This window comes from Eschrichtius robustus, chromosome 14 (assembly GCF_028021215.1).
Source record: "Eschrichtius robustus isolate mEscRob2 chromosome 14, mEscRob2.pri, whole genome shotgun sequence".
NCBI classification, from domain to species: domain Eukaryota; kingdom Metazoa; phylum Chordata; class Mammalia; order Artiodactyla; family Eschrichtiidae; genus Eschrichtius; species Eschrichtius robustus.
Window position 1 is genome coordinate 5,228,081 of NC_090837.1, and position 499,227 is coordinate 5,727,307.

The 499,227-nt window shown below is 47.1% G+C and overlaps 2 protein-coding genes, 1 non-coding gene and 1 pseudogene across 5 annotated transcripts; 1 reads left to right on the forward strand and 3 right to left on the reverse strand.

Annotated features, from left to right (window-relative positions):
• Window positions 1-23,457: 23,457 nt before the first annotated feature.
• LOC137776554 (transmembrane protein 132B) lies at window positions 23,458-379,580 on the reverse strand. Its single transcript, XM_068563133.1, has 9 exons — window positions 379,552-379,580; window positions 241,481-242,372; window positions 195,401-195,547; window positions 108,110-108,296; window positions 57,402-57,545; window positions 32,354-32,559; window positions 28,163-28,433; window positions 26,193-26,384; window positions 23,458-24,756 (listed from the first exon to the last, which is right to left on the reverse strand). Exons 1-9 carry the CDS (start codon window positions 379,574-379,576, stop codon window positions 23,608-23,610), a joined length of 3,213 nt encoding a protein of 1,070 aa, XP_068419234.1. The 5' UTR covers window positions 379,577-379,580; the 3' UTR covers window positions 23,458-23,607.
• LOC137776945 (nucleolar protein 56 pseudogene) lies at window positions 132,944-133,463 on the reverse strand (annotated as a pseudogene).
• Window positions 165,550-165,622, forward strand: TRNAG-GCC (transfer RNA glycine (anticodon GCC)). Its single transcript has one exon. It is a non-coding gene; the product is annotated as a tRNA-Gly (tRNA).
• A 42,090-nt stretch (window positions 379,581-421,670) lies between the features above and the next one.
• On the reverse strand, window positions 421,671-473,900 carry AACS (acetoacetyl-CoA synthetase). Of its 3 annotated transcripts, XM_068563539.1 has the most exons (18): window positions 473,620-473,900; window positions 469,017-469,120; window positions 466,983-467,103; window positions 465,903-466,016; window positions 461,271-461,368; window positions 452,969-453,083; window positions 452,717-452,798; window positions 448,905-449,052; window positions 444,180-444,260; window positions 440,006-440,130; window positions 435,396-435,460; window positions 435,138-435,260; window positions 433,158-433,271; window positions 432,356-432,481; window positions 427,737-427,806; window positions 427,107-427,165; window positions 426,084-426,286; window positions 421,671-423,565 (listed from the first exon to the last, which is right to left on the reverse strand). In XM_068563539.1, exons 1-18 carry the CDS (start codon window positions 473,750-473,752, stop codon window positions 423,428-423,430), a joined length of 2,019 nt encoding a protein of 672 aa, XP_068419640.1. In that variant the 5' UTR covers window positions 473,753-473,900; the 3' UTR covers window positions 421,671-423,427. The 3 variants fall into 3 exon arrangements, with proteins under 3 accessions (XP_068419640.1, XP_068419641.1, XP_068419642.1); XM_068563540.1 differs by lacking the exon at window positions 426,084-426,286; XM_068563541.1 differs by lacking the exons at window positions 426,084-426,286; window positions 435,138-435,260; window positions 435,396-435,460; window positions 440,006-440,130.
• Window positions 473,901-499,227: the final 25,327 nt, after the last annotated feature.

Consider the following 499,227-nt stretch of genomic DNA (forward strand, 5'->3'; position numbering starts at 1 on the left):
AGAATTAGACTTTAACCCTGAGCTAAGCGGAGTCGTTCTCAGCGGCTCCAACAACTTACCTGGCAGCAGAAGGACACCTGGTGTGGTGAAGGGTTCCTCCCCATTGGCCTCGAGGACACCAGGAGCTAAAGCTACAGGTGGCAAAGGAAATCTGATTTTCCCCCAAGCCCTAGGTAATTACAGGACGTCATCACAGCCTGATGAGTATTTACCCAGCAGAATGAAACAATGTGATGTTTCCTGATCCATCCAAAAGCTTAACTGTCATTTAAATAGGGCATGGTATTTAAAATATTAATTTCATTATCTTCCAGTGTCTTATCATTATACATCTAAAGCATCACACAGAATATATTTGCATGTGTAAAGAATCCATCATTATTGTTTCCCCATGGCAGAAATGGCTGTTGGCTTGACTTCTGAATCTGAGCATCGGGAAAGCAATGATATAATGTGTTTTTCTGCAACAAAGCTTGCTCAGTGTTGGAGAGATATACAACACAGGGGATGAAAGGATAGAAGGGCAGCCGGACAAGGTGGAAATGTCACATCCATCGCCTGTGATGCCTTCTTGACCTCTGTGTGGTTTGACGACTTCACCCTTTTTGCTGCCGAGTCAGCCACTAGAATAAAAGTCCCTTCAGAATTCCCCAGAGTTCAACACCAGTCACAGCCGGAGCCTTGGAGATGACCTGACTGCAAAATTCTCAGGCTGGAATTGCTCTTAGTTCTTTGAATCATTTTGATTGTGTACTTGTCTCACTAAACGTCTTTGTGCTCACATCCATAAGATAATAATTCTACAGCAGCTGTTAGTCCTGCTTTGCGATAGGATTCTAACCCTCAACCCCTTCTGTGTGTGGGGGGGGGGCATGCGATTAACCCCGTGAGCCCCGTGGGCTGGGAACAGACATGATGTGTTACAAGGGAAATTGGTTTTCGGCAGGCAAAAACACCACGGCTTATGTCGCCTGCCCCCTTCCAGAATGGTCCAAGCCCCCATGGCTACCAGACGGGGGCCCTTTGGTCAGTGTAGCTGCTGCTCTCCCCCTGGTGTAGCTCTGGTCATCTTTCTGGACCTTGGATGCATCAGGCGTGCATTAGGCTTGGGACCTTCGCAATTGCTGTTCCTCTTTCTGGGACCCTCCCCTCCCCCAGATATCCCATGGCTTACTCACTCGCTTCCTTTACTCCACGCTCAGATGTCAGCTTATCAGTGGGTCTTTGTTGATTATTTCTTTTTCAACTCCCATCTCCACCACCAGCCACTCGCTATGCCCTCCCCTGCTGTGCTGTTCTCCATAGATCTTTACCCCACCGAACCTACTCTATAATTACATTTATTTGTCTATTATCTGTCTCCTGCCTCAGAAGTATAAGTTCTGTTTACCATCACATCCCCAGTGTCTGGAACAATGGCTCTCAGAGAGTAGGTCTCAATAAATATTTGTTGGAAGAAAGAGAGAATGAATAAATGTTCACTCCACACATGGGCCAGCTGGTGGTCCCTTTCTCTACCCACACCTGTTTCTAGAGAGCTGAAATTCTACTTCCATGTTTTCAAGAGAAGCAAGGGAATTGGATGCCTTACAATGCAAAACCTGATTTTTCAAGTGTTAGTCATAAAATTCTAAAGTATACAAATAAGTGCTCCGCGGGCCAAATAAAGACCCCAGCATTTCCCCTCTTCCATGTCCCAGCTCAGAGCTCATCTCAGAAAAGTTCCCCCATAAACAGGATTGTCATGGCAATGACAACAAAGGGAACAGCTGGCAGGGTCTTGCCCTCCGTGCCTGGGTCCTGACCTGCAATTTTATAGCGGGATCATCTTCCGAGCTGGCTGCACTGCTGTATGGCCTTACATCAGAGGTTTCACCTCTGTGAACTTCCGTTTCCTCATCTCAAAATGGGCAGCTTACAACCAGTTTGCAGTCGGTTGTCAGGACTGCCCCCCATATTTGCAAGTTGCCTGTGTCTGACACAATGACTGGTAGAAGGCCATGTTTGAGAGATGACACTTCGTGCTACTGTTGCTTCTTGGTCCCATCCTAGCACGGTACGCACCTGCTGGTGGTGGGGAAATGGTCCGTTGGTAGGTGTTTTCTGTGCACAGATTTAGACCCCTACCGTTGGCATCTACCATTCAGACTAGAAAGAGAGCTGAGCCCGGATCTGGGGGAGCTGGTTTTCTTCTCTAGCCCACCCACTCACAAGTCTGGCTGACCTCCTTCCGTGTGCCAGGAGCTGCTCTACGCTCTAAGGGCACAACAGTGGCCAGAACAGGGACCCGCCCTCGTGAGGCTGAGACTCCAGAAGGGGGAGCAGTGGATTGGAGGGAATGGGAGACTATGATGACCGCTCTGGAGAAATACAGACCAGGAAAGGGAGACAGGGAGTGCAGGAATGCAAGGAATGATAGTGTGGTCAGGAGAGCAGGGACCTCCTGCAGGGGGGAGGGGGAGGGAGCCGGGGTTCCCTCCAGGGGGAGGGGGAGGGAGCCGGGGTTCCCTCCAGGGGGAAGGGGAGGGGGAGGGAGCCATACACTCACTTGCTCTGAAAGGTGCGGTGTGCGGTGCCGGGGGTAGAGTTTTGCAGGCAGAGGAAGAGACGTGCCAAGGCCCCGAGGCAGGAGACATCCTGGAGTTTGGGAATAAGTGGGGATGGAGGGCCAGGAGCAGAACTAGCGAGGGCAGCAAATGAGATCAGAGAGGGGAGGAGGCCAGAAGAGGGGTGTCCACACGGGTCTTGGTGAGGAAGTTGGCTTTTCCCCCGAGAGATGAGAGCTCTGGGGGTTTGGGGACAGAATGTCTGACTTCAATTTTCACAGACCCACTCCTACCCTTTAATGCTATGGTATTAAACGTAGCGCGAGGCCGTCAGAGTCCCTTTGTGACTCACTTTCTTTCGAGGCCGATCGTGCCCTATGCAGAATTAACATGCCTGCAAATTTCCCACAAACGGCCTCATGTTCTGGGGTAACGACTAAGTTTTCTATTTCAGAAACTACTGGGTGATTTATTCCTGACTTCTCCTTTTTCAGAGGAAAACAGACTTGTCGATTTGTTAAAGCTAAAGGGTTCTGGGGGTTTGGGGGTTTGTTTCTTCATTTACTGCTTCTAGTCTATTTGGTGTCCCATTGTACACAAGGACGAGCTACTGCCCGCACGTCGCTAGCTTGTCGGTGTGCCCTGCAATGTGACAAGGGACAAAGTCAGGGGAAGGGATGACGGGACATCCGGTTTTTATGGGAGAAACCGGGACACAAAAGCAGATGTGGTCTCACTCTACAAAACAGAGGTGGCGGTCTCCAAAGCAGCCTGTTGAAAAATTGCCAAAACGGGCCACTTTTTCTGGCCGGTATGACTTTGATTTTTGAGTTGTTTTGTTTTCATTTCTCCTTGGCCTTCAGCTGATGGAGCCGCCTGACAATTCAGCTCGAAGTGTCTCTCCTCCTCATCCTTTAAGAAGTTCGCTTTGCACAATCAAACCTCCATTCCAGAGTGTCGCGGTGAAATTGTAAGGTGAGACTCTTTGCAATATGTCACCTCCACTCTGATACACTTTGCGATATACGGGTTTTCCCCCAAACTGGGGGACCACACAGGGTGGAGAATAATGGGCTGCACAGAGTCTGGATGCCTGGGCTCAAATTCCAGATCTGTCACCTGCCTCTGCTGGTTTGTTTTAATGTCGAAGCCTCAGTTTCCTCAACTGCAAAACTCAGAGGTAAATAGGATCTCAGTTATCGGGGAGGATTAAATTAAGTCAGTGTATGGCAGCTTTTATCATTATTAACAGAAGTATCCTGAATGTTCTTCTTCCTTCAGATGTTCAGACAAGGCTTGAAAGATCCCCCGAGCGTGCAGCCGGATGAGACAGCTGGCGCGGTGTGTAACGTCAAAGGTCGTTGTGATGCCCTGACCTGGTCCCAGCGTTCCACCAAGGGACCAGCGTGGGTGTCACAGGTCGTCAGCACGTGCCCATTCAGGGTGTCACCCAGGATAGGGTGGCCTTAACTCAATCATTTAACAATTATATGTTGAGTGCAACCGTTGGCAAGACATAGTATATACACAGAAGGGAAATAATATGGATTAAGATGGATTAAGGGTCAACCATCTTGTCTCATCCCATTTAATTCTCAACCATAACCCTACAAGGGAGGGAGTCCTCTCTCCATAAACAGATGGAGAAACAGATCAGGGAGGGCAAGTCACATCCAACATTCTGCACCATCTGTGTGACCACGGCTGGATTCACGATCATGGTTTTCTGATCCCACAGTCCACGGTGCCTCAAAACCCACTCCCACCCCTGGCTTTCCCTCTTCTGAGTTTGGGAGATCCAGACCCAGGGCACTAGATTTGTCCTTCACCCTACTCGGTCCTTCCCCACTCCGTTCCCAGGAATAACCAACCTTGTGTCTCCATCCTCGCCCTCATTCATTGTCTCCAAAGCCACCACTTCCATGAAATCTCAACAACCTTCCTTCCTCTGATGCCCTGCAGGCAGAGCCAGCTGCGCAGGTGTGTGACCTGGGCAGGTGCGTGGGGCCCCAGGCTAAGAAGGGCCCCATGGTTGGTTTAATGCTCTGGTGTCACCATCTTAAAATTCTTAACAAGTTTATCGTTGAACTTGCGTTTATAAAGGAAGTCAGATTTATAAAGCTATGCGTGAGAGCAGAGGAGATACATGTAACGTGTGTGCCTGCTATTCCCTGCTGCCCCGTTCACGTATGGCAGCCGTGATACCGGCATGCTGGTGGATCCATCTTCAAATGACAAGCAGGGTCACTGACCGACCCTCTCCCTCACTTTCCTTTTGAACCTGAACTTGCTCTGAATGCAAAAAGAAGCAGCATTCTAAGAAACATGAATGACCAGAGAACCCTACCGTGGACTTTCCAACTCATGTTACTCTCCTACACTCAGCATCCACTGATCCTGAAAAGGATGACCTAGAAGAAAAGAAAAAAGAGAACAATCTAGAGTTCCTTTTCTTTCCATCTCTCCCTTATTCATCAGCAAGCTGAAGGGAGAGATTTTTCATAGAATGTGTGCATCTCAAGACGTGAAATAAAACAGTTGAGTCGGTTTTGTGCAACATTTCCACTGTCCTGGCAAGAACAAAATACATATGCATTTAAAATCTATAAAATGCATGTTAAATGCACTGATATTTGATGATTCTGCATACAAGTTAAATGCACTGATATTTACATCTAAAACTAGTCTTGCACAGTATAAAGATTAATGGCAAAATTTGTTCCCATAATTTAAAATTTTTATTTACCTAGAACAGCACTAAATAGCAAATAAGAAATACCATAAGTTGAGAGAGAAACCACAAGAAAAAGCTTAATATTTTATTACCTTGGTACTTTTATCCTTTTTTTTAAAATCCCGCCTGCAGATTACGTACGCAACCAGCCCAGCCCACAGGGCTGTGTGTTACGTCCTCAATTTACACTTCAATCGTGACCTCATTCTCAACAGTAAGGCTGGTACCTAATCAGTCTTTGTGACACCACCAGCAACCAACGTGAAATTAGGTCCACTAATAGATGCTCGTGTTTGTTTCTTGTTTTGACTTTAGAATGAGAAGGTGGGAGTGGGTGTTTTCACCAGTGGATTGAAAAATGGGGACATTAAGCAGGAAACTAATCACGCAGCTTCTGAAAATAACTGTAAGGCTGGTTTCCACTTCTTATTCACTTCTCCTCCATCACAAATAAATGTACTTTTAAAATCCTTTAAAGTGCCTCTTGGCTACACACAAAACATGCCATTCGTCCCTGTCAGCTGGAAATCTCTCCATTGCAAATAAGAGAAAACTGCACTCAAAATGGCTTAAAAAATGAAGACAACTTATCGATTCACATAAAGTTGCACGGTGCACCTCGGGGCAGCTCTATCCAGCAGTTCAACAGTATCTCCATGGCCCTGGTGTTTTTCTGTTTCTTGTGCTTCTTCTCCACACTGCCAGCTATATCCTAGTCACACCCACCTCACGGTCACAAAATGGCTGCCAGCAACTTCCAGGCACAGGAGCTTCCTCATTTGTATCTCTTTTTCCAATTAAATGTGTGTTTATGGGGACTGAGCTGGCAGAAAGTAATTCTAGATCAACTCGGGTCCTTATCTGCTAACAATGGAGAAAACTTATCTGAAAATGAGGTCAATGCAGAAGAAAACATACCTGAGAGATGAAGAAAGAGAATGGGTTGGGGGGGGGGTGGCTTCAGATTCTTAAGAATATTGATTGAGCAGCTGGATCAAGCTATGCCTGAAATCATATCCCTGACTTTACACTTACAAGGGCTAATAAATTCCTTGGTTTTTTGTTTTCTTTTTTGTTGTTGTTGATCTTTTTGTTTGTCTGTTTGGTTTTGGTTTTTGGTGTGTTTTTTTGCTTGTTTGATGGATTTCAGTTACTGTCGATCCTGACAAAGAATCCTGACAATAATAAAACTCGTCCATTCAAATATTCATTCACCAACTGTCCTCAAGCACTCTTCTGTATCAGGCCCTGGTCTCTGCTTTTTTTTTTTTTTATTATTATTGGGGTATAGTAGATTCTGTATCAGGAACTGGTCTCTGCTTTTTTTTTTTTTTTAATTTGGGTATAGTAGCTTCTGTATCAGGAACTAGTCTCTGCTTTTTGGAGCCTGCAATCCAGAGAAAGAGGATATACCCCAAGTGATCATCTGGAAGTGATTAATCCTATATTCGTGAGATCTGGACGTGTCATAGACAGCTTGGGCAGTAGCAATATCCCTCCTCCATGAGCCACCTGTCAGTTTCGATTTCTAGGAGCCTAGTTGGAGAGAGGGCTGCAAAATGCTTAGATAATATATAAGTACAGGTAAACCCCTTGCACTTAAACGTTAAATTCCCTGCCCCAATCCCAACATCTAATCAAAAAGGCAGGCATAAAATAATATGTCTATAAATTACTTTCATTAAAGATGATATTTTTTTCTACTGAATTTGGGCAGTAGAGAGAGGAAATAAATCTAGCAGTTTAGATACTCAGTTTTTCATCGCGTTCATTACTCCAGCTTCTGCGGAGTTCTGTATTCGAACAGCAGGGGCATAAGAACCTTTTGATAAAAGCTCTGATTTAAGCCACTCCAGATAATTCGTGTCTGCCATGAACTTTGTTTTTCTCTACATCCCTGTGCTTTCTCGTGGTGCTCAGGGCCACCAGCCAATTCTCTGAAATTTCTAATCTCTTAAATAAACGGACTTCGACAAAGAGACTGCTTCTTTCCTGATTCTACATCTTCTGAGGGGTGTGGCTGATTTTTTTTTTTTCATGCATTTTGGAAAGTTTCTTCTCTATCCCCAAGCGATTCAATCTCCTCATGTAATTTTCTGTAGAGTTTCATCACATGCTGTTGGTATAATTCAGGCTGCATTTTAATTTTCTACCGGAGTTTAAAATTTTCCCTTTCAGACAGCACTCTCTGACTACAGAGATCCTGGCTCCCGTTTGGAGAGTGTAATTGGATGCTGAGTGCTTTGTTTATTTGATTTCCTCCTGGTAGCTTGTATATTTCCTCACTTTCTCCTTGCACTAACTTAGCTGCATAAAGTGTGGTTTCTACTAAGCAGCTCTGATGCGATGAATCGTTTTCTGATTCCTTCTTTGTGTTCAAGTTGCCACTCATCGTGTACCTTGTTGGAAAGCAGGTGAATCCGCCATCCTTGAGCTGACGCTCACTCTGAGGATTCTCCACGCATAGCGTTGCTTGACTGTTGTTCTCTGTTCCGTCAGACCCCTCTCTCTTACTTTCCCTCCTTCTCCTTCCCGTGAAAGCTTAGACTTTCCTGAAGGTCAGTATTTTTCACCCAAATCATCCATTGGTGATATCGGAAGCTGTTGCCATTCATCCTAAAGGGTTTGACCACTTGAGATTTTTTTGCCTTCAATCACTTGAGATTGGAGATCATTTGTTTCTAGGGACCGTCATGAATTCTATGATATGTTTTAACTTGTGCAGAAAATCTTCAGGCTATCACTTTTTCCTTCCTTAAAATAATTTGTGTATTGACTACGAAAGCAGTCAGCAGTATTTACCACCATCTCCCAAAGGAAACCCCAACCAGGACCTGTCTCAGAACCTCAGACAACACCATAGACATCCTGCCCAGCTTTTCCAAGACGAGTTATGATCAACAGGCTGTGGCGGTCAGTGCTGAAGGGCCCTTTGGGGGCCAGTCCCCTGCTGGGCCACGACAGGCCACACGGAACCCATGGAATATTCCACTTGGACCCCAATCAAGAGCCTGGCCCAGGGACTTCCCGGATGTCCAGTGGGTAGGACTCCACGTGCCCCCGGTGCCGGGGGCCCGGGTTTGATCTCTGGTCGGAGAACTAGATCCCGCATGCATGTTGCAACTCAGAGTCCGCATGCTGCAACTAAGACCCGGGGCAGCCTAAATAAATAAATATTTTAAAAATATATTTTTTGGGCTTCCCTGGTGGTGCAGTGGTTGAGAATCTGCCTGCTAATGCAGGGGACACGGGTTCGAGCCCTTGGCTGGGAGGACCCCACATGCCGCGGAGCAGCTGGGCCTGTGTGACACAACTACTGAGCCTGCGCGTCTGGAGCCTGTGCTCCGCAACAAGAGAGGCCACGATAGTGAGAGGCCCGCGCACCGCGATGAAGAGTGGCCCCCGCTTGCCGCAACTAGAGAAAGCCCTCGTACAGAAACGAAGACCCAACATAGCAATCAGTCAATCAATCAATCAATAAAATCTTTAAAATATATATGTATATATTTTTTGAAGATATAGAATTTCTTAAAAAAAAAAAAAAAAAAAGCCTGGCCCAGGGAAGACCATTCATGAGGCTGAGAGGAGGCCAGAGGTGGCATAAAGAAGTGTGGTCCCACCTTTCTCTGCCAAGGCACACACATGATGAAAAAGGTGGAAATGAAAAAAGGATGCTTGAAGCCAGAGGTGACCAGCTGTGCAGGTCCCGCGGGAAACCAAGAGCACCCCAGTTAAGCCGGTCTCCCATGCTCTGCACCTGGGGCTCAGGGCGTCAATGTGGGTCCTTCCTTTCTTCATTTCAGGTCTTCCTCCTCCAACCCCGAAATCTGGTCCCGCCAACAATGGTCACAGAAATCTCCCTCTCCAAGTTTTCCTGCTTAATGTTCTTTTGGTTGTTTTTTTTGGGGGGGGGGGTGGGGAGGGCAAAAGGGAGCAATTGTGAGACTGGGGGAAATCTGGCCACAAGTAGGGACAGAAGCAAAAAGGGCCTCACCAGGGATATTTGGGGTTTGCTCGCTTGGTTTGTATTTTTTGGAAGATTTTTGTTTCATGACATTATTTTGAGTGTAATTTGCATACAGTTAAAGGGACAGGTCTTAAGTGTATATAGTCTGGTGAACTTTAAAAAGGCCTTTACCAACGTCAGCCAGTCCCTGATCGAGACAAAGAAGATTTCCATCACCCACGTTAACGCCCCTACTAGTCAACACACACCACAATAAAGGCAAACACTCCTCTGATTTCTACCCCCTTGGATTTTTTTTTTTTTTTTTTTGCCTATTCTTGAACTCATGGAAGTGGAATCATATAGTAAGTACTCTTATGTTTTGCTTCTTTCATTTCACTATGCCCATGAAGTTGCATAAATCGGAAGTGTGCTCCTATTTTAGTAACATCCCACTGTTTGAAAAAGACAATTGTTTATCCGTTCTCCTGTGGATGGCTGTTTGGGTTATTTCTGTGTTTGGTGTGTATTATGAATAAAACTGCTATGCACATGTCTTCGTGTAGAATCATGTTTTTATTGCTCTTGGATAAATACCAAAGAACGCTATTCTTAGCTAATATGTTAAGTATATGTTTAACTTAACCAGAAACTGGCAAGATGTTTCCCAAAGCAGTGATAGTATTTTACAGTCCTACTAACAATGTCGGAAAATTTTTCTTCCACACCTTTGCCAACGATGGGTGTTTCGTTCTTTTTAATATTAGCCATGATAGATGGTATGCACTCGTATCTCGTCATCACTGAAACTGACATTTCCCTGACGGCAAACGGTGGAAGGTACTCATTCTTGTACCCATCACAGATCTTCCTTTGGGAAATTTCTGTTCAAAACTTTGACCCATTTTCAACTGTGCTGTTTGTCTTTTTATGGAGCTGCAGGCATTCTTTGTATATTCTGAATACAAGTCTTCTGCACCAAGAACATTTTCACCCACTCTGTGGACTGCCTGTTTATTTTCGTAATGATGTCTTTTGAAAAACAGGTTTTTAGTTTTGATGAAGTCGATTTTATTGATGTTTTGCTTATGCTAAATGATCTTGTGACTTGATTAAGAAAGCTTTGCTGGCCCCAAAGTTGAAAGAAAAATATTCTCCTATGTTTTCTTTGAGAAGTTGTAAATTCTAGTTTTTATATTTAGGTCTATCACGGTGTATTAGGTGTACCAAGGTTAAGGTACATCTTAACCTTGAAAGCATTATTCTGAGTGAATGAAGCCAGTCACAAAACCCCCATGTTGCATGATTCCATTCCTATGAAATACCCAGAAAAGGCAGAACTATACACACAGAAAGTAGATTAGTGGTTCCCCAGGTTGTAGACTGGGAGACTTGGGGAGTAACCTGGTGGTGGGATAGGGTTTCTTTCAGGCACGATGAGCATAGTCTAAGATTGATTATGGTCAAGGTGTGAATATACTGAAAGCTACTGAACTGTACGCTTTAAATGAATGAATGGTGTGGTAGGTGAATTCTATTTCAATCCTGTTTTTATAAACAAACATCAAGGAACAAGTAAAAGCAGCTGGTTTCAGTTTTCTAATGCGAATGTCATCTTAGTGTTTGGCCTGATATGAGACAGATTCGTTCTTATAAAATGGATTTTTATAAAAAGCATTTACCTTCTTGATCGTGCTTAGCTTGAGCAGGACCCGAAGCTTCTCAGGCTAAGCAGTCACCAGCCATCCCTGACTCCTGGATGGGTCTTGTGGTTTGTCTTAGATCCCAAAGCTTGCCTGGTCCCAGATCTGCCTTTGAAGCACAGCAAGGAATGAACGGGATCAAAAGGGAAGCAGCTGTTCTGAAAGCACTCAACAGCCACCTGCCCAGCTGCCCTAGCCCCTCATCACACTGGTACATTTGTTTCCTGAAAACACTGGCAACATGAAAGCAATGTAGAATCTGCCTTAACAGGATTGCTAGAACGTTCTAAAACAGCATCCTTCAAAGTGTGCAGTGCAGTCCGTCAGGGTTTTAATCGGTTTTAGGCAAAAACAGGCAAATAACAAATAATAATTTATTAAAATGGAAAACAGAAAAAGAAAACTAAAGTGAGTAACTTACGGAAAAGGCAGGTTGAGGAATACTTGAAATATGTGAAACGTTTCTTTTTTTTTAAATTTTTTTTATTTTATTTTAATTAATTAATTTATTTATTTATTTATGGCTGCGTTGGGTCTTCGTTTCCGTGCGAGGGCTTTCTCTAGTTGCGGCGAGCGGGGGCCACTCTTCATCGCGGTGCGCGGGCCTCTCACTGTCGCGGCCTCCCTTGTTGCGGAGCACAGGCTCCAGACGCGCAGGCTCAGTAGTTGTGGCTCACGGGCCCAGTTGCTCCGCGGCATGTGGGATCCTCCCAGACCAGGGCTTGAACCCGTGTCCCCTGCATTGGCAGGCAGACTCTCAACCACTGCGCCACCAGGGAAGCCCGAAACGTTTCTTTATAGGCAGACTTCTCAAAGCCTTAAAAGTGGCCTGAAAATCTTCAGCGGGGAAGATTAAAAAGTGTTTCCCATGGCAGGATATGTTCTTGGAATGACTTGTGTGTGTGTGTGCGTGTGTGTTTACTTGTTTGTTTGTTTCCGTTTTTCCCACCCTCTAATCTGGACAACTTTCTTCATTGCAACACACTTGGAGAAATGCTACACTTAAGAGGTTACTACCTTACAACCCAAACACGTCTGGTCGATCTTATTTTACTTCAAATCTACCCTCTTAGTCCAACAATACTTTTTTTCATTTAGAAATTTCCAGAATTTGGGCAGCTTATGCCCGGGCTCCCCACCTTGAGATGTCTGTGAACACTTTGGAATAAGAAATATACTAGCACCCCAGACCCAAATCTAGAGCCCTGTGTGTGGCTGGTATGCCTTAGGTTTATTTTGAAACTACAATTCAGGTCACATCTCTTGCCTGCTGGGGGCCTCTGACCCCTCCCTGCGAGAATCATATTCCCAAACACAGGCTCCCCAGCCCGGCCAGGATCCCCTGCCCCTGAGGGTTCAAGCACATGGAACTGGCTGCCTTCGCATGTTCTCTTCCCTCCACCTGGAACAGTATTTCAACTTTACGTGCCCATAACGACACCACCCACAGTCACTACTGCCAGCACCCCCTCCTCCTGAAAGTGTTAGGGACCCGCAGACATGGAGTTTGATTGCCTTTTTGTCACATCCATGAACCTGGTAACAAAGTTAACATTTTTGACCCTTTACTGTCACATTAATCAAGTGAGTGGTTATTTTAGCTCTTTACTGGGCATTTCATATGAATGGAAATATTCCCCTTGACGTGGAAAACAATCTGGAGTTTTCTTGCTCTGTTCTATAATTTTATGTTAATGTCCTGTAAAGCATATTGGTGGTTTTAATACCTAGAATATTGAAGGCTAAGGTAACATACGTTTTTAAAGAGTATTTAATAATTTCCCAACTACAGGTTCATTATCACAAATAGATAAAATGAAAAGTGATAAAATGTACCTGAAATGGAAGAGGACCTTATGGCCTTTGTCCCCCATGTCCTCTTTCGTCCGTGGAAAAACTGTGGCCAAAGAATAAGTTGAATTAGATAAGTGAGAAAATGCGGAAACAAAGGAAAACAGTCAAAGGACACCAAATAATAACGGTTCAGTCACTAAGCAAAGTCAAGGCCCTTTAGTTCCTCCTCAAGGGCTATAGATCATATTCTGAGCCGTGTCCTGTGAGCTGTCTTATAGATGCTGAAACCCCTACCAGGTGGAGAAGTTAACTACACGATGACCAGACTGTAGCCATGACATAAGCTGCCACAATTCTGAGAACTGGCCTCAAGGAAATGGGAACAAACCGACCCTGGAACTGAAGACTCACTGTACTGAAAACCATCAAGACGACACCGGTCAGACGACCGCTGACCAATGTCAAGATGCCTGTCGGAGCTGCCTGTGCTGTTTCTGCACGGAGCCCCTTCCTTCCGTCTATAAAAGCTCTTGCCCACTCATTGTCGACCTTTGGACAGAAGCTCAACCCCACACACCGGTTGCCAGCCTCCAAAATAAAGCAAACTTTCCTTTCCAATAAACTTGCCTCTTTATTGGCTTTTGAGTGGCGAGAAGCCGGACCCCACATTCGGTTACCTACCCTCAGTTCCATAATTTACTAATAGGTCTCCTGTGGCTTGTGTCTTCTCTGAGCACACACCGCATCACCGGGAAGAGAAAATTCCAGATGGCTGGTCCCTGGAACCAGGGTTCTCTCGAGGGCTCAGGAGACACCCCAAATGTCCTTCCACCTAGAGGTTCTACTCCAAGGCATCTCGAACATTTATAATAAAACCACATGGAAATGTGACAGGTAATTCTTTGATAAAATGATTATTTTGCCTCTGAAAATATCTAGCTTTAAGCAACTCATTATTGTTTACAATGGGCTACAATTTCTTGGTGATCACTCTACGCCTTCAGAAATTCTCGGAACGTTATCTCACCCATGAGTTGTTTTCAGAAGTCACGAAAATGGTATGGGTTCTAAACTTCACAGCGAATGGAGATGGCGTAATATTATCTTGCAAGTCATTTGGGGTTCGGTAGTTCCCTCTTTGCATTTTAAAGGTTGGGTACAGGGTTGAGGACTGCCCCAGGGCTGGGACAGGTCTCCCGAGGTCAGACCTGGATTTCAGATCACTGAAGTTTGGACAGGAAGTTTGGAGCCTCCCTGAGAAGCAGACAAAGATTAGGACCAAAGACCTCATTAGTTGAAAGATCCTTCAGGCTTAGAGCAGCTACTTTCTCCTCAAATGAGCTTTAAAGGTAGCAGTTCCCGATTAAGCAGGAAGGAATCTCTCCCCAGGTAGATCTGACCCATGTGGGGTAACAATGATGAGCAATAATTATGCTCCATTCTCTGGTTCTCTGATCACCTTCCCAATGCACCCAAGTAAAGGACGTTATTCTTTCAATTGACAGGACACCATAAACTGTACAATCCAAATTACATTCTGATTTCTGCTGAAGGGGACAAAGCCCCTAGGTCCTAGATGGTCTTAAAATTTTGATAAATAAAGTAGAAAAAAAAAAAATACAAGCTCCCCCTGTGTTCTATGAAAAAAATAATACTATTAGGGAGTGTCAACTTCCATACCGTCTGTTGCTAATCTTGCCACTTAATATAAGAATATCTGCATATACAACATTCAAGTTCATGTGAACTATTTTTAGGTCAAGCATCATTTAAAAATTTAGGATGCAAAAAAAAAAACCCATTTTCAACAGCACTGAGGCATCGTGGAGCAAGCAGCAGTCTCCTCCGTGTGCGGTTCAGTCCAGTTCCCCCTGGAAACTCACCTGGAGTTTCTTCATGTCCGTCAATCTGGCTCCAGAGTGGCTTCAAATGTCTTGGATAGGCTGCCTCCTTGAGTTCTGCTTGACCTCATTGTTTAAACGAGAGTCAAGGCAAAGAACCTGTGTTTGGGGACTTCCCTGGTGGTCCAGTGGTTAAGACTCCCCGCTTCCACTGCAGGGGTCACGGGTTCGATCCCTGCTCTGGGAACTAAGATCCCGCCAGCCGCGCGGCCTGGCCAAAAAAAAAAAAAAAACAACCAAAAAACAAAGAACCTATGTTTGCAGCCCAGCCACGCTTTCTTCATAGTCACTGCCCTTTGCGTGAAGGGAAGGGAGTTTTGTAAACACCTCTTTGTTTCTGGAATAGTGCTGATTGCACGGCTGGTTGAGAAGCTGCCATCGGCCCCTGTAACTATTGCAGTGAACTTGGGAGCAGGGATGTTGGATCAAGGTTATCACAGTTGCCTGAGGCAGCTACCCTGCCTCTGTCCTGGGAGGGCACTTGCTTTCCTAAAGCTGAATTTTGACAGAGGATTCCTCAGCCATCCTTTAGTTCAGGGAACATAGCTGTTGGAGCCAATTATCTGTAGAGGGCATGAGTGTGGTGTGATGAGAGTCCTTTTCCTGGTTAAAATTGACAGGGTGGAGGAGACCCAATGTATTGAAATGTGTAAGTTGTCCCGGAGTTAAACGTAGCACATCCCAAGACAATGAATGTAAATTGGGATGTCTGATGCCTCACTTAGTTTTCCTGGGACTCCAATTTTATAAATAGAATTGACTTCCGCCTGGCTGGCAGGGATAAACCTGAATAAACCTTTTCTGCTCATTAAAATTTAACTTTGTAAGCCTTAAGGAAAAATGGACTTTTCTTGGCTTTCTCCAAGAACTGAGTTTGCCTGTCTGCACTACAGAAAGTCACCACTGTCCTCTTTCTGGAAGGAACCTTCTTAATGTAGGGAAAGTTAGTTCAACTGGCTGGTTAGCCAGAGTGCTTGCCCCAGGGCACAAGAGCAAGCCTCTTTCCTTTGGAATCTTGTTCTCACATTTAAATACACCATGCTTTTCTCAAATTCTCAAGGTCTCAGCCAATGACTGTCCTCAAAACCCTGAAGACAGCTGCCCCTACACTGAACCTAAAAACTTCTTAATATCTTCCTGTGAACAACTATTAGAGGATGAGATAATTTCCTGGAGCTTACCCATTGACTGTTTTACTATGACAAGGAATCATCCAACACATTTTATTTCTTCATTTTCAAAATGTTTGGAAGTGCCTTTACAGATAGGTTAAATATACTGTGGGACAGGTACAACGGATCAATCATACTGAAAGCCGTGGGTAGTATGAGATGGGTTCATTATACAACCAAAAAAGTATAGAGAAGCACAATGTTGTAACAGCATGCTCTGTTTATAATAGCTGGTGTTTACCAGGGAATAAGAATCCAACTCAGAAGAACGGAGATAGAAGATCACACTCTTTTTTTTTGTTTCAAACGCCAGACAGAATTTGTTCCCACTGTACTTGTGGCCTTGAAGCCACCCAAAAGTTCAGAACTGGCTGGGTGATGTGGGTTTGGTCACTCCCTGTGTTTTGCAGCCCAGATGGGATCCACCCGAGAAGAGTCTGGGGCTGGGAACTGATGGTTGAGGATACAGATTTAAATCGTCAGCAAACAGCATGCCCTTCAGACACGTGTTACAGATAAGCAGCATTGGAAAAATTGTTTGCCATGGGGAGACACATGTGACTCCCTGCAAGAGCACGGATCTGCTGTACAATATTCATTGTGTGCGAGGGAGTGGCAGAGCTACTTCTTTTTTCCTGGCTTTGATCAGTTGCTTATTATTTCATTCTCCACTCTCAGCCCCTGTCTTTCATAGTTTGGGCGTTTGCTTAAACCTGCAGTGATGTACCTAGAACATCAACTGTCATGGGGTTTGGGCAATGGGTTTGTTCTTGGAATCCACGTTGGGTTTTAAATTGATGCCCTTGCTACAAGTCCAGAAAAAGGCTCCCAGTGGAAGACAACTACAGAAAGAGGAAATCACTCGCTTGGTGGTCTGTGCCCAGAGGAAGTACTTGGGTCCCTCCGTCTGCCTGTCCTGGCATCTTTTGGCACATGAGGGGTGGTACTGAACAATTCATTGCTCCGGAGTAACTGATACGGTAGCAGATCTGATGCAAATTTTCAGATGCACCAAGTGGCATTACAACCAACCAGAATAGTCAATTAAAGCGTTGAAAACCTGGAAGGGTGTGCTTAACAATGCCCGGCATGTGACCCTTGTCAGCCTAAAATATTTATGGGAATAAAGCATGCCATGTGGGAATATACGTGGGTTAAATGGAGATCCTACAGTGATTACAACAGGGGGAAAAAGGCACACTGTCTAAGGAAGCATCTCTAAGTGAAAAAACTATATCAAAGGGGAAGAGTCTACACTGGCCTTTTGGGTTATTTCATTCAGTGACTCAGATTCCTATAAGAGGTAACAATAAAATAGCAGATTATCTCAGCTCCAACCTTATCATGGAAAAATAAAACGTTGTCCATGTTCTTTGGCCAATTGAAGTAAAGAAAGAAGTTTCAGGTCAGAAGTGATTTAAGCCATCTTAGAGAAGTAATGTTGTCCAGGGGGTGGAAAAGTCAACATCACATGGACCCTGAATCCCAAAGCAATATCCATCCCTCTGTTTGTAAAGCGCTTTATTCCAATGGGCAGCGTAGATGTATAAACTGACCTCAGTTGCTGCAGCACCTAAAGAAATTGCAGTCCTCAAGATAAAAGTAAAGGTTTCGTCAGAACAACTGACCAAGAGCCAAAGAAATTATAAAGGCGTCTCATGAAATGGGAAGATTGTCCAGTTTGTCAGTTGATGGCATGGTCGCTTTCTTCGACAGGTAACATAATTTCTCTATCAGACTTGAATTGTTACTTCCCACTTGGAAAGTGATCATGTCCTGCCTTCTTGACTCATAGAAAAGGCTACAAACACTGTAACCGGGGTAGAATGTTTCTGCACTTTTTTGTGTTTAAAAAAAAAAAAGTTTAAAGCAAACAACAAAAAACCTCCGTAAGTGATCTAAATTATATAAACCAATGAAGAACCTACCTCTGTAACTGATCTAAATTGTATAAAACCATAAAGAAACTAACAGGCATTAAGCATTTCAATATCAAAAAGTTTGCAATGCAGTGTTTGCATTTTGCGCACACAGGAGTCTAAATCTAAAGGGTTCACTTTTTTACAAGCCTCATTTCAAATTTTCTTTTTTCCCTCTCTTTCAGAAAGCAACTTTACTAAACTGCATACATGCACGCTGAGATCTGGGGAGAGGTTTTGGGGTCTGTGGCTCCATCCTCCTCCATTCCAGGAAGAAGAAGAAGAAGGGGCTGTTAGTGGGAAACAGTCACCCAAAGTGTGAGAAATCCTGCCGATGGGGGTATGTGTGGAAACTGGGAGAGCATTTGGGCTCATCTGAAGCCTCTCACTCTGCAGGTTTCATTTAACAAGGCCAATTCCTAGGTTGACACTCACTTCCTCATACGATGTCTGGAAGGCCCAGTGGAAGATCAGGCTCGGGGTGGGGCATTTATTATGACATGTCTCGTTACTGCCACAGAGACGTCCCTTTTCATCCTGATAACGAGGAGTGCCATTTGCCAAAATGCCAAAGATGATGCTGGCAGCGTCAGAAAGGGCATACAAGCCACAGAGAGCCATGGGGACTCAGCAATGCACCCGGCAACCTTTCAGCTGAGACATCATCAGCCTTCCAAGCAGGATCCCCGACTCTCTTTTGTTTCTCTTACGTGTCTAGAGCTCTACCTATGCTGGGCCCTCAGCACCGCAAGCCCCTGCCCCAAATACGGACACATGAGTGAGTCACAGATAAGTAGAGACCAAAAGGGAGAAGACGGCAGGGCTGATGGATTACAGGTCAGCACTGAGTCCAAGACAGTTTGACCCTGGGCAGGGACCTGAAAAACAGGAGTCCTCCTTCTGAAACATCAGGGAAGAAGTGTCCCCCAGTCTGCTAGGACAATGAAAAGTTTACCTTTTTCAAAGGTCAAAGTTATTTGCAACTTTCAAGAAACATTTTCTTTTGGTTTCCATTTATTGCTGCGTCAAAGGTATTAAAATCACTGGCTAAAAAGAAAAATATAGAAAGATAGTCAAATCATAGAGATGCTGCAAGTAAAAGAGAAAAATGTGGATAAAATAATGAAACCACTGGAGAATGTTTAAATGTTTATTTTCATGTTAAAAAGGATGAATTACCCTGTGGTTAGTATATACCTTTATGCTGGAAAATGATGTCACTTTATTTCTGAGATATTTCCAGGAAAAAAAAAAAAAAAGAAAAAGGAAAAAAATCCAGAAGTAAGGAAGAGTAAGATCAAAATGTCCTGGCAGATTCCATCAACGATCCCAACAGAAGTCACGCCCTCTAAAGGCTGCATCTTTAATTTAGTGCCTCTCACGATGTCAGGTTCTGATGTTTTCCCATAATCAATTTAGATATTTCTGAGCGGGATGTCTGTACATTTAAAAGCTATAGCTTTGCATGCTTTTATGTTAAAATGTATTTATTCCAACACACCTTTCAGTGTTTCAGTATATTGCCTATATTACATACAAAAATATCTGCTATCCATATTTTAGCATAACTCTTCCACCACCCATACTGTTCCTTTACACAACAGGTGACACGCAATACATTACACGTAATATAACTTCGAGGGAGGAGATGGTCGCTGGCTTTATAAACAGTCTATCGTGTCATTTACAGAGACTAGAACGGAGAATTGAGGCCATTTTTGAGTTGACAAGAGTAGAAAAACAATGGTGTCAATGGTGAAGGAAAGATTCAGGTGAAACCACCCTCTGTGGTCAGTGGAGTTGGAATGAATGATCTTCTCAGACACTTTACCGTGGTCCCAACATCTCAGCATTGGGAAGACGCCCTTCTAAAAGAGTGAGACAAGAATGCTGATCAACACACACAAGGGCAGACTTCTTAAAACTTAAAATTATCCAGGTACAAAATACTTCATCTACAGATGTAGCAAAGGGACAAAAATTAATCCATTTTTTTCCCGGCATTAATTTTTATAAATAAAAACTCTCTGCCTCCGGTTTAAGGATGATTATAGTCTGGGAGCTCAGCCTGACCAGTGTGCAAAAGAAGACAGCCAGGAAGTCAATTATTCCCTTTTGGTTCACACAGAGTATTCTGAGGTCTGCTAGCCAGTGTGTTCTTTGGGGGAAGTTTCCAGGGGAAACTTCCAATGTCTTTTCTTCTTTCTTTTCTCTCAAATGCAACACTGTAGGTTTAAACTCCAGGACTTTTGTGTGGCAGCCGCTCCTTGATAGCTGTACGCTGGCCTGGAAAGCAGCCCGTCTGGCCCCTGGAGACAGTGGTCTCACATCCTCCAAGGGTGTAGGTCACCTGGTCCTCATGGGGCATCTGAATTGCCCTGCGTGTGACTGACGGAGCTCGCGGCCTGGTGTCCCCTCTAGAGGCTGCTGGTGTCTGCCTCAAGGGGAGTCTGAACATCCCATTCTAACGGGAGAGGAAGGGACTCTATTGACATCGTTTCTTTCAGGTTACTGACAACTATCCTTTGGATATCTCAGCCGTGAGGACCTGGGAAATCCAGGCAAATGCATGGCCCCCAGCGAACCATATTTCAAGGCTTAGCAATTTACGTCATTCCCCCCATTTTATTTAATTAATTTATTTTATTTAATTTATTTTTTTGGCTGCATTGGGTCTTCATTGCTGCGCGTGGGCTTTCTCCAGTTTCTCCGGCGAAAGGGGGCTGCTCTGCGTTGCGGTGCGCGGGCTTCTCATTGCAGTGGCTTCTCTTGTTGCAGAGCACGGGCTCTAGGCGCGTGGGTTTCAGTAGTTGTGGCACGCGGGCTCAGTAGTTGTAGCTCGTGGGCTCTAGAATGCAGGCTCAGTAGTTGTGGCGCACGGGCTTAGTTGCTCTGCGGCATGTGGGATCTTCCTGGACCAGGGATCGAACCCCTGTCCCCTGCACTGGCAGGCGGATTCTTAACCGCTGTGCCACCAGGGAAGTCCCATGCCCCCCCATCTGAGCTGAAATATTTTGGAGGTATAGTTCCTATTCGTTTTAAATTGACTAGTTGGAAAACAAGCCGATATAACCCATAGTTTCTAGTCAGCAGGGAATATTTAGAGCAGAAAGAACTTCAGTGACATTCTGCTAAGCTGAATAGTGTCCACACCAAATCTGAGAACAACTGACAGTGTTGATTTCCACAAAAAAACTGAATTTCTGATTCTTCACTATTCACACACACACGTGGGTATAATTAATACGTATGTACGTGTGCATATGTGGGAGTGTGTGTGGTATGGTAAAAGGGACCTTTGCCCTGAAACCTTCCATTTGATTTTTATTTTGAACTGACTGAGTCTCAACAGAAACCAGCAAAGGTGGTTTATGCAGCCTGCATCACTCTGGGTGACGTTAGCTTACCCACGGGAGGCGTCTTCAGGACCACGGTCAGTTCCCGGCTCTGCAGAGCAACGCCTGGCTCTTCCTAATTCTCCCCAGTTTGCTTTCTGTGTCATGTCAAGCACTCGGACCACAGGAGATGGTCTAATTTGTATGCTCCTTAATAAGGCTCCCCGTGACAATAGTAACTTCCTTTGTCCCCTCCCGAATTATACCCACGGGAAGTCTCATTTTGCCAGTGTGAGGCAGCCTGCTGTGTGTGTGAGAGAGACTCACCTCCTGTATCAGTTGAGGGTCCTCAGTTTCAGAAATGACATCCCCACTACATCTGGAATGTCCAAGACCCAAAGGGAGAGAAGATGGAAAATATCTGACAGGAGGAGCAGGGCTCACGTGGACAGCTATATTTCAGCTGGTGCGGGAATCCCTCTCCAGCCCTGCACAGCTGGTTTTGAGCTACCTCCTTGCCAAGCCCTTTGAAAAGCAGAGGCAGCTTCCTGTGGCCACCAGAGGAGCTCTTCCTACAAGGTGTCAGCCATCTCTTTGCAAACTCCTTTGGAAGCTGATGCCTGGGTCTCCTGGCTTCATTCCCCAATCAAACTGGAAGATCTGGGGAACCTCACCAGCTTCAGCTCCTAACCCCCATTTTAAACACAAGAGCAACTGAAACACCAGCCTCTGAGGTCAGGCAGCGTATCACTGGTAACTTAGGTGCTGTGTACAAATGTATTGTAGTCCTGTGGGCAAGAGACACAAGGAGAATCCTGTGTCTGCCACGTCATGGTTGGAGAAGGCTGGTTGTCACACTCCCGTCCACGGAACCCTAGAAGAGAACCACGGAACCACAGCCTTTTGAAGAGCCCACTCAACAGCCATCAGGAGCCAAGAAACTGTTTCAACACCTCCTGCAGGTCCTTGACTGTTTGGGCCTTTAAAATTCTACCTCTCAGAGATGCAAATGGCTCAAGAAAGCTCAGAATGAGGCATACTCATCCAGTGTCTGTTTTTCCAGCTAGCACATCTTAATAGAATGTTGTCATAGTTTCCTAATCTGAAATTCTTGCTTTGCTTGAGACCAGGCATGCTGTTCTTTGAAAAACTCTGTTTATTTAAAAATTATGCAGGAATCATGATTTTTTTTTTCTCTCTTGCCACTTCGATTTCCCAATAGCTATGGTTTTTTATCACAATTGCTTCTCAAGCTTCTGGAAGAGTCATTTATTTTATGAATTTGGGGGGTAAACCCATTGCTGTTCTCCATTAATGGACACCCTGTATAGGTTTTATCTCTGCCAGAGTCATGACTGAGGATAGATATATGTTTTGGGGTTTTTGGTTTTTTGGGGTTTTTTTTGGTAGTGGGTGGAAATCATTGTATGGGTAGATTTCTACATATTGCTAAGTTGAAACATCATTTCATTTACTGTTTTTAAGAAGTTTTGTTCTGGGAAAAGAAAAGTTGAATCTGAAGATATTTCCTATGCAATTTCCTCTCTCTGCATATCATTTCTAGATCTTGATTTCAGTTTGGATAACAAATGGTGTTGACCACAAAGCATTAGTATAAATACAACTATTTTGAGGACTTTTTTTTGTCCTCAGAAATGCACCCCAGGAAAGAGGTCCTCATGACTCCCGCAAGCAGAAGATAAAAGTAAAGGTTCACTGTCCACAACTTTTCTCCGAAGTTTTTAAGCTTCATGTAGAAAACTGTAAAGAAGATGGCCCTCCCTTACAGTATATTAATATTTTAAGTAAAATCCCACGTCCCCGTCTGATACAAGAAAGTTCAACAACAAAAAGAAAGAAAGACGGCATGAGGCTAAGCTTCTTAGACATTGCCCCTAAGGGATGCAGTGAGGAAAACTGGAAAGACCCTGAAATCCTGCACAGAAATAACAGGACGTGGCACATCACAGGGACTAAAATTCATATGTAAATCAAACAGATTTCAGAGAATAGAATGAAATTGCTTGTCTTCATGTTTCAAAAAGAATTGCAGAGGTCAAAGGAACCAGGTGCAGGTGCAAAGATATATAAAAATAATGAGCAGTGCTCGTAACAAATATGGGCGGCTACATTCAGCATCTTTCACGTATGTCCAATCTCAGGTCAAGGGCAAGAAATGTCCACTGTGCTTTAAAAGGTCTAGGAGTAGAAAAATCAAACCCAAGTCTTTTCTAATTCCACACGGCCGTTTTGCCACGAGATGATTAACAATGTCTGTGGGGTCAGGTTTATTATAGTTGAACTGAGCTAGTATCAGGCAGCAGATAAAACCGTGGTCTTAGAATTTCTCCAGGACCTACATGTGGCCTATTTAGAGACATTGCCTAGCTTCGAACGCAGCTGCCTTTGCTCTCTCTGATGCCTGCTTCGAAAGGGATCCCGCCAGACCTCCACCAACGAAGCTTTGTTAACTCATCCCCTATTGCTGATCAGACGCACGGCTCCACCACTCAAAAAGCAGAAGGCATAAAGGTGAATACAAACATGAGAAAGGAGTTTACATCTGGTCCTGCAGCCTCTCCACGTAGTCTCTAAAGCCCTGGGACGCCCCCAGCCCCATATCTGGGCAGACCCACTGGATGCTGTCATCACTGTCAAACAGGATGGAGTTGGTGTACGGGCCGCCGTCCTCCGGGAGGATGGTGGTGTAGGACGTAAACTTGACCCTCTTCCTCTTGGGGCCGGACGAACCCAGAGGTTCGTTTTTCACGTCTTTCTCATAGACATAGTCAGAAGGTCTGAGCAGCTGACTAGGGAAAGTCTTCTGGGAACCGCCGTTCAGAAGGAAGTTCCTCTCCTCGGGCTGCAGCCCCCTGTCGATCATGGTCGTGCACTCCTCCGACGGGAGGGTCACGTCCACCGGGTTCTCCAAAAGCTCCACGTCGTTCCCCAGCCAGACCCAGTCGTGGGAATGGGGGATGTTGCCTTGCTCACTCACGGCGAATCTTTTGTGTCTGTATTTCCAAGCGAACGCCACACAGTTAATTAAGAAGACCAAGATGGCCAGGCAGAAGACGCAGAGCAGGGCGTACATGCCGATCTCCAAGTCGGTCAACCCCCTGGAGGTCACCGTAAGGTCACTAGGATTATGGGGTTCCGGTAACTTCCCATGAGTGGGGAAGCTTGTAAAGGCATCTGGACCACCACTCTTGAGCAACTTCTTATCCTTTCCTTCCATGGGAGACTGTGGGGTTGTGCTTTTGTTGGTACTTTCCTCGTGGCCGACAGAGGCGCCATGTTGGAACCACTCCTGCACTGCTCTCTCCTGGTTTCCTTCACGCTCTATGGTGTTGCTGAGGTGGTCTTTATATTCCCGATTTATGCCCTCAATGTCGTTGGTGCCCCCTTGGTGCTCATCAATATTTGGTTCAAATTTGACCTTGATGTTCCCTTTACCCACGGCAAGAATGCTCTTCCTCTTGGTCTTCTGACAGGGCTCACTGATCATCATTTCCAGTTTAATCAAGGGCCCTTGCCCTTCCCCCTCTGCAACTACAACCGGCCATTTGGACTGAAGGTTTGCCTGGACAGACACCACCATTTCATCCAATGATGAGACGGTAACTGAAAAATCCTTGGGATCGTAAATGTCTAAAGGTGTCACCGAACCGTCACTGAACAGAATCCAAGAACTGACTATTGCTTCCTAAGAAGAACGAAAGCAAAGCATTATGTTATCATCCGGTTCCTTCAAGCCTGCAAATGTAAACGTGATTTCCTATGTCATATTATTTAAACATACAATCTGAGAAAAATTAATTTCTATGTTTTATCATCGTGAATAGCTCTCGACAATGCCTGGAACCGGCATCAGCCCTAAGCTATAGCTATAGTTGATGTGAGAAACAAACAATATGCTTTAACAAGTGCATTAAAGTGTATATTAATTTATTGCATGCCAGACAACAGAATTTGACTTTGACCTTTCTAAAAACGTTTTGGAAGGTCAGGCAATTTATCTGAATCATATTCAGGCGCAACTACCCAGGCGCCTGCTCAAGAGAATATCACTTTGAACATTCTTTATTAGGAAGCCAATGCTGACGAAGCATGTTTTGCTGGAAGCACTTAAGGAAGGATGCATTACGAGACCAGCTGGCTTGAAAGGCACAGTGCCCTGGTATCTTTATCAATGACACGTCAAAGTTTAAAGATGGGGGAGAGTTTGAGAGTTGGCGATAATTGTCACCAGTGGTGATTGGGTGCCTATTAGCCATGCTTGTTCAAGCAGCTGAAATGGAATTTCCGAGTACAGCGAGTCCCCTACATACGAAACTTCAAGTTGCGCACTTTCAAAGATGCGAACGTGCGTTCGCATGTCCGATCACGTAAACTAGTTCACGTGTCCGGCGTACATTGTCACGTGCCTGCATCCTCTGCAGGTGGTTGTGCTTTTGTGTACTTTACTGTACAGGACTGTATAGAGTGCAGTAGTACTCTACCATCTCCCACCTCCTCACCCTCCTCCAGTCAGTAACTCTTCTTGCCTCTTCACTCGATGCCAGCCCCTGGATGCAGCTGTTGTACTCGTACTACTGTACTTTTCAAGGTCCTGTACTATAAGATTAAAAATGTCTTATTTTCTGTGTTTGTTTTTTATGTATTATTTGTGTGGCAAGTATTATAAGCCTATCATGGTACAGTACTATATGGCCGATTGTGTTAGCTGGGTACCTAGGCTAACTTTGTTGGGCTTACGAATGCACTCTCGGAATGGAACTCGTTCATATGTAGGGGACTTACTTACTGTATCGAAAGGCACCTGCTTTGGCAAAAGGGAAAACATGTGAGCCTTTGGTCACGGTCTAGCAGCGGACTGTGCCTAAAACAGATAAGGCTGCTGTAAAGCAAGTAGCATACGGGCATGTGGTTGGTGGATTAGAATCACATACAAGGAAAATAAATGTATCTAAGCCACTGAGTACTTTTCTCAGAGACAGGACAGACTGGATAAACAGGAAGAAGCTTCAAGAATCACCAGTCCCAGCTACAAGTGCTCTCTCTACGGATCTCCTTTGCAGGATGTGACAGAGAGAGAAGCTGTCTCAACTGGCCAGGGACGAAAGGATTCTGCAATCTTACTTGCTGTGGGGCTTGAAGAACATCCTGGGCAGCTGCTGTTGAAATGATGGCTCTTTTGTCCGACCTGTGAGGCTGCAGGGAAAGAGACAAGCCGGCCACCAACTGCACGCCCAGGTCCACGATGGTGACACGGTCATCCAGGACGGTCACCGTCTTCTCAGCCAGGATGGAGTCAGAGAGAGGCGACAGGACCTGCAGGGTCAGCGAGACACCTCAGTCTCTGCCCCTCACACCATTCAAAACTCCTTAACTGGTGTTTCCACCACCGTGTTCTCCCAGTTTTCCCGACATGGGTGCACGTATGGAAATTGTGTGTGTGAGTGTTATGCCCCTGTTCAATTACACTCTCCAAGTGAAGGAGTTTTACAAATATCATCTTGGTCCATTTTCTTTACTTTGATTCACATCATGATAACAGCACTGGATTTTCAAAAAAAAAAAAAAAAAAAAAAAAGCAGGATTTAATTTAGAGGCAATAACTAAAAATTGCCCACCTGGGTACCAAGCACCAAAGAGTAACATCTTTCCAGCAACTAATATTTAGGTGTGAAAATGGCAGAATTGTGGTAAAACTTTAAAGGATTGGTGCTCGGCCATCTCTCCCTGCTCCTATTCCATTCAGTGGGCAGTTAGACGTCCACTGCGGGCCATTAATCACCATCGCATGGGCTGCTGCGTCATCATTGGATAAACCAGGTAAGCAAAGTGGGAAAGAGAATCTTATTCTCCTTCTAAGAAACCACTCCTAATGCACCATCTAGCTTGCAAGCGGGGGTGACTAACAAATGGAGAGGAATATCTAGTGGGCAGAATTTCTAGACCTGTCCCGCCAAAGAGGTCCTGCTTAATCTCTCAAACCTGTGAATATGATGAGAAATCACCCTCCCGAATATGTTATAGGATATGGCACAGTTGGCCTTGGAAGAGAGAGATTAGGCTGGGTCAGCCGGGTGGGTCCCATGTAATCACACGAGCAAGGTGCTTTCCCTGGCTGGCGGAAGAAGGAAAAGTCAGAGAGATTCAAAGAGTGAGAATCTGGTGATGGAGAGGCCCCATGAGAAGGAATGCAGGTGAGCTCTAGGAGCAGAGAATGACCCCTGGCTGACAGTCCACAAGGACACAGAGTTCCCAACCCCCCACTACGAGGAACTGCATTCCGCCAGCAACCTGAGCTGGGGAGCAAACCCTTCTGCGAAGCCCACACGTAAGCCCAGCCTGGCCCACACCTTGACCACAGCCTTGTGGTACACCTGGCTTGGTACTCCAGGCTCACCTGGACTCCCAAGCTTCAGAACTCTGAGTTGATAAATTAGTGGTGCTTTAAGTTGGGAGACTGGCGGTGATTTGTGACATAGAAATAGAAGAGTAATAAAAATATAATGCTGAGTACAGCTTTGTCAAAAATTAACTTCGGCAAAACCTAAAATCTGACTTAATTAGCTCTGAGCAGTAACATTTTAATTTGGTATTAAAAAAATCTGCTGCCCTCTTTCTGCAGAATTATCCTGTCAACGTTGGCTAGAAAATAGTTTTACTATTACTATAATAAAATGCAGAGTGTTTTTTATTCATTTTAGTGCAATACGTTTTATTTTTTAATTTTTTGTCCACTGTTAAGGTAAGGCATAGCTAAATGTTTGATCCTCAAGTTTAGGAAAATAAAGCTAGCTTTCACAGGTTCTACCGTCTTCTATCAGTGATACATGAAAAGTAAACTATCATACTGGGGGAAAGATTACTTAGACTGTGTGTTTAAGTCAGCTTTGGTCAAAGAAATGAGATTTTTTTCTCAACTCTCTCTAAAACGCAAGATGTAATTTGAGTTTGGATTGTTAGAACTGCCGAACCCTCTGTTACTGCCCGTGATTCTCGGACACGTGCGCACACAGCCCCGCACGACAGCATCGACCTGGACCCTCATCAATACAGACCGGGGTTGTGGGAGGCGGCGAGGTGGGGGGTGCCTGTACCTGCACGGTGGTGATGCCCGGCTCCCGGCCCACCAGGGTCCTGCCATCCTGTAACTGAGCAATCCTCGGCTCTTCCACCTTCATGAAATCCATCACAAGGTCAGTGATGTCAAACTGCCAGTCGGGGCCCAGCATGTAGCTCAGCTGACCCGAGTCGCGTGACTCGGCCACGAACTGGGTGAGGACGCGCACGAGGGCGTGCTGGTACTGCAGCGAGCAACCCCTCCCCTTCTTCTCCTCGTCCTCCTCGTCTTCGCTGTCTCTGGTGGGCCTGGGACACACACACGGCAGAGCGAACGTCATCGTTGTGGAGAGCGGCCCCGCGCACCCCTTTGTCCTGATGCCCTGAGACTGCCCTGCTCGGCGCGAGCCGCATCTTCTTCCCGCCAGACCTGCTCACCATCAGGTCACCTGACGTCTGCTCCTGCGTTCATTCCCCGGACACTGTCCGGTGGTCACCGAGCGCCACGTGTACTGCCACGTGCTCGGAGCACGGAAGCCCAGCTCGGCCCCCGCCGCGCCCGCCCAGCACCAGGGGGGACCAGCCCCACACGGGCAGAGGCTGCATCTCTGTCCTGTGCTCTGGAAGTCTGCACCTTCATCACGATCCCCCGTGCGGGGATGAACTGGGGCTAGAGGAGCGAACGGGAGGTCTGGGGTCGGAGGAGCCGCGTGGAGCCTGCAGCCACCTCCCCTTACTGGCCTTGAGCCATCCGTCACCCCCACATGGGCACCTCACCTTGGGAGCGGAGATGAGAAGGACCCCCCCTTACCACCCTGCAGGTGTGCGTGAGGAGATGTCGGCCAGGTGTGACGACACCTGAGGTCGGCCCTCGTGAACCATCACCTGGGGACGGTGCCCACATCCAGCCCCTTGCCTGGATCAGGCCCTTCCACCTCTATAGAAGCGGCTTCCTCTGAGCTCCGGGCCCTGAAGGTGATCAGGGTAAAGCCTCCTACCTCCCATCCGCCCTGATCTGAGTGGCCGCACACCCGCAGAGCTGTTGAAACTACTGAACCATGTCTGGCACCTGCGTCCTGGCTTCTCCCCCATTCCTGCTGTCCCCCTACTTGCCTGCCCACACCCGCCCTGAGAAACCCTCTCTGGCTCGGCCATTCTAGAACCTTCTCCTCGAGATGCACCTGTCCCGTGTCCTTTACGAAAGGACCTGGTTTGATGGCGGCTGACTGGTCTGTGGCCCTCGGTGGGTGGGTCTTGGGTCAGGGGAGAGAGGGGCAGAGACTTATACGCGCGGGTGAGACCCCGCACGTGCCGGGTCCTGCCCTGCGTGCTCCTGTAAAGAGCTGACGTCAGTGGGCCACGTGCCACCTGCCAGCCACACACAAGTGACCCCCGTCATCTGCACAGGCCCCGAGGAACAGGGTGTTCTAGGAGCTGATCTCGCCGGGGAGGAAACGCAGGCACAGAGAGAAGGGGCCACTGAGTCACAGCCGCACAACCGGTCACCTCGAGACGGAGTCCAAGCCTGGCCGCTGTCCCTCTACTGGTGTCCTCTCCCTTTTTCTAAAAATTAAAAAAAAATTTTTTGGCTGCCCCGCACAGCTTGTGGGACCTCAGTTCCCCAACCAGGGACCGAACCCGGGCCCTCGGCAGTGAAAGCGCACAGCCCTAACCACGGGACCACCAGCGAAGTCCCTTTCTCTCCCTTTTTATAACGGACTTCATTTCTCTTCACAACAGCCCCGAAGCACGCTCCCGTTTCTACATGAAGAAACCAAGGCTCAGAGCAGTTAATATGAGGCCCAGAGAGCTCGTTATTAGCAGATTGGGACGAGCGCCGTGTCACTTCTGAAACCCGCTTTCTTAACGATATGTCACTCCACCTCCCTGAAAGGTTAACCCTCAAGGTTAGAAAAGTAAAACTAGCTTTCACAGGTTCTACCACCTTCTATTAGTGATGTATATAAAGTAAATTATCACACTGGGGGGAGATTGCTTAGACTGAGTTTAATTCAGACTTGACTGGTAAAAGAAATGAGATTATTTTTTTTTCTCAACACTCTCTAAAATGGGAAAATTAATTTGAGTTTAGATTATTAGATTATTAGTTACAGGAAAAAAATTTCACAATTTGGGTTTCCCAAAGTGAGGGGTAAGTATCCTTGCTGTTAAGTGGGATGATTTTAGGTGGCACTAAAAACACTGACTGACATACAGAAAGGTTATTTCCATTTTAGTTTTCAATCCTCCTGATTCTATCACAGGGAACGTCTCTGTTTGGTGCCAGGCGATCTTTAAGGGCTCTCTGATACCTAGTCTCTCCCAGCTCATAAAGACAAATTCAGACAAACAACTGTATCTACTGAGAATTTAATAACAATATTTTATTTTCTTTGCATTAATTTTTACTAGTTGGCTATTTTTGATAGTGATGTGGAGTTTCTCTTAAATAAATAGATAAAACTGAAAAAAGAATAGTAGTAAGTATATTCTAGGTGGTACTCAAAAGTTGCAGTCTCATAAAAGTGGTGAGTGAATAAATGAAGTTTTAGAAATACCATATTAATAAAACAATTGCATTCTGTTGTGTTAAAAAAAAAACTTTAAAATTCGAGGTCATTTCAAATTCATTGAAAGTTTAAAAAATCATACAGGGAGGTCCTGCACACTCTTTACCCAGCCCCCCAGATTTAACATCTTGCATACCTGTGGTACAATACCCAGGCCAGCAAATTGACATTGGTACCAACCACAGAGCTTATTCAGATTTTGACAGGTTAATGAATACCCATTTGTATGTGTGTATATGTAGTTCTATGTGATTTTTATCACATGCAGATTCATGTAACCATCACCATAACCGAGATACAGAACTGGTCCGTCACCACAGGGGTGTCCTGTGTACTGCCTTATACCTCTATACCATCTCTAACTCATGGCAACCACTAATCTGCTTTCTCTTTCCTATATCATCATAAATGGTACCACACTGCAGATAACCTTTTGAAGCACTGGTAAGGATGTAGAGGTGTAACTGGATGACTTAACACACTGCTGGTGGAAATGAAAAATGCAGCAGCCTCTCTGGAAAACAGTTTGGCAGTTTCCTTTAAAACTAGATATGCCCTTAACATACAACCCAACAATTCCCCTCTCGGGCATCTTCCCCAGAAAAATGAAAATCTACATTCAGACAAAAGCTTGTATGTCAAGCTTTTGTCATAGCATCTCTATCCAAAATAGCCCCACACTGGAGAAAACACGTGTCCTTCCGTGGATGCATGACTAAGCAAACTGTGATACTCCCTACCAGGGGATACACTCAGCAAAATAAATAAATGAATTATGGAAACATGCAACGACTGGGGTGGATCTCAAGGGAATTATGCTGAATAGAAATATGTCCATTCTTAAAGGTTTCATACTGTATGGTACCATTTATCAGCTAGAGAAAACTTTCTGCTTTCAAAGGGCTCAACTGATGGGTCAGGCCCACCTGGATAATCTCCATATTTTAAGATTAACGGATTTAGAATTTTAATTACATCTGTAAAATCCTTTCACAGCAGTCCCAGATTTGTGCTTGACTGAATAAGCAGGAGATGGGACTCTTGAAGGGATGTTATCTATCTTTAGAATTCTGTCTACTGCAGGATGCATCCTTTCACTGAATTCTTGGGATAACTCTATTCAGTAACTCTATTGTCATCTCCAATTTATAGATGAAGAAACAGGAAGAGAGCGGTTAAGTGACTTGCCCAAGGTCACACAGCTATACGTGAGAAAGCCAGGGTGAAACTCAGTGGCCTTATTCCAGAGCCCACAACTTAACCACTGTACTGTGCTCCATAGAGGACGGTCGACATTTACAAGCAGGAAACTGAGGTAAGGTAGGAAAGAAGAACAGGGAAGGAGGGAATAGAAAAAGAGCTATTCCCTTAAATGCCAGGCCTTGTGCTAGGTGCTTCTTATGTGTTGCATCGTTTTACTGAATCCTAGCAACTATTCTGCGAGGTAGAGATGATTATTATCCCTATTATGATCTCCTCCTGTCAAAGTAAGTACCCAAGTCAGATCCATCCGAACTCCAATCCCACTATTACCCACTGTGGATGCAGCTTCCCTAGGGCCTGGGTCCCTGAGGACGTTTGCCTCAGATCTGAGCCCCAGGAACCTCAGACCCACAGTCCTCAATGAACTTCATCCCCCCCACCCCCTTGGTTCCTCACCTTCGGTTGGAAGCCACTGGGATCCTCCACCCTTTGATCTGGCTCAGCTCCGTATCCGAGATCTCGACCTGCAGGGGGAGTCTGGGCGCCCAGACGGTGATCTCTAACTGGGAGGTGAAGTGCTGGTGGGTGAAGTTCACGATCGTGTCCACTTTGCTCTTCATCTCCTTCCCATTGGCAAAAATCGAATCGCAGCCGTTGGAGACCTTGGGGGAGGGGATAGAATCTCCAGATGCATCAGCAGGAAAAAGCACGTGCAAAACCTGACAATGAAAGTCCATGAGCTGCAGCAGCTCTGATTTATGAGACCCAAGACAGCCAGGAGAATGTGACTCGAACAAAAGGTAATTTGTAAGCACTGATTAGGGACAAACGCTGATAAACAGACCCCAGGAAAACCATTCTGTATTACGAACCACTGACAAGTAAAATCATAAACATAATTTAATGGAGTTCCATAACCTTTGTTGCCTTTTGTGTGTGTGTTTTTTCCCTTTACCTCACCTCCTTTATGTACTCAAACCACCGCTAATCAAACCCCACTTGCAACACATTTCACTCTTGCACCGTATCCGGAGATGCTTAAAAGGTATCTATATGTTACTAAAACAACACTTCGGTCGAGCCATAAAGGGGATTTTTTTTCCCTGAAAAACCAAGAGAGCTTTGCACTAGATTAAAATCCTTGCAGGAAAATACTCATGGAATGCACTAGAAATGTGGATATAATTATTTTTGCCCCATTACACTATAATTTTGCAGGATGGAGGCGAGGACGCGGCATTTTGTTACGGACTTCTGACTCAGAATGTGGAGGCACCCTTTAGCGTGCAGGCATTCGCGGGTTGGCTGTTAGACAACGTAAGCCCCCCTTTCACTTCACATCTTCTGGATAAGCAAGGAAAATGTTGATGGCTTTCTCTCCTGGACCATCAGGAGAATGAACGTCTTTTACGTATGTATCTGGGTGGGGAGGGGGAGGAGGGAGCAAAGGTCACGTTATGTGCAGAAGACACAAAACCAACACTCAGTTCAGCACAGAATCACAAAACTGCCAGGGGTCCACAATCTCATTTTACAGATGAAGAACCTGAGGCCAGCAATGCGACGTCACTGGCTGGAGGTCACACACTACTTTTAGGGGTACCGTGCGGTGCTGGGCCGCTGTCAGGGCTCCCCAGCTCACCTGGAATGCCACCAGGCAGCCTGTTTTGCAAGCCGCACATGAAGACTCACTTTTGACCTCCCCTTCCTCACCTGAATCGGTACCTGCAGCCCAGGCCTCCCTTCCAAGCCCCAGGTGCACACGTCCAACTGTCCCCTCCACGTGACCAGGTGAACGGCTCAGAGCAAGGCCAGCAGTGCCGAGGTCGAAAGTCAAAGAACAAACCTCTGTGTCGTTCGGGACAAATTATCATCACCTCTCTCCTCCCCCCAAAAAAGGGCGTGAATGTGAATTTGCTCCCACGAGAAGGAGAAGATGAGCCTGGTTCACTGTAGGGTGAAATCAAAGACCGAAGAGAAGATAACTGACGAGATGCTTAAAGCCCTTCCTGCATCAGCCTCGCAGACACAGGTCCCTGCCATTGCCGCCTCACAATGGCACCAACGTCTTTAGGAATCTTTAAGCGTAATTAACCAAGGCCACTAACGGGAAGATGGGCAGAAATCACAGTGACACTGACCTGATAACCCTGGGCCACAAAGCAAAGAGCCGCACTGCTGGAGGGAACCTGTGCGTCAGGCTGAGCTCATCTGGGGAGCCGCCTTCCCATCCTGTCAGAACTTAGCCCTCCACAGTCCCTTGCCCTCCAGGCTCTACTACTCTGAGCAGCAAATCTGCCCTCAGATGGCAGTGGAAAGTGGCAGCTAATGTGTTTCTCCCCCTGAAATTCCAGTGGGAGCTGAAAAAAGACAATTCAATCACTTCGAAGCTTAAAAGAATCTACTTCGCCCGTCCCCTCTCTTTGTCTGCTTTGCTTGTTAAAAGGGAGAAGAAAAACCATGAGACAAGCAAATCAGCTGTCTTTTAGGGCATGTTCGAGGGATGTCAATCTGCCTTATTGTGCCCAGGATTGTAAAGAGAGCAATCAGAACGAGAGTTTCTATTAGAGCAGAAAATGGAATGGAGCGCCATGTTATTTTAAGTGCCTGCAATGCTGACCCAATGCTGAGCCCGACCGCCCTTCCTCGAGTACTTAGAAAGGGGTGGAAGACCCATTCTAGAGAAACCCCTGCCTTCCCTCCAGAGCACTGCCCCAGGAGACATTCGATAAGGCACCTAGAGATCCCTGGATTCAGTGGCTACCTGCAGACCCAGCTCAAGAGAACAAGGTTCCTTACTGGCAAGAACTCTACAGCGGATGCAGTAGGGGGCTCTGCCCTCAGCTTCTCCCGGCTCAGGTGGGCATCACCTCTTGCTAGAACTTTCCCCATCCTACCTTCTACAGTACAGACCTCAACTGTCCTGAATTTTCAGGATTATTATGATCTATATGAGATGTATGCGTGTGTGCATGTGTGTATTTCCTCTAGAAGGAATGGTTTGGTATTTGCTAATTCAGTGTTTGCAGTGACTTTCTAAGACGTAACGACTGCAAATAATGAGACTCAACTGCAGTAGGTATCTCTTATTGGTACAGGACCTCACTGCCTGCAATACTCTTCCTCGCCTCTCAAAGCCTTAATCCCCACAGATAACTCTGCGGGGCGGGCATGATGATACTCATTTCACCTGGACTGAATCCAGTGTAGAGAAAGGGAACATCACTTCCCAGGGCTTTACCTGCGTGCGTAATGATGCCAGCCAGCCCCCCAGGACTGCTGACGCCTGGCCCGGTGCTCTTTCCCCTGCCTGTTCAGGCCAGTCCCCTCCAGAGACTTCCCACGGCACACGGGACAAAGTCCAAACTCCTGATCACAGCTCACAAGACCTAAGGACCCGGTACTACCTCCTTCTCCAGGCTCCCTTTGCACTTCCCTCCCCGCCCCCTGCACAGAATCCCCACCAGTCCCCCATGGGTCTTCTCTCCCTTGGCTCTCCTGAGCTTATCCCCATCCGAAGGCCTTACCACGACCGCCCCGTGACTGAGACCTGCTTGTCGTTCAGGTCTGAGGCAGATATAACTGGCTGTCTACGGGCCACTCAGTCACACACCAGCACCGCTGCCCCATCACATACACACGCGTACACCTTCCTCTTCTCTGCCCAGCCATGCTCCTTGCCAGTGACTGGCTTAGGGAAAGGCATGTGACACAGTTCTGGCCAAGGAGGCGTCAGGAGTCTGCTGGGGCTTCTGGGAAAGGCCTCCTGGCTCCGAGATGCCCAGAAAGTGGTCCCTCCTTCTCCCACTGGATGCTGCCATGTGGGAGGTGACAGCAGGGGCTACAGTGGTGATCTCAGAGCCTTGGAGGGCTGGCCAAGGACCAGGCTGACACGGCGAGCGTGGAAGGAGAGAAAGACGGAAGGAAGCACATCCTCAGGGACCACCTGGATGGACCACCGGACCAGCCCACCTGGAACCACCCGACTTTTCAACTTCTTATCGTGTGTTTTTCTTTCTGTTGTCGTCAAAGCCATTTTGGTCCATGGTATTTTGTTACTTGCCACCAGAAGTGGCATAAATTATGTAAGAACTCAGCTCAAACGTCACTCCTCAGAAGGGATCGTTTGAGTCATTTCTAATGTAAAGTTGCACGCCCCTCACCTGGTCACTCTACTACTCTCCTCTATCTAAGTTACTGTGTGTGCTACTATGTAAACTATATTTACACTATTTCTGTGTTACTGACAGCATATTATACTATTCATATTGTTTAAGTCATATGGCTTACACTATGTTAGTTACACTGGATTGCTCTATCTGTGTTCTATTTTATGATTTACTTTTCAATATTTATCACTCTCTGCATGCTCCTGGTTGTTTACTTGTTTCCTATCTCTGTTCTCCACCTGAAAGTGATCTGCTTGAGACCACGGACCTGTCTCCTCTTATCTCCTGTGTCTCCACTTCTAGCGCAGGGATGGCCCACATAAAGTGTTCAATACACAGGTGTTCAATGTGAATATGTCACTGGTTTCCTCTGGGTTCCATTCATTCTTGTGCCCCAGAAGTAGCCTGTGTCTGGGTTAGAAGTGGGAGAAGGTGCCTTAGGCAGTGTTATCATGTTCTTGGATATCATGAGAGGAGATAGACTGGTAGAAGAAACCTAGTCCAAATCCTAAGGAAGTCTGAGGTCAATGAGCTGAGAAATTTGGATTCCCCGTGGCGAATTCGGCCTTCTGGCTAGGAATTGAGTGAGAGACCTGACCTGTGTCATGTCACACGGTGAGGGCGTGTGTGCTTTTGGAAGAGACAGGTAGACACTGCGAGGTAAAGATTAGAGTGAGGTTCCCACCACTCATCCAAAAGAAACCTTCAGGGCTCTCTGAGCCCCCAGAGGAAGCTGGAACAGCAAATGCTGTGAATCCTAATATAAGAAGGGCCGAGGACAGGAAAGTGGAGATTGAAAATGACGGTTCGTGCCAGGTTCATCTGTGAGCATGTGCCAGATGGCTTGCCAATGTCATTTTAGGAAGGCTGCCTTCAGAGGTTCATTGTTTTGCTGTCAAATTACACTTTCACAGTTACAGTACTTTAGAGTCATAGAGGCCAACGGTGGTCTCCCGATGTAAATATGTTTCCTTTGGGGATCTTGTGAGACACAGCGTTCGCTTCATTTTCTATTTAGAAGAGAAGCAAGAATTGAGTCTGTGTATCAGTGCCCTCCCTCTGAGTCTGCCAGACGGCTGTGTCTGCACCGTAGCAGCTGCCCCTGCTGTACAAGGCTTCCCTCTTAACCCCTCCCCCGCCTTGAGAAATGTGTTAGAAAGAAAAAAGCTACATCATCACGGCAATGGAAGCAGTCTCTCTCCTTGGCAACTTGGTAAGAGCAGTTAAACAAGGGTAAATGGTGTTTGTTTAAGCTGAATAAAGTGAAGGGTGCCTTCTGCAATGTTCGTAATGAAAATAAAAATGAAACAATGTCTAGTTCAATAAATAGCAGTGCATACAAATTAAACACTATGAATCCTAGAATACATTTAAATAAAATTTAAGAAAAAGGAAAAATCATCATGATATAATATTTAGTGAAAAAATGATGGAGTTAAAATTATATGGACCCACTTATATAACTGAATCACTTGGCTGTACACCTGAAACTAACACAACATCGTAAATCAACTATACTTCAATAAAATTAAAATTTTTAAAAATTATATGGACGTGTTAATACTAATTTTATAAATATATGTTACGTGTGTTTGTGTATTCATGAAGAATAAAAAGATTTGAGTAATGGGGGGGAAAGCTATATAATCAAAGAGTATGCTTCTCACAAATTCACAATAAGTGCTGAATTACATATTAAGATAGGCAAAAAGAAACTGTGTAAAGAAAAAACACCTTTGGGGCTTCCCTGGTGGTGCAGTGGTTGAGAGTCTGCCTGTCAATGCAGGAGACACGGATTCGAGCCCTGGTCTGGGAAGATCCCACATGCCGCGGAGCAACTGGGCCCGTGAGCCACAACTACTGAGCCTGCGCGTCTGGAGCCTGTGCTCCGCAACAAGAGAGGCCGCGACAGTGAGAAGCCCGCGCACCGCGATGAAGAGTGGCCCGCGCTTGCCGCAACTAGAGAGAGCCCTCGCACAGAAACGAAGACCCAACACAGCCAAAAATAAATAAATAAATAAAAATAAAGGCATTCCTTTAAAAAGAAAATAAATAAAAAAAGAAAAAACACCTTTCAATTCAATTATCAAATCAAACATTTTGTATTTATTACCAAGTTTAGCAGGTACGTTGTGTCTGAGGAGCAGTGGATACTCAAAAAATATTTATTTTACCTTGAGCTTTTATATCCCCAAGAAGTACAAAGAACAAAAATAATAGCTATCATGTATTGAGTGCTTACTATGCATCATGCATTGTTTTTAAAACTTTACATAGAATGATAGCCATTAAATCCTCCAAAAGTCCCATTTGTTAAGTGTTTTGTCCCTATATCATAGATAGGGAAACTGAGGCCCAGGAGAGACAGCTTGCGCAGAGATCACAGCTGGTGAGGGGCAGAGCAGGGATTCGCACTCAGGTCCTCTGAATCGGGGGGCAGGGGGTCCTCAAACTGTGTGTTACCCCCTCCGTACAGCCCACAGAAGGAAGAACTGATGGGGAAAGGCAAGACCTAAATACACACGTTGGGATTTTTTTTAACGAAACTCACCAAGGTGTAATTTCTGTTCAATGCACCATATCCGTTTGGAGGGTACAAGTGGATGAGATTGACGGTGCATACGCTGTGAAACCACTGTCATGCTCGGACACAGAACACTCCCAGCCTCCCGAAACATCCCTTGTGCCCCTTTTCGGTCCGTTGCTCCCTCTGCCCCTGGCCCCAGGCCACCACTGATGTGTCAGTAAGCATGAGGTATCAATTAATTAGAGACCAGATTGAGAGTTAGTACTCAAATCCAGGGAGAAGGAGCTGGAAGCAGCAGCTCGGTGCCTCAGCCTGAGGTCCAGTAACCTGGGTCCTTGTCCAAACTCTTCCCCTCATCATACCTGAATAAGTCACTCCCTATCTCCAGGCTCAGATTCTGCATCTGCGAACCCGTGGGTACCCGAAGTTTCCAGCTTGGACTCCCTCCCATCCTATCACTGGAGGATGGAGAGAGCAAGCTTGGAGTCCCAGGGTATTTTGACATAGCTTTTCTCTGCCGCAGATCCCTCATCTGTAAAATAAGAATAAATCATTCATTCATTTAATAAATATTTATTTAATGTCAACTAAGACCCAGGAACTGTCCTAGGTGCTGGGGATAGAGTGATGAACAATACAGTCCTTGCCCTGATGGAACTGACTGCGGAATGGGGGAGACAGACAAACTCAACACACACCTAGATATAAATGTAATATCAGGTAACGAGATGGGCTTAAAAGGAAAATCAAGCAAGGTAAGAAAACAGTGATAACGGTTTTAGTTAGAATGGGCAGGGAAGGCCTCCCTGGAGAGATCACATTTGAGTAGAGACCTGAATGAAGTGAGGAAGTGAGTCATGAGCACATGCAGAAGGTCAGGAAGTGCAAAGGCCCTGAGACAGGTATGTCCTTGCCATATTCAAGGACCAAAAAGGAGGGCAAGGGAGCACAAAAGTAGCCAGGGGAGCTGGATTGTACTCCACTGTGTAAGTATAATGAGAAGCTGTGGGGTTTGGGAGCAAGGAAGTAGCATGATTGGACGATATAACAGGATACCTCTAGTAGGAATGGCAGAAGGGGAGCCCATGCAACAGAGACGTGAAAGAGGTTCCCATCAGGGTGGTGTGATGGAGGGAATGAGATGTGGTCAGGTTCAGGATGCCTTTGAAGGCAGCCCTGGCAGGAGCTGCTACTGGAGTAGCTGTTGGGTGTGAGAGAAGGAGAAGCCACAGATGACTGCTAGGTTTCTGGCCCGAGCAACCAGAAAAATGGCATTGCCATCCCTGTGATAAGGGAGGCCTGCAGGAAGGCAGATTTGGGGAAGAGAGAAAGAATCCGGAGTTCCATTTCAAAAATATTAAATGAGAAATGTTTATTAGACATCTGAATGAAGATGTTAGGTAAGAAGTTGGAAGCACAAGTACAGAGTCCATGGAGAAGGGCTCAAGCTGAAGAAATAAATTTGGATTATGCCAGCATATGCAGTATTTAAAGCCAGGAGATTGAATAATATCCCACATTTCAGCCTTGAGCCTGCTAACACTTAGAGGTCATGAATATAAGGACCTGACAATATGGGGCCAACTTGTTAAAAAGGAAAAGCCAGGGGGACTTCTGGTGATCCAGTGGTTAAGACTCCGTGCTTCCACTGCAGGGAGCTCGGGTTCGATCCCTGCTCGGGTTTGATCCCTGCTCGTGGAACTAAGATCCCACGTGCCGCGCGGCATGGCCAAAAAATTTTAAAAAACTAAAAAGAAAAAAAAAGGAAAGGCCATAGAGAGAATGGTATCTCAGAGGTAAGTGGTGAAGATTCTCCGAAGACAGGGTGGGATTGATATCAAACACTGAGAGGAAGTCGAGTCAGTTGTGGACTGAAAGCTAACCGTTGGAATTGGCCGTGAACCCTGGACACCTTGACAAAGGGACTTCAGCGGAGAAGAGGCAAACCTCTGATGGTGTGGGTTCATGACAGAATGGGAGGTGGGGGAGTGTGATACGGAAAGCTTTTGCAAGGACGTTTTCCAGAACGGGGAACAGAGAAATGAGACAAGGGATGATAATTCCTGCCCTAAGTATTAAATAAGATGAACCACAAAAATCACTTAACAGACAGCAAGTGTTTTCTGAGCGCTGATCTTCGGTCCAGCTCTTCCATGCTAAGTCGACAGAAGAGTTTCCAGCATGCATTGTACAACCCAACGGCCCTGTACTAATGCCAAACTCACCAAATATCCACTCTGAGTTCGGAGACTGAGGTGAGAGAAGAAATGAGTTGCCTGTCACCTGGAGCTTCAGGCAAAAAACAATCAAATAAAATCACCATTTCCTGAGTGATCACTAAATATAAGTCACTGATATAATACTGTCTTCCAACACCCCTGACCAAATACCTGTTGTGTAACAAGAAGATAAAGTACAGAAGAGAACAAGTCATGTCTAGAGAGATTTTTCAGTCTAGTTACAAAAACTGGAAGCAGGAAAAAATCAACATATACAGACATGCAAATTTATAGATTGCACACTGGCAGCAAAATAGAGGGAAGTCTTTCTCAGAAGTAAGAAGGAGACATCAAGGAACATTTTCAGGACCCAAAGGTGAAGATAAGTGAGGAATTCTCTTACATATGTATGACCTTTCTCTTCATCCCGATGGCAGGGGGACAGATGGGAAGGAGGAAGGGAGGAAGCAGGGGTACACCTTTAAAGACGAAACCTGACACATACAGCATTTTACAATTTATAAAACATCATCCCACTTGACAGTCTCTCTCTCTTTTTCTTTTTTGGCCGTACCACGTGGCTTGTGGGATCTTAGTTCCCTGACCAGGGACTGAACCCGGGCCCTCAGCAGTGAGAGCACAGAGTCCTAACCGCTGGACCACCAGGGAATTTCCCCCTCCACCTGACATTCTCGATTGCCTCATGTGGTAGATTTCAGTGCCATACCCAACACTGCACCCTCACCCTTTGCCTTGTGAATTTGTGGTTCCCCCCCACCAGAGGTAAAATATGCTTTATCTCAACAATGTTGGGTTTGGGCAAATGACTCTTTTTGCCCAGCAGAATTTTAACAAAAAATTCTCCATAAAATACTTAAAACACAGAACAGGGAACTCTGCTCAATATTAGGTAACAACTTAAATGGGAAAAGAATTTGAAAAAGAATAGATACATGTATATGCATAACTGAATCACTTTGCTGTACACCTGAACCTAACACAACATTGTTAATCAACTCTACTCCAATATGAAATAAAAAGTTAAAAAAAAAACAACAACACAGTTAAAGGATCGGGTTTGCCCTCTTGGTGTCTGCAACCTTGATGAGGTGAACCCCAGCTGACCTGAAGACCTGTGAGCAATAAAAAAAAGCTCGTGGTGGCATGTGACTAAGATACTGGGGCTGTTTGTTATGCAGGTGTAACTAACTGATACAGTCTATGACAATGTGTCTCAAATAGTGTTTGAAGCACAACCCACATTAGAAAATACATCTTACATTAGGACCAATACACAAAAAGTATACATAAAGGCAAAAGCCAAAGTTTCATGAAAAAATACTTAACCTCATTACATGCAAGTCACTCTGAACTTTCTATTCTGTTCCATCCCATTCCATTCTATTCCACTCCACTCCACTCTGTGCCATTCCATTCCAGTCCATTCTATTCCTTCACTTTTTACAAAATGCTGGTGAGATCCCATAAAAACTGGCCCTTAATTTGAAAAAATTCCTGCACTGGAGCATTGTGGGAAAGTTATCCTTTACCCATTTTACACATGAGGAGACTAACGCTCAGTTAGGTCACCCAGCCAGTAATGGAAGGCCAGTGTCCCAAGCGGTGTATTCTGACCCAACACTGTCCTTTTCTATTGGTCAAATAGCTGCTGCAGTAACCGCTGACCCCCTCTCTATATTCAGTTCATTCTTAGTTTTCACTTAAAGTATTCTTAAAATGAGGGGCCTGGCTTATCCTCTGCTTGATAAAAATCAGAGACAAAATCAAGTCAGCCAAGTTCCAGTTTCAGTTCAGAGAGGTAGATGGCTGAAAAGAGCACTTCTCTTGCCCTTACCAAACTGCAAATTAAAAGCTTTTCTTAAACCCATCAGAGAACTGCTGATGCAGGGCTACAAACTAACCTGGAATCTGGAGACAGACACATGCCCATAGGGAGGAAGAGAAATCGAGCATTTGCTTCCCCAGGGTGGACCCTGCTGGATGCCATATAAGCTAGGAAAAAAAAAGAATCCAAGGGAAAAACTGCACTGACTTGCTAAAGGCCCCGTAGGGGCTGGTGTGAGTGTGAAGCTTTAGAGCCTGTAAACAACGGAGCTTGTACCCCCCGGGCTTGCTCTACGAGTCCCATCGGGCCCTCAAGGGAAGAGCTAGCAGCAACCCCGGGACATCTGGCTCAGGAGGGGGACAGCAGCCACTGCGGAAACTCTACACAGTTCCATATCCTCTGTCTCCCCTATGGGGCAAAAGTCTCAGTCTTTAGGCAGAAGTATAATAAAAACTGCCACTTAGGGCACTAGGGGGATTCCGTTGTATCTAAAGTAACCAGTTTGAGTTAAATTTAAGCTGCTTTATTAAAAAGAGGCCTGCCTGACTCTAGCAAACAGCTATGTGCTCCTGGTGACTAAGTTCCCTCATTAAAGTTTATACAATAAGACTTGTACAATAAGAAGCTCTAGGACATAACAGCACTCCTGTCCCCAGTGGGTCCCCAGACTACGCTTTCGTTGGTCAGAGGCACCCCCCCCCAAGTCATAACTGTCTACCCCTTCCCTTCGATAAGTAAACATACCACCTCCATCATCTTTTTTTTCCCCTAGAACATTACTGAAGTGTGCTGAATAATACCGTGTGATTCTGAGCAGGTAATTTGACCTGAGTTTCTGCTCCTTCATCTGTAATGTCAATTGGCCTTCAGCTGGCACAAATATAGCATTTGCCTATAACATACCTCTTTCTTTTCTCAGTGTCCCATGCAAATGGCAGTTGGGTTCTAAAGTTAACTGAAGCAAAATTGCACCCAAGCAGTATTATACAAGAAAATCCCTATTTTCATTCACCAGGCACAGCATTTATGACTTTTTTTTAAAACAGTCAAGCTTTATTCTTTCTAACGTCAGTTTTATTTATTTATTTATTTATTTATTTATTTATATTTTTGGCTGTGTTGGGTCTTCGTTTCTGTGCGAGGGCTTTCTCCATTTGCGGCAAGCGGGGGCCACTCTTCATCGCGGTGCGCGGGCCTCTCACTATCGCGGCCTCTCTTGTTGCGGAGCACAGGCTCCAGACGCGCAGGCTCAGCAGTTGTGGCTCACGGGCCCAGTTGCTCCGCGGCATGTGGGATCTTCCCGGACCAGGGCTCGAACCCGTGTCCCCTGCATTGGCAGGCAGATTCTCAACCACTGCGCCACCAGGGAAGCCCGCATTTATGATTTTTAATACAAAGAATATGTAGCAACATGTATGCGTAAGATATATATATATATGTATATATATATAAAACATATATATATATATATATATATAAAACTATAGGTAGCATGCAATTGTACAGATGGGTGGTATATGCAAATTATTCAATTATTTCTCTCTGCTCAGAACACTCGAGCAATTTATAGTGTGTTGGCTCTCCCTGTGTGCTTTATCACCTACACCTTCTGTAAAAGTATCTTCCAGTTCTTCTAACATTTCATTAGTCAAGGGTTTCTTGGAGGCCTCAGTTCAGTCTTTAATGTCTTCCTGAAGGCAAGAGGTCATTGACACCATCACCACTCGCTTGCTTGGCCACTAGAAGAAGGCATCACACACCTCTGGAAGATGGGGAGACTCTTCCCGTTGTGCTCAAGTGCCCCCCACCACTTGTGCCAATATACACTGACGAATACTTTACCAGGCAGAGGAACAGAGATAACGAGATTAAAAGATGCACAGTTTCTACCCATATATGTGTATATGTATGCATGTAAATGTAAGGACACCACGTTATTTTGGGCCAAATGCATACAGTTGAATTCTCAAGAGTTAAACTATTCATATGATACAGCTCCAAGTCCTTTGGGTCCCTCGTACAATCATGGACACAAATCCAAACATTAGAACTGAAATCAAGTAGCAGTGATTGGGTCTACTGACAGTGGTGCATGTTGCTTACACAGTCTGTAGACTACCATAAAAAATGAAAATGCAAAGTCAAATAATTCTCGTGAAGATTTCTAGGAGATAAGTCCATGGATCTTGGCTCGAGGGACCTTCTATCCACCTCTGTACCTTCGTAGACTATGACTTAATATAGTAATGCTTACTTCTCTGCCCCTCCTAGATGATAAGGCAAGCCTTTAAGGACGAGCATGTTGCCTTATTTAATTTTCTGCAGCTCAGGCTCACGGCACAAGGCCTGGTACCTTGTAGACATATGGGAACTACGCAGAATCAATGAGAGAGGAAGTGCTCTGCTCAGGATAGTACAACCAGGAACGGGAAAGGTCTCGTGAGCCCCTCCCTCCTCACCCATCCATCATGCCCATCACCACACTGAAAGCTCCCACTCTAAGGGACTCCTTAATTCACTCTCAAGTTCTGGTCATGAGGCTTTGCTCTCAGCCTCCTTTATTCTCATCAATTCTTCATGCAGATCAGTCTCACTTCCCTAGTTGAACCATGGCTGGGATGTTATTTCTTCCTCTCTCCGAAGCAGTGTGCCCAGCACCCAGCCCGGAACTGACTGATCGTCCAGGCCTCCCAGCAAAGGCAGATCTCGGGGCCAGCGTGGGCAGAATGGAGACCCCTTCCCAGCTCATCCAAAACACATGCCTTCCTTAGAGAATCTTAAAGTCTTGGTGCTAAAAAGACCTCAGAGAATGCAACTCTTGTGCAGCCCAGGGAGGACAAGGATACATCTCAAAGGCACGGAGAGGTCACAGCGAGTCTGAGGTTAAAACTCAGTGATGATACACGCTGGGTTCCCGGCAGGGCTTTGAGGACACAAAGCAAACCCAAGTGTCTCTGCCCTCGAGGAGGTCTGAGTGCAAGAGACAGACTCCCGTGCAAAATACTGTCAAAAACAGTGACTGATAGAACAGGAAGGTCTTGTACGGTGTTTACAAGATGGTCGGGCCTCACTGGCCGCCTCCGGTCCCCAAACTTCAACTCACCTTCATCCGAGATGCTCAGGACAGCCCTCCACAACAGACCCGCGGACACCCGCTCCCACCCAACCTCATCTCCCGGCTCGCCAGCCCAGCATCACCAGTCAATTCCTGCATTCTGCCTGTTGGGTCACCTCCATGATAAATCCCCGTCCAAATCGCATTCAACAAGGTGTGGTTCTACCTTGACAGACAAGTGCTTCCGAAATCGTGCCCCTTATCAAAACCACGCCAGCAAATGAGGCCCAAGATTACGGTTTGTTGTAAAGTTTAGCATACGCTTATCTGGGAAATGTTTTCATTTTAGCTTTTTACCCCTCAACATTGGGAGATTTTCAAAGTACCACCAACGCTTGTGAGTTTAGGAAAAGATCCAAGCACTTCCTAGTCATCAAACGGTGGCCCAGGTGGGATTAAGAGCTGTTTATCTGGTGAGAGCCCAGCATATCGCGCCGCCCAGCCTCCTGCACCGGCTCTGACTGCAGACACTGAACCTGGCGGAGAGAAGCGCTGGGAACGAGGCTCCCATCGGCACAGGTGCTGGAGTCACAAGCTTAGGTGTTCGGGGGTTTGCGCCTCAATTAGTCACATTAAAAAAAGGCATTGTGGCAGGATAAGCATATTCTCAGGGGAACGAGGGATCTACAGGGTTTGTGTTTTCCAAACTTATCTTGTAAGTACTTCTGAAAATTTCCCTAAGAAAAGAAACTTTTCTATCAAAGAATGCTGTGAACTGAGACCTCAAGGTATAAAAGCCGGCAGCTGAGAGTTTTTTATCTCTGAGGCTCCAGGGGAAGGGAAAAAGAAAAATGCCAACGATGACCTCACTAATTTCTCCAAAATCAGAATGTAGAAAAGAGGGGGGTTGAAAGGCCCAAGCTAAGATCTGGCAGAGACGAGACTGGCTCAGCCCTGCCAAGAGAAGCCTGGGTGTCCAGAATCACACTCTCGGAGGTTTCCAGAGAGACCAGCAAATCATAGCCCAGCCAGGCTGAGCCAGTCACAGAGGAAGGGGTGGAGCCCAGCAATGCCTCAGCAGCACAGAAGTCCCTGGAATTCACCCCCTGGATCAACTTGGAGTCCTTGCCAGTGTGACATGGGCTAATTAAAATCCTGGATATAAAAATTCCAGTCTGAACAGCTTGAGAAGTAGCCCCCATGGTGAAATTACAGCTGTTCTTACACTAAGTGACTCTGCCTTGTGAAAACCTCTACCTATGTTAGCAATGAATTAAAATAATTGCATCTAATACATCGGTCTAATACATCTCACTTAATACAACTAACTTATCTAATATATTTGTAATAGATTTCAGTTTACCTGTATAATTCACCCAGATTTTTTTCAGCACAATTGGCCTGGGATGGTGGAGCTTCGGGGGATGGTGATGGGGGTTGACTCACCATCCCCGCCCAGGGAGGTGACATAAACGAGGAAGGTGGGTCTGCTGTGAAGGTCAGGGAACTTGGGGACGGTGACAGACTTGAGGGAGCAGCCCAAACCCTGCCCAAAGGGGACAGCGGCTACTACCTTGAGCCCACCGCTGCCACACGGGCTGTGTTCAGAGACCTTCGGACTTTGCGAGGGAAACGGGAATTCCAGAGCGCTGGTGCAATCTACTAATGTTTGAACGTTGGCATCTAAGTATACATACATTTTTAAAGTACTTTGCTCTGTCTGGGGGCGCGCGTCTTGGGGTCTGGATTTGCCTCAAGGCCTATCATTTTATGACCTTTGGCCTAAGGACATCCTGATCCGGATGATAGGACGCAGAGCAATGGCACAGAAGTGTTGTTTTGGTTTTTTTCTCCCTCCAATATATCAAACTTCGAGGTCCATATCACGGCCTCATCAGCATCACGTTCTTCAGTGCTTAATAAAACTTTTGCTAGTTCCCCACAGACTCTACCAGCAATAGGAAATAGGTTCGTCTCACTTGCCAATGCAAATCACTTCTGAGCTGCTGCTCAAGGGACCTCTGCTGGAGAAGGAATCCGGGCTGTCGAAGGAAGGAGTGCTGGGATTGAGTAGTGATGTCTGGATTGGCACATGCCAGGAAGTGGGGTCCTATCACAAGTTTTGTTTTTTCTATATTGTTTATATCCTATCTATGAAACCAAAATCCTTTGGCCCAATATCCTTGACCAAAGTCCCTTCTGTCCCAACCCAGGCCACGGTGCAAGCACTGGTATCAGAATTGGAAAATTCTTCAAGAGCCTCAGTATCAGTCTTTCACTCAAAGGGGCTGTCGAGAAAGGCACATGGCAATCCACCGTCCCCACGAGTGGGCTTCAGACACACAGACAGTCTCAGCATACGATCACCGACTGCTCTCCCTACAAACGCTGCTCATAGGAAAAGAAGTCAGAGTGTAACCCAAATATTTATTAAGTGTCAGACACAAAGGATGTCAGGAAGTCGTGGATAAATTCATCTCTCTGAAAGTATTCCCTGGGGAGTGACACGATTGAAACCCTTGATGACGGGAAACTGCTCTGTTGTCCAGAGCATTAAAAGATGACGATATTGGGCTTCCCTGGTGGTGCAGTGGTTGAGAGTCTGCCTGCCAATGCAGGGGACACGGGTTCGAGCCCTGGTCTGGGAGGATCCCACGTGCCGCGGAGCAACTGGGCCCGTGAGCCACAATTACTGAGCCTGCGCGTCTGGAGCCTGTGCTCCGCAACAAGAGAGGCCGCGACAGTGAGAGGCCCGCGCACCGCGATGAAGAGTGGCCCCCGCTCGCCGCAACTAGAGGAAGCCCTCGCACGGAAACGAAGACCCAACACAGCCAAAAATAAATAAATAAATAATTAATTAAAAAAAAAAAAAAGATGACGATATTAGGGCAATCGCCTCGGGCTGAGGCCTTTCATTTAAAAAAAGAGCCTGTAAAACTGAGCTTCAGAAGTGGTCAAAATGATCTGAAACATTTGGAGAGGGGCCCTTTAAGAAGGGTAAGCCAACGCTGCAGGGAGGACTAGGAGTCGAAAGCAGTGCTTTGAAATCTGAGACCGTCTCTTTGCATTTCAAGTTAAACCCTGAAATGTCTCCAGGCGATAATCCAAGAGCAGTTTAGAAGGAATACACTGAGTATATACATTGAATATAAATGATCATTGCCTGCTGGAAGCCCGTCCCTCTTGAAAATGAATTAGAAGAGATATGAGCCCGTTTGTTTAATAGGTGGCTATGTAACCCGGTCCATCCAGTACCAGAAAAATTTTATCCCATTGTTTTTGACTGAGACAGAATCTGTATTTCCACCCGCTGCTAAAGGCAGCATTACTTTCTCAAAGTCCATCTCAGCGTAGCGATATGTATCAATAAAGCATGAATGAACTGCTCATGCAAGACTCCTGCATAATCAGGGGAAAATGTGTGAGATTCTCCGAAGACTTCTCTCATCAATGCTCACTGAGTCTCTGCTACACGAGTGACTCTTGGCTGAAGAAGTCAGTTCTAGCTCTTTGTGGGATTTCTTCTTATGTTCACCAGTTCCTAACATCACTGAATGTCCCTCTAGACATTTGAAATGTTTCAGAGAAAAGAGGGTTACATTTTTATCTTTGGAAGGTAATCTTAATCTTAGGATGTGTATAAAATAAGTCAGTGTACGGATAATCCCAAAGTAGGGGGGAAAGAAGCCTGCCCCTGAAATAAGCACCCTAAGTTCACAGGGCTAAGTTCCCTGTGAAACTGGGGTGCTCTCTGTAAAGCAGGGGCCGAGAGCCAAGCTTCCTGGGGTCAAACCCCAGCCCTGGCACTTAGCAACTGGGTGACCTGTATTTTGGCAACAATAATTAAATGCCCTGTGCATCACTTTTCTTAGACAGTTAACTTCTAAAGTTTATTTAAACGGGGGGGGAGGGGCAATAGAGGGGTTGGGGAGTGTGAGGTACAAACTACTGAGTATAAGATAAGTTCAAGGCTGTATGTACAACATGGAGAATACAGCCAATATTTTGTGATAACTGTAAATGGAAAGTAACCTTTAAAAATTCTATAAATTTAAAAAAAATTTTTAAATAAATAAAGTGTATTGAGTGTTTAAAGTGTTTCTTTAGGAAACTCAATGAATTTGAATATGAAGCTGATACCTTCTGCCCACCATCAAAGGCTCACGGAAGGAGTTTAAATTGTGAACCAAGCCCCAAAACATCAAGGATAAACGTGCCAGGAGACAGAGGCACAGTGGCTGTAGTTGACCCTTCCTGATATTCGAAACACAGTCACAGACCTGATACTGAGTAGGACCCTGTGGGGCTCCTGGGCACAAAAGCCTTCCTGTGTCCCCCATTTCTTGATTACAGGAAATAGGCTTCATTCAGCCTCCATGACCTTCCCTGGGTTCCAACGGGCAGGTTCAGGCAGTTGTTAGTTAGGGAAGGGAGGGGATGCAGAGACAAGGGAGGAACAGTCAGGACACAATAGTGCAGCCTTGGGGCAGGGTCCTGGTTCCCCCTCAAGGGATACACAGAACAATATCTTTGAGCTCTTCTGCAGATACTGAAAGCCCCATCAGGTGGGAGAAGTTAACCGTCTGCTGCCCACAAGCACGTAGACACCAGACCAACAGGAACCAGAAGGTTGATGATGCCGACTCCCGATTACCTCCCCACCAACCAATCAGAAGAATGTCCACGAGCTGACCACGCCCTCTTTGAGCCATTGCTATAAAACTCCTCTCTGCCCCCCTCCAGGTCAGGATGCACAGTTCTGAGGGCATTAGCCCGCTATGGCCCCCTTTGCCTGGCAAAGCAATGAAGCTATTCTTTTCTGGTTCTCCCAACACTCTGTCTCCGAGATTTAATTCGGTGTCGGCCCAAGACCTCAGTTAACACCACCTCCCCCACGAGGCTCTGATAACTGAGGGCGCGAAGCCGGCGGCTGCAGATCTACACTGGCTAGTCCCAAGGTCTCCCCACATGATGCCCAAACAATTCCAGAATGTGAGTTCTTCATTAGAGATGCTAAAGACAGAAGGGAACAAAAGATCTCATTAATATTGAAATCTGAATGACACTGACAGGAACAAAAGGTTGGGGATGGAGCAATACGTATCCTCTCGCCAACAGGAAATATGTGACACATCTCGCATTAGAATGGAACAATGGAAGTCCAAATTACCAGCATCAAGAAAGACACAATTAGGCAATAACATCCAAACTGCCTGACAACTTATTCTTAGCTGCCTGGCTCCTGGTGATGGGTGAAGGGGAGGAAATTCATGCCGAGAGACAGAAGAACAGTGTTTTCTGTATGAATGTTTGCCAAGCCTTGCCAAAAGAGAAAGAAATGGGCTTAAACCACTTTTGGATTTTTCTCCATCTCCTTCTGATAGCATTAGGATCCGTCTGAGGGTTTTTCTGGAAGCCCGTTGGAGCCCACAGGAGACAAGGACCCTTTGGAGATAAGTCAGTGCAGAGAGACTGTTCTGAACCTATTTCATCAACACTGCGGGGATCCCCACAAGGTCCTCAATCCCACCCCCCAGGTGCCTGGGCCTCACCTTCCATTAGGTTTATCTCCTCCTACAGGGCAGGACACGTGGAAGGTGAGAACCACAGCCCCCGGGCAAAACGTGTCTGCACATCTCTTTCAACTGGATGACTTGCCAACAATCAAAACTCTTACATAAAATGTGGATTTTCAGAAACACCTGTCTTTAATTCTGTCTTTACAGGAGAGAGGAAATAGGAAGGGACTGTTTGTCCACTTTTCGGTACCATGAATTTGCACATGCAGTGGACTAATGCTTACTCACCACCCACTGAGCCCAGACACATAAACCTCTCCGGCCTCAGTTTCCTGGGCTGTAAAATGGGCGCAAGAGTGGTACCTACTCTGTGGAGGTGCTGGGCGGGTCGGAGGCTGCGATGTGTAAAGAACCAGTGGACCAGAGTCTGGCACGGGGTCACCGGGGGCTGTGGCTGTTCTCACTGCTCCCTCTCACAGACCCTTCGGGGCAGGAAGAGAAGTGAGACACGGACCTGCCCTCAAGGGGCAAACCTGCCACCTGTACAGGAGCACACGACATGCTGAGTCCCTAATACGTGCGTCTACACAGGGCACAGAATCACAGAGGTGAGGACCTCGGTGTCGGGGGCGGGATGCAGAACGGCAGGAAGGAGGCGGCTGCACAGGGCAGGGGCACCTGAGCCAGAGTCCAGAGGACAGCTGGGGCTTGTCCAGATGCAGGGAGCCGGGGAGGGATGCTGGGCCCAGGAAGTAGCACGGGCCCAGGAAAAAGATGTGAAAACCACACAGAAGAAGGCAGAAATCAGAGAAGGAGAGAAATCCAGTGCAGATGTGCCTCTGGATCCAACTTCACCTAGCTGCATGAGTCGATATATTTCCCCTTTCCGGGCTTAAGACAGTTGGATTTGCGTTTCTATCACTTGCAACCAAAACAAAAGAAAGCTCACCAATACAGGATTTCACCGCAGGCCTGCCAGATCCCACTAACCCCTACACCTGTCCAGTCGCCTCCACCTGAATCGTGATGTCTCTGGCTCAGTGACATCAGCTCTCAGATGCCTCTCTAAGGACCATGTTCAGGACACTCCCACCTTCCACCTCATCCTCTCTGTGAATCCAACCACTTAAGGAAAATCGGGTCACACAGCCTTTTGCAGGGGCTACGTGATGACCCAGGAAATGCAGCTGCTCTCTAGAAGCTTCCTGCATCCTCCAGCGGTGACATTGGGCTCTGTTTAGTGACCCCACACAAGCAGCAGAAACCTTTGTGGTTTTTTTCGACAGCACATCTGCTGCCTACCCTTGCCCTTCACAGATGAAGTTTGGAAATAAAGACCTTCCCTGGGGCAGAGAAGGCTTTAAAATGTTAATATCCTTTTAGGAGGCCTTTAGCATCTCATTATTTCAAGTCCGGCTGATACCAGAAGGCTGGAAACTTAATTATTGCAGCCAATAGTTGGAGGGTACCCTCTTCAAGATCAGCGTGAGTTTACATTGATTTCTCTCCAAGCGTGAATGAGTTCATCCCCTGCTGGTGACATATGCCGGGCTTCTGCGGTTCTGGAGACCGCAACTCACTGACCAACAATACAATTACCAACACATTAAAAACAGGAGGCCATCACTTGGTCAGCAAGATAGACACTCAAAGATTAAATCACAATTACAACATGGAAATTGCATTTTTCTTCCTCCCTCTGAAGACCTTGAAAGACACTTAGCAAAGAACCGCAAATGTGCTCTTGCTGGCAGCATAAAGACCCCCAAAGCTGTCTAGATCTTAATCCCCAAAACCTCTTAATATGTCACTTTACACGGTAGGTGGAACGGTGACCCCAGAATGATATATCCAAGCTCTAGCCCCTAGAAGCTGTGAATGTGACCTTATTTGGAAACAGGGTCTTTGCATATATAATTAACTTAAGGATAGTGAGATGAGATCATTGTGAATCAGAGTGGCCCCTAAATCCAATGACGAGCGCCCTTATAGGAGAATAAGGCCACACGGAGACAGAAGAGAAGGCCATGTTTAGACGGAGGCAGAGACGGGAGAGATGCGGCCACAAGCCGGGGACACCTGGGGCCCCCAGAAGCTGGAAGAGTCAGGGAAGGATCCTCCCCTAGAGCTTCTGGAGGGGAGAGAACAGATTTACGTTTTTTCAAGCCACTGAGTTTGTGGGAACTGATATGGCAGCTCTAGGAAACGAATACACGTGGCAAAGGGACTCTGCACATGTAATTGAGATAAGGATCTCGAGGTGAAGGGATTATCCTGGGATAGCCAGGTGGGCCTAATGTAATCACAAAGGTCCTTATTAGAGAGAGGCAGGAGGCTCAGAGCCAGAGAAACAGAGGTGATGATGGAACCAGAGGTCAGAGAGAGAGAGCTTTGAAGATGCTACGATGTTGACTTTTAAGATGGAGGAGGGGGCCACAGCCCAGAAAGGCAGGCAGCCTCTAGAAGCTGGAAAAGGCAAACAGATTCTCTGCTAGAGCCTCCAGAAGCAACGTAGCCCTGCCAACCAACCCATTTCAGGGTCCTGACCTCCAGTACCATCAGATAATAAATGTGCATTGTTTTAAGCTACTAAATTCACGTTCATTTGTTACAGCAGCAAGAGGAAACTGACACACATGCCTTCCAGGTCATGAGGATGGAAACAAAATTCTTTTGCAAATTCAGAAAACATCATTTATCAACTGACTCCCTGATGGGAAAGCCATAGGAATGATACTTTACTACTAGCTCATACAGGTGTTCCCCCATGGAGTCAGGATTTGAACTGACATCACCTGTTTGGAAGCTTACCCCCGCCCCCCAAACTCACTCCCTCTGCATTATTTTTCTTTATGTTGAGCTAGAGTGGTTCCCTTTTGACTTCCACTCTTGAAATCTAAAAAGCACAAATCTACCCCATATTCCAAAGGATGGCCCTTGAAAGACTTCAAAAGAGCTGTCATGTTTCCCTCTTCACCTGTCCCTGGGCCTTTTATTCTCATCACCAGGCTCAACACTCACACTTCCTTCAATCACTTCTCCTGTGATTTGATTTCAAGGGCCCTCAGCCCCTCAGACACTCTTTGACAGAATACGATCCAATTTAGAGCCTTCCTCTTATGCCTAGAAAGACACAGAATTCTCCATCAGAGGGACCAGTGACATCTATCATCTGTGACTTATAGAGACCAGGGGACAAGAAATAGCTTCCTTTCCCAGCAGCACGAGTGTGACGAGAAATCACAAATGTCCCTCCACCTCCATGAGGGAGGCAAGAGGGTGGGGTGGAGGCTGCGGTGATCTGGATGCACTGGCCTTACGCACAGGGGCGTCCTCTGGTCACTTCCGGGTTGAGGGTCACAGGAAGCAGTGTGGGCCCAGGGCTACTCGACCTTATGAATTTCAGAAGAGGCTGGAAATCCAGATTTCTATGTGATTTGCCAATTTTTACAGGATGGCAGCAAATTAAATACACACACACACTCCTCTGAACCAGATGCAGCCTGCAGTCTGCCCACCTGTGACCTCTGTTCTCGGGTCACGCACCTGTTAATGCCAACAAAAATCATATCAGCCTGTGGCAGCCGCTTCAGACAGGTGGTTCCACAGGGAATTAGAGCCATGATCTTGTAATAACTTTTAATGGAGTATAAGCTGTAAAAATATGGAATCACCTGTATGCTGTACACCTGAAACTAATACAATATTGTAAATCCACTATACTTCAATTAAAAAACACAGCTGGTTCATCAGATCTCACTGTGAACAAAACTGCCAAGGTTTCTCGCACACACACACATGCAATTAATATGCATCTTCTATGTATTTTTTTTTAACATAGAAGTAGTTGTCCACTTAAAATGCGACACAGATCGCTTCCAATCTTGCCAAGGTTCCAGCCCTTCAAAATCCTTTATGTCCTCAGATTTATTCCCCCAATGTCATACGGTCCCAAGGCAAAGAAGCCAATTTGTGTATCACTACAATTTACACCGTCCTGAATTGATACTTTGTCCCTTACCTAAGTCACAATCCCAACGTTCAGAATTTCCATCGCATGACGATCTTTGGTGAAACCTGCAAGGCTCTCCCTGGGGAATCACACAGCGTTTCCTGCACCGTGAGGAAGTGACCGGGTGACAAATCCACAGACCAAGGGGGTGTCTCCCTGGGGTGCTAATGAGCATCCACGTGTTTAGGCGCCCCTGGGTGATGCCCAGGCCAGCGGACCGCTCTGAGGACGACGCTGTACGTCTTAGCGTTGTGACAAAATTCACGACAAATATTGACACGAAGCCTGTGACAAATGCACCACAGCCATTTAGTGAATCCCCCTCGATTGACCCAGGCGCCGGGATTTGCAACAGAGCCTGGGCTCCCCTAGAAACGTCTTACAGCAGCTCTGCGCTTGGGGATCTGCACGCTCTCGTTTGCTAAGATCAGGCCACAGTTCGCTAGAAGAGAGCCCCATCTTCATGAGGCCACGAAAGCGACCGCTGAGCCAGAAACTACTGTCTTCCAAAGCAATTTCTCTCTCGGGCTCAGGGGAGGATATTTTTAGTATATTTCTGCGAAGGGGAGACAACCAAGTATACGGCAACGATGGGATCCGTGAACTTGGGCTTGCCTCTGTAGGGTAGAGCTCTCCAGGGCAGGAGAGCGGAGACCCCGCCCTGGGGGGCTTCACACCAGGCTCTCGGGAGGGAACAAGGCTGAGGGGTCTACAGAGCTGAGCCATCTGTTTGAGCCCAGGGTGGCATAATCACACAGATGCCACCTCCGTGTGCCATCACCAATGTCTCCCTCCTGGAATGACGGGGGATGGTAAATAACATGCATTTTCAAAGGCAACCAAGGGCAATGAATCAATATTTTTCATTCTGTGCAGATGAGTTTGTATGACTTGGCTCAGATCTTTCTCGACTCACAATATCGAAGGCTTTAGATTTGTTTAATCAAACCTGCCCCCACAGAGCCCGAGGCCTGCCAGGAGCCCCAGGGCAAGGCTGTGTGTACTCTGAAGCCGGTCCACCTTCTGTCTCGAGGGGAGAATTAGCATTCCACCCAGGAGGCAGGCGATGCCAAATTGGGGTTTCCTAAGGATTAATTTTTTTTTTAATTAGGCCTCACAGACACATCAATTCTTCCTTATCAAAACCATCTCTGGGTTAAGTCACAGCCTCCTGCAGGTCACTGTAAGAAGGAAGGAATCCCTCCCAGATCTTTTCCACCACAGGGAAAACCCTGCAGGATTTTCTGTCCACCACAAAGTTCTTCAGACGGGGACCAAGTTTCATTTCACCTCTGAACAGGAGCCAGCAGAACAGAAAGAAGGCAGAACTCAGCGGTACTGTGTTTTTCTAAAATGAATGAAGACATAGGAGCTGGGAGCTCTCTTAGCAGCTTAAAGAGAAAGGATCATTCTAAAGATGTAAGTCTTTCTCTCGGGGTCTCTGCTGCAAAAGGAAACTGCCAATCAGGGCGCCAAGAAAAAACGGGCAGAAACTCTAAATTCAGTGATTCAAACAGACCCCTGCAAAGACATGAAAAAAAATCATGGGCTGGTTCCTGGCTGAATATGGAGTCCTAAATCCAGCTAATTAGGATGGAGGACGCAGCAGAAATGTGCCATGGCCAGATTTCCCCCGACTGTGAGCTGTGTCCCACTGGTACCCAAGGGAAGTTAGGGGGCACATGGATGGACTTCTAAAAAAGTTAATAGTCATTTATTTTCATGTATACTAAGAAAAAATTAGTACATCAAGCTCATGGATTTTATTGTCTTCTAATGAGACATTTAAGATATTTAAGGTTGAAAAGTGAGGCATTTAAAGAAAATATAATGAGTAAATTATGTTATTTGGCACAGGAAGTTGGCAAAAATTGTGAAGATGGCAGGTAGATGGCTAAAATTCAGGAAACACTGTCCTATGAACAAAAGAAGGGGAAGAGAATTGTTTCTGCTCAAGATTAAGACCCGGGGAAGGAAGCAGCAGGGCGCGTGCAGCCTCCTCTGACCCCAGGCGGGTCCCTGCCATCACTCCCTCCCTCCTCGGCATCCTCATCCCGGTCAAGCCCTTCGGGGCCTGGGATGCTCAGAGCGGCCCCGGGACAGAAGGGGAGGGACAGGACCGAACGCCTGGGAATCTGGAGGTAAAGCCCGCGGTACCTTGACGACGTCTTCATCCGCAGACCTGCATTCCACAGCCTCCGACACGTCCACCACCGAACCATCCTCTTGAACGGCCACGACCTTGACGGGAACCGAAACCACCTTTCCGGTGAGAATGGCCGTGTTCAGAACCTCCGTGTCCTGCGCGGGAGAAAAGAGGGCGCGTGTCAGCCACAGGCACGCCCGTGAGCCCCGGGAGGGGTGACCAGCAGGCCACCTCCGACCTTAGTTGTTGTTCTACAATTTAAAAAACTGTCTGTGCCCTACAGACACCCCTCGCACACAGCGCAGGAGTTCTTTTCGATATTTGCCAAATCTTAGCTCGAGGTTCATTTGGTAAACGACGGCCTGTTTTCAGGGCTTATTCACATAGTGAACACAGCCTTCGTTTTGGTTGCAAATTAGGAAAGACAGCAGCAGCACACAGAAGAGAAGAGAACTAGCTGCAGGTTATAAGCCTCCGCACTCCTGAGCTGACCACCAGCGCCCTCTACCCCCAAACCTCCAAGCCCCCCCTCCCCGGGATTTCCCAGCCAAGCCTGGGAAATCACAATCCCTGGCCCACAATCCCTGCGCTAGGGATTGTGAAACTGATATCATGTTAATTTCTCTCCCCCTCTGACATCCTTCAAAGTTCTGTAGGTTTTATCGCAGCTGGAAGATAATCTTTTTTATTTCAATGTAATTCAGATGATTTCTCACCTAGATCAAAACTCTTTGAAAGCATCCTAGGGTTCTTAGAGATGAAGTCCAAACTCGCTGACGTGGAGGGACCTAACCCTCGCCCACCTCTCTAGCTCCTTCTTGCCCCCTTCCTGCTGCCCCTCATCACAGTCAAGCCTCAAACAGAGGTCTTTTCTGTTCTTCCAACAGTGAATCTCATTCATGCCTCCTGCTCTTTCATACGCAGAGCTCTCTACCGAAAACACGCCTCCCTGTTCCCTCCATCCTTCAGATCTCAGCGTAAATGTCCACTTCTTTGGAGAAACGGGGCTTTTCTGCCTGCCCCCAGTGTGTGTTAGCACTGCATTATTATTTCTCATAGCACCTAGTCTGTCCTGCATGGTAAGAACCATAAGTCGTCACTATATATTTATTTTGTGTTTATGTTTTAATCTCTGACTGCTCATGAGATTGTAAACTCCCCAAGGGTCAAAGCCATCATTGCTCTGACCTCCACTGCACCCAGAGAACCTGGGACAGTACCTGGCATGGCAGAAGCAGTGCAGAAGAGAGCATGCATGGGCTCTGGGACTGGACTGTGTTTGAAACTGGCTCAGCCTCTGATTCGGTGAGGATCGTGTGGATCTGCAGTTACAGAAAATCTGACTCAAGTGAAATAACCCAACACGGGTTTATACGCTTCACTCATAACCGGAATTCTGGAGCTATGTGTCTGCTGGCTCTGGTCCAGTGACTCAGTGAGGGGAGGGCTACTACTTCTCTGCAGCTCTCTTGGCCACTCCCTCAACATAGCAAGATGGCATCTATCACACCAGCCATCTCCATCCACTGTCTAAGCAGGGAGAAGGCTGAGGGGGGAGGGGTCACCTGCTGCACCAGCTCCTCTTCATCAGGAAGTCCAAAGCTTGTCACACGGCCAGCCCACCTGTAAAGGAGGCTGGGGAAGTGGGCTTTGATAGTGGAGCTGGTCGTGGAGGAGGGGTTTGTAAATGGCTTTTTATAATCCATTAACAGCATCTGCCACAAGATACTTCCCCATGTGCCAGGGTTCCCTGATCTGCAATACAGGGATAATAAAAGTACCTACTGTGTGGTGACCTTATGAGGATTTAATGGGTCAATCTATGTACCAGATTTAGAACAGAGGTGGCACATAACGAGCCACAAGAACTCAATAAATACAGAGATTACAGTGGATGCTGTACAAGATGTGCTTCACAAATGAATTAGAGAACCACTGAGTGGGTTCACAAAGGGACTGTGCTGGAGATGCTACTTCCACACTTGTCTGACGAGAAGAAGTCAACTAGAGAAGCTGGTGGACACTGGGCAACTCAGCTCAGCAGTGAGATTCACCAAACACTCAGCAACTGGCTCCACCAGAATGGACCAAACAGATCATCATTTCAAGCGTTCCTTTCACTCCCGGGAGCCCCTACTCTCAGCTCATGCACTAAGCGGGTCCCACATTCAATGTTCTAAATCAGCCCCTCATTCTCCACCCCAAATGTGAAAAAGGGTAAGAGATGTGGTCAAAGAAGAAGAAGGAAAAGGAGAAGGGGGGTGAGGAGGAGGAGGAGGAGGAGGAGGGTAGGAGGGGGAGGGGAGGAGAAGGGGGAGGGGGAAGGGGAGGAGGGGGAGGAGGAGAGGAGGAGGGGGAGGAGGGGGAGGGGGAGGGGAGGAGGGGGGAGGGGAGGAGGGGAAGGGGGAGGAGGAGGGGGAGAGTTCTGAGTACTTTACATGTAATTAATTGCTCATTGACTTTTCTCAACAACCCTCCTAAAGTAATTACTAGTATTGTTCCCAGTTTATAGATTGTTTTTCATTGATATTAAAGCTGTAAATAGTACCTACTTGTCAATAGGAAACATCAGCTTTGTAATGAATATTTGAAAACAATGCCAACCCAATCTAAGAGAGATGAAAAAATAAGTTGTTGGTTGTTGTTTTACATATTTCTTTTCCTCTAGATGGAATCTCAAGGAGATATGTCCAAAAGAGTATAAATATAGTCCATGTTCCTGAAGATCCCACTGTCACCAGGGAGATGAAATTTATGTACTTTTACATGTAAGCTGTACAGCGAAGACAGGAAGCAGGAAGCAGTGCAGAAGCTGAGATGAGAACCTTCCAGAGGTGGGATAATGGTGTGGAATAATCACAGTGTGCGTGAAGAACAGGGACAGAATCATGGTTCTAGAACAGACTGCTAAATTCAACTCATGATACAATTGGAAAAATCAGTATGGGTGCTTTCTGTGCGTAATACACAGGCATTAATTTTGCTTGATGCACATCCAGGGATACTGAACATCCACCCCTCCTTCCTTTTTTTGAAATGACATTTCATTTTTTCCTTTGGGTATCATCCCACTCTGCTATCAATGAATGTGGCTTGGATGGCACTGACCCAGGCCACCAAATCAGGCTTCACAAATGAGCAGATTAACCAAATTGAATTGTGGTCCATTAAGGTATTCCATCTCCATGTCCACAAAGACTGATTCAAGTGAAACCCAAACAAAAGAAATCAGACACAACGGTAGGAGAAAGACAGATTCCTGGGAAAGATTTCTGGGTTCCTGAACCCAGCTACACCTGTATCTGTTATCTTTGGAAATTTAGAGATGTAAAATAAACTGTTTTACTTAAACCACTTTTAATTAGGTTTATGTCACTTGAAACTGAAGGTCTTGACTAATGCACATGAGATTAGACGACATGCTGGGCTCTAGGGAAAGAGAAAAGACAAAAATAAACATCAGTCTCTACCCTGAAGAAGCTCACAGCCTTTAAAGTAGACACTGTAATCATTTTCCCAAACTGAGTTTCAAGGGAGGTGACTTTATTTTTCATAACAACAAATCGCAACCAATCGGAGCTTGTTGATTTTATTTCAAATACATTTGTGACCATGTTTCCTTCTTTAGCTTTTTCAGTGTGTGGCTGAGATTTTTGCAACAATGGTTTCCAGTGTCCACCAAGAGCTTCTCAAAAATCCCAAAGGCAGTTTCGACCTGCCTCTGGCACAATGAGAAAGCAATTTGTCATATTAAATATTACATTTAAATCATCCCCTGGTGCCAGAGACTGCTAAAAATTCACCATCTATCAAAATACAACTCTTTTATTCTGTTCCTGTTTGTGCCAGCTCTAGGTTTTATGTCTTGAAAGCATATTTATATTCCTTTATGAAGATGTTTCCATTAACGCTGCACATTAGTGTGACATTTGTGAAAATGGCAAAGTACGGACATCTGAAAATTCTCTTCTCTGTAAAAGCAATGAGAAAATTGGCCAAAAAAAAAAAAAAAAGTCAAAATCAACTTTTCAGAACTCTAGAAATAAAACAAAGGCTTGCGCAGCCAGGAGAGCGTTTATTCAAGAAAAATGGCTGAATCTTGGTAAAAACAGAGAATTTTGTGGCATTTTAACTTGATTCACTCCCATTCCCTACTCTCCAGCTCAGTAGTAGCTCTGAAAAATAACAGCTCACATTCACAGAAAAATACCACAATCTGACAGCCACAGAGAGCAGATCAGGGCTGGAGATCTTTCAAAACCTCATTCCCAAAGAATTGCCATTATTTGACTTGTCTGCTACTTCCCTGGAAGATCCCACTTGCAAAGCTGTCTGTATCTGACCTGACTCTGAACTCACCCAGTGTGAAAAGCTTTTTATGTAGAGGTTATTTGTTTAAAGCAATTACAGGCAATTAGTTAACTTCATAGCTAGCTGCCTGAGGCAGTGGATAACAGTTGTGACAAACAATAGACTAATCAAAAAGTTTAATAGGAAAAGATGAGGAATGGAATGTCCAGGGGGCTTTGAAAGGTTAATACATATTCTGGGGAATCTATAAGACCATGCCTATACTTAGGGCTGTGTGCATGCCCAGGACCCCTTCATACTCAAGGAAGACCTGAGAAAGCTCTAAGCTCTCACCTCTGGTTGACCTTGAAGTTCTATGGAAGCAGGAAGTGAAAGCTAAGTCAGAGCTGTCTAATGCCTGACTGAGGATTGAAAGCATGTCTGAACACACTCAAAGAGACCCTTGGTAGTTTGGGACGCATTGATTTCAGATGCCTAAGGAAATCTCTGTCCAATCACTGGCTGACCACCAAGCTAACCAAACAAAGAATCAGTGGCCATGTGCAACAAAGAACAGAGACTTTACAGAATTCGTTCACAAAAGTCACTAAACAAACAAACTAATACCACTGCTGCTACAGACAACAACAAAAACAAACCCAGGGAAGGGGAGATCATCTAATTTTCAGTTGCTACCTTATATTATTTAAAATGTCCACTTTTCAACAACAACAACAACAAAAAATTTAGGAGACAGGCAAGAAAACAAAAAAGCATGGTCCAGTCACAGGACAAAGACTATCCATGGAAAGTGTCCTTGAAGAAGCCCAGCTGTTGGATCTACTAGACAAAGATTTAAAATCAGCTATTTCAAATACATTCAAAGAACTAAAAAAAAAAAAAAAAAAATTCATGTCTAAAGAACTAAAGGAAACTATGAGAAAGATGTCTCCCCAAAGAGAGAATACCAGTAAAGGGCTATAAATTATGATTAATTATGATAAAAAGAACAAAATGGAAATTCTGGAGTTGAAAAGTACAGCAACTGAAATGTATCTTCTCCAATACGTATGGAAGGAAAGTAGAAAGGCATAAGAGGAGGAGATGTAGGAAATCCACAAACAAGTGAAAATGTTAAAGCCTCCTTTTAAACAACCAATTGTTCACAGAAGAAATCACAAAAGAAATTAGAAAAATGCTTTGAGGTGAGTGAAAGCAAAAACACAACATACCAAAACTTATGAGATGCAGACAAAGTCATACTTAGACAGAAATTTATAGCTGTAAATGCCTATATGATAAAAGAAGAAACATCTCAAATCAGTAACCTAGACTTCCACCTTCAGGGACCAGGAATAAAATAAAAAGAGCAAACTAAACCCAAACCAGCAGAAATAAGAAAGAGTAGAAATAAATAAAAGGAATAGAAAACAATATAATCAGTAAAAATAAAGCAAGAGTAAGTTATTTTGAAGGATTTAAAAATGGGCAAAGCTGTAGTTAGATTGATGAGAGAGAGAGAGACAGAATACAGACTTCCAAAATCAGGAATGAAAGAAGGGACCAAGTTTATGGAAAAAAAAATTATAGAGGCATACTAGAGCAATAGTCTGCTAAAAACGAGATGCAAAAGAACAAATCCCTAGCGAGACACAAACTACCAAAACTGACTCAAGGAGAAGTTCAAATTTTGATAGACCTATAACAAAGAGATTGAAGTAAAAATCAAAATATTTCCCACAAAGAAAAGTCCAGTACCACATGGCTTCACCAGTAAAGTCTAAAAAATGCTTAAAGAAAAATTGTCTCCAATTTTCAGAAATTCTTCCATGAATTAGAAGAGGAAATAGTCCCCAATTTAGTCAATAAGTTTTCGTCTTTTTCAGATATATGCCCAGGAGTGGGATTGCAACTCCAATTTGGAAAGACACATGCACACCAATGTTCATAGCAGCACTATTTAAAATAGCCAAGACATGGAAGCAACCTAAGTGTCCACTGACAGATGAATGGATAAAGAAGATGTGGTACATATCTACAATGGAATGTTACTCAGCCATAAAAAAGAATGAAATAATGCCATTTGCAGCAACATGGATGGACTAGAGATTATCATAATGAGTGAAGTAAGTCAGACAGAGAAAGATAAATATTATATGATATCACTTATATGTGGAATCTAAAAAATTAACACAAATGAATTTATTTACAAAACAGAAACAGATTCACAGACATAGAAAACAAACTTATGGTTCCCAAAGGGGAAAGGGGAGGGGAGGGATAAATTAGGAGCTTGGGATTAGCAGAAGCACACCACTATATATAAAATAGATAAATAAAAAGGATTTACTCTATAGCACAGGGAACTATATCCAATATCTCTTAATAACCTATAATGGAAAAGAATCCAAAAATATATATGTATAACTGAATCACTTTGCTGAACATCTGAAACTAACACAATATTGTAAATCATCTATACTTCAATAAAAAGAAAAAATTTCCTTTATCCATATACAAACATTGAAACAGAATTTTCATGTAAATCACAAAGAAAATTTAATGGACTTACAAAAACATCTAATGCTTTCTTAAATAAAGTTTCTCATCTCACTGTTTAAAAAAAGAAGAAGAAAACTTCACTGTTTTCAGCTATGAAAATCTAGGAGTAGCATGTAACTTTTTTTTTCAACATCTTTATTGGAGTATAATTGCTCTACAATGGTGCGTTAGCTTCTGCTGTATAACAAAGTGAATCAGCTATACATATACATAATAGCCCCATATCGCCTCCCTCTTGCGTCTCCCTCCCACCCTCCCTATCCCACCCCTCTAGGTGGTCACAAAGCACCGACCTGATCTCCCTGTGCTATGCAGCTGCTTCCCATCAGCCATCCATTCTACACTTGGTGGTGTATATATGTCCATGCCACTCTCTCACCTCGTCTCATCCCACCCCTCCCCCTCCCCATGTCCTCAAGTCCACTCTCCGTGTCTGTGTCTTTATTCCTGTCCTGCTGCTAGGTTCTTCAGAACCTTTTTTTTTTTTTAGATTCCATATATATGTGTTAGCATATGGTATTTGTTTTTCTTTCTAACTTACTTCACTCTGTATGACAGACTCTAGGTCTATCCACCTCACTACAAATAACTCAATTTCGTTTCTTTTTATGGCTGAGTAATATTCCATTGTATATATGTGCCACATCTTCTGTATCCATTCATCTGTTGATGGACACTTAGGTTGCTTCCACGTCCTGGCTATTGTAAATAGTGCTGCAGTGAACATTGTGGTACATGACTCTTTTTGAATTATGGTATTCTCAGGGTATATGCCCATAGTGGGATTGCTGGGTCGTATGGTAGCTCTATTTTTAGTTTTTTAAGGAACCTCCATACTGTTCTCCGTAGTAGCTGTATCAATTTACATTCCCACCAACAGTGCAAGAGGGTTCCCTTTTCTCCACACCCTCTCCAGCATTTATTGTTTGTAGACTTTTTGATGATGGCCATTCTGACCAGTGTGAGATGATATCTCATTGTAGTTTTGATTTGCATTTCTCTAATGATTAGTGATGTTGAGCATCCTTTCATGTGTTTGTTGGCAATCTGTATATTTTCTTTGGAGAAATGTCTGTTTAGGTCTTCTGCCCATTTTTGGATTGGGTCGTTTGTTTTATTGATATTGAGCTGCATGAGCTGCTTGTATATTTTGGAGATTAATCCTTTGTCAGTTGCTTAGTTTGCAAATATTGTCTCCCATTCTGCGGGTTGTCTTTTCATCTTGTTTATGGTTTCCTTTGCTATGCAAAAGCTTTGAAGTTTCATTACGTCCCATTTGTTTATTTTTATTTCCCTTTCTCTAGGAGGTGGGTCAAAAAGGATCTTGCTGTGATTTACGTCATAGAGTGTTCTGCCTATGTTTTCCACTAAGAGTTTTGTAGTGTCTGGCCTTACACTTAGGTCTTTAATCCATTCTGAGTTTATTTTTGTGTATGGTGTTAAGGAGTGTTCTAATTTCATTCTTTTACACGTAGCTGTCCAGTTTTCCCAGCACCACTTATTGAAGAGGCTGTCTTTTCTCCATTGTATATTCTTGCCTCCTTTATCAAAGATAAGTTGACCATATGTGTGTGGGTTTACCTCTGGGCTTTCTATCCTGTTCCATTGATCTATATTTCTGTTTTTGTGCCAGTATCATACTATCTTGATTACTGCAGCTTTGTAGTATAGTCGAAAGTCAGGAAACCTGATTCCTCCAGCTCTGTTTTTCCCTCTCAAGATTCCTTTTGCTATTCGGGGTCTTTTGTGTTTCCATACAAATTGTGAAATTTTTTGCTCTAGTTCTGTGAAAAATGCCATTGGTAGTTTGATAGGGATTGCAGTGAATCTGTAGATTGCTTTGGGTAGTATAGTCATTTTCACAATATTGATTCTTCCAATCCAAGAACATGGTATATCTCTCCATCTGTTTGTATTGTCTTTAATTTCTTTCATCAGTGTCTTATAGTTTTCTGCATACAGGTCTTTTGTCTGCTTAGGTAGGTTTATCCCTAGGTATTTTATTCTTTTTGTTGCAGTGATAAATGGGAGTGTTTCCTTAATTTCTCCTTAAGATTTTTTGTCGTTAGTGTATAGGAATGCAAGAGATTTCTGTGCATTAATTTTGTATCCTGCTACTTTACCAAATTCATTCATTAGCTCTAGTAGTTTTCTGGTAGCATCTTTGGGATTCTCTATGTATAGTATCATGTCATCTGCAAACAGAGACAGTTTTACTTCTTCTTTTTTGACTTGGATTCCTTTTATTTCTTTTTCTTCTCTGACTGCTGTGGCTAAAACTTCCAAAACTGTGTTGAATAATGGTAAGAGTGGGCAACTTTGTCTTGTTCCTGATCTTAGAGGAAATGGTTTCAGTTTTTCACCATTGAGAACGATGTTGGCTGTGGGTTTGTCATATATGGCCTTTATTATGTTGAGGTAAGTTCCCTCTAAGCCTACTTTCCAGAGGGTTTTTATCATAAATCGGTGTTGAATTTTGTCAAAAGCTTTTTCTGCATCTATTGAGTTGATCATATGGTTTTTCTCCTTCAGTTTGTTAATATGGTTTATCACATTGACTGATTTGCGTATATTGAAGAATCCTTGTATTCCTGGGATAAACCCCACTTGATCAGGGTGTATGATACTTTTAATGTGCTGTTAGATTCTGTTTGCTAGTGTTTTGTTGAGGATTTTTTCATCTATGTTCATCAGTGATAATGGCCTGTAGTTTTCTTTTTTTGTGACATCTTTGTCTGGTTTTGGTATCAGGGTGATGGTGGCCTCGTAGAATGAGTTTGGGAGTGTCCCTCCTTCTGCTATATTTTGGAAGAGTTTGAGAAGGATAGATGTTAGCTCTTCTCTAAATGTTTGATAGAATTCGCCTGTGAAGCCATCTGGTCCTGGGCTTTTGTTTGTTGGAAGATTTTTAATCACAATTTCAACTTCAGTGCTTGTGATTGGTCTGTTCATATTTTCTATTTCTTCCTGGTTCAGTCTTGGAAGGTTGTGCTTTTCTAAGAATTTGTCCATTTCTTCCAGGTTGTCCATAGTATTGGCATATAGTTGCTTGTAGTAATCTCTCATGATCCTTTGTCTTTCTGCAGTGTCAGTTGTTACTTCTCCTTTTTCATTTCTAAGTCTATTGATTTGAGTCTTCTCCCTTTTTTTCTTGATGAGTCTGGCTAATGGCTTATCAGTTTTGTTTATCTTCTCAAAGAACCAGCTTTTAGTTTTATTGATCTTTGCTATCGTTTTCTTCATTTCTTTTTCATTTATTTCTGATCTGATCTTTATGATTTCTTTCCTTCCGCTAACTTTGGGGGTTTTTTTGTTCTTCTTTCTCTAATTGCTTTAGGTGTAAGGTTAGGTTGTTTATTTGAGACGTTTCTTGTTTCTTGAGGTAGGATTGTATTGCTATAAACTTCCCTCTTAGAACTGCTTTTGCTGCTTCCCATAGGTTTTGGGTCATTGTGTTTTCATTGTCATTTGTTTCTAGGTATTTTTTGATTTCCCCTTTGATTTCTTCAGTGATATCTTGGTTATGTAGTAGTGTATTCTTTAGCCTCCATGTGTTTGTATTTTTTACAGTTTTTTTCCTGTAATTGATATCTAGTCTTACAGCGTTGTGGTTGGAAAAGATACTTGAAATGATTTCAATTTTCTTAAATTTACCAAGGAAGGCTTGATTTGTGACCCAAGATATGATCTATCCTGGAGAATGTTCCATGAGCACTTGAAAAGAAAGTGTATTCTGTTGTTTTTGGATGGAATGTCCTATAAATATCAATTAAGTCCATCTTGCTTAATGTGTCATTTAAAGCTTGTGTTTCCTTATTTATTTCCATTTTGGATGCTCTGTCTATTGGTGAAAGTGGGGTGTTAAAGTCCCCTACTATTATTGTGTTACTGTTGATTTCCCCTTTTATGGCTGTTAGCGTTTGCCTTATGTATTGAGGTGCTCCTATGTTGGGTGCATAAATATTTACAATTGTTATATCTTCTTCTTGGATTGATCTCTTGATCATTATGGAGTGTCCTTCTTTGTCTCTTGTAATAGTCTTTATTTTTAAGTCTATTTTGTCTGATATGAGAATTGCTACTCCAGCTTTCTTTTGATTTCCATTTGCATGAAATATCTTTTTCCATCCCCTCACTTTCAGTCTGTATGTGTCCCTAGGTCTGAAGTGGGTCTCTTGTAGACAGCATATATACGGGTCTTGTTTTTGTATCCATTCAGCCAGTCTATGTCTTTTGGTTGGAGCATTTAATCCATTTACATTTAAGGTAATTATCGATATGTATGTTCCTATTACCATTTTCTTAATTGCTTTGGGTTTGTTATTGTAGGTCTTTTCCTTCTCTTGCGTTTCCTGCCTAGAGAAGTTCCTTTAGCATTTGTTGTAAAGCTGGTTTGATGGTGCTGAATTCTCTTAGCTTTTGCTTGTCTATAAAGGTTTTAATTTCTCTGTCAAATCTGAATGAGATCCTTGCCGGGTAGAGTAATCTTGGTTGTAGGTTTTTCGCTTTCATCACTTTAAATATGTCATGCTACTCCCTTCTGGCTTGCAGAGTTTCTGCTGAAAGATCAGCTGTTAACCTTATGGGGATTCCCTTGTGTGTTATCTTTTGCTTTTCCCTTGCTGCTTTTAATATTTTTTCTTTGTATTTAATTTTTGAGAGTTTGATTAATATGTGTCTTGGCGTGTTTCTCCTTGGATTTATCCTGTATGGGACTCTCTGTGCTTCCTGGACTTGACTATTTCCTTTCCCATATTAGGGAATTTTTCAACTATAATCTCCTCAAATATTTTCTCAGTCCCTTTCTTTTTCTCTTCTTCTTCTGGGACCCCTATAAATCAAATGTTGGTGCATTTAATGTAGTCCCAGAGGTCTCTGAGACTGTCCTCAATTCTTTTCATTCTTTTTCCTTTATTCTGCTCTGCAGTAGTTATTTCCACTATTTTACCTTCCAGGTCACTTATCCATTCTTCTGCCTCAGTTATTCTGCTATTGATTCCTTCTAGAGAATTTTTTATTTCATTTATTTTGTTGTTCATCATTGTTTGTTTGCTCTTTAGTTCTTCTAGGTCATTGTTAAATGTTTCTTGTACTTTCTCCACTCCATTTCCAAGATTTTGGATCATCTTTACTATCATTACTCTGAATTCTTTTTCAGGTAGACTGCCTATTTCCTCTTCATTTGTTTGGTCTGGTGGTTTTTTACCTTGCTCCTTCATCTGTTGTGTATTTCTATGTCTTCTCATTTTGCTTTACTGTGTTTGGGGTCTCTTTTTCGCAGGCTGCAGGTTTGTAGTTCCCGTTGTTTTTGGTGTCTGCCCCCAGAGGGTAAGGTTGGTTCAGTGGGTTGTGTAGGCTTCCTGGTGGAGGGGACTGGTGCCTGTGTTCTGGTGGATGAGGCTGGATCTCGTCTTTCTGGTGGGCAGGACCACGTTCGGTGTTGTGTTTGGGGGTGTCTGTGAACTTAGTATGATTTTAGGCAGCCTCTCTGCTCATGCGTGGGTTTGTGTTCCTGCCTTGCTAGTTGTTTGGCATGGGGTGTCCAGCACTGGAGCTTGCTGGTCGTTGAGTGGAGCTGGGTCTTAGCGTTGAGATGGATATCTCTGGGAGATCTCTCGCCGATTGACATTACATGGGGCCGGGAGGTCTCTGGTGGACCAATGTCCTGAACTCGGCTCTCCCACCTCAGAGGCTCAGGCCTGACAGCTGGCTGGAGCACCAAGACCCTGGAGAAGATGGGCTATGAGTTGGGTGTCAGCCACTGCCCTGTTGTAGCTCTATCTCAGCTGTCTCCAAAGGTCACCCAGATCCATTGGGTTATGCCCATTCCTCAGACCTTGCACATGCCAATCTGGGATCTGTAGATGTCCTCCTGATACTGTTCATTGAAATATGTTGCATTCATGGTGGTGAGAGATATGCTAATCGTGTTGGTTCTCTTCAGTTCAGAGGCTGGGACAGTCTGAGCCTTCATGTGGCCAAGTCAGGAGCAGCTGGCCAGTGGTCCCAAAGTGATAACATGTCAGATTCCAAGAAGGCTTTCTGTAGCGCCTGAGCGGCCGTCCCAAGCAGCCGCTCCGCTCAGCTGCAGCACTCTGACCGGGGAACTCGGTGAGACCCTCAAACGAGGATTTCTGCCGGCCCCAGAGCCTGACGTGCCCACCCAGGCAAGGAGCCGAGGAGAGCATCTCCCGGCCCCGTCTCACCAGAGGCGCGGAAGCCCGGAAGCTGAGTGGCCAGCAGCGCGGGAGCTGAGCGGTGGGTCTGCGTGTAACTTTTCAGCATATTATTTTGACTATATACTCTCAGGCTAAAGATAAAAATAACTTTAAACACATTGAATTCTAGTTAGGTTTGTTTTCCACAGTAGTATGGGTTAGCAATTCCAAAACTACTTTAGTGTGTTCTAGGACGGAGCAAATAATATATGTTGGTTAATGAGAGCCGGGTTTCTCACTGCTAGAGAAGTGAGTTTAAAAATGGAAAGAAGAGTGCACTCTGCGGTCATGAGTTGGAATTAGAAACACCAGCATGAACTCCTGGGGGAAGGTGGGTGTAGGCGTATTTATATGTGTGTAAATGTAGGTGTGTGTGTGTATGTATGTGCTTTTCCTAGTTCCGTTCGCTGAGAGGGCTTAGATACAGACAATGGTGCCTTAGTAATCAGCACACCTAGACCCAGATTTTAGTTCTAAACACCATTCTCCAAGAAAGGAAACAGAGCTCCTTAGAGAAATGGCTGATTCTAGGGCCGAGGGCCAGAAAGTACAAGATAACGAGCCTAAAATATATTGTGGACCTAGAAGGTAACAAAGTGCTCGAACAGATGTCAAAAGGACCCAGGAGACAGCTTGAAGGAGCTCCCACTGGCCAACCTGGGACAATTTTACAACACTACAAATAACTGTAAGTGCTAATTATAATAATATAACATAAAATATATAATATATTATATGTAACACGCAATAAGCTTCTGAGTCCATACTGATATAAACAAACAAACAGAGGAGAAAGAAAACTTCATTCTTAGGGTAGAATTCCAACTAATAAATGTAAAAAAGAATGATGAAATTAGAATACCATCATCTGGCAACCACCATTTATTACTATAATTGTTTCAGGCAGGAATCATTATGGATGCTGCTAGTGATTAAAAGTATGATAAGACGGAGGGTATTTGTAGAGTGTCAGTGTACCTCTGTGCAAGAGACTTATTAATTTCAAAGAGAAAAGACAGTAACTTTATGGTACCGAAAGCTAGCATACATCACATTATCCACCTGATCAAAGATAAAGTCACTAGTAATGGGATAAAGAGGCATCATATGTCCTAAAAGAGGATATAACATTTTCTGAAGTGTTCTCCCTCACCCCCCACCCAACAAAAAAAAAGGGATCTGATAATGAAGAAACATCAGACAAACCTAAATTATGGGGCATTCTACAAAAGCGTTGGTCTGTACATTTCAAGTACATCCTAGCCTGAAATACAAAGACTGAGAAACTTCCAGATTAAAGAGGAATAAGAGACATCACAAAGGTGTGTGTGATCCTAGATCAGATCCTCAAGCAGGAAAAAATACTTTTCTTTGGCTTTAATGACTTTTGGTGGGACAATCGATGAAATGTGAACAAGGTCTGGGGATGACATAAATCTTAGTACCAATATTAATTTCCTGATTTTGATAATTTCACTCTACTTATGTAAGGGCTTGGGGGCAATTCACACTGAAGTATGTACAGATAAAGGATCATTATGTGTACAACTCTCAAACATTTCATAAAAACAGTAATAATGTGTGTTTGTGTAGAGAAAATGTTAACATTTGGGGAATCTCAGTGAAAGTATTTGGCAAATGCATTTATTCAGATTCATGGGAAATTTTTAAATAACATGAAGAACCAAAAGAACCTACAATAAAAGCAAATCAATGAATAAATGAACAAAGATAGAAGATATGGTAAGTCCCTACTGAACATAATTCATGACAATTAATCTCCTTAAACGCTTAGATAAGTGTCTGGTACCGTGCTAAGTGATTTACATGCATTACCTGTTAATAATGCATAATTATAATAAATACAGTATAATATGAATTAACATCTAATAACAAAAAAAGCAGTACAGAACGGTGCCTGGTACGTCGTAAGTACTTGATAAATATTAATTGGTTTTACTAATCTCATTTAATCCTCAAACATCCCTATTGAAGGATTACTATTTTCATTCTCATTTTACAAACGGGGGAACCAAAACTGAAAAGGATTCCTTAATTTGGCCAGAATCACTCTTCTGCTAAGCAACCCAGCGAGGATGTGAATCCAAGCCCGCTGCCCTGGCTGCCGTGCTAGCTCTCCTCCCAGCCCCTCACCTGTAAAATGGACCTAACAATCTACTTGGCCTCACTCAAAAGCTTTAAGGATATGATAGATTTGTAGAGGCTTTGATTTTAAAACCTATAAAAAGACGTTTTACAAATGTGAGGATTACATTTTAGTAGAGATGGCCAAGTAGTCCCAAAGCCCCAAGCCATGACCACATGTGGCTTCTGGTATGTTCCATTCCAGACTCTCCCCCAGCCTGTGAAGTTCTGGATCTGCAAGACAGATGTAAACTTCGCTCAGAGATAAGCAAGATGTTGGCTCCAACTGAAATAATGGTTCTCAGTCCCACTGTTTGTATTATGTAACTCTGAACTCAGCCCAGTTCTTTCCCTCTTGATAGTTATTTTTGGATTCTGATCATTTATTATACACAAAGCAGAAAGTGATTTCAAAACTCAGCTCTTTATGAATCCTTGAATAACATGAGGAAAGTTATCTCAAACAGGATGGCACCGTGAAAATACTATCCAGACGTCTTAGCTTTGAGGGAAGAGGCAGAAGTTATTTGGAAGGAGCTTCCATCCGGCATCACCAGTGCCCTGGGCAAGCTCATTACTGCCGGTGACCAAGAGCATGAGGGGGAAAGTGCTACTTAATGGACATTATTAGGGGTCACACACAGGAAAGATGGTTGTGCAACGGGCCTTAAAGTCAAATTTATCTCCAGGGCCGACACAACAGGCTATCAATGGGTGAGTCCCTACACCTCTCTGTAGGGAGGGAGGTTCTATAGGGAACGGAGACTGAGCCAATGAAAGCCACGAAGGGACTGAACTCCATGGGGACAGGGACCAGGTTCCTTTTCTTCCTGTGACCCCCGCACTGCCTGGGATGCAGTAAGATCTCAAACGTAGCTGAAGCCATCCAACTGTGATGTGAGAGTCAAAGACAGAGAACACACAGCTTTAGAACAGAGCAAAACAGAGAGAGGGGAAGACAAAGAAAACACACAAGTTTGAAAAAAGCCAGACAGTCAGACAGAGACAGAGTGAGACAGGGGCAGAGAGAAAAACAGAGCACAAGAAGCTGAGACACAGAGACAGTCAGAGAGGCAATGTGAAAGACAGAGAGGCAGAGGGACAGAACCCACAGAGATTAAATTCCACTCCCAGGCATTCCTGTGTCCTCTGCTTCCCCCAATTCAGGTGGGTCCAGTTTATCCACACCTCTCAGCTCCAACACTGAATAATAATTATATGTGTTTTCTCCAATTCATTCCTCTACTTAACTATTAGCACTTCCTTAATTACAACCGTAACCTGTAAATAGTGTTTTTTGTTGTCTGGGGAAGGCGGGGGCGGGGCACCTTCTCATCCAGCTTGAAGTAAATTAAAATTTAACACAACTTCCAGTTGCCAGAGACTCAGCAAGCAAGTGACATCGGTTCAATTAAAATCGAAACCAGATCTGATGGCACTAATGAGAGAAATTGTTCCCGAGGAAAAGCTTAGCTCTGTTGAAACCCAAGCCCACAATAATAACTTTATTTTAATATGGATAAGCCCTCCTGTACAGTGACTGTGAACGGGCTGGTGCTTTGGTGAGTGCAGTGACGGGTTAGACGCTTGGCTGGAGGCGTTGGGCTGATTCTCAATGCTTAAGTCAGACCCCATGTGTGGAAGGATGGAGAAGAGAGGGAGAGAGAGGGAGGGAGATGGGGAGGGAGAGAGAGAGATGGGGAGGGAGAGAGAGAGATGGGGAGGGAGATGGAGAGGGAGATGGAGAGGGAGAAGGGGAGGGAGAGAGAGAGATGGGGAGGGAGATGGGGAGGGAGAAGGGAAGGGGAGGGAGAGGAAGAGCTTCTGGTCCAAAAGAGAGAGAAAGAAACACTGAGAACTTAGGGCCCTACAGAGAGAGAAAGAGACAGAGAGCATGAAACAGACAGGGAGATAGAGAGAGAAAGATTGGGTGAGAGGACAGAGGGACACGGACAAATGGAGGAGAAAGGCAGAGAGAGCCAGCGAGTCAAGAAATGAAGGCAGGCCATGGTTGGCAGGAAGCAAGACAGGGACAGAGGCAACGGGAAAGAGAGAAAAAAAAGACCTGGAGCTTGTGAGTCACAGGGCTTTCTGCTACGAATGAACCAAAGTGGCTCAGTGCATGTGCTGAAGGACTCACCTGCCCCAGGCCAGCCCTCTCCACCTTTGCTCCCTGGGCCCGTTCAGCCGCAGCTGATTCCGCCCAGCCCCAGAACGGAGGATCATTGTGACATGCTGGGACAGTGGGCAAAATGCCCCTGAAATGGGGTGCACCCACCAGGGTTCTCAACACGGTCATGCCCACCACGTCTTCCCAGTAGAGCTCAACACAGCTAAAAACGCTTGTTCAGCTCAAGGCATTGTTGGGCATAAAAGTAATCGAAAAGCAACAAAAATTAGCAGGCTCTGTGGAATACTTACGATGTGTGGGCTCTATGTATGTAATAGGAAAGAACAAATCGGACTCCTATGGAATCTGTTTCTTTTACTTTAACCTTTGTATTCTATTGCTTCTGCTACAAGTTAAGAATGTTGCCTCTAGCCTAAAATACACAGGAGAGCCCATTCTCAAGGCTCTGACCTTTAAAGGTATAACACTTTCCCATTCATAGAGAGATAAAAAGTTGCAGAACAGAGAATAACATTTATCCCATTGGAGTTTTATAGATACGTTGTGACCTGACTTACTAGGACAGCTGCAAGAACAAAGGAGTCTGACACCAAGAAATTTGTAACAACTAACCACACCACCTGCTCTTTTAGTATAAAAGAAGCCTGAATTTTAACTCAGGTAAGATGGTTCTTTGGGACACTTGTCCACCATCTTCTCAGTCTGCTGGCTTTCCAGCAAGGTCTCTAGTCCCTGCCCCAACGATTCGTCTCTCTATTTATTGATTTGTCGTGTGTCAAGCAGTAGGGGCTTGGACCCGGTAACATGTATACCTCACAGAGTTCTGTTTGTTTAATTCTGAGAGTGAATCTATGAGGAGGAACTCTTATCATCCCCATTTTACAGATGAGAATGTGGAGGCACAAAAAAACACACCCGAATTTATATCACTATATACTTGATTAATATAGTAAATATCTCATTGTACTATTAGCCATTATATTACTAAAACCCAGAAAGTCTCACTCTAGAGTCTGTGCCCTTATCCACTGTGCTATTCTGCTTATTAAGAATAATATCAATATGATGGGACTCCCCTGGTGGCGCAGTGGTTAAGAATCTGCCTGCCAATGCAGGGGACACGGGTTCGAGCCCTGGTCTGGGAAGATCCCACATGCTGCAGAGCAACTAAGCCCATGTGCCAAAACTACTGAACCTGTGCTCTAGAACCCGCGAGCCACAACTATTGAGCCCGCGCGCCACAACTACTGAAGCCTGCGCACCTAGAACCCGTGCTCTGCAACAAGAGAAGCCACTGCAGTGAGAAGCCCGCGCACCGCAGTGAAGAGTAGCCCCCGCTCGCCCCAACTAGAGAAAGCCTGCGCACAGCAATGAAGACCCAATGCAGCCAAAAATAAATAAATAAAATAAATAAATAAATAAATAAATAAAATAAATTTATTTTATAAAAGAATAATATCAATATTAAAATCATAAAACACTCCATGCCAGTAGAATGCTAAGCACTTTGCATGTTCTAGCTCATTAATACTGAGAGGGAGGGTCTTTTTTGATTCCTCTCTCCCTTGCATTATTTCTACACATTATTTTGTTTTATAGGAATTACCATGATTTGGAAATTTTCTTCTCCTGTACTTGCTTTTGATCTACCTCACTCATCAAAGCTTAATTCCTGGGCTTCTGTTTCCACTCATGACCCAGAACTGCTCCATCTTCTATCACTAGAAAATCAGACAAAATACATGAAACAACTGTCTTCAGACACTAGAAAATGGGCAGAAATTTAAAACAAAAAAAACAAAAACGTAAGGTGAGTCCCTTGGTTATCATAAGAAGAGTAAATCGAAATAAAACTCCACAGTTTTGTTGAGCCAAGAAGACAGAGATTGGCGTTCAGGGAGGTTAAAACAACTAGAATTTGTGAGGCAGGTAATCGGAGAGAAGGGGGCTGCTGCAGAGAGAAAGAATCCCTAAGATCTGCAAAGGGGCCTTGGGGTCTCTGACTCACTACGTCGTTCCTCGGGATCCACAGGGGATTGGTACTCCCCAGGGTACCAAAATCTGCGGATGCTCAAGTCTCATATAAAATAGCAGAAAGTTTGCATATAAACATCTTCCCATATACATACATTAAGTCACCTCCAGATTATTTATAATACCCTAATACAATGGAAATGCTATGTAAATAGTTGACAATGTGCAGCCAGTTCAAGTTTTGCTTTCTGGAACTTTCCAGAATTTTTTTTCAAATATTTTCCATTCGAGGTTGGTTGAATCCAGGGATGTGGAACCTGCGAATATAGAGGGCTGATTGTACGCATCTGTGCATGCAGGGCCAAGGAGAAAATCTCAGAAAGCAGGAAGCTGAACAATTTCAGAACTTACACGGGGCTGAAAAGAGTCCACGTCCCCACCAGCCAGGCCGGAGAGTTTGCAATACAGGGGGCGCTGGATAGAATGCTCAGAAGGGTCATGCCGAAATAGTAGGGCTAAATTAGCCCAAGTAAAGGCTGCTCTAGACCTGCCCTAACAAAGCTTAAAGGCAGCCTCAGAAGGATCAAACCTATCTGCAAGGAACAACCGCATGCCAGAACGAAGTCAGCATCATTGAAAGGAATGTACCAAAACCCAGCACTCAGCAAGGTAAAAGTCACCATGTAGAGAAGGAAATCAAAAAGTAACCAGGAGGAAAATCAATCAATAGGAACAGACCCAGAAATTGTGGAGATGATGGAATTATGTATATGGGGTAGGGGGATTGTACAGACAGAAAATATTCAAGTTAAAAGACAATGGAATGGGGGCTTCCCTGGTGGCGCAGTGGTTGAGAATCTGCCTGCCAATGCAGGGGACACGGGTTCGAGCCCTGGTCTGGGAAGATCCCACATGCCGCGGAGCAACTAGGCCCGTGAGCCACAATTACTGAGCCTGCGTGTCTGGAGCCTGTGCTCCGCAACAAGAGAGGCCGCGATAGTGAGAGGCCCGTGCACCGCGATGAAGAGTGGCCCCCGCTTGCCGCAACTAGAGAAAGCCCTCGCACAGAAACGAAGACCCAACACAGCCATAAATATAAATAAATAAATAAATAAAGTACGTTTCTTAAAAAAAAAAAAAAAAAGACAATGGAATGACTTTTGAGTGCTTACCCGAGATAAATGAAAACTTATATCCCTACAGCAACATAGAAGCTTTATTCATATGAGCCAAAAGCTGGAAACAAGCCACATGTCCATTAACTGGGGAATGGATAAACAGATTAGGGCATAGCCATACGATGGAATAGTATTCAGCAATAAACTACTGATACATGCAAAAATGTGAATGAACTGCAAAACAATTATGCTAATGAAAGAAGCCAGAGTATATACTGTATGATTTTACTAACATGAAATTCCAAAAAAAAAGGCAAAATTATAGTGATAGAAGGTAGATCAGTGGTCAGCAAAGACATGCTGGAGAGAAGAATGGTTACAAAGAGACAAGGCGCTTTGGGGGCTGACGGAAATGGTCCACATCTTCGTTGTGATGGTGGTGATCTAGCTACTCATAAAACCCATCAAACTATAAAATGGGTAAATTTTACTGAACATACATTATGTCCCTCAGTAAGCATAACAAAAAACTAGATCTCATTTTCTGATTGTTCATTACTGCATCCCCAGTATCTTCCATTCAATAAACAGTTGTTAGAAGAAAAGGGAAGGAAGGAGAAAGGATTCAGGTGGGTCCATTTACCAATGGTCAGTCCACTACTGATCCTACTGTGTGAAGAAGCCGAAGTTCAAGGTCCAGTCACTTCCTTGCAGTGCAGCAGCTGGTAAGTGTCGCCTACTGTCCTTGGGTGGATAAAACTCATATACTCTCCTTAACTACCCACGGGTTGCCAACTTCCCCTTTTCCCACATTGCCCCCTTCTGCCCAGAGAGCTGGCGGTGTGGTGCAATGGTTCCAAGTTAGGCTGGGGAGCCTGACCCCCTGCTCCCCATCTGGCCTGCGTCCCTTGGGAAAGTCACTGAAACGCACTCTGACTCAATTTCCTCATCTGTAAGAGGTAGTCAATAACCCCCTATGCCTCAGAAAGCAGCCATGAGTGATAATTAAGGTAACGCATTTAAACACTTGGAACACTGCCTGGCCCATTGTAGGTGTTCAATGAAGGCTAGTTATTGGTTTTATTACTCCTACCTCATCTTTCTTTTTCATGGAAAAACTCCACTCATCTTTCAAGACCCTACTAAAGTGTTATCTCTATGCAAAGCCTTCCCAGATGACATTCCCACAGTCAAAATTAACTGTTTCCTCAAATATGTCCCCACAGCACCTTATAAATAAATGCCTCCTTTTCACACACGGTGTCATAGTTTGCACAGCCTGTCTCTTGGGTGTGCTTTAGTGTGTGCTTTGAACGCCCCGAGTCTGGCACTAGCCTGGAGTCATTAAAGATGTTTGAACAAACTTAACAAGTACCGATTTATTTGGTATTTACCAGAACTCACATAGACTATACAGGGTAGTAAGAAGTGCTGATGACATGGGGGATAAAGCAGGAAATCACCTCCTCAGAAAGACAAAACCCAAGTAGTTTTGTAGGCACTTTAATCCTATAAGTGGGTCTAGCATTCTCCTTTCAAGAATGAAAACCCACCTCAGAAGAGCTTATCTAACTAAGAAATCTTCATGAAGTCTGTCTGTAAAGAAGAAGCTTCGTGTCATCATAAGCAAACCTAACCAAAACAACCACACTTTTTTTGCTCAGAGCATTTTAGAATTTCTGTCTTAAGAAAGGCTGAAGGAAGGTAGCAAGACTCAGAACTCAATGAAAATTACGTCCTATTCTCTATTTTTTCCACATTGAACCTGACAAGAGGAAATGTGTGATGTCAGGATAAAAGCCATCCTTCCAATCTGTTTGATAAATTATTCACCATCTTTCCCTTAGTAAATGTAAGTATTAAGATTAATATATAAAGTAAGCAGTTTACTATATTATTATAATCCAAAGTCACTCTGCAGTGTTGCCCCAGCATTTGTGAAATCGTGTCCCAAGGATTCAAATTAATGGAACTGCTGGCTGCAAACCTATTTTTGTTTTCCCAGCTGTGTTACATCAAATCCAACTGCATCCTTTCTTTGCAGGAATCTTTAAGCAACATAGTTGGCTTGTATTCATTTTCTAGGGCTGCCGTAACAAATTACCACAAACCTGGTAACTTGAAATAGCAGAAATTTATTCTCTCACACATCTGGCAGTCAGAAGCCTGAAATCAAGGTACTGGCAGGGCCACACTCCCTCCAAGGGCTCTAGGGGAGGATCCTTCCTTACCTCTTCTAGCTTCTGGCAGCTCCAAGCATCCCTTGGCTTGTGGTAACATTACTCTGACCTTTGCCTCCGTCTTCACATGGCCATCCGCTCTGTGTTTCAACTCTGTATCTCTGTGTCTTAAGTCCCCTTCCCTTTTTTTTCCCCATAAGGACATCGGTTTCTGAATTTAGGGGCCAGGATGATCTTTTCTTGAGATGCTTGACTTAATTACATATGCAAAGACCCTACTTCCAAATAAGGTCATAATCACAGGTACCAGGGGGTAAGAACTTGGACATCGTTTTTTGGGAGATACCATTCAATCCACTACCTGGCTTGTTTTCCAGGACTGTATAAAGTACGGCACTAAGTGACCAGCCCTGACCTTTATGTTACTAGGAAAACAACGACAAAACTCTGGCCTTCACCTGTATTGAGAGAAAAGCTCGAACTTTCTCATTCTTCAACAAACAAACCCCTCTCTACTTTGGGAAAACTAGTGGAGTGGTTTTTTCTTCCATTTTCATAACAAATTCAAACTGCAAAACAAGCAATTGCCTATTGCCGGTACCCACTTACCTGTAAATAGGAATCACCATATTCAGTATACACACCCCGGAAGGTCAAAAAGTTTCATTTTTGCTTTCAAAGAATTGACCCAGAAAACAATGCTGGGCCATTTCTAAGAGACAGGAGTAGTGTTAACTTAGCTGTCGCCGGGAAGCCACTCTCTCCTCTCTGATGAGGTCAACGACACACACGTCTCTAAAACATGCCACTGGCTGGGCCACAAGGTCTAAGCACATGGAAGGTCTGAGATACTGTTTTATAGCACCCTGCTCAGGTCGCGCACAGGTAGGGGTTACCAAAGAGTGTGGATAATGGGCTGGATGGTGGCTTTACCCACCAGAAAAGAAAAATGAGCATATTTACGGCTACACGGGAGTGATTTCCTTCAGGTTTGCCACCCCAGGTAAATTCCTCTAAATTCCTTTTGAAAGACGGGCCCCAGACAAGCAGTTTTCAGTATTTGATTTGAGCTAATCCTATTACGAGACAAAGAAAAAAATCCATGCCTTTACTTGACACTTCAATTAAGGAGTTGTTTTTGATTTGGGGAAGGCAGGTGAAGCATGACTGAAGCAAAGAGACAGTTACTGAACCCAGTAATTTAGATCGTGTAACGTTCACTGAAGCCCAGAATTAATCTAACGTCTACATTGATATGTCATAATGGATTTTGGAAACTATTTTTGAAGGGCCATCAAAACCCCAAAGAGAGAGAGGACAGAGTGACACTATTTCCGCAAGCGGGACACTGGCCATGCCCAGACTCCTGTGGTCAGTTAAGCACTGGCCCCAAGTCGGCCCTGATTCTCTGCCATCCTGGGAACTTGACCCCTGACCCCTCTCAGCCCTTGTTGCTCCCACAGGGCTGATGCCACCACCTGTTCCAGAAATGCATTCTGGGACTCAGGACTACAGCCAATCAGCCTCTGGCATCCCTCTTGCCCCAGCGATTGATTCAAGGACTGGCACGTGACCCTGGCTGGTCCAATCAGATCAGGTTCCTGTAACTTGTAAACAGCAGCCTCCTGGCTGATCCAAAGGCTTTAGAGACTCGGCTCTAAACCTCACTTCGTGCCTCTGAGTTGGGGCTGACTTCCTCGTGCTGTGTTTAAGAAGCTGGCAGGGCTGGAATGCAAGTCCTTTTCAGTGGCTCCTTAAAAATGGAGACACCACATGCTCCTGACGCTTATCTGATTTGCAGGTAGACTCTGAAACAACGTAGTCAGTACTGGCCTAAATCCAGTTACTGCCTAATTAAGAGAGTGATCGTCGCTTAGGACGTCAGTCTCAATTAGAGACCAGACCAACACTCCCGTGTATAACAGAGCCCCAGGGTCACCACGGTGTGTGCTCAGTGAGCTCTAATCAATTTTTTCTCCTAATTACACGTGACACCTCCCTCCCCTGAAAGTAATTGTGACTTCACTTCCACAGCACCCATGCCATTCACACCACCTTTACATCAAGAGATTCACTTGAAGTCCAAGCGTTGGACTTCCCTGGTGGTGCAGTGGTTAAGAAGCTGCCTGCCAAGGCAGGAGACATGGGTTCGAGCCCTGGTCCAGGAAGACCCCACATGCCGGGGAGCAACTAAGCCCGTGCGCCACAACTACTGAGCCTGCGCTCTAGAGCCCGCGAGCCACAACTACTGAGCCCGTGCACCTGGAGCCCGTGCTCGGCAACAAAGAGAAGCCACCAAAATGAGAAGCACGTGCACCGCAACGAAGAGTAGCCCCCGCTCGCCGCAACTAGAGAAAGCCCGCTCGCAGCAACGCAGACCCAATGCAGCCAAAAATAAATAAATAAATTTATTTTTTTTAAAAAAAGAGAGAGAGAGATCCACAGCATCCCTGGGAGGTAATAAGCAGGGAAGATAGGACCATTCCCATCATACAGAGGAGGAAACTGAGGCTCCAAGAGGGCACCTGGCCTGCCCAAGGTCTCAGAGCTGGTTATGAGATCTTCTCAGAGCAGGAACCTATGCCGTCTATCTTCCAGGGAAATATTTCTACTGGGGCAGTTTTGTTATGACTTATTTTAGTAAGGGATTGAATATATCTGCAGTGTGGCAGTACACTGTAGATACATTCTACATATACAGTGTATGTGTATATACTGTAGTACAGGGAAGACTGTGGGGTCTTTCTTGACCTGGAATGCTGGACCTTCCCCTCCCTGAATGGACTTAGATAAATGACTTGTTTTCGCAAAGACCCAACTTACTGAATTTCTGCCTACTTGTTCTAGCAATTACTGAGGGAGAAGTATTTAAACGTCCAATTACAATTGTAGATTTATTTATTTATTTCTCCTCTCAGTTGTGGAAACTTTTGCTTTATGTATTTTGAAGCTTGGTTATTGAGTGCTTACAGCCTTTAAAATAAAGAGGATTCCAAGTGTAAAGACTGGACTCCATAACCTCAGCAGGATGATATAGAGGTTGCAGACAGGAATCTCAAATGCCTGTTTTCTTCAAGAGCTGCATGCATCCTTTTGTCATAGCGAAACAGACTATCACTCCTCCTTCCCCTGAGACTTTGGCCACGGAAGTGCTCAAAGGGGAAATTCCTAATTGTGACAGGAATGATTCCTCTGGCCCAAAAAGACCTAGGTGGATAAAAATTCAACTCAATGTGTTATAGCTCCACAATTATGTGGAATCTTCTCAAGCACCCCTTCTTTCTTCACAGATACTAAGTTAAATGCTTCAAAGGATGTGTTGACAAATGTTTGACAAGATCAAAACAATGGTTTTTTAAGGAACCAAGCCCAACTCCTTTTTCAAAGGAAAGAAACTTTCTGTAATGCTAAACCATTAACCCCATTTTGACATGTCAATGTCTGAATTTCCCAGTGAGAACTACAGAACGTTGAACCTGCTAGACACCTAAGAAATCAACTCCTCCACCCTCCGATCATGTTGCCAACATTGTCAAGAATGAAAATATACTGTGCTGGCAAAGAAGAGACACAGTGGACCCTTTCATATGCTGCTGATGGGAATATGAGCCTGGAAATATCATTTATAATGAATAATTCACAGTTCTTTGATCCAGCAATCCCAGTAATAAGGATCTGTATAAAATTTATTTGTTCCATTACTGTTTGCAGTGCAAAAAATGAAAGGAGGAGAGAAAGAAAGAAAGGAAGGAAGGAAGGAAGGAAGGAGGAGAGAGAGAGAGAGGGAAGGAGGGAGGGAGGGAGGAAGGAAGGAAGGAAGGAGGGAATGAAGGGGGAGGGAGGGAGGAAAAACAATCCCTTCTTTTGTGTAACAAAAGAAGATTGATTAAATAAATTATGCTCATCCTATGAAATTTTATGTGGCTATTTAGGAAGAAAACTGTTTCGGGTCTCCATGTATCAGCCTAGAGATATGTCATGATTTTACAAAGAAATGTGCATAGAATAATCCCATATTTCCCTGTGGGGCTGTATACTTAGATCAGGCAAATTGGAGGAAGTGATGATGGGAACCAGTACCTAGATTTGCCCAGGACAGCCCCGTAGGCAGTATTTGGGGGAAGAGAGTAGAGAAAGCCACCTATATTCCACGAGACATTTCCTTAGGGACCACAACCACTCCTGCGTCCAGCCACTGGTACCCAAGCAGCATTTCCCAAACTATAGTCCTTCATGCATGGTCCTCAAAATGTTTGCCATAATCATGGGCCATAATCAATATTTCTTTGAATCAATTCACATTTTATAGGATTTTACTTAGATACTTAAACATACATATTTGTAAAAGACTTTTTAAAAAATATTTATTTAGGCTGTGCCAGGTCTTAATTGCATCATGCAGGATCTTTTTTTCTTTTTCTTTTTTTTTTTTTTTAGTTGGGGCATGCGGACTCTTAGTTGTGGCATGCAAACTCTTAGCTGTGGCTTGCATGCGGGATCCAGTTCCCTGACCAGGGATCGAACCCGGGCCCACTGCATTGGGAGCGTGGAGACTTACCCACTGGACCACCAGGGAAGTCCCTAAAAGATGTTTTCTTTCTTTTTTTAAAAATTTATTTTATTGAAGTATAGTTGATTCACAATGTTGTATTAGTTTCTGGTATACGGCAAAGTGATTCAGTTATACACATACATATATTCTTTTTCATATTCTTTTGCATTATGGTTTACCACAGGATACTGAATAAAGTTCCCTGTGCTCTACAGTAGGACCTTGTTGTTTATCTATTCTATATATAATAGTTTGCATCTGCTAATCCCAAACTCCCAATCCATCCCTCCCTCACTTCCCTCCCCTCGGCAACCACAAGTCTGTTCTCTATGTCTGCGAGTCTGTTTCTGTCTCATAGATAAGTCCATTTGTGTCATATTTTAGATTCCACATATAAGTGGTCATATGGTACTTGTTAAAAGACATTTTCTGTAGCATACATGGAAAGGGTGGAAAGGGTCAGCATTACTTGCCACAAATAAAAAGAAACTTAAAACTAAATATTCAGAACTAGAATATAACATTCAAAACTTGTGAATCGCTATGTTGTACACCTGAAACATATAATATTGTGCATCCACTATATCTTAATAACAAAAAAAACCTAAATATACAGGCAGTCCCTGCTTTGCAAAGTTCTGCCATGCACAGATGTCAGTTACCACAGTTTAGTTAAATAACACAAATCTCCCCTACAACACACTTCAATTTTCAGTTACCAAGATCTACTCTATTCACTAAAATATCTAAAGTACAAACTTCGAGTAAATATATAAAGTACAAACTTCTAGCTAGTTCTTCTCATTTGCTAGCTCTTCAGCCCACAAATTACTATGTGAATAAAGAGATGGATGTCATTATGAGTGACCAATCACATCAGTTACTTCACAGTCTGCTGGTGGCTGATAACAGTGCATCTGTTATTCAGTTCACACCCAGACAGCAAAGTATGAAAGTGTGTTGTCTCCTTGTCTCTCAGTGATAAGACCACCTGCCAAACTGGATCTTCAAAAGGTGGGATAGGCCAACAGAGTTGAAGATGCGGCAAAGAAATGAAAAGCAATGATGCTGAAAGTAAACTTAAAATTAAATGTGGATGGAGTCACAGCAGAAAATAGCTGGCTGGTGGAGCAAATGTTGACACTATCAGAGTCCAGAGACTACAGCTATGGAGTTAGAGGAACTTAACAAAGGTGAACTCATCAACATAAATGAAAAAAAAAAGTGGTCGTAACAAAGACACCAAAGATGTCCCAGAGGAGATGACACCAGCCAACCAATCCCACATTAAAGAAATCCTCGGAAATCTGTCACAACGTTGAAAGTGCAAAGGATAAAATGTGAGAAGCTGATTCTAGATCTGAAGAGCGTGACAGTCTGCCAAACCACGGAAAAGATGCTCACTTCCTATCGTAAGTTAAACGACGAGTAGAAGATAAACACTGTTCAAAATGTTCTTGATAAGTTTTATACAAAGAAATAAAATACTTTCTCAATGTTGCTACTGTTTTAAATTACAATTTTTCCAAATCAATATTAGTTTTACTGGTTTTTTTCATTTCCCCATACATTTTATAATCAACAGTGAGAGAGGTTTTAATGTTCTGACAAAACGTTTTAAAGGTCACAAAACAAACACAATTTTCCCCATTGATTAGTAAGATTGCTTTGCATGCTGTTGGTCTGCAGGGTCATTGACGTGGTCTGACACCACCATGCAAAGCCAGGGCTACCTGTAATTAAAGCACTATTATTAAATGATATTTGGATGCTGTTACCTGTCCAAGGCTTTGGCAAAAGGCTCACTAGTTCGCTAGTAAAAATGAGTAAATGTTTACGAATTGTTAAAAACAGTAGAACCCAAGAGAGACTTCGTTCTTGACCTAATCAAAAGGTTGAAAGAGAATTAAAGGAAAGCATTCTCTCCCGACGTCGTTCGGTTTTACTTAACACGGTGTTCATGCACTGTGTAAACTCATCATACTTGCTCTGTAGTGTCTCCAGGAAACCCTAAGCCTTCACAGCTTTCTTCCTTCAGACCCCCTCCCCGACACTGTCCAACCTCACCTGCCACCATGGTCCTCATCAACCTTCAGGGCCTCCCCGGGGCCCTCAGCAAATCTGCTCACTCCCCACCCCCTGCTCTCATAGCACCCCAGACTTGCCCATTATAGCATCTCCCACAATTGTGATCACATAACCAAGCGTGTCCTTGGTTGTTTCACAGGTGACTTCCCAGTTAGAATGGAGGACTAGGTTTTTTGTTCCTTTCACTCTCCATTGCATCCCACTGGCCTCGCCCTGGGACTGGCATATAATAGGTGCTCATTTAATATTTGGGAAGTGTTGAATGAATGATGACTCTGGATCACTGCAGGAAATAATACGTTCCCTAAAAAAACTTCTATTCAGAAAAGCTATTGTTAGCTCATTGCAAATTAGAAAATGGTGCCTCTTCCATCCTGCAGAAAATTGCCATAATATACCAATTTTGTTAGAATGAGGCCCTTTATTGCCATCTGCTATACAACTGTCCTACTTAGTTCCCAACTCTACAATGTCTGGAGTGTGGCTGACATGGCCGTGGCCATGCCCATGAGCAGTGCACAACCTGGACAACCTTACTTGGCAGTCTTGAGCACGCTCAGGCTGGGAGGCCACTCGGCAGGAGCGGAGCTTGAATTCTCTTCTGCAGCCTGGATCACCGCGTGCTCCTCTCCTTACCTCTCACACAGGAGTGTGCCCATCACCCCCCAGGAAATATTCGGATATTTCCATCGACGGATACAGTTCAGACTCTAAAGCCACTGAAAGGGATTTCAAATAAGAGGAAATGAAATGAAGCAATGAAGCTACTGATCTAGAAGTTTATCTACATCCTGAGGTTAAACCATTGTCCAAGACACAGGTGCAGGGAACCTTATAGAGAAATAAAATAGTGACATTCTAAGAAAAGGGAGCTGAGAAAAGGGAAGGGGACCCATCTGGTGGGGCCTCTAAGGACACAAGGAAGGGCCTGGGAGAGTGATGAGGTGGGTTTTGGATGTGTGACTTTCGGTTTTCTTGCAATGGGATTACATCACACAAGGACTCTCAGGGGCCCAGTTACACTGTTCTGTCTGGACTAGACCTTGAAAACATGCTGACAACATGAAGTGGTTAAAAAAAAGGAGCCAGGCAAAGGGCAGGGCCACATTTACCCACATCAAGCCTCAGCCCAGAGGTCCCCTCTCTCCATCTCTGCTGAGAAAAAAAATCCAGTCCCCCCCACGCCAGGGAGACCAGTGAACCCCCAGAGTCCCAGGCACCTGCATTAACCCAGGCTGGAGTCTCCTCTTCATTTCCATTTCTGTGGGAAGTTTAAGCTATTCAACACTTTCACTGGGAGCTTAGAGCCCGTGTCAAATAGAGTGCCATGATCTAATAACATAATGATTATTTTTTCCTCATAGTCACCTGTGAAGAAAACTATACAGGTTATTTTATCAGATGCTGTTTTAAATGAGCTTGAGTATAAATAGATAACGCAAAGTGACAGGAGCTATTACTGAGAGGAATTCAGGAGAAAGTGAGAGGTTTTTTCTCCTTTGCATATAGGAGGCTCGGGCGAGACGCAGAAAAAGAAAATCATTTGTCCTCTTGTGGCAAGCAGGCCGAAGAAGCAGCGTTCCTATTCTCAGCCCAGGCTGCAAGGCACTGCATGCATTTCTGCTTGTTTTTTTTTTTTAATTTATTCTATTGAAGTATAGTTGATTTACAATCAATGTTGTGTTAATTTCTGCTGTACAGCAAAGTGATTCAGTTACACATACATACAGATTCTTTTTCATATTCTTTTCCATTCTGGTTTATCACAGGATATTGAATATAGTTCCCTGTGCTCTACAGTAGGACCTTGTTGTTTATCCATCCTGTATATAATAGTTTGCATCTGCTAATCCCAAACTCCCAATCCATCCCCCCAACGCCCCCTCCCCCTTGGCAACCACAAGTCTGTTCTCTATGTCTGTGAGTCTGTTTCTGCCTCATAGATAAGTTCATTTGTGTCATATTTTAGATTCCACATATAAGTGCTGTCATATGGTATTTGTCTTTCTCTGTCTGACTGACTTCACTTAGTATGATCATCTCTAGGTCCACCCATGTTACTGCATATGGCATCATTTCATTCTTTTTTATGGCTGAGTCTGCTTGTCTTCTTGTGTGTCCACAGTGGCCATGAAAAGAAGAGGCCCAGGCTGGTCCCAGGAGAAGGATGAGAGCCAGAGGCACCCCATGCGACCACTCCAGCTGAACTCCCCCCCACTGGCCCAGCTGCCTCAGCTGCCCAGCCACTGCATGAGTGACCCTAAATGACTGTGGCTTTAAGCTGAATCCTATGGAACTTTATCATGCAACGGTAGCAATCGGTCCAACTCTAAAACAAAAGAACCCGAAAGGGTAAAAAGTAAAATATGATCATCTCTTGTTAAAGACAAGACAGATGCACAGAAAAGAAACTGGAATTACACGTATCACAACGTGCCTCTAGGGAGTGGAAAAAAAAGATGATTTTTATTTTCTTCTTTACAAATGTCTCTGTTTCACAAATTCTCTTCGATGAGAAAAAAATATTTTGAAAAATGAAATTATTTGCCTGACTCGACTTCCTCGTCATGTGTATGAAAGAAACACAAAAGAGGTTTCATTCTGTGCTAGAAAAGCAGTGTAGTGGAAAGGAAATGGGGTCGGAGATCAAAAGCCCTGGGCTTGGTTTCTGCCCCAAACCAACCCCTCATCTTCCTACAAGATACTTCTTTGAGCCATAAAGCAGTAAAATGAAATCAAGGCATTTAACAGGATGGTTGTAAGGATTAAGTGTGAAAAATATACACAGAAAGGCCATTTAATGGTAAATCAAAGTACTCAGCCTCTAGGTGTGAGGCATAAGAATCCGCATTTTAAACTAGCTCTCCTACTGAGCTGAGTTGCAAGTGACTAGTTGATATAAATGTTATGTTTTATAGGCATTTGATTAAACATATATTACTTAAAAAAAAAAAAAAAAACTAGCTCCCCACATGATTCTGGAACTAAAGAGTAAGAATCTCCAGTCTAAATCATCAAGTGTTCAGAAAAGAAATGGTGTGATTACTTTTCAGTATCTGTAATACTCTAGTAAGCTTAAAGAAAATTATGCTTTCATTCACTGAAAAGGTAGCCTGAAAGGATCCTGGGGAAACCTATTTAAACATGATCAATCAAATCAGAATTGGTTATGGGAAATAACCACTAATGTCTCTTGATGTTAATACATAACCATATACGGTAATGTATCAGTTAAGAGTCCAGTCAGGAGACGGAAACCACACCAGTCATTTGATCAGGAAAAAATTAAGATGGGAATTTCCAACTAATGAAAGGTGGGTAACTACAAGAGAAGAAAAGAAGTCTAGAGAATCTAAGAATGGCAAATGTGAGCCCCAGTGAGCAGCTCTAGGGCCGGGGGAGAGTGCCCAAGAAAGGATAAAACATGAAGAGCATCTTCTCGCCAAGGCTGAGATTCAGACTCACTGCAGAGGGTGGGGCTGCAGCCCACTGCTGATGGAGAGTACGCTGGGTGCCATGGGCAAGCTGGTCCCCAGCAGGTGAGCACGAAGTCACCCACCTGTGGGCCAGTGAAACTCACTGGACAATGTGCACCACAGTGTCTTTGCATGCTGTTGGGAGCTGTGCCACCAGGGACGAAAACAAGACCATACTGAAGTCAGTTAGAAAACCCTGGCCCCTGCTACATCTTGCCCTGTCTCTCCAGCGGCCTCTGCTGGAAAGCTCCAATAGTGCATCAGCTGACAAAGGAACAAAATGTTTGCAGGGTCCAGCTCCAAGATCCCACAGCAGGAAGAGAAGGGCAGAGTAGGAGCTGACGGGCAATAAAATGACAACTGGCACAGTGCTTGTTAAATGTTCTTGAAGGTTCAGGAGCATTTGTACTCTGAATTTCCCTCCATATCCTAATACGATAATACAATACTCTTTACGGCGTTAACTTTCCCTGTTCTGGGTGTTCTAAATCTATGATCAGTGAAACATCAACCTATCTGAAAAGGTTTGCTAAATGGTTACAATAGTTCGTTTTAGCAGAATCCGAATTTTCAAGAAAGGAAACGAAAACAGAGATGTCAAGGAAAATAGCAAAAGAGGAATGAACTAAAAAACAAAATGTGTCTCCCAGGCCAGTGCTGAAGACCTTCCATCATATCTGTGATCTTTAGATCAAGAGAATAGAGTGACCAAGTGTTCCTGAGAGATTATAGAAGCTCTCTGCCATGTTCCCACCGAGCAGAGAGGGCTGAAATCCATCGCCGAGGAGGGCGTTGCTGACCTGTTTCCCACCTTCTTGCCTCAGTTGAGCAGGAACAAGCACAATTAGCTCCCACCTCGGATGCCTGCGCCATGAACAAGCACCCTCTCCAGGAACACCTTGACACACAGCAGGACCTGAAAGGCAGGCTGAGACCTCAAGAGTGTGGGTGCGTCCACAGAGCCGGGAAGGCAGACTTCCAGGGAATCAACAGCCTTCATTAATCTCAGAGATTAACCCGTAAACACCTGGCAGCTGTTGTGACACATTGCTTATTGTCACAAGAAGCACAACTTATCTCCATGACGATAAACAACACATCACAACAGCAGACAAAGTCTGCCTCATGCAGTGACACTTTCAAACGTAGCTGATATCCAGTCATCTATTCTTAGAAGCTAACCATTTCCTATTACGTAGAGGCAAATTTAAAGGGGATCTCTGGTAACAACAAATGTAGCTGATTATCAATACTTCATTCCTAATTCATAATGAAATCCAGAATCCTCAAATGGTTTTTTTGCAGGGCAAGAGAAGGAACCAGCTCGAAGGGTCCCCCATCAAAAAGCACACTTGCAATTCTGCTCCTTGATAATGTCTCAGTGTCCTTCCCAGTGTAAGCCCCGTCCCATCCTGCCTGGACCATTGCAGTAACTGTACGGCAGATCTTTAGAACTTATTCCTCTTGCACAACTGAAATTGTATACCTGTTAAATAGCAACATCCCTCCAGCATTTCCTCCTCCCTCTAGCCCCACTGTACTCTCTGTTTCTACAAGGTTGGATATTTTAGATTCCTCACTTAAGTGAGATCATACAGTATTTGTCCTGTGACTGGCTTATTTCACTTAGCATCATGTCCTCCTGGTTCATCCTTGTCATTGCATACGACAGGATTTCCTTCTTTTTTAAGGCTGTGTAATATTCCATTGGATGTCTCCACCACTTTATCCATTCATCTGTCGAGAGACCTTTAGACTGTTCCCAGTCTTGGCTATTGTGAATACTGCCGCAGTGGATATGGGAGTGCAGGCATCTGTTAGAGATCCTGCTTTGGTTTTTTGGTGTTTTTTTTTTTGCCTTGTTTGGAATTTTCCTCTCTGGGTTCTATCACGTGTACCTTATCCACTGATGTCAGGGTCCTTCCTTCGGATATAAAAATCATGACCCAGCTGGTTCAAACCCAATCGCACTGCATTTTGGAGATTAGGACTAGGGAGATGAGGGGAGTGAGCTTGTTCTCCGGTCTCCATCCTTCCTCTTTGCTCTCACACCCACCACCCACCGATCCACGTGGGAACCGGGTGCTGGAGAAGCTGATGTCAAGCCCGGTGACCTGTGGTGTCTGCAGGCACCGTGGCGTTTTATAAACGCGTGACTGTGTGCCTGTCCTCGGGAGGCTTAGGATCCCACAGACAAGAAGCCTGTGGAGCCGCCGGGCGGGGGGACCCGGCCACGTGCTGCGCCCCCTGCTGTTTCCCTGTCCCTTTCCCCTTTTCACCTGGGAGGTGCCGACTGATGGCCTCCTCCCTGGGGACGACGCCTCCTCATCACCAGCAGCTTCGCTTCGGCTCTGACGTGTGGCCCCCCCGAGCGGCAGCACATCACCTCCCCGAGCGGCAGCGCATCACAACCCCCCCCCCCCCCGAGGAGGACGTGGCAGGGTCAGCCCCGCCTCGAGGACCCGTGACCTCCCTCCTCGGGGGTCAGAGGAGCAGCAGGTCGGGGCCCGCCTGCCACGTGGGGACAGAGCAGGGCAGCTCGTCCTGCGCCGACGCCCCCAGCTCCCTGCGTGGGAGCCTGGCCTGGTGCAGCTGCCTCTCCGACGGGGACTCTGGGCGGCCCTGGGGACCACAGGGAGCTCGGAGGTGGACGCGCCTCCCGGGTGGAGCGCAGCCCTCCCGTCCGCCCGGTCCCTCCAGCAGGACGGCTCCGCCTGCTGATTTATTCCTCCCCTGCGAGCTGCCCTCCTGCAGAGAAGGCAGGACCTCGTCACCTTCACCGGCCGAGGGTGGGCGTCTCCCAGGGTCAACGGCGGTTCTGGGAAAATGGAAGAGGGAGCGGGTGCGCCCGAGGCCTACGGCGCCCCTTCCCTTGGTCCTTTCTCAGTGCCCTGCTCTTTTTCTCAGAAAAGAACCAGCAGCTTCTCCAGCTGACTCTAAATCAATAAAGGCACAATTACTCCAGCCAAGGATGTCAGTGTTTTAACTTGGTCTTTAATCGTGGGATAGAATATTTCATCCTTCTTGAAAGCAATTTCACACACACACACACTCACACACACACAATTCTGTTCCTGGGCGGAAAGTCCTTGTTGACATCACTGATGCCAAGAACTGTGTCCTTCACCCGTCCTGGTTCCCACCCCCGTGCCTGGCACACAGGCAGGTGTGTGAAGGAATGACCGACAACCTACCCCTTACATCGGAACCGCGCGCTACGGTTTCTAAAGAAGGTTGGGATTATGGTGGATGAACCACTGGACTAACCTCATTTATCCTCTAGATCACATTACAATGAGAATAAAGGAATTAAAATGTAATCCCCCGGGGCTTCCCTGGTGGCGCAGCGGTTGAGAATCCGCCTGCCAATGCAAGGGACACGGGTTCGAGCCCTGGTCTGGGAGGATCCCACATGCCGCGGAGCAACTGGGCCCGTGAGCCACAACGACTGAGCCTGCGCGTCTGGAGCCTGTGCTCTGCAACAAGAGAGGCCGCGATAGTGAGAGGCCCGCGCACCGCGATGAAGAGTGGCCCCCGCTTGCCGCAAATGGAGAAAGCCCTCGCACAGAAACGAAGACCCAACACAGCCAAAAATAAAAAAATAAAAAAAATGTAATCCCCCAACAACAACAAAAAAGGGCCATCGGCAGATAAAAGACACGCACCATCTCTGAGGATGGAAAGCAGCAGATGGCTGGGGGGTGACCGATGCAGCAGATGCAGCAAGACCGGCTTCCCATAGTCAGAGAGCTAACAGTGAAGGCATGTCGCAGCTAGGCTCCACGGAGGGTATCAGCGTTCCAGGCTTTAACAATGTAAAACTTGCAAAACCAATAAATATCCGGATGGGGCAAACGGCAAGAAATCTCAGCGGTGCCATTTCTTCTACTTTCAAATCAAGGAGTCGACCTCACCGGCTAAATTTGTGTCATGGAAGAAATAGAGATGGTGTGGTGATGGACGTGGAGGTGACAATAGCAGCTATAGTAACAGTAATAATAATAATAGTAATAATAATAATAGTTCCAAACCTTGGTTTGTTTTTTTCTACAACCTTTTCTTTCTTAAATTTACCAAGGTATTTTAAAAATGAAAATCTCTTCTTGTCAGCTAATTTTTCTTCTTTTGCTCATTTCTTTTATGAAATACGACAACTCTACTTTGGATTCTTTGTCCTCTTTGATCTATAAATAAAAAGGAATTTAACACCTTCACGAATAAAATACAGCTTTAGAGTAGGATTTCGTTGCTATAAGATACGGTGTCCAACCACCGTCTACCTATCCAGCCAGCCACTCCTCTCGCTGTGGCTTCATGGATGTAGACCGCCCGGAATGATGATTCTCCGATATAACTAATGTCATATGGGGGGTGTTGGGATTTGGGCTTTTTTATTATGTTTAACATTTTTATACTGAATATGTATTGTTTCAAATTAAAATGATAAAGCCTTTCGAGAAAAGCAGCCACTCGCAGGCTCCATCCAGCCGCAGGGCGGGCAGTGATGCCGGCGGAGAGGCAGCACCTGTCCAAGGGGCCGGGGGCCGCGGGCCAGGTGCGGGCCAGGTGCGTCTCAGGTGCTGTGCTGAGCGCTGGGTGGGGCTGCGGGAGGGGCCTTCATTTCTCACACTTGAGGCGACCGGGACTCCCAAGTGAGCACAGGGCTGGATGAAGCAGTCAGCTGACTGGGGAGAAGACTGGGCCGGGGGGGCGGGGGGCAGGTGTGTTCGGGAGCCTTCTGGGGGAGGGGAGCGCAGGCCCAGCGCGGCCACGAGCTGGTCGGTCTGTGAGCGCCATCTAGTGGGCACCCCGGGGACTGCCGCCTGTGGTCCCCTCTCCTCGGAAAAAGAGCTCCAGCCAATCAAAAACGCCATCTTGGCAGTTTGCAAAATTAAAGTTATTTAGAAAAAGATGTGCTGGACTCTGCGATAAGCTATGCAAAAAAAAAGAAAGCATTGAACTTTAACTTGCCGTTTCTCTCAGGCGAGGCCAATGTACAGCTGGTGTGCCCTGGGGGGAGGGGAGGGGCTTCGACAATTACTTACAAGCTGAATCTAGTCCCATGGGTCACGTGAGGTCAGTGACCATGCCACCCTGTTAGGAAATATTTTTAATTTCACCACTATTCTTAAATGTCTCCCATTTAAGCATGCTGGGTTACTAATAAAAAGAAGTTGATGACATCTATCGTATTCTTACTTTGTAACAAGAACTGCACATATAATGTTGCCTCATTTAATCCTCAAAGTAACCTGTTGAGGTTGTCCTAGTAGGAATTATATTACATACCCCTTTTGCAGATAGGATGACTGAGGCTCCAAAGGCCGGCTCAGACCACAAAGTTTAAGTAAATGGCAGGTTAGATCCGAGCTGCGGCAGCTTGACATCTCTTAAGCACACACGCCTCCACACTTCCCCAGCTGCGGAGAAGGGGTTGTCCCTTCACTGACCAGCACACAGGTGGGCAAAGTCCTCTGGTTTGCCAGGACTCTGGTTTGTCATTTCAAACAGGAACCTCATGAATGGACCTAGAGTCTGTCATACAGAGTGAAGTAAGTCAGAAAGAGAAAACAAATACCGTATGCTAACACATATATATGGAGTCTAAAAAAAAAAAAAAAAAAAAAAAGGTCATGAAGAACCTAGGGGCAGGACGGGAATAAAGATGCAGACCTACTAGAGAATGGACTTGAGGACATGGGGAGGGGGAAGGGTAAGCTGGGACAAAGTGAGAGAGTGGTATGGACATATATACACTACCAAATGTAGAATAGATAGCTAGTGGGAAGCAGCCGCATAGCACAGGGAGATCAGCTCGGTGCTTTGTGACCACCTAGAGGGATGGGATAGGTAGGGTGGGAGGGAGGGAGACGCAAGAGGGAAGAGATATGGGGATATATGTATATGTATAACTGATTCACTGTTATAAGGCAGAAACTAACACACCATTGTAAAGCATTATGCTCCAATAAGGATGTTAAAAACAAACAAACAAACAAAGAAGCAAACAAAACAGGAACCTGAGTCTCAGAGGAGGCCCCTGGAGGTCAGTACCCAGAAACGCTTGCATATGGGCAACTCCATCTTGTGACAAATAATCCAGTTCACCCGCCAACAGTAAAAGAGATTTTTTTTTCAAAAAGAAATTTATTTCTTCAGAATACAGCCTCCGTGTTAAACAGAAGCACAAACCCTTCACCTAACTGCTCTCAATTTTGTCATTCAGGGCTCATCACCCAACAAAACAGAACAATTCCTGAGCAGGAGTCTTTGCTGGATGTGCCGCCTGACGGAGGCTTTTGGTGAGATAGATAGGTCATAAATATTCATGGTATTGACAGAGCCTTGGAAATTTGTCATGTCACATTGCTGCAACAGAAACACCCAGACTTCCGTCACTTTGTTCCTTTAACTGACAGCCACCAGTTTCATTCCTAGGCTTGCTTCTTGGGTCTGTTTTTCCCGTTCATCTTCAGATATTATATGTCAGCAAAGGTTTACCAGAAAGACACGGGTCAATGGAACCAAACATCTTAATGGGTTTTTTCCTTCTCCTTTTCCACTTAGCTGACTCCAGTTCACTCTCCAAGGGCAATCCTTTTTATACTGTTATTTTTAAGTAAGTTAGGAAATGACAGAATAGCTACATCCAGCTATGGGGCCACCGCGGCGATAGGTTTACTGAATATGCTCATTGGCATCACGTGCCAGGATAACGCTCGGCTGTGGGGAGTTGACCTGTATCCCGCACTTTGACAGGTGCATATGGTGGCACTTACAAAGTGCGTGGCTTCAATGTCATCTGACCAAGATGGGTATTTCTGGTCATTTGTAAAGTACGTCCACTGGACGTACCTTCTCCTGGACAATCTAAAATTGCCCCTTTCAGCTGTGAACAGGTTGGATGAATCAGGTGAAACTCTGACTATATAGCCAAGGGAATGGCTGTTTGCAGACCACCTTGCTCTTTTTTATACATAAGAAAAGCCTCAAAGACAGAGCTGAGTCAGGTTTACTCTGGATTCCTACAGCGAGGTGTCGTATGCAATCTCCAACAAGTAATTATACCGACGCACTAGCTTTGGTGGAAGAAGAGGGACGCAGGTCACCTGGATGGACTTTTGAAGTCAGGGTTCCACAAACATACCTTTCAGAGGCATCGACATCTCTTTCTTGTCCTGGTAAATGGGAGTCGAATCAACACTACAGAATGTGAAGGCTTTGTAGCCGAGTTAATGACTAAAGACCTAATGGCCTTTTAGAGTCATTTTCCAGAACATCAAATCGCACTGAAGATGTTGAAGGTGTAGGACGGGGCTGCCCCAAATACCACCCAGATCTTAGTTGGCAAGTCGGTGGCCTATGTGTAGCCCCTCCCCGCTTCTTAGCCCCGTAGTAGGTTAAATAGTGTCCCCCCGCCCCCGCCAAATTCATGTCCACTGGAATCTCAGAATGTGACCTTATTTGGAAAAAGGGTCTGTGCAGATGTGATTAGTTAAGACGAGGTTATACCGGATGCTTAAATTCAAGGCCCAGTGTCCTGTTAAGGAGGGGACACGCAGAGACGCAGACACACACACAGCCCTGTGATGACAGGGGCCGAGATGGGAGTGATGTGGCCACAAGCTAAGGAATGCCGGGGGCTACCTGAAGCTGGAAGGCAAGGGAGAACCTAGAATCTTCAAGTCCTCTGAGGCAGCAGGGCCCTGCTGATACCTTGTTTTTAGAGCTCTGGCCTCCAGAACTATGAGAGAATCCGCTCCTGTTGTGTTAAGCCATGCAGTTGGGGGTAATCCTTCATGGCAGCCCCGGGAAACCAACAGACTATTCACTGATCACCAGTTTCACTCTTGCCTCTAACAGCCCCTACCTTCTGGCACATGATCTAGAACCCACTTTTCACCTCTAAACCAGGTGGAGCTTTACAAAATTCATGGTAGTAGAAAAAAAAAAAAAAAGAGAGAGGGAAAAAAAAAGAAAGAAATGGAAACCACCTAAATATTCACCAGTAGGGAAATAAACTATGGAATAGCCTCCCACAGACAACTAAAGAGCTGTTTTTTTAAAAATGAACGAGGCAGCTCTATTCACACGGGTATGAAAAAGCCTCCGAGACAGAGTGTTGGCTGTAAAGAATGTGATACACAGCACAATGCCCTTTGTTTTCCCACACAGCCACGTATAAAACAAAATCCTTTGTTGTCTGCAGCCACATATCTGTGTGTGAAGGTAGATACAAAGCCCTGGATGAAAAAAATAAAAGGATAAAACGGAGTTCATTTAGGGAAGGGGGTTGGAAATGCGGGTAGTCCGTGAACCCTTGAGACTTACTCGTAAGATTTTAGGAGGATGCATTCAAGCGCTATTTAGTTAGATTTTACTTTTAAGTTTTAAACAAAACAAAAGACAAAGGACAGGGAAAAACCCTATCCACAAGCCTTCAAAGCTTTCTGAATTATCGACTGAATTACTTAAGACCCCCTGGAGCTGTAAGAGACCCCAAGAGGCCCAGGAGATGCCTGCTGGACCTTGCCTGGGGCGAAACATCCCTCCTTAGAGCTGGCTCTGGGCTGGAAACTCCCAGGACAAAGTCTGCCCCCTCTGAATCCTGGGCCACAGGCAAAAAGCAAACGGGCAAAGAAGAAAACAGCCACAGAGGGAGGGAGAGAGACGCTCCGTGACATGAAGCAGGAGCTTCACGAGCTTTAAGCCCCTGATTGTTTTGTGCCATCAGGACTATCAACCCAAGAAAATACAGGGTGTACAGAACACTTGGAATTTCAATAAGGCAGGCGGAGTGAATTGCAGCCGCTGGACCAGCAGCCTGGACCCAGACAGCAAGGCAGCAGAGTGCCAACAAATCAAATCAAAATGGTTTCATGTGGCTCTGCCCTGGGCGGCGGGGATGGGGAAGGCGGAGGAGGAACCCCTCCCTCTTATGGGAGCAAGGATCAAAGAAAAAGAAAGGAAAACAGATCTTTCAGAGATATAGCTCCCCACCTACAAGCTAGAGTCAAAATGTTTATCAGCCTGGGCTCCCCGACACGGTCCCCCTCCGGCTCTGCAGGCTCCCACTGTGAAAACTTCTCTCTACACATCACACCTGTGTCTTGTCTAATCCAATGACCTCAAAATACCACGGTGCCAGAAGTCCCTTCTCTTCTCCACTCTGCGTGCTACTACCGTCCTGAGCTAATGGCCACCACTCCTATTTCTGACAACTAATTTAACGCCAGGCTCTATTCTGGGAAATTCCCACACGTGACTTCACCACAGCCCTGGGCCGTTTTCCCAATGGGGAAACTGAGCCACCACAGAACACGTAAGTCACTTGCCCAAGGTCACGCAGCTGCTAAGTGTCAGAGGCAGGATCTGAACACAGCTCCGGAGGCACTGCCTGATACAGAACCTGTGAATATGTGACCTTACACGACCGACCGAGGGGCTTTGCAGATGTGCTTCAGTTAAGGATCCTGAGCTGGAGAGAGTGTCCTGCATTATCCAGGCGGCCCAGTGTGATCACAAGGGTCCTTACAAGAGGGAGGCTGGAGGGTCAGAGTCAGAGAAGGAGACATGGTAACAGAAGCAGTGGTCAGAGTGGTGTGTGACGTGGGGTCATGAGCTCAGGAATGTGGGCGCCTCTCGAAGCTGGAAAGGGCAAGGAAAAGATTCTCTCCTAGAGCTTCCAAAATAATGCAGCTCTGCTGACACCTTGATTTTGTCCTCTAGACCCATCTCAGACTTCTGATGTCCAGAACTGTAAGATAGATCTGTGTTGTTTAAAGCCACTATGTTTGCGGTAATTTGTTACAGCAGCAAGAGGAGGCTAATACAGACACCAATAAATGGACACTGGAAAGCCCATGAAAGGTTATCTGTTACTACCAAGGCCTGCAAAAGCTGCCCCTGGCTTCCTCTCCAATCTCATCTCTTTCCCCTGCCCACCCCCGACCCTCGCCTTGCGGTCCACATTCCAACAGCCTGGCCTTCTTTGAGTTCCTCAAATAAACCAAGTTCAATTCTGCTTGAAGATGTACACTGTTCCCTCCGCCTGGAATGCTCTTCCTCCACAGCCTTCTAGAGCCGGCTCCTTCTCACCAGTTAGTTCTCAGCGCAAACGCCAGATCCTTAGACAGACAGCTTCTGATCTCTTAGCACTGCCCACCTCCATGCCAGTCTCTCTGTTCCGTGACCCAGCGTGAATTTCTCCACAGCATACATCACTGTCTGAAGTGATCAGATGCACTTGTTTCTTATATTCCATACTCTCCTCTCCTAGAATGTAAGCACCAGGAGGGCTGAGACTCTTGTGTGTCTGTTCATCATCATTCACTAGAACACAGAGTAGACACACGAATATTATTTGAAATAAAGAAGTATTTGTGCCCAGGCCTTGCTGTAAAGTTTCAGGCCAATACGGCTAAAAAGGAGTCTGATTATCTCTTGCTTTTTCCTTGCTTGCGTGCCCAGTTGCTTAGAAACTCACCAAGCAGGTTCATTTTTTGATTCCAACTTTTTGAAAGATAATGTGTTTTTTATCTGCATGAGAAGAGCTGGGCTTTTTAGTTTTAAGAACTGTAGTGGAATGGTGGGCTGTAACCCTAAACTCCAAGCCACCCACGGAAAAAATCTCTAAGCTCAAAGCTCGGTAATTGGACATAAAACTGCAGAGAATTGAAAGGGAATGAGGGACAGAGTGGGAGGGAGGGGGAGAAAAGAAAACTCGTGCTTTCATAAAGAAAAGAAGGGAAGGGAAGAGAAACAGGCACAAAGTTGGCATTTCCCAGCCATGGAGGGGGCAGCACAAAGACTATTTCTAAATTTTAGATTTTAAAGATGATGCAGAGAGCATCGTTATTGCCCTAGGTTGTGACACTCCTCTTTTTTGACTGCCCTTTTTAAGATGGGATTTTTGAAGGTGTTGACCATCTGTGCCGTCTGCTAAAATGGAAACATTAGACACAATGGTTTCCAAGGCCTGGTGATCAACTCAAAATTTCCATCAATTCCATTTTATCCCTTTCCATGCACCAAAAAGTAATGAATCCAGCACACAGTGTATGCTAAATAAGTGGTCGATTGTATAATGATTGACCGGATGGATGGATGGATGGATGGATGGATGGATGGATGGATGGATCAATCGATGGATCATTCAATGGATGGATCGATGGACCATCGGATGGATGGAAGGATGGATGGATGGATGGATGGGCAGATGAATGGACAGATGGGTGGATGAATGGACCAAGAGATGGATGGATGCATGCATGCATGCATGGATGGATGGATAGATGGATAGATGGATGGATGGGTGGATGGATGGATGGATGGATGGATAGATGGATGGATGGATGGATGCATGGATGGATGGGTGGGTGGATGACTACATCACCACTCTCTGTCCTTCTACAGACCCTCCTGCCTGGACTATTGCATCAGCCCCCACCCTGGCTTCCACACCTGGGGTCTCTCCCCAGTTCTATCATGATTTCCCCTAAAGCTGCATATTTACCTTCTTGAAGTAGAGGTTGGTTTGCTACCCAAGCGGTGTCCACAGCACCCCACACTACACAGGGTCACACGCTGTGGCAGCAAACTTCTAAATCATAATACTGGGGCTGAATCCCAAGATAGCAGTCCCTCCTCAGAGGACGCTGTGAGGTTGAGTGAGATGTTCAGTGGGCAGCAGCTGCCTTGACTACCTACCCACCATCATCTCTCCTCTCCATCCTGCACCACGGCTGTATCTGATTCATCAAATCGAGCTCTTTCTTTCCTCTAGGTGGAGAATCCACCACCCGTACTGAGATTGAACTTCTGTTTGACCTTCAGCAAAATCTGACACATATACTTACAAGTGGTCAGGCAGCACAATGGTAATGATGAAAATAACGATGGCTAAATATTATTGAGTGCTTACAATGTGCCAGGCCAACGTGCTTTTTTTTTTTTTTTTCACAATAGACACTTGAGTTTATTAAATAATGTGGGTTAAGCAAGGGTTGAGGAGTTCCATGGAATTGGGGGTGGAGTGAGTGGATCTCAAGGAGAGTTTGGGGTCCTCTCTCTCCCCTGGATTTTTGTCAGCTGTGTTCCTGCAGTACGTCTTTAATCCTCATAAAACTCTAAGAGGCAGGCAACCTCATTTTTACATTTTACAGATGACAAAGCTTGAGTTTCGGAGAGGTTAAGTGACTTGCCCAAGATGACAAAACTAGTAAACACTGGGGTCCAAATTTCCATCTAGGCAGGTTGACCCAAGAGCCTGTACCCTTGACCAAAATATTTCCTTGCCAACTACCTCAAAGGAGAAAACAATTGAAAATTTTGTCAGTATGGACACCTGCCCCCCCACCAGGTAAATCAATAGGATAACAAAACTGGCAAGGCAGAGAGGGTCATTAATTCTACGTAACAGTTGAATCTGCTCCAATCTATCTGGGACGCTTTCCCACTGCATACAAGGCTTTTATATTTGCCTTGATATTTTAAGCATGTTTGTTTTTGTTGTATCTCATTTGGTCCATCTGACACCCCAGTGCAATAGACAGGAGAAGTATTCTCACTTGGAAATTCACACACAGGATACTAAAGCAAAGGGATTTTAGGTGACTGCTCTGAGGCTACACAGAGAATAATAGGCCAGCTGGCTCCGCCGTCCGATCTCCTCCCAGGCCCCGAGGTTGGAGGAGGAAGATGTGGAGCTATTACAGGAGCCTACGCAGCCCCAGCCCGTGGTGGTCCACATCCTCCCTGGGGCAAGGCTGTGTGTGTAAACTAAGAGATTTGTGATCACCATGCCTGTGGCAGCTCTGCTGTGGGGTCCTCTGGAAATGCAGAGCAAAGTGCTTCCCTGGTGAAGGAGTGTGGTGTCCCCAGGAGCTGTCAGAGGTGCTGGGTGGCTGGGGATGACCCTGAGGTCCAGAGAGCTCCTCAGGGAATAGCCTGGGGTCGGGGTGTTGATGAAAGCTGGTCGTGGGAGGAGGGATGGAGAGCACGGTGCACAGACTGAGCAAGACCAAGACAGGGAGAGCTGGGATCCTGCCTAAGGCAAGTGGTAGGAAAATAACAGTCCCCCAAAGATGTCCACATCCTGATCCCCAGAACTCGTGAATGTGTTACTTTACACGGCAAATGGGAAAGTCAAAAATCTTGAGGTGAGCAGATGATCCTGAGTTATCCAGGTGGACCCAATGTATTCACAAGGGTTCTTATAAGGAAAAGAAGGCAGGAAGGTCAGAAAAGGAGATGTGATGAGGGAAGCAGAGGTCTGAGTGATACGGAGCCATGAGCCAAGGAATGCTGGCAGCCTCTAGAAGCTGGAGAAGCTTCTCCGTCAGAACCTCCGGAAGGAATACAGTCCTGCTGACACTTTGATTTTAGCCCCGTGAAACCCATTTCAGACTTGTGACCTCCAGACTCTTAAGATAATAAATTTGTGTTCCTTTAAAGCATTAAGTTTGTGGTGATTTGTTACAGCAGCAAAAGGAAACTAATACAGCAAATGAGGGCTATCCAGCTAGCGGGTTCAGGTTCTGATGGTAAATGTAACCATTTGCTCATTTGCTGAGCAGATACTGTGTATCAGGCACCATGGTTGGTGCTGAGAAAACATCTGGTGAGCAAAACAAACAGGGTCTCTCCCATCGAGGAGCTTGTGATCCAGTGGAGGAAGACAGAGAGTACTCTGGTCATCAATTCAGTGCCTCTTAGCTCCAGATTCACCCCTCATGACCTGCTCTGGGAAAATGGATCTGAGCCTTTAACAGTTGTCCTTTGCCAATGGGCAAGAGTTACGCTACGTCGGTAGGGGGCGCTGGAGAGACACTTCAGTAGGAACGTGTTTGCTTTCTGATTCTGGGGCACTCTTCCAGCACTGGTGCTTCCCCCCCAGCCCTGTATCCAGCTCCTGCAGCACCAGTGACCTGCAGCTTTCACCAGCATCCACTTTGAGTGCTTCTGATGAGACAGCTCCTTGTGGACAGCTGTCCCCAGACTTCCAGCAGTTTCCACTGGTATGCTACCTCAGCAGCTTCTCCTCATTCAGCGGGCTGTGAATGTACCCTCTCCAGCAAGGTCTGGATCTCGGAGGGTTGGGGGAAGGCCTCTGGCTCAGATGCCCTAACTCCACCCCAGGGCAGCGGAGACTCCTGACTGCCATTGCCATATTCTTCAGCGTTCTCTTCACTTCTCACCAAGCAATCTCTCATTATTCTAGTCCCTGTTATAATTAATGATCCTTTACATCGACCTCTCCCTGCGCAAATTCTTTCTCGTGACTGGAGCCAGACTGAGACAGGCAGTGAACGAATCATCACGTAAGTAAGCATGAATTATAGACGAAAGAGAGAACGAATTTAGCCGGAGTGGCCAGGAGAACCCTCTGTGCGAGTTGGCTTTGAAGGTGAAAGAGACAAGACATCAACCAAATGGAGCGTTCTGGGCCAAGCGTGAGCCATGAGAAGACCTGAGCAGGACCGAGGCTCAGCGTGGCCAGGTTCTGGATGCACAGGCTTCTGGGACACCTTGGGACCTCAGACTCACATCGTACAATAAAAGGGCATCGGCCGGAGCCCGTCTGCCCTCAGATCCATTCCCAAGCCTTCCCCTGATGGGTTCTGGCTCCCAGAGGCGCTGACCCCAAAGACGGTGTTCCTTAGGGGACCCCAGCCCTGGGCTCCAGGATCACCTCCTCCTGCCTCTCAGCCCAGGGGTGGGTGGATTCCCACTCCGGCTATGGTTCCTGAGTCTCCTGTGTTCTGTTCCTGGCTTATCATCTGTCCTACCTCCTGTGTACCTGAGTGCTTCCACTTAAAGTTTTTCTGTCCTACCTGCAAAAGTGGCTTCCACTCCTCAGTAGACTCTGATACAATAACAAGCCCAATTTCGTTTGAACATTCCATGGACGAGTAATCTAACACCCTTACATCACGCATAAGTTGTCCAGGGTTAGTTGCCACTGAGAAGAAGTAGAAGGAGGGGGAGTGGGAGAAGGGAACGGAGAAGAAGAGGGGGGGAAAGGAAGAATTACATAAAAGTTACTTACACCCTAAGAACAATAAGCAAAATTCTCCCCTGAAGCCACTCTGCGGCAGTTACGGGTTTGGAAAGCAGCTAAAACAACCGATTAAAGAGAAAAGATGAACTACCAACTCTGGATCCACCGCAAACTTTACTAAATAGCTCTGGTCCCTTGGAGTCATTTCAGAGCCACTCTTCACAGGGATGCAAGAGATGCGCTGCGATACATGACACCAGTCAACCATCCAACCCCGGCCCTTCCCAGCCAGTGGGAATTAAAGCCAAATGCAAGAGACCATCCCTAAGTACAGATCCGCCAGATGGGGAGACATGAACCGTCACAGACATGCAGTGAGCACAACAAACATACAACAGCCTCCCTGGAGGAGCCAGGGAGAAGCAAGCAGCTCAGACGGCCCCAGCGGGGGAGACGATGGGGGATGGCGGAGCGAGTGCCACAGAGAACAAACCAGCGCCGGCAATGCAGCCAAAATAAGCGCACCGCTCACATCCGCTGGACCCCTCCCAGGGCCGCGCCAGGCACCTGTCACTAAGAACAGGAACAGGACAGAAGATGAGCCCCACGGGGAAGTGCTGGCGGCCGAGGAAAGGTTGTCCGAGCCGACCTGTATCTTGGCCTGCTTTCCTGTTCTGCCAGGCTCTCCATCCTCGCCCAAGTTTCACCGCCTCCTCCTGCCCTAGGTTCTGTCCCATCCCACCATGTGCCCTGACCCAGTGAGGGGCACCCCACTCAGACCAGTGCCATGAGTTAGGTCTTCAGGCAGCATCAGGATGGAAGAGTTCACCTCCGGCCAAAGAGCGTTGCAGGGTCTCACCAAGCAAAGGTCTCACTGGGAAAGGCCACGCTAGGAGACAATATCCCCCGAAGCCCTATAACAACAGAATAACAGTCCCCATTCACCAGTATTCTCCTTAGGTTACTTTATTACAAGATGCTAAAATTAAAGTTCTGGCCAAGGATACACTTTCTGTCCCAAATGCTCACCTCTGCCATCACGGCATTAAAGCAAACCTAGACAATTCAGAACAAATGAACAGGCTGTGTTCTGATAAGACTTTTTCTACTAACGCAGGCGGCAAGCTGGATTGGTCGGTGGGCTGTACTGGGCTGACCGCAGGTCCATACCCCTTGCCCTGGGTCCAGCCTCCTGGCAGGTCAACATACATCCCTTCCTAGCTCCTCTCGGAACCGACACCTGCCCACGAGAGAAGGGCACGACGCTCATCCTTACAAGTAGCAGGAGGCTGCAGAAGCCCCAGGGAACTGACTGGTACTGATGAGGCATACAGCAAAATCCTAAGGACTTCGAGTAAAGAGATAACACAACCTCAGCCAGATCTTGGTCGATCTGGAGAATTGACAGAAAAGGTCCTGGGAGAGGGAACATAGGACTGTCTCACTCTGTCCTAAAATCCGCACCCGTCCACCTCTGCCCCTTCACGGGGCTCTTTCCCACCAAACTGTGGCCGCCCTCAAACCAAAACGCAGATCACTGCTGGTGTGGATCAGTTCCAACCGTCCAGCCTTCAAGGACTAGATGATCCCGGTAGCTCAGATTACAGCACGGGATTCAGTCATTCACTGGACAAATCGTAAGTGCCCCAGGCATTGTTCTAGGTGCTGGGGACACAGCTGTGGACAAAACTGACGGGAAGCCTACCGTCATGGATCTCTCCTTCTGGGGAGGAACACAGATGATGAATCCTGAACCTCAAACACTGATAATATCTATGAAGAAGATAGAAGAGGATGAAGATGTGGACCGAGAGGGATGGGCAAGGGGGATGGAGAGCCAGCTTGGCTCCCCTGGTCGGGGAAGGTGCCTCTTAACAGTCGAATCGAGAAGAGGGAGCCAGATATGGGGAGACGCAGGGAAAGGGAGTTTGGGGGCAAAGAGTCAAGAACACAAATACGGGAATTGCAGAATTCATTGTAGGATAGAGGGTTTTATTTGCAAGGATCTCACCCCTGGTATCCAACTTTGAGTATGGATGATAGAAGTACCCCCAGATTGTCCTAGAATCGCTAGGTGTGAACCCCCATGCTTTGGTCCCAGACAGGAAGGTCAAAGCAGCGCAGAATGTACTCGGATGTTTCCAGTGTGGGAAAGGGCATTAGCAATATTGCACTCCCGGGGTTTATTATCCCTGTGACCCATCGGCACCGTCCTTTAAGGCTCTGGAACCTTGTCCGTGACACTGTTTTCAGAGGTGGTCCCTGGGCCTGATTGTGAATAGAGCTTCGGCCAAGCTCAGAGGAGAGAGCTGGTCACCCCCAGGCCAGAAACAGAAACACATGTGGTTTTATGGTCTCTGGGACCCTATCCAGGTTCATCTGGTCAGTTCCCAATAAGGCTCTTTCGGTCCATCTGTCCATTTTAGAGTTTGCCAATCCCCAAGCTACATGGGAACTCTCAGGGCAATTGACCCGGGGCTGTTTACTCAGCATATAGAGAGGCTGTTCCCACCACACACTCCTGATGCATTTCAATGCAACTGTCTTCACTCAGGACAACACTCGGTCCTGAGATGCACACAGGTTGAGCCAATAAAAAACACGGGCTCCCCGGGACACAGTTCAGCAGTATCCACAAAGGAAAGCGGATTTACACAGCAGGCCCTAAATAGTTTCCAAGGAGGCGTTACAGAAAGCAAGTAAATAAAATATAACTTAAGTGTATTTCCCTTGCTCAAGCAACTTCAAGGTGCATAGAAAACAGCAGATTATAAAATGCTTATGTTTCTTTGAATATTAAAAGTACTCAGGGAATTCCCTGGCAGTCCAGTGGTTAGAATTCCGGGCTTTCACTGCCAGGGGCCAGGGTTTGATCCCTGGTCGGGGAACTAAGATCCCACATGCCACACCGCGAGGCAAAAAAAAAAAAAAAGTACTCGAAGAAAACATCTTTGTGACACTGATTCTGAAGCCCGACATCTCACCATTGCGAGCGGGACGATGCCCACAAAGGAGGTCTGGCTGACAAAGATCTCAGCGACAACCAGCTCCCTCGTGGCGTCCTCCACCGGGTACTCCACCTGCCAGGTGATCTGCTGGGCGCCGGCCAGGCCGCTGCTGTTGTCAATTCCAAAGTCCACTTGCAGGATCTCATAGAAGGAGCCATTTGTTCTGCAAAACAAACACACGGTAAAGCGCAGTTTAAAACCTGAGACTCAGCAGAATGTCAAGAACGCGATAAACTGCCACATTCCTCTTTGTCAACCCAAAGAAGGCCGGCCAAGTTCAACAGGTCACAGGCGGTGTCGATAGAGCCTGATTCACAGGCTGCCCGCAGACGGCCCACACCTCCGCGTGGACAGACCATCCGTCTTCAGGGCCCTGCCCTTCCCTGAATGAGCAGCTCAGAGAGCACTGCATCTCTGGGCACTGCCACAGCTCGGTCCTCCCCAACCCCACGCCTGCGGACGCCACGATCCAAGCACCACACACGGGACGTGGCCCTACACCTTCATCTAGGGCCACCGTTACTCCAATCGTGAGGCACAGCCTGGATTCTGGCTGCTTCTACTTCTACTCACCTGTGTGGCTGTGGACCCCGTGGTGCAAACTCTGAGCTTTAGAATTTGGGAAGAATACTGGTGACTACGTGGGCTTGTGAAAGCATCGTGAGACCAAGGATGGGAAAGGACCCCATAAGGTGCACAGTCCGTGACATCAACTCTGAGCTACATTAATAAGGAGCTGTGCTGGATTCTCCATGTCATCAGCCTGCAATGGGAGGGGATGCAATGTAAGAAAACCCCACCTGCCTTCATGCATGGAGTGACAACATTGAACACTGTACATTGTTTGGAGGAGGGGGAAGAAAGTGGACGGGGCACATATAAGTGAAAAGGGCAACTGTCATTCTCAGCATCTTTCTACACAGGGAGAGCCTCTCATCATGGACATGAACTTATAAATTATAGGCTGACTATTGCACTGACGGGAGAAGTTACTAAACAGAGAGTTGAAACAAAGAGCCATCCAGCATGGGATTTGTGAATGACTTCTGTTCCATAAGTCTTTGTCCGTCACCCTGAATCTAGCTGTATCTGGATCCAAGCAATATGACAGCAGAGTGAATGATTCACAGCTCCGAAAACCTGAGTCACCCCAACGAACCTGTTCCTTTACCAATAATGGGCCTGCCTGGACGAAAATGAGCTGGGAAGCCTCTTCCCTGCCTTTGGGGATCTAGGGCAAGATCTGCAGCCCAGACACCCAACTCACAACCTGTAGGGAAAGAGTTTTGAAAAAAAGCCTGTTGTGTGTTGCTTGCCCAACAGAATCTCCTACTGTGGACAGCTAGCTCCTCCAGCCCCCATCCACGAAGACTAAGAACAGGGTAGAAACCACAGTATTGACAGAGAGCTATAGTAAATTTGTTCTTTAAATCTTCTAGCTCCTTGTGAGAAAGACAAATATCATATAATATTGCTTATATTTGGAATTTTAAAAAATGGTACAAATGAACTCATTTACAAAACAGAAATAGAGTCACAGATGTAGAAAACAATCTTATGGTTACCAGGGGGCAATGGGGAAGAAGGATAAGTTGGGAGATTGGGATTGACATATACTCACTACTATGTATAAGATAGATAACTAATAAGGACCTACTGTATAGCACAGAGAACTCGACTCAATACTCTGTAATGACCTATATGGGAAAAGAATCTAAAAAAGAGTGGATATATGTATATGCATAACTGATTCACTTGGCTGTACAGCAGAAACTAACACAACATTGTAAATCAACTACACCCCAATACAAATTTTTTAAAAATAGCTATAGTGTTGGCAGAACTAAGTTACACTGACCTGCCTGATACGGAATTCTACCCCAAATAGAACTACATCAGAATTAGTCACGTCCAACGTTCTTTCCATTTCGCCAAGGTTTTAAGAAACTCTCTGACGTTGCTCTGTCCAATACAGTGGTTACTGGCCAGAAGTGGCTATTTAAATTGAAGCATAAGTTTATTAAAATTATGTAGCCAGGCTGTCCTGGCTGGCTGGTGTGGGTACCCGTGAGCTATGAATCACCAAGAATCTATTTGCACATGTTGTTCTGCACGGGGAAGGGAATGTGTGTTGAATAAGGGACCCGGCCTCATGAGAGGATGACGGTGGGCTCACATGGGAACAGGGGACCCCTATTTCCCGGGGCCCTGCCAGAGGGGTTTCAGGATCTTAGGAACTTGAGCACTCGTTTCTCGGCTTCGGTCACCCCCCTTTCCCAGCCACCACACCCCAGCCTAAAGTCACTTCTCTGATCACAGGGATTCTCCACTTATCCATTTGTTAAGTCTCCTCCTGTAAGAGATGCTCGGCCCTATCAGATCAGATCTTCAGTTTCTCTTTAGTCTGCACCGTGCTTGTAAGCAGATCTGAGGAACTGCTTCTAATGCCTCCTGGGTCTCAGCATTCAGTAAACTTCAGAAAAACTACCGCCGAGAAAGTGAATATCCAGCGCAAGAAGAAAAGGGGCATAACTCTCTCTGTTATCAGCAGTTTAATCCTGCTAAATCTGCACTCTGGTCTTGGGGTGCAGAAGTGGCCAGTCTTTGGGCAAAGGGGGCAGGGTCTGCGTGGGAAGGCTGGCCCCCCCTTAACTGTGGGTTCTTTTTCTCCTGTGGACCTGCTACAGGAATCTGCCCAAGACCAGCTACAAATGGAATAACAATCCAGTCAGAGTCACTTTTATGCACAAGTTTTTATTTTAAGTCATTTCCCTCAAACCAGAGGTAGGGGGTCTTTTACTTCTAGGCAGCTGGCATGCCCGCTAATAAGTCCATTTCTATGGAAATGGGTTTATAACTATTAACTTTACCTGTTCCTGATCTATTCTTGATAAGCCTTTCCATTTAGAAAGTGTTCCATGATTCTCTCAATTTAATAATTACCAGCTGCCTTTGGGGAATCAGGATCAGTGTTTCAGTCATGAGATAATCATCAGATATTTTTCTTTTCCCTGGGGTGGAGAAGCATATGTGTGTGTGTGTGTGTGTGTGTGTGTGTGTGTGTGTGTGTGTGTGTGTGTGTGTGTGTGTGTGTGTGTGTGTGTGTGTGTGTGTGTGTGTGTTGGAAGTGGTCAGGCAGGAACACTGCTTGGCCGTTTCTCCCCTCAAGCTAGAACACATAGCCTCCTCCCAGAAGGACTTGCTTCCCAGAAGCCCTGTTTCCCATGGAAACCTGTCCTGTAATAAAAGCTAAGCCCCCTCCATGCGACCGTGGGACAGCTTTCAAGTGCACAGTACGGCTGCAGCTCAGACACACCAGCAAGAAGGAGGCGGAGAAATGTGAGCAGGGGAGACGGATGGGCCCCAATCCAGCAGCTGGGCCCCAGGAAGCGCATCCTGCCATTTCTCAGCAGATCCCTCATGATGACAATGATTATTGTTTTGCGGAGGGAGGGTGGTGGGGAGGGAAGGCAATGGGGGGGAGAGAGCAGTAAAGAACGAGGGAGAGTTCAAAAGCTTGAACTGCTCTCCAGCAGGTTGTACCGTTTACCTAAACTATTTTTTCTCCCCACAAACTTCTAGATAATTCTGAGCTACCAGGCGGAGATGCTTTCCCCACATGAGTTTTTTTTCTAGAAATGGAGCAAGAGAGGCTGTCTCTGGTCTCAGGGATTCTGCTTATTTCTTATGAGCCTTTTTCTGGGCATTATTTTAAAAGATGACCAAAAAGCCAGGTAAATACTGAACGATGATTACACTGGGCAAACGCCCCAGCGGAAGCCTGCTGGTTACTCGCGGTAAACACAATGAGACTGAACTCCGACTTCCCCTCTTGACTGTTCATGCCACCAGGACAACCGTGTACCTGTATTGCTGCTGCTCTGGCTGTGGCAGCTGGCACGGTGCCTGGAAAAGTTCAGGAGTTCCATACGTATTTGTTTAAGTCTCTGAACACAGTCAACAGACCAAGTAGGACACAACTGTCAATTTGTGTGTAGGGGGGTGTCATATGCATTCTGGGAGACGAGAAGCTACCAGTCAGCTGGGTATTTTTTTTGTAATTTATTTATTTTATGTATTTATTTTTGGCTGCGTTGGGTCTTCGTTGCTGCGCGCAGGCTTTCTCTAGTTGCACTGAGCGGGGGCTACTCTTCGTTGTGGTGCACGGGCTTCTCATTGCGGTGGCTTCTCTTGTTGCGGAGCACGGGCTCTAGGCACGTGGGCTTCAGTAGTTGTGGCTCGCGGTCTCATAGAGCACAGGCTCAGTAGTTGTGGTGCACGGGCTTAGCTGCTCCGCGGCATGCGGGATCTTCCCGGACCAGGGCTCGAACCCATGTCCCCTGCATTGGCAGGAGGATTCCTAACCACTGCACCACCAGGGAAGTCCCATTCAGCTGGGTTTTGAGACCTATTCTCCTGCCTGCCTGGTACGTATATTTATATACTCTGCTTTGAGAAGATAGGTCTGTCTCTACTACTAGAATGTAATCTTTTTTTTTTTTTAAGACTTTATTTTTTTAGAGCAGTTTTAGGTTCACAGCAAAATTGAGGAGAAGGTACAAAGGTTTCGCACATACCCCCTTTCCCCCCATACACACAGAGTCTCCCCCATTATCAGCATCCCCCAACAGATGGTACATTTGTTACAATCAATGAATCTACATGGACACATCATATCACCCAGAGTGCACAGTTACATTACAGTTCGCTCTTGGTTTTGTATATTCTATAGGTTTGAACAAAGGTATAGTGACAAGTCTCCACCATTATGGTCTCATGCAGAGTATTTTCACTGCCCTAAACATCCTCTGTGCTCTATCTATTCGTCGCTCCGCTCCCCAACCCCTGGCTACCACTGATCTTTTCATTGTCTCCAGAGTTTTGCCTTTTCCAGAATGTCATAGAGTTGGAATCGTATAGATGTAGCCTCTTCAGATTGGCTTCTTTCACTGAATGATATGCATTTAAGGCCTCTCCCCGTCTTCTCATGGCTTGATAGCTCATTTCTTTTCAGCACTGAATAATATCCCACCGTCTGAATGGACCACAGTTTATTTATCCATTCACCTACTGAAGGACAGCTTAGCTGCTTCTAAGTTTTGACAATTATGAACAAAGCTGCTATAAGCATCCGTGTACGGGCTTTTGTGTAGACATAAGTTTTCAACTCCTTTGGGTAAATACCAAGGAGCACAATTGCTAAATCTTATGAACATAAGTTCTCAAAGGTCAAAACCTATCATAACACCATGGTCACTACAATCCCTGGCATATTCATTTGTTCAGTGACATTTATTAAGCAGTGAATATGTGTTAGCCATGGAGAATTCATTGGTAGACAAAATAGACGAGATTTCTCTCTTAATACTCAGGAAAATAAACAAACAAGGTAAGCCCAGGTCATGATAAATACTATCCTAAAAATAAAATAGAAGAATGAAATTTCTTTTTAAAAAGTTAAATAAGCTTTTTTCAATTAAAAAAATACAATTTTATATTTATACCACATGACCCAGCAATTCCACTCCTACGTCTATAGCCAAAAGAAACAAAAACACTAATTCAGAAAGACTTCCCTGGTGGCACAGTGGTTAAGAATCCGCCTGCCAATGCAGGGGACATGGGTTCGATCCCTGGTCCGGGAAGATCCCACATGCCACGGAGCAACTAAGCCTGTGGGCCACAACTACTGAGCCTGTGCTCTAGAGCCCGCGAGCCACAACTACTGAGCCTGGTTCTAGAGCCCGTGCTAGAAGGTCTAGAGGGTCTTTTTTTTTTTTTTTCTTAATTTTTTTTTTAATTGGGGTATGATTGCTTTACAATGTAGTGTTAGTTTCTGCTGGACAATGAAGTGAATCCGCTCTATGTACACCTATATCCCCTCCCTCTTGGGCCTCCCTCCCACCCCCGTCCCCATCCCACCCCTCTAGGTGGTCACAGAGCACCGAGCTCAGCTTCCTGTGCTTTATAGTATGTTCCCACTAGCTAGCTATTTTACGCACGGTAGTGTATATACGTCCATCCCAATCTCCCAGTTCGTCCCACCCTCTCTTTCCTCGCCGTGTCCACATGTCCGTTCTCTACGTCTACGTCTCTATTCCTGCCCTGCAAATAGGTTCATCTGTACCATTTTTCTAGATTCCACATATATGTGCTAATATATGATATTCGTTTTTCTCTTTCTGACGTACTTCACTCTGCATGACAGACTCTAGGTTCATCCACATCGGGCAGAGGGTCTTTAGTCCATCTCTCTGCCTGTCACGCAGCTCTTTTCGTCAGGACCTCGTGCCCAGCTCTCAGAACCTGGCATGAATAAATCATCTCCTTCTGCAGTTTCACAAGATCCAGGCGCTGCCTTCTCAGGTCTGCCTTGTCAAAAGGCGGCACTGCTCTCTCCGAGCTCGCTGTGGAAAGAATGTTTCACGTTGACGAATCAGGCTGTAGTCGGCAGGCAAAGGTCTAAAAACATTTAAAAGCCCCTAGTTTAGAGCAGGGACTTGTGGACTCAAAACCTTCTCTCCTCATTGGTTTAATTTCAAGACTTCTCATTCAATTGCTATCTAGAACCTTTAAAAAAATCCTAAGACTGTGTCAGATGGGAATAGTCCAAGAACAGGGGTTCGTTTATTGCATTTCTGGCGGACTAGGAAAGTTGAATAGAAAACACAGAGGTTACAATGCGGCACCTGTGCTGCACGTGGCTAGGGCCACAGTTAATAACCACCTCCACTACTGTGCTTTCACGAAATTTGACTTGGGTGCCAATGTTTTTAAATGCAGAATATTCACACCAAAAAAAATTTGGTATCTCTGGCTTCTTGGAAAAATTGGAAGAGCAGGCAACACTATCTACCCCACATTCCCACGTGGCAACCATCAGCTAGAACAGCAGGGTGCTGTTCACACAAAGTGGATCAAAGACCTAAGTGTCAGAGCTAAAATTATAAAAGTCTTAGGAAAAAACATAAGCAATAATCTCTGTGACTTTGGTTCAGGCGATGGTTTCTCAGATATAACACCAAAAGCACAAGCACACACACACAAAAAAAGAAGAAACAGAATTTAAAACTTTAATGCTTCAAATACTACCAATAAAATGGAAAGACACCCTATAGAATGGGAGAAAATATTTGCAAATCATATATCTGATTTAAAAAAAATCAGTATCCAGAATATATAAAGAACTTTTACAACTCAATAGCAAAAAAAAAAAATGGGGCAAAGCGTTTGAATAGACATTTCTCCAAAGAAAATATAAAAATGGCCAATAAGCACATGAAAAGATGCTCAACATCATTACCCATTAAGGAAAAGCAGATCAAAACCACAGTGAGATACCACGTTCAAACCATTAGGATGACTGTAGTCAAAAAGACAAAAATATGCGGGCAAGAATGTGAAGAAATTGTAACCCTCATGCACTGTTGGTAAAGATGTAAAATGGTACAGCTGATTTGGAAAACAGCTGTGCAGTTCCTCAAAAAACTAAACAGCATTACCACGTGAACCAGCAAGTTCACTCCTAGGTATTTACGCAAGAGAAATGAAAACATACGTCCACATAAAAAGTTGCGCACCGCTGTTGACTGTAGCATTATTTTTCTAAATTGAAGTATAATTGATTCACAATATTTTGCTAGTTTCAGGTGTATAGCAAAGCGATTCAGTTATATACTTTTTAGTTTTCACTATAAGTTATTACAAGATATTGAATATATTGTGGTTCCCTATGCTACACAGTAAATCATTGTTGCTTATCTGGAAAATAATCTGAAATACATATATGTGTGTGTGTGTGTGTGTGTGTATATGTCTGAATCACTTTGCAATACACCTGAAACTAACACAATATTGTAAATCGACTACACTTCAATTAAAGAAAAAAAAGAAAGCTACCATCATCAACTCTCCCTTGCTTGGCTTATTCTCATTTTGTTGAAATCTCAAATACATTTTTCTGTGGTAAATACTCCCAGAAACTCTCCACCTAACTCAAACCAGCTCATGATAAGTTGACCAACTCACTGCCCCACTTTCCAACCACAGAAAAAAAATGATATTAAATTCTTCTTCTTTTTTGCATTTTTAAATATTTCAAAGTACCTCACAGACTGGTGTGAGGTGTTGCTTACCAACATTTTCCCAGAGCTGAAAACAATCAATCTTGATAATGAGCAAACACCATGGGCGCCTCCACTCTCTCAGCTGCCGGATCCTGGACTATTTCTCACACTGTTTCTCCTCACTTCCAGCTGATTTGATTTTATCAGCATCACCATGGCAAGCCCAGAGACAGCGAAGACAATTGCCACAATTAATTTTCCCCCCTCTGCCTCTGTCTTTCTGACAACATTCTGAAAACCTTTGTAGGAAATGACGGACCAGAAATCACCTCCCACCGACTTCCTGAATACAGCTTCTCAGAATTGTCCTCTGTTTCTTCCTGCTACCAACCTTGAGCGATACTCTTGTTACGCACAAGGACTCATGGAATCCACTGCTGTTTGGTTGTTTGGTGTTTTTTTAAATTTTTATTTTATATTGGAGCATAGTGGATTAACAATGTTGTGTTAGTTTCAGGTGTATAGCAAAGTGATTCAGTTACACATATACATGTATCTATTCTTCTTCAAATTCTTTTCCCATTTAGGTTGTTACAGAATATTGAGCAGAGTTCCCTGTGCTATACAGTAGGTCCTTGTTGGTTATCTATTTTAAATACAGTAGTGTGTATGTGTCAATCCCAAACTCCCAATTTACCCCTCCCCTCCACCCTTCCCCTTTGGTAACCGTAAGTTTGTTTTCTAAGTCTGTGAGTCTATTTCTGTTTTGTCAGTAAGTTCATTTGCATCATTTTTTAGATTCCACATATAAGTGATATCATATGGTATTTGTCTTTCTCTGTCTGACTTACTTCAGTTAGTATGATCGTCTCTAGGTCCATCCATGTTGCTGCAAATGGCACAAAGTTATCCATTTTCTCATTGGTCCTCCAGAGATAGTCTGGGCACCTACGAGCCTGAACATGAGTGATTCTTTGCTTCGTTTTTACACAAACAGAGCACTTTGTACCCTCTGTTCTGCCTCTAGAACATTTGATCTCTGACCCAAAGGGAAAGGAGAGCTCTGGTCATTCTCTCCCTGACAATGAAGTGCTCTGGTCTGGAAGTGAGGACGGAACCAGTCACATGGCCCCATCTGACCAGGGGCCCCAGCAAGGACCATCCTCCTCCAAGTCCGATGGAGGTACCGATGGAGTCTCTGGGGTTCACCACCGGTCTGACTCCAGAGATCGTGCTGGAGGGAGAGTAAACATCACACTCACTCATTCATTCATGCCGGCACATTTATAGAAAGGACCGTGTCCCCAGCTCTGTCCTAGGCCCAGTGACATATACTAGCAGAGGCACACACAAGACTCTTAATTATCTTTCAAAGAGTCTGTTTCTCAGTGAAAGCCTTTCTCCTGTCGTGTTGCACAGGATTTCTCTGCACCTAGACTGGGAAGGGCCTCATTATATGAGGATTCGTCTGCTGCCTATGGGGCAGGTTGGCTCCTCCAAGGAGAACAGCTGCTAATGAGGCTGGGGTCCCCAGGTCGCACCCCGTGTGTGCTGGTTTAGCTGGGCTCCTCCAGGTGGCTGTGGAGGGCACCTACGGGTCCAGCATCCTGCAGGCTACCTTGATCACCAGGGGCCAACTGGCAGCTACAATCAGCGCCAATTTATTACCTGTCCTGGTGTTTTCCCTGCTGAGATACGGGAGAAACATCCTGCACAAAGGATTACACTGGGCTCCCCATGAAGGGGACTGAAACAATTAGATGACCGGGGGAATGTCCGTGGCCAACCCAGCAAAGATCAGGCCCAAGAGGAGCTGCCCGCAGAACTCTAGGTCAGAAGAAAGCTCACACTCACCTACAGCATCATTTAAAGACCACAGACATCTGTCAGTAAGTACTAGGAGGATTCACGGCCCTTAAGGGGTGGAGTCAGAAGGGGCAAGAATCCCGAGGTCTACAGACATAGAGAACAGACATGTGGTAGCCAAGGGGGAGGGGGTGGAGGAGGGATGGATTGGGAGTTTGGAATTAGCAGATGCAAACTATTATCCATAGGATGGATAAACAATAAGGTCCTACCGTATAGCACAGGGAACTATATTCAATATCCTGTGATAAAGCATAATGAATATAAAAAAAAGAATGTACATGGGCTTCCCTGGTGGCGCAGTGGTTGAGAATCCGCCTGCCAATGCAGGGGACACGGGTTCGAGCCCTGGTCTGGGAAGATCCCACATGCCGTGGAGGAACTAGGCCCGTGAGCCACAATTACTGAGCCTGCGCGTCTGGAGCCTGTGCTCCGCAACAAGAGAGGCCGCGATGGTGAGAGGCCCGCGCACCACGATGAAGAGTGGCCCCCGCTTGCCGCAAATGGAGAAAGCCCTCGCACAGAAACGAAGACCCAACACAGCCAAAAATAAATAAATAAATAAAATTTTTTAAAAAATGTACATATATACGTATAACTGAATCACTCTGCTGTACAGCAGAAATTAACACAACATTGTAAATCAACTCTACTTCAATAAAATAAATTTTAAAAAAAGAGAGAGAATCGTGAGGTTTAGGACTTGTCTCCCAAATTCCAGACTCTCATCCAACTGCCTATTCAGCAGCTCCACTTAGGGGTCCAAAAGGCATCTCAGACTTGGCACCGAACTTCTGCTCTTCCCCAAGGCCAAGACCACAGCCCCATCAAAGGCAAGGCCATCCATCCTTCCAGCTACTCAGGTCAAAACCTTGGTCAGCCTGAGCGCTTCCCCTTCCTTAATAGCCAGCATCTGTGCTGTCCAGAAAGCCAGTCACTTCCACCTGGGAAATATATTTTTTAAATACCTTCACTCTCTCCATATCTACTACACCTACACTGCTCCAAGCCATTATCCGTCTCTTGCCCGGTTACTGTAATCACCTCCTAAATGATCCCTCGCTTCCACCCTCACCCCCAGCCCTCCACTCTGTTCTCGCCACACAGCGGCCAGAGTACTCCTGTTAAATCCGAGGCAAATATTTTCACTGACCTGTTCAAAACCCTTAAGGAATTCTCATCTCATTCGCATAAAAGCCCATTTCCTTACAAGGATCTATAAGGCCCTCCACAACCCGGTCCCCCTGCCCCAACGCCTGTTATTTCCCTGAACATCTCTGCTACCACCGTCCCCTCGGTCACTCTGTCCGGTCCCTCACTGTTCCTCCAGCACCAGGAATGCGGCTGCCTTGAGGTCTTCCTGCTGCCTCTCCCTCTACCTGGAGCCCCTTCCCTACGACATCTGTACAGTTCAACCCTCACCTTCAGGGCAGGCCTGAAAAGCTACCTCCTAAGTGTTGTCTCCTTAGGTGACGCTGCTGAGAGACCCATCTCCTACACCAGCCAGCCCTCTCCCCCTCCCCTGCTTTTTCTCACTTAACGTCATTGAACATGCCCTTCAGTAAGTCCCCTACATACGGATGAGTTCTGTTCCGAGAGCGTGTTCGTTGAGCCCAACAAAGTTAGCCTAGGTACCCAACTAACACAATCGGCTATATAGTACTATACTGCAATAGGCTTATAATACTTTTCACACAAATAATACATAAAAAACAAACAAACACAAAAAATAAGGAAAACATTTTTAATCTTACAATATAGTACCTTGAAAAGCACAGCAGTACAGTACAACAGCTGGCATCCAGGGGCTGGCATCAAGTGAACAGGCAAGAAATAAAGATACTGTACTACTGTACTCTACACAGTCCTGTACAGTAAAGGACACAAAAGCACAGCCACTTGCAGAGGATGCATGCACGTGACCATGTACGCCAGACACGTGAACTAGCTTATGCGACTGGACATGCGAACGCACATTCGCATCTTTGAAAGTTCACAACTTGATGGTTCATATGTCGGGGAGTTCCTCTATTTATTTACTTGCTTTTGCTATGGGCTGTTTCTGTCTCCTAGGTTGTAAACTCAATGGGGGCAGGGATTTTTCTTCATGTTCCCTGCGATACTTCCAACGCCTTGAAAATACGCGGTCCATAGGAGGAACTCCGTAAGTACATCATGAATAAATGAATGAATGAGCTGTCAATCTCGGAGTGCACCCTTCAACCCCACACCTCTTTGGCTTCCTCAGAGCGTAACATGTGGATCCCTGAGTGTGAGGTCCCCCCAGTCCGTCCCTAGCTGGGTCCATCCATGCATCACTCATTCCCACTCTCTTCCAATGTACATATTCCTCTGTGGGCATCTTTATAACAGCATCGAGAAAGCCTGGATTTTCTGAGTCTCAGCTTCCCTGCCTGGGGCCTTCCATCAGTCTGTAAGTCACAAAATGGGAAATTCACACAGTGCTCTCCCTGTTGCCAGGTGTCTGCTTCTTTTGGTCCCTCCCTACAACCTTCAGGTAGCTGGGTATTTCTGCACTTTCTGCAGAGTCAACCGTGAGAGTATTAGCAGGATACCAACTCCTCAGCCATTACTGGACTTGGAATCACCGATGCTATTTTTTTTCATCGTGGTAAGAGCATTTAACATGAATCTACCTTCTTCACAAATTTTAAGTGTACGACACAGTATTGTTAACCATAGGCAGTGTTGTACTGCGGATCTCTAGAACTTATTCACCTTGCATCCGATGCTAATGTTTTGAAGGCAGGTACTGTTACAGAGGACTCACTGATAAGTAAGGATAATAAGGACCACTTTTCCAAGGAGTATCACATATAATCGTGATTACCAGTTTAATCTAAGAAGGTAAAATATCTACCTTTGGTTCTAGCATTCTCAAAGCACCTCCAAATCACCTGGAGTTATTTCAACATTACAAGAGCAAACAAAAAAATTAAAGACAAGCCAGACAGACAGACAGACACACGGGGGTGTTCAAAAACAAACCCAAACAGAATCTATAACCTCATTAACCTTGAAACTGAGTTAAGAGAATCTCACAAATAGACTGACATTCTGAATGCCGTTTGGGTCGAAAATCAGATTAGAATTCCTGTAACCTTCAATTTACCTGGCAGCCTTTCAATAAATGTCAACTGGGCAGAAATTCAGTGGAGGTGATTTGCAGGCCCCTGTAATTCCCACAGTGTGTAAGTCTCCCTAAGAGAGAAGCTCTCCTTCAGGGAACAGGAATTCTCCTGTCACCGATTAATTAAAACCCAATGATCCCACCACATCTCCTACTTGGCCCATTGTATTAATTACAATAGCCTCAAAAAATCTTTCTTATAGGCCAATTACTCTATAGAAATTGGGTCTCAAGTCAACCGCAATTAGAAAGGATTATGTGCATGTAACTTCTTCAACTTCCCCTTTGCTGATTATATCTATTCAAGCAATCCTGAAATTCTTTACATAGAATTGAGCCTATCCTGCCATATTTTTTTTTTTAAAGATTGATTGATTGATTGATTGATTGATTGCTATGTTGGGTCTTCGTTTCTGTGCGAGGGCTTTCTCTAGTTGCGGCGAGCGGGGGCCACTCCTCATCGCGGTGCGTGGGCCTCTCACTCTCCTGGCCTCTCTTGCTGCGGAGCACAGGCTCCAGACGCACAGGCTCAGTAGTTGTGGCTCACGGGCCCAGTCGCTCCACGGCACGTGGGATCCTCCCAGACCAGGGCTCGAACCCGTGTCCCCTGCATTGGCAGGCAGATTCTCAACCACTGCGCCACCAGGGAAGCCCTATCCTGCCATATTTTAAGAGACTAATTTGGTCCAGAGGAGCAAGTATGAGCCAGAATCATGCATGAAATAATAGGAAACGGTGGTTAAAAGTTAGATTTTTTGGTGTTGTTGTGCAAGGCTGTTCATATACCCCATTACAGGATGCAAAACTAGGATGTTCCAGGACAGGGAAAGAGCTCTGTGTAGAGGTTCCAGGGACGGAGGCATTGAGCCCGCGTAAGATTCCTGTACCAGCACCTTGAACTTGCCCAGTGTTCACCCTACATCAGTCTCATTTCCCACCTCTGTATGTTCTCAAGGAATGAAAATGATTCCGGATAATGATGAGATCCGAGGAAGTCAGCACCAGGTCAGACCCTCGGAGGGAGACGACCACTAATTGGCCTGAAACCACGGGATGGACGGTAACATCTGTGCCGGTGGCTGAGCCAGACTGCACTAATGAGCGGCTCTGTGGCCTCGCGATGGCCATTCGGCCAGACGACCTTTGGCATCCTGAGTACGTCCCCATGCACCCTCCACCACCGGGGGGGGGCGGGGGCGGGCAGGAGGGTGCTAGGAGAGAGACTGAGCACAGCCGGGTGAAAAGGGCAAGTCTGGGACTCAGGCCCGACATCCGAGCGAAGAGAAATTCCTACGTCGCCTCTGAACCTTCGAGGTCAGTGCCTGCCAAGCCAGTTTCCTTGAAAACTCTATTCAGTCTCAAGGCCACAGTTTGCTTCCTCTGATGCACAGTGGCTGGATTCACCCTCCTGGGAGATGGTAGGAGTGGGGGGACCACGCTTTCTGAGCACAGAACGAGACCGTGTTGCTGGAGGTTTGTGAGCCTCTAATGGGAACCAAACGTCTTAAGTTAGGACTGTCCCAGAACATCACGGTCAACGTGCCTAGGAAGACATAACAAGAAGCTGTAGTCTGTACCCAGTTTCTAATTCTGCCAGGGTTTCGCAAACTTACACTCTTCGCTGGGTCTCTTAAGTTCTGGGCTATAACTCGTTCATTCAAACGTTTGATAAAACGTGTTAGCATCTCGTGGGCGCCAAGCTCTGTTCTCCGCACTGGGGACCAGTCGTGAGGAAGGCAGGGGGGATTCCTGCTCTCCTGGAGTTTATATTCTGGTAGAAGGGGACTATTACAAAGCAAATATAAAATTAAATGAGGCCACTATTAAATAGTGACTCTGATAGTCATTAGTGACTTGCCCTAAATACTTGCGGTTTCCTATTTTCTGGCCCACGTGAGGTTGGATGGAGCCCGACCAACACATTGTGTGTCTCCCTTCTGGGCAAGTATTTCATCACCAGTACAAGCCTCTAGTTCAAGATGAGGTGCCCTTTGGGACGCCTTCGAGATTATGATGGTCAGAGTCGCCAGAGGCTCACAGCGTGACTGCAAAATAAACCTTGGTTGTTTTAAACCGCTGAGACTTGGGGGTGGTTTGTTATCACCGCATCAACGAGCCCATCCTGACTGGTGCAGAGATACACAGAGATGAAGATAAAACGGGGTAAAGTGATGGGGAGAGGGATCATTTGGATAGAGTTGTGAGAAGAGGCCCCTCTGAGAACAGATATTGAAGGGCTGAGATTTCACTGATGGAGGACACGGGTCAGTGTTCCAGACGGGGGAACAGCAGGGGCAAAGGCCCTGAGGTGGGAAGAAGTTTGCTGGAGGTTTGTGCAAGCACGCACGTCCTGCACACACGTGCACTCATGGGCACACGCGCACAATCGCCGGCACGAGCTCACGGAGGGAGCAGGAAGCAGAGGGTAAACACGTGGCTGCCTTGTGGCCCATCTGCAGATACTTCCACGGACCAGCCTTCAGCCCTGAGAACCAGTCGGCAGTCATGCAGGCCCTTTTCATAAAATCTCACACGTCCCACCAAGGGACAGGGCTTTCCAGAAACCAGTTGCCATTGTACACCCCACCCCTGGCTACAGAGACCTAACCCCGTCCAGTTCTCTATCAGCATAAAGTAAAAGAAAAGAAATTCCAAACAATGAGACAACCACAGACGTAAGGGATGCTACGATTCTGCAGTTGGGTTGACTTTCTCTCTGAGCCAAGGCATGAGCCCAGGTGTTTCATAACAGCACCCCGCCCGGCACCTGGCATGTACCAAGCACTGTGCCAGGGCCTTCCTCACTTAAATCTCACCATGGCCCTCTGAGAGAGGCTCTATCATTGCCAAGTTACCCATGATGGGGCAGTCTCAGAGATGTTGTGTGGCTTTCTTCCAGTGCCACAATTAGGAAATCATAGAAACAGCATCCAAACCAATAGCTGGCTCCAAGGTCATGACCAGAATATGCTTGCTAGGAAAAGAGCTGAGACCTAACCCATGCTACGGTCCACGACCTAAAGAAAGTCTGCACTAACAAACAGAGAGTGGTCTTTGCGAAGCACAGAAAGAAATGGGGTGGAGGAAATTAGGAAACTTGGTCTCTTTAGAGAGGAGATTCTGAGCTGGTAGAATTAAGCTCTCGGCCTATCAGGAGCACCTGCCTGAGAATGAAGGCAAAAGAGGAGGCCGATGCCGAAGAGGCGATGGAGGCGGGGAGCAAGGGAGAGAATTACATCTTAGGAGGTCCTAGAGGCAGCCAAGGAGCCAGATGCACGCCCTGGACTGTCCCAGGACTAGAGCCAAAGCATCGTCTCTGATATTTGGTTAGCTGATTCAAGCCCCTTCTGCTTGCAACTAAAAAAAACGGATATAAATATGATAGCATTCAAGTCTATCATGAGATGGAGATGCAGTATTTCACGATACACAAGTGGCATTATTTTACTTGCCTCATAATTTCGACTCTGGTGACTTTTCACTGGCATTCAGCCATATTTCAGCTGATGTACGGGGAGAGCCGAATAGAGCAATAAGTCAATATCAAGCGCTGGCAAACCTCCTTTCTTAAAGTCTAGTATTGCCTGCCACGGGCACCCTCATATTTCCAGAAAATGGACCCAAACGCCAGTATGAAACCTCCTTAAAATGCCTAAGTTACTAACACTTACAGTGACACATCTCCCGGGCCCATTCTATAAGCTCGTCTTGAAATCCAGGGAGATCATCTCCCAGTTTATTTTTTCTGTTTCCAAATCTAGAGCTAAGTGACTAGCATCCAACATAGTTCAACAAGTGAAGAACGCACAGAGTCGAAGATAATATAGTTTCAGGAGGACAAGGTGCTGTGTTGTTACAACTCAAATGGATCAAAATGAATTCAGCGTCTCTCGCAGCTTCTCAACCATCTTGCACTAAAGGGCATTGAAAAATGTTCAGGCTCGTCTCTCAAGCAACGGCAGTCAGATATTAAGTCTTTTTTTTTAAAGGACTCTGTATTAAAAGACCAAGACATATTCAAGAACCTGCCACCAAAGGAATGCTCGACATCCTTCCAGCCCCAATATTATTCAAAACGCAGTAACCCCAGCACACGTGGGATATGGCAGGGGATGGTCTATCCCATCTGCCCAGTGTCCTCTGCAGGAAGACATCAGCAAGCCCAGGCACACTGCTCACTGCTTACACGGTGAAGTCTCAGGGCTGTTGCCTGGTGCGCCTGTAGTGGTCCCAGCAGGAAGCAGGGTTCCACTCATATTGGTTTAATGGAATAGTATGGGATGAAGGGAATATTTGCAGAGGAACAAGCGGGGGTAAGAGAGATAACAAGGAAATGTTGAAAAAGCCAGAGGTGAGTGACAGCAAAAAGTTGTCACTGCCCCGAGTTTGAAGGGCTATGGGGGGAGTGGAGGAGAATAGCGTTGCTGGAGCCCCGTGAGAGCTGGTGGATGGGGGGCCATCTCGCAGGAGCTGTAGCCCTGGGGGGGGGACACATGCAGGAAGGACCTTTCTCTTCCTGCCCTCTGGTCTCCCACTGGCTGAGCCCGGCCAGAAGCCAGCGGCAAGGGAGCCCAGGTGACTCGATCTGTTGGCATGAACCCCCAAATCACACAGCAGAGAAGAGTGCAAGAGTGCTTGAGGGCCAAGAGAGAATATGTAGCGAGCCTGTCATGCGAGGTTGGCTCTCGTGGGACCCCTAGGACCCTCCAGATATGTGCCCCATGCCTGCTGAGGTGCCGGCTCTGCAGAGCGCCAGCCTGGCAAGGCTGAATACATCTCCAGCACTCCTGTGTCTGTTTCCAGTTAGGCTGGACCACCAGAGAGCTTCCGGGGGATTCTGGAGGGCAGAAGGGGGGCATATAGAAATATGGATCCATTGCAACTTTTACATATTGCAAACGTCCTCCCAGATGTCTTTTGTGCCTTAGCTTGAACTGACTGACGGACCTAAGACAAACTGCCTCGTGAAAAAATGCTTCAAGCAGTGTGGTCAGGGTCCTCGCAAAGCTGAGCCTGGGGAGGTGAGGACCTCACAGAGCTGCTGAGAGGATTAAAGGAGCCCATGTGTGGAGCATGTAGAAAACTGCTCTGCACGTAATTATTGTCATGATCGCAGATTTCCACCTGCAGAGACAGGACTTCTCCGCCCCGGATATGGGTCCCCCCTCCCTTTTACTCTCTCTCACTGTACTCTCATTCACAGCACACGCCGCCATCCGAAATTAGGTGTTTATGCACATTTATGGGTTCATTTTTTTCTCCCTCACTTGAATGTAAGCTTCAGAGGGCGGGAACTGTGTCCTTTTTATTCACATCATGTCCCCGGGACACCCACAGTGTCTGGCACCTCTCAGGAGCTAAATGAAATCTTCGCAGGACTGAGTGAAGGACAAAGGGGGTTCCTTCACGTGATTGCCAAGAAACAGGACCAGAGAAGCCTGTGTCCGCCTAAGGTGGTGCATTTTTCTCCGGATGCTGCCCGATCCATCCCTGCAGTGATTGGCTGGCTGAGAAGGGAAGCAGGGGCGCTGATGGTAGGATCACGTTAGCCCTTCTGTCACTCTCACAGCCTCCCCACTACCTCCAGGACCCCAAGGACCCCATGGCCTGCCCAGCGCATCACTCGTACAGCCAGACCTGCATCCACGAAGTCCTGGCCGCAGGTCCCCCTGAGGTCAAGAAACTGCAAAGGATGATGGGAGATGGACTTGGAAAGGCCATGGGGGATGTGGGGTGCATGGTACCCAGTAACGGGGAAGAGGCAAAGCCGCAGCCCGCATTCACACCTGCCCCGCCAGACGTGGGATACGTGCAATTAGCTGTGCAGACAGCATGAAGCAGTATTTGGAGGACACCGCAAGGAGCGGCAAAAAAGTCAACCAGCAGTCGCGTCAGGAGCAGACAAAGGCTGAGCTTCAGATTTGAACTGAACACAGAACAGCCTGCACAGATGGTCAGAGACCCCGTTTGCTCCCCAGTCCTGGGAGGCGAGAAGGGAGGGGTAGCAGGCTGCTCTCATAAACCCACGGAAACCCAGGTCCCCGTGACCCTGGGCCACTTCCTCTTAAAAGGGTTGTTGGGCCTCCTTGATGAAATGCTCCCCTTTTCCAGGAACCTTCCCGAAAATCCAATTTATTAACCTGATTTAATTGTCAATCTGACACCTGGCTTTGCAGACTCCTTTTTACCCCAACCCTGCTTCCCAGAGAAAGAGGTTGACTTTGCCATTCCTGCTCATTCACAGTGGTCTGTTTGAGACTCACAGACTTAGAAAACGAATTTATGATTACCAGGGGGGATGGGTGGGGGGGAGGGATAGTTAGGGAGTATGGGATTGACATGTACACACTGCTATATGTAAAATGGATAACCAACAAGGACCTATTGTATAGCACAGGGAACTCTGCTCAATATTATGTAACAACCTAAATGGGAAAATAATTTGAAAAAGAATAGATACATGTATATGTAAAAAAAAAAAAGTGGTCTGTTTAAAATATTGTGCTATGTCTTCCAAGGTGGCCTCAGGTAAGAGCAGAAGAGAAATCCTCAGTCTCTGATGCACTAAGACCGGCTGCATTTTCCGCCCAGGTCAGGCCCCGTGGTTGAGCCAAACAAGCAAAGGTCTATTGATCCACTGAGTCAGTGAGTCATAGGGACGATGGAGTAAGCTGAGTTGGGTCCACGTGGGTAGGGTCCACTCACAGCAGAATATCCCATTCTCCTGTGGGCTCACAGGTACACAGGCAGCCACACTGGAGAAGGTGAAAGGCCAGGTACAGGGCTCTCCACCCTTGAAGAGGTATCACCTGAGACCTGTGTACCCCAACGGCCCACAAGCAGCATCGCCTGAATGTTTAGTGGACATTATGACACTGGGGGGAAAACCAAGCTACCCTCATCGAGTTGTGACTTTGAGGGGAACTTGACTAATACAGCCCTTAGCAGTTCAGGGTTGGCGTTCACTCAGACAAGCCTACCTGGGTTCATGTCTACCTTGGAAGGGCTTGTATTCAGTTCTTTAGTGCCGCATAACAAATTATCCCCAAATTTAGCAGATTAGAACCATGAACATTTATTATTTCACAGTTCCTACGGATCAGGGTGAGTGAGCTAAGCTGATGAGTTCTTTTTTTTTTAACTTTTCATTTTATACTGGAGTACAATTGATGAACAATGTTGTGTTAGTTTCAGGTGTTCAGCAAAGTGATTCAGTTCTACATATACACGTATCTATTCTTTTTCAAATTCTTTTCCCATTTAGGTTGTTACATAACATCGAGCAGAGTTTCAGGGTCACCCATGAGATTGCAGTGAGGATGTCGGCTGGGGCTGCATCATCTAAAGGCTTGACGGGCTGAAGAAGCCATTTCCAAGATGGCGTCCTCACATGGCCATTGGCTGGGGACTTCCGTTCTTCACCACACGGACCTCTCCAAAGACCTGCCTGGGTGTCCTCATGACATGGTGGCTAGCTTTCCACAGGATGCAAGATCCAAGAGAGAACAAGGAGGAAGGCATAATGCCTTCTGTGACCTGGTTTCAGAAGTCACACACCATCACTCCCACCATCTCCTATTCTTTAGAAGTGAGTCACTAAGTCCTGCTCATGCTCAAGGGGAGGGGAATTAAGCTCCACCTCTTAAAGGAGGGAGTGTCATAAGAATGTATATACCTATTTTCAAACTATCACAGGCCTACCGAGCAAACATCAACAAGAGTTGAACTTGGAACTTGGAGGTTAGACAGACTTGGGTTTGAATCCCCCTTTTGGCATTTGCTTACCTTGGGTTTAACCCCATCACACCTCAGTCTCCTCATCTGTAAATGTGGATAATAATACCTACATTGCCTAGTTACTGTGAGAATTTACTTAGATAATATATGCAAAGTGTTCAACACAGTGCCTGGCTTCTAGCAAGAATTCAACTCATCATATTAATAGTTTAATTGCTATTTAGAGTAAAGGAGAACAATATATAGCAGCTTTTGCACATTAATCTCTGGTGTAACCCTCCCCCTTCAACATCACTAAAATATTATAAGTGGATATACATAGTTCAAAAATAGATAATTATTTGTTTAAATGTATAACTGCTAGGTTTTTTTTTGTAGATACAACTTTATTTATTTATTTTTAACATCTTTATTGGACTATAATTGCTTTACAATGGTGTGTTAGTTTCTGCTTTATAACAAAGTGAATCAGCCATACATACACATATATCCCCATATCTCCTCCCTCTTGCGTCTCCCTCCCACCCTCCCCATCCCACCCTTCCAGGTGGTCACAGAGCACCGAGCTGATCTCCCTGTGCTATGCGGTTGCTTCCCACTAGCTATCGATTTTACGTTTGGTAGTGCATATATGTCCATGCCACTCTCTCACTTCGTCCCAGCTTACCCTGCCCCCTCCCTGTGTCCTCGAGTCCGTTCTTTACATCTCCGTCTTTTAACATCTTTTAACATCTTCCTGTCCTGCCCCTAGGTTCTTCAGAACCATTTTTTCTTTTTAGATTCCATGCGGCATAGAGGGAACTTACCTCAACATAATAAAGGCCATATTTGACAAACCCACAGCCAACATCGTTCTCAATGGTGAAAAACTGAAACCATTTCCTCTAAGATGAGGAACAAGACAAGGGTGTCCACTCTAACTGCTAAGTTTTAAACAGTGTCCTACAAATAACAACATGATATAAGGTCACTGATGACTCCAAGACATACTGAGTTGCACTAGGACACAACCAATGTTCAAATTTCATAGAAGTTTTTAGGCAGATTCTGCCTTCAAAAGATGCCAGAACCAACTGAGGGTTCTACTTTTGTCCTCTTCCATCTAGGATCATTCCCATTGGCTGCCTCTTCTTTTAAGTGGACCTAAGTCAGAGAATTGTGACTGTGATATTAGAAGAGCATTGACCTGGGCATCAAAAAGCCTAGCTTCTAATATGATACTAATATTTCTACTGATAACACATACTTTTCCTCTATGCTAGCTGTGTGACCATGGACAAGTCTCTTAACCTCTCTTAGCCTCAATTTTCTCAACCATAAATGAAGGTACTGAATACCTGATTTCTCAAGTTCTCTCAAGTGCTAACCATCTACAACTTCTCTGAATTCATCTGTGGGTGATATCTGAGATTGGATAACAAGAAAGCTTTTGCAGACAAACCCAGAGATAATTAAAGGGATCGTTGCATATGCAAATGATGATTGCAAGTGCATCGCTTGAAGAAAAAAGTCTCTCAGGACCAACATCTGGCCCCCCAAAATGCTGATTGGTATACATATGCTTAAATGTGATAAAACCAATTTCTTCCATGCAGTCTTGTTCCTAATACTAAGATCTTCTTAGTAGACTAGAATATCATACACAGATAATGAGCGTGTTGTCCCCTTTCTTCTAATTGTATCAGTTAGGTTTCTCTGTGAAAGGAAGCATCCCAACTTAGTGGCTACAACAACAATCAACTATCCAGCAGCTGGCCACCAGTACAAGCGAGAAGTCCATGAAAAGAATTGCCCAGCTGAGCCCCACCAGCATTGCAGACTCACATAATTACACACTAAGTAAATGGTTGTTATCTTAGACAACTTCATTTTAGGGTGATTTGTTTTGCAGCAAAAACTGATACATAATCTTTATAATTTGTTTCTTTCCCATGTGTTATTGTCTTGGCTAGACAATCGGTACAATGTCAGCCATGATACTAACACACTTCCTCCTCTTTTGTCCTAACTTTGATTTCCTATTAAACATAATGTTTATTGTAGAGTTCTGAAAGATACTGTCTATCAAGTTAAGAAAGTTCCTTTCTATTTCTACTTTGCTAAGAGTTTTTGCATAAATTAAGAGCTAAAATAGGCACTGCTCTCATTCTGTAGGCACTGAGCAGCAACCCCTTCCAGGCACATGGAAAACTTCTTCCGAGCTGACCACTTTGGGAACATATTGAGCAGTTGATGATGGGAGAGACAAGACTGAGACAAAGAAAACATTTAAAGAATAAGACACAACAGCATACAGTCAAATGATGAATATGAAAGATATAAGGTCAAGTTCAACAGATGTCCAGAGGGGAACATGAGTGTGACTTTCAAAAAGGAAGGAAGGAAGGAAGGGAGAAAGAGAAGGAAGGAAGGAAGGAAGGGAGGGAGGAAGGGGAGAGAAAGAAAGGAAGGAAGAAAGAAAGGAAAGAAAAGAAAAGAGGGAAGGAAGAGAGGGAGGAAGGGAGGAAGGAAGAAAAGAAAAGAAAACAAGTTAATTCCATGAGAAGAAGACAACATAAGGGTGGAAAATGGCAAAATATACTTGACAAGTGCATCAAGGCTGTATCACACGTTCACCTCGCTGTTTTTTCTTCCTGGGCACATAGAAAGGCTACGCTTGCCAGCCTCCCTTGAAGCCCTGTCTCCGCCTACTGACCAATGAAATGTGGAGAGAGGTAACATAAGCCACTTCCAAACCTGGCCTTTGAAAACACCCAGTGAGATGTTCCAGGGTTTCCATGGAAACGTCTAAGGATGGCATGGCAACAAGCACAGTTTCCAGATGGCACAGCATAGGACAGAAGCAGTCCCTGACCACGGCTTGAACTTTGGATGTAGCTCAGAAACTCCATCCAGGCCTTGTTGGACTCTGTTATGCCACTGAGATACAGGGTTATTTGTTACAGCAGCTAACATCAATCATCTTGACGAATACAAAGAGTTATGATGGGTAGCGTTCAAAGAATCTAACAACTGGAATATCCCAGTGAATTCCTTAGAGACCAGTCACCCTATGCTAGACCCACTGGCCTGCAATTCTAGCCTTCAACTTCCATTTTCAAAGACAGCCTTCATTTCCGGAGCTAAGGAAGAAAGAACCTTATTGATTTTCCTGTGAAGAGGGAGATACCTGTTGTAATAAATCTACTTCCACCAAGGCTGTTGAGTAACGGGGTCCTGAAAGATATGCTAAATAGTATTTGAAAGGAAAAGTTAGAAAACAGACTGAGGCATTCTCTTCCCAAGCAGACTGGGGAGTTAGCAGCCTAGGTAATGGAATTCAGACCTCCTGTGGCTTCAACACAATCTCAAAACAACCACAACAATCCAGTAAGGAGAAACAGACAAGGCTACTCAGGGATGCACACTGTCTTTGGGAAATTTCATATTGTTCAATTCCCACTTCATCCCCTTAACTTTCTTTTTAAATTTACTTTTTATTTTATATTAGACTGTAGTTGATTTACAATGTTGTGTTAGTTTCAGGTGCACAGCAAAGTGATAAAGTTATACATATACATATATCCATTCTTTTTCAGATTCTTTTCCCATACAGGTTATTACAGAATATTGAGTAGAGTTGCCTGTGCTATACCGTAGGTCCTTGTTGCTTATCCATTTTATACATAGTAGTGTGTATATGTTAATCCCAAACGCCTAATTTATCCCTCCCCTCCACGTTTCCCCTTTGGTAACCATAAATTTGTTTTTGAAGTCTGTGAGTCTGTTTCCGTTTTGTAAATAAGTTCATTTGTATCATTTTTTTTTTTTTTTAAGATTCCACACATAAGGGATTTAGCTTGCGAAAACAAGGACTTAAAATAGTTGAATCAAAGGCAGTACCCTGCTACTTGTATTTTAAAACAATGCTGATGATCTTTCTTGTTTTGTTTTGCTTTGTTTTTACTTTTATTGGGCTACAGGGGACGGGTTGGGAAATATCTCTGCAAGTCATGCCCTACTAGGGAAATGTCCATTCTCATCTCCCTGGGAGAGCTTTCGGAGCTTGTTCTTTTTCTTGGAGCTGCTGCTTTTGCTGGGGTCCACTGCTGAGTGGCTCCTCCCTGGAAGAGAAGCTCCTCTTTTTCTTGGGGACCCTCTTGTTTCCTGACTCTTCAGGGTCGCTAACTGGTTCCTCTGTGGGGAAAGATTTCTTCCTCTTGGTGAGACTTCCACTGCCAGCTGCCTCTTGGAAAAAGATTTCTTTTTTGGGGGGCTTGGAGAAGGAGACGGATGGGTCTTCCGTTCCATTCTCCCGAGGAGCTTCCTGGGGATGTTGCTTTTGCTTCTTTTTGGGTCTTTCACCTGTCTCCTCACATTCTTCTGGGGTCTTACTGCTGTTTTCTGAGGATGCCAGGGCAATTGCAGCCAGCCTTTTCTTCTCCTTCTCCAAGCCTTTCTTCTCCTGTTTCTCCAGCTTCCTAGTAATCTCGGCAGCTGCTTCCTCTGCCTGAACCATTGACTCCTTCATGATGTCCAGATTCTTTCGTGGACAATCTCCGGTCTCGTAGAAGGACAGCCGCTCCTCAACTTGTTCTCGAAGCTTCTCCCCAAATACACTGGTAGGTCGGTACCTCAGAGAAGCAATCAGTTCGTGAGGCAATACTGCATTTGTTTGCCAGGTATCGGGAGATGCGGCCTTTGTTCTCGGCAGCTGCTCGGCCAATGAAGTTAGAGTGGAGAATGAGTCCATATTTTGGGGTGTCACCCCTTGTCTTCAGGGCTCTGGAAACTTGGTCTCTTTGCTGGGCCCGGGGAATGATGATCTTTCTTAAGCAACATTCCTTTCTTCCCTAAAAGCTACAATATAAAATGGCATTGTAGAGCAGGAAGTCTAAGTGGGGTGGCATACGGCATTCTTTACCTTCTGATCTTAGCACTTTCAAGTGAGCTATTGCATACTGTATCAATCCCCTTAACTTCAGCAGGGAGAATAACACAAGCAAGACGCATCAAAACTGACCCCACCCCAAAGGGAGATCATAATTAATTCCACTGAAGATATTAAGCCAGTCCAAAAAAAAAAACTGGGGACGGTCAACAATTGGGCACATTTGTCTCCTGACGCCAGGAAATAGAAATTTAGCAGTGGCCACACCCTCAGAGGGTTCTTACAGCACCTGAGAGCTTCGTATTTAGAAGACAATATTACTCCACAGCAAAATAAGGTTCTGGGGGTGCAGAAGTTCAAGAGTGATTGTCACAGCCCATCAGGCCTCTGGTATCAATTCTCAAGGCCTTCAGGCGTAATACATTGAGAACCCATGATCCTTCAGGCCCAGAATTTTTCACATCTGCACCAGACTGCTGTAAGTACATCCACCCTGTTCTAATAACACCTCAAAAATGTGTTTCTTGGTCAAACCATCCCAACTCACCCAAGGTCACACAGCCAGCACACAAGTAGGGTCAAGATTTTATCCCAAGCCGTCTAACATCACAGTTACGCCCTCTCATAATCAATACAGTGTAACACAATATAGTAACACACAATATCATGTGCTAATATTCTATCACTAATCATATAATACAGTGGAGTGATATACTTCAATAAAGCAAGGATCACACCTGACTTTATGTCCATGCCCTTTCCACTGAGGAATCATTCTAATTTTCTCTTCACCAGCTCTTTCTTGCTCAAATACAGATTTTTTTTTTAACTGGACAGGTCTCAGGGCTGAGACGAATACAGCATAAGCTAGCATAAGGAATGATATTCCTTCCAGGGGCAATTTTATGATTCCCTGTACCACCACTACTCTGCCCATAATTGTGCTAATACACACACACACACACACACACACACACACACACACACACACACACATTATATCCCCAGTCCCAGGTAATTCTGGTATTCTTGCCAATACTTAAACTGGACGACAAGTAGGTCCTTCAGTTGAAAGCTAGTAGAAAAAAAAAAAAGATGACAGCTAAGTCTGGACTGCAGTTGGTGCTCAGAATCGAAGATGGAGAGAAACAGTAGCTTAGAGTGGTTCCATTGGCAGCGAGTGGAATAAGTCAAGGAGCCATAAGGTAGCTGTGTGGGGGTCTTAACTTCCAGCCCAACTTGCCTAATCTCACCACGTTTAACATTAAAATTCAGATTCCAAACCTCTCCCAGAGGAAAGACCCAGAGCTCTTATTAATTCACTCAATGGATGGAACCACAGTACCTTCAATGCATTCTAAAATGGAAACTCAGGCACAGGTTTTGGTAAAAAGTATAGTAACACAATTCAATTCGATAAAGATTTATTGAGTACCCCTAAGTGCCAAGTATTGGGTATGGCATAACAGGTAAGAAGGGAGATCAGACCTTGTTCCAGCACTCACGAAGGTCACAGGGGAATGAGGAGACCTCGTCCCAGCTAAGTATGTTACAGTGTGCTGCTCTTTCTAAGCGTCGTAGTGATTGTGCAAGCAGCACAGAAACTGCAGCAATGAACACCACTGGCAAGCGATCACGGTAGCAAAACGGGAGTATCGGACAAGAAGACCCTTGTCAAGAGGGAAAAAGAGGCAAAAGGCAACTCATTTTGCAATGATCAAAAATATGGTCAGTTAAAAGAGAAGGCGATTTTATAGAACCTTAGTGAATCAGGGTGTTCAAGAGCTAACCAGACTCAGTTAAGTGAGAATTTTTAGAGCCTTTTTTCCCTTCTTTTACAAATAATTTCTGGGGACTATCTTCTGGTCTTAGTAAAAACAGCCCAGTGACCTTAACTGACACTCTCCTTTCTGACAAAGGACCCACACCCCCAAGTTTTCGGAGCCATTCTCCTGACTTTCAACAGTGAATCAGTTAGGGCTCTGGGGGTGTAAGCAACAGACACTGACTCTGAATAACTTAAGCAGAATTTGTCGAATTTGTTGGAGGACACCAGGTGGCTATAGCTCACTGGTTTAAAAGAAAAGCTTAAAAAAATAGGTCTCAGAAACAACGGAAACCAGGGCAGCTGGTAACAGCTCAGATAAAATGGATACGCTCATGCTGTCTTGTCCAACCTTGCGCCAACTTAGTCCAGACTCAACGTCCCAGGAGAGAGCATCTGATTGACTGACCAGGTGATGTCCCCATAGCATGGTCAGTGCACGTAGGGCACCTTAATTTGCAGCCCATCCACGATGCTCGTGATAAGAGAAAGGAAGACCCCAGAAGGAAGTCAAGACGTTGCATGAAAAGAAGCAGATATGGACGTGGCGTGGCCCAAACTTAACGGTGTTCTCGCCATGTAGTATGTGCACACAAAGGTAGAGAAGATTAGGTTACATAGAGGTTACCCAGCAAGAGGGGTAGGGTGTGAGAGGACACCTTTTGGGGGTGTCTGCAGAGCTCGTAGCCCATCCCTGAGTAAGACTCTTCAGAGGTTTGGACTCCAGCAGCTAAGTCTGTGTTAGGTGATCCTTTCTCCCCCACCAGCCTACATCTAGCCAAACTGACTGGACCAGAGCAATGTCTGACCTATGGAAAGCCAGTCCACGGGATAGCAAAGAGCCGATCAGATTTTCTTTTGATAAACTGAGTTTAAAGAATAAGATTGAGGGACTTCCCTGGCGGTCCAGTGGTTAGGACTGCACGCTTCCACAGCAGGGGGCGCGGGTTCAGTCCCTGGTTGGGGAACTAAGATCCCGCAAGCCACGCGGCACAGCCAAAATGAATGAATGAATGAATGAAAATAAAGAATAAGATTGAGAGATAAGACAATATTGAGGACAGAACCCTAAAGTGAGTCTCTTGGAATTCCTTCCTCTGAGGTCTTTAGAAATACCTTTGGCTTTGATATTCCTGTAGCTCAGGCATTTGGTGGACCTCCAAATTTCATGCACTAACCTAGCATCCTCCCAATAAACTACCTTGTTTTACTCACTCCTGGTTTTTCTATTCTTCCCAAAGCAATAGTCCCTGTCTAGTCCAAGATAAAAAATTTCACCCAGACCTCAGCTAATAAGACAGATACCAAAAGCCTTGATGTTTCTCTTTGCCAAAAAAGACCCCAACTCAACCAATTAACAGAACCAAAATGCTTTTATCTGCTCTTTAAATGGAAGCAAATTAAAAATCCAAAATGCCAAGTTAGGAATGTTTGAACTTTACCCCTCAGAACCTCAACAGTTGGTCAGTATTAACTACGGTTGGAAGAACAGAAGAGTCCCAATACCAAAAATATAATAATTTTGTCTCAGAGTGGGAAGAGAAAAAATTTAGATTCTTGGAAAAAAATAAAGGGATTTTCTTAAGAAAGAAAAATCGGGTGAAGGAAGAGTTAACTAACTTAGCTTAAAGACTCTTCAGAATTCTTTCTCATAAGGAAAGGGGTGGATTGAGCAAGAGAGAGGAAATCTGCACCATAAATCAGGATAACCGCATGACTTGGCTGTCTGAGTGGCTCAGTTTTTTCCCAATAATTTTTTTAAATTATGATAAAATCAGTTTTGAGTTTGAATCTTTTCATAATCCATTCGGACGCCTTTAAGTGAAAGTGAAATATACTGTACTCTTAAAAAAAGGAGATATATATCCAGGTTTGATTCAAAAGCCAGTGAGAAGTGCGCAGTTGATGAAAACATAAATTATCATTTGCGTGGAGCTGATGAGAGCCTGCTTCTAATAGGGCTGGCGTTAAATCAGGACTGCAGTAATGCTGTCCTGCACCTGATTACAAGTATCCAGACAGATTTTCCCAAAGTATACTCAGCAGTCCATACATAATAGCTTGCCATCCACTAACAACTACAGATTTGGGTGGAGAGGAAGATTCTGCTTTATGATGTTTTTTGCAAATCATTTCTCACCATTTGAGCCTGACCGATGCAAATGAGCCTCAGACTCTGTTCCAATCTCCCACGGAGTTGCATATCTGAGAGAAAGACCAGCTTTACACATGTCTACTTCCTGGAAGACCGGTCCCAGCTGGCATTCAAGCCCGAGAATTAAGGTAGATGTTATTATTATTGTTTTCAAAAGGCAATCCTGGAAACAGGTTGGCATTCTCTCAAAAAGTTAAACATAGAATTACCATATGAACTAGCAGTTCTTCTCCTAGGTATATTCTCCACTCCCCTAAAAAAAGCAAGCAGGGACTCCTGCAGATCCTAGCACACAGACGTTTATAGCAGCACTATACCCAATAGCCAAAAGCTGGAGACAGCCCAAATGTCCATCGACTGATGAATGGACAGACATATTGTGGTGTATCCACTCAACAGACTATTATTCAGCCACAAAAGGAATGACAGACCCATCCATGCTACACTGTGAATGAACCTCAAAAACACTCTGCTAAGAGAAAGAAGCCAGACACAGAAGGTCACGTGTTGTATAGTTCTGTTTATATGAAACATCCAGAAAAGGTAAATCCGCAGAGATGGAAAGCAGGTCGGTGATTCCTGAGGACAGGGGTGGAAAATTGGGAAGCAACTGCTTAAAACGTTCTGTAACTAGAGATGCTGGTGGCCCAGCCTTGCAAATGTGCCAAACGCCACTGAGTTGTTCACTTTAAAATGGTTCATTTTACATTACGTGAATTTCAACTCAGTGCAAGATGATAATTTGCCTTACCCCCGAAAGTCAAACCTTGCCATTTTTATAATATATAGGCTCATACTGCCAAACTCGCCTTCTTTAAACACCTTTTGAGCCCCCTACTCCCCAGACATTAACGCAAACACACCATGTTTTAATTACAAGGTGCAAAAGTAGGTGACAAAGTTACATATCCAATTAATGTCAACAGAAAAACCAGAGCTAAATTTCACAGCCACTTTTATACTCAAGATTGGTAACAGCAATCCTTATACAGAAAAAAACTTAATTGATGTCTCAAATGCTTCCTTAACGTTCTAGAAAGAGAAGACAAGATCATGTACTTCTCACCATCACAAAGAAAGGTATAGGGAGAATTCGCTTATTTCCTCTTAGTTCTACAGCTATTTAGAGGGACTATGCATCTTGACACATTTTGTTATATAAAACAATAAAATAAAATACCGTAATAACGATGGTGATAACAATGCCAATCATACTAACCTAAACTACAACTTCCACTGACTAATTGCGTGTGAACCAGGCACTGTGCTGGGTGGTCCCACACGCACCTCGTTTTTTCAAACCTTCCTCTAAACCTGTCATCCAGGTGAGGTGACATCTACCTGTCACACACCTGAGTCTTCTTAGGGATCAACTTCTCCCTCACTCTGTCCAGGTGGGGCTGACTCCACCCCCGGCTCCTTCCAGGTGCGGCCAGTCAGAACCCATTTCCGGGACTTGGCTTGGAGTTGTGAGAACAGACATCTTTCCCAGGGGGGTTGTCTGAGGCCAGGAGGTAAGCCTAGAATTGATGGAGGCCCCCTAGCACACCCAGGAGAGAACCCACCTCAGGGTGGCACCATCCCAGGATCCACGGTGCCCAGAGGCTGGCAGAGATTGTGTCCTGATGGCAGCAGTGGGTCCCCCCAGAGGCAGCTGTGCCTGAAGCCAGCCCTGCCCTGCACTCATCAGTTACGCCAGCCAATCATTTTCCTTTGTGCTGCTAAGCTGCGATCTCAGGGTTAACTAGAGCTGGCCGGGACAGGGAGGGTGCCTACCTCATCTCAGCAAAGCCGACCAAGACGGTCCTCCTCCTCTTAGCCTGGTCTAGGCGAGGATGAACACTTACAGAAATACGGGGAGGCAGGATGATAAAGCAGGGAAAACGACTCCCAGAGAAAGATGTCGACTCAAAAGATGTCCAGGCATCCAAACCATTTCCTTACTCTGACCCCTGAACAAATCAGCGACCGCAGATGGGGAGCTGGCCTCCCCAGATAGGACCCATGGTGTCTGGATTTGCTCCCACCCTCATTTCCAAAGTGACACGAACTCGGAACTTCTCTTTACAACCTCTTTTTGCTATTTCTTCCCCCCACCCCCAATCTTGAAGACCAGCCACTGAGGCATGGCTCCTAAAGAGACTGGGTTCAGTGGCTCAGGAGCAAAAAACATGAGGGATGTGAAGAGAGAAAGCATCTTGGACCCTGTGTTATTTCGATGCTCCAAGAGGCAGATGCTAAAATGGAGCTGGGAGTGAGGAAGTTGAGAGTGATACCCAGGAGAGAGAGAAGGAGGAGGGAGCAGGATGGGACAGGGAGAGGCTCGGACCGCAATGCAGATCTGAAAAAGGCTCGCCCAGCCCAGCGCGGAGCTCTGGAGCACAGATGCCTGGGAGACAAGTCCGGCCTTGGGCAGGGATGGCCGGAGCCCAGCCAGAATCCGTGTGGTCCACAGTCGCTGGCTGGGGGCTACCTGGGGAGAAAGTGGCCTCAGCTCAGCTCTGCAGCCCAGAGGGACCCTGAGGGTGGGTGGTAGCAGCTGGAGGCTGTCACACACTGTCCTCCTTGCAGCGAAGAGCAAGCCTTCCCTGAAGGGAGATGGAGAAGGTCCACCTCGCTGTCCTAGACCCACACGTGCAATCCCCAGTGCGGGAGCCCAGCTCTGCCCTGGTGACCCCGGCTATAACCAGCAAACGGGATTTTCAACCTGCACATACATGCCTTCTGAAAATGGTCACTGGAAAGCAAAACAAATCGTATTTTAATGTAGAGGAGTTACACAGCCTCCCTGCCTTGAATACGGCCTGTTCTTGGACATTTCCTAGAGCACATCTGTCTTCACAGCACACAAGAGAACCTTCTGAGGAATGTGGTTTGGAGGCTCAGGCTCTAGGGCGTGAGGAACGAAGCTTTCATCTTGGTTCCAGCGCACTGCACACACCTGTCTCATGGAAATACAAGAAAGACTGCTTTTATTTTATAGCTGAATACATGCCTCAACTAGCAGGCAGCTGTTTCAATAAGCAGTTGCATGTGAAGGGTTTCTCCTGCAATGCCGCAAATAAAACGCAGCAGCTCACCATTTCAAGGGTAAAAGACACGCCGCTGGAAGATGGGAAACCTGGGGTCCAGTGGAGACCACCCTGCCTCGCATCAAGCTGAAAAACTGCGCAGCCAAAGAAGCAGTCCACAGAGTGAAAAGGCAGCCTACGGAACGGGAGAAAATATGTGCAAAGCCGTATGTCCGATAAGCGGTTAATTTCCATAGTATATAAAAGATTCCCACAATTCAACAACGAGAAAAAGATAATAGCTTGATTTTTAAAATGGGCATAGGACTTGAATAGACATTTCTCCAAAGAAAGTATACAAATGACCAACAAGCATATGAAAAGATGCTCAACATCAATAATCATCAGGGAAAGGCAAATCAAAACCACAATGAGATACCACCTCACACCTGATAGGATTTTTTAAAAAAACACACTCAGGAAATCGCAAACGTTGGCAAGCATGTGGAGAAATGGGAACCCTCGTGCACTGTTGGTTCGATGTAAAATGGTGCAATTGCTATGGAAAACAGTATGGCGGTTCCTCAAAAAATTAGGAATAGAATTACCGTATCACCCAGCAATTCCACTTCTGGATATATTGCCAAAAGAACTGAAAACAGGATCTTGAAGAGATATTTGCACCTCTATGTTCACTGCAGCTTTATTCACAATAGCCAAGAGGCGGAAGCAACCCAGACGTCCACCACTGATGGATGGATGGATAAAGAAAATGAGGTACACACATACAGTGGAATATTATTCAGCCTTTAAAAAGAGGGAAATCCTGTCATATGCTACAACATGGATGAACCTTTAGGACATCACGCTAAGTGCAATAAGATAGTCACAAAAAAGACAACTACTGCATGATTCTACTTATATGGGTCTTTAAGTAGTCAAACTCTCAGAACTAAAAGTAGAATGGTGGTTGCCAGGGTCTGGGGGGACGGAAAAGGGAAAGTTGCTGTTCAATGGGCATAGATTTTTAGTTTCACAAGATGAAAAATTCTAGAAATCTGTTGCACAAATTACCTCTAGTTAACACTACTGTGCTGTAGACTTTAAAATGGCTAAGATGGTCAATTTTAGGGTACGAGTCTTTTTTTAGCCACACAAAAAAAAGAACTAAAGAAAATGTATTGGCTCCTACGACAGAATATTGCAATGTGGGCAGACTGGATCTTGGGCTCAAAAACATCATCAGGACAGAGTCTCTCTCCACTTCTTTGTGTTGACCCCAGGTTCAGGAGGTGGTGTCTGGGAGTCCAGACCCCCTCATCCTTCTGCTGGTAAGCTCCACGGAAAGAAAATCTTTTTCCAAACTGTTCACACAAAAGCCCATGGCTGAGTCTCATTGGCAAGACTTGGGTGACATACCCAAGCCTTAATCACAGTGTCTAGAGGGATGAAGTCATCGGAGTGTCCAAGCCCAGGACACGCGGTCACACCGGGAACAGGGAAGGGCGTGACCCTCACCCTGAACAACACGGACTGAGAGTGGGGAGGATGGTTCCCATGACACAGTAGGGGTGCACCTGCCAGACAAATGAAGACTAGATACTGGACAGGATAAAATCTGTCAAGATTCCCCCCAGCTGTGAATGTCCAACAGAGGACAAGCAGTGACATGATGGTAACTCCCTGGACAGACATTTGCAGCCCTGAAGGGGTGTTTATGAACACCATGGCAACACCGGAAGTTCTTCTGATAGAATGGTAAATGAAAAAGTAGAACATAAAAGTGCATCATTTTACTTTTTTTAATTTTTATTTTATGCTGGAGTATAGTTGATTTGCAATGTTGTGTTAGTTTCAGGTGTACAGCAAAGTGATTCAGTCATATATATATATATGCTTTTTCAAATTCTTTTCCCATTTAGGTTATTACAGAATATTGAGCAGAGTTCCCTGTGCCACACAGTAGGTCCTTGCTGATTATCTATTTTATATATAGTAGTGTGTATATGTGAATCCCAAACTCCTAAAAGAGTGCATCATTTTAGGTGAAAAGGCACGTGTGCACCGGTGTGGACTGCTAGAAATGGTCCAATAATATCTACAGTTTACCTACCGCGCCCCAGGTATTATGCAAGCTGTGTTCTAGACACTCTCTCATTCTAAGAACATGAAAAAGAAAGAAAATGATAGCGTTGTTTAGAAAGACTGGACTCTAGGTCTAGTTCTTCTGGGTTACTCACGTGTTTAGCGTCGTTGTACTGTTGTATAACCAAAGAGAAATCATTTAATGACTAAAAAAAAAAAAAAAAAGAACAAAACAACATCCGGGATGCACACTGCTCCCCAGTAAACATGGTAGAAACTTAAACCCCTAAGAGACGCGTAAATCTTCCCATGATGTTTATCATAGTTCTTAGTTTGCGTTTATTTGTTCATTGCATTAGCTATCCAATGAAAAAAGAGAAACTTTTAAAACAATATTGCTCCAGTTTGTCTGCAGTTATGTGATTTAAAATATCCCTGTTCTGTTGAGGTAGAAGCTGCAATCTTTGGTCAAGTTAGAAAAATTAACAAATCATTCCAAAAAATACAAAACTCCCCCCGCAAAAAAACACAACCAAACCCTAAGTTATTAGCTTTCTTGGTACATACATAGTAACTACAAAAAAATTTTCATTTAGAAAAGGTGTTAGAAACTAACTGCACCATGAACTAAATCTGTCCACTCATATACCCCACGAGCTCTTTCTCAGTCTGCCAGCCAAGATTCCCCAAATCACAACCCCTCACCTCGACCTCCTGGCCTTTCACACACCATATTCCCAGTACGCCAGATCGTCTGCAATTCCTTGAACATCCTTTAGGCTTTCCCACCTCCATGCTTTAGCCTATGCAGTTCCTTTGGTCGGAACTTCTTATCCGTACCAACACCACATGTCAAAATCATCCTTCCAAAAGGCACCAAATAAAACTCTTCCGGGCAAGGGACAGAAAACAGAGCTAAAATAGTCTAAGCCAAAACAAACAGATATTCACACCCACTAGGATGGCTTTCATCTGGAAAAAAAAAAAAAGAGAGAGAGAGAGAAAAAACAGAAAATAACAAGTGTTGGGGAGAAAGGGAAGAAACTGCAACTGTCACACATTGCTGCTGGGAAATGTAAAATGGTACAGCTGCACGGGAGCACAATTTGGCAGTTTCTCCAAAAGTTACCATAGAATTACCATAGGACCCAGCCATTCCACTCCCAGACACTGAGAGAAATGAAAATATATATCCACACAGCAGTGTTTTGACGGAGAGAGAGAAAGAGAGAGGATTGTTCTCTTCCCTGGCAGTAAAATAAAAGTCTTGGTCCTGGTTTCAGGCAGAGCTGGATTGTAATCCCATCCCCAGGTCATCACTATGGGCAGATACAGGGACAGCCTTGGAAACGTCTTCTTTGATCCACCAGGAAAGTTTGTCAGTCCCTCCTTAGACCATCCCTGTGCCCTTATTTTAGCATGTAAACTTCATTCGTTTACGTGTGCGTCTTCCATCAGACCCTAAAGGGCAGGCACATGTCTCCCACCCCTCACTATCCAGTGCCAGGTCCAGGCTAATGACTCATTGTCACAGAAATACACAAACAAGTGGGTCTTTGCTGGAAAACTGTCACAGGTCCCTGTGAAAGGTACAGCCTCTGCACACACCCAGGATGGAGATGGTCTGCAGCGCCAGGTGGTAGAGCCTCTGCTCTCAGAATTTCATAGTCCAGCACTTTCTTCCTTTCTCCCCAATTACAAAGAACCTCTTTTTCTACTTCTGGCCACTAGCCCGTGAGATACTCAGAACTCCACAACACTATAGGCTGGGTGCGGAGGCGGCTGCGCCATGTGAATCATGTAAGTTGCTCTGGAGAGCAGAGCAGTGACACTCCAAACAGGAAGGGATCTCACCCGTTGCCCTGGTGAGATCTACCCGTAAAAGACTGTATCCTGTTTTCCCTTCCCCACTAATGACACGACAAAGACCAGGGCGACTTCCGCTACACTGTGGGCTGCTCTCTCGCAGCACAGGTTTTCACACCATACGCCGCTGGGCACTCATCCCATTAAGCGGCTTCACCCTGGCTGCAGTGGGACCGTCTACTGACCTGGGTGGGACCGTGACGAGGAGTGGGAATGATGGGAGAGGAGCCAATATGTGGTCCAGCTCCTGTGGGAAAAGGTGAATTGAGGGGCTGATGATAAAATCTAAGAAGCCATGAAATGACATTGTGTTTCATACCCACTCTACACTGGGGGCTCCCAAAGTTATGTCTCCAGGCCAGACCTCTCCTCCGATCTCCAGACTGCCTACATGGATGTTGAACAGCCATCTCAAACTTGCTGTGGCCAACACCAGTCACGGGACGCCACCCTGTTCCCCGGCCGGCCCCTCCCAGCGCTTCTCCCCAGGTCCATAAATGGCAAGCCCATCTTCCAGTCACTCGGATGAAATTCTGCTGTTATCCTTGATTCTTGTCTCTCGTTCACACACCAGGGCTCCAAAATGTCAGCAAGTCCAATCAGTTCCACCGTCGGAATAAGCCCAGATTCTGAGGGCTCCTCACTCCCTGCTCTATAGCAGCCTAACCCAAGCCAGAGTCATCTCTCACCTGGACCATCACAACAGCTCCTTCGCTGGTCTCCCTGCTTCTGTCCCTCCCCCAGAAATGACTCCCCAGGGGCAGCCAAGATATCCTTTGAAAACATAAGCCACTCTTTCCCGTAACTTCCCACCTCACTCAGTACAATCCACAGTCCTCACCAAGGCCTACCAGACCCAAAAGACAAAGGCTCCAGCATCTCTCTGGCATGGCTTCCCCCCCTGTGCGGCAAAAAGAGGTTGGCCAATGCTCCAGTGGCATTGGCCAACTTCTTTTTGCCAAACACACCAAGCACACCACACCCCTGCCTCAGGGCCTCTCCAATCTCTCCTCCCTCTGCCTTAGATGCTCTTCCTAGACACCCATGTGCCTGGACCTCCCATTTCCTTCAGCGCCACCCTTTCATGGAGGTCTTCTCTGCCACTCTATCTAAAATAATCATCCACCCCCCTCACAACCAAGCATATCCCTCTTCTATTGCATTATACTGTCTTACGTCATCATAGCATCTACCCCTGCACAGTTTACATGTATGTATGTGTGTTCACTTAACTTGTGCGTATGTATGTTACTTCTCCATCAACAGAATAAGCCCATGAGAACAAGGACCTTTCCTATCTTATTCTCCACTCAGCTCCAAGAACAGAACCTGGCACCAAGTAGGTGCTCAGTAAAAAATTATTGAATGAACATCACACAGAAGAGAGAGACGCCCTAGGAGAGGACAAGACTTAGACCTAGGAGGAGTCCACGAAAGCTCACCTCCACTTAAATCACACCTGGAGATTCATGATGAGTTTTTGAAAGTTCCAATTTAACAACCAAAGAGTAAACTCAGAGAACTCACCATTATGAAAATGACCTCACACTTCAATGGGTTTTAAAGGGCTGGATCAATTGATAATGAAAAAAAGTCTCTAATGGGACATTAAATAAATTCTGGGTGTTTCTGGAATTCACTGAAGATGGAGGCTGGTGCCATGAACTCGTCACACCACGGTGACTTAACACTTAGTCCCAGGCCAAGTGCTATTCGTATGCTACCTTATCAAATTAACACTCACAACAGTCCTATGCGGAACATACTATCATTCCTGCCATTTTACAGATGAGATGGCCAAGATTCCGAGAACTAAAATTACTTTCCCCAGAGACTGCTGGGCCAAAGTCCTCCAAGCATTTACCTTTCATCATATATATGAAGCTTGAGAAGAAACAAAACACTCTCACAAACATCGGAGCAGCATTTGACCCACGCCCTGACCTTCATTCAACAAATAATTTCAAGAGCATCTATCACGCACCAGACCGTCTTCTAAGTGCTGAGGATATAACAGTATTAAAAGAGCCAATAAGGTCCCTACCCCTATGGAGCTGACATTCTAAAACTGAGAGAGACAAACGATAAATACGCAAAAGCAGAATTTCAAAATGCAGTTGCTAGAGAGGAATGAAAACAGGCTGATGTGATAAGACACTGGTGAAGAAGGACAACTTTGGGTTCATGGTCAGAGAAGGTCTGCCTCTGGAGGTGACATCTGAATGACCCCAAGGGGCTGGCGATGCAAAGATCTGAATACAGAGTCTAAATAGGATTGTATTATTGTTTTATTATATATTATTAAAGTTGATATCGTTACACCAAGTTTCAGACGGAAAAACTGAAGCACATTTTTAGGCACTCAAAATGAAGGAATGCATGTATGAATGAAGGAAGGAAAGAAGGAATACATGAAGACACTTGAGTTCTCCAAGGTCAGGAGACTAATAAGTGGAATCCAGCATGAGAGGGGCTAGCGCTGCCCGATATCTAGACACATTTCTATACGTGGATCCCCCAAGCAATTTTTAGAGACCAGACAAACACTAGCCTGAACAAACAAGTGAACTGAGGCAATATCGTGGCCTGATTGTGCCAACATGCTTTCATGGAACATGGGCCATCAGGAAGAAGGAACCCTCCTGTTGTCACTGAAGCCTGACATCAGGGCCAGAATTAGGGCATAAAATTTAAGAGGGCACCAAGAAAACTCAATAATCATGATAAATAACTGTTTGGAAGATGGGTTGACCATGGGTCCTGATTCGTGGGTTGACCAGATGCCCCTTCAGGAGGTTAGCTTAACCAGACGGACCATGGAGCAACTGGCCTGAGAAAATTACAATAATATGTGGAGGGTAGTGTTCACTGGAAATGGGGCTAAGAGCCAGAGTCTGTCCATCCAGGTGGGAACTCCCTGGGTCAATGGGTCCCAAGGTGGTGGGAAGCCAGGTCCAGGCCTGCCCAAAAGCATGTGAACCAGGCTCTAAGCCTATTCCCTCTTTAGCAGTGTATTGAGATGCATCGGACGTTGTCAGTGAGTAGTTCAATTCTAGATACCAGGTAGACACATAAAGGCATAACGCATTCACAGGAAGAATTAGTGCCTTGCCAGCTGAAGACACCAATTATTTAGTCGCTGCCTGGTTCTCCTAATCGACTTCATGAATTAGAATAATATCAACACTGGTTAGAAGTGCCAGCACTTTTCATCATTAGACCTTGCTGAAAATAATAGGTGAATTACAGTCTTAAATTGCATATTATTTTTCAGGCAATTTCTAATCACTGGGAGAGCGGTAAGAAACGTGAATACCTCGGAGATACTGCGGGTTTGGTTCCAGACCACAGTAAATTGAGTCACATGAATTTGTTGGTTTCCCAGTACATCTAAAAGTTATGTTTACACTACACTGTAGTGTATTAAGTGCGCAATAGCATTATGTCTAAAAAAAAATGTACATACCTCAATTTAAAAATACTTTACTGCAAAAAAAAAAAATGCTAATCATCAACTGAGCCTTCAGCAAGTCGTAATCTTTTTGCTGGTGGAAGGTCTCGCCTTGGTGTTGATGGCTGCTAAATGATCAGAGTGGTGGTTACTGAAGGCTGGAGTGGCCGTGTCAGTTTCTTAAAGTAAGACAACAGTGAAGTTTGCCGCACTGATTCACTCTTCCTTGCACTAATGATTTCTCTGTAGCATGCAGTGCTGTTTGATGGCATTTTACCCACAGAACTTCTTTCAGAATTGGAGTCAGTCCTCTCAAACTCTGCCACTGCTTTATCAACTAAGTTTATGTAATAGTCTAAATCCTCTGTTGTCATTTCAACAGTCCTCACAGCATCTTCATCAGGAGTAGATTTCCATCTCAAGAAAGTCCCTTCTTCACTCATCCACAGGAAGCAACTCCTCGTCTGTTAAAGTTTTATGATGAGATTGCAGTAATTCAGTCCCACCTTCATGCTCTACCTCTATTTCTAGGTCTCTTGCTATTTCCTGCGCTGCTACATCTGCAGTGACTTCCTCCACTGAAGTTTTGAACCCCTCCAAGTCATCCACGAGAGCTGGAGTCAACTTCTTCCAAACTCCTGTTGATATTTTGACCTCTTCCCATGAATCCCAAATGTTCTTAATGGCATCTAGAATGGCAAATCCTTCCCAGAAGGTTTTCAATTGACCTTGCCCAGAGCCATCAGAGGAATCACTATGTGTGGCAGATATAGCCTTACAAAATGTATTTCTTAATGAATAAGACTTGAAAGTTGAAATTACTCCTTGATCCGTGGGCTGCAGAACGGACGTTGCGTTAGCAGGCGTGAAAACACGCTAATCTCGTTGTACATCAGAGCTCTTGGGTGACCAGGTGCATTGTCACTGAGAAGTAGTATTTTGAAAGGAATCTTTTTTTCCTGAGCAGTAGTTCTCAACGGTGGGTTTTAAATAGTCAGTATATCACGTTGTAAGCAGATGAGCTGCCTTGTTGTTCCATCTGTAGAGCACAGGCAGAGTAGATGGAACATAATTCTTCAGGGCCCTAGGATTTCCAGGATGGGAAATGAGCGTTAGCTTTAACTTCAGGTCACTGGTTGCAATAGTCCCTAACGAGAGAGTCAGCCTGTCCTTTGAAGCTTTGAATCCAGGCATTGATTTCTCTTCTCCAGCTATGAAAGTCTTAGATGGCATCTTCTCCCAAGAGTAGGTTGTTTTGTCTACACTGTTGTTTAGTGTAGCCACCTTCATTAACTATCTCAGTGAGGTCTTCTGGAGGACCTGCTGCAGCTTCTACCTCAGCAATTGCTGCTTCCCCTTGGACTTTTATGTCATGTACACATGGTTTCGTCCTTTAAACCGCATGAACTAACCTCTGCTAGCTTCAAAATTTCCTCTGAAGCTTCCTCACCTCTCTCAACCTTCACTGAATTGAAGATGGGTAAGGTCTTGCTCTGGATTAGGCTTTAGCTTAGGGGAATGTTGTGGCTGGTTGGCCCTTCTGTTCAAACCACTATCACTTCTCCATATTAGCAATAAGGCTGTTTAGCGTTCTTCAGTGCATTCGCAGAAGTAGCATTTTTAATTTCCTTCCAGAACTTCTCCTTTGCATTCATAACTTGGCTAACTGTTTGGTGCAGAGGCCTAGTGTTCAGCCTGTCTCAGCTTTCGACCTGCCTTCCTCACTAAGCTTCATCATTTCCAGCTTTTGATTTAAAGTGAGAGACCTGAGACTCTTCCTTTCACTTGAACACTTAAGAGGCCATTGTAGGGCTATTAATTGGCCTGATTTCAGTATTGCTGTGTCTCAGGAAATAGAGAGGCCCGAGGAGAGGGAGAGAAATGAGGTAACGGCCAGTTGGTGGAGCAGTCAGAACACACACACCATTTATCAGCCAAGTTCGAGGTCTTACATGGGCACAGTTTGTGGCAGCCCAAAACAATGACAATCATAACATCGCTGGTCACTGATCACAGATCACCATAACATAATAATAACCAAACAGTCTGAAACGTCGCGAGAGTCACCAAAATGTGACACAGAGACACGAAGTGAGCAAATGCTGTTGGAAAAACGGCGCCACAGATTTGCTTGACGCAAGGTTGCCACAAACCTTCAATTCGTAAAAAACAGAAAACACAGTATATGCAAAGCGAAGCACAATAAAACGAGGTGTGCCTGTGGAGCATGAAACTGACAGAGATGATAGAGGGCAAGTCCCAGCCTGAATTTCACTTGGCGGAGGCAGAGAGTGAAGCAAGAGGCCAGGAGAGAAGGGAGGTTTAACACTTAATACATAGTAAGGTGCTTAGGACACCAGCTAAACCTCAGTAAGGACACAAAAATCAGACCCAGGACAGTAAGTAAACAGCGTTGACTCAAGCGAGCCTGAAAGAACTGTGGGACACAGCTGGAAATGCCTGGGGACTTCCCTGGTGGTCCAGTGGTTAGGACTCCGTGCTTCCACTGCAGGGGGCACGGGTTCAATCCCTGGTTGGGGAACTACGGTCCTTCATGCCGTGCAGCGTGGCCAAAAACAAAAAACAAAAAAGAAATGCCTGGCACATAATTCTCTGGATTTTAGAGCTGGATGACACTTCAAGGGCCCCGCCTGCAAGGCTGAGAATTTGCTCTTTCCTTTGCCTGAACGGCCTGCCCTCCAAATTTTGCAGATCTGGCTCCTTTGCTTTGTTCAGTTTTCCAACACCACCATTTCCCAATGTCCCCATTCTCAGAGAGGATTTCCCTGTGCCCCTCTCACAAGCAGCCTCCCCCCTCCATTCCCAACTGTCTCAATGACATTTTTACTTGTGTCATAGAATGATCTCATTTATTCACTTATGTGCTTACTGTCTGTCTTTCCCACTGGAATATAAACTCTCGGTGACTAGGAATCTTGTCTACTTCTCTCGCTATATTCCTAGTACTGTACCTACAACAGGGCCTGCCTCAGTAGCCACTCAGCTAATATGTGAATAGAAGAATGAACCACTTGTTTTACGTATTAGGAAACTGAGATTCACAAACATTAAAGAATTTGCCCAAGGCAAATTATTGCGTGGACCAAGGGACACCAGGCACCTTTGGTCTGCACGGTAATAGTTGTGTGCAAGTTACTCGGTTGCCCTGTGCAGCTACCCAGGGACAGGGCTGGGACTCAGACCCAGGACCCTTGATTGTCAGTGGGGTCAATCGTTAGGACCCCTGAAAAGAGCCCTGACACTTGGGATTCTCAATGCTGGGATTAAAACAAATACTGATGAGGTGGAGACACACGAAGATGGTTTATTTTTACACAGTCAAGTCTTGAAACCCAGGAAGAGATGAACATTCAGGCTTTCCCAAAACACAATGATTTCACCTCCAAAATACAGTTTGGAAACGTTCCTCTTTCATAAACAACACGGGCACATTAGAAAATCATTTCAAACCAAAGGGCACGGCCAAGTCTTGCCAATAAAAGCGAGCAAAGTCTCATTAATGACAGACAGTGACACAGAAAACACCACCATTCTTTTTCCCAGCAAAACTGCTATAATTAAGCCAGAGCGTTGTCTGTGTTATTTAGCAAAATAAATAATTACCCTATGCCCCTGAGGCTGATTGCTAAGCTCAGCCTTGGGCTAAGAGTCTCGCAGTCTGGTCTGGAAATCAGTTCCAGAACCCAGGCGCAGGGCAACTGCGTAACTTGCACACAGCAATCACCGTGCAGACCAAAGGTGCCCGGTGTCCCTCGGTCCACACTATGCAGCGATGGCTGGTGTCCGTTCAGACTGGCTTTTATTCTGCAGATCATGGGCACTTTCTGCCCATCCCCTGATCCCAAAGCTAAAGAGGGAGGGAACCCGGCCCCAAGCAGACACCTGACATTCTGGACTGAATCAGAGAACAGCCCACAGAGTCCAAAGGGCCACCTCTCACCTCACAGCTGCCCAGGGCCAACTGACGTCCTCTCCCAGCAGAGGTGACCTCTGGCAGAGAAGAAACTCACTGGCTTCACGTTAATATTTTTTCACCATTAGCATCGGGTCAACCTTTCAAATGGACAGATATTGAGTGACTTTCCTGGACCACACAGGAGAGGAAGAAATCGCCCTCCATTTACCATCCTTCTAATTCTTTCCCTCCCAGCAGAGAGAACCTCGAGGTGAGCTGCGGCTCCAGACCTTCCTTTCAAACCAGAGCGGGTTGAGGTCGCAAGGACCCTGCTGTAAAGTGACTGGATGTTTCGCTTGTTCATTTTCTTCAAGTGCACACTCATGGGTTTCCAAGGACAGTCAGTGCAGGCAATCACAATCGTAGACAGAGAAAATGCAAGAGAAATAAAATTGCTTTTATACATCAAAAATGTGAGAAGTCATCAGCACAAAGAGGGGGAAATCTGTATAAACAACTAACAGAGTGTTTATCTTAGAAAAGGGAGAAGAAATGTGATTCTGAAATGCACATCACACTCTGAGCCCAGCCCATCAACATCCAATCTATGGTGACGATATTTTATCACCAAGGATGTAGCGACTCAGACCACAGGGTGAGCTCCCACTCCAGTCTCCAGGGAGGGCCGGCTAACAGAGCACTATGAAAAGTGCACTTTAAAAATATCCTGCCACTAATGAAAACCCATTTGCTCACAAGTAAGATTTGAATTGAGTAGTCTGGGTCAGGAGAGGATTGGAAATGTTCTCAGTTGGAAGCTTTAGCTCAGAAGGAGACGTTCAATGCTTTTAGTGTACTTAATATTGGGGAGATCAATTCTGACCCTGCAAACTTTAAGTTGGAATCACTGGATCATGAGAATTTCCAGACTAAGGCTGAACGTTTCAACATCCTGGGGGCCAGTTAGCTCTCTAGTGGGAAACTTCATTCTCGGGGCCAAATGCCAGCCCTAAGCTTGGCTAGTCAGCTTTTATCAGGGGCTTGTGGGTGCTGGGCATGAGGCTTTGTGGATGGTTCAAAAAGAGCAAAAATACCAACATAACTATATAGACCCAAAGTTCACCGGCTGCTGATTAGGGATCAGCCAAGTTTACCTCCAGAGAAAGGACAGCCAAATTTCTAAGGTGGTAATCATCTTCAGGAAATTCAAAGAAGCTTTTTTTTTTATTAAGAAGTCTTTATAGAAATTTAACCCATGCTGCTAGAGATGTCAGTATCCGTTCTGGGTTTAATGAGCATGTGGAAACAACACCCATCCCCCCACCCGCCCACCACTTGCTTTCAAACCAGAGCGGGTTGAGATTGCAAGGACCCTGCTGTAAAGTGATAAACCTAAATTTACCGTTCAGGTCTCAGTTTGAGGTCCCCTCTTCAAAAAAGCCATCACTCCTCGACTCTACCAGACTTCCCTGTTTTACACTCTAAAGTTCCTAATATTTCTCCTTTAACAGCACTTCTCATAATGATACTTAATTATCTGGGTCATTCTTGAGAAGTCCAGCTTCACCGCCAGGCTCATCAGAAGCTGTCCCTTTCTTCCTGTTCAGCACAGAGAGACACAACCAAGCACATCACACAGCGAATAAAAACAAAAATATTTATGTATTCATTTATTTTAATAAAGAAATGGATTACTATCTACTTAGGGATAAAACTGGCTGAGAGTCCTGGTTTACAAATTCTAAATTTTCTAATTTTGTTGGAGATCCGAGTGTAGCAGGCGTATATGATTTTAGCCAACCTAGCATCTATTTCCTTTTTTTCTGATAACAGTAGAAAAACGCATGCCACACTTTTAGTCCTTGTGGCTCAGATGGCCCTAGGTTCATCTGAAATTCCAGGGGTTGTCATGGGACACAGCCCAGGCCAATCACTGTGCTCCATTTCGTTGGTCACAGTGATTGGTTCAGAGATGGACACATGACTCAGGTTGGGCCAGTGAAACACAAGTTGAGATTTCTGTTGGAACCACGGGGAAAGAGAAGTATCCATGGTGAAAAGATTGCACTACTGAGAGGGTGAAAGCCTAGAGCTGCTATGGGCCATCTTGTCACCCCAGTGGAAATTAACAAAACCTAGAGAAATCCGAAAGATGGAGAAACAGCTTCCTGCTGGTATTATTATAGCACCTAGATCCAGCTGTGCCTGATGTCAGAGGTCCCCCTTGGGTTTTCTTATTATATGAGCTAATTTGTTTCCTTTATGGATTAAGACATTAGGGTTGGGTCTCTGTTGCTTGAGGAGAGCCTCCCGTAAAATATCAGTGAAGCTAGGGACCCTGAGACCAGTGTATTTTCCATCAAACGGCCTCATGCACAGAATCGGGGCAAAACGAATTCAAAATCCAGTTGAAGAGGGTTCCTCAGAAGATGTTGGAACTGGGCTGGCCCTTGAAAGGCAGATGAGGTTCAGAAGGGCAGAAAGAAGAGGAGGACCCCTGCCGGAGACCCGAAGAATAGCACGGAGAAAAGGCTACTGCCATGTCCTGCCCAACACCTGCTGTATACAGGGGTGTGCTGCACCAGGACCTTGCTTCAGACATGGAAGATCTCCCTATCCATCACACCACGGATGTCTCTGTCACTAGGAAAAAAAGGACGAAGAAGAAGAAGAAGAAGAGCACAGAGGAAGGTAGTGGGATCAAAGCAAGAGGAAGGGGCAGAGGAGCAATTTTCCTGACTTGGTGAGACCAGTGGGGTAAAACAGGTGTCAGGCACGGTAGGCCCGGCAGAGCCTGAAAGGAATGCCCTACCTGGATGTAAGACTTAGGCTGAGTTTTGAGGTCCTGGAGAGAAACAAACATAAAAGTCAAAAGAACCTCCGGCAGACAACGGAAGAGGGCCACTTACAAAGTTTATAAACTGGTCTGAAGATGTGCTGCCCTTCATGGTGCTTTTAAAGTGTCATCATCTGGGGGACTCTCTGGCGGTCCAGTAGTTGGGACTCAGCACTTTCACTGCAGGGGGCCCAGGTTCGATCCCTGGTCGGGGAACTAAGATCCCGCAAGCTGCGTGACGTGGCCATAAAAAATAATAAAATTAAAATAAAATAAAATAGTGTCATCATTTGAAAACCGAGATGCTTCACATCAAATCCAGACGTGCATCTTCTTTTGAAACAGTCAACAGGAGATGCTCTACTTAAAGAAGTTTCGAGAACCTCCCAGCTTTGCTGCCTTGGGTGTAGTCAGCACCTCCCCCAGTGAACATGCTCAGCTAACTTTGATATTATTTCTCAATAAGATCACCTTCCTGATGGCCTTTATCATTCAAATGATTAAGGAAGCCCTTTGCAATAAATAGACTCATAACTCAGATGGTTCCACTGGGGAGAGACCCACCACGCCCCTTCCCTTTGCTTCATTAATGAAAAACACAGGAGATGTGGGAAAACAGAAGACAAAGATAACTTTCTGGGAGGAGCTGAATTTTAAAGAGCTTCTTCAAAACTTCCAAAATGAAAAGCAACATGGATGATGGTCTATCATCTTCAGAAAGAGTGGAATTAAAAGATGACAAAGAAGGGCTGAGATTAGGTTTCATGAATGTTTTCCAGCTCCTTGCCTATGAGGTCGGTAGCTAGTCCTCAAAAGGAGTGGTTTCCCTTCAAATCCAGTGTCAGTGACATGCACTGAAGTCTGGGGTCTCAGATGGACTCAGTTTTGTTTCATCCTTTGACTCTGGGCTATGGCTTGAGAACAGAGAAATGGCCCCCAACTCAAAAAGAGAGAAACGCTTAACGTGATACTCCCACGGTTCAAGAGGGAGATGGATTCAGCTGGAGTAGAGATGATGTGTTTGGTTCAATGAGAAAAACTAAGATGCGTTCTCAGTAGCTTTAGAAAGATGTGCCTTGGTCAGCAAGACCCTGGGACCAGCAGATGGGGTAACAGCGGAGTTGGAGGCTGCCGAGAACTGAGACTCCCACGACCTCCAAGGTGACCTGAGCCAAGGACACAGTTGGTGTTTCCCCAGATGCAGAAGAGGGTCCCTGCACTGGAGCTAAGAGGCAGTCTTCCCGGCAGCCTCAGTTTTAGCCCCCTCCCTGTGTTAATCTGCATGGTCCCACCGAAAGTAGTAACTAGCCCAAGCCTGAGGAGACCTAGCTGTCTCCACGTAGGCACAAGATTGATGGGTGTTCTGGAAGGGACTGTGCAATGGACAGATGCTGAGGTCCTGAGAAGATGCTGGCACCACACCCAGACTGCGCTGTAAGGCAACATACTTATGACATCAATCGCTGGTGCGACCTTTGAGTGTGCAGAAAGTGTAAACATTCATGACTCCATACCTGGCCTCGTCTGTACATTGGGGGTGCTAGGGCGCAGAAGGAAGATAAAAACAACCAGGTGAGCAATGATCCTCCCGCTGGGTGGCTCTGCGAACAGGACTCCACCCTCCTCTATTCTCGTTGGTCCTTCGATTCCCAGCGTCCACGTGGGTCGTCGCAACGATGCTACTCAGTGTGACAGCAAGTCAGGGCAGGACATGCTCCCATCGGGGTTCCCAGGCCAGCCGTCCTGAGAGGTGGGCACCCCAGACAGCTGACTCTTTGAACATACGTCTCACCTCCAGGGGCCACGCTCCTGGCACAGTCCATGCCCCGACTTCCACCCAGCTGCTCTGAACGTGACCGACCCCCAGCCCTGAAGAATCTCCGGGAATTATGTAGCTCACAGCTCCCCAGGCCCTGCAAGGTCCCGCCCAAACCAAGTGACCCTGGCTGGCTCCCTGGGGTCGCAGCCGCCTTTGTTTCCTTCCCTCGTGGATCACAGGTCTGTGCCACCAGTTTCATGTCTGAAAACAGTCGTCTCACGTCTTCTGGCCAGGTTTCAGCTGTTTGCAGAGGGAGGGCAAGTACAGCCAGTGACGCCACCGTGGCCACAGGCCGTGAGCAACCCTTGAAAATAAATACACGTGAACCAGAGCTTTCCTCCAGGCCCCATCCCACGGCCCACATTGTAACACCTCGGCCTCCTACTCCGCTCTGGTCTGCCACGTGGAATCTGTCCCGGCTCCTGCTGCTTCCGGCCAGACTCCTCCCTGGAATCTCTGCCCTCCTCCCTCCCACTCGCCAATCTCACTGACATGACATCACGGCAGGCCTCTGCCTCTCCTTCTTCCTGCCCCACCAGGCGCATCGTCCTGAGACACACCCGTCACACCACAGCTGTGCTGATCGCCACCCAAGCCCTGCTCACAGCGGCCTTGCTCTCCATCGGGAGGGCACTCAGGTCACCTCATCCCCACCTGCCGGTCTGGAGGCGGTTCCTGCTCTTGCCATTGCACGTGCCTGCCTGCGCGCACCCGAGGGCCTCTGAGCCAGGCTCACCTGGACGTGCGCACCCGAGGGCCCCTGAACCAGGTTCACCTGGATGTGCGCACCCGAGGGCCTCTGAAGCAGGTGTCCTGGACGCGCACACCCGAGGGCCCCTGACCCAGGCTCACCTGGACACGCGCACCCGAGGGCCCCTGAACCAGGCTCACCTGGACGTGCGCACCCGAGGGCCTCTGATCCAGGCTCACCTGGATGTACGCACCCGAGGGCCTCTGAAGCAGGCGCCCCGGACGCGCACACCCGAGGGCCTCTGAAGCAGGCGCCCCTGGACGCAAACCCCCGAGGGCCTCTGCCAGGCCTCTCCCTTTGCCCCAGGATGCTCTTCTTCCAGGCTTGCCCTACGAGAGCCCCTGGCAGCTCCACCATCACCTGTAAGATCCTCTCCCCGGTCAAACTGACTGTCCCCTCCTCTCTCTCACCCTCCCCCTGCGTACGTCACCAGCCTCCAGGACGCCTGGTGGGCTGTGTGCGCCTGCCTGATTTCTCAGGGTTGCAAACACTTGGAGAGTAGAACTGCCTGTTCCTGATGCCCTGACCCCTGCAAGGATCCCGCACACACTAAAATGCTCGCGTTCTGGCTGAACTGCATCAGGCCCCGGTGAACAGCAGAAGCAGGCTCTGGTTGATGCGGACATCAGGGAACCCCAGAAAGCAGGCCCCAATTCCAGCTCCGAGCACGGGGGCTGATTCACCTTCCACCCCACACGGGACCCAAAGCGGTAGAATTACATCAGCAAACCACGTTTGAAAGCAAATGTTCAAGCCAAGCAAAATCAGGAGGAAAAAGACAGTCCTGAAGGAGAGACGGATGAATCCCCGTGAAGAACATGACGAGAGGGTGGGAGCAAAGGACACAGTTCCTGGCAGCTCCCCCGTCTCTCAGCCTCTCGTCACTGTGTACACGCAGCTTTATCATCAAGCGAGAGAATAAAAAGTCCCCTCTGAGTCACAAAACATGCATGAACTTCAGAAGGGCAGGCTGTACAAGGGCACGTCCCAGCCCAAACCTGCCAGCCGGTGTAGGGGAGGGAGCGCCATGGGCCGAGGATGTGTCTCCGAGATGAGAAAAAGAGACGATCATAAAGGAAGTGGAGTAGGGCGCGCTTTGGAAAGAGGTTCTCCAGCCAATAGAGCAGAGATTTTTAAGTGGGAATTCGAAATTCTGTGGATTTTGCTACAGAAATTATAAACAAAATTCCAGAAGTTCAGGCTCAGGATTTGAGGGTCCACAGGAATTTCCGAAGCGACAGCCTCCGAGCACACAGAGATGAATAAGGCAGAGTTCTCTCCTTGGAGGAGCACAGAGAGATTGTATGGGTGAGACGCGAGAATAAACACAAGAGGATGCAGCGTGATGGATGGCGTGGCTGAAACAGACACGAGACCCAGGAGGGGCTCACAGGAGAGAGCCTTAGCAAGGTAGACTGGAAAACAAATAAAAGTCTTTACCTTGGGACTTCCCGCGTGGTCCAGTGGGCAAGACTCCACGCTCCCAATGCAGGGGACCCAGGTTCGATCCCTAGTCAGGGAACTAGATCCCGCACGCGTGCCGCAACTAAGATCCCCCGGCCTGCCACAAGGAAGATCCCCCGTGCGGCAACTAAGACCCGGTACAGCCTTAATAAATAAATACATATTTTTTTAATGTGCATGCAAGAACTTTTAAAAAAAAAAAATCTTTACCCCCATCATCCCCGCAGGCCTGTCAGGACCCCCGCTCTCGGATCCTTTTCACAAGGACACGTTTTTTGACTGTTCCCTGGGAACCGTTTTAGAAGCATCAGAACAGTTAGGAGCACACAGCTGGCGATCAATAAATGCAGATTTAACTGACATGGTCTGGGGATTCATCCTGACCATCTTCCCAGGAAAGCTGCCTCACTTTTATAAACCAGAAATTGACCCCATTTCACCTTCTATCAGTCTAGGTATGCAGAGGCCACAAACCACCCCAGAACTGAGAGTGGCTGAAAAAATTAGTTCATTGCTCATGTGACAGGTCTGGCAGGGACCGGTTGGGTGCCCTCCTCTGCAGATCAGCAAACTGAGGCCCACGGGCCAAATTCTGCCAGCCTCCGGCTTTCGTAAACTGAAGGGCTGTCAGAACATGGCGTACTCATTTGCTTACTGCTTTTCTGCACACTGTGCGAAGCGAAAAATATTTACTACCTGGCCCTTTACAGAAAAATTGTGTTGATCCCTGGCCTATTGCCTGTCATTTGACTCCAGGACCAATCCCTTGGGGAAGAGTTACGGAAAGTTCCGCAGCAGTAAATAAATGCTCCGGCATGAAAGTACATGTGAATTACACACGCCGCCACTCACGACTCATTGGCCAGAAATGGTCATGTGGCTCTACCCAACCACAGGGGCCGGAGGTGCAATCAAATTTCTGATGAACTACAGGAGTGACCACACACACCTTCAGATTCCTTTTTTTAAAATAAAGGATTCCGCAAACCCTTGAAAATGATCTATCCCAGGCAAAAACCACATATGGAAGCCATCTGGTCCGCTGGCCTTTTCAGAAAACTCAGAAAAAAAAGTCAAGAAAGAATAAGGACACCGTTTCAAAAAACACACACACACACCAACACACATATTCTTTCTTTGATTAGTATTTTTTTTCCCAGCTTCTCCCTTCTTTATTGCCAAAGATCAACAAATCTGCCTTTTGCATTTTAAGGATTTATAATAGCGTGGATTACTATTAGTAGTAACAGTAATAGCTAACATTATTCACTGAGACTATATAACGTGCCAGACCCTTTCACACGCACTCTCTCATTAAATTCTTACAACATCCTGTATAAAAAGTATTATCGTTACCTTAATTTTACTGATGTAAACATTGGAACTTAAGGAGATTGATTTGCTCAATGTCAGATAGCTATTATGTTTTGTTTCATTTTGCTTTGTTTATTAATTTTATCAGAGTATAGTTGCTTTACAATGCTGTGTAAGTTTCTGCTGTGCAGCAGAGTGAATCAGCTATACGTACACATATACCCCCTCTTTTTTAGATCTCCTTCCCATTAGGTCACCACAGAGCACTGAGTAGAGTTCCCTGTGCTATACAGTAGGTTCTCATTAGTTATCTATTTTATACATAGTAGTGTCTATATGTCAATCCCAATCTCCCAATTCATCCCACCCCCAGTATTTTTCTTTCTTATTCAAACCTCCTGGCACCCCCATATCCTTGCAAACTTCTCTCAAGCCCTTTCGGAGAGTCTTCTGTGCCTTCCTGAACTGGGCACAATTTCAAATCTGATTTACTTTAGTCGCTACGTGCAAGCTGTGATTCCCACAAATGTCCCAAAGTGACAGGCTTTATCCTTGTAAGCACTCTGTTCTTGCCTCTCAGCCAAGGCCTCCGTTCCCAAGACAGCGTTGACCACCAGTGTTTAGGGCTCTCAAGTTTCCTCTCTTCCCCTCCTTTTCTCTCTCCCAGCCGGGTCTTTATTCTCTCTCCCTCCAACCCTCCAATTTCCTTCTACCCCATTGTCCCCACTCCTGACATGTGCACTCGCCTCCACAGCGCTCCAGACTCTCCCCGACCCCGACCCCCCAATTAGGAATCAGTCCAGAATTCCCTTGAATCATCAATGGCTGTTTGTTGCAGTCTCTTCAACTCAAACTGCTTATTTCTTCTTTTAATACATAGAGCACCTTCTGTTCAAATTGCTGGAGGGCCTTGGATGGTGAGGTGTCTTTTCGGTTTTTAATGAGTCCAATTCAGCGTAGACTCATTTTAAGACCCACATTGAAAGTTCTCTTATTAGCTTCACAGAGGGGGGAAGAAAAGTATCAGCACATGGCATTTAAAATTTCACTTCTTAACCTAGAGATATTTCAGTTTCCATTGTGATTGAAAATAAGCATCAAAGAAGACGCCAGATCCACTTAACGAGAAAAACAGCAAAGGAAATAGGAAAGTATTCAAATGCAGAGTCAACAAACTGAGAAGTTTAACAAGATCACCCAGAATGGAATGGTTTCTGTCTCCTTACAACTATATTTATAAATGTTTTCCTAAGAGATAAATAAGCTGATTTCTGGATGACAGAAATGTTTTCTCTTTTATGCCTTACGCAAGATGTTTACCATGTCAGCTCTATCTTTGCAAATGCCTATATGAATGATCTTAAATTCATGAAGAGGCCAAGCTATCTGCTGGCACTTGGCTTCAAAGCAGAGGGAGTAGTCCCCCCATCACCTTCACATCCCGTGGGGCGCTGGGAATGACCAGGAACATCACACGCACACACACACACACACACACAAACACACACACACTTCTGTTTTATGCAGACATCTCCTTTTGCCATTTTTCTGAACAACTGCTGCCTTGAATAGGCTCACGGTGGAAAACTGAGCCAGGAGGAAGAGAGGCAGTGAATTCAACGCCAGGATCCTATTTGACACCTATTGTTTTATTTCAGAAGCCACATCAAAGTTAGACCGCAGTGCTTCTTAACTGTAAACTTGTCATCATAATAACTTTGCTGCCTGTTTCTGAAAATGCAAATTTGGCATTCTCAACAGGGCACAGTCAGCCTAGGTGGGTCCAAGCCAGAACCCAGAAATCTCTGTTCAAACAAGCCCTCCTTGAAAGCTCCATTCAGCTCTCCAGAGCCATGTGCAGAAGCCAAACAATAGTAAATTCAGCAAGGACAAGAGATGTCTTCTGTCAGGCCTGGCCCTGTTCCGAGGGTAGGGGATTAGGACAAGCTGCCCAAACAGTAATTAACAAGACAGGGACAACCCCAAAGGGCAGTGTGATTGGCCAAGGCAAGCGGGGTCTGCACATACCAGGCTGAGAATTCCTGCGTTGTCCGGGGTTTGGTGACGGTCACCTGCCTCCCACCAACTGGCAGAGTTTAAGAAGCTAATGTGCATTTGGAATCTCCAAGAGTAGAATATGAATAGAGAATACAGTATGAGGCATTTTCCAAACGTATTTTCCCAACGTATTCCAAATGTTTCATGGAAGGTCTCTAAGCAGACTAATCTACTGTATGTGACCTTTGGGAAATAGCTATGCTAGAGAAGGTTTTCAATGTTTGTTTTAGTTTTATTTTATTTTATCTTATTGCCCCTGGTTTTCAATGTATAATTTATTTTCAGGCCAGAGGTCTTACGCAACACTGATACAAGTCTTTTAAAAGAATCAGCTTCATCATGCTAGTATTATATTGCATATAGTATATATAACATCCATAAGATGTTACGGAAAAACCTGAATGAACTTTTTGGCCAACCCAACAAAAATAGGAGAGCTGGAAAAAGAATTTCGAGATTGCAGACTTAACACTCTCATTTTAAGGTAGAGGAGATTGAGGCCCCAAGAGAGAAAATATTGGTGGGTGGACAGACACACGGCAAGCCGGGTGGTGGTCAAGATTCCGGTCTGTTTTCCCCTGAAGCTCGACCCAGGGTTCTGTCATCATTTTATGCTATGGCTTCTTGTCATCTTTCTCTTGTCGTTAGAGAAAAAAAAAAAAACTAGAAAAGATGTGATGGGAAAAGCAACTCCTTTTGCAGCCTACAAAAAGGTCACCACATGCTCTCATTTAAAATTCATACCACGAAATCTGAAAGTGAAATGCAAGCAGCAAAAGCTCACAATATGTGAGTGAATAACAACAACAAAATTTAATACTGGATTGTATATCTATGCAAGTCACTGAGATGCAAAAAAATAAGCAGGATTATTAGGAAAATTATAGGAGACAAGCTTTAAGATTTTAGTGTAAGAGATAAAATGCCAAGTCATAGAACATAAGACTGGTAATTCGACTATCATAAAATTTTAAACATATGTAACAGAAGACTCCACAAAAAGTGAAGGGACAGGACGAAGTAAAGACAATATTGGATACATAAATAAAAAATTAATATCCAAAATACACAATGAGCACCTATAAATCAGTAAAGAAAAATCAACTCATAGCCAAGTGATATGAAAAGAGATTTCCCAGAAAAGGAAATGTAAATGGCCAATAAACATATGAAAAGATGTTCGACTTCCCCAACAGTCACTGAAATGAACATCAGAACAATAAGGAGATACTGTCACTCATCAAACTGACATTATTTAAAAGATTGTATAATACCAAGCACCAAGGAAACTGGAGGGAAATGAGAACTCTCAGACATTGCTGGGAGGGTATCCACTAGCACAGAGATTTTGGAAAACAAATGGCTGCTTCAAAATATTCAAAATGTGCAAACCCTCTGACTTAGCACTTCCATTTCCTGGAACTTTTTCTAGAAAAGTGCTTAACACATGTTCATAATGAGACATGTGCAAATACAATTAACCCACCATTATGGGAAACAGAGAAAATTTATAAAAAAACTAAACATCCACCAATGCAGGAATGGTTAAATAAGCCATGACATATCCCAATTACTGACTCTTGTAGCAGTTAAAAGAATCAAGCCAAAGATACACGTACCCCATATTCATTGCAGCATTATATCCACAGTAGCCAAGAAACGGAGGCAACCTAAGTGCCCATGGATGGACAAATGAATAAAGAAGATGTGGTTTATACATACAACGGAATATGATCCAGCCGTAAGAGGAGAAAATCCTGCCATTTGCAAGAACGTGGATGGACCTTGAGGGCACGAAGCTGAGTGAAATAAGTCAGACAGAGAAAGGCAAGTACTGTATGATCTCATATGTGGAATCTAAGAAACAAAAACAAGCTCATAGATGCAGAGAAAAGATTAGCAGTTGTCAGAGGTGGGGGAGTAGGGTGGGCAAAATGGATGAAGGGGATCAAAAGGTACAAACTTCCAGTTATAAAATGAATAAGTCATAGGCCTGTAATGTACAACACAGCGACTATCGTTAATAATACTGAGTTGCATATCTGAAAGTTGCTAAGAAAGCAGATCTTAAAAGTTCTCATCACAAGAAAAAAAATTTTGTAACTGTTGGTGATGGATGTTAACTAGATTATTATGGTAATCATTTTGCAATATATATAAATATCAAATCATTAGGTTATACACTTGAAATTAATATAATGTTATATGTCAATTATATCTTAATTTTTAAAACAGAATCATGCCGGAAGACCCTTGCTTTCAGTAATGGTTGCCTGGATAATCCCAACCAGCTCTCCTGCTGAGGACACAATAAAAGCTGCTCCACATATAAGGATGACTTAATGAAGGCATCAGAGAAACAAACGAAAAAGTGAAGAATTACTGCACCAGAATCCAGGAGACAGCGGAGGGCCAGGAATATGAGCCTAGGACTGGAGGTGCCATTCCCTCTGTGGGCATTTGTCAGTATCGGAGGAGACAGCTGAGGGGCTGAGAGCTTTTGACAGCCTCACAGGGCTGGGGCAAATACTGGAGTCCAGAGCCCACAAAGGGGCAGAGGCCTAGGGAATCTACCCATGAAACTGCAATCTCAAAGAAACCTATATTGAAATTCAAAAGACTTACACTAGCAGAACAATTTTGAAGCAGAGATGAAAGTTGAAGAGCTTACACTACCTAGTTTCAAAATAATCAAGATAATGTAGGCAAATAAACATAGAGCTACAAGGAACAAAATAGGGAGTCCAGAAATAAACTTGCAAATGTATAGAGTCAATTGATTTTCAACAAAAGTAGCAAGATACTTCCAATGGGGAAAGAATTTTTTTCAATAAATGTGCTAGAAAAAAATTGGCCAAAAAAAAAAAAAAAAAAGGTAGTAGAGAAAGGAGAAAGGTACAGATGCAGAGAAGAAGGAAGGAGAGCCAGAGGGAGGGACAAACAGAGGAAGAGAGAAAAAAAGGAAAAAGAAAAGAAGAGAACCTGGGCCTTTACCTCCTGCTATATACAAAAATAAACTCTGATGAATTACAGACCTAAAACTATAGAATTCCTACCAGGAAATATAGTACAAAATCCTTATGACTTCAGGGTAAAATTGATAGGACACAAAGACCACGAATCATAAAATTAAAAATTGGTAAATTTTGTTCTTCAAAAGGCATTGGTAAGGACTTCCCTGGTGGTCCAATGGCTAAGACTCCGTGCTGCCAATGCAGGGGACCCAGGTTCGATCCCTGGTCAGGGAACTAGATCTCACATGCCGCAACTAAGAGTTTGCACGCCACAACTAAAGATCCCGCATGCTGCACTGAAGATCCCGCATGCCACAACCAAGACCCGACGCAGCCAAATAAATAAGTAAATAAATAAATATTTTTTTAAAAAAGAAAGAAAATAAATGCTCTACAATGGATAGAAGACTTTAAAAAAAAAACAAAAGGCATTGGTAAGAAAATAAAAAGAGAAGCCACAGACCAGGAGAAAATTTTGCTGATTATATCTAATAAAACACTAGTATCCAGAATATAAAAACAGCTCCTACAACTTAATAATTAGAAAACAGTCAACCTGATTTTTTTTTAATGGACAAAGGATTTCAACAGACATTTCAACAAAGAAGATAGATGAATGCCAAATAAGCACAGGGAAAGGTGCTCAAAATATTTAGTTATTAGGGCAATGTAAATAAAATCACAATGAGATACCCTTATATACTCACTAGAATGGCTAAAATTAAAGACTGACAGTGTCAAAAGTTGACAAGGAGTAGGAGCAACTGAAACTCTCCTGCACTTCTGTTGGAAGTATAATATGACACAGTCACTCTGAAAAACAATTTGGCAGTTTCATATGAAATTAAACATACACCTTCCATATGATCCAATGATCCTGACTATGTAACCATGGGAATGGTGAACATTTTTCCACACAAAGATTTGTATACGAATGCTTATGGCAGCTCTATCCATAACAACGTGAAACTGGAAACAACCTAAATGTCCATGAATGGGCAAATAGATAACAGATTGTATCTATACAAGGGAGGGGAGAAGGAATGAAGTACTAATACACACAACATCATGGATACATCTCAAAAGATTATGCTGAGCAAAAGATGCCAAACACATCTTTCCATCTATATTAAACTGTAGAAAAGGCCAATCTAAGCTACAGAGATGGAAAGCAGGTCAGTGGTTGCCTGGGAACAGGAGTGGGGGAGGTTTACTGGAATAACACAGGGAAACCTTTCATTGTCATCGCAATATTATACATCTTGCTAGTGGTACTTATTAGTCGGGTGAATAAATTTGTCAAAACCCATCAAAATGTACATTTAAAGTGGGTGTGTTTTATTGTATCCGAATTGTACCTCAAGTATTTTTTAGTTTTTAAAAAGCAGCCACAGAAAAAAGAAAGATTGCCTTGAAAGTAAAAACAGACTGACAGTAACTTCCCAACAGAAACAATGTAAACGAGAAGACGGTATCATGATACATTCAAAGTGCTGACAGAAAATAACTGCCAACTTAGATTTCTACTACCAAGCAAATCATTCTTCCAGAACAAAAATGAAATGAAGGCATTTGCATTCCAACAAAAACAGATAACATTTGTCTATAGCAAACATTATTAAATAAAATACTAACAAAGGCAGAATAAAAGTTATCCCAAAGTGTTTCAACTGATTAGATCAGGCCCACCAGATTATCCAGGGTCATCTCCTTTACTTAAAGTCAACTGACGATGAACATCAAGCACATCTACAATATACTCACAGCAATACCTAGATTAGCGCTTGATTGAACAACCAGGGACTATAGTCTAGTCCCAAGTTAACACATAAAACTGACCGTCACAAGCATTAGCTAATACTTTCGGAGAAGCAGTTTTCCAAAGCATTGGATAATAAGCCTTTAAAATATCAATATCTAGTACCATCACTTCTGCAAATGTACCTAAGAAAATAAGCTAAAAGACAAAGCTTCAAGAATTATTTAGATCAGAAAACTATTTAGAAACGACCTAACTGGCCCCATTCAAGAAATTAAGCAAACTACGTAACATTCGTCTGAAGAAATAGTGCAGAGCTAGCGAAGGGTTTACAAAATATTTACAATTATATTTGTAAATGCCTGTGATGAAATATTAAGCCAAGAAAAGCAGGAGAGAAAACTGTTTATACAGACTGTAATAAATTCAGAGAATAAGAGCATTAAGTGGAACTAGAAAAATATGGTAACAGTGATTCTTTATGTTTCTGTTTTTCAATTTTCTAACAATGACCTTGCATTACTTTTCACATTTCATGGAGTGAAATAAAGAAGAATGTTCCATGCAAACTAAGGAAGCTTGTATAAAAGCGAGATGTCATTCCAGTAATTAGGAGTGTTTTGTCCTATTACAGACCCCAAGTCTTTTGTATGCAAATGAGGTCAATGAATGACCTAGTCTCATCTTTAAGAGAAAAAAGAGAAAAGACTGAAAGTGAAAAAATGACACTTCCCTCAACCCAGTAGAGACCCCAAATAGATAGGACATTTCCCAGCCATAGTTACCTTCGCAAGTTACTGTGAAGGTAACTTTAATAAATTACTGGAAAAAAAAATACACTTTCACCAGCCTTGCCCTTCCCAATTCAGCTCAATTTCACGGTGCACGACTGCCTTCTATTTTATTGTCACTAAGGCACCAGAGAAAACAAATAGAATAAAGACTACCATTGCTAGCAGACGTTTTGAAAAAACTGGCTTTTTTTCTTACAGTTCCGATGGGTTATTTAGTTTCAATGGCATCTGTTGACAATGCGAAATGTAACCCCCATAGCTATAAATCTGCTTCGGTTGTAAATGTTTCATTATAATGTTTCCATTTCAATTTAAGATAAATTTGCTTTCTATCTTAAGAAAACCGTTCCCAAGGAAACAGAGTGGGAAAATATCCACAGCAGTGATTGTTACCCAGCCCCCCAAAACTCTCCTAAAGCAGGAATCCAGTCAATCCTTCCCCCAGGGATCCCAGAACTGCCACTTAGGAGTCTTTAAGGGACCGACAGGTAATCACAGAGGAGACAAAATCAGTGTCCCCACCACGTCCTGAGGAAATCCTCGTGCTCCACTGAAGGTCACGGAGAAAGAGGTCATCCTACACTCTCTCCCTGCACCAAATAAAGCAAGTTTCCAGCCATGGACGCTCAAAAATGTTTCTCCCACAGACTTCAACATTACAGGCAGCCCTCCACCTACCAGTTGGACCTGGTGGATTTCTCTAGAACAACAAGGGACAATATCCACTGCAGGCTGGGTCTCCTGCTATGGATCGGGAAAAGGGAAACCAACAGAAGCCCATTCTCTCCCTTGGAGAAAAAAAAAAACAGAAGTGCCTTGGGCAGCATCACCCACAAATGCCGCTCAGAGACTCCTGGTTCTGACCGTAATTATAAGTTAAAAACGGAATGTACTACCCCCCGCCCCCATAAGGAGAAACTGGACAGCCACACCCATCCCGTGGGCTACTTCTCACAACTCAGAGGGACTGCTCAGTGTTTGAGAGTTGGCAATTGGAGAGCAGGGGCCAACTTTGACCCCCAGATCATCTTCGTTGGCCCACTCAGCATGTGTCAAAACTTAAGTTAGTGTCTAGAGATTTCATAGAAGGGTATGTATTTTTGTGTCCAAAACTTAACCCTACTTGCAGGATAGACTGTGATTTTATGCATGATGATCAAAGTTGGCACAGAGAAGAACCCCTGCCACGGTCTCGGCTTCCATGGGGTGGTGTTCCTTATTGAGCCTTTATTCCTTGCTCCTAACTAGAACTTCTTCTTTTATCTTTTTAAGGAGATCACTTATGGAGGGCTTACTCTGTTCTAGGCACCGTACTAAAAACTTCGGGGACTTCCTTGGTGGTCCAGTGGTAAAGAATCCACCTTACAATGCAGGGGATGCAGGTTCGATCCCTCATCGGGGAACTAAGATCCCACATGCTGCGGGGCAACTAAGCCCATGTGCCACAACTACTGAGCTCACGCGCCTCAACTAGAACCCGCGTGCCACAAACTACAGAGTCCACGCGCTCTGGAACCCACGTGCCACAACTAGAGAGTGAAAAACCCACACACCACAACTAGAGAGAAGCCCGTGCACTGCACGGAAGAGCCCGCACGCACGCTACAACGAATGGTCCCGCATGCCACAACTAAGACCCAATGCAGCCAAAAATAGATGAAATAAATAAATAAATAATAAATCTTAAAAAAAAAAAAAAAAAAGAAACTTCAGATAATTATCTCATTTAGTCCCCACAGCAAACCTCACAGTAAGTATTATTCTCTTCCTCATGTCACAGATGAGAAACTGAGGAACAGAGAGACTGAGTCATCTGTCTGAGGTCACACAGCTAGGAAATGACAGGGCCAAGATTTGAACCCAGATCTGACTCTAAAGACTATAATTTTCAATGACTAGAGTATTTACCTCCCAGTAGACGATTCGGGCAAATCCCAAAACCATCCCCAGTTTATAGGTAATATTCAAATTCCCAATCCTAGGAACACTGGCTGCCATGAAATTTAAAACAGCTATCTGCTACTTCTCGATTTCAGACATCACCAGCTCGATTTTCCCAGAGGCAGTAAAAGCACACGGACAACGGATGTCACAGCAATTTTCTCTCCCGAATACTTTCTAAATCTCCTGTCTTTTCTGCTCCTCGATAACCCATGGTCCAGGCCCCTGGCAAAGCTATTCCTTTATTTGCTGTTGCCTTTGAAACAGGTACAGGTGGAATCCAAATGGGCTTCTGGGGAGAAAAACAAAACGTACCTTGAGATTCTCCTTAAGGATACATTTGCTTTTGCCTAATTGTGTGTTTGGGGTCAATAAAATCAGTGTTAGAGGGAAAAAAATCTTCAAAAACACAGCACTTGGATTCAAGTCTTTATGGTGGATTTTTAAAAATTGAAGTATAGTAGACTATCATGTTAGTTTCAGGTGTACAGCAAAGTGATTCGGTTATATATACATATATATATTCTTCTTCAGATTCTTTTCCCTTATAGGTTTCTACAAAATATTGAGTAGAGTTCCCTGTGCTCTACAGTAGTAGGACCTTGTTGGTTATCTATTTTATACATAGTAGTGTGTACCTGCTAATCCCAGCCTCTTTAGGGTGGATTTCTACGGAGGGAAGAAACTGTTAAGAGAGCATTTACAGAGCCTGGGCTGTTCTTTTCTATTTTACTTTATTTAATCCCCAAAGTGAGCCTGCAAGGAAATTCCCACTTCATAGAAAAGGTTCAGAGAGTTTGTCATCTGACTCAAGTCACACAGCTGGCCACAGATGAAGGCACCACAATGGAACCCAGCTCTCTGCTCTCAAACCCCAGGCTACACCTGCCTCTAAAAAGCTCCCTTGTCCCTGGATCTGAGAGATTCTTTCCAGATCCCACTGCGGCTGCTTCTGTCACAGCCGGATGCGGGGTGGTGTGCGGGGGTCTCAACGCCGGAAGGGTCAGTAGACACCCTCAGAGGGTGAGACCCCTGCAGATACAACACACAAGTGTGGGTCTCGAAAGCAGCACTCAGCTTATTCACATTTAGAAAGAAACCCTGTTGAAATCTCGGCCTTTTTATCGGTTCATTACGTTTTTCATCATCCATCACTTCTGTGTATTTATCACAGTGGTACAAAGGTTTATTTCTAATGGGTGTCTTAAATTGTTTCTTTCAACCTGGAAATCTTTTGTTTTCACAGTAGCCATACAGGAATATTCTTTGGTACTTACTTACTTTAAAGCACATCACCTTCTATGTTTATCTTGACCCAGAGGCGGATATAATAATATTAATTCTGCGATATTTACAGGTCACGTCCTCTGTGCCAAACTCTGCTGTAAGCAGTTTAAAAAGATAAAATAGCTTAATCCCACAACAGCCCTACCAGTAGATACAAATATTTCCCTAAAGTTGAGGAAATGGAAGCACAGGAGTTCAAATAACTTGTTCAAGGTCACATAGCTAATAAGTGGCGATATCAAGAAATATTTCCTAAAGAGAAAGACAAATACCATGTGATATCACTTATACGTGGAATCTAAAATGCGACACAAATGAACCTATCTACAAAACAGAAACAGACCCACAGACATAGAGAACAGACTTGTGGTTGCCAAGGGGGAGAGGGGTGCTAGAGGGACGGACTGGGAGTTTGGGGTTAGCAGATGCAAACTAGCATATATAGAATGGATAAACAACAAGATCCTACCGTAGAGCACAGGGAACTAACTATATTCAATATCCTGTGATAAACCATCATGGAAAAGACTATGAAAGAAAAGAATGTCTGCATGTGTGTAACTGAGTCACTTTGCTGTACAGCCCAGATTGGCACGACATTGTAAAGCAACTCTACTTCAACCACAAAAAAAAAAAGAAATAATTCCTAAAAGAAAAAAAAACACCACTATGTGCTTAATGATAAATGCCAACTAACAGCCAACCCCCAGGGTGATATTGTGATTTATAATAAGAAAGATCTATTTGGTCTTTGTTCCTGTTCCTGGCACAGAGCTCCTAAAACCCCTGGAATTTCCTAGATGATGAGAGTAATAAAGGCATCTTTTGTTCCGTTAGTGAGGTGACTTTTGGAACTCACCTCAGGATGCGGCCGGTTGCCAGGGCAACCAACCGTGTGATTGGAGGGTTGGAACTTTCAGTCCCACCTCCCGACCTCCAGGGAGGGAAGAGAAGCTGGAGGTTGAATCGCTTGCGGTGCGCGGGCCTCTCACTATCGCGGCCTCTCTTGTTGCGGGGCACAGCCTCCAGACGCGCAGGCTCAGTAGTTGTGGCTCACGGGCCCAGTCGCTCCGCGGCATGTGGGATCTTCCCGGACCAGGGCTCGAACCCGCGTCCCCTGCATTGGCAGGCAGATTCTCAACCACTGCGCCACCAGGGAAGCCCTGGACAATGATTTTTAATCAATTATGCCTGTGTAGCGAAGCCTCCATAAAAACCCAAAAGGCTGGGGTTCAGAGAGCTTCCGGGTTGATGGACACGTGGAGATTCAGGAAGAACGGTGGCCTAGAGAAGGCACGGAATCTCCATGCCCTCTCTGCATTCCTTGCCCTGCGCACATCTCTTCCACCTGGCTGTTCCCGAGTTATATCCTTTTATAATCAACCAGTAATTTAGGAAGTAAAAAGTTCCTCTGAGCTCTGTGAGCTGCTCTAGCAAATTAATCAAGCCCAGGAGGGGGTCGTTGGAACCTTCGACGTAGAGCTGGTCACTCAGAAGCACAGGTGACAACCTGGACTTGCAGTTGGCATCTCAGTGGGGGAAGAGAGGGCAGTCTTGTGGGATCCGATGCTGACTCCAGGTAGACAGTCAGAATTGAGTGGAATTGTAGGACACCCAGCTGGTGTGGGAGCCCTGCTTGGTGTGATGGGGGGAACCACCCACCCCCATATACACACACACATTGGAACTGGGTTCAGGCTTTTTACCAGTTTTGGGAGGACAGTAGGGAGTGGAGAGGACTGCGGTAAATAAGAGAGCTCAGCCCCTTGTAAACTGAGTAGCCACAGGCAGCATCAGCAGTTGTGGTCATCCAACATCAGCCTGACGCCATGTTGCCGACCTTCCGCTTCTCCAGAGATGCCTGAAATGTGTATTTGCAGTCAAAGCTCCTGCGTTTTTAAATGTTGGCCCAAATTGAAGGGGAAAAAAAAAAAAACATTCAGCAGGTCACACAAAACGGGTTCAAAGTCTACCAATTTGCCACCTGGATATAGGAGATTCCAACTGACCCCACGCTAAGCACCAGTACTTCGTACGTCTACACAGTTCAGGAGACCCGGTGGGCTCCTGAAAACAAAGACCTTGCTTCACAACTGTTTAATCAAAGGGGAGATGCAAGGCGCCTTTTTTAACTGGAAAATAACAGTGCACCCTAATGAGTCACTCAGCGTCAAAGTGCATCGAACTCATCACCGCTGTTTTTGTTTTTTGAAAATGATTAAATATCCTTTTCTTTCCCTTTAGAGCAAGATCCAAGTGACAGCCGATCCATCAGCTTATCTGCTGATGTTTAACTACAGCATTTTGCATTCATTATTTTCTACTTAAATCATTCTTTGAAAAAGAGGAATAACTTCATCCTGCCTCTTGACAGCAGAGAAATTAAATGGCAAGACTTTAAGATGAGTGTTTCACCAACCAAACACCAACAGCAGATCCATAAAATTAAGCCAGAAGAACATCAACCCAAAATAAGGTAGACCCCGGGGACAAGCCTCTGAAAAACTCCTCTCATTTCCAAAAGTTAAGAAACTTCTAAACTCAAAGACAACTTGACAGTTGGTACAACCACTTTAGAGAGCTGTTTGGCCACATGTAGAAAGCTGAAGATATGTACACCCAAGGATGCTGCAATCCCATTGCTAGGACAGACCCTGGAGCTTGGGCCTCCCATTTTTTTACTCCAGTCCCCAGTAAGGAATAGATTTTGCATGGCCACTCAGAAAAATCACACATGAACAACGCTAAAGTTTCATGAAGTAATAGTTTTCTTTAGTAAATGCTATGGACTCTGATATTTTCTATTCTGTGCTAATCTATTCAATTTCCCTCTTTTTTTTTAACACTTGTCACTACTCATTAACAGTCACAACCCTCAGTTTAAAACCACTGTCCCAGAGGACCTGGTGCAAATATTTAAGACTGCACATACAAGAATGGGCACTGAAATCTAGAAAGGCAAAAATTTAACATAGGAAATGTTGCACTGAGAAGAGACAAGTTGCAGAATGATCCTGATAGCATGATGCCATTTACATAGTTTGAAAATATGACATAGACACAGTTCTATGGAACTGTACCTGTCTTTGTCCATGGGGACTGCTCTAACGAAATACCACCCACTGGGTAGTTTATAAACAACAGCAATTTATTTCTCCCAGTTCTGGAGGCTGGAAGTCTAAGATCAAGGTGCCAGCAGATTCAGTACCTGGTGAGGACCACTTCCTGACCCTTAGATGGCAACTTTTTGCAGTGTCCTCACATGGTGAAACGGGGGAGGGACCTCTCTGGGGTCTCTATTATAAGGGCACAAATCCCATCACGGGGGCTCCATCCTTATGACCTCTAAGCATCTCCCAAAGGTCTCACCTTCTAATACCATCACCTTGAAGGTTAGGATTCCAGCATATAAATTGGGGGTGTGGGGACACAAGCATTTGAACCCTAGCAGTATCTACGTAATAACATTATATAAACATTCATAACAGGGAGAAGCATGTAATTCAGGATAGGGGTTAACTCTAAGGAGGAAGGAAGCAGAATACAATAAGGATAGTTTGTTGTTCGTTTTGGGGTTTTGTTTGTTTGTTTCTTTTTTGTTTTGTTTTGTTTTGTTGGCTGCGCTGCACCTGCACGGCCTGCTGGATCTTAGTTCCCCGACCAGGGATCACTGGGCAGTGAAAGTGTGGAGTCCTAACCACGGGACCACCAGGGAATTCCCTTTGCTTTTGTTTTTTTAAGCTCTGCAGCAAATGTAGGAAAATATCAAAGTGTGACAAAGCTATGCAGCAGATAGATGGATATTTGTTACAGTAGTCTCTATATTTTTAAATAGGCTTGAGATTGTTTATTTATTTATTTTTGGCTGCGTTGGGTCGTCGTTGTTGCATGCGGGCTTTCTCTAGTTGCGGCAAGCAGGGGCTGCTCTTCATTGCGGTGCGCAGGCGTCTCATTGCGGTGGCTTCTCCTGTTGCGGAGCATGGGCTCTAGGCACACAGGCTTCAGTAGTTGTGGCACGAGGGCTCAGTAGTTGTGGCTCGTGGGCTTAGTTGCTCCCTGCCATGTGGGATCTTCCCGGACCAGGGCTTGAACCCATGTCCCCTGCACTGGCAGGCAGATTCTTAACCACTGCACCACCCGGGGAGTCCCTTGAAATCATTCTTAAAGAAAGAAGGGGCTTCCCTGGTGGCGCAGTGGTTGAGGGTCTGCCTGCCAATGCAGGGGACACGGGTTCGAGCCCTGGTCTGGGAGGATCCCGCGTGCCGCGGAGCAGCTGGGCCCGTGAGCCACAGTTGCTGAGCCTGCGCGTCTGGAGCCTGTGCTCCGCAACAAGAGAGGCCGCGATAGTGAGAGGCCCGCGTGCCGCGATGAAGAGTGGCCCCCGCTCGCCGCAACTGGAGAAAGCCCTCGCACAGAAACGAAGACCCAACACAGCCATAAATAAATAAAAATAAAATAAAAATTAAAAAAAAAAAAAGAAAGAAAGAAGAGTAAAGAAAAACAACTTGTCCACTTAGAGAGCAGACAGCAGTCAGCTTCCTTGCTGTTTGGACCTGCGTGTGCAATGTGGTGGATCATGGGTGTCAGGGTATCTGCTTGTTTCCAGTTTTGCTTTGCCTCTCAGTGGTGGGTGTTTTAGCTTTGCCTCCTTGCCTTTCAAGAGTCACACAAGATTCTGGGATTGAATCTGGAGCCGTTGCTAATTCTCATAAAGCCTTGCTAGGATCCTTCCTACTAGAATAACCACCCACATGGAATTGTAAGCTCTGAAATTATTAGCTTTGCATTCTTAAAAAATATGTTTAATTCTTGGAAAGTCTCACTATAGGGAGAAGAGCAGGAGCTGATTCTTACACAGGGGTTTAATCTGAAAGACCACATGGATGGTAAAAACTACATGTCAGAAATAGCCTCTGAATATCTCTTAAAGCGGCCTTAAAGCACATTATAGGTGTTGCTGAGAAAAGAACTTCTCTCTTTTTTGTTGTTGTTGTTTTGGTTTCAGTAAAATACACATAACCATTTTACAGCACACAATTCCGTGGCATTAAGTAGATTACAATGTTGTGCAAATATCACCACCATCTCGTCCTGGAAGTTTTTCATCACACTGCAAGCAAACTCCTTACCCATTAAGCAATCACTCCCCATACTCACTTCCCCCCAACTCCTGGCGATCTGCTTTCTGTCTCTGTGGGTTTGTCTATTCTGGACATTTCCTATAAATGGAATCATACAATATGTGACCTTTTGGATCTGACTTCTTTTGTTTAGCATCATGTTTTCAAGGTTCTTCTACATTGTAGCCTGTGTCAGTGTTTCATTTCCTTTTTATGGTTGAATAATAGTCTACTGTATAGATGGACCACATATTCTTTTTTTTTTTTTTTTTATTTTTATTGAAGTATAGTTGATTTACAATGTTGTGTTACTTTCTGCTGTACAGCACATTGAATCAGTTATACATACACATATATCCACTCTTTTTGAGACTCTTTTCCCATATAGGTGGACCACATTTTCTTAATTCATCCAGAGATGTGTTAGAAATCAGAACCCTTGTAAATTGCTGGTCGGAAAGTGGAGTGGAGCAGCTGCAGTTCCTCAGTCAGTTATACACAGAATTACCTTATGACCCAGCAATTCCTAGGCATCTACCCAAAATCATGAAAAACAGGTGTTCAAACAATACACGAGTGTTCACAGCAGCACTATTCACAATAAACAAAAGGTGGAAATGACCCAAATGTCCATCTTTTGTTTTCGGTAGCTGGCTTGTGTCAGGGTCACGTTACATGAAAATTTGAGATCTGCAAGCCCCAGGATGGCAGTCAGTGTGTGGAGATGCTCAGGGTATGAGAAACCGAGGGAAAGTGTATCCAGACCAAGGAAGGGCGGGCCACCCTCCTGTCTCATGCTCCCTCCAGGGCAGACTCTCCTGAGTAGATGGTGGGCAGGGCTATCTGCATTCAAGGTCTCATTTGGGTTTCCTTCCCTCATCGGTGCTTTCAGCCAAATATCTATAGGCTAAATGAGTATGTGGCATGAATCCCTGATCCCTGTGTCCACCAGAATTATCCACCCAAACACATCTGTGTTCTGCAGATGAGTTGTGCTTGAGGGTCAAAGGCCACCTGGAGCCCAGAGAGAACCCTCCCAGGTGGCAGAATGGACTTGCACCCCCTCCTGGGGAGATCACTCTGAGACTTGGAAAAGAAGATGGTCTGCCGCAATCCCACTACTGGGCATATACCCTGAGAAAGCTATAATTAAAAAAGAGTCACGTACCACAATGTTCATTGCAGCACTATTTACAATAGCCAGGACATGGAAGCAACCTAAGTGTCCATCAACAGATGAATGGATAAAGAAGATGTGGCACATATATACAATGGAATATTACTCAGCCATAAAAAGAAACGAAATTGAGTTATTTGCAAGTGAGGTGGATGGGCCTAGAGTCTGTCATACAGAGTGAAGTAAGTCAGAAAGAGAAAAACAAATACCGTATGCTAACACATATATATGGAATCTAAAAAAAATATGGTTCTGAGGAACCTAGGAGCAGGAAAGAAATAAAGACGCAGATGTAGAGAATGGACTTGAAGACACAAGGAAGCAGGAAGGCTAGGCTGGGACGAAGTGAGAGAGTAGCACTGACATATATACACTACCAAATGGAAAATAGATAGCTGGTGGGAAGCAGCTGCATCGCACGGGGAGATCAGCTCGGTGCTTTGTGACGACCTAGAGGGGTGGGATAGGGAGGGTTGGGAGGGAGATGCAAGAGGGAGGGGATATGGGGATATATGTATACATATAGCTGATTCACTTTGTTATACAGCAGAAACTAACACTTTGTAAAGCAATTATACTCCAATAAAGATGTTAAAAAAAAAAAAAAGATGGGCTGGAACCACTCCAGCCACTCAACTGTAAATAGTTCCGTTGTAGATCTACATTCCTGGGAGGGGGACAAAGGAAGAAGGGGGGAAGTGTACCCCTCTGCCAGGGCTGCCATAACAAAGTGGCTTAAGCCACATAAATGTATTTTCCCACAGTTCCGGAGGCTGGAAATCCAAAATCAAAGTGTTGGCAGGGTTGGTTCCTTCTGTGGGCTTCAAAGGAGAATCTGTTCCTTGTCTCTCCCCTGGCTTCTGAGAGTTTGCTGGCAATCTTTGGTGTTCCTTGGCTTGTAGAAGCATCACCCCGATCTCTGCTTTCACCTTCACATGGTGTTCTCCTGCCTATGTGTCTGTGTCCAAATTTCCCCCTTTTGTAAGGACACCAGTCATACTGGATTAGGACCACCCTGCTCCAGTATGACCTCATCTCCTTAGAACTTTTCTCCATCTTATAGTAAATACTTATTATTGTCTGTTTCCTCCCACTAGAATGTAAACTTCACAAGGGAGAGACATTGAGTGAATAAATGTTTCTGGGCAGTCCCGGACCCTGGTGCTGGCTGGCGTGTCCTTGTTGGGGACCAGGGTGGACATGTCTAAATCCTCTCCCTGGAGAAACTGGGAGACTGTCCCGGCCCCGGATGGGCAGGGCTGGGGGCTCCACTCCTTTCTGCACCCCAATCTTAGTGGCAACCAAACCCAACTCTCTCTTTCCTCTCTTGGAAATCAAATGCAAATATCTCCCCAGATAATCACAGAGATGTCACTCAAAAGAGCAAGAAAGCAGGGCCTCCCAACCAGGTGGCCTCAGGCAGGGGGTTTGCAATGCTACAGTGTCACTCTGGAAGGGACGACTTGAGCAGTCTCTGTCGGGAACCAGAGACAAGGGCCCCAGTCTGTCCGTCTGCTTGCAGCGATGGGGTGAGGGATGGCTCAGGTGCACTGAGGGGGTTTCCAGAACACTTAGTGAAGCAAGAATCCAAGGCTGGCTCAACCACCCCAGGCCCTCCTCTCATGCACTCTGAGTTTCATACTGAAAAAAAAAAAAAAGCAAAAAACCTTCAGCGTGACGGGGAGCTCTTGGCCCCCAGCCTCACTGTATCAGGCCAGTGTGTGAGCAGGGTGCAAACTACCTCAGGAATAAACAAGAAAGGGAACTTAGTGCAGGGCATTGGTTGCCCAGGTGACAGCAAATGTGAAAAGTAGGATGGGATGGTGAGAAAGCAGAGATCAGAAGAGCAAGAAGCCAGGACCACCTCCAGGCCAGAGGAGCAATGGGGGGAGGTGGGCGGACAGGAGCCCCAGGACCCCTGGATGGAGACTGACCACAGCCACCCCTCCGGCAGGAGCTGGGCTGTCAGGAGGGTGCAGTCACCGCCAGGGCCAGCAACAGAAGGGATGTCTCCACCCTGCCTCCTTTTCCTCCCATCCTCTGCTCTCCTGCAGTGGTGCCCCCAGGCCACACCCAGACGGAAGCCCGCTGACCCAGCATCCGGGCACCTAAGCCCCGGAGACACACATCACAGATTCCAATTTTGCGGGCTTGCAAATACACAAGGGCGTACACAGAACAGCATTGCCCAAAGTCATCCACACCCTGATCCCCAGAACCTGTGATGCCTTAGGTTGCCTGTCAGATGTAGACACAACCTTCAGTAGACACTGGCTCGAGCTCAGCTGGACGCTTCCCAGAGCTCCAACCCACCAATCAGGCACCACCTGCTCTTCCCTCGGCCTAGAAAGTCCTTCCCCAGGTCATCTCGTGGCTGGCTCTTCCTCACTCCCATTTCAGAGGCAATGGCGCTTCCCACACAGACCTTCTCTGCCCCTCCTACCTACTGCAGCCCCGTCCCCATGCCCGTCACCCTCCGTCACATGACTCTAGTTCTGCTCTGTGGACACGCGTTTCACTGTGTGCAATGGCTAAAGTGAAACTCTGGTGGATGATGTGATGCCCAAGTCTCCAGTGTACCCACCGACCATCAACACTGCAGCTGAGGTCCCTCTCTGTTAAGGGGTGGCAGAAGTCCAGGACGTGAGGCGTTCCTAAGTAGATCATCCTTCATTATTCATGCAGCCAGTCATTTCTTATTTAGCACCTACTATGTGCCAGGCATGGCGCTGGGCAACAGTGACTCTGTGTGGAAAGACACACAGATCCTTCAGTCCTGGAGCTCACAGACTAGGTGCAATTAGTGTGGGAAGTGAAAATGGAGCAGCAAGGAAAATCCCAAGTACGTTTTGCAGACAGTCTACCACACGGGAAGGGGACCATGACTCCCACCCTTAAATATGGGCTGCGTTGCGACTTCCTTTCCAAAGAGGACGGTGCGGACAGCAGGGGATGGCGTAGCTTCACAGTGGGGAAACCTAGCAAACACTGGCTGCCACCAGGTCACCAAGGTCAACATCAACAGTGACAAAATAGTGTTGGTCGTGGGTACTCTCGGTATGATGTGATGAAAATGACACTTCACCTCTGTGGTCTGCCTCCCAAAAAACGTATAACCCCAGTCTAATTAGGAGGGGGGAAAAAATCAGGCAAATTCCAGTGGGGGGACATCCACAAAATACCTGACCAACACTCCCCCCCAAACCCATCGAGGTCACCAAGAAGAAGGAATGTCTGAGAAACCGTCACAGCCTGAGGGGACATGATGACTAAATGTGATGTGGTGTGCTGGGTGGAATCCTGGGATAGAAAAAAGACGTTAGGTGAAAACTTTAAAAAATCTGAATTAAGTATGGAGTTTTGTTAATAATAATGTATCCATATTGGCTCATCAATTATACCAAACGCAATTTACTAATGCAAAGTGTTAATAATGGGGGAAAGTGGGTGTGGAGTGGTGGGGAACTTATATGGGAAATCTCAGCTCCATTTTTCTGTAAATTTAAAACTGATCTAAAAAATAAAGTCTAAAGTAAAAAAAAAAAAAAAAAAAACCAACAAAAAGAAAAAGAAAAAATAAAGTCTACTGATTAAAAAAGTGGATCTTCTGATGAGACGGAGGAACGTCTTTGGGGGTGGAAGGCTGCACATCCTTCCCGCAAACAGCATCAAGTGGCTTTAAATAGTCATGTCTGGATACAGGTGACAGAATACGGAGCCACGTTGCACCTGGACCCACGGAAAGCAACAGAGGACGCTGGCCATGGAGCTGGATGAAACCAAATCAAATGTCCTTTCAAAAAACATGGAGGTTTCTGCTCACACAGGACAAAAAAAGGTAACCAGGTGTACTACCTTTTCTGTAGGTTTACAGGAATGGATGCTTGGTTGAGGCAGGTTGCATTAAATGAATACTTTCCAATCACAGAGTATTTTCTCCAGGAAACCGTGAGGGAAGTGTAGGGGTGGAGGGCTCGGGGGAAGCGCTCAAAGGTTCGTTTGATTGCTTTCGTCGAAGACTTGCACCAGACCTGAGGAAGGTTTCCTAGTTCCAATGGTCAATTTGGTCAATGACATCTATAATGTCATCATAATAAATATGTCAAAATAAGTAAATAAATACATCACAATAATGACATGAAAATGATTTAATGGAGCGGCTGGGGTTTCTGACAAATACCAACCTAAAAGGTCAAACAAAGAGTCATTCCCAAGAGCATCAACTTTGCAGGTTACCCTCGATTAATTTCATCAACTGCCCATCAGAAATCTGTTGCAAAGGCTCCCATGGCAGATCACCATTTGGGCAGACCTTTGGAAAGAAAGCCTCCCGTCTCCTCTGGCTCAATTTCTGCCTTCATCAGGGAACTACAGAAGTTAAATCCCACAGCAGAAATAAAATCTGCACTCAGGAAGAAAGGGCATGTCTGAATCTCCATGATACTTGAGTGTCTGAGAGACACTCTGTTCTCTATTTCTGTTTCACAAAGGACCCATAATGCATGAAACTGACAAAGCAATGATTAAGGCTGAGCTTCCTATAGCCTCAAACAATGTTGCTTAAATTGGGGATTTGGGGAGGCCACCAAAATCCTGCCCAAGTGTCGACCTTTGGCAGAGTTTCTCTTCAGCACCACTCTCTTCTCTTTTTCCCTGGTGCTGGGGAAGGAGTCTTGGGCTTATCTGACATATGTTTGTTGAGTGCCTACTGTGTGCCAGGCACTGTTCTAGGATCTTGAAATCTGGGTTCAAATCCCAGATCCAGCAGTCCTAGCTATGGACCTAGCTGTGGACCCTTAATATCTGAGCCTCACTCTCCGCATCTGTAAGTGGGGTTATTTGTGCTACCTTCTTCACAGGTATATTTTGATGATTCACAGGGATAATATACAGCATAGAACCTGGCACAAAGTAGGTGCTAAATAAGCGTTGCACTTAATAGGATCTGCTTCCAATACCCCCTGAAAACTCCTCCCATGTTGGCACCTTTCGAGACTATTCAAAACGGCCCCATCCAGGTCTACTCTCCACAGATGCTCCACATTCTGAGACAATCCAACCACTATCAAACTTGTGCATTAAAGAACATTCTGGAAAACGAATACAAGCGTTAGTATTATTTAAAGAATGGCTTAATAGGGCACCTTCCCAGAATTGTTTAGGTTTAAACTTCCACTCATCCTTTAAGGACCAATTCAAATGTCACCTCCTCTGAGATGACTTTTCCTCCATTGCATCCTCTTCTTTGTTCTGCTGCACTTGGGCTCTTGTCCTAAAACTGTGCAGAGCGCCACCTACTGGCTGAGTTCGCTGTCCCAGCATCTGTCTCTTGCACCAGAGCTCTGAGCATCTTGGGTGACAGAGAGAACCCTGCTTCTAAAAAGAGCATAAAAAGTCAAGCCAATTGTTTAGACTTGCTGAGACAGGCAACCGGGAACCACTAGGTGGTGATGAAAGCGGTATTTTAAGATTAGTCTGGCAGCTGGTAGTAGAATGGATTAGTGGGGAGAGACCACAGTCAGAGGCCATGTGGTGGCCACAAGGAATTTCTAGGAATGAGCCTGCCAGGAATACAGTCCTCAGCCAGCAAGGCCCTCCTGGTCAGCAGGAGGACTCAGAGGCATAAAGTAAGACACATTTTTTCAGCAACCACACCCATACACCCAAATATAAAGGTTTCTGCTCCAAACTAGCCATACTGAGAATTAGGAAAACTTCTTCATCAAATAAACGTAGCCACTTTGAAACCTATGAACTTATTCCCTACATGGTATCGCTACTCAAAATGTATATTTGATTAAGAGAATGAAAAGACAAGCCACAGACTGGGAGAAGATACTCGCAAAGCGCATAACTGATAAAGGATGGGTATCTAAGATCTACAAAGACCTCTTAACACACAGCAATAAGAAATAACAACCCAATTTTTAAAATGGGCCAAAGATCTGATCAGACACCTCACCAAAAAAGAGATACAGATGGAAAATAAGCCTATGAAAACATGCTCCACATCTTATGTTCTTAGGGAGTTGCAAATTAAAACAACAGTGAGAAACTACTGCACACCTATTAGAGTAGCTAAAACCCAAGACACTAACAACAAAATATCTGTGAGGATACGGGGCAGAGACAGGAGCTCTTATTCTTTGCTGGTGGGAATGCAAAATGGTGTAGTCACTTTCAGCGATAGTTTGGCAGTTTCATACAAAACTAAACATAGTCTTACCATAAGATCCAGCAATCACGTTCCCCGGTGTTTACCTAAAGGAGATAAAAACTTAAGCCCACAAAAAATACACACACAGATGTTTATGGCAGCTTAATTCCCAACTGCCAAAACTTGGAGGCAATCAAGATGTCCTTTGGCAGGTGAATGGATAAATAAACGGTGGTTCATCCAGACAATGGAATATCATTCAGTGCTGAAAGGAAATGAGCTAGCAAGCCGTGAAAAGACGTGGAGGAACCTTAAATGCATGTTACTCAGTGAAAGAAGCCAATCTGAAAAGGCTACATTCTGTGATTCCAACTCTATGACATTCTGGAATACGCAAAACTATAAGGATAATAAAAAGATCAGGGGTTACCAGGGGTTTGGGGTGGAGGGAGGGAAGGATGATTAGGTGGAGCCCAGAGGATTTTTAGGGCAGTGAAACTATTTGGTATGATGCCGGCATGGTGGATACTTGTCATTATGCATCATTCAAACCCAGAGAATGTACAACAGAAAGAGTGATCCCTAATGTATACTGTGGACTTTAGTTAATAAGAATGCATCTTTATCATACTAAGTGAAGTAAGTCAGACAGAGAAAGACAAATGTCATATGATATCACTTCTATGTGGAGTCTAAAATATGACACAAATGAACTTATTGACAAAACAGAAGCAGACTCACAGACTTTGAAAACACACTTATGGTTCCCAAAGGGGAAAGGTGAGGGGGGGGAGGGATAAATTAGGAGTTTGGGATGAACATATACACACTACTATATATAAAATAGATAACCAACAAGGACCTACTGTATAGCACAGGGAATTCTACTCAATATTCTGTAATAACCTATATGAGAAAAGAATCTGAAAAAGAATGGATATCTGTGTATGCGTATCTGAATCACTTTGTTATACACCTGAAACTAACACAACATTGCAAATCAACTAGACTCCAATATAAAATAAAAGTTAAGTTTAAAAAAGAAAGAATGCATCTTTAATATTGGCTCATCAATTGTAACAAATGTGCCACACTAATAATGCCAGCTGTTAATCATGGGGAAACTGTATGTCGGGGAGTAATATGGGAATTTCCTGTAATTTCCACTCAATTCTTCTGTAAACCTGAAACTGCTCAAAAAAAATCTTAATATTTTTTAACTGTATATTTGGATACCCTTTGTATCAGTCAGGATAGACTATTCATGTTGTGGTAACAAGTGAATTCAAACCTCGATGGCTTAACAGGCACATGACAAGATGCTCAACATCTCTCGGTATCAGAGAAATGCAAATCAAAACCATAATGAGGTATCACCTCACCCTGTTCAGAACGTCTACCATCAAAAAGCCTGCAAATAATAAATGCTGGAGAGGGTGTGGAGAAGAGGGAACCCTCATGCACTGTTGGTGGGAATGTAAATTGGTGCAGCTACTATGGAAAACAGTATGGCGGTTCCTTAAAAAACTAAAAATAGAGCTACCATGTGATCCAGCAATCCTACTTCTGGGCTATCAGGAAAAGACAAAAACTCTATTTCAAGAAGATACACGCACCCAATGTTCACAGCAGCACTATTTACAATAGCCAGGACATGGAAAGTACCCACCAACAGACAACTGGTTTAAGAAGATGTGGTGTGCATATAAAAAATGGAATATTACTCAGCCATAAAAAAGAATGAAATATTGCCATTTACAGCAACATGGATAGACCTAGAGAATATTATACTTAGTGAAGTAAGTCAGATAGAGAAAGACAAATACTATATGATATCACTTATATGTAGAATCAAAAAATAATACACATTGAAAACGAGCAGGGCCCTGAGGGGCCCTCCCATGTACAAAGGCCCTTCCATGTGCCCTGTCTCTTGTTTATAGAAAAGCTGGCGTCTCCCAGGCCTCCCCTGAGTCACTAAAGAACAGACTCAGGCAGTTAACGATTAGGGCAATAGCATCACAGAATCTTTAGTTCCTCCCTGAAGGACTTAGATAACAGTGTCTGACGCACATTCCTGAGTTGTTCTGCAGATGCTAAAACAGCCACCAGAGGGAAAAAGCTAATGGCATGATAACCATGACACAAGCTGCTCCATCTAGAGCAGTACTGAATCCACGGCTTGCACGATTCCAGGAACTGGCCTCAAGAAAATGGGAACAAACCAGCGCTGGAGTTGAAGATTAAGTGTGCTTAAAACAATCAAGATGACGCTGACCAGACCACCAGACCACCAGCTTCAAGATGACTGCCAGAGCTGACGGTGCTGCTCTGCACGTGGCCCCCACCTGCGCACCCTGGAAGCTTTCCTTTAAAAGCTCTTGCATCCCCTGATCGGCGATGGGGAGATCGTTTGGGGGATGCTAGTCTGCCATCTTCCCGGGGTCACCAGCTTCCTGAATAAAGCATTTTTCTTTTTCCACCACCCCTTGCCTCTCAAACATGGAATTTTTGAGAGACAATGGGCAGCCGAACCTGAGTTCGGTTCCGGCTCAGGCTGGTAACGAAATGACTCTAGATACAAAACAGAAACAGACTCACAGACACAAAACAAACTCCTGGTTACCAAAGGGGAAAGGGGTGGGGGGATAAATTAGGAGTTTGGGATTAACAGATGCAAACTACTGTACATAAAATAGATAAGCAACAAGGATTTACCGTACAGCAGAGGGAATTATATTCAATATCTTGTAATAACCTATAAAGGAAAATAATCTGAATACACACACACACACACACACAAATCACTTTGCTGTACACCTGACACTAAAACAATCTTGTAATTCAACTATACTTCAACTAAAAAAAAACCCTCAATGGCTTAAGGTGACCAAGGTTTAATTCCCACTCATACTACCTGCCTCTGCCAGGCCAGCAGTGGGTACTGCTCTGGGCAGTCACAGGACAAAGACTCTCGCTTTAACCGAACTTGAGACTGGCTCCTCTGAGCCCTCCCTCCTCCTGACGGTGGCCGTGTCCTTGCCACACCTGCGTAGCCCAATTACAGCAAGAATCCTGCTAAGTCAGTTTAGAGACATCCCACCCCACCCCCGATGGCTGATCACCTCCACACCCAATCAGATTCCTCACGCCCACGCTTGCTGTCTGATCAGTCCGGCCTGCCCTCAGCAAGAATCTGGTTTGGTCAGTCTAGCAAGAATCCCCTTACCCTCACTGTCTCCTTTTGGCAATTTGCCATCTACCGACGCCACGCCCACTCTGTTCCTTGGCTGTAAACCTCCAGCTCTCTTTACTGTATTGGGAATGGAGCCCAATTCTACCCTGGGGTCTCTCTTCCCTCATTGCCATGGTTTCTGAATAAAATCTCTCTCCACCGCTTTAACCAGTGTCTGGCTCTGGTTCTCTCTGACACCACTCAGAGGCTGGGCTGATGGGTGGCCTTTTTTTTTTTTAATATTTATTTATGTATTTATTTGGCTATGCGGGGTCTTAGTTGCTGCATATGGGATCTTTTTTTAGTTGCAGCATGCGGGATCTAGTTCCCTGACCAGGGATCGAACCCAGGCCCCCTGCATTGGGAGCGCGGCGTCTTACCCACTGGACCAGCAGGGAAGTGCCTCATGGGTGGGTTTTGACAGAGGCTTTCACGCATCCTGCTCGCCCCTACACCATCCCTCCTCTGGGTGGGAGCCCTTGACTTGAAAGAAAATGATGATGGGATGGGACAACACAAAAGCCTACAACATCGCTAAAGTCAGAATACAAAAATAACAAAAGAAACAAAACAAAAAAACACTAAAGACAACAAGTGGGGAAAAACGTTTGCAGTCAAACACGACAAAAATTGTTAAACTTCACCAGAAATTATGTCAATGCAAGCAGACAGCCATATTTCAACTATCAAATTATCTTTTTAAGGCAATGCCCAAAGTTGGCAAAGGAACGGAGAACTGGGCACTCTTACACGGAGCTGGCAGTGTAAACTGGCAGGAAAATTTCACAAAAGCATCACAAACTTAAAACACAGTCATGTCTTTTGAACCTACCCATTCACTTGTAGCTTTCTCTCCCAAAGACTTATCTACAGGAATATGCAACAGACATTTTATGTTTAAAAAAAAAAAAAAAAAAAAAAGAACGCGTAAAAGGAGGAAAAAATAAAACATCATACAAATGGCCAGCAGCAATGTTTTAAAGAGGAAAAAACCGAAACATGGTAAATGAATAAAACACACCTCTGTAATATCAACAGAATACTATATACCACTGTTAAATATTACATTAAAAATTACAGGTTCATGGAAAGGCCCCATTAATTTGAAACTGTTAGAAAACAATGTTTATGTGTGCATATTTGTAGTTTCGGGGGGGAGGAATCCACCACTTTCCTCAGTTTTTCAAAAGGGTTGATAATTCTTTTTATGGTTAAATATCTAATGATATGAAAAGATGCTGCCATGTATTTATTCTACATTATTACAGAAAACGACAGCTTTCAAAGGTAAACAAATTCTAGTATTGACAAAAATCACGTATTTATGTACATTCATATACATGTGAACGATAAGCATGTGCAGATATACTCATCAAAATAGTAACAATGGCTGCCTATGGCTCATACATTGGTTCAGAGATGACTTTTATCTTCTCCATTTTACTCAGTTGTATTTTCTAAATTTTCCACAGCTAAACATCTATTACTTCTGAAGTAAGAAGCTTTCTACTACACTTAGGCTGAAACTAGCCAGCTGCATAAATGCACAAAGAGTTTCCCACTGGTTAGGAAAAGAGGAGAAATCTTTTTTAAATATTTCTTTCTTTCTTTTCTTCAGCTGGTCTGGTCCCTTTTGGGGGGAGGGGAGGACTCCTCTGTTTCCTATAGGTGAATTCTGTTGCCACTTTCTAGAGAGAATTACAAATGAGTCCAGGGCACAATGCATTTCTATACATCAAATTGTGGTTTTTGAACTGTTGTGATAGCTGGTACTCAGAGGTCTCCAGGCGTGCAGTGGCAAATGCTATTGTAAATCCAAGAATTCTGTGTTCAAGTCAATTATTTTCCAATCCTAAAATTGTTTAAAAAACAAAGTACCTTTATCTTCTTTATGGTGCTTAAACTCATTGACATTTCATTTATTCCTGTATCCCTGGCTACACATTAAAATCACTAGGGTTGTTTTTTTTTTTTAAATAACAATGCCTGTGACCCAATTAGGGGTTAAGGTCTAAGGAGTGTGTGGTTTTTAGAGACCCCCAGGCTATTCTGATACACATCCAGGATTGAGGTGCCTTGATTTATTCATTTGCCAAGTAGTCATTAAGTCCCCGTATTCGTTTCCTAGGGCTGCTTCAACAAATTACCAGAAATGTAATGGCCTAAAACAATAGAGATTTATTCTCTCACAGTTCTGGAAGCCAGGGCTCCAAAACCAAGGTGTCATCAGGGCCTCCAGGGGAGATCCATTCATTGCCTTGCCCAGCCTCTGGTGGCACCAGGCTTCCTTGGTTTGTGGCTGCATCCCTCCCATCTGAGCCTCCATCTTTACATGGCCTGCTCCTCTGTGTGTCTATCTTATACGGACACGTCGTTGGATTGAGGGCCTGCCCAGATAATCCAGAATGATCACCTCTTCTCAAGATTCTGAGTTACCTCTCTAAAGACCCTTTTTCCAAATAGGGTCACATTCACAAGTTCCAGGGATTCGGATGTGGACACATCCTTTGAGGGGCCACCCTTCAACTCACTACAGCGCCTATTTCCACATGCTAGATGGTCTGCTAGTGCTGTGCACGCTGCTTTTTACTGAGTTTTCAGTCCACTTGAGGCAAGAGAGCTGAAAGATGGGGTGTGGGGGGGAAGGAGGGTGCACAGCAGGGGCATCTCCTCGTGCCCCGTGAAGAGCCCAGGGTCGTGGACAAGAGCGCGGACCCGAAAGGCAGAGTGCTTTGGCTACTTACTGGCTCTGAGACCTGGGGAAATCACTGAAACTGTGCCTCAGTTTACACATCTGTTGAATGGGAATGATAATAGTTATCTGCCTCCTAGGGCTCTAAGATTTCTGACTCTTAAAAGTGTGTTTACGCACAAAGACTTACAATGGTGTCAGGCGCCGAATGATACGGTTTTTCAAGAAGTTTTTCAAATAAATAAGGAACACAATCCCACAAAACTGCCCTCAGAGACATACTATAACGTTCCACGTGTTCTATCTTTTACATCTCAATAAAACATTTTACAGAAGGAAAGTAACCACCCTGAACTGAGTCTGGTGGGAAAAATCTACTTATACTTCTTAGAAACAGAGGCAACTGTTACCATCACTGACCTGTCTTCCTCCTCCTCCTCCCCCTCCCTCTCCCCCTCCTTTTCTTCGTCTTCTCCTTCTCCTTCCCCTTCTCCTCCCCCTCCTCCTCCTCCTTCTCCTCCTCTTTCTCCTTCTTCTTCTCTAACTTGAATGAGACGCCTTAAGCACAATGAAAGATTTAGCCTGCTTCATGTTTCACGGATCCATAAAATGACACACGACATGGTGACTTTTCCTCTATTACCACTGTTTGTTCCTTAAGGTTCAACTGCTGAATTTCACAAAAAGCAATGAGTTAGTCAAGTTAGTTGAGAGGGTGATCCCTCCTTCTGCTCAACCCCTTATAATCACTTCTGGATTAGAGCAGGCAGAGAAAAACTCCTGAAACGTTGAATCCAGATGTTCAAACATGGTCACACTTCACAGTAAACATTTAACTTTGATGTCGATTTCACCTTCAACTGGGCTACAGTCATGTGGGGTGTGTCTATTTCTTTCAAGAACTTTTCACAGAAAAATCTCAAAAATGGATTAGCGAAAGTTTGTTTTTGCCATGCTTTTCATTCTATGCAACAAACGTAAATTTAGGGTTTGGCTTTTCTATCCTACGGAGCAGCACAGACTCCCGTTTCCATGGTGCACCCCGGAGCGTCTCTCTGCCTCTGTACCAACTTTCAGAAGAGAATGAGCTCTGCATTGTGGTTTCTGACCACACAGAGTGGCACCTGATTTTCTCTGAGGTTGGGGTCCCAACGGCCAGACAGAAATCACTGAAGAAACCACCTCGTCTCAACCTAGCTGGCTGCACGTGGTTTCCACACCAAGAGTCCACCATCCGGCTTTCATTTCTCTTGGTTTCGCTTTACCTGTTCTGAACACTTTCAAATTTGCTTATTTTTCTAATCCCTTCTCGCTTCGTTGGGCAATGCGACTCGTTATCTTGTGGTTTCCATCTTTTTTTTTTAAGATTTAATTTTATTTATGTTTGGCTGCGTAGGGTCTTCGTTGCTGCGTGCAGGCTTTCTCTCTAGTTGCAGCAAGCGGGGGCTACTCTTCTTTGCGGTGCACGGGCTTCTCATTGCGGTGGCTTCTCTTGCTGCGGAGCACAGGCTCAGTAGTTGTGGCACATGGTCTCAGTAGCTGTGGCACACGGGCTTAGTTGCTCCGTGGCATGTAGGATCTTCCCGGACCAGGGCTCGAACCCGTGTCCCCTGCATTGGCGGGTGGATTCTTAACCACTGCACCACCAGGGAAGTCCCTTGTGGTTTCCATCTTTATTACTCTCATTTCCTCACAATGAGTGTTCATTAAAATATTTTGAATTAAGACCTTTCTGCCTTCCTAACCGAGCCCATTGAGTCTTCCCATACTGACACATTTTTAATTCTTATCACAGAACTTCAGGCAGTTGGTACATTATATTCTATTAAAAACCCTATTCCGCCCAAGGTTGTCACAATTCAGAGATTACAGCTTTCGGCGGGATGTTCTGTTAGGGATATATTCATAGATTCACTTTGTTAGCCTGACAAACACGGTCCATGAGCTGGTATTTCACACCTCATTTGATCTCACAATTCAGCAACAGAAAAAAAAAGTATAAAAAGAAGCAATTATTTATTTAGATTATGGAAGCGATTTTAGAGGGATATTAGATGAGCATAAATTGTCATGCCAGCAACAATCCCTGCCCTTCTAACAGCCCAGGGAAGGGCAAAAACGGAAAGTGAAGCAAGAGAAGAAGAGGACGCTGCAATGTCTCATACTTATGTAACTCTGGTTATGTAACTACTTTTTTTCTCTTGTAACTTTTTAAATCTCTTCTAAAGAGAATGCAAAATTGATTCTCTCAGAACCGACAGTGATAACCACAGCCTGTGTCTTCCCTTCAATTTAAAACATCACCACTCCATCAGCCAGTATTTCAACCAAGTCAGTTTCCCACGTGCAGACCACGGAGACGGCCGTTAGAGACCCACACAGTGATTTCTGAGGGTGTAAGTCCGGGCATCCCACTGGGGCTCCTCCGGCCCAACAAGAGGGTCAGCAGGACTGCTGTAACTTCCTGGCCACCTCTTGTTTCTGCCCTCCCATTTCCCCCCAAGAATCCTCTCCCGTACTCTAAGCCCAAGTCATTCAGGTGGGTCCACCCATCCCCTACTTTTACAGCTGGCTACAGAGATTGGTTCGGAGTGAGTACAAGATCCATGTTACCCCAGGCGGATCCAGTGATGAGCAGCCCCAAGACTTGCGCTGGATGTGATGGGGCAGAACAGTGTTCTGACCAAGCCAGTAGGACTGATGCTGGGAAGCCCTGCTGGAGACGATACTAACCCAGAGGAAAGACAAAGAGACAGGCTGCTAAGAATGCTGCATCCAGACACCCCTGGCACCTGTCCCCCCTGAATTTCTCCACGTGCACGAGGAGTCGAGGAGCCCTTTCTGCTTGGGCTTCGTTCGTGTGGTACCTAAGGGCATCAGTCAGACAAAGTCCACCGGATAAACACCCCAGCAACCAAGAGGAAGTCTTCCAGTGGAGTCAAAACAGAGATCAAGGGGGCTTCCCTGGTGGCGCAGCGGTTGAGAATCTGCCTGCCAATGCAGGGGACACGGGTTCGAGCCCTGGTCTGGGAAGATCCCACATGCCGCGGAGCAGCTGGGCCCGTGAGCCGCAATTACTGAGCCTGCGCGTCTGGAGCCTGTGCTCCGCGACAAGAGAGGCCGCGGCAGTGAGAGGCCCGCGCACTGCGATGAAGAGTGGCCCCCGCTCGCCGCAACTAGAGAAAGCCCTCGCACAGAAACGAAGGCCCAACACAGCCATAAATAAAAAGTAAATAAATAAATAAACAGAGATCAAGGCACAACCCTGGACAGATCCCACCTTTAAGAAGCGTGGCAAATACTGCTAGCTGACCACCCTTCTCCCTGACATCAAAGACTATCTCTCAGTACAAAGCCTGAAAATAATACCAGATATTCAATTTTCCAGACTACCCTGCTTCTTGAGCAAAGGCATGGAACTACTGATGAGATCTTAGACTTCCAGGGAAAGTCTTCTTTCCAGCTGGAAAGGTCTTCTTTCCTGGCAAAAAGAGAAGCCCCCCTCCCTTCCAGTCATTGTATACAACTAGATAAGTTTGTGATGCCTGGAACTGCTGCAGCCATCTTGCAGCCATGAGGAAACAAGCTGGAGGATGACAGCCAGTGAATTGGGCATGATAGAGTAGAAAGACGGAATGCACCTGGGTGACACAATTGTGCTGCTGGATTAACCAACCACGGAACCACCCACCTCCAAACTTCTTGTCACATGAGATGACAAAATCCTATTGCTGCGGCCACTTTTAGGTGAGAATTCTAGTACTTGCAACTGAGCAAATATAAAAATCCTAGACTCTTTCCAGGTATCGACAGCTCAGGATAGGGGAGTGTTCAGACAGTAGATTCAGATTTCCAGGGAAACCATGGGTCACATGAGGCTGCAGAATAAAAGCTCTGTCAAGGGAGGTAAAGGACGATGACCAGGATGTTGAGTGGGAGTGAGAGGAACCCAGATCACCTGGTCAATATTCCTAATCAGAGGCTTTTGATCACTCAACCTGAGTCACTCTTTCCCTTTGAAAGAGCTCTTCAAAATCAGGCAGAACAGAGTTCTAGATGAGGTTGGCTGAGGTCGCCCAAGCAGAGACAGCCCTCAGCCTAGAAATCCATTAGAAAAGGCAAGCTCCACACAACCTCTCCATTTCTCATGCTCCCACCCACCCACCAGCTCCCTCATTCATTCACCCAGTGCCCCTTTGGTGCCCAACATCGTGGACCTCAAAGGGTTTTAAAACAAGAAAAGAGGGACTTCCCTAGTGATCCAGTGGTTAAGACTCCCGCCCTTCCATTGCAGAGGGCGCAGGTTCAATCCCTGGTCGGGGAACTAAGATCCTGCATGCTGCGCGGTGTGGCAAAAAAAGAAAAAAGAAAACGAGAAACGAAAGAAAAGAGAACAGGTTGTGACACTAGAAGATGATAAGTGAAAGATCTAAACAGGGCTCTATGGCAGCCTGAGGAGCGGGGGGTCTCATCCTGGCTGAAGTGGGAGCCACTGGTGGTTCTAAAGCCGGGGGAACTGCGTGGCCAGCACTGCTCAGTCAAAAGGGAAGAGACGAGAGGCCAAGAGACTGTAGAAAAGACTGTGGCAACAAGGGTGAGAGCTCGTTCTGCCTGTTGGGAGCCCAGATGCAAGATTATTAGCAACAACCTCCTTCTGCTTCCCAGGCAAGCTCAGCCCCATAAAACCCTGCACTGCTGCTCTCGGAGCTGGAGAAGACCTGCCAGCAGTGCCAAGTTCCCCAACCTCACATCCCGAGCCCATATGCCAATACCCGGGTGTGATAGCTGCAAAACGACGACCTTTAAGCACTGAGAGACAATTACTTGACAGCTAGAGGCACCCTCAGTTCACTCGTAAAAAAGTACATTTCCCCCTTGCCTCTTAAATCATTTCTATTTCCCCCATTTCATTCTTCAGCTCTTTACTGCCAACAATAACAGGAACAATAATAAGATTGTAAAATAACGGTTCTCAAACCCTGCACTGTGAGAAATAGGCGTTCAGGTAATTTTGGAGATCGTCAACCTCATTAGGTCACTGATGTATAAAGAACACAAAGGATAAAGCCCTCATCCTGCAGCACATCCGATAATACATTCAGAAGCTGTAGGACGGAGCTGAGCTGATGAACTCAAAGGAACACACCTCCCATTAAATGCAGAGGCACCTAGAAAAATGGTACAGGTGAACCGGTTTGCAGGGCAGAAAGAGAGACACAGAGGTAGAGAACAAACGTATGGACACCAAGGGGGGAACATGGGGGGGGGGGGGGCGGGTGGTGGTGGGATGAACTGGGAGATTGGGATTGACATGTATACACGAATATGTATACAATGGATAACTAATAAGAACCTGCTGTATAAAAAAATAAATAAAGTAAAAAATTTTTTAAAAAGGGCACAAGGGTTTCCCTCATGGCGCAGCGGTTGAGAATCTGCCTGCCAATGCAGGGGACACGGGTTCGAGCCCTGGTCTGGGAAGATCCCACATGCCGCGGAGCAGCTGGGCCCGTGAGCCACAACTGCTGAGCCTGCGCGTCTGGAGCCTGTGCTCCGCAACGAGAGAGGCCGCAATAATGAGAGGCCCGCGCACCGCGATGAAGAGTGGCCCCCGCACCGCGATGAAGAGTGGCCCCCGCTCGCCACAACTAGAGAAAGCCCTCGCACAGAAACGAAGACCCAACACAGCCATCAATAAATAAATAAATAAAATTTTTTTTAAAAAAAGGGCACAAAAAAATAAAAATGCAGAGGCACCACTTTATTTATACAGTCATTATTTTCCTATCAGCGTTTGCAACCATCCCCAACCCACCGCTGCCGAGGTACCTTGAGCATCTCGGCGCTTACCTGCTCTGTGTGTCCGGGTGATGGCCCACGCAGGTGAGGGTAGCTGCTGTCTGAACACTGTCATTGTCAATTTCTTCCTGGACTGCCCACTGGTCTTCGCTGCTGACTCTCACTGCGGTTATTTTCACACCTGCTGCTGCCTTAATTCTGTGGGGTAGAAAAAAAAAAAAAAAAAATATATATATATATATATATATATATATATATGACCATTTCAAAACAGGGAGCAAAAATAGGGAGCTAGAACAGATCTCCCCTTTCCTCTGGGACATGTAGGGAAGAGTGGCCATAATGCCTTTCCTTTGAAAACTAAGTGTCCTGTTATTTTTACAAGCGCCCCAAAGTAGGAGCCCCAGCGTTTTGCCACGTCTGTTAATTTTCTGTCTGATCGGTGGGTTGGGAACCAGATCGCTTTCTGTTTCAGGGGTCCTGTGGGCCGGAGACGAGACAGATGTGTCTGGTAGGTGTGGATGGAATCTGGGGCCCGGTTCTTCCTCTGGGGATGGGGAAGGGCTCCCATGAGGTGGGAGGGGTCTGAGAGGCTGCAGGGGCTATGCCAGCCCAGGGGATGGCACCATCCAGGGGACCAAGGGGGAGGCAGGCAGCACTGATCACACTGTGAAGAGGAAACAGTGGGGCCACGCGGTCCTCAGAGGAGCAAAAGAAATACAGCATTCAGGCAGGCTAAAGTGGCCAAGTACTGCCTGGTACGATGTTTGCAGAACTCAATTCCCCAAGGAAGAATCCAAGGCCCCAGCTGCTACATCCATTGAGCAAAGGCCAAAGAGAGTTCCCAGCCTGGACTGTCTGCCGTTTCTTCCCTGCTCCTAGAACGATCTTCATGTTGCTACTGACCAGAATACATCTCCTCTGTAACCACGGGGATTGCAAGGCAGCTTCCAAGTTCTCTGACAATGGCCTTGGGACTTGCCCAGATGCTGTGGACTTGTCTGGAGAACAGTCAGGAGCAAGACAGGGCCACGGAAAGCCAAGCTGCTTGCTGTGCCTTAACTAAATGTAAGTAATACGAAAAGGGTGTCATTGGACTTCCGGGTGCATGCACTAATGCTGCAGAGGGTCAGCACATGCTTGGCTGTGAAGGTACCTGAACCCCCTCTGCTTCCCAGAGGCCTGTGGACTAAGGAGAAATGCCCAGTGAGGCTCTGGGCATCCTTTTCCACAGAGAAGGCAAAAGGAATGCCACGATGCAAAAAAATGGTATGTGTGCAGGAGTTACAGGAGCATCAGCAAAGACAGATCCATCAAGACAGACATTCCACTGCCACCAAAAACTTAGAAGCAAAGATTCCCTCCAAGAGATTTATTAATCAAATCCACACATAACAGCAGGGTCTAAGATGCAATTAAAAACATATGAATGAAGGTGAAAGGATACAATGGGAGGATACATCCACAAATCATATCTCTGATAAGGGTCTAGTATCCAGCATATATAAAGAGCTCTTGCAACTCAACAACAAAAAAAGACAAATAACTCAATCTGAAAATAGATGTTTCTTCAAAGAAGATATACGTGGCCAACAAGAACATGAAAAGATGCTCAGCATCATTAGTCAACAGGGAAATGCAAATCAAAACCACGAGATACCACATCACACCCACGAGCATGGCTATCATCAAAAAAGGGAAAAATAATAAACGTTGACAAGGATGTGGAGAAACTGGAACCCCTGTACACTGCTGGTAGGAATGTAAAATGGTGCAGCCTCTGCGGAAAACAGCTTTGCAGATGCTCAGAAAGTTAAACATAGAATTACTATATGACTCAGTAATTCTACTCCAGCATATAGACCCAAACGAATTGAAAACAGATACTCAGGCAAACCCTTGTACATGCATCTCATGGCAGCACTGTTCACAACAGCCAAAAGGCAGAAACAACCCAAATGCCCACCACGTGATGAAAGGATAAACAAAATGTGATATATACGTATTGCGGAATACTATTCAGCCACAAAAAGGAATGAAGTGCTGATACATGTTACAATGTGGATGAACCTCAAAAACATCATTCCAAGTGAAAGAAGACAGACACAAAAGGTCATGTATTGTATGGTTCCATTTACATAAAATATCCAGAATAGGTAAATCCACAGAGATAGAAAGCAGATTGGTGGTTTCCAGGGGCTGCGAAGAGCAGAACAAGGAGTAGCTGCTTAGCTAACAGGTATGGGGGTTCCTTTTGGGGTCATAAAAATGTCTTGGAACTAAATGGAGGTGGTGTCTGCACAACACTGTGTACTAAACGCCAGTGAATTATTCACTTAGAAATGGTACATTTTATGTTATGTGAAATTCGCTTCAATTAAAAAAGAAAGAAAAGAAGAAAAAACAGGTGAATGGACCCTCCCAGGAGTGACTGAAACTTTAAAAAAGGATTTATCAAAGTCCAAAAAAGACCCAAAGACGGGAATCCCTAAAGTCAGAATTTCAAGCAGCAGGAGAGAATGTTCTGGACTCAAGGGTTGTCCTAAAGCCCCTGATTTTGCTGCCTACCATAAGGAAACCCGGGGTGGAATTAGGGGACTCAAATACTTGCATATCTAGTTAAATTTTTTAAAGTTTCTGCTTCCTGTATTCCCTTCCTATAGGACCTTACACAGATGCTAAGACATACACCTGCTCGCTCTTGCATTTGGCGTTCCTGACCCCCTCCAGAGATTCAGGCGCCATTCTTTGTCCCAACTGGATGGTTCTTCCTGTTAAATTCTGGTGACTACATATGCTAACTCCTCAAAGCTTTCTTTCTTGCCATCACAAAGTTCCGGGAAGTAATTTATGCAAGCCAGGAATAAAGGCGTCCCATTGTGCCCCTGTTTCCAGCCATTCCATCTTGCTGCCAAAGGGGCAACTGGAGAGAATGTTCCAGAATGCATGTCTCCATAAGCAGAGTCCTCCCACTGTCAAGAGCACCTCCTCATTTCTACCAGTACTTGCCACTTTAATGGCTTATCACATTCTTCCACATACACGGATCACAGAGCAATTTGACCAAGCATCCCCATGGTCAGGATGATTACTATTGTTCCCAATGTCCTGATGATCAAACTGTGACCCTCACACCCCCAGAGGGAGCGACCAGCTGGAGGTCACAGAGCTAGACAGTGACAGAGCCAGGATTAGAAACCAGATCCCCTGAGTCCAAAACCCGCTCCCCTCCCCTCCTACTCTGCCCCATGCAGAGAATTCGCTGCAGAGGATACAAAATTAATGCACAGAAATCTCTTGCATTCCTATACACTAATGATGAAAAATCTGAAAGTGAAATTAAGAAAACACTCCCATTTACCATTGCAACTAAAAGAATAAAATATCTAGGAATAAACCTACCTAAGGAGACAAAAGACTTGTATGCAAAAAATTATAAGACACTGATGAAAGAAATTAAAGATGGTACAAATAAATGGAGAGATATATCATGTTCTTGGATTGGAAAAATCAACATTGTGAAAATGACTATACTACCCAAAGCAATCCACAGATTCAATGCAATCCCTATCAAACTACCACTGGCATTTTTCACAAAACTAGAACAAAAAATTTTCACAATTTGTATGGAAACACAAAAGACCCTGAATAGCCAAAGCAATCTTGAGAAAGAAAAACGGAGCTGGAGGAATCAGGCTCCCTGACTTCAGACTATACTACAAAGCTACAGTAATCAAGACAGTATGGTACTGGCACAAAAACAGAAATATAGATCAATGGAACAGGATAGAAAGCCCAGAGATAAACCCACGCACATATGGTCATCTTATCTTTGATAAAGGAGGCAAGAATATACAGTGGGGAAAAGACAGCCTCTTCAATAAGTGGTGCTGGGAAAACTGGACAGCTACATGTAAAAGAATGAAATTAGAACACTCCCTAACACCATACACAAAAATAAACTCAAAATGGATTGAGACCTAAATGTAAGGCCAGACACTGTCAAACTCTTAGAGGAAAACATAGAACACTCTATGACATAAATCACAGCAAGATCCTTTTTGACCCACCTCCTAGAGAAATGGAAATAAAACCAAAAATAAACACATGGGACCTAATGAAACTTAAAAGCTTTTGCACAGCAAAGGAAACCATAAACAAGACGAAAAGACAACCCTCAGAAGGGAAGAAAATATTTGCAAATGAAGCAACTGACAAAGGATTAATCTCCAAAATTTACAAGCAGCTCATGCAGCTCAATATCAAAACAACGAACAACCCAAACCAAAACTGGGCAGAAGACCTAAATAGACATTTCTCCAAAGAAGATATACAGATGGCCAACAAACACATGAAAGAATGCTCAACATCATTAATCATTAGAGAAATGCAAATCAAAACTACAATGAGATATCATCTCACACCGGTCAGAATGGCCATCATCAAAAAATCTACAAACAATAAATGCTGGAGAGGGTGTGGAGAAAAGGGAACCCTCTTGCACTGTTGGTGGGAATGTAAATTGATACAGCCACTATGGAGAACAGTACGGAGGTTCCTTAAAAAACTAAAAATAGAACTACCATACGACCCAGCAATCCCACTACAGGGCATATACCCTGAGAAAACCATAATTCAAAAAGAGTCATGTACCACAATGTTCATTGCAGCTCTGTTTACAATAGCCAGAACATGGAAGCAGCAACCTAAGTGTCCATCGACAGATGAATGGATAAAGAAGATGTGGCACATATATACAATGGAATATGACTTAGCCATAAAAAGAAACGAAATTGAGTTATTTGTAGTGAGGTGGATGGACCTAGAGTCTGTCATACAGAGTGAAGTAAGTCAGAAAGAGAAAAACAAACACCGTATGCTAACACATATATATGGAATCTAAAAAACAAACAAAAATTGGTCATGAAGAACCTAGGGGCAAGACAGGAATAAAGACACAGACCTACTAGAGAATGGACTTGAGGATATGGGGAGGGGGAAGGGTAAGCTGTGACAAAGTGAGAGAGTGGCATGGACATATATACACTACCAAATGTAAAATGGATGGCTAGTGGGAAGCAGCCGCATAGCACAGGGAGATCATCTCGGTGCTTTGTGACCACCTAGAGGGGTGGGATAGGGAGGGTGGGAGGGAGACGTAAGAGGGAGGAGATATGGGGATATATGTATACATACAGCTGATTCACTTTGTTATACAGCAGAAACTAACACACCATTGTAAAGCAATTATACTCCAATAAAGATGTTAAAAATAAATAAATACATACAGACATACATACATACATACAGCAGTGTGTGCGTGTCAATCCCAAACTCCCTAACTATCTCTTCCCCAGAAGAAATACATTCTAATTATTTTTGCCTTTGGATGGTTCTGAAGCCCCAGGCATTCCTACCTGCCTAGGAGAGCTGGATGCTTCTAAGGATGAAGGTCAGGGAGGTGGTGGAGTTAGTGATGATGACAACGAACTAACTGTGAGAGTTTGGATGCCAATCACTGGACATCTGTGACTCAGTTTCCTCATCTTCAAAATGTGTGTAATAATAATATCTACCTGTAGTGTTGTTTGTATGAAGATTAAGTGAATCACTGTATATAAAGTGCTTAGAAGAACACCTGGGACAAAGAAACTGATCAGCGTTAGCTATTATGATTTTTCTCACCATGAACTACTGCATACTCTCCAGAGATCATACACTCAGGCATCAAGCCCCCTCCCTGTGAGATGTCCTTTGTAACTGCTCTAAGTCTCCACGCAGGACCCCAGCCACCTCCTCTCTGGATATGATTTCCCTGATCTTACTCCTTTTCCTTGGCAGGAAATTCCTCTCATATCCCAAGACGGAGCAAACCCTCCATTTGCCGTAGTAAATCCTTGTTGTTGTTTTTTTTTCCATAAAGGTTACTCTACACTTGAACCTTCGACACTTTGGGTTCAAAGGACACCAGTGTGCACCTGACAAAGTCTCAGAAATTTTCTGTGATTGTAGTTGACCAAACAAATAATCCAATTCTGGTTCATGTCTAGTCTCCTTCAATGTCCAGAAGTGGGACCAGCTTTAGAAGTGGCTCACCACAAAGGTTCAGATGATGTCCCCACTTCCCTAGGCACCTGACTCTGTTCAGGTCTCACATATGTGGGTTTTGTGCACCGACAGGCTCTCTTCTTGTGGTCACAGTGTGGCTGCAACAGCTCTGGATCTCACCTCCTCATCCACAAGGGAAAAGCAAGACTCTCTCTCCTAGAACAAACTCCTGGAGCCAGGTTTTCATTGGTTGAATTTGATTGAGTACTCAACCTTGGACCTATAACTGTGGCCTGGCGGGGGGGGGGGGGGGGGGGGGCGGTGAAAGGACAATGCTTATTGGTTTGCCCAGTCAGCGACTATCCTGCACTAAGAGTGAAATTAATCCCATCTGAACCACGTGGGAGGGGTTAGCAGGGAGTGGCTCCCAAAAGGAAATTCGAGTTACAGCAGAAGAAATGGATGGTAGGAATCAAAACCACAAGCCTGAAGCCAAATTACTGAGGTTCTGCCTCCCTCCTACATACAAGTTATAAAATTGTTCCAAAATCCCAGTTCTTGGTCCAAATCCTTCCCAATTTTAGATTCTATTTGTTGGAACAATCTAAGCCCAGAAAAATCCATGTCTTGAATATTCATTAAGTTTGTTTTAGAGAAATATTTTTAGGCTTGGTGATATTCTTAACTCTTGTTATTTAAAAACTACAATAATCTAAACCTTGTGACAACGATTAATGGTCTCAGCCCTGTAATGAGCTTGAGGGATTTGGGGGCTGATCAAGGGAAAGATATGACCACAAGGTGGCAGTAGCATGCAACAAGCTTTACCTAGGCAACAATTTGACAAGTTTGTGTGATGCGTGTAAGTCCCTCATAGCCTAAGACCTTCCAAATGACATGGCATGAGGGCACCTAGCCAGAAGGGGAGGAGGGCAGGGAACCCCAGGGAGAAGAGGATCAGAGAGGGCGCTTACATGTCGCTAAGCAGCACTGTGGGATGTCTCCAGATCAGACAGCTCCAAAGGGCAGCTGCAGCTCGAGGTCTTACAGCTACAAGGTCTATGGCTAACAGACATTGGGAACAGTTTTGCAGGGTATGCAGAGCAGGCTCTAAATGGCTAAAATAGGCGTATTTAGGGTATATTGAAAACAACAGATGCGTAAAAAATTGAGTTTGGCTCTTGAGCTAACAGGTCCCAGTCTGCTGTGAAGAAATAAACAACACAGGGGCCAACCTACAGGAACCATCTCTGGCTCATTTATATAACAACTACTTCCTGACATTCACAAAAAAAACTTACATTCATACTTTGATAGGGTCTTCATTATACAACTATTTGTTATCTGTATTCTTGAAGTTAAGGGATTACACAGAGGAGAATACATTGGCAGACTAAGAAACTATCAATACTTGTCGATGAACTGAGCCTTAAGGAAATCAGTCCCCACTGTCACTTGACCCTTGGTTGACAGTGACACCGACCGCAGCCCTGCTGCAGCATCTCTGCCTTTGGTAAGGGTGGGCTGTCAGGCTCTGCTGATTGTCAGCTACAAATACAACGCAAACGCAATGCACATCTATTGCAAAGTGAAACTGCTGAATCTTGTAGCATTGGAGGACTGACAAATGCCAGCAAGGCTACTGAGAAAGAGGACCCGGCAGAGATCCACCAACCACCCCTCAAGACATATCTACTGACAGTTCACAAGTGAAGAAGGGAAAATCAACAAGAAAAGATAAGTGCTTCCAAAGAGAGCAGTCTGCATAGCAAGGCAGAGTGAAGCTCTGGGGGAAACTGGGGAAGCCCTGAAATACTTCCGCTAAGTTGATCCTTTTTGTGACCCTGTTGGCAATGTCAAGTGTGAAATGAAAAATGCAATACTGTGCAGTTATATAAAATTGGAGGAAAGTAACAACAAAAAATTGTCAACGGGCAATGTATGCTTCGTTCCGAGCGGCACAGAAAGGGAGTTACTGAGCCTGAATTTTGTTTACTGTAAGATAAAACAAACTTGTTTGTTTATCTTTATTTCATTTCTCAAGGAAGAAGAAAAATCCCAATCGCGTCTCCTTTTTCTCAAGATTTTCTACGTGATTTTACGTTCCCATTTACAGTGGATTAATTTTTATTGGCCAAATGTTCTCAAATTAAAGAAAAGCTTCCCATAACTAACCTGTAGCTTTAAATGGCAATGGTCTAAAAAATGCATATTTTATGGTGTGTAATAGGCTAACATTCTGTATTGGCCAGGAGCTGGCTTCCTCGTGGTTCCTAAAACAGCACGTGTCTTCCTGTCTTTAAACCTTTGCTCTTGCTGTTCCCTCTGCCTGGAAAGGTCTCCCCTGACACCCACAGGACTCACTCCCTCATCTCCTTCAGGTTTGGGCAAATGTCATCTCTTTGAGCTTTTTCCAGACCACCCGATCGAAAAAAAAAGCCCTATTTAATACCCCCAAACTTTGCTTCCCTTGTTTATTCTCTGTATTCCCCCACTGGATGGAAACACCAGGAGAGGGGGGAGGGTTTTTTTGGTTTGTTTGGTTTTTTTAATGCGTTGTTTCCTGCATTATCCATGGTTCTGAGAGCCACGCCTGGGAAACTGGAGGTGCTTAATAAATGCTCGTAGAATGAAAGGTCTCCATCTAAGGTGTCATCTGTCTCTGGGTGCTCCATAAATATCAGACTGAGGACTGAAGATGTCCAGTAAGGGGCAAAAGCTACCAAGGTCACAGGAGGGAGGCATTGGAAGCCTATGGACCAGAGGTTCTCGGGCTTTTAAGCACATCAGAATCACCTAGTTACAGGTATCTGGATCCTCCAAAGATTGTGATCCAGTAAGTCTGGGGCGGAACCCAACTGTGCTATGTTTTTCAACAGGCTGCCATTGTGATGCAGGTGGCCCCCAGAACATTCTTTGGATAAGAGTGCTTGGGACACATTTCAGACAATCACATTCTGTCAAGGAGAATAATGCCAGGGAACATCTGGTGTTCGAATCACTTTCTGAGATAAGCCCAGCCCTGGGCGCTGGAGCACTTTCAGGATGTGTAAAGATACTTCTACTTTGCATTCCCCGGCAAACCACTTTCTCTGTGATAAATTAACCACAGAGAGAGATGCGCGCCTCTCCCACTAGGCACCTGGAGGCTGGCAGAGGCAGGCTCTGCTGAGAGCTCATTTCAGACCACGATTTAAACTTGGAAAGATTACAGGGCAGGGGAAAGAGTCAAGGCGAGGAGGCCACCATGCTCATGACCACAGAGCAGGTGGGGCTCCCTCTGGTCCAGGTGGCTGAACCTGGATGTTGAGGACAGATATTTTTGGTCTCAGTTCGAAAGAGAACAGGAGCCAGCTTGAAGGACAGACAGACCACCAGTGCTGGAAAATCACATCCAACAGAGCAGACTGTTGGAGGGCGTGGATTTCAGCCCCGAGAACAGGGACATGCAAAGTGGGACCTTTATGCAAGTGAGAACGTTCCCAAAGTAACACATGCTGATTCCCAGGGGGCTATCTCCCCTCTCTTGTCTGACTTTTTAATTTAATCTTTCACCCAAGAAAGTTAAAAATTAAGCAAACTATACGTATAGCTTTTGACAAATCAGAAATTTGACAAATCACTCCCTTCTTCACACTTCCTAAGGCATTAAGATAAGCACATCCAAAACCCTGCCTTGGCCCCAGACATCCAAAACCAGCAAAAAAAAAAAGACTGGATATAGCCTACAGCGTGTCTTGCTTAGCCACTTAATTGTTTCTGGTCCATACCGTGTGTGGCAGACAAACTCTGGGGTGGTCCACAATGACCCCCAACTCCGGGTGACCATACCTTTGTTGAATCCTTTCCCCTTGAGTGTGGGGAGGGCCTGTGACTTGCTTCTAGCTGGAATAGTACGATAAAAGAGATGAAATGTCATTCCATGGTTCCACTACATTTTATAAGACTCCACCTTGCAAGCAGACCAGCTCCAGGCAATCTCTCTCCCGGGTGTCTTTGAAGAAGTAAGCAGCCATGTTGGGACACCCATGTGGCAAGGAGCTTGGGCAGCCTCTTGCAGCTGAGGGCCAACAGCCAGTAAAAACCCAGGGCCCTCGGTCCTACAACAGCAAGGAAATATACTCTGCCACCAACACCAGTTCGTACGGAAGCCGATTCTTCCCCAGTCGAGACTCAGATGAGAATGCTGGCATTTAAAGGATTTAGGGGGATTTCCCTAGTGGTCCAGTGGTTAAGACTTTTGCCTTCCAATGCAGGGGGTGCAGGTTTGATCCCTGGTCGGGGAGCTAAGGTCCCACGTGCCTCGGGGCCATAAAACAGAAGCAATATTGTAACAAATTCAAGAAAGACTTTAAAAATGGTCCACATCAAAAAAATCTTTTAAAAAATCGGGGCTTCCCTGGTGGCGCAGTGGTTGAGAGTCTGCCTGCTAATGCAGGGGACGCGGGTTCGAGCCCTGGTCTGGGAGGATCCCACATGCCACGGAGCGGCTGGGCCCGTGAGCCACAACTGCTGAGCCTGCGCGTCTGGAGCCTGTGCCCCGCAACGGGAGGGGCCGCGATGGTGAAAGGCCCGCGCACCGCGATGAAGAGCGGTCCCCGCACCGCGATGAGGAGTGGCCCCCGCTTGCCGCAACTAGAGAAAGCCCTCGCACGAACCGAAGACCCAACACAGCCAAAAATAAATAAATAAATAAAGTAGCTATAAAATTTTAAAAAAAAAAAAAATTAATAAATAAAGGATTAGGGCCAGGATGCTAATTGCCCTGCTGTGAATGGAACAGTCCTGCCCCACTCCAGATGCCAATAGTGCCCCCACGAAGAAACACTGCAGACACCTGATTTTTCAGCCTCTGTAGAGATAATATCCCCACCACCACCTGCCCCCAACACAAATGCCTGGGATCACTTTCCCTGGCAAAGTGGACCCCAGGCTGAGCTGCAGACACTCCCTAACTGCTCTGCCCTTGTCCCCATGTGGAGCACATGCTTATTTTTCAGTGTCAGTGGACCGGAGGGGAAGCAGCCCCCCTACAAATTCAGGATGTGCTGTGTCACAGCCATGAAGCCAACATGTGCCACAATTTCAAGACCATTATGGCGGTACCATCAGGAATATAGTCTGGTCATCCACTTTACTTCTTTGCAAAGCCCCAAGTGTTGGCTCCCACCATGAAACCCAGTGCACCTTCAGATCACATTTAAATGTCTGACACAACAAAACACAGAAAGCTTTACCCTCTGATTCCCAACCACTGCCTCTGATCATCATGTCCCACAGAGTGAAGTCAAAGACAATGTGCGTCTCTCTGGTAGCAGAGCTGTTCAATACACACACACAAAACAGAGAAACACACACACACACACACACACACACACCCATGAGCGACCCACGCGGCAGGGGCAGGGAGGTTGATAATTTCTCAGGGCCCGATTAATGGCTTCTCACGATCCAATTAACAAGGTAATATTGTTTCATGGGAACCTAGGATTAGTAAATGTACAGCCATTAAGAACCAGAAATGCTTTTGAAATGCTTTTGGATTTTCGAAAGCAGATACAGTCAGCCTCAGGGCTTTGGAATTCAAATGTGACTGAGAAGTATGTGATTTAATTTAAGGTCTACACACTGCATATCTACCACATGTCAGGCATTAACCACCTACTATGTGCAGGAGAAATAGACAGCCCTACAAAACAGACAGACAGAATAGTGAAGTTAAGACCACATTTCTGACTTAAAACTTGGACTCTAAGAGAGAAAGAAAAAAGGACCCAAGAGAACACACCTGGACTCCTGCTGTGTGACCTTGGAAAAGTCATTTAGCCTCTTTGTGCCTCAGTTTCCTTATCTGTAAAATGGGACTATTAATAATAGTACTACTGCACAGTGTCATTGCAAGGATTAAATGGAGACGGTATACACAAAATGCTTAGAACGGAGCCTGGCATATAGCAACTATGCAGGGTTCACTATGCTGGTGGTGGTGACAGGAATGCCCACGTGGTGACCCCATCCCAGCTCTAAATGCTGACATTTCAAAGAACCATCCCTTGGTGTTAAAATGCTCCAGAGACAGACTGAGAGGTGCAGAAAAGCTGTCACGAGAGTTATCCAACAAGCTCCCAACCCTGGTCATCGGATCCACAGAAGACCAGGTGGACGAGTCTACCCAGCACCCATCCTCCTCTTCTGAGGCAGCTCCTACCTGGACTTCCCTTGGGAGCGACTTATGCTCAGTCCAGGTATGTCAGGCTAGGCTGACCCCACCCTGGCTTCAGGAGTTGGTATGTGTAGCCATTCAAAGCATTGTGTCCTCCTGGACAGTGGTTGGTTCAAGAAGGAAGCATGTGACCCAACCAAACCAATCAGCATATCCCATCCCCTGAATTGATCGGCCCAGAAACAGACACGTCACCCAGAATGTTTCAGGGAGAGGTGAGCCCAGCTCTCTTTTCACTAAGCAATAAGTGTTGCAAGAGCCCACCACCTGCCTGAGAATGAAACCAGCAAGGGGAAAGCAAAGGTAAGAGGTGGAAAGAGATGGCTTTCCGGTTACACTGTCTAAGCACCTGGATCCAGCCAGACTTGAGGTTGTCTTTCAGTTACATGAGCCAGTAAATTCCCTTCAAGCCACTTTGAGTTGGGTTTCTTCTATTTGCATTTGAAAGTGCACTGACAAAAACAGCCAGGTTCTGACATTTCTACCACTCAGAGTACCAAATAAAATCCTCCCAAAGTTCACAGACGATACACATATAAAGTTACCACCTGTGATACAAGGACAGGAGAACAGATGGTGAAAGGATGTTCAATATTTCCAAGTCCTTGTGAGCACAGAGAGCAAATATTAAATAAAGGGAATCTACAGAAACAATCAGAGATCCTCTCCCTTTGTGATATCCAACCTAAATATTAATAAACAAAGCTAAGGTATAAAAACTCAATTCATAACTCAAAAATAACCTGACCTTTTATGGAATTAAACTCATTTTCTGTCAAACCTATTTTTTTAAGAATGTTTAGTGATATAAATTTTCGAATGCCTAGTGAAGAATCGTTTCCTCATAGTAATTTAAAGCATTTTGTGAGCCACTATGAATTTTTTTCCTCTCCAACCTGGACACAAGCAAGGGATCACCCTGTTACATTGGATATTTCCTCTCCATGAAAACTTGTCAGTAATTTTCAGTAACTTGGTATTTACAGCTCCTGAGAAATAAATTCTCTCTCTCTCTTCCTGTCACTCACACACACACACGCACACAAATCCATTTTCCCAACTTCATCTGTCTTCTAGAGTATGATGATCCACAAAGTTATTTTTACAACACAGAACTTTCTAAGTCCCAAATGCATAGCTAAATAAACACTTGAAATCACCTCTTAGAAGTCTCAAAGGAAAATCAAACTCAACACATCCCAAACCGAACTCACGATCAACTCAGCCAAAATAAAAACAAAAACCACCTTAATTCTCTTGTCCTCTTTGAGAAAAGACCACTCTCTTCGTTCAGGATGCTATAACAAGATACCACAGACTGGGTGGCTTAAATGACTGAAATTTGTTTCTCGCAGTTCTGGAGTCTAGGAAGCCCAAGATCAAGGTGCTGGAGATTCAGTTCCTGAGAGCCCTCTCCCTGGTTTGCAGACAGCTGCCTTCCAGCTGTGTCCTCACGTGGCAGGGAGCAGAGGGGGGAAGAAAGCTCTCTCGTGTCTCTTCTTATAAGGGCACTAATCTCATCATGAGAGCCCCACCCTCATGAACTAAATGTCTCCCAAAGGTCCCATCGCCAAATACCGTCGCACTGGGGTTTGGGATTTTCACAGATCAGTGCAAGGTGGGGAGGCAGGGGGACACAGACATTCGGTCCATAGCAACCACCATTCAGTCCAGGGCAATCACCATCCACCAAATCGCTGAAACGAGAAACATGGGCGTCAACCTTGACAGCCTCCTTTCTGTAACTGCCTCCCATATCCAGTCCATCAGCAAGTCCCCTGCCATCGTCCTTGTGTGTGTCACTGCTGTAAGCACCCTGCAACCACTGCTACAAGCCACAGAGCAATCAGGGTGAGCTGCTCCAAATCCTGAGCCATCAAAATTCCAAGCTTAAAACTCTTCACTGGTTACCACCTTTGTTAGAAAAAGTCTGAAATCCCACAAGACCCTGCATGGTCTGGACCATGATTAAGAGATCACAAAATTGCCCAGCAGAGGCAGTGGCTAATAGCGTAGTGGCTGAAAGCACAGACTCTGGAACCAGACTGCCTGGATTCAAATCCTAGCTCTAGCATTTATCTACTCTGTGATCTACTCAACCCCTCTGAGCCCCAGTTTCCTCATCTGTAAAATGGAAGCACAGAAGCCATCTCATAGGTGTCATATGAGGATTGAATGTTAAGCACTTAGCAGGTGCAATTTTAATTCTCTCTTTAGGATCGTGGCTCTGTGATTTCCTACTGGTCCTTCTCAGTTCCTCGGAAGCCCCAGACTTTCCCTGCACCTGGCTATACTGGTTAGTCTCTGTTTCTCCTGCAGACCCTTTTTCTATCCTTCTCTTCTTGTCCAGTACCGCTAGAGGCTGACAGCTGTGCACAGAATCAATGGAGGCCCCTTGTCCTGCCTCTGGCTTCCAGTTGGGTTCAATCAATAGAAGGCACAGCAGGAGATTAGATGGTACGAGAAGAGAAGTTGGGGTATTGATACCCCTGGCTTCTCCCTGCTGGTGACGGTGGCTGAGATCCCCTCCCTGTGAGCACAGCTCCTGTGGTCCAGCCCTGACCTCCAATCTCCGCTCTCCCTGGGTTCCTGCAATTCCTCCCTAGCCTTGGGCCAGTTACCACCTTGACCCTGTCTCCACTTAGTCAAAGCCCCTCCATGAAATTCTCTTTGGGGTACCAGCTCTTTCCCACCTGAACCCTGAATGCTTTGGGCCTTTGCAAATACTCTTCCTTATGCCTGAAACTTTTCCCTCACACCACCCTCCACCTCCAACTATCCAGGTCATTCCTTTCCATCCTTCAATTCTTAATCAACACCTCCTCAGGGAAGCCTTCCCAGGTACACAGGACTGAGTTAGTTTTTTTCTTTTACGGCACCTCGATTTTCCCTTCCCAGCACTTATCACAGCTAATATTAAATAATTATCTGTGTAAGTTTCTATATACGTTATGGTGCCCGAGACTGGAAGACTCACACCAGCAGAGACCACATCGGGCTTGTTTGATCACATCCTCCACTTCCTACGCTGCTTTGCACACACGTGGTACTCAGTGCACACTTGTCGAGTTAATCAGTCACACAATGAAATGCAGTGGGTCCCCGTAACTGGACTGACCGGGCTTCATCCAACACAGGAGGAAACAGAGCAGTGATGTCCAGGCCAAGCCACTTTTGCTTCTCAACCTAAGGCAGATGCGCTCAGAAGAGGCCTACGCCCGCACCTCTCTGATGCTGAGATGGTTGCTAATTACGAAGGCTCTCTAGTCAAACTTGGTGTTGGAGCCTCGGTGGCAAATTCGGGCACAGAGGCAGGCTGAGCCTGGCAGGGAAGCCGGCGTGGATTCCGAGGCCCCGGGACGAAGTCTGACCCCGTCCTCGTGTGTGGCTTATAGTAGCCGCAGAAACAGTGCCTCACGTTCGGTTACCACCCAAACGCTTGCCAAGGACTTTCACACGTATTTTCTCATTTGTTCCTCGTGAAAACCTGTGAAACTGCCACAGAGAAATGATTCACACGCCCACAATCACACAAGTGGGCAGACACAGAACCGGGGCTGCATCCCTGTGGTCACGGGTCCCAGCTCACGGCTCCTCCCAGGAGGATGCCAGCCAGCCCCGCCCCCGAGGACTTTGCATCCTCCGGGCTGTTTATCAGGTGAAGTGCTCCAAACATCTTCCAGGGTCCCTTTTATCCAGATGGAAAATGCCTGAAAAAGCACTGCAACAGAGGAGTTAAGAGCACACCTCCAGACCCGGATGCCTTGGTTCAAAGCCAAGTTTTGCTACTTTCTATCTGTGTAAGTTAACACTAATTATTTTAACCTCTTTGGGCCTGTTTCCTGTCTATAAAATGGGGATAAAGTGCCCACTTGGATGGTAGCCTTCAGTATTAAATGCGTGAATGTATTTACACCCCACAGTACAATGCCTGACCTGGCATATGGCAAACAAGTGTGCATTCACCCCCTCTGTGCACCTTCTAACCATCATCAACCTAACCTGTCCTCATGGAATAACAGCTAGCCTTGGGGAAAGGTGGACATCTTATTCCACTTTGCTCCACCTCCCACCGGCCCGTGGATGGGGGGCAAGACATGTCATAGGTATGACCCTCGGTCCACAAACTCATTATTTTCTTTACTTCCTAAAATTCAAATTAATTTTCATTCTCAGCCCCATTTGGCCAAGCTGGTTTAAAAATAAAAACTGAAGGTAGTCTTGCCTGAGGTTTTGTCCTCCACTCCAGGGATGGAGGAGGGGTGGGATTCTGTGGATGGACAAAGATGGGAGGGGGCAGAGGCTATGGGAACTTCCGTTCTTCACCGACCGTCCCTGAGATGTCCGTCACGGCGGCTCCCGTGGCCCCTCAGGTCAGGGGTGGGAGTGGGCGTGGGGGAGCGTCTTTACTACTTCTCTGCCAGCCTTGGGGCTAGGAGGCTTCTAGAAGGCTACCCAGGTCCCAGCTCCTCTGACCCATGATTGTAAACTCAAGTGCCTCCAGGGACCAGGCAGGTATAAAGGTGAGTAACTGGACAGGTGGATACTACAATGAACAGGTAACTAACTCATATGTCCCAACCTAAGGGGATGCCCGTGAGAAACCTCTGCCTTCAACACGTCGAAGGAGCCCTCTGGTAACAAGCCCTTCCACCCACTTGGTTATGCCCCGTATGTAACTCCACTTCGTATCCACTGAAATGCAGCGGCTCTGCAGCCCCGAGGCTGCTCTCTGGGAGGTGTTCCCAGAGCAGTTTCTGCTCTCTCCACCCCAGGACAGTGTTCCTCCATTTACTCAGCCCAGGAGCACAATCTCCCAAGACCACGCTGACACAGAGTCAAGCACATACATACACACACATGCACAAACACACACACGATCCTTCAGTCAAATCCCTGTTTTAATGCTGCTGTGACCAAAAAATGAGCCATTAGTTCAGATCCTACAGATGCAAAAAAGCTGGGTGACACATCAGTTATCGACTGCGGTAAACTGTGGGAGCGTCAAAGACCAGGGAGACCAAGCTGCAGGCGACACTGCCTTGCTTGGCATCCTGCCAGGGACAATTCTGTCCTCTGCACACAGACCAGAGACCCATCTGTTCTTTGATGAATAACAACCAGAGAACCCCGCTAGGTACCTGTGTTCTAGGCTCCCGTACTTCTAGCTGTGTCTGTGAAATAAGCTCCAAAGTTACAGAGACTTGGAAAGTGAGAAGCAACCATACTTCTTAATCTTCCTTTCAAAAGTGAGACTTCCTATGCAATGGGTCATGAACGCACCATGAGGGGGAAAAAAGCAAGCACTGTAAAGAGACCAGATTTCTGTCTGGGATATTCAAAGCCATGGATAACGCAGCTCAGGGTGTTCAGAACTGTCTTAGGCACAGTCTCTCCTGTCCAGCTGTGTGTCATCTCTTCAGAAACAGCCTTCAGAGACAGATTATAAACATCACACATCCACGGTGTGGAGGAAAGGGAACCCTCCTTCACTGGTGGTGGGAATGTAAATTGATACAGCCACTACGGAGAACAGTATGGAGGTTCCTTTAAAAACTAAAAATAGAACTACCATATGACCCAGCAATCTCACCCCTGAGCACGCAGCCAGAGAAAACTATAATTCAAAAAGATACATGCACCCCAATGTTCATTGCAGCACTATTCACAATAGCCAAGACGGGGGGCAACCTAAGTGTCCATCAACAGAAGAATGGATAAAGATGATGTGGTACATATATTCAATGGAATATTACTCAGCCATAAAAAAAGAATGAAATAATGCCATTTGCAGCAACATGGATGGGCCTAGAGATGATCATACTAAGTGAAGTAAGTCAGACAAAGACAAATATCATAAGATATCAGTTATGTGTGGAATCTAAAAAAATGATACAAATGAACTTATTTACAAAACAGAAATAGACTCACAGACATAGAAAACAAGTTTATGGCTACCAAAAGGGAAAGAGGGGGAAGGATAAATTAGCAGTTTGGGATTAACAGCTACACACTACTATGTATAAAATAGATGAACAACAAGGACCTACTGTATAGCACAGGGAACTATATTCAGTATCTTGTAATAACCCATAATGGAAAGGAATCTGAAAAAGAATATATATATAATTGAATTGCTTTGCTGTATACCTGAAACTAACACAACATTATAAGTCAATTACACTTTAATTTTTTTAAAAATACACATCCAGAGGCATATGAGACAAGAAGCCCCAGGTCTTAGAGAGCTGGGGATTTATTTCAAACTTGGGTAACAGTTGCTGTGATACCAGCTAAATCATGACACTGCTTGTTGCGACACCAAAGCTGCATCTCCGAGGTGCCTTCATCTGGTGAACTGTTCTTACCTCTGCAGAAGCAAAAACTTAATCAGATAGGATTGGATCTGGGAAAACCCTCCCCCTTTCTATTCCTCCTAAAAGCCAAGATTATTCCCACCCCGGAGCCTGACACTGGCTGTGCCCTCTCAGCTCTCCCGGTGCTCCGTCATTACGCCCATCTCACTGGATTCAGCCTCTTCACTCATCGATGTACCCTGTCTTGTGTCCACAGGCGTTTTAAACAGCAACAAACAAGTCATTAAGTAGAGAACAAAAGGCAACAAACTGTTAAGAACAAACATGCAAAAGCAAGCAGAATCTACTAATTTGCTCTTCTGTGATGGGCATTTTTTTCATTAGCCAGCAATGCTACAAAATCACTTTATTTTTCTTTTTTACTGGGGTACAGTTGTTTTACAATGTTGTGTTAGTTTCTACTGTACAGCAAAGTGAAGTAGAGTTCCCTGTGCTATACAGCAGGTTCTCATTACTTATCTATTTTATAAATATTAGTGTATATATGTTAATCCCAATCTCCCAATTCATCCCACCCAACTTTTCCCCCCTTGGTGTCCCTGTGTTTGTTCTCTACATCTATGTCTCTGTTTCTGTCTTTCAAACCGGTTCATCTGTACCATTTTTCTAGATTCCACAAAGATGTGGATGGACCTAGAGACTGTCATACAAAATCACTTTTAATACACCGCTCCCCGATTCAGAAGACATCAAGAGTCCCAATGCTGACCCATGTCCAGACCATTCTTGGCCAGATATTCTCTCTCCTCACCAGCGAGCTGACCTCCCCTGCCTCCCACTGTGGGTCCATCTGGACTTGGCTCCATTCAAAACCAGCAAGTACTCCAGTTCTTGTTTGGCGCAGAAAATAGGACCACCATAAACACCAGAACACCAAGGGCCTCACCTATGAGGATATAAGCTCCACAAGATCAGAGAACTACATCCTTCCCCACTACAGAGTCAGCACAATAACAGTACCTGGCAAATGGAAAGCACTCAAATATTTGTTGAATTAATAAATGAATGAATCTCCCACAAGAGAAACAGTATATGACACTGATCTGCCTCCCATGGGTTAAATGAAAAACATACTATTAAGACCCTGGCATTCCTTGGAAACTTGTTCAAATAAATCCCTCGTATTTCTTTTAGTTGCCAAACCTACTCTAAAGTACAGGAAAGTCACAACAATAATGGTGTTTTCCCCTGGGAAACTGTAGCCTGAGAGTTACATCAGGTCTGTGTGGAACACAAATTTTATCGGCATCTGTTCTCATGTGACCTAGAACATTCTAGCTCCCTGTTACTAAAAAGGCTCCTTCTGGACAGAAAGTGCAAGGGCATCAACAAACACCAACAATAGGGTCCACCAGGCAGCCTCCAGCTGCCAAGCCCCTTGGCAGGATGGGAAACAAGGGGCTCAGGGGGGCTTCCCTCGACAGCCCAGAGATGGGAAGCAAAGAGCTAGGGGCCAGGGCCCCTCCACCCTTGGACATACAACTCTCAAGAGGCCACATACAGTTTTTTCATCCCATCAGATGTAGTCAAGGAAGGAACAGAGATAAAAACCAAGCTTTCATCTCGCCAAATTTTAAAATACTTGCAACTCATTCAATTTTTTAAATGCCTGAAATTAAATGTTTTTTTTTAAATTTTATTTTTAACTGTGTTTTCAGGACGTGGGACAAACACCTAAGGGCACATGAGAATATCTTAGGTGGCATGACAAGGACATAATATTAAATAATATTGAGTTGGAAAAAAGAGAGTTTCTAATTTTTATCAACCCTTTTGAATAAATCAGGTGGAAAGTTCCAGTTGAGTGTCTTAATGTCTTTAACCCCCTCTAACACTTGCAAATCTCCCTTTTAAACAGAGAAAACTAATGAGCCCCCAAATCAAGGCATTTTAGAGCCTGCCACCATCTTGCTTGAATGTTACAACACTGGCTTTTGTGCATAATTATTATTACAGTTGCCTTCTATTTACAGCAAATGATACTGGTTTTCCATTTATAGAAGAGATATAAAGTTCCTGTTATAGGTAAATTCAAGAAAAATATGAGCTGATTTAAAGAAAAATATTAATTGAACAGCAGTACTGGTGTTACGTACAGGCGGAAGAAATAGTGAAATCTCATGGGAAAAAGACAATGCCAACTGCCCAGTCTCTCTGGTCAGGATTCCCAAGGTAAATAGGTTTAGGTGATAAACTCATTCCTACCATAGCTACACATTTATTTTAATGTGCACTAGAAAAAAAAATAAAGCCAGAAAATCAAGAGATTAATCTTCTGCCTTAAGGGAGTAATATAAGATTTTATTTTGAGATAAATGTATTGCCTCCCAAAAAATGGCTATCAATTGAAATGAAAATAGTAAGGGAAAAAGAGTTTGGGGTGGTGGGAAAAACTGGAATTCTGGAATTCTGTAATTAGGGATGGGAAAACTGGAATTCTGGGAAACGCCAGTTCCAGGGATGACCTGGACCAGCTCTCACAGGCAGCCTCACACCCTGCAGCCAACCTGCAGCTGCACCCAGGGGTCTTCAAGCTGCAAATCAAAGAGGCAATTTTCTACCACAAGAAAGCCCTGTCTGGCTCAATTCAGCTGAGGGCAGAGGAATCTGAGAATCCCACTCCAGGTTAGGTTTGCTTAAGAGCTCAGAAGAAAGAAGGAAACCTATCTGGAGGAGGAATCGAGCTGCTGAGATGGAACTGAGTTTGTCTTCAGTTGTCAAAGCACTCCGCTGGGGAACACAACAGCACCCTGCCTTCACCTGTCTACATCTCCTCTGTCTCTGCCGCTGGTGAACAGCCAAGAATGGGAAGCCACAAACAGAAAGGATTTTCAAGCAAAGAGAAGGCAAAGAAAACAGATTTTTCAAGAGCAAAACACCCACAGCTTTCACAAATTTAGACTGAGCTAGAATAATCTGAAGAGTGGTTCAACCCTGAAACACATTTCAAGAGCAATGTTATCAAACTGGGCTTTAGTGGAATTTCTGGGCATCTGATTACAGCCATCAAACCACTTATCTTTCCTGGGCTTTTAAACATTTCAAGGGCCTCTGCACTTGGGGTACATCTCAGCTGTTCTAATGGTTTTATGATTAAGAAACTGAGGCTCAGAGAAGTGAAGTGACCTGAGTAAGGTCCTGAAAAGCCAGGCCTAGAACTCAGATGTCCAACTGCTAGGTGTCTTTTTTCTCCGCCATCCAATATCATGCTTCATTAAGAAGGCAGTAAGAATGCACTTCTTCATCCTCTTGCACCAAATGTCCTGTTAAGAATTATCATTCAATATCCTGGGACCATCTATTGGAATGAAAAAGATAAAACCAAGTGATCTCAACTAGAAAAATAAGAGATGGTAAACTGCACTGAGAAACTACATTTGCCTTTGAAGAAAAGGTGAACCATATCTTACTTTTGTCACTGTTTTAGGAATCTAAAGATATTGGGGGCACAATGGAAATTATTTATGTTTACTATAAAATCATGTGATAATAACCTAAAAAGTCAAACACTCAAGGAAGTCTATAAGTTACAGTTCTTTGCTTGCACACAATAGAAACCCCATCTGGCCAGCTCAGAAAGAGATTTATAAGCGAGAGTGCTGGGTCATATGGTAGTTCTATTTTTAGTTTTTTAAGGAACCTCCCACTACTGGGCATATACCCTGAGGAAACCATAATTCAAAAAGAGTCATGTACCACAATGTTCATTGCAGCTCTTTTTACAATAGCCAGGACATGGAAGCAACCTAAGTGTCCATCGACAGATGAATGGATAAAGAAGATGTGGCACCTATATACAATGGACTATTACTCAGCCATAAAAAGAAATGAAATTGAGTTATTTGTAGTGAGGTGGACGGACCTAGAGTCTGTCATACAGAGTGAAGTAAGTCAGAGAGAGAAAAACAAATACTGTATGCTAACACAAATATATGGAATCTGAAAAAAAAAAAAAAAAAAAAAAGGTTCTCAAGAACCCAGGGGCAGGACAGGAATAAAGACGCAGATGTAGAGAATGGACTTGAGGACACGGGGAGGGGGAAGGGTAAGCTGGGACGAAGTGAGAGAGTGGCATGGACATATATACACTACCAAATATAAAACAGATAGCTAGTGGGAAGCAGCCGCATAGCACAGGGAGATCAGCTCGGTGCTTTGTGTCCACCTAGAGGGGTGGGATAGGGAGGGTGGGAGGAAGACGCAAGAGGGAGGAGATATGGGGATATATGTATATGTATAACTGATTCACTTTGTTATAAAGCAGAAACTAACACACCATTGTAAAGCAATTATACTCCAATAAAGATGTTAAAAAAGAGAGAGAGAGACCAGGCATCTCACAGAATGAAGGGGAAGGATGGAAATCCAAATCCAGAAATGGGCCCAGATCCAGGGCAGGTAACTGGCAGGACTGCCACCAAGACCATCCGACCAGAATCACCAGACCCCACCCAAGCATCCACTTCGGCTGGCACCAAACCATCACGTGTATCTGTGATCTGTAGTAACTGCACTTCCCACAGACATCCAGAATTTCCCTCCAGAGCAGATGCATACCACTCGTAGACCAGCCAGTAGGAGGAACTGCAAATCTGCCCAACCCAGTCCCCGTATGAATTATGCATGTGAACACACACACATGCATACGCACACACACGTGCACGCACGTACATACACGTAAGCACACGCGGACAGAGCAGACACGTGTGAAGCCTCCCTCCACAACCCCGCCTCTCAGCCTGCCCGATTTCAGCACAGCCGTGGTGGACAGCTCCATGTGCCCATGCCTGTGGCTTTTCACCAAAGTGTTCTTGGCTTCTCTGATGTTTCCTCCCAGTTACTTCCCCAGGGCAATATCCAACCAACTGGGATGGACGCCAGCAGATAAACGCTCCGGCCACCCCATCTTGCAGCGAGACAATTCTGAGGTGCCTTCTGCACAGCTCCAAGGACGGATGAAGCCCCCAGGGACCCCCTCCGTGCAGCTTTATCAGCCTCTCCTCCTTCCCTGCCCCACTTTCCCCACCTCACACTTCTGGTTTCTGCCATCATCTCCCAGATGAGCCACCTGGGCCCCAATTCCTTGTCTTAGGATCTGCTGGGGACCTACACGTACATCTTACGCTCACTTGTGCACGGGGCAACGTTCTTCACAGAAGAAGGTTAGGGCCTTGGACTCCCCAGCAGGTTGGAAGTTGTGTGGAATATAAACCCCTAACGTCCCACCAGACCCGCTTATTAGTGCCCCGAGCTGGGACAGAGTTGAGGCAGACTTCAGTTTGGGACACAAACTACACTTGGCAGCGAGGCTGACACATAAACTCAGCACCTCCCTTTCTCTCCCCAGATCTCTTGAGGCAGGAAGAGTCTGGTCAGGAGACCAGGGGCAACTCTGAGCATTTCAAACAGAGGAGAACTTCCCTGGTGGCGCAGTGGCTGAGAATCCGCCTGCCAACGCAGGGGACGCGGGTTCAAGCCCTGGTCCGGGAAGATCCCACATGCCGCGGAGCAACTGAGCCCGTGAGCCAAAACTACTGAGCCTGTGCTCTACAGCCCGGGAGCCACAACTACTGAGCCCACGTGCCGCAACTACTGAAGCCCACGTGCCCTAGAGCCCGTGCTCCACAACAAGAGAAGCTCCCGCTCGCCACAACCAGAGAAAGCCCATGCGCAGCAACGAAGACCCGATGCAGCCAAAAATAAAATAAATAAATAAATTTATTTTAAACGTTAAAAAATAAAAAAATAATAAAACAGGAAATTTAGGTGGGAGGAAGAGTGGCCCAAGGTAGACTCAGACATCTGGACATGCCACATCACATCTGCAGGCCGGCGTGCTTATTCTGGGTGTAGTGCAATGCCATCAAAGCAGAAGGTGGGGATGACCTGATTGGTGTGTACTGAAGGCCACTCTGGTTGCTATGGGGAGAACGGATGCGTGGGGCAAGAGGGGAGACTGGGAGGCCAGTTAGGAGAGTATATTGCAATACTCTCCAGGTCAGAAGCCATGGTGGTTTGCACAGGGGCAGTGGAATTTGAGACGGAAAGAAGTGGACGATTTCAGACTATAGTGTGGAAACAGAACCAACGGGAGTGTATCTCCTTAGCCTGTACGATCAGGACCTTAGCTATAAATGGCTTTCTAGGTAACTGTTCTTTTTCAGAGCGCAGAGGTGGTTTGTTAATGTCACCCTTGCAATAAATAGGAGAATAAACATAAGTGAAACAAAGACATAAGTACATACATACATAAAAACAGAGGAAGTTTAATCCAGGGAAGGGGCGACTCCATTATGTGTATCTGAGAAGTTCAATCAAGGTTAGCACAAGTTTTATATGTGGAATCTAAAATATGACACAAATCAACCTATCTACGAAACAGAAACAAAATCAGGGACATAAGAGAACAGACTGGTGGTTGCCAAGGGGGAGGGGAGTGGGAGAGGGTAGGAGTGGGATTTTGGGATTAACAGATACAAAGTGGTATATACAGGATGAATAAACAAGGTCCTACCGTATAGCACAGGGAACTATATTCAGTATCCTGTGATGAACCATCGTGGAAAAGAACATGAAAAAGAAATGTCTGTATGTGTAGAACTGAGTCACTTTGTTGTACGGCAGTAATTAACACAACATTGTAATTCAACTATATTTCAATAAAAAATAAATTTAAAAGTAGATCAGAAAAAAAAAAATAGATCAGCACAAGTTTGGGATTGATAATATACACACTGCTATATACACACTACTATATATAAAATAGACAACTAATAAGGACCTACTGTATAGCACAGGGAACTCTACTCAATACTCTGTTATGGCCTAGATGGAAAAAAAATCTAAAAAAGAGTGGATATATGTATATGTACAACTGATCCCCTTCGCAGTACACCTGGAACTAACGCAGCATTGTAAATCAGCTATACTCCAATAAAAACTAAAAAATAAATAAATAAAATAGATAGCCAACAAGGACATGCTTGTAAAGCACAGGGAACTCTACTCAATACTCTGTAATAACCTAAATGGGAAAAGAATTTGAAAAAGATACATGTATATGTATAACTGAATCATTTTGCTGTACACCTGAAACTAACACGACACTGTAAATCAACTATACTCCAATATAAAATAAAAAGTTTTAAAAAAAAGACTAGCGCAGGAGGAAGCTGCTAGACCCCTAGTCTAGAAGGACAGAAGGAGGAAGTAATGGCCCCAGAGCCAGGGACCAGGGTCACCTGAAGAATGATAGAACCACAGCGGGTTCATCCATCAGAAGTGCAGCTGCTGCCATAGATACCGTAGACGCCCGGAGCAGAGAGCAAAGGGGTGGAATACACCAGGCGCTCCCTTCCCCTTGCCCTCCGGCCCTTGGCCAGTGCCTCCCACCGGCTGCAGCCAGCTGAAGGGAAACTGAGACCTGCAGGGCCAGGCAGAGCCTGTGATCCAGGCAGAGCAAAGAAAGCTCCAGAACTGGGTCTGAGGGCAAGAGCCAGGCACCACACTCCAATCACCGTGCTGGGGGTCAACCCACAGATCCCTCCGGTGCCCGGAAGGAGGGGCTGAGTTCCTTGCCCACTGTCGTGGGTGGAAGGGTGGCTCCCCAAAGACAGGTGCCCCCAGAACCTATGAGTGTGACCTTATTTGGAGAACATAATTTGGTGAGGATGTCAAGATGAGATCACTCTGGATAAGGTCGGGCCCTAAATCCAATGACACGCGTCCCTATAAGAGAAAAGAAGACACAGAGAGACCGGAGAAGGGAGGACCACATGAAGACACAGGCAGAGACGGGACCCGCGGAGCCATGAGCCAAGGAGCACCAAGCATCGCCAGCCACCACCAGAAGCCAGGAGAGGAAGTGATGTATCCGCAGTTAAATTGAAAAACCAATATCACTTTCCGTAAAGAGGAGAAACCCCTAAAATAAGTACAATAAAAACAATGTTACTGAATTCTAGCCAGCCACTGCTGCCTGCCAAAGGCTCCCAACCTGGGGTGTGGACTTGCATTGTTCAAAGAAAAACCAAAACCAACCAACAAGGAGATCGGCAAGTGGTTAGGGGATGCAAGGGACTTTGGAGCATCAAACAGAGACTATCTCCTTGACTGAACCAGGATAGAAAGAGGAGGCAAAAGGAATCAACTCTCACTGGATAACTCAGTGTTAACCTAAGCACCTATGTTTAGTACTTGAAAACCTACACTCATCTCGGGTGTAGCCTGAAATAACTTTCCCCCTGAACTCGTAGTTCCCAAAGTGTAAGGTACAGACTGATTTTATGTGGTATCTAAGATGAATTTAAAGGGAAAAGTCATTCCAGAACCTGGTAACTTTTGAAGTAAGTGAAACAACAAAATTAAGAACTCACGGGAACACAGAAAGTGATTGAATTTATGTGTGGGTCTCACCAAAGAGTCTAACCGCTTTCTCTGGACTCCAGCGTTACTATGGGAACATGAGGCAGTGGCCAAACTTTCTAACCAGGTGTGACAGAATGTGATGTACGCTCCTTAAAGGCAGCCACTGCCTGCTCACCAACCCCAGGATGCTAATTATGTAACGTAGCTGACATCCACATTCCTGAGTCCCAATTTAATTTCTTCATGTCAGTTGACCTTCTTTCAGGATAAAAGCAAAGAGGTGTTCCTCTCTTCCTTGACTAGCTATAATTAACTCCAAAAATACTTGTCCTCTAGCAATGAAGGACTGGCATTGGATTGAGATCAAATAATAAGGCAAGGCATGGGCACTCCTTCTCCCGTGGAAACTCACCCCCATCTCCTAGTCTTTGAGTGCCTGTTGCATATTTAAATGAGCTTGTCCACGGTGATCAGAGATTAGATTCAGAGTCTGAGACCAAGTTTCTTAGAGAAAGCGACAATGAGCTGGATTATTCATATGTGCATACACACACAGAGGTGGCTTTTTGTGTGTGTATCTTAGCTCAAATATTATAGTACGTTGTGTGCAATCCAGCTGCAGTCCAATTTCTGACACAATTTCCATAATAGCAAAATTTACGTACAGATGGCAAATAAATAAAACTTTTCTGCCGCTTGGTCTGCCGTTCTTACGGTCAGCAAATCCTATTAGGGACTTTATTAACCTGCTCCGTGATGGAAATGTTATATCTGATCTTATGGATTTCAGCTGTGCAATCCAGTCCTGCTACAAAATGAAATTTAAATCTCGACATACAACATGAAGCCACCAAAACTGAGGGGTTTTTTTTTTTCTTTCTGTAGGCAGCGTTGGAAACAGCCACTCTTTCTCATTTCTCTCTCGAGCCACAAATGGTCTCTTCTCGCTCTCCATTTTCTTGAACAGTACATAATTGCAATTAGCCAGCGACCCCTGAGGGAGACTAATTGACCAACACACATGATTGCCAAGCAAGAGTGAAGACCCCTAGACACACCAGAAAGAAAGAGAAGCATGGGGGAAGGGAGGGGGCTTCTGAAATGGAAGAGGCATTAAGAAAGCGTGGCTGAAACTCCCAAGAAGCCCCAAAGGAGGTCTCCTTCCACGCGTCTGCCTGTTTCACGTTGAACCCTGGCAGGAAACATCTAGGACTCAAGGGACTAATTTACTGGTTAAAACCAGCCACCTTCTACATCTACACAAGGAAAGAAACGTGTTTGTGAGTGAGCTAAGAGCTTCGCCTCTCTGCAAACTCTCACAAGAATTCTGTAGAATATTGGAGAATTTCCTGTGCCCCAGGAGAATTTAAGTGGAAACGTCATCTCCCACCTAAGAAGGATGAGGCTACAAGGAGAGGACTTTGGGGAGTAAAAAGGTCTTGGTAAGATCTTTCCTTTTGCCCTAACAATGCTCTTCACACCCAAAGTCCAGAGCAAGATCCTTGTGGACCAAATATCTGTCAAGCAGAGACCCCAATAAATCAATCCAACCCCGAAATAAAAATCTGTGCTCTCATAAGTCTGAAACTGATAATGAAGCAGAACGGAAAACAAAGGAGTCATGAAGGAGAGTTCAAGGATCAGGGAAGGTAAGAAACTTCTGAACCACCAGCTAATTCCATTAAAAGTTATTTGTTTTCCATTGTAGAGCACCGAACTCATTTTCTAGGGGTGCCATCATAAAGTACCACAGACTGGATGGCTTAAACGACAGAAATTTATTTTTTCACAGTTCTGGAGCCTGAAAGTCCAAGATCAAGATGCCATCTGGGTTGATTTATTCTGAGGTTTCTCATCTTGTCAGTGGCTTCCTTCTTGCCGGGTCCTCACATGGTTTTTCCTTTCTGCATTTTAACTCTCTCTCTCAATAGTCAGATTCTAAAGTATTGGGGGTGGGTTGTTAAGACTTCAACATATGGACTTGTCGGGGACACAGTTCGGTCCATAACAGGCGTCCACCCACGAGTTAACTGCTGTATCTGGGATGGCAAGGTGTGTCTGTTCCCCACTTACTGAGTCCCAGTGACAAGCCAGGGGCACGTCCCTGCCTGCATGAAGCCAGCATGCCAGTGTAGGAGAAACAGACAAGAAATAAGTGAACAAACATTGATAAGTAGCCTGATTTATTTCAGGCAGTGATGAGTGCCAGGAAGAAAAGAGGCTGGAAAAGAGAAGCATGGTTGGCATTGGTGACCATTTAGAAATGGTCCGGAAGGCTTATCTTAAAAAGGGATACTGTATTCAGGGAATTCCTGGGCGCTCCAGTGGTTAGGATTCCGTGCTTCCACTGCAGGGGGCCAGGGTTCAATCCCTGGTTGGGGAGCTAAGATCCCACAAGCCACGTGGCCAAAAAATAAAATACAAAATAGAAAGGGATATTCGAGGTGAGAAGTGAAAGGTGATGAGGGGCCAGCCTTGCTCACCATGGGGGAGTATCCCAGGCAGAACAAACAAACAAAATGCCCTGAGCTGGGAGTAGACGTGGCGGTTTCTGGGAACCGAGAGACGGTATAGGTAGTTGGAACGTAGTGAGAGATGAGGAAGGAGAGGAGGACCCGGTCTTGATCAACATTCGGTCTGTCCTCCTTATATTATTCCCTGCTTCCTGAGGTCACAATCACGATCACAGTAAATCTGCAACAGGAAAGGTGCCACTTTACTTTTCTCCTGCCATTTAACCCAATCAGAATTTCAAATACTGTGTATAAAGCATCCGCAGCGGTGGTCCTCACCGATGCAAAATGGGTATCTTTATTTTTACTCCTTCCCTCAGGAAAAATGTCTCTGAACATTGATCCTGACGTCCCAACCCCAAGGGCAGGCAGAAAGCGCCTTTGGCTAAAACCACCAGGGCACGAGTCCTGGGAAAGATTTTTGATTTCCCATTTAGAGGGAAACCGCCCATGGAGTCATGAGATAACAGGTGCAGCTGTGTTGTCATCAGTGAAGAAAAATCATTACTTGGGACCCTGGAGGTAAATGGCAAGTTTTCTTATTCTGGATTTCAAATTTAATTCGACTCAAGGGAGACTTCAGGAACTCTAACAGGCTGCCTGTTAGTCCTCGCCGGGGACACAGACTGACAGATCAGCAGTCCCCAGCTGCAGGAGCGAATAAGCAGACACTGACACAAATTCAGTTAATTGCGACGTGCTGGGATCAAGGCTAGATCAGAAGTGTGAATAAAATACTCCAAGAACATGGAGGCGTGCCTGGTGAATTTCTTGCAAAAAGTTTTGTGGATGTAGACCACCTAGATAGAAAGAAATGCAATTTAAAAATCTAACCTTAAAATTATGGATTATAGGGTTCACCGTTACATAATTCATTATCTTCCTCCTTCCTGGCTTTATGAAATTTATCTAAATGACAGTGAATGGTAGTCAATCTTACCATAAAGGAGGTAGAGACTGTATTTTCATTTTTAATGGAATCAACAGAGAGATGAATAGTACACTACACTTTTACTGGAAATCTAATGAAACTGGCACCAAGCAATACTCCACCAATCAGGATGAAAGGATCACAGAGTGTAGTTTGCATCTCTGATGAGTACTGCCCCTTGGCATTTCTCTACAATTATTTACTGCCCAAGTCATTGGCAGTTAACTACAAAACGGTGAAAGAGCGAAATGAACCAGCTTCACATTAACGAATCACGTGGATCAGATGTACTGTGCACACAATTACCTATTTTTTTAAATAAAATTCTTCACCACTCTAAAGTGAGTGGGCACCCAGTTGTGTCTTGGAACTCTACAAGGTACACAGAGGAGTTCTTTTTGGCCCTGGGAAATCAGCCCCACCAGGACTTTGAGCTTTGCTTCCGCATTTAAACACATACAGGCTCCCCTCAGCTTTAGGGAAAAGAATCCTCCTGATACCCCAGGTCCCCAGTTTACTCTCCGGCTTCTCCTCCTCTTCCCGGCTAAACGCTGGAAATGACGTTGAAAGACACCGTGCTCCCTGTATTCATCAGATCATGGGTGTCAGATACTGCTAACTGCTCACCCAATAGCCATCCTCCATTTCTTCCTCATCAGGAAAACCCTGATCTGGGGTGAGGAGACTGGCATTATGCCCAGTTAAACACCTACAATTCCCTACTCACCATGGATGGATTTGATCATGAGAACAGTTTGGCCATTGGGCATCAATCAAAAAATGCTGACTGGTGCTTCTGGAAGATCTCCCTAAAGCGAGGCAGGCTCAGGTGCACATGACTTTTTGCCCCTCTCCCTCCTGCCTTCTCCCTCCTGCCTTCCTTCTGCATGGAATGTAGACATGATGGCCACCACTGCAGTAGCCATCTTGTGACAATGAGGGAAAGGCCAAGGGAATCATACAATCCTTGATGCTCTGACATCCTTGATCCACCAGACTGATACTTATCTGTGGAAGTTCTTGCCTTTCCCTAAATCTATCCCTGTCTTGGTGAGGTCAGTGTTCTTTGGGATTTCTACTACATGTAGATGACCTTAATCTCTAACTAATATATCTTATCCCCAAACCCCTGCAATCTAGCTTTTATCCACAAGAGTCCATTAATCATCTTATTAAAGTCACCAGTGGCCTCCAGATGTAAAATGCAAAGGATAATTTTTATTTCCTTGCCTGATCTCTCAGCAGCATTCACCTCTATTGACTCTCCCGTGCGTTCTGTGTCTTCTCTCGGTGTGTGTTACATCACATTCTCCTGGTTTTTCTGCTCCTTCTCTGGATGCTCTTCTGAAGACTCTCCTCTTTTATTTATCAAACTATTAAATGTTGGTGTTCTTCAGGACTCAGTCACAAGCCCTCTTTTCTCCTCAGCATTTCTACTGAAAAAATCTCATCCTTTCCAAGGCTTCAATTATTATGATCAAACTACTATTATGATCAAGACACCTAAATTTTCATCTCCAGGAGAGACAACTATTTTGAGTTTCAGACCCATGTTTCTAACTACCCTTTCCACCTCTCCATCCAAACATCAAACTACAATATCTGAAAACAACATTTCACTTGATAAATTTAATAGCTAAATAAAGATGACAAAGAAAAGATTCAGTGAACTTGAAGACAGGTCAAGAGAAGTTATCCAATGTGTATAGAACAAGAATAAAGACAGAAAAATATTAATATAGCATCAGAGAACCATTAGATAATAGCAAATGATCTCAATGACAGCCTACAATTGACATGCAGAGGAGCGAGGAAATGAGACAGAAAAAAATATTTGAATAAATAATGGCTGAAAAGTTCTCAAAGTGGATGAAAGATATAAATACACAAATTCAAGTACACAACAAACCCAAGGCAAGACAGACATGAGAAGGCCATGCTTCTGCCCATCATAGCCAAACTGTTGAAAGGCATATAAAACAAACAAACAGCAAAAGGAAAACAACACACTCCCTACAGGGGAACAACTCCATGCGTGATTGTCTTCTCACTAGCAACTATGGAGGCCAAAAGAGAGTGAAACAACATTTTTAAAGTGCTGAAAGAAAAAAATAAATCTGCCAACCCAGAATTCTATAAATAGCAAAAATACTCTTTGAGAATGATGATGAGATAAACACATTTTCAGATAAAAGGAACTCGCTGCCAGAAGATTTGCACTACAAAAAACTTCCAACAGAAGTCCTACATATTGAAGAGAAATGGCAACAAATGAAGACAGACCCGCCAGCAGAAGGGAATGAAGGGCATCAGAAATGGCAAACAACTGGATAAATGCAAAAACCTATTTTGTTTTTTGCTTTTTCCTCAATTTTTTATACACACAAAACTATTTAAGGCAAAAATTATAATACTGTCTTCTGGGGGTTTTAACATATTTTATGTTATGGCATTATATAAAATAACTTTAGCTTTCAAGGACACGGGTGGTAAAATGGACCTACTATCTATCTACATTTTACTAGAAATGAAATGACACACGAACTCAAAGTAGACTGTGAAAAGTTGTATATATATTGCAAGCCCTGAAGCAACCATTAAAAATATAATGCAAGCGAATGCAGCCTATAGAAAAGTTAACCTAGAATTCTTAAAAATATTCAAATAATCCCCAGAAAGGCAGGAAAAGAACAGAGAAACAACAAACAGGAGGAGCAAATAGAAAACAAACAATAAAATGGTGACCCCCAAATCTAACCACATCAGTAATCACATTAAATATTAATGCAATAACCTCTCCAATTAAGAGACAGAGATCATCAAAATAGATAAAAATACAAGACACAATTATATGCTGTCTACAAGAGACACATTTTAAGTATAAAAACACAGATAAGTGAATTTGGTAAGGTTGCAGGATACAAGCTCAATACATAAAAGTCAATTGTATTTGTACATACCAGCAATAAAAATGTCAAAATGAAAATAAAATCAACAACTCCATTTATAATATCATTAAAAAATAAAATATTAAAGAATAAAGTTACCAAAGATGTGCAAGGGGCTTCCCTGGTGGCACAGTGGTTGAGAATCTGCCTGCTAATGCAGGGGACACGGCTTCGAGCCCGGGTCTGGGAGGATCCCACATGCCGCGGAGCAACTGGGCCCGTGAGCCACAACTACTGAGCCTGCGCGTCTGGAGCCTCTGCTCCGCAACAAGAGAGGCTGCGACAGTGAGAGGCCCGCGCACCGCGATGAAGAGTGGCCCGCGCTTGCCACAACTAGAGAAAGCCCTCGCACAGAAACGAAGACCCAACACAGCCAAAAATAAATAAATAAATAAATAAAAATTTTAAAAAAAAAAGATGTGCAAGACCTGTGCACTAAAAACTACAAACTATTTCTGAAGAAAATTAAAGATGGCAAATAAATGGGGAAATAGACCATATTCATGTATTGAAAGGTTCAATATTGTTAAGATGGCAATTCTCCATAAATCGATCTATAGATGCAATGCAATCCCAGTCAAAATCATATGAATACTGAATTCTAGCCTACGATGCACATACTGAACTATTTAGAGGGAAGTGAATAGATGTCTGCAATTTACTTTTCAATACAACAAACAATAAGATGGGTTAATGGATGGACAGAGGGATTGATTGATGGACCAATACGTGGTAAAGCAAAAACAGTAAAATAGTAATGGTAGAATCTAAGTGGTTGGCGTGTGGATTCTCACTATAAATTTCTTTCAACTTTGCCATCTGTCTGAAATTTTTTATAATAAAATATTAGTAAAATTATAATTATGGAATATTTCCAACACCTAAAAGAGTATGAAGAATAATAAAATGAACACATAAACACCCATATCTCCCACCAACCAGATTAACAAATAAAACATGCAGACATAGTTGAAATACCCGGTGTATCTTCAACCCACATCTCTTGATGCTAGTGTTTATGATGTTCATGCATATTTCATGCATGGACTACATATGAATGCGTTTATATACAACAAACAGAACTGCATTGCACGTTTTAAAACTGTATCCTGCTGTAGGTATGAGCTGGCAAATTGCTTCGTTTTTCCCCTTAGCCTTAGATTTTTGAGATTTGTCCAACAATTGTAGCATGCCTTCATTTCCATGTCTGTAGAGTATTTCTTTATATAAATATTTAACCGTTTATCCGTTCTCCTCTGATGGATATTTCAGCTAAATCATCTCAAGATGTGGTCTCTCTGAGTGTAGTGACGAGGGGCTCAGATTCCGAGAATGGAAAGACCTGGGTTCCAATCCTGGCTTCGTGTCCCTTGAGGAAGTCTCGTATCTTTCTGAGCTTCAGTTTCTTCATGTGACAAATGGGGGTGGTCTTCACTGAGGACCACCAAAAGGAAGTAAATAAGATGGATGGATGGAAAGCACTTAGCACAGTGTCTGCCTGACACACGCAAGTGCTCAATACCCTGAATCAGAAACATAAAGAATGGGACAGCCCCGGGGGGACAGCCAACCCCATTTGGCTCCGGCCCCATCAATACTACCAAGTACAAAAACTCCTAGCTGTCCTTCACAGGGTTAAATTTCTGAAGAGGAGACAGACCCTAACATGGCAACCAGACCCTCACTTTCAGCCAGGGAAGCACGTCAGGCAAACCTTCAAAGGTAGCTGAAGCGGTATCCAGAGATCTTCCTCCCTGACCACCTCCTTGGCTGACTCTCCACTGTGCCCAGCGGGGCCCCAGCAGGTCTCAGGAGGGGCTATTCACAGAAGTGTGTGGGCAGAGCAGAGAGGACTGACTAGGGATGGTGAAGCATCCCAGTGTGGGCAATACTGGGGACCCTTGTTCAGTTGAGACTGAATTTTTAACTTTATTTTACTTTAATGAATTGAAATTTAAACACTGATACTCAGTTGTTGGAAATTCTTTAAGTATGTTTGGAACAATGTGGATCCGTGGATCTACCATATTACCCCTAGTCTAAAGGGACGAGAGGAGGGAGTGATTACTAAATCCCAGAATTACCGGAGAGGAGCCGCCAGCAGTTGTCATGGCAAGAGATGAAGGGATGTAACCACACCGCAGCCTAGCAGAGGGCAAAGAGGGGGACTAGCTATGCTGTCCCCTCTCTCTCTGTTGCTGTCCAGACTCTTGCCCAGTGCCTGCCATTGGCCAAATGAAACCAGATGATGGAGACACGTGTATGCACACACACACACACACACACACACACTCTCTCTCTCTCTCTCTCTCACACACTCACATACACACAGAAGCAATTATCCGATGATGTCTGAGCTGCCAGACTGGTAATGTTGTGCCTGATACATCCCTGGATGTGATGGAGCCACACCCTGCGAGCATTTCAATCAGTGCCCCAGGAACAGGGCAACCCTGAGCAGGGAGAGGAAAGAAGCCTCTTGAGGCTGGGTGCCAAGGTCATGCACCAGCCACCTGCAGACTAGCAGCCCCACCACAGATACCTGGCACAGGAGAGCTGCGGCTGATACTGCTGGTTACTTGCTGCCCTCTCTATGCCCACAGGCAGGAGAAGGTTCTGGAAAGGAGAGGGCAGGCTAGGTTTCCCAGTCCATAAGACAGCCTTGAAGATAACCACTCCAACCTCCTAGCATGACTGCCAAGGTTAAAGCAACGAAACATCTAAGTGTGGCTTAACTAAATGTGCACCAAGGTTTTGGCCACCGCCCTAATCTAGGTACACTCCAGTTTTCCAGACTTACGACCTGAGATAAAGCTAACCACACAGGTCAAAATCTCCTTTTGTTTGTTTTTGTTTGGTTTGGTTTGTTCATTTATTTTTTGGTTTGTTTGTTTTTTTATATTCCACATATGAGTGAAAACACATAGATACAGAGAACAGAGTAGTGGTTACCAGAGGGGAAGAGGGCAGGGAGGGGGAAACGGGTAAAGGGGATCATCTACTGAGGGCTGGATGGAAACTCAGTTTTCGGTGGTGAGCAGGCTGTGGTGTACACAGGAGGAGAAACACAGTGTTGTACACCTGAAACTTACATAGTGTTATAAGCCAAGGTTACCTCAATAAAGAAATAAATTTTTAAAACTCCCAGGGACTTCCCTGGTGGCACAGTGGTTAAGAATCCGCCTGCCAATGCAGGGGACATGGGTTCAAGCCCTGGTCCGGGAAGATCCCACATGCCGCGGAGCAACTAAGCCCGTGAGCCACAACTACTGAGCCCGCGTGCCACAACTACCGAAATCAGCATGCCTAGAGCCCATGCTCCACAACAAGAGAAGCCACCGCAATGAGAAGCCCCCGCACCGCGACGAAGAGTAGCCCCTGCTCGCCGCAACTAGAGAAAGCCCGTGCGCAGCAACAAAGACCCAGTGCAGCCAAAAATAAATAAATATATTTATTTACAAAAAAAAAAAAATCCCCTTTTGAACCCTCGTACACTGTTGGTGGAAAGGTAAACTGGTGCAGCCACCATGGAAAACAGTATGGAGGTTTCTCAAAAAACTAAAACTAGAACTACCATATGATCCAACAATTCCACTCTTGGTCATATACCCAAAAAATACAAAAACACTGATTTGAAAAGATACGTGCACCCCAGCGTTCATAGCAGCATGATTTACAATTGCCAAGGTATGAAAGCAACCTAAATGTCCACCCACAGATGAATGGATAAAGAAGATGTGAGATATATATATAGATATAGATATATAGATACAGATATGGAATGGAATACTACTTAGCCATTTAAAAAAGAATGAAATTTTGCCATTTGAGGTAACACGGATGGATTTGGAGGGCATTATGCTAAGCGAAATAAGTCAGAAAGAGAAAGACATATACTGTATGATATCACTTACATGTGGAATCTAAAAAAATAGTGAATGAAACAAAAAAGAAGCAGATTCACAGATGTAGAGAACAAACTAGTGGTTACCAGTGGGGAGAGGGAAAGGGGGAGGGGCAAGACAGGGGTGGGGGAAAGGGTTATTATGGGATTATGTGAAATCATATGTGTGAAACTTTCGAAAATTGTAAAGCACTATAGAATTTCAAGAATCTTTCATTCAATAAAAAAACAAAATCCCCTTCTGTAGCTAGAATCCTTAAGCCTCTGAAATTTACACTTGTTCCCTACCAACGTCCTTCGGAGCTCCCAGACTCCAGTGAACTTGGGAGGGAAAGCAGGGTAGAGTTGGGACCAAGCACCGTGTACTAAGTAACAGAAATACACTCACTGAATGCAGCACACGACGTTCGGAGCTAGCTAAACACGCTGTGGAGGTTACAGTTTGTTTGGGAAATAATCACCTGCCTTCCTTTCTAAGCTCTGCTGAAACCTGAGCTCTAAGCCCTAGACTTGATCTGGGCTCTGAGATTGCAGATTTCAGAGCATCTGTGTCTACACACAGTTTCCTCAAGGGAAATCTGAGTTTTCTTTGGGGGAAAAAATTAATAAAGCCTGGATTTTGGGTGCCACCTGAGGTACCTTACTCAAACAGCTTGCTATTAAGTATGAAGGTAAGCGTTGAGATTTTTTTTTTTTACTTTTTTTTAACTTTTATTTATTTATTTTTTTGGCTGCGCCGCACGGCGTGTGGAATCTTAGTTCCCCAACCAGGGATCGAACCCAGGGCCCCCAGCAGTGGAAGCGTGGAATCCTAACCACTGGACCACCAGGGAATTCCCGAGTTGAGGTTACTAACATCTGAAATGGGGGGCCTTGAGATGAGTGAGGGCTTGAAGTGCGGGGGTCTGGTTGGAGTCCTGGCTCTGTCACTTTCTGGCAAGTGCCCTAGTGCTTGTGAGCCTGTCTCTTCATCTGGAAGTAGAGGAAACAGGTAAGTTCCAGGGCTGTCACAAGGATGCACATAAGGTCTAATGGGGAGCCTGGCACGTGACTGACGCTCATTAAGTGCATGTGGCGGGAATCCCCATAGCGTGTGCGGGAGGAAGCTTTCAGGTGCCACTTAGATGCTGCTGAGAGGAGCACCAAGCATCACAGGCAAAACTGAAGCCAAGTACCTTCCTGCATTATCTCGTTTACTCTTCACGGCCATCCCAAAAGACAGATGCTATTACTAGTTTCCTTATATAGGAGAGGAACGCAAGGCTCAGAGAGGTGAAGTAACCTGTACAAGGTCACACAGCCAGGAAGGGGGAGTTGAAATATGACAGCAAGCCTCAGTGATTCTAACCCTTTAAAAAACTTGCCTTCCAAGAGGGTCCTGGGCACACCACACTCTTTGATCATACTGCCCTACCGTTTTCCTTTAACTGATCAAAACCTGCCCACTCTCCAAGCCTCCTCCTCCAGGAAGCCTGCCCTGGTTAACCCCCTTGGACTGCACTGATCTCACTCCTCTGACTTCACTTCCTGTCCACACCACTTCCTCGGGGACTTATCCTGTACCTTTGCATTGCTAGTTAACGCTCCAGGTCAAGAAAGGCAGTCACCTCAAAGCCTTCTGGACCGCCTGAGTACATAGAGCATCTTCCCTCATTTCAGCAGAAAAAGTCTAGTGACTTCGGTGGTGACTAATTGCTATTGGCTCACTTCCTTATATACAAATAAGAAATGATCAGGAAGAGCCAAAATTCTCCTGTAATATTCACTCCTGGTTCAATTATTTAAAAATTCTGGGCAAGAATGATCAACAGATGCTAAAATGCAAAAATATAACATGAAAGAGGATGTTGGTAGTCACAAAGTATCGTCCCAGATGCTATTACTAATTACAAAGAGGGGAAAGCATACTTGCAATGAAGAAACCGGAAAGACGCCACTTTAACGGGGTAACCTAAGTAAACATCACTGGTAATGAGGCATGTCAACATCACGTACCTCCCATATGACACTGAGACGGACGAGTACTTCATTGGGATCCCTGACAAATACATACACCCTCAATCTAATCATGAGAAAATACCAGAAAAACCCAAATTGAGGAACATTCTCAGTATTCTTCAAAAGTATGAAAGTCATGAAAGAGAGAAAAAGGAAAAAAAGACTGAAGACCAGAATTCATCAGACTAAGGAAATTCGACAACTCTATGCCATGTGGGATCCCGGAGCAGGAAAAGGATGTTACAGGAACACATGGCACTTTTTAATAATGTCTGTAGACTAGTTAATAATATTAGGCCCATGTTAACTTCCTAGTTTTGATATTCATACTGTGGTTACCTAAGATGTTCACATTAGGGGAAATCTGGATTTTTTTGCAACTTTTCTCTAAGTCTAAGATTATCCCAAGACAAAAAGTTTTGAAAAATTAAAATAAATGAAATGAAGTTTAAATATACTGCATTCTGTTTGTTTCCTTCATGGCCCTTGGCATGGGTTTTAATGACGTATAATTTTATTTGCTTGTTTACTGTCTTCGTCCTTGGAGAGTGTGAACTTGATGAGGGACGAGAGCGTGTGTGGTTTTTTTCAAAAGAAAGAAGGAAAAAAGAAAAGCAAACCAAAGGTGGGCGACACCTAATAGGTGATCACAAAATATTTGTTCCATCAGTGACAGCTAGATTCGAGCCTGAGGGCTCACCCACCCCACAGTCAACTAGATTTTCTGCCTCTGACCCCTTCTGATCTCCCTTCTGCCGGTGCTGAAATGAAGGAAGATGGTGTATGTGCTCAGGGGATCTAGAAGGCTTTGGGGTGTCTGACATTCTCAACCTGGAGCATTAACTAGCAATGCAAGGTACAGAGTAAGTCCCCAAGGAAGTGGCGTGGAACAGGAAGTGATGTCAGAGAAAGGACATCCGTGGGGGAGACTGAGCTGACCAGGAAGTGATGCTTCCTGGTGCCTCCTTGATCCCTGAGGGGACCCAGAGGGGACCCTGGCTTGACCTGGGTCATAGCAACGGCAGTTGTTCGATCCTGGATACTTTACAGGAAGAGCCCCAGGATCTGAGGACCGTTCAGATGGAGAGGGATGTATAAGAAAATGGCAAAAGTCAGTCCGGTGATTAGATGTTTGGCCTGAGCAACCAGAAGGATTGGGTGACAACAGATGAAATGGGAGAATCTGGCTGAGCACAAAGCTGATGTTTCCTAAATAGCCACTTGGGGCATAAACTGCCCCCATTTAGAGATGGGGGAACTGTGGCACAGAGAGGTTAAGTAACCTGCCTAAAGTCACCCAGCTGGTACGTGGTAGAGCCAGGATTTGAACCCAGGATGTCTGGCCACAGGGTCTACAGTCTTAACCACTGGGCTCCACAGCCTAACAGGATGAGAGTTCAGCCCAGGAGGGTCTCTATGTGAGCTGAGAAAGAGCTATTTTCATAAATCAGGGATAAAGTTTCTCAGGATCACTCTCAGCCTTGGAGACATTATAGATGGAGTAGGGAAATTTTCACAACATGTCAAACTCTCTTGGTCTGAAAGACTTACCCCGAATCCAGCCTAGCATTGCCCTGCCAGCAGCCCCCAACCCCTCCAAACCACACTTTTTAACCCTTTGCTAAAAGGCTTTTCAATATAGGGTCAGTTTTAGATACTAGCGTTTAACAGAATCTATTTGTGTTAGAGAGTAACCAATCCAACTTTTGTTCAAACTGGCCCCAATACAATATGCAGTCAGAAATAGCAATGTGACACATGAAAACTGCACACATCTGTCCCCTGTCCATACGTCTTCAGCTCTGAAATTAGATCTCAGCGAATCTTGGGCACGTTCACGCTTTGATCCGGGGCCTCGTCTGAGCCGGAATGAAATATCTCACATTTCATTCATAAAAGACATGATTAAAACAGACAATCAGTTATGTTAGGAAATAACACGTTCCCCTAGGCCCAAAAACAGTGTTTTATTTTGAGAGCCTGCATACACAAAAAGACAACAGCCAGACCATATATGACAATAAAAGTCTGACCCACAACCTTGCAGCGACCAGGGCAAAAAGCCAAACCACAGCCTCGGCAACAATCAGCCCAGAAAGGTCTGAAGTTGGTCCACGACTGCCTGCTGCCCTTTTTACAGCCTCTGCTTCCAATTCAAGGTCAACCAGAAAAAAGCCAAATATGCTCCCCAGATCCATCACATAAGATACTCACTGCTAGGGAGCCCACCTGCAGCTTCCCCAGGGCAACAATCGGAGCAGACCTGAGTCTCCCTGTTTCCATGAAAAACTTCCCCCCTTCCCCGTCTGCCCTTGAGTCTCTGCCACACGCCAGTGATGGTGACTGACCCCCTTGCCATACAGCAAGCTCTGGATAAATAGGCTCTGTGTGTCCTCATTTGGGTGATCTTCGTTTATTGCCATAATTTCAGTGCAGTCTTCTCTGGCCGTAAAGTACAGCGTAAGAAATAATAGTCATCTGTACTCAATATCTTGTAATAACCTATAACAGAAAAGAATCTGAAAAAGAATATATACATATACATGCATGTATGTATGTGTAACTGAATCACTTTGCTGTACACCTGAAACTAACACAACACTGTAAATTAACTACACTCCAGTAAAAGAAATGAGAACTTTATCCTTGTATAAGAATGCAATTGATAGTTATATACTGGTTTTTTAAATCAAATTTATTGTCATATCATTTACATGTGAATAAAGTTTCTGTAAGCAAACAAACAAAAAGAAATAAAAGTCCTATCTAGGAAGGCATAAAGACAAGAAACTCTAGATGCTGACCCAGAAAGATTCAAGAGGTAAAGCTCAGTCCCCACCTACACAAGCAGAACAGCCCAAAAGAGTGTTTTTTAAAAGAGAGTTCTCAACTCCTGCATGCAGACCCACACCCCAGTCCCACCGCTTCCCCACTGCACAACTTCAGGCAGGTAACCCCTAACCTCTCTGAGTCTCAGTTTCCACATTCATAAAATGGGCATGAATACTTTGTACAGTGCCCATGATAATACAATGAGAGATACAACTTGAGCCTGGCACAGTATACATAATTATTAAAAAGCATGAATTAATAGTATCGATTGCATGTATCTGGAGAAAACCATAATTCAAAAAGATACATGCACCCCAATGTTCATTGCAGCACTATTTACAATAGCCAGGACATGGAAGACGAATGGATGAAGAAGATGTAGTACATCTATAAAATGGAATATTACTCAGTCATAAAAAAGAACAAAATAATGCCATTTGCAGCAACACGGATGGACCTAGAGATTATCATACTAAGTGAAGTCAGTCAGACAGAGAAAGACAAATATCATATCGCTTATATGTGGAACCTGAAAAAGTGGTACAAATGAACTTATTTACAAAACAGAGATAGAGTCACAGATGTAGAAAACAAACTTATGGTTACCAGGGGGGAAAGGGGAGGTGATAAATTGGGAGATTGGGATTGACACATACACACTACTGTATATAAAATATTAATAGATAACTAATAAGGACCTACTGTATAGCACAGGGAACTCTTCTCAATACTCTGTAATGGCCTATATGGGAAAAGAATCTAAAAAAGAGTGGATATATGTATAAGTATAACTGATTCACTTTGTTGTACAGCAGAAACTAGCACAACATTGTAAATCAACTATACTCCAATAAAAAAATTTTTTAAATAGTATCAATTAACACAATAGTATGAATAACATCATCAATTATAGTAAATAATAGTATCAATTAACACTTCCTGAACATCTACAGGGTGCCAGGCACCCTTCTAATTGCTTTACATGAAGCAACTAATTCACTAAATAATGCCGGTGATGATGGAGGGGATGCTTCATTTCCTGTGATGCACCCACTGACCACTTCTGTCTCCCTGACACACAGTGAATGAGTCAGTGATGCCTGCCTTCACAGATTAGAATCTAGCCCCTCTTCTAAGCGTTGCATCCCCCTTTTTTCAACACTATATCAGGAGTTTTTAAATGCTCACAGGAGCCAGATAGGTGAGTGCAATGGGCCAGGTGTGGGACAATAGGGTGTAGTGGGGACTGGGGTGAACTAGGCAATGCATGATCCATCTAAAGGGGAAAGCCACTCCCTAACTACAGCCAACTGTTGCCAAGTTACCAAATCTTCAACACTTTCCAAGTAAATGACACATGAGATCTCCCTATTGTTACAGGTTGGCAACTCTTTTCAATATTTTAAGGGATTCCATATGAGCTTTAAAAAGAAAGAAAAAAAAAAAAAAGCATACATCTGTGGCCTAGATTTGCTGTGACCACAGTTTGCAAACTCTAGGCTAGATGTTCTTCCTTTGGGACAGTCCCAAGGCCCCACCGTTAACCGCCCTGTGGATACTACTCCCTGGAGACTGACAATTCACGATTTGACCTCTCAAGGGAACGTCAGTGTTATAATCCATTTCAGCTCTAAAATTAACTTCTGTGGGAAAGAAAAAACGTGAGGGGTTTCTCCTCACCATGAAGATAACACTTCAGGAGGCTCTGCATTGTGGATACTGGATCCTCTTCTGGTCTCAGCAGCCTCTCCCTCCCTAAACTGACCCTCAGCTCTGGCATGACTGAGCCACATGCAGCCTGGGGGTGCGGCAGTGGCCCCCTCCTGTCTTCAAAAGGCAGTGGGCCATGGGGGTGAAGGGCACAGGCTCTAGAGCCAGACCACCGGGATTCACACTCACTGCTCCCTAGCTGTGTGACCTTGGGCAAGATACTTAACCTCTCTGTGCCTCGGGAAAATGGGGATGATAGCCGTACTTGCCTCCTTGAGTTGTTTGTTGTCAGAATTCAGTGAGTTAAGGCATGTAAACGACATAGAACATGGCCTGGACCATTCTAAGTCCTCAGTGAAAGTTACCTAGTACTGTTTATGACATTCCCCTGTCCTGAAATGCCTTTCCCAGCCAGGCTCCCAGACTTCCCCGACCACCAGGCCACCTGCTCTCCCTTTCCTCAAACTTCTCACCCAACAACATTCTCTCTACACCAGGGATGGCAAATAAGTTTAGTCTTAAGTGTCATACCCTCTACCTCACATGAATTGGTAGGGGCTGCCTGGAGTTCTGAGCTCAGTGCAGTAGATTAGTAATGTCTGTCACAGCAGAGTGCTGAGGTGCTGCAGTTGACTGGTCATGTCTGCCTTGGGAGAGGGAGGGGCAGGAAAGCAGAAACCATCCCTTTGCCATTCTTGGTCTATAGTGAGCGGCTTGCACTGCCTGGCATTGGAAGAATCTCTGCAGAGCAAGAACTGGGTTTTAGACCACCCCAGTCCCACCAGTGGGGTGACTAGCACAGGGCTGGGTCCACACCAGTTTCTGAATCAGTTTTACCACCAAGACTAACTCAAGGGGCTCCGAATAGGAAGCCTGCTTCCTGCGGGCTACTAAACCCACCTGGGATCTGCCAGAGCCTCGGGATACCGTTGCCAGGCTCTGAACAAGCGCACCTCCAAACAGACGTGATCTGGTACATCAGGGCCTCCGTCAGAATCAGAAGGACCATACTGGGCTCACGATTAATTCTGATTTTTTCCTCACCTGCACCCAGCAAAACAAAGCCCCACATGCACTGCAGTTTATATGTCTACCAGCTCGGCGTCTGAGGACCGGGAAACACCACAGCCTAACATTCAGTGGAGACTCCTCATGTGCCAGGCACTATTCTACGAACTTTATTAACTTGTGTAATCCTCACAACAACCCTGGCAGATAGATCCCATCATTATCCCCATCCTACCAAAGAGGAAGCTGAGGCCCAGAGAGGTTAGGTGACTTGCCCCAGGACACACAGCCGGTATGTAGCAGAGCTACTGCTGCTTCCTACTGCTACCCAGGAACCTATGTGAGCAAAATCAGCTAAAGACAGGTTTGTCCCCCTAGCGCAGAGAAGTTCCTCACTTTCTGCAATCCTAAAACCAAGTCTTTGTCCTATAGATAGAGACAGCTGCTTTGCTTTGACAAAGGATTCTTTACTGATGAAAAGCTGCGAGGTGGGAAACACTGTCTCAGAAAGCTCCTTCATGGATTTAGAAATTGGAATTCATTTACAAGGTGTCCACTTCCGGGCATTATGGGATTCTGCCTGGCACATCAAGGAGGCAGTAAGAGGTTCAGACTATCACGTGAGAGCCTGAAGGGGACAAACTTGGACCTCACAGCCCGAATTGCTGCTCTCAAAGCAGAAGTTTTAATCCTGGCTTCACACCAGAATTATACTTAGGGGGTGCTTAGAAAATAGGGATGCCCAGGGCCCACCCCCAAATACTCTGCTTTACGTTGTCCGGCGTGTTGTTTCGATGGGTCTTATTTCATGTCTGTAAGTTTCCTCACGATGCTGGATCCTCAGCAAAGCATCAACAGCCACTTGATAGACTAACAACGCATTGACGATCAAGAGTTGATTCCCGGGCTTCCCTGGTGGCGCAGTGGTTGAGAATCTGCCTGCCAATGCAGGGCCCGCGGGTTCGAGCCCTGGTCTGGGAAGATCCCATATGCCGCGGAGCAACTGGGCCCGTGAGCCACAACTACTGAGCCTGCGCGTCTGGAGCCCGTGCTCCGCAAACAAGAGAGGCCGCGATAGTGAGAGGCCCGCGCACCGCGATGAAGAGTGGCCCCTGCTCGCCGCAACTAGAGAAGCCCTCGCACAGAAACGAAGACCCAACACAGCCAAAATAAATGTATAAAAATAAATTAATAAATTAATTAATTAATTTTAAAAAAAAGAAAAAAAAAAGAGTTGATTTCCATCCCATCCAAGCCCGCAACGCCTCTTACCTAAGGGTGAAGCGGTCAGCCACAGAACCACTGGCCAGAGAGACCAGAAAGGTGGCGGTGTCCCCTTCCCGGACCAGGTTCAGAGGTACGGAGATGACGACGTTCTCATCCAGGCTCAGCAGGGACCACTTCAGATCGTCTTGGGTCGGGTAGACCACGACACTCCCGATCCTCTCCCGGGCTGGAGGCGCTGGCGGGGGGCCGTCCTGGCCCGAGTGGATGTTGTTCTCCCACTTGCTGTCCTCCTCCAGGGGACACTGGCCGGCCGGGTCGGCCGGGTACAGCGTGAAGAAGAGCTCCATGGCCGTGCCGCCCAGCAGGGCCGGGATCTCCTCCTCGGGCTCCAGGTCCAGCCCAGAGCTGAACCACTCGGGCAGCACCTCCAGCTCGGCCACACACAGCCCAGGGGTCCCTTGCAGCCGACAGCTGGCCGCCACTTCCCTGGCCTCCGGGAAAGCAAACATCTTGACGCAGGGCAGCTGTTCCGCAGGGTCGCCGTCGGCCCAGCCCATCCCGGTGATGTAGAACAAGGTCTGCACTTTGGGTCTGTTGGAGTAGATGGAGCTGCCGAGGATGTGGGCTTTCAACTTCCAGTTGAAGGGAAACTGGCCCATGTTGCCAAAGGGTGCAGAGGTCAGCATGAGCTCCCGGGGGACCGTCTTCTCGACTGAAAATGGCCCATAGCTGGCATTGACCATCGGGGGGCTCCTGGCTCGGTAGATAAAGAACGACTCCGCCCGGGCCTGCAGACTGCAGTTCCGAGTGACGTCCTGGTTGGCCTCTTTCAGGAAGAAGGACTCCTCTGCGTTAGAGACGTGGAAGCTCGTGGGAAGGTAAGCAGGGAGCGAGGAAAACCTCTGCAGGCTGTCCACGATGGCGCGGCTCTCCGTCACTGCACGAGAAACGAAAGCAGAGGGAGAATGAGAGCCGCGTCCGGAGAGGAGATGAAATTAACGCAGGGCCGCCTCCACCCGTCCGCACAACACACGCCCACTGGCCACGCCCATCCGACGCCTGGCTCTCCTCGCGGTGAAAGTCCTGTCATTACGTGAAGTGTGTTCCGAAATAACCAGGGCAAGGGTGGGAAGGAGCCCCGTGTGCCACTGATCCAATCGTCCTGTGACTGAATTACCGCCCCCTGGAGGGAAAACGTCGCACCCTCTTGCTCTTGCAAAGCCCCGAACTCAGAGGATCGTGGTCATCTCTGTTGCAGTCACCCCCCCAGAGAGTAAGCTGCACACCTACCAAGCCCACTCTACAACCAGGCACTGGACCATTGTATATGACGTGTTAATGCTTGATTACTTTGATATTTATGCTTCTTCCCATCCCTCCTAGATGTGGTGTCCACGTGCATGTTTAGACACCACCTAATTCTTTTTGAAATGAGGGTGAAGCGATGGCTCAGCGTTCCCACTTCTAGAAATCTCTCCTTCCGAAACACGAGTGAGAATTCATAAAGATCTGTTTATCTACAAGGATGCCCACTGCAGCATCCTTTTGAATTGCAGACAAACTTATTTTATGTGCTGGAGCCAGAAGACTGGATTTGAATCCTGGCTCTGCCACTTCCTAACTGAGCAACCTTGGGCAAGTTACTTAACTTCTCTGTGCCTCAAACGTCCTCATATAAAGTAGGATATAAATAAAAATGATTGTAAGGATTAACGAGTTAATAAATATGAAGTGCTTAGAACAGTGCTGACACACATAAATGCTCAATCTTTACCTGTTATCATTATTATTATTTACTAGTTTAAACCATTCCAAAAGTTTAGTAAGAGGAGACCAGATAAACTATACACTTTTACAGTGGGGTAACAGGCAGCTGTAAGAAAAATGAAGCAGAGCTATATCAGCATGTTTGAAAAAATGTCCACAATATGTCATTAAGCATAAAAAATTATAAATGTATCACATATGATCCTATTTAGGTAATTTTTTAAGATTCTATATGTACATATGTAAGTGTACATATATTTATGTTTGGTATCTATAGAATCCAGAAAGGATTTTTGCCTTTTACCACTTATGTTTCTACCTTCTTAAAACTTGTTATGATAATCATGTATTACTTTGTTAATTAAAATACATATAAATATACATAAACATGTATATGTGGGCATATGTATATGTGCGTGTGTGTTTCTTTCAAGTGGGGAAACACAAAGAGCAAAGACCCAAAGAGCTTCTTCAAAGTGGAGACAGCCCACCAGGAACCAGGGTTGGCAAATCAGGCCAAGAACAGACAGGAATTCTTCCTTGCCCTGAAATAAACCTCTGCCCCTGGAGCCTGGCTTCCAACCAGAGCAAGAGGAAATAAACCAGGCGGCAGTGTTTACAATACAGCATCACCAGAGGATAAAAGGCAAATAAATACTCCATTGACTCTGACTCCTGGTAACATTTTTTCTGCAGCCGTTACAAATTCTGTGAAATACAGTTTTCTGTTGACTTAAATAATTTTTGGCCTTTTCAGGGCTGTCCTTGGTGAGCTTTCCTTTCCTAGTGGATGGCAAAATTGTAATTAGGAGATTGTGAAACAGATACAACCACGAAAGGGCTGACGCATCCTTTCTCCAAGAAGGTGTTCAGAAGGCAAGTTCTCTGTGAAATGCTGCACAATCTCACTTACATGCAGAATCTAAAATAGTCAAATTCGTAGAAGTAGAGAGTAGCATGGTGGCTGCCAGGGGCTGGGGGGAGAGGAAGGGGGGATGTGGGGCAAAGGGTACAAAGTTTCAGTTAAGCAAGATGACCATGTTCTGGAGAGCTAATGTACCGCAATGCGACATAGTTAACAACCCTGTATTGTACATTGTAATTTGCTAAGAGAATGGGTTTTAAAATAAATCTTCTCAACACGCACACATACACACACACACACACACACACACAGCGATAACTAGGTGGAGGTAATGAATATGTTAATTAGCTTGATTATGGTGATCATTTCACAATGTACACATATATCAAAACACCAAATTGTACACCTTAAACATATACACTTTTTACAGGTCAGTGATATCTCAGTAAAGCTGAGGGGGGAGGCACTTCCCTGGTGGTGCAGTGGTTAAGACTCCGTGCTCCCAATGCAGGGGGCCGGGGTTCGACCCCTGGTCGGGGAACTAGATCCCACATGCGTGTTGCAACTAAGAGTTCACGTGCTGCAACTAAGGAAGCCACGTCCCGCAACTAAGGAGCCCGCATGCGGCAACTAAAGGAGCCCGCCTGCTGCAACTAAGACCCAGTGCAACCAAATAAAATGTGTATGGGGTCAGGGGGGAAGAAAGAAAGAAAGTTCTCAAGTGTCATCAATATGGCCAGTCCTGGGTCAGATTAATTACTGGAGGAGAAGTGTTATTCATTATTCATTTCTCCAATTATCTATCTAAATATATTTACTACTCACTTACTATATTTCCAGCCCTGGTAGGGATATCACAGGGGCAAGACAGATGTGGTTTCCGCCTCACGGAGCGGGCAAACTTTGGAGAAAGGCGCGGCTAACCTACACAAGGCAGTTACAAAAGTGAACATTCAGACCCTTCAAAACGCCCGTCCCAATAATTCTCCACCTAGGAATTCACGAGAAGGAAATAAGAGATCATCAGAAAGGAGGTTAATGTGCAAGCGTCAACACGAGTATGAGTTATAACAGCAACACACAGGAAGCAACCTAAAAACTCATCATGAGGGCAATGATTATATAAATGATTAAAGTCTTACTCTGTGTGAGATATTAAGCGGTCATCAAAACCAAAATTTCAACAAATATGTAGCGCCGTGAGAAAATGCTTACGACATCTTAAGTGAAAGAACAGACGTCAAATCTTGATTTAAGTTATCCCACATCTTTTTAAAATATATTTTCAATAGTAGATATTTTATGTATGTAATATATATACATACATAAACATGCATATGATAAATTCACTTTCATAATATAGACCTGGGTTTCCTCCAGATTGCATCCCCATAGATCGGGCAGGATTCGGATCAAAGACGGAGGAGGAAGAGAGATGACTTTGAAGAAGGAGTCTCATCCAAAGGAAAGATTTAGCTGTTGCCGCCACCAAGGGGCAATTTGTATTTTGACAATGTCAAGCAATGCAGAAACACCATTCCAGATGAAATTTAAAGTATTTTTTGGTTGGTTTATTTCCCCTCTCCAAACCAAGAAGTTAAATTCTTGGTGAATTTACCCATAAATTAATTGGCAACGAGGGAAGTCTGTCTTCCAAAGCCTGACAATATGCTTCAGCGGAGATGGGTGGGCACACAGCCGACCAGATTTGGGAAGAAAGAGGTTCAAATTTTACCTTCTCATAAACCCTAGGCGAAGCCCAAGGCAAGGTTTAAATTCTGACTTATTTACAGATGTGGAAAGGGAAATTAAAATAAATGCAAAGTTTAATATGCTCTGTTTCCATTGTGGACTTGTTTTATTTTTTCATTATCATTTACATCGATATTTTATACCTCTCAAGAATTGATTTACAAGAAATTTAAAGCTGAGCCTTCTCTCTTCTTTATTATGGCCAAAGCCTGCATTTTATCTGAAATAACAGTGTGAAGTTTACAATCCTGTCCCACCATAACTCAAGCAAAATGCAATACAAATTTTGTCTGAAGGCTGATATGGAAAGCCATAAATATCAGCTGCCAGATCCTCATTTTGTCCTCAAACCAGATTGCCACAAGATATGACATCCAAATTTAGGAGCATTTTATGAAGCCGAGAGACTGTCCTTAGACAGACATCCGGGGTCTGAGAAGCTAACACCCCTACCTTTAGTCCCCTAATGTCATATAGTGGCACCATGCTTCTTCCCATTGGCAGGCAGACCATGTGGCCGGAGTTCTGAATGTGAAATGAGGCCTTATTCAGTCTGCTGATTTCCTAGAGGGCTTTTCACCACCCGACTGAATGAGGTGGGTCCTGAGAGCAGAAAATGAGGAAGTTTTGGGCTTCCCTGGTGGCGCAGTGGTTAAGAATCCGCCTGCCAATGCAGGGGACACGGGTTCGAGCCCTGGTCCGGGAAGATCCCACATGCCGTGGAGCGCTAAGCCCGCGCACCACAACTACTGAGCCCGTGCGCCACAACTACTGAAGCCCGCATGCCTAGAGCCCGTGCTCCGCGACAAGAGAAGCCACCGCAATGAGAAGCCCGTACACCGCAACAAAGAGTAGCCCCTGCTCATCACAACTAGAGAAAGCTCGCACATAGCAATGAAGACCCAGCGCAGCCAAAAATAAATAAATAAATAAATAGAAAATGAGGAAGTTTTAGTGAGGCCCAGCTGCAAAGGGCTTCTCGTCACTGCCCCCCTTATGAGCCAAGAAGAAAATCAAGTGCAGGTTCACCAAGAGCACAAGGTGCTCCGGACGGATGCTCTGTGGTTCAAGGGCACTCTGACTGGCAGGTGACTCTGAGGAAGCCCCAAAGAGGACTTCGGGGGGAAACTAACAACTTCCCGGAACGAAGCAGCTCCCAGGGCGCTGGGAGTCCCGGCAGGGACTCTGTGACCCAAAGTGCGTGGGTGGACACCACTGCTGTGCTTGGCACGCGAAAAATACTCCTGGGCACGTGCCTTGGTCAGGAGTGGAGGGACCTGCAGCTCCAAGATAATGCAGCCCACAGACTCACAAACCTTTCCACTACCATCGCCAGCCCTACCTGGAAGCTGAGTACCAGTCTTGTGGCTCCTGGTCACCCACCTGAGGGTCAAGGCCTGTGACATGTCTGCAGCTGAGTCTCTTCTCATTCCCACAAGACAACACAGACATGCACAGCCAGGAATAGAAGGCTCTCCTTCCAGTGGGCCAGATGGCCAGGTCTTTGAAAACCAGCAGCAAGAGAGATTGCTCGCTGATCTGTCAAAGAGTGGTCCTGAAGAATAGCTGCCACCATCTGGGCACCCCCATGTCCATGGTCACAGTGGCCAGAAGCTACAAGGAGGCCCTTGGAAGCATTCATATCCGTTCAGAATGGTGCAGTGGATCTTGTTTCTGGGGTGGAGGAATGAACCAGGAGTTCATTCACGCGCGTGTTTTCCTGTCTGTCTCCACCCTGTTTCTGTGTCTTCCTCTGTGAACTTTTGCACTTGCTGGGAAAGCTCATCACCCACCTGTGAGCAGAGCAGACTCCTTCCTACCAGGATTTCTCAGCTCAGGAAGGGTTTTTCCAGCCCTGTCCCTGCTCTTCTCTGCATCACAGGAAACTACATTTCCCAAGCTCCTTTGCTCCCTGGCTTCTGGATGCAATGGGATGCTCTGGTAGAAGATGGAGCATGAGAGGTATTTCTCCCCTTGTCCGCCAGCATTTCCTGGCAGAGACCGTGCCTCTTCTCTGATTCCAGCCCTCTTCACGCTCCCCACCACAGATACAGCTCTCCTAGGCAGTAGTTCTAATATCTACTGGATAGTTCCAGCTTCTGGGTTCTGATAATCCAATTTCCCCACTTTGTCCCTTCAGTCCAATTGGTAGCAGCTTCCGGCTGTTATTAATTTCTGGATTACTTTACCATTCCCAGAAGGTGTTTACCATGCCCGCCTTGGTTTCACAGATCTTCCATCACCTGAGTAACTAATTCCCTTGATTAAATTCCCTCTGTGGAAATAACTAGAGTGGTTTCTCTTTTCTTGGCTAAAGCCTGACAAATACATCCAGTCACTAATCACACCTCCCTATTACATTTCTTCAAGGCCACGGTCACCACATGAAATTAGCCTTCACGTTTTTACCTGTTTATTTTCTATCTAGTCTCTCTATTAAAATTCAAGCTCATGAGAGCACAGACTTTGATATCCAGTTTATTGCTGAATCTCCAGTACCTAGCAGAAGAAGGTAAACAAATATGTGCTGAGTGAATGTCCATCAACTAAGACTGCCATGGTTTAATGCTTGAGAGAATAAATCTCTCTGTGTTCCTTCTGAACCTTTCTTTGGCTTCTCCCCAGGGTTGTTAATAGATATCATTAGTATTAACAAATCATTGGTCCATCACATTATTACTCCATTCATGTCCTCTCAAATATCACATCGCTGTGGTCACTAAGCTGGTTGCTAGGTTTGCCAAGCAAAGCACTGCAATTCTCACATGGAAGGAAAAAATACCACTTAAAGGAGAAACAGCACTTACAGAGCACTTGTGGTGTGCCAACACACCTGGGCATATATAACTGCTACGTCCGTTGATTATCACAATGGTTGTGAGATGAACAGTTAGTCCCTTTTGGAAAATGGTGAAACTGAGGCACAGAGAAATTAAGCAGTTTGAACATGGTCGAAGTTAGGGTTCAAACCAGCTCTGTCCAATTCCAAAGGCTTTCCACTTCTCTGTATGGCCCTAGGGCCAACTGGCCTGGTGGTTCTACGGTGAGGCCAAGGCTATATGGAGGTCAGCTGAAGGAGCTGGAACTCAATGCTCACTATTCCAGGTTCATGGACAAAATCCCTACACACCCAGTGAGGTTTTCATCACTCTACCGTCACAGGTGACTGTCTCCTATCCCAGGTACCAGCCTGGATTCCCAGGTAGAGCAGGAAAATAGATACAGTTGACCCAGTTGCTGGCAAAGCAGCCAGAGATCCATACCTTTAAGGTAGCAGTAAATGTGGAAAAGTACGGCTACCTGTAAACCCCTGCACATGGCCTGGAACCTCAGGAGGAGTAGCCAATGCAACAAGTCAAACCAAACGCTCTCAGGTTAAGGAGGAGAAGTGCAAGTGGTGAGTTATTCATGAACTACCAGCTGTGGTGGAATTTATTGTACATCCTCATCCAGTTTGCTCCCACCCCCACCTGTATCCCGTCACTGTACCCTGGGGACCAGATCCTTCCACGCCTCTGCATTTGAAACACAAGTCACTGATCACATAACCAAGAAAAGGCAGCAAATACTTAACTATTGAACTCAAAAGCCACCCATATAACAGTAAGATGGGAGAAGTCAGATGAGTTTCTGTCTTTCTCAACCAGATAAAATACACCATGGCTGAGAGAGAAGGAGAGACCATACAGACAGGAGGCCATGAAGCCACCAAGGCCAGCTGGTCATCAGGCAGGAGGGATGCTCGCCTTTGTCCCAAGATTCTTCTCAAATTTCAGAGTGGGGAGCCCTGTGTGGCCAAACATGGGTTGTTCACAAGGACAGGAAACAGATAAAGAGCAGACCAGAAGCAGGGGGAAAACAGGAAGCAGAAGAGAAGCAGACAGGAAGCAGACAGGAACAGACAGCAGGGAGCAGGTCCCTTCTCCCAGCTCCAGCCCTGCAACCTCCTACAGCATCCCCCACCCCCACCCCCGTTAGCAGAGACTAACAAGAAACAACTGGCTAAGAGAAACGTGGTTTTCAGATTCCAGCCCCCAGCCTTAAAGACCAGAGAACGGAAAGATGAGTTTGGAACTAAGAGACAGTAACTTAACAACTGAGATCCCATTTGTCAGAAGAGAAGATTGCAGCAGAGAGGCATTAAGTCTAGTAAATGATGGTTCCAGGTCAGGATTCCAAAAAACTGGCTCTATAGTGTACACCCCTAACCACCGCCCTATAGAGCTTCACACATCGAGCCCACTGGGGAAAGGAAGAACTCTTATTCCTTGATCTCCAGGCTGTCCCATAATTCCTTCTTGGTCCAGAGGGAGACAGGGAGACTCTAGAGAAACACAAAATAAAACCCAGAAAGTGAGAGTTTTTAGAGAAGAAGCCAGGAATCCAGAATTGTGTGTCCCCATCAGAGGCTGCAGAATCGTAGCAGGAACCATGGAGAACTCCTAGGTACTATACTGTAGTTTGTAGAACTATCAGTGGAATGGAGAATATGGGAATAACAAACATCCGGTCTGGAGGAAAAAGATAAAGACTTTGGTTTGGACACATTCGAGTTAAGGTGAAAGGGAGAGATGATGGGGAGACAGGTGAAAATATGAATGTGGGATTCAGGAGGAGGTGGACACCAACTTCATCTCCACACAAAGGTAAACTCCTTTTAGACACGGTGCCACATCCTAAGATAGGGATTCTGAACTCTGGCTACGTAGTAAGTACACATGGTAAAGAACATATGTATTATACCTGGCCCTGCCCACCAGAATTCATTTAAATGGTCTCGGGGAGGGGCCCAATTGTTTCTGTGTTCTCTAGATGATTCAACTGAACAGCAGTGAAAAGAAACACCACTAAAAGTTCAAAGACACTATTGGTACACAGTAGGTGCTTTGTGTATACAGGTTTCCCCCGCTATCTGAAAGTAAATCATTCCTGTGAAGTCTTTCGTAAGCCGAAATGGCACAAAGCAAAGAAGCAATTACCTTAGAGCATATCTTGCTAACGGATGCACAAAATAAAGGGAGATAAGGCACAGGTGCTCACACAGTTCAAAGCTATGGCGACTTGATGCTGGGTGTATGTAGTTCCGGGGAAGGAGCTTGGTGGTGCCACTCTCACCCGTCGGGGTGCACGATACCTCTGTAAAGGCTCACTGCAAAACCAACGCTCAACACTCGTTTCACTTTTGGCCTTTTTTTTGTAAAAGGGGAAATCCTCTTTAGATTTCCTTCAGGTTAGCGGAAAATGGTACTAATGCAATTCTTTCGTAAAAGCCAAGTGGCATAAAGTGAACTTTCAAAAAGCAGGCGGGTACCGGTACTCAAAAATGAATAGTCACTCATTGTCTTGAGGGCAAGTCTTGGGTCATATACCAGTAAATCCATTAAGGATTAGATATGACTATAAATTACAGTGATAATAAAAAATATAGAGAAATAAGGGCAACGAGAAAAGAAAAGAATCATCATCATAGTCATCATTTATTTACAATCCTTATGATGTACCAAGCACTAGACTAAGCATTTCACAGGTATTAACTCTTTTAATCTTCACAATTTTTGGATTATGAGGATTTGATTATCAGCCCCACTCATAGATGGGGAAACTGAGGCACAGGGCAGTTAAGTGACTTGCCTAAGATCCCAGAACTAGTAAGTGGCAGAGGGGAAAGTGGATCCAAGTTGTCAAGCTCCAGACAGAGTCTGCACCCTTAGCCGCTATGTTCTGCTGCCAGAGGAAAGCTTAGCAAGAAAAGTCTACATTGTGAGAGCTTCGGCAATGACTAAAGGGACTGTAAATGTGCCTCTGAATTGTCCAGCTCTCAAAGCACGAGATGAGGTCACTAGTTGGACACCATTCATAAGATGAAAGCAAGAAGCAAAGCTTTTCCTGGCTCTGAGAGAAATTCCTCTGCTGGTGGAGCCCCAAGGGACACAATGGCATCCCTACAATACAGTGAATTTATTAGCAGGCTCCCTGTGGTACTGTCCGCACAAGGTGGGATGCGACAGTGAAGGACCATCAGGCAAAGGCGATTGTGCAGAGGACAAAGGATTGTGAGGCAAGACAGCTGACAGGTCTTGGAAGGTCTGGCCTGATGGAAAAATAAAATCCAGAATAAGATCCTAGAGGAGAATTCTACCCTTCAAACTCTCCTCCATGAACGTGCTTTCTTACCAAACCAGCTAAGGTCTTAGAAAGTGGTTAAGTAGCAGAGGTCTTGAGACTACATTCTCTGGCAAGATCTGGGGGCACAAATATTCTACATAGACCATCCAAGGCCAGTGTACAAGATTTAAAACATAAGGAAGAGTATTAATCTTTTCTTCATGAGGTCCACCACTTCTTTTATGCCATAAAGGTCCTTCCCAATATCCCAAGATCAAATATATACTCACTTATACTCTCAACTGGATTTCCATGGGTGGGTATATGTATATTCATGTGTGTGTCTACATTTTTGCATTTAATTCTTTTTTATCGAGGTATTTTGGGCCATTAAAAGTTGTATATATAAAATAGATCAACAACAAGGTCCCACTCTATAACACAGGGAACTATACTCAATATCCTGTAATAAACCATAATGGAAAAGAATATGAAAAAGGATATATCTATCTATCTACATATATATATATATATATATATATATATATATATATCTGAATCACTTTGCTGTACACCAGAAACTAACACAACATTGTAAATCAACTATACTTCAATTTTTAAAAAGGAAAAAATGTTGTATATATTCAAGGTGTACAATTTGATGATTTACATTGTGAACAAATCACCACAATCTAGCTAATTCATGTATCTATCACCTCAGATGATGAATCTGAGGTGATGGGTATATGAATTGATATTTTTCGTGATGAGAATACTTCAGATCTACCCTCTTATCGAATTGTATGCACTACGTTTAATTCTTGAATCCATCTGAAGTTTCTTTTGGGGTATAACGTACCTGGCACACAACTGAATCAGCCGGCAGAAGTATTTCATTTGACTTCATAGTTTAAGGGTTTTTTAATTGAAAAATAATGTGACTGTATTTTGGGGATAGAGGCTTTAAAGAGGTAATTAAGTTAAAATGAGGTCGTTAGGGTGGGCCCTAATCTGTATGACGGGTCCTTATAAGAAGAGGAGATTAGGACACAGACACACACAGAGGGGTTACCATGTGAGGACACAGGGAGAAGACGGCCGTCTACAAGCCAAGGAGAGAGGCCTCAGGAGAAACTAGCCCTGCCCACACCTTGACCTTGGACTCCAGCCTCCAGAACCATGAGGATAAATTTCAGTTGTTTAAGTCACAGAATCTGCAGTACTTTGTTATGGGAGCCCTAAAATTGAGAGAATACTCTTCTTTATCAAAATTCTATCAGTTCAAAAAAAAAAAAAAATTCTATCAGTTCATCTTGCTTATTTTCTTTTTTTTGTCTTCAGGATCACTTTAGATTCACTCCATCAAGTTGCCCCAAACCCAGTCAGACCCTTACCCGAAGATGAAGGTCTGCATATGGGGGTTATGGATGCCTTGCCACTGTCTGCCATATTTTTCTTCATTATCCCTTTTTTTTTTTTTCTTTCGGCTGCGTTGGGTCTTCGCTGCTGTGCACGGGCTTTCTCTAGTTGCAGCGAGCGGGGGCTACTCTTCATCGAGGTGCACGGGCTTCTCATTGCGGTGGCTTCTCTTGTTTCAGAGCATGGGCTCTAGGCGTGCAGGCTTCAGTAGTTGCAGCACGCGGGCTCAGTAGTTGCGGCATGCGGGCCCTAGAGTGCGCGGGCTTCAGTAGTTTTGGCTCGCGGGCTCTAGAACACAGGCTCAGTAGTTGCGGTGCACGGGCTTAGCTGCTCCGTGGCATGTGGGATCTTCCTGGACCAGGGATCGAACCTGTGTCCCCTGCATTGGCAGGTGGATTCTTAACCACTGCACCACCAGGGAAGTCCATTCTGCCACATTTTTCTATGCGTTTTCAAGTTTTCTAGAATGAACTTATTGCTTATTTAATCTAAGAGAAATACTGACATACTGTCAGTACTGTCATACTGACATACTGACATTTTTTTCCCTTAAAAAGAAAGATATGGAACTTGATTTTAAGTAACAAACTGAACACACTCATTTCCTTGCATCTCTACAGAAACCCCGGAGAAATAAAAGCGTAAAAGTACAGAAAGGAATAAACTTATGAACAAGAGAAATGGAGGAGGGCCATCTGAAGATAAAATATTTCAACAAATTTATGGACGATAGTAAGTGGATGAAAGCGCATTGATGGGCAAGACAACAGGGGAAAGCTTGAGCTGGAACTGCTCTGCCCACTGGGAGCCCCAAGGGGCTCTCGACTCCATGTTGGCACATAGAGTGAGGACAAGAGTAGAAAGTGGTTTTACTCCCTGAAAACCAAGGGAGTAACTGAGTTCTGCAGATGGGACACCCCGTCCAGGCAGCCCTCCTCCCAAAGTCCCCACCCATAGTAAAAGGCAGAATACTTGGTCTTTATCTCCAGTCAAAACTCACCTCTTCTCTAAGGAACCTGAATTAACCCTTGACGGGAAGGTCAGGTGCAAAAGTGTGGGTGCTGGGGCTCCCATCCTGAGAGGGGACGGAGGTGAAACAGCCAGCGTGCAACCATGCGCACTGAAGGTGCACACTGAGAAAGTAATGCTGGAAGTCAGAAGGGACGAACCACAACGTGAGATTAAAGAGCCAGTGGAATAACATCAGCTCCCACTTGCCTAAGCCTAACCCAACATGACTGGGGTCCTCGTAAGAAAAGGCGATTAGGACATAGATACACACAGAGGGATGGCCCTGTGGAAGACACAGGAGGAAGATGGCCATTTACAAGCTATGATGGCCAGGGGTTTCTGTGACTTACAGCCAAATACAGTGTTAACCGGTAAGAAAGGAAAGTAAGGAGGAGTGTAAATCAGCTAAATTCTCGTCTTTTACAGAGAGAGCGCTGCTGTTGAAATTTGTTAACGCAAGGAGTACAGGTATAGGGAATGGTATGTAGAATGATAAAAATAATCACCACTAACAGAACTAAAATCAGAAATGACTGGACCTGGCTGACGTCAGGGAGAGGGACCAAAGCTACAGGGGCATGGAAGACGATTGCCTTTCTTTGAAAGTTATCCTGAGCCATTTTATTTTCCCCACATGCATGCATGACCCTGAGGACGCGTAGGCTTTGTCTGCACGAACCCAGAACTAGCCAAGCAGGGGAGGACAGCGTTGAACAGATGCTGGAAATTTGAGCGTGGGGTAAAGGGAGAGTGGCCTTAATCTTGACCACAAGGCATCGGGTCTATTGGAGAGATGTCTACCTGTCAAAAAAAGACAGCACCAGAAACTTTCCATCCACTGTATCTCATATGGCCGCTCAGCCAGGGACCATCCGGCCTCTCCTGCGGTCTAGCGTGGCCACGTAACTAGTTCTGACCAATGAGATAAGAGCCTGTCTTGCATATCACTTTGAAGTCAAAATTCTTATCTTTTACCTTCCACCAGTGAGAGGCAGGCGACTCTGAGGCCCCAGGCCATGGCAGAGCCATAAGCTGGGAGGAGCCAGGACCCCTGAGTCTCCACCTGGAGGAGAGCCACCTGCCAAATATGGCACCCACATTAGATGGGAGCAAGAAAGAATTTTATGATGTGTTGAGCCCCTGCTGGGGTTTATTTATTACAGCAGCTAGTGATACCTAACTAAGACAACATTGTACAGGCTAACAATTTGTACGGCTTTGATCCTGCCCCTACTAAAAAGCTGGAACAAACTTCACATGTCTTCCTTAAGGTAAACTGTGCTTTCATTAGCAAGGAGATACAGGCACTCGGAGAAACAAAGTGAAGCGCTCTTAAGCCAACGTGAGAGGTTTCCATAGGGCACCAGATGTAAAAAGAGCATTATTGAACAGATTATATAGATCTTAGTGTCAGTAATTTTGACCTCCTATAAGGCACCGCCAGCTGTTGAACAGTGGGAAACGTTGACGAGCTTGCTCTAATTTCCATTTATATTTATTCTAAATTGGACCCCATAGAGATTGTTTAAGTAAGAGAGGGAAATTCACTAAGCAACCCTGATAGCTCTGCCATTGCCAGATATAGGGAGGTCGCTGAGGCTTACAAGAGGCAAAGGACGCCTGGGACACCTGGGCTGACGTCCCACGTCTGCCATCAGCTCAATTTATGCACCAAGTCACTTCATCCCCCTGGGATTCACTTTCCCTCTGTGTCGAATAAGGTGTCACTTCCTGCCACCCATCAGGGACATACCGTGAGGGAACCCAATAATGTGACTTGTGATTGTGTGACTGCATTAGTAGGAATATCATATGTGGAGTGTCTTCGCTTTAGACTTCCCACTAGTTCAGACTAGCCTTCCCATCCTCCGGCCATTGTGGATATCAAAAATGATTCTTTCAATTCACAGAAAATCCGCACCATGCAAGTCTCAACAAAACTGGAATTTAACGGCAGTCACAGCTGGAGAGGGAGGTTAGCTTCAGGTCTGGCTGGATGCAGCGTTTAAACAATGTCATCCACATGCATCTTCACAGATCTCCTTCAGTGGGTGAATGGATACACAAACAAATGGTGGTACAGCCATTGAATGGAAAACAACTTAGCAATAAAGCAAACGATGGATATATATACAACAACATGGATAAATCTCAAACACATTTTGTTGCCTAAAATAAGGCAACCTGCAAAAGCTACCTACTGTATGATTCCATTTTTGTGACATTCTAGAAAAATCAAAACTGGAGGGATGGGGGAACAGAGCAGTGATTGCCAGGGATCAGGGCTAGGATTTAACTTTAAAAATTTAAAACAAAGAATTAGGGATGGGATGATGTATCCTGATTGTTGCATTGATTACACGACTCTATGCATTTGTCAGAAAGTCATAGTGCTATATGCCAAAAAGAGTGAAGTCTACTGAAAGTAAAATTTTTAAAAAATCTTTCTAAAGATGCATTTTCATCTATCACTCTACTCTCTTCCATGGAGCTGGCTTCATTCTCAATCTCCATGTTTCAGTAAGATTAGCCTCGCCAAGTCTCATATATTCCTTCCTTCAAAACCCAACAAGAAGCAGTACGTGTCTCTCTCCTGAAGTTTCAGGGGGAAAAAGAAATCTCGGTGCATATTCTTGTCTCTGATTGGTCACATGCCCCATTCCTGAACCAATCACTGTGGCGGGGGGGGGGGGGGAGCGGTCCCCTCTGATTGGCTCATCCAAAGTCATGTGTCTCTTCCCAGGAGCCTGGAGATAGATGGGCTTTAGATGAAGTATGAAGTGGGGGATGCCCCAAAGCATCATCAGGGTACCATTTTGACAAGAAGAAAAAGGATGTTCTTTGTAGGAAGCAACACAAAAGTCTACTCTATTACCCAAATGAAACAATTTACACCAAGTCAAGGCTGATCTCTTTACTGCCAGTACTATTGTTGAACAAAAACTCAGGAATATGCCCGAGATCACAAACAAGACATTTTATTAATTACCCTGAAGAAGTGTGTTACTTTTAGAGTTTGACATTCTCCGTATGAAACACAAGTTGGAGAATGTGAACCCAGGGCCCAGAATAAACCAACCTCCACTGCAGGGCTAATATGTTTACGTTAGGATATTGAGTCTTCGAAAGTGATCTCAGCGGGCAGTGACAAAACAGAAGTATACAAAACAGAAGTATATACACGCGTCCTAGGCATGTGACCTATGCAGTTACACAGGGGCCCATGCTCAGAAGGGCCCAGGCTTGGTTCAGTGCCCTGCGGTCACGCTCTATACCTCTGAAATCCTTAAGAGTTTTATCTTTGAACTTGTGCTTTGTAAGTCAAGTCTAAGGAGATAACGAAGCATTCGCATGAGCAAAGGAGGCACATGTAATTGCCTGTCTGCTGGTGCCCTATTTGCATATTGTGTTCTGGATGCCCTGTGAGCACAGAATTCCGGGGGCCCTGATGCATGGGAGTTCTGTCCGCAAGACACAAAGCCGGTACAAGTAAGTGTAACGCATCTACGACAAACCAGCAGGGCCACTGACAGCTCAGAGAGGGCAAGCTTGCCATTAAACCAGAACTCTCTTCAAATGCAGCAAAAAAGGCAAAGGCGTTCTATGAAACACAACCAGCCAAGAAACCCCATCCTGTTCGTTCTTACTCCCGTTACTTTCCTGTATTAGACGACTGATGCTGAAAATGGATGTGGGGAGTGGGGAGTGGTGGGAGGGAAGGATTACCAAGGGGCTTGAAGAAACTCTTGGAGGTGATGGATATGTCATCCATCATATTGTGATGGTTGTGGTGACAGTCGTGGTGACAGTTTCACAGGTTGTGGTGTGGTTGTGGTGACAGTTTCACAGGTGTATAATATGTCAAAACTTATCATATTGTACATCTTGAATATGTGCAGTTTATTGTACATCAACTATACTTCAATAAATGTGTTAAAATAGCAATAACAATAGGGAATATTTATTGAGAGGCAGGAGATGATAGTAGAGAGACTGAGTCTGAAGCCAGAATGCCTGAGGTACCAATTGTGGCTTTTCCACTTGTTAGTTGTGTGACTTTGGATGGGTTAGCTCTGGACCTGTTTTTCTGTATACAAAATGGAGAAAGTTCCTGCCTTGGTGTGTTGTTGTAAGTCTTGTTAGTTCATTAACGTAAAGCCCTTATGGTATTCCCTGGCATGTAGAAAGTACTTAACAAATATTAAGAAATCATGTGCTGGGCACTACGCTGAATGCTTTATAAGAATTATCTCATTTAAACTTCACAATCCTATGAAACGAGTACTAGTATTCTTATTTTACAAGTGAGAAAACTGAGGTACCAAGAGGATGTATAACCTTGCACAGGAGGCAAGTAGCAGAATCCAGATTTGAATAAAGGCAGTTTAAGACTGTTTTTTAAGGGTCAGGAGTTTAAACAGCAAGAGCTCAGATGACTTCAACATCCCTCTTACAATCCTTTAGGCTATTCAACTGCTAGAAAATGTCTTTTACCCTACCGCAAACAAAAAACAAAAAAAACAAGAGTATTTTCTGTCTGGATTAATTTCTCTGGATAATCAAGTAAGTCAAGTAAGTCAGGTTGCAGGGAATGCAGAGCTGTGACAAGAAAAAAAAAAAAAAAAAGACAAGCAGAGGACACAGCCTGCTTCTGAGGAACTTAAAATTTTAATGGAGAAGAGAAGACAAACCTACATCTTAAAAATTGATAACAATAAAAGAAAGTAAAAGATCTATTGTTAACTTGCCTGAAATAAGTTACATATGCCAAATCTCAGAGAAAGAAGAGATCAGTATTGATTGGGAATTATCACAAGTTTATCACTAGCAGGCTCCAATGAATGAATTAATAGTAGTAATAACTAGGAAATTTGTTGAGTGCCAACTACGTGCCAGTCACCATTATAACTGATTTATGTGTATCAGCTCTTTACACATTTATTCTTTACCCAATCCTGTGAGATGGTATATTATTTTCAGATTGTTATATTATTAATATTATGATATAATTTATAAGTAATATTATTATATCCATTTTATGACTGAAAAACAAAGGCACAGAGATGTCAAGAAACATGCCTAAGGTCACACAGCATGTAAGGGGTGGAGCCAGGACTGGGCTCCAGAGTCCAGGCTCTGACTGCTATTCTCTGTGGGTTCCCGGAACATTTCTGCTTATTCTCCTCTGTTTGGTCCCATGGCGGCTAACGTCCCAGACTCAGTCATCTCCCTTCACCAAAGCAAAGAAGGGCTCCATTATTGCTTCTGACTGATAATATGACCCAGAATAAAACCCATAAAGAACACAAAGAAAGAAATAGAAACATCCTCCCCACATTGGCCCCAGGAGCTGTGCCGTGAACCCCTGTCATACGTAAAACCGCTTCTCAGCAACAGCTTTGGGGAGTCTTGGTGGGGAAAAACAAAGCCAAAAAACCCTCAGTCCCTTTTTTCTCAAATTTAATTCAGAGTTTTTTCTGTGTTGGGCAGAGTCATTCTGGAAATGAAGGGACACAGAGGACAGCATCCCTGAAGCTGGGGGCAGGTCCCTGGGGATGCCGCGGTGTGGGCACCTGCACCCAGCCCGGGACACCCCCGTTCGGGCACTAGGTTCACCCCCAGCTGCCCCAGACCACGGGCTCCCCTCCCCAGTCGCCTCTGCAGGAACAGGGACCTCGTGTGCGGCAACACTGCCACCTAGTGGCCGAGGTTGTTCCCACTGAGCCAGAAGCAGGTGGTCGGTTCCCCATTTCCAGAGCTGAAACGCAGATTTGGGGCGATTTCGAGCGCTTTGGGGACTTTAACCAAGACCCGTTGCTGCTTTCTGGCAGAAAACCAGTAGACAAAGCACAATGACTCTCTAGAACCAAATTCGTTGTGGGCAAGCAACAGAAACCCCAACGCGGGTGGGCTTAAGTGAGAAAGGGTGTCGCCTTTCCCCCCAGACCTCATCCTGGGACAGAGGGGACCACAGGCAGCAAAGTGGTGGGGGGAGGAGGAGGAAGCATCCAACACAACTGGCGTCCCTGTGCTCTGGAAGGACGTGAAAGTGCACCCAGGAGGGAGGAGACACCGCAGACCCCACCGGAGACACAGCTGGGTTTCCCCCACCACAAACGGGCTACGAAGACCACTGATTGGTCAGTGAGCTGGACAGAGCTCCAGGCTGCCCCCATGATCCTTTTCTCTCCCTTCCCTTTGTCCACTAGTTTCACCCTGAGAAATCACAGAAAGGAAAAGAAATGATTTTTGTATCAGTCACATCCTTCCAGGGAAATTCTGGTGGTTTTATGAAAGGGTTTTTCTTCCCTTTTTTTCAGTTTTATTTGGTCCAGGAGGAAATCTCTCCAGTCTCTGACTCAAACTCTCCTTGTTCTTCCCTCTCAGTGACCACCTGAGTGCTGAGGGGCCCAGGCAGGGGAAGATGTGAAAACACCAATCCCAACAGGGATGAATCCAGCCTGCGTGGTGACAGTGACATGAGGACAGGACCACCCAGCACTGAGACGTCTATTAGGGAACCGTCCCCATGGAAGGACACAGCCCATCACCTGCTCTCCATCCAGCCAGAGGTCACTCAGGCCCTGCCCACACTCCTGGCTTCCTTGAAGCACCCCCCTCAAACCCAAGGAGTAGGGGAAGAGCCTGGGCTCCAGAGCAGGTGACCTTGGCTGGAAAATCAGCCCACCTCTCAGTCAGCTGGTCACCACGGCGAGCACCCCAGCCCGCCACCCCGAGAAACGTAGGAAAAAGGGAGACAAGAAGATGATCCTTGGGGTGTCGGCATCACATGGGATGGATCAGGCATACCCACTGCCTTAGTCGGTGCAGGCTGCTATAACAAGTACCACAGGTGCAGCAGCTTAAACAAGAGACAATTATTTTCTCAGAGTTCTGGGACTGGGGAGTCCAAAATCAAGCTGCTGGCCGCTTTGACGTCTGCTGAGAGCCTGCTTCCTTGCTCACAGATGGCCAGCTTCTCCCCGTATCCCCACATGGCAGAGAGAGGGAGCACTGGTGTCTCTTCCTTTCCTTATAAGGGCACTTATCGCATCACGGGGGGCTTCACCCTCATGACCTCAGCCAAACCTGATCACCTGCCCACAACTCACCTCCTGATACCATCCACATTGGAGGTTAGGGCTTCAGCATAGGAATTTGGGGGAGGGGGAGACAGAAACATTCAGTCCATATGGCCATTCATCCATCAGGGATTCACTCAGTGCTTATCATGGGCCAGCCCTGTGCCAATCACCAAAGGCAGAGGGCACAATGGATCAAGGAATTTTGTCTAGTTTGGGGTTTGAACATAAATAAGCCATTCCAGTAAAGAAAAGCAAGAGTCGTGGCAGTGGAGGGGCCCCTAATGCAACCTTGATGGAACCAATGCAGATGGGACCTGCAGTGGATTAAACAGTATCCACCAAAAACTCATGTCTACCTGGAACCCCAAAATATGACCTTAGTTGGAAATAGGGCCTTTGCAGATGTAATTAGGTCATACTGGATAAAATCCAGTGATTGGTGTCTTTCTAAGAGAAAGGAGAGGGATTTTCATGCACAGAGAAGCCATGTGAAGACGGGGTCAGAGATTGGAGTGAAGCAACTTCTAGAAGGAATGCCCGGGGCTACCAGAAGCCAGGAGAGGCATGGGATGGACTCCCCCATACCTCAAGAAGGAACCAACCCTGCCGGCACCATGATTTTCGACTTCTGGCCTTCAGGACTGTGACAGACTAGGTTTCTGTTGTTTTAAGACCCCCTGGGTGTGATCATCTGTTATGGCAGCCACAGGAATCCAGTGTAGTGCCCAGAGGATGAATGGAATCAACCAGGTCAAGGGGTGGGAAGAGGGTTTGGGGGAAGGAAAGCAGCATGGGCAAAGGACCAGAGGGGGGAGCACAGAGCCCTGCTGGAGCACGTGTGGGGAAGGAGGAGAGAGAAGCAGATAGGCTGGAGAGGAAGGAAGGTCCAGGTCATTCAGGGCCAGGCGGAGGCCGCTTGATGGTGCCCGGACTTCATCCCAGGGGTAACGGGAAGCCTCTAAAGTCGCTGATGTCATGGGAACATGGGCCCATTCGATGCAATTGGTAAACCATCACCCTGGAATGATGGAGAATGGGCTGGAAACAGGAATGACTGAGACAGACACAGATACAAAGGTCCAAGTCATAGAGGGTGGTGACCTTGTTATACAAATGGACCAAAGAAGGTTCCTGTCTCCTGCCCACATGTTTACTTCTTGAGACTAGGCTAGGACCATTAGCCCAAAGACCACTGTTGCCAAACTCAATTTTTTACATATGCAATTGCTTTAAACGTAGCCCAAATAAGCATGGTTTTAGCTATTTAGATACTGCTTGCTTTTCATGCACCCGACATCTGCTACCTTCCATAAGAAAAACCCTGGGCTATAAAAGACCCCCAGGTGCTACGGCCCTCGGGAGCTTCCTGACCTCCCACCAAGCTGGTGAGGGACGTCACCTGGAGCCCCCCGGCTACTGCCCGTCTCCCCCAGGAACGCTCTGCCTCTCTCGTGGTTCCTGCCATCTCACGGTCATATCTTTTTGTTTGATCAGCTCCGATATCCTCAAATTCACCCCAGTCTCTACTGCAGAGAGGGCCATCAGGATGGAGAGAGAAGGTTCAAGAGATGTTGAAAGGACTAGGAAATTACTAAGCTCTGGTGGGAAAGAAAAGGGAGCTGGGAGAGGAAAGAAAGAATTAAGCATTGTGTTGGGTTGAGGCTTGGGCAAAGGGCAGGACAGTCACTGAGATGGGGGAGAGCAGCCTTTGGGGAAGGGTGATGCGTTCCGCTTGGGCCATATTGAGTCTGAGAGAGGTGTGGGCCCACCCAGGAGAAATGCCCACCAGGTCATGCATTAGACGCAGCAGCTGCAGCTCGGGAGGACTCGGAGCGAAGAAGCGGGTGCTGTCGGAAGGGAGGTGGCGACAGAGGTCACTGGAGGAAGCAGCCCGAAGAGCCACCGGCAGGGTGGGACGAGACCCCCTAACGTGTGAGGGTGCGGCAGGGGACGAGAAGCCTGCAGAGAAGGCTCCGAGGGGCATCCAGGGCAGGGGTGGAAAGGCAGATGGACGTGTGTCAGAAGAGCCATCGGAGAGCTGGGGAGACTTCTGAGAAGGAGGGACCCTGCCCCGAGAAGAGCCCGAGCATTTGACAACAGCTTGGATGAGCTCAGTGGAGCTTCAGTGGCGACGCGGTGGCCGGAAGCGCAAGGATGGCGACGAGGGGCAGGCAGAACACGAGGGGGGCACCGAGAACAGACAGCTCGTTCAAGAAGTGGGCCATAGGGGCTTCCCTGGTGGCGCAGTGGTTAGGAATCCGCCTGCCAATGCAGGGGACACGGGTTCGAGCCCTGGTCTGGGAAGATCCCACATGCCGCGGAGCAGCTGGGCCCGTGAGCCACAACTACTGAGCCTGCGCGTCTGGAGCCTGTGCTCCGCAACAAGAGAGGCCGCGATAGTGAGAGGCCCGCGCACCGCGATGAAGAGTGGCCCCCGCTTGCCGCAACTGGAGGAAGCCCTCGCACAGAAACCAAGACCCAACGCAGCCATAAATAAATAAATAAATAAAATAAATTTTTAAAAAAAGAAGTGGGCCACAAAGGGAAGATCAGAATAGGAGTTAGAGGACCCTCCCTTGGGTCTGGTCTGAAACCCTCTCCTGGGAGCTCCAACCCATTCCCTTTGGAGGTCCCCTAGTGGAGCCAGAAGTGGTGTCCGCCCAGACATCCCACTGAATATCTCCCGTAGAATCTGGAGCTGAGACTAGGGCTCCAAATCTCCAGCTTTCCTCAAATCCCCTCAATTCCTAATTCCTGTCACCCCTCCCCTTTAAACAGCATTAAGCTGGGACTTCCCTGGTGGTCCAGTGGGTAAGAATCCACGCTCCCAATGCAGGGGACCAGGGTTTGATCCCTGGTCGGGGAACTAGATCCCACATACCACAACTAAGAGTCCGCATGCTGCAGCGAAGGGCCAGTGTGCTGCAACTAGGACCGAGCACAGCCAAAATAAATAAATAAATAAATATTTTAAAAATAAAAAAAATAAATAGCATTAAGCTGATGTTTACCACCCCGGTTGCTATGACAACGGAATGTCAGCGCGTGCTCCATCTTGAGCTCATACCGTCTTTATTGAAAACAGGTCAGTGAAGAGGGCGGGTAGCTTTTTCAGCAGAATCTGAAGTACTGAAATAAAGATTGCTGAGCCCAAGACCAATCACTCAAAGAAAGAGTCATTCTCCCCAAAGCAATGAACAGATCCCAAATCGATTCTTCCAAAGTCCAAAGGCACGGGGACTGGCCAACTGCCAGACTCTTAGAAGTCTTTTTCTTATTATTTAGGCATTTGTTAGTTGCCTCCCCAGTATCTGTTTCTCTTCTCTCCCTTTGGGGGAAACCTTGCCCATTTGGTCATTAATGGGCACGTGACCCAATGCAGCCAGTTGCAGAGAGATACAAGTGCTCTGGACCCCTACAAAGTTCCCCAAAGAGACCTCCCCTCTTCCCAGGAGCAGTGTGGTGTGAGGATGGTGCCTGGGAACTACAGAGGGATGTAGTTCTGCACTGAGCAGGGAGCTCAGGGCTCCAGGGACATAAGTTCGAGCCCACGCCACGGAGAGCAAACCGGAAGTCAACGAGAAACTGGGTCCTTAGAGCTGCTGGGTCAAGTCGCTGCCTCTATCATATAATATCGCTTATATGTGGAATCTAGAAAAACGGTACAAATGAACTTATTTGCAAAGCAGAAATAGAGTCACAGATGTAGAAAACAAACTCATGGTTACCAAGGAGGAAAGGGAGGGGTGGGATGAATTGGGAGATTGGGACAGACATATACACACTACTATATATAAAACAGATAACTCATAAGGACCTACTGTATAGCACAGGGAACCCTACTCAGTGCTCTGTGGTGACCTAAATGGGAAGGAAATCCAGAAGAGAGGGGATATATGTATGCATATAGCTGATTCACTTTGCTGTACAGCAGAAACTAACAGAACAGCGTAAAACAACTATACACCAATAAAAAAAAATTTTTTTTTAAGTCGCTGGCTCCGATTAGAGGAACTCTTGCATGCACACATCCTGAATCCATGGCATCCTGTGAGGTTCCATGACTTGTGTAGAAAGAGGAGAAACTCCCACCAGAAGACAGGCAGCCAGAAAGTTCCAACTGAAAAGTTGGAAACAGAAAACAGAAAGTCCTTTAAAAAACAAAGGGCAAAGGGAAACATACATGAAATGAACATCTCCTTGCACCATAAAAATGAGCCAGCTTCCAATGAGACACTGGAGGCCCCGTGTTTCTGGAATTCTTTGCAAAAATGTCAGATCTCTCATAATGACTTTCCAATGCCAACAATCCATGTGTTCAAATAATCATTCTTGGAATGCTTAATGAATAAATACATTGACAAACAGATTACTTTCTAATCATTTTTCCAACGTGGCCACTTCTTCCAAACAGTCAGATCCAAAACAAGCCAGTCTGAACCGGAAAATCGCTCCACTTTCCATAAAGCGTGTGCCTTTCGTGTCATTCTCCTCCTGTTCGGACTGTGAATGCTTCTCACATAGCCACGCATTTTACGGTGCCTCAGAACGTGCACGTTTTGATGAGAAATCAAAAGGCTTCTTGTCAGCTGGGGTGTTGTGCTTTTCTCTGGGTTTCATGTGTTTGTGTTTGTACCTTATCCATATGTTCCTGGGACATGGCAGCTGTGTCCTGAGAAATCGTTTGCATTTCTTATTCAATTTGCAAAATGTAAACATGATGTAGTCGGTGCCACAGGCTGTGAGGTCTTCCCCTGGTTACTAGCTATCTCAGTGGAAAGAATCCCAGAAGGGGTCTCTTGTTTTGCATTTCCAGTAGAAAACAGGCTACACCAGTGAGCCCAAAGAGTTTTGTTTCAACCCCATTGAGTTGAGGGTTTTTCCTCCCAAAACTGGGAGATGCCACCTCTAACCTCTTTGGCTGACAAAAATCCAAAATATCAGATCTACTGCGGTTTGGTGAGGCTCTGGGGACACAATCGCATTCATCACTCAAAGGTGTAAAACTGATCATAGGGCAAAATCCATCCAAAATTATTCTGCACCTGGGAATTCCCTGGCGGTCCAGTGATTAGGACCCAGCGCTTCCACTGCAGGGGGCACGAGTTCGATCCCTGGTCGGGGAATTAAGATCCCACAAGCCACACACTGCGGCAAAAAAATACCCCCCAAAAAGACAAAAAAACAAAACAAAATTAATCTGCACGTATCCTTTGATTGAGTAATTGCACTTCTCAAAATGTATCCTAATATATATACCTGCACACCGGTCAAATGACAGATGTGCAAGTTTCCTCTTGGAAGCAGTCATTATACTAGTTAACGCTTTACCTGGAGTTTCTGTGTGCCAGGTACCATTTAAGCACTTTCTATAGATGAGTCACTTCATCCTCACGACTATGGGAGGGAGACAGGTGAGACCAGGAGCCCCACTGAAAGATGAGGAAGCTGAGAGACACCATGAGGTGAAGCAACTTGGCCAAGTATTTATGTAGGGACCGAAGCCTGGAAACGAGCCAAGTTCCACCAATAGAAGAGTGACTGCATCAGTGATGGAGCAGCCATAGCATGAAGTGAAATGACAGCACGTGAAAAAATGCAGCTCTTGATGTTAGAGATAGGTCTCTGAGACATATTGTATGTTAAGTGGAAAAAAAGCTAGGTGCAAAATAGTGTTCGTGGTTTACTAGTATTTGAGAGGGGAAAAAAAACTATACATAGCATATGCATATATATATATATATATGTATATGTATATATATATAAATAAATAAATACATGGAAAGATATATTTATGTGCTTTTCCATGCATGAAGCTCTCTGAACACACTGGGGAGAACCTAATAATATTGGTTGCTTGGGCAAAAGAAAACTGGATCGCTGTGGGGCAGTCAAGATTTATTTGTATTATAATCATCATAATCACTTTTTTTCATTATCATCATTTCTATACTTTTTAAATTTCAACCCTATGAATGTATTTTGTCTTCACATATTTTAATAGTTTTATTGACGTACACTTTACATACCAGGAAATGCACCCATTTTAAGGTGTGCAGTTCAATGTGAATCTGTACAGGTGCGTAATCATCACCAGTTTTAGAACCCTTCCATTGATCCCCTAAAGTTCCCTGTGCCAGTCTGCAGGTAACCCCCATCCCCACCCATGGCCCCAGGTAACTAGTGATCTGCTGTCTGCCTCTATAGTTTTGCCTTTTCTAGAAATTCATATATGTATGTAGTCATACTATATACAGACTTTTGCATCTGGCTTCTTGCACTCCGCATAATTATCTAAAATTTACCCACGTTGTTGCATGAATCACTGGGCAATTCCTTTTTATTCCATTGTATGGATATGCCATAGAGTGTTCATGCATTCACTAGTAGATCGACGTTTGGATGGATCTTTTCCTGTTGGGGGCCATGATGAATAAAGCTGTTAGGAACATTTATAAACAAGTCTCTCATTTCTTTTAGGTAGATACCTAAGACTGGAATTGCTGAGTCATAGGGCAATGCTGTTTAACTTCTTTTTTTTTAAGTCTGTTTAACTTTTCAAGAAACTAACAAACTGCTTCCCAAAGCAACAGTACCATTTTACATTCCCACCAGCAGAGGGTTCCAGTTTCTCCACATCCTTGTCAACACTTGACATCAGCCGTGTTTTCTATTTTAGCCATCCCATTGGTTCTGCAGCGGTATCTCATTACAGTTTTAATCTGCATTTCCCTAATGACTAGTGGTGTGGAGGATCTTTTTCTGTCTTCAAAAGATACTTAAAGATCTGAATCTGAAACTAACCTACAGAAACTGAGGAATCTCACGTAAAAATCAGGAACTCTGATCTCTCGCCCCAAAATCAGAAAAATCTGACAAATCTGACATTCACAGAGACCCAACGCCTCTTTTCCAGATCTCCTGCTTTCTTGTTTTCCTGACATAGGAAAGCTATATACTGCATGTACCGCCTGATAGTAACATTTTTAGTGGGGTCTGGAGCAGCAACCTTTCCTCAAACCAACAATGGTTCCAAAGTCAAAGATAGGAACACTCATCCTCAGTGGCGTAAGTAAAGTTACAAATGAGTTCAGGCGAGGTTTTATCACCAAATGATTCTGCCGAAAATTTACCCAAAGCATTTTAGTTTTCAGGATTTGTAATTTCAAATGAGAGACTATGGGTCTGTAACACCTGCTCCCTCAAAAGAAGGTGTGTGCTTTCCAAATCCCGACAGCGCCCACATAGAGGACTGCCCTGACCTCCGAGGGCATTTTCCCTGGTCCCATAAGCAGGCTCAGGATTTGGTTAAATGCATTTGCTTCCATTTAAGTCGGTCAAAGACTCTGAGATCTGCTTGTATCTCCCGCTCTTGGAGCCTCCCCTGTACTTAAAGAATGAAATGACGCCTGCACTCTTTACAGAGCAAACAAACCTTTTCCTTTTCCTAGCTGAGTTCACCCTGGCAATCCCACCCGGACCCGCCTTGCATCCTCTCCTCAACAGGCCTGCTCCACGCTCATAAAAGCTGACTATTTCAAAACCTACTGGCAAATCTTATTAAAGTAATCCCCCTCCCTGAACCCAGATTATTACAACAACCTTTATGGCAGAATAAAAATTAATTTTCTCCACTATAATAAGAACTATAAGAATGAATCACTTGGGACCAAATAAAGATTACAATTAGCTCCAGCAGAATAAATCTAAATTTAACACAGGCCAGCAATTTCGCTCTGCTCCTATTTCCTCCCTGGTTCCTGTATGAAGGAGGCCGCTGGGTTAGACCCTCTCTCCGGGCCATTGTTGACGGTTCCAGCGAGGCGCTCTGGGCAAAAGGCCAGGATTCAAGCCAACGTCCCAAACAAAGGCTACGGGCTTAGTTCAGGACTTGGAGACATTACGAAGGGAGACCAGGTCCTTGTCAGAAACAATGACTTGCGCTGCCTGAGACGGGTAGCTCCCTTCTAGATGCCTGTGGACATCTGTGGTTATTAGCCATTCGGCATGATTATTTACCCGCTTCTGGTAACTGCACTCCAGTTTTCCTTTGGGAACTATCTCCTCCCTCTCTCTGTATTTCAGCTAATGGCAATTCCACTCTCATCTCCAGGAATGGGTACTTGACCCAGGCCTGGCCAATCAGAGACCCAGCACAGGTCAGTGATAATAAGACATAGGACTTCTGTTTGAAATACTTGGCAAGAACTATTAATTCCCTCTGGGCTTTACTGAGAGGCCATCTTATCCCATATGGATGCACAGTATAAGCTCAGCCTCAAGGGAAATCCAAGACAAGGAGAGATATTAGGTCCTGGTAACACTATTTGAACTGCTGGATCAAGCCACACCTGAAGCTTTTCAACTACATGAACCAATACATTCCTATTTTCCCTGTCTAATGTTTTCTGTCTCTTGAAACCAAAAATGCCTTTACTGAGGTCATCACTTTTGAGCATATCATAGGAAAATGACCCCATCATTAAATTGGGCCCTCTGTGATAATAAATAGGGTGTCTGATTCCTCAGAGGGCTGGAGAAGACAGGATTTCACCTACCAAGACATAATGCCCCAGATCTAGGTCCCAGGCAAGCAGGAAAGCAAGGGGGTGATACAAGGAGCACGGCTGTCCAATCAAGACTTGGGTGTACAGCAAGGGTTAACTGGACACCAAGCCCAGCTTCCCGAAGGGCCGGGGGCTTCGCTCTCCACCGGGAGGGATGGGCCCGAGCTTCCCAGGTATGGGCTGTTGGTGTTTCCAGATGATTTTGATAAACAGCTGGCCCTCCAAGTCCACACTGCCTGGTTTCAAACAGCCTGGAAACGTCCCCACTAACAAGGCTGCTCTCTGCCTAGTTCCAACAAAAAGTGGGCGAGCCTGGGCAGCGACCCTCCGTGCAATGCAAACCCCGCACTGTAAGTTCAACAGAATGCCAGGACCCCGCAGGTCCCACCACACGGCCGATGGGAAGATGGGGCCTGGTCTTTCTCCCCCTTCCTCCTCTCTAGCTTGTAGGTTTCCTCTATCCCCAATAAGCTCTATTCCCTGTGACCTTGTGGAATGCATCCTACACCCGGGTGCAAAACAGGCGGCCAGCCAGACCAATCCAGCTTCCGTGACAAAGAGGAGCTGGAGCGGTCCTGGAAAGGGTTTGCCCCAGGGCGTCTGACTGCGCCCCTGAAGAGCAAGCCTCCCTCCGCTCTCTCTCCGTTTGAACAGAGCCCCTGTTCTGCCAGAGAGAAAGGCCCACCCACCAGCAGAGGGTAGACAGGCTGCCCCTACCAGCCGGGGTCAGTGAGAGGGAGGGCAGCCCAGCCCAGCCCCGAGGGGAAGCACAGAGCCCGTGCCTGGCCCAGCAGGATGGGGAGATTAGTCTGAGGTCACCATTAGCCATGGGATCTGCAGTGGGTCAGGGTCAGCCTGTGGCCAAGAGAAAAGGAGCAGTGTGTGCAACCCGAACAGAAGAGAAGAGAAGGCTGGGAAGCAGCGTGAGTCAGAACGAACTGCTCCTCATGGGGCTTTGAACTTGAGACGGTAGAGGCATCTGGAGCTACCAGAGCAGAAGTCTCTGCTGTGGAGGGCATGTCCTCATCACTTCCCCTCCTCCTTCCCTCCACCTGTCGCTCTTGAGTTCATTATCATCACTAACAGCATCTACTATGTCCTGCACATTCACGGCACCCAGTTCTGAGCCGAATGCCCTAAGGCACCATCACCCCAGCAAGTCCCTGCGCCTACCCTGTGAGTATAGTTACAGGGGCTGAATTCTCCCCATTCTACAGGGGAGGAAACTGACACTCAGAGAGGACCCAGATCTTATCCAAGGTCACCGGGACGATCCAGCCACCTCTTCCGATTCTCTTACCACGGCACCACCCTTCCTGCCTGGGAAACCAAGGTCCCACTGATGGCCTCTGCGGACACCCAGGGGATCCCAGAGGGTCAGGGCCAGGGAGCAAATCAAGGACATCCAGTCCAGTACCTTTCAGACTTATTGTTTTAGCTCTACAAACTTCTATTCGGACACACTATATATGATGCGGTATTTAAGATTTACAAAAGAGCGTTTGAAACACAACGAATGCACGTGTACCAAAACTCAGCTGAAGAAATAAATCATCACGAGTCAGCTAAAGGCCCTGGGCCCCCTCCCCGATCACTCTCCCCTCCTGACCCCAGAGGAACCCCTTTTCTGAACTTGGAGTTCATCATGGTTGCATCCTTTGTTACCTTGATTACAGTATAGAATGTCTACTTACACTATGATATGCTGTATTGTTTCTGGAATTTTAAACTTCCTATCAATGGCAGTATATTCTATTCCTCTGCAATTTGCATTTTCCACTTCACATAGTATTTGTGAAATTCACGTCTATTGATGCACATTGCTGTCACCCACTCACTCCGCTACTGTCTCGTATCCCATTGTATGGAAATACCATATGGATCCATTCTCCTGCTAGATTTTGAAAGGGGTTCCAAGTCTCCCTGATGACGTGTAATGTTTTAAGAAACACTTCTCGTACGTGTCTCCTTGTTTACATTTATTTGCATTTCCACTTACCTAAGAGTAGAGTTTCAGGAAAGAACAACTTTCTTATGGGGAAGCCAATAAAGATGAGAGCTAAGCGCTTTCTGGATGTAGCAGAGGCAGGTCTGGAGCCCCTCCCAGTAGTGCCTACCCGCCCTCTCAGCAGCCCCAGAAGGTGAAGGCTCGGGGTGGAAGCCCAGCAGGCAGGATGATTCGCCAACAGGCACCCATCACGGAAACGGCAGGACCAGGATCGAAAGCCAGTGTCCCACTCCCAGCCCAGGAAAAGGCAAGGACAGGGGCTGAGAGAATGTCACCCCCTTCTTAGTGCTGCCCGGCTGGCAAGCCAGGGATGCATGTGGCCTGGTGCTTTTAGCACATCAGCTACTTATGAGAGGCGGAGGCACGTGGCCTCTTCTCCGTAGATGCCTGTGAGGCCACGAAAAGCTCTCGGTGGATTTAAATAACAGTGTTTAATATTTACACAGCACTCACCCTGTGCCAGGGGCCCATCCTAAGCACTTCACATGTATTAACCCGTTTTCACCTTCCCTACAAGCAGAGGTACCATGGTCAGCTCCATCAGGGGCTGAAATGGAGGAAATTTTATATTTAACTCTAGAAAAGATGAATCTAATCCATAGAAGCACAGAGAGGTTAGGTCACTTGCTCACTGCCACACAGCTAGCAGGGGCGGAGGCAGGATTTGAACCCAGGCAGTTGCAGGTTGCCCACACTGAGCTCCTGCTGGTACCTAAGGATGTGGTTCAAAAGCCACCTGTGGGACTGACTCACCCTTGAAAAAACACCAAGAACAACTGGAAAGCGGGGACCACCAACACAAGCACAAGCTGGGCCAGGAAGGCGGTGCAGAGTGAAGTAAGCGAGCAGGAGAAAATGAAGCGGGGCTTGGGAGAAGCCCCGTGGCGTATCCTCTTGTTGGAGACATCGCATCCGCACCCAGGCAAATTATCGATCGGTTGCAATGGGCGATCGTGCTGTGCCTCTTCTAGCCCTGAATCTACCTTCTCTGTGTGCATGCCTGCGTGGGCTCTGTGACTGACAGAGTTGGCAAGCCTAGGGGGATGTTCTCTGGGGTGAGGAAAAACAGCGGAAGCCAGGCCAGGGCACCGAAGAGCCTGACCCAGCTAACGTCCCCCATGCCCCGCACTCCGCCTGCAAGCACAGCGCTCACCCATCCACCACCTGTGCGGCCCGGGTCTCCCCAGCCAGCCGGCCGCCTGGCCTCGCAGACCTCCCAGGTGGCTGCCACGCCAAGGAGAGCGCTTTGCACAAAGAAGACGTGTCTCAGCTCATCTCGATTCTGATCGATGAAAGAGCAGCCAGGCGGCCTGGTCATTCGCGCCAAAGAAAGGAAAGTTCATCCCGACCCCTAACCCCTCGGACTCAGCCGAAAAATGTCAACAGCCCCTGGCAATTTCGCTAATTTGGGCTGGAAGAAAAGATCTTTGTGCCTCCCTCGAGAGGGTTCGTGACCTTGAGCTGTTCCCAGCTTAGAGGCTTTGCCGGGTCCAGGCCCTGGCTCGCTCGGCCTCTTGCTGGAAGAAGTGGCTGAGCCTCTCGTGAGCCTGTATGCAGAGGTGCCTACTCAATGCGGAGCAAGATGCCCACGGGAGCCCGCTGCTTGTCCCCTGTCCCCTGGTCCTCCCACCCCACCCGGGGCAGAAGGCCATTTCTACTTGGGAACCTGCTCTGAGCGGGATGGAGGGGACGGCCTGCCCCCTGCTGTCAAGCTGATGTCGGATTTCAGCAAGACCTCCAACTACTGAGGACAGGCTGTAGAAAGCAAGACCTTGTTAATGTTTTCAGACACCCACACGGCAATCGAGGCTGGCTCCCAAAGCTGAGCCGGCTGCTGGACCGCAAATTGGGTGGAGATTTGCAGAGAAAGAGAGCATCATGGAATTCACTCCGCACACTCAGCTAAAGTGCTCTGCACACAGTTATATACGAGCTCACACACCGCCCAGGCAGGTGCTGGATGGAGAGAACAGAGGTGGGAAAAGATGCACTGGCCCCAGTGATAGGAATTCCACTCAATCGGTATGTATACTGAAAGCCCCTCGTGTGCCCGGCAACAGAGAACCAGAGACGCCCCAACAGAGAGAACTGCCTTGGTGACATGCGGCACTGACTGTGGACTTTGCAGGGCCTCATGCAAAGTGAAGACGCAGGAGCCCTTGTTCAAAAATTATTAAGAATTTCAAGCCGGCGACAGCAAAGCATTGAACAAAGTACGAGACCCTCCTGAGGGTGGCACTCTGTGTAACTGCCTGGGTCATACATCCACGAAGCCAGCAGAGGATGCGTGTGACAGAAACATAGTTCAAGCCAATGGAAGGAAGGAGGGAGGGAAAGAGGCAAGGGGAGTCAAGAAAGAGAGGAAATTTTATATTTAACTTTAGAAAAGATGAATCTAATCCATAGTGGCAGAAAGCATAACAATGGTTACCTGGGGCTGGAGAGGGTTAGATGGAGTGGGAGATGTACCGTACGGAAAGTGGTATAAGGTGTTTTGGGGGTGATGAAAATCTTCTATATCTCAATTATGGTGAAGATTAAATGTGTATATAAATTGTCAAAATTCACCAAAATACTATACACTTAAAACGGGTATATTATATTGTATGTAAATGATACTTCAATGAAGTTGATTTTAAAAAAAAAGAAAGAGAGGAAAGGAAAGAAAAAGGAAAAGAAAAAAGAAATGTACTGGACCATGCAACTCACACCCCAGGAATTGTTTATGCCTGCCTGGACCCAGCGATTCGCATAGTCATAAATGTCAACGTTTATCGAGCCTTGCTGTGTTTCGGCCACTGTTCTACGGGATTTACATGTATTAACTCATTTACTTGTCATAACAACTTCCTGAAGTAGGTTTCTGCTGTCTCCACTTTGTTTTTTTCATTGCATCTCGTGACTTATTTTATAGCTGCAAGTTTGTGCTTTTTTTCCCCTTTGATATTTATTTATCTATCTATCTATCTATCTATCTATCTATCTATTTATTTATTTATTTATTATTGAAGTGTAGTTGACTTACAATGTTGTCCCAGTCTCTGCTGTACAACAAAGTGACTCAGTTATACATACATAGACGCTATATTTTTATATTCTTTTCCATGATGGTTTATCACAGGAGATTGAATATAGTTCCCTGTGCTCTACAGTAGGACCTTGCTGTTTATCTGTTCTAAATGTAACAGCTGGCATCTACCAGCCCCCAATTCCCAGTCCAACTCACTCCCTCCCCCCGCCCTTGGCAACCACAAGTCTGTTCTCTGTGTCTGTGAGTCTGTTTCAGGCACGGGATGATTAAGTAGCTTGCCCAAGGTTCCAAATCCAGTCCGTAGCCAAGCCAGGATTCAACCCCTGGCGGTCGGAGCCCAAGCTCACGCTACAGATGTTCCAGAGAAATCATACAGCGTCCACGTCCTCGGCATGCACAGGCTTCTGAATGACACAGGCAGCACCCAGTGGCCTATGGGGCAGAGGCAGAAGGTCTTAAGGGAGATCTCTCCACGGGTTTAGGGTCGACCCATTCCAGACACCGCCCCATCATGGGTCTCCCAGTAACTTCGCAATAACGGACAGACAACGGACTGGGGAAAATGACACGGTCTATAGAGCCTGCTCTGTCACCTCGGAATGTACACCTGAGTGTTGACAGATTTCTGCGAGATGCAACCTGTAAGAGCAGCTCTCGGGGAAAGTGCCTATCAGACATTTCTTGGGCGGCTGCCCCAAGTGGAACGCAACCGTCCAGGTGCGTTAGCTGTGTCGTTCATCAGCCCCACAGGGCCCGGGAGCAGAGGCCGGTCTCCGCAGAGATGGCGGCACTCAGCCTGGGGTTTTCCAAACGCTGCAGAGACACCTACCCGGGGACCCCAGGGGGCCGCCCTAGGAGCAGATCGGGCTACCGCTGAGCATTCACTCTGAACGTGGGTTTACTATCAACTTTTTAAAACAGAGCTCAACTCCAGGATTCTTGTAGAAATGGTTGATTCTGGAGCAGGAAATGTACCAGATGAACCTAGAACAGCTTGTGCCAGGGAATAGGAGAACGCTCCAAAACTGACAGGAATGCGTCAGGAGGACACATGAGGCGGCTTGAAAGGAGCGCTTGCCGGCCAAAGCTGGGATGATTTAGAGCATCCAAACGAGGAGTGACTCCACGGCTGAAACACATGGAGTATGTATGCTAAAATCCCTGAGTTCACAGTGAGAGTCAAATAACAAAAACAGGGAGAGTCCACAGGTCTGGATTTCTGACTTCTCTTGAAAACCTGGAAGATCTGGTAGCATCAGACCCGCATTCCCGTATGACTACAACCAGCCAGGGCTGGGGGGGTCTCTCATAGGCTCAGCACACGGGTCCCCACGTCGCCAGTGCCCACCACTCCCGATTACCTGACCTGGAGAGAGAGTCCCAGGGGCTCTTTAGTTGCCGTATGAGCACCCACTTCACTCCTTTACACCACGTGCCCGTCACTTTGATCTGAAATGTCCTTTCCGATCTGGCACACCCCTCATCCAGCCATCCTGGGAAGTCAGATCGGGCCTGACCAGTAAAAGGAGATACCACTCCCGCTTCCCCCAGGCTGCTTCTCACAAGGCCAGGAAGGAAATAGCAAGTTACTGAAACAAGATGTATCATATTCCTCATGCACACTCCCTGCCCTCTGAACTGTCCACTCTCTGCCCTATTTGTTTGGGGTTTTGAGCAGAGAGGCACCACGATATGATTTACATTTTTAAAGACTCATTCTGGCTCCTTAATGAGAACAGACTGTAAAGAGACCAGCATGAAAGCAGGAAGACATGATGGGCTCATGGCAGATTCCAGGCAGGATGCGATGGGGCTTGGATCCAGGTGGAGGGGAAAGATGCAATTAGATCCTGGGTATCTGAAGCTAGGGGTGACATGACTTGTGCACCTGAGCAAACCGGAAGGATGAATTGCCATCAACTGCCGGGTGTGTTTTGTGAATGTAAAATTTTCATGGCTATTTCAATTAATTTTAAATGCCAATTAATTTTGATTTTAAACCACCATTCGGAAGCGGCAGCTGCCTCCTCTCATAACCCAGGATCGAAATGGTCTCACTTTTATAACAGTGGCCCGGCTACCCTACGACTAATAAACAGAGGTGCCATGCGGGGTGAGCGCTAAAGAGCCAGGAACATCCTTAAGGGTGAATTTCCCTTTGAAAGGGCCATGGACTACAGAATTCTTCCACAAACACCGCCACACACCCACCTTTCGTCATGCTCAGTTGTGTCTCAGAATATGTGAACATCTTCCCAAAATAGCCCAGAGGAACGAGCAGGAAAAATTCCACCCTGAAAGGTCTTTTACAGAAGAGTTTGGAAGCCTGGGAACAGGTGTGTATAACTGAACAGTCTCAGGCATCAGAACTCAGTGATGGGCCGCCTGACGTGATGTCATATTTCATTGTTATAACTGCTCCGCCCGTGCCTTGAGTCAAGGAGGCGTCCTAAGACCATTTCTCTAATCAACAAGCCCATTAGCGGACAGATGGGAGGTGTCCTCCTGATGCCTCTCTCTGCTCAATAAGGGAAAGAACCACTGAGTGGGGGGAAGGGAGAAAGGTCACAAGTGTCTCTCTGCGTGGCTGGCCACTGTCACCATGGTAACCAGAGGCCTAGCAGACCAAGTGGCCATGGAGAGGCAGCCCCGTGGAGTCCCATGGCAGGGAGCTTTCAGAGCAAACGGAGAAGCCTTGCCTCCCTGGAGGATGGGGATGGGTATGCTGACTTGAGGAAGGCAATCTAACTGATATGCCTGGGTTCTGACCCAAGCATCCCTGCTTATTAACTGTGGACCCTGGAGCTTATGCAAGGGCTCCCAACCTCAGTTTCCTCATCTGTAAAATGGGAGAGACAACAGGTGTTGTGCGGTGTTAGGAGACAGTGCAAGGTCTTAATGCATCGCGTAGCCCTCAGTGATCCTGCTGCCATCCCAGCACAGTCAACATGGCCGTCTCCATCCAGGCAAGCCATGCCGCTGCCCACTGGCAGATCTGGCTAAACACCTGTACAGGACTAAGGATGGCTTTGCCCACCTTGTGGTGGATGGTGTTTTCCAAAGATGGTCGCACCAGTATATCCATGCCACATGCCCTTCTTACAGCCGACATCGACACACCTCCCTGGGCCAATGTGCCCTCCTCTTGAGTATGAAGTGGCCTGTGACTACAGCAGAAGTGACTCCATGTGACTTCTGAGGCTAAGGCAATGCAGCTGCTGCCTGGTCCCCTTGGGATGCTCAGCCTTGCAACTGGCCGCCGTACTGTGAGGAAGTCAGGCAACCATATGGGGAGCCCTCATGGAGGCGGCCCAGCCACCGCCCAGCTGAGGTCCTGCTGAGAACCAGCATCAACCCCCAGACCCGTGAGCCAGCAAGTCTTCAGGTGATTCCTTCCAGATGCCCCAGCTGATGGTGAAAGTTACAGAGACAGCTGCCCCTGCCAAGCCCTGCCCCAGTCATCGATTAGAAGGCAAAATAAATGTCATTGTTGGGTTGGCTTGTTATATGCAGCAACACATAAGCAGAACACCACTCAAACTGCTCACTGCAAATCTCCTTGAGGGCTCAGCCAGGAGATAGACTTGGCCAAGGAAACACACCTCCATTACCTCTTCAGTAATGAACTCTAGAAGGGAAAGAGCAGGTGCTGATTTATGCCTGTTATAGTGTCCATTTCCCCCAAGAATGGAAATCCATGACCACAAGGACCATGTCTGAGCTTTCCCTGCCTGGAACAGAGCCTGGCACATAGGAGGTACTCAGTGAGTATCGGTGGAATGAAAGAGAACGTCCAACACAAAAAGATTCAAATAATTAAGATCCTAGAGTGTGGGAATTTTCCATCTTGATGTCCATCGGTAACGACAATAACTAAATTAATAAAAGCAAGCTGTAAATATCCAGTCTTTCTATCCTTGAAAGAATCAGCATCTGGCAGGTGGAAGAAGACAAAGTGGTAGTTTTCTTTTCAAAGCTATTTCTATGTCTATGAAAAGAAAAAGAGCATCTTATTCTGTATGGCGTATAAAACCAAAGCATTATAAAAATACGCAATGAAACATCTGAATGTCTTCTGACTAGGGTGTTCATCTCAGGACTGGTTGTAACAGCAGATCACTGGAGTCAGCCTAAATGCCCATCATTTGGAGACGAGGAAATAAACCATGGTGCAAAGGAATATTACACAGCAGGTAAAAAGAATGAGGGAGGGCTAAATGTGCTAAGGTGGATAGGTCTACAAGATACATTGTTGGCTGAAAAAAAGCAAGTTGCAGAATACTATGGCCAATACCACACTGAGATAAAAATTTTAAATGCACAGAAATAATATATTGTTCATGGTTCTACATATAGGTAAAATATAAAAATGGTTTGCAAGGGTGCAAGATAAATTCATAATTGTGATAGCCTCTGGGGAGGGAGATGAATTGTACAAAAGAGAATGTCAACTTCTTCTGTAATGTTGGGGTTTTTTTTTTAATAAAATAATCAAAGACATTACAAATGTGACAAACTGTGAACAGCTGACATTCCTAGATGCTAAGTACACTGATGCTGGTTACGTTACTCTTTGCACTTTTCACATTATTTTGTTTCTCAAAATAAAAATTACAATTAAAAAAAAAAAAGAAAGAAAGTAAAGGCTTTTCACACCCTGCTAGGAGACTGTGAATGGCAACACCATTTTAGAGGGAAAAGTATTAAAATGGAAAATGCATCGACCTTTGGACACAGCAATCTCATGCCTCAGTGTCTACCCTGGAGAAAGGCACGCGCATTCACGGGGCAGATGCCAGGATGCTGACTAAGCAGTGTTTGTAGCATCAAAAGCTTGGAAACAGCTTAAATGTCCACGAGTGGGGAAGAGCCACAGAATCCCAAGAAGCCCCATATTCTACAACAGTATATAGCAGTGGCAAAGAGTGATGCGGACATCTATGAAATGGTGTGAAATCATCTCCACAATGTATGGTCGAGAGAGAAAAAGAAAGCAAGTTGCAAAAAATTATGCGAAGTATAGCATTTATTTGTCTAAGTACTGTATTTTTCTACAGGTACGTATGTTTATATTTAACTGCATAGAAAAGTTCTGAAATAAAGAAAAAGTTGTTAATAACTGTGGTTATCTCTGAGGAGAAAGCGTGGTAGAGAAGCGGGGTTTGGGATATTGATCATAATAGTTGTGACCCCTATTTGTGCCATTTTAATTTTCACGTGGATAAATAAGAGTAGCAGTAATAATAATAATGCAAACCTTAAGATGGTGCCTCCTATTTGCCAGACGCTGTTCTAAGTGCTTTTCATATGTTCATCCATTTAATCCAACGTCAGCCTTAGGAGGTTGGGTGCTATCATTATTCCTATTTTACAGGAAGGATCCCAAGGCACAAAGAGGTTAAGAAGCTCACCTAGGGAATTCCCCAGCAGTCCAGTGGTTAGGACTCGGCATTTTCACTGCCGTGGCCCCAGGTTCAAGCCCTGGTCCGGGAACTAAGATCCCCGCAAGCTACGAGGCTCGGCCAAAAAAAAAGAAACTTACCGAAATCAAAGAGAGTAACAATTGTGACAGACTGAAACATAATAACTTTGTATAAATCCATAGGTTTGTAATAATAATGCACAAAACCTTCCTGAATCTATACCATTCATTCACTCGTTTAAAAATGAGTCCTCTCCACGTGCCAGGAAGAAATCCCTGACCTTGTGGAGTGGACGTTTTAGTGGGAAAAAGAAAGATCATCCACAGAATAAAAAAATAAAATGTATAGCGTGTTAGACAGTAGCAAGGGCCATGGAGAAAAATAAAGACAGGAAGGGGGATAAAGAATGTTGGCAGGCCATGAAGAACCTAGTGGCAAGACGGGAATAAAGACACAGACCTACTAGAGAATGGACTTGAGGATATGGGGAGGGGGTGGGGTGAGATGTGACAGGGTAAGAGAGTGTCATGGACATATATACACTACCAAATGTAAAATAGATAACTAGTGGGAAGCAGCCGCATAGCACAGGGAGATCAGCTCGGTGCTTTGTGACCACCTAGAGGGGTGGGATGGGGAGGGTGGGAGGGAGGGAGATGCAAGAGGGAAGAGAAATGGGAACATATTGTATATGTATAACTGATTCACTTTGTTATAAAGCAGAAGCTAACACACCATTGTAAGGCAATTATACTTCAATAAAGATGTTTAAAAAACAAAAAAAAAAAAAAAAAAGAATGTTGGCAGGAGTGGGGTGGGGTGGTCACAGTGTCATAGAGGATGGTCAAGAACCTTCTCTCAGCAAGGGCCACTGGCAGAAAGGTCTGAGAAGGTGAGGGTGAGAGAAAGGATGAGGTTCCAGGAAGAGGGAAGATCAGGTGCAAATGTCCTGAGGTAGGAACGTGCCTGGGAAATGCTAGAGACAGTAGAAAGCCACTGTCCCCAGAGTGGGTCAAGTCAACAGATAGGAGGTTGAAGACCTAGTGGAGAAGCCTGATCACTTAGGACATTCTGGTCCATTTTAAGGATATTGGCCTTTACTTGGAATGAGACAGGAGCCATTGAAACATTTTGAACAGAGGAGGGATGTGGTCCAATTAACACTTAGCAGAGCTGCTTTGGTTGCTGTGGTAAGAAAGGATTGGGGTGAAGTGAGGCCAGGGAACAGGGCGACCAGGCAGAAGACTACTGCAATAGTCCAGGTGAACAATGATGGCGGCTGAGAGCAGGGTCGGGCAGTACAGGTGGGGAGAAGGGGTCAGATTCTGGATATATTTAGAAGGTAGAGTCTCAAGAATTGCTGATGGCTTGGATGTGACAGAGGAGAGGAATCAAAGATGGCTCCAGGCTTTTCAACCTGAGCAGCTGGAAGGATGGAGCGGCCATCAACAGAAACAGGGAAGGCTGCAGGAGCAATGGGTTCAGAGCAAAGACCAGGTAAGGAGGAGATGCCCATGAGACGTCCAGGGAGATATGTCACGTAGACAGACAGAGAAGCCTAGCGCGCAGGGGAGGAGTTGGTTGGAGATGAACAAGCCTCGTGAACCATCTGCTAAAACCTGAGATTCCAAGAGCTACATTGGACTACAGGTGTGTTTTGTGAAGCTTGCATAGTATTTTAAATTTAGATTCATTTCCTACATTTCTCATAAAAGTCCAGATTTCCAGCCACGGTTGAAAAATTGGAAAATCTGGCAACTCTGGACCCCAATTCCTGCCTGGAGATGAGCAGCGTCTCCTCTCGTTGGACCAGGCAGTGAAGGCAGCCCCCAGCTGGCCAAACCAACTCATCACCTCACCTGCCTTGCCCCTGGGGCATCTGAGTCTCCGTTCCTGGCACCAGACTCTAAAAAAAATGAATCTCTGCTTTGACAACCGCTATAGCAACAAAACTAGTGAAGCCTGGAACTTTTGATTTTTCTTCTTCTCTCTCCAGAAAAGCACATTACGAGGCTCTCTCAGACAAAACAAATTAATATAATCTCTAACTTCAGTGGAGTATGAAGTTGTTAAACACATACGGCAACAGAGAAAGACAGAGACTCAACACCAGCCAGCCATGAATGAACGCAAACAGTCCCATATGGTCCGCATTTGCCTCCTCTTTCAAACTTGAGATCTCCACCAAAACAAAAATTACAGGTCGGTAATCTGTTAGGAAGTTGTCGGCCGCACCACAGCACAGAGATTTCCACTCCCCGCCCCAGATCAGCCAAACGAAGATCAATGCATCAATAAAATGCAATGACGCGTTAACGCAAAACTTAAAAAAGATGAAATGCTTTTTAGCCCAATCTTAGGAAAACCTAATAAAGAATTAACTATCCACAACACCATGGAATTTCACTCCAGGTTTTACTTTATGTCAGGACTTCTTAGATCATTAACTTTTAACAGACAGGCTTCCCCCAGCTTTGGGACATGCAGCTGCCATCACACACGGTGCTGATAGGTCATTAAAATTGGACTCCTGCTTCCCATCAGAACTTCAGGTATGAGCTCCAGCGGACGCATGCACGCTAGGACAAATCCCAGCCTCGGGAATAGCACGTGGAGGTTTGCAGTTCAAAGATGTCAGCAATATTCACTCCCCCAGGCCTCTGAGAGCTGAAGTGGAACTCCCCAACTAAACTCCTGCCCATGTCTGAGCACCATGATGGCAACTCCCGGAGGAAGTCGGAGGCTGGGTTGGAAAGTAGGCAGGTGGCCCTTGTAAGGCTGCAGGAGCATATCGACATACTCCAAGGAGCTGGGGCGTTCTCCTCTCCACGAACAGGAGGGTCCAACCTCTCCCAGAGTTGCTAATAAAAAACAACGAGGCCCACATCCTGAAATAGCCGAACTACTGTTCTACCTGCAACAAGGCAAGGGTTCCAGTAGAATGACTGTCACAAAGGACGATGACTTACAATACTGTCTTCTCAAGTATTATACACGCACCAAATGATGGGAGGTGGTAAAGGAATAAACTTTTTTAATTTTAGTAAGATTTATTTTAATATCTATTAGAAAAATACACAACCGTCATATTGTGACAGAAACTACCAAATGTTCTCTCTCCCCTTCTTTTATGTCAAGAGAATCCCCAAAATTTCTCGCAGAAGAAACTGCATATCCCTGCTTCCCTTGCAGCTAGGTATAGACAGATGACTGAGTTCTGGCCAATGGGATTTGAGCAGCAGTGATGACAAAAGGGGGTGTGTCCTCCACATCCTCTTTCCACCTTCCCATTGGCTGGAATGTGGGCATGGAGGGGGCCATCTTGGACCACGTGGTTGAGTGCATCACTTAGGGAAGGTGGAACAAGATAGGAATACAAGTCCCTGACTCTGCACCGACTCTGGACGGCTTCCACCCAGACTCTTATTATGTAAGAGAGAAGTAAATGTCTGGATTTATCTATGCCACCGTAACAGTGGGGTTCTTAGCGGGGGGTCTCTCTGACTGCAAGCAACCTAAAGTCTAACTAAACCCCTGATTTCACAGATAGCATTGCTTAGGGTGGAGAAGAATTCATTTACAAAACAGTGAGTTGAGGTGACTTAAAGAAATATACAGAAAAGACTGCCCTCGGATTAGCAGGTGTGCTGTCCTGGGCTCACTTAGCACAACCTAAGAATGTCATCCTTTTGTGAGGAGACTCCCAAAGCTGCCACCATACGTAAACTTCGGCATCAGCAAAAAATACCACCCAAAAGTACTATACTTTTAGGAATTAGAAGTTTTCTTAGAACATTTCTAGATACTGTTGCTTTAACTTTTAAACAGAAGGAGACTGCCTGCGATCGTAGGTCATTCCAGAATGATGGTGTAACTACGCAGATATTCTACACCAGGTCTTACCTCTGTGTGAATAGAACACAAATCTCACAGTACAAGTGGTATTTGGATAAAGCAGAAATCATGAAGGTGGTATACAAAGGTGGAAAACGATAGTTTCCTGGATGATTTGGAGGTGCAGAAAATCCCCCCACTCTTAAATATCTTCTGCTTTCAGGAGTCATGGGGCCTGAGATCACGCCGCCTCCCAACAAACTCCATCAGGCTTAGCATGGCCCTTTGCAGTCTTTTTAAGATGCACTCACACTAAATAAGGTCCTTGAAGTCAGCCAGCATTTGGCTTAATAGATGACTTCCTCATCCACAAGAAAGAGGTAGAAAGCGGTGAAAGTGGGAGCTTTCAGAGAAAGGAGGGAATCCCCGAAAGATGGGAGGAACATTGCACGGGTCAGGAAGGCTTCTCAGAGCAGAACGTCTGCTCCAGGACTTTGCCTGGGAAGAGCCTCGGGTACCCAGCGGGAAGATGAACAGAGCATAACAAAGAGGCAGGACCATCACTGGTCGGAAGAGAAACGTATCCCCACCGCCCAGCAAGGACCACGGGCTGACACTGGTGGCCTCCTGGAACTTCCCTGCATGTCACCACCCTCAACCCACAGGTCCCAGGATGGACACCCCGACACTCAGAGCCACGTTCTTCAGTGCTGTGCAACGAACTCAGCTCTGGGTCCACACCGCTTGGGTTCAAACCCCAGCCTGGCCCCCCGCCAGCTGTGTGACTTGAGCAAGTTACATCACCTCTCTGTGTCTTAGTGTCCTGTCTGTAAAACTGGCTAATGATAGCTCCTCTTACCTCATGGAGTTGCTCTGAGGATTAAATGAGTTAATTCTCCCAAAGTGTTTGGACCAGGTCCTAGTAGCCACTAATCACTCCATAATGGGAGTTACGGTGGATGTTGTTGTTATTATTATTACAGAGATTTTTCCCTTTGTTGGACAAAGCCTCAGCGTCACATAAGGTGCGGAGGGGGAGGGGTAGTGGATCACTTCTCTTGGACCACGTTTGAGGGTCAAGGTGCTAGCTGATGCCAGCTGAAGGCTGACTCAGCTTCCCAACGGTTCCCGGCTCTGGCAGGCTGGCAGGATGTCAGGCTGTGACAAGGGACATAAAGAAAACAGAGCAGGCTAAGAGGAGGAAGCACGGCTGGGATAGAAAGCGGGGTGGCTATTTTAGGTGGGGCGGCCAGTGAAGGTCTCTTTGAGAGGGTGACATTTGAGCAGGGATGTGAAGAAAGAGAGGGAGTGAGCCTCACCGATATCTGGGGGAAGAGCGTTCCAGGCAGAGGGACAGCAGGTGCAAAGGCCCTGAGGTGGGAGCAGGCCTATTATGTTGGAGGAACAGGCAGGACGCCAGGTCTCACAGGACTTCCCGGGCCCTCATCAGGGCTTGGTTTCTGCCCTGAGCAAGATGAGAAGCCACTGGGGAATTGAGAATAGGGCAATGACATGATGTGATTTACAACGTACAGGAAGTGGGCTCGGTGCCGTGTGAGAGCAGACTGCATGGGGGCGGGGGGACAAGGGTGGATGCAGACGTGTCCACCCTGGAAGAGTCTACTGCCATTGTCCTGGGGCGCGAGGGGTCCCTCAGGCCGGGGCGAGAAGAGGCAGGATTCCAGACGTATTTTGGAAGCAGAGCTAGCAGGATTTGCTGGTGGATTGGACAGGACGTGTGTGATTGCGCCTGGGATGGCGGGCAGTGAGTGTCAAGGATGATGCCAGGGTGTGGGGGATGAAGGTTTTCTGACATGAGGGACACCCAAGGAAGGGCAGGTCGAGGGAGCTAGAGGCTAAGTCTCCGAGGCGCTACCGGGCGGGTCTACAGTTCAGGGAAGAGTGAGGGTCCTCGGAGATACACAACCATTATCAGCAGAGACCAGAAGACATCATCTGGGGAGAGAGTGTCCACAGGGACACGCTTGTGGACCAGGTCCTGGGTGGCTCCAAGTTCCAGGGATCAGGGAGATGAACAGGGAGCTGCAAGGAGATCGGGAAGGAGCTGCCAGGGAGGCAGGAAGAAACCAGGAGAGTGATGAGTCCACGGCCAAGGGAAGGACGTGACCCAGGAGCGGGGGAGCTAGTGACCGAGTCAAATGTCAGAGATGATAACGGGAGGTTTAAGGTGGAGCCAAGAGTGACCTTGACACGCGACGCTCCTAGAGTGATGAGGGAACAAAGCTTGACTGAAGTGCGTTCAAGAGAGAATGAGACACAAGAAATGATGGCCATGAGCAGAGGCTACGCTTCCGAAGAATGTTTCCTATAAACCGGAGTAGAGAAATGAGGGAAGTAGCTGGTGGGGAAGGATGGGGGATGAAGATGTCAAGGGTATTTCTTTAAGACGGAGCATGTTTGCTGCCGGGAATGGTCCAGCAGAGAAGGGGGGGTCAGTAATGCAGGAGAAAGAACTAATGAAAAGAGTCGTCGGGGAGAGGGGAGGAGATGGGAACCAACACGTAAGTGTTTCCGGTTTTCTCACTCTGTGGTGTGTCCATCCATCCCTGGAAGACCTTGTCTTCGTCCCTCCCAGGGCTCACGTTCCTAAAGTCACTCTGGTGGGTTAGAGCACCACGACTGTGATGGGCCAGTGCTGGTGCTGAACTGGCTGACATTTTGGACACCCCCCCGCCGAGCATCTCAAGTCTTGATTCCATTACCTGGTAGCAGGTAAGCGAAGGCAGAAACTACAACTACTCCGTCTTGTAAACCCAGTGTAGAGCACGATGCGTGATACACAGTAGGTGCTTAATAAATGTTGATGGGCTGAATGGCCAGCATGGGCAGCCGCCAAAGTGTCCTGCTCGGCTTCCTAAGTTGTGGCGGATGGATGGAGTTGGGGCAGCACTAAGCCAGAAGGCTGACCATCCCCCTCCCCCCTGGGGGGTCACCATGCAGAGGATCCCAGGAAGAGGCCATCTGGGGACAGCAAGCCAAGGAAAGTACTCAGAGGAGGGACCCCTCTCAACCCCTAGGCACATGTCAGGTCTACACCTGTGGCAGGAAGGCTGAAGTGACAGTGCCACCCCTGCCCCTGCCTGGGGACAGGAGATAATCCCCTTCCGAGGGATGGCAGGTCTCTCCTCTTCCCGTCACCCCTGTGATATAAAGATGCTCACTCCATCAAACAGGAAAAGCCATCCAGCGCTGACCCGGGCAGGACCAGGGAGGGGACCCAGAGTGTTCTGACCTGTATCCAGCACAGCAACTTCCAGCCCCGGCACCCTCTCTTCGACGCCCTCCTATGGGCCTAGAGCACAGAGCACCAGGCAAGGCCCTTTCCCCACTGCTCCCCACCCCCAGACAAGCTCATTAACAGGCTGCTCGCACAGGCCAATTAGGGACAAGCGCGCAGCCTCCGTAGCAGCAGCTGGAAATCTGCAAGGACTCCTGTGCATGGTTAAGAGATTACCCAGCCCGGGCTGCCAGCTTAACAGCTTTTCTTAGCTCCTCTCACTCTGATCCCAGACTTAGCGTAAGGAGCCTGGAGAGCCTTGGTGCCCTCCAAACAGCCTGGTCCGAATTCTATGATTCTTGGCACAGTGCTAAAGGATCTGTCTGAAAAGATGCTTTGCAGCATGCGTACCCATTCATTGGACGAAGAGCTGTGAGCACCTGCTATCAGTCAGGCTCTGTGCGAGGCACTCGGGACACGGCAGAGAACAAGACCTGCGTGGTCCCTGCCTCACGTGGGATGGATGGATCTTCTCGCGGGGGGAGACAGACAGCAAAGCACAGACATAGCAAGTCAATTATGTAGGCTGTTAGAGGAGACATGAGCAGTGGGGAAACAGGGCAGGACCAAGAAGGATCGGTGTGCTGGAGGGTCAGGTGGCGTGACGGTGTGAAGAGAGAGGCCACCAAAGGCCAAGCTGAGTGGCGGGATCTGAGCAGAGCTGGAAGGAGGTCAGGGAGTTGGCCAAGCAGGTATCTGGGAAGAGCACTCCTGAGGCAGCGAACAGCCAGAGCGAAGGCTCCGAGGCAGGAGGTGCCCATGGGTTTAAAGAAAAGCAAGGAGGCCAGTGTAGCTGCAGCAAGAGGGTGCGGAGGAGCGGGCTCAGGGACGTCGCAGGTCAGATCGTGCAGGACCTTGGAGACCACTGTTAAGGATCCGGCTTTTATCTGAGTGAGATGGAGTCTTTGCAGGTTCTGAGCAGAGGAAGAAGATGATCTAACTTCGGTTTCAAAAGGCTCCCTCTGACTTGGAGTAGCTATAAATTACACTGCAAACTCAAAGGCAGCCACTAAATAAAGTTTTAAAAAAAGGAGTATATGGGACTTCCCTGGTGGCGCAGTGGTTAGGAATCCACCTGCCAATGCAGGGGACATGGGTTCGGGCCCTGGTCCGGGAAGATCCCACATGCCGTGGAGCAACTAAGCCCGTGCACCGCAACTACTGAGCCTGCACTCTAGAGCCCGCGAGCCACAACTACCGAGCCTGTGTGCCACAACTACGCGTGCCTAGAGCCTGTGCTCCGCAACGAGAAGCCACCGCAATGAGAAGCACGCGCACTGCAACAAAGAGTAGCCCCCGCTCGCTGCAACTAGAGAAAGCCCGCACACAGCAACGAAGACCCAACGCAGCCAAAAATAAATAAATAAATTTATTTTAAAAAAATAAAAGGAGTATAATCGATATACTAAGAGAGGAGAAAAACTGGAATCATATAAAACGTTCAGTTAAAACCAGAGATGCAGAGAAAGAGTGGAACCCAAAACAAAGAACAAGGGCAACAAATAGAAAGCAGTAACAAATAGGGTAGATATTACCAAAACTTGGAAGCAACCAAGATGTCCTTCAATAAATGAATGGATAAGCTAACTGGTATACGTCTATACATGGGAAATTACTCATCAATAAAAATGAGCTACTAAGCCAAGAAAAGACATCGAGGAAACTTAAACGCATACTGCTAAGTGAAAGAAACCGATCTGAAAAAGCTGCATACTGTATGATGTTCTGGAAAATGCAAAACTACGGAGACAGTAAAAAGATCAGCGGTTGCCAGCATTTCAGGGAGGAGGCATGATGAATAGGCGGAGCACACAGGATCTTTAAGGCACTGAAACTGTTCTGTATGACGTTGTAATGGTGGACACATGACATTCTGCATTTGTCAAAACCCACAGAATGCACAACACAGAGAGCAAACCCTAATGTAAACCATGGACTTTAGTTAATAATAATGTATCACACCATTAGCTCATCAACTTTAACAAATGTTCCATGCTAATGCAAGATGTTAATAACAGGGGAGACTGGGGTGGGGGGAATGTATGGGAACTCCTTGTACTTGCTGCTCATTTTTCTGTAAAACTAAAACTGGTCTAAAAAAAATAAAGTCTCTTAAATAAAAAAAAAAAGACTACTGTGGCTACTGTGTTGGGAATAGACTAAAGGAAAGAGAGGAAGCAGAGAGGCAGTAGGCAGTCGGGGTCGGGGGTGGGGAGAATAAATTGATTCTGGACATATTTTGAAGGTACAGCCAATAGGATGTGGGATGAAAGATCAAGAGAAGTCGAGGGTGACTCCAGGGTTTTGGAGGATAGAATTGGCACCAAGGAGGATGAGAACATCTGGGAAGGATTGTCGGCCAGGAAGTCTGTGCTGTCACGAACAGTCCTATCGGTTTCATCACAGACCCAGGCACCGGGCTTCAACTCCAAAGGCCCCAAGTTACTCCTGCAAAAGCCAGGTGTGAACACGTATGCACATTTACGTTGGAGTTTACATTGGTTTTTATATGTACCTTCAGATTTATACATAGACGCCAGGACCCCCAACTCAAATGCCACCTAGGGCCAGGCAGGAGAGGTAAGTGAGTGAAGCAGGCCAGGGGTGAGGCAAAAGGGAGCGGTGGGGACTGTGGTTAACTGCAAATTCACCCCCGTCTCAAGGCAATGCAGCTCCTTAGCTCCAGCCCACTGTTGCCTAACAGGATAACTGGTCCAGGGTGCCTCAATCTCATGATTTTTCAAGAGAAGCTGGAAAACTGGATTTTTATTTGAAATCTCTCTATTTTTAAAGTTTGGCAACTAACTTCCTTTTTTTAATTCTCTGTGGGCCAAACACTAAGCAAGCCAAACAAAACACATCCACGGGCAGGATTAGGCACATTCCTACCCACTATAACTTCTATCCTGAAGGTTCCTAAGATTTTTTTGGTTTTTTACGGTTCTATGGATCTAAAAGGGTTTACCTCTGAATCAGCAAATTTTAATGGACTGAAAAATGACAATTTTGATAATAGTACATCAACAAAAAGTAAAGCAATGCATCTGGAGAAAAACATGGTTCAAAAGGATACATGCACCCCAACGTTCACTGCAGCGCTGTTCACGATAGCCAAGACATGGAAGCAACCTAAATGTCTATCGACAGATGAATGGATAAAGAAGATGCGGTAGATACATAAAATGGAATATTACTCAGCCATTAAAAAGAATGAGATAATGCCATTTGCAGCAACATGGATGGACCTAGAGATTATCATACTAAGTGAAGTAAGTCAGACAAAGACAAATATCATATGATATCGCTTATATGCGGAATATTAAAAAAAAGATACAAACGAACTTATTTACAAAACAGAAACAGACTCACAGACTTAGAGAACGCTCTTATGGCTACCGGGGGGGGGGGGGGAGGGATAAATTGGGAGTTTGGGATTGACATGTACACACTGCTCTATTTAAAATAGATAACAAGGACCTACTATATAGCACAGGGAACTCTGCTCAATACTCTGTAATAACCTAAATGGGAAAAGAATTTGAAAAAGAATAGATACATGTATATGTATAACTGAATCACTCTGCTGTACACCTGAAACTAACACAACATTGTTAATCAACTATACTCCAATATAAAATTAAATTTTTTTTAAAAAGTAAAGCAATGGTACAATATACAACACCTACCGGGTACCAGGTACCAGTATGTACATTCGCTTAAATCTTGCACAACCAATTAACCCCATTTTACTAATGAAGAAAACCAAGGCAAACAGATAACTCTCCCAGGATCACACAGCTATTATGTAGCAAAATAGAGACCTGAACACTGGAAGTCTAGATCTAGGGTCTGTGCTCTTGGCCACGATGCTACACTGCCTTCTAGACATGGCTACTGTTTGTAGATCTATTAGCATTGGCTCATTTGGCTATTTAACTAAGCCAAAGCTAGAATCCAGTTTGACACATATTTTGCAAAGCATATGACTAATAGGCAACATTTACGTGTGTCTGGTACCATTCTTAGGGCTTTACATTCATTCTCACAACCTTAGGAATTGATGTTACTGTTACTATCCCCGTTTTACAGATAGGACACAGAGGCTCAGAGAGGTTAAGTAACTCACCCAAGGTCACACAGCTGGAAAGTGGATCCGAGACTGGATCCGAGGCAGACTGGGTTTGCAGCCCACAAGGATCATCTCCAACCCTACGCTTGTCCAACATGGTCACCACTAGCCATGTGTGGTTATTGAAACTTGGAATGTGGCTTCTGCCACTAAGGGACTGAAAGTTTACTTTTATTTCATTTCAATTAATTTAAATCTACAAACTGACATTCGATTCAGTTACTAGAGGAACTTGAGTATGAATCTACTTTTTCAACTATACATTTTATGCAACCTCAACAGAGATCAAGCATTTCTGGTGAAAAGTGGGCATCCAAGTCAAGAGATGATATAAATATAAAATCCTCAGCAGAGTTCAAAGACCCGAGGATAAAAAAAGAATGTAACATATCTCGTTAATAATATGTTCATATTGATTACATGTTGGAAAAATAACATTTTGGATAGACTGGGTTAAACAAAATACATTATTAAAACCCCACCTGTTTCTTTTGTTTGTTTTGTTTTTTGTTTTGTTTTTTTTCTTTTTTTTTTCCCCACCTATTTCTTTTTACTTTTTAAATGTGGCTACTGGAGAACATTAAATGACATACGAGGTTCACATAGGATTTCTGTGGACATATCTGCTCTGGGTGACTCTGCAGCCACCACCAGCCACGGATAACACCGTTACAATCTGTGTTACTACCTGCAACAACAGTCTTTTAGCCGCAGTGCTAAGTGCTTCCCATTTGCATGATACTTCATTTTTCTTTCATCCTGGAGATGAATCTGTGAATAAGGTAGCATCCTTGCTCCCATTTCAAAGAAGGCAAAACTGAGGCTCTATCCTATCTTTCCCAAGGCCAAGCCACTAATTCATGGGGGAGTCAAGTCTCAGATTCAGATCTGAGCCTTAAGCATAACACACTTTGGGCCACATTTGTAATTAGTGCACACTCTTAGAAATTAATTCAAGGGAGATGTTTAAGGAGACACAAGACATGGTCCCAGTACAGCAGTCTTCTCCAGACACCAAGTCTGTCTGCCTCTTTCTAACACACACACGTGAATACGTGTGTGCGTGCGCGCACACACACACACACACACACACATATACAAGGCTCAAGGCGGAGACAGCCAGCCCATGTGACCGACACCTTCCCAGAATCTCTCCTCCAGCCCATGATGCGTGTTTCTGTCCCATCTTTTTCTTCCCATGCTCCCTTGCAGCTCCTGCCCCAACAGGCTAGATCCCACCCCCTCTGTCGCTACAGGAGATGCTAGCAGCCGTTCCTTCCTGGGACCCTAGCTGGAGGAAGCAGTCCTGCCCAGAGCTCGGGGGTCCTCCCACCCTGGCCCAGACACAAAGATTTCCCCCACTCGACTTACAGAACACAGGCACAACACAATTGTCATAGCAATGGGTGTTTTTTTTTTAAACTAACAAGCAACTTTACCTCTCTTTTGTCATTTCATTGTTTAATTAGGCTTGACTATTGCTAACTTTTGATCGCATCCTTTTTGAGCTTTTGTCTTGTGTAGCATTTGCTTATAGTAGAAGAGTTAAGATACAGAAAAGCTTAGGGTGGCTCTTCTGCACACAATCCTACACTTCTTGCTCTTTTTCTCTACATAGTATTAATCAGTTGATATCTTATTGAATATACGGCTTTCCTTCTGCATTTTTCCTCCCACTTGACTGAGCATAAACACTTTCTCCTATTATTAAAAATTCCTCATACACATCATTTATAAAGACTACCTAATATGCCATTGAATGGTTTTACCGTAGCTTTTCTAAATCATTCTCCTGCCACACACACATCAAGCACCCAATGGGAGCCAACTTATTTTACCAAGGAATCATATCCCCCTCATTGGAAAACTAAGTTGTTTTACATTTCTTACTATTATGAATAGCACTGTAATGAACATTTCTGTGTGTAATGCGCGATTCATTTTTCACATTTGAGATTATTTCCTTCTGATAGATTTCTAGTAGTAGAAACACTGGGCCAAGCAGTATATGGGTAATACTGAAAACTCTGCCAATTCTGGCTTTGTCCACAGACACTGCCAGCAATGCGAGCGTGCCTGTTCCACTGTTTGCTACATAAGAAACCGCCTCACATTTAGTGGTGTAGTCCAACACCATTTTTTTATACCTCACGGACTCTGTGGGTCAGGAAGTCAAACCAGGCACAGAGGAGATGGGCTGCCTGCTTCACAGAGATGGCAGTCTCAGCTGGGGAGACCTGAATGGCTGCGCTGACTCTAAGACTTGGACTTGATTCATCTGAAGGCTCTTTCACTTATACATCAGCGCCTGGGCTTGGGTGGCTGGAATGTTGGGCCCAGCTGTCAACCAGAGTGTCTACATGTGGCTTGGGCTTCCTCACAGCATGGCAACTGAGACAAAAGCATCTCAAAAGAGAAATTCCTGGAACCACGCTGCGTTTAAGGACCTAGACTCAGGTGTCACACAGCACCACTTCCACCACAAGGTATAGCCACAAGTCAGCCCAGATTCAAGGGGAGGAGACACAGACCCCACATCTCTCCTTGGGAGGAATGTCATAAATGTGTGACCAGTTTTTTAAATTGCTGCATATCTTTTACTATGAATTGGCTCAATAAAGTAATGCGAGGGAAACACATCCTCTTATGTGTAATAAGCAATCACGAGTGAGCAGAGAGTCTGGTAGATTTTGCCAACAGTGAGAGAGAGATTGGACTGAATCTCCCACTGTCATGACTTTCTCTCCATAGGGACGTGTGTTCATAAGAAGGCTGGCCCCAGCAGGGGTCCAGCTGGAGGCCACAGCACAGAGCTCCCCAGCTCTCAAAACAATCAAACCCATGACCTTGGCTTTAAAACTCCTGGCTGAATGAAATAGCCATTGTCCTTGCACAGCCAGCAACCATTCCCCACACGGTCATTAACAACATCTCAATTTTCCTTTGGTTTGGTTGGGCATGTGACCCAGACCCGGCCAATCAGCACTGTCCAAACTTCTGGCCACAGTAATGAGTTCAGAGCAGGTACATGACCCAAAAAAATCCAGTGAGAGTCTGTCGTGTCACTTCTGCTAAAACAACTGGGAAAGAGAAGCTCTTTTCCATCATCAGCTATAAGGATGGCATGACCATGGATTGTCACAGGCTACTCCTTGAAGGGGCAGCCTGATAAAGAGGGCAGTAGCCAAGGGATGGAGAGGGACCAAGTCCTGATGACCTCATTTGAGCCCCTGGATACAGCCAAGCCTGAAGCTGTACCTCTGAGATATTACAGTTCTGTGAGCCAATCTTCTCCTTCCCTTAAGCCAGTTATGAGTTGAGTTTCTGTCACTTGTAAATAAGATGTCTAGCTACTACCTTATGTGTCTCATCATCATCATTTCCTTGGCCTTGCTCTTACACCCAACATCAACCCATACCGTCCAAAAACATAAATAAATAAAATCGTCCCTGGCTGCAAGCCACCAGTTCCGAAACAAGAGAAACAGAAACATTTCACATTTGTTCCACTTCATAAACCTTTCAAGCTAACACCTAACATCTCCCTCCCATGCATTCTGTCACAGCAATTTAAAAAATAAAATGGTGGAATAAGAGTGTTTCTAAGCAACAAATTATATATGTAATGGGGGAGGGGGAGGAGAATTGGCAGGTTTAATCTAGTTAGAAACTATTTCCATTTCTTTCTGAAGTGGCTACCTGCGTGAAACCTCCACAGGAGAATGAAACAAAAGTTGAGCTATTTTAATCCTTCTCTATGTTGGTAATAACTGCACCCTGGAAAGACTGGAACGGTGATACTCAACATAGGCAAATGAGTGACACTACTCGGGTAAAATAATTTCTGTAAAAACGTTATGGCTTTGGATATTGTGTTAGTTTTCTTTTGCTGTTTACGAATTACCACAAACGTAGCAACTTCAAACAATGCCAAATTTTAATGGAGACAGAATTTCATTTGGGGAAGATGAAGAGGTTCTGGAGATGGATAGTGACGATGGTTGTATAGCCATGTGAATGTACGTACTGCCACTGAACGGTACACCTAAAAAATGGTCCAATTTACCACAATAAAAAATGCAAATTTGGCACTTCCCTGGTGGTCCAGTGGTTGGAACTCCACGCTTCCACTGCAGTGAGGGTGGGCTCAATCCCTGGTCAGGGAACTAGGATCCCGCATGCCACGTGGGGCAGCCAAACAAAAATTTTTTAATGCAAATTTATTTCCGTTTCCATAGGTCAGAAGGTCAGACACAGTGTGTCTGAGTTCTCTGCTCAGACTCTCACAGGGATGGAATCAAGGTGTCAGCTGACCGTGTCCTTTTCTGGAGCCCAGGGTCTTTCCCAGCTCACTCAGGTGGCTGGCAGAGTGGAGTTCCTTGCGGTTGTAGCACTGAGGTACCCTTGCTGGCTGTGGGGAGGGGCTGATCTCAGCTTTTAGAGGCTGGCTGTGCTCATTACCACATGCCCTCTCCATCTTCAAAGCCAGCAATGGAGACACCCCCTGTGAAAAATCCTTCTAATACCTCAAATCTCTCAAACTTCTTGGTCTCTAACCCATAGACCTTGATTTGAAGGGTCTGTTGATTAGATCACATCCACCTGGATAATCTCCCTTTCTTAAAAAAAACAAAAACAAAAACTGTGCCATAAAATGTACCCCAATCTCAGGAGTGGAATATCCCTCCTAGTCAAAGTCCCAGGAATCATACAGGACATCTACATCAGGGGGTGGGGAAAGTTGGAGACCATCTTCAATTCTGTCTTCCACACATGCCCTAAAACCTGACAATTCCAATCTTACCTATATTCTCCAGAGAAATTCTTGTGATTGTACACAGGAGATGTACAAGAACACTCACTGCAACATTGCTTATCATAGTGGAAAACAGCAAGCAGCCTAAATGCCCATCAACCGGAGAATGGATGAATACAGTGTGAGATATTCATGCAGTGGAATACTATACAGCAGTGAAAATGAACTACAGCCATGTCTCAGCACGACGACTCCCACAAACATAGCAAAGGAAACAAGCTGCAGGAGGATGTGTGTAATAAGATGCTAGTTATATAGTTTATAAACATGCCCTATGCTTTAAGTAGCTCATGATTACCTATAAGGAGAGCAAACTTGAGAAAAAATGCTAAATTCAGGCAGTGAATTCCTCTGGGGAAAGAGAGAAGAAAATGAGATCTGGGAGGAGTAAACAGAAGCACTGATTTTAACTGTCATGTTTTATTTCTTTGGTTGGGTGGTAGGTGCTTGGTGTTTGTTAAAATATTCTATCTCCTTGGATGCCTGGAATATTTCATAATTTTCCAGGTAGTGAGGTTTCATAAATCAGTAAGAAGAGAAAGCTGAAACTGAAATTCTGGAATTGCCTGCTGTTGAGAAGCTTCTGCAGTTGGTTGAGAAGCTTCTACAGTTGGGTGATTCGGATGTATAATGAGCTACTCGAATGAATTACAGCCCAGCACCAGCGAAGATTCATGGACGGCTTTCATTTTGTTTCAGTTTTGGATTTGAAAACATACCAACTTGGTGGATTCTAATGAAGAAACAATCACCAGCTAGAAAAACACGTGTTGCATCTCCAGGCTTCATCTTGCAAATAGAGTATATTTTTGATTTAAGGGGGACGTAAAGCATGATGGATTATCATTGGGGGATTGAAGAATGTCCAGATATGTCACCAGGATCACTAGGCGGAGAAATTCTCCAAAAGCCTGGGGGATATTCCCAAGGTGACAATGGCCAGGGCCACCGTGGCTTTAGAAATCCTGGTTTCATCTGTCCAGAGGCAGTGTGGTCTGATGGCTGCGCCCCTGCACCCTGGAGCCTCTTGGGTTTGGATCCACACTTGGCCACTTCAGCTGTGTGACACCGATCAAGTTACTCGATCTCTCTGTGCCTTGGATCTCTGTCTGCAACATGTGGGTGACGAAAGGACCTCCTTCACAGGGCTGTTCTGAGGACTGAACCTGTGAACACGTATATAGTACCTGGCACACAGCCCGGCACGTGGCAGACGTGTGTTAAGTGTCAGCTGTTGTTATCATTTGTCTGCGTTTCATTGTGGAACAGTACGGTCCTAACACAGTGGTTGAGGGCACCGATGCCAGAGCTCACCTCCATGGGTTCAAATCCCAGCTTCACCACTTGAGAGTCATGCGGCCTGGGGTAAAAGTTACATGCCCTCTCTGAGCCTCAGTTTACTCCCCTGTCAAATGGGAATGATAATAATGCGGGGAAGATTGTGAGAATGACAAATTAATACAAGAAAGCCCACCCAAGAGTGCAGTGTGCCTCTGCTTTGGGGAGATTTATTCTATCCTCATTTCAGAAAGAGGAGGGGAAAATCCTCTCAAAGGACCAGGTGGTTATGTGTTTGTTTGGAGTTATTTATTATATAATTATAATACAGAAATACTTCAGGCTCAGAGCAGAGAGTGGGGGTCGTGGCCAGGCCAGGGAAAGGAGAGACTGCAAAGCCGGGCATGCAGGACACATCCCCACAGAACATTCCAGATCAAGCTGGACAGAGCTTAGACAAGGTCTCAGGATCAGGTAGGGTGCCAGTCACTGCATAACTCCCAGCAACAAGGTTTAAGATGCTCAGAGTCACCCACCTGCCAACTCCAAGCTACAGTCTCCTTTGCCAGCTTCCTGCTGACTCTGTATGGCACCTGCCCTTGGAGCTAGCCAGGGCCACCAGCCACCTGCCACTTGGGGCAGGTTTCTAAAGCGGACCCCCCCTCTACCTTCCCACTGCGAGGAACGCCCCTAAAACAGAGATTCTCAAAGCGGGTGATTTCCTCCCAGAGGACATTTGGCGATGTCAGGAGACACTTATGGTTGTCACAACTCAGGCGGTGGGCACTACTGGCATCTCGTGGGTAGAGGCCAGGGTTGCTGCTCAACGGTCTACAGTGCCCAGGATGGCCCCTGCAACATGAATTATCCTGCTCCCAATGTCGAGAAACCCAAAATGCTAAAATAAAAATACAGTCACGGTCATTGTCTTAGATGTGACATTCAAGCATACCCATGCAGCAGTGTCTGTGTTCACAACAAGCTGGGGACCACCAAAGTAACCAACAATAGGAGACTAGTTACAAAAATAAATGAATAAATGATGTGCCAGCGCTCCAGTGAAAGGCTGGGAGCTTTTTAAAAGAAAAAGCGATGTCTACCTCCTGGGGCCAAAAGATCTAAAAGACAGAGAATAATGTGGAAAAAGGTAAGATGCATAATCCTGTGAATAAGACGATCTCTCATATTGTTTAGAAGGGAAGGTATAAATGGATGCATTTATTCTGTTTTATGCATTAGTCTCTTTTTTTCTGGAAGGAATCTTCTAAAACTGTAAAGTGGTTACCTTAGGGGAGAAAGTATGCGGGTGGAGGAGGACAGACAGCTCTAACTTTCCATCTTGTATCACTCTGTTCTTTGCACTCTTTATCCTTCTACTAATACTACTTGCATTTTCTGTTTAAATGTCAAAACCAGAAAAATTACCCTTGGGGTTATCCAGACAGGGAGCTTAAGGCCCTTTTCTGTTTTCTTCTGAGTATCCATCTACATGTGTCTTAAAAGGCTGAACAATGGTACATTTAAAAATAGTGACACAGGTGCTAGATAATGAAATAATTAAAATGATCTTAAGTGGACTGAAGTAGACAGAATAAAATGCCTCCGCCAAAGATGTCCATGTCCTAAGCCCCTGAGACTACGTTACCTAATGTGGCAAAGGGGATTTTACAGATGTGATTAAGTTAAATTACGGATTTTTGAGATGAGGAGATTACCCTGGATTATCCTGTGGGCTCAGTGTAAACCCAAGGGTCCCTGTAAGAGGGAGGCGGGAGGGTCAGAGACGGAGAAGGAGACGTGATGACAGAAGGAGAGGAGAGAGGGTAGGAGGAAAGGAGGGAGACAGAAAGTCAGCCTAGAAGATGCTGTACTGCTGGCCTTGAAGATGGAGGAAGGGGCCATGAGCCAAGGGGTGCAGGCAGCCTCCAGATACCAGAAGAAGCAAGAAAATGAACTCTCCCCAGAGCTTCCAGAAGGAACACAGCCCAGCTGTCACCTTGATTTTAGCCCCATGAGACTGATTTCAGCTTCTGATCTCCAGAAATGTAAAATAATACACTTGTGTTTCCTTTTTTCTTCTTCTTCTTCTTCTTTTTTTTTTTTTTTTATACTTATGTTGTTTGAAGCCACTCATTTTGAGGTCATTTGTTACGGTAGCAAGAGAAAACTAACACGTGTGCAAAAGGCGCTTGTATTATTTTCCCGTAAAAAGGTTTTTCTGCTAAATACTTTATTTGATCCTTGATGAACTCTGGGCTCGGACAGTATTCCCTTCTGTGTATGTGGGAACTGAGGCACAGCATTATGAAATGACAGTTGCCAGTGATCATGCAGCTACCTGGTGTCACAGCCAGCACTAGGGCTCAGGCCTGCTATTCCATTTCACTCTCTGACACACAAATTGGCACAGACAGAAGAAAGCTGCACATAGAGCACAGATTCTGGAGCCAGACTGCCCGTGTTCAAATGCTGGCTCCGTCCCTTGCTGGCTGTGTGATCTTGAGCAAGTCAATTAATCTCTCTGTGCCTCTATTACCTCATTCCCAAATGAGGATCATAATAATACCTACCTTAGAAGGCTGTTGTGGGAATGAAATCAATTCACACGTGTTAAGTACCTGGCACTAGCATGACTTCAATACAAGTGAGCATCATTCCTCTCATTAATCTCAGGTTAACGTAGAGTTTCGCATGGCTTTTTTCCCACCACTGGTACTCAGTAAACAGGTGTTGAGTGGAATGCTCTTGCTATAGGCACAGGGTTTCCAGGAGCAGTAAGCACCCCAAAAGTCCTTTTCAAGGATGTTGATCTTCTCTAAACTTTAACGACGCCCATCCCCAGCTTCTGTCGCCTCCCTAGGGCCTGCCCAGTAGCCATTAAAGGTTTTGCCTCAGCCCCAAGCTCACTCTCACTTCCTCTCCCCCTTCTTGCTCTTTCCTGTGGTTCTTTGCCTGTGAACCTCCATACCCGCAACCTACCGCCCCTTCCTCTGGATAACAGAACCCTTTCACTTTGGGGAATCCCAAAACCCACCCTCAGTCCATGTGGTTTCTGATGATGTTAGTTCCACCCCCTAGCCCCAGGGGTCCTGGCCTGGCCAATCATCTCATTCCATTCTCACCCCCACCAAAATGATTGGGTCAGGGATTGTCACATGACCAACTTGGTCCAATGAGATTCAATACTGAGACTTGTTACTGCTGAGAGGAAGGCTTCTTTTTCCTCCAACCTGGAAGACTGATGGAAGACTGATGGGCGTGCAGTATCTTGGGAATATCAGCTCCAGGAAGGCCAGGATTTGGGTGTGTTTTCTTCTCTGATATATGCCCAGCACCTAGAACATCTAGCCCATTGTAGGTGTGCAATTAATAGTATTGAATAAGGATTTAATAAGGTTTCTTATTCTTAGAATGAAGCCAAGTCAGGACTGAGAGATCAGTTCCAAGTGATAGGTCTGAGCACCTGGATATAGCCACACCTGAATACCAATCCCTGTGGACATTTTAGTCACACTGGTCAATAAACTGCCAGATCTACTCCCATGTGTGCCTATAGAAATATTCGTACGAGGACCTTGCAGCACTGCTTATAATAGCAAAAAAAAAAAAAAAAAAAGCCAACTAAATATCTATCAATTAGGTACTGGCTAAGTAAATTATGGTAAATCCACACAATGAAGTGCAACACCATGGTTGTAAAGAAAGAGGCAACTCCCTGTGAACTAGCAGGAAGAGAGTGAAAGATATGTTTAAGTTTTAATACAAGCACAGAACTATGTGTAAGCTAACATAAGAGAGGGGTCGGGGAGAGGGAGAGATTGTGAGGTCTAATGTCAGCTCCATGGCAACATGATCCTTGTCTCGCTGCCGTAGCTCAGCACCTATAACAGAGCCTGGCACACAGAAGGTTCTCAATAAACTGCTGAATGAGTGAATGAACCAACAAACAAGTGTTTGCTCCTGTGTGCATGGAAAAGTCTCAGAAAGGATATATAAAACATCTGATGATACCGGCTGCCTCTGAGAAGGAAACCAGGAAGGTCAGGGAGCAGGGCTGGGAGGGAAGGAAACCTCAGTTTCAACATATACTTTTTGAACTTTGAACCATGTACGTGCACATCTGTTCCGAAAATTTAACTGAATAAATAACAAGACAAAATGTCGTCTACTCATAGAAGGAAAAATATCTCTTGTCTCTCTCTCTAGAAACCCACATCCCCTAGGAAACGGGGTTGTTATCCATGCTTGATCTCTGCTCTGCATCCTTTGGGGTGGCGGGGGTGGGGTGTGTGGCAGTGCAGGTGATGAAGGCAAACCAAAGTCAGGAGATGGATGTTCAGGGACCAACTGTGGCTACTGACTCACCAGGAGGCTCTGGGAATCCCACTGCCCTCCCTGGGCCTCAGTTTCCTCATCTGTAAAATGGGTTGGCCGGTGATCTCAAGTTCTGTCCTAAAAGTCTAGCATCCCTCCAGGAGAGAGTGGCAGACAGGGCAGCAACCTCAGCATCCTCGCTGGAGTCATTAGCACTCGACTCCCTGGGAGGTGGCGTGTGCTGGATTTCCACGTGGGAGCATTTGTCTTGGCCTGCATTGGCGCACCACAGGACTGCCGCCTGGAGCTACTCAGAGGCTAAATTATTCTACTCGACATATTACCTCGCCCCCTTCCCTGGTTATTTATGCTCTGGATTTGGCCCTATCAATGCTTCATTACGGAGACTGACACTCATGGTAATTACGTGTTTCCTCAACCAGATTATTCATTCTAGGCATCTTCCCGGTTTATCACTCCTGTTCCTTTATCAAGGACAGCAGAGCATCTGCCAGTGACGCCCCAGTAAGAGCCGGCACATAGCGAGTACAGAAGACAAACCCGGATAACTCTAGTTTTCTCACTTAATTTTCATGAGTTGGAAATATTGTTCTGAAATATAATACATATTCAACGGGTTGAAATAAAAACCAATTTTGACTGCCAAAGCTCAAAAACTTGGCTGGAATATGATAAGGAGGCTTCGCTGTTAAAATAGTACCTACATTAAGGAAACCTAATATATATGAATCCAAAATCACAAAGCAGAACAATTTGGTGACTCTGCAACTTACAAAAGCGTTTGTCAAAAAGGTCTCTAATTGGCAAGTCCCCTGGCACTCCTAAAAGGGGGCTCATGGTGAAGCTAATCAAATTGAAATTGCACACAGTTGTTTGAGAACACAGCTGCTGCCTAAAGGGGGGAACTAGTGCCGGGGGCTCCCATGGACTTGGGGTTTTTCCACGAGTGGATAGATATCCTCTTTCTCCTGCACCCAGCCATCCACGGCACCCAGGCTGCACCAGCTCAACTCCTAGTGCCTCCCAATCAATACTTGTATGACCAGACTAGTGAAAGATCCGCAGTGAGATGGTCGTATGAGAACAGGGCTCGGGGGACTTCCTTGGAGGTCCACTCCACACTTCCACTGCAGGGGGTGCAGGTTCGATCGCTGGTTGGGGAACTAAAATCCTGCCTGCCACACGGAGTGGCCATAAAAACAAAATCTAAAAAAAAAAAAAAAAAAAAAGAAAAGAAAAGAAAAGAACAGGGCACGGGAGGAAAGAAGAAGGGCAGAGAGAAAAGAGAGAATAATAGCCACTACCAAATATTAAGTGCTTTCTGTGCGCCCAGATCCAAGAAAGCAACAGACACACATCATCGCACTGTATGCTCCCAGTGACTCTCTCAGTATTATTAAAAGAGGAATCTGAGGTTCAGAGAGATCAAGGGACTTAGCTAAGGTCACACCACCCTGAAGCAGCAGCGCCAGAATCCCTGATTGCCACATCCAGGTCCCTAAGCAAGTACATTTCCACACTCTGCCAACTCAACCATCCAAATCCCATTCCCTGCATAGGGAAGCAGTGTGAAGGCTGGGGTCAGTGGGTATGGGGGTAATGGAGCAACAGACAGCGTGGGTGCCCTTGGGGAGCTTAGAGTCAAGAGAGGCCAGCTAATGTGCACACGGAAAGGACACCAGTGCCTAAATGACAGGCTCTTAGGGGCTGTATGTCGAGGCTACGGAAGAGGTGGTGAGTGTTACGGGAATTCAGAAAAAGATGCCATCCTTTGGTCCTGAAAAGACCAGGGCAGGGGTTGGGTGGGTAGAGCTTCCCTGGTCCATGAAGGACAGCACAGATCTAGATGGGCGGGGGAGTGAGAGAGAGAAGGCAGGCAGCACAGAGCATGCTCAGGGTGCAGTGAGTTGACCGCTCATCAGTTTGAATGGAAGAAGGACGCACAGAAGGGAGGGGTAAGAAATAAGCTCAGGGGACTTCTGGTGGCGCTGTGGTTAAGAATCCGCCTGCCAATGCAGGGGACACAGGTTCGAGCCCTGGTCCGGGAAGATCCCACATGCCGCGGAGCAACTAAGCCCGTGCACCACAACTACTGAGCCTGCGTTCTAGAACCTGCGAGCCACAACTACTGAGCCTGCTTGCCACAACTACTGAAGCCCGCACGCCTAGAGCCTGTGCTCTGCAACAAGAGAAGCCACAGCAATGAGAAGCCCATGCACCACAACGAAGAGTAGCCCCCGCTTGGTGCAACTAGAGAAAGCCCATGCGCAGCAACGAAGACCCAACACAGCCAAAAATAAACAAAATTCAAAAAAAAAAAAAGAAAGCAGCTCAGATGAAAGAGGCTAAACCAAGGATGGCAAATATGTGGCACACATAGCATCACCTCCCGTGTCTGTGACAGACATCAATAGCAATTGTACCGTTCTCTCTCACTGAGCTTCAGAATCCTTCTTAACACAGGCTCCAGGGAGCCATCACTCTGAACGGTTTGACTCTGAGATGGACTCTCATTGCCATCATCCCTAATTAAAGAGAGGAAAATACAGGCACATTATAGAGAGGACCGACTGTGTGCCAAATAGGAGACTACATCACTACTCACCATCATCCTGCTAATAGCATACCTGGTGAAGAATATTAAGGCTCAGGGGAGCTTAAATTCAAACACAGAAAGCAAAATAAAAAACTGATTGAAAGCCATGAGAGTGTGATTTCAAAGCCTGGTTTCTTTCCACCACACCCTGGGACCTCATTCTCTCTTCCCACCAAATCAGAATTTTAATTCTGCGGGGGAACATTTCAACACCTATTCTGCGACCCTACCAGCCAACCTGTACTCCCAAGCCTCCACACCTCAAAAGCAAAACCCAGGTGCCTCCCTGTCCCTGCCCTCTCCCGCTTCCTAATCTCACTCCCACTCCCCTAAATCTTGCATTTGCTTTTGCATTTCGCAAACGCCCCTCCCTCCTCCCCCGGCGCCGGCCTCCGCGGTGCAGGGGTGAGCCTCGCAATCAGGGGGGCGTGTCCGCATCCAGGAACCGCTGGGGGCGCCCCGCTGGGGCACTTTCTCTCTCCCTCTCCACCCACAAGGCCAATCCGCCTCGGATTCCTTTTGGCAATCATTCCTCGGTGTTCCCTCACAGAGGAGAACTTCACGTCGTTCTCTAATTGAACTGTTGTCATGGAAATTACTTTCATTTGCTTTGAAAGGACTGAACTATCCGGCCCCCCAGATTTCTCACTCCTGCCTTTGACAATAACCAGCTCTCTCCCACCCCTCTGCTCTCAACTCCCTGATCTTCCCTCCATGAGCAGTTAGTTTCCCCCCAAATCTGGAGTCAGGGAAAGTTAAGTTTTGTGGTTGCTTTTCTAATCCTTGCTGTATGTAGTATTGCACGCGCTGCTCACTAACGAGTCTACGCTCTGCCTTCTGGGTCCGCGGTGGGTTCACTTCCAGAGTCCCTTGTGCGTGGGCGGGGTCATGCGACGCTTCTCACCAATGAGATCTGAGCAGTCCCTGCTGGGCTGCTGCATCCAAGCGCAGATGCCAGACCCCCCGTCTGCCAGGGCACTCAGCAGCCCTTGAGGATGGCGGCTGCTCCAGCAGCCTGGGTGACCCTCAGTGAGGACCACACGGAGCGCAGCCCCCAGCCAGCCTGGGATGGATATATAGATTGATCAAGGGAAAAAATGTTGTTATTTTAATCCATTGAAATTTTGAGCTGACTTGTTATCTCAGCTTCTCCTCCCCGATTTGCCCTCCATCAGAAAAGATAAAGACGGTATTTAGCCTCTTTAGACTAAAGCTAGTTTTTCAGAAGGCACTAGCCCCAGTCATCATTCTGCGAACAGCCCTGTGTTTTAGGAGGATCTCAAGTATCTGGGGGCTTCATTCTCAGCTCTGCTACTTATGAGCTAGCTGATAAAGGGAAGGTCACTTAACCTCTCGGTGCCTCCACTGTCTCATCTGTAAAATGGGGATGAAAGTAATACCTACCTCTAAGAGGATGGTTAAATTAATCTGTGAAGATTAGACTACCGCCTGGCACGTTAATGAGTATTAGTTATTAATATAATCACTGATACTTTTATCATTAGCACCAAGGCATGCACTGAATTTCTTTTAATGCTGGAACTGAGTTTATAATAAATCATCCTGCCTGGGGGTTTCCCAAGACCACTCACACATTTAGTGATTCACTAGGACGACTCATGGGACTCAGCATACAGCTGTCCTTATGGCTAAGGTTTATTGCATAACCTGATCAGCAAGGGGAAAAGACACAGGCAGAGTGCACAGAAATCTATGCACAGGCTTCCTTATACTGTCTCTCTCCCACCAGGGTCACACAGACCTCACTCTTCTCTTAGCCACAAAAACACAGCAACGTGCATGTGCTGTTCCACCCAAGGAAGCCCATTCGAGATTCAGTGCCCACAGTTTTTACTGGCGGCAGGTGATGGAGGCACCCTCTGCCTAGCAGGTGTCCACATTCCAGACTCTCAGAAGGAGAGCAGACGTTCAGCATAAATCACATGGTTCATACAGTCTGGGAACAGTGAACCACACGTATCACTTAGGGAACAGTTCAAGTGCCACCTTCTCAGACGCCAGCCAACAGCCAACCTTGCAAGCAGACCTTTCTAAGGATAACAGCCCCGCATCAACAATGTTGACCATTTTCTCACACATCCACACTCTCCAAACAGCCGCACAGCCTGGAGGGGATCGAACTGGCCTTGAACAGAAGGATGGAGCCAGCCAGTCATAGATGAGAACTCTGGTGGTCAGCGGGGTGTGGCATCAGTTGGCCAAGCCTGCGCCCTCCAATCCAGGGTGGGTGGTTGCTCGCCAAATAGCCCCACCGCAAATGACCCCCAGCACTCCTTCCTGGTGAGCAAGACACGATGCCGAGGTCTGCTCAGTACTGGGCTAGAGACAGCCATTCCTGCTGCAGCAGAAGTGGGTCACCTGATCTTCCATCCCTGGATGACATCCAACCTGGGCAGAGCTGTCGCTTCCTAGAAGGTCAGCAGAGAGACTTTCTCTCTGCTACACTTTCCAAGATTTACCACCTTGAGCAACAAAATCTTCCTCCCTACACCCAAAACAATTCCTTTCTGCTGTTGACGTCATTCTCTCTCATGCAGTCCTCTGTGAACAGCAAGAATCAGTGTTTAATATCTTGCCCTAAAAATGAAATATGAACGTTTGACAAGAATGATGGCATAGTCTACTGGCTCTCTACATCTGAATTAAATAACCCCAATCATACACTCCCTCCTCATCCTAAAAAAAGAATCTTGGGAATTCTCTGGCAATCCAGTGGTTAGGACTCTGAACTTTCACTGCCAAGGGCCCGGGTTCAATCCCTGGTTGGGGAACTAAGATCCTGCAGGCTGTGTGGCACGGCCAAAAAAAAAAAAAAAGATTTGCAAAAAAAAATAGAATCTCAATGCTCAAGTGTGGGGCTTCTTAGCCAGTCCTGACTAGCACACATAAATTTAAAACATAACTGCCTACATACCCACTAATAAAGAATTGGTTAAGTCATAGTACTCTATGGGTTTTTTTAATGATGAAATTCACATTTATTGCCATGGAAAGATGTCTTTGACTGACAGTTAGGTTTTCTGAAATTAAAAACCAATATGAATTAGCTGCCCTCATTTAAAAACAAGGAGAATTCATGTAAAAATCTGGATTTCTTGATTCTCCAGAAGGGGGTCAGCAAACTCTTTCTATAAAGGGCCAGATAGTAAATATGTTAGACTTCGCAGGCCAAATGGTCTCTGCTGCAGCTCCTGAACTCTGCCATCGTGGTGTGAAAGCAGCCACAGATAATACATAAACAAGCAGGCATGGCTGTTTTCCAATAAAACTTTATTTATCAACACAGGCAGCAGGCTGGATTTGACCCATGGGCTGTGGTTTGCCATCTCCTGCTCTAGAAGCCAGAAAGCCAGAGATGGGCCCTTTCTCAACCCTTCCATCCCAGACCTATTGTGAAAGAAAGGGCCACAAACTCAGACACCTAGAGGGCTCGATGGGAAACACAGGTAGGAGAGGCAGACAACTAGGAGTGGTGATGACTGGGGTAAAATGCAGAGGTCCAGACAGCTCCCATCGGAGAATGTCGGCCCTATGTGGACAGATCTGATGTTTCTAGAGGTGCCAGAAATCCCAATTTTTGCATGAAATCTCTGTTTTTAAATGGTAGCCATAGGAATTCCCTAGCGTTCCAGTGGTTAGGGCTCCATGCTTCCACTGCAGGGGGCATGGGCTTGATCCCTGGTTGGGGAACTAAGATCCTCACGTGCTGTGCACCGCGGCCAACTGTGCACTGCGACCAAAAAATAAATAAAAATAAAAATAAATGGTAGCCACTAATCCAATTTTTTAAACCCACTCTATTAGTTTCCTAGGGCAACCATAAATAATTACCACAAACTGGATGGCTTAGAACAACAGAAATTTCTTTTTTCACAGTTCTAGAGGCCGGAAGTCTTTAGTCAAGTTGTCTGCGGGGCTGTGCCCTCCCTGAAGCCTCTAGGGGAGAATGTGTTCCATGCCTTTCTCTTACGCGCTGGTGTGGCCAATCCTTGGCATTCCTTAGCTTGTAACACATCACTGCGGGTCAATCTCCGCCTCCATCCTCACATGACTTTCTCCCTGTGTCCCTCTCCTCTTCTGATAAGGATACCAGTCATACTGGATTAGGGCCCACCCTAATGATCGTACTGTGACTTGACTACATCTGCAAAATAAGGTCACATTGGCAGGTGCCTGGACATATCTCTTGCGGGGGACACGATTCAACCCGTGACACCCACACATCCAACTCAGGGTCCTCCAGTTTGCAACCTCTACATTAAAATCTAACACATTAAGCCAAGGTGATGAAAGACGACTTTATTAGAATCCAAAATTCTGCCCAAATTGGATTTTCAGGAGGACCTGAACCCCTGCCTGCCTTTCACCAGTCCAATCCCTCGGAGAGTCCCCTTTCCAGTTTAAAACATCACACGCGCACCTTCTGGACGGCAAGCCAACCTCCCCGCACTCTGACAGTGGTCACCACGCCAGCTGTCAGGGGAGATGCCAGTGCTTCTGTTTATTTGACTGACAGCTGCACCAGGGTCAGGTCAAGGCCAAGGACAAAGCAAGCATTGCTTAACAGACAGGCAGCCCCCAAAGGCATGAGGGACTCACACCCATACAAACACTCTCTCGAGATTTCCCCCCTGAGAAAAACACCTCATTCCCAACTCCTGCCCAGCCACTCAGCCTTGACTAACACTCCAAACAGCCCTGAGATGCCCGGAGTCAAGCGCAGCCCAGGGCCAGCTCATCAGAGATCCCGTCTCATGATGGTTAGAACGGAGTCTGGGATGGATCGTTCATTTCACCTGACGGCTTTGTTCTAGTTAACCAAATGCCCACAGTGACTCTGTGTAATTCTGGCCACGTGTGATCAGACCCACAGTTTGAGCTAAACAGCTGAAAAATGCTCAGAGAACACACCTCGGTGGTGACAGCTGCTGCCACCAGCTGGAGTCGGCTGACCCCAGCGAGGTCAGGAGAGAAGGCAGGGGAGTCCCAGTTCTAAGAATGCAGTTTATTCTATTTTCCTTTATCTTTTATTCAAACATCCAACAGATGCAAACTATGCATTCAAATAAAAGAATGAATGCATAGAAGTCACCTCTCGTGTTGACTTCTCACCTCATTTCCAATGCATTAATGGCCAGAGTCAAGATTCCATGGTCACTGAAAGGATATCTTTTAATTTTCATTAATATTTACCTTTTAGGGCCTCCCTGGTGGTGCAGTGGTTAAGAATCCACCTGCAAATGCAGGGGACACAGGTTCGAGCCCTGGTCCGGGAAGATCCCACATGCCGCAGAGCAACTAAGCCCGTGCGCCACAACTACTGAGCCTGCGCTCTAGAGCCCGTGAGCCACAACAGGAGAAGCCACCGCAATGAGAAGCCCACGCACCGCAACGAAGAGTAGCCCCTGCTCACCGCAACTAGAGAAAGCCCACGCGCAGCAATGAAGACCCAATGCAGCCAAAAATAAATAAATTAAATAAATAAAATTTTTAAAATATATATGTACCTTTTAAAAATTGACTAGCAGGGACTTCCCTGATGGTCCAGTGGTTAAGACTCCACGTTCCCAATGCAGAGGGCCCGAGTTCAATCCCTGGTCAGAGAACTAGATCCCACATGCCACAACTAAGAGCCTGCATGTCGCAACTAAAATAGAAGATCCCGCATGCTGCAACAAAGATCCCACAAGTGGCAACAAAGATTCCGCGAGCCGCAACTAAGACCTGGCACAGCCAAATGAATAAATAAATACATATATTTTTAAATAAAATAAAAATTGACTAGCCAAAGGTTTTCAAGGATGGAAAAAAAAAAAACAAAAAAACTACAATAATCCCCAAAGCTAGGAAGACAGGATATAGTTAATTTACCAGTACAGATTCCTAACAGCTATTTGGCCATTTGTGCAACTCCTACTCATCCTTCAAAACCCACTTCAGAGTTACCTTTCATCTGGGAACATTTACCCAACTTCTCCAGGCAAAGGAAGTCTCTTTAATAATCTGAGTATTCATCCTATCCAAAGTCACATCACATTGCTCTTGTTTGTTTCTTTCATTTTTTCTGGAAAGCACGTCCCCGATAAGGGCAAGTAATTCAGTTTCTTTATCTTTGACTACTTCAGCCATTATCATCAGCCTTAGCACACAATGGGATCTGCCGAATATTTCCTGGAAGAATGAGCCTGGACAATGTTAGTCCCTGAGGGAAATATGACGATGAGGAAAACTTCTGAAGATCTCAGACGAAGGAAGCAAGACTTACATCCCACAAAGGGCTAATAGAATATGATTAAATAGGAAAAAGGCTAAACCCACAAACAAATCCTACGAAACAGAGGACCAAGTAAGCCATGTGAGCCGGGATGAGCTGGAGCTCCATGAAAGGAGAGAAAGCTCCAGGTTAGCTAGGTTTGGGACAGGTGAATTAGAGGCACGTGAAAATGGAAGTTATAAGAGATAGCATTGCTAGTTGTGTGTGTGATGGTCTGCAGGACACCTGTGATGCGATTTATAATAAGAAACACATATTTATTCTTCATACCTGTTCCTGGCACAGAGCTCCTAAAACTCTCTTGAAATTTCTTAAGTGATAGAGCTTAAAAGGTGAAAGAAGAGTGTTTCGTTATCCATAACAAGCCCCTTTCAACCACATCTCAGTTTATATTAATCAGGTGATTTGGGGAAAGCCCCAAGATAGCCACAGGAGGGGGCTGGTTGCCAGGAGAACCCACCGTGTGATTAGAGGGTTGGAACTTTCAGCCCTACCACCTGACCCCCAGGGAGGAGAGAGGGACTGAAGGTTAAATCAGTCACCAATGGCTGATGATTTAATCTATCATTCCTATGTGAAGAAGCCTCCACACAGACCCCAAGGCATGAGGTTCTAAGAGTTTCCGGGTTTGGTGAACACGCAGAAGTGCCGGGAGGGTGGTGCACCCGGAGAAGGCATGGAAGCTCCAAGTCCCCCTCCCACAGACCTTGCCCTGTGCATCTCCTCCATCTGACTATTCCTGAGTTGTATCCTTTTATAATAACCAGTAATCTAGTAAGTAAACTGTTTTCCTGAGTTCTGTGAGCCATTCTAGCAAATGGTCAAGCCTAAGAAGGGGGTCATGGGAAACTCCAATTTACAGGTCAGGAGCACAGGTGACAACCCGGACTTGGCACTGGCATCTGAAGGTGAGGGCGGTCTTGTGGGGCTGAGCCCTTGACCGTGGGATCTGATGCTGTCTCCAGGTAGATAGTGTCTGAACTGAGGTCAATTGCAGGACACCCAGCTGGTGTCAGAGAATTGCTTGGAGATGAGGGGAAAGGCATCCCCCCGCACATCTGGAGTGGAAGTGTTTTGGAAGCACAGCGTGAGAGTGGAGAAAACACACAGAGCTTTTTCCTTTTCAGCACCCTTAAGGGACATCCCTCTTTCCCACCCAAGTTCTCAACCAATTAAAACAAAGAAGTAAGGCTGCTATAGATCCAAGTATCAACTTTATTACTATAAAGTTCATACTGGGGCTTCCCTGGTGGCGCAGTGGTTGAGAATCTGCCTGCCAATGCAGGGGACACGGGTTCGAGCCCTGGTCTGGGAAGATCCCACATGCCACGGAGCAACTGGGCCCGTGAGCCACAGCTACTGAGCCTGCGCATCTGGAGCCTGTGCTCCGCAACAAGAGAGGCCGTGATAGTGAGAGGCCCGCGCACCGTGATGAAGAGTGGCCCCCGCTTGCCACAGCTAGAGAAAGCCCTCGCACAGAAACGAAGACCCAACACAGCCATAAAATAAAAAATTAATTAATTAATTTAAAAAAAAAAAAGTTTATATTGGAGGATACAGCTTATTTACAGGAAGGTGGACCCCCTCATACTGAGCCCCAGAGTTGGGCAGGCTGGCGACACAACGGTCCCAGGCAGCCCTGGAGATATAAAGGTACAATGAGATATCATCCTGCACCCATCAGGCTGGTAACAATTGAACAGCCTGGCAGCAAGTGATGACAAGGACACAGAGAAACCAGAACACCTCCAGTGTTCTGCCCCTGTTGCCAGTAGGGGCATAAAACTGTACCACCGGGGACTTCCCTGGCGGTCCAGTGGTCAGGACTCCACGCTTTCACCGCTGAGGGCGTGGGTTCAATCCCTGGTCAGGGAACTAAGATCTCACAAGATGCGTGGCGTGCCCAAAAACAGACAAACAAACAAACCTGTACCACCACTTTGGAAAACTGTTTGGCATCATCTGGTAAAGTTGGACATGCAATGAACACATGACCCAGCAATTCTGGACACAGCGCCTGGAGAATTCAGTCTGGCGTGCATCAGGATACACGCACAAGTATGTTCCTAGCAGCCCTGTTTATTAGAGCAGCGGGAAACCATCCAAATGTCTGCCAGCAGTAAAACGGACAAATTGTGATACAGTCCTACCATGGGGTAGTATACAGCTGTAGAGATGGATGAATTACCGCTACATATAGTAACAAGGATGGATCTCCGAAATGCAACATTTAGTGGAAGAGAAGTGACACCAAAGAAAACTCAGAGTACAGTTTCACTCAGAGTTCACAAAGAGACAAAACAAAATAATAGACCACTTAGGGATGCAAACATTGAACAGCAAAGGAATGAGAAACTAAAATTTCGAAAAGAGGTTCTCTGTGCAAGGAGAGGGAACAAGATTAGGGTGGGGAGCTCAGAGAAGGCTTAAAAGCAGAGTAGACACAATTATCACCCAAACCTGAACCTATTTCAAGAATGAAAAGGGATGTTATGAAGGGTTTTGCTAAGAAAAGGAGAAAACTGGGAAATCAAGACATATTGTCATCCTGTACATGTCACCGTTTTCCCGTATGTGGTAGGCACATGGGTGTTCATTGTAGGCTTGGATTTCTTACATGTAATTTATACAGATGATTTTGCATTTCTTCAAGTCTGTAAAAAACTATATATATATATATATATATACACACACACACACACACACACACACACACATACATATGTATATATATGTATATGTGTATATATGTATATATGTGTATATATATGTATATGTGTGTACATATGTGTATATATGTGTGTGTGTATGTATATGTGTGTATATATATACGTATATATATATACATGTATGTGTATATATATATACGTATACATATATATACACACAAACTGGCATCCAAAATAGCATCTTCCCGAATGTTCTATGGCAGACAGCATCTCCCGATGAGTTTGCCGGTGGCCCCCCTGACCCTCAGCATCCGGCTGCATTTGAGCTGAGAATGACATTCAAATGCAAACAGATGAGCCACACCAGTTCAGAACACTCTGGAAATGGAAATGCCAACATCTGCAGCAGAGACGGGTAATGACCCGCCAGGCAAGGCAACGACATTAAATTAATCCTTAATGTGTTTAAGAGCTTTTTTCTTTCATTGGGTCATTTAGTAATGTGACGACTCACTTCTTTCCTCCGCCTTCAACTCCCCCATCGCCATGGAGACGATTGTGAATCAGCTATCATAAATAAAAATAATCCAACGGCACACGCCCGTGCCACATGCCACTTGGACGTGGTACCAACTCGATATTATTATTTTTGTGCCCAGAACTCACGGGAGCTCAAGCAACACAGGACACCTCTGGAGGAAGGGATGCTATTTGGTGACTGTTTAAAGACAGAGGTGGGCCCACCGGGTCATAGGTTGCCTCTCACCAAGCACTGGACCAAAGGGGGAGTCGTTTGCCTAAATGGGTATCTCCCTTTAGGGGACAGGGAAGTCCTATTCATCAATAATTCTGCTACTGAAACAAACTACTCCTGTGCCCCGAACAATCCCCCAAAGTATCCAAGAAGACTCCCTGCCAAGGTACCAGTCTCTTTTGCCTCGGCATTCAATGCCCTCCCAAAACTGCCCTCGCCAGCACTTTCCTAGGTCTCTGCAGCAGTGTGGAGGGCCATTTACCAAATGTTTTCAGGAAGATGAAATCCCACAATTAGAAAGTTACTACTTTCTTAATTCCCCTACAATCCTTCTCCTAAAAAGAGAAAGCCTCCGTTTCATGCTAATGAGTCTCTAACACACGGCTAATGGCCCTTGTCAACCAAGAGACAGCAGGCCTCCGTCTGAGAGCCTTTAGCAAGCAACAGTCTCAAGCTGGAATTTAAGACCATTGTTTTGTTTGCATTGTCTTTATTTGGAAGAGTTTCATCGATTTATGGCAAGTGATGCTGGCTTGTGTTTGTGAGAGTGATAGTGACTGCTTTTAAAATAAACATATTTAAGCAAAATCAATGAGTCAATTTTACATTACATATTAAATTTAAAATAGCACAGGAGGGGTTTCCCTGGTGGCGCAGTTGTTAAGAATCTGCCTGCCAATTCAGGGGACGCGGGTTCAAGTCCTGGCCCCGGAACACCCCACATGCCGCAGAGCAGCTAAGCCCATGCGCCACAACTACTGAGCCTGTGCTCTAGAGCCCGCGAGCCTCAACCACTGAGCCCGAGTGCCACAACTACTGAAGCCTGCATGCCTAGGGCCTGTGCTCCGCAACAAGAGAAGCCACCACAATGAGAAGCCCGTGCACCGCAACGAAGAGTAGCCCCTGCTCGCTGCAACTAGAGAAAGCCCACGTACAGCAACAAAGACCCAACACAGCCAAAGCTAAATAAATAAAATAACTAAATTCATTTTTTTTTAAAATAGCACAGGAATACCCCAGATATGGCAAAAAAAAAAAAAAAAATTGTGAAGGGAATGTATTTTAAAGACTAAAGTTTGGGAAACAGCCTCCTTGGTGTATCTTCTGCTCCTTTCTACCAATTCAGGGACTAGGTGTGCACATAATAGGTTTGCAGTTCAAGTCTGTTGAAAATATAAAGGAGGACCAGAGACAGCAGAAAAGGGAAGCATAGGTTGGGATAAGCTGAAAGCCAATTCCAGAGTGACCTCTTACCACTCCATTCTGAGCAAATGTTTAAATTTTTCTCACTGAAAGCTGAACTGTGAGTGGCTGCAAACCACCAAAGGTCAGGGAGAGCAGACTCTCAGCAGCAAGCCTTCTACCTCTTCACAGACGCACCTGTGGCAGACATTACCAATCGATCGTGGAACTCTTTCCCACAACACCTATCACCCATAACAGCAAGGTGTATGCAAATGTTTCTAACACATGAAAATGTTTTAATAAAATGTGAAGTGACAAAAGCTGTTTTTAACTATTGTGCTGTATCTTTGTATTTTTCCTGTGGGCTACTGCACATCCTGTTTTGGAAATAGGGAACATATAAACACTTGAATAAGGAAAGAAAGCTGCCTCATTCACACATCAATCAGAACTACACAACAACTCATACAATCCTGGAAGTTTAGAAGGTAACTTGGAGACTATCAAATTGGCTTTTTTAAAATTATCATAATCTCTATTGCTGAAGGTGCAGTAAAATAAAAACAATACAAACAAAAGACCCTCAGATATCATTGGTGGGATGTCAACAGCTAATCTATCTAAAAACTAATTTAGCAACATGAATTGAAAGACTGAAAAATAATCATACCCTTAACCCAGGAATTATATTCCTAAGAATCTATAAGAAGTAATCAAAAAAAGAAATAACCAGAGATACAAGAAAAATCAATTCATTGCAATAAAGCCATGGCAGTGAAAAATCACAATAACCTAACTGCTCAAAATTATAGGGGCTTGATTACGCTTTAAAAGGTGTGCCTTTGCATTGAAGTGCTATGCCAACTTCAAAATTCATTCTCAAAGACTATTTAAAGACATAAGAGAAAAATAAGTTTCACCAAAGTGAATTTTATGAAAAAGTAATAATAGGGCTTCCCTGGTGGCGCAGTGGTTGAGAATTTGCCTGCCAATGCAGGGCACACGGGTTCGAGCCCTGGTCTGGGAAGATCCCACATGCCGCGGAGCGACTGGACCCGTGAGCCACAATTACTGAGCCTGCGCGTCTGGAGCCTGTGCTCCGCAACAAGAGAGGCCACGATAGGGAGAGGCCCGCGCACCGCGATGAAGAGTGGCCTCCGCTTGCCACAACTGGAGAAAGCCCTCGCACAGAAACGAAGACCCAACACAGCCATAAATAAATAAACAAATAAAAAAAAAAAAAGTAATAATAAATGATATAGACAAAATGAAACTTCATTTAAAAATCTAAAAAAAAAAAAAAGACATAAGAACATGCTCAAAAGCTCATGTAAAGTGAAAAAAAATCAAGATATAAACCTTTACATTTAGGGTAATCACTTAAGTGGGGTGTGTGTGTGTGTTTACAGGCATGTTAATATGCACTGTAAAAAGATTGGGAGAAAGTAAATTACTGCCATCTTTTCCCAGATGGTTTTTATTTCAATTCTTTATATTTTTCTGTATACTCTAAATTTTCAGTATGAGTTTGAAAATCAAGGTTGGGAGGAAGAGTACTTTCTAAGAATTTTTAGGAGAACTAGTTTTTTTTTTTTTAATTTATTTTTATTTATTTTTGGCTGCATTGGGTCTTAGTTGCTGCACGTGGGCTTTCTCTAGTTGCAGTGAGAGGGGGCTACCCTTCGTTGCGGTGCGCAGGCTTCTCATTGCGGTGGCTTCTCTTGTTGTGGAGGACGGGCTCTAGGCGCCCGGCCTCAGTAGTTGTGGCTCACAGGCTCTAGAGCGCAGGCTCAGTAGTTGTGGCACACGGGCTTAGCTGCTCCGTGGCATGTGGGAGCTTCCCGGACCAGGGCTCGAACCCGTGTCCCCTGCATTGGCAGGCAGATTCTTAACCACCATGCCACCAGGGAAGCCCTAGTTTAGTTTTTTATATCCATAGAGTTTGTTTTATGTTTGGGGGGAAATAGCTTAAGCTTGTGAATATTTTTAATTGAAAGTAAAGGGGTGACAGTAAAAATTGAAAAGATAACCAGTTCTTGCCAGTGCCAAGGTGCCTCAGCCTCCAATACATCCAAAATCCAGCAGGAGGCAGTGTCCCACTTTGAGGAGGGCTAACCTGCTGGATGATCGATTCATTCATGGAGCTCCCTTTTTTGGAGATCTCTGTGATGAGCCTTGAGTAGTAGAAATTAGGAGTAGTTCTAAAGTAGAGCCACTCTGGGAAGTCCCTGGCAGTCGAGTGGTTAGGACTTGGCACTTTCACTGCAGAGGGCGCAGGTTCAATCCCTGGTCAGGGAACTAAGATCCCACAAGCCACGCCACATGGCCAGTAAATAAATAAATAAATAAATAAATAAATAGTAAAGTAGAGCCACACTGCTGATCTTTCACTGCCCCCCTCCCCCGGAATAAGGCATGAGCTCGGAACTGCACCCCAGCAGTGGAAGAGGCTTGGCATGTACTCTGCACCCTCTCTCACCCAGGAACCAAGGGCACACACTAGAAAGAAGTTACCTGGGATCAGAGATACAGTGTTTCCATCCATCCATCCCACAAAGACTTATTGGCACCAACTGTGTGCCAGGTCCTAGAAATACAGCAACGATCAGGATGGACACAGCTCCATCCCCGCCCTCACCGAGCACACAGTCACACATGGAAAGACCGTCGAACAGGAAACAGTGATACAGTATTTGCCATCAGAGCCTCCGGTGGGAGACCCTAGCCAATGTAATGTTCAGCAAAAAACTGAAGGATGACCAGGAGTGGCTATAGGCCGGGGCAAGGAGGGGGAGAAGCCTCTGGACAAGAGGAAACATCATGTGCAGAGGGCGTTAGAAGAGTGAAATTCCACCTGGAGTGTGGCTCCAGGGCAGACAGGCAAGAGACCAGAGAGACGACGACCAGCTCCCAAGGGCACTGAGAAGCTTCTAAGGAGCAAGTGACCTCTGCACTCGTAGAAGTCACTCTGGAAGTCTGTAAAGGACAGACTGGAGTTGGGAGAAAATGTTAGGGTTCCATCTGTGGACAGACCCTTAGCAATGCCCCCATGTCCATCTGCTTCCATGGGGAAGACAGCCCACTATGCTTGTTAGAACTGTGTCCAAAGCAACAGGCAACAGGCCTCATATGGGTTCTTAGAGGCCATCCTTGAATACGTGCTCCAGTACATGGACTTTGATGGCTACCTTGGCCACTCAGAGGCCTTTTATATATCCTTAGTTGAGTTCCAGATCATTGAGAATGACAAATCCCTAATTTGGGAACAAATAAAGGTTATGGTGTGCCAGATTCTACCATTTGTGTTCCAATATCCTTTCAACAACAACCAAACCCCCTGGTTTTGTTTCTTTTTTGTTTGGTTGGTTTTTTTGTTTGTTTTTGTCGTCGTTGTTGTTGTTTTGCTGGGCTCATGGCCACCATGAATAAAAACTCCATTTCCCAGGTGGCTTTGCAGCTGAGTGAGGCCGTATAACTAATGCTCCATCTTGCATCCTTTCCCCCCATCCTTTTGGTTCTGGCCATTGTTGCAGCCACAGGATCTGCACACCAAAGTCTCTGCAGAGATTCTTTCCAGCCATTCTGTGCATGTAAATAATTCAAATGCAAGTGAATTAATGAGCGGAGAGCAACCCTTGACCATGGGGTACTGCAGCCTGTGGGCAAATACTCCCCTCTATCTCATCTTGGGCAAACAATCTCGAGGTGTCCTTCCCACTACTCCTGGACTGAACCCCAGTTGCCAACAGTGGTAACCAACTCAATATGCACCCTTGAATTGGTTTTCTCTCCTTCCCTGCTTCCTCTCCCCAGTTAGCCCATCACAACTTCCTTTGGATCCAGTCCCAAAATAAATCACCTGAACATAAGCCTTTATTTTAGGATCTGCTCTCGGGGTGGCGATGGGGAAGCCAAGTTGACATAACTAAGTTCTGGAAGTAGGACATTAGGGAGGTTTTGCAAGCAACTTCTTTAAAAGTCATTTTAAGGAGCAAGGACATGTACTTTCTTGCCCTTGACCATTTCCTGCTGCCAGGACCGTGGGAGGGATGGCTGGGGCTCTATCTTGCACCAAGAAGAGAGACCCACTCCTTAGGAATGGCAGTGAGCTGGAAGGAACTTGCCCTGAGGGTTTGGCGGCAGAGCTGCTGTACCAGCTCTGGATGCTTATTTATGCCCTTTCAGATGAGAGGGAAATACACTCTATCTTCCTTAAACTATTATTTAAGGCCTCAGTTATCAGCAGCCAACCTATTCTATACCTAACACATACAATCTAAGTGATCATTCACACCCCACGCTACATCCTACGGGACTAGGGAGATTTAAGGCGACAGTACGATCCCTGGACACCCGGATTTCTCATTTTGTTTCAACAAGGAGAAAGTTCTAATTCATCTTTGGGTCAGAACACCGTATATCCTCTTCCAAGCTCCCTTGACAAGCGACTGTGCTGAAAATCCTCAGGACACAGGTAAAGAGCTAATTACCAGGCTCCAGTCCCAAGGCGGCCCCAAACATCTCTCTCATCTTCAAGAAAACTGTCATTTAAACAGCATCTCTGCCAGGGAAACAGAAAGGCTGCCTGTTTCACTCCACAAAGGCCCCACATTTGTCACCCCGCTTTCTGAAGCCAAGAAATCATTATTTTTCCTGGTGCCACTGAGGGAGGTGAAGCAGCAAGGACCCTCCAACTCACCGGCACTCTAACAATACCCAGAGGACCCCTGGCCCCTGCCTCAGTTGCCAAGGTTACCAACGCCCAGGTGATGAAGCCAGCTCAAGGGAACTGGCCCAGGTGTGCTCAGCGAACTGCAAAGTAACTGTAGATATAATCAGAGGTGGCTCTTAGAGCCCGAGATCCTGCAGAAGAGGGTCTTGCCTCGGGGCTGTTATTATTAAGGCAGAGGAAAACAGCAGCTCTGGCAAAGAACCAAATTAACTATATCAGCTGGTAAAATATATTCCAACTTGCTAGTTAATATGGGAGACAAATTCTTCTGAACCATCTCTAAAGGCAAAAACCAGCAGCGTGGGAAGATTGCCAAGGAAACAAAACGCGGTGCTGGGAGATGCAGAAATGGATGGTGATCCTGGCTGCAAACTGCTTTGTGACACTCGGGAAACACCTGCCCTCTCTGAGCTCCACTGATCTTTCTTGTTTTGTAATCTTAGTTTATAGGTAGATTATTTACATGGTTCAACTTCAAATGGTACGAGAATCTCAAGTAAAATATCACTTCTGCCACCTTCTTTCAGCCGCTCGAATCTTCAGAAGCAACCAATCTTATCAGTTTCTTATGAACCTTCCAAAAATATTTTATGCATACAAAAGCACACGCGCGCGCACACACACACACACACACACACACACATCTATATTCTTTTCCCTTTTTTTAACATAAATAGTTGCATACTATACCCTGTGTTCTGCATCTAGTTTTGTTTTATTTTTCACTTAGGGTTACAGCCGATATAGAGAGTGTTTTCATTCTTTTTTAGAACTGCATATTGCTCCATTGTATGAAGGCACCAAAATGTATTTAACAAGTCCCCTCTTGATGGACATTCAGGTTACTTCCAGCCTTTTGCTACTGCAGGGCCGCAGTGAACAACATCATGCATAGGTTAATTTGCACATGTACAATCTCTCTGAATATGTTCCCAGAAATGGAATGGATGGGTCAAAGAGTGTATGCATTTGCAATTTTGATAGACAATGTCAAATTGCCCTCCAGAGGAAGTGAACCAGCACTGCCATTATCAGCGTATAAAAGTTGAGTCTCAACTTCCTCATTTATGAAGCTGATAATGTATCCTCAAGCTCTGCCAGTCAGAAGATAATATGGTCACAACTTGACATAGTTAGGACAGAAATCATAAATTGGAGGTCCACAGGCCAAATATGCCTTGCACACCTATATTGATTGGTCCACACAGCACTTCTTAAATTGAGCCAACATTAAAAAATCCAAAAATTTCTCACTTAAAACAAATCTGATTTCTGGCTTCTCTTAAAAAATCAAGTCTATTTACTCTCAGCTTGCATTCCTGCAGGGCAATACGATGCAATCACTGATTAGCAGCTGCCCTCCTTGCGCAAGCTCTCCAAGGAGCCACTGTCTCCACCACTCCCTATTGTCTTCCCAACCACGAGTGCGAGTTTCAGTTACCGATGATCATCCCACCTGCGCTGTTACTTTCCTTACAGTAGAGAAACAGCCCTCTATAACCATGTGCCTATCAGAAGTAAGAGCAAAACACTGGGCTGATGTGGCAGAAAATGGCTAATTCCAGTGTCCTTTCTTGCCTTCTTCCTCCTGATAATAGAAACCCACCCCCACCAAGCTTGAGCTGTGCCCAAGGCTAGATATACCCTTTTCCAGGCTCCCAGCAGCCAACTGTGCCCACATGACTCAGGTCCAGGCTCTAGGACATGAGCTAAAGTGATGTGTGCAATTCCCAGGTCATATCCTTTGAAAACGAAATGTCTCTCCCTCCACTTCCTGTCTCTTTTCCCTTCCCAACATGGGATGAGCCATGGGGATAAGACAACCTCCACCATGAGATGCAGACACCACCCTGGGTGGGGCCAGAGCAAAGAGAGAGAAACCCCTGCATCCCAGGACGATGTCAGAGATTACGGCAAATGTCTACCTGGGACCTCCTGCCCACATCAGGATGGTGAAATGAGAAAGAAAAAACTGTCTATCTTGTTTGAGCCACTGGACCTTGGGGTCGCCATGATTCAGCCCCTCTCTTGGTCCCAAAGATGGAGAGAAAGCATGTTTCTTTGTGAATGGGAAGAATATTCCCAGATGTTGAACATGAAAACACGGAACTGCTTCACCATGTACATTTCCGGCCTGGCCCCCAGGCCCCTGAGTTTGTAGAGTGTCCATCCCTACGTCCAGTACCATCAGTGAGGGTCTTACTGGGGAGCCCATTCCAAAGTGCCATCTAACATATTCAACGTCAACTTCAATGACTTTGCTTCGAAACAGTCAGAAAAGGCTGAATTATTTGATAATTCATGTTGAGACAACTGAGAAGCTATTGGGATGTGGCCATGGAGCCCTAATTCACACTAGCGCTAAAATAAATTCCAAATATCAAAGAAGAAGAAACCACAGAAGCACCAGAAGAAAACTTGGGTGACTTTTTTCTACAGTTTTGGAGAGGAAAAGGCCTAACCCCCCTACTCAAACCCACACACCAACCCCGACCTTCAGCCCCAACTAAGCCAAAGCAGAAAAACCTCCAGGTCATAGTTTGCCAACCTCTGTTCTAGAGCATCGGGAATGAATGAGCACGGATGAAGCCCTCCCAGCATTTGTAAAGGCAGACCCAGATCCTGGGCCTGGAGACGCAGCTGCCACCTTGCTTTGCCTGGGCCCCTCCTGGCTGCAGCTCCACCGGAGCATACTACCTCTATCCTCTCTGGTGCCCCAGGGCCCTACCTAGCTACAGCTGGCAGAATAATGACCCCCCGAAATGTCCTCGTCCTAATCCTCAGAACCTGTAAAGTTACTTTACATGATAAAAGTGACTTTGCAGAGGTGGTTAAAGTTCAGGATTTTGAGGGACTTCCCTGGCGGCGCAGTGGTTGAGAATCCACCTGTCAATGCAGGGGACACAGGTTCGAGCCCTGGTCCGGGAAGATCCCGCATGCCGGAGCAACTAAGCCCGTGTGCCACAACTACTGAGCCTGCGCTCTAGAGCCCGCAAGCCACAACTACTGAGCCCGGGCGCCACAACTACTGAAGCCCGCGTGCCTAGAGCCCGTGCTCCACAACAAGAGAAGCCACCGCAATGAGAAGCCCGCGCACTGCAACGAAGAGTAGCACCCGCTCACCGCAACTAGAGAAAGCCCGCGCAGCAACGAAGACCCAACGCAGCCAAAGATAGATAGATAGATAGATAGATAGATAAATACTAATTGTATTTCTATAAACTACAAATAAACAATTTGAAAATGAATTAAATTAATTTTTTTTTTAAGTTCAGGATTTTGAAATGGAGAGATCATCCTGGGTTATCCAGGTGGCCCCATGTAATCCCAAGGGTCCCTATAAGAGAGAGGCAGGAGGGTCAGAGTCAGAGAGGAGATGTGACGATGGAAGCAGAGGTTGGAGTGATGCACTTTGAAGATGAAAGAACGAGCCACAAGCCAAAGAAAATGCAGGCGCCTCTAGGAGCTGGAAAAGGCAGGGAAACAGATTCTCCCCTGGATCCTCCAGGTGGAACACTGTCCTGCTAACATGCTGATTTTAGCCCTTCAGACCATTTCAGACTTCTGACCTCCAGACTAGAAGATGATAAATCTGTGCTATGTTAGGCCACTAAGTTTGCAGTAATTTGTGACAGCACGAATAGGAAACTAATACATGAGCCCGAAGGTTTCCCCAACAGCTGCACCCAGGGCCATGAAGGCAAACTTACCCCACAATTCCCTGAGATGGTTGTGTCTTTCCACATCTGGTCCCATCCCACCATAAACCATTAACAAATTCACAAATACCAGGGTTTCACATCCAGATTACATGTCCCAAGCCACCTCTCGCACCTGGCAGGGACACTAAAATCCTTGGTCACACCACATGTCTGGCTTCTGGTTTGCAGACTGTGCCTTTGTACCCATATCTCAGATGCACACTGACTGCAAAAATCATCCTGAAACCATCCATTCATTCTTTCTTGCAATAACTGTTTATTGGCCAACAACTAAGGGCCGGGAACTGTTCTAGGTGCTGAAGTTACACCACGGAACAAAACTACTCTGTGTGTTGGAAATATCGCCGTGAACAAACACAGATGGTCCTTGCTCCGTGCCAGGTCCTAAGAACCTTACACATAAGAGCTTATCACTGATCACAGCACCCTTACAAGGATAAGTGTTGTTATTATTAGGCCTATTGTACAAATGAGGAAACTTAGGCGCACAAAGATTAAACAGCTTTGCACAGTATCACAAGCAGTTTGCTTTTATCCACCTCCCTACACCATCCAGCAAGAAAGGACCCGCTTACATTAAGTTTTCATTCCACTCTGTGCTGCCTTCCATGTCTGGAGGGTACGGAGACATGATATAAGGAAAATCTGACCTCAAACTGGGGGGATCAGTGTCCCCACAGATGTAAAATCGCCACCGTCAATTCCACAGGATAATGCACAAAAGCAAACTCGGTTGTTTGGTTGAGGAGAGAAGGAGAGGGTAGTTGTAAGTGGAAAACTGCTGGGTAAAAGCTTCCCCTGCTGTGAGCTATTCAATTCATTCATTAAGGATGAAACAGACTCCAATCCACTCCATCCCTAAGGTGCCCAGGAGGCCAGTTGATTGCATCTGAGGGCACTAGGCTCTGCAAGGGGCTTCCCAATCGACTGTCAGCCTGCTAGAGTCCCTCCCTGACCTCTTAGCTGAATCCAAGGGTCAGAAAGTCAAATGCCTGCAGGAACCAGACAGCAACAGTGAAAGAACAGAGACAGCCAACGCACTTGCTTGCATATTAAATACATAAGAATGATCTTTACTTCTACTAAAATGTTCTTATTGTTCTCGAAACACACAGCTCTCTGGAATTACCTCTCGTTTTTGACAGAGTCTGAGAAACAGAGAAATCCTTTGAGAAAAGGATCCTTTAAGAAAAACTATGGTTCAAGGAGAATTATGAATGGTAAATGACAGCCTCAGTGCAAAAGACAAGATGGGGTGCTGGTGACCGCAGCAAAGTGTGAGCCCATGCCTTGTCCAAAGGGGTGCGAACTAGTCAGCGCCACTCCAGGAGTCTGTTTCCAAGTGAGATTGCAGGGCCAGTGTTTGCAGAGCTTCCTCTGTTTCAGGACAGACCAAAACTTCAGATATTTATGAGCAATGATCTAGTTTTTGTTTAAGTGGGCACCTATGTTCTTTTTCAGACATTCCATAAGCAAAACGAAATATGTCTATTGGTCAGATTCAGCCCAAGGGGGCATCATTTTGCATCTTTGGCTTAGGAGAAATAAGGGCCATGGATTACGGAAGCAAATTCCAGTGTCCAGGAGCACATACAACCCTCCTTCCTGGCCTTCCTCTGGTTTGAGAAATCTCCCATTCAGCCTCCGTACAACTCAGATATTCTGAAATCATTACAAGTTTGTGCAATGTCATTCTTTCAATAAAATCCATTGGTTAACCGCATAGCTAATAACAATTTGATTTCTCTACACTCGTGAGGCATTGCATATTAATAAATTTAGATAATACATCCCGATTTGGGGTTGAGGAAATATGGTCATGGTATACATGAGTTTGCCTCTCCACCAACGAAATGAGCAGCATTTCTCTCTATCTTTCAGCTGACCATTGAAGTCCAATTTAATGGACCAGACCTTTGAGTCAGACGATGATATTAGAGCAGCTAAGACCAGCTGGTACACAGTCCCATTCTAAGCACTAGGATAGAAGCAAGAGAAATATAATAGTGCATTTCAGGTCCATGAAAAAGGACCTGTCACTCTGGGTAACTCACTCTGAATTTTCTGGAAGTCAGTCAACAGTGATCTGAGAAAGTCTTTCTTACATCATTTTGCAGGAAAGAAAGAAAAAAATGGGCAATGAAAACAGTCACAGAATGTAAGGCAGGATCTATCTTTGCCCCTAAAACACCTGGGCCAGGAACCTCTTTCTGGGCTGATGTCTTTAGTCAGGGTTCTCCAGAGAAGCAGAACCAAGAGGAGATATATAGATACATAGAAAGATTTATTCTGAGGGATTGGCTCACGTGATTATGGAGACCATGATCTGCCACCTGCAAGCTGGAGGCCCAGGAAAGTTAATGGTGTAGCTCCAGTCCTGAGACCCAGAAGCACCGATATCCGAGGGCTGGAAAAGACAGATGTCCCAACGCAAGCAGAGAGAGCAAATTCACCCTTCCTCTGCCTTTTGTCCTATTCAGGCCCTCAACAGATTGGATGATGCCCACCCTTATTGGCGATGGAGATTTTCCTTACTCAGTTCACCAATTCAAGTGTTATGTTAATCTCTTCCAGAAACATCCTCATAGACACACCCAGAGATCACGTTTTAGCAGCTTTGGAAATCCCTTTGCCCCAGTCAAGTTGACACATAAAATTAACCATCATAGGAGCCAACAGGTAGAAGTTGCAAATTCACAGGGCCGCCAAAGTAGGAAATAAGACGTTCGGCCAAAGCAAACATTTTACTTCTCGAAGTGAGGTATGCGAACCACAATGGCAGGGAAGGTGACTGTGTAGGACACAGTATTATTTTAGGTGGTGGACAAGGGAAATTTTTAACACATATATTTATTTTATTTATTTTAATATGAGTGAGACAGAAATATAACTAGCACAACAAACCAGGATGAACAAAGCAGTAAGATTTACAACTTGGGACAAAGCTAAGCTTGGCACTTAAGTTTAAAAACAAGTGGGTTGGGACTTCGCTTGTGGCGCAGTGGTTGGGAATCCGACTGCCAAGGCAGGGAACACGGGTTCGAGCCCTGGTCTGGGAGGATCCCACATGCCACGGAGCAACTAAACCCATGCGCCACAACTACTGAAGCCCACGTGCTACAACTACTGAAGCCCGCGCGCCTAAAGCCCGTGCTCCGCAACAAGAGAAGCCACCGCAATGAGAAGCCCGCGCACCACAACGAAGAGGAGCCCCCGTTCACCGCAACTAGAGAAAGCCCACACACAGAGCAACGAAGACCCAATGTAGCCATAAATAAATAAATAAATAAATTTTAAAAAATTTTAATTAAAAAAAAGTGGGTCAATTTCAAGAGAAATATTAAGAAGTCATAGTAGCGTTGGTATATGGTGACAAGGTCATTAGGAAGTAACAGCAGCTTGGGAAACACTGAAACTAATTCAAGTAATGATACACTCCAGGGACCAAGACTCACTTTGAGAAAACCACAGAATCTCGCCTAAGGCTTGCACACAGCTGGAGCTCAAAAAACGTCGACCAAACATGTAAATGCGTGATGGCAAAGTGACCAAAAGAAACAGATCCCGGGACACCAACACCAACTCTGATCTCTCTGTCCTAGCTCCATCCTGGTTGGCACAATGTCTTCTGTGATTATCAGTGGCTTCTGCCAAGTTAGCCTGCAAACACGGCTCATTCAAAAGGGAAGAGTAATTTCTGTGGTTATGAGAAGCCCTCCCCTAGGACAGTGGCTGCTGAGTGCGCAACCGAGTGAAGAGATGGTCTCCTCTGGGTCGACAGGATTCATCAAGAACTGACCAGAAGATGCCGCAGGAAGCTCGACCCGAAGCCATAAGGATGGCCAGACACATCCATCCTCTCTCGTAACCTTTGGATTCTAAATCTCAGCTCCTACCGGTATACGTGTCCTCATAAATCTAAACGAACCTGAATCATCAAAGTGACAAGTCTCCGTGTGCCGCCTTCCCCCCATAAACAAGCAAGATTTATCCCTTCCCAGGGCTATTATCCAGGCACATTTATCTTTATTTCTGTGCGTAAGTAATGGGCGCAATGCCTCTGTTGACAAGTCCCGGGGGATTCATAACAGAAACTGTGGATGAAGGGCTCCTTAGGCTTCTCTCCCTCCCCATTCTCAGCGAATTTTTCAAACCAAGGAAAGAGAATTTCATTTAAAAAACCAATGACTCGAGGGACTTCCCTGGTGGCGCAGTGGATAAGACTCCGCACTCCCAACGCGGGGGGCCCGGGTTCGATCTCTGGTCAGGGAACTAGATCCCACATGCATGCCGCAACTAAGGAGCCGGGCTGCTGCAACTGAGACCCAGCGCAACCAAATATATATATATAATTTTAAAAAGAAACCTGATTGTATTGTCCACATGATTAAAGGCTTCTATTAAAAAAGAAGACCAGGGCTTCTCTGGTGGCAGAGTGGTTAAGAACCCACCTGCCAACGCAGGGGACACGGGTTCGAGCTCTGGTCCAGAAAGATCCCACATGCCGTGGAGCAACTAAGCCCGTGCTCCACAACTACTGAGCCTGCGCTCTAGAGCCCGCGAGCCACAACTACTGAGGCCGCATGCCTAGAGCCCGTGCTCCGCAACAAGAGAAGCCACCGCAATGAGAAGCCCACGCACCACAACGAAGAGTAGCCCTCGCTCGCCGCAACTAGAGAAAGCCCGCGCGCAACAACAAAGACCCAATGCAGCCAAAATAAATAAATTAAATAAATTAAAAAAAAAAAAAGACCAATGGCCCGTGTGAATAGCATTGTTCCTGGGTTCCAACTCGACCCAGTGACAGATTTCCAGTGTCCAGGAGGCTGACAACATTCTTCTGCTTTTCTCTAATTACTTAATCTGGTGAACATTACTGAAGCTACCACAGGTCAAAGCTAAGGAGAAGCTCTATGCCAGGCAGCCCTGTGGCCGGGAGGCGGGCCCACTCTGAAATGCATCATTTCCTTAACTAATTTTTACCAGACACCTATTGTATGCCAGGGGCTCCAATAACACACTGAGAAGGCAGGTTTCCAAGTCAGACAAGACCCTCATTCTCATCTAGTGGGAAGAGATAAAGCATCAACAAGTGGACAAATGAGGTTCTTTCAGAAAATGGATAAATGCAAAGACAATACGATAGGATGACAGGGCTGTAAGACAGAGCGATGGGGAAGCCAAGCTCACTCCCACCCCAGGGGCTTTGCCCTTGGTCTTCTCTCCGCCTGGGACGTCACGGGCACAGTCACCCTCATAACGCACGGCTGGCACCCATTCCGAATGGATGGAGTACTTGCTGGCTGGTCAACACTGGACCACACGTTTGTAAAGATACAAATATCTCCCCCGGCCTGGACAGGTCTTCCCCATGGATTTTGCCAAGGCTGGCTCCTTCTTCCCATTCAGAATTCAGATTCGATGTCACCTTTCAGAGAGGCCTTGGCTGAGCATCTTAGCACTGACCCCCACATCTCAGTTACTCTCATTCCCGTTATCCTGTTTCATCATCTTCACGGCATCTTCCAAAGATGGCGGCAATACATCTCCCGTCTGGCACGCTCTTCTACAATGTAATCTTGTCATTCCTTCCACCGAGAGGTTAGGCCTATGTCCCCTCCCCTTCAATCTGCGTGAGCCTGTGACAGCTTTGACCAGTAGAGTACAGCGCAAGTGACGCTGTGTGACTTTGGAAGCAGGGACCTAAAAGGCCATGCAGGTTGCCTCCAACTTGGAGCCCAGAGGCCACCATACTGTAAGGAAACCCAATCACATGCAGGGGCTACTGAAGATACTCTGACCAGCAGTCCTAGTCTTCAGGTCACTCCAGCCGAGAGCATTGGGGCGGTGGTGGAGGGGGGGGGGGGGACAGACATGTGAGTAATGGAGCTGTCAGTGATTCCTGCCCCTAGCCATCAAGTCACCCCCAACTTTGCAGACTTCCAGCTGAGGCCCCAGGCACTGTGGGGCAGAAATAGTCAACCCCACTGTGCTCTGGTCACATTTCCAACCTGCAGAACCCGGGACTGTAAGAAAATGGTTGTTATAAGACACTTAGTTTGGGGGTAATTTCTTATGCAGCAAGAGTGCCTGGAACATGGCATTTACCGCTAAATGAAAGCATCTCATTCGTTTGTTGATTGTCTGCTGCACCCACGAGGCGCAACATCCCATGCGGCAGGAACTGTGCCTGTTTTGTACACAGTCCCTTGAACAGTGCCTAGCACACAAGAGGCTCTCAATAAACATTTCTTGAGCAACTAAAAAGGGAAACAATGGCAAAAACGTGCACAGTTGGAAAACTGTAGTATTAGTGTCCTATGGCTGCTTAAATAACAAACCAACAAATGGTTGGTTTAAGCCAACAAATGGTGGCTTAAATAACACACATTTGTTCTCTTAATGCTGGAGGCCAAAAGCCCAAATCAGCATCATTGTGCCAAAATCAAGGTGTCAGCAGGGCCACACTTCCTCCGTGGGCTCTTGGGGAAAATCTGTTCCTGCCTCTTCCAACTTTAGGTGGGTGGGGCGTTCCTTGGCTTGTGGCCACATCACACCAGTTTCTGCCTCTGAGGTCACATGGCCTTCTCTTCTGTCTGTCTGTTAAATCTCTCTCTGCCTCCTTCTCGATAAGGACACTTGTGATGGCATTTAGGGCCCGCCCAGGTATCTAGGATAATCTTCCCATCTCAAGAGCCTGAACTTAATCACCTCTGTAAAATCTTTGCCATATAAAGTCACATTCACAGGTTCCAGAAATTAGGATCATCTTGGGAGGGGAGGGGACATTACTCAGCCTAGGACACCATCCAAGAAAGCAGATCCAGCTCCTGGCAACACAGCAGGCGCCCGGAGAACCCTCCACATGCACATCTTCTACCCACGGGGCTCTGCTAGCACCGCACCTGTGGCAGATGTCACACCCAGAAATGCAGAACCTCTGTATGTTTAGAGAAGCCGGAGCAGAGATTAAAGCGTGCAAAGAAGAGCCAGCTTGGCTGTTTATTCTCCCTCCACTGACCTTTAAAGCAAAAACAGGGAGCCTCCAGGTATAAGATGCACAAGGATAAGGTTGAAGCATGTGAAATGCCTGCTCTGTGACCATTTTTTTACCTACAAGAACTGCAGTTTCTAATCAGTCCCAGGCCTGATGATGACAAAGATCTCCAACTTCTGCCCCCTTCAGCCCACTTGTCAGAACTGCTGCCAAGATGCAGAAATCCCCCCAAAAAGGTAAAGCAAAGGTAAATGAGCAGCCCTCAATAGCCATGAACCAGCTGCACGATCTAGTTGCCCTGATTTTCATTTTCACTCTTGGAAAGGGTATAATGGCGGCGAGGGGACGGGACATGGTAGCTCTAAAGGCAGCTGCCAATAATATGTAAATGAATGAGCATTGCTGTGTTCCCATTAAACTTTATTTACAAAAACAGGCTGGGGGCCGGATTAGGCTCACAGGTTGTAGTTTGCCAAACTCATCCCTAAGTCCAAGCTTTCACCTTCCAACCTCGCTGGCGATCAAACCTTCAGAACAAGCTTTGCAGCATCTCCCACACACCTGACCTTCCTCAAAGCGCAGCTGATGCTTCTGCATTTCCTTCACTGAGGCTGTATTAAAAATATATGAATCCTGTGGATTGACACACTCCTTCTTTTAAAAAAATGCTACTGTGATTTCCAAACTACCTCCCTGTTTCCTGGCATGGCTGTCAGAGAGAAAAGAGCAGCAGTTCCTGAAGCCAGCCTCCACCTCCCTGCAGCAAAAACTAACCATTCTTCAGTTTCAGCAAGATCTTTGGGGCGGGATGACAGATGCCGGGACGTGAATGAAGCGACTGACCCAGCATTGCTTCTGTGACTCCCAAGCGATGAGAAATTCAAATGCGGGTGTAAAGAAAAGCACACACAACCAGATGACTTAAAACTCGGTGATGAAGGTTGACAACGGCAGCCTAAGACAGCACCCAGGTAAACGTGCTAATTGTTCCCCAGCATCAGACACTGGTTTCATCAAACCCACAGTCAGTTGCTGTGACAACTTCAACCAGAATATGTCCTTTCGGGGCCACCTTTTCATCTTGACTTGTTGAAAGATGTTATTTTTCCCTCAGACATATCCACTCTCAAGAACATCTCATTTCACCAGTGTTCAAACCACCCCTGTAAGAGAGAAATAAAGTAAAAAGGGAAAGAAAGAGAAAGGTCAGAGACCTCACTCCCAGGCCCTGGCTCCCGCGTGGCAGCCTCCAAGGTCCAGACTCCAGAAGGTACCCAGGGTGGACCGTTTTGACTAACTGTTGAACAAGAGAAGACCCTTCCATACCATGAAGCTGAACCCAAGGGAGCAATTGTTAGACGATAAAAAGAAAAGGCATCTGTATGCGGGAGGATCAATTTGCACACTTTTCCATTTCATTACAAGAGTCTTCTGTGGATTTTTGACAGTCACCTTGAACAGAATTAGAGACAGAACTGATAACTGCCTAAAGCCTACAGAACAGCCACGCCACCCCCGTGGGCAACCGTGGCTTGACAGCCCCCCGCCAACACACACGCACTCTCATACACACTCACACACACACACACACACACTCTCACACACACTCTCACACACTCTCACACACACACTCACACACACACTCTCACACACACACTCACACACTCTCACACACTCTCACACACACACTGTCACAGTTTGCTCTGCAAGCTGCTACCCCTCCCCTTGGCCCCCACTTTGGTTCTGAACTAGGGATGGGGGGTGGCCAAGGTGGGGACTCGTCACGTGGACCTCCGCCAACCCCACTGAAACGCAAAGTGATGCCCCAGCCTGCTCCCCGCATTTCCACGCGTTCCATCGCATCAGAGAGGATGAGGGCTCCGTGTCATTTCCTTGCCATCGTTCCCACCTTTTAAAAGTAGGAAGAGGGACTTCCCTGGCAGCCCAGCGGTTAAGAATCTGCGCTTCCACGGCAGGGGGCACGGGTTCGATCCCTGGTCGGGGAACTAAGATCCTGCGTGCCACGTGGTGCGGCCAAAGATCATTAAATTAATTAAATAAAATTAAAGCAGGAAGAGATGTGTAAGCACACTCCCAGGCCCCAGGAGAGGGGGAAATGCACTTAACCAAAAACGTAATTCCATCTCTGATTCCAGTGCCCCTGAAGGGATAAAGGACAATCTCCCCAGGTCCTTTGGGGGTGACAGGTACAGAGATGCCCCTGGCAGAGTGTCAGCTCGCTCAGCTGGCAGGCAAAACTAACCCCTTACAAGCAAACACCTCGAGGAAACATCTGCTGCTTTCAGGTCTAACCTGGCTGAGCAGAGTGGACAGAGCCTGGTCTAAGTTCACTTCAGAACTTTCCCAAACGAGCTGTCCCCCTGGGGTCACCTACAAGGCTTTGACTTTGCCCTTCTTCCCAAAGTTACTTTTGGTCTCTTGCTCCTTCCCTCCATCCCTTCTTTCTCCCAAGCTCCTCGTGTGGGCTACGACCCGCAGAAACAAGGACGAATACAAAGTTGTAGGAGACAGCCATGCCAAGCGCAAATGCCAACGTCAGACCCAGGTTCAAATCCCAGCCCCGCCACTTCTTGGCTGGGTGACCCTGAACGGGTTATATTATCTTTCTATGGCTCTACAATGGAGGTAATAATAGTACAACCTCAGGAGATTATTATGAGGATGGACGGTGAGATGCGTATGTGCTTAGAGCCTTGCTCAATATAAAGTGATTATCATCACCATCATCGTTATTATTATTTGATTAACACGTGTTGGGTAAGTAACCAACTACTCCTTGTGAGGGACCTAAATGGGTGCCGGGCACATAGTGAATGCTCCGTTAAGTGTGAACTCTGGTTATTTTCATCACGAATGGCCAGGCTACAACAGGGACACGGCCATCCTAAGAAGACAGGTGCAGTGCTCAAGAAACACAGAGGTGAGAGTGTTTAATTCTGCCTGGGAAGGAGGGGGTCAGAGGTGGCCTCCCCCAGGGGGTCATTTTGTCTGCCAAGCTTCTTCGTGATTACAGATGGATTTTTCAAAATCAGACAGCTCACAATGCCACCTCGGCATCTCGCAGGGGAGGCCAGCTGCCCCTGCCTAGCTCCACGGGGCTCCACACACAGAGCGAGCGGATTTCTCTAAGCTGCTTTCATCTCCTGGTGAAACCTCTGAGTTCTTAGGAATGTCACTATTTTTACAACTGTCCCAGAGGGCTGGATGGGGATCTGATGGCACATTTCAAGAAAAATTGGACCAAAGAAAGCTTTTCCTGAGGGAGCGCGCAGGGCAGAGGAGGACCTTGGGACTCATTGTTCGGGAACCAGGTGGAAGGACTACGAATATCAAGCCAGGAGGCAAACATTCCAGGGAGAGGAGTCCCCAGTGATGGGCAGGGGTACCTCCATGCTTCCATGGGAGGCGGGACGAAGACAATCACCCTGAAACAAAGTTTAGCTCAACAGAATCAGATGCACACCCTCTGGACTTCCAGCCTCTCTGCAAAGCAAGTACGTGAGCCTTGAAGACATTCTGGCCATTCTGAACATCACGAGAACAACGCACCCAGTCCGTTGGCCCGGTGTGTTGAGGTGCCATCTTTGTTCTATGTGAACTTGCCCCGTGGCCATAGCTGATTGGACCAGGGCTGGACATCTGACTCCAGGTGAGCCAATCAGATTCCCTCTCCCGGGCATGTGGACTTGAGACCCAGAGACAGGGAGTGTGGGTCTCTGTGGGAAGCTGGAACAGAAGCTGTGAGGCAACCACGTCCTGCCAGGGGGACCAGCGAACCGGGTGAAAAGCAGGCCCTGGAGAGGGAAGAGAAGGAAAGCAAGGGTGCGGAGAGGAGCAGGGGAAAGTGACAGGGGATTCTGGTGACTCTCCATTTCCTAACCTCCAGGCCCTTCCTGAGGCCCAGCTGGGTGCACTCTGCCCTGAGGCTTCACAAGACAGCTTTTGTCTTGCCTTGGTTTCTGTGCCTTAGCACCCAAGAGAATTTACTACAACTCTGGCCAGTCAACAATGCGAATTCTACCTCGTTAGGTAGTGAGCGCACCAGCAGTTGGAGTATTCTAGAGGAATATGCCTCTCTGTAAGAAGGCTGCACACATAACTCTCCTAAATTAAGGAGGTTGAATTTAGCACATCCTAGGAATCCTTCCAGAAAATTCTAGAAAACTTGAGGTCATACTAGAGGCCTTTAGACCAGTTATGGCGCAGAGATGTGTTTCAATTTGCTGTTGTTCTTTGGTTTGGTTTTGTGCACCCACTATTTTTTTTTTTTTTTTCATCGTAATTCATTGTAAAATTGGAAGGTTTCACGTGAAAATCCAAGTGTGTGGTCTTTTGGAAAAAGTCAGCGCCTGTATTCCTACGTGGAACCGACTAGCTAGAGCTGACCTGTCCCCACCGCTTTCATCTAGGGCACATTGTCTCCAGTTCGCCACAGCCCTCTCCATTCCCTGTTGTCCCACCAGCCCGGAGTCTGGGTTATCAGTTGCTTTGGCAAGCTTACACTTGTTGTTTTTCCTAGAGTAGAGAAATATTTCTCTGTACCCAGCTTCCCATCCAAACAAGAATCAAAAGGTAGGCAGAGAGCAGCAAATTTCTTCCGCCCAGCCTGACTCTCTCCCTTACATTCTTGCCTGAGCCCTGCAGGTATTTGAGTTTGCAATCCTTGGTTTAAGGCTCATGTAGCTGCTTCCAGCAAGGGACCTAGATACAACTATACCTGAAGGCCCATTCTTGATGAAAAATCTCAAGTCACAAAATACATTCCCAACCAGTTATTTTTTTCTAAAACGCTTTTTCGTAGTATTTAATATTGAATTTAAAAACTAGCTGCGTTCAGCCCAAATTAAAGATACTTTTTGATACTTTCAAAACCAGTCTCGCTTTCTGAGCCAAATGCACTACGTCTTAAGCAGCAAGACCCTCACCTCCATGCCATTCAATTCTCAAACTCCCAGGCCAGCCCCAGGAAGATACCTGTGCCCTACTGAAATCTGTTGAAACAGGCAGTGTGTAAATAAAGAAATCAAAGGAGACCCCACTCACTCTTGAGCGTTGCTACTGCACTTAGTGCTAGATTAGCAATTGTTGGAAATGCTCTTGTCTTTGTAGACAGAGAAACCTCATTAAACGTTACTACAAAATCAAATAAGGAGACGGAGGCATTAAAGCAGGAAATGCTGAAAGGTCACCTTGGGAACTGATGGCATGTGATGCTGGGCTTCTTAATGGAATAGATGGAGACCCAGATTTCCAGGAAGTAAAGGGTGAGGACAGCCATGGCCGTTTCCCCAGCAGATTTCAGGGGGAACCCTTCAGGATCGTGAGTGTGGATGTGTTTAACTGTGTTTTCTTAGATTCACAGTTTTTGTCTATTTGGCATCCATTCATTACACAGCCAATGATATTAACTATATTTTCTTATTTTCTATATTTTTGATGTTCCGGCATTTGGAAGCCTCACAGACCTGGGCAGAGGCTGCCTCTAGGACTGGCTGATTCCTAGAGATGGTAACAGCCTGCCATGAACACACCTTTCATTCACAAACCAACCAATCCCGAGTCCATACCCCCAGTGACCTCCTTATCTAACTCTCACACCAGGCCAGTATTGCCCCCGCCCTCAGTCATCCCAGGGCCAGGTGCCAGGCCACTAGAGACAAGCTCTGCAGCCCAGAACCCACGGGAACTCCTCCAACTAGCCAATCCCAAACTGTTTACTCTGCCCTGCCTGACCTTTCCCGTGGAAACCCCACTAACGGCTCTCAGCTTTCTTCCTGCTCCTCTTTGCCTCCTGGCCACCCTGGTGCTTCCCCCATGGCCCTGCATGCCATGTGGTGGCCCCGTCTCTCTGTGCTCTGTGAATATAATCAACTTCTTCCTTTTAAGCATCATTCTCGTCTCTTCCTGTGGCCTCACCGGCTTCACTCCATCATATCCAACACCTACGTTCGTAGGACAAGTTGGGATGATGTTTCTGAAACATAAATCACTGTGTTTGCTGGGCCCAGAGCATCCTTCTCACTCTCAGCACCCCCTTTCCCGTCCAGTTTTCTGGGCCTCCTGTGTTCACTGCCTCCGGGAAGGAGGGACCTAAAGAGAGCTGAGCAAAGAAGAATGGATGCTCAGCCTTTGAGTTTCAAAAGCCTGTGCCTCACGGGGCGCACTCAGGACTCTTGTGTTTAGACAAAAGATTTGATAGAATACGTAATGAGCAAGAGTGAAGCTTCCTGCCTGGACACGGAGTGGGTTCCCCCGGCTAGGGGGAAGGGAGAGGGGAAGGGGACACAAGGAGGGTGTGAGGTCAGCAGGGCCCAGGACCAGGGCATCCAAGGAGCCAGAGAAGGTCTGATAAGCACAAGATAGAACATCGAGGTAACTACTTCTGCCAAAAACAAAACGACTTGACATTTTCTTTATGCAACGGGGACTTAATTGCAGGTAAATGAGCCAGTTTTCTGCAGGCTCCTGAAATATCAGGACTAGTTTATCAGGGACCTCATCCACGGCTCTCACGTTCTGGTCCCCCCCCTTCCTGTGATGGCCACAGGGACACATTGCCCAGACCCCCCTGCCATGAGGGCCTTGTTGCCCCAGCTGCTGTGAGTATGGTCTACACACAGCCTTAGCCCACAGAGCCCAAGGTCACACCTATTCCCTGGGTGACCCACAGCTAATGACCGATGGAGGCCAGGGGTGTGAAAGCTGAGCCATCTCAGCCCAATGCGGACACTGCTTGTGTCCCCCTGAAATTCATATGCTGAAATCCTAGCCCCCAGTATGATACTATGAAAAGGTGGGGCCTTGGGGAGGTGATTAGGTCACGAGGGTGGAGCCCCCATGAATAGGAGTACTGCGCTTCTAAGAGCTTGCTCTGCTCTCCATCTTATGAAGATACAACAGGAAGGTGGCCGTCTGCAAGCCAGGAAGTGAGCCCTCACCCAGAACCAGGCTGGCACCCTGATCTCAGACATCCAGCCTCCAGATCTGTGAGAAATAAATGTTGTTTAAGCTGCCCAGTCGATGGCATTCTGTTATAGCAGCCAAAACTGACTAAGACAACTCCCTCTTATTAACTACCTGCCTGGCCCCCAGGCTGGTAACCACTGGTTTACGGCAAAGGTGAGGTTTAAGTGGCACTAAGTCCTTTATGAGCTATGTGACCTGGGGGTGAGGGTGAAGGAGGAAGTCTGGGGTCCAGGTAGCTGGTTAGTAAGAGGGAGATGTCACAGGTTAGGTTCCCCAGGAAGAAGACTGTGATGGAGGGAAGAGTGAAGGATGGTTATTGGGGTGTATCCTTGGGAGGGCACCTGTGGAAGGGAGGAAAGGGGAGCAGGAGTGGGCAGAGGGAGAAGGGGAATCATGGTACAAGCTGACGACTGACCGTAACAACTTCTGGGCAGACACTCCCCCACTTCTGCCGCCCCTCCCCCCATGAAGCTCCTTCCCACAAAAAACACCAGCTTGAAGCATACCAAAATATAAATAAAACAGCCTGAATCAACTGGGTTTACACCTTTAAGTAGAACAGATAGATTGCTTTATAATTTATTAGCTCTTCCATGGGGCACACTCAGACACAAAGCCATGAGCACACTGAAAGGTTTTTTGTTATGCATCCAGCCATATAAACTCTATCAAACGCTGTATAAATCCAGATAAAGGTAATAAAGTTGGTGTAGTAAAGGACCAGTGGCAACGTAATAATTGATGGCCCCTGGTAACCTACCTAAAATATTACAATAATTCAAGTCTCCAGTCAGAGATTTCATTCTGTTTTTCTCCTCTGAGATAAACCCGTTTTGAGCTCTAAGATATTTAAATAAGGCTAGATGGAAGTAATCTGGTTTATACTCATAAAGCTGCTTCTTCAGGTGTCTCTGAGGTTCTGTTTTCTTAGATGTGTCTCCCACCAGCTCCTAATTTTCCCCTTGCAGGAAGATAAGATCAGGGGCCTCAGAATTGCAGAACCGTTGCTTAAACTACTAGCAGTGGGTATCAACATGCCTGTGGATGGTATTTCAGAATCTCCTTCCTGGCCACCATCTCCAAGATTTGCTTCTGGGAATAAAAATCGTGCTGGTCGGGATTTTCTTTTAAAGTCTTCTGCTGTGCATCCTGGCTGCAGAGAATCTATGTGCAAATCCAAAGTAATGCTGAAGGATGTGCCCTGAAGCACTAAGTGCCTCAGGTTGTTTCTTAGCTGCAAATCACAGAAAACCAACTCAAGCTGGCTTAAGTGGAAAAGGGAGTTTATTGGCTGAAGGAAATGAAAAGGCAAGTGGGAAGTCCTACTTCATGCCCTCTGGCGGGGTTGGGGCGGGGGGGGGGGGGGGGGGGGGGCAGGCCGGGGGTTGGAGGGGAGGATGACACAGACCACATTCTTGCACTGTTCCAGTAAAAGTTCTGAGATGGTCCAACAGGTCAGGTCCATCCCAGAGCCAGTGACAGCGGCTGGGGGAGATGCTATGCTCTGATTGGCCAGAATGGGATCTCTGATTGGTCACATGCCTCCCTGGGATTAAAGGTATATCAGCGCCCCAGGACCAAAAATGATAATTGGGGAGGGGGCAAGAATATCAGGGCTGGGAACCAGCCACATAGCAAAATCTTCGAGGAATGCCTTTCAACAGAATGTAGACAGGAGAGGGCTGGCTGAGGCATAAAAGAGTAGCTCATATCCCATCTTCTGTGAACAAGCAGAATCTTGGGGGAACCCACCAGGATCCCCCAGAACTGATCTCCTGGGAGGTTCTGGACTAGATACAGCCTTTTGTATGAAACTGTCCCAGGCAAGCTGTCAGCAAACTAAAAGCAGCAGGGAGAGAATGTTTGTCAAATAGGTAAGCATGGTTAGACTTGTTCAGAACAACTCTGGACACTCAAAGGGGTGGATGATTATGGGCACAAAGGAAGAAGAAAAAAGCAAGCCATGACAACCAGATCTGAGCTTTGATGGATTGAGTTACCTTTCTAGGTAGTGAGCACCTCGTCACTGGCAGCAATCAAGAAGCACATAGAAGGCATGTCCCTGCATAGGGGCAGGGAACCTCTCATATTCCTTTCACTTGACTTAATGTCTCCTAAAAATATCCATCCCATGCCCAGATGGTAATAACTTAAAACAAGTGGAAAACACCGTCCCTTGCCCCCTTCGCCATCCACCCAGGCTCTCCCGATGGGAGATAAGATGAAATTCTAAAACTCCAAACAGTGTCACATCAGAGACACTGGAGATGCTTAACAAGCAGATGGAGCCAAAATGACGGATTCTTCCAGACTGCAAAATCCATCACTTCCATCCAAGGGAACAAAGGGCAGGATGAAACACGCCTGAGAGCCGGCTCCGCTTTAAGAATCAAAGCACTTGAACATTCCACAAAAGAGCCCGAAATGGAAAAATCAGTATTTGTTTGTACACAGAGGCCAACCCTGGAATCTGGGGCTTCTTCCTTAAATGGCACTGTGTGCGCTAGAGACACTGAAACTGTCCCCAAGTCTCGCATAGTGTGCATTCATGCCGAAGCAAATGGGGATCACTTAATAAGGGCCTCCAAATGCCGCCACACAAATAATAATAGTAATCACAACCATAACACTGGCACGCTGTTTCGAAACACGGCACCCGAGTTGGGATGGCACGTCAATAAACAGGGCGAGAGATGCAGCCCAGGAAGCTGACTTCCTCGTGGATTTAGCGGGTGCTCTATTCATATTCATAATCCTATGCATTATTTACACGGATCAGCTAGCTCCCTAACCCCAAACAGGCTCTCGTTCCGGTGGTGGCAGGAAAGGTGGGAGAGAGGAGGGCCGCTGCCCAAGCTCACACTGACAGCGATGGGGGTTTCATGATCTAACGGGATTGACATTCCATTCAGCCCAGCAATTTCCACTCGATCCTGAGCTATCCCTTGTCACCAAGCAGAAAGCCAATTAGATCACAGGAGAGGTGCCACTGGTCATTGCCAGGGCCAGAGTCCCCACAGTCGAAAGGCACTTGCTTGCAGTCAGCGGCACGGCTATGCCTGCCCGGCCTCGTGGGAGCAGCACACAAACCTCCTAGTTCGCATCACCTTGATCATCGGGATTGTGGCTCCCCCAGCCTGCAGCAGGCCACAGAGATGTCTGGGCAGGTCAATTCAGGCACCTCAAAGCAGGCCTGGCCCGAGAGCTGGTGATCCCACTTCAGAGCCTGGATCTCTAGGTGCAGCTGGGGGGCAGGGCAGTGGGATAGGTCCGTGGCACCTGCAAGGCTGTGATGCAGAGCAAGCCAGAGGCTGAGCGGGTCTGTGCCCCCCTGCCCAGCTGTCCGCACTTGGGTGGTCTGCACACCTGGCAGAAGAACCCACAGGACTGAGGCCTGTGCCCAGTGCCAGGTCCCTCCCATGCTCTGGGTGAGCAGGGAGCCAGGGTGCTTGCGCTCCAATCAGCCAGACCTGACGTTGGTTCTTGGTTCCAGGAATGACTGCTGGCCCTCCGAATCTGGCTGCGTCGACCTGCACCAGCTCCCACTAAGGTCCCCATCCTGGCGACTGGCTCTCTGGCCGCGAGGCACTAGGGGACCCCCACGTGGAGTGCGACGAGCTCTCCACAGACTGTGCCCTGGCCGTGCCTTCCAGGGTCAGAACCCCGAAGGATGCTAGTTCTTACCACGGCTTCCTGCAACCAGGATTAACTTGCAGGGGTGGATAAGGGGAGGGCCAGGGTTGCTCAGTAGGGGTCTTTCCCCGGCAGGCAGGGTCGGGGCAAGAGTATCAAGCCCTCCAGCCACCCCCATAACTGCATCGTGGCTCAGCTGGGGAAGGGCAGGGGCTGCCAGGAACAAGGAAGGGTTCAAACCCTCTTTCCGGGGCCTTGGTTTGCAACATGGCTCTTTCATAATAGGATTCCAAAAAGAAACTATTAAAATGAAAACCAATAAAAACAAAAGGAAGCCAACGAAAGTACTTTAGTTGTTGCCTCCGAATTATTTCAAGGGACACTGGTTTTCCATTCGTGCTAATACCGGTGTATGCTTGCTGTCAGAAGGAAACATATTTCAGTGAAAAATGAGTTAGAGACAGCTGATGCTGACTGATATTTGGGGAACACTAAAATGGTTCAATCCCCTAATCGCACAAATGGGGAAACTGAGGACAGAGCTGAGAGACGGCAGTGACTTGGTGCAGATGTTAACAGCGGGGGCTGTTTGCAGTTTCCTTGGGGGGCATTTTCAGACTCCCCGTGCCTCTTTCAGGGCTTAATGAGCTTCAATCAGCACTCACATCTAGGAGGGGCATTTCCGTTTTTTTTAATTTGACCATCATTTTATCTAATTGAATCATATAATTAACAAAATGCACAGATCCCATCACATTGAGATAGCTCTTGGAAAGAGAAAAATAGCCTCTGAGTCAATGTGCATGCTTACTTCTTTCTACCCAAAAGCCTGTTGTTGATAGTTTTGTATCATTATTACTATAATCAACCTTTTTTAATAACTTTTAATTCACAATGCTGTGCCAGTCTCAGGTGTACAGCAAAGTGATTCAGTTATACACATATATATATGTATATTCTTTTTCAGATTCTTTTCCATTATAGAGTATTACACGATATTGTATATAGTTCCCTGTGCTGTACAGTAGGTCCTCGTTGCTTATCCATTTTACATATAGCAGTGTGTTTACGTTCATCCCAAACTCCTAATTCATCTCCCCCTGCCACCCACTATCCCCTTCGGTCACCATAAGTTTGTTTTCTATGCCATTTGCAGCAACATGTTTGGACTTAGAGATTATCATATTAAGTGAAGTAAGTCAGACAGAGAAAGACAAATATCATATGATATCTCTTATACGTGGAATCTAGAAAAAATGATGCAAATGAACTTATTTACAAAACAGAATTAGACTCACAGACATGGAATTTTCATTTTAAAGCCATCCTGCAGTGACTGCTTCCATGAGGAAAAGTATCGCCCCTTCCCAGGCTTTGAAGGTTTTCTTCCAGGGGGCGTCTCGCTGTCACCTGAGTGAACTGAGTGAAGTGTGGGGGAGGGGAGGAAGGTCTTTTGACCACGGGTCAGATCAGCAGAAGCTGCTTCAGTGGCACTAGGCTGGTGATGGGGACAAAGGGTGCTGGGGACAGATGCAGCCTGGCCATGTCAATGAGGGCAGGCCTCGGTCGCCACATGGGAGTTGATTTGGCAAGAGCAGCTCATGGGTGGACCAGGGCGAAGAGCTGTGCCGTCATCCCCTTGAGACCACAGTGATAGCTCAAGCCCACATCCATTCTCATTTCAGAAGCAGCCTGGGGCTCCTCAGCAAGTGAGACCTGCAGTTCCAAATGTGACCTAGCAATTCCGCTCCTGGGTACACGCCCAAAGGAATTGGAAACGAGTGTTCAAAGACTTGTGAGTGTTCACAGCAGCAGTATTCACAACAGCCAAGAGGTGGAAACCACGCACATGTCCATCAACAGATAAACAGATAAACAGCATGTGGTCCATCCTTACAATGGAACGGGATGCAGCCATAAAAAGGAATGAAGTACTGACACGTGCTATGATATAGGTGAGTCTTGAAAACGTGATGCTAAGTGAAAGAAGCCAGATGTTGTATGATCCCATTTATATGAAATGTCCAAATCAGGCAAGTCCATAGAGACAGCGAGTAAGTAAGTGGTTGCTAAGGGGCAGGGGGAAGGATGAGGAAGAAGAGCTTAAGGGGTGTGGGGTTTCCTTTGGGGTGATGAAAAACTCTGGAAGTAGACAGTGATAATGGTTACACAACATTGTGAATGTACTAAATTTCTTTTTTTCTCGTATTTTGATATCTGGATTTCAATAAAATTGGTTTCCTTTGTGATTCAATTTTTTTAATTGGTATTCATTTAAAGACATTTTCCTGAGACAGCTTTGCCTAACTACCAAAGGGGCCCAGGGTGCAAAATGGGCTAAGAATCCTTGCTTTAAAGGAAGCTGCTCTATCCCAGCCCACCACCACTTGCCTACTTTGGGAGCTCTGGAGACATTTATACCCCCCCCAACGCGCTCACGGGATCACTCATTCAGCAAAGATGTCTCAGGCCCATACTCTATATATCAAGTCACCATCAACGTCCTGGCCATTCAGAGCTTCCAGCCCGGCGGGAGTAGCAGACGTCTCCCAAGTAATCACACCTCGACATCCCCAATTACAAACTATGATGGGCTGAGCGCATGAAAACAAAGCACAGAGGGGCCAAAGGGAGATGCAAGGGGGAAGCTGGACCCGGTCTGGAAGAAGGACAGGCAGTCCAGGAGGTGGCGTTTGAACTGGAAAGATCTGCTTTCGATTTCCCAGGAATTCGCCCTGATAGAAGTAGGTGCGTGTACTTTTAAAAATGGTCTCCTGGGGAAATGCAAATCAAAACTACAATGAGGTATCACCTCACACCAGTTAGAATGGGCATCATCAGAAAATCTACAAACGACAAATGCTGGAGAGGGTGTGGAGAAAAGGGAGCCCTCTTGCACTGTTGGTGGGAATGTAAATTGATACAGCCACTATGGAGAACAGTATGGAGGTTCCTTAAAAAACTAAAAATAGAATTACCATATGATCCAGCAATCCCACTACTGGGCATATACCCAGAGAAAACCATAATTCAAAAAGACACACGCACCCCAATGTTCATTGCAGCACTATTTACAATAGCCAGGTCATGGAAGCAACCTAAATGCCCATTGACAGACGAATGGATAAAGAAGTTGTGGTACATATATACAATGGAATATTACTCAGCCATAAAAAGGAACGAAATTGAGTCATTTGTTGAGACGTGGATGGATCTAGAGACTGTCATACAGAGTGAAATAAGTCAGAAAGAGAAAAACAAATATCGTATATTAACACATGTATGTGGAACCTAGAAAAATGGTACAGATGAACCAGTTTGCAGGGCAGAAGTTGAGACACAGATGTAGAGAACAAACGTATGGACACCAAGGGGGGAAAACTGCAGTGGTGTGGGGATGGTGGTGTGCTGAATTGGGCAATTGGGATTGACATGTATACAGTGATGTGTATAAAATTGATGACTGATTAAAAAAAAAAAAAAAAAAAAAAAGGTCTCCTGGGGAATTCCCTGGTGATCCAGTGGTTAGGACTTGGTCCTTTCACTGCTGGGTCCAGGGTTCAGGGTTCAATCGCTGACCGGGGAACTAAGATCCCTCAAGCCGCAAAGCGTGGCCCAAAAGAAAAACTGGAGGAGGTCAAGCGAGGGTATCAAGGACTCACACCTACCCTTTGACTCTAGACCATCCAGGGTCAGAAGTTTCATTTATGTGGGGTTTTTTTTAAGGTCCATGAGTGAGGCCTTACCTGTAAGGTAGCTCAGCAGGGCTGGGGAGATGTGCTGGTGAGCCCTGGGAAGATGTCAGCTCGAATAACAGGTCCTGTCAAAGGGAGCAGACAGCTGAGAAACGTGCCACTAGTCAGAACAGCAATCCTGGGGAGTTTGTTCTACCACTGACACCGCGGAAGAGACAGGGACTTATTCCCAAACCAACTTGGAGTGCATTCCCTCGGCTCCAGCGTGACGGCCTCAGCCACTAAACGTGTTGGTCAGGGTTTTGTTGCAGACAACAGAATCCACTGCCATTAGCTGAAGCAGAGAGAGACGTCTTAGAGGGAAGCAAAGGGCTTACGGTGGATCATTGGGAAGGTTGAAGAAGCAGGCTCTATAGGTTAATATTTCAGAAAGGACCCTCCAAGCCATATGGAGGATCCAGGGCACAGAAGAAGTATTGTCCCCTGGATGATGAGGAAGCCACCAGCTGAACTGGGAAATCACCACCACAGCTGCCCCCTCCAGAATCACACCACCTCTGCCACCATCTGGAAGCCAGTACCCCAAGGAAGCCACCACCATCCAGAAAAAGCCACAATCTACAGGTTGCCACTGTGGCACCATGCCTGCTACGGTCCACCCCATCAAAACTGGTCCCCATGCCTGCCTCTCCACCCCCTCAAAGCCATGAGCAGGCAGTGGCTTTGCTGACTCCGCCCCAGAAAAGCCAGGCACACCTCCGCTATGACACTTGCCTGGAGAAATGGAAAAAAGGTAGCTCTCCCTAATCTCCACCTTCCAAACCTCAAGTGTGTGCACCTGGGCCAACTCGCATTCAATTCCGGGACTTTGGCACCATCGAGGAAAAGGCATGATGTTCTGCTGGGCCTACAGAAAGGCAAGGATGTAGGCTGAAACTACTGACAGCCATCCTGCCACTGTGAGAAGAACACAGAAAAGAGCAGAGCCAAGAGACTAAAAGAAAGAGACCAAGCTCCAATGGAATAAATATCCTCAGTTCCTGGATCCAACCATGCCTGAAGCCAGACCTCTGAATTTTTTCTTTATATATACCCAAATGGGAGGGAAATTTTTTCTTTTCTTTTTCTTTTTTTTTTTTTCTTTTTCCTTAAGCAGTTTGACTTGAGTTTCTGTTTCCTACAACCCAAAGAATCCTGTCTATGACTCTGGTTCAACTCCCAAGGCCAGACAGTCTTAGGTCTATCCCTGGGGACACATGCCACAGCAAATCAGAACCCCTTGGTCTGGTTGCATCATCAACACTTATAAATCTCACACTTTTCCTCGCTTACATTTCCTAAGCCTGAGACTTCAGATCATCTTCCCCCTTCTCTGTCACTCTCCTGAATGGACAAAACTGAATTGCCCATTCATTACCTCCTCCAGAAAGCCTTCCCTGACCCTCCCATGCCTGGCATCCCAGTTCTGCCCTCCCACCTTCTCTCTGGGCACATGCTACCATAATACCACGCTGGACTGAAACTTGGGTCTCCCTCTAGAGAATGTAAGTCTCTCGAGAGCAAGGGTCTGTATCTTTCACCTTCTATTCCCAGCACTAAATCAGAGACTGGGACTGGGTGGGGTTCTACTGATATTTTCTTAACAAAGAAACGAACGCATCTCCTTCAGGTCTACTGTCTGCCTTACCTCCCCTTTTTCTTATCAACTCCCTGATCCCCTTCCTTCTAATTATTCTCAACACTTTTAAATGCAAATAAATACCAGCATTTTGAGAGGAAACAGATCAATAGTGGTCTGCAAAACTATAAAATTCCCACATGAGCCCAACCCTCCACTTTTCTTACCCATCTCAATCACCTTTTCTCATCGTTTTCTTCCATACATTTCTCTGACTTTCAGAGCTTTCCAAACAAAACCTTTCTTAAAAATCAAGCCCAGAAAACGGAACCACCGGACTTATAAAAATCGCTCTTTGAATGTGCTGTAAGAAATGAACAAATATAAAATCAACACCTAACGCTCCTGGGAATTAACTTCAGCAGAACAGCCCGAAGCTTGAAAGAGAAGGAACAGGGAGAGGAAACCAAATTGCATAAAGCAGAGAAAGGAAAGCTCAAATTTGAGATTCTTTTGACAAACAGAGGCGGCCACGTGACAGAAAATATGTAATAACCTCCAAGAAATTCCCCAGCGTCTTTACTCTGAGAAGTCAATCCCTTTAGGAAAAAAAGAAAAAGAAGGAACACAAAATCCAAATACAATCAAGTCTGGTTTTGAAAAACAAATATGCTCAGTTGCTCTGTGCTTCCTGCATCTCAGGCTTTTGTGCATTCTCAGGTGAAAAGCGCCAAAGATTAGGTCCTTGGGACATCAAAACCTGCTCCTGGAACCACGGCCCTTCTGAACAGCTCAGCGGGGAGATCAGCGGACGTTGGAGCCGCTGATTCATTCACTGGACCATATACACCGAGCATCCACTGTGCGCCAATATCGTTCCTAAGCACAAGGAACACGGCAACCAGCAACGGTGAGAGCTGCCGCCATCCAGGAGGCGAACTTGACTTAAATAAGTGTGCCAACTTACACTAACAAGTTGAAATCACGTCTGTGAAGGAGATGAACAGGATACCAGGAGAGAGAACTTAACGGGAAGTCCAGAGAAAGCCTGTCAGAAGTGTGGACATCAAAGCGAAGCCACATCCCCCTGGGCGCCCCCTGGAGGTCACCTGCGGCATTGACGGGCGGCTCCCAGACGCTGGTGACTTCTACCCACCTCTCTCTACCTGAGGCTCTCCTGGCCCCTGAAGCATGTTCAGCCTGGTGTGGGCAGTGCCAGCCAAGAAGGGTGGAAAGGAGGTGATAAATCCCCGCTTCTTTGCGCCCAGGTTGGAATGCTTAGAGGTGTGTTCTACCCAGTCACCCAGGGGGAGTTAGCCCCAGGTGCCCTGTGATCTGCCCACTAGCACACCTGTGATTACCTGTCCTCTCTTCCCTGTCTCCACTCCCCACTCTCTGCAATCACCCCTCCAATGACCTACCTGCACCCAAATCTTTGTCTCAAGGTCTGCCTTTGGGGAGACACAGACTCAGGCAGCCATGGAAAGATTACAGGAAAGCGAACAGCCTAGCTCAAAGTCAGAGAGCTCAGGTTTTCAAAGAACAGAAAGGCCAGGGAAGTGGCAGGGAGGGAGCGGACAGATGGCATGAGGTGGTGTTTCGACAGGTGTCAGATGGGTCAACAGGCAGCACGAGGGACCAAGACAGTGGAGGAGAAGCACTGAAGTAGAGTCATAAGCAGGGGAGAGGCATGACACTACCTTTCAAAATTTTTTCTGCTGGCCCAAGTGTGCATCAGTGAATGAACAGATTGGGAAAATGTGGCCCATCAGTACAATGCGATATCATTCAGCCATAAAAAAGGAATGACGTGTCGATCCATGCCACAACCTGGACCTCCAAAAAAAATGATCTTAGGGACTTCCCTGGAGGCGCGGTGGTTAGGAATCCACCTGCCAGTGCAGGGGACACAGGTTCGAGCCCTGGTCCGGGAAGATCCCACATGCCGCGGAGCAACTAAGCCCGTGCGCCACAACTACTAAGCCTGCGCTCTAGAGCCCGTGCTTCGCAACAAGAGAAGCCACCGTGATGAGAAGCCTGTGCACCGCAACGATATGAAGTGTCTAGAATACGCAAATCCACAGAGACTGAGTGCTGACTGGTGGCTGCCAGGGGCTGGGATGACAGGGAATGGGGAGCGGCTGCTAATAGGTACAAGGTTTCCTTTGGGGGTGACGGAAAGGTTTTGGAACTAAACAGAGGTGGTAGTTGCACAACAGCATGAATGTACCAAATGCCACTGCATTGCTCAGTTTTCACTGTTTAAGTCCATGTTACGTGAATTTCGAAGGAGGAGGAGGAGATGATTCCACTGGCTCATGGGTGGAGCACGGGTTGGGTGGAAGAGGGAAAGCGGGGAGAGGAGCTGGGAGGGACAGCAATCTCCCGGGCGAGAGACGGCAGTGGCTTGGATGAGGGTGGCAACAGCGAAATACAGAGAAGTGGACCATTTGCGATATATTTGGGGAGTTCCAAATCATAATTTGGCACTGCCAGGCTGGCCTCGGACTTGGGCACAGCACAAAGTGAGAGCTAGCAGGGCTCTCCCTTTGTTTGCCACCTGACCTGAGTTGAACTTCCTATTAACCCCTTATTGTATAGGTGAGAAGTACAATGTACCCACTGCCAGGGGTCCCACCGCCCTCTGCCCACCACTACCATCAAAAAGCAGCGGCAGCCTCCCTGGAGTTTGGAGGACCAGAGTTAGGATGTGTCCATCACCATCGCAGCCCTCACCCCTGATAAAGCAACAGCAATGTAAACGTAATGTTAATAACGGAGTAGGAATCTTCTCCTCCACAGAGGAGAGAAGTCTTATCTTTTTGGTGCATCCGGACACCAGGTGACACAGGCAACCTTCTCCTGGACACGGCAGGGATCTGTCTGATACCGTGTCAGGACCAAGGACAGCGCTTGGATAGGTGTTCCTTGGATTGCTGGCCCCGAACCACCTGCATCAGAATCACCTGCACTGCTTGCTGAAAATACAGATTCCTGGGCCCCAGCCTAACCCTTCTGAATCACATTGGTTGGGCCCCAGAATCTGCATTTTTTAACAAGTACCTAAGAGATGATGTTACACAGCAAAGCTCGAGAACCACAGGCTTAGATCACATGGGTCCTCCCCAACATCTGGCATCAGCAGATAAGGCAAGACCAAAATCATGTCAATCTACATATTCAATATGGGAAAGATGAAAATAATTCCAGCTCTGGGCCAAAAGGGAAGAAATGTCCTCACCTGATCATAGATGTTACAGAACAATGAACGTTCTTACCCTGGAGTCTACAGGATAAGCACTGGTTGAAAAATAGCCTGCTGACCATGCCAAATAAATACCTACAAAGGACTGACTATGTGCTAGAAACTGTGCTAAGGGATTCCCAGGGAAAGTGTCCACATGCCCGACTACAAAAGCCTTTGGTCTCTAGCGGGAAAGACAGACCCTTATACATACTTCTATAATAATATCAGTAAAAGACTTTCCAATGCACTATTAAATTGGCAGAAAATTCAATTATCAAACCACAAGTGCTTACTAAATGGCTGCTATTGTCCAGAACTGTGCCAGATTCCTAGGGAGGTGGTTGTGTAAGACAGGTCCCCTGACTTGGAGACACTGCTTATGTCTCCGTGAAAAGGGTCCTTAGCAAAAAACTTTATCAGCTCAGTGTGGGACTTCTGAGAAGACCACTCAAAGAGAGCCAAAACAGCAGGCAGAGGGACCTGTTTCCTCCAGCCACTGCCTGGAAGGTGGAGGTGATAGCTGGAGCTCTGGGAGCCACCTTGGACCATGAGGTGACCATGAGGCTAGGAGTCACAAGCCGAGGATGGCAAAGCAAAGGGTAGAAGGAACCCATGATTTTTTGATACATGGAGTCACCACACCAGTGGTGAGAGATGAAAATTAATTTCTCCCACGTTTAAGTCCTTATTATCTTGATTTCCTCTGCTCTAGGCAGCCAAACCTAATCTCAGATGACTAAAGGCCTAGTAACCACTTTTATCAGACACTTGGGTTAGGTAAGAATCCTATTCCCAGTCTGGATAAGTCTCCTTTCCCAAGGTTAACACACTGACCCACCTAAGGCAAAAAACACCCAAAGTCAGTGATATCACAGATATATATACAAGCCAGTATGACCCTCAAAGAGCTACGGAATAGCTGAACTGGAAAAGTTTTGTCAGCTCTCTGATCCACACAACCCATTTGACAGATGAGGAAATTGAGACCCTCAGAAGAAAAAAGATTTTCCCAACTTCTCCAGGCTAGGACTTCTTATATTAAAGTAACTTTCATCCGATAGGTCTGCTCATTCACTAGAGGAGTCCACAATAATACTTTTGCCAGATCTAAAACCAGAAAAGAACAAAACAACTTCGCTGAACACCTCAATTAATTAATTGCCCAAAGAAGTCAAGCTTGAGTCCTTAGGAACAACATGGGAGCTATTTATGTACTTGTGAGAGGGAAAAAAATGCATAACGTGACTTTGCACATTTAACCCTGTCCCAATATTTACAGCATATCCCTGTCTGTCTTGGCAAGCAGGTGTCAATTCTAATTTGTGCCTAAAACTTTCTCCTAAAGCCAATTTATAAATCAACTAATCAGGAGATGTTTATTGGCTGGGAATACATCAGGAAAATTCCAGGATCAGGGGCTGTCTATTGCAGGCATTTGTCTAGAAAAGAGAAGTAGGTTAAAAGTTAGAAAAGTTAGAGGACTTCCCTGGCGGTCCAGTGGTTAAGACTTCGCCCCCCAATGCAGGGGGTGTGGGTTCAATCCCTGGTCGGGGAGCTAAGATCCCACATGCCTCGCGGCCAAAAAACCAAAACATAGAACAGAAGCAATATTGTAACAAATTCAATAAAGACTTTAAAAATGGTCCACATCAGAAAAAAATCTTAAGAAAAAAAGTTAGAAAAACGAGAAGTTGATTCTTTTTTCAAGAAGAAATTCTTGGCAGAGGAAATTTAAGAAATCAAATGCCTGTAATGTGGGGCTACCACCTCACTTTCAAACTTCCATCTCCTTCAAATGTGAAGCCCTCTCGTGGAGAAGCTCTAGAAAGAATTAAGACAGGGTCTAGCAAAGGAACTGTGAGAGAGTAACAATGCATGAGAAAGGCAAAGGTATTCACACCAGCATTGTATATAATGGGGGAAAAAACTGGAAGCAACATAAATACCGTCAGCAGGGAGGTTTTTGAAGTAAATTATAATATATGCAGACAGTGGAATGTTATGTAGCTATTAAAAGGATAAGGCAGATCTATATGCATTTGTGGGGAAAGCTCTAGAATATAAGTGAATTTTTTAAATCAAAGTACAAAAGAGTGTGTACACTACACCTTCCTTCACACAGATGAAAAAGCACACACACATACACACACACACACACAAACTGTACATGCATGTAAGATTTTCCTGGAATGATAGATAGACGGTATCTTTAAAGACTGAATTGGGGGGGAGGGGAACACAAAAGAAGTTTCATTTCATAACTTTATTACTATGTACTATTTGACCTGTTTTTACCAAGTCATGTGTAGTTTTAAGTATTAAGAAGGAGGGACTTCCCTGGTGGTCCAATGGTTAAGACTCCGTGATCCCAATGCAGGGGGCACCAATTCGATTCTCCAGGGGGGGAACTAAGATCCCACATCCCACATGCCGCACGGCACAGTGAAAAAAAAAAAAAAAAAAAAAGGTATTAACAGGGATTGATATGAGTTATAAATGTATAAGCAATTGTTTTCAAACTCTGTTCTCTGGAATCCTAGAATTTAAAAACTATGTCTGGGGACTTCCCTGGTGGCACAGTGGTTAAGAATCCGCCTGTCAGTGCAGGGGACATGGGTTCGAGCCCTGGTCCAGGAAGATCCCACATGCCGCGGAGCAACTAAACCCGTGCGCCACCACTACTGAGCCTGCACTCTAGATCCCGCAAGCCACACCTACTGAGCCCGCAAGCCACAACTACTGAGGCCCGCGCACCTAGAGCCTGTGCTCTGCAACAAAGAGAAGCCACCGCAACGAGAAGCCCGCGCACCGCAATGAAGAGGAGCCCCTGCTGGCCGCAACTAGAGAAAGCCCACGTGCAGCAACGAAGATCCAATGCAGCCAAAAGTAAATAAATAAAATAATTTTAAAAATAAATAAATAAATGAGAAAAGGAAAAACTACGTCTGGGCAAAGAGTGGGCAGAGCTTCTAACCTGGCTGGAGTCAGGGCCACTGTGTTTTATAGCCCACGTTCCTGCACAATGTTTTTTGCAGGGATAAAAGAGTTCCACCACTAAAAAATATATTTCAAAAATCACTGGAACAAGGGCAGTGTAAATGTGCAAGCTTATTTATATTGTTATTTATTGAGAAAAATGTGCCCAAGTTTTCCTGCTTGGACTTAAAGTAAGGTTCTGCTTATTCAAGCCTCAGGGATGGATGTGGTCTAAAACTTCACATTTCTGGGCTCACTGAGTAATCCATGTAGTTTAACAGTGCCCCACCCAAAATTCATGTCCACCTAGAACCTCAGAATGTGATCTTATTTGGATTTATGGTCTTGGCAGATGTAATTAGTTAAGATGCAGTCCTAACTGGATTAGGGTGGGCTCTGAATCCAATAAGTGGTGTTTTTGTAAGAGGAGACAGAGACACACAGGGAGAAGGTCAGGTGACAACAGAGATAGAAGATGGAGTGACGGGTCTGCTAGCCAAGGAAGGCCGGCGATCATCAGGAGGTGGAAGAGGCCAGGAAGGACTCTCTCCTACAGCCTTTGGAGGGAGTGTGGCCCAACCAACACCTTGATTTCAGATTTCTGTCCTCCAGAACTGTCATTTTAAAGCCACCAAGTTGGTAGTAATTTGTTGTGGCAGCCCTAGGAAACTAACACAATTCACAAAAGGAAGAGAGAGGATAAAACAGCAGTGTTGATAGGCCACAAACCAGCAACCAAACCAAAAGAGGTTTCCACCTCTACATTCTCTATTGAGTAGTTGTCAAAATTTAGCACACTCAGATTCACCTGGAGGGCTTGTTAAAACACAGATTCCTGGGCCTCACATGCAGTTTCTGGCTGCCTGGGTCCAGGGCAGGCACCTATGAATCTGGATGTCTAGCAGGTTTCCAGGTGCTGAAGTTGCCAGCCCAAGGACCACACTTTAAGAAGCACTGTCCTACTGATTCAAACAGATGACAACCCACTGCAACCCCCTCCCAGAAGCTGCAGGCTGAAAAGCACCACATTCTTCTCCTTTACATGTTGGCCTCACATGTAAGGTTTTTTTTTTTAAACAAAAGGCTCTACAACTAGCAATTAAAAAAAGAAACTAGAGGAAATCTGCAGTGTCTCCTCTCCTCCCAAAATACCTTAGACTGTGCAGGAGACATCTGCTGTTTTTGCCGCCTGCCTGGGCTCCCGTCCCCTTCTCCTGTTCATCACTCCCAGCTCTCCTTCAGGAGCCCTCCTCCCCTACTCCTAGCCCATGGAGTTCGGGGAGACTGATGCCAGCCAGCACCTGACCCAGGCCAACCGGCATTCTCTATCGTCCTGAGCAGAGTGACTGGTTCCAGGATGGACCCTAGCTGGGCCCCTTCGATGAAATTCTGGGAGAAATGGTGAAATTACTGAGAAAGAGCCATTCTCTTTCCACTAGAATTGCAAAACTGGGAGGATGGGCACATACAAATCTGGAAGCAGCAGCAGCTATTCTGACACCTCAAGAGGAAAACCTGCCCAGGAACATAGCCAAGAGAAAAGCAAAGCCAGGAGAAGGAAAGGAAATTCCCAATGATACAGTTTGAGCCCCTGGATACAGCTATACCTGAAGTTGCAACACTAGAAAATCTGTGCCTTGATTTTTTCATTGCAGAGCCCATCAATTCTTTCAATAGACAGAAAGAGAGATACATAGATTATTTACTTAGCCCGTTTGAGTTGGGTTTCTCTTCACAGCAACCCCAAGATTCCTGACTAATACAGATGTCCATACAGTCTTCTAGGAGGGAGAAAAATGTAAGTTCTGACTCTGTAAAGTGCTGAGAGTTCACAAACAAGTCCTGGAGCAAGTGTTGAAATACTAAAGAATCCCACAGAAAGACTTCTCGAAAGTGACCTTATCCATCACGACGGTGTTTGGCTGAAATAACAGAAAGCCCAACTAAAAGTGGCTTAAGCCATAAGGACGTGTTATTTACTTAAGGAGAGAAATTCAGAGGTAGGCAGCCGCAGGACTGCTTCAGAGGTTCGGTGGTGTCTTTAGGGACCCAGGCGTGTTTCCAGCTTTTTGCTCTGCCTTCCTGCGCATGCTCGCCAAGACACCGTGGCTACGCAGCTAGTCAGCACGTCCTCACACGACCGCATCCCAAGCAGGAAGGAAGCGCGTAGCAAAGAAGGACTTTCTGCGCCCACACTCCCCTCTCTCCAGGGAGTGCATTTTTCATAGGGCCTTCTGCACACTTACTCTTCTATCTCATTGGCTAGAACTTGGTCACATGGCCAGTTCTACACCAATCACTGGCAATGAAGGAGCTGATTGACACATAGGCTTAGACCAATCAGGATTCATGGGGGTCCATCATCTCCAGAATGAATATTATTCTAGCCACAAAGGAGAAGCGATACGGGCTGTTGGGTGGGCTCCCAGGGATGTCTACGGTAGAGAATATTCTAGCCATCGCTGCTGCGCACCACCAACCCCCTCACAGGTTTCCAACCACAGAAGGGAGCCTTCCAAGCTTGAAAAGGTTCAGCCCTGACCTCTTGCCCTGTTGCAAAAGCATCTGAGTTTCCTGCTCCCTGTGGTTTCCAGTGAATCATGGTGGGCACAGGAGCATGTCAGAAATGCTGAGGTCGGGAGAGCATCAAGGCCCAAACTGTTCGACTTTTCCCCAAAATCTTTTCAGGGTCAGCAGCCGAGAGAGTTGCTGCTGCCTTTCCACCCCAAAGCTGCCAACCTCCACAATTCCCCGTCAATCAAGATCCAGATGCCAAATCCCTCCTCACACGCCGACCATCTGCAGTTGTTCAGACACATGTGTTCCGGTCCCGGGAGCCCCCGAGGTGCTAATGAGGTGCTAATGCAAATTCGCGCCGGTCCAACCTCAGTGAAGCTTCACGGCCCTGCAGTGAGGCTCAGAAGCCAAGGGCAGGGGCGGGGGTGGGCTTCCCGCGCCGCTGGCTCCAGATGATGGTGGAACTGACCCCAGCAACTTTTGGGGAACCTCAGAAGCAAATCTGAGACAAGAATTAGAGCGGAGATGGAGGTGACCCCAGGAAACATTGGGCGGGGAGTTAAAAGTGAGGCAGAGATGAGAAGAGTCAATAAGGAGAGTGTTACCAAGCTAGAGCACTCTTGATATACCACGGAGCACTGACCAACTGGGCTCCATCCTGCTGGGCAGCCCTGGGAGACAGTGCAGGAAAAACTCAGTGTTATCCCATCCCAAGGAGCTGGACTCCTGGAATTCATTATTTCCGGGCACCTTTCATCAGCCTTACACACAAGCAGAGGGGCTCTCATGGCCACAGGAAACCCACGGGGGTCAGTGGTAGGATGCTGGACCAGCATGGTAGTGGCGAGGGGTGAGGGCAGGGACCACAGCGTCTTCTAGACTTGTCAAATTTGCCTTGGTCTCTGAGCTGCTGATTCTGCATGATCCTGTGAGAGAGGTGGTCCTGGGATCACAAGGAAACCATCCCAGGTGAGTCCCTATAGCATCTGCCAACGCCGCCCCTCCTGGCCAGGAAGGAGTCTGCCCTTGTGGCATGGCAGACACCCCTACCCTACCCCAGTACTCCAGACCCATTGCAGGAGCCCCACAGAGCAAAATGATTAGAATCACAGGTCTAGAGCCAGACCGCCTGGATCTGAACCCCAGCTCTGCCACTCAGGAGTTGTGTGGTCTTGAGTGAGTTACTCTATCTATCTGTGCCTCGATTTCTTCATCTGTAAAACGGGGATAATGATAGTACCTTCCCCGTGGGGTTTTGGTGAGGATTAAATGAGTTAATACATGTAAAGTACTTCCAGATCTGATACAAAGTCAGTCCTTGACAAACGTAACTCATATTAAGTCCCAAGAAACCTGGGTCTCCCCCATACCTTTCTCATCACTGCTCCATGCAGACACCTTCTAAGAGACAAGAGAATTTTCAATACCGTTTCTACCTGACACTGGTACAGCACTTAACATTTATGACACATGTGATTATCCATTATTATAACTACCAGTCCTCAAGGGCTTACAAAGCACTGAGTACAGTCAGGAGCTAAATGTGCCTTCGCTCTAATGCTAGGGAACCTTCCCTCTAGATTGTGGGCCCTGTGAGAGCTGAGACCGTGTAACAATTCTCCATCACCCTCCAGTGTAGGCTTAGTCCTGGCTGAATGAATAAACGGAGTAACGACCAATCCAATAAACCCTGCTAGGTAAACCTTATTCCCACTTTGCAGATGAGAAAACTGAGACTCAGGGAAGGGCAGAACTGATTCTGAGGCTAGCCATTTTCCACCACACCCATGCAGCCTTTTTATTAGACCCTCCCAATCACTCTACTAGTTAAGGAGCACATTTATTAACTATGTAATCTTGGGCAATTTGCTGACCTTGTCTGTGCCTCATTTTTCTCATCTGCAAAATGGGACAGACAAAAGTACCTTTCTCAGAAGTTTTTTGTGAAGATTAAATGTATCACTGTGTCAAGAGCTTAAAACAGTGCCTGGCACGTAGCAAGTACTCAAGAATGTCAGCTAATATTATTATCAACCCCGTTAAAGTCGAAGAGGTTTAGTAGTTGGTCCAAGGCGGAGCTGCGTCTGGAAGCCAGCGTGCTAACTCCCAGGCTCGACCCCCTTAATTTGGTCTGACACATCTCTGTGGGACTCCGTCATATGCAACTTTGACACCCATATCTGTGAGCAAGCTACTAAATGGATGCGGGGTTGCTCCTGCTGCATTAAAATGAAAACCGAACAGGTATATGTGAACTTGCACACAAAGATGAACATACGAGGACACGCACGCTACATTGTTTTCACAGAAGGCAAAGACTGGAAGCAGCCCCAATATGCATCACATGGTAAAAATGGGATTTTTGGATTGATAGCAAGCTAAGAGCAGATATTTCACCAACTAAAAAAAAAACACGACGGGACTTCCCTGGTGGTGCGGTGGTTAAGACTCCGACTGCCAATGCAGGGGACACGGGTTCGAGCCCTGGTCCGGGAAGATCCCACATGCCGTGGAGCAACTAAGCCCGTGCGCCACAACTACGCCCGTGCGCCACAACTACTGAAGCCTGCGCGCCCTAGAGCCCACGCACCACAACTACTGAGCCCACGTGCTGCAACTACCGAGGCCCGCGCACCTAGAGCCTGTGCTCCACAAAAAGAGAAGCCACCGCAATGAGAAGACCACGCACAGCAAGGAAGAGTAGCCCTGCTCGCCGCAACTAGAGAAAGCCCCCGCGCAGCAACGAAGACCCAATGCAGCCAAAAAAGCAAAAAAATCATGACTTAGAATTACCATATCGTAATTAACATAGAATTAGCATATAACATAATTAACATAAAATTACCATATGACCCAGCAATTCCCCTCCTAGGTATACACCCAAGAGAAATGAAAACAGGTGTTCAAACAAAACCTTGTACATGAATCTTCATAGCAGCACTAATCCCAATAACCAAAATGTGGAAACAACCCCAATGTCCATCAATGGAGGACTGGATAATCAGAATGTGGTCTATCCATACAATGGAATATTATTCACCCATAAAAAGAAATGAAGTACTGACACATGCTAAACATGGATAAAGCTTAAAAACATTATGCTAAGTGAAAGAAGCCAGACACAAAAAACCAAATATTCTATCATTCCAGCTATGTGAAGTGTCCAGAAAAGGTAAATCCACATATTCTATCATTCCAGCTATGTGAAGTGTCCAGAAAAGGTAAATCCATAGAGACAGAAAGTAGACTACTGGTTGCCAGGGGCTGTAGGAAAAGGGAAACGGGGAGTGACTGTTAATGGATCTGGTTTTATTTTGAGGTGATGAAAATGTTCTAGGGAATTCCCTGGCGGTCCAGTGGTTAGGGCTCAGCACTTTCACTGCCGGGGCCCGAGTTCAATCCCTGGTCAGGGAACTGAGATCCTGCAAGCCACACGGTACAGCCACAAAAGACAATGTTCTGGACCTAGACGGCGGTGATAGTTGCAACAACATTGTAAATGTACTAAATGACACTGAAATGTACGCTTTAAAATGGTTTAAATGGTGAATTTTATATTATGTGAATTTTACCACCACAAAAAAAGGCATGCATGCCTGACTAGGACTTTATATAGAAAAAAAAAAAAAACGAAATAAAACTTTTGCAAATAAGACTGTTTTCTTATGTTTTACAAAATGTAAATTATAAATGCAACTATGGGCCAATCCTTAGACCAAAGCATGAGTAAAAGGTTGAGAGCAATCATCTAATTCATCCAACAAAATATTTAAGAGCAGGATGCAATGTCCTTCCCTGCTCATTTGACTTCTGTAACATGATCATAAGGATACGTGGTTTGGCTAAAACATTTTATGGCATCATCCATTTCCCCAAGGTCATTTCTTAATCCTTTGAAGCTCAAATCATTCTATTTTGAATCATCCATTAAATTAGCAATTTGGTCAGTTTCCTCTTCTTCACGTGTTAACTGCTCCAACTCTTGAGAGTTCCTCATTGGTCCATGGTTCTGCTGTGGTTCTGGCAAATCGCCAATATCACTTTCATTGACATCCTGAAATCCTACATTTCTTGCAAGACTTGCGATTTTACTTTCTGACCTGCACTGACTTTACAGTTCATTATAATGTATTGAATCTACAGTTCCTGCCCAATCCTTCAACAAAGATATTGATATAATGGGATGGGTGGGAATAAACATTACCTTTTACTAGAGAGCCGTGGTTCTCAAGCGGGGACAGTCTTGCCCCCCACCATGGGACATTTGTCAATGTCTGGAGACACTCCGGGTTGTCACAACTTGCGGGGGTGGGGAGGGTCTGCTACTGGCCTCTGGTGGGTCGAGGCCAGGGATGCTGCTAAACATCTTACAATGCACAGGACAGACCCCACAGCAAAGAATGATCCAGCCCAAAATGTCAAGAGCGCCAAGGCTGAGAAACCCTGACCTAGAAGAATGTTGACTAGAAACTAAATTTATAAATAGTCAGTTCATTGGAAAGTACTTCATGTTATGACACTTTTGAATCCCCAGGCAACCACATAACTGCAGTAATTCCGATAAGGAATCTTCCCACGAGGAGGAATCCACTTTGCTGCATCGGGACCCTGTGCTTATGGAAAGCCTGCTTCCTGTGATTATTTCCTTTGTTGCCCTGGCTGCCAGGATGCTCAGGCCAAATTTACACTCAGTCTCTCTTGGTATATTTTTCTGACACAGACCCATCCCAGCATTACACTATTTTTTTTTTAAAAGATTTTATTTTATTTTATTTTTGGCTGTGCTGAGCCTTCGTTGCTGCGTGCGGGCTTTCTCTAGTTGAGGTGAGCGGGGGCTACTCTTCGTCGTGGTGCGTGGGCTTCTCATTGCGATGGCTTCTCTTGTAGCGGAGCACAGGCTCTAGGCGCGCAGGCTTCAGTACTTGTGGCGCGTGGGCTCAGCAGTTGTGGCTCGCGGGCTTAGTTGCTCCACAACATGTGGGATCTTCCCGGATCAGGGCTCAAACCTGTGTCCCCTGCATTGGCAGGCGTATTCTTAACCACTGCGCCACCAGGGAAGTCCCGCTATCCAATTTTTCTTATGCAGATGTTCAGAGGGAAGATTTTATATGGGTCCGCAGCAAGACAGTTTCACACACCTCAAAAGACAGACTGCAGTGGCCCCACAAGTCTGAGTCGCAGCCCTTGGCAGGGAGGCCACTCCATGAGGGGGCACCACTGTCCCAAGCTCACTGGCTTGGCCAAGGCACCTTAGTCAGGAAATCTACTCCCCCTTCCAGTCTCCCCTGCCACCACAACTTATCCAAATTCTACCAGACCTTCAAGTCCCAACTCAAGTCACACCTCCTCCAGGAAGTCTTCCCCAGAACTGCCCCTGGCTCTCCCTTCTTCTCTGAATTTCTACTGTTCCTGCAGGGGTTAATTACACTCTGTTTAATAACTTTATTTCAGGCAGGCCAGTTATCTCCAAAGCATTTTTTAAGACTTTTCCAGGCTTCTTCCTTTTCAAGGCTTCCACTGTACTAAACATACTGAAATGCTCCTGCAACCCATGCTATATAAAATTATTTTATGACTCGACGCAAATTGAGGTTGACTGATCAATTTTTCAACTTTATGTTTTATGGTTGTTTGAACACTAGCTTTGGTATTACCATTTTCTTTACGTATTTTGGAACCAATAACTTTTTCAGGTCTCAAACTTTTGTTTGTTTCTTCTTCTAATTTATTTCCAAACAGTTATTTCTAGCTCTGCGTACAGAAGAGCGAAAAGTCAGAAACAACCTTAATGTCCACTGATTCGTTAAAATTAATGAGGGCAGATAACAAAGTGTATGAATACCAAGCATAAGATTTAAATACACACTTGATTATTGTAACTACTTTGCAGGTTTTTTCCAGCTTCACTGAGGTATAATCCCAGAGACGCTAGTGAGCCCAAGGCACTGTGACTGTAAAACACACGGATAAAATGATTCCATTCACCTCTCTAACTAAACATTAAGCTTCTTGAAGAGAAGGGGCATGTCTTATTCTCACTAAATCCTCATGTGCCAAGTACATGACAAAGTAAGTGCTCATTAAATATGCTTCCAACTAGTATTTAATGAGCACCTACTATGTGCCAGGCACTGTGCTAGGTCCTGGGGGTACACCCATGAACTAGACAAAGGAAGTCACTGCTCTCATGAAGCTGACACCCTAGTGCAAAACGCAGATAAACTGAGAACTATATTCTAGGGCAGGTGACTATAAACGCTGAGGGAAAACAAAGCAAGAGAAAGGAGGAACAGGGTTGGGTGCTATTGAAGCCAGGATGGTCAAAAAATGTCCTTTTGATATGATGACATATGACCGGAATTATGTTGAACTGAGCAAATAAGCCATGCAAGTGTCAAGGAAGAGCATTCCAGATGGATGGAACAGTGCACGCAAAGGCTCTGCGGTAGGTGTGTGCTTGGCCTCTCAGGACCGGTAATGAGGCCAGTGGCTGGTGAATAACAAGTAAGGGGATGGGGCCTTGGGGGCTGTGCTCAGGACTTTGCATTTTTACACTTAGTGAGCTGGGACCCACAGGAGGACTTGGGGCAGAGGAGAGACACGAACTGATTGAACATCTTAAGAGGCTCACTCTGGCTACGATCTGAAAACCAAACACAGACGGACAAGAAAAAAAGCAGGGAGACCCACTAGGAAGCTACTGCGGCCTCCAGGACCTGCTGATTGCCTGCCCAACCAAGAAAACATCAAAGCCAGGAGGCCGGTGTTGCCCCCACCCACTGTCAGAAAACACAAGCCCCGCCAGTGTTGTCATCCCAGACCTCTTGGAGATGCTGAGAAAGAAGGGCCTGCATCACCATCTTGGCTTCCTCCAAGGCTGGCAGGACGCCCAGATCAAATCAATACTGAACACACAGGGATTTAGTCTGCACTTGTTTAAGGATTGCCTGGGCCTCCATGAAATAGCGTCATCTGTAGGCTTGTTAAAGGTTTGCAGCCGAACAAGATCCCCTAGACCTCCTTACAGATCTCCAGGCAGTGAGGCTGGATCACCCCGGGGTTCTCACACAGATGCAGGTTAGGACAAGCCTCGGTTCAGAAAAAGATGTCTGGAGGAAGGAAGGAGTCCCTTTCCCAAACCCTCATGCAAAATAACCTCCGTTTACCAAGATGTATTGCTAAGCATGCCACAGAGCAATGCAAAAGGATGCTTCTTTTCCTTAAGAAAATCAGAAAAAATAAAAAAATATATTAGCAGTTGCTTGGATGTGCACAAAGAAACTCTAGAAGGATATACAAGAAACAAGCACCTCTATGTAATATGGCAGAGAGCAAAGACTGTAATGGGCTGTCAGCATCATCCAGAATATTGGTCCAAACTCTGGTAATGCACTCCTCCATCTCTGCCACAGTCCCTGAGTTGCTGCTGGAAGCCTCACTATTCAGGCTACGTATTTCTTTTTTATTTATTTATTTATTTATTTATTTATTTTTGGCTGCACTGGGTCTTAGTTGCAGCACACGGGATCTTCGTTGTGGCATGCGGACTTCTTAAGTTGCGGCATGTGGGATCTAGTTCCCCGACCAGGGGTCAAACCCAGGCCCCCCGCATTGGGAGCGTGGAGCCCTACCCACTGGACCACCAGGGAAGTCCCGGGTGTTTGAGATTTTTAGATTTCATTTCTGTATTAAAAATCTAGAAGACAGATACAAAATGTTACAATTCCCAGCAAAGAAAAATCACTCTGAAAGTTCTCTGTCACAGGGACTAAATGAGAAAATCTGTACAAAGTACTAGACTAGGCACTTTTTTCTCATTTTAGGGGGGGAAGGTGGGTTGGTTGGTTGCTTTTTTAATTTTTTCTTCTAAAATATTTTTAAATTAAATTAACTAAATAAATAATAAATATACAATGGCACCAAATTGAAAAGATACACGGCAAGAATTGTCACCTCCCCTCCTGTCCCCCAGACAACCCGTTCCGCTCCCAGGAGGAGCTGCCAATTTCACGGGAATCAACATTTGTAAACACTTACATATGTATTTTCTTTTGCACGCACACACACACACACACACACGGTGGTACTCTACACTCCCTGTTCTCCATCTTGCTTTATCCACTAGCAGCACATCTTAGAGTCAGTTCTGTATCACTATTAATGGACCTGCCGTGTTTTGTTTTGTTTTTTTACAAGCTGCAAAGTATTTCTTTGCTTGGATATACCATGATTTATTTAATCAGTTTAGGCTCTTCCCAAATCTCTCCTGTGACGAACAACCACTGCCGTCACTATTAGCACAAGTTCCACATTTTTGCACACACGGAAATGTATCTGAATGATAAATATCTCAGCGTGGTGTGGCTGGGGGAAAGGGAGGAATGGTTTTTAATTTTGACAGATAATGCCTGTCGGCACGTTTAGAAGCAAGGGTGAAGAGAGGGAAAAAGATCATATGCAAAGCATATCCCAGGACGATCCGAGGGGCAAGTGTTGGTACCCCCATTTCTGAGATGGGGAAGCTGAGGTTCAGAGATGTCGGGAGTAACCCAGCCGGGTACCAGACTCCAGCCTCTGCTTATTCACCACCCAGCGCCCAGCCAGGCTGCATCTAAGTCACGCTCCCCGGGGCCGGGCCATGGCTGGCTCTCTGCCTTCCAGCCCCTGAACTCCAAGTGCCCCGAATCTGTTGATTTATGGTTTTGCTTTGATATCCATATTAATCACCATAACTTTTAATTGAGCTAATACAAGCATCATATGTTGCTAATTACACAATGCGGATGAAAAACTCTTCCAGATGAACTTAACTGCTCAATCTAATCAGAGTGGCAAGTTGTGTTTTAATTACAAACCAGAGTGTACAGAGAAGGCATCTGTGCAGCTCAGCGACTCAGGGGCCCGACGGCTCCAGCTTGCAAAACGCCAGAATCACAGCCAGCGGCCACGGCATCCTCCACGCAGAGCCGGCTCGGGTGGTGGAGGAGGTGCGATGCCTCCCGTAAGCTCACAGCCCGGGGTGGACCCAGCCAGGCCCCTTCTGTCCGGACATCTGTGCAGCCTCAGGCTGCACTCCCCGTTCCAGCCCAGGAGAGGAATCACCAACTCCTCTTCTCAGGAACTAATCAAAGGCCTGTTATCAGTGACCTTTTCTGGAACATCCTTTAACATCCTTTCAATCTGCCCCCACTCACAGAGCAGAGAGAAGCCAGCCACGTAACAGAGTAATTTCAAGGGTGAGGCAAGACTGAAAAGGGATCTCGGCTCTTGTTTTCTCGACAAAGACACAAAGAGGGCCTTCAAGGCTGAGGATTAGAGAAAGAAGCATAGGGAGGGGAGGTGCTAAAAACTGAGTTTTGTGTCCCCCCCAAAAAAAAATCATATGTTGAAGCTCAAGCCCCCCAGTGTGACTGTTTTTGGAGACAGAGCCTTTATGGAAGGAATTAAGGTTAAATGGGGTCATAAGGGTGGGGCCCTGATCCAATAGGACTGGTGTCCTTGTAAGAAGAACACGAGAACACTCTCTCTCTCTCTCTCTCTCTCTCTCTCTCCACCCCGCCTCCATGAGGAACAGAGGGAGGGTGGCTGTCTGCAAGCCAGGAAGAGAGTCCTCACCAGGAACCAAAGCTTGATCTCAGACCTCCAGCCTCCAGAACTGTGAGAAAATAAATGTCTGCTGTTTAAACCGCCCACCTGTCCTATTTTGTTATGGCAGCCCAGGCAAGCTATGACAGCCCGACAGCAGGCAGATGGCATCAAGGCTGCCAGGGAAGCCCACGTTCAGAGGTCAAAGAGGTTTTTAAGAGGAAATGGACAAAGGTGTCTATGGAAGGGAGAACAATGGTCTCTCCCCAAAGATGTGCGTGTCCTAATCCCCGGAACCCGTGCATGTGACCTTACCCGGCAAAAGACACTTTGCAGCTGGGATGAAGTTTAGGCTGTTGAGATGGGAAGACTGTCCTGCATTATCCAGGTGGCCCCAGGTGATCACAAGCGCCCTCGTGAGAGGGAGGTAGGAGGGTCAGGGTCGGAGCGAGGAGATGTAAGGATGGAAGCAGAGGTCAGAGAGAAAAGAACATGCTCTGGGGTGGCTTTGCAGATGGTAGAAAGAGTCACAAGCCAAGGAAGGCATGCATTGCTAGAAGATAGAAAGGGCAAGGAAGGGACTTCCCTGGCAGTTCAGTAGCTAGGCCTCCATGCTTCCACTGCAGGGGGCACGGGTTCGATCCCTGGTCGGGGAACTAAGATCCCGCCAAGCCACGCGGTATGGCCAAAAATAAAAATAATAATAATTTTTTAATAGAAAAACAAAGAAAGGGCAAGGAAGCAGGGGAGCTCCCCTGGAGAATCTTCCTAGAGCCCCCGGAGGGAACAGAGCACTGCCCACACCTTGACCCAGCAAGACCCATTTTGAGCTTCTAAACTCCAGAACTGTAAAATAATAAACTCAAGTCCTTCTAAGCCACTACATCTGTGCTAACTTGTTGTAGCAGCAATAGGAAACTAACATGCTAGCAAAAGTCCATAAGGGTCCTGGCAGGAAAGAGCATTCACCCTCCAGGATGGTTCAAATGGGGAGATTTCAATGAAAGGACGCAAGCAGACAGCAACAATGGTGAGGCACCGAGATGCCGGCAGGAGCGGGAAGCTGTTACTTTCCGGGGCCTCAGGGGACCAGGAGAGAGCACAGTGTGGTGGAGCCAGTGACAGTCACATCTGGGAGGCGAGGCTTCCTCACTGGAACAGGAGATGAAGCTCCTGGCAGAAACCTGGTGACAGAGCAAAAGAGGAGCAGGGAACAGACACCTCCGCTCTCTCCTGCCCCACCCTTGGATCCCCAGCCTGGTCTCTCCCTGGCCACATCCAACTGGAAGTTGAAGGACAAAGAGGGCCAGATGATGCAGCCCTGGGGGCCAGCTTCCCAGGGACAGGGAAAGGCAAAGAGGGTGCAGGACAAATCTGAGTGGAGGGAACCAAGAAATGTCCAGCACATCCTTTTCTAAGCACAATAAGCTCTTCTTAGTTCTTTTAAGCCTGACTCTCAGAGCAGGCCCCTGTGTTTCTGGCTCTTCCCGTGGTGGCCACGCCCCAGTTTTTCTTTGCAGGACCCCCTCCACTCCCTGTCCAAATGGTACAGGTGGAGTAGTCCTACCCCCTCCCTGGCTCCAGGAGAAGCCACATGACCCAGGCCTGGCCAATCAGAGTCACAGCAATTGGCTCAAGGATTGTCACATGACCCAATCGTAGCCAGTGAGAGTCAGATCTGGGGTTTTTGCTGGAACCATTGGAAAGAGATGGTCACTTCCTCACTGTGGTTGCTCAGCTGGTAGGAGGAGAGCCCTACTTAGTGTCCATCTTTGAAAAGACCCTGCCTGAGAAGAGAGCCACGAAAGAAGAAACTAGTGCTGAGAGACTGAGTCCTGATGACATCAATTGAGGCCCTGGATCAAGCCATACCTGAAGCCCTTACAGGACATTCCAATAAAACAATTTTTTTTAATTCTCTTTTAGTTATACCACTTTAAATTAGGTTTCTGTTCCCTGCAACCAAGATAGGATCTAACTAACACACCTCTTCCTGAAGTTAACCCTAATGGTTTCTACTGCCACTTCACACCTCCACAGTGTTAACTCCCTGCACTATATTGGGACCTGTCTGTCTTCCAAACAGACTAAGAGCTCATTGATGGAAGGGGCATTGTCTTTCTATGCCCAGCACTGAAGTACACTGCCAGGCACAGAGTGAGCATTAACAAATATTTGTCAAATGACTAAATGGATGGATGAATGGATTGATGACTGCATGAGTTATTCCAAAGGCAGTTTTGGCAGCAGGCTCTGACATTTTCAGAAAGTAGATAAAGTAGATTCTAACCTGACACTGTTCACCGAGAACCCCTCTAGGTGCTGGGAAGACAGGGGTGAACAAGGTAGCCCTGGTCTCTATTCCTATGGAGACCACACTCTGGTCTAAAGCAAAAGAATCAAGATCATATACAAGTAAACCATCCATCCAGGCAACAAAGAGAGATTCATTCAAATGGTGATAAGGGCTCAGCAGAAAAATCAAACAGGGTGGTTGTTTATAGAGAGAGCCTGGGCTGGAGAAGGCACCGCCGGACAAGAAGCCACAGAGTGACCACTGAGAAGCCATTTGTCTAACAATAAAAGAGTCTTTTGGCAGGCTCAGAATTCCAGCTCCCCACCCCCCATACTGGCCCACTCCCACCCACACTCCAAGGCAGGGTCAAAGGTGGTTCCAGTGGTTCTCACAGGGGTTGCCCACTAGAACCATATATGGAGCTTTTAAAAAACACCCAGGTGGACCCAAAAGAGTGGAGAACAGGTGCTCCAACAAATACCTGTCCAAGAATGTTCATAGCGGCACTATTCACAGTAGCCAGAAGGTGGAAACCACCTGAATGTCCATCAACAGATGAATGAACAAACAAAATGTGATCCATCCACACAGCAGAACGTGATTCAGCCATTAAAAAGGAATGAAGCACTGACACAGGCTACAATGTGGATGAACCTCAAAAACGTGATGCTGAGTGAAAGAAGCCAGACACAGAAGGCCACAGAGCGTATGATTCTGTTTATAGGAAATATCAAGAATAGGCAAATCCACAGAGACAAAGTAGACTGGTGGTTGTCAGGGCATGCGGGCTGGTGGAACGGGGCGGGGGGTGAGGGCTAACGGGTACAGGCTTTCCTTTTGGGGTGATGAAAATAGTTTGAAACTAGATTGACGCAGTGATTGCACAACACTGTGAATGTACTAAAAACCACTGAATTGTACACACTTTAAAATTGTTAGTTTTATGTTACGTGAGTTTCACCTCAATTTTAAGAAAAATAGTGGAGCTAGCTACTTAGACCCTGTTGCCAGTAAGTTCCATAAACCTTACTTTTACATTGATACTTCAGCTCACACACACAAAAATACTGAAGCATTAAACAGAATTTTCAATATGTGAAAGACAAAACAGAAAAGGCACCCAGGCCACATCCACGGAGATTCAGCAGGTGTGGACCCCGCCCCCTCCCCCGAAAGTGGAAACCCCTCCCCCTTCCCTCCCTGCAGGCGATTCTAAAGGCAGCAGAGTAGGGAAGCCCTGGGTTAGGAGGTAACCCCTGCCATCCAGAACAAAACCAAGCCCACCAAGCATGGGGACCAGAGATGGAGCAGGCAGCCCCTTGGTTGTGGTGGTGCAGACGGAAGACTCTGCAGAGGAGGTGGGAGACGGGTAGCTAAGGGCTCTGAAGAGTTAGGAAGAAAGACAACCCAATTCACGAATACCGTTTCCGGCGGAAACAAACAAGCGCGCTGCAGGTTCTTTCGGGTCTTCACTACAGGCCGTTAGTGCCCATCAACGAATGAAGCTGGGGGCATCTCACAATGGTGCTCACCTCCCACCCCGCCCTAGCCTCCCGCCCTGCCCCCAGGCCCTCTTTGCAGGCAGGAGCAAATGAGGAGTCCGGGGGTGGCCGACACAGCAAAGCGAAAGGGTATCCCTCACTCACCCCTGCCAGCAAGGAGCCAAGAAATCATGACTTTTATTCTTTTTGGTGACAGAGGAAGCCAGGCTGACTGCGAGGAAGGAATGGGGTGGTTGGGAGGGAGGGGAAGAGAGGGGGAGGGGGGCTCCCGGGATGGGCCCGCTGCCTTCCTTAGGATTTTTAACTTATTTGTTTGGATCTCCTGGTTTTCCACCTGTCCTGCCCTGAGTTCTCCCTCCAGGACTCAGCCTTCGGGCCCCGACACAGCTCAGATGCCCAGGCCAGAGGGAGGCGGTCTGCAGGGAGGGGCCCCCCTCCCCGCTCCTGTCCGGGAGGGGCAGCAGCGTTCAGGGTAGTTTGCAGAGCTGGAGGGTGATCCTGGGGAGAGGAGAAGAAGACAAAGTGATGGAGGGCTGGCTGGGGGACAAATATTAATATCTGGGGCAGGAGGCAGGTAAAGGTCTCAATGCCAGACCCATGAATCCCGCAGTACACTTGACACCTCCGCTGGGAACAGGAATCTCCGATCCAACACGGCCCCGAACCGCTGCCACCCTCAGACTGCCCCCAGCTGACTCGGTGCAAATCAATTCTTCTAGGAACTCAGGCCAGAATCTCGGGGACATCCCCGGCCCCACCCTGCTCCCCACCTCCACTGTCACCCCATCGCTGCTGCAGCCTCCTCCCTGGTCTCCTGCCTGACCCCCCCACCCTACCCCAGCCCGGATCAGCTTGTCTCCTACACCACAGCGGAGGGAACTTTTTAAAATGGGAATTAGTCCAGGTCACTTTGCTGCTCAAACTCTCCAATGGGTCCCTTTCTATTCAGGGTACAAGTCAAATGCACCACAAGGGATCGCTAAGCCCCTTGTGATCCGGCCTCATCACTGATCTGATCTCCTCTGCTCTATGGACCCTCTGGTCACACCCATCTCTTTACTGATTCATGAACACACCTGGCATCTCCTACCTCAGGGCCTTTGCACTTGCTGTTCTCACAGGCGAGAGCACCCTTCCCCCAGACAGTCATGTGGTTTGCTCCTTCATGCCCCCGGGACCTCTGCTCAAGCATTACCTTCTCAGCCAACTCTTTTCTGACCTTGACCACCCTCTCAATGGCAACCCCCCAACCCAGGGTTCCCCAACCCCTCCCTGCTTTGTTTTTCTCCACAGCACTCACGTCCCCCCTAGAATCTCCACCCCACGACAGAGCTGGGAATTTTGTCTTCCTCCTTCGTTGATACATCTGCAGAGTCTAGAACAGTGCCCGACACAGAGAATAAATACTCAGTAAATTAGTATGTGCTGAATGAATACAGGTGAGACTCACAGAAAAGCATCTGGAAAGACACACAATTCCAAGAGTAGTCATCTCCGGGGAAGGAGGAGAGCATTCAGGATTGGGGAACGTTTTCATTTTCTACTAGGAGAAAATATACACATAACAACTTTATCATTTCATTTTTTAAATAAAATCGATAGCCATTGCACTGCATAGTGTAAAAGAGAAAAGAAAACTCGTGGAAAAAAGAAGAGCCACCCCACAAACCAGAAGGCTGAGTCGCCGAGACGCTGAGCTCCACCAAATGGCTCAGACCTATGACCAGCAGGGTTTGATAAACACGGGACAAGTGTCTCCATGCTCCAGGGGTGACCAGCACCATGGTGGCCAGGAAAAGAGGGGCACTGAGAGGAGACGGGGGTCCTTGAGCCTGGCCCTCCTGTCAGAGACTGGGGCAGGGCAAACCAAGTATCTGCCCCCTCCCCAAGGATTCCCCCCCAACCCAGGATGGGGCGACTGGACAGAAACCTGGTGTCCTCCTGCCCCCAGAAGAGCTCTGTCCCCGTGGCCAGGATGCTCCTCTACCACACCAATGTCTGTCCTGTGGAGGCAGCACAAGGAAGCCCAGCTGGCCACTGGGCCACCGGGGGGAAAGTGGGTCCCTGAGCCTGTGCCCCACTTGGCGCTGGCTAGCTGCGCTGGGCTGGCCAGGTTCTGGGTTCACAGGCGCAGCACTCAGTTATAGAGACAGAACGCCTCTCATGCTTGTTCAGGCTGCACTGGATGGAGGGTCTCGTTTTCCTTTTTCCTCTCTTTCATCCCCAAGCCTCACACATAGGTTGAAAGTGAGGGGATGGAAAAAGATATTTCATGCAAACGGAAATGACAAGAAAGCAGGGCTCGCAATATTCATATCAGACAAAATAGACTTTAAAACAAAGGCTACAAAGAAAGAAAAAGAAGGACACTATATAATGATAAAAGGATCAATACAAGGAGAAGATATTACACCCATCAACATATATGCACCCAACGTAGGAGCACCCAAGTATATAAAACAAATACTAACAGACATAAGGGAGAAATAGATGGGAATACAATAATCCCAAGCCTGTTACCGACACCCACTGGCCCCCGCTTCCCAGGCAAGGCCACCTGGAGCACAAATCCTTCTCCTCAATGTGGGAGCTCCCTTCCCAAATCAAATCGATTTTCCAAACATAACTTGTCTCATGTGAATCACTGACCTGCACTTTGGCGGGCATCTGAGTGGCAAGAGGCAGGTGGAAAGGGACCCCCCCGCCACCTCTCAAAGCTCAAATTAATTCAGAAGGGGGTAATAGGAGGGTTCTCGTGGTGACAGGGTGAGGGGCGTGTGAGGATCTGGGGTGGCGGCTGGGACAGCCCCGCGCCTTGGACCCCACACGCAAAGCTGAGAACTGGCTTCAGAGAACCCAGGGGAGGAAGCCCTGTCTGGCACTGGGCTGCAGAATGGGGACTTTCTTCCGGCAACGCTTAGAAAGAAACAACCCCCCTGCCAGAGACCCTGCGTGGCTCCCCGCTGCTCTCAGACCAAGTCCAAATTCCTTATGCGTGCCGGGGAATATGACTCAGCCGTAAAAAGGAACGAAGCACTGACACCTGCTACGACACGGACGCACCTTGAAAACATGATGCTACGTGAGAGAAGCCAGACACAAAAGATCACAAGATCACACATTGCATGATTCCATCTCCGTGAAGTGTCCAGAACAGGTAAATCCAGAGAGACAGAAAGTAGATTGGAGGCTGCCAGGCGCTGGGGGAGGGGGAGGATGGGCTGTGGCTGCTTAAAGGCGAGGGGGTTTCTGGATGGCCCAGTGGTTAGGACTCTGCGCTTTCACCGCCGAAGGTGCAGCTTCAACCCCTGCTCGGGGAACTAGGGTCCCGCAAGCTGCGCGGCGGAGCCAAAAAATAAAAATAGAGGATATGGGGTTTCTGCTGAGGTGATGAAAATGTTTTGGGACATTTTCAGGCGATGGTTGCACAACAGTGTGGATGGACTAAATGCCGCTGAATTGCACATGTTTAAATGGTTAATTTGTATGTGACTGAATTGCACATGTTTAAATGGTTAATTTGTATGTGACTCTCACAGAAATAAATTATCTTTTTAAAAATCCAAATCCTTCCCCTTAGTCTACAGGGCCCTGCATAACCTCAGCCCCGGCCATCTCTCCGACTATTTCGAATGTCATCCCCACCCATTCGCTGTTTAACTGGCTTCCATCACACTGGACAGCGTTAAGTGAGCCATCAAGGAGATCTGAGTTCCAATGCTGGCTTTGCACAATCGTACCTCAGTTTCCCCAACTTTTACATGAAGGAGTTGGGTTAGTTGACGAGTGGAAGATGCAAATTCAATTCCTTAGAGGCACACTGTCCAATACTTTAGCCAGCAGCCAAGTATGACTGTTTAAACTTTAATTCTAATGAAATGGAATCATAAGTTCAGTTGCTTAGTTGGCCACATTTCTAGCGCTCCAGAGCGACACGTGGCTAGTGGCTACCATACTGGACAGCACAGATGAAGAACGTTCCTATCACCGTAGAAAGTTCTACAGGACAGTGACCAGACAGGTGACATAAATGAACGACGCCTTCTAGATGGAATGGAAGCTCCTCGACTACAGGGCCCGCATCCCCAGCACCTACAACAGTGCCTGGCACGCAGAAGGTGCGCAGCTAAATATCTGATGAATGAATCGGCAAATGAATCGGCGAATGTCACTGCAGCCACTTGTCACTCTCTGGACCAGCCCTGCTGCCCTCCAAAGAGAAGCCGAAAATCCAGATTTTAATACTAAATCTTCCAGATCTTGAATAAAAGCTCAAAACTTATTAAAGCACGGGGCTGGCCAAACAGATACGCCCCTGGGCTGTATGTGGCCATGAGATACTGGTTTACAGCCGCTGGATCAGGAGGTAGCAAAGATTCCTTCCACGTGTGCATCAGGACGGGAAGCTCCAGAACCCTGCATGGAGAAACCAGCAGGGCACAGAAACTCTAAAACCTCCCATTCACTCCCCCAGGGGCTTGTGGAAGAGGCACAGGAGGAACGAGCCAATTACATTTTCTTCCCCTTTTAAATGTGTGCTCAACACAGAAACAATGTGCGGAGCCCCAGGTGACATTCATATTCCAATTCAAGCCTCTCCCACTGAGGAAGGTATAGCCCCGCCACCGTCCCGGAATGCTAAGAACTCCCAAAGAATCCCTTTGAAAGGAGTGAATGAGCAAATGAATAAAGAGGGAGACAGAGGCAGGTGGAGAAGAAATATCTGGGTACCAAAGCCACCACCAGGATATACTGTACACAAGGCCACTGCGGCTGTGGCTAGTGGCCCCGTGGTGGAGAACCCCGCACCAAATCTGCTGACCAGGAGTCAGGCCAGAGACTATAAAGGACCACGTTTAAATCATAGGCCCCCAAGGCACATCACCAGCAAAGGGATCAGGGCATCTGGTGTCTCTGAGGAATACCAGCAGGACATTATTACAGCAAGAAAAACTAAGAGGAGGACTTCCCTGGCGGTCCATTGGTTAAGACTCCACGCTTCCACTGCAGGGGGCATGGGATGGATCCCTGGTTGGAGAACCAAGATCCCACATGCCACGCGGCACAGCCAAATACATAAATAAATAAATAAATACTTCCTTTTAAAAAAAAAAGAAAAACTAAGAGGAAAGGGGACCAGGTCCACCGCCTCCCAGCTGGGTGTTCAGGCAGTCCCACCCTCCATCCCAACAATCAGAGCACAGCCTTCCTGAATCCAGGAGCCAAGACGTTCCTCTCTCCCCACCCCATCACTCCTTCATTAGTCAGACTCATCACTGACCAGAGGTCACTGATCATCCATCACTGGTCAGAGGTCTGTTAGACGATTCACTTTTTAATCCTTGTTGAGGTCCCTCTGCCTGCAGCCATCTTTCTCCAAAGCACTTGTGATGGCTTTAAAATATATCTGTAAATTCTTTGACACTCTTCCGATCACGAGGGGGGAGTCAGGTTCCCCTTCCCTTGATTACGGCTGGCCTCCAGTGAGTAAAATGCACTTGGATGTGACCCTGAATGACTTCCGAGGTTGGGTCGTTGCAATGGACTGAATACATTAATGAAAAGCATATTAAAATGGTTTTGTAGAAAAAGCATATATTTTTCATATATTGGCATCCAATAGGAGATCATACATTCTGGCTATGCAAGAAAATTCTACTAACCCTAGAAAAATTATAAAATCCTATCACTAAAAAGAAATATGTTGGTAGCAGCACTATTCACAATAGCCAAAGCATGGAAACAACCTAAATGCCCATCGACAGATGAATGGATAAATAAGATGTGGTACATATATACAATGGAATATTACTCAGCCATAAAAAAGAACAAAATAATGCCACTTGCAGTAACATGGATGCAACTAGAGATTATCATACTAAGTGAAGTAAGTCAGAAAGACAAATACCATATTATATCACTTACATGTGGAATCTAAAATATGGCACAAATGAACCTATCTACAAAACAGAAACAGACTCACAGACATAGAGAACAGACTTGTGGTTGCCAAGGGGGAGGGGACAGAGAAGGATGGACTGGGAATTTGGGGTTGGTAGATGCAAACTATTATATTTAGAATATAATAAACAAGAAGGTCCTACTGTATAGCACAGGGAACTATATCCAATCTCCTGGGAAACCATAATGGAAAAGAATATTCTTTTTAAAATGTATATATGTGTAAAAGTGAGTCACTTTGCTGTACAGCAGAGATTGCACAACATTGTAAATCAACTACACTTCAATTTTTTTTAATTTTTTGAATTAAAAAAAGAAATGTGTTGGTATCAGTAAAAGTTCGCACAGGGTCATCATAAAAGTCATCCGTTAAAATCTAAAATGTTAAGGGAATCAGCCAAGCGCAACCTCTGATCAGTTCTATTGCTTGTGACTTGTCATTTATGTTAGGATGAACCACCCAACGCTGTGAAGTTCACACTCTCCCTGCGATTTCTGTGTGCAGATGTGCGCTGCCTCTGGCGGGTAGCATCAGAGATGTTTTCGCCTCTGACACCCAGGATCCCAACCCTAAGCCAGGTGCAGGACGACTGAGATCATTTTTGAGACATTTTTGATTGGCAGGGAGAGGGGGAGGGACGAGGAAGAGCCTCTCATGCTGGTAATTACTGGCAGATGGCATCCGCTGTGTCTGACAGCATTAAAGCAAGAAAGAGGGGTTAAAAAAATTCACGCAACTCTGTCCTCCATGAGCTCAGCCTAGAGGGGAGATAAGGCATGTGACATTTTCTAGATTTTAGTCAAGCACACAGAATGCCAAAGGCTTTCCAAGGAGGCGCAGTCACTGCCAGGCAAGGGAATGTGAGAAGCCTTCACAGGACTTCATCGGGACACTTGCAAGTGACAGAAACCCAACTCAAAGTAGCTTAAGGGGAAAAATAATGTATTGGGTCTTGTACTGGGGAAATTCAAGATAAAGCTCTTACCAGAAGCAGCTACTTTTGGGTACTCCAGTATGGTCACAAGGAAACTCTCCCCCCTCTCCCCCTCTCGGCTCTGTTTTCCCCCATGTTGCTTCATTCTCACACAGATCCAGAATGGTAGGTAGCTGCCTTTTTTGTTGCTGTTGTTGCACCGCACTGCGCGGCTTGAGGAATCTGAGTTCTCAGACCAACCAGGGATCGACCCCAGGCCCACTGCAGCGCAAGCGGGGAGTCCTTACCACCGGACCGCCAGGGAATTCCCCGGTAGGTGGCTTCTAAAATGATCTCCAGTATTCTCCACCTGATGGCATTCATGGCTTTGCGTGGTCCCCTCCCCTTGAGTAAATTCCTTCTGACCAATATCATACCTCAGTGTGGAAGGGAGATCACTTCTGTGATTAGGTCACAAGAGACTGTCACTTAGTGCCTTTGGTGAAGCCACTCTCTTCCATATGGAGAGGACCACGTGTCAAAAAAGCCGAGGCCCTCAGCCTAAGAGCCCACAAAAACTGAATCCTGCCAACAACCAGGTAAGCACAGAACCAGACTCTTCCCTGGTCCAGCCTTCAGATGGGAGCCCAGCCCTGGCTAACACCCTGAATGCTGCCTTGTGAGAGATCCAGAAGCAGAGCTAACCTGTGCCTGGACTCCTGACCCACAGAAACTGTGAAATGATACATGTGGGCTGTTTTAAGCCATCAGTTTGTGGCAATTTGTTACACAGCAATAATAACTGCTACATTCAGGCTCCCATCCTCCCAGCTTAGCAACTGCAATAGCAAAGGAAGCCCTTCCCCACCCCTCCCCATGCTTACAACAAACATCCCAGAGCTGGCTCTCATTGGCCCAGCTTGGGTCATGTGCCCAAGCCTGAGCCAATCCTTGAAGCCTAGGAGATGAGCTGTTCTGATTGGTCAGGCACAAGTCATGAGCCCACCCGTGGAGAAGGAGGAGAAAGTTAGCAATACCCAGACCACAAAGCAGGGGAACAGTGGTTCCCCAAAATAAAATCAGGGTGTTATTCACAGAGAAAGGTAAAAAAATAGCAGTCAACCACTATCATACCGCAAGATCTGGTATGAAGGGATGTGGAAGAAGAGATGAGAAAAACCACAAAAATGAGCACCAGGGCACATAGTAGGTGTTCAACTAAACACTCAATGGTTGGAGAAGAGGATTAAAAAGGGCTAACATTTATTACAGACCCATGTGGATTTAAGCACTGTGTTGAATTTTTTTTTTTTTTTTTTTTTTTAATTTATGGCTGTGTTGGGTCTTCGTTTCTGTGCGAGGGCTCTCTCTAGTTGCGGCAAGGGGGGGCCACTCTTCATCGCGGTGCGCAGGCCTCTCACTATCGCGGCCTCTCTTGTTGCGGAGCACAGGCTCCAGACGCGCAGGCTCAGCAATTGTGGCACACGGGCTTAGTTGCTCCGCGGCATGTGGGATCTTCCCAGACCAGGGCTCGAACCCGTGTCCCCTGCATTGGCAGGCAGACTCTCAACCACTGCGCCACCAGGGAAGCCCGTGTTGAATTCTTATACAACATCTCCCTTAATCCTGACAACATCCCAAAGAGTAGGAGCTCCTACTTTCCCCCTTTCACAGATGAACATGCTATGGCACAGAGAGGTTAAGTAACTCACCCAAGGTCACAGAGCTAGCAAGTGGTGGAGCTGGAATTTGAACTCAAGCAGTCTGCCACCTGAGTTCATGCCCTTAATTTCAGAGATCTGCTTGAAACAGTTTGCGAGAGCAGCCAGAGGAGCAAAGCATACCTAATCAAGCAGTGAGAGATAGAAAGCTGACAGGAGATGCTATAGAAGTTCATTCCCTCACTCAAACACTTATTAAAAACTTTCACAAGGAAAGATGGGGACCACGTGACGCAACTAAGGAGGCCTGGAGCCGCAACTAAGGAGCCTGCCTGCCGCAACTAAGACCCGGCACAACCAAATAAATAAAAAAGATGGGGAATAAGAGGAGGTAGGGAACCTTGCAGGATGGGAAAGATTGAAAAAGAAATTCCAGCAGCTTCCTCCCTCATGTTGTCCTCTACGCTACAATGAAGAGAAGCAGAATTTAGTCGCCCTTACATAATGACCCGAGGTGACAGGCAAACTGATCAGGTAGGAAACGAGGCCACTTTGGAGCGTGTGTGAGTGAAGCTGGTGCAAACAGTAAGGCCAAAACCTCCGCCCCCAACACTTTTCCTCTTGAAATATACAGACCCTCTTAACAGCTCAGCCCATAAATTTAAGAGAAAAACACTTTAACTGGGCTGGGCGTGGGGGGGAGAGTGGGTGGAAGGAGAAAAAAATATCATAGGGAAATTAAAAATTCATCATAAGTTCATGGTGCTCCCTAAAGAGGCTTTTGCATTAGAAAGAAATGTGTCTGTGGTAAGCGCTATGGAGGCACAGACTGGGGAACAGAAGATGTCGCTCTTCTAAGACGGAAGCTTCCGGAAGCTAGAGAAATGCCATGAGTAGATGCACTGGCACTCCAAGCCCTTTGGGGATCATCCACAGCCGGAACCACTGGGAATGGAGCCTCGGGCAGCATCGGCAAGTCCTTGCCATCAAGAAGCAGCAGCTCTGGGCAAGCGGCCTGGGTTCTAAGAACCAGCCCTCCTCATCCCCGTTTCTCTGTTAACTCCACTTCTTCAAGTGTCAGTTCTTTCATCCACTATCACTCAGTCACACCCTGTCTTTCCTCAAATGTCTGCAGATCCTGGTTGGATGCTGATTTCTGCACAGTGTTCCTGCTGGGCAGGATGGCCATTTGCAAATCTTTCTAAACCTCCTTTCTATGTTTGGGAAATCCTCCATCTTCTGAGGCAGTGGAAAATCACTAAATACACCTTGATATTTCCCTGCCATGGAATACCATGCAGCAATTCAAAAAAATAAGATAGTTCAGGGACTTCCCTGGTGGTCCAGTGGTTAAGAATCCACCTTCCAATGCAGGGGATGTGGGTTCGATCCCTGGTCAGGGAACTAAGATCCCACATGCCGTGGGGCAACTAAGCCCGCGAGCCACAACTACTGAGCACCCGGGCCACAACTAGAGAGCCCGCTGCCGCAACCACAGACCCCACGTGCTCTGGAGCCCATGTGCCGCAGCAGAGGATCCCGCGTGCCACAACAAAGATCCCGTGTGCTGCAACTAAGACCTGACACAGCCAAAAATAAAATAAATAAACAAAAAAATAAGATAGTTCTGTATGTACATGGATATTGGAGAAGAGACACGATGTATACTATTAAAAACAAATTTAAAACATTATATTATAAATATATATATATATATTTCCTACAAGGAAAAATACACAGCAAACTGATAAAGAGCAGTTACCTTTTGGAAAGATATGAAATTGTTCAAAAGGGACTTCAGACCTATCTCTCATATTTTTTAAACCACTTTCACATCGTTTTCTTTCTTACTTTCTTTCTTTATTTTTGGTTGCATTGGGTCTTCGTTGCTGCGTGCAGGCTTTCTCTAGTTGCGGCGAGCGGGGGCTACTCTTCGTTGCGGTGCACTGGCTTCTCGTTGCGGGGGCTTCTCTTGTTGCAGAGCACAGGCTCTAGGTGCGTGGGCTTCAGTAGTCATGGCACATGGGCTCAGTAGTTGTGGCGCACGGGCTTAGCTGCTCTGCAGCATCTTCCCAGACCAGGGATCAAACTCGTGTCCCCTGCATTGGCAAGCAGATTCTTAACCACTGCGCCACCAGGGAAGTCCCCACTTTCACATCTTTGACAGAGATAATGTTATGCAGTCACCAAACTGCTTTCACCCAGAAAAACTATATTTCCCAGGTTTCCACCTTAGGAGGCAGAAAAAAATCAAACACACACACACACACACACACACACACACACACACACACAATGATTATAAAAGATCCTGTTTACACCTTCTCTTCAAATGCTGTGCTATCCCTGATAGGGTATTCATCACCAACTACTAATTATCCCCCCAATATCCATTCTCTCCTTTTTCCAGAGTAACAGAACTTTTGATTTTTAGCAACTTCAAATTAAGACTGCATTCCCGGGCTTCCCTGGTGGCGCAGTGGTTAAGAATCTGCCTGCCAATGCAGGGGACATGGGTTCGAGCCATGGTCCGGGAAGATCCCACATGCCGTGGAGCAACTAAGCCCGTGTGCCACAACTACTGAGCCTACGTGCCACAACTACTGAAGCCCGCATGCCTAGAGTCCGTGCTCCACAACAAGAGAAGCCACTGCAATGAGAAGCCCACGCACCGCAATGAAGAGTAGCCCCTGCTCGCCGCAACTAGAGAAAGCCCGCGCAGCAACAAAGACCCAACGCAGCCAAAAATAAATAAAAATTTAAAAAATAAAATAAAATAAATCAATAAATTAAAAAAAAAAAAAAAGACTGCATTTCCCAGATTCTCTTGCAACTAGATGTGGCCATGTGACTTAGTCACAGCCAATAGGATATAAGTGGAAACATCATGGGGCTGCTTCTAGGACTCTTCTGTAAAAGACAATTGATGCATATCCTTTACCCTTTCTTTATCTGCACCCCAATCCTGGTGTCTAGAATGAAGATGAGATGGCTGCACCGGTAGCTGCCATTTTAGACCATGAGGACAAAGACCTCAACCTTGAAATGGTAAAAGCAAGCACGGGTCCAAGAGGATTTCACGGAACAGAGACAACCTACAGTCCTGGGCTTCTGAGCTCTAGAATCTGACTTGGGAGAGAAATAAACTCCTACTTTTTAAGCCATCACTTTTTTTTTTTTTTTTTTTGGCCGCACCGTGCAGCTTTTGGGATCTTAGTTCCCTGACCAGGGATCGAACCCGTGCTCTCAGCAGTGAAAGCACGGAGTCCTAATCACTGGACCATCAGGGAATTCCCAAGCCATCACTATTTTAATTCTCTATCTTTCACTGATGAGCCCATTTTCAACAAATATGCCCATCACACCACCTCCAGTCTTCCTTTCTCCCAGTGAAACACCAAGCAGCATCCCTCCTGGGTCTGAGTTCCACGCACCTTAGCCCCCCGCACCAGCAAAGCCCAGCAGCAAATTCAGAGGGTCCCCACTAAGGCATTCTCACCAGCCCCAACAGGGACCCAGAAACCCTAAGAGAAAGAACTGGGCTCCCTACTTCAAAATCAGCATTGTTGTGGCTGAAATGTCTCAAACATTCCTGGTTTCCTCCCTTTAGGCCCCCACCAACTCCCTTCCCACCACCCCACCAGTACCACCCACTTCATTCCTTCACTGAGGTCAGTAGTCCAGCCACACCTTTCTCCACACTAATAAAATAATATAAAGGCATGTGTGTGAAGGGATGCAGTTGGGGTGGGCAGTGTAAGAGGCAGCATGGAGTGAGGGTTAAGATCCAAACTACCTGGATTAAAACCCCAGCTCCACCACTCGTTAGCTATATAGCCTTGTTTAACCTCTCGGTGCCTCTACTTCCCCTTCTTTAAAATGGGTATAATAATAATACCCACACACCTCCCAGGCTTGTTGAGAATATGTGTAGCTATATTAGAACTGTGGCTGGCACACAGAAAGCACTATATACATATAGCTATTTTATACACATAGGAGACTTTTGGTTGGTTTATATTAAAATGACATTGCACAGGATAAATTACCCTGCTACTCACTTTTCTCCTTGACAATAAGCCCCGGTCATCCCTCCAGGACAAGGGATGTCCAACCCACTGTTTTTAACAGCTACCTGGTGGTCCAAGCATGGAAATACCACCATTTATTTAGTACTTTACTGATGAAAAGTTAGGGTTTTTTCTCTTTTTTACCACCACAGACAATGCTGCTATAAATATCCATGAACATACAACCTTACCAGTGGTGCTTTTATTTCTAGAAAACATAGGTTCCCAGAAGTGAGACTGCTGGGTCACAGATCAAGTTCTCTTTTCATATATATTAGCAGATTACATTCCAAACAGTCCATGTTTTCAACCAAAGCAACTAAGACATGTGTGAGATCACTGGACTGGATCAGAGGTCACGCGTACAAAACAGAAGCCCCAGGAGATTGGACAGCAGCCAAGAGAGAACCCACAAAAGGGCGGGAGGGGAGGGGTGAGTGTTGGCTCCTTGGGGGAGGGGCACCAGAGGTGTCAATCCAGGCATGAGGGCTCTCCTGACCTGGGGTGGGGGGGGGGGGGCGTTCCCCACCTCACCTGGTAGCCTGTCGCAGTAAAATTTTCTTCCTTCTGGTGGAAGCACCCAGATTTTCCTCTGGGAAATCATCCCTTGCCTATCTCTCCGGCAAGCTGCTTCCAATTCCAGCTCCAGAGACACTTAAGTGTGACTGATCGGCTGCAGGATTCCATCCCCACAGCCACCGTCTCTAGTTGAGAGGTCAGCACACAACCCACACTAGTCCAGTAAAAGTCAGTCCTGGGATTCTTGCTGGGACAATTAAGAAAGAGACATTTGACTTCTGCTGGTCAGAGGAATGTCTAGAGCCAACTGTGGCCAACTTTGCCATAAGGTGGAGAAAGCCTGTCTGAGAATTAGGTGAACACAGGGAAAAAGAGAACCAAGAGACAGAGTGAGAGCAGAAGTTCTCATTAGGAGAGTAAGCCCCTGGATCCAGCCATGCCTGAAGCTGTTTCCTCCTTAAGCTTCCCACCTTCAGGGACTAGTAAATTCCCCATTTTGTCCCTTGCAACTGTGAGAATCCAGATTTAATCCACTGACATACCTTTGCATTTGATACATCATCTCCATGAGTGCACTTAAAATCTTAAATTTGGAAACTTAAAATATCACAGACTTGGGCGTCACAGATAAAATAGAGAAGGCTACGTTCATCTTTAAAACAACCAAATAGGAAAAAACACAAGGTCATAAAAGAGATCCACTGATTGGAGTCATTCTGAGTATAAAATAACTACGCAGTAGGTTCCTTTAATACTAGTTCCCTCCAGCAGCATCCCTCCAAGGGGTCTTCTGAGCTGTGAGCCATGGAGCTTTGCCTGCAGAGTAAAAACTATCTCCCACACACGTACTACTATTCTTAAAATGCTACATAAATGCTACTGTAATTACCAAAACCCACTCCTTAAAGAGCATTACTGAATCGATGGCAACTTTCAATCAATATGCTTTTCTTTTTTAACCAAGGGATACCAAACCCACAATTCTTCTTGCTCAGATGAGCTGGATAATTCTTTTGACATTAAAAGTGGGTACCTGTCTTGACCATAGAGTGCTATAAACACACATTTACATGACCACTGCTTGACCATTTAAGGCAAACTTTGTCTTTAAAAGAGCCAGATAGTAGGTAATTTATTTAGGCTTTGCAGGCCATAGGATCTGTCACAACTACCCATCCCTACCCTTGTTGTGAGAAAGCACCCACAGACAATAAGTAAACAAACAGGCATAGCTGTGTTGCAATAAAACTTTATTTACACAAACAGGTCGAGGGCCGGATTTGGTCCATGGACCATAGCCTGGTGATGCCCTATTTAATGGGTACAGAAAATAACAAGCAACAACACGGGAGCCAAGGCCAGCACAGGGTCAGATGGAATTTACACATCTCTCAACTGTTGTGGAATTGGATGGAGAAAATAGAATTTGATTGACACACAACTTTTCACCTACACATCTACTAAATAGAGCAAGTACACCTGCACTGGCAACCTAACAATAATAAATTATGCCAGAATAATCACATCATGAAGGCAGGAAGAATTTTTTTCTTAGAATATTAGTGGTTCCAGCAAGAAAAATGAACCCCAAGCTAAATCTGATAGGTCACAGCTCAGATCCAACCTCCTCCTCCACGTATTTCCAGGGGCAAATAGCACATCTGAGCCCTGGTTTCCTCAACTGTCCTACCAACATTATTAATAATTGCCCCCATTTACTGACCACTTAGTATGTGCTGGGCACTTGCTAAGAAGCATTTGCATCTATTGTCTCATTGGATCCTCTTGACTTTACTCTCCTTAATGATGTCTTTATGTCCATCTCACAGATGCAGAAAAACGGGCTCATCCATCCCAGCCTTCTCCCCAGAGCTGCTGGGAAGAGCACATAAAAGGCAAAAACCCAACTCACAGGTATAAGTTCTGTTTGCTAATTCCACCACTAACAAATATTGATTTGGCCCCCAAATCAATACAGGGGTAGGCATATAGTTGGCTCCCGATAAATATTTATTGAACGAATCTATCAATCAGCAAACCCCACAGCGCAACTTTCAAACTACACCCCAAATCTCACCACTTCTCACCTCCTCTCCAGCTGCCACTCTGACCCAAGCCACCAGCATCCCTGCCTGGACTACTGAGTAGCCCCGTGGGGCTCTCCCTGCTTCTGCTCCCATGAGTGAGAGCACCATCTCCTCTGCTCAAGCCTGCCAATGGCTCCCACCTCACGCGGAGCAAAAGCCACAGTCCTTATCAGGCTCTGGTCCCTAACCTCATCTACTACTCAGCCCAGCCTCACTGGTCTCCTTTCTGTCCGTGAACCTGCCAAGCACCTTCCCACCTCAGGGCCTTTGCACTGGCTATTCCCTCTGCTTGGAACGCTCTTCTCTCCGATAGCCCCCTGGCTGGCTCCCTCACCTCTTTAGGTCTTTGCTCAAATGTCACCTTTCTGAGTGACACCTGCTATTTAAAATGGCAGAACATCCCTCCCCAGCACTCCCTGTCTGCTCCCCCACTTCATGTTCCTCCAAAGCACTTATGACCACTTAATAAACAGTATATTTTAGTTATTTAGCTATTTCAGTCTCTATCTCCCTGCACCTTAATGCTAACCCCACAAGGACAGGGGCCTTTGCCTGTCTTGTTCCTGCTGTATCACCAGCTCCAAGTACAATGCCTGTCACAGCACAGGTGCACAAGAAAACACGCGTCAACGAACTAACGCAGAATGAAGGAAGGAAGCAGAGTGGGATGAGGTTTCGAAGATCAGCAGCAGGGGATGCAGGGTCCGTTTTACAGATGGGGAAACTGAGTCTCAGAGAGATCAAGGAGCCACACCAGCGCTCCCAGATCTTCCAATTTGTTGAGAGAAGCCAGAAACCTGGATACTGACATCTCCCACTTTTTAGATGCCGGTAACTAACAAGAGAAGCCTGCAGACCAGATATGGCCCACAGGCAGCCAGCGGCTCTCCACTGGCCTGGAAAGCTCCGCTGCACTGCCACCCTAGAAACACCTTTTTCCTGGCAAAACAACATTTTCCATCTACACCATGCCCCGCCCCTTCCTCTCCCCGTGCCGTCTTCGGAGCAGACTGCAGGAGAACAAGGTCCCCTCCCACCGGGCCACGGCTTCACTTGCCACAGCACCCTCAGCCCTCTGCCCCGGTGCTCCCATCCCCGCTCACCTGGCCCCACCAGCTCACCCGGGAGAGCCTGCGGCAGCAGATGGCACAAACGCAGAGGAACACAGCAAACCAAGGATACAAACCCATCGACACGTACACAGCACGGAGAGAACCGGGCAAACAAAGGGAGCCACGGATTCTGAGAGCCAGGAGACAGGGCAGGGCCAGTCCGGCACTCCAGAGTTCTGGGAAGAAAACCAGGACCCTCCGGCAGGCCCACAGAGTCAGCCCCGCGAGCCAGGGCTGCAGCCACAGCAGTATTTTTATGTGTCCATTTGCTCCGATGCACTAAGAGCCCTGGTGGGAGGCATTCCAAGCACAAAGCAGACATCAGAGATGCAGTATTTACCGAGTCACCCTTCCGAGGCGCTGAATCCTGGGCTCCGAAGCGCAGCCATGGTGAGTTAGGTCCCCCAACAGGTTAATTTAGGTTAACACTGCAAAACAGCCGGGCTCAGAAGCGCCGGGCAATTCTAGACGCTCCATCCCCCTCAGTAATAAAATACAGCAAATCCAACTGGACTCTACCGATTTTTTTTATGTAACTATTTTGGGACCGAAACATAAGGAGACGGTATTGATCAGTTCAGGAGTCACGTGTCGGGGGCAGGGGGGGTAGTTCTGCACACACCGACTGCGGCCCCAGGCGAGATGAACAAGAGAAGATGATGGAATTCCACTCCAAAGAACCTGGGCTCCTTTCCCGCCTTCCCTTGGCAGAGATGGGGCACCAGGGGTCTATCCTGCCCCTGAGTTTCCAGGAGGATGCAAAACAAGCACCCAGATGGAGAATAAAAGTGACGAGTGACCCTGCTTTATTTCTCCCGGTAGCGCTATCACCCCCTGACATTAAATTATGTATTTGTTTGTCCATTGTTCTATGATTGTCTCGCTCTGCCAGAACGACAGCTCCTCAGAATGGGGGATATGTCTCTTCTGTTCCCTGCTGTGTCCCTAGTGCTGAGCGTTGATTAATACATGCCTGTTGAATGAATGAATGAATGAATGAGTGAGTGAGTGAGTGAGCTGGGATCTCTTGATCACATGCTGTGTGCCAGGCACTGTGCAAAGAACCTTGCAAGGATTCGAATTCCTCCTGCCTGGGACACCCTTCTCTGGGCTGGCTCTGGTCTGATCACATTTAGGTCTCAGATAAGATAAAGGCCACCTTCTCCAAGAAGTCTTCCTGGATCACCTAGACCCTCCCCATCAGACTGCTTTGTATTGAGTATGAAGAGTGTAAATTACTGTCTGAGACTTTCCTGCTTATGTATTTGCTGGCTTCTTATCCCTCGCTCTGTCACACCAAACTTGCCCTATAATGCAAGCCCCTGAGGTCACAGGCACCTAAGGCTGAGGGAGGGGAAACTGAAGCAAAACTCCAGGACAAGGAGGTGCCTTAGGGGCAGGGGAGACAGGAGTCAGAGACTTTGGGGAGGAGACCCCGCCCTGCTACTCACGGCCTGTGTTGCTTTGAGCAAGTCCCTGAGTTCCTCTGAATCTCAGTGCTCCCATCTGGGAATACATCGGAGCCCTTAACCTCTCCCTGGGTGAGAGGGAAGAATCCAGGGAAATCCTGAAGTGAGAAACCACTTGGTAAGCAGCGGAGGGGCCGTTATCCTTCTCTTCACAGGTCTGACTGATGCAGAGAAGAGCTCATCAGCCCCTCCCTTCCTGCCTGTCCTCCCTCCTGAGAAACCGCAGGCCCCGCAGGACAGCACCCCTCTCACCCCCGCCGTCACCCTGCTGGTGTCTCCCAACCTTGTGATGAGATCAGCAGGGGGTCAGGGCCTGCTGTAGACTGAATGCTTGTGTCCCCACAAAATTCATAAGTGGAAAGGTAACCCCCAATGTGATGATGTTAGGAGGTGGGGCCTTTGGGAGATGATTAGGTCATGAGGATGGAGTCTCATGATGGGATCAGTGCCTTTATAAAAGAGGCCCCAGAGAGCTCCCTCATCCCTTCCACCGAGTGAGGAGGACACAATGAGAAGACGGGCATCTATGAACCAGGAAGAGGGTTCTCATCAGAATGTAACCATGCTGGCGCCATGATCTTGGACTTCCCAGCCTCCAGAACTGTAAGAAATAAATGTCTGTTGTTTATAATCTACCCAGCCTGTGGTACTTTGTTATAGCTGCCTGGATGGACTAAGACAGGGCCCATTCTACAGATGGGGAAACTGAGTCTTGGAGAGGCCAAGGGGCTAGAATGGGTTAGATCAGATCTCCCAATTTCTCAAGATAAGCCAGAAACCTGGATGGTGATACTGACATCTCCCACTTTTTAAATGTTCGCAACTGAGAAGCCCTCAAGCCAGACATGTCCCAAAGGCAGCCAGCAGCCTTCCACGTCGGCTCAATTTCCCAAAACACCAAGCCCTGGATGGACCTAGAGATGATCATACTAAGTGAAGTAAGCCAGACAGAGAAAGACAAATATCATATGATATCATTTATATGTGGAATCTTTTTAAAAATGATACAAATGAACTTATTCATAAAACAGAAATAGACCTGCAGACATAGCAAACAAACTTGTGGTTACTAAAGGGGAGTGGGGTGAGGGGGCGGGATAAATTAGGAGTTTGGGATTAGCAGATACACACTACTATATATAAAATAGATAACCAACAAGGACCTACTGTATAGCAGAGGGAACTATACTCAATATTTTGTAATAACCTGTAAGGGAAAAGAATCTGAAAAAGAATATACGTATATACACCATATACTGATGTGGTATAACTTTGCTGTATATCTGAAACTAACACAACACTGTAAATCAACTATACTTCAATTTAAAAATTTAAATTTAAATTAAAAAAAATTACGTACTACTGGGGCTTCCCTGGTGGCGCAGTGGTTAAGAATCCGCCTGCCAAAGCAGGGGACACGGGTTCGAGCCCTGGTCCGGGAAGATCCCACGTGCCGTGGAGCAACTAAGCCAGTGAGCCACAACTACTCAGGCTGTGCTCTAGAGCCCGCGAGCCACAACCACTGAGCCTGCGTGTTGCAACTACTGAAGCCCGCGTGCCTAGAGCCCACGCTCCGCAACAAGAAGCCACTGCAATGAGAAGCCCGTACGCTGCAAGGAAGAGTAGCCCCCCATTGCCGCACTAGAGGAAGCCCGCACGCAGCAACGAAGACACAACGCAGCCAAAAATAAATAAATAAATTTTCAAAAATAAATAAAAAATAAACTTTTAAATCCTAGAAAACATCAAGTGTTAATAAAACAATATTAGGGACAAAAAAAAAACACCAAACCCCTCCTTGCTGATGCACCCCTGGACTCCAAGCTGACTTTAGAGGGGACAAAATTCCCCAAAACGGTTTCTCAAAAAAGACCCAGCTCTGCCCCCAACTTGAAATACGTCCCTGGGCCCAAGTTAGTCTCAGAATCCATAAGCTGCCCACAAAACTCAGTGCCTACAAACATAGAGAAGGTAGCAGCAAAGAGCCCTGACTCTGAGACGGTTACACTGTGGGTTCACATCCACGGCCCATCCCTTTGTGGCCGTGTGACCTTCACAGGTCATGGCACCTCTCTGGGCCTCAGTTTCCTCATCTGTAAAATGGGGCAAACACAAGTCCTTACCCCACGGGAGCCACTGAGGACTCAACGAAGTAAAATCAGCAAAGGGCTTAGAACGCACAGTACACGTAGATCGGGGCTAGTTGCAGTGTTGCCTCTGATTCTGAGCCTCACTGACGTGGGAGAACCAGCGCAGGAGACCAAATGGAAAGGAGGGGGGTGTCTGCCTGCTGAAGTCGCACCCTTTAACGTAACCGTCTAATCCCTCGAGGGCACAGAACTCAAAGGACTCCTAGCTGCCTGCAGAGCTGACTCCAATCTGTTTGATTGCTACGGCTGGAAACCTTAGCTCGCATTAATAGGTGTATCTGTTGCAGAGAGAGAGCAGAAAGGAAGTGAAAGGGACTCAATAACCACCCACCACCTTGGAATGTCAGCCTGGCTTGTCCAGGAGTCTGTCCACACAGTTCTGCACAAGGCTGTGGAGGGGAATCTGGCTGTGTGAGGTGGTGCGTAAGGCACAGACCAGCGTCTGGGCTGGAATCCTGACCCTGTGTGACCTCAGGCAAGTTACTTGGCATCTCTGGACCTCAATATCCTCATCTGTAAACTGTGAATACTGAGGGTGTCCATTTGCCAGAGTGGTGAGTATTTCACCCCGTTCATATGAGGAAATGCCTGCGATGGTGCCCACAACACAGGGAGCGACTTCAGAAGCATGCGTGTCCATCATCACCCCATCATCCCATCACCATCATCACCATCATCATCACCATCACCATCACCACCACCACCATCACCATCACCATCACCATCCCATCATCACCACCATCATCCCATCACCATCATCACCATCACGATCACCATCACCATCATCATCACCACCATCATCACCATCACCACCATCATCATCGTGATGATTTGCTACCTGCCTCTCTGAGTTGACGTTTGCTATTTTAGCCACCCCCAGCGGCTGTCTGTCTCTTGACCTTGGGCTCCTTAAATGAAGTCACAGTCCTCTAAAGGACCGGACAGTAGAACTCCTTGACCAGAAAGGCTCCACTGTGCAGGGTGAGAAAGTCCTGGGCAAGGAGTTTTTAAAAAAACAGAGAAATTGTGGGAGCCACAAGCCCCAGTCTGACACCAATTCACGGTGTGACCCTGAGCGAGTCACTTCCCATGCCCGAGTCTCCTCTGCCACCTGCAGGGGGAGCTGTTGGAGGAGATGCTTTAAGACACTTCTTGCTCTCCAAGTCCACTCATTTACTCTGGGGAAGAGGTGGTGGTACCACGACCACCCCATGATGCTGCCTCTCGTGCCAGGGTGCCTCCGTCTCCCCACGGTGACGGGAGGCGAAGCATCTGCTGAATCCCATCGCTTCGAAGGGAAATGCACCCTCTCCATCCCCATTCAATTTCTGAGCCAGGAGAGAAGAAAGGAGGTGCCCATCCGCACACAACGCAGGGGGCACAAGGCCGCTGCAAGGGCTTTGCCGACCCAGAGGCCACCCTCCCCGACTTCACACCCACCCACGAGCGAGGGGTTTCTTGCGCTCCCTTGGACCATGGCAACCACCACGCTCATTACTGGCTTCGAGCATCGCAGCTCATGCAGAAGCCTGATGCCTCCCAAGTTCCCTGCATCCAGGGTGGGGGCGGGGCGGGGACGAAATGATTTACTCTGGGAACCTCCATGGTCCGGCCATTAAATCACCCGGGGGGAGGCGACAGCATTAGTACACGGCTCCCCGCCAACCCCAGTGCCACCTCTCTGAAAAGAAACACCACCCATGGGCACCCCACACACACATCACTGTTGTAACGAGAAAGAAATATACCACACACCACGCCAAGGTGCCAGGCACGGCTAAGAGCGTCTCTGCCTTGAAGCCAAAGTCTCCCCCCTCCCTCCAACTAGCAGGCTCTGCCACTCACAAGGACCCTCTGTCGGGGGGCTCTCCGCCCACCCTGACTTTACAGACCTTGAGCATAATGGGTCAATGGAGCAAGGCGCGTCCATTTTCCCCAGCAGGGACAGTAACAGAGCCGCTAATTTGCAAAGCCATAGCAGGCACAAAAGTGGCTTGAATAATAGGGGCCCCCTAGTCGCTAAGCTGGGGGATTTGTGCTGACTCTTACCAAGTACAGTTCCATATGTTTAAGCGCTTGCAAGGCTGAAAGAAATACACCCACCACACTCTTTACCATGGCAGCTACCCACGCGGGAGGGGGGAGGGGGCACAAAGCAGACAGTCCCTGTGTGTGACGGGGGAGAGATCGCGTCCTTCCTCGCCTCTGAACTCTTCCAGCCCCTCTCCGGGAGCCTCAGCCAAACGTGGTCGGGAAATCATGCCAGAAATTATCCAGAAAATCCAACCAGCTCTGAAGGATGCTCTAGCTAATTCCTCTGAACCTTTCAACCAACGGCAGGCAGTTAAGTACCTTTCAGGAATTTCAGCCCTGTTTTTTTTTTCCCCCAGCTCTCCTAACTGGTGCTAAATACAGAGTTATCAAACTGTCGTCTCTTTGTGTCCCTGGTGGGGACCGGTGAAAGGCTTACATGTGCTCGCAAGGACCTGGCGACGGCACTGGGGACTCTGCTCTAGCAGCACCTGCCAGAATGAGCTGCCCAGCTGAGACCACCCCCCCTCCAGGGAGACTCAGGAGCTGGGCCAGCACCAGGTTTCCGGGGTGGCATACCTTCCCAACCAGGACTGGGCCGCCCAGAGCCAGGCACAAGCTCTTCTGTTGCTAGGGAAGGGGGAAACGGAGGGTTCAACATGTTCCCTTAACACAGCACTAGGCAGGCAGCTTCTCTGAGAGATTTCTGATATTCACTTAGGAGCACTGACCCCCCGTGCAGGGACAAAATCAAGACAAAACTGCGATTTTCCGGTCCGAGGGACTGTGCACTTTGGGGAACGGGCTCCAGGGCTTCAGCTAAGAGGAAAACAGCCTCGACCCCAGCAACGCGGAGAGCAAAACAGCTATCAGAGCTGCTTATTAGCCAAGCAGATTAAAGATTCATCCCCGTCAAGCCCAACACCGCTCTCTAAATTGAGCCAAAGCTGAATGCCCATGGATGTCTCTGACAAAAGGCTTTCTCCGAGTGGAAGGTTCTATTAAATATTTTGGGTCACTTAAGGGCATCTCGAAGGAAGACAATATTTACTTTTTCCAAGCAAATACATCACACATTAAGTTGGCATACAAGGTTTGCTACTAACTGCAACCCTCCAAGACAGTTAAAGCTGAAAAGTTACAGTTGTATTTTGCTGCTGCGTTCTGGGTGGCTGTGTGGTTTGTTTATTAAGAAGATGAGAAGAATCTTCTCAAGCAACAGCTACCTGCTCCCAAATCACGGGTCCTGATGTTAACAGGTTTGGAGAACCGAGCTCTCCAAATGCACATGAATGTTGCCGGTGACTGTTCCCGGTTCCTCTGAGCCTTTAGAATTTTCTCCGCGGCTTGGGGTGGGAGGAGGGGAGGAACTGGCATTTTAGGATACACGTCCTCTAGGACCAACATGTAGCCACACCAAGGTGGCAGAAAGCTTTCCAAACTCCAGCGGAGACCCAAAATACCTGACTATTTTGCCTTTCCCACTCACTAGGTTTCGGCGACAGCTGCGCCGGTGCCAGCGGGGAGCCCGGCTCCACGGTACCCAAGCAATGGCTCTGGCCAGCACCACGTTCCAGACGGCCCTGCGCGCCCTGAACTGCCTGGCCGCCCTAGGGTCGGGGCGCTGGGGCAGCCCGCGTTTGCAGGAGGCGATCAGCGGGCTACGCAGCAGCCAAGGGGTGGCCACCTGGGGAGGGGGCACCTTCCGCGGGGATGTGAAAGCAGGAGGGTGGGGAGGGGCTGCGGACCAGCCAGACGGCTCCGACCGAGACGACCTCAAGGTGGGGCCCCGCAGGTGTCCTGGGAAAGCCGGCGGTGCGTCCGCGGGCATCAGGAAATCGGCAGAAGGGGCCCACCGACTCCCTGCCACCGCAAAACCGCCGCGGGAACCGCGTCCTGGGGGGACGCTGCCCCAAGGCGGGGCGGGGAGGGGACTCGGTTCCTGGAACCCGCCTGGTGAGGCTGAGCGCACCCGGCCGGTCGCCCCCCTTGCGCCCTGAACGGATCCGCAGGGGAGCTGGGGGTGTGGGGAGGAAGGCGGGCGGGCTCTCGCGTTGGGCAAAGGGGTACGGGCTGGAGACCCCTGGGTTCCCAGAGTCTCCCCAGATCTGTGCAAGTCCGGGAGACGCCAGCTACCGGGGACTTGAGAAGGAGGTGGCCGCCCCGTGCGGGAGCCAACTTTATGCGCGGCGGCAGGGGTCGGGGATGGGGACCGGGGACGCGCGTTACCTGGGCACCGGAGCGCCGTCAGCGCCAGCAGGAGCACGAGCGGCGGCGCCCGGCCCGGGGGCGGCATGGTCCTCGGCGCGCGGTGGGCCCGGCCCGCGGCTCCCGGGAGCGGCCCCCGCGGCTACGCTCGGGCGCCGGGCATGGCTCGCTCCCAGGGCGCCGCTCTTCCCCAGACGCAGGCGGCCGGCGCTGGCGGCGCTTCCCGGGCTGCGCCTCAGCGCGCTCTCTCGGGCTCGGCCGTGCGCGGCCGGGGAGCCGGGGGCCGCGGGGGCTCAGCGCCTGGCGCCCTGGCCGGCGGCCCCGCACTTGGCCCGACTTGCTCGGCCCCCGCCGCCGCCGCCGCCGCCGCCGCCGCGGCTCCCGCGCCCGGGCGCCCGTCCCATCCCGGTCGCGCCGCCGCCGCCGCCGCCGCCGCCGCCGCCGCCTCTGCCCGCGCCAGCCGCTGGCCGCCCCTCGAGCGGGCGAGAGAGTGAGCGAGCGCGCGAGCGCCGGGGAGGAGGGAGGCGAGGCGGGCGGGGGGAGGGGCCGGGGAGGCCGGGGGAGGGGCCCGCCGCCGGGAGACGGGGCACCAGGCGGCCGCCCGGCGATAGGCGGCGGGACGTGCCACTTCCCGGCGTCCCCGGGGGAGGGCGCCTGGCCGCAGAGGCCTGGGGAGCCCTGCGGGGGTGGTCAGGGCGTTGGCGGGGACAGGGGCCGCCGGACGGATGGCCTACTGGGCAAAGTGCGGACAGATCCGGGCGCGTTCGGGCCGTAGGCGGGAGTTCCCAAGGTCGCGGGATGAGGGAGACGGGGAGGGTTCTCGGAATGGGGCAGCGACGTCTGGAGGGTCGGTGTCTGCGGGGGACGGGGACCGGGAGACGGAGCGCAGCCCAGAGGTCCTGGGATACATTTGGCACAGCTTGGGGGTGCCTGTGGGGAGGGGAGGGCAGGGGTGGCCTCCGGGAGTCGGGGGCTACCTGAGGAGTTCCTACAGAGCCCTAGGATCGGGGCTGGGTGCGCCGGCTGGGCGCGGTCAGGGGTCCTGAGCGAGACCGATGGCGCCTCAGGGATGGCGCCCCACGGGTGGCGAGAAGCGGAGACCCTCGGGGGCCCTTCTTTACCCGAGCGAGAGGCCAAGCCTGCCCATTTCTCGCAGGCCCTAAGAGCGCGCGGAGGGAGGGGCGCGGGCCAGAGCGGTCCCCGGAACGAGTTCCCGGCGCGGGGTCAAACAGCGACCGCGCGGGGGTGTAGCGGAGGCGGGGATGGGGACCGGGTGGTCGGATTCCTCCAGCCCGGGGGCAGGGCCTCGGCGGGGGCCACAGTACCCGTTCTCCGTAAGTCCTAGATTCTCCCCCCCCCCTCCCCCGGGCGTCCCAACCCCCAACCCGGGCTAGGCCACGGGGGCGAAACAAAATGGATGAAGCATGCTGGGCGCACGTGCGGACACCGCCCGCAGGCCTCAGATGCCTTGAAAGTTGCCCCGCAGCCGGAAGAGCGGGGGCCTGGCGGGGGGAGGGGTCCACCTGCGTCGGAGTCTTTGCTCTGCCCCCAGCCCCATCTTAACAGCCACTGGCTCCAGAGTCTCGGTTTTCCGTGAAAAAAGTGGGTCAAACTCTGCAAACAGTCAATAAGGCAGTGTACGGAGGGTAATGCAAAGACAAATTTGGGGAAGATTTCAGAGTCATGGAGTCTTGGCAGAGAATCCCGGCTCTGCCACTCTAGCTGTGCCCTGGAGGGAGTCATTTAACCTCCCCAGCCTCAGTCTCCCCATCTGAGAAACGGAAGCCATTGCAGCATCTGCCTGGTGTCCTAGAACACGTATCTAAATCCCCTGACCTATGAAGTAAGAGCTCATGTAAAGGGATCCGCTGTCCACCTTATCATTCTCATCATGATGGTCATTATTATTATGTATCTAGTTTTCCTCTGCGGGCCCAGCGTGCACATCAGAACAATCCTCTGCACCTCCCAGCTGGCAAGGAGAGATTGGGGGGCGGGGCGGGGCGCAGACAGGGCATCTGCTTCATTAGTACAGACAAGCTCATTAGCAGAGGCGGTACTCAGCTCTTGCTAGATAAAAGAACGAAGAAAGAGCTAGGGGCAGGTGGCCAGTCTCAGGCCCACCTGAGGTTGATTGCGAGACATAAAGGGATTTTCCCCACGCAGCTAACAGACTCCCTATGCAAGGAACCCATGCCCTGGCTGAGCCCCCTTTGGGCCCAGAGCCTGGGATGCAAGGAGAGCCACATGACAGGCTGGACAGTGGGCGGTCTCCTTGGGCCTGGGGTGGCCTTGCACGGGCCCTGCCTGTCCCCTCTCTGTGACCGTCTCCCCTGAGATGCTGCCAGGCCTTTCTTGGGATCCTGCGTGCCCAGCTGCCAAAGCCACCTCTTCTCTTTCCCACTTACTCGTTCATAAGTATTTGCTGAGTGGAGCACCTACTGTGTGCCAGGCCCGTGTGGGGTGATGGTAGGGGCGAGTTCTCTAGCTCAGAAGAGGGGAAAACCCAAACTCAAGGGACCTCGAGGGACAGCCACCAGGGGCACAAAGCAGGAGTGACCCACGGTGTCTATGTCAAGATGCCCCAGGCATCTTGACTAGGCAGCAGGGTTGGGGGAGGGGCTGTGGCCAAGGAGAAGAAGTCGTTTTCTAGCAGGGGTGCATGGGGAGGGGTTGAATGGGTCCAGTGAGTCCCCAGGCCAAGGGTCATATGGTACCCAGTGACGGCAGACAGTGATCGCCAGCCTCCGCCCACTCAGGACCACCCCGTCGCACCCCACAGAGCCACCCGGCCCACGTCTGCACCCCAGCCGGCCCCGCCTCCCGGAGGTTCCTGGGCTCGCCCTCTTCCCACCTCTACGCCTTTGATCTCGCCGTCTCCTACTCTTGGCCCAGCCTTCCCGGGTCTTCCGGCCGCGGCCTCTTCTCCCTTCAGATCTCAGCTCAAATGTCGCCTCCTCAGAAAGGCCTTCCCAGACCACACCACCTAAAATAAATAAAATAGACTCCTCCACACAGCCCACTCCCTCTGGAGCCCCGCTCACGTATTGTTCTAAGTCCTGCTGTTCGGGAGCTGAGGTAGACACGGTTCCCCCACTCCCTGATCCACGCTGATGATGGTGGAACCAGAGGCTGAGAAGGATCTGGTTTTGAAGGTGGCTTTTCCACGCCTGGGCTGTGTGACTTTGGACAAGCACCTAACCCTCTCTGAGCTCATACATCAGTAGAGATGAGAACTCCAGCCCTGCCTCAGCCTATCCCGCAGCTGGGTGAGAATTTCTGCATATTAATCAGGCCCCTGAGTCTCTATCTAATGGGAGTATTTCAGGGGTTATTCTGAGCAGAAAAGGCCTTCCTGGATCCTGAAGGTGCTCAGGCAAGGCGGGAGGGACTGCCAGTATCAACCTAGGAGATCCCAGGCCTCCCACCCCATCCCCCCACCCAGCAAATCCCGGAATCTCACCCCCAGCCTGCTGGCCTCAGAGCTTGGGGCAGGATCATAAGAATTACACAGTTCAAACTCTCCCCTTGTGTACAGATGGGGAAACTGAGGCCAGGAATGGTCCTGCCCTACGTTCTGTAAATGTGGGGAGGCAGATCCAGCTAGGAGCCAGCCTCGGCCCCCGGCCCAAGGCCCTCTCCTCCGGGCTAGGCTCCCCGAGGTCCCACCACCGCCTACCCACCAGGCAGCCGCCCCCAACGCGGGCCCTCTGGCGCCCTTCCCCGCCCCCCGCTCTGCTCCAGCTCAGCCCACGCGCCCGCCGGGCAACAAGCGTAGAGCGACATTGCCATCTCGTGGCTGTTGCTGGCACTGCGGGCCTGGCCTGAGCAGCGGAAGAAAGACTGCGGAGCGGGCGGGGGGCAAGGGGGGCACTAAGCAGAGAGATTTCCCCACCTCCCCCAACTCGGAGAGGCTTTAAAAGACCCCGTATCCTTTGCACCTCCAATGTTTCCAACCCGCGGGCGGCGATCCCCATCGTGACTCACTAGTCGAGATGTTCTTTGCAAAGAGGGACTGTCTTCGTTTTCCAATGCAAATGCTCACGGTTACCTGAACCGTCGCTGGCATTCTCTCCAGGGAACAGAATCGACTCAATCACGTCTCCGCCATCCGTAAATGGTGGGGCAGGGGAGCCTCTCAAAAAAGCGATCGGGGGCTTCCCTGGTGGTGCAGTGGTTAAGAATCCGCCTGCCAATGCAGGGGACACTGGTTCGAGCCCTGGTCCAGGAAGATCCCACATGCCGCGGAGCAACTAAGTCCTTGCGCCACAACTACTGAGCCTGCGCTCTAGAGCCCGCGAGCCACAACTGCTGAGCCCGTGTGCCACAACTACTGAAGCCTGTGTGCCTAGAGCCCGTGCTCCGCAACAAGAAGCCTCCGCCACGAGAAGCCACAAATGAGAAGGCCGCAGACCGCAACAAAGAGTAGCCCCCGCTCGCCACAACTAGAGAAAGCCCGCGCAGCGACGAAGACCCAATGCAGCCAAAAATAAATAAATAAAATAAAATAAAATAAAAAAGCAATCAAACTCACTTATATAGGAAATCAAGAATGATACCGTTCCTGGATATCTGGACCAGTGATGTAAAGAAGGGCGCCTGTTTCTGACAACCTTTCTGGGGACCCAGGACCTCAAGTACCCCATCTCTCTCTGTCCCCTTTCCCCACTTAATTTTTCTGCATAACAGTTACTACTGGCATCATGTGTACAGGAAGAAACGTCTTGACTGCTGGTCTCTTCCACTGCCCCTGTCTTGTTCACCAAATGGCTGGTGTCAAGAGTAGTGCTGAGGGCAAGGGGAATGTCCAATAAATAGTGGTCAACTGAGTGAATGAATGAAGGACAGTAGATTAAGGGCTGAGCCCAGGGAGGCTGCAGAGCCCTGATGAGCATGTGAAAATGGAGAACAGAAGGGGCTGGAGTTCACTTTCAGGTAGGGCCCCAGAGGGTGGGGAGACCCCCGGGAAGCATGGCATCCTAGAGTGTTTATGCAGAAAGCACCCTAAACAGCTCCCCCTGTAACTTCCAGCATGGCCTGGAAGCAACAGGAAGTTCCCTGGGTGCCCAGGAGCAGTGGTGGGAGTGGGTGTGAGGAAGGCACCAGAGGGGTGGGGTTTTTTAGCAAGATTAAAGATGCTAGGGTAGGGACTTCCCTGGTGGTCCAGTGGCTAAGGCTCTGAGCTCCCAATGTAGGGGGCCGGGGTTCCATCCCTGGTCGGGGAACTAGATCCCATATGCCGCAACTAAGTTCACATGCTGCAACTAAAGGATCCCGTGTGCTGCAACTAAGACCCTGCACAGCCAAATAAATATTTTTAAAATTTTTGAAAAATAAAGATGCTAGAGCAGAACAAAGACTCATCAGGAGCAAGGACATGGTATTTAACACCTGCCGGGCAGGGACTGCTCAAAGTGCTTTGCATGGTTTGTTTTAATTGTCGTAAAATATACACAACATAAAATTTACCGTTTTAACCATTTTAAAGTGTCCAATTCAGTGGCATTTAGTACATTTACGATGCTGTGCAGTCATCACTTATATTCAGTTCCAGAACTTTTTCATCACCCAAAACAAACACCCTGTACCCAGCTACTCTCCCCTCCCTCAGCCCCTGGCAACCACCTACTCTCTGTCTCTATGGATTGACCTATTCTGGACATTTTATATAAAAGGGAGCATACAATATGTGATCTTTTGTGTCGGGCTTTCTGGCACTTAAGGTTTTCAAGGTCCATCCACATTGTAGTATGGATCAGTACTTCATTCCTTTTTATAGCTGAATAAAATTCCATTGTGTGGATATGACACCTTTGTTTACCCCTTCAGCTGTTATTGGATATTTGGGTTGTTTCCACCTTTTGGCTGTTATGAATAGTGCTGCTGTAAACACTTGTGTCCAAGTTTTTGTTGCAACACCTGTTGTCCATTCTTTGGGGCTGACATGTTTTAACTCACAACCATCCATTTGTTTTCTGATCGAAGAAACTGAGGCACAGAGGGATGAAACAATTTGCCTATGGTCACACTGCCAGCAGGGAGTGGCCGAATCAGATTTGACCCCAGGCAGTCAGACTCCAGGATCCATTAGCCCCCGAGAAGGATGGGTTTCACCTCCTCCACCCACTGTTGCCCCAGCACAACCCAGGACCCCCAGAAACTCAGCATAGCCCTGTCTTCCTTCTCAACAGACTCCCAGTTGGTTTGAGCGGCAGTGTGTCCAGCCCTGGGAGCAGGGGTATGGATTCTCATAGGTCTCAGCCAACCACAAAGCCTCATACCAGGGACTCTTCTGACTGAGGCATATGACCCAGTGTTGACCAATGAGATGTAAAGGAGAGTTGTGGGAAGATTGCGCTCCCTGATCAGATGAAAGAGGCAAAGGGCCCTTTTTCCTCTACACTTCCTTCCTTCTTCTTGGTGTCTTGTAGAGTGAAGGTGTGATAGGAGGGCTCTGGCAGCCTCTTTTGACCTTGAGGCACTGCAGTACCCACCACCAACTACAGATGGCAGAGCAGAAAGACAGAGAGCTCCTGACAACCCATGAGCCACAGTGTCAGCCCCAGAAGAGCTGCCTGCAGACTTCCAGTTCATTGAGATGATATGATAAACTGGATCGTTTAAGAACTGCTATTTGGACATCCATTACTTGCAGCCAAAAGCAGCCTAATTGATAAGGTCAGGAAAAACCCAAATAGACTGATATGCACTTACCACTCAACCAAATAACTTAAGTCAAATGGTAGAAAAAATACAGAAAATTATATTTCCTTTATGCTGACTTTGTGAGGGTTAAATTATTTTTCAAATTATGTGTTCCTGGCAGAAACTCAAAGATACGAGGATTGAAAAATCATAACCCCCCGCCCCCCCGAGATAACCACTCCTAGTATCTTAATGTTTTTCCCACTAATTTATTTAAAATGGGCTCACATGGCAAGTATTGTTTTAACTTGCTCTTTGCACTTAATTATACATTATGAACATCTTTCCATGCCATTTAAACATTTTTCTACATGACAGTTTTAATGAGTGCAATCCTATCATTGGAAATGCCATCATTTGTTTAACCAATTTTCACGTGGCTAACATTTGACGTCATTTACAATTTTTCACTGTTCAAAAGCAACAGTCTCATTCCTATACCTTTATACATGCTCATAATTACCTCTTCAGGGTGTAATCCTAAAGAACACATTGTCAAATGAAAACCTGTGCAGTTGAGGGATTTTCACATCAAGTGCCTCTCGGGAAAGTTGCACCCATTTAAATTCCTATGAGTTCATGGCAGTGCCCATTTGCTCAAATCTGGATTTGAGGTCTACAAATTCAACCTTGTTTGTTTTATTTAATTCATTTTTAATATACATTCTCTGGTGTATGCAATTAATGAAAGATTTCCCCTTCAGTCTAGTTCTTTATACATTATGAATTTGTAAATATCCAGGAGGTGGTAGCCATGAAATTTAGAAATTTAGTGAAATCATCACTAGTTGCAATGTTATCACTCATTATCATATTTTTTAAGCCGCTCCCCTTTGGTCAAATTTGTGTGGGAGGAATGATATGGCACCAATGTCAGGAAAATACTGGGCTTGTCCTGTCTGTGTAGTTCTTTCTCCTGACCACATACGCCTGTGTACACTTTTAAATATTTTTTGTTTCTCTCACAAATTACATTTATTCTTTAGTCTTTGTTTAGGGGAGCTTCCTGTGGGAAAATTAGAGAGCATTTAGTACCACGCCAGGATTAATGTTAATTAGCTTCTCGGGTTTTCAAAGCACACCAGCTCCGCGGAGGTACAGTAAATGATTCAACACAGGACAGGATGTGTGTCCTTCAACACAGGACAGGCTGGGGTGGAACTGTGGAAACATCAATGGAAAAACGAGACCAGTGCTTGGTGGATGTGGTCCTACTCTTAGAGAAACCAAGTTGGAATTCATTGTCTTGCCAAATCACTGCATTTAGCCTGCAAAGGGCCAAGAGATTTCTTGTCTGAGACCATAGGGCTCAGAGCAGTGTTACATTTTACAATGACACAAGCTTAAGTCAAAAGGGATTTATTGGCTCACACAATCAAAGCATCCATGGCTTCAGGCTTGGCTGGTCCCAGGATTCTATGTCAGCATAATGGCAGGAAGGGAATATCATTGGCCACAGTGAGGTCACATGCCTATTCCTGGACCAGTCACTGTGCCCAAGGGGATGGAATACGCTAATTGGCCAGGCCTGAGTCATGTGTCCAACCGTGGAGCTGGGAGGGGCATCAGCTTGCCCAAACCGCACCCCCACGGTGGGGAGAGGTGAGTTTCCCTAGAAGAGCCAAGGCGCTGTTTTCAGAAGATGGGTACATAGAGAATCAAAGGACAGATGTCCACTGCAGGTGGATTCCGTGTGAAAAACAGGCCTGGAAAGGACGCTGCTTTGTTGTTGAGGGAGCTTCTGCCTCACCCTTACAATCCCCAAATGCCCGTTCATTCCGCAGGCAGAAGACGGAGGTGAAGGCATGCTTATGCTTTTAAGTGTGTAAAAAAAGAATTTCAAATGTGGTTGCATTTCCTTAAGCATATTTGCATTGAGCAAGTCCTGCACTTTGAACCCTAGAGCTGGAGTACCCCAATTTTTCACAGCAACACCTGTTAGTAAGGCAGGAGATCTTGGTTAAACATACAAGCAGAGATAAACGCAAACCAGAGCATCGTTAATGAAATTTTCAGCATGTTCAGGTCCAGTCATTACCCTACCCCAGAGGAGGAAACCCGCCATTATTAGCTCAAGTGCCCAGGTATGCGTGCCCTTTAATATCTGATCAGTTGAATATGATCATCTTTGTCTTACTGTTTAGCAAGACCTTCCAATGTAACAAAACGTTTAACCATCCCAATAAAGTCAGAGGGGGTTTTATCCCCATTTTACAGATCAAGAAACTGAGGCTCAGGGGTTTAATCAGTTTGCTCCAAGTCATTCAAAAAGCAGAGCTGGGGTTTGAACCAAGACCCAGCTGTCCCCAAAGTCCTGTCTTAGGCACTGCAGTGCTCTTCCTCCATCTCGTCAGAAAGCTACTCCTGATGTCAAGACGCAGAGTTGCCTGCCAGAGGGATAAAGCACTATCTCTGGGTCACATCCACCCCTCAGAAGAGCTGCCTCGCTAGTTTGGTCACACAGTTAACTACTGAGAACTGCTTAAACTTTTCCACCATGTTGAACTTGAACAGGAAATAACAACCTGCGCTATTAGGACTGATGATGGAACCTCACATACAAAAACTGATTGGCTGGGAAAGCAGGGACCTGGCATGAAAATTCATGTGCGTTACAGATGCCAAAGTACTGAGCTCCGCGGTGGCCCCCAGGCAGACCCAGCACCTGTTCTGGGGCAGGGGATGCCACCGAGTTTATTAAATGCAGCGGCGAAAGTCCCCCTGGGTATAGCATCCTTGGAACCACACCATCTAAATTTCATGGCAATCATCTCCTTGACATTCACGAATTCATAATGTATAATGAACTAATCTGAAGTGGAAATCTTTTATTAATTGCATAAAACAGTGTATATTAAAAATGAATATATAGGGCTTCCCTGGTGGCGGAGTGGTTGAGAATCTGCCTGCCAATGCAGGGGACATGGGTTCGAGCCCTGGTCGGGGAGGATCCCACATGCCGCGGAGCAACTAAGCCCGTGTGCCACAACTACTGAGCCTGCGTGTCTGGAGTCTGTGCTGCGCAACAAGAGAGGCCGCGATAGTGAGAGGCCCGCGCACCGCGATGAAGAGTGGCCCCCGCTTGCCGCAACTGGAGAAAGCCCTTGCGCAGAGGCGAAGACCCAACACAGCCAAAAATAAATAAATAAATAAATAAATAAATAAGTAATAAAAATAAAGGAATTCCTTTAAAAAATTTTTTAAAAATAAATAAATAAATAAAAATGAATATATAAAACAAATGAGGTTGAGTCTGTAGATCTCAAATAAACTGGCCGTGGAAGGAACCTTCATACACACGACTCCTTGGGATTTGAGGAGTGGGCCAGTGGCTGAGATGGCTCTCGAAGAGGCTGATGCTTTCCACTGTCGTTGGGTAGGTCCCCAGGCACGGTGTGAGTGCTTCCTGCCAGGACAGTGGGCACTGTTTTGTGTCCTGGCTTTTGCTGATGTCTGCTGCAGGTTTCAGAAACACAAGTGAGTCTCCGAGTTGGAGATGCTGTGTTGCCTGAATCCACAGAGACGCTGGGATATTTGAGGGCACTCAAGGACACACAGCTAACAAGTGGCAGAGCTTAGATTTGACCCCCATCACTCTCTTTCCACTCCGGCCCTCGGCTTCTCCTATCTTGGTGATTTACAGAACAGAACTCGCCTCCCATCCCTAGAGGCGGAAGCTCTGAGCATGACACTGGCCATGGGCTGATCTTGAGGTCAGGGCTGCTTGGCCACCACCACCCACAAGCTCCCCGTCAGCCCCCAGGGCCACCTTGCCTGGTGCCAGGAGCCCTCCCTCCCTGTTGAAGCGAGGCCTAATTTCCAAGGCTCCTCGGGAGAGCTCATGCAGCTGAAATGAGAGGCTGAAAACGCTAAGTATAACCGCTTGAAGCAGTGCTGACAGCTTCTTGCAGAACGAAGGTCCTGATTATATAACAAGCTGCCTGGGGAAGGAAGACTTGTGCCTGTTCAGGTTTTGCAAAAAAAAAAAAAAAAAAAAAAAAAAAAAGGAAAAACAAATGAAGAAAGTCAAAACTGTCCTCCTTAACCCTCACTCACTCATTCTTTGGACAAATATTTATTGAGTCCCTACTCTGTGCCAGGCACTGTTGTGGGCATTGGGGATAGGACAGAGAATCAGACCAATTTCCTTGCTCAGGGGAAGCTGGCCTTCTAGCACGGGGAGAGAGACTATAAACCAAATAAACTGGCAAAATATATAGCAGGTCAGATGAAAATAAGTGCAAAGAAGAGAAATAAAACAGGTAAAGAAGTATTTTTAGAGTGGAAGGGAAGGGAGTCAGAAAAAGCTTCACTGCAAAGACAACATCTGAGCAAATATTTAAAAGAGTGAGACACGGGTACTGTGGGGTGAGCCTTTCAGAAAGTGGGAACAAGGAGTGCAAAGGCCCTGGGGTTGGATGGTGCTGCTATTAAAAAGGCACAAATGGAGACCCATAGCCCAGATTGGGGGCTTTGCAGACACCATGGACCAAAGAAGGTAACTCCCAGCAACCAGAAAACAAAAGGTGTAGTTGCCAACAAGGAGATGTGGTTGGGCTGGCAGGGGCTGGGAAATGGCTTCCAATGGGGAGGAAGAATGAGAGATGGGGGGTTGGGGGGTGGATTCATTCATGCGTTCTTTGGTAAGCAGAATTCTAAGATTCGGGCCCTGTATAATCCCCAGCACTGTGAACATGATGGATTTGAGTCCTGGATTATTCCTGTGATTAGGTTATGTTATATGGTCCAGTTGACTTTAAGAAAGGGAGGTTATCCGGGACTTCCCTGGTGGCGCAGCGGTTAAGAATCCACCTGCCAATGCAGGGGACAGGGGTTCGAGCCCTGGTCCGGGAAGATCCCACATGCCGCGGAGCAGCTAAGCCTGTGCGCCACAACTACTGAGCCTGTGCTCTAGACCCCGTGAGCCACAACTACTGAAGCCCACGCACCTGGAGCCCATGCTCCACAACAAGAGAAGCCACTGCAATGAGAAGCCCGCGCACCGCAACAAAGATCCAATGCAGCCAAAAATAAATAAATAAGAAATCGTAATTAAAAAAAAAACTGACTGGAAGTGAGATTCTCCACTGCTGGCTTTGAAGCCTCTCAAGCCTCTCCAACCCCGTCTCCTGCTGTCCTCTTCCTCTCTGTGTGCTGGCCAGCTGGCTCTCCTTCCCTTCCTAAACACACCAAAAGCTTGTTCACCTCAGGGCCTTTGCACTTGCTGTTTTCTCTGCCCCAGATCATCACATGCCTGGCCTCTTCCCATCTTTCCAGTGTCTCCTGAAATATCACCTCCTCAGAGACCTTTGCCAACCACCCCATCTGAAGAAGCCCGCCCCACCCGCAAATCTATTTACTCGCCTTGTTTTACCTCTTCATAGCATGTATCATTCTCATTTGGTATTTGATTTATTAATTTACTTGTTGCTTATCTTTTCCACTGGAATATAAGCTCCAGTACTGCAGAAACCATGTCTTCCTCTATTTCAAAGAGTTTAGAACAGCTCTTGGGGCACAGAAGACACTCAGTAAATATCCATTGACTGAATGATTGGAAAATTCCTCTGATTAGTCAGTGGTTGTTTTTATTTCTTCCAAGGGGTGGGGGGAAAAGCACTGAAAAAGGAATAATTCATGGAAAAATGAAAATCCTAAGCTATAGCAAGACAGTCATTTGCATAATGACAAGCATCTGATTTTTAATATAATTCCACCTCCAAAGTAAAATGTTAGCTATTCAAATGAAGCCAGGCCCCATGAAAGGGCTCAAATAAACAGGAGCGGGAATCACAAAGGTGGAAATCAAAACCCTTCTGTGGTTGTTTCCCCTCCATCACAGAACGATTTTAGTTTTTGCCATCTAGAACTTGCCAGCTATTCCAAACACTGTTAGCTATCTAATCCAGCGTCCATTCCCAACTTCTTTCTCTCTTACCTCCTCACTCTCTTAGAGATGAGAAAGCTGAATAGTCATTTTCCCAGACTCTCTTGAAGATCTACTTCCGTCCAGTAAGATGGAATGGAAGAGGTCTAGAGATAGTCTGGGAATGCCTTCACCTCCCAGAAATAGGAACAGAGGTACCTGACCAGGCCCTAGCCCTTCTTCCTGCTTTAAATGTCACCATGATGGCTGGAGTTGCAGCAGCCATCTTGTGACCATGAGGAGAAGGCCAAGAGAATCAGAGATTAGCCCTTAAATTACTGAGCAGCCTTATCATCATCCAAAGATAACCACCTCTAGAATTCTTGATATATGAGAAAAGTAAATCCTTATTAAGCCACAAGAGTGAGGTTTCCTGTTACCTCCAAGCAAAAATCATTTCTTACCAATATACAAGCTGTGTGGTTACAGACAACTCCATGTAAGTGAATAAAATTTTGTCTTTTGTCAAAGCAGTTTCATACCCGTGATCTCATCTTATCATCACAACATCCCTCAGAGTTTGGGTGAACAGACTCTAGTTTCCCCATCTGGTAGATTAAAAACTCTGAGATTCAGAGAGGTGAAGTGACTTGCCAAGCATCACACAGCTATGTGGTGAAACTTGAGACTCAGAACTACAACCTGGACTTCCAAATTCCTAGTCCAACACATGGAAAGACAAGAACCCATCGTATAAAATAGGATCCCTTAAAAGAAAACCTTCATCATAAACCTATGTTTTATGGCTTGAGACCAACAGAAAACTGTCATAAGCCATTTAGAAACCCAGGACCCAAGTGGTCCAGTCTCAGAAGAGTAGTTGGCCCTCCAGATCCACAGATTTTGCCTCTCCAGATTCAACCAACCGTGAATCCGTGGATGCCAAAACAGCGAATGTGAGGGCAGACTGTATTCACTGTACTAGGTCATTTTATACACAGAACTTGAGCTTCCAAGGATTTTAGTATCTGCAGGCGCTCTAGGAAGCAAGCTCCTTGGACACTACATTGTGGGATGACTATATTGTGGTCAGATTAACACTGTCCATCAGTCATAAAGAAATTCCAAAATAGGTCCTTTTTTTTTTTTAATAACAACCTCCTGGTCTCTTTTTTCTTTCGGCTGCACCACACGGCATGCGGGATCTTAGTTCCCCCACCAGGGATTTAACCACTGGACTGCCAGGGAAGTCCCAAGGTCCTTACTTACATTTACATTTACTTTACCATAAAGGATGGTCCACAGAAATATTTCTTAAAATTCTCCTTTCCTCCTGATCTACATCCCTCCTACTTCATACCTCCTCTCCTTCCTCCAGACTTTCCTGAAACCTTCTCTCCCAGACTCCCAGGTCTTTCTCCCTGAGCCAGTTGTCACATTATTATCTCTTAGTCCCAAATCCATCCTTCTTTGCCCTGCTGCAGGACACTGGAGCTGGCCCCATGAGCGTTTCTCCTCTGCCAGCTGGTAGAATGTTGGGCTCTGTCCATAGAGGCATTAGGTTGGCAGCCCCGCCTCTTTTATTCAGAGCAGAAGCCCAGCTGCTCTCACACAGAAGTTTCAGCAGCGCTCCCGGTCCTGCTCTCCTCACCTGGCAGCCCTAAATACACCCTCAGACCACACTCTCCCCAGCCCGTGGGCCACTCCCAGAGAGCAGCTCACATCTTCCAGCAGTGGAGGACTGTATATACGGACCAGCTGCAGCCTTCACCTTCTGACACGCTTCTGCACTCCAGCAGACTGCGTGGGTTTATTTTTTGTTTGTTTTTGTTTTTTCTTTTTTCGCCACACCACACAGCATGCAGGATCTTAGTTCCCAGAGCAGGGATTGAACCCACGCCCCCTCCAGTGGAAGCGCAGAGTCTTAACTACTGGACCGCCAGGGAAGTCCCAGACTGCGTGTTCATGCGGTCGCTGTGCCCTCTTCAAAGAATCTCAGCCTTGGGAAGGAGGGAGGAACTGTGGTCCGTTCATTATCCTCTTTCCCTCAGCTGTTCTTTTGTACCTGCTACTTCTGGACCCCTCAGGGTCTTCTTTTACCCACCCCACCCCCCTTATTTTTTTTAATTTGGCCACTCTGCGTGGCATGCAGGATCTTAGTTCCCCCACCAGGGATTGAACCCGCACCCTCGGAAGTGAAAGCACCAAGTCCTAACCACTGGACCGCCAGGGAATTCCCTTCTTTTACCCCTTTAGTTAGTTAACCGCCTCTTCCTAGCTAATGATTCTTTGTAGCCAACATTTCCTGTTCAAATTACTGATGTAATTTCTGTCTCCTAGTTGGACCTTGACTGATACAGAACTCGCTGTGGGAATGATTCCAGGACACAGACCCTGAAAGATGGGATTTTGAGATTATGTTGTTCGTCTCCTTGGGGTTGGCGGCAGTGCAGAGATTTTGGCAATGTGTAATATATATACCCATATAGGGCTGGATAATACCGTGTACTCATTTTATCCTTTCCCTCCTATCTAGCAGGTGACAGACACTGGCTTATTATCTCAAGGAGGGGATGTGACTTCCATGAAAGCAGATACAAAAGCCTTTAGGTGTTATCCTTTTGTCTTCCAAAACCCCCAGCTCTTTAGTTCTAGGATGCTAAATTCAAAGGCCCACAGGAATCAAGCTAAGTAACATAAATGAGTGACACAGGGCAGGTGCAGAGCAATAGGGAGTGGTATGGACCGTGGTAAACTGGAGGATGCATGATCTGCTTAATGGCATTCAGATTTCATTGTTAAGGAGCAATCCTGGGAAACAGGTAGGCATGTCCCCGGATTGACTGAGAAATCAGGAAAGCACAGGGGAATCGGGGCTCAAAATAGCAATAAATTTGAGCAGTAGAGAAAGGAAAGGGAATTATTATGGGAAACATCCGTCACGTGGATCATGCTGTCTACGTTTGGGGAATTCCCCACTGTCTGAGTCTTCATAAGAAACAGCAGCTGCCTTACATCGTCAGTGACAATTGATAAGTTTAAAAGCATAAGAGTAATACCTAAAACTCAGAATGCTTGCTCAGTTACTTCTTCGACCTGCTTCACGTATATTCTGTCATTTAATTCGCACACCCCTAGGGGGGTAGGCACAGTTACCATCTCCATTTTGCAGATGAGCAAAACTGAGGCACACATGGCACCCAGGGTCACACAGATAAGTGGCAGAGCCTAGATGTGAACCCACCCAGTCTGTCTCCAGAGTCTGTGTGCTTAACGCCTGACCTGCCTTTCAGCAAGGGCATGAGTGTGTGACAGAGCTTGGCTGACTAGACTTTGAATTGAGAACTCCTGACCTGAAGAAGCAGAGACATGGAGAAGCTATTCTGGTGGCAGCAGCCATATCCAGTGTCCAGGGGCATCCAGGTCCAGCAGCAGTGGCCTCATCAGACTCTGTGGCATGCTTCTCTCTGCCTGGACATCCTCATTCTGTTTATCTGGGGAGTATATTTTTGCAGCTTCTCAACAACCCTGTGAGCTCCCCTGGCATCGTTTCAATAAATTCCTCTTCAGCTTGAAGCAGCTGGACTCTGTACCCGGATCACTCACATCCGGGTACCCTGACTGGTACGACTCTAGCTGATGCACACCTGTGCTCTGGGGCCGCTGCACCTACAGTAAGCTCCCTCGGGACTTGAGCATCTTTGAGAGAGATTCTGGTCTTTGCAACTCACCAGTCCTGGATTCAGATGACCCTGGCTTTCCAAACTCTGAGGCCGTACCAGGAAGGGACCGAGACTGCAAGGTAAGCTCTGGCTCCAGAATAATCACACCTGTCCTGGTGACAGCGGCCAGGACTGCAGTGGAGAGTGTGGTTTGGAGCTGATCCAGATGAGGATTTTATCACATTTCATCATTATTAAGAATTAGCTCTGTGTCATTAGCACACCAAGCTATCAACTCAAATCCATCCCACCATCTGGAAGGGACTTCTGCGAACAGCATGGGGCTCAGATGGATTTGTTAGGAGAGCCGTGAGCAGAGATCAGCTGAGAGGGAGGGACAGACAGAGCGAGAAAGAGAAATAAAGTGAGAGACAGAGAGAGAGACAGAGAGTGAGAAAGAGGAACAGAGTGGGATCCGCTTGCCATCTGCCCATGTCCTAGATGTGGATGCTGAGTCCCAGAAGAGGTGATGTGACAGGCTGGCTGAAGGCCAGGCCTTCTGATTTCATAGCCTTCCAAGGCAGACCTGATGTTTGTGCCTGACCAGCAATGATTCCCCTTCTATTCTGGCAAGAGGACCGGATTTTCCTTTGGGGGACTACAGCTCTCTTCTTTGGGTCAAGATGTTTACACATGGATGACCCACCCACAAGTGGCCACATGACCCAAGTCTGGCCAATCAGATTCACAGGGAGGGTGCCAGGATAAGCACGTAACCCAACTTCAACCAACGGAAGCAAGGCCCGAGAATTTTGCTGTAACTCTTGGTAAAGTTGTGTTCCTTGCCCCTGGGAAGTCCAACCTCTTAGAAAATGACCCTGGTGTGTTAGTTGGGTGGTCTGGGAAGCAGACACTGAGATGAGGTTAGGAGAGAAAGAGATTTATTGGAGGTGACACTTGTGAAAGATATTGAATAGAAGTGGGGGGGAGGGAAGCAGGAGTGGGCAGAAGCTTTCAGAGCATCATGCAGATCTGACCACACAATGCAACAGCATAAGCACTGAGCAGAAATGACCAAGCCCTAATCCCACCACCGTTGGCTGGGGTCACCTGGGATCAGCAAGGCCTGGCCTCAAAAGCTCAGGCAGACCCTGAGGGAGCTACAGCAGGAGGCTGTCAGCAAACTGCACTCCTGGTGCTGATGGCAGACGCCTCCTCGAAAGGAGATCCAGCCACACGCCTCCTGGTGGGGACACATGGAACTGCGGGTGGCCTTCTTGCCCAACAGTGACTCCAACGCAGAGGACAGCAGACCCTTGGTGAGATGGACGGAGAGCATTGGAACATTGTTTGAGCTCCTGGATCCAGCCATGCTTGAAATCCGTTCTTGGGCTTCAGCTGTATTAACCAATAACGTCTTCCCTTTTCCTTAAGCCAGATGTGTCAGGTTTCTGTCACTTGCACTCCAAGCATCCGACTAACATTCTTAGTCAAGTCAGCTTCTTTAAGTTCAACAAGTGCATATTTTAGTTAGTGGAATCCCGTCAAAACATCTTCACAGATCAAACTGTCTGAGCAGGAGACCATAGCCTGTTGTGTCAACACGTTCTATCCCCTCAGCCCTAGCGACTGGGTCAAGGACGGCCATGTGGCACAGTGTTGTGATCTAGCTCTATGACAAATGTTAGGAAGTTACATTCACATTTCTGCCTCTGAAAGACATTCAGATATTAACAATGAAGTGACTAAAATGAAACTATCTCATTGATAGTCTCTTACGGGATAAAGTAGGTAATCACATTTTTCTCTGAGATTCAATAATAAATTGAAAGTGGTGGTCCAGAGTACAGACCCTGGGGCCAGCCCACCTGGGTTTGAGCCCAGCTCCAGAACTTTCGGGCTGCATGACCTCGGGCAAGTCCCTCAGACTATGTGCCTAGATTTCTTCATCTGTAAAATGGGGGAGATGATAGCACCCACCCCAGGGGCCTGGCAGGAAGATGAAATGCGTTACTCCGTGTAAGTGTGCCTAGGAGAGTGACTGCTGTGTAATTAGTGTTACATGTGACCATCATCACCTAAAATGCTTCCAACGCCACCCGTACACGTTTCCGTTTTCCCGAACTTGACCTTTGTACAAAAGCAAAGGCTGCTCCCCATCCCCCCCCCACCCCCAGATTGGAGGCAGCCGGTGGGCAGAGCGAGGGCCAGCCTCCACCTTCTGTTTGTCTTCCTCGGAGAAAAAAAACATGCACGCAAAGACGAGGCTCTGTAACCCATTTGAGTGTCTCATTACAACTATCTAATGCTATTTGCAGGCTTTGTGTTCCATTTGGCAACTTGTTAAAGTAATTGAACAAAATATAACTAAGGAACAATTATAATGAAGTTTGTAATTAGGTCCTTAAAACACTTAATATGGAAAATATTTCAGATGCTTTTTAAAAAACGGTACTCAAGTGAGGTGAGGCAGATTCAGAAATCAGAGAAAGCTAAGGATGCTTTCTCTGGTTTCTAACGAATAAAGTCCCCCAAAATCATTATCCAGCATCAATAGGCTAATTTGAGTGAGATAGTGGATGTGAGTGTGTAACCCAAGGCATGGCACATAGTAGGTGTACAGGAAATATTAGTTCCTTCCCTCCCATTGGCAGGAAGGTCAATGAGGGTAGGCAATGTCATCTACTGCTGTCTGAGGTTTTTTTGGGTTTTTTTTCAATTTTTATTTTATTCTGGAGTATAGTTGATTTACTATGTTCTGTTTGTTTTAGGTGTACAGCAATGTGATTCAGTTATACACAGACATATATCTATTCTTTTTTGGGTTCTTTCCCCATATAGGTTATGATAGTGTTGAGTAGAGTTCCCTGGGGTCTACAGTAGGTCCTTGTTGATTATCTAATTTATATATATTAGTGTGTACATGTTCATCTCAACCTCCGAATTTATCCCTCTCCCCGCCCCCTCTTTCCCCTTTGGTAACCAGATGTTTGTTTTCTAAGTCTGTGAGTCTGTTTCTGTTTTGTAAATTAGTTCATTTGTATCAATTTTTAGATTCCACATAGAAGTGATATATGATCTTTTTGGTTCTCTGTCTGACTTACTTCACTTGGTGTGATCATCTCTAGGTCCATCCATGTTGCTGCCAATGGCATGATTTCATTCTCTTTCCTGTCATCTGTGTTAAATGGGGCCTCGCGGGGAACTCTACAGTGGAGAGCCCTGTCAGACCCCACCTCAGCCACGGGATCACCCTGCATCATGTTTTCAGCGTTTATCCATGTTGTAGCATGTATCAGAATTTTATTCCCTTTTATAGCTAAATAATATTCCACGTTTTGTTTATCCATTCATCTGTTGATGGACATTTGGGGGTTGTTTCTACCTTTTGGCTATTGGGAGTAATGCTGCTATGAACATGGGTGTACAAACATCTGTTTTGAGTCTTGGCATTCAGTTCTTTTGGGTACATACCCAGGAGTGGAGTTGCTGGGTCACACGGTAACTCTGTGTTTAACTTTTTGAGGAACTGCCAAACGGTTTTCCAAGCAGCTGCAGCATTTTATATCCCACCAGCAATGCAAAGGGTTCTGATTTTTCCACATCCTCACCAAAGCTCAATTTTTGCACACACATAGATAAGCTCAAGTAACCACCACAGGGATCAAGATATAGAACATTTCCTGCACCCCAGAGGCCAGCCTGGTGGGCATGCGTATTGGTGAAAAGCTCCCCAGCACCCAGGGCCGAGAACCATGCCCTTAAGTCTTTGCGGCTGACTCTCTGGGAAGGCTGGCTGATTCCCAACCTAAAAATAAACCTCAGGTCTGAAGATGGAGTATTAAAAATGACATTGTCACCTTGACAGAGTGGCTAATAATGCCACAGTGGGCAGAAGCCCATCGATCACGGGCTGCCGCCTTCCTCTGGAGAGCTGAGGAAGACCCGGGGACGCAAGGGGACGCGGGACGGATGCAGGGCTCACCGGAGTGGATGCCCGGCTATGCGTGCCCTGCACGGAAATCTCCGCCGGCAGCTCCCCAGGCCTCTCCCCAAACTGTGAACGTGAAATCTAGCAGCCAGGCAGAAGGGCTCACCTCCCCAAATTCAATTTGCAAGGTCAACCATGCAAGAACCCAGGCCTAATGGAATTGTCACATCTGTGTCGCAGCCATTTACAACGTGCTCTTGCGGGGTCTGAACATGAAAGCAATTATGTGATACATACTTTGGCAAGAACCTGAGGTCCCCATCAGGGGGAGAGAGACACTGCCGAGTCAGGTTATTTAAAAAGAAAGAAAAGAAAAGAAAAGGAAAACAGCCACAAAAACACAATCATTATGAAAATTTGAAAATTTCCGCTTCTCCAGAAATCACGTATGAAGACCTAAGAATCAGAATCCTTTTAGAAGCTCCATTGTCTTAAGAGTATAAATAGCATCCTGTGAAAAACCCACAATTTCAATCAAGCTGGAATAATGGGAAGGACCACTCATGGAACATTGTCTTTTAAAATTTCATGACACATGAATTGATTCTCCTCCAAATCTAATTAGAGGCTCAAACATATGAGAGGGTTTGTGACGACGTCAAAGTGACTTGGAAACCGTATGTGGCAATTGATCTTTTTCACTGAGGTGTGATTTTTTTTTTATATCAATCTAGACATGCAAGAACTACCCACCCCACCCCACAAAAAAGAACTACCCAAAAAAAGGACCACATAATGAGGTTTTGATTATCAAGAAAGGGATTCTCTCCATTCTTTGCAAGCCCTTTCCAAAAGGTTCAGGAGGAAGGTCAGGACCAGCGTCTGGAACCAGCCTGCGTGGGCTGGAATCCAGCCCTGTGTGACCTCAGGCAAGTTCCTTGAACTTGGTGCCTTATTCCCCATCTGCAAAATGGGGATAATGATGATACTGACCTCCCAGGCTCATAGTCAGGATCACGCCCTTGGAACAGTGCCCAGCATGTGGTCAATGTTGGCTATTATTAGCACCAGCCAGCCTAAGGCCCAGACAAATGGCTCCAGGCCCTGAAGCTGTGGTCCTGAGCCCCGTCCATTACAGAAGGACAGCTAAACAGACAATCCAGCAGGCGCCACAGCCCTTGGCCACCAGGACAGCCCAGACTGACGAGAAACAAGCTCGTTGCCTTTGGCAACTGGCACCTGCTTCGGACGTCAGCGCACAGAGGGGACCCAGGCCGTCATTATCAGCGCTGGAGGCCCACCGTCTGCTTGATGCGGTGTGATATTCATCAGCTCCTTCCAGCGCAGCCTGGGTGGGAAATAAGCACCAGCCGCACCCTCCGGCAAACGCCGTTTCTGTTTCCTGTGCCCACCAGTGGTCCTGAAGCATCACCGCAGGTTGAGGACCCCTGCTCAGGGCGACCCGGGGCTTCCTTCCGACATGGGGACCACACTCCACCAGGTGTGGCCAATCAGAACCTTCCATTCCCCTGGTCACAGTGATTGTGCACATGACCTTGGCCAGACCAATGAGATTTCTCCCCAGGTCTTTTGTTGGAACTTAGGCAATAAGTCAAAGATGAACACCTATGCAGAAGAAAGTAGGGACAAGATTTTATAGTAGTAGATGATGTTTACTGAGCACCTACTATATGCCTGGCACTATTTATAGGCAATGTGGTTACTTCACTCTCACCACAACCCTGTGAGATGCATAGTCTTTTTAATCCTCACTTTTATAGATGGGGAAATGAGGCTCAGAGAGGGTAAGTAAATTCTCTATGGTCACACAGACAGCGGAAGAGCCATAATTCAGATCTAGGCAGTTGGTTCCAGGGTAAGGTTGCCAGACTTAGTGAAACAGAATGCTCAGTTAAGTTTGAATTTCAGATAAACAATGAATATTATTTTGGTATAAATATGTCCTATGTAATACTGGGGACACACGTACACTAAAAAGCTATTCACTGTGTATCTAAAATTCAAATTTAACTGAGTTTCCTGTATTCTATCTGGCAACCTAATTCCAGAGCCCAAGCTCTTAACCACTACACCCTACTGCCCTTACAACATGCCATGAGAGCATGAGGCTGAAACCTGATCACATTATCCCAGCTCCTGGATCCCGCTGTGCCTGAAGCCTGTGATGAGAGATGGCTTTTTGTCACGGTGCCAGTCCCAGTTCAAAGTAGCATTTTATTGAAGGCTTACTCTGTGGTTGGGACTGAGGGGTGGAGATACAGACAAGGAGGAAGAGTCCCATCTTCAAGGGCCTGAGTGAGGCTGAGGAGACAGGTCTCACGCACAGAAAGGTGCTAAGCGGAGTGGGATCACACCTGCTGAGGCCAGGGCCATTGAGAGGGTGTATTTGTTTTCTATGGCTTCAGAATAGATTATCACAAACTTAAAAGGTTTAAAACAACACACACGGGGCTTCCCTGGTGGCGCAGTGGTTAAGAATCCTCCTGCCAATTCAGGGGACACGGGTTCGAGCCCTCGTCCGGGAAGATCCCACGTGCCGCGGAGCAACTAAGTCCGTGCGCCACAACTACCGAGCCTGTGCGTCTGGAGCCCGTGAGCTACAACTACTGAGCCCGCGAGCTGCAACTACTGAAGCCCACGCGCCTAGAGCCTGTGCTCTGCAACAAGAGAAGCGACCGCAATGAGAAGCCCGCGCACCGCAACGAAGAGCAGCCCCCACTCACCGCAACTAGAGAAAGCCCGCACGCAGCAACGAAGACCCAAAGCAGCCAAAAATAAATAAATAAAATGAATAAATGTATTAAAACACACACACACACACACACACACACACACACACACACACACACATTATCTTACCATTTTCATTGGCCAGAAGTCCAGGCACTGCTTAGCTGGTTCACAGCTCATGGTCTCACAAGGCTCCATCAAGGTCCAGGAGGTCCAGGGGAAGTCCCTGGTGGTCCAGTGGTTAGGACTCTGAGCTTCCACTGCAGGGGGCACAGGTTCAATCCCTGGTCGGGAAACTAAGATCCCGCATGCCACGTGGCACAGCCAATAAAAAAGGTGGAGGTCCAGCTGTGTTCTATCTGGAGGCCTGATTCGAGAAGGATCTCCTTCCCAGCTCCCTCAGATTGCTGGCAGAATTCACTTCCTGTGGCTGTAGAACACATGGTAGCTTGCTTTTTTAAAGCCAGAAATTTCTGCTACTTGGAGTCTCTGACTTCAGGGAAGGCCTGGAACTTCTTTTAAAGGACTCATGTCATTATTTCAGGCCCACCTGGATAGACTTCCTTTTGATTAATGCAAAGTGAGATTATGGACCTTAACTGCATCTGCAAACTCTCTTCACCTTTGCCATATCCGATCGGTTAGACTCAGGTCACAGGTCCCAATCACATCAAGAGGAGTGGCTAACACACAAGTGTGGGTGCTAAGGGTGGGAATTATGGGGTCATTGTAGGGTGTGTCCACTACAGACGGGACACGTCAGCCCAGACTGGCACAGCAGGACAGGCTTCCCGGGGAGAGGGGATGTGAGTCCGTTTCAGGAGTGGTGGTTTGAGGAGTGAAGAACTTCAGGCAGGTGAGACAGGGTTTGACCTGAGCAATTCCGGTGCCTTTGTTTATAGTGATTTCCATCTCTGGCCTCACTGCAGCCTCTCCCAGCCATGGCAGGTGGTTGTTTCTTATCATCCGACGTCTTGAGTGAGGAAACTGAGGCAGAGAGAGGGAAAGGGATTGGTCTAAAGTCAAGAGATGGGGAGGGGTGGGGAGAGAAGTGGGAAGAGGGGAAGAGGAGGAGGGGAAAGGGGGAGGGGAGGAGGAGAGAGGAGGAAGGAGAAGAGAGGAAGGAGAGGGGAGGGGAGGGGGAGTAGGGGCAGGGGCCCCAGGTGTGGGCAGGAGTTACAGCGGCAATGTGTCGGCCCCCCAGGAGGGCTGAGCCCACCTGCCCACACTGCAGCCCCTGGCCCAGCACCTGGGCTGCAGAGGCCTCAGAGGGGGGCAGCTAGATGTTAATCCAGAGTCTCACAGACTTTTAAAGGCAAAGCTAAGATTTCAGAGCTTTACTTTGCAGAGTTTATGTTATGGAAAAACAGAGCACATTTCTCCCCAGCCCACCCCTGTTTCCTTAATCTGGAAATCCATTCTAAATCACCAGGACCCAGCTTGTTTTCCAAGCAACCTGAGATTCTGTCGAGCTGGGGAGGGGCCCAGGAGTAGGGAGAGAGACACAGGTTAGAGGGAGTCTCTCCTAGAGAAAGAAGGAACCAGGGAGGAAAGAAGAGAAGGGCTGACACCTAAGAAAAGATGAAAAGAAACAGGGGCTGGCTGCTGCCTCTGCTGCTTCTTTTTTTTTTGGGGGGCCGTGCCCACCCGGCTTGTGAGATCTTAGTTCCCCAACCAGGGATCCAACCCGCTCGCCCCGCAGTGGAAGCGCTGAGTCTTCCTCGGAGTCTTAACCACTGGACCACCAGGGAAGTCGCTGCCTCTGCTTCTTAAAGGAAAGCCACACGCTCCTCCGGGACCCACGTTCCTCACCCTCAGTCCCGCTTACTGGAAGAAGCCGGCTCCACGCCTGCCGGGGAGTCATGTGACCCAGGCTTAGCCAATCAGCATATTCTCTCCTCCTGGCCAGTGATTGGCTCAGGTTTGGGCACATGATCCAAACAGTCCAATGAGCTTCAACATGGGAACTCACGTTGGAACTACTAGGGGAAAGAAATGTTTCTCCCCTCTCAGCCCTGTGAGGACCTAGCCTGGAGCTGTATTCACCTTCCTCTCCTGAGAGGAGAAGCCATCTGAGAATGTGATCAACACAGAGGAGGGCAGAGCGGATATGAGGGCAGAGAACACTGATGACATCACGGAGCCCCTGGATCCTGCCACACCTGAAGCTAGTCGCAGCACTTGAGTTTTCAGCACTGTGAGCCAATAATACCCTTTTTTCGCCTGAGCCAGTTTGGATCGGGGTTTCTGTTACATGTAGCCAGGAAAATCCTGAGTCATGATTGAAAAATGCAAGCGGACACCAAAAGGAATGAGACCACGCTGAGCAGGTAAATGGTGAGCAGGAAGGATGAGACCGGCAAGCTCGAAGCCCAGAAAATGAAAACTGGGTCCAAGCTGTCCCTTTTCCTCTCCCCAGAACCTAGCCTGACTCATGATGTACAGTTTGAGCCAGGGAAAGAAAGAGTAGGAGGAAGCACAGGGAGGGCGTCCCAAGATGAAAAAGTTTGGAAATTGTTCCAGAGCATAATGAATTGACTTAACAACGGTTTCTCCCCTGGAAGTCATCTAATGAAATTATGAGACCATCCACTTACTGCTGTGACGGCCAAGGGCACGCTCCAAGATGATCAGCCGTGACAAGGAGCCAGCGCTTAGCTCGTAGTGCATTTTAAACATCATCTAAACGGGCCTTTTCTTTTCCATTTATGACAGCCTTCAAGGCTTGGGGACATGATGGCAGCAGGCTTTTAGAAGGAGTTTGTGCTGATGTAAACGGCAACTCGGCTCATCAACGCCAGTTTGGGCTTCCGGCGGAATCCGACAGGCTCCCCATACGTATCTGGGTCACAATACACTCGCATGATACTCAAAGATATGGAGAAATTGTAGCTCATTTATTTTGACTATAGTTAATCTGGTCATTTTATGAAAAAAACACACACCTTGGCTGTGTGTTCAACACCTATTTGCTTGATGAACCGGAACCGTTCTTGTGTTTTGTGCACGAGTGGTGCTCGGGGTGACAGGGTGACGCTGGGGGAGGGCGGGGGCGGCAGGGAGGGTCTGCATCCGGCGCCGGGTGGATGGAAGACTTTTCCAGAAGTCAGCTTGCCCGTTTTCTCCTTCCCTACTCTCTTCTGTCACCCGTGGGAGGCGGCCAGGGGCACAGAACCTCGCAGCCCCGGCCAGGCCACGCTGCAGGTCCTAAGGCTCCCTGGAGCTGCTGCTGGGACATGGGTGGTGGGAACGGGAAGGACAGGAGCAGGGAGGAAGGCTCAGTGCAGCTGGCCGGCAGGTGCCGGGGTTTTGAAGAGCGATGCTGGGGCCAAGGCACTCCACGGGAGAGCTGGCTCCGCGGGCGATGGAGTGGGCTGTTGTTCCAGCCCATCTGTCTCTCGTTAATGAAGTTGTCCAGCGCGGCCTATTAATAAGGACGCGTGGGCTCAGCCGGCCTGGGACGTCCTGCCAGAACTAAAGGGCACGGCGACTAAGCCTTAACGACTCCTCAGGCACAGTCAATATGAAATGGCTTCCAAGCACCCGGCCGGAGGAGAGGGCCGGGGGTCCAGGGCCTGACCTGAGCCCTGGGAAGGAGGCTGGCAGGCCGGTCACAGGGGGAGGATAAGCCCAGCCCGGGGGCAGTCAGCAACCAGGGGTCCCGAATGCCCACCCTCCCGGCTCGGGGCTCACGCCTTCCTGACCACCACTCTTCCCTCTTCCTGCCCTACAGCACCTGGCGGAGTTTGCGAAGCCAGGTAGGCAGAATAATCCCACTCCCACCCCCAGAAGGATGCCCACATCCCAATCCCTGGAACCTGTGAAAACGTTAGGTTATGTGGCCAGGGGCATTTAAGGCTGCAGACGGAATTAAGCTTGCTAATCGGTAGGTGTTAAAATAGGGGATTATCCTGGATTATTTGAGTGAGGCCAGGGTAATCACAGAGGTCCTTGTACGTGGAAGAGGGAGGCAGGGGTGTCAGATGCTGCAGCCTTTGAGGATGAGGGATGAGCCACCAGCCGAGGAGGGAGGCGCCTCCAGAAGCTGGAAGGCAAGGAACGGGCGCCCCCTAGAGCCTGCAGGAGGAACACCACCTGCTGGCGCTCTGATTTTAGCCCAGCGAGACCTGCGTCACACTTCCGACCCCCAGAACTATAATAAATTCATGCTGGTTTAAGTTTGTGGTAATTTGTTACAGCAGCATGAGTAAACTAATACAGGCATACTTGGGAGACATGGCCGGTTCTGTCCCGACCACCGCAATAGAGCGAGTCACATGAAGTTTTTGGTTTCCCAGCACGAATAAAGGTTGTTTATACTATACTGTAGTCTATAAGCTATGCGATGGCATTATATCTTAAAAAAAAAAAAAGTACGTACCTTAACTAAAAAATACTTCATGGCTAAAAAATTCTGTCTGAGCCTTCAGTGAACTGTAATCTTTTCGCAGGTGGAGGGTTTGAAATATTGCGAGAATCGCCAAAACGTGACACAAGGACACGAAGTGAGCAAACAGCACCCACAGATTTGCACAGGGTTGTCACAAACCTTCAGTTGGTAAAAAAAAACAAAACACAGTATCTTCGAAGCACAATAAAGCGAAGTGCAATAAAATGAGGTCTGCCTGTACACAAAGGTAACAGGCCCGGTTTAAAAGCACTCAGCTGTCCAGACTGCCCCGCAGGGAGAGGTGGCCTGTGGCCAGTTCTGGCCTCTGAGGTATAAGCAGGTGTGCACTGGCTGGGCTTTCCTGGAAAGCCATTGCTTTGCTGATACAAAGGGCGGGGGGTGCCGAGGAGGGACAGGCTCTTTGCCTCTCACCCAGCCCTGGTCGCTTCCTCCTTCCTGCCTGGGACACGGATGGGACGCTGGGGGTGAGCAGCCCCACGCGAGCACGGCGGAGCCCAGGGGACAGGAGGAGCCGGGCACCTATCGCCCCTGCACCCGCCCTACAGCGGCCTCTAACCTGCCGTGACGCGAGAAAAATGAGCCCTGCCAGGAGGCAGCCCGGATGCTGCGACACAGAGCCAGGAACGACCCAAGTGCCACCCGGCTCCTGCAATGATGAGGAAGTGCCGTCCAGAACCCCCGGCGGCCCTGAGCCCTGGGGGAGCCCAGGGTGAGGAAAGTCCTCCTCCTCTGGGGGCTGGCTTCACACTGAGAAGGGCTCTGGGGCCATTCGGGCACCAGGCACGGCCGCTAACTAGCAGGGACCCAGGACATGCCCCCGCCACCTGGGCCAAACATCTCCCAGCGGGTTGCGGCTCCTGGCTGGCCCATCAGCACCAGCTTTAGGCCCTCAGATCCAGCCCCGGCTTCAGAGGAAACACGCAGCACGCCGCTCGCACGGGTGTGTGCACATACACGTATATGCTTACTGTATTAAATGCCTCATAGCACCTGCCCCGTTTTTTTATGAAGTTCGAAATCGTTTATTAAACATTGTGTGTGTGTCTGCCTTTAAGTTGGCCAGAGACCTATCCAATCTCTTAACAATACCCAGTTTATACTTGACATTCACACTTGACAAGAAACAATCCATCGTTTAGCCATGACAGACATTGCTGGCCAATCCTGATGCACTTTTTTTCAGCTGAGATTTGGCTTCAGAGTCCTTCTGAATGGGACACTCTGCCTATCACCCATTTATCAGAGCTGCCACCTGAGGGGAAACCTCTTTACTATCCCAAGATAGAATCACTTTTCCGGACTTTACTCTGCATTTAAAATGTGGTCATAAATTAGCTCCAGTAAACTCAGTGCTGCCCCGTTTCTATAATCCACGAGAAAAAGGGTTCAAGAAAGTTTTTCACTGTACTCGGTTTTAAAAAATACAAAAATGAACATTACGATGACAGAAGAGTGTCAAGAGGCTGAACTGAACAGTACATTCAAAAGTACATACAGCTGCCGGCGACAAGCTTTTGATGTGCAGGTCCCGGCCCCCTGTGCAGTGAGGCCACGCCCCCTGAGGCCCAGCGGCTCTGCCTCAGCAGGACCCGTGGCCTGGGGGCTCGTCCGCATCCCTGAGTGACACTCCCCACGGCGTGGACATCACCCACGCCTTCAAACACCCACACACCACACACTTAATTAACATTAAAAAAATTTCAAACCACTCAAAGCCCGTGAAATTAAGAGATCCTATTAAAACGTGAAACCCACTCATTCTCCAAAGGGAACTGGAAGTCTATCTGCTGGGGAGCACCGATGGCTGGGTGTGACACACGGTTCCCCCAGGAGCTGCCCAGACTCCATCCGTGACACACAGAGAGTGGGAGAGCGGTCGGCCCGGGGTCCTGAGAATCTGCCGTGAGATGCTGTGAAGTCACCCTGGGACGGGCCCCATGACAGGTAATGTGCCACAGCAGACAGATGGGCCCTGAAGGGTGGCGGCCAGAGCCGGGAGACCAACACAGAGGGAAGAAAGAGATCTGGGCCTTAAGAGAGGGAAATGGAACCACAGTACAAGGCTGCAGGCCGGTCACTGCCCTGGGGTGAGCCGTCACCAGGATGCCTGTGGGCCCTGGATGGGGACCAGGCGTCGGCCATGCCAGCGCACGCACAGGAGACCCCAGCTCCTCCCTGCGAGTGTGCAAAGACACACACTCTCCAGACTGCCACACACACAACCCAAACCCTCCCTTTCGGCCCCTGAAGGTCAGGATCCCCCTGGGGCAGGTGGAAGACTCAGGGACCCACCAGATGAAACCGCAGAACAGAGAATCGTTCTTCCCCAGGCCTACGGACTTGGTGCAGACTCCTTTGCGAAGAGCCGTAGGTTTCTAAGTCTTTTCTTTTTCTTTTTTTTTTTAAATAAATTTATTTATTTATTTATTCATTTATTTATTTTTGGCTGGGTGGGGTCTTCGTTGCTGCACCCGGGCTTTTCTCTAGTTGCGGCGAGCGGGCTTCTCATTGCGGTGGCTTCTCTCGTCGCAGAGCACAGGCTCTAGAGCGCAGCCTCAGTAGTTGTGGCGCACAGGCTTCGTTGCTCCGCGGCATGTGGGATCCTCCCGGACCAGGGCTCGAACCCGTGTCCCCTGCACTGGCAGGCAGATTGCTAACACTGCGCCACCAGGGGAGTCCCTCTAAGTAACTTCTTGAATGCACAGAAGTGACAGGACAGACGTGTGTGGCTCAGGGACGTGCCAGCTGGCCCGGCTCAGAAGTCCTGCAGCTCGGGGACGTCCCGGTACAAATCCAGGGTCTCGGGGTTCGAGAAGGCTCTGCGGTGCTCCACGGTTTTCCCAGCGATGATCTGCTTCACGGCCATTTCCACTTTCTTGCCGTTGAGGGTGTACTGCCAGGGGAGGGGAGGAAGCAGACAGAAAGAGCGTTTAGACCCGAAGGGGAGAAAAGTCCCTCAGCTCTGACATCTGGGCACATCCAAGCCGAAACGACCACTGTGACCTGGGGCGACGAGAGCGAGCGATTCTCGGTGGGTGACCGTGAGCAAGTTCCTTAACCTGGGTTTGTCCCCTTGAACATAAACTGGGGACCAGAGCACCACCCCGAGGCTGTGGGCAAGCTGATGAGTTAAGGCGCACACAGCTCTCGGACGTGCCTCGCTGTTACACTGCCTCTTCATTACTTACATTTACTTTCTTACACTGTATTATACTTGAAAGACCAGCTTATTTCAGGAGTGGGCTGGCTTCCTGTGACTGTCCCCGACCACCGGAAAGTGAGCTTCGTCCAAGAGCCTCGCCAAACTTCCGGCAAATCTTCCCCCAGAACCGTCATCTGAATGAGATGGGGCACTGCTTTTCCCATAGTCGGACTCTGTCGAAATGCTCAAAGGCCCCTCTAAGATTCGTAGCACGCATTTCATCTTTAACCCCAATGGTCATTTGGCGGCTGTGCTGGCATGTTTATTTAGGGACCAGGAAAATTCTGGAACAAACAGAGAGCCCTTGAATAAAGCCGCTGGTGCCCTGATCTCTCCTCGCACTGGCACTTTTTTTTTTTTTTTTATCCTGAGATGTAATTAAAATTCATTCACTGAAAACCTCGGTCTACACGTGAACTAATCAAGGATCTGAGCACCGGATTCTGAGGGACCACCTGCCACTGGGGCGTCGTCAGCCCCTCTCGCCCTGAAATGCAAGCGTCTCGCGTGCTTTCTGTGCTTTCAAGCCCCAAGAGCAGCCTGCATCAGCTGACAGAACAAACAAGGCGTCGTTTTACAAGAAATCCTGCTCCTGCTTCCTGGTGAGAAGGGCTGGGGGGTGGGGCAGAAGGTCCCTGGACTCCTGCTTGGCCCCCTCCCTACCCCCCCTACCCAAGAGATAAGGCACAGCCTCCCGTCGGGATGGGCCAGCACGTCAGCTGTGACCAGTGACGAAGACCTGCTGAGATCCGGGCAGTCGTGGCCGCCGGGCCCTCCAGCCTGGCAGGGCCTCAGATGCCCGCTCGTGTTCCCCTTGGTGTGACCAGACCCCCGGCCGTGACCTTGGCCATGTCCAGCCCCGAGTCCCTGTGGCTGGGCCGGACCCCCGCCAGCCTGGTGACACAGGGCGAATCCTCTCCGAAGTGCTCCATTAGTTCGGACCACAGGGATCTGAGAACACGAGGGCGCTTGAAAAAAGCCCCAGGAACCCTCAAAACGACTCCACAGACCAAGCGGACGGAGGAGGAGAGAGCTGAACTGAGTGCCCAGAAGTCAGGGGATGAGAGCCAGGCTGAGGACGGAAAGAAAGACAGGCCGGGACGCTCCTCACCTTCCAGCAAATCGCTCCACTCTTCTTGGGAGCAGATACAGTTTGGGAATCACCATTTCGGCAGCAAAGGACACAGATTCGTTCTCAACAAAATAAAGCCGAGGGGACTATCACATTCTAGTTCCCCAAACTGTTCCAGATCCAGACAGAACTGATCCACTGAAGGGAAGCCTAAGACCCTCACCAGGGAAAAGACAGTGAGTGTCACTGACTCAAGAAGTCCCTCCTCTCCCTGAGAGCCACTGTCTGCAGTGTCACCGGGAGTCACCCGCCGAGTGAGACAAGAGAGCTCCCAGGCCGCCGAGTGAGACAAGAGAGCTCCCAGGCCGCGGGGCCCTTCCTACGCATAACCAAAGTGGAAAGGAAATGTGTGGACGGTATAAAAAGCCCTGGTTCTAACTGCACCTCACAGGCCCGCCCCTGCTCGGGGAGCGACATGCAGACTCTCCTTCCCCTGGTGGCCCAGTTAACCCGTTCCCGTCCCCGCCTCTGTGAACAGCTACTCTGCAGGCTTGGCCCCGCTGTGCACTTAGACTGCTGTGTGCGCACACACGTGTATACACGGAGGCCTTCTCGGCTGACAGAGGCCTTTGTTTTGTAAGTGACACAAGTTAAAGCCGTGATCCGATCTGAGTGCATCTCTTCCCCCACTGAGAACCTAAACAAAGTATTGGTGGGAGGGGGGGCAGCTTTCTGGAGCTGTGCCTCTAAATAGATTCAAATCTTCTTTCTGCAGGCAGAACTTAAAATTAAAAGGCAAGAGCAACGGCACCCCAGCGACTCTTTAAAAAGTTAAAATTAATTTTCACATTAATAATTTGAGCACACGCTAAAACCACACAGGGGAAAAGCCAGTTGGACGTGCCAGGCTGGGCCTGCTTACCCTCTGAGGACTGGTGTTTAGCAGAAGTTGCTTTACATGCAATTTACGAAGAGTAAAAAAAAAAAAAAAAAAAAAAAAAGAGAGAGAGATAGAGGGAGATGGCAGAAAAGAAAACAGGATGGGGTTGCCAGGCAACGGGCACCAACTATATATAAAGCATGAGCAAGCGTCTAGATGAGAGCTCCGGCAGCACGCGGGCTCTCGGGGGGCCGTACCGGGATGCCCTGGGTCTCCAGGATGAGGCTGGGCACGTGCCGGGCGGACAGGCCCAGGCGGATGGCGCTGCAGACCCTCTTCACCAGGTCGGGCTGGAAGGTGTGGCCGGAAGCCATCTTCAGGAAGAGGATCACCCTCTCCTCCCCGTCCTTGTTGTACTGGGGGACACACAGGCTGTCCAGGACCTCCTTGAAGGCCTCCACTGCGGAGACAGGGCCAGGGCCTCGCTCTCACACCATCCCCCCTTGATTGGGACCGCCGTGGCTCCCCTGGCCCCCCGCCCCGGCAAGAGCCCCGGGGAACAGGCAGAAGGACACCCATCCCCAGCAGAGTCAGAGGGCTGTAGCTTGCGCTGGAAGGGCTGACGTCTTACAAAGAGCCGGGCACCCGCCTTACTTACTCAATTACAAATTTAAAAATAAGAAAAGGAATCAAGTGCCGCAGCGAGGGTCCTCCACTGGTGGGAGGAAGAAAGGCTGGAATCACATGGATCAAGATTCCACCCTGATTACACAACCCTGACATGACTTTGGGACTCTGTCATCCGCATGAGGCCGCCTCCCTGGGAGGCTGATTTCGTGGCCCTGGTGGGACATTTTGAAGGCTCACAGGTGACTCTACTGTGCATCCATGAGGCCCACTGTCTTTATCTGGCGTCCTGGATGGTGCCGTGTGACTGTCAGCAATCACACAACCTCCCTGTGCGTCTTTCTTCACCCATAAAGAGTGGACACAGTTGACCAACCTGATGGAGCTCACCGTGAGGATGAGATGTAATGGAATGGGGATGGGCCACGGGACCTTAATAATCCTGTCCTGAGGTTTTCTGAGCCACAAGCAGTGTGGACGAGGCATGTTCTAGAAAGAAGGACATGCTCATACGTGTCTATTCACACGCCTGGAGGCAAAGGGGCAAGAGTTATGCCAAAAGGTGGGATCTTTGGAAAGCAGGTCCCCGCTGAGACACTCCTTGCGTCGCTCCTGGATGAGTTGAGAACAATGCCGGGACAGAGAATGCTCACCGATGTTATAGATTTCCGAGCTGCCGAATCGCACTCCGTTGGGGTTGAGTGTGCCGTCGCTGGAGAGAGAGAGAGACGAGGTCGTGGGCACACGGCGGCTCCAGAGTGAGGCCCGTCGCAGGGGTCCCAGGGACAGTCACCCCCTTTCCACGACAACATGCCGTCATTACTGGCGGCCTCCCCAGCTCCTGATCCCGACCACCCCCCCTTTCTCCCTCTAAACTCAAAGCTAGCTATCAAGGGGGTCCCCTTTGTGTGGGCACATCGGCCACCTCCCTGCCCCCCCCCACAGGTCCCCCCTCCCGGGTGCGGGCGCCCCTCCCCCCTTCACTCCGGGAAGGGCCGTAGCGACGGCAAACAAGACACGGGGGGCACGTCGGCCGCGGGACTCACACTCCAAAGCCCCCCGACCCAGCACTGCGGGGCACAGAAATGTGGGTCAGGCCCAGACCCACCCCTGGGAAGTTGACACAGGAAGAACCCAGGAAGGGTCCAAAGTGGGGCAGCCAACCCACCCCGCAGGCCGAGCAGACGGAAGGGTCCCGGACACGGGAAGCGCCCCGCTCTCCCTGCCCAGACGCCTCGGGAAGCGGGGCCCCAGGGAAGAGAAGCCAAGTCCGCGGCCCTCACCTTCGGCCCAGCATGATGATGCCCCTGGTCTTGGGGTTGATTCTGCAGTAGTCGCCGTGCACCCAGACACCTGCCGGGGGGCAGAGGGACTCGGTCACCCCAGGGGGACAGGATCCTGACCGGCTGCCGGGACAGACGCCCTCGGAAGGCATGACACCGACGTAACTCTCGTCAACAGACTCGCCCGAGGCCCAGAACCAGGTGCGACGCGGGGCTGGGGGCGGAAGTGAGCCAGACGTCTCCCGCCCCCAAGCGCACGCCTTCCAGTGGGCTCCGCCCTCCAGCGGGCTCCGCCCCACACCCAGGTCTGAGATGCGGCAGCGCGCAAGAAACGCCCCTCCCGCAGGTACCAACGAGGGCTGCGGGAATTCACGGGGGCTGAGCGCAAGCCCAGCAGTGAGCACGTGAAGGGGGGACTGGGGAGATCGACGGAGCTTTGAGGGGGGCCTCTGAATGGAGGGTGGGAAAGTACAAGCCCCGCCTTGGGAAGAGAGGGTGGTCTGGGGTGGCTGAGGGAGCAGGTCTGGAGGGGTTGGGGCCCAGCCCACCTTGTAACAGAATAAACAGAAGGCGCATGACCAGGTGGGAGGCGACTGCAACGGTCCCAGTAACCTAAGCCTGAACTGAGGCACCAGCCACGGGGACAGAGGCTTGACTGACGAGCAGGTAAAACCCAGGGCACGTGGAGGGCGGAGAAAGAGGGAGGAATCAGGTGACACTGACACCGTGCGCCCTGAGCCACCCCGACGTGGCCCGCAGCGTGCAGCTGGGCCCTTGGGCTGGTGACGTTCATGGGGAGGCCCCCGTCCTGGATGCAGCAAAGCAACAGATCCCAGGGATCCGGCCCCAGCTTTGGACACATCCTCCACCCGACACGGAGCAGCAGAGAGAAGCCACGCCTCACGGGGGAACTGCCAGGAGGCCTCCTCCCTTGGGCGAACGCAACTGGCCTAGGATGGGCCCCACAAATAGAGGAGGCGCCCAGCGGGGGAGAGAGCAGTCAAGACCACAGCTCTGCCGGCTCTGCGCGACTCGGAACTCACTTCCCTGGCCTCCTGAAATAAGCCCCAGAGCCCCTGCGATCCAGCAAGGGGAAAATGGCAAACCAAGCCAGCTCAGGGTCCTCACGGATGCCATCGCTTCCTTCCCAGTTCTTGACACACTTTCCAACTGTAAGTGACTCTAAGCCGCTACCCCTCCAATGACAACATACTCCGTTGATGCCCTCATCCCAACAAGTGGCTGCAAGCCACGACCGAGGCTTCTCCGGAGATGAAGCCCAGGTCCCCCGCCTGCAGGGAGCGTGCAGTGCTTGGGAGGCCATGGAAGAGAAGGAAAGGCCTCATGAGCTCATTTATTCTGAGCAAAGAGGACGGGAGGCCTCGAGGGCCTTCTTCCCTCCTCCCCAAGCTAAAAAAATAAAACCTTTTCTTTTTTTTCCCCACTAGGTATTTTATTCTTTTTGATGCAGCTTTAAAGGAATTGTTTTCTTGCTTTCTCTTTCTGATAGTTCACTATTAGTGCACAGGAAAACAACACATTTCTGTATCTTAATCTTGTGTCCTACAACTTTACTAAATTCATTTGTTAGTTCTAATAGTTTTTTGGTGGAGACTTTAGGGTTTTCTATATATAGCATCATGTCATCTGCAAACAGTGACAAGTTTTACTTCTTCCCTTCCAATATGGATGCATTTTATTTCTTTTTCTTGTCTGGTTGCTGTGGCTGAAACCTCTTCTTTCTAATCGGATATTTAAAGGGTTCCCCTACACAAACGGGTGGAAAAGTCATTCCTAGGCTTGCAAGTGACATGCCAAAGTTTTGCAGAAGCACGTCCCAGGCTTATAAATGGTGGTCCCAGGAGACAGCAAGCTGCAGACACAGCAGCAGGGCCTGCCCCACCCACCTCCTGGGAATTCTTTTTCATTTTGGAACTTGGGTGCCAGGATCAACACACAGTCTGGCTTATATGGGGTCAGACCTCCCATGAGTCTGATCCTTACTGAAGCCCTGGAAATGCAAAGAAAAAGGAAGATGAAAATCTCCCGGAAGAAGTTTTCATTTGTGAAGATGAAATGACATGCTTCAACCTCTTGCAAAACCAAAGCTAAGGGGATGAATCCACAAGTGGCTGGAGGCTCTGGTGCCCAGTTGCCACGTCAGAGAAATTAAGGGTTTCCTTCTAGGTTTCCATGCCCCTGGGCCTGCAGTTCAAACTCTCTTGTTTTCATGGCAGGTGATTCTGCTTCACTCTGATTCTCCTCCTACTCTCCCATTTCAGTGATGGGACCCGTGAACAAATACACCAGGATGAATGGGCAAACCCAGCCTTTCTCCTGCTTTTAATTCCTGGAGGTCTACTGCCTGAAATCTTTTTAGAGTAAGCATGTATACCTGTACATTAAAAAAAAAAAGATGGCCCAGCTTTCCATGTACATAAATGTAAATATAAATAAACAACACATTGCACATACACGCTTCTCTTATTAAAGGACCTATGACCACTGGACCTGTTTTGCTAACAAGGGCCAATGGAAGCTTTGGCTGCTCCATCTCATCAAGCTCAAAATCTTGATGGCTCATGGGCAGGCCTGGTCTCCTATTTGGAATTTATCATCTTCAGTCACCTGTACCCATCATACTTCCATTTTTGCCTTGGCTACCAGGAAACTCAGAGCTGAAATCATTGCTTTGAAGAATCAGAATGATCTAAATCTTTCTAAAGTCTGCTTTTAATTTCCTTTTAAATTTTTATTAGGTTTTTAAAAATAATTAAAAGTCACAAAGAAAATCAAAATGGCTCATACGAGTCACACACATACATACATACATTTCCTTTTAAAAACTCACACAGAAGGGATACAATGCCCTCGGTTCTGAACTCCTGTTTGTCACTTAATAAATTCTTGGATACTTTTCCATATCGGCACCTTGTCAGTTTACATTTTCACCTGGCCTAATTTTTCAGGGTAGTGACGTCTGTAAGTCGGCTGCCTGTTGCAGAAAGGAAGACCTTGCTTCTTTGTTGTTGTCTTCTTTTATCATCGAGCCATGTCCTATACGGTCCAAGAATTTCTCAGTGCTGGGCCTGGCGAAGTGGTCTAAGTTCAGCCTGTGTCCACCCTGACCATGACCAACAGCTTCAGATCCCATTATCTTATCTGCCCTTGTTTCTCCATATTTATTCGTATGTCACACCTACTTCCAGAAAGTATTTGAGGAAGCTACCTATAAAGCCAACTATATGATGGGATTACTGAAAGAATCAGAAACTCTGCACTGGGGTGAGAGGACTGCTACAACAGAGCAATGATGGCAGCTCTGAGTTTCCTGGCAGCCAAGGCAAAAATGGAAAATATAACAGGTCACCAAGTATTTGTTTCCTCCAAGAAGGAACAGCAGAGCTTTGGAAATAAAGACTTTTTCTGAAATTAATCCTGAGAGACCATTTATCACGTGAACCCTTGCATATATAACAAAAAGTGACAGAAAAGAGTTTTCAAAGAGCGGTGTTGCAGAAGATGAAGAGATGTCATTTCTTAGACGGATCTTCAAGCTGAGGTTCTAATCCCTTCCTAGGACAGGAGCCCCGACTCCTCTTCCAGGTCATTTGAGGAACCTCTGTCTCTCCCTCTCTCTCTCTCTATTCTGCTTTAGTCTGTCTGAACAGCTACACACTGGCAGGACCCAAGGTGGGGCTTAAATGCAGCAGGCATCCAATGGAGGCCAGGCCACATGGCGGGGACGGATGCTCCTGCTACCCTCATATGCGACGTGCTATGCCAGGTACGATGGCTTTCACGTGGGACATTACACGGGAACACGCAAGGCCGAGTAGAGAAACGGGATGGACCCGTGGCACCTTCTACCCCCGATGGTCACCTGCCACTTTCTCATTCACCACATGTGGTTTATGCAAAATAGAATTACCTTTCTAGAGGCTGAAGAGAGCAAGTACTTAGGTGTAAATAACTCTGGAGCAGAAGACTCGCTACGTTATGAATTACATAGCTGCAATCACTCGAGGTTGCTTACGAAATAAGGTAAGGAGGCAGGAATCAGAGCTTTAAATAAAAAGACTTTCCAGCTCTGGGGCAAGACACCACTCCGAAGATGAACGGAGGGTGGCAGCCTGAGTGAGTGATGGCCGGGAATTAATCATCCCGCTGCAAAAGCCCTCTTCTCCCATCACCTCCACGAGGACTGGATGATGGGGTGTGAGACAGAGGACACCCCAGCCAGACAAGTCTCGCACACGCATCTCTCCCCGAACAGGCAGACGAGCCTGGGTAAGCGAGCGGGCCTCCCGCCCCTACGCCGGCAAAGCAGCGGGTCGTGCCGGCTCCCAGGAGCAGGGCTCTGGGCACAGAGGGTGGTTAAGAGTAATCTAAACCGAGATTAGGGTTTCGTAAGATGGCTTCAAGCTGACGGTGACAAGATACTGATCAAAAATTCATCATCGCCCCCCTGGCGGAATGAGCTGCGAGCAGCCTCACTGGGCTTTCTTGGGGCGGGGGGGTGGGGGGGAGGCCGGCAGGGGGCAGGCGCATCCAGAATTAGACACCGAAGGCCCGGCCCGGGCGGGAATCTGGGCAGCTCCACCTGCATCCCGACCCACCTGGGAATTTGGAGAAATACGCCTTCCGGTACTTGCTGCCGTTCTCGTCGTTCCAAAAGTGCGTGGGCTGGCAGGGGAGCGGCTTGGTACACACCAGCTCACCGCTCTCCCCCCAGACTGCCTTGCCTGGCCGGGGAGGAAGGAAAGATACACTGAGCACACGCCACAGCCAAACACCCCGGCTCTCTTTCTCTCCTTCTCTCCTTCTTTAAGCTATGAGCTATCGCAGAGTATTTCAGACACATCCAAGCTATGCGGCCGGCCCCACCCACATGCCCGTCACCCCGGCGTCACTGAAAGCCACGCTAACCGCCCCACCACACTCCCCCGATCTCGCTCTTGACTTCAATCCTGTACTGTGCCCTTCTGTGGATTAATAATTTTACCACATCTACATGCACCTGAATAACACGTCATTTTGCGTGTTTCTAAACGTTGCACAAATGGTATCGCGCTGCCCCTCGGGTCCTGCATCTTGCTCTGGGTCCTCGTCGGGGTCAGGGCACGAGGCTGCTGAGGCAGTGGGGTGGCCTCAGCAGCGCCCCCAAAGTTTGGATGCCTACCTGGCGTTCCAAGCACGTGGCCCTCCGTCTGTGCTGCAGGCCAACACCCACCCCTCAGCCGGAGGGGCTGAAGGAGGCCGGGGAGCCCAGCGGGTGTTCAGCCAGGCCTGGGGGCCGGCAGTCTGCGAGCGGCGGCAGCGGTTTTAGAGAACTGGCCCCAAGCAAAGTTACACGTCCAAGCGTATCCAAGTTACCACTCACACCTCGTCACAGAGAGAGAAAGGGTTGGGGGCCGTCACCTTCCTCGTTCCACACCTCCACGGCCATGCCCAGGTTCCGGGCCTGAATCTCCCCTCTGTACACAGGAATGGAAGGATTCTGGCCCACGAAGCAAGACATGATGTCGGTGCCACCTGCAAAAAAAAGGAGATTTAAGATTCGGACGACCGGGACTTCCCCGGCGGTCCGGTGGTTAGGGCTCCGGGCTTTCACTGCCGAGGGCCTGGGTTCATATCCCTGGTTGGGGAACTAGGATCCCACGAGCCACATGGCACGGCCAAAAAAAAAAAAAAAAAAAATTTCAGAAGGCTGAGACAAACTGCCCATGTTTTTTATTAATGAACAATAAAGGAGAAAGACCCCGGAGAACAAATATCTACTACTCTTTCTCCAGATAAATACTGAAAAATCCCCAGAGAGCTGAGCTTCTCTTCAGGGAGGGAGCGGGGAGGTGACTTAGAAACTGGACTGAACCTCCCGTGTCCGGGTGATTTATCGTTTTGACCAGGGTTACGTGCTGAAGGAGAAACCAAACAAATGACCTCTTGTGGTCGCACGGAAATCCTAGACTCAGGTTCACGAAAGTGGAAGCTTCGCCCCATCAGACCTGTCTGCAGGAACTGCCGCGGCAGATGGGTCACGTGCAGAGTCTCTTTGCCGTGGTTTATGTTCACTTAATCATCAGACAAGCAGAAACCCTGTGGCCCTGGAGTGCGAGTCTCCCGCAAGAGAGAACGTGCTGGATGCGAAACGCTCCGTTTCAGGGAGGGGCTCGAAAGAGAGTCGGACCCCGGGTGCCATCAAGAGGGAGTGGCATTAACGCCTGGACCTGGGCCCAGCCGGTGACAACTGCCCCCTCGCACGTGCCCGCGTGCGGGGTGCTCTGTGGGCGCAGGGACACGCACGGGGCCCGCCGGGGCGCACAGCGGTTGGAGACGGCAGCCCAGGGAGGAAAGGGGGGGGGAGGCCGTGGGCAGGGGGCATACGCGGAGCCCCGACTTGGTCCCTCCCTAGACTCGGCGATCCGGACACTGGTGTCCGTGCTCCCCTTTACACCTGTCTGTACACCTAAAAAGACAGCCTTGTGGTTTAAGAAGTGTCTTCTCCCCGATCACGCTCTGCGTATATGAACGGGGCGGGGCAGGGCGATCGAAACCCACATAAAACGTTTCGATGCTTCAGCAACGGGCAGGATTAATTCCGGGCAGATTCGAAGCGTGCTGACCTGCCTCCCTCCTCCAGACACCTCGAGGTACCGGCCGGCGCGCCCCATGAACACGGGAGAATCGCGTTCACGGCCGTGACCGGCAAGCTCGGGGCAGCCTCGCGCCCCAAGGGAAGCACAGCGCTGGGAGCAGCAGTGCCGCTTCCTCTGCTTCCGGATTGGAGCTGGGGCGCTCGGGACAGCGGCAGGAGGACAGGCCGAGAGCCTAACAGACACGGCTGCCCCGAGATGGGCTGGGCCGGCCCGGCAGACAGCCCCGCGCCCATCCGACCGCAGCAGCCCTGCCCACCAGGCGGGCTCCGGGGAGGACCAGGGGATGCGCTGGACGGGAGGGGAGCTCGGCTCTGAGGCGGCAGGACCGGGTTTGAATCCCACTCTGTCCCCAGCTAGTGGGTGGCCTCAGGCCAGTCACTTGGCACGCGCGAACCTTTGTTTCCTCTTTTGTAAAGAAAATAGAATGCACCAGGACGAGTTGTTTAGGATCTAAGGTTACGATCAGTGTGCGGTGCGTACGTATACTCTCCACCCCCGGCGAAGGTTCAGGAACGGCTGACTCAGCGTTGCAGCCTCTCCCTAGAACATAACTACCGAGAATAAGGAACACTGACCGCGCAAACGTGCATGCCCTCCCTGCTGACCGTTCACGCAGATAAATTCAAGCCGGGGGACTTGCTGGGTCACAGGGGAAGCACGCTTAGCGGCCAAGCCTGGTCCCCGAGTCCTCCGGTTCTTCCAGAACCTTCTCCACGGCGCAGGCACATGGCGGGGGCCGTACCTGAGATGGAGCCCAGGAGGACGCTGCTCTTGATGCACCTGTAGACGTAGTCGTAGCTCTGGGCTTTCAGCGGGGAGCCGGTGGACAGGATCGTGTGCAGCGTCTGGAGGCTGTGAGTTTCCACTAGAGCCAGAATCACTGAGAGGTCAGAGCCAAACCCGACACCCTCTGCCTGGCTTGCAGGAACCAGGTAACAGGGTGGATCTGACTTCCGCGGCTGGTGAGACAGGGAACGGACGCCCTGGGAGGCACGCTTACCTGGCTTCACGTCTTTCTCTTCCAGCACTGACAGCCACTTCGCACCCGTTCCAAGGATGGTGATGCTGAAGTTAAGAGGACACCAGGAACTTGTCAAGGCTCCTGCACGTTCCAGGCACCAAAGCTTTCTCAAATTAGTGACCCATTTCGGACAAGGTTGCAAAATCCAAGACACGTCATTTTTCTGGGTTGAATGAATGCTTAGTATGCAGCTGGAAGCCAGTTACAACACCTGCGTTACTCTGAGGCCAGCACGGACTCGTCTGCAGAGCACCGGGCTCACTTTAACCTTCGGCTCTACTTAAAACAACTGTTTGCACATAAACCCACCATCTTGCCAACTGCAGGATGTTTTCTCTCGGGGGGCCCAAAGGAGGCCACAGAATCAAGACCCCTCAAATTCTGAGCGCTCGCGATCGTCTCCCAGGGAAGTGGAGAGGGCCGTGGGAGCTTTTGTTAGGACAGGTGCCATGCTTGGAATTCCTGACCCATCCCCCTTTCTTAAATAAGCTCACATTTTTATGAAACTTAGAAAACCGCTCTTCTTCTCTTTTTGAACATTTAGAATCTAGTCCTTTATCCCCGAGTTTGCACTGAGAACAACACGTTATGCTGAGTATAAATCACTGTGTTTTCAAGGGGAGAGTGTTGCTTCATGTTCTGTTTCCTTCCACGAAAGCTCTACCTTCCTAACTAATGGCTGTTTTCTCCTGCGGGCTGAAGGAGGCCATAAAATCCAGGCCCCTCCTCGCCCAGAGGGGCGGCAAAACCCATCCCTTCGCACCTGGCTGGCGAGATTCATTCCAGGGAGACAGCCCCGTGCTGTCTGACGCTTGACAGGGCTCAGAGGCACAGACACAGAACCGGGGCCGCTGGGCTGCGAGGGGCGGGATCCACGGCTCAAAACTACTGTCTTGGGCTTCCCTGGTGGCGCAGTGGTTGAGCGTCTGCCTGCCAGTGCGGGGGACACGGGTTCGGGCCCTGGTCTGGGAAGATCTCGCGTGCCGCGGAGCGGCTGGGCCCGTGAGCCACAACTACCGAGCCTGCGCGTCTGGAGCCTGTGCTCCGCAATGGGAGAGGCCGCGACGGTGAGAGGCCCGCGCACCGCGATGAAGAGTGGCCCCCGCTTGCCGCAACTAGAGAAAGCCCTCGCACAGAAACGAAGACCCAACACAGCCGTAAATAAATAAATAAATAAATGATTAAAAACAAAACAAAACAAAAACTACTGTCTTTCGTGCCTCCTGTCCCTTTCTTCTCTTCACTTCACCGGGACACCCTGCCTCCACTAAAACCGCAGACGCCTCCTGGGTCGCTGTGTCCCGGTGAAGGCTGTTTTGGGAGCTGGGAGGTCGTGGGGATCAGGAAACGTACACAATCCCCACCCGCTCCTCACTTATTTCATAAACTCGGGTAGTCTGATTAGCTAATTCCAGATCACCTCTGAGAATTTAAGGCGTCACCCGTATTTCAGCAGGAGACCAGGGACCCATCACACGCTGACGGACAGCAGTGACGGCCTCAGCCACAGGAACAGAGATCTCCAGCCACCAACCACACAGAGCAGCACGCGGATTTCTGCTCATCCCCCATCCGCCCCCCCCCCCCCCCCGCCAAGTCGCAGGTGTCTGTCTGCAAATGGTGCCCTCAGCGGTGTGTAAAGACTGCCGCCGCGTCCCCGGGGCTGGGCCCCAGGCCTGCTTGTGTGAAGAAAGGGCCAGGCCTCCCCATCTGTCTCCAGGGCTTGTGTAAGGCGGTTTAAAAAGCACAGAGTTCATGAAGCGCGGGCGCCCTCGCCTGTGTGCTCGGCGCCGTGTCTTTCTCGCGAGTGCTGCTGGGAGGCACCCCACGAAGAACGAGGCAGCCCCCCCGCTCGCCCCAGCCCGGAGCCCCGCGAGGAGCCGCGTGCAGGCGCAGCCCCCCCAAGGCTCCGCCAGCCTGAGCCCCGGTCTCCCGTCTGCCCGCGACCCCACAGTTCGCGGGGGGATCGTGGAGCGCCCCCGAGTTCAACGCCCCAACGGGGTGCCACGTCACGCGGAAGACACCCGCCCTGCGGCACAGCCCCGAAATCCCCGGGGGACCCTGCCCTCCCCCCTCATCCGGCCCCACCGCCCGAATCTACTGCCCACATCCGGCCGCGAGGGCCTCCTCCCAGCCCCCGCACCGCCCCCATCTCGGTCCCCTTGGGGCCTCGGCACTCGCCGCTCCCCTAGCCTGGAACACGCATCCCGAGGGCCTCCTCCCAGCCCCCCACCGCCCCCACCTCGGTCCCCTTGGGGCCTCGGCACTCGCCGCTCCCCTAGCCCGGAACACGCGTCCCGCAGTCCTAAACGTGAACTGCCTGCCCAGTTGCAAACCTGGACAAAGACGCCAGAGTTCTGCCCTGACCCCGGCCGGAATGTTCCCCGGCCTAGACCTGCAGAGCCCAGCAACACACCCCAAACGAAGAGGACAATCCGTCCTTTAACCTCGTTCACGTCTGCAAAACAACTGCTCAGTTATGAAACGTGTTAGTAAGCCTGTGGGCTGAACGATGACAATCAACGAAGATTTCGTCCCTAAGTGCATCAACGTTATTTTAAACATCAGAGGCCCTTAAATAGCACTGCGAGGACCCTGCCCGCCCTGCCAGCGCTGAAGAGTCGTTCCTCCTGCCACAAACCCACAGGATTTTAGGTGAAAGCACGTTTGATCTGGTGTTGCTTCAGCGTCGGGAGGTGGCAGAGCTGGAATGAAGGCATCCGCCCCGTCTGACCTGCCCCCTCTCCTGTCACCCGCGTGGGCGGCCGGAGCGCCGTGCTGTCCTTCGGGCGCCCCTCACAGGCCGCAGAGTGGCCCCTGCCTCACTGACCTCAGCAGATGAGCCCTCCCAGCCGGGTGAAGGGCCAGGCCAGAGGGGCCCTGAGGACGGCCAAGGCCACGGCTCAGCTGGCGTCCGGGGCACAGGCCAAACCGGGATGTAAGGCAGAGGCCCAGCACGTGCGTTCTACACAGACCCAGACCTCAGGGCTGCGAACGCACTCACATGCACGCTTGCACACGCACCTGCACACAATCACATGCATGCACACACACACTCGTCCACAGGCACGGGTGCTCTCACACCCACGTGTGCACATACTCTCACACACCCACTTTCCTGTGCACATATGTGTATGTGCACATGCATATACACACGTGCACACACGCACACCTGCACACATTCACAGACATGCGTGCTCACACTCTCGTGCACCTGTGCACATGCACATACACACACACACGTTCACACTCAGGTGCATACTCACACTTGTGCACGTATACACACTCAAAGTTAGGTCTCCCTGGGCCCTCCATCCTTCAACTTCATTAGCTCTAAGCCCCAGGGATATACCTTTCTCTCTCCATCCCTCTGCCTGTAGCACAGGCATACACGTCCAAAGTGTCTCCTCCTGAGCCCGGCTTACAGGTATTCAGGGCAAAGATCTTCCCAGGGATTTGATTAACCTCTCACTGGCAACAAGCTCATTAGGAAATAAATTTCCTCGCTAATATTGTGAGCCAAATGTCAGGATTTAAATATCACCCAGACCAAAGTTATACTTAAAATATTAATGCCCAAGGATTTAAGAACATTAGTGGTTCCTTCTATTTCCCCAAAGTAAATGGACTCAAAGGTAAAGTAATTAGAACATTTCAGAGCGTGGCTGACTTCTGGGCCACAGGAGCTCTGCCAGCTTCCGTGTTCTCGTTCCTGGAAACACGATCATTAGGCCAACGGTGACCACCAGCCGCAGTGGCGAGAATGCATCCGCTGGCTATGATTGATTCATCAGCAAAGAAAGTGCCAATGGAACAGGGTCTTCTGACAGTTTCTGGCAATGACGACGAGGAGGGGGCTGGGGGAGAAACGGGGCCACTTCACCCTTCCCCTGACACCGCCCCTTAGCTGGCCGCTGCCTCTGTCAACAGGATGCCTGCTTGTCGCCCTATTAACAGGACTGCGGGGAGGCGGGGATGCCCTTCTGCAGCTCCGGCAGCAGGGCATCTGGAAGCGCGCTGCTGAGTCTGGGGAGACCCTCGAGGCGCTGGCCAGCCCTGAGGGCTCGCAGAGAGGCGGGTGGGAAGGCCAGACGCTGGGAACGCCCCCGAGACAGACCTGCCCTCCCCTGGATGAGCATCTCCACACCGTCCCCCGAACAGGTAGGTGCGTTCAGCCTGGGTCATTCTCTGTCACCCTTGCGGCCATGGGTCCCATGTGAAACAATGCTCTCATCAGCCCTCAGTCTGCCTCTCTTCTGGGCCGCTGCTCTGCAAGTTCTTAGAATCCAGAGTTACAAAAAAAAAGACCACGTTCCCTCTCCCGGTGCCCGAGGTTTCAGAGCTCCCCCACTGGGCCCTGGGGGGCGGGGCAGCCCCCTCCTCACTACACGGATCTCCGCGGTCGGTCCCTGTCAGGGGTGCCCGCCCCTTCCCACCCTCCTTGACAGCTTCACCTACTCCTGGCACCTCCACACCCTCACACAGCCACCCCCGCCAAGAGGGGGACATCGAGGGTGGCAAAGCATTCCAGAGACGGCACCCAGATCCTGAGAGCGGCCGCCCTGTGTCTGAGCATCCAGGGTACCTACCCGATCCTGTCGACCAGGTCCCAGAGCACATTGGGGGTGGGCACCAGCGGGGAGCCGTCGTAGAGGACCACGGCCGCCCCCGTGGCGAGAGCAGACACCATCCAGTTCCACATCATCCAGCCGACCTGGAGCGGACAGAAGGGAACATGTGTCAACCCAGCGCCGGGCCGGCTCCCCTTGGCCCCGTCACGCAGCCTCTCACATCCCTAGAAAACCACCCGATGCTCGCCAAAGGAGCCGAGAACTGCCCGGCCCAAATGCACAACGCTCTGCCCCAGCAATTCCCCGTCAACAGTTTACGGCAAGGGACTTCCCTGGTGGCGCAGAGGTTAAGAATCCGCCCGCCAATGCAGGGGACACGGGTTCAATCTCTGGTCTGGGAAGATCCCACGTGCCGCGGAGCAACTGAGCCCGTGCGTCACAACTACTGAGCCCGCGTGCCACAACTACTGAGCCCGCATGCCACAACTACTGAAGCCCGCGCGCCTAGAGCCCGTGCTTCGCAACAAGAGAAGCCACCGCAATGAGAAGCCCACGCACCGTAGCAAAGAGTAGCCCCCGCTCGCCGCAACTAGAGAAAGCCCACGCACAGCAACAAAGACCCAATGAAGCCAAAATCAAAATAAAAGTTAAAAGAGTTTATGGCAGGGATCAACGCACACGTGTGCACTAAGACATGTCGGGGACTGTTTCCTGCAGCCTCACTGGTGACAACAAGGGACCGAAGGCAACAGAGATGCCCGTTGCGTGGTCACACGGTGCACACATGCAGGGAACCCTGGGCGCTGGAGCAGGCAACCCAGGTCGGACGTGGGAAACAGCGCCTGGCACCCAGCAAGCACTCAGGAGTCGGCCACTGTGCAGCCACATCAAAAAGAACGAGTCCTGGCTTTGTGTGGATCAGTCTCGAAGACAGACCGTAAAGTGGCAGAGCCAGCCCGGCAGAGGGTGTGCAGCGCCCCATTCGTATACAGAACCCCCAGCCCCACCCCTGGGCCTGCAAAAGGGCCCGAGGGGCCGGGGAGTGAGCGGGGCGGATGTCTGGGCCCTGGAAGACGCCAGCCTCTCACCAAGTTCCCACGTGCTGCGTGAAATGCTTACCACGTGCAAGTAGAGCATTTTTTTTTTTTTTTAATTAAAAAAAATTTCACATTCTGTTTTACTTGGTGTGTTTATCCTTTTGCTCTTATTACATACCGAATCCTTCCTCAGTTTCTATATCCCTCCAGTAGGTACTTGTTTTTAAAAATTACATACTTTTTTGTTTTTTTGTAAACTTAAGATAACTTTATGCTTGTTTGACTTTGGTTTTACTTTACTTTAGATTAAAATGGCATTATTTCATTAAAAAAAAAAAAAAATTTCACAGCCAAAGAGCGCTCATAGCCCCACTGACAATGGCACCCCCATCCACGCTGGGAGAATTTGTAGGCGATTCCGGCCTAAAGCAATATAGCGACAGAACAAGGGGGCAGGAATCTCTGTCCAGAGGGCAGAACAACCCAATTCCACCCCGTAAGAGGGCAGCAGGATGCCCACCCACGAGCCTGGAGCAGATGCGGCCCAGTGTCCCAGGTCACCCGGTGTCCCCAGGTCAGAATCCCGCCACCGGGGACCAGGTGGCCACGTGAGGTGGCACCCAAGTGGCAGTTAAGAATCCCCAGACAGGTCACAACAGTGTGAGTGACGTGGGTAAGAGCGCGGTGACCAACCTATGCTCCCCCTTTGGCACCATGGAAACGGCAAAGGGAACCAGGGGTCACACGAAAACCTCCATTCAGTTGAGTTGTGGTTTTTTTTTTTTAAGGGTTTTAACATCCTAAGTTGAGTTTCTTCTAATAAGGAATCTTTTTTACTTTTCTTGTTTTTTTGGCCTCACAGCACGGCTTGCGGGATCTTAGGTCCCCAACCAGGGATTGAACCCGGGCCCTGGGCAGTGAAGGTGTGGAGTCCTAACCACTGGACCGCCAGGGAGTTCCCAAGGAATTATTTTAATAGGCAGCACTGCATCCTGGCCACCTCACGGTCCAGCTGTTAAAGTGAGTCAGTAAGCGACAGCACAGCCCTGGCTGGGGCTGGCTGGGGCCGGCTGGGGGCACCCGAGGCCGCTGCTGGCGCCTGGCGTCCTCCACCGAAAAACGCAACAGCCCCGTCCTTCGTGGGCAGGATGCTTCCCAGAAAAGTGAACTGCCTTTGAGAGAATCGCTCTGGATCCTCGAGTCCTTCCATTGTCCCCTCGGTGCAAAACCCTGTGTTTTGGAATCACCGTGTCCCAGGGAGGCAGCTGAGTTGGAGGTCAGGGTAGCTGTAGCTGCCCCGGGGGTGGGGTTCCGCAATTCAAAACGCTGCTCCACTAACGCCCCAGGGCTGGGCTTCCTGTGTGAAAGGGCCGGAGCCTGGCGGGGGCCCAGCACCACTCACTGTTCCACGATGGGGGAGGGGGATGGAAGGAAAGCCTGCAGCTGAAAGAAACCCCAATCATTTGGCCCAAAGCCCTGGATTCACGGCTGGGCAGGCTGGGCACAGGGGGGAGACGGGGCGACCTGCCCCTGGTCGCACGTCAGCGCTCCCTCCCGTGTCCGCGTCGGGTCCTGGGGCTCTGGCACCAGGGAAGCAGCAGGGCCTGGGCCTCGACCTCCCAGGTCGGGAAGATGCCTCAGCCTTCTGCTTCCTTGAAAACTCAGAACGCAATTGTCATCCAGGAAAGGGAGCTAAATCACTCTGGAGCCTCTTGATGTTTGCCGTCTTGGAAAAAGCTGATTTTGAGTTTTCTTCCCTTGGGATAAACAGCACTTCCTTCCGCTTGTTAACCTTTCACCTTCCAGGGTTCAGCAGGGTCAGGAACACCCCCAGTGCCTTGAGCTCAAGCTTTGGTTTGATGACGCCCGCTCCACGCTAAACCACGTGAAGGGCTGGAAGCAGGGCCACCTCCGTCCTGGGGGCAGGAGAGCGGGCCTCCCGCTGGCGATGCAGTACAGCTGCGGCTCTCGGCTCTCGTCTGGCCGCGCAGCCGCCCGCAGGCCCCACCTGGTCTCGCGCCTGGATCCCCAGCCGTGGAAGTTAACTGCTCGAGCTGCCCTGCACGCCCTTCCTCTCGCTGCCGTAAACAACGGCCACAAACTCACCGGCCTAAATGTACTACTGTCTGAGAGTTCTGAAGGTCGGGTGTCCAAAATCAGGTGTCAGCGGGGCTGGGAGTTCCTTCTGGAGGCTCCAGGGGAGGGTCTTTCTTTGCCTTTTCCAGCTTCACGGGGCCCCCGCGTTCCTTGGCTCATGGTCCCACCGCGCTCTGGCCTCTGCTCTGTCGTCCTCCCCCTCTGGCGCCACCATTCCTGCCTCCCTTGTGTAAGGACCCTGGTGATCACCCTGGGCCCCGGATAACGCAGGACACTCTCCCGGGCTCCGGAGCCGCCGCAGCCGAATCACATCTGCAGAGCCCCTTTGCCGCATCAGGTGACACGCACAGGCTCCGGGAGTGAGGACATGGCACCTTTGGGGCCATTATTCTGTCTCTCAGGACGCCGCCCCACGGCCTTCCAGTAAATTCCTTTTCCGCCTCAACTGGTCAGAGCCCCTTTACTATTGCACACGACCAAGAACTGACCGTCCTCGTGGCATCTCTGGTAAGTTCCTGTCGCCCTGGTTGAGCCGCAGATTTCCGTCAGGGGATACTCATCCCCACCTCTACAGGCTCAAGAGACTGCATTAACAGTCTCCTTGGTTCCTCTAGATTTCCCCAGGGCTCCAGGGCTCCAGGGCTCCCTGCGGCAACCGAGGTCAACACAGGGGGACGGGCCAAGCTGGCGCTCGACCTCGGTGCCGAGACTCAAGTGGGCAGCCGCTGGGAGGGAGAGAAAGAGAGCAAGAGCGAAGGATCCCGCAGAAGGGGCTGCTCGGGCACGCGGCCCGGGGTCCGGCGCACGCGGCCCGGGGTCTGGCGCACGCTGCCCGGGGTCTCCCGCACGCAGCCCGGGGTCTCGCGCACGCAGCCCGGGGTCTGGTGCACACTGCCTGCGGCTCGAGCTGCGCTTCCGGCTACTGACATGTGCAAAGGTGGAGAGGCAAAAAGAAGAGTAAAGATGAAGGCCTCCCTACCTGAATGAACCAAAGCCCGTCCTGGGAGGGGCGCGGAGGAGGGGGAGGGCACCCATCTCAGCACAGCACCCGCACTCACCGTGGTGTAATACAGGATGATGTCACTGCTGGTCATGTTGCCGTGAAGAACGTGTTCCTTCAGGTGCTGGATGAGGGTTCCCTGGGGAGAAGCGGGGGAATGCCGTGTGAACCGGGCTGTTTCCTCCGAGGGCGCAGAGGCGCGCGCGCAGCCCGGACGCTCGGCCCTGGGGCAGGAGAGGCCAGGGAAGAGGCAGAGCTCTGAGCGTCCTCGCCGTGACGAGCGGTGCTCCCGTCCCTCTGCCACCTGACCCGAGACTCGCCGGGGACACGAGAGGAAAGCCTCATTCCGACCCTGCCGGCCTGCAGGCTCTGGGCGCCAGGTGATCAGGGGCACAGGGGACCCACCAACCTCAGGCAGAGAGGAGTGAAGATCACGGAGCGGAGAGTCACAAAGATGGGGGCAAAAGGCTGGGTGCGGGGACACCTGCACCTCCGGACCAGGGCACTACAGGCCAGCCTTGCTCCCTCGTGGTGGGCGGGGAAGGGGGGATGCCTGAGAAAGAATGTCCCCGGGGTGCACAGCCGCTGCTGGGTCTGCAGCTCCGAGAGCCTCGGATCAGAGCTCAGGGACTCCTTGGCCGAGGGGTGGCTCGAGACCCGGCTTTCAGCTCAAACGCCCAGTCAGACCCCTCTCTCCCAACCCCGACATGTGATCTATTACTTTTTATTTTAATGTTTACTGGGCAGTATGTTCGCCTGGACCGAAACTCGAAAGCATACACCATGACAAGCCCCCCGCCCCCTTCTGCAACCAGTAACCATATACGTTTCCCGTGTGTATTTCCAGGTATGCTTCTTGCCGATCTGCATGTATTTATTTATGCTGGGTTTTTATTTGGACGCACTGTCCTGCAGTTTGCTTTTTCCATTTATCAATACAGGGAGCGTCCCTCATGGTTTTTCGTACAGCTGTAGAGTATTCCGCTGCCCAGAGCCCACTTGTTCCAAATGACTCTGTGTCGCCTGTGGCTCACAGGGAGGACGGGAAGCTTCCCGGCCCCAAGCACAATGCAGAGAGCAGAGCAAGGGGACCCTGAACCAGCCTTGATGACCCTCACTGTACCCGAGAGAAATAAAAAACAAGCCAGTAGGAGGAGATGATCCCTTTCAAAGCTCAACAGAAACAACCCTACCCAACAAATTCTCTAACTCAAGAGCCAGCGCTCCTATTCCCGAGTCTGTCCTGGATGGCACCCTGTCACCAGGCCCGCAGCGGGGACGCCTGCCCTGGGGAAGGACCACACGGGGGTGGGAGAGACAGCAGTAGAAAGGCTGCTGGGAGGGAGAGCCCATTCTGAGGGTTCCCCGAGGCCCCCCTGGGTCTGCGCGCGGGAGCCAAGAGCCCGGTGGCTTCACCGTGCGTGCACTGCGGGGTCAGAGACAGCACGCCCGCGCCCACCCAGGACAGTCACGGGCTTCCGCGCAAAGTCCCTCAACGCACACCGCTCTCGCTCAGAGTCGGCGGGCGACCACGTGGGGAAAACAAACATGTCAGGAACCCTTTCGATGAACGCCAAGTGTTCACGTGGCAAAATCCACAGAAAGGACGGGGAGCTCCTGGATTACAGGAACCCGCGGCAAATCCCCCGCCCATTTCCCTTTTCACTTAGATTGGCCTTTAAACTGCACCTTTGCCTGTATGGTCTGCCTCTGTCAGCCCGGCCTATTCATAACCCGCCACGCACGCACCGGCTTCAGTACCCTCACTCTCTCGATGGCACAGAACTCTCCTTGGCTTCTCTCCGTATGAACCTTAACAAGTCGCATCAATAGCACGTCCCTTCATTTCTAAATATTTATGGCAAGTCTGAATGCTTTCCCTGAGCGTCAGGAAGTAGAAGCAGCGTGGCTTCTGGATCTCAAGCAAGAAGAGTAATTTAAAAGAAGGAAGAGGGAAGCTGTTTTCTGGGCTCTTTTGTGGGCCTAGAAAACACAAACCAGCAAACGAGGATCACAACCTCCCAACCCAACCCTGCCCCCTGCTGCCAGCCCCAGGGGCGCTGTCGGCAGTCCCACCGTGCTGTTTTCACGTTTCCTCTCAAGATAACTCTTGAAAACAGGCAAGATGCTCAGTTACTTCTCTGCAGATGCAAGAGCCCAGCGAAGCCGGAATTAATATAATTTTTCCTGACTTTTCCATATTCTAAATATACCGAGCACGACGATTTTATGAGCAAACTACATTTTATCTAATACATTTTTATGTTCCTCTCCTAAAAAGGGGACATTCACTAGGCAAAGAGCACTAAAAATAAAAGTACAGTTGGGCATTTCAGTTTTTCCTAAAATGTGCTGTTTTCCCACACACGCACCCCCAACGCCCTCGGGCCTGCAAGGTTTCTAAAAACACGATGCGCCTGGATATCGAGCCTCCGACCAGGCACACCAGGCCTGGCTCCCCCTGCAGGCAAAGCACGAGGCCAGCAGGCACACCTCAGGCCCTGAACACGCCCGACTCTGTGATAAAACCGGATGGTGCGCAACAAGAACTCGCTCCTCCAGGGAGGCCACTCGGCTCGGCCAGCGTTGCTCCCAGAGGTCAAGCCTCTGGCCCCCGGTGTCCCCTCCCTCCCACTCCGTGGTTCCGGAGAAGTCACCCACTGCTTGTGAACAGGCTCGTGTGTACCTGGCGGTTATAATTCCTAACCTGCCATCGGATCTCCCTTGGATCCAAATCCAGGTAATGACAAAGTTGTGTCAACTCCTTTCCACGTTCTGATGAAAACACGGGGTAAAGAGCTGTATAAGGCGTTAGAGTGATTCTACGGCAGGGGTTCAAACAGCTTCTAGATGCTCTAGCAGAGAACAGCTGTAAAAGCTAAATGAGCTGGAATAGGAGAAATTTTATATTTCACGTTCAAATACCGCCCCCTGGCCAAGCGATAGCTAGAAGGCTGTTTGACAATGTGAGGTTTCTCCACTCAGATAAGCCTCGGGCCTCCTCGAGGGGAGGAGGCTGAAACGAGGCCTTAGGGTGGGCGCTCGTCCACCGCGATGGGTGTCCTTACGAAGAGAGGAAGATTAGACCCCAAAGAGACGCCGGGAATGCGCGTGCAGAGAGGAAAGAGCACGTGAGGACACAGCGAGAAGGCGGCCCCTGCGAGCCGATGACAGAGGCTCAGAGGGAGCCAACCCTGCCCACACCCCAGTCTTGGACACCCAGCCTCCAGAGCCACAAAGAAGTCAATCTTCGTTGCTTAAGACCCCCCAGCCCGTGCTATTTTGCTACGGCAGCCCGAGCTGACTGACACAGCACGGTAAGTCCTCCCTCGGTTAACCGCACTTTGTAACATAACCCGGCGGCTTTCAAACTTTTTGACCCCAGCCCACGGTCAGACAGAAGTTTCGCGACGCCGCCCGGCACGTGCACCGTCCATACCCGCGCTTACGTGACAGCTTACGTGACAGTTTACGTCCATACCCGCGCTTACGTGACAGAGAAACCACACCAACACCTCCTATGACCCTTGATGCGCTGGTATTTTCTATTCTCACCTAACCTGTTTCCTTCTGTTTAAAATGCCGGCAGATGGCCAAAAAACACATGAAAAGATGTTCACCATCACTAATTAGAGAAATGCAAATCAAAACTACAACGAGGTATCACCTCACATGGTCACAATGGCGATCACCACAAAATCTACAAACAATAAATGCTGGAGAGGGCGTGGAGAAAAGGGAACCCTCCTGCACTGTTGGTGGGAATGTAAATTGATACAGCCACTATGGAGAACAGTATGGACGTTCCTCAAAAAACTAAAAATAGAACTACCATATGACCCAGCCATCCCACTCCTGGGCATATACCCTGAGAAAACCATAATTCAAAAAGACACATGCACCCCAATGTTCACTGCAGCACTATTTACAATAGCCAGGTCATGGGAGCAACCTAAATGCCCATCGACAGACGAATGGATAAAGAAGATGTGGTACATATATACAACAGAATATCACTAGGCCATAAAAAGAAATGAACTGGGTCATTAGTAGAGACGTGGATGGACCTAGAGACTGTCATACAGAGTGAAGTAAGGCACAAAGAGAAAAACAAGTGTCGTATATTAACGCATATATGTGGAATCTAGAAAAATAGTATAGATGATCTTGATCGCAAAGCAGAAATAGAGACACAGACATAGAGAACAAATGTATGGACACCAAGGGGGAGGGGGGGCGGGGGGTGGGAGGAATTGGGAGATTGGGACTGACACACACACACACTATTGATACTATGTATAAAATAGATAACTGAGAGGAACCTGCTGTATAGCACAGGGAACTCTACTCAGTGCTCTGTGGTGACCTAAATGGGAAGGAAATCCAAAAGAGAGGGGATATATGTGTACATATAGCTGATTCACTTTGCTGTACAGCAGAAACTAACACAACGTTGTAAAGCAACTCTACTCCAAGAAAAATTAATTAAAAAATAAATAAATAAAATAAAATGCGGCAGGGCCCCTCTGTTGAACTCACAATACCCTGAGGGGTCATGGCGTGCGGCACGACCGTCACCGGCTCGCCCGGCGCTGGCCTTGCCCTGGCGGCGCTGTGGAGTCCCGGCACCCCGTGGCGACGGGGCCACGGCAGCTGGGCCAGCAGTCCCCCCACCGCCCGGCTGGAGGCCGGATCGCGGCGCAGCACCCCACCTGGAGAGCGGGGACGGGGTGCCGCCCTAGCCAGCAGGAAGCCCCCAGGCAGGGACGGGGTGCAGACCTACCCCGGCCGAGTGCACCATGCACTTGGGCGCTCCGGTCGTGCCCGACGAAAACATGATGAAGAGCGGATGGCTGAAGGGCAGCTGCTCGAACTCCAGCTGGGGGGCTTGCGCACCTTGCCCGGTGGCCAGGAAGTCCTCCAGGAACACGCTGTGGGCAAAAAGGCGCAGGAGACAAACGGTGAAGGTTCTAGAACGCCTGGTGGGGCGGGGGTGCGGAAATCTGTCGAGTCCTCCCGTTCGCCCCCCTCTACGTCTACCTGGGTGACGACCTAGATTCCAGGGACCTGCCTTGTCTGGAAGCTTCCCAAGAGAGAAGGGAGGAGTCGGGGCTCGTGGATTCATGCTAATTGAATACAAAGTAACTGAGTGAAAATTTCCGGTTGCTTTTTCTTTTTTTTTTTTTTTTTTAACATTTATTTATTTATTTTGGGTGCTCTGGGTCTTAGTTGTGGCAGGCATGCGGGATCTAGTTCCCCGACCAGGAATCAAACCCGGGCCCCCTGCATTGGGAGCTCGGAGTCTTACCCACTGGACCACCAGGGAAGTCCCGAAAATTTCCGGTTGCTTCATTAGCACCGCTGATGGGGCCAAGGGCTGTCTCTCCAGAGAATCTAAGCGCTTTAATAAACACCGTGGGGAAGGATCCCTTGCAATTAACACATTGGCTGTTTGTATGCAGACTCCGCGGAGGGGGTCTGAAGTGACGCTCAAGTCCTCGGAGCCCAGGCGCACCTCCCGTTCGCTACGAACTGTCTGATTAGCAGACGCCTGGTTTCCCCAAGTTCCCCAAAGGCAAGCTGGAGTCCAGGGAGTCTGAATTCTTCCCCTTCCCCCCAGGAGAAGGGAGGGGAGGAGGTGCCGGCTTGTAAGCTCTTCTGACACCTGAAGGGCACAGCCAGAAAGTGGTGCCGAGGTCCCAACTCGAGAGTTTCTGTGACAGAAAACCTGCGGGGCAATTGTTCTCACTATTTCCCTGTATCCTGAGGTTTACAATGGCCGGATGCAAATATCTGTCCAGGAACAAATAAAATTAAGCCCAGCTATCGGCTCCAGCCTAAACAGCCTGCCCCTACCCTGCCCCCAAAGCTGCCATAAAGCACCACTGCATGTCACCAAGAACCACTGAAGGGGCTGTTTTCTGAGCAGAAACAGGGTAGCGGAAGCCGCGAAGCCACCCTGGGAGAGACGTGGTTTCTCTATTCTGAGATCGGCGGAAACATCGACTCCAAAACCCCGGCCCTGTTCCTCCACTGGTTTAGAAGGGAGAAGAAAGGGAAAAAATCGAAACTACCGTTTTGTCAAATGGAACCTTCTTTCAAGGAAGGGGGGAGAAGTCAGTTAAACTCGGCCTGCGGCAAACTGCCAAGGAGAATCACTCTGAAATACAAACGAATGCACACGAAAAGTGAAGAAGTGTGCTGTCTCACATGGAAAGGCTCCCTTAAAGATGAGGATGTGGGACTTCCCTGGTGGTCCAGCGGGTAAGACTCCGCACCCCCAATGCAGGGGGCCTGCGTTCGATCCCTGGTCGGGGAACTAGACCCCGCGTGCACGCCGCAACTGAAAGATCCCAAATGCCTCAACGAAGATCCCACACGCTGCATCGAAGACCCGGCGCAGCAAAACTAAATAAATACATAAAAATAAACCTTTAAACAAAGAAAAAAGAGATGAGGATGTCTCCTGGGGGAGGTGCGGCCATTTGAAACGGGCACCCCAAATAATTCTGAGCGGTAAACAAGCAGACCCTTCCTCTCCAGAGAGTCAGGAAGATTATTCACCGTGGAACCTTCCAGCCAACGAAAGCCCCATTCCGCCTCCGCCTCCCATCCAAATCCCAATCGCATCGGATGCTCCACACAGAGAAAAACGTTTTCTTTCCATCGGTCTATAAATCACAGTAAATAGCGGTTACTTTTGTTGCCTCTTCTAACAAGGAAAAGCCCAAAGGGCAGGCCCCCCACAGAGGCGCAGACACGCCTTCGGTTTATCTGCGGCACCCAGCAATCAAAGGCTGGAGAGCGCTGGGGGCCTGCTTCCTGGGGGGACGGGGGCTGTGGAGCTCTCCGCACTGCCCGAAGTTAAACGAAGTGATTACTGTTACTTCTGGATGCTCTCACTTTCTATCAATCACCAATAAACACATTCAGAAAAATAAAAGCTGGGCCACCACGGGGCCAGCAAACCGCCCTGTTTTCCTCCTGGCCTTTGTGCACACGGCCCCATCGATAAAACCAGGGGAGCTATATTCACGGCGGGGGTGTAATTTATCAAGGTTGGCAGGGTTCCCACGGTCTAGGGGACAGTCCAAGCCCCCGGGCCTGCCTGTAAGGACCTGCACATCCTGACCCGGATGCTCCAGAGGACACAGCCCACTCTGGCCTGCAGCTGTCACCTGCCCACAATGACAGACGACGTTACCGAGAGCTAACTTCATGCACACTGCTAAGCCTGCGAGGAAGGTACTGTTATCCCCGTTTTACAGATGCGGAAAACAAGGGACAGAGAGATTGATCACTGGCCCAGGGCCACACAGCTGAGATCTGACCCGAGCAGTGTGGCTCGAGACCATGGCCTTAAGGGAACGGTCACTTTGCTGCAGCTCCCTTCAGCCTCTGGAACCCTGGTACTGCCGCTGTCCCCAGACCCTGCTCACCTCTCAAGGTCCCTCAGGTGTCACCTCCCCCAGGCCCCACAGAGAAGCAACCACGCCCTTCTCTCACCTCCTGGGCACTTCCTGTCCCCCAACCCAGTGAGCATGGCTGTGTCTACTGGGCCGAGTGGTCACAGCTCCCCCTTCCTGCAGGTGTGTCTTGTCCCCCCAGCTCGACTGGAAACTTGGGGGACAGCACGTGAGCTTTAGCCCTCTCAGTGCCCCCCAGAGGGCGCCTGCAGAGAACCACTGGGCCACGCGTCCACCCCAGCTGCCTGAATAGCAAGGCCTCCCCCACCACGGCACACACAGGATCCCCACCCGCGGCTCTGCCGCCGCTTCTCACGGGGCCTGAGGCCACTCAGAGACTCCTGCCTGCAGCCCAGACGCGAGGCTAAATGGACAGGTTTACCTGCACAGGTAAACACACCTGATCTCAGAACTCTCTCCTCTATGATGGCTTAAAGAGAGATGAAAGGTGTATAACAAGAACTTTGGGAAGAATCTCAACTTGGACCAAATCATAATCCATTTTCTTAACTTCTGTGCAGAATTAAGGCGCTCACCATTCTATTCCATGTCAAGGCCTGTGGTCTACTGGCTTATAAATGTCAGAAAAGCAGAGGAAGATGCCAACAGCAATGGCAACAAAAAATAGGTTTTAAAATGAAAAAAAAAAAAAAAAAACATATTATGTATGTGTACACCTTTGTGTGGATGCATGTGTGTATATATACATGCATACAAAGATACATACATATGAACCACATACACAGAGGTGTACATATGTGTGTGCACATACGCACATCCACACACACATGCACCTGTGGATACACATTGGTCACCGTTCAGCACTGCTGTGGCCAATCCAGGGAGCCAGCCTGGCCCCATCCAGGCCCACCACTTCCAAGGGACACGAGACAGGAAGGGCTAGGATGCCTGGGACAGTCTCTGTTCTGCCACTAAGTTACCACGTGGCCCCAAGGGATTCCCCCTGAGGTCCTCGGGTCCCCACCTACAGAAGGACGAGTTTTAACTAAGACATCTTGCACCTCTAAAACACTCCAACTCCAGGGGCAAAGATCCAGAGAACCTGCAGCCCGGTGGGACTCTGGGTGGGTTTCACATGCAACCAGTGACCAGCATGTGGCTGGCTTACCTATTTGGAATCTTGGAAATGTCTATCTTCTCTCTGGAGGAAACGTAAGGAATCACCACCACTTTTTTCAGGTCTGCGAGTCCTGAAAGCAGCGGGGAGGAGAAAACACAAGCTTACAGGACACAACATCCCTAAGTCGCTAATCTGTTTCTTTTTTGCTGAAACGTAACACAACCTAGGACTGAGAGCTGCTCCGTTGTTGCGGGGCTCCTGGGACCCCCGGGGGGCTCTCACCCCCCGCCCCCCACGCACCTTTAACGACCTGCTGCAGCTTGTCTATGTGGTCGTGCTCTTTGCCATTGTACACGACGGCCTCCACGGAGAAGATGAGCTTCGGCTGAATCTGAGAAAACCGGTCCAGAACGCCCTCGAGTGGAAGGAAAGAGTCGTCACTGTTCACGCAAAAGGCAAAATCCTCCAGCAGCCAACGGGACGGCTGCATCTCCAGGGAAAGAAAAAGCAGCGTGTCCAGCGCTCTAGCCACGTCCCTGCGTCCCCGTCACCCAGAGGCCAAGAAAGACAGCCAAGCAAACGGGACATGCACCCGAGCCAGGACCATCACTTCAAAGAAAGCATCGGCACAAAGAAACACCGGACGGACTTACAGACACACACTGAGCCTATCAAATGGGAAAACACGGGGTGAGTATTTGCACGACCACAGAGATCCCCCTTTTTACAGCAAGAGCCTCCCAACACAGCGCCTCTGGCATATGTAAGTGGAGACTCACCTTCCCAGAAGGCAGCTCTGTATGCAAAGTGGTGCCATATTTAGGCCCTCCTTTCATCTTCAATCCAAGAGGTACCTGAATCCCCCGAATGATACTTCTTGCCAAGCAAATGCATGAACTCCCAAATGTGTACACTCGTAAACAAGCCCCATGAGAAAAAGCAGGCTCTCCACGCCCAGCTGTCTGTCTCCACACATGGAATCACCGTCCCGCCAAGCACACCCCTCTCCCTGAGAGAAGGCGCAGCCCCCGTGCACATGCGGAACTTGTTTCTGGAACTGCTGTGAACTGCCGCACGCCACCTCATGATGCACTGATACGACCTGCGTGTGACACCGAGGGCGACAGGTACAGGCCCTCTCGGATGGGCTCCCCTCCCGCTCCCCTCCCAGCCTGCCAAGTGCAGACCGTGGTGGAGCCATTTCCATCCACAAGAACAGCACCTGGAAGGCATCGCCCAGATGGCACTCCTAATCCCTCGGTCCAATGCAGCGGCTCAAGGTCAATGCCTGGGCTGCTCCAAGGGCACCAGCAGTGATGCCAGAGCCTCCGTGTGAGGACCGGATGGGCAGGGTCTCCACCCTGGCTGCAGGTTAGAGCCATCTGTGGCGTGATGACTAATTAAACTCATTAGGTAGCTAATTAACTGGCCTGGAGTGGGCCAGGCACCGCTTCTCAGAGCTCCCAGGAGTCAGCAAAGCACACGCCTAAGACAAGGGGAGGCCAGGGCCCCTCGGAGGGGTCCTGGCGACAACAGCATCACTCGGGGCCCCAGACCTACTGAACTGGAAGGTCCGGAGGTGGCCCAGCAATCTGTGTTTTCATAAGCGCTTCTGGCGATTCTAACGCACAATAAAATTTGAGACTCTCGGGGCTAAAGATTCAAGGACTGATTCTATTTTCAATGCCGTCGGACTTTCAAGACCAGAAGCTGAATTAACAGAGAAGAGCTGCGGGCGGAGAGGGGGAGGAAGCATTTCTTTATTCCATCTACTGTGCCAGGCAACCAAACAGAGTTCTTTCTCCTTGGAACCTATAAACTATGGGGCGGGGGGGGGGGGGGGAGGCGAGTAGCAAAGCAATTATAAATGTTTTTGTTTCCAGTTTCTAATTGTTTTCAGTGAACTATACCCATGGTTTAGGTAGCCAGGAAAACGAAAAGAAGGAAGGCAAGAAGGGAGGGAGGGAGGGAAGGAGGGAGGGAGGGGGGAAAGGAAGGAATTAAAGCCGTAAGGAAAAATTAATGCTGGACTTGATCAATAAAACCAAAATCTTTTTTCCAAAAAGATCAATAAAATAAGCCTCTTGACAAATCTGACCAAGAAGACAGATATTTCTAGCTAACACTTACATAGTACTTATTACATATCAGGCACTGTCCTAGGCACTTTACTAATATTCACTCACTTAATGCTCTGACATAGAATTATTATTCCCATATTCCAGATGGATAAACTGAGGCATACAACCATACAAAATCGGAAACCACACTTTACTACAGAAAGAGGGAATAATAAATGACAAAGCACTATGTTCAATTTTGTTAATAAATTCATAAAAGCCAGATGAAGTGGATGATTCCCCAAGAAGATATAAATTTATCAAAAATGATTCAAGAAGCAGCAGAACACCTGAAGAGACAATAACCACGGGAGAAAAAGCAGTCAAAAGTCTATCCCCCCTTTTTTTTTCTTTTTTTTTCTTGGCTGCGCTGGGTCTTCATTGCTGCGCGCATTGCTCTCTAGTTGCGGCGGGCGGGCTTCTCATTGTGGTGGCTTCTCTTGTTGCAGAGCACGGGCTCTAGGTGCTCGGGCTTCAGTAGTTGTGGCACGTGGGCTCAGTAGCTGTGGCTCACGGGCTCTAGAGCGCAGGCTCAGTAGTTGTGGTGCACGGGCTTAGATGCTCCACGGCATGTGGGATCTTCCCGAACCAGGGCTCGAACCCGTGTTCCCTGCACTGGCAGGCAGATTCCTAACCACTGCGCCACCAGGGAAGTCCCCAAAGGTCACCTCTTAACACAGACACCAGGGAGGTACAGAATTGCAGGCAAGTGCCACCAAATCCTCACACACTAGGACATTCCTTTTCTATAAACCATTACAGAGGACAGAAAGAGACAGAGAACACACAAACCGAAAAAGAGATTAGACCAGTGTAATTTACTACACTAACAGATTAAAGGGGAAAAATCTTTTGATTATCTTAAAAGCTTTCAAGAAAACGCAACATGCTTTCCTCCCAAAAAGCTTTAATAAGCTGGAAACGTCCTCACTGACAAACGGTGTCTTGCAGAAATCTATGGCAAACACATCACTCTTGATGGTAAAGATAAGAGTCCTGGTGGGAATTCCCTGGAGGTCCAGTGATTAAGGACTCTGTGTGCTTCCACTGCAGGGGGCACGGATTCGATCCCTGATCAGGAATTAAGATCCCGTATGCCGCAGTGCGGCCACAAAAAAAAAAAAAAAGAGTCCTGGTAAAGAACAGACACTAGCTTCCGTGCGCGGACTTCCACGCTCTCCTGGTGCCCCCGTCTAGCAAGGAGCCTGGAGCTGGCAGGAGGGAACCAAGCAGCGGACGATAGGAAGGGCTACGAAGAAAGCCGGTGAGACCCGCCAGAAGAACCATTAGAACCGGGTTCGGCAAGGTGGCCATGTACAAACTCCACACAGCAGAATAAACAGTATGCCTGGACCCCAGGATTCTAAGAGGGACAGAGAGTCCGCGCTTTAGCTGGGAGGAACATTTTTGCCAATAAAAACCCCTACGTGCACTGAGCGCTCACATGCACCTCTCCAGCTGGTGACGGGCACTCACACATCTGAGGTCAGGCCCCCAGGAGCGGGCGGGGCTGCGATCGCCCCCACATCCTTGGTGAGACAGGACCAGGGTAAGTCATTTGCCCAAAGCTTCACAACCTGCCGGTGGCAGAGCTGGAGTTACAGCCTGCTCGCTGTGCCACGGGGGCTGACGCTCTTAACCACAGCGCTGACTCCGCACAGGAGAGACTAGCCCTGGGGACAGGGAACCAAAGGGCGGCAGAAGAGAGCCAGGACTGGGGTCCCCGAACACCGAATCGGGAGGAGGACGCGAGAACCACGGCCAGCGCATCCCAGGAAGACCCCGGAGAGCACCTCTGCCCAGGGGCATCAAGGGGAGGCAGCCTCGGCAGCCAGGCGGGAGGGGAGAGGCTGTTCCGATCAGAGGGCACCAAGAGAAGAGCCCCAGGCAGGGGGAGCTGGCCCAGGGAAGGGAAAGAATTTCTAGAAAGCCTGGGGCCAGGGAGGAGCTGGATGAGGCCAGACTGGAGAGCCCTGGAAGGCGGCAGAGATTTCTCCATGACACCCAGCGTCCCTCCTGGTAGGCTACCCCCACACAGGTGGGAGGACCAGACAGCAGTGACCTGGGGCTCCGACATCACAGAGGTGGCCCTTCCTCACAGGGAGAGAGAACAGACAGCAAAGACGACAAGTGCTTCACAACCAGAGGTCAGAACTTGGCACCACGGAAAGACTCTGGAGACCCCACGACACGGTGGCAGTGTTCCTGGCGGGTCAAGAGCCGGTCAGGATCTCTGAGCGTCAGAAACCAGCTGCTGGCCTGCTCTGGTCCAGGAGAGGGCTGCTCAGTCGAGAACTGCTTTCACGTCACGATGAAATGAACACACCTGTAATCGTGCAGCTGCCCCAAATACGACGCTGAGCAACCAGTCAGGCCCTGAAACCAAGAGCCCAGCCGACGCGGGATCAAGTGGACGGCCACCCAGTGCGAGAAGAACAGCTGTCCTATTTATGTGCACACACGCACACGTGCGCAGCGACCTGAAAGGGCTCTGTGAGGGGGAGGGCTCCAGGCTGCCCTCTGAGATGTGTGGATATCAGAGGTCGGACTCCCCCGATGTCTGTGAAAAAGCCCCCCCACTCAAAGGTAAACAGTGAAACACAGAAAAAACCAAACGTCAAAGCACACAGGACCTGGAGGTCTTGGTGAGGCTGGCAGGTTGGGGACCCAAAGAACAAGCAGCGCCGCACCTGGAGATGCCCACGAGCCCAATGGGGGCGGGAAATCCAAGCAGATAGGGTGGGAGACATGGGAGAGGTGGAGGAAGGGGCACGCGGTGAGGAGAGGGGCAGGGGCAGGGCAGACGCAGAGCCAAGGGGCTTCAAGAGAAGTGAGGAATGGTCCCCAGCATCCTCGAGCAAAGGCGGTGTCCCCACCCCTCCCTGGAGCAGCCTGCACAGCCAGGCATACGGCCTGCCAGCAGACGGGGTCCTTTCATCACCAGCCTGGCAAGGCGAGGGGAGGTCACCACCGCATTTGTGGGCAGGTGAATCCACGTGTATGGAGACCCCGCCCCCATACCTGTAAACTGCCTGGTAACCATCCCACACGCGTGTGCCACGGGGCTAGAACTTACTTCATAGTCAGTAATGATGTGACCCCATTGTAAAAGAACCAAATAATTAAAATCAGGATTTGCAAGAGAGTGGCAATTTTCCCTTTATTATAGAGAAAATTCTTCAGTGATTTGCAGCAAAGAATTCAAAGCAGGAAAAACATTCGTGTTTCACCGCAAATTTCAGAAACGTACCCTTCACTGAAACCAGGAGACCATCTAAACTGTAAAATGGTGATGTCGGAAATTAAGAACACGAGCCTCCTTTTTTTTTTTTTTTTTTTTTTTCCTTTTTGGCTGTGTGGCATGCAGGGTCTCAGTTCCCCGACCTGGCGTCGAATCCCTGCCCCCTGCAGTGGAAGCTCAGAGTCCCAACCACTGGACCACCAGGGAAGTCCCAGGAGCCTCTTTTTAAAGCAGAGATTTGCAAACCATTGAAGAGGACAGTCCTGGGCCCCCGGGACCCCTCTGTCCCGCCCCAGGCCGCACCTCGTCATTAACTCTAGATGCTTCCCTGCAGACTTTAGCTACTGGAAAAGAACAGGGAAGAAATCTGAGGCTCTGGAGTCATTGCTTCGTCCCAGGTCCTTAGCACACAGGTACCGGTGCCCACGTGAGCAAGCGCTGTGTCTCGTGACCCGGACCAGGGCTTCCTGGCCAGGAGGGCTCACCCTTGGGAGCTGGCAGGTGGTGCCAGCAGCCGGGGGCCCTGCACCAGGCTGATACGTTAACTGTCATTCACCGCTCAACAATCACTCCAAAGGACCGTGCACATGGCTACCTGCCTCTGGCTCTACACTAGGGTCCCAGCAAAATGAGGACCGCTTCCCGGAACTCAGGGCAGAGCGAAGCATCTCAGCAGAACGGCGTTTGGCCCTGTCACTTTCTGACCGAATAGAGGGCTCTGCTGAGGCTCAGGCCATCACGCCCACAAAGATCTCCCGCAAGCACCTGTGCCGAAGGTCGTGGCCGGGGCGGAGCCGGGCTGCCGTCTAGTGCGCATGCGCTTCCGGCGAGAGCCGCCAGCCCGGAACACACGAGCCAGCCTCAAACCAGGGGAGGAACGCCGGGGATGCCGCTCCAGAGCCACCCGCTGGCTGCATCCTCTGCACAGCAGGACCTGGGACCCGAGTCAGCCAGAGTGGCCCGCGGTGCTGCCACTTTGCACGAGACAGACCCACGAGGATGGGCGCAGGGTCAAGGCCAGCTGCTGGCGCTACAGGCAAGCAGGAGGTGCCTGGGCCCCAGCCCGTCCCCTGAGCCTCCCGCCCTGCACCAGGTGGCTCAGACCCACCACCCGAGGCCAGCCCAGGAGCTCGGCTCGCTGTGAAGCCCTCGGGCAGGGGCTTCGTTCGGGCCCTAGAAGGCCACGCCCACGCCCACGCCCCCACGCTGCACAGTGCTTCTCCAACATCACACCTGCTTACAAGTTCCGATTCACTCGAGAACGCCCACTCGCTACTCATTAGCAACAGCTGACATTCACTGAGCTTGGGGGGTAGGTCGAGCGCTGTCCCAACCCTAGATGGGTGTCAATGGTGCTGTCCTCACAAGCCCTCCTACGGTGTGTCCCCGAGGACACAGAGGCAGGAAGCGGCAGAGGCGGATTCAAACCCAGGCAAGAGCCTGCCTGCTGGTAACCTCCTCGCCACGTGCCTTCTCCAGCCCCGAGGCTCCTTCACGGCTTCCCAGCACAGCTCAAGGCCTGCTGAGGGATCCAAGGACAACAGTGCCCAGGGACGGGGTCCCAACCCTCCAGGACCCCCCACGAGGACGGCCTGGTCCCAAGCAGCTCACACGGCCTCACAGAGGGCCTTGGGGACCAAGAGGCCCCCTGGAGCTCCAGGCTCAGGTCAGTCCTGGCTGCCCTGGGTGGTCCGGGGTGGAGGCGATCTGGGAGAGGCCCAGCGAAGCCCCAGGAGGCACAACCACGGCCACCAGCAGTGAGGTCTGGGGTGACCACCCCCTCCCCGAACTCAGCAGGGGCCAGTCCTCATCCCACGGGGCCAGGGCCGGCCTCAGCCAATCGCCTCACTGCTCCAGGCCTCTGTGTCGCAGAAGCACGTCTGTCCCTCCTCTGCACGCTGTGGGGGGAGATGAGAAATAACCTTGAGAGACCTCCCTGGTGGTCCAGCAGTTAAGACTTCGCGTTCCCAATGCAGGCGGCCCAGGTTTGATCCCTGGTCAGGGAACTAGATCCCGCATGCATGCCGCAACTAAAAAGATCCTGCGTGCCGCAACGAAGATCTTGCGTGCCACAACTAAGACCCGGTGCAGCCAAATAAATAAATAAATATTTTTAAAAAGCAAAGAAATACCTTGAAAACCTTTTCCAGAAGAGCAAGCCTCAAGGCAGAGGTTGAGTATCAAGCTCACACCCAAAATGCCCAGCCTGTGGACAAGGCACATGGACTGCAGAGCACGGAGCTGGAAGAGCGCCGTCCCCGCACCTGTGTCCTAAGTGTATCAATCCTCCCGCGTCAATCACAGGCCCACGCAGTCTACGCTCGTATCATGGGACTCTCTCTTCCTGATGCCCCTGCTCTGCACGTGAGGATAAATAACTCACCCAGGGATGCACGGCCAGCAAAGCCAGGCCAGCCCTTAGCCCCTGGGCTGCTCTGACCGGTGCCCAGCACAGGGGCCACGCCCAGAGCAGAGGAAGAGCGGTCAGGGACGTGGATGCCCGGCATGTCCTCTAATGGGCCTGGCCTCGTGGCTCCTGAGGGTCTCTCATCCCCAAGGTTCTGCAACCAGGAAAGGTCCCTGATCAGGAAGTGGGGGTCCCAGCAAGTCCTACTCTGCCACTTCTTCCTTCCCTATGGTGGGGCTCTGTGTGTGCTTCCTGCCCCCACCTGGGCCACTCCACAGCTGGCGCACCCTGGTCCCTGGTGCCCTTGGGGTCTACGGGGATAAAGAGGCCCGCCACCCTCCCGCACAGAGCACAAAGCTCAGCCCCAAAGTAAGAGATCAGAAATGGCAATTATGGAGCAAATTTTCCGTAAGCCAATATTCCATGAGCAAATCTGCAGAGGATAAACATCAGAAAACCTCACGTGGTCATGAAGTCACAGGAGCCGTGACCGGGCATCTCCTGCTGGATACTCACAACACCGCCTGTCGCGTGTAACACACACTAACGCAGCCAATACACACGGCTGGGCGTGAGGAACGTTGGAAAGGAAGAAAGGATCGTTTACTTTTAGACTTAAAGAGAGATTCAGCTACTTCTGGCTCCTTCTCTCCTGCTGATCTCCAGTCACCAGCCGGGGAGACGGGAGGCCATCGTGCCACCGTTTCCTCCCAGCCTTGCCGGTCCTGCCCCGCGGCTGCCCATACCCCGACCCAAGATGTCATGGGGAAATCACACGGAATGTTCCCCCGCGGGGGCCGCACACCCAGGGCGCTTGAGGGGACCCTGACTCACGTTCACGCCGAAGTCTGGGGACGTGGAGCTCCAGATGGCGCCAATGCTCGTGGCCGCCAGCATGGCCTCCACGGCGTGCACACTGTTGGGTAAATAACCTGTGGAGGGGATACAGGGAGAAAGCCTGGTTCAGGGTGTGAGGATGCCACGGACTTCCACAAGCACCTCCCAGAGTCACGGTGGGAGTGGGGAGAGGGGCTGGCTGTGAGCGGCTCACAGAGCAGGGCCAGGCCCAACCCACCCGCCTTGACATCTCCTGCTCGGATGACCCAATCGCTGCCGCCAGCCTGACCACTTCCTGTCATCACCCCCTCCAACACATTCTGATCAGGGATCCCTGCACGATGCCGGCCTCTTCTCGCTCCGCTCCGCCTCCCACTCTGGGCTCAGTCACAACAGCCTCCCTTCAGTTCTAAGCTCCCCCTGCCTCAGGGCCTTTGCACAAGCTGCCTGCGTTGCCTGGACACTTCCACCCACACCAGCCTTCCCTACTCATCCTTCAGCTCTGAAGGCAAATGGAACTCCCTCAGGGAAGCCTTCTCCAAGGCCACCCCATGAACTCAGGTCCCCTGGCCAGTCGCCCACAAAGCACACCGGATTTCTCCCTCACCAGATCTAGCATAATAATCACCTAAGTATAATCATCATAACTGGCAACTTCCTATCTGGCTCTCTCGTGAGGGCAGGGACGTTGCCTGTCTTGCTCCCCGCTTTACCAAATGCCTTTTGGTACGCCCTGCCGATCAAGGTCCGCAGATATTGGTCTACTGGCCGGCTGGTGGGTGGATGTTTGGACGGAGGGAGGGAAGGAGAGGCTGCAGGGGAACGAAGACTGAGCAGAGCCGTCAAGACATCTACAATCCTGCCAGGGACTCAGCCCTCCATCTAGTAGGAAGCTGAGCTTTTTTTTTTTTTTTTTTTTTTTTTTGGCCACACCACGCGGCCTGCGGGATCCTAGTTCCCCGACCAGGGATGGAACCTGGGCCCCCTGCAGTGGAAGCGCAGAGTCTTAACCACTGGACCTCCAGGGAAGTCCTCTGGGCTTTTATGATAATAGTGGCAGAGACTCTTTATGGACGAGAAGACTACGATCAATTAAACAGATCGTCCTAAATGCTCCAGAGGAAAGGATCTGTGCACGAGGCACCAGGGAGAAGAAGGTCCAGGGCCTCCCCTGAGCACAGCTCCCTGGGTGACACAAAAGCCCTCTGGGCTCCAGCACCCCGTGGTGCCCGGGACAGCTCTCCCACTGCCCCTCCTCCCATGGCGCTGAACTGCCTACTTGACCACAGCGGTGGGTACTTCGTTTCTTTGGGTTCACTGCATCTCCCCTGCTGGGTGTCCCATGGGGCAGGGGTCGTGCCTTGCTCACACGGCCCCTGGGCTCCGCCCAGCCCTGGCACGCAGCAGGCCCGCTGACGGACGTCGGCTGCCGAGAAGAGACTTGGCTGTGAGCGTACTGAGGTGCCTCCACGGTGCCATCGCCCCAGGCAGGGCGGGACTCACCACCCAGGGAGGCTGGGTGACCTGCTGGCTGTGGGGCCTGACACGCAGCCAGGAGATGCCCGCTTCACAGACGAGGAACAGCGCCGTGAGCAGCTGTAACTGCATCTTTGAAGGCCTCCAAGCATCTCCCCATTCAATCCCCCTCTGCACTCTTCCCTAGCGCTCTCTTCTGGGAAACACAGTCCCCTGTCCTAGTAACTGTGATCAGGTCAAATTAGAATCCAAGATGTGACACTCAAGAAGGGGGTGTCACCAAGCACCAGCCTGATTCTGAGGAGTCAAGGGCAACGGAGCAGGCGTCCCCCAAGTAAGCACAGCCAAGCGGGAGCCCCAGTATATCCTGTTCTCCGTTTCTCCTTCTCAAGAAACATTTGCTTCAAAGGGAGATTTTTTTAAATGAAAATTGGAGGGAAGAAAAATTACTGGATGGTAGAAGAACCTTTTGAATTCCTTTTCTAGACAAATTAAACTGGACCAAGAAGAACCCAAGATACTGAGGTTTCAACCACAAAAATGCCTGCTCTGACCCAGCACTCTCATGCAGTCATCCAATAAACATTCATGATACACCTACTATGCGCCAGGTACCCGCGGACTGAGATGCAGCAGTGAAGAGAAGACAAAGCCCCATCCTCTGGTACTGGAGGACAGACAGACGTGTGCGCACACACACACACACACACACACACACACAAATAATCCTGTGACTTCAAGGAGGCAGTAAGGCGACAAAGGAAAATAAAGCGGGGTGCAGAGAGAGTGGTGATGGATTTTTCCCCAGGACAGCACGGACGGCTTCTGAGCAGAGACCTCAATGAACCAGGGTAAACCCTTGGATCTGTAGAACATTCCATCCAGGGCTGAGACAGGCGATAATGCGGTACATCCCTTACACATCCTTTACTATTCATTCCTCTCCAGTCAAGTAACACAGCGAGCGGTCGCTCCATGCCCAGCTCCATCATCTGAGAAGGAGACTCGGGGTCTGGCCCCTTCGCATGGTTTACACAGGGTAAGGCTGTCCTCTTTGCAAACACACGCCGAGTGCCCACTTGCAGTGAGTCCCCCGGGAGAGGCACGGTCACGCCAACAAGCCCGGTGGCTTCTCCTGCTGACGTCCCAGCCTGCAGCCCTGGTCTCATGGCCCCCAGAGGTGGGGAGGGCAGCCCAGCAGCCAGACCCCCAGGCCTCGTGGGTTTTAGAGCCAAACAAAGGAGACTGATGCTCAAATAATCACAAAACCAAACAGATAACTACCAATGACGCACCCTTTGAAGAATGAAAACAAGATGCCGATGGAGGGTCCAACAGAAGGGCCTGGCTCAGGGGCAACCAGGGGGCTTCCCTGAGTGAGGCCATCTGGGGACAGAGCTGGGGGCAGGTGGGGCGGAGGCCGGCTTCCCAACAAAGGCTCTGCCGGACACTCTTAGGAGGACAGGGGCCAGGAGGGGAGTGCGGAGGCGGGAAGCGAGCACGCGGAGCCGCCGACCCGGCTCCAGGTTCTCGTTCCCACCCTGGAGGCAGCGGGGGTCAGCGAGCCTCCAAGCAGGGGACGGACACCAGCGATGCCACTGGGGTTGGTGCCACGAGTGAAGTCGTGTGGCCAGAGGACAGAGAAGCCCTCTTCTTTGGTTTAAGAATAAGATCTGATGCCTGATCCCGGAAGGAGCAATTTAAACTCTGACCCCAGCACTGCAGCAAAAAGCACACAGAACCTCAGCCGGACCCAGACTGGGAACCGCCCTTGGACACATCCGTCATTGTCACCAGCCCCTCCCGGGGTGCGTGTGGATGGGCAGGGGCAAGAAAGCCCACCTAACTTCTCTGCCCACGAGAGACTCTGCATAACAAGCCTCTCAGCCTCTCTGCTGCCCGGTTTAAAGATGCAGAAACTCGAGGTCCAGGGAGGAGAAAGTCCTCATCCAAACCCACAGGCCCAAAGGCAGCGCCAGGCACCGAGGGAAGGTCTCCTGGCTCCAGGGAGCGGATGCTGCTAAACAAATTCTCACCAGGAAGAACTAAGTGGGAGAAGCCGCGCTGAGCGAGGAGGCCCAGGCGGGGATCCCAAGGAACAGCGTGGCCTAGGGCCACCAGCCAGGCACCAGGAAACGCGGCCCCAGGCGCACGCTGCCATATCGCGGCACCAAATAATTACAATCGTTCAACAGATGTGTGATGAAGCGTCCTGGCTGTCAGATTTCACGCCTCACTAACTCTCAGGGAATTTCCTGGCAGTCGAGTGGTTAGGACTCCTTGCTTTCACTGCCGAGGCCCCGGGTTCAATCCCTGGTTGGGGAACTAAGATCCCACGAGTGGCTCGGCCAAAAAAAAGTAACTCTCTATTTATTATCTCCAGAGGCTGAGTATATCCACATACTTTCAGTTAACGACCTTATGAACTGAAATTGTCTATAGTGTTTAGATCAACACCCGTTTTTTTAATAAAATCCTTTCCAAAGTAAAAAAAAAAAAAAAAAAAAGGTTAGTTTACTTTTCTCTTCTGGGCCTCGGTTTTTCATCTGGGAAACAAGCAGGCTGGCGGCACCTGCCCTGGCGTCTGTGGGTCAGAGGACATCAGTCTAGTGAGACTCTCCACTGATAAAACTCCCTCTGCTGGGTTTTGGGGATTAGGAATCAGTCTACAATCGTGTCAGCACAGATGGCGAAAATCACAGAATGGAAACCAGCCCTCAGGAATTCCTCAGGAAAGCATCGAGTTGGAGGTGGGCAGGCCCAGAAACTGCAGCAGCTTTTCCCGACCTTGGAAGGGGTCCTGGCTCTGTCATCAAGGACCTGATGAACTTTCTGGTTTGTGTTTAGTTTAAGGTCCACATTTCATTAAAAAAAAATAACTAATGCATTAAAAAAATTATTATTAATAATAATGGTAGACGTCTGTGAGCACTGGCTCAGGAGGACATGCCCACGTGGAGGCCGGGAGCCGGGGACCATCACAGCCCAGCTCACTGTGGCTGGGCCGCCCTTGCAACGATCGTCCCTCTTCATCTGGTTTGTGCCGCGCGTGTACACACGCGAAGCCACGTGCGTGCAATCTGACCCGACGCCACCTCCTTCCTTCCAAGCCACCCCCCTGCCCCCACTGTGACAGGCGCCAGAAGTACCCACCGATGACCCGGTCTCCTCTCCTCACGCCCATCTTCCTCATCGCCGCGGCGTACAAAGCCACCTGTCGCCGCAGCTCTTCAAAACTCACCTTCTCGATCTCCTCCCTGCCTTCCCCTGGGAAGAGAAAAAGGACAGGTCATCCTCGGACCATCCTAAAAAGAGAGGTTCTGAGTCACAGACACGGATGAAAACTCACACCTGTTCAAACACAGGTTAGAGATACGCGCCCGGGAGACGCTACACAGGTGCAGGGGACGTAAACCAGATGCAGGTTTACCTGACGTTCCGGAAAAGAAAGGCTTGGGAAAGGGCGTCCTTGAGACGCACGCCCAGAATTTGCCATTTAAAGATTCTTTTTTTACTATTGGGAATGTTTTTATTAAGTGAAGAATCCTTTGATTTGGTTGTGATTTTTTTTTTTTAATTTATTTATTTTTGGCTGTGTTGGGTCTTCGTTTCTGTGTGAGGGTTTTCTCTAGTTGCGGCAAGCGGGGGCCACTCTTCATCACGGTGTGGGGGCCACTCTTCATCGCGGTGCGCAGGCCTCTCACTGTCGCGGCCTCTCTTGTTGCGGAGCACAGGCTCCAGACGCGCAGGCTCAGTAGTTGTGGCTCACGGGCCCAGTTGCTCCGCGGCATGTGGGATCTTCCCGGACCAGGGCTCGAACCCGTGTCCCCTGCATTGGCAGGCAGATTCTCAACCACTGCGCCACCAGGGAAGCCCTGGTTGTGATTTTTTTAATATAATTTTCCAAGGGCTGGGGGAGGAGGAGGGGAAATCAGTGTTTAGTGGAAAAGTTCCACTAAACACTTTGGAAAGTTGTTTCAGTGAAAAGGTTCCAGGGATCTACTGCACAACAATGTGAATATACTTAGCACCACTGAATTGTACATTTAAAAATGGTTAAGATGGTAAAGTTAGTATTTTGTGTTTTTCACCATAAAAAAAAAAAAAAAAAAAAAGGTGCCGAGCTATTGTTTGGAAATCATACGCTGCAGGTTCTGAGTGCTTCGGAGCCTCTCTGAACACGTGGCCCCGTCACACCACGAGAGGAAAATCCGAGTAGCTGTCAGGACTCACGTGCCACGTAAAGGGCCACTCCGTCATTTTCCCCGTGTTGCAGGAGGTTTTCCGCATAGTTGAGGCGACTGCCTTGGAACCACTCAGGGACGTCCGCGATCCCTTTGGACGTGTCCACGACCTACAGAGGACGACAGCAAACCAAGACACGCACGTGTGTGAGAGCAACACCAGATACCCAGAAGCAATTCCGCGTCACAGCAGGCCAGCTAACTCGCCGGCCCAAGGCATCACTAGATCGCTGTATTGACTGAACGCTGACCTGGCCCAAAGGCTTGAAACTGAAAACAGAAATGAAGGCGATATTGTGTACCTGGCAGTTGCTAAGAGTAGATCTTAAGCATTCTCACCACAAAAAAAAAAAAAAAGAAAAAGAAAAAGGTAAGAGAAAGAAAAAGAAAAAGGTAACTGTGTGAGGTGACAGATGTGTCAGTTATCTTGGTACTCATTCCACAAGGCACATGTATATCAAATCATTCACGTGTACACTTGAAACAGATACAATTATATGTATCAGGACTTCCCTGGTGGTGCAGTGGTTAAGACTCCGTGCTCCCTATGCAGGGGGCCCGGGTTCAATCCCTGGTCGGAGAACTAGATCCCACACGCATGCCGCAACTAAGAGTTTGCATGCCGCAACTAAGGAGCACGCCTGCCGTTACTAAGGACCCAGCGCAAACAAATAAAAAAAAAAATTATATGTATCAATTATTCCTCACTAAAGTTAAAAAAAAATTAACGCCAAGGGAAAACACCACCCCACTAATTTAGTCTGTTAATTATTAAGCACCTACTTTATGAGCGATGCTGATGAGAGAAGGACAGACAGACAGACACGGCAGCTGCCGCATGTTCCAGGGCTGACCAGAGCATGGAAACCAGGAGATCAAAGGGCACGGCCCACCGGACACCCCGCCACAGTTTTTAGGAATCTGGATCCGTGCCTTCTCCCTCAGGGCTGGAACCTTGGTTTCTTCTCCAGGTGAACCTTTCAGAATGGCTCACCCCATAATCAAACCAAACACACAACAGACTTCTTATTCCCTGGATATTTATTGAGGGAATAAATAAAAATCTCTAAAATCCAGGTAAATAACAAAACGACTGATAGTTTAAAAAACAATTACAGGGGGCTTCCCTGGTGGCGCAGTGGTTGAGAATTCGCCTGCCAATGCAGGGGACACGGGTTCGAGCCCTGGCCCGGGAACATCCCACATGCCGCGAAGCAACTAAGCCCTTGCGCCACAACTACTGAGTCTGAGCTCTAGAGCCCGTACAACTACTGAGCCCGCGTCCCACAACTACTGAGCCCGCGTGCCACAACTACTGAAGCCCGCATGCCTAGAGCCCGTGCTCTGCAACAAGAGAAGCCACCGCAATGAGAAGCCCGTGCACCGCAACAAAGAGTAGCCCCTGCTCGCCGCAACTAGAGAAAGCCCGCGCGCAGCAATGAAGACCCGACGCAGCCAAAAGTAAATAAATAAATAAATTTAAAAAAGAAAAAACAATTACAGTATGGGGACTTCCCTGGTGGTCCAGTGGTTAGGACTCCATACTTCCACAGCGGGGGGGCCCAGGTTCCATCCCTGGTCAGGGAACTAAGATCCCACATGCCGCACAGTGCGGCCAAAAATAAATAAATAAAACAAATAAATTTTTAAAAAGTGAATGTATGGAACATCACTGAACTGTACACTTTAAAATGGATAAAATAGTAAATTTTGTGTTATGTGTATTTTACCGCAATTCTAAAAAATTCTAATAAAATAAAAATACAGCGATGTCCTACTCTTCGGATCACTCAGATTCCCAGGACAAGGCCTGGGTCCACACGCATCGGGGGGTCCGGAGCCTGCAGAGTCCCCGTGAGGTCCGTGACCCCAACACAATTTCCTGCCAACTCTCTAGGGCAATGACTTTTTCCCACTGATGTGGGGATTTACAAGAAGACATGATTTAGTCTTCCTCAAAATTAACACTTCATTTTGAATCAGAACCACGAAAAGATAGTGAGTAAGCAAAATCTCTACTTACCTCATCATACGTGCGTGAGAAGACAATTCCACTGAATTTCCAGAACTCTGCCCAGAAGTCCGAATATGACTCAACTGACCAATGATATAAGTCATCATAATTTTCTGAAACAAAAAAGAAAGGAAAAAAGGCACATAACTCTGGCAAATCTTAGGAGGAAAGTCTTGGTTCAGTGATAAGATGGACACACCTGAGGAGTTACGTGTGTCTGAGGGGTTCAAAGGCACCTGATGAGAGAGGGTCTTGGGAGTGCAGGGCATCTTAGTTTCTGTTAAAGCAAACCCACCACCGCTAGTCCCCAAATGAACAAAAGTCATGAGGCGGTGATTTTATATCTTAACCAGCATGCCTAAAGCCATAGACTCTGGACCCAGAAGGCCTGGGTTCAAATCCTGGCTTGGCCATTTATTAGCTGTGAGGCCTCAGGCAATCTACGTAAGTGCTTTTTAAGTCACCTTGGTCCTCACAAATTGCCAAGAGCTCCAGCACCAAAAACTCCTCTGGGCTGACACAAGAGATGGAGCAGGCCCTCCCCTGAAGACCTGGAAAGGCCATCATCACAAAGGGCGCCACCACCGCATCCGGGAGGGCGGACGATGTAACCAGCCTGCCGACCCGGGGAGCGAGCAGTCACAGCGGCATCTCAGCATCGCGAGGACCCCAGCGGACGGCAGAGGAGCGGGTGGGCTTTGAGCGGACGCTCTCCCACCGTCCACGACTCAGCCAAGGGACCGACACGATTCTCCAGTCGAGCAGGGGCTCCTGGGGCTTCTGCCCACACGTGTCTCCCGCCGTCCCCCCCCCCCCCCCAGCTCAGAGGCTGCGATCTGGAAGCCCGGGGGACGGACCACCGGCGCGTTTAGTTCAGTCTGCGCGATGCTCGGGAACTGAATGGGATGATGTTAAATTCAGTTTCCAAATGAAGTGCAGGATTTCTGGCTTCTCCTGAGAAGACAGGACATCTGGCCATGGAAGCCGGCCAACGAGTGTCGCCTCCTGGTATTTACGTCCCTGTGTCGTCCCCTCCCCCGGCTGAGCCGGACTGTTAAGGGAATGACCGAGTGCACCTTGTGAGGCTGGGTCATAAGGTCCTAAGGACACCGCAGCTTCTGCCTTGATCACTTGCTCTGCAGGAAGCCAGTGGCCATGTTGTGAGGACACTCAAGCAGTCCTAGGCGGCGTGAAACAGAGGCCTCCCGCCCACGACCAGCACTGACTCACTGCCACGTGAGCCGGCCCCTGGGAAGCGGGCCTCCAGCCCCAGCCCAGGGGTGGATGCAGCCGCGGGAGACCCAGAGCCAGAACCACCAGCTAAGCCACTTCCGGAAGCCTGGCCCACGGAAACTGAGAAATACTAAACATTTACCGTTGTTTCATGTCACCAAGTCTTGGGGTGATCTGCAATGCAGCAAGAGGTAGCTAATGCCCTGTCACTCCACACGGTGACAATCAGCTCAAGCAGGTAACAGCTGCCCCACCTGGCCCTTCACACACATGCGAGAGGCAACCTAACACTGAAGTGACGAGCACTGAGCCCAGCTCCACCGCTCACAGCTGCGAGATCTCACCCAAGACTTTGAGCTTCCACTTTCTCAGCTGGGAAATGAGGTCAAAGCCGCAGCTCCTTGGCCAGGTTACTGAGGACTAAGTTAGTTAATCCGCGTCAAGTTCCCGAATGGGGCCTGGCGTGCAGGAAGTGCTCACTATTAGCTGTTATTAATACCCCTGTCACCTGCCGGGTCCCTGCAGGCACCCGAGTTTGTAAGCCTCGCTTGCCACTTCACCTGCTTCCTCCTCTCCAGCTGTGAGAATGAATCCTGACCAGCCTACACCTTCAAGTCTCAGCTCAAGATCCTGCCAGCGCCCTTCAACAGCATCCTGACAGACCCAGCGCTCAGCAGGCGGACAGCACGCACCCCTACGCCCGCGGCTCAGCGCTGCTACCTCTGCACGAGCCTTCTCCCCACAAGTACACCTGAGCTGCTCGAGAACAGAGACCAAGCCTTCTATTTGTCGGCCAGCTCTGTCCCAGACGCTGGCACGCAGAGGCGAGCTGCAGTCTGTGGTATAAAGACACTTGAGGACTTCCCTGGCGGTCCAGTGGTTAAGACTCCGTGCTTCCACTGCAGGGGGCACAGGCTCGATCCCCGGTCGGGGAACTAAGATCCCGCATGCTGCTCAGCCAAAAAAAAAAAAATGCTCACAAATAAATGAACAGGCAAGACAGGCTGAAAGTCCAAATTACATGCACTTGGAGAGCAGAGGAAAGGAGAAAACAATCAGAGAGAATAATCAGAGAGAATGCAGCATTTGAGTTGGCTCTTAAAGCAAAGACCAAAATGTCCAGGGCCAGGCCCACGGAAAGGAGAGAAGCACGGTGGGTTAACCATCAGGCGTGGGAGAGGAGGAAAAGAAAAAAACCAAGGTCTAAGCCATCCCCAGACCAAGAGAGGAGCCCCACGCAGCTCAGCTGATGCCGTCATGTGAGGACACAGACCCAGCATACGGGCCTTTGGGTTTTCAAAAGAAGTTGCAAATCTTACTTTTCCTATGCAGTCTTTCAGCGTGTGAGCTGCCCGAGCTAAGTCTGCAGGCCGGACATGGCCCGCAGGCCACCAGTCCCAGCCGTGAAGGGCAGAGAGGAGCTGGGCAGGCAGACTGGGAGCAACTGGTGTCTCTGCCAGTGTCTACTGAGCAAACCCCCCAGGCCAGGTGCGGGCGGGCACTCGGCCCGATCATCTGTCACCCAGTGATACGGGTCCTCTCATTACGCCCATTTTACAGGTGAGGAAACCAAGGCTCGGGAGATCGGGTGACTTCCTTCTGATCACACAGCTAGTAAGTGGTGGAGCCACTTCAAAATCCCGGCAGTCAGGTTACAGTGCAGTCTCACGCACCTCACAGGACTGCCCTTCTGTGAAATCATCCTGTAAAGCAGCAGGGGGAACAGCTGGCAGAGGAAAGAGAGCCGGAACCAAGGCACGGTAACACAGAAGAAGAATGCAGTTCCACTCCTGGCTCTTCCTAGGAATCAAGTCGGTCCCCCAGGGAATTCCCTGGCGGTCCAGTGGTTAGGACTCCGCGCTTTCACTGCCGAGGGCCTGGGTTCAATCCCTGGTCGGGGAACTAAGATGCCACAAGCCACGCAGTGTGGCAAAAAAAAAAAAAAAAAAGTCTATCCCCCAATCCAACACACATTACCAACTACTACCTGAAAGAAGGCCCGGCGAGTAATAAGCCACACCTGTCTACAGGGGGCTCACTCTCCAGGGAGCAGGAGGGCGGGAGAGGGATGCAGCTGGGCCAGCCAAGGGACGGGGCTCCGTGGAAGCTATGACACCCCCGTGCTGTGGAGGACTTGGAAGCTGCCAGGCGGCAGGGTTTGCAAATCCACGGTCAACAAGGAGCCACTGTAAGCCCTGGAGCCCAGGCGTGACAAAGTCAGACCTGTGCATCAAGACTGCTCTGGCAAAGCCCGCACGCAGGCGGTACTGAAGCGCAGAGGGAGGAGAAGCAGGAAGCAGGAAAACCTACCAGTTCAGGGAAGAGGAAACGAGGGCCCCAGGGGAGATGCTGACACTGGGCTGGAAAGGGGACGATGTAAGAAGTCAGACGACCCACGTCTCCATTTCTGTGAGGCTCCCTGAGAACTGTGATGCCACCAACAGAAACACAGGAGTCCCTGCGGCCAGCGGAGGGGGCCAGAAGAGGAGGGAAAGGGCCATAATGAGTTGAAAACCCCTGAGGCGGGGAGAGTGCAGAAGGTAGGTGGACCAGCCAGGTAGATGCGGGGGGAGAGCGTCTCATCCGGAAAAGGGCCTCCTCGCCCAGGTCCACACCCAGCCAGGTGGCTCCTGAGGCCAGGGCGGCAGCTGGAAGGGGGGCCCTTGACTAGGTTCGGTTTGGGGCTGGGAGTGTAAACACGTGAGGGGACGGAGTTCGGCCCCAGTCCCAGAGGCAGGCTCCCACCTGACCACCCTTCTCCCCAGTGCCCAGAATCCATGCTGGCCTCTAGCAGGGTCAGCCTGGGGGGGGATGAGGGCGGAGCACGAAGTACTATTGGCCGACAAGTGACTCCCCACCAACAGAAGGGAAGAGCTAAGAGTCAGAAAGGCCCTGGGTCGGGGAGGAAGCCCCCAAGGCTGGAGGGCAAGACCCCAGGGAGCACACCTCACAGGTAGGAACGCCTAGCAAGGGACCCCTCAGTCCACAGGGGCTCCAAGACCAGATGGGGAACCCTCTCCGGGAGATGGATGCCGCAGTGAAGAGGAGACCGGCTCCCTGAAAGCAGAGGAGGTGACAACCCGCACGGACAAGGGGGCAAAACCGCACAGTCAGAAGATGTCCCACCCCTGGGGAGGGGCCCCCCGTCCAGTGGCTCGTCCAACCCCCAGAGGAGGGAAACTGGAAATCAGGAAACCGTTCCAACGACTAGAAGGGACCCTGACACCAACGCCCAGAAAAAGGCGGCGCCCGGGACCCCAGGAGGAGGGTCCCTCTGTCGGGTGGTCCCTCGGACCCCCAAGGTGGGAGCCCGATTTTTGGAAGCTCCTGGCCCCGGGAGGTGGCCGGGGAGCCCCCAGGACGCGCGCCCCGCACTCACCCAGCGCCAGGCCGTAGGCGGCGCCCACGACCGCCCGGAAGCGGTCCATCTGCGTGTTCTTCTTGCTGTCAGGCTCCCACATCACCTGGCACTCCAGGATCTCCTCCCGCCCAGCCCGCGGCTCCTTGGACATGGCTGCGACGGGGACGACCGGCGGGAAGGCCGGGGCTGCGCAGGGATGGGGACCGGGCCGCGGGCGGCGGCGGAGGCCGGGGCGCGGGACACGAGGCCGAGCGGAGCGGCCGACGTGAAGCAACTGCAAGAGGAGATGCAGCCTTAACTGTACTCTCAGCAAGCCCCGCCCCCCGAAGGCCCCGCCTACCGGAGGCCCTGCCCCGCCCCGAGTGTAACCCTCCGCGGGCGCCGCGCCTCGCAAAGGAGTGCTGCCGCCGCCGGGACTAGAGCCTGAGCCCGCCGACAGGGTGGGGCTGCGCAGGCGCGTTGGGCCCGGGCTCCCCGACCTCACCTGGAGAACGAAGGGGTTAAAGCAGCGCCGGAGGGCAAGAGCCAGAGGCCGCCGGCTCGTTCATATGTTCATTCATTCCCGATTGATTTATTCTTCCTGCCCTTATTTACCGAGCGCCTGCTGGGTACCGGACACTGTGCGGCTTTGCAGATACAGCACAGAGCGAAGCAAAATTCCTGCCCTCTGTCAACAAGAGATAAGGGGTGAGGGACAGGTGTGGGGAGAAGCGGAGTCAATCAACAAATATTATACATTATATATATGTCATACATAGTATAATATATACAATAGAAAACAGTATACCAATGAGTATCATAATATACATAATAGAGTAATATGTAGATTATCACTCATATAATAAAAGGTAGTAAGTGTTATGAAAAATCAGGGGAGGGTAGAAAACATGGGAGGAGTGTTTCTATTTAAAAAAGATTGTCAGGAAGTGAGAGAGTGGCATGGACATATATACACTACCAAACGTAAAATAGATAGCTAGTGGGAAGCAGCCACATAGCACAGGGAGATCAGCTCGGTGGTTTGTGACCACCTAGAGGGGTAGGATAGGGAGGGTGGGAGGTAGATGCAAGAGGGAGGAAATATGGGAATATATGTATATGCATAGCTGATTCACTTTGTTATACAGCAGAAACTGACACACCATTGTAAAGCAATTATACCCCAATAAAGATGTTAAAAAAAAAAAAGGTCAGGGAAGGTCCCATTAAAAAGGGTACTTCGGGCTTCCCTGGTGGCGCAGTGGTTAAGAATCCACCTGCTAATGCAGGGGACACGGGTTCGAGCCCTGGTCCGGGAAGATCCCACATAAAAATAAAAAAAAAAAAAAAAAAAAAAAAAAAAGGGTACTTCTATCAATAACTTGAAGAAGGAGTGAGCTATTTAGTATCTGGGAGAAAAGTTTCCAGGCAGAGGGAACAGCAGGTGCTAGGGTCCTGAGGCAGGAGAGTGTTGGACGTGGTTAGTGAACTAGCAGGGAGGCCAATGTCTTTCACTAGAGAGACCTAGAGTAGAAAACAAGGTCAATAAAGGAAGAGGTGGAAGCTCAGGTGGGTCCTGGAGACCGCTGAGGACTTTGGTTTTACCCTGGGTGACATGAGACCATTGGAAGGTGGTGAACAGAAGGACATGCTCTGACTATAGCTGTCGTAGGAATCCCTCTGGCTGCTGCGTTGAGAATAGCCTTCAGGAAGTAAGGACATAAGCAGGGGGGCTGGTTACGATGATGTTGCAAGAGATGATGGTGGCTGTGGAGATGGAGAGAAAAATGGGATGGGATGTATTTTGAAGTTTTATTTACTGTAATCTTACTGCACGCTGGCACTGTGCTAGGGACCTTCCCATATTCCTCGTCGTTCTTTATTCTAACAGCAACCCAATCAGCTTCGCCCAAGTACAGTTTTTTGCAGTGTTGGAGTTGTAGGAAACAACCCCCTACCTCCACCACTTAATCTTAAATAGTGTCCATATCCCAGTCACGACAAAGAAACATAGATTCTAACTTAAGACAGGGTGCTTCCAGAATATCCCCCTCCCCTGACCTCCAAGTTCTGGACCAATTCTAGCTCCGTCTGCAAGTCATCTCCTTTGTGAAAGCATGAGTCCATCTCAACCCAGAAGAAGACTCATCTACGAGGGATTCATGTATATATGTTCATCCCTTTAACACTGGAATGCACATTCCGCGGGAGCAAAAACCCTGTCTAACTGGTCACCACAAGGTCCCCAGAGCCTGATCCATAGTAGGAACTCAAGAAACATTCATTCATTCAGAAATGCCCAGTGAGTAAATCCTGTGGGCTAGCAAGGGCGGGGAGCAGGGGGTGTGAGGAGTTCCACGGTGTAAAGCATAGACCCAGCCCTCATGGGGCATGGAATTCCAGAGTTTCACCAGCGGGCCGACAATTTCTCTTGGAACAGGAGGAGGGCTGGACTTATACACCTGACAGCCGCTTGGTTCATTCTTAATTCCTTCACCTCGGCGCCCCCCAACCAGGCACAGCACCTATAGGAGAACCCAAGGAGAAGTAAGCTATAGTCAAAATAACTGGCTAAGCCGAGGTCTCCTGGGGTCCCAGGCTCGGCCGATGTTCTTTCTGCTTGCCCCACGTTGGCCACCAATGTTTCCGTTGAACTCAATGGTCTTGAAATGGGTTTGTCCACATACGCCTCTAAAAATAATTTTGAAAAATTGTGTTCTCTCTTGCATAATCTCTAGTGGACATTTAACATTTTTCATCATAAATACAAATATTAAATTCTGAAAACTTAAAAAAAAAATTAACAGGCTACTTGCCATCACCCCTTGACACTCTCACCCTTTTCAGGCCCCTCCTCACTACCCCATATCCTGCTTAGCAAGCTCAAAGAGGAGGAAAAGGAAGAGATTCAAGAAAGTTCTTCCCGTTTAAAATGAAACAGGGCTTCCCTGGTGGCTCAGTGGTTGAGAATCTGCCTGCCAATGCAGGGGACACGGGTTCGAGCCCTGGTCTGGGAAGATCCCACATGACGCGGAGCAGCTGGGCCCGTGAGCCACAATTACTGAGCCTGCGCGTCTGGAGCCTGTGCTCCACAACAAGAGAGGCCGCGATGGTGAGAGGCCCGCGCACCGCGATGAAGAGTGGCCCCCACTTGCCGCAACTAGAGAAAGCCCTCGCACAGAAACGAAGACTCAACACAGTCATAAATAAATAAATAAATAAATAAAAGAACGTGAATTTCTTTAAAAAAAAAAAGAAACAGAGTTGGGGAGGGATAAATTAGGAGTTTGGGATTAACATATACAGACTACTATATATAAAATAGATAACCAACAAGGACGTACTGTATAGCACAAGGAACTCTACTCAATATTCGATAATAACCTCTATGGGAAAAGAATCTGAAAAAGAATGGATAGATGTATATGTACCACAATCATGTTGCTGTACACCTGAAACTGACACAACATTGTAAATCAACTATACTCCAATAGAAAATAAAAATTAAATTAAAAATAAATAAATAAAATGGGAACAGAGCTGAAAGGACTTTCCTTTACCAAGAACCTTAAACTGTCTGTGGGTGACCTCCCTTGGGTCTCTACAATTCCCATCTTCCCGATGTACCAGTAGCTTATTTATTTATTTTTGTTAATTCTTGGCTCTGCTTTTTTTAAATATTTATTTATTTTTATTTATTTATTTGTTTGTGCCAGGTCTTAGTTGCGGCACATGGGATCGTCGTTGTAGCAGGGGGCTCTGAGTTGCGGCTTGCGGGATCTAGTTCCCCAACCGGGGATTGAACCCGGGCCCCCTGCATGGGGAGCGCAGAGTCTTAACCACTGGACCGCCAGGGAAGTCCCACCAGTTGCTTATTTTTGGTTTAACGATTCAAATGGATACTATTTAGACACCACACGCCTGATCTGTAATTCCCCAGGGTATGCTAGCTGCTTCCAAAAAAAATGTTAAAGGATATAGAAATTTGCCAGACCAAATGCACTTACATTGTTATCAGAGGGCTGACCTCCCAGTCACTTCTTTGGAATCTTCCCTCCACGTATAAGGTCCCCTATGTTCCTTTTTATTTCTCCCACTGTCAAATGCGTTAAGTTAGATTTTCCATGTTTCAAAGTCCTCACTATTATACACTTGACCGTTAACCTATAGAGTGAATTATGCATCCATATTGAGTCCTCTGGAATATGTTGAAGCAGTTTCATGTGAAAGGCCTGAGTATTTGCAAATACCAAGGAATTTTTTTTTTTAAGGCCCAAACTGAGGGTCTAGAAGAGGAGCGGCACCCACACTTGACCTAGAAGCCAAGATGAAAACAGGTTTTGACAACATGAATTTCATGTTTCTCTTATCCCTTTCACTTCCCACCCCGAGAGGCCTCTCTCTGTTCACTCTGGTACTCTCATCACGCGTGTGCGCTGGGCTAGACCACCTGATCTGAAGCCATGAGTAATGTGAAGCCATCAGTAATAACTAGGGAGGGTCAGATCCCCAGGCCAGAACCCCTCTGTCACCACTCCTGTGTCTCAGGGGTCCACGACGACAGGGAAGACAAGAACTGAAGATTCTCCACCTAAATAAAGCATCCAGCCCAGTGCTGACCTTCGGGAAGAACCTCCCAGTCAGAAGGCATAGCAAGTGCAAAGGCCCTGAGTCAAATGGTAGTGACCATGCAGGGCCTTGGAAGGCCACAGGGTCAGGACTTCAGATTTTATTCAAAGTGTGATGAGAAGCCATCTGGAAAGTGTTGAGCAGGGGAGTGATGTGACCTACATTTCCAAAGGATTATTCTAGCTGCTATGTGGTAACAGAGTGAATGGGATTGGGTTTGAGGGGGTGGGACGGAGTGCAAGCAGAGAGGCCTGTTAGGGGGATGTTGCTGGACAGGTGGAGACGCTGAAAGGAGGAGACTGTATATATGTATCATAGATAGGAACACTGCAGACAAGATTACAGCGTCTTTCCACATCTGCTCCATGGATTCCATTGCATGACTATCCCATCATTTACTTATCCCTATTCATATGTGTATGATATATATATGATATAATGTGAATATATACAGGTATCATATATATCTGATATGTATGTGATATATGATACCTATCTATAGGTCTATATACCTATCTACAAATATAAGCTTCTATAGGTACACATCTTTATTTTATTATTATTATTTTTGACTGCGTTGGGTCTTCATTGCTGTGCGTGGGCTTCCTCTCGTTGCAGCGAGAGGGGGCTACTCTTCATTGCGGTGCATGGGCTTCTCATTGTGGTGGCTTCTCTTGTTGCGGAGCAAGAGCTTTAGGCATGCGGGCTCAGTAGTTGTGGCACACAGGCTCAGTAGTTGTGGCACACAGGCTTAATTGCTCCGCAGCGTGTGGGATCTTTCCAGACCAGGGCTTGAACCCATGTCCCCTGCCTTGGCAGGCAGATTCTTAACCACTGCCCCACCAGGGACGTCCCCACATCTTTAAATGTCTATATATAGAGAGAGATAGTTTGGAAGGTAAAACAAGCAGTCCTTGGAGCCCAGACAAGATGAAAGTAAGTTGCAGCAGAAAACTGATTTCCCCCAAGTCCTAACTAAAGGAGTCACGAAGTGGGACTCAAGGAAGAAGAGAGAAGACCTCCTGGGGCAAGAAGCTGGCATATTTTCATTTCCAGCAGCTAGTGCCCAAGAGGTTCTCCCGGGCTGCTCCAGAAGAAAGAGGAAAGGGTTATTCCAATCAGGGACTCAGCCAAGTTCCCTGAGTTTACCAGGTCAAAGGGTTGTTTGAAAATTTGTTTTTCTGGCCTCCACGGTGTGGTTGCCTCAACCCGCCCCGCCCACCCATGGGGATGTGGAAATCGGGAGGATGGTACCCAGGCCAGATGTGCCTGAACTGATGGTCCAAAGTTCAACCTCTCCACCTCCTCTCCAGACCCAAGAGGAGAGCGGAGAAGAAGACGTGGCCACAGCCCAAGGTCCTCACCAGGAATAGGGGTAAATAAATAGTGAGAGAGTCACCCGATGGAATCCATGGAGCAGATGTCGAAAGACGCTGTAATCTTGTCTGCTGTGTTCCTTTTTTTCGGCCGCGCTGTGTGGCATGCTAGATCTTAGCTCCCCGACCAGGGATCAAACCTGTGCCCCCTGCAAGGGAAGGGCGGAGTCTTAACCACTCAACCACCAGGGAAGTCCCTGTGTTCCTATTTTTTGTAAGGGAAATGTATTCGGTTATTCCTTGCAGTGTTGAAACTTATTATCTTGGTTCACCTTTCCATGCTCTGGCTCCCCCTTAGAACGTCAGCTCCACGAGATCTGGGTCTCTGTCAGTTTTGTTTCATAGCCTAGAGCACAGCCTGGCGCCCCAAGGATGCTGCGTAAAGATACGCAGAAGAAATAAATAAAGGATGACAGTGTCTGTAAATACTTCCAAATGTCCATCCATGCTCAGAGGTCCCCACTTCAAGCCTTCTCTTTCCTGGACCCGAGAAAGAACGATTTCCATGGGCACGGTTTGGACATGGAACTCAATCACTCAACAAATTGTTTTTGATGGATACAAAAGCCTAGAATGGCTCAGAGGCTACAGGAGGGAACAAGACAATCACAGCACGCCCTTTCCCCACATACACAAGGGCTTATGAATCAGGGACAGACAGAACAAGATAGAACCCTCAAGGTTAACACTCAAGGTCCTCTGGCTGGATGATCCTCAATAGACTGAATAAGAATAGACTCATGGGGCTTCCCTGGTGGCGCAGTGGTTGAGAATCTGCCTGCCAATGCAGGGAACATGGGTTCGAGCCCTGGTCTGGGAAGATCCCACATGCCGCGGAGCAACTAAGCCCGCGTGCCACAACTACTGAGCCTTCGCGTCTGGCGTCTGTGGTCCGCAACAAGAGAGGCCGCGACAGTGAGAGGCCCACGCACCGCGATGAAGAGTGGCCCCCGCTTGCCGCAACTGGAGAAAGCCCTCGCACAGAAACGAAGGCCCAACACAGCCATAAATAAATAAATAAATAAATAAATAAAAGAATAGACTCATGAAGCATATTTTCTATATTCAAGGAAAAATCAGAAGACTGTATTCTTACCAAATCTAATTCAAGAAGAAAAAGCCATAAAACCTGTTGTGTTTTTTTGTTTGTTTGTTTAAGGATCTTGATTACTTTTTTATTATTTACAAATTTTATGACAATTTTCCATTCCCAGAATATTAAATCTGCATGCAAAGAATGATTATTTGCTATGATTAATGATTTTAAAAACAATACATTGGTATTTATTAAGAACTTTCATACCTGTTCCAAAATATATTTTATTAACTGCATTATAGCTGGATTAAGTCACTGTTTTGAAAGTGACCACAGCGATTGTGAATGAGGTCAGATGAAGCACAAATTTTTTTAAAACCAGTAATATTATTTCACAGTGATGATCTCGGAGAGGCAGCAGTGAGTGGTGGCGTGAAGTGAGATCTTAATTCCCTGCCCGGGAATTGAACCTGGGGAGCCTGGATGAAAACCAGAAATCCCAGCCACCACACACCCTGGCTCTTGCCCCCAGTGAAAAATGCATTTCTCACGGAGGCAAAACTGTAAAAACAGGTACAAAGTGTATTATTAGAGGCACAGCACAACAACAAGTGGGAGAGCACACAGAGAAACAGTTTGGTTAAGACAGAAGCAAGGCAGACATGCACACCCGGAGAGGAAGGGTGTGGGCATCCCCCCAATGAGAAGGAGTGCAGTAGAGGCGGTTAAGTCATGCATATAGGGCAGCTCTTCCGGGTCTCTGTTCACCTCTGGCCAATTATCTGGTTTCTTTCTCCACACCTGCCCTGCCCTAGGACCCTCCCTAACATGCGTGTGCAACTTCTTTCCAACATGGATTACAGCCCAGACGCCTATGGGACGGCCTTAGCATCACCTATTATGGGGTGGTGCCCCCTCCTTTTTGACCCCCAAGGGGCCTTCCTGCACATGTGCAATGTCTCCCTTGCCCCAAGGATCGGAGATGTATGACCTCTTGATCTTTTAACAGGAGTTACTCCCACTCTGTTCCTGCCATAAAAATGTCCAATGTCCGGTTATTTACCCTATTTCTATTGCTGGTTTTTATATCGAGGTGCAGGTCTCTAAATACAGACAGGAGTCCGGTCATAAATATGTAGTCCTGGAGCCTGTTTGTCTCTTGCTTCAGCAAATGTAAACAGGGGGCTGGTAATGAATGTCTGGCCTGGAGCCCATCTTCTTCTCCCCGCAGGAAGTGGGAACAGGAGGCCAGCTGTAAATGTCTAGCCTGGAGCCCATCTACCTCCTGCCTCAGTGTGATCTCCTATGAAAGTGCCAAATAAGTACTTTTCTCATGATTTCATTCAGAACTGAAAGCTTTCATGGATATGTTGAATTTGACATACATTTTGATGAAGGGCAAATACATATAAAAGAGATGAAAGGTGGGTGAATATTTTCTGTGGCACACAGAGGCATGAGCTGAGGCATGGGAAAATGCAAGGCTCATTCGGTTAGAAAAAACATGAGTAGGAGAATGGGATGAAATTTTATCAGTGGCTTTCACATAAAACCTGTTTTTTCATAAATTGGTAAATCTGGCCAATTCTGCTAACCCAGTGAATTGCTTATTTGGCACACTGCATTTGGCAAATTGGTTTTGGACGAATTGGACCACTTCTGGGATCACCTGACATAGACATTTGTTATCAGTTCAACTGTCATCCCCTCCCTTAGGCCTTCCCCAGCCAGCCAACAATTAGATACACCTTCCTTCCCCTTCCCCAGGCTACAAGTATTTCACTCTGCTTCCCTCCTAGTCTAAGTCTAAATCATTCTGATTATTAATTTCTTTACTTTTTCCTATTCTGTCTTCTCCCACTGCCATGAAATTTCAGGAAAGCAGGGCCCCTTCTCCTTGTGGTGGCACATGGCAGGCAGAAAATATGTGTCACATGAATGCAAATGTCCCCTACAGCTCACTGATCTCTACCACTTGATAAATGGAATATTTATAAATGGAATATTTCCTGCCATATCAATAAACAAAGGATGTCACAGTCATCAATGATTGCAACCCTCCAACGTGAGCTCATGAGCCCTGAGGAAACTCAGAATGTGAAAATACAGGATACTGGCCCCAGAGATGAGGTGCATCTCAAAGGAATGATTTCAGTGAGCCCACACTCTTGCATTTTCCCATACATAGAAAAGCACTAAATCCCTTAACTTGAGATGTCTGGTTTTCTTTAATTAACAAGAATCTTTTGACCTTCCCGGCTACCCGCCCTTTGTTGCAAAACTCCTATATATCCTGGCTCCCCCCTCGCCTCCTCGGAGCAGTTTCTCAGAGCTATCTGAGACGCTGTCTCCCGGGCTGCAGTCCTCATTTTGCCCCAAATAAAACTACTCGCAGCTCTTACGTTGTTCATTTTTTGAAGGCAAACACCCAGAGGGCACAGGCCACTTTCTTGTGCTTTCTGTACGACACTCAGCCACTCAAGATCACCCCAACTCGGTGATACACCACGTACTGGGTTTTAAGACAGCCCGACTCCTTATTAGCCAAGTGCTTCCGGTGAAAGAGGTGTTCCTGCCAGCAGAGGCCTCATTTAATCCTACAGATTTAAACCAGCCATACAAGTCATCTAAGGCTGGCCATGGTTTCCTCTCTATATTGTTTTTAACAGGGCAAGAAACGGTCACCAGATGAGGTGACTTGCCACCCTCTGGCTTGATTTGGCTTCTTATGTATTTGCAAAGTTCATTCTTCAGAAGCCAGGCTCCCAGGAGAAGGACTGTATTTCCTGAAAAATTGTCTCTAGTGCAGTCAGGGGGCACAAATGGTGAAGGAGGGGATAGATGGTGCAATAAGATGCAGAGAAATCTTATTTACACACACACACACACACACACACACAAACACACAAGCTTCCCCCACCCCCATTTCATTGTAGGTGGTTACCATTCAAAATACTGCCCCGACTCTCCACACTAATGGCCGTTTTCTTCACCCACCGCGCTAATCACCATCTGAAACTAAGTCCTTGGTGTGCCTCCAGGCCAGCACTTGGTTCTTGCCCATCGGCTGCCGGGACAAAGTAGCAGCTCAATAAATACTTCTGGGGAGATGAGAGATACTGAGGGTTCAGAATTTGGCTGTCTGTATTATAAGTCTCTATTGGGCATTTCTTTTGGAAATTTCGGGCAATTGAAATCTTCCTTTTATTTTTTTTTATTTTTTATTTTTTAAATTTATTTTATTTATTTATTTTTGGCTGCATTGGGTCTTCGTTGCTGTGCGTGGCTTTCTCTAGCTGCGGTGAGCGGGGCCTACTCTTCATTGCTGTGCGCAGGCTTCTCATTGCGGTGGCTTCTCTTGTTGCGGAGCACAGGCTCTAGGTGCACGGGCTTCAGTAGTTGTGGCACGCAGGCCCAGTATTTGTGGCTCACGGGCTCTAGAGCGCAGGCTCAGTAGTTGTGGCGCACGGGCTCAGTTGCTCAGTGGCATGTGGGATCTTCCTGGACCAGAGCTCGAACCCGTGTACCCTGCATTGGCAGGCGGAGTCTTAACCACTGCGCCACCAGGGAAGCCCCTTCCTTTTATTTTTATTAACGTTCTTTTACTTATTGTGTGCATTTGTACTCGAGATTCTTTTGTTTTTGTTCTTTAAACTTTTAGGATGCCACGAAAGAGTCTGAATTTGCTGGAGGGGGTCCTTAGAGGGAGGGAAAGGGCACTCTGGACAAAGCCGCCGGGCTCTGTCGCTTTCTCCTCCAGCTGGCACGACGGCACTCTCTCAGGCCTCTCCCAAGATACCGGACCCCGCCCCGACCCTAACGAAAGCCTAGCCGGATCCAACCAGCCCAGACAGGAGGCCGCGCCACAGCGGCGGCGGCGGCGGCGGCGGCGGCGGAGGGATCCGGGCCGCACGGTCGAACCACACTCAGACCGCACACTGATTGGCTGGCTGGGAATTGGCCTCGCATCAGCCCAGGCCGTCGCACCGAGGAACGCGGGACACAGCGCCACCAATCGCAAGGCGCTGCGGTGCGTCGAGGACGCGCCTCTCAGCCAATCGAAAAGGGGATTCGGAAAAAGCCGTGCCCAATTGGCGCTGGGCCGCGGGGCGGGGTCATCCTTCGGCCTCTGAGGCGGAGTGCTGTCACCTTGACAACTCAGTCCTCCTGCAACTGTTTGTCTCCCCGTGGCCAGGATATTCACCGTTGACCTCACCGAGTCACAGCCTCGAGCTCGACTCCTGTGGGGCTAAAGGGGGGATTTGCGCCTGAAGTGTCTGGGACATGCTTAGGCTTTCATGTAGATGTTCAGACGTGTACAGTGGGCTCCTAGCATGTGCGAGACTCAATGCACTGGGGGAATCAGAGGGAACCCGACAAAGTCCGGTGGGAAGAAAGTGAACAAATTCATCAGATCACGCAAGTTAGCGAGAGGTGCCCGAAGATAATAAAGTCACAGAATAGAGAGTGGCGGGGGTGGAGGTGAGGAGGGGGCTACTTTTGATGTGGGCATGGTCTGAGTTAACCTTTGGGCTCTTTAGAAGTACAGATGTGATCCGTGCCGGAGGCATTTTTCCAGCATCCCCTCTACTTGGCTTTGGGGCAACCAGAGGTGTGGGACCCGCAGACTGGATGCCGCAAACGCAGGTGCCTCCAAGGGGATCTGAAGCTCTCCCTGCCCCAACTGGTCCGACCACACTCATTCCCCCTCCTGAAGACAAAATGGGCTTGAGAAGCTATCAGCTTGCCTCTTTAGGGCAGGACCAGGATATGTTTGTGTTTCGTACACGCACATATCGTAGGTTTCCGAGGTTGTGCTGCCTTGGAGTGAGGTCTGAGGAGCTGAGGGATCTTGCAAAGGTGACTGTGGTCGGATCCCATGACACGACTAAGCGATGCAGGCATTTCAAGGCAGCCCTGTGTCTTGTTGGAGACTTAGATCTTCACTTCCTTGCAGAATGTCCCACCTCCCCCAGGACAAAACCTTAGAAAAATGACTGCTTTTCCTTACAGGAATTCAATCTTTCAACATTTATGGAGCATTTCTTCTCTAAATAGTAATACACTACCTACCCAAACTCAGAGGCTGAGAAAGAGGACCAAGCCACTTACATTTTTTTGCGCATAGGATAAAAAAAAGTGAAGACATGCTGGAACTGGGTTATGAGTTAAATGTCTCTCTTTTTTTCTTTTTGCCACCCAGCTTGTGGGATCTCAGTTCACTGACCAGGGATTGAACCCATGCGAGGGCAGTGAAAGCACTGAATCTTAACCACTAGACCACCAGGGAACTCCCAGAAATGCCTATTTTAAATGTTTATATTTAATAAAGTAATGCTTTCAATTAATGCTAATTATTTTAATACAATGTTGGAATATATACACAGTGCAATGCTTTGTGCTATTCGGGGGAAATTTTTAGGATTTATTAAAGATTTTGATTATTATGTACTTACAACAGAAGGTGTGTTTAAAGTGTGATGAAAATGGTATACCTGCAAAACAGTGAATCTGTGACTGTAGAAATAATCACTCTTAGAGATAAGTTCACAGGCTAACTTGAGACTTTGGTGAAGGTGGGAGCCAGAGCCAAATTAAAATAAATATATACATGTGACTGAAAATACTAAAGTAGAAGAAGGAGGAAAGTGACACTCCAGTCACATAACTCTAGAAATAAAAAGATAACTTAACCTGGGTTCATAGCTTCTAGCTCTGGTAAGGCTCCATAATGATCTGTTTCTTTTTCTGTTATTTTCTCCAGTTCTGTTCTTTGTCTTTTTTTTTTTTTTTTTTTTTTCATTTTTTTGCCATGCTGCATCGCTTGCAGGATCTCAGTTCCCCGACCAGGGATTGAACCCAGGCCCTTGGCAGTGAAAGCGTCCAGTCCTAACCGCTGGACCACTGGGGAATTCCCATCCAGTTCTGTTTTTTGAAACGTTTTCTAAACATACACGTATGTATAGAATATGTATGTATAGCTTATATTTGCATTCTCAGATTTCTAAAATCAGCTCTTTTTAATGGTGGTATTATTTTCTGACCAGCCTTAGAAACAGAGACTTGCAATCATTCAAATAAAACACTTCCAGAAGAATTTTGACACAGAAAAACAGATATAAGAGAGGAGAGAATTCATTGTCATAATGCAAGGCAAACTGTAGGCACTCAATATGTATTTATTCACAGATGCATTTTTACCCATAATCTGATAGGGGCCTTTTTGACTTTTGTCTAGACCTGAACAGGATTCATCATTTCATCCTTTCTTTAGATTCCTTTTCTTTCTCCAATTGGTTGACACCTAAATGCTGATTTCTTTCTCTTTTATAAGATAACTTCTGTCGGGTTTTTTAAATAAATTTATTATTTTTTTTATTTTTGGCTGCGTTGGGTCTTCATTGCTGCACGCAGGCTTTCTCTAGTTGTGGCGAGCGGGGGCTACTCTTCGTTGCGGTGCGTGGGCTTCTCATTGTGGTGGCTTCTCTTGTTGCGGAGCATGGGCTCTAGGTGCGTGGGCTTCAGTAGTTGTGGCTCGAGGGCTCAGTAGTTGTGACTCACGGGCTCTAGAGCGCAGGCTCAGTAGTGGTGGTGCATGGGCTTAGTTGCTCCGTGGCATGTGGGATCTTCCCAGACCAGGGATCGAACCCGTGTCCCCTGCATTGGCAGGTGGATTCTTAACCACTGCCCACCAGGGAAGCCCTATGAGATAACTTCTTTGCAGAGGTTTCTCTTCCTAATTTTGTTAATTTCTTTTTTTTTTCCACGCCATGTGGCATGTGGGATCTTCGTTCCCAGACCAGGGATCAAACCCACACCCCATGTAGTGGAAGTGTGGAGTCTTAACCATTGGACCGCCAGGGAAGTGCCTAATTCTGTTAATTTTTGATTTCATGGCCTGTAATTTACATTTTCCCAATGCTTACATTTTATGATTTAATCAACATCCAATTCACAGCAGCCTGCCAATGTTGAAGTCAAGTATAGATTTAAGAATGAGAAAAAAAAATGTGACTTCAGCAGTAATTGGAAGTAATTGGCATTACGTCTTTAGTGACTGTAAGGATAGAAGTCATAGCTGGCTATGGGTGAGTGTTTTGAATATGAAATCCAGTTGTGGAAACTTTTAAATTATAAGATGCTGTTTCTGTCCTGTACCTGCTGCTAAATTATAAGACCTAATGCAAACATGATCAAGGTGTGTTCCAGACTTGTAAACTTGCCTGTTGTGAGAAAGTTATCTTTAAAAAGTGTTTGGAGCCTGTCGGTCATGGCAGAATGTCCAGTGGTTCCACAGGACAAGAAAATAGAGCGCTGAATACTTAGCATACTTTTGAGACTCTGGAGGAGATGCAGAGCTGTGGGCATAGCTGCAGACACTCAGCCAGCGCCAGGACATGGGCCCGCACACCTCTGCCACAGAACACACTAAATCTTAGTGCATATACACCACTGAAGAATAACCCCAAATCCCTGGGTCCCGAATGAAATTGGCCTGCCTTAAGGAGCCCTGGGATTAAATACTACCACTCTTATTTCACTCTGGTTAATAATGCTAAGCCTCTTTGTGTTACAACTGGAATAGATGGGACAAATGACATGTTTGGGGGAAAAAGAAAAGCAAGCTTATCCATTAGACCAGGGGTCCCCAACCCCTGGGCCGCGGACCGGTACTGGTCCTCGGGCTGTTAGGAACCAGGCCGCACAGCAGGAGGTGAGCGGAGAGCGAGCGAAGCTTCGTCTGCAGCTCCCCATCGGTCCCCATGGCTCGCATTACTGCCTGAACCATCCCTCCACCCCCTTGCCTTTTGTGGAAAATCTGTCTTCGATGAAACCGGTCCCTGGTGACAAAAAGGTTGGGGACCGCTGCATTAGACTAAAGATGTAAATGCACCTTTTTGTTTGATCACCATAGATTGGTTTCCAATTTTCTGCACCAAGGGAAAGATGGGTAAAATGAAATTAACAGCCTAGTTCCTAGAATACTATCGGCAAAACTAAACACTCAATAACATTATATTGTGTTATGTCATATAAGTGTTATATTGTGTTATATAATAATGTTACATAGTTTTATATTTGCACTAAGTGCAACCACTTGCATAAAAATCACAGAAACATAATGGGCACGTAAGGTAAATAAGTCAATTTAGGAAGTGCAGCCATTGATCAGAACAAATTTACCAATATCCTTAATAAAGGAATAAAGGAATGGTTAAAGAAATTGTGGTATATCCATAAAATGGGGTACTATCAGCCAAAGAATGGTACAGCAAACTGAGGTGTATGTACAAAGAAACAAAAACAAACAAAAAAACGGGGTCCAGAAAAGTGTGTAGAATATACTATTATTTGTTAAATAATGGTATATGCATACCTACTACTGCAGGCATTGGTCATCCCTAGCAGGAGTCATAAGAAACTGATGAAGGGGTCGCCTTGGGGAGGAGAATGTGGTGGTCGGGGGCAGGGCAGGAGCAAGACCTGGTGTTCACCCAACACCCTTTTGTTCCTCTGAACTGTGTACCGTGAGATCACTTATCTTTGCCAGCAGGTCTCGAACTTTCTGGTTTCAGGACTGCTATAGATGGAATGTCTGTGTTCTCCCAAATTCACATATTGAAACCCAACCCCCAATGTGATTGTATTTGGCGATGAAGCCTTTGGGAGGTGAATTGGTCATGCACGTGGAGCCCTCATTAATGGGATTAACGCTCTTACCAGAAAAACTAGCTCTCTTTTTCTGCCATGTGAAGACACAGAGAGAGGACAGCTGTCTCTGAAGCAGGAAATCGGTCCTCACCAGACACCAAATCCGAGGCTGCCTTGATCTTGGACTTCCCAGCCTCCAGAATTGTGAGAAATAAATGTTTAAGCCACCCAACTGATGGTATTTTCATTATAGAAGTCCAAACAGACTAAGGTGAGGAACTTTATATATTCTTTGACTTACTGAAGACCCCAAAAGCTTTTGTTTCTGTGGCTTATCAATTAGAATTAGACTCTATCAATTAGAATTAACAGTCAAGTTAGAAATAATTACCAAATTAGAAATAAAAACTGAGAACCAATATATAGGTGTGTGTGTGTATATATATATATATATATATATATATATATATATATATATATATATATATATATTCATTTAAAAATAATAAAAAGTTCATTATATGGTACCATAAACAACATATTTTTGGAAAAATAACTACACTTCGCAAAACAAAAAAAAAAATTAGTGAGAAGAGTGGCATCGTTTTCTGTTTTTACAAATCTCTAACATCTCACTTAACGAAAACAGCTGAATCCTCATCTCGGATGCAGCACTCCGTCTATTATGATATCACACGTCTTGTAGCCTCTGGAAAACTCCACTGTACATTTGTGAGAAAATGAGAGTGAAAAATGCAAACAACTTACGACTAATAGTATTTTATGTAATTAGAACCCAGACCACACTCTGAGAACCGCAGGCCTAGGCCAATGAATGAATAAAGGAATAAATGAGTGAACACTTCTTCCCCCTCCACCTCCCACCCAGCCGCACAGCGCAGCTTGGGGGATCGACCCCGGTCCCCTGCTTTGGGGGCATGGAGTCTTAACCACTGGACCACCAGGGAAGTCCCTTCTTTTTTTTTGTTTTTTGTTTGTTTTTGTTTTGAGTGAACTTTTTTAAGCATCCAAGTCTTCCTCCATGTGAGAAAAAAAAAATATGTGTCTATATATATATACATATATATGTATCTATACATATACACACACATATATATATATATATATATATATATATACACATGCTTGTGGGATAACATTCAAATAATTCACACAGGGTGTTCTAAGCAATATAAGGAAAGGATTTAAAAACTAAGACAATGCAAGGGAAAAGCAACAAATAACATACAAGGGAATCCCCATAAGGTTAACAGCTGATTTTTCAGCAGAACCTCTGCAAGCCAGAAGGGAGTGGCAGGATATATCTAAAGTGCTGAAAGGGAAAAATCTACAACCAACATTACTCTACCCATCAAGGATCTCATTCAGATTCAATGGAGAAATTAAAACCTTTACAGATAAGCAAAAGTTAAGACAATTCAGCACCAGCAAACCAGCTTTACAACAAATGCTAAAGGAACTTCTCTAGGCAGGAAACACAAGAGAAGGAAAAGACCTACAATAACAAACCCAAAACAATTAAGAAGATGGTAATAGGAACATACATATCGATAATTACCTTAAATGTAAATGGATTAAATGCTCCAACCAAAAGACATAGACTGGCTGAATGGATACAAAAACAAGACCTGTACATATGCTGTCTACAAGAGACCCACTTCAGACCTAGGGACACATACAGACTGAAAGTGAGGGGATGGAAAAAGATATTTCATGCAAATGGAAGTCAAAAGAAAGCTGGAGTAGCAATTCTCATATCAGACAAAATAGACTTTAAAATAAAGACTATTACAAGAGACAAAGAAGGACTCTCCATAATGATCAAGGGATCAATCCAAGAAGAAGATATAACAATTGTAAATATTTATGCACCCAACATAGGAACACCTCAATACGTAAGGCAAATGCTAACAACCATAAAAGGGGAAATCGACAGTAACACAATAATAGTAGGGGACTTTAACACCCCACTTTCACCAATGGACAGATCATCCAAAATGAAAATAAATAAGGAAACACAAGCTTTAAATGACACATTAAACAAGATGGACTTAATTGATATTTATAGGACATTCCATCCAAAAACAACAGAATACACTTTCTTCTCAAGTGCTCATGGAACATTCTCCAGGATAGATCATATCTTGGGTCACAAATCAAGCCTTGGTAAATTTAACAAAACTGAAATCGTATCAAGTATATTTTCCGACCACAACGCTATGAGACTACATATCAATTACAGGAAAAAAAAAATGTACAAAATACACACACATGGCAGCTAAACAATGTGCTACTAAATAACCAAGAGATCACTGAAGAAATCACAGAGGAAATCAAAAAATACCAGAAACAAATGACAATGAAAACAGGACGACCCAAAACCTATGGGATGCAGCAAAAGCAGTTCTAAGAGGGAAGTTTACAGCAATACAATCCTACCTCAAGAAACAAGAAAAATCTCAAATAAAGAACCTAACCTTACACCTAAGCAATTAGAGAAAGAAGAACAAAAAAACCCCAAAGTTAGCAGAAGGAAAGAAATCATAAAGATCAGATCAGAAATAAATGAAAAACAAATGAAGGAAACAATAGCAAAGATCAATAAAACTAAAAGCTGGTTCTTTGAGAAGATAAACAAAATTGATAAACCATTAGCCAGACTCATCAAGAAAAAAAGGGAGAAGACTCAAATCAACAGAATTAGAAATGAAAAAGGAGAAGTAACAACTGACACTGCAGAAATACAAAGGATCGTGAGAGATTACTACAAGCAATTCTATGCCAATAAAATGGACAACCTGGAAGAAATGGACAAATTCTTAGAAAAGCACAACCTTCCAAGACTGAAGCAGGAAGAAATAGAAAATATAAACAGACAAATCACAAGCACTGAAATTGAAACTGTGATTAAAAATCTTCCAACAAACAAAAGCCCAGGACCAGATGGCTTCACAGGCAAACTCTATTAAACATTTAGAGAAGAGCTAACACCTATCCTTCTCAAACTCTTCCAAAATATAGCAGAGGGAGGAATACTCCCAAACTCATTCTACGAGGCCACCATCACCTTGATACCAAAACCAGACAAAGATGTCACAAAAAAAGAAAACTACAGGCCAATATCTCTGATGAACACAGATGCAAAAATCCTCAACAAAATACTAGCAAACAGAATCCAAAAGCACATTAAAAGGATCATACACCATGATCAATTGGGGTTTATTCCAGGAATGCAAAGATTCTTCAATATATGCAAATCAATCAATGTGATACACCATATTAACAAACTGAAGGAGAAAAACTGTGATCATCTCAATAGATGCAGAAAAAGCTTTTGACAAAATTCAACACCCATTTATGATAAAAACTCTCCAGAAAGTAGGCATAGAGGGAACCTACCTCAACATAATAAAAGCCATATATGACAAACCCACAGCCAACATCGTTCTCAATGGGGAAAAACTGAAACCATTTCCTCTAAGATCAGGAACAAGACAAGGTTGCCCACTCTCACCACTATTATTCAACATAGTTTTGGAAGTTTTAGCCACGGCAATCAGAGATGAAAAAGAAATAAAAGGAATCCAAATCGGAAAAGAAGTAAAACTGTCACTGTTTGCAGATGACATGATACTATATATAGAGAATCCGAAAGATGCTACCAGAAAACTACTAGAGCTAATCAATGAATTTGGTAGAGTAGCAGGATACAAAATTAATGCACAGAAATCTGTTGCATTCCTATACACTAATGATGAAAAATCTGAAAGAGAAATTAAGGAAACACTCCCATTTACCATTGCAACAAAAAGAATAAAATACCTAGGAATAAACCTACCTAAGGAGACAAAAGACCTTATAGTTTCTGTATGCAGAAAACTATAAGACACTGATGAAAGAAATTAAAGATGATACAAACAGATGGAGAGATATATTATGTTCTTGGATTGGGAGAATCAACATTGTGAAAATGACTCTACTACCCAAAGCAATCTACAGATTCAATGCAATCCCTATCAAACTACCAACGACATTTTTCACAGAACTAGAACAAAAAATCTCACAATTTGTATGGAAACCCAAAGACCCCCGAATAGTCAAAGCAATCTTGAGAAAGAAAAATGGAGTTGGAGGAATCAGGCTCTGGGACTTCAGACTATATAACAAAGCTACAGTAATCAAGACAGTATGGTACTGGCACAAAAACAGAAATAGATCAATGGAACAGGATAAAGCCCAGAGATAAACCCATGTGCATATGGTCACCATATGTTTGATAAAGGAGGCAAGAGTATACAATGGAGAAAAGAAAGCCTCTTCAGTAAGTGGTGCTGGGAAAACTGGACAGCTACATGTAAAAGAATGAAATTAGAACACTCCCTAATGCCATACACAAAAATAAACTCAAAATGGATTAAAGACCTAAATGTAAGGCCAGACAATATAAAACTCTTAAAGGAAAATATAGGAAGAACACTCTATGACATAAATCACAGCAAGATCCTTTTTGACCCACCTCCTAGAGAAATGGAAATAAAAACAAAAATGAACAAATGGGACCTAATGAAACTTAAAAGCTTTTGCACAGCAAAGGAAACCATAAAAAACAAAAAGACAACCCTCAGAATGGGAGAAAATATTTGCAAACGAAGCATCTGACAAAGGATTAATCTCCAAAATATACAAGCAGCTCATGAAGCTCAATATCAAAAAAACAAACAACCCAATCCAAAAATGGGCAGAAGATCTAAATAGACATTTCTCCAAAGAAGATACACAGATTGCCAACAAACACATGAAAAGATGCTCAACATCACTAATCATTAGAGAAATGCAAATCAAAACTACAATGAGATATCATCTCACACCATTCAGAATGGCCGTCATCAAAAAATCTACAAACAATAAATGCTGGAGAGGGTGTGGAGAAAAGGGAACCCTCCTGCACTGTTGGTGGGAATGTAAATTGATACAGCCACTATGGAGAACAGTATGGAGGTTCCTTAAAAAACTAAAAATAGAACTACCATATGACCCAGCAATCCCACTACTGGGCATATACCCTGAGAAAAAAACATAATTCAAAAAGAGTCATGTATCACAATGTTCATTGCAGCTCTATTTACAATAGCAAGGACATGGAAGCAACCTAAGTGTCCATCGACAGATGAATGGATAAAGAAGATGTGGTACATGTATACAATGGAATATTACTCAGCCATAAAAAGAAATGAAATTGAGTTATTTGTAGTAAGGTGGATGGACCTAGAGTCTGTCATACAGAGTGAAGTAAGTCAGAAAGAGAAAAACAAATACTGTATGCTAACACATATATATGGAATCTAAAAAACAAACAAACAAAATGGTCATGAAGAACCTAGGGGCAAGACGGGAATAAAGACGCAGACCTACTAGAGAATGGCCTTGAGGACACGGGGAGGGGGAAGGGTAAGCTGGGACAAAGTGAGACAGTGGCATGGACATATATACACTACCAAATGTAAACTAGATAGCTAGTGGGAAGCAGCCGCATAGCACAGGGAGATTAGCTCGGTGCTTTGTGTCCACCTAAAGGGGTGGGATAGGGAGGGTGGGAGGGAGACGCAAGAGGGAGGGGATATGGGGATATGTGTATGTGTATAGCTGATTCACCTTGTTATACAGCAGAAACTAACACACCATTGTAAAGCAATTATACTCCAATAAAGATGTTAAAAAACAACAACAACAACTAAGCCAAGGCAACTCTGCAGTCTTTCGAAATCTAAGTTGATGAGAGTACACTTGGTACCCTGGTTTTGTCCGATTCATGAGGCAAGAACTATTTCACTCCACCGGACCAAGATCCTAAATCCTAGTAACGTAACCTCTTGGAATAGGATGACCCGAGACCCCTGAAATCCAAAAAGTGTCCAGAAAAAAATCAATCCGAACTGAGATTCTCCTGAATGTCTAAAAAGCTGTGAAGGTACATTAAGCTCCTACTTTCCCGGCATGGCTGCAGATTGGTTTAATGGAGGGAGAATGACCAGATGCGTGCATTTATACGTTCTCCAACTGTCAGGAGAAAAGCTTGTTATACGTAAACTTTGGTGATACAGAGGACACACTCTATGCCTCCGCACACTCCATCCAGTGGAAGACTGGATGTGGCGTCTGCAGTGCTGGGTTTCAGTCCTGGCTCCCCACACTTCTTTTTTTTTTTTTTTTTAATTTTATTGGAGCATAGTTGATTTACAATGTTGTGTTAATTTCAGGTGTACAGCAAAGTGAATCAGATATATGTATTTCTCCACTGTATTGTCAACATGAATCAGTTATACATATATCCACTCTTTTTTAGATTCTTTTTCCATATAGGTTATTACAGAATGTTGAGTAGAGTTCCCTGTGCTCTACAGTAGGTCCTTGTTGGTTATCTGTCTTATGTCTAGTAGTGTGTGTATGTTCATCCCAAGCTCCTAATTTATCTGACCTCCCCACCACGTTTCCCCTTTGGTAACCATAAGTTAGTTTTCGAAATCTGTGAGTCTGTTTCTGCTTTGTAAATAAGTTCATTTATATCATTTTTTAAAAAAAATTAGATTCCACGTGAGTGATATCATATGAGATTTGTCTTTCTTTGTCTGACTTAACTTCACTTAGTATGATAATCTCTAGGTCCATCCATGCTGCTGCAAATGGCATCATTTCGTTCTTTTTTTATGGCTGAGTAATATTCTCCCCACACTTCTTATTAGCTGTGCCATTTTGTCCAAGGAGCTTAACCTCTCTGAGTTACATACGAAACAAGAATTTGTTGTAAGTCTTAAATTTTCTCAAAAAATGGTAAACTGTAAAACAACAAAAACTATCTATCATTACTCCCAGCTGCCACTCTTCAGCATAGAGAAGATGGTAGTTATTTGAGCTTTCTGATTGTCATCTTTTATAGTCATTGTTTTGGTGACTAATGAATATCTTTACTGATACAAGTTTGGAAAAAACCCTCGAAAGCCACAACTTCACCAGGAGAGAGACCATAAGGGGTATAATGATTTCTGCCATTTGATGTGGGGCAGTATTCCTCACCGTCTCTGAGCGCGGGTTTTCTCGTTTGTATTACAGAGATAATCCCTTCCTGGCAAAGAGAGTGGGTAGCTTCAACAAGCCAGGGCAGGTAGAGCAGAGCTGACACACAGAAGGCTCTGTTTATGAGAATTACTGCTGTCACTTACAGGGGCCATGTAACCACCATCCCTCTCCTCCTGTTACCTTTCTTTTTTTGTCTTTTTCTTTATTTGTTTGGCCGCGTGTGAGGCTGTGAGGCTTGCAGAATCTTAGTTCCCTGACCAGGGATGGAACCCACGCCCTCGGCAGTGAGAGTGTGGAGTCCTAAGCACTGGACCGCCGGGGCAGTCCCTCCTGTTACCTTTCATGTCAACCTGTGGGACCCTTGGTCTTAAAACTCATCTAAGGGAAAACTGTTGAACACTCTGACCACCAAATGCGTGGAGTTTTCCCTCACATTAAGTATTCCTGACACCAACTACCAGAAGTTAGTGCAGACCCCAGTGGTTAAAGGGTCAGTCCCACAAGACTGCCCCCCCCCAACTTCAGATGCGGATCAAAAGTAGGTGGGTCCCCAGGTTGCCCACACTTCTGTCCAACCTGGCTACGAATCAGAGTTTCCATGACACCCTCCTCAGGTTCAATAATTCGCTAGAAGGGCTCAGAGTACTCGGGGAAACAGCTTTATTTACTATTACTAGTTTATTACGGAGGATGTGACAAAGGATAAAGATGAACAGCCAGCGGTAGATAGGGCGAGATCTGGAAGGCTCCCAAGTATAGGAGCTCTTGTCCAAGTGGAGATGGGGGTGCGCCATCCTCCTGGTACAAGGATGCCTTCCCCAACCTGGAAGCTAGGGGCTGGGGAGCTGAAAATTCCAATCCCCTAATTGCACTGTTGGTTCTTCTGGCAGCCAGCCCCCATCCTGGGGCCCACCGAGAGCCACCTCATTAGCATAAACTCCAGTAAGGTTGAAGGGGCGTGTTACGAATAGCAAAAGACGCTCCTTTCGCCCCCATCACTCAGGAAATTCCAAGGATTTTAGGAGCTCTGTGTCAGGAACCAGGAATGAAGACCAAATATATATTTCTTATTATATCATAAAATCACATCATCGCTCCCTAGGACCCCCCCCCCCCACCAGCATTTCTCTAATTTCAGCTCGATAATCGGAAATCCTCCAGCCTCATGTTTATCTGATGCTCTGGCCTTTCCGCAATGGTGTGCAGGACAGAGGACCACTGTCAAGCTGGAACTGATTTACCTGAGGGTTATCAGGGTAGATTATCCTAGGATGAGACAATTTCTGGCCCAGACTCCAGTATACTTTGTATTGTGCAGATGAATTACTGTCCTGAGTTACAAGATTCATTTGTTTCCCAACAAATATGCATTGAGCCCCTGCTGGGCATAAAGATCCCTAAAGTCACACTTGTTCCCTCCCCAGGGGCCACATAAGCCCGCAGAGCCAGCCATTACCACCACTATGCTTCAATGTAATAAGCACCTGAGTGATTGAAGTTGGCCCTGTTCCAGTGCTGTTTATATTATTCAATGAGGTCTGGTAAAAATATAATGAAAGCCACAAATGCAAACCACATGTGTAATTTAAAATTTCCTAGTAGGGACTTCCTTGGCAGTCCAGTGGCTAAGACTCCACACTTCCACTGCAGGGGGTGCCGGTTCTATCCCTGGTCTGGGAACTAAGATCCCACATGCTGTGCGGCAGGGACAAAAAAAAATAAGTAAATAAAATAAAATTTCCTAGTAGCCACATTTTATTATTTTTATTTTATTATTATTTAAAAAAAATTTTTATTGGAGTAGAGTTGATGCACAATGCCGTGTTTCAGGTGCACAGCAAAGTGAATCAGCCATACACATACTCATATCCATCGTTTTTCAGATTCTTTTCCCATATAGGTTATTACAGAATATTGAGTAGAGTTCCCTGTGCTATACGGTAGGTCCTTATTAGTTATCTCTTTTATTTTTTGGCCACCACCGCAAGGCATGTGGGATCTCAGTTCCCCAACCAGGGACTGAACCCTGGCCACAGCAGTGAAAGCACCAAATCCTAACCACTCCCTATCTATTTTATATATAGTAATGTGTATACATTAATCCCAATCTACTAATTTATCACTTCCCACCCCCGTTTCCCCTTTGGTAACCATAAGTTTGATTTCGAGATCTGTGAGTCTGTTTCTGCTTTGTAAATAAGTTCATCTGTATAATTTTTTATTAGATTCCACATATAAGTGATATGAATCATATATTTGTCTCTGACTTACTTCACTTAGTATGATAATCTCTAGGTCCATCCATGTAGCTGCAAATGGCATTATTTCATTCTTTTTTATGGCTGAGCAATATTCCATGGTATATATGTACCACATCTTCTTTATCCATTCATCTGTCGATGGACATTTAGGTTGTTTCCATGTCTCGGCTATTGCAAGTAGTGCTGCTAAGAACATTGGAGTGCATGAATATTTCTTTTTTTTTAATGTACTCTTGCAAAATGATTAACCAGATGTATTTAACTCACTCAAATGGGCAATGCTGTCATTTCTCCTTCCCGTCCCCACTTTCTCACCCAGCACTGATGCTGTGTCTCACTGCTGCATTGTCCTCCATGGTGTGAGGTCCCTGCTTTTGACCTGTTCGCTCTCCCAGTGCTGGGCCAGCCAGGGGGCCTCCAGATAACGTCACCATGACTGGCCTCAAACTGTCCCCTGGAGACCCCTGTGAGATTTTCTTTGCAATATAAATATTCCCAGGAGCAATACTCTCAGGTCATAAGTGTATTTAACGTCTCCGTTCTCCTTTTACATTTGTTCCTGAATGTTTGCTAAGGCTAGGAAACAATTTTTAGTACC

Bases quoted from the DNA above. Each gene is read 5' to 3' on its own strand.
- AACS (XM_068563539.1), bottom strand. From the start codon at position 473,752: ATGTCCAAGGAGCCGCGGGCTGGGCGGGAGGAGATCCTGGAGTGCCAG. The intron at 461,369-465,902 runs GTGGGTACTTCT...TCCCCTCCACAG, and splicing joins GAGAGGAGACCGGGTCATCG to GTTATTTACCCAACAGTGTG. The intron at 435,461-440,005 runs GTAGGTACCCTG...TCTTAACTTCAG, and splicing joins GACCTGGTCGACAGGATCGG to CATCACCATCCTTGGAACGG.
- LOC137776554 (XM_068563133.1), bottom strand. From the start codon at position 379,576: ATGCAACCAAAAATAAAGAAAGAAA. The intron at 108,297-195,400 runs GTAAGCGCCGAG...TTTGTTTTGCAG, and splicing joins CACCCGGACACACAGAGCAG to AACAAATGGCTCCTTCTATG. The intron at 24,757-26,192 runs GTAAGATTGCAG...CGTTCTTCTTAG, and splicing joins TTCTTCAAGCCCCACAGCAA to GAAGCAATAGTCAGTTCTTG.